This window comes from Drosophila montana, unplaced genomic scaffold, assembly GCF_035044405.1.
Source record: "Drosophila montana isolate Dmon_TW-CO22-7 unplaced genomic scaffold, ASM3504440v1 contig_3325_1, whole genome shotgun sequence".
In the NCBI taxonomy this organism is placed as follows: domain Eukaryota; kingdom Metazoa; phylum Arthropoda; class Insecta; order Diptera; family Drosophilidae; genus Drosophila; species Drosophila montana.
Genome location: NW_026998209.1, coordinates 355,615 through 861,061, shown reverse-complemented (window position 1 = coordinate 861,061; position 505,447 = coordinate 355,615). Strand labels below are relative to the sequence as shown.

Below are 505,447 nucleotides of genomic sequence, written 5' to 3'. Positions count from 1 at the left end.
TTTTTTGGCATCTTTTTTGATGATTTTTGTTGAATATCTCGGGTAAATATTGTCTGATTTCGAAAGTTTATACCTTTTTGAATTCGTAGGGATCCCTACTATCAATTGGCATTCAAACAAATTAAAAATCGATGGTTTAAAAAAAGTTATTGACTAAAGTCAATCTTATTTTTTTTTTTATTTTTTGCATATCTCGGCCAAATAACGTCAGATTTTGTTATTTTATACCATTATATGCTCGTAAGGATCAGTACTATCGATTGGCATCAAAAAAATAAAAATCTAAATTTTCACCCAAATTGACCAAAATGCAAGGGGTTACATCACGTTTTTTCTTAAATTCGGGGTCGGTTCGACAATTAAAACTTTTTCGATGATTTTTATTGAATATCTCGGGTAAATATTATGTGATTTTGATATGTTATACCTTTTTGAATTGGTAGGGATCCCTGCTATTAATTGGCCAATCCAAACAAATTTATAATCTATGGGTTAAAAAAGTTTTTGACCAAAAAACAATTTGTTTGTATATAAAAATAATGTCAGAATTTAGAATTCTTTAACATTTTGGACTCGTAAGAATCAGTACTATCGGTTGGCATTGAAAAAATAAAAATCAAAATTTTGTCGGGAATGATCGACTAGAGCCTTTTACTTGTTTTTCTTTGCGACTGTTTACGGCAGCTGCGAAATTCGAGTTCGTTCCAGTTCCAGTTGTGGCAACAATAACATAATGTGGCATGATGAGAGCAACTCTTGATGCTAGCGACGTGTCGTTCATTAAAATTAAACACTACAGCTCCCAACGCCCAACAGCACCAACTTTAGTTACAGTTATAGTTGCATAAATTCTTGGCTATATTAACTGTAGATGTTTGTGTGCTGGTGTGTGTGTGCACGTGGCATATTATACTGGCAAATACCTCCGGAGCCAGTTGACTCTGATTTCGGTTTGTGGCCCAAGTGAAATTTATATGCCCAAATTTAATGAACTTGAAGCATTTGCACGTTGTCTGCCCTTGGCTGGCCCCCTCCCTCTCTCTCTCCCACTCTCTCTTACTCACCCTCTCTCTTTCACACTGCCTATCAAGCACGCTCTCTCCCTTTCAGAACAATTCACAGGCGCCCAAATGCATTTTGGCCTGCCCTTTTGCCACAGCGTGTGGGTGTCGGGGCGGGCAGCTGCTTTAGCGATGTGGAAGGGGGGGGGGGGGTTGTGTATCCTGTGGCTGCGACTGTACCCGCTGCCTGTGTCCTGAATTGGCACTGTGGCCATTTGCCCAAAATTGGCACTGCCAATGCATTTGCTAAGACATAAACTAAACCACTGTAAAACGCTCGAGTTTCGCTGTCTGTGCTGCCAGCCCCAAACAAACCACGCCCCGACAGGCCCCTAGAAGAGCTCTTACTACTTCTCTTAGATCTAGTGTGTGTGTGTGTGTGTGTGTGTGTATGTGTGTGAGTGCGAGGGAAAACAGCATGAAAATCAAATTATAAATAAATTATGCAATTATAATTACACAAGGAAACTACTTGGGGCGAAACAACTTACACACATACACACACACACACACACACATATGCACACTAAACGCCAGCAGCGACATTTGCTGTATGCGTGTATGCGTTTGTGTGTGCTGGTGTGTGCCTGTGTGTGTGTGTGTAGAGTCCTGACTGCTGCCTCAGCAACGTAGCTGCGAAAAATGCTCCAAGTTGTCATGTAAGGCGCGTGTCTGTCTGGCTGCCTCTGTGTGTGTGTGCGTAGTTGTCCTCGCCTCGTCTTTGTCCCTCTTCGAGTCCTTTTGTACCCAGTCACAAATAGCACAAGTACAGGAAAATAATTACATTTTACGTGTTCCTATTAATCTTGCTGAGTTTTTAGTTTTAGTTGTTGCCCACTAATTCACTTTTTGTTCTTCGCTCTCTTTCTTTAAGTTTCACACATTCTCTCTCTCCCTCTCTCTCTCTCTCCTGGCCACCTTTCGAATACAATTTTCTTGTTTCAGTTTTGTTTTCCACTCGCCACTTTATACCCAAACTGGTCCGCACAAACCGAAAGCTATGTACCCTGAAACTTTATAAAGCATACTCTACTTTATTTTAAAACCCTCTCGCATATCGTATCGTATGTGTGATTGAAAACATGGCAAGAATATGAATGCCAATTCGGGTCTAAGTCGAGGCGTATTATAGCAAGCATAAAATACCGAAACTGAACCGGCGACCTCTCGCTTGTTAGTCCGACCCTCAGTTACGTAAGCCACGCAGTCTCATGACGTCACGTATGCAAAGCACACTTTTCGATGTTTTTCATACAACCTTTGACCCCACTGGGAGTGTGACTTTTCCAAAAGGAAGCCTCTCAGCTTCGCAGCTCTGACGGGTTTGGATGGGTAGTCAGTCAGGGCAAACTCTTTTAAATTTATACAGGGTTACATGAATATGAGGAAAACAATTTAAGGATTATTTTAGCTTTAACGCAAAATTTGTTATTACTACTTAATACAATATAAACACAAATCTGTGCCAAGTTTTATCAAGAGAGTTAAGTTTTTATAATATTGAAGAATCATATTGTAATTTGTCATTATCTGTTCAAAAAACCGTGCATTATATTTCAGTTATTATAGTATCAAATAAACTATTTATTTTAATCTGCTTATTAATATTTTCACACAGCTTTCCTTGCAAACTTTTTGCGCTCAAATTCTGTAAACTGGGCGGATTATTTTATGAGCTTTGTTTTGAATTTGCTCTTCTCAAATAGTTTTAGTTTATTGGCCACAAAATAAATAAAATAAAAAAAGAGGTAAAATAAATAACAGACTGACCAAACACCTCTTTGTGTGGCGCGGGCGAAGGGGCGGGATCTGCTGTTAACGCTTTGTGTGGCGAGTTGTTGTTGCATGCAACTAATTATGCTTTTTGGCATTTGGTAGCTTGCTCTTTTGTCACTTAGCAACATCATAAGCCGCTTAACCCGCTAAAGCCACAAAATTGAGGCACCAGCTTGCAGCACACTCACCCACACCTACAGACACACACACATACGCACTTACCCACGCACACGTAAATCTCATTAAAGTTAAGAGAACATGCTTCCAAATTAATTTCCGTAATTCTGCACTTGAGTTGGGGCGCTTTTCCATGTTGTTGTGTTTAAGAGTTTTTCTTTTCTTTTTTTGTATCAGGATAAAAGATAAAAACTATCCGGAGCTTGAATGCTATTACGTGTGTGTGTGTGTGTGTGTGTGGGGGGGGGGGGGGGGGGGTATTTTTGTCTTTAGTAGGGCTGCATCTGCATTGGATGGCAAATAATTGAGTTGCTTAAAAGTTATATAGAATGGCACCAAAAACAATTAAATTTTAACGAATGCAAAGCAAATGAGCTGTTTAAACAGAAAAGAAACTCATTTTATCCAAAAAGTCGAGCATTCAATACACCCGAAATCATACAGATACAACTTATTAAAAATTGGTCTTCAATAAAGAATTTAATATTCGACCGTTGCAGTCCTATGTCTATCTCTGTTAAATATGCCCTAACTCTATTAAATATTGTTAAATCGAGTCGAATTCATTAGTTTCAATAGATTCACGTTATATGTATTATTAAGATTACGTTCTCAAAGATTCAGTTCGAAACGGGTTTCATCAAAGGTCCATTACTTACGCTCCTTTAGTCTTAACCCACATTTTTTCAGCTACTTGAGCTTCAGTTATTCCGAATTATTCGCAAATGTGCTGGGCTAAGTAGTTAGTGAGAGCGATTAGTGCAACCTATTAGTGAAAGCCGCTTGGTACTTATAAAACATTTATTGCTTCACACTTGGTATCCACATTCTTTTCATCTTCGAGCGGCTCTTCTTTGATGAGCCTTCTCGTAGGTCGCCAGTTTAATCGTATTTAGTTGGCATCTCTGGACAATATTCTCAATAATCTCCTCTCCAATAAACACCGGTTTTTGATGAGCTGTGGGTGGAATATGTACATTAACAAATATTTGAATATTTACTCGCATTCTTATTGCAGTTTTTATCCATTTTGAACTGCTTTCGATTAATTCTCTCTTTTAATGATGTTTTCAACACTGACAAACGCATTCAACTGTTCTCAAGATACAGCACTATCTAGTCGATATTTTCAACGCACGTGTCGATAACAATGAAAGGTCTCGGACTCGATGTGCGCTTAAAACAGTGTTGGGAAAGTGTGATAAGTCAGCGGTGGATTGATTGCATTCTTTTAACTTTTGTAAATGTATTCAAATGTAAGGGGTGTAATAATATGTAATGCAGGTGTTTTATCCACGCTTTTTCATCGATATACATCATATATATCCAAGGCTAATCTGTGCGTGAAAAAAATGTTTTAATTTGAAATATCATTAATCATTGTGCGAGACCGTGTGAATTCGTGAATAACAATGGTACTTTTAAATAACATTTCAAGTTCAAATAAAGAATTTGAAATTTGGATCATTGACACCAGCACAGTGGACATCAAGTCCAAGCTGCTCCTAAATGCATACCTTTGTATATCGCGCTGCAGTGCCTCAGTATCCAGTTGCTTGACGTCGCCTTTCGCGGAAATGTCCTACATGACGCTGCTGAGAGGTCAAAGGTGCCGGGTTGGGTCAACCAATTTTCTGATTCCTCGTTTCTAGCCTTAACCCAAATTTTGTGAACCGATCCGTACAATTTAGGCAGCCATGTAAGCTTTGTTTATTCCGAAAATTAAGGCACATATCTATCACAAACGAGCTGGGCTAACTAGTTGATAATACCGATTGGTGCAACCCACGGGGGGATAACCCTTGGTATTACATAATTATTGCTCTATCTTTGTCTCCACATTCTATTTATCTTCGACTTGTCTTGCTTTATTAGGCTTACAGGCCTTCAGATCCAATTCAAAGCTCTCACACCTCTCGATGAGACTCTGCAACAGTTGCGCAGCCCGGGCATCAACATCGTCATCATCGGGATTGGGTGAATAGGGCTTGTCGCAATATTGACGCTTGTAGGCCGCCAGCTCAGTCTTAAGTAGTTCGCACTTCTGGGCTATTCCGTCCAGGCGTTGCTGAAATGGTTGCCAGCTCTTGTTACGGCGCGGGTGGTAAACGTATTTCTCCAAATACTTGTATATCTCCGGATTGTTCTTCTTGCACATCTCGCACATGCGAAACTCCCTGATCTGGCCACGAAAGTAGTGTGGCGGAAATGCATGATGGCACTCCGTGCAGGTGAGCACATAAAGATCCTGTATTCGAAAAAAGTATTGAATATACATGAGCATGGCGACGCTGGGGCATACTTACATAGTTCTCCATTTCGGAGGGCTTTCGACTAGGCAGCTCTTTATGGACACGCTTCTTTATAGTTTTCCCTCTATTCACAGTTCGCGACATTTGGCTGAGGATGTTCTCAAAAATGCAAAAAAAAAAGAGTGCTCTTTTAATACAAGGCTATTTTGTCGTTTGACAGCACGTGTCGATAACAATAAAGGATCTTGATATCGATATGTTCTAAGCAGTGTTCTGAAAGACCGATAAGTCGGTGTTTGAAAAAGAGCTTTTTCTTGTACAGTTCTGTTCTGTTATATTTCTATATCCGGATTCGCTTTACTGACAGTCCGATTTTTTAAGCAAGAGATAATAAAGCATTTTGTTTGTAGCGATGAAGGACAGTTTACAAAACAAAAATACTTTCAATTTACTTTAGGGACAGTTTTATTTTAGTACATATAAAGGCCGAGGTTTAAGTATACAACAAGCAAATAAAAAGTATACAGAGCAAAAGGGAAGTAAAAAGTTGTGCTAATGTATTTAACCAGTTTTCAACAAACTTGTTTGTATCAAATCTGTAAAAAGTCTTGTTCCATCTGGAACTGTTTTGGCATCTCTTCTACTTAGCTTAATTTTGCCAATCGGTTTGTGGAATTTAGTCAGCTATTATATTCCGAAAAGTAAGCAGATATATATCCGAAATGAGCTAGAAAATAGTAAGTAATTTCGATTAGTATAACCCATTAGTGAAAAACCTTAGTAAGCAACTTATTTACAATTCTAATTGGCTTCCTCCTTCTTATCACCTATAAGTAGCTCTGCTTTATAGAGCTTACAGGCCCTCAGCTCCTTTTCGAGGGGCTCGCATTTATAGATCACACTCTGGAGCAGTTGCACGGTTCTGCCATCAACTGCATTAGCTGAAGCTGGTTTGTTGATATATTGACGCTAGTAGGCCTCCAGCTTAGACTCAAACAGTTCACATTCCTGGATTTTGCTTTCTAGGGTCTTTTGATATAGACGCCAGTTCTTACGTGCATATCTTCTCCAAATATTTGCGTATCTATTATATTAATGGGAGGTCTACTTACAAAGTTACCCATTTCGGGCAGCTTTTGGCTTATTAGCTCGATAGAAACGATTCTGTGATAGTATTTGTCTATCCACAGCTTTTGACTCTTTTCTGGCGTACTTCTCAACACTAATGTAATGTGTTTTATCGATTTACAGCACGTTACAGCGATAAAAGCTCTCTGACATGTAAGCAAAGTGTTGGGTTAGTGCGAAAAGCAGTTTGGAATTTGTCTTAAATGCGACCGTTGGCAGTGCTATAATATAATATTATAATGCTCCACGCTAATTAAAAATAAAATACAATAATTCTGAATACGAATAAATTCAAAAAACAAATATCAGAATTATTTATTGCAGCTGGGTTTGGACTGGCGATTTTCCATTGTTAGTTCGACGCTTAGACGTTTGCAAAACATGAATGTACAATTAAGGTCGGATGTGTTTGCTTTCGGCCCAAAGAGAAGCTTCTCTTCGATATAACTTAAGTTTGAAATAAGCTGTTTGCTCAGGGAAAGCTATTCTCTGCCTCCTTGTCCTATGGGACGAGAACATGTAAGTTTTTTAACAGCACAAGCACTACATACATTCTTATAAAGTTCATATAAAGTTGTTAAGTTAAAGACAATAGGTTTTCAACTGAAATGTTAAATTGAGTCAGCCATGAGAAATTTATTTATTTTCTTTGTGTAAAACATTCATTGCTCCATCTTAATCTCCGCATTTTTTTCACCTTTGACCGGCCTGGCCTTGTAGAGGTCGTAGGACCCCAGTTCCTTATCGACGATCTCACACTTATAGATCAGACTTTTTAGTAGTTGCACCGCCTTTGCATTCACGTCGTGATTGTCTAACTTGGATGAAGCTGGTTTGTTGCCATATTGATGATTGTGGGCCAACAACTTAATCTTAAGAAGTTCGCATTTTTGGATAATCTTCCTCAGGCGCATCTGATATGGATGACAGTCATGGATATGCTTCGGGTGATACACGTACGTTTCCAAATATTTGCATATTTCGGGGTTTTTCTTCTTGCACATCTTGCACATGCGAAACTCCCTGATCTGGCCACGAAAGTAGCGGGGTGGAAACGCTTGATGACATTCCGTGCAGGTGAGCACATAAAGATCCTTAATTGGGAAAATCGCTAGCGTATATATGCGAATGCGAAAAATGCGGTACACTTACTCGTTTATCCTTTTCCGACTTTCGTCTAAACATCTTCTTATGGAATTGCCTTTTTTTATTTTTAATTTGTCTATTCATTGTTCGTGACATTTAGATAGCGATACCCACAAGACTGACAAAATTAAATGCTCTTGAAATACAAAGATTTTGTATCGATGTCCTGGACAGCACGTGTCGATAAAAGTTTCGCATCTCTGAATCGGCAATCGGTAAAAACAGTGCTAGATAAGTTCGATAAGGTGTTTTGGATTTTAAAGATTGGCAGCGGGATAGTTTCTTATAACATATAAATTATATATATAAGTATCTAAATATAATCGACTCGACCCGGCTATTCATAGGTCACTTTCTCTCAGTCTTTATCCCTCTCTCCCTCTTCTTCGCAAGACGGAAGCTCTTCCTCTTCCCTGTCTTTGTGCTCTGAGCCCATAACCCAGAACAGAAACATTCTTTGGAATAAACAATAATTGCGTTCACTTTTGCTCGGATACGTCAACTGATGGTTGTAATCCGTACAAGTGCTCAGGGTAGATACAACAAATTATCTGTCTGAAATCGTCAGTTCTGTAACCTTAATTTATTCCAAGGAATAGTGCAAATATTTATAGAAAATTAACTGGCCCAGTAACAACTATGAGTATAACTCATTAGTAAAAGCCCCTCAGTATAAGATATTTATTGCTCCATGGATACCAAATCCATATTCTTGTCATCTTCGTCTGTCTCTGCTTTGATGAGCCTACAGGCATTAAGCTCCTTTTTGAAAACCCCAGGTGCCTCGTAGGCCGCCAACTTTATTTTAATTAGTTGGCATTTCTGGACAATATTCGGAATAATCTCCTTTGCAATAAACGCTGGTTTTTGATGCGCTGCGGGTGATATATATGTACTTCAACAATTATTTACTTTTGTGCAATATTAATTCACATTCCTTTCCATTTCGAACGTTTTGCGACTAATTAGCTTTTCCAAAAAAAAAAACCCTTCCTTATAACTTTTGTCAATTCACAGTTTGTGACATTCGGCTGACAATGTTTTCAACACTGACGAAATTTAGCGTTCCTTAAACACAACAATATGCTATCGACTTTCGACAGCAAGTGACGATTGCAATACAAGTTTAGTACAATGGTATAATCTATTATAGTCTACGAATTATACAATTAACGAAAAGAGCATCAAAAAGTTGTGTATCTGTATTTAGCCACTTACCATGGGTAGATCGGGTTAAATATTTCTTGCAGTATTTCGATGACCTCTTCTTTTGCTCACAAGACGTCGTCCTAAACCTTTAAATATACGTTTTATGGGTAGGAGATTCCTTCTTCTGCCTGTTGCATATACATTTTACCCATATTCAACGGATTTAGAATATAAATAGACTGCAGCTACAATAATCGATAGCGTAGTAAATGAAATAAAAAATAAAGCCTGGGCTTAAATCCCTCACCAAAAATAAGTGCGAGCAAAGACCCCCTGTTTAAATGCCGTCTATAAGAGTTAGTGAGGCAACACCTTAATGCGTTTTACAGCACTGCTTGGAAACGTTAATGCAGCATCCATTGCTCAATTATGAGTAGCTGGTCACACAGCACAGCGAGCAGAGTTTAACAAAAGCAAGAAGGGAAGAAATAAAGAGATAAATAGAGTGCCTCCTAATCACACACACATATATCGATGTGTGTGTGTGTGTGTGTGTGTGTGTGTGTGTGAACGTCATTTGCCAGTTGTTTGCCATTGCAGCATTTTTGGCTAACGCATTCAGCGTGTGCGATGCTCCGCACTGTTTTCAATTTAGTTGTGCACAACGAAGCAGCAGGCGGACCCAACACCTGCCATTTGCCGTTAGACAATCCAGCGATGGGGCGGCGAAAGACGAGGGGTGCGCGGTGAGGGCGATGGAAGCGAGGGAGTTGGATTTAGCTGCCAGTGCTGGACAAGGGCCTGCTGCTGCGACAACCTGGTCGTCTGGCTATTTCCTCAGCCCCGCTAGTCGCAGCCCGTGCGGCTAGTGCCTCGTGCTTTGGTCCATTGGTGGCGCCACTCAATTCAAATGAATCCCTGTTTGGCTTTCACTTGACAATGGAGACACACACAGACACACGCCCACCCTCACAGAGATCTCTCGCTGTGTGTGCGAGTCAGTGAACTTAATTTGGTCACACACAATTGATTCTTTTTATGGGCACACTCTTTCATACACACACAGAGACACAAACACACACGCACACACATTAAGCTGTTATTGTTGTGGCAGAGAGCTGTACACTGATAAAAAAAACAACATTTTTATTTCTCCTTCTGTTACCTTAAATCCCAAATATTTCTATCATCTACAGTTTTAATTATTGAATCGCCGTTTTAGAGCCACTATCAAAATGATTAAAGTCACAGTTTGCGAGCTACAGCTTACAGCTTGAGATTCGTTGTATTGCAGTTACGGATCCAACGATGCATATAACGATATATATTCGCATCCAACGTTTAATGTGAATGTTTATGAATTACAGTTTTAGAGTGACAGATATTTATTTAGTTTAAGAGCCATGGCTTAAGTCACAATGTCATAGAATCGCAGTTTTAACTGTTTTAATACCAGTTTAAGACTCACAATATTGGGGATTAATTATCAGTTTTAGAGTCACAGTTGCAGACCAAATAATGTTCAGCTCTTGCCGGAAACTTGGTGCAGTCTATTTCACAGTCGACTAATTGCGATGACAATGTTCTAACATACTAAGTTCTTTCACTGTAGCAGCAGCTGCAGTTAGGAGCCAGGAGCCAGGAGCCAGGAGCTAGAACTAACAGCAGCAGGACACAACAGCAGGTGCTAAGGCCATGGCGCTGACGACGTTTTGTTACCTTGTGCAGAACTCGTTTTGTAATTTGTGGCTGAAACAATGCAATTAAGTTGACATTAAGTGAAGTTCGCCAGCCCCCTTCCGCCCAAAAGGCCACCTCCTACGGCATATCTACGGCAGCAGCGGTAGCAGCAGCAGCAAATCTAGCTCCAGCTCGAGCTCGAGCTCCATTTCCATTTGCGGCCAACATCGCATTTCATCAGTCGCACTAGCACACCGCAGGACTATTCCATTGTCTTCGAGTGCGCTTGCGAGTGTGAGTGTGAGTGTGAGTGTGAGTGTGAGTTGAATATGTGTGCGTGTGTGCTGTGGTAATGACATCAAAGAGGCCATTTCTGTGGCCAATTTGACAAGATGCTTCTGCATTTTGCAGCCGCCGCTTGACATCGATTTCGAGCTGTTCCATATTTAAATAACTTGTTGTGAAGTCAAACAAAGGAGAATCCTAAGTGGATCTTCGATATTGAAACTGGAGCGCAAGTAAAGTATAACGAGAAGTAGTGTGGTTAACAACACTTTAAATTAATGCACATGAGCAAATTTCTCCTTATAATTAAGAGCTTTGGTATTTTTATTTTTTGCATTATTTTCACATCTGAATGGCAGGCAGTCCCGCTGGCGAACGTTCTATATGATCTGGTTGGGGCTGGCTCAAGCCAGGACGGAACGATTTTATTCATTTATTTCAATTTCAGTACGCAATTGGATAACAAACTGCCGGGTTTGAGCAACAGACATAAGTAATTACTCAAGTGACAGGCGATTTGTGTTATGCTATTTATTTTTACATAAGGAGAACCCAACGTGTCCGCTGTACATGATTTATTGTATTCCAGTGTGAGCCGAAGACTCTAAGATGAATAAAATGGCTTTGAAGCAGATTGGCTTCATATTTCCGGTTTCCGTCTTTTTGCCACCATTTTTAGTGGACTTTGCAAAGAATTGAGTCATGAAAGAAAAGTGCTAAGAAAAATGGATAGACTGAAAAATGGATAGATGGAATAAGTTAATCAGTCAATCATTTAATAGGTCAGTCAGTGACTCACGTAGTTAATCAGTGAGTCAATCATTCAATTAGTCGGTCAGAAATCAGTCAGTCAATCATTCAATTCATCAATCAGTGACTCACATAGTCAATCAGCTAGTCAATGGCTAATGAGTTAGTCAGTCAGTCAATCATTTAACTGGTCAGTCACTCACATAGCTAATCAATCAGTCAGTCAGTTATTCCATTGAATAAGTTAATCAGTCAATCATTTAATAGGTCAGTCAGTGACTCACGTAGTTAATCAGTGAGTCAATCATTCAATTAGTCGGTCAGAAATCAGTCAGTCAATCATTCAATTCATCAATCAGTGACTCACATAGTCAATCAGCTAGTCAATGGCTAATGAGTTAGTCAGTCAGTCAATCATTTAACTGGTCAGTCACTCACATAGCTAATCAATCAGTCAGTCTGTTGTTCAACGAGTCAGTCGATCACAAAGTTAGTCGGTCATTCAGTTAGTCAATCATTCAGCTGGTTAATCAGTGACTTACATACTCAATCGGTTGTTCAATTAGTGAGTCCATCATACAATTAGTGAGTCGGTCAGTAAGTTAGTCAATCAGTCAAGCACTTACCTTCAGTGACTTACTCAATCAGTCAGTCAATCATTTAATTAGTATGACAATCACAGCAGCTATTTTAATAAAAAATAGAATTAGGCTTAAATATGAACTTTGGGAAACGATTAGCTCAGGTTGGTAAGTCTTTCATATTTCTAGGCTCTATCTCTAAGATTTCTCTATTTTTAATATATTTATAAGAAATCAGACTCTGGCCCTTTTGGCCTAAATGTTAAGCGACCTTCTCGAAGTATTTAAGGTTGGGCCTTGAATCCATTTGTTGGGTGGAAATTGCGGCTTGAGCGTTTGCTGGTTACCAGGTCGTAGCTACTAACCATGCCCCCCTCCACCCCCTCGGCTCAGTGACAAACTTAAGCAGGTTGTGAGCTTGGCTCAAAAACATTCCGTAACCATTCCGTGCATAGTATGACACAAAGATAATGCTGCGAATAGCAGAAAAGATTGTGAATTGTTAAACACACACACACACCCATAGACACAGAGACACACACGCACACGCACACATACTTGCCAGCATGTTGTCTGGCTGTAGGCGCGAAAGAGGACCGAGTCCAGGGGCAGGCGTGGCACGTTGTTTCTTGGCACGCACAAAAGCATGTGGGCGCCTCCTGTTCCATCTCCTGCGGCCTCTGTATGCGTTTGGCTTTTGTAAGTGGCGCAAAAGAGGGTGGGGACGGGGCGAAGGGGGGCGGACTGTGCTGCATGTGACAAAAGCAGCTGCCTTTTGTTTGACTAGCGCGCCCTTGGCACCCACCTCCCAGCCAGCCCATGCATGCGTGTGTGTATGTGAACTGAAGCATTCAAATAATTAAACTCATCAAGTTGCCGTATGAGCATTTCACGCAGTCCCCCCACACCAACCATCCAACCAGCCACCAGCCACCCGCTGCCCTGTCTTCCTCTTCATCGTTTTAGTCTAATCTTTATTGTTTTCTTTTGCTGAGCACAAAAGCCGAGCACCGAGCACCGAGTCGAGTGCGGAGCGGCGACCTGTCCTCGAGCACAGCGGCAGCGGCGACCACACATCAACGTGCCGCACATCCTGCCTACACACACACGCGCGCACACACACACACACACTCTCCCTGTGTGGGCACGCATAATCCTTGATCTTTTGTTAGTTGTTTGCTCAACTTTTGCTTGCTGTTTGTTTGCCAGCGACAGAGGTTCTGTCAGCTGCCTGCCGCCTGCCGCCTGCCGCCTACTCCTCCACCCCTTCGCCCGCTCTTGTCGTCTTGCTGTCTCTTTAGCTATCTCTCTAAATTATTAATTAAAGTATTTAACAAATATGCAAAAGTTTGCCCAGAGCACCGGCAGCCACATCAAAAAATCCTCCTTCTTGCCCTGCCCCCTCTTCCAGCAAAATCTCCTGCCTAATCCCGCTGCGCCTTGGCCCTTGACGCTGGTGTCACGCCTACGCGGCAAGCGCCTTTATTGCGCCTCCTCCTCTAGCCATAGCTGAGTTCATTCAGCAGCAAATTGTCGACTAGTTAATAATGTGGCCAGCACACACGCACACACACTCACATCCACACACTCATTGTGTCTGTGTGTGTGTCTCTCTCTCTCTCTCTCTCTGTCATTTTGACTTTTGCATCTTTTTGATGTTTCATTGCCGCATCAAAGACATTTGGCAAATAGTTCGGCTAAGCGTTGAGCTCGTGTCACGAGCCTTGAATGTCCTGGCGGCCAGCAGTTCAAGTGGCCATGTCCTTGCAGCAGTCCATAAGGCTTCTGCTTTAAGGCGCCAGCCTGGCGCAGCACTTTCTTCTGCACAATATGGACTCTGGACTCTGCTCAATATTTTGACTGAGAAGCTTCAAATCGAGCCAAGATTAGACTTGATTTCTAGCTTGTTTACAGGACCTACTTCCTCCAGAAGGAGTGCTGGTATACGGACCCTCTCTGAAGTATAGAGGCTATCAGCAGGTCGACATTCTCGATCCAAGGCTCGAAAAGACATAGGCTTTCCGCTTTGTCTTGTTTTATGAGTCGCCAGCAGAAGGACAATTGTTTGGCCCACAGCCCACATTAGGTTTACTCCTTAGATTTGGAACCAGCTTAGCCAACGACAATTGGCAAACATTTGAAATTGGGTTTTGTTTTTCAAGATTCCGGCAGTCCTTAAAAGTTTCTTTCGAAATTCCAATAGCCATCGCGAAGTCCATACCTTGCTTAGAATAAGCTGCCGCTCTGGTCATATGCTTGCTTGTGGGTATTTGAAAGGACTCGCCGTGTCCAACTCTCAGGATGTCGACAAATAGAAAAAACTATCGATTGGCATTCGAAGGACGATTCGTTGGCGCTCTTTTGAGGTGTCTGCCAAAGTCACCCAAGGGCTTTAGTCGGCATAATGTGCAGGTGCAGCAGATGCCACACCCCCTCGGAAGGGTGGTGCGATGGGCGTTTACGTCACTTGACTTGAAGTTACTTAGCAGCTGCGACTTAACATTTGGCGTTGTCCTGGCAGCTGCCAGCTCCTGCTCGTCCTTCCCTTGCCGCCAGCCCAGCGTGTGGCTTATGGCATGGAAATCCTTTTTGCGTAAATCCTTAACTACATTTGACCGCAGCCACGCACATTTACGTAAGCTGATTACGCGTGAGTGTTACTGCACTGTCCTGTCTACTGCCCATTAGCGCTCACTGTATGCGTGTGTGTGTCAGCATCCCGCTCCCGCTCCTGGTCTGTCCTCTGTCCTCTGTTTTCTGTCCTCCCAGAGAACACTTCGTAGTGCTTTAAAAGTCGAGCTGGCCGCGTTGCTGATGCAGCCCAGTTCTCATTAGGCAGTGGGAGAGACTAGGCATGTCCTCTGCCCCCTATCCTTAACAGAACGTACAGTGCTGCTCATAAATATTTGCACAGGCGCCCAAACGAAACGACAGCTTTGGAATGTCAAGTGTATGTGCATACTTTGAATAACATGCAACAACAACAGTAACAACAACAAAAACAATTGCTTAACAAGGCAGTGTGCTCCTGGCGAGCGTGCCAGGCTAGTGGATACCCTGTAAATAGTTGAAGCTTGCCATACAGACTAGGGCATTAAAGCTTTGACAGGAAATGTGTAACCCATAGAGGGAGACATCCCCGTTCCCATTAAATATATATGTATTTCCATGATCAGTATCCACAGTCGAGTCGATAAAAGATATGATAAAGACAAACTAGCCTCTTAGTGAAGGTACAAAGAGGCAGATATGGTCACATCGATTCAGCTTGTCGTTCTGATCATGATAACATATTATATATATATATATGTATATATTAACTCGTACGGATCGAGGCTGTCTTCTGACTGTAACTTACAGTTGCAAAACTTTATAGCCTCTTTAGCCATTCTTATTGAGACGGGGTATTAAAAGGGGGTAGGGCGTGGCAGGCTGCATTTTTAACAAATTCACGCATGTTGGTGGCTGGGTTTGGCGGCGGCGGCAGGGGCTGGTGGTTGCGGTGGTTCGGCCTGGTGGTTTCGCCTTTGCGGCTGCTGTCAAAAAATGTAAACGTTTACAGCTTCTGGCACTTAAACAAAAACGAGAGACGACTGCGCCTCGCTTTGACAATGATGATGTTTGCGTATGATGATAATGAATGAGGAGGTTGCTACGGATGTTAAGGATGATGCCTGCGCTCTTTAATTCAGATGCAAAGAGTCGAGCGAACAGCCTCGACCCGCAGTCGCGCATCTTCATCCAACTCATAAGGACGACAGCGTCTAGGGGCTGCCGGGGTTGGTTACAGGGGGGGGAAGGCTGCAGAAACCCTTCACTTTTTGGCGAGTGCTCAACGCTTCATGATAAATAATGCAGCAGCAGCAGTTTTTTCTAGCAGTTTTCTTCAGCTGTCGCTGTCAGTCGGCTCGAAACTTGCCTGAAAGCTAGCCACCTGGCTGCAACATCTGCCCCCTCTCCACACTCTACCCGTTCGAGGCGCTCTGTTGACACATAGTTTGTAGTTGGCAAACAGCAACAACTGCGCTGCAGCTGAAGATGCTTCGTATAAATTTGAATATTTAAATATAAAAGCAACAACATTGCAATGCCAAAAGAAAGGCTGAGCGAAAGAGAGAGAGAGGGAGAAAGAGAGAAGGAGATGGTAACAGACGTATAGAAAGAGAGAGAGAGAATTAGAGCTCTAACTGCTGACTAAAAGTACAGTAAACACTGAAAAATATAAAGCATAATACGAAAATAGAGCACATAACAAAGGTCGCACTTAGGGCGCTTGTTGCTAAAACATATTGGGAATTACAATCAAATGAATACTTTACCTTATGAATATGTGGTTACAATTTATGTTCTGATTCGAACTTTAACTTAGTGCCATGAGCTAAGTATTCAAGCGTATTAAAAATATATTTACCTTGGTAAATGAATACTTCGTTGAGGCTAAGAAGCTTTAGTAAGAAATGTATAGCTATATTTTTAACTTGTAGTAATAATAAATAAATATAATAATTCAAAGAACTTGTGACTGGTGAGAATTTCAAAATCTTAAGATTCATTGAGTTAAAAATTAGACTAGACCAGAGCCCAATCACCTTGATTTGCACAGTGCGTTACTTACTCAAATATATGGCCAAAAACTGGAAACAATTGAAGTTTGACTTTAAAAGAAATGTAAGCAATATGTCAAATGGAAAACAAGCAAACAAATTGGTTGACATTTAGCTTTATATTCATTTATTTATTTATTTTTAATTAATTCATTAGTTTTCATTTATTCTTAGACCCTTGATATCCTCAGAAGTGTGTGTGGTTTATTTTTATAATTCAACTTAATACGCTTAAAATATTTATTAATTAATACATATACATATATAATCATTATTATTATTATAATTATTATTATGTGTAATATTATGTTCGCTTGCTGTAATATAATGCCATATATAATTGTTCTTTTGCACACACATACATATATATATGCACATATATATAATTGTGTATATATATATACTTGTATATATATATATGTATGTATATTTATATATTTTTATATATGAATATGCTTAGTTTTAAATCGTGCGCTTTGCCACATTTGGCTCTGCTTTTTTACCATTAATTTCATTTGCTTCTTTTTCGCTTCTTCCTGCTCACGTTTTAGTCATTTACTTAGCTCATTTCAGCGTTCTTGGGGTACGGGGCGTTCTTTCACTAGGTTTACAAAAAAAAAAATTCTTTGTTTTCTTTGTTATTTTAAGTAGAATTTGTCCTACAGTATTCTTTTTTTTTTTCTTTCATTTTTTGTTATTTACTATTCTTGTGAAATACATAGTTGATATACTACAAACTTTAAGTTTCTTCTTTTTTTTTCTTTCGTGTGAGTGTGGTATTTTGTTTTGTCTAGTAAATATAATTTGTTCATCTTCGTTTTTTGTTTTCTTTATAATATTAATAACTGTTATCGTTTCTTGTTTCTGTCGCTTTTGCTGTCTTTACTTTATTTTGTTTTTAGTTATTATTTTTTATTATATCTCATAAATTCTTGTTGTTGCTAAATTTTGTTTTGTTTTTCTTCATCTTGTCGTAGTTGTAGTTCGCTTCAGTGCTGTGTGTGAATGTAGGTGTGTGCGTGTGTGTGTTTGTGTGTGTGTGTGTGTGTGTGTGTGTGTGTGTGTGTGTGTGTGTGTGTGTGTGAGATGTGTGGCAGTGTGTGTTTTGTATATTTGTTGTGTTTTGTGTGCAAAACGTTTAAATGTTAAATTTTATCTCAATTGTTTCCCTGTTTCTTTATTTGCTAAGTATTTTTTATTTAATTTTTTTCTCCATATTTTTTTGTTGCTTGACTTTGCCTTTTTTATTTCACGGCGCTCTAACATAAATATACTAAAATACCATTTTATGTACATATAAATATTTTTTGTTTTTCTTTAAGCCCATTTATGCTTTGCTCTAAGTTTATGTTTTTCTTTTTGAGTTTTAAATTTTTGCGCTTAGTTCTTCATTTTTGGCTTCTTATTTTGTTTCTTGTAGTATTTTTAGTATTTTGTTGCTTTTGAAGCAATTTTTAATGTTTTTTTTTGTTTTGTTTTGTTTTGTTTTTGTTTTTTCTTGTTTTATGCTTGCCAAATTCTAATAGGTAACTGACTCCTGCTCTTTATTTTGTTTGTCAAATTGTTTTTGGTTTGCCAATTAACAAAGGAAAAATCGAATAGATCAACACAAAGTACACTACACACAGAATACATACCATTTAAATACCAAAAATACCAATTGGTATGCATATTTTACTTTGTATTATCCATATGTATATGCATATATATACTATTTATATATACCTAGTTTTCATTTTGTTTCTTTACATTTACATTTAAGTATATTTTTTAGGCGCGAGCGACAAGAAAAGCCACAGAAAAAACACTAAAAAAAAGGTCAATGCAAGGTGCTATATACTCGTATGCGTTATACAACACTAGTTTACCATATTAGTTTAGCCTTATGAAGTATTTACACAAAAATCTCCTCCTTCACCTTATTTTCCTCTTCCACGTTCTACTCTCTTTATACCTTTAGCGTTAGGGCTGTCGCGACGTGACTTTACCAACATCTATGTAGCTGAAGCTTTTGATATAACGCTATGTATGCTAAATATGTATGTATGTGTGGCACACACACACGACCCCTAACACATACACGTGCATATGGTATGTACTTGTTATACATATATATGTGAATGTATCTAGCTAGCAGTTGCTTAGGTCGGGTGCGGTGTTTGCCAAGTTCCATTATTATTACAAACTAAACATGTTATCGTTATCGTTATCGTTATCGACTAACGTCTATTGACTATCGACTATCGTCTATTGTTATCGTTAGCATTAATTTCACGCCAATTGCCCAATTCGTTTATATTTTTCTTTTCTTTTGCATACTTTCCATTCTTTTTCATTTTTTGGCCACTCTGTACGACTTGCAAAATTTTTTAAAAATTTATGTTTTGTTTTTTTTGCAACTAATTCAGCAATTTTTTTTTTATAGGCCAAATCTACATTTATCTGTTTTACTTAAGCGCTAAAAGACAAAAAAAAAACAATGTTTCATATATTTTTACATTATTTTATTCTAAGTAGTTTTTGCTTGCAATAAATTCGATAAGCACCAATTCATCAAAACAAAAAGTATATTTTAAAAAAAAGGTCAAAAGTGCAACAAAAACTAAAACCCAAGTGTGTGTGTGTGTGTGTGTGTGTGCGTGTGTCTTTAAGTTTTGCCCGAGCTTTCCTGTTGGACGGAAAAAATGAATCAGCTGCGTGTGAAATAAAATCTGAAACAGATTTTGATTAATTATGTTTATCTTTCGACTGGAATTTAGTAGGGACATTCCCTCAATTTTCGTTTATGTGCTCAATTGTTAATACTGAATTTTCTGCCTATTTTATTTTCAATTTTCAATTTTTATTTTAAGTTTTATTTATTTCTCATTTCTTGTTTGCTCGTTTTTTGTGTATTTCGCGCAAAACTTGCAAATAATAACAAAACATTTTACAGTTTACACGATATAATATTTAAGACTAAAAGTTGTGTTAGGTTTGAATCATAAAGAATTACGGTAATTTAAAATCAAGATTTGTTTTTATTATTTATATATTTTAATACTCCTCGCTGCAATAAATTAATTAAAAGCATATTTAAATGTAGGCATATAAAATTAAAAAAAAAATGAAAATAATTGTTTTAAAAGCTAAATTTGGAGTTTTTAGATTTAAGTTGAATGTTTAAAATTTGTTTCATTTTTCATCTTTTCTTTTAAACAATTTTGCTTGGCCTGTTTTAATGGCGGCGTCGTTTTGCAGTTAGAATTACAGTTACATTTATAGTTATGGCGCATATGGTATTTTTTTTTTTTTTTTAATTTTACGTTCTTTTAGTTGAATATTTTTTATGATTTACTTTACTTTTTGCTTTTGTTTTTGTTTTAGTTTTTACTTGTATACATATAAAGTTGGCTATAGAGCATGAGCTTGTGTGTTTCCTATTCTTTGTCTCTTTCTTGTCTGTGTCTCTGTCTCTGTCTGTTGCAATGCGTTTGGTCTAAACTTGGCATAAATTAGCTACAGCTGCGACGACGCCTAAGACTATGCTTGCTTTTTTTCTGTTAAATATTTGTATATACATTTATAATGGGTAATATATATATATCTGTATATATATATATATATATATATATATAGATATATGTGTGTGTGTGTGTGTACATATATAGTATTTTTTTATAGCATTTGTCTGTCTGCTGACCTATGGGACACAGAGAAATTTGCAGCCTATTCGCCTGGACTTCCTCTCAACTTCAGCTATATATATGGATGCATATATTTATATATATATAAATATGTGTGTGTGTGTGTGTATTCGTGTTCTTTGTTTGTATTGGTTGATTTTGTTTAAAACTATGCCAGTCTCAAAAAGCTCGAGTACCACGATTAAATAACAAAAAAAAAAAAAAAAATTTCCTTCTTTTCCTTTTGCAGCTTGTTATATTATCATAGGCCTGTGCCCTATATCATATATCATGCTGCTGCTGCTTCTTCTTCGCCAAATTCTTATTGTTTGTGTGCATGTATATGCATGTACATATATGTATTTATATGGGTATATATATATATATATATATACATGTACATGCATATACATGTGTGTTTGTGATTAGCTTAGTTTTAGCTCTTGGGCTTCTCATATAACTAACGTATATTCTACCGTATGTTTATCTTTAGATATATATATATATGCATATCTATATATATATGTATGGTATATATAGAGCTCATACACAGACACACATATACACATACACATACACACACACATAGACATATATATGGTATAGCTTTAATGCTTTGTCATATATAATATTTATCATTTATTTTTTTATGCATTTGCTTTGTCGCATTTCTAATTTCTAACGATTAATAAAAAAAATTGTTTTAAGCTTTGACTTAAAAAAAAGAATTGAGTAACATATATATTTTTCTTCATTATTTTCTGTAGGCCTATTATTTAGTATTTAGTACAGTTGCGCCTTCGACTCTCTCTCTCTCTCTCTCTCTTTCTCTCTATTACTCTTTCTCCTGCTATCTTTTTCTAACCCAGTGGCTATAATACTCGTAATTATGATAATTATAAATATTTAATTATATTTAGTGGGCTTTTGTTTTGTTTCGTATTGTTTTGTTGTTTTTGGGGTTTCTAGGAGCTAACAGGCGACCGGTTCCGCATCCGCCTCCGCCGTCGCATCGTGCTCGTCGGTGGACCAGCTGAGGCTGCGGCGCCGACGCTGCGCATTGGAGACGCCGGCCGCACCGCCAGTGGCGCCCTTCTTCTTCACGAACTTGATGTTGTAGGGATCCTCGGCCAGCTCCGGATAGAGGGCGACATCGTGTATGTACTCACCCTCATAGTTGTTGGCATAGCTTTGCTTGAGTATCTCGTCGCTCTCCTGCTGTGTCCACTCCAGGGCGGTGGTCAGGCCGCTGCGCAGAACCTCCTTTTCGCGATGCCAGGCCTTGCGGACGGCCGTTAGCTTGGCGTGGTGCATAAGACGTTGCTGTTCCTTGGCGACGGTGGTGCCGTAGCGCAAATTGATGATCGCATGGGCGCCATGGATCTTTACATCCAAATAATTGCCACCGGAGGCGGTGCCAGCAGCTGCGGCTGCACTGCTGCCGGTGCCGCTTGAGCCGCCAGCTGCACCACCGGGCGTGGACTCGCGCGTGATCTCATGGAAGGTGGTATTGACCTGGCCCTGCAGACGCTTCAGCTGCTGTCGATCCTCGCTTGCGCGCCACGCATCCTCCTTGACAAAGAAGAACGAATCCTGCTGCGCATTGTGCACCACAAAGGTGAACGGCAGCAGCTTGGACCGATTGAAGACGCTCGTATAGACATCCCGATAGATGGCATTCGCTGCCGGCACACTGGACACAATTGCCTGGCCGTCGGCTGTCCGGGAGACGACAATGCCCTTGCCAAACGGCGGTTCGGTATCGGAGCCAATGATTCGCGGCGATGGATCCATCACATCGCACTTGAGCGCCGAGCGCGGTGGGGCCGACAGCTGCTCAAAGTCGGACATGCGGCGCACATTGAGATGCGCCAGGAAGCCGCTCTCGACGGCCATGGTGGGTATATTATCGAAGGGACGGCGCATATTAAGCGCAATCGGATTGGCCGGCGGGCGGCCCCAGAGCGCCGGCGGCTGCCACAATTCCTTGGCCAACTGCGGCATTAGATTGCCGACATTGTAACCGAGGGTGCGCAGCCAGCTAGCAAAATCGGCGGGATAGTGTCGCTCCTGGCCCACGTTGATGGGATCGTTGCCATTGAATCGATACAAATGGAGGCGCGTGGGCGTGATGATGCGCTCGGCGACACGCTGCCAATCGGGCGACATCCACTGGCCAATCAATGGATCATAGACACGCCCATCGCCCATGTGGACCAGCGTGGTGACCTGATCCAAGATGCCGCCACAGAAATCAATGGGCAAATACAAATACGGATTCGAATCGTAGACAATATGACCAAAGGGCGAACGCATTATCTCCCTTATCCCCTCGCCATACTGATTGAAGAGCATCAGGGGCGTGCCGCTCTGATCGGTGGCCACATAGTACTTGTGCCTGTAGACCTGGGCATAGATCAGATGCCCGACATCGTCGTAGGTCAAGGACATCAGCTTGCCGTCGCGCGGTGAATAGATCTGGGAGACCTCGAAGGGACGCTGTTGATTCGTATAGAAGAACTGGGTGACATTGCCAAAGTTATCCTTGCGCGTGGTCAAACGCTTTAGATGATCGTAATAGTATCTCACATCGAAGCGTCCACGCTTCGAGGCGCGCACCAGCAGACCCTGTGTATTGTAATGGAAGCGCTCCTCCCGCGCATTCTGGGCAACGAGGCCCCTGGCATCGTACTTGTACTGGCCCTCGCCGAACTTGACAATCCGATCCTGGGCATTGTACTCCATGGGTATGGTATTGCCGCGATATGTGAGAGACAGCAGATTACCGTTGTCATCGTAGCGGAAGCCCCACGGCTCCTGCGCCTCCACGCCCACCAGCTGCCCATCGCAGTCCCACGTATAGTTCTTCACATTCGTGTAGCTGTTGACGGCCATGTTGCGGGTATAGGTGCGGGTCTGGGAGATGCGTCCGTGTACACCGTACGAGAACTCCATGCGGAACACCTCCAGACGATGTATGGCCAGGGCCATGCGCTGCGTCTGGAAGCGGCCGTCGACGGTGCGCGTGAAGCCGGCGGTGCCATCGTGCAGCTGGGTCTGATTCAGAGCCGGACGCGTAAACTTGAACTGTCCAATCAGGCTTGGTTGGCCGGTGCGCTTGTCATAGGCATACGCCTGGCTGGGCAGGCTCTGGCCGCCAATGCGTCCCTGGAGCGCCACCACGCGCAGCTGGCTGTCATACTCGTAGCTGAACTTGGCATTGCTCAGGCCCGTCTTGGCCACGTAGTCGATGCGCTCCTCGGTGAGCAGACCGGCGGCATACTCGAAGTCCCAGCGATATTCCAGCTCGCGCTCCGCGTGGGACACTGTGCTCGGCATGCCGGTGGCATCGTTATACTGAAACTCGCTGCGTCCATCACCGTGAACCACCTCGGTCAACTGGCCGGCTGCATTGTAGCGATAGACAATCCTGGCGCCATCGCCGGGCAATATGGTCTGGAGCAGGGCGCCCGCATGGCTGTAGTGCTGCAAATAGGCGCGTGTGCTGCCCGGCGGGGTGTAGGTGCAGCGAATGAAGCCAATAGAGGTCTGCATGCTGAAGCTGTGCCGGGTGCCCGAGGGTAGCACCACGTGCCGCAGGCCACCGGCGTCATCGTACTGCAGCACAAACTTGCGCTGGCTGGCCAAGCCGATCTCGGAGACGAGGTTCCAGTCGTTGTAGACAAAGCTAATGATGCCATCCTGCTGTGAAGTGATCTCCGAGAGCAAGCCGTGCCGATCGTAGCTATACTTGAGCTCCGCTGGACCCCAGGCCCAGCCCTCGACGCGATTGAACCGATCGTAGGTGATGTTCACCGGATAGCCATTGGTCGGATAGTAGGATTTGGGCAGGCCGGACTGATCGTAGGCCACGATCAGTATGGGGGTGCGTTGGGCATCGTAGAAGGTCTCGCGATTGGTGAACTGATCAAACTCGACGCCAATTACACGCGACTGATTCACCCAAATCTCGCGATTCAGCGTCTGCTGTGGATTGCGCACATCTCCGACCAGATTGTAGACAGAGTACATCGAATTGGTGAGCCCATCGCCCATGGTAACGCTCTGGTGCGACCACATGGCCAGCATCTCCGCCTCGACAGGCAGAGCTGCCTCCAGCAACGGATGCCTGGCCACGGCCGAGGCCTCCACCACAACACCATTGGCGCCATGTATGACCAGCGTGTTGTTGGCCTTCAGCTCAGCATCCGCATGGGCGCGGCCGCGTTTCAGGAAAGTGGATCGGACGCCGCCCAGCACCAGCAGCTCGTTGGCATCGCCAGAGCCGGCGCCGGCGCCGACAATGCGTTCCCTGGAGAACAACGATTCGACGGAGGCGTGCACGTAAATGGTGAGTCCCTTGTTATCCGCCAGCTGGGAGGTAATGCGTACAATCTCGCCACTGGGCAGTATCATGCCCGTGACACGTCCGAATTCATCGTATTGATAGATGTACGTCTCGCCGCCCGATGATCGCGAGTTCAACAGACCCGTATTGCTGTCGTAATCCAGCTCGATCTCCTGGCGACCCTTCTCGCTCAGCTTGGTCATGATGCCAATGCCGTTGATCTGTATCTCCGATTTGTGATCCTGCGTATTCTCGATGGAGCTTACCACATTGCTATAATCCCGCAGGAACTGTATCTTGTTGCCCGACGCGTCCGTCACGGTCGAGAGGCGGCCGAAGCTCGTGTTTTTCGAGTAGAGGAAACTGTAGCGCGTCTTGCCCGATGTCAGATCCTTGGTGGCCACATGCTGTCCATACCGATTGAATACATAAATCTCGCTCGAGGGCGGAAATGGTATATGGAACTCGCCATTCTCATCATGCGATGGCAGATAATGCTCCAAAGCGAGCACGTGCAGTGAACCTGAAAGCAGGAAAGAGAGCAGGAAATGAGACAAGTTTAAGACTTGGATAGTTCAAGGGTTTTCTATATAAATATATGGATAAAGTTCGGATGATAAGATATATATATGTCTTAGTAAGATAATATTCCTGAAAGATCATCAGAATCACTGCATTTTTGTAGACTATAGAAACCACCTTTATTATATATAGATGATATATGTATATTAAACATTTACTCTAAGATCAGATCTACCTAGTTCCCAAAATCTTTGAGAATAATCACATATCTATCTGTCAATCCATCAAGCCATAAATCTACCCTTTTATATTTTTTCTGTTGCCAGTTAAAGTCAACATTGGAAAAATAATATAATACTTATTTGCTTTTCTATACTTAAATGTTATTTAATTAGATAATACCAAACTCCACTCCACTTGAGAACTGAATCAATGCGCAATGTTTCATCTGATGTGCCGAATATACATATTGTAATTTTTTATTCAGATGTGCATTATAAAATAATAATAAATACCTTTCAAATGGTCATTAAATTCTCTTTTTTTCTATCTCGCTCCTTTTCTCGTTCTCTCCCTCTCTCTCTCTCTCTCTCTCTCTCTTTTCTGACTGTCTTATGACTGCATTTGCTTAAGCTAAACGCCAACTTCTTGCAGCTGTTTGCTTTTACAGACCCGACTACCCCAGCGCGCTGCCCACCCACCTGCTCATAAAACATTGCAAGTTTCAAAATCACAGCGCCCAAAAAAACAAAGTGTGTGTGTGTGTGTATGTGTGAGCGAGAGAGGAATAGATAGGAGAGAGAGTGAGAGGGAGAGAGAGAGGAGTGTCTGCCTGCCTTAAGTATTTTTGTGCAATTTGCTAGCTGTTGTCCCACAGTTGTTCTTGTTGTTGCCTGTGTTGCGTTACATTTAAAGTTAGTGTTGGTAAATCGCTTTGGATTTGCATAAATTTGCTTGCTTTTGCCAGCTTTGCATGACAAACACTGACGACAACAGTTGACAAGAATGACAGCAAGACACAGAGTCAGAGATGGAGATGGAGATGGAGATGATGAGCGGGAGAGAGAAGACTGAGAGAAACACAAGTTGTTAGAAATAAGTAGCTGCAGTTGGTTGCATTATTGCTGACAGCAACTGTATATGCTATTATATTATTTTATAGAACCCCTCAGTGGGTCCTTCAGCTATATCAGAGCATGTGTAACGCATAGAATTAAACATCTGTGATAAATACTATTTAGTTATTATATAAATATCGCACTTCGGCTTAAAATTAAATCTATTTTCTATTATTATTTATTACGTTTCTTTTTTTATACAAAAAATCACATATATACAATAGCATATGGTATTTTAAATGCAATGATATTTAAAGAGAAAGTGGATGTTTGGATTCATGTTTTTTTTTTGATTATCTTTTGTTTATTGTTAAAAATTTTGATAATCTCTGGAAGTTCTTTTTATGATCTCAGTCTTAAAGCTGTTTTCATAATACTTGGAATATGTTTGCAGTGAGATCGGATATATCTCTATATCTCTATATATAAAACTGTTTGTCCTGACTGACTGACTGACTGATTGGTGATCAACGCACAGCCCATACCGTAAGAGCTAGGAAGCTGAAATTTTCACTGTAGTTACCTTATGTGATGAAGGTGCTAGCGGAAAACGGTTGTATGAAAACTTTTTGTTTACTGTCAAAAAACTCGTTTTCAAATATCTTTGAGAGCATCTATTTTATACGTGCCACGGGCAACATTATTCTTGGTTAAAATTCATGTAAAAATAGTACCCTTAAGTAACCAATATATACTTTGGTAAAAATTCTAAATTGATGAAGCAATTACCTTACCTAACATTTAAAATACCGATTTTTTTGATTTGCAGAGCAGCGGCAATATACAGAAAGACATATTTATATGGAAAAAAATACATATATACACACACATATACATACATACATACATACACACATACATACACATACATACACATACACACACACACACACACACACACACACACACACACACACACACACACACACACACACACACACACACACACACACACACACACACACACACACACACACACACACACACACACACACACACACACACACACACACACACACACACACACACACACACACACACACACACACACACACACACACACACACACACACCCACACCCACACACATACAAACATACATACACATGCACACACACTTACATACATACACATACACACACATACATACATACATACATACATGCATAAATACAAACATACATACATACATACATACCTTCATACCTACATACCTACAAGCATACGCCTCTCGCTCCTCAGCTTCTAGCGTTGAAGCCGCCTGCGCCTAATTTATAGGTGAAGCCTGCAAGCCTTACTTACATTTTTGAGAATCGAGGAGGAGGGCAGCTTTAATAAATACGTTTTCCTATTTAAATTTGCCGCGCAACAAGACAAATTGGTATCCTATTGGTATAGAAGACAACTAACATGCATACATACATACACACACGCACACAAATACATACATACATACATAATTACATACACACATCCCTCATGTATCATATATAGGTCAAAATTTCCCAACCCCCATAACTTGGTCAAATCTCACCCGATTTGCACGAGGTTTGGCTCTTTGGTAATGGTTTGGCCTCTAGATCAATTTGGCATCTAAATCTGGCAACATTTTTTTGGGAAATATCGCTAGATTTGTTTTCTTTTAGCCAAACTTCTTATTCATGTCGGTTAACTATATCACAAAATTGTGTTAGTCTTGACAACACTGGAAGGGCTTTCGAAGTTCGGTTAAACCCTATTTTAGGTTTTGCCTTGCAGTTAGCTGCGTTATGAATCGCACCCATTCCATACGCTCATTTATTCACATTTACATTCACATTCGCATTCGCATTAAAATGATTATCGCTCGCATATGACAATAAAATATTTAAGACGTTGTTTGGTTGTTCGTTGTTGTCGCTGTTGTTGGTGTTGTTGTCGGTGTTGATTTGATTGCGTTACAGTTCATTTACCCAGAGAGCTGGAAGAAGCAGCAGTAGGAGCTGTGCCCGCAGTTGGCTGAGTATCCATTTTGGGGTCACATTTTGGGACAAGTTTTGCTATGTTTTGCGGGCAAAGGAAAAACAGGAACTTCCCGATGCGAGGGGTGGGGGTGGTAGAGGGCGGCGAGGAGTTGGATTTCCAGGACGCATGACATTGGCACAGCGCCAAATGCTGTGGCTTCAACGATTGAGCGAATTTCAATGCAATGCATTTCGCTTCACTGGAGGTTGCGAGGGCGTGCCACCACCTCGTGCTGTGAGTGTGTGTGTGTGTGAGTGTGTGTGTGTGTGTAAGTGTGTGAATGTGTGTGTGCATAATGTAATGTAATGTAATGGTAATGACCCCATAAAGTGAACAACTTGTTTGTGCCCGACGCTGTGCCAAAGGGCTGGCTGCCAGTCAGTCGCCCACTCTGTCTCTCCCTCTCTCCCCCTCTCTTTCTCTCTCTCTCACTCTCTGCCAATTCGAAAGGGGTTTCTGCTTTTATGGCACACGCCCACACGCTCAGCATGTATCGGTTTTTGTGGGTCTATCGGTCTATCGGTTTGTCGTGCAGTCGCTCAGTCGTTCAGCTTCACTGATTTTAAGCTGTTTTTGTAGCTGGCATATGTGACAGCGCACAAGTGTTGCCAATATTCATTCAAATGGAATTTAAATGCATTTTCTTTCGGTTGACCCCCCCTCCCTATCCCTTTTAGACGCAAAACAGAAATGCCGTGCTTGTTCACTTTGAGTTAGCCTCATTTACATTCGCATGCAGTCTGAAATGCAAAACGTTTACGAATATGACACAAAGAGGATATGCAAAGAAAATATTTAAATTCACGCAGGCTGAGAAGGGTAAATGCATTATGTGGCGTATTTTGAATGGGACTTCGCTAGATCAGGTTACTTTTAAATGCTGCACAAGGAAGAGCTGAACGAGTTTTGAATTTAATTTGGATCGAGTAGCATACAAACATGTATTTACGTTTGAATTAGAGAGAAAACGTTAGGCTTAACGTTCGCGAATGTGAAAAAGGTTGAATCGCAAAGACTTAAGAGCGAGATCAAGAGAGAGACAGAGAAAGGGGGAGTGAGATAACAAATTAATTTCCAATATTATTATTTTCCAATTGAAAAACGTTCGAGTGCGTTACAAACAGAACGTATAGCCGGAAAAGTTAAGCCAGTAAAGTTGGCCATTATACGCACATTGTGTGCTGCGTGTAATGGAATTTAGGTCTGTCACCTTTCTATAGTTTCTCATTTAAAGTTTTTATAGTTTATGAAACTCAATTTCAACGAGTTTTTCTTTTTAATTAGAAGCCAAGCGTGTGTGCGTGGGCGATTAATGAGTTCGGGCTACAACTTTTTTGATTACTCTGGCACCGCCCCGCCCCGCCACGCCCCCACCTACCGCTGCTCATTGATCGGCTTTTGCGTTGTCATTTGCTCCAGTTCTCACCGTCTAAGCCATGGGTTTCCTCTTCCTCTCGCCTTGTGCTTTTTTCTATGCTAGCAACGCATTTAACGCAACAATTTTTCACATACACTCGAAAAAAAATCAAGCACAAATGTTTTCAGGACCCAAGCTCAAACTTTTCGAACATACTTTCTATCGCAGATACTTTAATGTTGAAGTGAGGATAATTCGACGTAAATTTAAATATACAATTATATATAGAGAGCTAAACGGCGTGAATTCCATGCTTGATTTTGTAGAATTTTCTCTGAGTGTAGACTCTTATATTGGCACTTAAGCTATAAGCTTTTAATGAAGCTTATTTACGTTTTACTGGAGCTAACCAAACCCTCAGAACGTGCCCCACAACGCCTTTGCTCGAATGTCTTGTCTACACACACACACACACACACACACAGACACACTGGGCTCTTGATTAATGCATGTTCATAGCGCTCAGCTTTGCGAGAGAGGAGCGTAGGGGCTTCGTGTTGGGAGGGGGGCTCGGGCTCGGGCTCTGGTTTTGCTCTTCTGTGGGGCAGCTACCGCTTCGCATTACAAGCGCCAATTCGTCGCGTAGGTAATAAGATTGATTTTCACTTTTTCGCTTTTGGCCAAAACCAAATCCGACGCCCCTGCCGCCTGCACAAGGTCCATCCCTGCCCCTCAGGCAATTACTCACACGTGAGAGGGGGTGGGGGGTCTCGCGCTTCGTCTCCTGCCCCTCGACCGCACCAACACAAAAAAACCGACTAAAACTTGATTAATTATAGTCATTGATTTGCTTTCCACGGCTGCTGCTGCTGCTGCTTCTTCTTCTTCTACTTATTTCTACTTTTACTTTTGCTGCTTCTTCTTTTTCTTCTTTCTTTGGTGCGCCCTGCCCTTCATTAATTTGTGTTACGTTGTCAAGCGCCGCTCCCGCCCCCGCCATCGACAACCAACCTTTTTTTTTTTGCCGTGTGCAGTGCACATCGTTAGCGTCGCGTCGCTTCACCTCGCTACGTCTGCTGCCAGCCCGCCCACGTCCCTTCACCCCCTCTCTTGAGCAGTCGCACCTTCTGTTCGTCCTCTTGCCCGCTCGCATTGGCCGTCGTCTCGGGCCATTGTCGAAATTTATTAATTACATTTTTGGTCTTATCAAATTACGTTTTGCTAATGCACTCAAATTTATACCTTGCCAGCCGCCCACTTGATCCACCCCCTTCTACAGCTAGACCGTCCAACCGCCCGCCGCACCGCGCCCCCTCTGCTGCCCCTGGCCGACGCTTGTTGTTTTTTGAGCTTTTGCTTTTCGGCTCTTTGGCCTCTCGCCCGCACTTTGCGCTCCATCTTATTTATTGGCGGCCATTTTGTTTAAGCTTTCTCTTCTTCTACCTGGGCCACCTGCTGTGCACGCGCGCGCGCGCGCGTGTGTGTGTGTGTGTGTGTGTGTGTGTATGGCGTCCTAATTTGTCCTCGTTCGAATTGTGACGGAAATTGGTTTCGCTTTTTATTTCTCTGCTTGACTGTTGCCCCCCCCCCCCCCCTCGATGGCTGCCCGCGCCGCCTATACGGCTGGCAACTCCCACTCTCGCCCCCTCCCCATCCCCATCCCCTTCCCACACTCCACGCACCATGCACTGCTACATTTCACTTACCGCTCAATGCTTTTGCCATAATGGCCAATTACAGCGCCAAAAACAGCAACAGCAACAACAACAACAACCACAACTGTGACAACTGTTCCAAGTTGTTGTGGTTGCTTTTGCTGTTGTTGTTTTTGTTGTTGTCATTATTATTATTATTGTTGTCATTGTTGTGCTGCCTGTTATTGTTGCTGCTGTTGCGTTTTGTGTCTTGCAATATGTCGCAAATTTTACTTCCGCTCTTGACAATTTCTACCTACCCCCCTCTCTCCACTACACCAGCACTCTGCCTATATTTCTCCCAGTTTCTCCCTCTTCCTCTCTCTCTCTCTCTCTGTCTCGTCCTCTCTTTATTTTTATTTGCCTTTTCATATTGATAACACAGCATGAAAATCAAGCACACAAAAAAATAAAGAAAATAAAATACGCTCTAAATTTGCCAAAAGGAAATGTACCATTTTCCAAGTTTCTATGCGTGTGTGTGTGTGTGTGTGCGCTATTTTCAGTTGTTGCCCTCAATAAAAGTTGACAAATTTCTATTTAAACGCAAGCCCATCTAGCGTCCCAGCCCCACAGCAGCCGCTCTCGAGTCCAACCCAAGTGGAACGAGTGAAATTTCCACAAATAATTCAATTTTGGCTAATGTTAAATGTAACATGAATATGCATTCAAATAAATGAATGTATTCATTTCGAATTGACATCTCGCAAATAAAATTTTATTTATGCTTATTGGATACGGTTACTCAACAGTCGAATCGGTAATGCCAGACTCTAGTCCGCTGTCAATAAAATTTGCAACCAGCTCTGATATATACATATAATTAATTCTTAAAAGTTTTTTATGTTTCCGTGGAGAAAAACAAAGCGATAATGTAGCTTCTCATATGCTGAAGGCTTTGGCACCTATCGCCTTTCTATTCGCTTCTCATTATTCCATTCGCTTTTCACTTGGCTTTTAACGGATCACATTGGTCGCTTAACGTTGTTCTTCCCATTTAGCTACTCGATCTGCATTTCTGCTTCTTTCTTTGCTACATTTTGCTTCGCTTCTACTGTTGCTTCTCTCTTGCATGCTTTGCTTCTCGCTGCTCGTTGCATATCGCTAAGCACTTTGTTTTGCTTATCTTGCTGCTCCTTTTCCTTTGAAATTCCAAGCAATTTGCTCTAATTTGTTTTTTTTTCTTCTATTTTTGGAAACATTTCTCGCTTAGCTTATCATTGGGCTTCTCGCCCGGCCTTCTACTTAATTCTATAGTTGATTTCTGTCAAACTTAAATCTTTAGCTTAGATAGGTTGGGTACTCACCTTGATCAGCCACATTGATGACGCCGTCCTGGGCAACCGCTATAGCCGAGATGGCCTGGAAGCGAGCGTTCGAGGAGAGCAGTGTCTCGGCATTGCTCAGGGTGCCGTCGTCGTTGAGGGTGGCACCTGAGCCCAGATTGGAGCCGGCGCCGCCAGCTGTTGTCTTGGCGCCTAGCAGCACAGTTGTGGTTGTGGTGGGTCCGGTGGACATTAGGCTGCCGCCGGCCACAATGCCGGCAAGTGTGCCCGAGTTGCTGCCCGAGATGCCGCCGCCGGGGCAGACGCAGACGCCGCTGCTGTTGAGAACACCAGCGCCGCTGCCGCCGTTGCCAGCAGCGGAGCTGCCATTATTTCCGTTTCCGCCAGCTGGTGTCGTTGGCGTGGTGCCGCCATTATTGCGTGTCGGATTCACGGTCGTTGAGTAGGCGCCTCCATTGGCCACGCCCAGTCCGGTGGCCGCAGAGCCATTGCTGCCGTTTCCAATTGCACAGTCGCAGGTCTGTGTGCTGCAAGACGGAATTGGGATGCGAAGAGGATTGGGGAAGCGTTAGTAATGCAACAGGAAATGCTTAGACCCCTAAACCACCCAACCACCCAGGCACCAAGGCACCCACACAAACAGTCAGCCGCTACCCCCCGTTGTTATCTGTGGCGCAGGCATCGTTTACATGTCGCTGCCACGCCCCAGACTCGCAACTGCAGAGCCGGAACACAGGCACAGGGACACACAGCGAGGACGCAGTGTGGTGCAAGGCGGTGCTGGGTGGTGCTCGCCGAGGCGCTTTGTAACCCGACGCGTATTTATGATGACATTGTTTGTTCGATAAACATTTTAAAGTAAAGTGCAGACACCGACAACCTGACCCAAACCTACCCCTCCCTTCCCTCATCCGAGCGCTCCACGGCGTCCTCGCAATCGTTTATCGCGCCCTGGCCACGCCCATTTTAACCCAACGCCCCTGTCGCTGCTTCGTGCAGTAGCTACGAAATAAAAAGGTTGATTTATAGTTTCTGTCGTTGGCGCGCCGCCGTTTGCGGTGTCTGCTAATTACTTTTGCCACGTCTGTGCCAGCCACGCCCCTAGAAAAAAAGGGGGCAGCAGCTGCCACTTTCCCATGGCTGAACCCTTTAAGCCCCCTCCCTCAGCCCCCGCGCTCAGACCGCCCCCGCCCCTCCAGATCAGACTGTCCATCAAAATAAGCACCAGAACAGAAATCTATTAGATTAAATAAACTGCCAGCTGCATTAAGTTACACATAGTTTTTAAAGTATGTGCATGTGCGTGAGTGTGCGTGAACGTGTGTGTAAAATATGCAACATTTATGCCAACTCTCCACCTGTCGCGCTGCACCTTTCGCGTGGCTCAGACCAGCCGCAAACTAATCATCGAAACAAATTTATTGGTTTACTTTTTTGCATTTTTGCGGTCCATTGAGAACGACAAGAGAGATAGACAGAGAGAGAGAGAGAGAGAGCGAGAGAGTTACAGAGAAAGAGATGTGTGAATGGTTTGCTTCATTTCATATACATCTCTTCATTTTGTATGCATCTCTTTCTGTTTTATTTTAAGGTTGCATTGCATTTAATTTTCATACATATTTCGCACTTCATGTTCGTTAACTTCCATTTAACATTCAGCTCATTTTGTGCATTTGTTCACTCTTCACATTCATTTTAAGACATTTGCCAACACTGATTGCTCGCTTTTGATTTGTTTTAAGCTGCTTTAATGCTCGAAGGTTGTAGAATTCTATTAAATATATTTTATGAATATTGTTTCAATGGTCACAATATCTATTCGTTTGTCAACACCTCAATTTAAGGCATTCTACCACACTGATCAATCATAGCTCATTTCTTTTCAGAGACTCTTCGTGCTAATACACTTTCAAAATAGTGTCTTCTTGTTAATTTGCAGCTAGTTTATTTGAATGTATTGCCCTCTTGATTCAGTTAGCTTAAGTCTTATTTGTGTTTCTTTACATTTTCCAAAAGATTCGTTTTTTTCTGCGCATTTCACAACACTTAATTCAAGTCTGATGCGGCTTGGCTCACTTGCATATTGCTCATATTTATGAGTCGCTTGGCAACACTATTTGGGCCCAATTGATTCAATCAATGTGAGGGTTGTCATAGTTATCATTTGTTTTTGTTAATTTAATTTTTGTTAATTTCTAAGAACTTTCAGCATTGTTTAACCAGAAATCATTTATTTTGCTTTCATTTGCATTTAATGCATTTGCCAACACTGTGGGCCGTCGCAACAGCACAAAATGCAAATCTGCTGCATGCCTGTGTGAGATACACACACACACGCACAAATTCCCAAATGTCAAAATTCCAATTAATTTTATGGTCACAGTTTTTGATGCTTTAAAGACGTTTTAATCAAGTCAAATAAAGTAAACTGTGCGGCACATCAATCGATTGTCCTCAAATGCACACACACGCACACATACACACACGCACACATACACACACGCACACACACACACATACTGAGCGACTTGCTGCATTGACATTTATTGGCCAAGTTTTGGTTGTATTTGCGGCAAATTTTGTGCAAGTGCAGCTGAAAATATTGATACCCTGTTACCAAGTGTAAGGGGTGTACTATGAAGTCATGTGTGTATGCAACAGGGAAAAGAAAACATGTTCGGGCGGAGCAAATATGTACATACATATATTATCAACCAGCACGATGAGCTGACTCATTGAAACTACCCCGAAATCGATCAATATCGATTTGCAGCGCGGGCTCTCCGATTATCTCGATTAAATGTGAGAGACTCCAAGGATAAGATTTTGTTTCACATAAAAAGTTCGATTATCTTTCACCTTCTCCCGTCGTTTCTTCCAAAACAATCGGATAATGAAGACACGAGTTATGGAAGAAGGGAAAATTTCATGGCGTTCAACCAAGCAAGTATTTAGGTGCCCCTGAAGCACAGAGTCTCTGCTTCTCGGGCAAAGTCGTCTAGACCTCTACTGTTTCTATTTATGCCACTGTTCTGAGCCCCTCTAACTCCACCCATCTAACCGTCCCCCAGAGACGTCGTTTTTGGCCAAATGCAAATAGCCAAAAAGCGTTCGAAGCGACACGTAACTGGGTCAAATATGCGCATAAACAAGTTGCCAGCCCCAATAGCCCCTTGTTGATCCCAGCAATGGGTGAATGCCCGAATGGGTCAGGGGCTGACCCCAGTTTAGTTTACTGTGTTTACAGGGCAGTTTACTGTGGCTTGTCTACTTACCCCGTGCCCTCCTGTTTGCCAGCAAAGTAACGCATGTTGCCGGCGGTATCCACGACGCGTATGGAATTGATGCGCCTCGAATCGCTGTCCGCTATGTAGAGATCGCCGAAGGGCGAGAAGGCCATGGCCAGCACTGTGCCCAGCACATTGTCCGTTGCTGTCTTGTTGACGCGACTATCCTGGCCATTGTTGCTGCAGTGCAGCGGGGTGCCGGCCACGACGCGGATCTTCATATCGGAGGTGAGCCGGAGCACGAGGCGGTCGTCGATGAAGTGAAGCGAGCCGTCGAGTGGGCTCAGCGCCAGACCCGTTGGCCACTGCAGCTGCGCCTGGTTGGCCATCAGCGTGCCCGAGCAGGGTGCCGGACTCCAGTGATTGTGATGACCATGATGGCCAATTAGCGTATGAATGACGCCCTTCGGGTCCACAGCGCGTATATTGGTGCCATCGGCAATGTACATGGTGCGATCGGCGGCAATGGCCAAGCCCTTGGGATGGGAGAGACGCGCCTGCAGCGCGGGGCCGCCATCTCCGCAATTGCCCTCGTCTCCGGGTATGCAACGCTGACCGCTGCCCACGACGGGTTCACTATTGATGCTGGGATCCTTGACCTTCTCGAGGCGGAGCAGGCGCAGTATCTGATGACGTTCCGGATCCGAGATATACAAATGCCCATCAGCCGGCGAGACGGCCAGATAGTATTGATATGAGACCTGCGTGGCGCTCAGCTGGAGTATGGTAAAGACCTTGCCGTCGGGCGTGATGCGGCGCACCAGATTAAAGTCGCCCACATAGAGGCTGCCATCGGGTCCCGTGGCCAGTGCGATGGGTGTCAACAGTTTGGCATCCTTGGCAACGCCATTGCAATAGTCCGGACAATTGAGCGGACGCTGTAGACCCGTGCCCATGACAACCTTGACGGTCCGTGGATATTCCTTCATGTGCAGCGTGGAGCCATCGCCCTTCTGCAGGATGCCCTCATGGAAGTTGTAATGGTGATGAATGTCCAGACCCCAGCCCCCAATATCGGAGATGTCCACATCGTAGCCCTGCAGCTTGGCCGTCTGCGTTATCCAAACGGGCGTCTGGCACGTGCTGTGCTGGTAGCCCACGGAGATGCGAGCGATGGTCACCCCGTAGACCTTCTGCCTGTAGACGTTGCGCTTGTTCCAGGCGAACGTGTGTATCAGATTTGGATCGGCCTCGTACGTCTTCACATGGAGTGCGCCTTCGATCTCCACGCCCACATGCACATGGGTTAGGGTCTTGGGTATTGCCTCCGAGGTCAAGCGCATGCGCACAATGCTCAAATAGCCGGAAGCCTGCGAGGATTGGTAGGTGAGGTGCAGATCCGAGCCGGGTATTTGAATGGATTCCTGGACGATCTGTTGTTGTCGAAGAGAACAAGACGAAATATTGGGGGTTCAGTGTTGTAAAGCGATAAAAGGTAAGTGTTCCAAAGAGAAATCAAATAGAAACAAAGTATAGTTAGAGAGGGGCAACTCAATATAAAAACGGTTAACAGAGGATGTGATATATAGGAAAAGGGATTTTGAATACATAATATATGAAGAGAGAGAGAGTACGCGAGAGCAAAGCAGTGTTGCATAATGCGTCAAACTGTAATAAAATTGCTGAAATGAATCAGAAACTATTGCCAGCAACGAAAAGAAAGCCCAAAGGCGAATGTAGGTGGCCGAAAGGTGAATATGGCGGCCTTTTGGAGAAAACTACAACTGTCGCTGCCACAAAGTGAGTTGGTTATTAAGCCCTGCGGTCGGAGCAGGGTCCACAGGGCACAGATGGCACGAAGCATAATGCAGCAATTAAATGTAATGCTCTCACGCGTTGCCTCTGTGCCAGCCACCTCACTTCTTTTCTCTCTCTCTCTCTCTCTCTCTTTCTCTCTCACTTGGCGGAGAGTTATTGTGTGCTTGTGCTGCTCTCGTCGTTGGTAAATGCAAAGTTATAATGTCATTAGGGCGAACTTCAAATTAATTAAAACTACGCAGAGTCCAGCTGCTGCCACGGCCCGCTAATTAGGAGTGGCATTAGAGGATGAGCCGGCAACAGCAGGGGATGAACCTGAAGGAAGCAGAAGGGTTCTGGTTGGTTACTAAACTCACCTGAGTCTCGGCAAAGATGACACGCTTGCCGGGCATGGCGCCGACACCATTTGGCATCCATGTGCTTATCAGCTGCGGCTTCAACTTCTCGTGATCGTGATCCATGCAAACTTTGCTCGCATCGTTCGCCTCGTCCGCCGTGTGATAGTGTATGGAGTTGAGGAATGTCAGCGCCGGATTCAAAGGAGCCACCCTGTGGAAATTACAGTTGAGACAAATATTAGTACATGTTGCAATTAGCTTGAGGCTTGATTTACTAGCGACAATATGAGAAGCTTTGCGCTAGAGATTCGTGACACGATTAGGCTGAAAACTGGACAGCATGAGCTGTTAATATCTGTCCGACTCTCTGTTCATGAAAAGTTCAATAATGCAATAAGATCAATCATAAAAGATAACACGAGCTAGCCAGATATTTTAAGCACTTCTCTGAGCAGTAAACTTTTGCGTGAGCGTTCGTGATTCGTGCTCGTGTTTGAACAAATAGCGATATTCGCTTGACTCGAATGAAGTCTTTAGATCGACTCGCTTTCTTATATATTCTATATATGCAGTTGATCCAAACTTACTTGATATTGCGACTGGTGGTCTCGTCATCGTCGCTCAGCTGCATCTGCACCGGGGGCAGGACTACAATACGATTCCAGGGCACGAAGACGGTGCGGGTGAGTGGGCGGAAGGGTGAGCGTTGGAATTGCAAGGTGACGGCACCGCCGCCATTAACCAGCACATCGAACCTGTGAAAGAGAGAGAGAGAAGAGAGCGTTAGTAAGCGTAAGAGTAGAAGAAAGAGAGAGAGAGAGAGAGAGAGAGTTATAGCTATCAAACTTATAGCGAACAAAACTTGTGCAGCATCAAATTTCACGGCACAAAACATGTAAATTAATATTTTAATGAACTTTGGGGCCGCGCATTTGGGTGCGTTTGACGCACGAGCAGACAGACCCATGCGACGGCAATCGTAGCGTATGCTGAGCAGATAATACCTCAATTGTTTGTCGAAATTGAAAAACTTTAGGATTTTTGCTTGAGCAGCAACAACAGCAACTGCTAGAGCATAAGTTGGGACCTCAGTCAGTTGCAGTCGAGTCCCAGGCCAACCCTTAAGCTGCACCCCTTCCCCTCCCAGCGAGAGGGCCCCACCCGTGTTAGCCGCATTAAAAATAATGATGGCGATTGAGTTTGGGCCGCCTTCTCATTATTACGAGTATTTTTCGCATTGGCGTACGAAAAGTTGCAAAAAGTTGAACCAAGCTAACCGCGTGGCAAGAGAAGGCGAGGTGAAAGGGCCGTATTGGAAAACAAAGGCCAACAACAACAACAAGAACAAGAACAACAACCGCAGCTAGCAATGGCTAAAAGGCGTGGCCAGTGGCGCAGAAAGCTTAAGACATGGCAAACTTTTGCTTTGGAAATATTTAATTAATGTGATTTTTAATTGTGTTTGTGCGAAAGAGCACGAAAGAGGCGCAGCATCAGAAAGAGACACGAAACAGGAGAGCGAGATGAAAAGAACAGCGACATGCCACAAATTGCTGCCAGCTGCCGCACACGAAATCGGCAAAAACCAACTTTTTGATAACTTATCGATAACTGGCACGCACCCTCTCCCCGCCCTCGCCCTCGCCCACTCCCCTTCTCTGCTTGATTGTAGCATATGCTCGGCGGGGTAAGCGGCGGTTAAATAATTGAATGAACAATAATTACATTTTATTTTGCAATAAACAACAGCTAAGCCGCAATTATAAACATTTTAATAAATAAGCAAAATTACAAACGAAACAAAACTATTTCAATTCTTTGCAGGCAAACTTATCCGACTGCGTTGTACCCTATACAGCTCAAAATATTTGGGCAAGGGACTTTTTGATAATGTAGAAAATATTGCACGAAAGTTCGGACCCGAAAACAGGAATTTACAAAGAGTTATGGTGTTTTCCCTACATCTTGCTTGCAGCTATGCACGATTCCCGAGTCCCAACCGAATATGCCACAAAACCAAAATACTCTGTAGTCACATTTGCGCACAGGGTATACAATTAAATATTTGTTAAAATTTTTGCTAATTTAATTTAATTGTTGTCACGCTTAAAAAGACTTACAACTGTTGTTATTGTTATGACAATTGTTGTTATTTTTATCGCATTATTGCAAGCCAAATACACACACACACACACTCATATATACACGTGTTTTGTTGCTGTTGCACTGTTATTTATCTGTAATTGAAGGCATAGGGCAGGCCTGGGGCGTTGGACGTTAAGCATGGCAGCTGCTAGATGGCCATTTGGTAATGGCTTACACACACACACACACACAGCACACCAGCACACGAACACTCTCGCACACCCGCACAATGTACAGCTCTAATAATATGTTGCTAAATATGCCAACAATAATCCCCTGCAGCACATTATAAAGACTTTTATTACCTATATTACTACTCGGACTGACAACAACAAAAACAGCAACAACAATTGGTATAACAACAATAATCAACAATGCATGTCAAAGGACAACAGCAACAATGGCAACAAGCAACAGGACAGCAAATGAAGCAAAGCTCAAAAAAAAATACATAAAAATGAATAAAAAGTTATTTAAAAAGGAAAAGAGCGCGCAATAAGAACAGCGTAAAGCGAGTCAGAAATCTAAAGTGAGCAGTCGTCACGACTAGAAGAATACCCTGTAGTCAGTAAATGTTATTTTTGGTAATGTCAGAGACTGAAGCGAAGTGAGAAGCGCAGTGATGCAGAAAGCGATCGATCATATGGGCTATTTTGATTGAAGCGAGAAGCGAAATGATAAGCAAAAATAAAAACAAACCTATACGAAGAACAATTGAATCAAACGCAAGTTCGAAACTGGGAGAAGTAAAATTGGACAATAAGGTACCAAATAAGATGTCGGATGAGCGCTACTGAGCTGGCAAGGGAGAAGCGAAGTGAATGGTTAAGGCGCAGGATTTTAATATAGTATATATATATTTCTCTCTCTTTCTATTGTGATGGAATAGGTAGACATGCACATAACGTCAACTTGAGGTCAAGGGAGAAGCGAAGTGAGAATATGCAAATAACTTCAACTTCAAGTCAAAAGAGTAGCGAAGTAAGAAGTTAGGACGTATATCTTTACTATATACACTCAATTGCAAAGGAATAAGTACATGTGCATATAACTTCAACTTCAAGTCAAAGAGAAACAAAGGCACAAATGTCAGAGTTTTCCAATTATTCGAGATTATCATGCCAACAGTGCCCGATATAGCTTATCCTAGCTTCGTAGCTCTCATCAACAATCATAAAAACAAATTAAGTCACTTCTTTTAATGCTTCTCGCTTCGCTTTAAACGGAAAAGCTTTGCGCTTCCCAACTTTGATAGTTATATGATGTACTTATATGTTACACCCTCTTTGCTTACTCTACAGGGTATAGGATAAAAAAAGCTACTACAAATATCAAAAAAAAACATTATATGAGCACAGCATGTTGTGTGCGTGTTTGTGTTTGTGGGTGTGTGGCAAGCTTAATAAGAGCATAGAATTGAAATAAACATTATAAATACAAAGCCATAAAAACAAACTCGCGAGAACATTAAGAGCAACAGCGAGAACAGCAGCAAGTTAGCGATAACAACAAGCAACAATGGCGCCGAAAAGTATGTGTTACACATGTAAGTCGGTATCGCACACATATAACATACATATATGTGCTCGTATTCATGTGAGTGCTAGTGAGCGTGTTGCCAAAGCGAGAACAGGACATGGGGCAGAGCAGCAGGAACTGCAAGCACAGTGAGTGGCAAAACTATTCGCATAATTTATAAGCTGTGTGACAAATAACAAGATACCCAAGTAAAAGTTGCAGAAAGAGGAAGAAAGCTCGAGGAATTCATTTAGTATTAGGTATTCCTTTGAATTAAATAACTCTCTTTAACTGTTGGTTTAGGCTGAGAAGCGATGTATGAGAGGATAAGCAAAAGGAAACTTCCCGATACTTTTAAACCATATAATCTATCTATTCGTTATATGTTTGCTTTCTTTCTTTACTTCACTCACTAAGCTTTGGCTCTTTCTCGTTTGCTGTCGCTTTTTAGTTTTTTACTTAATTTTTCTATTTGCTTATTTGTTTGCTTCTCACTTTGCTTCCGGCTTCTGTAAAAATGTTCGGTTTTCTTCTCGCTGAAATTGCGAGGATTCGCTTCTTCTAATTCAACTTTGTAATTAGCTTCCTCCTTTACTTATTTCTTGCATTTCTCTTCTTCCGCTTCTCAAACTTCTTTCTCGCTTTTCGCTTTGCTAGGCTAACATTAATTCTCGATCAGTTTCTTCTTTGCTTCAAGCAAGATTATAAGATTTACTTCTCACATTTTCTCACCTCTCCCTGATAGATGTCAGAGCAACAATCGAGGACATCGCATTCACCCAATATTATATTAAGCATTGTCACCCTGTGGGCACACCGTGTATTATTTAACCTTTTGCGGCGACTCGCTTGAGCTGATTGCATCGAGTAACTAAAACTAAAACTCAATGGGAATCCAAATGGGAAACATTTAGTTTATTGCATGCAAGTGTGCAATATTTTCATTGCCCACTGTGTGCTGCTTTGAATTTTATAGAGCACTGTGCAGCTACCCTGTCCCGACCCCGTCCCACTGCTCCACACAGTCAACACTGGCTGTGTGCGACCATCATATGCGGACTATAGAGCTAAAAATAATGTGAACATAAACAGGAGTTATTGCCAGCTAAAAGTAAGAATGTTGCAAGAAGAAGAAGAAGAAGCAGACAAGGAACTTTAAAACCCTTTAAAGGAAGAAGCAGAAGAAAACAACACATACACGAGCTCCGAAAGGGATAGATAAACAACAACAAAGTAGCCATAATAAAAATAAATAAAAACTGAAGAATTTATGTGTTCCACCAAATCAGAGCTCTAAGAAGCTGACAACGAAGGACATACACACACACACACACACACACACACACACACACACACACACACACACACAGAGCACAGGACACAGGACACAGGACAACTAAAATCAGGACATGTTTGTTATTTTCTGTGTATTTTCTATATTTTCTATTTTCTCTCCTGCGTTTTGTTTTCTTGGGCGCTTGCTTTATAATTATTGTTTACGTATTTGTTGTTGTTGCCTCTCCTGATTGCGAAAAGTGGTGTCACGACGGAGGGTGCTGGCGGTAGGTGTAAGGAAAGGCAAATGTGAAAAATGGTCAACGCTAGCGGCATTTAACGGGCACTGGGCTAATGAGAAATTATGGCACAGTAGGTAAAAATGTTGGCACACATACGAGCATGCACAAAAGTATGCAACACTTTTTGAAACGGACAAAACCAACTGCTGCTGCTACAGCAGAAGTTTTCTCAGTGTGTGTGAGTAGGTGTGTGTATGTGTGTGTGGGTAAGTAAATATAAATAATCATCACAGTTAGTTTGTCCCTTTGTCTGTCTGGCTGTTGCAATACCCGTAGCCATTTGAAATGTAAGCAATGGGTATATTCCAGCTGCGCCTATGTTAGTAACACAGGCAATTGTTACCCAACAACTGCATGTGGCATGCAAAAATAAATTGATAAATTAAAGCCAACTAATTTTGCACATAAATTTATATAATTTTTTCTCTTTTTGTTTGTCTAATTTTTATATTCTTATTATCCGTGCTTGTATTATTATCCATAAGTTGAGAAGCTTGAACTTATCTGTTTTCTATCTTCTTTCCAAGTGCGTGTATATTTATACGCACATCTTTATATTCACGTTATTATTTATATTTATAGCTATACGTATTTAAACAACACTAAAAACTGTTTACAGGGCATCTTCGAGTTGAACACTTTTAACTCAATTTGCAACATTTGTTGTTGCTGGACATGATAAAATCAGCAAAGCGGGTGCGAAATGTTTATTCAAATTGGCCAGCAAATCTACACACTCACACATACACACACACACACATTATAGGCAAAAGAAAATGTCAAAACAACAACAAAAACATTTCAGATGATTTTGCTGTTGTTCTGGCAACAGCGGAAATCCTTTTTACCAAAAACAACTGCAAAAATATTTATATTAGATATATTAGATTGGCAAGCCCCGTCCCTAGCGCCGCATTTCCATTTCCATTTTCTATTCCTATTTCCATTTCGTATTTTCATTTTCCTTTTTCTGCGTGTGTGTGAGTGTGTGGGTGTGGGTGCGTGGGCGTGTTGTTTGTGTGTTTTGATTTAAATTTCATTCAAGCAAATGCCAAATGCGAATGACGTTCAAATGTGCTGACAAAATATTATTTAGATACATTTCTGTCTGACCTCGTGTCTAGTATGCTGATTGAAGAAGCAAAGGCAATAACTCAAAATTTATCATATATATTCACTCGATACTAAAAACTATCGACTATCGAGCAGATAAACTCTCAATACTAAAGAGGTATTCGGATATTGATTAGACCGAGAGCCAAAGAATCGTTTGCATTCGTTCACTTTATATATCGATATGTGCCAACAACACCGTCGATAGCTAGCCGTAAGTCTCTCTGATTTCAAGCAATCGATAATAATCATGATTTGCTATTTTATTTTGTTTTTAAAAGCTTTTGGTAAAAAAATTGTAAGATAAATGATTTCGATAACTATATGTTTTAATAATACCAATCGATTTGAGCTATCGATAATTAACAGCGTGCGACATGACCTAACTAAATAAACAACAAACACGGTCACACTGTTGCATTTTAATTGCTTGCAAATTCCCAGCAAAGTACGTGAGCTGCATACTCGGCCTGAATGAAGGCAGCTTTGCCTAAATATAGCTTTTTCCGGCATTTACGGCCCATTAATCAGCACAAATTGCATTTGTGTTTTACTATATTCCTTGTTTTTGCTTCCTTTGTTGAAAATTTGAAAATGTTATTTGGTCTGCTGCTAATAAAGACTTTTTCTGTTTGTGTTTTAGGTTCAGTTGTCACGTGTCTCGACTTGACAAAGCGCGTTTAAATAAGTTAAGCTCAGGCTAAGAAAAAGTAGAGGGTAAAAAAACCACAGATGCCACTGCTGTCTCTGCCCCAATTCCATGTGCTGGGCTCTGCTCAGGCTCGGGCTTCGTGAGGGTCACATCAAAGTGAAAGATTTAATTAAAAAGTGATAACTTGCTTTATCTGCCTGCGTACACTTGGCCTGTGCCCAACGAAATTCTATTAACAAAATGTAATCAAGAGAAAGCCAAACGAAAGTTGGCCAAGATGCGAGCAGCAGCAGCCCAAACTCGCGCGCCAACTGGCTGACAAATTATGAAAAATTACTCATACGTAAGTAATTTGCATTTCGAGGGCCAAAAGATTAAAGAGGCCGCCCATCGACTACGAAAAGAATTTAATGAGAATCTAAATCCTAAGCCAGGCACTTGAATACTGCCAAAGCGATTATACTTATAGGTATTCAATTAATAATTTAAATTTTGTATTTGGAATTATCCTTAGGGGCTTATACGAAGACTTAAGACACAACAAATATTTAGTTCTAATATCAAAAATTTAATTAAGAAAATAATTTTGGCTGAGATGTAGGAAAGGGGAGTTTGAATATTTACAAGCCAAAATATTCATCAAATTTAACATGGAGTTCAACTCATGTGGATGCTAGCTAATCAAAATACTGCCCCAAAAAATGTCCTTAAAAAGAAGCTGGAAATTATTTGCATAAAATTTAGACGCCGTAATAATGAAAAGACTTCGGCTCAGTTTTGACCTAAGCTCAAGCTAGTTTACCATGAACTTAAACTGTATATTACAATGTGGTTTACTTACCAACCGCCCTGTCGAGTCAGGGTGAAGCCAAAGCGTGAGTCACGATCCACAGAAACGCGTATGCCAACAATGCCCAGTCCCTGGGGCGTTATGACCTGGCCGCGCATAACCGAAACGCGACTGTGTTCGAAAGTCGATCCAGAGAGAGCGGGAGCGAGAGAGAGATTGTTGTGTGAAGAGTCAATTCGTGGAATGGGCGATGTGGCGGGTTGTTTGTAAAAGAGAAAATAATTTTGTTAGTTACGTGCTTTAAAATTGTTTTGTTTGCTTTTTCTGTTGATTTGTTTCTTGTTTTGCTTTCAGCTTGTTTCGTCAAATCATAAAAAAAAAACAAAGTGTAAACAAACATCGAGTTGTAACTATGTAAGTATTTTGTATTAAATAGTTATTTATATTTATATATATGTACGAATAGTATCGAGTAATTGAACTTTAACTAATATCCATATAAGACAATATTTAAAAAAAAGGGCAATTGTTTTTTTTTTATTCATCTTTTTTACTCTGTTTAAGAGAAAACGAAATAAATAGAGTAATTGAGAACATATTCAAAAATGTTATCATATGCATGTGTATGTATTTATAAGAGTGAGCGAAATGGATGATAGATGTGAAAAATGAGCCTATGTCTCAGTGTGTGAGTGTGTGTGTGCGAGAGTGTGTTTGGGCGTGTGTTTTGAAGTATTTAATTTTGGTATGTACACATTCTGTCTGAAAATGTCCTTTTGCTTGGATAATTCAATTATTGAAAACAGCTTGGCAAATAAATGTACACAGGCCTCAATCTATTTTCACAGCCTCTGCTGTACAGTGTGTGTGTGAGTGTCTGTTTGTGTGTAGGTGGGAGCGTATGTGTGTTAGCTACAAAAATGAATGGCAAATATTCAAGTATTTAACTTGATTTTTTATGCAGGTGAAGAAAAAACATTTGGCACGCAGCTTTGGAATGGAATGGAAATAATTCAAGTACAGGAACTGTGGATTAGCTTCAGGGATTTGGGATATGTACTCATTTAGAAAGGCCAATCGTAGGGACAAACAAGAACACTCGGGTATGCCACGAGCTGTGGCAAGTCCATTAAGCTGCGGCCAAGATAAACTACAGATAAGTACATTTACATAAGCTATGTAAGACGAACTGTGCATGGTTTATCGATTGCTGAGCTTAGCGATATCATGTTGATCGATAACGTTGGTTAAAAACTGCGATTAATGCTGTTAGCGCATCTATATACAGACAAAATGTATGGTATCGATAACAAGCAGCATTAATCGAAAAGTATCGTTTAGACTTCTCAGTAAAAACAATCGAACAACATAAATTGAGATTTACGAGTATACCGATATTTAGAACTAGTAGCGACAATCGATATGCATGTTATCGAAAGAAGCAATTTTCAAAATTGAAATGCATGTTACTGACAACAATTGCTTAAAATCGACATCAAACAATTCCAACGATCGATTGAATACATGGTAACTTTTACTATCGCTAGGCTCAGCAAGAGATGGCTAGGAATGTATCAAAAAGCATGCAAAATAGAACAACTATAAGATTAAAGTGAGAAAATACAATACTTAAGATAAGATAAGATGAAATTGTTTCGGTTTTTTTGCTTCTAATTTATGGGCAAATCTATCGATAATATTTTTGTAAAAAGTTTAAAATTTCTTGAATTACGAACGGATGGATTATCTGAACAGAAAACGTATTTTATGTTTATATCGTTAGGTTTATACGTATAACGGCAAAAGAAACTAAAGAATTATCGCACAAACTGAACATTTAATAAAAATATGCTAATCATTGTTGGTTACCCACTGAAAATGTGATATTTTCCACAGCTGTAAGGCAAAAGTTAGTGATTTTATATAAACGATAGGTACTTATATCGATAAATACCGATAAATGATAGGTTTATAATTTTTAGAGGCAAATTTCCATAGAAGGCAAGTTAGAGTATGCTTTTGTTTATTAAAAAATTAACGAATTTTTTGTAAATTGTTTCTGTACTCGTTTGGGTGCCATAATCGATAAATACATTTATCGACGGCTACTAAAAAGTGCTGAAATAGGTTTTTATGTTTAATGGAGGCATCTTACAGCATTTGGTACATCATGTGCTATCCAAATTAAGTCAAAAAACTGGTTTTCTTTAATTAGAACTAAGTGACTTGATGAGACATGCTGAGACTTGGTACAGTTGCAACTCAATGCTGCGGGTCGATAATAGTTTGAACATAACAGTTCCTATAACGAAAGATTTGGTAACAATGTCATTTCATAGCTGACAGTTCTGTCTCTATTTAAAAATTGACTTTACAGGATATTTGTCCTTTAGCCTTTAGTTTTTCGCTTTTGCCACTACCAAAAATTGAAATCGATTATGCATAAGACAAATCTAGAGCCAGCTGCGTCCTATGTAGACTGGAGACTAAACACGAGCCACCAAAAAAGCAGAAAAGAAAATGGAAAAGAATAAACGAAGCAATAATAAAAGCTGAAATTCCATTTAATGAGCTGTTACCCAGCAATTGCGAAACTATGGCAACACTGGCAGCAGCATTGATGGGACAACCAGCGCCGATATCCGGTTTGCCAATTTGCTTGAAAAATATGAAAAAAAAATATGCTGCCTGCCTGGACCGAAGTTTTTGGCAACTTTTCTCCTTTATTTACTTATTTTTTACAGCTTGCGCGTCGTGAGGGGTTGAATTGGGGGTTGGGGGTGTTTTTAACTTGGCAAAGAAACCTTGAAACAAAATGCCGCAGTGTGGCGGCCAAGGAGACTTTTCAAATGGCGCAATTGTTTGCACTAATTATTGCTGGACTGGGAGCAGTAGAGGCGGCAGACAGCCGAGGATAGTAGGGGGAGCTGGGGCTGTAGCCGGAGCAGCAGAAGCGGCAGCAGCCGTTAAGGGTTGGGTTGAGCGCCTGCCCTCTATGCTGCTGCAGTTAGCTGTTGTTGCCATTACCATTGCCTCTTTCAACTTTTGCCGGAGCGAAGTTGGCAAAACATTTTCAAGTTTTCAAGTGTTGCAATTTCTCAACCACACCCGCACCACATGCACCACACACCATAGCCACCGCTCAGCTCTTGACTCTGCGCATATAAACACATAATGTACAATATTTGGGTCAGATATGCTGTGTGTGAGTGCTGCAATGTTTGCCATGTTCAATTTTATTGTGTGGTGCAGCGGGCAGCGGGCTGCGGGCTGTGGGGCAGCACCACTTGGTGGTGCAGAGCACTTCTTCAGTGACTTCTAATTGCAGTTGACCAAATGCCGAGGCAGTCGCTCAGTCAGGCTTCAGCAGCAGCAGCAGCAGCAGATGCCGCCTATTTGTAAAGCAGTGTGTTGTTGTCCTGCGTGTGTGTGTGTGTGCATGTTTTTGTGGGTAATATATGTGTGTGTGTGTGTGTGTGTGTGTGTGCTTCATCTCGTTCATTTTTGCTGCTTCAATTCGATTCAATGAAGCACAATTTTATTTGAAATCAAACCGAAAAGCAAATTGCATGTGTATAAGTGTGTCTGTGTGTGTGTGTGTGTGTCTTTTTCTCTTTGTATGTGTGTGTACATGTGTGTGTGTGTGTAGTGCCGTTTTGTTCGTGTGTATTCCAATTCATTGAAGTGGTGAGTGCCATTGATTTTTATTTCGCATTTGATTCGTTTCGTTTCATTTATTATTTATTTAATTTATTTTTACTGCAGCCCCGACGCGCGTCTGCCTAAGCCCTCAGCCAGCGCATATTCACACTGCCACGCCCACTCTGGGCCAACAGCGGGCGTGGCACAAGCAACCTTTTGATTTGGCCTTTGCCATACAAGTAAATAACTCATACGCCGCGTCTGCCGCTTGCAGCTGCTTGCTGTTTCGACTTTGACTTTGATTTTCTCACAATTGAGTGGGTAGCTGAGCGAGAGAGAGATGGAGAGGGTGAGAAAGCAAAGACAGTTATCTTGCCCAAAATTTAATAGCCCAGTTTATATAGCATAGGCACGATATATATATATATATATATACATATATCCACACACAACGGAGCTTGCATTCAAAAGCTCAGCGCAACTTCCGGCCGATTGCTCCCATAGCAGCTATATAGTAAAGTTCTCCGAAGATGACAATATTTATTTCGTGCACTGGAAGCATGGTCCAGCACAGACACTCAAATCTTGGAGAGAAAACTTAAAGTTATTCATACTAAAAAAATGTTTCGAGTAATAGTTCCTCTGTTCCTCTGAAATCTAGATATAGTCTTCCGATGCGACCTAACTTGACAGTCTCATTGTCAATATCAGAAAACAGAGAAGATACGTCTGTGAATCAAGGCTGCAAATTCAACAATCACATTTAGTGGAGTTCGGTTTACGGCTCGAACCAGTAGCCGGTTCGAATAGCCGCAGGTTTTGAATGGAAGTTTTTCAAATATTTTAAGTATAGTTATGCCCAAAATTATACAAATTAATTTAATTTCATAAAAATTTGGTTCGGTTCAGCTTTAGATTCCGCTGTCCTTTAACATAAAACATTGGAATTTCGGTTCCGATTCGGTTCAAAAACTAATTGCAATCGTGTTGAATATATGTACTATATAAAGTCAAATCTAGCTCTTTCATAAGTTTTGGCAAAAGGCGGTTTGGTAGGGGACGTCAGGGTGCAGCCTTTTGAAAACTCTTTCAGCAATAGGCCAGAGCTGCCTTTGCAGATATGAGAAGCACACACACGCACAGGCAAATAGCCTACGACCTACTCCTCGCATTTGTTTCGTTCCCTCCCACACCATCTTTTATTTTTTTTAAGCTCTCGTTGCCCTTTCACCTTTGGGACGCTCGTGAATTTGTGGGCAGCAATTCAATCAGTTTGCGAGCTGCTCTTCTCAATGGGCGGCACTCGAAATTATGACGTCATAAAGGCATTTAGTTGAAGTAGTTGAAGAAGAACAAGAGGAAGAAGAAGAAGAAGAAGAAGAAGCAGCAGCAAATCCGGAAACGGTAGCTGAAAAGTAATCTCGACGGAACGGAGCGGCCGCGCGAGTGTCGTCCAGTGATTGCCATTGGCCTTGTGGCGCCACCAGCTTGTGGCAGGCAGCAGCTGAACAATGAAGTGAAAGCAATGCCACAATAATTTCTAATCTCGACCGAGGTCGGAGCAGCAGTCGCAACACTTCCACTCAGCCAGCCCCTCGCTCGGACTAATCGCCGTTGCAGCGAATGAGCAATAAACCAAGTCAAGAGCTAGCAGAGAGGAGTGCGGCGCGGCACGTGGGATGGGGCGCGCATTGTCGCCACAGCCACCTTTTGTGTCAAAAGTGCACTTCCATTATTAGCGCATTGTGTGGCCAGGGGCGGGGCAGGGCGGCGTTGGTGGCGCCACGCAAAATATGAGTAGCGCGCATAAAAGGAAGTGCATTTAATTTCTTTTCTTTGCCAACTCTGGCTTAGGGGCAAGGGCTGAGTCGTGCGGGGGATCGGACTGTGCTGGGTGTGCGAATGCAGGCGGCCATTCATAAAGCGCCGCATTCTCTTGCGCCCGCGCGGCACAAGGCTCGCGGCAGGCAGCAGGCGGCAGGCAGCAGGCGGCAGGCGACAGGAGGCAACGGCAGTAGCTGCGACTTCAGCTACTTCAGCAATAACCTCCTCTAGCCGCTGTTTGAATTGTTGCTGTTGGTGTTTGTGTTTTTGTTTATGCCCTGTTCTTAGGAGAGACGACGAGTATATTGGTTTTGCGCATCAGATCGTTTCTACGCCCATATCTATATGCATATGTACATACATATATCTTCCACAGTTGTAGACTCACAGTTTGGCAGTTCGAGTCTATCGAGTCATCCAATTAGTTATAGGGTCACAGTTTGAAAGTCACAAGCTTTTATTGGAGTTTTGAGCGTCGTTCAATTCCCCAAACAATCTACACCTTTATATCCAATAAGAATATTGTCTAAAATGTTATATATTCCTTAAAATGATCTTTCAAGCTAAAATTATACTTGCTGCAGCTCTTTATCTCGTACAGTTTGGAAGGCACGGTGTAAAAAGTCGTTAAGTTTTGTCGCCCGCCTTACAGCTGATCGTTTTTATACTCTAGTCGAACATAATTTGTACCATGGCCCCTAAAATCGAAGATAAAGGTAATAAGGCTTACAGTTTGAGCGCCCCAGTTGAGCAAACACAGGCTTGGAGTGCCCCAATTTGATATAAGCACTTCTTTACCAATATCTACACAATTAATATACAGGGTATCCAAGCAGTCACGAGCTTTCCACTGAAACCGCTTTATTTGTTGCTGCTGCGGCTGCTGCTGCTGCTGGCGTTTGCCTTGCCGCGACACACAAACTGGCAGCCGCAGCCGCAGGCGACGTCAACGTCAACGTCGACGTCGTCTTCTCATCATAAAAATTGAGCACGACTTAGTTGACTTTTGCACATACAAAAGGGCATTGCCTGCTTCGCCCCCGCCCACTCGAGACACACACTCACACACACACAGCCACAACAAACAAGAGAGAAAATGGAAAAACAGCGAAGGGTATATAATTTTAATTTGGCTTTATTTTCAGAACGTTGCGATGAGCAGCTGAAAGATGCAGCTGCCCCGCCCTAAGCCACCGCCCGGCTTTGCTACACTAGAAAACAAAGGCAAGCTGCAGGCCATGAGCGTCGGTAGGTAGGCAGAGGCGGGGCTGGGAGGGGCGGTTGGGGTCCACGCTTTATGTTCATTTAGCCTGAAACAGTTTTTGAAACATTTTTTAACGGAGAAAACGGTGCGCCACACTTTTCTTTTACGCTTTTGTAACCACGATGAATGTGCTTTATGTAGCGAACGCAACGCTCTACGCCGACTCTTTACGGCCGACGACGGGATAAGGGACGGACTGTGCCGAGGAGAGGGGGGGGGGGGGGGCGAAGGTGATATAGGTGTAAAAGGGCAGCTACTCGTCGCATACAGCAGGCGTTTGGGCTTGAGACTTGCCGGCTTGCCACGCCCCGACCTGCCCTGCACTGCCACGCCCTGCGCTTGATGAAATGCTTCCTGCACTTTTGCCCATTTTTTGCAATTTTTTTTTTTCCATAAAAAGCAACGAGCCAAATAAAAAAAAAACGCATGAAAAGAGAAAATGTTTTTAAAAAAAAAGTGTGCATAAAAATATTAAAGAGAAGAAGCCCAAATAAACGACGCCTTGCACAGTGGCACAGTGGCACAAACATAGTTTATATGGCTCAAAAATATTTTAGAGACCCAGTATCGAACCATATGCAGATATATAACATATAAGCATATATATATATCGAAATGCATTCATATGTGCATGTGCTCATGTTCCTAAAAAGTGCCCATACGGCTGCTTCAATTATGCAGTTTGTGTTCTTTGAACCAGTTCAAATGCGGTTGAGCATTCATTTGAACATATATATGTTTATTAAAAGATAATATTCACATTCATATATAAATCTATTCACTCAATATTGTGAACTGTGAACTGGTTCAGATATAGCAAGCAATGAAGCATGAGCCAGTTCCAATAAAACTTGATCTTTGAACCAGTTCAAATGTGGTTGAGCATTCATTTGAACATATATATGTTTATTAAAAGAGAGTATTCACTTGCAGACATCAATCTATTTACTCAATATTGTGAACTGGTTCCGATATAGCAAACAACGAAGCATGAACTAGTTCCAATAAAACTTGTACTATTTAAAAAAAACTTTTATTCATTGAAATTCTCTGTTACGTCTTTGTAGGTGTTTGTAAAGAGCACATAATAATAATAGCAAATATTAAACACAACATTGCGATCTGTGAACAGTGAACTGGCTCAAATATAGCAAACAACGAACTTTATCGCAAATTAGCACTGTGAACTAATTCCTCTAAACACTGTACACTTTTTAAAAAGTTTTCACAAATTAAATTCACAAATAAATTCATATTTAAAATCAATCTTATATAAAGATTTTATTTAAAAAGGAGTTAGTGTTAAATGTCATGTTAAAAATTAGTGAACTAGTTCAAAATTCATTCATGTTGTAAATTTATCAGAAGCACAATACTTAAGTGCAGCAGTTTTATCTTTTTGAGTTTCTTAGAAAAAGTTGTAGCTGATTGAATGTCTGCAGAAGCGCGGACTTCTAGCTAAGATATTTCTGTTAGGTTCCGTTGAATTAAGTTGAGTAAGAACATATCGATAACTGTTACCGTTATGCAAGTGCTATCGATAACTCATAGTTTTGCGACACAAAAGTCTTCAATTTGCGTTCTCTCAAAGCCATTTGAAATGTTGTAGGGAAATGGTTCGTTTTGAAATGCATTCAACCGACTGCAGTCGATAAGGCTCGCGGCATCGACACCGACACCGACATCGACATCGGCGTCAGCGTCTCGCCTATTGAAGGCGGATAAAGACATTTCCCCGGGGCAGAAACTGAGATTCTTTTGGCCCATTGTGTAAGTACGATGGGCGATGGGGTATAAAAAAACACACACACACACACACATAATAAGTAAATAGCTGCTGGATTGAGGGGGGGACCGAGGCTGCCGCTGCTGGTGCTTCATGTACTTCGTATAGAAAAGTTTGAATAGAATTTTTAAGTTTGCCATTTACCAACACACACCCACACCTACACTCACATTTATACACACACACGCACACTCGCAAACCTATCGTCCGATAGGAGAGCAGTGAAAAAGCTTTAGTAGCGTGTAATTTGCACTTTGTAAATTTGCATAAAAGCTGCAGCGACAGGGACTGAGTGCTAGGGGGTTGGCAGCTGGCGGTTGGGGGGTTGGGGGTTGGGGAGCAAACCCCTAGCGATAGGGTTGGGGTCTGGCAGAGCAGTTAGATTGGAAGAGACTGGCATTAGTCCAAGATACGAGACGAGAGATATGTAAATGCCACATGCCACACCATGTGTCGTCACTTTAGCCATGCACTAAGTAGCCAGACCAAGGTGCCGCTGGGCGGTTGGGCTTGCCATTTGTGGGTGGTGCAGGCCAAGCCCCGCATTAAACCTAAAACCGCCAGTCAGACATTCATTGGCTGCCACGGAGCTAGCTGCCCACAGATTGGGAGCGACCAGACACATGGCCCACCTGGCCAGGCCACAATTTGGCTCTCCAATTTGACGCACACCAAACAATTTGATGCGTTGGTCGCGGATGCTGGTGGGTGTTGTTGGGTGTTGATTTTTTAGGTGCTTGACAGCTACGATTGCTGCTTGCCAGCTGCCAACAAAGATGTCATTTTGTTTGCCAATAAGAAGATTACACATGTTATAAAGAGTTTGGCTTGGATGAGAGGCGGAAGCGAAATGTGAAATGCAAAGCTCACAATCTTCAAGCTTATTGCAATTGCCAGACGAAAGGATGCGGCTGCTCCTGGATTGGGCAATGCAGGTGCATTTCTTATGATCAATGCCAAAGGGTCTTTGTCGAAATTGCACAGATTCAGACAAGCACCTTGGAGTTAACTAATGCCAGAAAATAAACTAAAATGAGGGAATTAACTCTCACAGAAACCCTCTCGTTAACTGTTGCATGACATTTTACTGTTTCAAAGTGAGAAAGTTTTCTGAAATTAGAGCGAACGTAGAACGAGAGCGAGCAAATGCTTACCGAGAGAGTAAGTTTTTCCTCGCTGTAGGAAAGAACGAGCTTTTTTACAAAGAGATCAACGTTAACTGAAGCAAGCCTTGAATGTTAAACTCTCTGATGAGCCTCCGTTGATCTTGGGTTTGGGCTTAATCGACTCTCAGCAAACGTTGCCCAAAGTTGAATGGATAACTTAGGATCAAGCCAGCTTTGGTCAATGCGAGGGAACTGCTTAAAAGCTTTAAGGCGAGTTATTTACTTCAAGCGAGCTTTCCACCCCCCCAGCTTCACAGCAAGTTGACAGAGCATTAGCTGTTAGCTTTTTCACAAAAAATAGGTAATAATTTGCAACTGGTTTAGGTTTTGACGATATGATATATGCTCGCTGTCATTCTGCGCTTGGTCTCACGGCTATTTTAACTGATTCCCATCAAATTTGGCCGCAACGCAACTGCAGGGCAAAACAAAGGCACACAGCTTATACATTTTATAGTAACATGAAGCCATAACGGGCCCCCAATCGCCAACCCCAACCCCAACCCCAACCCCGACCCCGACCCCAACCCCGACCCGCAGCGGCTGCACCTCCCCGAGCAGTTGGTTTACAGTGCCTGACAATGGCCAGCAAAAACGCAGCGCCACGAATCGCTTTTCATTTTTTTTGTTTATTGTTACTTTTCGTCTTCTTCTTTTTCTTTTTTTTGTCGGGTTTTTGCGCAGTTTGCACTTCACTTGAATGCGACGCGCAACCGCCAAAGGAATAACAACAAACAACAGCAACAAAATGCCAAAGCCAACTAAAACTTATGGTCCTGGCCACACACAACGATCCACGAGCCGCCGCCCCAACTCCGGACATATAACCAAAAAAAAAAAAATAAAAATAAAAAAAATTGGCATTTAAAATTTTTGCTGATGTCGAATTAGCGGCTGGTACGCTGCAAATGCTTGTTAGAAGCGGTCTCTCTGTGTGTGTGTGTCTGTGTGTGCGTGTGTGCGTGTGTGCGTGTACATTTTGGGGTTTGCAGGCGTTTTTACATTTTGGTCATAAGCTTTGCACACACACATAAATATATCTAATCTCACATAAAAGTAATTACTTTCAGCTGCTGTTGCTATCGAAAAATATTAAATTATGTTGAGTGCACACACACACACACACACACACACAACACACATACAGATGCAACGACCGCACAGCCCAATACTGTGGCCAAGCAGAAACTGGCAACACTTCTGCCTGAAAGTTCTCCTCCTTCTACCACCTGGCTGTAACCCTTTCCTGCTTCCACTGCCGCTGCCCTTGCCACACCTCGCCCTGCCTTTGGGCCAATGTATTTCCTTTTTGGCCCGTCGACATTTTTTCGCTGACTGCGTTTTTCGTTTCGCTTTTTTCGCCTATTTGCTGCGACTGCAGCACGAAATTCCGCGAATTTCTCTTTGGCTTTGCCTTTCTTTGCTATGCGCTTGCCGAGGCTATTCTGAAATTGTCATGAATTGTGTAACGCTTCGAAGCAGACATCTCCAAATTCCCTGAAATATATATACATGTATGCAGATTCTAGATCAGGAGCAAGACAGCTGTCTCATAGGAATGATGCGTCGGAAATACAACTTATACCCTGCCATCATAGCTAACATTATATAAGCTTCAGACCATTATAGCATATAGATCCTATAAGAATTTTGGCATCAAAACACTTCTGGGTCACGATATATACCGCACACTAAAGGGTATTCAAGCTTCGGCTTGCCGCAGCTGGCTGTTCCCTCCTTTATTTCTCGTTCTTTTTTGCTCTCTTTTTTTCATTTTTCGTTCTCGTTCAGTTTGTTGCCATTTCTATTGGGCGCCTATGCGCCCCGCTGCGCCCCTGGCCCAGCCGGCGGCAGGCTATTTAAGGCCCAGAGTGTGCTCTCTCGCCCTAACCTCAACTTTTGTAGTTTTTCAGGCCAACTGTCTACAGACTGTCTCTGTCTCTGTCTCACTCTCAGTGAGCGTGTGTCTGAGTGTGTCTGTGTGTGTGTGTGTAAGTTATACGGGTATTAATTTTGGTTTATGTGCAACTTGTACGCTGTAATTTTTGTGCTTTTTTCTTCACACTGGCAACGGCGACTCCTGACATTAACGACAACAGCAACAACAAAGAAGAAGATGGACTTAAAGGGAGACAATTATAGGGAGAGAGAGAGAGAGAGAGAGAGAGAGAGAGAGAAGTGGAGAGAGAGGTGTTTCAATTGCAGGGAATGTGGCCACATTGATAACAACAATGGAACCGTGACAATGGCTATTAAAACATTCGGAATGGCAAGTTTTTAATTTATATACAAGACGTGCATCTGAATATATATTGAGGACAAGTTAAAGTATATATATATATATATATATCTATATCTATCAGTTGTATTTAATAATATATATATATATACATATATGTGTAATTACCTATATTATTATGGTCTGAGCTTTGCTTCGGAGAGCAGCGCAACAAAGGAAATGAAAGAAAGAGCACGAGTCGGAACGAGGAGAGGGTCAGACGATTCTCTCCTAACGGAACTCGTCGAAAGCTGCGAGTCTGTCTGACTCTTTTTTTAGCCTGATTAAGGTATCTCTTTTCATCTTGATTGTTCTATTTGTCTATTGCTCTTCTCTCTCAGTCTGTGCCGCTCTTGAAAGCTGCGAGAGCGAGCAAAGATCTCTGCATACATTTCTCTATCTAGCCTGATTCCAATTTCTCTTTCTCTCGATCTTTAATTTTCTGTTGGTCTGTTGCTCTTTTTCTCACTTTCTCCCACTATCTTTCTCCGATTCGCTGGTCTCTTGCTCTTTCTAGCTTCTTTTTTTCGCCATCTTGACTACAGGCCTGTCATTTAACATTTTCTCTAATTCAATTAAACTCTCTGAATCACTCTCTCTGTCTCGCACTCTCTTTCGCCTTTTCTCTGTCTGCCTCTCGTTTGAGCACTTTTCAAAGCGTATCATCAGCTTATCCAACTCTTTAGCCCATCTCAAGTAGTCCAGCTTCTCTGAAGTTTATCTGACTTTAAGCTATTTTCTAAATGGAAATATCTCAAATAGAGCACTGCCAGAGCTGCAGCCTGAAGCATGCTGCTGACTGAATTTTCTCGCTACCTCTCTCCCTCGTTCTCTTGCTTTCTCATGCAATTGTCATCATTCTTGCCTCTGGGCCTGCTCAGCTTGCTGATGAGACGGGCGCCGGTTAATCAGTTTAAGTCTAAAACAAAGGACAAGAGCTGAAAGCTCAGCGTTGCAAATCTTGACTGCCAAGGACACTGCCGGGGAGAAGGTGTGAGAGAGAGAGCGAGAGGAGTAGTTGAAGAACTAGACAAATATGAGACTCAGAGAGAGCGAGACAGAGAGAGAGAGAGAGAGAGAGAGAGAGAGAGAGATTTACATTAGCTGGTTGGCAAAAACCACTTAGCGGGTAAACTAACCACACCTAATGCAAAACGAGTGAGCTGCACGAGGATGTGTGTGTGTGTGTTTGTTTATGCCAGGGGGGGAGGGAGCGAGGAGGGATACAGTAGTCTATATAAGAAATGGGGCGCCGTTTGCCAGGACAAGAAACTCGCTGCCGGCTGCCGGCGCTTCCTTATGGCTTTCTTCAGGAACTTTCAACAGCAAATCCAACAAAGGGCCACGGCAGACGACACAGTCGCCCCCCCCCCTCCCCCCCCTTACCACTCACCACTCCACGCAATTGCCAACTGCCTGCTTGTTGTCAGGAAAAAAGGAGAGGATGAAGGAGGAGCAGAAGAAGTCAACCCAAAATGGAAGCCAAAACAGGAAGTAATCTATAGTCGCCCCGCCATTGTTTATTGTTTAATTTTTAGTCAGCTTTATGTTGTTGTTGTCGTTGTTGTTGCCGCCCCCCCCTTTGCTCCGCCTCTGCTTCTGCTCACTTTTTTTTCTTGCGACTGCTGCTTCGTTGTATTATTTTCTATTGTTAACAATTTTTGCATTTGCCCCGTTGCAAGTAGCAAAAACTTTTCAATGTGCCGCCGCCGTAGCCATTGTTCCCTGCTACCAATCCCCCTGCCCCGCGCCTACCCCAACCGCCCCTCTTTGGGCACTGCTCTACATAACGCTGCCACTTGAGCAGCACAAAAGCAACGAGGTAAAAGGCAGACAAAAGCCAAACCCAAAACGACGCCCACGCGTCAAAGACGTTGACAAGGCGACATTCGTGGGGCATCTTCCCCAGTGTTGCCCCCCCACCCACCCACCCTCCAGCTCAGTCACAGTTCGCAGCAAGACAGAAGCCCGTATCGCATTTACTTGGCTTTCGTTTTATCGGCAAGCGACAACAGCAAGAACAACAACAACAACAACAACGAGAGCAATAACAATAACAATGTCACCCAGTTTCCATGGCATTCACCACGTCTGACACTCCAGATACTCCTCGGACTACCTTATAATTGCGTTGCGGTGTCTGCCGCTCAGTCGGGTTATGCAACCAGAACAGGAGCAGAAGAAGAAGCATCAGCAGCAGCAGCAGCAGGAATAGGACACAGCAGCTGGCAACCAGAAGAAGCCAACAGGAGTCGCCGGCGATTATGGTTATATGCTGTCAGGAACTTCAACCCCCAACTCGGAACCCAACTCAAGCGCCAAGGATAGATATAGATATATATATATATATATATAGTCTGGGCACTGCCAGCTCTTCAAAGGGGTTTTTCGTTCGTTTCAAATATAGTCGCAGAAAGCGAACACAGGGGACACATTAGCTGTGTAGCTGCAATAAATAAATATATGGAGTAAAAACTTATGCTAGTGCTGTAAAATGGCGAACTTTAACACTGGATGTGGCATAGATATTATAGTTTATATAGTTTACCCTAGCAGAGGCATTTTTTACTCTTTTCCATTTACTTTTGATCACTTCCTAACATGAGCTACGTGCAGCCCACTTTTGGGCAGAATGTGGATCGAATGCCTGGCTACAAGTGTTGCAAAAGGTTATATGAATCATATGCTACTAGTGTTGCAAAAAGCTATATAGCTTGTTCAAGTCTGGAAGAGATGCATTTTTGAAAACTATCAAAACTTATACAATTGCTGAACAATGTTGTAAAGCGCTCTTAGCTTAAGATTAGATATAAAATGCACTAAAAAACTTTAAGTGCACCTGCTAGGGTATTCAGACTTCGGCGAGCCGAGGCTTTACATTTTTCTCTAGTTATATATGTACATATGTATTTTATTTTTGCCTCAACCAATTAGCTAATAACTTGACTCAATTAGTGGAATATCAATAATTTGTGCATTCATTATTATTGAGTCGAAAATTGAGCCCGAACCAAGTTAAAAAAACGCTTTTCACCCATTTCAGATATCAATTACCTCTGCAGCGTGGAAAAATATCACATTTTTATACGAAATTAAAACAAAACGCGTAATAAAAAAATCAAATTTAAAAACATTGAAATTCATTAAAATATTTAATTTGAGAAAATTTGAGTAACAGAAAAAAAAAATTTGTGAAAAAAAGATTGCATTCTGAATTGTTGTAAAAATGTTCTTGAATTTTTTTTTCATATTTGTTAAGCATCCTTTTGGGATGCGCTTTAAGAGAGCGTTATGTGTGTGGATAGGTGTGTGTGTGTGTGTGAGTGTGTGTGAGTGATATTTTGCTTGTTGTATTTGGAAAACATAGAAACAAATGGCTTAGACGCAGACAAATAGGACACTTGGGATAACGTTTGGGAGGGAATTTTCGGGGTTTCTTCTTTTTTTTTTTTTATTTATTTTATTTGATATTATCTCTTTTTTGTTTTCTTTTTTTTTTTAGGGGAATTCAACATATAAGGATATATATAGTTTGTTTTGTTTTTTTTTTTTATTTATATCATTTGCTTTATATTATTCGATTTTGGTATTTTTTCTGGTTCTTCTTCAGTTACATGTAGAGATAAAGATATATATAAGTAGCTGCTTTGGCATTTTACAATAATACTGAAGACCTATTTATTTATTTATATATATATATATTTGTTTTTTGGTTGTGCAAGTTTCGACTTGCTGCCTAATTTGTTGTTGTACTTTATTTTATTCATTAAATTAAGAAAAAATGAAAAATTATGTTTTGTTAACTGAAAAACGTTACTCTATATTTAAGATGATTTTTTCTTTTTATATTATAAAAAGCTTTGATCGAAACGAAAAACTAAATGACAAAACGTAATGAGTTACATAGAGTTCAAAGAGAGCGAAAGAGAGAGAAAAAATATATAGATAGATAGAGAGATAGAGAGAAAGAAGTTGTAAATGCCAGGAAATGAAGAAACGAATGGTTAACACTTGGATTTGGTGGAATGAGAAGGAAATTCACTTAGTTGTGAGGTGAACTTTTTTGTTGTTGTGGTAACGAGTGACGAGTGGCGAGAGCAAGAGAGAGACAGAGAGAGAGAGAGAGAGAGCGAGTAAAATAGAGAGTAACGAGTATTTTGTGTAGCGAACGAATGACTGATCTTTAGAGTAGAGAAAAACATAAGATAGACGATTGAATGTATGCTCATGCTTTAACTAAAACTCTTACTCAAAACAATCGGCTTGAGAATCGATAAAAATTATGTTCAAAAAATCAAAAGACATATTCTTTTGTTTGCTGTAGCTGTTGTTGTTTTTTGTTTTGTTGTTGTTGGGTTTCTTTTTGGCCTACTGTTAGTATGCATGTTAATATTTGTTAATCATAAAATGGGTAAAGAAAAAAAAGCGGAAATGTATAACCAACTTAATACACATAGACACGTACACATAACACATACAAATACAAGTACAAATACAAATACAAATACGAATACAAATATATAGTTGGATTATTTTCATAATATAATTTCTCGCTTGCGATTCTTGCAGATGCAATTTTTCAGTACCTTTTTTTATTATTATTTGTATACCCTGAACCCATTGAAAGCCGCTCAAAACGGCATATTGCTTTTATGCACATGTATGGAACAGGCAGGAGCAGGCGTCGACCCCATCGAGAAGATTAATTCTTGATTGAGGATAACATCTAGTCAGGTCCGTCAGTCTGTTCATCTGAGTGAGAAGCTTAGAGAGATTTCTATAGTCTTATATCTCTCTCGACATGAGTTTCACATTTTTGTTAATATCTCCTTCAATATTCATCTCCCCGCCCATTCCTTCCGAAAGGTAGAACCCCGCGCTTTGGCATTTGCACACATTTGCTTGCTATATTTCATCCCTGAAAAAGTCATACGGATCGGACTATAAACACCGAAGTTACTTAAGAATGCATTTGCCATACTTGCTGTAGGGGCTAAAGGAAGAAGAAGCACATCTAAAGGTGTGCATTTTAGTATAAATGTGATTCTTTTGCATTTATATTATAAGGTCAGCTTGCCACTGGGTTCAGGGTATCTGCTAGTCGATCACTTTTCCGACCAGAGCACTCTTAATATTACATTTTGCATGGCCCTAAAAAGTATGTTATTTAATTGAATCCATTTGGTTGAAACGATAAAAATAAATATATATATGTTTTACGAAATGCACGAATTGTTGAAATGTATGTGAAAAATTAATTAATTCATTAACATAGAAGTACAGTATCTGAAACTTTTACCCTCCGCATTTCGTAAAATATTTTTATTTCTCTTATTTTTTCTCTTTTTTTTTTTTTTTGCTTTTTTGCCATACTTTATTTGGTTGGGATTTATTTTATTTACATAAGTGAGTTGTTGACTTTTGGGTACTTTGAAATGCGTCAAATGGATAATTAATAATAAAGTAAAAAAATGAGAGTGATAATAAATGTATGTATATAAAAAATACTGCATAACGCTGCGCAAGGGGTTGGTGGGGGGGAGAGGTGTGTGGTCAAATGCGGAGCGGAGCGGAGCATCTCGAGTAGCAATTACAGCAGAAATGCAAGTCTGATTTTCTTCTTTTGAGTTATTAAATTAACAATGTTGAGAGGAATTTTACGATTTACAATAAACATACTTAAATTGGTAATTCCGGTATTTTTATTGGTATTTTTGGCATATTTATTATGCATTCGCTGCTGTAATTCTTGTAATGAAAACTAAACCATTTTTTATAAAAATTGTTCTCTTGTTTTTACTAAAGATGTTTTGTATGAGAGAGGCTTTTGAATGGATGGAGAAAGTAATAAAAGAAACTCTTGTTTACTGGAAGTATTGAGATGCATAATGCTTATGTGGAATAAGAACAGAAAAACTCGATGCAGTTATATATGACGAAGAATGTAAAACCGAAAAAGAAACCAAAATTTTTGGCGACTACTTGGCTCAGGCCAAAAATTACAAAAAGTATTTTTCGTATTTCTTACGCCTGTGTTTCCTTTCAAGTTTTATATTTGTTTTTTTGTTTTGTTTTGTTTTTTTTTCGACTTACCAAGGTGTGAACGAGCTCCAGAAGAGACTACAAGTTCACGGGTTGAAACGTAGTATTTTTTTTTTTAAATATTTATTATATTTTTGTTTGTTTTTGTTTGTTTTTTTTTTTGTTGTTGTAGTATTTTTGAATTGAATTTGTTTGTTAGGTTGATTGCAAAGGAAATGCAATTGATTTGTGTTGAAATTTGATTTGATTGATTTGGATTTTGGTTTAGCACACAACATGAAGGTATCGAGCCACAGCAACAGAGTAGGACAGTACACAATTAATTGACAGGACAATAAAAAAGAAATTAAAAGACAAAAATGCTTTTCGTTAACGAATTGATTCAAAGTTGAGATTTTCTTTTAAATATACTTTTGTTTTTTTTTGTTTTGTTAGCAATCGCTTGGCGATATATGAGGCATACCTAGAAGACGTTCTTAGCTTGGAACTAAAGCAATTGTTTAACCAAAATGAAAAATAAGCACATTAAACGGCACACGTTAAAAACGAAAGCATAAAACACATTTGACAAACACACTTAATTTGATATGAACTGGTTTCTAGCTGGTTTTTTTGGTTTGTTTCTGGCTGGAAGCAGCTTGTGAAATACATGGGATACACATCGTCAGCAGGCGTCAGGCTTCGTTTTTTGGGGTACATTTCTTGGGTGATTTATCAGCGATTCGTTTCAGTTTTAGTATGGTTAGTTGGTTAAATGCTCAACTTAGGATATCGTATGTTAATATATTACTTACAAATCATAACGAATACTTTTAAGATGAAAACAAATTCGCTTTTTAGACACACACAGTTACGGAAATGAGAAACAGTTCAAATCGAAAATAAAAAGTCGATACACACACAAGTCAATTTGGATTTGGTACTTTTTTCTTCTTCTCTATCGAATATTGTTTAAAGTCCTTGTTATGTTTACGAAATTGCATTCATTTCCTTTTTTGGTATTTTATTGTTCTTTTTTTTTTTTTGTTTAAATTAGTATTCTGTTTTGTTTAGCACAATCACAATATTGTAAAATCAAAAAAAACAACAACAAAAAAGTACACTTTCGACTATTTGAGCGTGGCAAATTGTTTGGTTCTCGCATTTTGCATACATTTATCGAATATGTTTATTCATAGTTCGAAAATGAAAGTAGAAGAAACAAAGTACAAAAATATACGTTACGAACCGAACCCAAGCAAATCAAACATAAATTTATTCACATCTCTGTGAGCAGATACTATCTATATATTTACTTATCTAGATAAAATACTTAATGACCAAAAACCAAAAAACAAAAATTAAGGAAAAACTAGTTCAATTTGAGCAGCGAGCACATTGTGAGCTTAGGTCGAACTAGCCTCAAAATGAGCTCTGGAGAACCAAGTGCAAATGAGCAGAAAAGAAGGAACTCAATTAAAAATGTTAAATATATGTTAAACTGTAGACCAAGTTCTTATATCAGCTCACTCTATATGGTCCTAGGTCATCATATATGCATATATATATATATATATATATATATATATATATATATATATATATATATACAGATCGCAAGACATTAACAATCATCGTTTACGCTTGTTGCATTTGTCGTGATTGTTGCACTTTTCGGGACAAACGCTTGTATTTTTAGTATTTCATTGTCATATATAGTATTTTTTTTTTCGTTTTTTTTTTTTTTTTTTTTGGGGTTAGACGAACACAAGGAGGTAAAACACTAGACAACACACATACTCAATGAAGTGCTATCATTATTTTCGCTTTGGATTTCTTTGAAATATTTTTCTTTTCTTTTTTTTTTCTTTTTTTGATGAACCATTCATATTTTAATAGACAAAACGTAGAGTTTGAAAGAATGACAAAGAAAAAATAGAGCTTAACACAAAATGGAAAATCAAGAGCTGTTAAAAAATACTAAATTTAAATGAATTACACAAAATTTTTGAGCTTTTGTAGCTTGGTTTTTTTTTATTTTTTTAAATTACCTTCTACTTTTGAGGCAGGCAAGAAAAGAAAAAGCTCAAACTAAGAGAAAATTTGGCGCGCGAGGCGACCATTCAGTATTTTATTTCCAAATTGGTATTTTTTTTCTTTCTTTCTTTTTTTAGGCCAGAAACTAAAGGAACGTATAAGGAGGAAATAATAGAAATCAAAGCACAAGTGAATGACACGAAAACGTAAACGTTAATTCAACATTTTGTTTCTTTTTGTTTTCATTTTTTTCTTTCAAGATTTTTCAAATATTTTGAGGTTAGTTTGTAGCACGTCCAACGCATAAATGATAGACTCATTGAGGGGAGAGAGGCGTAAGGGATTGTGGGAATGTGATTGCGGGTATTTTGAATTTTTTTTTTGCATTTTTTTTTGGTATTATTTTTTTTTTTTTTTTGAATTAGATTCGATTTGTTGAGACTACTTGAATGTGTTCAGTTGAAGTTTGAAAACATATGTAAACAAGTTTCAATAACAATTTTTCATTTTGTAGAGGATTAAACAACTTTTGTGAAAGCATAAAAAAAAATCAAATATATGTATATATATATATATCTAGATATATAAGAATATATATGTATATATATGTATATATATATCGTAAAGTATATACATATATATGTATGTATAAAGTTTTGTAAAATCATAAAATAGAAACAAATATTTGAGCTTTTTCTCTTCGTTGATGCAGTACCACAAAACGTAAGATTAGGCAGCGATATATAATGGCTAAATGAAAATCTGGAACAGATGCAGGATCTGAAACAGAACTGAAACTCTTCTCTGTGTTGCATACATGAATGTACAGTTGTCGAAAGATATATTCATGTATATATGTATATGTAGACAGGTTAACGGGTACATTTATGTATACGAGCATAGAGTAGAGTAGAGTATTATATACGCTTTAAACACACATCCTTCTTCTTCATCAGCTTCTTCTTATTCGAATGTCTCGGAACTGAAGACAATCAACAATTGCTAATCGATAACGAAAAAATCATGAATCGTAACGTAAAACGTAAATCACAAACTCGATAAGTCGATAATACGTAAAGTAAAAAGTATTAAACAATTGCTTAATATAAAGCCTCATCCATTCGATTTTGCCCTAGGGCAATCGCATTCTTTGTTGACCTAAGCTGCGCACTAGGAAGTAATACAGCATATATGCATAAAGGGCCCCGATATTACGACTAGTCTAAAAAATTGGCATTGTACTTACTTCTCGCTATACTCATCCATATGCGCATACGACTGTACCGAGTTCTCTTCAATGAGGAACTTCACCCGCTGATAGAACGAGGCCGTCACCGAGGGCGGCTGCTTGCGGAGCAGCACCTCAACTGGATCGTTGGACGAGAGGCACATGATGTGCTCGGAGCAGGCTGGATGCGAGCAGCACTCGCTATCTGAACAGTCCGTCATGCCATCTATATGGTTATCATTGCGCAGTCATTTCTCAGATTCGATAAGGTTAGGGATTTACTGGACTCTACTTACCGCCATCGTTGTCAATGTTATCCTTGCAGTTCATTTCCAAGGCTATGGAACAGTCGCTGCCAGCCCAGCCTTCAATACAATCGCAGCGATATTCGCCATTCTCCAGAGTGCACTGACCGTGACGTGAGCAGCCGTTCTCGCAACCAGCTGTGGGAGAAAGACAGAGTGTGTATAACTATACAATGTGAGAACAATAACAGTATGGGAACAGTTTGTCAGCTAGTAAAAATATAGCGAAAGACGTTAATCAGCGACAACTGAGAGCAGCGAGTACGAAGGCAAACCAACGAGTACAGTTTATCCAAGCAACGAGAAGGAGAAAGAGAAGAAACTATTGGCGAGTACGGTGGATCACTTGGCGAGAGAGCCCAACTGAGAGCAGTTTATTAGTGAGAGCAATAGGGGACTCTTCAACTAGCGATAGGAGTGAGTTAACGAGTAGTAAACGAATGTAGGGAGTAAAAGGGTGAATGGTTCGCAAAGTTCAACCGATTTAAGCTGAATAATGACGCTCAAGTACCAACGAGTAGTTTGTGTTCGCTGAATGCTTGACATTTTGTTGCTGATTATTTTTTATTTTATACGTGCTGCGAGTGAAGAGCATTAATATAAAAATAATGTTAATGTTTGCTCTTCAAGGCGCGCTCAAGTGCGTCTAACGCAGGGCTAGGGACAGGAGCTAGGGTGGGCAGGTCCAAAGTGCCCTTCGCACGCACATCCACAACATCATAAACGAAATGTGGAGAAATCTACAAAACAGTAAACATAAAAAGCAAACGAAACGTAACGTTAGATGCCACCGTTGATGGGCCTGTTGGTTGGGTTGGATTGGGGCTTCGGTTTGGAGTTGGGGTTCGGTTCGAGTTCGGGTTTGGGTTTGGGTTTATTTGTTTGTTCCACGACAGCAGTAGCAACAACAACAATGACATGGCAGCATTTGAGCATTTGACGCAAAGTTAATGTCACTTGACATGTGTCATTTGCAAAATGGGTAACCTCGACGCTAACTCAACTTCCGGTATGTTAAAAAGTTTGCGGCGCATAAAATGACTTCCTTGTCGTAACTGCCTTCCTGTTTACGACTCACACACGCATTCGATATGTACATATATATATATATAAATATGTGTGTGTGTGTGTGTGTGTGTGTGTGTGTGTGTGTGTGTGTGTGTGTTTGTACACATATTGGCAATAACGTCAAGTGTTGCTGCCAATATTTGAACGATGTCTGCTGACGCTGCCTTTGCACAAACAATTTACATGAGAGCTCACGGGCTTATGCATGTGTGTCTCTGTGTGTGTGTGTGTGTGTGTGTGTGTGTGTGTGTGAGGCGTGTAGGCGAGCATAGGTACTGCGCTAAGTTCCCACATGCAGAAATCTGTCAAAAAGTTGTATAGTTTCAGCCAGCACGAAACTCGAAAATCCACTGCAATTCCAAGGCAAATACCATTAACAAAACTTATATTGGCCCCAAGTAGCTGGTTGACTTAGGATACGTTAAAGTCTAAGGATGCGACAAGTTATTTAACTCAGGACAGCAGAATGGAGTCATTTTTGGGGATTTCCTGCTAGACAACTCTGTCTAACCTCAGGTAACTCTGCTGTTCTACATGCTCCCAAGCTGAAACTGAAGAGGCGTCATCTTTTTAGACGGCAAAGTGCCTATCCAAATAATTTTCAGGATTCCTCACATGGTAATCCCGACTATCCTCAAGTATAAGATGCTCTTCTCTAGAGTACGATTTGCTGAAGTTCCTTAAAAGGCAACCCTGAACACATGCAAGTAAATAATATACTAAAACTAACAACTATAAACGCCAGCTGTATTAATAAACTATTTTTTTATAGTTCTAATTTCCAAACATTTTTGACGCACATAAAGTTTTTTACAATTTTCCATGGCTGATAGTAAATTTTCGGCGCCGACTTTTAATAAAAAAAAAGAGAGAAAATGCGGCATAACTTAACGTAAGTGCGGCATAAAATGTCGACGACTATTTCAGAACTTTGCCCACATTAGATGTCACCTACTAGCTAAGCTAGGGAGTCAGCGTGAGAGAGAGAGAGAGAGAGGGAGAGAGAGAGAGAGATAGGGAGAGGTAGAAAGACGAAGCAGGTTGAGATTGAGAGACATAAAAATGTATCTAGATTTCAGGATTGCAGTCGTGTAATTTGTTACAAATCTCTGCTCAAATTCAATAAACTTTACCGCATTGTGTGTGTCGCGTATGCGAAGTGCCAGAGCAAGTTAGATAGAGTGAGTCAGAGCGAGACAGAGCGAGACAGAAGGCAAAGTCGTTAAGTACTTTCTAAAAATACAAACAGACATGCATGTAGTTGTGCATGTGTGTGTGTGTGTGTGTGTGTGTGTGTGTGTGTGTGCCAGGATATTGGGTGGCACTTTGTGCTTGTGCAAGCGTGACTCGCACGTCTAAGCTACCACTCCACTAAGCCCCCAATGCTCCCTGCAGCCCCTCCCTTAGCCCTAATTCAGAGCGCTGCTGCAACACTTGAATCGATTCAAAACGTTTTTGGCCGTATGTTGTCAGAGGAAGTTCCCACTGGGAATTGCGAATAGCGTTCGACATGGCGGCTTGCAAGCAGCCCGGCAACAGGGGCCAGTGCCGTAGAGGGGGCGGCTGTAAGTGAGCATGAGCCAGGAGGGGGGAGGGAGGGTTAAAGTGCGGGGGGCGGGGGTTGGGGGGTCTGGAGTAAGTGTCTTTCTGCCTGGGCCTGAGTGAAATGACGTCGGAAGTTTTATTGGTTTTGCACACGTCAACGAAATGTAATACACACAGAGCGAGCGAGTGCGAGAGAGTGTGTGTGTGCAAGAGAGAGAGAGAGAGCGAGTGAGAGCGAGAGTGAGCGAGTGAAATAGCTAGAGACAGGCAACATACGTAGACGTGGCCCCCATTGAGGCAGGGCTATGTGTAATGCCATTACATGCATGCCTGAACCGCCGTCGCCGTCGCCGTCGTCGTCGTCGTTGTCGCCGTCGCCGTCGCCAGGGGACCAAAAACACACACAACTATACACACACTCACTCACACACACACAGGCACGCAGACAGTCACAGTTTGGTTTCTATACAAAGCAAATGTTTTTGTAACATGACTGTTTGTTTTTAAAGTTTTAATCACTGTCAATCGATAGCTACTTATCATGCTGCACCGCTGCTGCCAAAGTGCTGTCCCACAGCAGCAGCAGCAGCAAACAACCGACCACACCCCCGCCAAACAGCCCCCTCACTGGACGACTGTGCCCTGTAATTGACAGTTGCCAAAATAAGCCCGGCCGAAAGAAAATAAAAGGCGCAAAGTTGTTCGGTTGCTTGGTTAAATCAGGGCGACAAAACTGTCAAGCTCAGTACGTTGCGGGCGTGCCCCCTCCCTCTCCCTCTCCATTTCCCTCTCCCCCTCTACACAGAGGATCCTCAGGAGCCAGGACCCATTGCAGTGCTCGCCCAAATGGCGTAAACATGTACAAAATACTTTGGCGCAAGTGCAAAAAATATTGATAAAAAGCATGACAACAACTGCAACAGCAACAGCAGCAACAGCAACAGCAGCAACAGCTTCGACTTGCTTGCAACTGCTGCAAAATATTTGAACGCTGGCAATATCCGACGAGTGGGCCAGGAGGGGCTCATGCATAAAAGCAGGGCGTGGGGCCACAGAGATAGCGACTGGTAATGTCGCAATGTTTTTGGTTGGCTTGCCGCGCTGCGACATGACGCGACAAAGTTGTTGCCGTTGCAGTTGCTGTTGTTGCTACTGCAGCTCAATGTGAAATGTGGAATGTCAGCTGCGGTTGCTCGGGTATTTTGTATTGGCGCATCGCTAATCGATTGAGCGTCAGTCGAAAATGGTCAACAGCAACATCAGATTGCAACAGCAGCAACAGCAGCAGCAGCAACAATTGCATTTGCTACTGAGGTCAAGGCAAGCCCGGGTCGCAAGTATTCTTTGGTCAATTGCAGCGGTTTTTCCTTGAGCTCAGCAATTTGTTTATATTCAACTGTCTAACAACAATGTGACCATATATGCAGAAAATACACATTTAAAGGAGTGCATAAGCCAATACTTGAACCAGTTGTGAATTATAATTCCGTTTCTCAATCAATGCTTGCAAAAGCGGTTGCAGATCATATTTCAACTTTTCTTAAGTAGGTTTCTTTGACATTGGATCAAACCTAGCGCAAGTAATCCTAAGAGAAAATTGTTCATGGCGAAAATTGTAAAATCAAGAGAATAACATATGAAATTCGACCAAACTCAACAGCTAATGCCTAATACTTATTAATAATATCATGAGAAATGAGTGCATAGCAGTTAGCATGAAAGTTAAATTTAGCAATTGGCAGAGGCAGAGGTAGTTGACTTTACCTTCATAAATTATAAAGAAAGGTCATTTGCTGGCAAATAATGTGGTGAGAAAAGTAAAAAAGTGCTGAGGAATTTCTTGAGCACAGATTTTGGGCAAAATTAGAGAGGCTATTGAGGAAAGTATGAGAATGGCAACTGTATTAGTATAACAGAGAATGGTAATGCCAGGAGAAAGACTGAAGCTATATAAATTTGAATCAATTGGGATCTTAAGCTTTGAATAAACTATATGTTGACTTTCTTATACTAGATGTGTAATATTAAGATTCGTAGAGCTCGGTACTTACGCAGCGTGCAGTGCCTTCCATTCCAGCCCTGGGAGCAAACGCAGGTGCCATTCTTGCACTGTCCATGCTCCGAGCAGCGGGCATCGCAGGGCAGCTGATCGCACAGATTGCCCGTCCAGCCGGTATTACAACGGCATTTGCCCGACTCGCAGACCCCGTTGCGGCCACAGTCCAAGCTGCAGACGGCTGTGGGCGACAATGGGCATGACATTTAAACAAAAGAGAGAAACAGTGAGAATGGCGTCAAGTAAATTTAATATAAATAAATGAAATTAAATGGAAACGGAAATGGGAATGGTTTGTTGGGGTTGGGTTGTGGATCCTGGCATGTTTATTATATTTGTACAGGTGTGCGTTTAAATTCATTAAAGTGCTGCGCAACGTGAACAACGACTCCACAGGAAGCAACAGCAGAAGCGAGCAAATTTCTACTCGTTACTCGTCGCTTTTGCACTCGTTACATTCGCGCTTGGCACTCGTTGCCTGCGGCTTATGGCTGTGAAATGTTGCCCCAGCGAGTGAACCATAAAAACAACATTATAAATGTAACATTTACGTGGCAGCAACAAGCGACACAGACCCCCCGCCCTCCCTCCCTAGCCAACCCCTCACCCTTGCTACGTTGACTTTTGTTCTGTGTCTGCGTCGCAGGCGTAAATTTATTTTATTTGCCCAGGCGAACACACAGCAGCGTAACCTGCGTATTAAATAAATAATGAATTTTTATGAAGCTCTGCTTCATTACACGTCCAACCCACACACCCCCCCCCCCCCCCCACCCGGCCAGTAGGGGTGTGGGGAGTGCGCGGCAGGGTTGCCGCCTTTCGGTGCTAAAAAGTTAAGCAAATTAGGCGTGCGTGCCTACGGACGAGTCCTTTGCCCTTTGCCAGCGAGCGGAGAGACAGCCTCTGAAACCCCACCCCCCCCCCCTCCCTAACGGAACCTTCTGCGACCCCCCCCCCCCCCCTGTCCACAACCCTCTTTTGTCGCCGAGTCCAAGTTCAGTTTGCGAGTGGTTACATCGTAAGCTGCATGTTTTATTGGGCCGCCATCCATGGAAATGATTATGAGCCCGGGGCGTTCAGTATTTTATTTTATTCATTTTTTTTTGTTGTTGTTCATTTCGTTGTTGTAGTTGCTTTTTGGGTAATCGGTAAATTTGTTGCTGTTGTTGTTGGTGGCTTTTGGCCTGTCGGCTTTTCGGGCCTAATTGAAGGCTCGGCTTTATGACCATCATCTAATTTGGATTCGGTCCATGCGATAAACCATCATAATGTGTAAGCATACGTAACGCCGCATGCTGTATGCCCCGAAAAAATAACTGCATTAGTTGCCATCTGCTTTTATGACAGCCTCCCGGCCACGACCCCGCTTCCCTTTCTCTTGCAACGTATTTTACAGCCAGCCAGTGTGGTGGGTAGGGGGGGGGGGGGGGGTTACTCCTGTAACATCAACTCTGAGTAACTTCTCATTTGATTGAGATGTCAGGCGCGACGTTGAGGTATTCCTTATGGCATTTGAGTTCTAGATTATGTAATATTACGAGTTTATGCCAGCATATACATATGTATGCTTAATCAAAGCTGGCTTAGAACGGAGCCGGTTTTAAACCGAAACTCATATCGTCTATTTACCATGAACTGAATCTTTAGCCGTATTTGTTGGCTGAATAATAGCCTAACCGAAACTTGAATCTGATCATGTTTTTGATTTACATTTCATTTTTTTCTTATCTACAATTCTTTTTCAAAACTTTTCAGCGAACGATTGTGTCAGTTATATAAATTGGAACACTAGCTTCTTTTGCAAAATCAAAATATTTGAATATATTTTATTTAATTGACGACAAATTGAACGATAACATTTCCATTTGATGGCTTAACTTTAGAAAACATGAATTTATTTATTTTCCGCTCGAAATATCAAGGAATATAGAAACCTTATGAAGCTCAACTATGTCCGTTAGTAGAGTCTTCACTGTAGTTAAGCCCGTCGGAAATAATGTTGTTTTCCTAGCTAAACGGTTACTTTATGGATCATAAAACATAATCTAGGGAGATGCCATAATTTCAGATAAATACTTTCTATTTTCCACTTCAACTTTTCACAATTTGGCCAAATTGCTGCCCCCTCCCTTACCCCCTACCACGTGTTTTACCTCCCACTTCAGCTCTCATTTGAATTCAATGCTCGAACTGAAGAATCATTTGTAAGCAGCTTGTTGAACAAAACAAACCAAAAAAAAAAAAAAAAAAACAGGAAAAAAATCAAACACAGACACGTAACACCCGCAAACAATATACAAATAACACACCTATTCACACACACATGCACACACACACACACAAACACATGTGGAAACACAGAGTGCAATTGTTATTCCGGTTATTTGTACGAGGTGTGAGCAGGGAGTGGGAGGACGGGGAAGTAGGGGAAATCTCATGTATTGCACTTACCTTGCGAACAATCTGGTCCCGTCCAGTGGCGCTCGCAGACGCATTGTCCCGTTTCCAAGTCGTAGGTGCCATGCTCGGAGCAGCCGGGCAGGCACTGGTACACCTGCTGATCAATGGTGCCGCAATCCTCGCCCTGCCAGCCGGCCTTGCAATAGCATTGCCCGGCCACGCAGGTGCCATGGCCCGAGCACAATGGATCAAGGCAATCATCTGCACGATTCCAAATGCAGTCGGTCGAGGGTTCCGGGTGGAGCACACAGACGGGGCGGTTGTGTGGGTGTCAGAGAGAGAGCAAGCATGCGAGCGAGCGAGTGAGAAAGAGAGAGGGAGAAAGAGATTACAAAATGTGTTTTTGTTAGTCGCTTGGCATACAAATACATATGCATATATTTATACATATACAAAAAAATAACATACAATATGTGCACGGTTACGAGCGAGTCAGAGGGAGGGGCAGAGACAGGGGCAGAGGCGGAAAGACAGGGGCGTAGTAAAGGGGGGGGGGGGGGGGGGCGGACTTGCAACAGTCTTGGCAAAACAAAAGCCCGTCACGAACCGATGGCGATACATGCCGCCCGCATACACCAATTTCGGGGTCAGGTCACACACACACACACACACAAACACACACACAAACACACACACACACACAAACACACACACACACACACACAAACACAGAGAGACTCACACATGACATGATTAGTATGTTGGACACGTACGAAAGTGGTCATTAAAATGAAATTCCAGTTTAGTTCAACTTGGTAATTTTGCGCAGTTGTTGCAATTTTGTTTTCCTTTGCCTTTGCCTTTCATTTCTTTTTTCTGCTGCCTTTTTTGCTGTCGTCCACTGCTGCTTCTTCTTCTTCCCCGCCTTACTTTTGCCTGCGCCGTGCGGCATGCCTGAGGCTTTAATGCCCTATCTCTAGGGTCGCGCGAACTTAAGGCAAGCTTTGAAAACTATTCAACACGGCCTGAGAGCAGCTATATGAATAAATCCAGTTGCATATATTTGCATATAGCTTAGGTTCTTTTTTTTTGTGATTTACTTTGTTAGAGATTGGTTGTATACAGAAATATTTCAATTTTCGCTTCAGGCTTTATTTCTCTTTGTTAATTTAAAATCTTTTCTTTTAAAACATATGGTATTTCGTATTTTTATAAAAATCATCGAACTGAGATCGGCATCAATAATATTAATAGCTCTTGCTTGGTATCGGCTGATTATATATTATACGATCGTACATATCTGATACTTGTCGGCTAGGGTATTCATGGTTCGGCCTACCCAAATGTCCTCTATATATTTGCCGTTACTTATTTTTTGCGTGTGTGTCCTACTTCTTCACTCTTCCGCTGCTGCTGCTGCTGCTGCTGCTTGTTCTTGCTACTTCTTCGTCTTCGACTGCCTACGCTTCTTCTTGAACTTGCTCGTCTCGGCTTGTTGAGCGTTTTGTATGTGAAATATGCTTTCCACATATAAATTCGATTCTATACGTTTTATGTTTGCTTTGTTGTTGTTATTGTTCTTCCTCTTCTTCTTTTAGTTGTTGTTGTTGTTGTTGTTGTTGTTGTTCTTGTTCTCGTTGTTTGTTCTGTTTGTTGTTCGCTTGTTTTGTATGCCAAGGGTCCAGTACACACAGACGCACACACACACGCATAGCTGGAGTGGGCAACAAGCAATCACATGTACAAGCATTCATGTGTGTGTGTGTGGGCGTGTGTACGTGTGTGTGCTGCATATTTTATGCACTTAATTTTTTGCTCAACATTTTTGCTGTTACTTTGTCAGTTGTTGCCCAGTTTTTTGTGGCAGCATTGCCAACTGAAGTTTTGCAAGAAGCGAGCGTTAAAGAGCCAAAAGTAAGACTCAAGTGCTTTAACTGTCGCAGGGGCTCTTGACCGGACCCGCACACGGACCCGGACCCGGACTCGACTTGGCCCTCGACCAAGAAAGTATGCAGCGTTTTCTGTTGCCCTTGTCGCAATTTAAAGCAAACAAATAAATAAACACACACACACACACACACACACACAGGCACAAACTAAACGTGGGGGCGGCATAATAACTGAAATATTTTGGCGTCACCAGGACACGCCCCTGCGCAGGTGGGGCGGTGGGCTGTAACAGAGCCCCCACCACACTTTTTAGCCAGCAATAGTGGTAGCTGCTGCCTTATCGGGCCAGTGTCAACATGGCCAAAAAGCCTGGGACCGAAAACAGTTCCCGAAAATTGCAAACAAGGCAAATAAATAATTTTAGCATTTTTATGTCAAGTCAGCAGCACACACACACACACACACACACACAGACAGGGACACATTCTAACACTCCAGCACACACACACACACACACACGCGCACACACAGATACATAGAGACTGGGGCACAGGGTGTTTTTTTTTGCGCCTTGACACTTACGTTGATCGCAATAGGGTCCCTTCCAGCCGCGCTCACAGTGGCACTCGCCCTCGATGCAGCGGCCGTGGCTGGAGCAATTGGGCACCTCGCACTCGCCAACTGGTATGTCGCACTCCGCACCCTTCCAGCCGTCCTCGCAGTGGCAGACGCCGCCGCCGTAGTGGCCATGCGCCGAGCAGAGCACCGGACAAACGCCTGCAAAGAGTCAAGTTAAACAAAAATTACAGAGTGTGAGCGAGACAGCAATATGGTGGGTGTAACAGGCAGAGACGCGCGAGAGAGAGACTGAGGGAGAGAGTGAGTGGGAGAGGGAACGGGCAGAAGAGAAGAAAAACGAAAATTGATATTGAAAAGTGTCGGACAAAGGCAAAAGAAGCAGAGCGCACACTGCAAATAAATAATAAAAAGTTCCTCAGGGCACAGTGCTGCAAAATCAATGGGAAAATGGGTCAAAAATTCATTTGCAGTTAAAATAAGTATTTAAATAAAACAAGCTTCAATAGAGCCATTAAGAGTGCTATAAATTTAAATGAATTTCATGTTGTGACGTGGCTGTTAAATTTGTTATCGATTTATCGATAAGCCGAGGCGCTGAATAAAAATATTGATTTTGTGAATGAAATTAACAAATGGATAAACCATAATCAATGTCTGAATGCAACAGGCTCTACATATATGGGATTATGTTGCCAGTTTCTTGTTTTGATAACAGATAGTTTATCGAAAGTGTTATTGATAACAAAGAAAAATAACTTTTATGCTTTGATTTTATATTCATTAGTAACTATCAATAGGAAATACTTTCAGGTGATGGAAGGAATTTTAACTGTGTTTCGATTTCTTAATGTTATGTTATCGATTATATGATGTTTCGATGACACATATTTATCGATAAATCACATTTTGTAACGCATGCTGGTGCACACAACTCACACAGCGTGCCACTGTGCCAGCGAATTGCTCTGTAAGGAATTCGAGTAGCTGAGGGTCGCATTTCTGGCATTGCGACTGGATTTGGATTCAGTTTCGGGTTCAGGTTCAGTTCGCCCTTTGGGCGTCTGACTGGGGTGCCAAAGCAAACAAAAGCAGGTGATGTTGACAGCTCAACTTTGGCGTAAGTTTTTAATTTAAATTGCAGCTTCATAGGGGACATGCGACAGCGAGGACTGAGGGGACAGAGGTGAGGCTGGCTTAAGTCTAGAATGAGCTGTGCTGGTACTTACTTTTGGAACAGTCAACGCCTTGATAGCCATCGATGCAGTCACATTTGCCCAGATAGCAGCTGCCACGCCCCGAGCAATCATTGGGACAGGTGGTGCTAACGCCCTCGGCCTCCTCGGCGAGCAGGGAAACGGAGTGGGCGACCAGCTCATCATTGTAAACGGATATGAACCACAAGCCAGTGTCCAGATATTGCAAAAGCGAAACATTCACGGTCATTGCATCCATGTCGAGGGCCGGCAAACCACCAGCACCACCATCCGCAGCGGAGCGCTTGTGCAGAGTATGCGACAGGCTGGCGGTGGTGGCATGTGGCAATTGTTGCTTAACGTTGTCCAGGGGCGTCTCCAGGTCGAAGTATTCCACAGAGTCAAGGCCGGCCGGCGATTGCTCTTCGCTGCTGGCTTCCATCTCCTCCTCGGCCTGATCCAGATCCTCCTCATAGCTGTTGTTGCGACGACGACGACGCAATTGCAACTGCTGCTGCTGCTGCTGCTGCTGCTGTTCCTCCTCCTCGTAAACATCAATCAGGCCTAGATCCTTGTTAGCATGGGTCGAGTTGCCGGCACTGCGGCGATGTCGCAAATGGCTATCGAGTCGTCCGCCCTTTATGAACTCCACAAAGTCGTGCTGCGTCACCGAGGGCGCCACGTTGCGGCGCGAATAGACGGCAAAGTGGGCGCCCCAGGGCAGGGTGAAATTGAAGCGTATGAAGGCCGGATGCTTGTTGCGGAACTCGAGTGTCCAGAACTGATAGGCCGGTATATTGGCATGGTACAGCTCATTAAAATCCTTCAGCTCAACCACCTGAGGCCACTGGCCACCGCTCAGACCGACGCCCTGCTGCTGCTGCAGCACCGGATGATGATGGCCCGGCTGCTGGAGCAGCAGATTATGCTGCTGCTGGCCGAGCCCGCCGGCTGCGCCGCCATAGGTGAGTTGATCCTGTAACTGAGTGTTGGTCGCGTCCAGCGGCGTCAGCGGTTGGTTGATGGCGTGTGGTTGCTGCTGCTGCAGCAGCAGTTGCTGCTGTATGCCCGTGGCGCCGGCTGCCGTGCCAGAGCCGCTGGTGCCGCCATTGCTGCCATGATCGGAGGTGCTGGTCTGTATCGATTCCTCAGTGGGATAGGCTGTGGCGCCACCCGGTTGCGCCTTGTTGTCGCCGCTTTTGCCTGCGCCGCCGCGCAGATCGTGCGGCTGCGACTTGACGTCTTGGACTAGGATGCAATTGGAGCTGTCCATGTTCGGTTTCATCGAACTGACTGCTGCGTAAAGAGTGAAAGACAGAGAAAGGGGAAGAGAGAGAGAGAGAGAGTGAGTGAGAGAGAGTGACTGAGAGAGAGTGAGACATTTGGTAAGTCCTTTGTGGTTTTTGGCTGCGATTTGCAAGCTGGGACACAAATGTGCGACCCGGCCCCATAAATCGCATGACTGCTAAATTTAACGCCATAAATCTGATGCTCCTCTGGGCGAGCAGCAGCACCAGCAGCACCACTGGCAATAATGTTTAGTGTGGTGCTGTCCTTGTGGCTCACCGAATCCACCAGCTGCTGTATGCTGCAGGCGCTGCTACGTTTCCAGTGTGTGCGTGAGTGTGTGTGTGTTTTTTTGTTCACATACATAAATTTTTGGCATCATATTTTAACGCCATATTAATATGCACTCGCCCATAAATCAATGCAGCGTCCCTCCCGCTCGCACACACGCCGTCTAACTCTTTCGCACGTTTGCCACATGCACACACACACACATAGCTGAGCAGACACCAAATGCGCGTTGTTAACACGTTTGCATTTTGCTTGCCATCGATGGGCGACGGCTATCGTTTATCGATAACACATCAGATTTATGTGCTTTGGCTGCGATGCCAGCTGCCGTGGCAGGCGCTTTCACACGCGCTTATCTGGGCCAACTTGCCAAATGGAATGCATTAAATTTGCAGTAAATTTCAAATGGTATAGCAAAGGCAGTTGCATCAATCATGATTGAAACAATCACAGTTTGTGTAGCCCCCAAATTATTTTGCATGAATTTAACATAAAGACATCTCTGTCAAGCTCAGTCATCGAAGTAACAGTCAACCTCGCTCTTCAATCAAGCTCAATCTTGGCTGATTGTGATTTATGATTATTTGAATGATGCGTTCAATTGCATGTATCGCAAATGCTTTCATCAATTACATTTACTGCCAATCATTTCTTATGCTCAATCAGCCAAGCAATCAATCAATCAATCAATCAATCTTTCAAAAATCTCTTGATTTTCATTATCATTAGCCATACGAAAATTTAAGCACTCACCGCGCCAACATTAAAAGCACTTAGAATCAGTAAACAATAGCAGTCCAATTAGTCAATCAATTTCAAGCCAATCAATCATAAAAAATCGTTTATTCTTTTTAATGTTCAACAAGGCAATTAGAAAAAGCGACTTGCGCGCTCGCATTGATATTATGTTAATGGACCTCCGCCTGAGAGAATCGGGAACAGAAAACGGGAAAAGCCATTTAAAATGGGGAATGCTAATGTCGCCCTAGAAAAATGTATTCATACCCCCCCCCCCCCCCCCCCCCCCCCCCCGCTACGCTCCCCCACACCTGTCTCAGCTGCTTGACAACGCCCAAACATGTAAACTAATGCGACCTAATGATGTCGATGCCGTTGTCTATGGCCGATGTCTTGGCAATGCGCCTAGCCTAAAGAACAAACATAGCTGCAGACAGGCCGAAGGGCAGAAGGGGAGACAAAGGACCTCCACACATACGCAATTACTCATATGAGGCACGACAAATTAACGTCAACGAACGTGCTTCAATTTGGCTGTTGAGCTTTTAATTTAAGCGAACGCACACACATACACATGTACTTTTGTCCCACATGTGCTTGTAGGGAGCCTACACTGAGCAAAAGAAATGCCTTGACACATGTTTGCATTCCAAACAGACATTTTAATTATCGAAGCTGATTGATTGATTGATGGGTGGCATAGAACTCCAGTCTGTTGCATTACTTCGGTTGCCAGACAAGACTCTCTGATGTAAGCTTAAAAGATGCCTAAAATTTAATGTTACTTGTTACTAAAAGAAAACAAAAATAAATGTTGATGCATCGATTTATCGATTAATCGAAGAGCGTAAAAAACAAAACTAATACAAAAATACTATAAAAAGTTGGAGTCGATACCAAAATTGAATACTTTAATTCTCTGGGCCACCACCATGCCAAATACAACATAATGAGCAGGGAGTACACACACACACATGCACACACACAGATACACACTATGTGTGTAGCAGCAAGGGGGAGGCATGTAGTTCTATTAAGTTAACAAGCTTTTCATTTAAGTGGCTCGCAACTGGTCGAACAATTGGTAGGGGCACAAGAAGTGGAACTGGAGCCTGCCAAAGGACACGCGCGCGCCTAAAGAAAACAGGAGACAAACAAATTGAAGAAGTTGCCGTTGAAGGGCGACTGCAGGGGGAGGGGGTAGGGGGGTAAGGGGTTATAAACGAAAACAAAAAAAAAACATAGCTTGGCACAGTTTTTCCGCGCCTTTCTTTGCAAGGCCAAGAGGCTACTAAAGGGGGTTGTGCGGGCGCAGAGCGTGGGGAGGGGGCTGCGACGCAGCACCAATTAAATTTGATTACAATTTGTGGCAAAAGCCATAGGAAGCACATCACACACGCCGCACCGGCCCCTTCCGACCACGAAATAAGCAACCCTACCAAGGCTGTGGGCGCAAGAGCGGGGGTTGGGGTTGGGAGTGTGGAAAAAGTCGATAGATTTGTATGTGTGTGTGTGTGGGTGTGTGTACGGGGAGCAGCATAAAACTGACAACGACTCAATTTGGCAGAACAGAGCCGGGCACAGGACATCGACAAACGAGTTACTGGACACAGGACACTCCTTTTAATGTCAAGTCGTTATTTATATTTAGCAATCAGCTAAGCCCCGACAAAAATTACAGTTTGAAAGGGTGTGTGAATTCGATTAGTGAATTTTTGTTTGTTTTTCTTTTTTGTGGTCACACGCAATAAGCGGAACCGGAAATGCGAGCCGTTAAGATCAACTAATTGAATCTACGTGCTCCAAGTGCCAGCAAGTGTCTCTTCAAGCTAATGAGAGATTCAGATTGCGAGAGAGTGAGAGAGAGACAGAGAGGGGAAGGGGGGAGGCAAAGGGTTGCAAAAGTTGGCCATGTCCAGGACAAAGTTACAAAAATTTATGAAGCATTTTCTTAATTGCACTTCCTTGAAGAAAAATAATTTATTTAAACGACAAGCGCACACCTTTTCCTCTAGCAACATGTTACGGCGCCAGCTGAAGAGGGCTAACGCGGGGGGGGGGGGGGGGGAGGGGTGGAGAGTTAGAGGTCACGCCCTAACTGAGTGCGGGAATAGTTGCTACTGCTGCTGCTGCTGCTGCTACCTGTCAGCGGCAAATGTCGTGTTGCGTCATTTTAATTGAAATTTTCTTTGAAAAATACTTTTTTCCTTTAGCAATTGGCGCAAGTCTTAATGGTCGAAACGGTTTGGCAACAAACGACATGTACTCAAAGTGCGGCTATACCCTAACTGAAAGTCTCTTTTAAGCTGGATCGTTACCTACGCAACCAATTAGATGTTGGACAAACTCTCAATTGAACAACTCTCACCATATTCTGCTCTAGGGGCATAGAACTCTATTTGGAATTATTAAAAACTCTTCAAAAGTATTTCAACTGCTTCAAAGGAGAAACAATTTCCTTTCTGTGTAATTGTCTATATGTCCTGGGCAAAGACTGCTCACGAGGCTCAGCTTTCTATTCAGTCTATTCTAGCTAAATGCTTAAGACACACTTGAAGAAACTCCTCTCGAACTGTACATTAGTTACAAAAAAGATTTCTTAAATATATTCTTTGTTATTCATTTTTCTTGGTTGCAATTGTTGAAAGCAACTCTGGCTACTCGCTACCTATATCTCGTTACTCGTTGCTCACTACTCGTTACTCGTCATTTTGTGCTTGACTAATTTGCGTTCTTAGTTGCGGTTAGGCAAAGGCAATGCCATTCGATTGGCCGCATGCAGCCATAAGAGTTTTCCAAGGATGCCAGAAAACCACAAAATGCAAGAAAGAGCGAGAGAAAGAGTGAGAGAGTGGGAGAGCCAGTGTGGGAGAGACAAACCAAATCGAGTGACTAATTGACTACAGTAAAGCCTAAACTCAAAAAGAAGCACAGCTTGCGGCGAAACTCAAGTGAGAATATATCACAATGAATCTGCGGCAAGCAGGGAGGGGATGGAAGAGGCAGCATGCAACTACTGCAATTGAATTGAAGTGCTCTCAAAAGCAAAAACAATCAAGTTTGGTTAGAGTTGCCAGCGCTCAAGCGTTGCCAGATTGTTGCTGTCAAACCAATTGACAGACGGTGCGCATCTAATTTCCAGGAAAGCCGCAAAGGAGCTCAAAGTGCCCGAAGTGAATGCTCTGCGAATGCTCTGCGAATGCTCTGTGAACGCTATGTGAATGCTATGTGAATGTGCATGCCAAATTAAATGCTTGCAGGTATTCAGCAGCAAATTAAGTGTTTGAATCCGACAAAGCTCAGTCGTAAAAATTCAAATGAAATTCATGAAATCGCATAAGCCATGAGCTGCTCATATGGCAAATGACAGCGATGAGTAGCCAGAGGCTAGGCAGGGGGCGGGTGGTGTACAATTTGTGAAACAGTGCATATCGAATGAGTTTTCGATAGTTTATTCGCTTAAAAATCGATTAACCTATTTCCGATAACTACTGCAATGCGCATCCGCATCCGCATCCGCAGCCTGTCCGGCCCTATAGACCTCTCCCGACGACACCCTTTGAACTGCCAGTCAAACATGTTAAATGTCCTGATTGCTGCCGCTTGTGCTTGTGCCTGCCCTGCTGTCAGGCAATATCATTGTTGTTGTTGTTGTTGTTTTTGTTGCTGTCGCAGCTGTTGCAGTTGCACTTATCGCTGCTGCGGCTGCCGTTGCCGTTGCAGTTGCCGTTGTTGTTGTTGTTGTTGTTATGATAGAAAGTGGCGCATCAGTGGTAATTCGAACCGTGCCCTGCTCAAACATTTTGTGCATACAACAACAACAACCACAACAACAACAATTGCAATGTTGTTGCTGTGGTCGCTCCACATGTCCCGTTGTTGTCCTGTTGACACTGCGGTCGATTATCGCATAGATATGACAGATATATCGCATACATTGGCTAGCAAATTATGACAGTCATTTGCACACACACACACACACACACACACACACACACACACACACACACACACACGCACACAGAGAGTGACACACAGGCATATGTATGAAGGGCGAAGCAAACAAATGTTATAACGTTTTCTATTCAAATGAAAAGCCACGAAAATCTCTAATTAAATAATCCAAAACTAAACGGTTGCGCGTTTACAAATTAAAACAAGTTGAGTTTACATATAATTTGCAAATAATTATTATTTCGGATATATTTGGAAAATTATCTTTTTCAGCAACGAAAATGCGGTTTTCAATTTTTGGATATATTGTTTGTTTATGAATATTTAGTTTTATGCAACTTATTCATACGAAAGCATAAATGGGCTTATATAATCATATATTCATATATTTATCATATACAAATCTACAGTACTAATATGAAATTATATTGCAATCAATTTCTTTCCCGGGCTCTCTTTCTCTCTCTCTCTCTTTCTCCCTTTCTTCAGCTTCTAAATTGCGGGAATGCATTTATACTTTTTGTGAGTGGTCAAGAACATATCGTGGCACTTGACATTGTTGCTAATATGCTTAGTAAATAAGCTTAGTGCAGAAAAAAAAAAACGGTTGAAAGGACAGACAGACAGACTGACTGACGGACATTGCCTGTGGCACTACTTATAAAAATGCAAAAAAAAGAAAAGGGAAAACTTGTGAAAAGTTAGGAATTTGCATTCAAAGCTGACGCTCAAATGTTGACATCGCGTATGGCAGCTGATGCATAGCAGCTGTGTGTGTCTGTATGTGTGTGTTTGTGTGTGTGTATGTGTCTTTGTCTCACTCACACTCACATACTTTCTCATTAACCATTTCCAGTCTATTTTATTTGCAACATTTGCAGCACAGAAAGCGTTTGCCCTAAAGGTAGGCAACACTTTTTGGCAGCTGCTTCGGCCCACATAGGGCCCCCCGCGCCTCCCAGCCTTAGCCTTTCTCTATGCCGACATTTGCTCACACTTGTTTAGGCATTTGCAGCAGTTTTGCAAACTGCCCTGAAAAGTAGGCAACACTTTTTGCGTTGGCTCGTAAGTTGCCCACAGATGTAGGCAAAACTTTTGGTTTGTTCTCATCAAATTTCCAAAACATTTCATGGGGTGGAGGGAGGGGGGAGAGCAAGGGGCTACCGCCGTGAAGGCAACAAAATGCAAATCAAATTAAAGGCATGGCCGCCCACAGATGATGCAAACAAACAAAGCGCAGCCCCGCCCAAACTCATGTGTTTGCGCTTGTTAATTAACTGACAATGGTGTGCGTGTGCGCGTGTGTGTGCGAGTGTGTCTGCGTATCAGTGTGTGTATTTTTAAATGTCTGGCCACACACAAGCTCACACTTTCGCACACACACACGCTGCGCAGGAGACAGTCAGCTGTGGCACAGATGGCCCGCCCGCAAGTGTTTGCTAATTTTATTAAACCCTCTTGCGCTTAATTAATAGAAAATGATTGCGCAAACAGACGTCGCACACACACACACACACACACACACACCCATTTACACAGCATGGTGGGGCGGGCTGTGGATGGCACAGCAGCTGCAAAAATATTAGCCACTATTAAAAGCTAAAGCGCAGTCGGGTTGTTTTCATCACCTGCTGCTGGTGCTCTGTCTTAACCCCGCAGCTTTAAAACTATTCAACCATAAAACGACCCACACACACTCACAGGCACACACACTCACACACTGACACACACACACACACACACGTAGATGTCGGCGAAGCGTAAATTCATTTACCGCAGCGCAGCGAAGCCGGCAACCAACACACAACACAAAAAGCTTTTTACACAAATGAGTTTATGGATATTCCCAGTCCAAGCCGACAGCTCTTGCACACCCACACACACACACCCACGCACACACACAAACACACACGAGGGTAGCCACACAAATTAATACATTATTTTTAAAAGATAAATTTCAAGCATGTCGTCTCACTCGCTCGCTCGATCGCTATCTCGCTCGCACACTGACTAGCAAACAATTAAATCAGTGAAATCCACACGCAGCTTTTGGCACAAACCGCCCCTCCCACTCCGCATACCCGCCAAATAGCCTCCACATGATGCCGCCTGCTGGCGTCTACCCACAAAATGTTCACAACTTTTCAACTTAAATTCATTTTGTGCGCCAAAGCGCTAAAGTAAAGTGCCTGCCCATTGGGGGCGGCGGGGGAGAGTAATGGGGCCAGGGGACGAGGGGTGGGGGAGCGTGCGGCGAAGTTTTGGGGGTTGCTTTTGAGCCAGCCAGCCAAGTGGCATCACACATTTTTCTCGTGGTTTGTTGTAAATTTGTTTTCGTTCACTTGCAACGTTGTGACACCGCAGCAGCAAGAGCAACAACAACAACAACAACAACAGTAGCACCAGCTCACGGTTGTAGAACAGACGGAGGGTTAGGGAGGGGCTGGGTGGGGTCTCATAGGTTGGTGTGTGAGGCTTGGTAGAAAAGCTACCGAAAAGCAGCCAGAAAGCCGCAACTTTTGGATGCTGCCTTCAGCGCACGTTGTTGTTGTAAATCAGAGCCTGCGACTCACAAGGCAGCAGATGCCGTTGTCGTTGTTGTTGTTGTTGTTGTTGTTGCTGCTGCTAAAAGCGTAGATAATAAATTAAACGCAGCACGCTTCAAGTCAAACAGCCACCCCGCCGTCCCGCCACAAACTGAGTAAGCAGCCATATGTTATGTTTAGGGTGCGGGCGAGGGGCTTTCGGGGCTGTGAGGGTTTATCAAAGGAATGTCTAGGGCCAGGGCTCAGATCACATTCGATTGTCACGCGCTGCAATCTATTATCGAAATTGAGACGCAGAGCTCAAAATCTAAAATGACAACAATTACTCGAAGTCAATATCCACAGAAAAATTCATTTATATACATAAAAGAGTTTTCCCTGCCTCTGACACTGACTAGAAAGTTGAGCTAGGAAAATTCTAGCTTCAAGTGGGGGAAAACGAAGGTCAAAGTTTGTATCAAAGCTTGGGAAAGAACGCAGCCGTATAACTGTGCCTTGCTCGGTTTTAAGAGGCGTCAGCGAGAAGTCGCTGGTTCAAATTCGGCTGAAATTATCAGCTTTTATTTGTTTATATAATTTCGTTTCATTTGCAAAGAGAAGAAACTAATAAATTTATTTAATTAGTATTCTAAAGGAGCTTTAAACATTTGTCTTCAAATAATTTGTGCTTCTTAGCAAATGGAATAAGGGTAAGGAGCATATTGAGGTATATATCTGAATAGATATAATTCGAATTGGATCTGAATCAGAAAGTCAACAATTTTGCACATTTATAGCTATGAATTATTCTATGTTCATTTGTCGGATGATTGAGATGAACTTTCAACTGAATATCAATAGATATTCAAATGCCTTCTCAAATGACTTCTCTTTAACGTGAAATACTTTGAGCCACGCCCACTGACCAGCTGGCAGCTTCTTTTGCAGACGAAATGTAACCAAAAACTTGAGCGCATAATTTATGAAGCGAGTTGGCAGAGCTTCGCTTCAAAGTGTTAACAAAAATAAATAAAAGCAACTAAGAGAAAGAAACAAAAAATAACCAAAAAAGTTGCGCAAATGCTTTACTAGATAAAATGCCAAAGTACAAAGGCGTCGGGTTTGAGGGGCGGTAAAGTATGATGATGGTGTGTGTGTGTGTGTGTGTGTATGAGCGAGCCCCCCCCCCCCCCCCTGTTGTTGGCTTGTTCGTGTTGAGGTAGGGTAGCGACACGTCAACCCTTTTGTTTCAAATTAAAATTTACATATTTTAATGTGCAAAGTTTTGTGGAGCGCTGCTTACACGGCAGCTGCCCAGCAACAACAGCAACAACAGCAACAACAACAACGACAACAATTTGCAACGAGCCAGACTTGGGGAGGGAGAGTGAGAAGTGAGAGAGAGGCAATGAGTAGGGCGGGAGGTGCGAGAGGGAAGGCGCTCAAAAGTTGCTCCGTTTGCCAAAAGGTTGGCAGTAAAAAATCAAATTGACCTGTAAATATAATTTAAAAGGTGGCAGCAAAAACAGCAGCAGCAGCAGCAGCAACAACAACAACAACAACAGCAACAACAACAATGACAACACGAAACGTGTTTAATTATCAAGTTGTAAACAACAACAACAACAGCAGCAGAGACAAAGACAAAAGCTGACTAAAAACTCGTTTCCAGCTGCCGCATTCAATTTGGTTGAGGCAACATTTTGTGCTTTTGTGTGCGTGTACGCGTGTGTGTGCTTTTGTGTGTGTGTGTGTGTGTGTGTGTGTGTGTGTAAAGGTGTGTGTGTTGCATACCTTCAAGCGCTGGCGTTTCAAAATTTTGTTAATTTGCCATTGTCAGCTAATGAGTGAGAGCTATGAGTGCCAGTCAAAGCAGAAGAGATAGAGAGTGCGAGAGAGAGAGGGGGAGAGGGAGAGGGAGCAAAGGGGCTCACAAATAGTTCGGAGGCCCAGCCTCTGGGGGCATTGAAATTTAAAGAGGGTCGAGCGGAGTTTGCAAATTATGCTGCTTTACTCAGATTACAAAAAATGTACGTCTAAGCACAATTGCGAATAATTACTGAGAAGCTAAACAAAGTGGGCACAAAATCTATTTAGCATTGACGAGGGGAAAAGAGCGGGCATTTGTGTTAAATAGAGAGGAAATGCAATGAAAATGAAATTATGGCACTAAATATAGAAGAGGCAAAGTCTAAGCCTCATCTATATAATTAAGGGTGTGAGTTTTCAGGCCAACAACAAATAATCCCTTTAACTGAACAGCTTCTTAAACGTATAATGGGAATATCTCCCTAGCGAATTGGCCGATTTCAATTCGAAATCAATTTGTTGCTGGTTAAAACAATCAGTTTTGAAAACACCCAAAAGTTTCCGGTATCTGGCCCTGCCAGGTCCCCAGTTTTATTGCCTTTCAATTCCGCCCGTGCTAAATATAAATCTACCCTTATTATCTAGAACTTCACATTTTAATTTACATTTAACATAGATATATATCAAATTGAGTTTGCAGTTTGCAAGAGGCAAGAATTTCGCGAAAAGAGCGAAGCACGCCTTAAATAAATTTTCCTCATACAAGTTACACACTTGTAGCCATAGCTTCTACCCTTATTCATCAATCGATTCCAGCGCAAAATAAAACAAATTAAATTAAAAAAAAAAAGAATTTGCAAAACGATTCTTCAATATGAACTCTCTCTCCTCGCAAATGAATTCGAGCAAAGTTCTGTCCGTATAAGCGAACACTTTGTAGTTCAGAAAGGGTGACTACTGTACTTCAGCTTCTTAGCACAGTCAATCAGGACAAGCTGTTTTTTAAATAGGCACACATAAGTATTCTAGCTTGCTTAGATATGAACGCTTTTATGGTTTCTCACGGACTTTGAATGTTTTCTCGACACGACTTCCAATCAAATTTTTGGTTGGGTGTTAAGGGAGCAAGGGGGCTAAGTGGGGGTGCTGGTAGGCGTGTCAGCTTTTGTGGCTTGTAATTGCTTGTCAATTGTGCAGATGGTGACCAACAACTGGCACATGCAACTATTCACATAATCAACAAACGAGGGCCTGTTGAAAAGCGGGCCGTAAAGTTTCTTGGCTTCACACACAACAGTATGTGCGAGTGTGTGTGTGTGTGTGTGTGTGTATGTGTGTGTAAAGTAACACCATTTAACGCTAATGTAAAGCAAACAAATTGATGTATTTGCCTTGTACTGCGCGTGTGTGTGTGAGTGTGTATAAAGTATGTACTACTTATATAAGTAGACGGGCATATGCATGCGTGCGTGTGTGTGCTTTTGGGTGTGTAAGCCTGTGTGTGTATTATTCTATTTGCACTTGTTTGTGTATTTTTCATCAACAGTGTTTGGCGTTATGACAACGCCGCGCTGTCCACACTCAACAGACACACGCACACACACACACCCATTAACATTTCCATTCACATTGGCCATCATCGACAAACATTGAGGATATGTCCTGCCCCCCATTTTACCGTTCCCCGCCCTATGCTTACCTGCAAAGTATGCCAACATGGCGGTTAGGACGACGGATATGAATATTAAGGCGATGCTCAAGCATTTCCAGGAACATCGGTGTTGACAGCGTTTATCTATGTGAAACCTGCAAAAGAAACAAAGCAAAACAGTGAGTGAATGAGTAAAAGAGACAAATTGAGAAGGTGAGACAGACAGACAGAAAGAAAGGGAGAGAGGGAGAGAGAGCGAGGGAGAGGGCGTTAAACAAGCTGTGCAATGCATTTGTAATTAACAACTGGCAAACAGCAACAGACACCATATAAAGAGAAACAAGGTGATGACACAAGGAGCCGCAGGAAGTGAAGCTGGGTTAAGATAGCCTAGAGAGGAACGATGGCTGTTTGTAACGAGTTGGTGGAGTGACCACTGTGAGTGCTGCTCTGCATATACAGTGGTATATAAATATATAAATAATTTAATCGAAAAGGTTTCGATAAGAAAAAATCGAAGCCGGCCCAATATTACTCGCTTGTATAACTCGTTTTTTTTTGGTAGGGCAGCACTACTTTAAAGGACTCGTAACTGTACTCGTTACTTTGGATAGGTCAGTACTCTAAAGTACACGCTACTTTAAGTTATTCGTAAAACTAAACTGCACGCTTCTTTCGCATACTCGTTACTTTAAATGACTCGCTACTCCATAACAGATCAATTCTAAAAGTGTTTGTGAATGCAATTCAAATACCTTTTTCAAAGAGTTATTAAAAGGGAATAAGCAAAAAATCCTCAATAATACTTGCTTCTATCACTCGTTACTTTGGATGAGTCGAAACTCTTCACTCGTTACTTTGGATGAGTCGAAACTCTAAGGTACTCGATACCCAAAGTCACTCGTCAAACTATAAAATCTTGTTATTTGAGAGTACTCGTTACTTTAAATGAGTAGCTAACCTAAAACAATTGCTGCTTTTGAATACTCGCTACTCTCAAACACGTTCGCCCATTGCTTTTATAAACAATAATCAACTAGTCTAACGCACTCGCTACATTTAATTTTTTAATTAACTCATACGATAAGATGCTGACGCTATTTTACTCGCTACTCGTTTGTTTTAAGGCAATTGTTATCTGCTGGTTCTACTGCTAGCTTCTTTAATATCGCTCCCATCTCTATCGAATACCGAGCATTACATATGCAGCGTAAACCCATGACGCAGTGTGGAGTGAGTGAAAAAGTTGGTTTAGCCGTTTGACATGGCACAAGGACCACAAAAACCAACGAAAGACACACTGCACACACAAACACACACACACACATGCACCAATGGGTTTGTCAACTGTCAACTTTTTTAATAAAGCAACGCAAAATGACACTGCCCTTGCGTCACAGCTGCCACTAGTTAATTGCATAAAAGTTGTAGAAAAGATTCTGTTTGCATGGCCTGAAAAAGGACTACAACTACATACTTTAGAGTGGATCCTATGTAAGCAGTGATGAAGTTAATTAGCAGACCTAATGACACTACTTGTACTTGAGGCAATTGAAATTGTGAAACAGTAAGGGAAATTATCTATTCCAATTTTCCGACTCTGTATCTTCGCTACAACAAGAAGCAAGAAACATCTCATTGCTTCTCAGTGAGTTTTCTAGAACTTGCAGAAACTCAGAGCAAGAGAAAGAAGCAAAATGAGAAGTTACAGACAGTAGCTGTAAGTTATTGTTAATGATAAGATTATAGATGAAATGATGAGAAAGATTCGCGAGAAGCGAAGCACGAAGCCACATGTTTGAGTAGATGTTAGAAAATTAAGTGAAAAATGTTGGCACAAAAAACAAAGAGAGAATCGATGTGAAAATCACGGAAACTAAAGAGAAAAGCGAAGTGAAAATGTAAAAAGTAGACATCTTTTGGGGTACAAAAAAAGAAAGAGAGAAGCAAAGAGAATATTTAAAAGTTTTCGAAGTGGTCACAAAAATCAAAAAGATGAAAGGCAAGAGTGCGCGAGAAGCTATACAAATTAGATAGCAGATGCTTGCAGCTCAGCGCCCAGCTACAGGAAGCCAAACAGACCCAGCGAGAAGCGAAACGATAAGTTCGCATAAAGAGTTTCGACAGCAAAATGCAAAAACATCTGCAGGTTGACAGTCAGACGGGCAGGCAGCTCATTTACTTCTACCCACAGCCGGGTGCAATCAATGGAGTGTAAAGCGTGTGAATGTATTCATTTTGCATGCCGCTCGCATTGTTGACCCACCGTTTGACCCACTGTGAATGGATGAATACATGGATGGATGGGTGGATGGATGGATGGGTGGATGCTTACCTGGATGGTGAATATGGCGAATAGTGTGGTGCATGCGCTGAGTGCGAATTACGCAATGGGAATCCAGGCATAACCAATGGCTGTGAGCCGCTTATCTGGCAATGCGGACCGGCAACTCCGCTGCCCGGCGGACCGACAGACACTTGCGGCCCGCCCACTTGACCGCCAACGCCCACACCGCCGGGCATGGTACCAGCGCCCATTGGCATGCCGACGCCGCCGCGATCGATGCCACCATGGCCGATTGTGTTGCTGCCAGTTGACATACTTTGTGGCATCTGTTGTGGGTGGCCGCCCAATCTGTAAAAAAAAAAGATGGCGTCAGTTTGTGCGACCGTAATAGAGAGATAGACTGAGAGAGAGTGAGAGCGAGAGGGAGAGAGAGATGCAGCGCTGCTTGTAATGCGGAAATTAAAACATGTTCAAAGTTTTTCGCTCGACAATGTAATATTTAAATCTGAGCTATATCATATATATATAGGAAATATATAATCTATATATATATATATATATATATATATATATATGTATTTAAATATGTATACACTTTTTTTTGTGGGGCTGCTGTTGCCAGGGGGCGTGGCACTTAACACAAAAGGCATTGCTATTGTTTTTTGGGCTTGTTGCTGTTATTGTTATTATTATTTTTAACGGTTAAGTGACGCGGAAATTTTAAATTAAAAAACATAAATCAATGCGTATGTGTGCCAGTGTATGCGTGTGCGTGTGTGTGTGTGTGTGTGTGTGTTTGTGTGTCCTTTGTTTCATTATCGTTGCACAGCAGCCGGGCTGACATGTTGTTGTTGTTGCTGTTGTTTGCATTTTATTATCGCTCAACATTAAGCGGAAATGCAGCTACAGGCAGCGACGCCGGCAGCGACGCTGGCTGCAGTGCCGCTGCCCCCGTAAATATGCAACACATTTTGCAGCTGCCGCCTTTTTCACGCGCCGCCCGCAAGTATGCAACTTGTATTTTTTTTCATATATTTTTTATTTGTAACTGCCTGCGCTGCGATTTACAAGACAAAGGACTCGAATTACCGCATGCACACACACACACACACACACACAGGCACGCCCACAAGTACTTTGTGTGTGCGTGTGTGTGTACAAGTACTTATATGCCATATAGTGTATATACAGTTGGATACATGTTTGCATTGCGTTGAGAGAGACCGAGCACTTGAAAACTGCGCACACAAAAATATGCAATTAAGTTTTTTATTTTTTCGGGTCGACATTGTTGACTTTTAAAGAGCTTTAAAAATGTTACATGCATGCACGCCCATTTATTTGCAGTTAAATATCGCGCGGCGTAACTCCAGTTAGCAGATCCGAAGTACAAAGTAAACGCATCTGACGATCTGATTAACCAGCATTGCGTTTCTTCTATGCGTGAGAGCAGATAAAAGACGGGAAAGTGAACATATTAAATACAATTTAATGGTTGCATATTCCTGATCAAAGCAAGAATGGTCATATGTCTGACACGTCTATCTTATTCAGCTTTTTGTATTACGGTCAAAGTCTGTCTCTCGCTTCTCTCAAATCCCCCAAGAAACATAGGCGTGCGGCTTGGAAATCATGCCAATCGACTGGCTAAAGTCTTTTTAGGAGAGGTAGAATTGGAGGAGTCCGAACGTGGAGGAGATGGCGGAGCTCTCATCCAATTAATCCCTCAGATTCGGTTTATATGACCAATCTATTTCTGTTCATTTTATTACTTTAGACTTAAATGTAGAACAAGTTGTATTGTATATATTATATATTATACAATTATATATAATATATTATATTTTATACATTATGTATAATAATATAATTGTCAAAAAATATATATAAACTGCAAATCGAACCAGCAACTATTTTTGTTTGCTACTTCTGCGCCCAGAAATCGTCATAGTCCTTTATATGTAATTGATAAGTATCTTAAGCAGGCTATGCAGATATACATTCTCATGTTTTTTGGGCATATTTAAATTAAATTTATCTTCCAGACAATTTAAAAAGTGAAGTTTAAATTCTAAAAAGATTTCGGATTATAATTAATAACTTTAAGTGAACTAAATAGTTTGATAACACGCAAACTATTTACACGCTCAACTCCAGTAAAGGGATAGATATGAACTTAAGCCATTTTCTAGTCTATACAAGCACATCCAGACCCGATATATGAGTTTGGGGGCCGACTTGCTGCCCAACTTGAGAGCCAACCGACTGCGATGCTCAGTGGTTTTATTGTGAAATGGAGTCGGACGAACACATCGGCGGGCAGTTCATTTGATATTTTATGGTTGTATTGTCTGTGTGTGTGTGTGAGTGTGTGTGTGTGCTGCAAGATAATTTAACTTTCGCTGCGCTCAAAACTTATTTGTGCTTTTGTTCGCTGCCATATTTATAAGCTGACATTCCCAATTCCGTTTGGGCCCAGAGTTCGCCGAAATTAGTCAGCAAAGTGCAATTTTTATAGAATTTGTGACGCCAGTTCAGACAGTTTTATGGATGCAATCCTTATATTTATTTCGTTTTCAACTTTAATGGCTGCCGCTCTCAGCCCCGCTCATTGCCCCTTCCTCACTCTCTCTTAGCTTTGGCTCTCTTTTGGCGTGAATGGCGAGTGCATTTGACATATCACATTTTGGCCCGCTCGCTCGCTCGTTCGCTCGCTCGACTCTTGTCAAATTTTTGTGTGCTTTGGACGCCATTTTGGCTTTGTTATTTATGGCCATGTCAAGCGGTCGCCAGCTGGTCAAGAGCTGCGCGGCCAGTGCCCCCCCCCCCCCCCCCCCTTTCGGGCAGCCCCTGCTCCGCACAAGCATGGCCCCGAGCGTGGCCTGCATTTGACATGCGGTTGCGTGCGGGCCAAAAACTTTTTTCTTTTTCTATTTTTGTTTTTTTTTTTTCTTTTTGCTTTCGCTTTTGGCCTTTAGCAATTGGTAAGCCGGCGAAACGTTTGGCCGAAAAATGTCGATTGGCGCGCTTAGCATTGCAAAAATCAGTTTGGGTACCAAAAATGAACCATAATGTGGCATCAAGCCCCGCCCCCACCCTCCTTTCTCCCATAGCCTCCTCTCTTCCCTGCGCTGACCAACAAATCGGAATTTGCAAATCAACCCAAAATCAAGCTGCAAATTTACGAGTCGCCTACAAAAGTTGCCAGCGAGTAAAGCAACCAGATCAGCCAAATTTATACATGGCATTTACACACACACACATTGACCGAGAGAGAGAGGGAGAGGGAGAGAGAGAGAGAGAGACGTTTGCAGGCGCCAAGGAAGAGCAGCAGGGTCCAAATGAGTGCGAAAGCCGCTTACAAAAACATCAACGACAACAGCAGGCGGCCCCTGGTCCCTGCATGTGTGTGTGTGTGCGTGGAAGATAAATGTGCTTGTGTGAGTGAGTGAGTATGTGTGTGTGTGTGTGTTTGGGGGCAGCTTAGCAAACGCTAAGCCAGAGAGCGTTGAGCGCAAGCTGTGCCTGTGATTTATTAGCAACAATAATAGAATTAAACAATTTAAATTAAGTTGTAGCCGAAAACCATAAACAGTCTGCCAAAGGAGGCACCACACAGTGCTGCATAGGGGGAGGCGCCACCAACTGCACGCAGCGGGGCGTACCACAAAAAACAACAAACAAACAAACAAACAAACAAACAAAAAACAAGAGAAATATAAAAAACACTTTTGCTGTGCACTTTTTTGTAGTGTATGCGAAAAAACTAGACCACTTTTTGTTGGCTTTACAACGTTTTGTTCCTTCTTTTTTTCTGAGTTTTTGGGGGATTTGGCTTTTGTGGACCCCAACGAACTAAGCCTAGAGCTGAGCTATCGCTGTGAAATTTGGTATGGACTACAGCAAGTGGTTTTAATTAAGAAACGACCAAACAGTTTGTAGACAACTTTAAAAACTAAATCCACAGATTTTGATATATGCCGCGTTTTATGCCTCACTGCAGTCTCGGTGAACTAAGCCGCCAGCTGAGCTATCACCCCGCAGAGTTGGCAGGATCAATGCTGGGCACTTATGGCTTGGAGACTCTAAATATTCTCCAGACTGCATGATAAACATAAGGACATTTAGTATACGCTACGCTAATGCTAGAGAGCTTAGGAAACTCTAAACGATCTATCGATATTTGCAAGCATTTTCGAGATTTTAATATGAGACTAATAGCCTTTCTCCACTGGGCTTAAAAATGTCACATTTTCAAGTTTTACATATTGGTGTTCCACCGGCTTTCGGTAACATGTGAGTGGCAAAAGTACTGTTTCTTTAAATAAACAGCTGATCGAGTTGCTTTAATTTACATAAGCGACGCACAGATTTCCTTCCAAAAGTCAAATAATACGGCCCCGAAGTAGGGGCTCTGTTTAATTGACTCTTTGCGAGATTTGGCCAACTTTAAATGTTAAAAACGGTGGGATTATTCAAATTTAAAATTATAATTTAAAGTTACCGCTTGCCTTCGTTGCAATATCAGCTGGTTTATGTTTACATTTTTCACAACATCGATAGAAATCTCGACTAATCATCGCAAAATACACGAAAAGTTCGGGGCGAATTTACACATTTTTAAAAAATGTGACATTTTTAAAAATGTGTGAAATGTGTTTTCTTATGGGGAAACGTACAGGCCGCATTTTACACATCTTGCAAAAATGTGACATTTTCAGAAATGTGTTCAGTGGGCAGAGGCTATAAGTTAATACCAAGTCTGGAGCCAGGCTAACGACATGAAGTGTGACACGGGCTATTCCTTAGTCAAATAGCCTTAAACTAACTACACATTTTCCAGTTACATTTAATTGTTCTTAACGTTATTAAAATTTGGCATTGCCAGTGTGACCAGCCGTGAGATTAGAGCAACTGAATTATTGTTAAAGGGCAATGCGAATTCGATGCAGCTCGGCTGCATTTGCCTAAAGCTTGACCAGCTGCGGGCGACGATGGATCCACACTAAATGTTTGTTGCCAGAGGTAGTTAATGGCGGGGGCGTCAAGTGGTGCTGTGGGGGGCTGTGCAGGGTGGAGGACTACATGTGTAGTCTCGCGTCGCCAGGAGGGCATTACAAATGCTTCCTGCGCATAAATGTGGCAGCAGTGGTGAGTCCAGCACGTGCGTGTGTGTGTGTGTGTGTGTGTGTGTGTGTAGGTGTGTGTGTATATATTGCTGCCATTATTACTTGCTTTTGTTGTTGCTGACAAGCCGCCACACAGTTTGACCCCAAATGAGGCGCCCTCGTCCCCGCTTGACAGCCAGGTCGCAGTCCACTCGACGGGGCAGCAGCAACAAAAAGCAACAACAAAAAATGTTGCATACTTTTGAGTGCAGCGCAACGCATTTCGCAACTTGAAATGGCATTTGTAGTTGTCGTTTCGTGTTGTTGTTGCGCGTTATTGTTGCTGCCATGGCAAATTGTTCTTTCAGTTGTTGTTTTAAGTGTGCATTTAATTTAATTTTTATTTAAATGCAACGCATAAAAAATTAAAGCCCTCTGCAACGCAATTGTAATTGTCGTTGTTCTTGTTCTGTAGTTACAACAACAACAACATCAATTATTGCTGCAAAAGTCAGCCAGAAAATCACTCGAAGCGCATCAATTTTCGTAATTGCCTTTTGCGAGTTGTTGAGACTTAGATTTAACGTGGATAAAATCTGGCTTGGAGGTATCCTCTCACTCGTATTGTCTTAACTCTGGCTTGTATCTTGTATCTGCTCGATGCAGTATACATTCATAGTTCGATAGATACACATTCATTCTCTGCATTATTTCATCTATCTTTTGTCATATTCAATCGCTGCTTTTCTATCTTATCTATCTATCCCGGTTCTTGAATGTTTTACATAATATCCTATATCTTCAAACTACATCTCGTATCTTCTATCTTGTATCTGGTAACCTTAATCTATCTGATATCTTTAGGCTAAGATATCTTACTCTGTCTGAAATATTTATGGCTTGTATTTGTATAGTGTATCTTATACCCTATATCCTAAATATTTATCTTATGTCTCACATATTCTATCTTTTAATGCTCCATGGCTTCAGTATACATATATATGCTTTATCTTATATCTCGCATCTTTTATCTGATATCATCAAACTATATCTCGTATCTTCTATTTGCATCTAGTAACCTGTATGTTAAGTATTTTTCGGACATTTCTTATCTTCCATCTTGCATCTCATGATGTATTATTTATCTCTTATTTTTATCGGTTATGGACATGTCTTGCCTTAGTCTTTGACTGAACTCTTTCTGGTTCCATTTCTGCCACTTCAAAGCCTCGTCCGCTTTTCCCACACACCCTCTGCCTGTCTGTGTGTGTGTGCGCTTATCTTTAAATGCTGTCGCTAAATGCAATTGCTATATTCAGTTTATGGGACTCGGTTTCATTTGCAATTGGCAGTTGGCAGGTTTCAATGCTGGTTCATAGGACTCTAAGTCCAATCAATTAGTTGCGCTGATTTGTTTGACAAACTGCAGCAATTGTTGTTGTTGTTGTTGGTGTTGTTGTTGTTGCTGTTGTTGTTGTTGCTGTTGTTGCTGTTGTCGTCACTTTTGTTGCATTAGTCGCTGCGGCCACGTAGCGTTTTTGTAGTTTGTTGTCTTTTGTGCGCCAATTTCGCTTGTAATTTCGCCCAACTCCTTCAAATGTGCCGCATGCCTCACACCCTCCCGCAACCAGGCACTCTGTGTGTGTGGGTGTGTGTGTGTGTGTGTGTGTGTGTGGATTATTATTGATTTTGCGCTTCATTTTTCTAGCACGTTTCCGCACAGCGTGTAATTTTGTTTGGCTTTATCTACGGCGCGTAGCCCGACCGAACAACGCCTGAAAAAACTTGCTAGAGCAGGGCCAGGCAGGGGCGTGCAGTTAAGGGGGGCAGTCAGCAGGCGGCAAGCGACCGCGAACCGCGGGACCAAAACCGACCTGTGGGAGCCTCTCCCTCTATCGCTGTGTGCGAGTGTGTGTGTGTGTGTGTGTGTGAAAATTTTGCGAAAATCACGTTTTGGGCGTTGTTAGTTTAGCGTTGTGCGGGCACGACTTGACCCAACCGAGTGAGCAGCTCGAACAATGGACGCAGAATTTCAAAAACGAACTTATAGTTTGTTCCACTTGTTGTCAGTGTGCGTCAGTGTGTGTGTGTGTGTGTATGTGTTTCACTTGCCGCACCATTCACTAAACTTTACAAACAGCCAGCCAATGGCCAATGACCAGAGGCAGCTGCATATGCATCGTATAGGGTGCTGTGCTCAAAGGGGGATCTGTGACTAAACGCCATCCGCACCCCCACCCCCACCCCCAGCCACCTCTTGCATCATAGTTAATAAATATGAGAATGGAAATTCATCAGCATTGCTGCTGCTGCTGCTGCTGCACAAATTTGTTTAACAGTTGTGTTGCCTGCGGACGGGCAAACATTGAAATTTGACTAAAGCAGCCAAGTTTTGTTAAGTTTTTGTCGAGTTGAGTTAAGTTGTGCGTATTATGTAACACAAGTTGGCGTGTGTGCTGCCTGTAAAGTGCTGCGAATTGCACATATAGCAATTCAGATACGATTAAAACTCAAAGTGTTGGGGCAAAGCGCTCGCTTCCAAACTGATGTAAACAGAAGTGGGAGGCGGGAGCTTGGCCTGCGGCTAGGAGTGGCAAGTAGCTGGTAGTTGAATTGGAAGCTGTAGTTTAGCTGTTTTTAGCGCACATTAAACGCATTCAATTGAATTCACGCCCAGAGGTGAATTAAATTCACGCGCATGTGCGTCAAGCGAAAGTGCTGGACAACAAGTGCTCCGAAGAGCTCAGAAGAGCTGCAATTAAAATGGATTGAATGAGGCTGTAAGACTCGGACTGGGACAAGAGTGCGTACGAAAACTGGGATAGGTATTCACCTCTCGCTCTTTCCCTCCCATTTCCGTCTCTCTCTTTCTTATATCAAGTATCATTTAGATATTTTAAATATCTCTTATGTCTCTTTCTATTCTTAGCTCTCTTATTCCCTCTGACTATTTTCTTACCTATATCTCTTCCTCTCACTTCTGACTTCTTCTCACATCCTCTCTCTCTCTCCCTCTTTCTCTGATGATTGTCATTCTTCTTAATTAGCGCCCTCTCTCTCTACCTCTTTGACGCTCGCTGTTTCTCTCACTCTCTTCTTCTACTGGACCTCTCTCTTTCTCTCTCTCTCTGTATTCGTCTGTCTACCTAGCTATATCTCAATCTTTTTTCCCCGACTCTCTCTCTCTCTCTCTCTCTCTCAGCCTCCCTCTCCGCCCAAAAACAAAGGCGCCAAATCAGCAAGGAAAAAGGGCCTAAAAATAATAACAGAAAAACTTTGCACAGAGAGAGTGAGAGACATAGACAGGCGACAGACAGGCGAAAAAAAGAAAGCGAGGGCTGGTGTGGGGAGGGGAGACAGAAACGCAGGCAGGCAAATCAATTTAATTAGTTTCTGACTTTCATTTACAAATTATGCATAAATCTGTAGACAGCGCCCCAGAGACCATAAATTAAGCGAAACAGCGGACAAACTCAAACGCAGACAGAAGAAGAGCCCAAACTTTGCCAAAACAACAACAACAACAACAACGACAACGACAACGACAACAAACTTGTAACTAACTACAGGACAATTGAAGAAGAAGAAGTAGAAGAAGAACCAGCAGCAGCAGACCGCTGAAGATGAAGCAGAAGAAGCAGCAGCAGCAGCCGCAGCTGAAGGGCAGAAACAGCATTCACGAGGGTTGGACGCAAAATTAATTTGCGCTTTTATTAAATTTTCTGGTATTTTTTTTTTTTGCTTTCTCTCAGCGCCCTATGCAGGGAAAGACGAGACGAAGGGCAGGAGTGGGGGGCGGTATGCGCGACACTGGCCAGTCTAACTATGAGGAGGCGTGAGGGTGGGCAGGGGGAGTGCGCTCTGGGGTAGAAGCCCAAGGCTCATGGCTAGAGCTAAGGGCAGGCAGGTAATCACGCCTGGCACACAGCGAAGGGCTGGCCTATACTAGTAGGTGTTTAACACACACACACACACACACGCACACACACACACACGCGCACACGCACATAAACCATTTTTATCGAGCGTGAAAGCAACAAGCGTAGGAAACCCAACTGAGGAGAATTTACGAAGCGCTGTCGAACGAATTGCAACCCCTTGAAACAATTTTTTATACTCGATTTATTTTCAGTCTTTTTTTTTTTTTCCGTTGATTTTTTATGCCCTCACATGCGTATCACATATATGTGCATATATGTATGTATATATATTTATATATATATTCGATATTTTTGCAACATTTTTGGGAGCGTGCAACGGCCCCGATTTGCACTTTGCTTATGCTCCAATGCGCGCCATGAGCGCACGTTGGCGCCTTTAGAGGGGGGTTGGGCGTGTTTGGGGGATAGGAGAAAGCAGAAAGTAGCTGCACAGAGCAGAGCTAGACACACACACATACACACACGCACGCACACTGCGAAAGCAACTGAAAATTCGCTTTAAGCAAAAAGAAAATATTTATTTATGAAACATTCGAACAGTTTGAAAAGCAACAAACTCCGAATCAATTATCCAGAAGCTAACAAAACAAAGCCCAAATCAATATAAGATAGAAGCTTAGAAATGAAAATAAAGGTAAATAAAATAAAAATAATAAAACATATCATAAAATAGTTCAAATACAATCGATTCCTTTCTGGAGCATATCAATTTTCAAGCCAAAAGCAGCCAGAACTCAACTTTTGTCGATTTCCATTTGTTTATCTATATATTAAAATGCATCTACAATTTATTTGCCATTATTTAAAGAGTTCCTCGCTTGCTTCAAGCAAATTATTAAGTTCTAAAATCTGAAGTTCAATTTATTGAATTCTAAAAGTCAGCATTGGCTGCAACTTAACAAATTTCTATTTCTATTTTTTTGGCTAGTTTGCAAGTTCATTGTAAACTACCTGTCAAATCGTTTTACTGTGTGCAAACTCAAGCGATGTTTAGTAAATAATTGTTTTATGTTATTCAAATTGTTGCTTATCGCCATTGAAGTTGTATATTGCCCCCTAAAACTGAACTCTAGTACTTATTGTTTGCCCACCCTTCTCCAAGCAAACCCCCCCGTCGGACTATTGCATCCAAATGTTAAACCAAAGCGTGCAACCCGAACGTTAATGATCTAAGAAAAAAGCAACAGCCCGAGTCTTGCAGCACGGGCAGATTGTTGCTGCCTCGCATGGGCGAATCGTGTGTTGGGCGGGGGAGCTTGGGAGTTTGCGGGCGGGGGGCGGGGGGGGCGTTGGGCTAAGGGCGGAACTGCTATCAGTTACGCGCTCTCATGGCAGATGATTCTACAAAAAAAAAAAATAATATAAATATAAACGAAACCGGAGCAAGCCAAGCGAAAGGGCAACCCCAGCCGGCGGCCCGCCTGCTCCTGCTCCTGCTCCTGTTACCGCCTGTGCCTGCTCCTGCTGGCACTCGAAGCCGCCGCCATGTGACTAATAACACCCCGAGGGAGCAGCGACGTTGTCGGCGTTGCCTTCTAGCCGCTGTGGGGGCGGCGTGTGTGCAGCGGCGGCTGCCAATGATCAAAGCATTTTTCAGTCGCCCCCGCAACACGCCACAGCCCGCCCCTGGCCCGGCCTCAACGTTTGCCACGCTAAATTTTGTTATGACGGCGGAATTAATATTATTAAGGGCCGATTTGCAGCCTCGACCTGGCTCAGGGCCCAAGCCTGAGCCCTTTTTTTTTTTGTGCCGCCAGCTCGTCGTTGCCTTTTTTTCTCTTCGCGTACTTTGTTTAACGCTGTCTGTTGAGTTGATAATTTAGCGACGCCACCAGCAGCAGCAGCAGCAGCAGCAGCAGCAGCAACATCATGATTATGTGCCCCCCGCCTCACAATACAAATCCCCTCCCCACACCGAGCCTTTTGACTACGCCTTTTGGTGGCATTTTCACGTTTATGGCTCTTATTAAATATTTACAGCCTTGGCTTGGAAGTTTGAACAGCGGCTTTAATTGTTGTCACTTGCAAATAAATTATTTACAAAACAAGAACAACAAACTTTAGCAAACACAATAATACCCTGCACAAAGTGCTTATCAGTTGGAAGAAGCAGCAAACGTGTAACAGCAAAACGTCTTAAGTCCAAATCCCACTACAAGCTATATTTGCTTTCGAAACTAACAAAGATTCACATATCTTAAGACACAGTACTTACAAGTACTCATGACTTAAGATTAGAGTACTTTGAGTACATGTGGTCAAAAGTGCTTAAGATTTGAGTGCTCAAAGACTTGAGTGCGTTGGGGAATTTCGAGCAGGGCGAAATAGATTATAGAAATATTCTGCAAAGCTCGCATTTCGATGCATTAAAAGTGGAAACTCATTAATAAAAGTATCAGTTGAAGCATCAAAATGGCTTTTATATTATGAGATTAAAACTCTTAATATAAAGTTATAGAGCTCTCGATGTTAGTATAGTAAATTCTCTAATCTCAGACAATATACTAGACTGTTTTAACAAACAGAACTTAAGTATTAAAATTTTCGGAACATAGAGCTTTACTTATACAGTTCTTCAGATTAAAGATATTCAAAATGCAAGTGACAACATTTTTAAAAAAAAAATAATCTGATATAAAAAAACAATGAGTAAAAAGGAAGTCCAAAATTATTTGGATTATATTTTAGGCTATAATTTTTAATAAAATTTGCAACAATATTTTAATTTCTCTTTTTAAGTAAAAAAATAAATAAATTATTATTTTTATAGAAAAATTAAAAGAAAAATTTGATTAAATATCAGAATTTGAGATTTGAAATATCGGCATGGTTCCAATTGAACCAAGTTTTTGGGATTTCAAGCCCTGCGAGCATATACATATAGGCAAATGCTATTGAAAACTATATAGATTAAAGTCGACCAATGTGTATCCTACAATTTTCACTTATTTTGTTTGAAGGGCATCGCACAGTCGACTCTTTGCCAAGCAGATTTGTTTGGCCGTGGTCTGGTCCTGGCCTAAGCCGTGTTTGCAGCTGGCTGCCTGTGCTTTGGTGAGCGTGAAAGCGTTGCGATAAGCGCCTCAAACATTTTGCGAGCGCTTATTAATTGTTTGTCGAGTGGCGAGTGGCAAGTTGCAAGTGGCAAGTTGCAAGTGGCAAGTGGCAAGTGCCGGCTGCTTGAGCCCGACAGCAACGTCGAGGTGTTTGCCAGAGGATTAGGCGGCGCATAAAGCAAATGCAAAAGAAGGAAGAAATTATGTTGAGCGAGCGCCAAGTGGCAACATTCAACGTTGCCACCTGCTGTGGCAAGGCCCTTCGCAGGTCCATAAATGAAATATGACCATATTTTGCGAGCAGCCCGCACAGCCCCCTTTGCCATAACCAAAAAAAAATAAATAAAAATGAAACCAATCGAGCTAATAACGGAAATTGCACGAAGTGCCACATCAGACGGTGGGCGGGGGCGTGGCAAGAAATCAAAGACACAAAATGGGCGCTGCCCAAAGGCAAAGCAATTTCCCCCCACCACCACCAAAAGAAAAATCACCAAATATATTGCAAGGAATAGTTGAGGCAATACGCAGGACACGCAGCGGGTCATCAGGCTCAGCCACGTGGCTGCCCGCTGCCCCCTGCCCCGTGACCCCTGCCGCTGCCCAGGGCTTTCACTTTTGACATGGCACAAAAAAGTGTATATATGAAAATAAAGAAAATATGAAATGGCATTTTCCATTTGCGAGAGGCATAAATTGAATTAGACGGCAAAAAGGATGCGGCAGGCGGGCGACGCAGCTGCAAGTGCAACAGCAACCACCGCCGCAGCGGCTCGCATCCAGTTCGGGCAAAACAGAGGGTTGGCCCGTGACTACAAATCTCGTCTAATAATAGCGTCCGCTTTATGCTTTTCCGAGGCGTGGCATCATTTTAGCTGCTGCTGTTGTTGTTCCTGTTGTTGTTGCAGCAAAAGGTCGCGCCGATGTCCGCCGGCCCCGAGTTAATTTGCAACATAATCTTTTAATCTGGTTTTTGTGTCAACTGCAGGCACAACGCACAACGCACAGCACACAGCACAGCGAGAGCAGCAGCAGCAACCACCGCACCACCAGCCGCTGCCGCTGCCGTTGCCGTTGCCACCCTTGCAGCGCCCAGCCATGGTTGCCATATATATATATATGAAAAATTCATTAGTTCCGTGTACGCAGCGTTGCCACAGCCACACTGGGATGACATATGATCCTAATGATGCTAACCCAACCGCCCACGCTCCTCGTGTCGCGCACAAAACGCAACTGTGTCCAGAGTCCACTTTACGTTTTATGTGCGGTCTGCTGACCACAACAGCAAGAAATGATTCACAAAACATTCACTCGTTCATTCATTTATCTGCTGCGCACATTTTGCAAATTTATTGAAAGTTTGAAAACTGAAAGAAATAAATGTTTAAAAAGCTAATACCATAATCTAATCGATAGGCTAACTCGATAAATTTAATCGATTGTCAAGGCTATGGAAATACGAAATGATTCACAAAACATGCATTCGTTCTTTCATTTATTCACGCAGCGAAAATATGTTGCAAAAACTAGAACTCGATAATCTTATCGATTGTTAAGCTTTAATTCGATAAATTCAATCGATTGCCAAAACAAAAGACAACAAGATATGATTCACAAAACATTAATTTATTCACGCAGATTAAAATTGTTGCACATATTTTGCGATTTTACTAAACAGCTGGAGTTTAATTAACGTTGATTCGATAACTTTTATCGACTGCCAAAGCTACAACATGATGTGATTCACAAAGCATTCATTCGCTCATTCATTTATTCACGGAGGGTAATTCCATTGCACATATTTTGCACTTTTACTGAAAAACTGGAATCGATTATCGAAGCGACTAATTCGATAAATTTAATCGATTACCAAGACCTTCAGCTTAGCCCATAGACTGCCTTGGATTCGAACACGGTAATGCAAATTGTATATCGATATTATATGATATTTGGTGTATGGAAAAATTACACATGAATCGGACTAATGAATAAAAAAAACTCGATGTATCTAATTAACTGCATCAATAGTGAAGCCAGGAGAAGTACTCTGAAGCCGAAAGCCAGCTCCAGCGGGCATTGCCTATTACAAAGGTCTCAGCTTGAGCTCACGTTCGGGCGAATCCGCTTGAAGCTCATTTCAATTGAAAGCCATTTCGGCTTACGAGTACTTATATTCGTTTAACTTATTCAATGTGCCTGCCGCTGATACTTCCTGCAACAATGCAATGCTAAAGCACTTTCCGCACAATCTGTTGGGCGACAGGTGAGCGAAGAAGAAGAAGCAGCAGCTAAGAAAGGAAAAGTCAATGCACACACAAAAGGAAATATTCGCATAATTTTTCGCATGAAAATTTTGGTTAGGTGCAAAAGTTGATTTGCTTCGATTTACTTGACTTTAAGCTGAAAATCATTTTAGCCTGCAGAGATGGGGGCGTGGGCGTGGGCGTGGCAGGGCATGGGGTGCGCTTATCAAACTGAAACGAATGCGGTATAAAAGGGCCGAAAAGAGCGTTTATTGTGTGTGTGCGTGTGTGTGTGCTCGTGTGTGTGTGTGTAGTCGAAATTCATCAAAATCCAATCAATCTTTCATTTAAACATTTTCATTTCGGATCGTTGCGTAGCGCGGCATTCGCATTGAATGGGCATCTGTATGGCAGATAGCGAACAGAGGGAGGCCGAAAATAAAAAACAGAGCGAGAGAGAGCGAGAGCGAGAGAGCGGAAGGGGGAGGAAGTGAGTGCGCGGTAGGCAAAACAACAAAAAAAAAAACCCAAAATATACGGCGTAAAGCGCAAATATTTGCGCGTATAAATGGGGATGATGATGAGAGCCTAAGGATGAGCCTGCCAAAGCAAAAAAAAAAAAAAAACAAGAAGAAGCAGCAGCAGCAGCAGGACGCGGCATGCGGCAAGCGGGCAGCGGGACGTGCTGTTGATAAAGCGCTAGAGAGGGGCGGGGCACGTGGCATATCAAAATTGGGCGCTAAAACAACAGAAAACAACAGCAGACAGAATGTTGATAGAAAAATATGCACAAAATACCAAAAAAATAAAAAGAACTACCAAAAATATACTAAAAAAAGACGAAAATTGCAGTTAGGTGGCGCATGTTCAACACAAACAAAAAATAACTGTAAAAGAATAAGGTAAACAACACGACATACATGAAAATATGCTAAAGAAAATAGAAAAATACTTGCAAAAAATACTAAAAATACTCGAAAACCAAATATTCACAGCAGCAATTTGCAGTTATTCGTTGCATGTTGTAACAGAAAAAACGCATCGAACCAATAAAAATATACCAAAAAACAATACCAACAATAAAAACGGTACAAACAAATAATTACCAAATCAGAGAGATTAATAGGGTATAAAATACAAAAAGCTGTTGCAACTGTTTTGAGAGCTACAATTTAGTGGAATTGTCGGCTGGAAGCGTGGACCGAAAATATGCAATTAGCCTAAATTAGTTGGGTTACGAAAAAAACAAAATGTAAACACGTTTCAAAAACAGTTTCAATAACCGAAAGGCAACAACAGGAAACCGCGGAAAACAATGTTGGGCAATGGAAAGTGAAATTCGAAATTAATTCCTCTGGCGAGCTCCTCCCTAGAGGGCGTATACCCTACACCCACCCACCCCCCACTGAAACCCACTTCTTCTATTACAAATCCAGCTCAGCGCATTTGGGGAATCGGGCCTGGGAATGAATCATATGGCCGATAGAATTTCAAGGCACAGCTCCAAACAAATTTCTTTTTCTCGTTTTTGCTTCTTTTCGAAATGCCAAAGCAAACACAAATAGCGAGCGGGAGAGAGAGAGGGTGGAAGAGGTCGTGAGAGGGAGGGAGAGTGGGGTGTGTGAGGCTCATTCGCGTTGGGGGTGTTGGCTATGTTTACCGTTATTTAAAGCTTAATCCCCCAATGTGGAAAAGCATGAATTTATAATTAAAAGTAAATTAAAAGTAAATAAAACAGCGCCAAAAGATGCCCAGCCAGAGGGGTGGGGAGGAGCAACCAAATCGTTGCCTGTCCCAAAAGCATCTGAAAGATACAAAATGGACAAGGCGCAACTTTTGCGCCAAATAGCTTCACTTATTTTATTGTCTCGTCTTTTACAGTCGGGGAAAACCTACTTGCATATATATAAAGCCATTTGCCAGAAGATTTTAATGAGCTGCCCCCTCAAAATGACATTGCACAAGGTGCTGCAAGGCGACAAAAGCGTCGAAGGCGTTTTTTGAGAAGCCGTACAACTTCGAATAGTTGCCAGCTTTTCCCAAAAGTTTTACATTTTGCGCTTAATCAATGCATTTTCTTCGCAACTTTAAATGTGAGCTACAAGCCCTCTCTTTCTCTCTCTTTCTCCATCTCTATATCTCTCTCACGACTATCTTTGGCACGCCGAAGTTTAGATACTCTTGCAGGCATTCAGCTTACGCTTTTGCTTGCTCGTACTTGCCGATTTTGGTCAAGATAGCTTGAGATATAGATAAGTTTGCCACAAAAATCCGAATTGTCGACAGATTCTTTCTTTAGAGATATATGCTACAGTAAACCGATGTTAATAAGATCTAACTTACCAGAGGGACCTAAGCAAAGTTTACTGAAGGACTAACTGGCATGGCTGTGTTTGCAGATCAAGAATATATATATATATATATATATATATATATACATATATAAGGATATATTCTATAAGGAGTTGCAGATTCTTCCACTATCATGACGAAATTATAATGCCCGCCACAAGGGTATTAATATTTGAATAACTAACAAGGATAAGGGCCAAGCTTAAGCAAAGGCAGCAACCGAGCAAAATGGCGCCCAACGTAAGTAGGTTAATGTGCGTGGCGCCCAACGTAGGCACAATGTCGATAAAAAACCGAAACTTGTGCATGTATACATTTAAATATGTATATCTATATGCATATATATATATACATATACAGATATATATGTATATTGGTTAGATATAGATGCAAGTGTGCGTTTGTGCGCTTCAATCTGTGTGAGCTTTGAAAGACAAAAACAAATGGCGAATACCAAAAAAAATTTAAAATTCTAATTGCCAGCCAGAGAGTGTGTCAGTGACTCTCTCTCTCTATCTCTCTCTCGGTCTTTCTGTCTCCCTCCCTGTCTATATCTCTCAGTGTGTTTGTGAGTGTGCATTGAGCTCAGGGCGGCTCAGGTACGAGTCCCCTTTCCTGCCCTTCGAGCTCTCGCACTCGCATGCTCTTCGCTTTTGTGCAAAATGAATAAAACATTAAATCGGATTATAGAATTTTGCATTTTTCGAAATTAACATGTTTATCCTGGCAAGCTGAGTGGCACGCAGCAGCAGCAGAGGGAAGCAGAGCAGCAGCAGACGGCGCTGTGCCAGTCTTTGAATTTGGAATTCAGAATTTGAATTTGAGGCATTGCAGCAGCAGCCGACGAGGACGGGGACGAGGCTGGCGCCTGGTTAGACATTTTTGGCAACGGGCGCGTACGAAAATGTAGCCAAAATGCTATTGAACTGTTACACAAAGAGGCACACTCACACACACACACACACACACACACACATGCATGCACATTTAAATACGTGTATATACATATTTGCATATCTTTCAAATAGTATATAAAAGTACTCGGTGCATGGCTCGAAGGCAGCCTTACGGTTGCCCCATGCAAAGCTGCAACATCGGGCAAAGTCGTTGACTGTAGCAATTAAGACAGACAATAGATAACGACGTGCAACAAAACTGGGGCACACTGGGGTTAAGGGCTTAGGATTGCTGTGGGTTGTGGGTTAAGGATTAGGCGCATTCGCTTGAGGTGTGAAGCGGGCCAAACTATAAAAGCTTCTGATAAGCTGCTGAGAAATTGAACTGAGCAACAAACTCTGTAATATTGTTAAGGATTTGTCAGTTTATACACCTGATGCTTAAATATAAATATATCTATATGTATTTACCTAAAGTAAAGATCGGGACTGTAGCTAGAAGTTCAACATTGAATATATTGTATTTGTATTTCCAATACAAGACCTACATCTTAAGTTTGTAGCCCTAGTTCTAGAAATATGCTCAAAAACACAGATTTGATATCGATTACTACCGATTTTAATCCGTTTTTATCGAGTTTATCGATTTGAATTGATTTTTATCCATTTTGATCGATATGTGTCGATTTTGACCAACTTTCAACGATATGCATCGATATGTATACATTTTTTTCGATTCATATCGATTTTAGAGAAACAATCTATCCTGGAACTGAAACAAAATCGACTGTTCCTGTAAGTCTCTGAGAAACTTCACTAGGCGCGACGCGTTCAGACAGACGAAAATGACTCAATCGACACGCTGATCAAGAATACATTTTAGTCGCGTTTAGCCAAGCTGTTTGGTGTATCATTTCGATAGTCAGAAAATCTCTTAAGTATGAACTTAACCTCACTTCTGCTTAGCTGTTGGGTTGCAGCACACTTGGGTTCACTTAAAGGCAGTTGTGCGGAGTCGCACACTTGCAACCCTCGCAAGGCGCAGCTGTCAGTCAATCAGTCAATCAGTCAGTCAATCAGTACACATCATGATAATGATAGGTCCAACTGATACAGCCCTGAGAGCCCTGATGAAAAGACGCACTGCCGCTGCCCGCCCACGCCGCCCCGAACCCCTTTTGACTGTTCGCCCGACATCCGTTTGATGTGCCACAGAGACGCATAATAAGATTAGAGAGCCACGAGTTGAAGCTCCGGTTGCGAGTCTCGAGTTTGAACTTCAGTATGTGATTTTGGCTTAGATTGTGCTTTGTCTTTTGTCCTTATGGAATGGCAGTTGGGCGGCTTGTGTGTGTGTGTTTGTTGGAGGGGCGTGACTGATGCACAGCTGCCAAATGAACGGCCCATTGTTGTGGGGCTGTTGTTGTTGTTGATGAGACGCCACAAAACCCTGCAACAGTTGCCCCCGCGCCGAGCTCTGTAATTAAGCCAAAAAAAAAAAAACCAACACACAAACGAAATCCGAAGCGAACCAAAATCTAAAACTCAAACGGAATCTCGAACCTGTAAGCTAAGCCGTGTTGGCAGCTCTCTAATTATGGGTTATGTATGTGCCGCATGCCGCATGCCGCATGCCGCATGCCGCATGCCACATGGGCGCACAAAACCGGAAAACGCTCAACTGCCTTTCCGATCATTCCAGTCATTCACAATGTTTGCGATAAAATTGTGATATTTATGACAAAAAATAAATAAAGCCCAAAAAGAAGAAGCCTCCGCCGCCGCCGTCGTCGTCGACTGTTCCGACTCGAGAGTTCCGTCTGTGACTGGCATTTGTAATTAGTTACTCTCTCTCTCTCTCTCTCTCTCTCTCTCTCTTTCTTGTGTGTCATAATTGGCCTCTGAGTTGGGGCTTGCCACCTGGCAGGAAAAGCATCATTTTGCTTGCCACACAATGTTGCCACATGTTGCCAAATTGTGCAAAAATTACGAAATTGTAATAGTCGCCGCCACATTAACAGCTAATGACTGCATATTTGCCTCGCACATCGCAATTATATATGATTTTTTAATTGTGGGAAATGTGAAAACGTTTGAAAAACAAATATAAAAACTTCAAAAGGCATTGTCAATATGTGCATTTGAGTGTTCAACAATTGCTTTGGATTTCTATATGAATTGATCTAGTCTTGAAGATTCTACGGCTACATTTGAAAAATCTTCGAGAAGGTAAAGATATCTTTGGCACGCCGAAGATTTCATACCCTCGTGGAAATTTGTCCGAAGGTTGTGCAGATATGTGAGAATAATGAAGATCGTACATGCGGAGTTTGATGAAACCGACTCGGCTGTTGAGGCTGATCTAGGATATATGTATATACTTTATGGGCTGGAAGATGTCTCCTTCTATTACACATTTCATGACAAAACTAAAATACCCTCTATCTTCAGTATATAAGTAGCTCACCAAGTCTCAACAATTGTCTTTAAATTACTTAATTTATATTTTCAATTCCAATTCTGAATTTTGAAAAGTTTCAGCAAAGACAAGTTGAATTTGTTTGCCAACCAATTAGCACTAACTGAGTAGCTCGAAGCTAACCCAAAAGTGTCGCAAATATCGCGCAGTTTGGACAGCTTCTGGATAAATGTAGTCAAGTGCTGGCAACTCATGTTGTTCTTTATAAACTGAGGCGGCCAAGTTGGCTTAGGATTAAAGAGCTGCTGTGACATTATCTATGGGCGCAGCAAGTGCCACACATATTTGTCATGATCCTATCGCACAGATACGCGTTTGTCCTGGCACCTAATTATGTCTCTGGCTACACACAGGCGTGCATATAAATACGAAATCAAGAGCCGATTTATTTGGCGCATGGTCTGAACACCCCCTTACCCCACCGACCCTCCTGCCCCGCACAATTCATGATAGAGCTTCAAAGGCAAGGGCAGAGGCGGAGGCGAAGGCAAAGCTGTTGCATGAAAAAGTCATTAAAATGTAATAAATTAGGGCAAAGAAAAGAAGCAGCAGCGGAAGAAGCATCAGATGAGAGATGAGCAAAAGGAACTTACCCTCCCACACACACACACACACACACACACACACACACACACACACACACACAAACACACAATTTTCACATTTTTCGCGCAGAGCAGACGAAAAGTGTATTAAATTGATTTCACTTGATTGTGCCGCTTGTACTATATTTTTATTATGGGAAGAATCCTCAGTTACGCATTAGGGGGTGTAAGAGGGTGTGCGAGTGTATGTGTGCGTGTGTATGTGTGCGTGTGTTTGTGTGTGTGTGGCACATTCATTTCACATTTCGCACTTCGCATATATTGCAAAATCTAAACAGACTCGAAATACATTTGGGTAATGAAAATCACGCGCTGCTTATTAAACAGAGACGGCGTGTAAAGGGAGCCATGTAAAAAAATAGGGTGGGGGAGGGTGCGGGGGTTGGTTGATTTGAGCTGGTAGTTACGTGCCTTTGAGGTAATTTAAGTCAAAATTATATGCTATGAAAATGAGAAGCGAAAAACAAATAGCAGCAGAGAAGAAAAAAAAACGGGAGTGACAAGAAGCGATGCGTGCGAAAACAAAGCAAAGGGAGAGAGAGAGAGAGAGTGGGAGATAGAGAGAGAGAGAGAGAGAGAGAGAAAAAGAGAGTGGGAGGGGATAGAAAAGAGAAACGATACTTTTGGCAAGATAAAGAGGGGGTGGAGGCGAGGCAAAACAACATCAACAACAACATGTTGCAGCGACGCACACACACACACATATGGACACACACACGCACACACACAGTGGAGCAGCGGCTGTCACACAACACGAAATTCTACTTCCTGCTTTTCTTTTTTTTTGCGCATAAAAACTAAGAACAGGGCCGCCACACAGAGGTCGACGGGGTGGTAGTAGTGGGCGCGTGTGTGTGTGTGTGTGTGTGTGCGCTCGCGTCTCGGAGTTGTTTTGGGGCAAATATTACAAAACACAAACGCCTGTTTCCGTTTTACTAATTTGTATGCTGTTTGCATTTGCATTTTGTAGGCAGCGCGACAAACCAGGGGCGTCGCTCTCAAAGGGGCAGGAGTGGGTGGGGGGGGGGGGGGCCTGTGGGTTGCAGCCTGTGGGTTGCAGCAGGCGTCGCTGCTTTGTGCGTGCGTGCGACACATATGAAAAATATCCTTGAGCCAAAGCGACGCGAAATCGAAAATATTGCGCGCTATGCTAAAATGTGGGTGGATAGCTTGTTGGGGAGGTCGAGGAGGAGGAGGTGGAGGTGGAGGAGGGGTGGTGGGGCGACGGGGGGTTTGTACACACTGACACGCACAACAACCCACACCCACACCCAACACACACACACACACACACACACACACACAGAGCAAAGCAGAGCCCCAAAGCAAAAATGGATACCAAATGGGCAACAAGAGGGGGCAGCGGAGGGGTGTGGCAAAGAGAGAGCCAGAGGGGATGGCTCAAAAGTGCAAAAGGAAATTCATGCATATGTGAGCGCCAGGTGCGGGGCGAGCGGGGCCGGACGGTGGCCGGGGCAGGGGGCGTTAGTTGGCGCTGGGGGTGACTGTGCGCCTTTTAGTCAGAGAGGGGGGGGGGGCATGGGGTAGGGGTGCGAACTGGCTCTAGCGGAAAGCGTTGAAATGTGCTAAAAATTGAATTTTATTGAAACGTGTTTGAAATTTTTCGTCAGACATTTCGCTTGAGCCCTATTGAGTGCAAAGAGTACAGGTGAGGTGAGCGAGGGTGTCGCTGCGAATGGGGAGGAAGCGGGTGCACAAGCATGTGTGTGTGAGTGTGCGTGTGTGTGCGGAAGATATCTTTTGCTTGTTTTGGCCATTGTGGAATGCAAACAGGCTGGCTGCCTGGCAGTAAGTGTCGCAAAGCGGCAACAAAAACCCATTCCCAATTGCCAATTTCGAGCGAGATGAAGAGTGTGTGCGTGCGTGTGTGCCTGTGTGTGTGTGTGTGTGTGTATGTATGTGTGTGCGGGGTGTGCATGCGGGCGGTGAGTGTCCAGCATACGGCACCAGCGACAAAAGCAAACAAAGTTTTCAATATGCTGACTAATTCGTTAAAACAGCGCTCAAACAGAGTTGTCAACACGCTCGATACAGATTGGCTGGGGTGCCAGAACGAGCAGAGCTGCCACTTGTGAAACTTATGCAGCGTTGCCACTTGATGTGTGCAGCTGCACAGTTGCGAATGCACACATTTGGTTGTAGAGTTGCCATCCCCGAGAGAAATATCTATCAGTTCAGTAGAAGGTAACTCATCAAAAACTTCAACATTGCTAGCAGAGTTGCCACCTTGCGTAAAAAGCTATTCATCTATGGTCCTGACTTTACACTGCTCCCTTTTTTTTTAAAGAAAGTTTTTCTATAAGGCAGAGCTGAAACCTAATGCAAATAGCTGTGGCTTTTATCTTTGGCTGAGACTTTCCATTCCGGCGTTTATCATGCAACCCAGCCTTACTAATTTTTAAGGGAGACATTTAGAGCTGCCGCAGCATGCAGAGTTGCCACCTTATGCAAAAAGCTTATATCTTTCTGTGTCAGACTTTTTATTCAATATTTCATTATATATTTTTACTCCCAAATTTACACACAAAGCTGGTTTTTTTGTTTTGATAAAGACATTTAGAGATGTGATAGCAGACAGAGTTGCCACCTACACAAATATCTACAACTTATATCTATCGCTGAGACTTTCTACTACGGCTCGTATCATTCAGTCCTGCTATACTCAAGTTTCCACTCAGTACAAGTTTATGTACATAGTTTATAAATTTCCATTTGACTCTTTGGTACCTTAAATTCTTTCACATCTTGCTATCGATTCAAACTCATTTTTTACATCTCTTATACGAATAGGAGGCATTGTCATTTATATAGTAAACGTTGCCAGAGTTGGAAGATTTGTCTCTTAATGGCCATGCAAGTCGCTGGCTCCAGGAAACTTTTCTTTCTGATCGGAATGGATATGTCCTATCTGCAGCACCCTTTTTCATTTCAATTAACTTGTAATGCAAATTCAGCTGATACCCTGTGCCCACGCCTGAATCATCTGGACGCGCTAATCAAGAGCCAAGGCAATCGGAATAAGAAGAAGCAGCAGAAGAAGAAGAAAAAGACCGGCGGCAGCCAAAATAGGCAGGTAGCCGCTGGCCTAATGTTTTTTATGGCCTATGGCCTCGGGCACAGCCACCGAGTAGATGACGTTTCATTAGCCAGAGTGCTGTAGCCACGGCCAAGCCATGGGCCAATGACAAATGCCTCAGAGAGTGGGCAAATGAGAAGGGGAGAGAGGGGAAGAGAGACAAACAGTAGCGCCGCAAAGGAATAATTCTTAGATACTATCTCTTAAACGCCTTCTGTTTATACCCTGTATTAAATGAGTGGAAAGTACGTTTATGACTCGCCCACTCAGAGCCAGCCCTGCCTTGCCCCTAAGTATCTCAGTTATTATAAGAGATAAAGCTAGAACATTTGGTATATAGCTGTACGTATACTCTAAGAAAATAGGACCTAAGTAAATGCCTTGTTGTTGCTGTACAACAATTCAAAGAGATAAAGACCAATCGCCAGATGAACATCTGCATGGACTTTCTAGGGTATCTGCTAGGCTAGCATGCGTTACTGAGTAAAGCTCACTTGTTTCTTAGCTGTTTTATTTTTTCCTTTCCTTCATTAAAGTATCGACAACTTTGAAATTAGTTGATTTGTATATGGCCAAGTCACGGGCGCAGCCAGGTAGAACCGAGGAACAGCGCCAGATCTGAACTGAACTGAGCTGAGCTGGTGCGGCGGGGTCGCGTCCAGGGTCGGATATCGAATGCTTCGCTGGATGCCTTTCACCCTCTCTGCCTCTTTGCCTGCCTTGTCAATCGGTGACTAATGTTCAGCAATTTGGCTAAGCGACAGACACCGGAGACAACAACAAAAGCTGGCTGGCTGGCTGGCAGGCAGATGAGGCAAAGCAGAAGCAAAGGTGGGGGCTGTTGGGTAGGCAGTGGGGTAAAACAAGAAGCAGCAGCAGCAGTGGCAGCAGTAGTAGAAGAAGAAGAAGAAGAAGATGGTGGTGGAGTCAACGACTAAAACGCAAGGACAAAATCGTTAAAATGTTAACAACAAACTGGCTGAAATAAATCAATGCGCTTTTTCCTTATTTATTCGCTTTCAACTTTTATTCCATTTCGCATTGAGGGTGTGTGTGTGTGTGTGTCCCCTTGGGGAATTACCTCTGTGCTGCGCTGTGGAATGGGCCGAAGGTATAGGTTCCAAATCCACATTCAATTTGTTTATCAGCAAGAAATTGAGTGAGTGTCGCCGAATGAATCAAGCGAGACCCATCGAGCTGCTGCTCTGGGCGAGGAGGACGGAGGGCTGGAGGGCTGGACGGGCTGGAGGGGCCCGTGGGTTGGATCCACGGCTTCGGTTGGCTCAAACGTTGCAAAGGTGACGACAATGGATGAGGTTCAGAATGACGGCGCTTTTTGTCATTAGTTGCATTAACTTTCCCCATTGACAGTCAATTTTTTAGTGCCTGTCGACGACCAGGAGACGACGCGTTGTCGCTGTTCTTCTTCTTGTTGCCGCTGCTGTTGCTGTTGCCTGTTTACTGTATGCAAATTTTGTGCAGCTTGTCATTGTCAAAGCTGTCGCCAATGAAGCGGCACTGGAAGCGAGCATATGTAATCTTGCAGGCATTTGGTAACAGTTTCCAAAATGTGGCGCCCGAGCAGGGACTGCAGCTCTCACATGGCTTTACTTGCAATGCCATTGTCAGCTGGCATAAAGCTGACGTTTAAATAACTAAGAAATGTGCCAGCCAAGTAAATACATTGTTTAGACACTCGTTCGGCTTCTGTTATTTACTGCAAGACTGGCGTCCGAGCAGGGACTGCAATTGTCTTGGGCCTCAGAAGAATGTATTGCTATATTCAATAGGTTTGTCGAGTAGCCTTAGAATTACTTTCAAATTTAAAACTTGGCACATGATAGTTAGTTTAGTTAGTTTAAAGTTGCCGAGTTAATAAAAAAAATTGGCGCCCGAGCAGGGACTTCATTTGTTTTTCGACCCTATTTAATATATTTCTATTTGGAATAGGATAGGTTAGTCTAATAGAATGGAACTCACTTTGAAATCAAAAACGAGGCACTGATCAATCATCTAACTTGTATTTTACGAAAAAGTGTCGCCCGAGCAGGGACCTAACTTTTTTTGGACCTTAGTATAAGGTACTGCTATATGAAATAGGAGAGTTCCTAGCATAGAACTCACTTTAAAAACAACAAACGTGGTAAAGTCACGCTAAGACAAAAAAGTGGCGCCCGAGCAGGGACTGAAACTCTTCTTAGCCTAAAAACACATCAGAGCTCAGTGTGCTCAAGATATCTTGAAATACAAAAAGGTTTCTCGATTAATCGTTCCTTTGGTAACTATATGATATATATCTTCGATGGGATCGGATCCAACATATGTAATGAGAGATTACTGAGAGATTAGTTCGCAAAGAAACAGATAAAAAGACAGAAGGATAGGAGGATATGGCTATATCAACTCTGTCTGGTAGATTATGTTCCAATAGCACAAAATCTACAACTATCAGCCCTTTTTCAGGACTAATCCATTTCAAATGCCCCACTCTTTGGGTGGAGGGCAACATTTGAATGTTGCTTTGTGCTGGGCTTAATGTCTCAATCATCTTCTAGACTCGTCTTTTATAGACTCTTAAAAGACAGTCTCACTTGTGCAGTATATGCCGATAGTCGGGCAGCTCGTCGCTTGTCGTTCAGTTAATTTCAGATTCCTCGCATCAATTGAACCTTATTTCACGCAGTTAATGGCCACTAAATGTGCAAATAAAGCGTTTGAAAATTGATTTTGTATTTGACAACATTCAGTGAATGTCTGTGAATGGCATTCATTTGAATGCAGAGGCACTCGCAACAAAACACTCACTACACTCGCTCACACTCGCACGCACACACACACACACACACACACACACACACACACAAACACCGAACGAACGAGTGCCGATAAGACATGCAATAAATTTTGTTACTAATTTTTGTCGCCTTTGCTTTCAGCTGGATTCGTCGCTTCGTTTGCTTTTAATGAAGTCGCTTTGCTACGTGTTGCAGCAGAGCGGATGGACGGATGGGCGGCTGGGTGGGGGGAGGGGCGGCTTGGTGTTGCGCGGGCAGGAAGGCGATTGCAGCGGAAATTTGTATGTGATAAATCAAAAATGAGTCGAGAGTCGAGCGAAACAAAAGATGCAAAGCTAAAATGTCAAATGATTCATATTAAAGTTCGCCCCGATTGCGGGGCCCAAATAAATCATTGCGGGCAGTGTGGAAATGTATCTTACAGATACAATTCGCTGCGTTTGGGCCAGGTTAAGTGCTAATGTTAATATTTTGGCCTGCGTTTGTCATTGTCGACTCGCGTGCAACCGCTTTGATATATTGATTCGCATGCGACACTAAATCAAAATCTCTTTCGCTGCGCCAGGCAGCCAAATTTCCCGGGAATGCGACGCCTGACAATGCCAATTCTTGGAATTTTGATACGAGCCAAGAGTTGGCTGAGAAAGAGTGACAGAGAGAGAGAGGGAGAGACTGCGCTAAGGGCAAGTTAAGCCAGTCGGAAACACAAATCTGCGCTGAATAATGAGCGATGAGCGTTGCCATTCATACGTGAAGATACTGTATCTTAAGGCACCCAACAGGAAGGGCATATAAGAAAACGCCAGCGCATTGACGCAGTGCATCGAGTTCTGTGGAACAAATCTACCATGGCTTCATAATATGGCAAATTTAAGAAATATGTGAAAGCCAAGCTTAAAAGGCAGCTGCATGAATCGAAGCAAGATGCTGAACACGAATATATATGCATATGTATATACAAAAATGTATATATCAAGTGCTAAGATACACTTGCCCCATCTAATGCACGTCTTCAGCTTAGCCAGTTCTTCAACCCTTGTATATGCCAATTGTAACGCATAGAAGAAGACATCTCCGACCCCATTAACTATGTATATATAGGACGGATCGGACTACTATATCATACAGCTACCATAGAATCGATAAATCGAAGAATAGGTTCTAGTATGAACAACTTTTTTGTTTATCAAGATATCTTGACCAAATTCGACATTTATAAGCTTCACCTTGCTCTCTACATATATGCAAAGTCTCATCAAATCGGACGACAATATCATATAGTGGACTGAGAAACAATTGGTCGAAAAGTAGGCTCTTGAATGGCAAACTATTCCGTTTGCCAAGATATTTTGATTCAACTCAGCTTCACTATTCTCCCATATCTGCAAAGATGCCAGGCAAATGCCTGCTAGGGTATTCAATCTTCGGCATGCCGAAGATATCCTTACTTTCACGTTAACATTTCAGTTTTTTAGTTAAGTTTTCTTAAACTCATTTGCCTGAAACTCTTGCCGCAGCTAACTTCGATTTTCCACAGCCTTTGCTTAATATCTGGCTCTCGGTGCATTTATTAAATAATTATGCGCCATGCATTTATACGCTTATTAAGTGCTATTTAAGTCATATTCATGGGACTATTCATACGCATTCGTTTATTCATAAATATATTTTTGGGTGCACATATATATACATACATATATACATACATATTTTTTCATATGGGGCTAAAGTTTCGCTTGAAATTTCGCGCGCTTCTGATGCCATTTGCAGACGCTTCGCTTGGGCGCAAATTACCCAAAATGTTACCCGAGGCGCTCAGTACTCACACACACACACACACGCACACACACACACACAACAATGCGAGACTCGTGCAAAATGTTGGGCAGAGTTTTTGGTTAGCTTCTGCCAAGTTGTTCGAGTTCAAAATGTAAACTGAGACCGCAAAATGCGTCATGTAAGCGTATTTAACTTTATTATTTATGCAAAATTCCCCTCATGTGTGTGTGTGTGTGTGTGTGTGCGCGTTTAGTGCGCTTATTAATTTATAATACACTGCGGCCTTGGCGCAGCTTTTGCCGGGCCCGAACTTTGCATATTCAATAAAATGTTTCGGGGGAAAACTTTGCCATTTGCTACAGTAACTAAAATATTTTACCATACGCACATATAGAAATCGCGCGGGTGTATATATGTGTGTGTGTGTGAGTGTGACGGTGCGTGTGCGTATGTGTGTCTGTGTGTGTGTGTGTGTGTGTGTGTGTGTAGCAAACTATTTACATAAAATGCCACTAAAACATTGATATTGTTAAAGAGAGAAACACAGAAAAGAACAGAGAGAGACAGAGACGGGGAGAGGGAGAGAGAGAGGGAGCGATAGCGAAAGAGATCTATTGTCCAAAAAGAAAGTCATCCTGAACCTATTCTTGCATATTGTCGCTATCGGTAAATATCGATTTAGAGCCCGACATTTTTTAAATATCACTCGAGGATTATGAAAGTAAGGGTTGTCACCTTTGACAAACTGCAGTCGGTCTCTCCATCTCCCTCTCCCTCTCTTTCCGTCTGTCTCCTGCCTCTCTTTCGCTTTCTCTCTTTTGCTCCTCTCTTCCCGCTACCTCTGTCTTCCTCTCTGCCTCTCTCTCGCTCTCGGTATCTCTCTGTCTCCATGTCTTTCTGTCGCTCTCGGTCTCTCTATCTAAAGCAGCCTCTCTTTCGCGTCGAATTTATCTCTCTGCCCCCTCCCCTGCCCCTTTTAGTGCTTCCTTAGAGCCCCCCTTGCTGCTTGATCGCCTGCACCTGTGTCTATTGCATGCGCTACTCGTGTGTGCAGAATTTTGGCAGCCGTTTTTGTTTTTTTGGACTAATCGTTTTGAGCTATTGCCGCTTGAAGTGCGTGCCACAAGCTGTGGCGCCACAGCTAATGGCGTCAAAAGCCACTCAAAATTCTCGAGCCCACTCTCAGGTTCAAGGCCCGAAAGGCCTTAACGCTCTTGGCTAGGCATTGAACCAGTTTATTGAAATCTAATGAGGCGGCTATAGAACAAACAAAGCACACACACACACACACACACACACGCACACTTGCGAATACACACACACACACACTCACACGTGCATATATGCTTAGTTTTATAGTTGGGTCAACAAAATGGCTGACAGACAATGGGCCCAACGGCTGCTTTCCGGCTGCTTTCCGCTTATGGTTATGGTGCGAGGGGGTGTATGTGTGTCTGAGAGTGGGTTGAGGAGGGGGAGGGGGGGGTGGGGCGAAGGGTATCGTATTTTAGGGGTTGCCTGTTATGTTATTAAAGCCATAAATTCAAGTAAAAACAAATGCACGAAGCGTTGGCAAAATGTTGTGAAGCCGACACGAGGCGACAAAGATGAAAGCCAAGACGTAGCTGGAACTAGAACGGGAGCTGCAACTGGAACTGGAGTGGGAGCCCGCAGACGGAGCCGAAGCCGGAGTCGGAGTTGAGCATGTGTAATGGGATGCTCGGAAATCTCAGAGCTGGGCAACATAAGCATAATGGCATAAAGCGTTGATAACAAATTTGCGCATTTCAACATGAATGAATTCTCCAGAGGCTGAAAACAGACATGTACGGAGAAAGAAAGGGAGAGAGGGAGGGAGGGAGAGAGAGATGGGGGCCAGCGAAAGGGGCAGAGTGAGAGCAAGAGATAGTAAACGAGCTTGGGCCTTGGCGGGGTACAGTTTGCTGGGCTGCTGTTGCTGAAAGTCCTTTGCCAGCCTCTTGCCTTAAGTGCCTCAGCGTCCAAATGGCAAACAGATGGAGCCCAAATGTGAGTGTGTGTGTGTGTGTGAGTGTGTGACGTGTGTGTGTGAGTGTGTGACGTGTAATATACAAAAGTCCTCAGCCCGAGTCTGTGCCTACGTTTTGGGGCCAATGTGACGCTTGGCTCTGCGAGCTTGTCAACATGTAGAGCTGCCACGCCCCCACGCCCACCATGGCCCCTCTGCACGTATGGTTGCGACTTGAGACGCAGCTGCCGCAGGACACTTGGCCTCGCCGTGGACACAGGACAACTGATTTTCCGGCATGAGGCACACTGTGATTTGTTGGCGCCCAACAAGAAGACACAAGAGAAAATCCAAACGAAATGCGACTGACCAGCAGCAGGAGCTGAGAGGAGCGCTGGTGCCAGGCGGGTAAAGGGGGGAGCAAGTGGAGAAGGCATAAAGCCAGCTTGATGGAAAGTAGACAAAAGAAATCACGAGTGACAACAACAGCAACAACAACAACAGCAGCAAGGAGTCGGCGACATTGCAGAGCGCCCAAAGGGCATTTGGGCCTAGTGCTGCACGTCCTTCGCTTCCGTTTGTAGGCAACCTACCCCTTCCCCCTTCCCCCCTCTCTCTCCCTCTCTTTCACCTACCAAGCCCCCGCTCACATACAAGCTCTACGCCACTGGCTCGTCAAGTCAGCCGCTTGTTGACGTTTCATTTATCGTAATCAAGTGCGCAATCAATGCGACGAGAATTGCACTTGAAGATTGTTTTTCATTTCACATCTTTGCTGTTTATTTTTTTTTTTTGGTTTGGTTTTCCCGTCAGTCTCTTCGGGTTCTTCGAGTTTGCCTTCTAATTTACTTTGATTTCTGTGCACCCAAGAGGAGTGTCCCAAATTGGCCTATGGATTGCATTTGCAATCACGTGAACGACTCACATTTGCGACATTTCGCAGCCGAATTGGATCTTGCACTCAAACACATTGAATCGATAAATCGATTAATATCGATCAATTTGAGGCATGTATAAATCTAGAAGCCACAAGTGAAAAGGAATAACTCTTGCTTCATGATATAAATCATAAAAAGTACATAATATTATGTTTTATTTCACACTCTGCGGTGGAATATTGGTGGAAAATATTGTTGTATGCTACTTTCTATTGCCTTTGCAATGTTTATAATAATTTATTTTTACTTTCAATCGGATTTATGCTCAATTTTGTAAAATCTATGTTAAAATGTCAATTCGACACAATTCAACGCAAAATGCAGTCCGTTTGGTGGAAATTGAGTCCACAATTGTTCGTGTGAAAATGTACTTTTTTTTTGTCAACAGCTTAAATATTATTTTTAGAGCTTTGCATAGAACATTCAGCGTTATGCATTCAGAACTGTAAAATCCACCCTCACGAGTGGAAAATGCGTGAAAAGCTGCCTAAAAAAAAACATTTTTCATTTTATTCAAATTTGAATAGCTCAACTTGGCAACTATTTTGATATTTTGATTTTTTACAGGGAACAAAGTCTTGCATGCTATTACTGGCCTGCACTAAGTGCTTGGCTGGAATTTATCCATAAGCAAAAGGGCTTTTTTAGTATGCAAATTGTGAAATAAAATTAAAATAAATAAAAATGTGGCAACTCTGGTCGCTGGCAGCGTTCTCTTTTGGCACATCGCATTCCGTTTCGGGCCAGGTCTGATAATGAGTGGAGTCGAGCTGTGGCAGAATGGGGACAACTTCTTGGATTATGTCAACTTTGCATTGCCAGCAAAACAAAAGGGGGCGATGTGGTGCGGGGCGGGACGGGGCGGGACGGAGGTTTCAAGATTGTGCTCAGCACATTTTTAAATTAGAACTGACTGACTGGCCCAGGCACAGGCTGTGGGTTTGGCCTGCAAGGGGAGAGGCGGGCGGAAAACTTTTCGCGCAACCCATGCAAAAAATGTTTCGTTAACCAAAAATCGTGCCCAAAACTTTGTGGCCGCAGCGCGAACCTTAGCTATGACGAGTGACTAGATGGGCTGCCGGAGAGTGGGGTATATTTTTTGAGGGGGCGGCATGTGGCTGAAGGGGCGGAGGTGAAGGCGGAGGAGGGGTGGGCAGCATGTCATTTCAACAACTTGTTTTTACTCTTTTTTCAGGCTATGTTCATTTTTGGGCTGCCCGAACAATAGGAAAGCGACGACGTTGCGCGATATTGTCAAACGGCTGGTTTGGTTGGTTTGGGTGGTTTGGGTGGATTGGGTGGATTCTCGCAACGGTGCAGGCTGCAATGCAATTTTTGTGGAGCGCAACAAAAATGCTCAGCGACGAGCGACAACAGAAAATTGGATGAGCACTACGGCTGCTGGAATAAACCGCAACAGCCACTAACTGAATCCAAATCAGAGCGACAGAGGGTGAGAACGATATTGGGTGAGTAAGCGAGTGTGCAGGGTAAGGGGGGAGGGGGACAGTGGGGGTAGATGAGGCAACGAGGCACATGCCACACAGCGCAATGGTGTCCTGCCAACTGGCGGTGCTGCCAGACCGGCCAAGCATACAAAATAACCGCAAGCCCAAGCTGCACATTATCTATGAATGTGCTCTTTTGTCGTGTGTATCCGCGCGTATATGTCTGTGTGTATGTGTGGGCGTAACGCTGCCACTGCATGCCACCGCCTGTGGTTTTTGTTTTTTTGCAATGTCAGTTGGCGCTACAAAAAACTGAAACGACAGAGCGAGAGAAAGAGAGATAGAGAGAGAGCGTGGGGGGAGGTGAGTAGCAGAAGTAGGCAGAGCGTGGCGTATTCGCTGTTGGAGGGGAAGGGGGGGGGGGGGGGTCTGGAGCACGCCAGAGCGGAAATTGTTGAACAGAACTTAAATCTCAACGAAATTGTTTTTGGCGACAGTTTGTGTACGCCAGGCAGTCCAGCCCATCCCTTCCCCCCCCCACCACAACCACCCTCACACACATACACACAAAGACCTCCCCGCCCCTGCCGCACTCGTTGACTCGGACCTTGTTAGGCATCAGCATCAGGACAGCAGCTGGCTGCATGTGCATGTTACAAGCTGCATGTGTCTTGTGCTGCCACCCACGCAACACCGCACACCTCACCCCCCCCCCCCCCTCCCATGAACCCATTTCACACGACCCCTGCTTTAGCTGCCGACGCCCGCCACGCCCACAGCAAAGCATCAGGCCAGTCAGTTACGGCCGTAGCCACTGCACTTGATTCCGTTTGTGAGCCGCAAAAGGTGTTGCCAACTCAGCGTATAAGCACGCACAGCGTTGCCAGACGGCCAACAGAGCGTTGCCAGCACACAGCAGGCTTGCCATAGAGTTGCCACCTAACTAAAATTTGTGCTCAAATTGAAGCATTTGCATAGTTAGATGTTCAAGATTTGCATGTGTAGATTGCTTTAAACTTTCAATCGGAAATTCGCAAGGGCTGTTATTAAATCAAAAATAATCATCTTCGATTGAAGTGTTGCCATACTTATCAATTTTTATCATTATCAATGTCATAAGCAAATAAAATAACATAGAGATGTACTTAAATTCTCCTCTCTTGATTTCGAAAATAAAAAAAACCATAAAATGTTTAGTTTTCCTAGAGAACTTGATCCTCGCAAATATCGACTAAATATATATTTGTAAGAATCTATTCTCGGCTTTTCTTGTATGCCACACCATTCATAATCACTAACTCAACTGATTCTCATATATAATCCCACCATGTTAGGGACAACATCTGTCTGCATCTGTTCCAAGCTTAAAGTTCCCCTCGAACGAACCCATTGAAGCCTTTTGGGCCCAAAAGTAGCGCACTGCCTGGTTGCTGCTAGCCAGGCAAGGTTCCACACACAGGCCTAACAGTTTTTTCGTAGGCCCTGGCTTGAGCTAGGACTGACATAGAGAGGGGTGAATAGTGAATTGCTCAGCTGGTGAGAGGGGAGGAGGTGGGTGTGGGGCAGAGGGTGGCAGTGTTGCAGTGCGGCAGCTTTGCAGAGATTTGTTGGCTTGGAAATTGTCCAACAAATTTCTGTTGGCGGCCCACAAACAACAACTACACACAAACACTCACACACACACCAGCACACATGCTCACACTCACACACACACGCAACTAGGGCAGTCATATAGGCACGTACCTTTGCACATGCATATCTCAGCTGCATACACATGTGTGTGTGTGTGTGTTTCTGTGTGTGTAGATTACATACTTTTCGAGCGTTAGTCGTTAGTGCCGTTATTTCATAGTTTACGTCTCGCTTCGCAGCCGCAGCCTTCCTCCGCCTATCCCCACCCACCACAGATGGTCGCCCGCTCTACCCGCTCTACAGAGTTACCCTGGACCCTGTCCCTCCCACAACCATTGTCGACCCGACCCGTTTGGGGCTACTTAGGCGAGCGCCGCACAAAAGCGCAAGAGCCGTTCATTGATAATGTAAACTCAGCACAAAAATATCTCTCGCTAAAAGGGGGCAGTTGGGAGGGGGTTGGCCGTGGCGGCGTGCACCACACATTTATGAAGCTAGTCGAAACTTTTGCATAGCACAGGGTGTATGTGTGTGTGTGTGTGTGTGTGTGGTGCGAGTTTCAAGTCATGACCAAAAAATTATGTGGTTGTATTTAAAGTTGCGCTAAGCTCGGTCCGGATACGGCTCAGTACGGACTACAGACTACGGGTCCAAATGCCCATTTCCCTCTTTCTCTCTCTCTCTCTCCCTCTCCTCTCTCTCGCTCCAAAGAACTCTGTTTGGCTGCGTAATACTTTTTCAGTTAACTCGCGCGTTGATTTCAAGTTGACTTTCGGGCAATGAAACTTTTTTGTGCTGCCCATGTGTGTGTGTGTACTGGTGTGTGTGTGTGTGTGTGTGTGTTAGTGTGAGTGTGCTAGTGTGTCTATGAGATATGTGGTTTGTACTTAAATTGGACAGCGCTGACCACGCATTGCAGTCGTTAGCAGCCAAAGTTGAGTTACGTTTCACGTTCGAGATGCTCGTAATGGTTACATACCTGCAAAGAGAGACGGAAAATGGATGGAAAAATTAGAAAATTAGCCAATGGAAAATGCTGTAAAATGTAGTTTAAGGTAAATGTTGAAATGCTTAGCAAGAGTTGGCGGAAAAGTCAATCACTTTTCACATGGAAAATCGATATGTATCGATTTTATTGGAAACCTTATGAATAATAAAGTAAAATAAGGAAATTAGAAGTTTTCCTGATCTAGAACAAACATGAATATATATAAATACATACATATTTTGAAGATTGAAGAATGTCTAAATTGTCTGATTTGTTTTTTCCAAATAAACTCTCATAATTCTGAATAAAATTGAACCTTTGACTGAATAAAACAGATGTCTAATAGATTTAATTCGTCTGCAAAAATAAGTCGGTGGTTTAATTCATTCTCACTTACTTCTTTAGTATATTTAGAGTTAGTTTTAGTTGGCGATAAATCTAACTTCCAGAAGTCCTAGCAAATTTAAAAAAAAAACATTTTAACAAAAGTTATAGAGTTATAGCAAGTATCTCGTTGATTTCTAAAGTTCGATAAACGAAAAAATCAACAAAGTAATTTTTAGAATCAACGATTTTTGATCGATTATCGATTAACATTTCTCTAAGTTCTTATCATAGCTGGTTTCTTCCATAGATCTATATTCAAACTGTTCCCAAGTGATGTGTCCTTGAAGGCTGCCTTTAAAGCTGCCTTTCTCCTAGATAACGAAGCTTGCCTAATCAATAATTCAATACGATCAAAGAATCCTCCACACCCCAATTTTTTTATTGTATTCATGTTTTACGCTCATTTCGTTAATTCCATTAGGTTTATAGTCGTAAGCCACAAAAACAAAATAGATGCAAACATGTTACTCATTGCGACCCCCCTTTGACCCGCCTCTGCTTCTGGTCAAAGGGGGGGGTCGTTGCTAATTTCCTAAGTGCCAGTTGGCCAGCGTTGCCAACTCGGCTCATGAGTCACGAGGCGTTCTGTGTGTCTCCTCTTTGGCTTTGGGCCCTGTGCAAATATTCAACTCATTTAACACATTGTCCAGATCCGGCGCGAACATAACCTCAATGTGAAATTAAGTGAACAACAACAAGAGGATGAAGAAGAACAAGAACAACTAGACTTACAAATTTAAATAGCAAAAACCAGAAAAAAAGAAAGCAGATGGGAAAGAGGTGCAAAAATATAACAAGAGCAGAGCTTCCTGCAGCGGCCTTTCGGGCTCAGTTGCCAAGTTCTGGCCAGGGTGCAGGGGCCAGGGCTAGTATGGGGGGGGGGTTGTTATGTTTCGCGCCGGTTCAAGTATTTGTTGCATAAATTAAGCATCGAGCTGAAGGTCCCGACACATAACAGTATTGCTAATTACGCCATAATGTCCGAATTTACAGCCACTACAAATGCAAACGCTTAACGACAGCCAGAGAAGGCGAGAGAGAAAAAGAGAGTGAGAGTGCGAAAGAGAGGATTTGAATGGGGTGAGAGCACTTGGCGTTTGGCTGAAAAGGCAACAAATTAGCATAATAACCTTTAATAATACAAACGAAAAATTAAATAACAACAAGCACGACGACGAAATACAGAAAGAGGACAGAGAAAATAGAAGGAAAACAAATACATATACATATGTATATACATATATATATATGCATAGAAATACCGCATGTTAAGCAGGCAACGGGCCCTGCTGGATGCGGGCATCGGTTAGGGGTTAGGGGTTCGAGAGGGTTAGCGGTACTTTGGCTGGCTGCTATTAAAAGGCGCAGCAACAAATTTTGAAAAGCGAAACTACAAGCCATTAACGCACATTAGCAGAACTTATAAATTTATTGCCTCTGCTGTGCGGAGTAGAAGTAGGTGTAAGGGGGAGGGTGGGGGGTGGTCTACGCTCATTTTTATTTTGCCTTGGGGGTAGCTTAGCCGAACAATGGAGCGCGCCTAAGCCGAGGGTGGTCGCCGGTTCAGTGTCAAAGTGAGCGTGAACAAAAGTGCGGCTTGCTCGACCAGGGCTTGAGCAATAGTTAAATGGTCGAGGGCTCGACGAGGGGTTGCGACTGCGATTTGGGCTTCGCATTGAGTTTGGGCACGGGCAAATCAGAGACAAAGGTGCGCACGGGTACAGGCCGATTGCGAAAGCAGCTCTAATTGAAGATCAAATAACAAATACAAACGGGAATTTTTGGAATATCTAAAGTAAGAAAGAATGGCAAAGGAAACAATAGTAAACTGAGCCGAAAGTGGGAGAAACGCAAAGGGGAAGAGTAAAATTATATTGATTAACATAGCAAAATGGTAAAAACGGCAGTAGGGAGCGCGAGAGGGGGAGAGATAGAAAGAGAGCTGAAAGAAAAAAAGAGCGAAAGTAATATCAAGGAGAGCAAGAAATATCAAGCTATTAAAACCTAAGAGATATGCTCGTAAAACGGGATATCGATATCGATTTTTACGTGGAACGGACAATTTATCGATCATCTTACTGCGCGGGCTCTAGGAGGACCTACGTTTAAGTGCCTAGTCTTTAGCTCTAATAGGCTCTGAGATCGACACGTTTATACTTACATACGGACAATGAACGGACAGACGGATGTGGCTAGATCGACTCGGCTATTGATGCTGATCAAGAATATATATAATTTATGGGTCGGAGATGTTTCCTTCTACCCGTTACATACACTTGCACAAAGCCATTATTCCCCTATAACCCATTTTGAATGTATTCAAGATATAGTATTATATATATAGTATTATGGTTAAGGTCTGAAGACAATACAAAAAAAAAACTTAAGACAAATATCAAAAAATGTTAGTCCTTAACTTACAAATAGTTCTTATATATATATGATTAGAATGTTTGGAATATATCATATCATAGCATATGGGACCCCTATTTACTGGAGATGATATGTGCTTAACGTTAACTTGTGCACATCAAAAAGGATTTATTTATCGAAAATAATAAAAATGTATAACTTTATTTAAAGAACTTTATTCAAAAATGCAACTAGAAGGTACAAAGCAAACTTTCAAAATCTGGAGAAAACCCTAAAGATAAAGGTATACGATGCATTTCTGGATATAGGCAAGAATAGATAGAGTTCTAATGGCAATTGTGTTCAACTATAATAAAGGTTCGAAACAACCTAGATTTGTTGTTGACTTGTGTAATTGATAGATTCCGATAGAAACTGCCACAAACCAGCATCGAAATCTCTGAAAGGCTTTCCATTTACAGTCAATAGGGCGTTGCTAATGCGAGTTGAATGCAAATTGCTTTTGTACCACTGTCACAGGCTGCAGCATGATATGCATTCGACTGTTGCTGTTGTTGTTGTTGGAGTTTGGAGATTGGAGATTGGAGTTGGGCTGCCTTAAGGATTGGCATTGCGCAGGGTTTGTGCTAATTTGTTTTCCAATTTGGCTGCTTGTACAGCGAGTTGTGTGTGTGCTGCACACAGACAGGCTGGCGGGCAGGCGGGCGGGGCGGGCGAACGTACTGGCTGGCAGGCTCGTTATCCTTGCCTTACGGCTCAGCCAGCTGCATTACGACAACAACAATAACAACAACAACAACCAAATGTGCCACTTAGTTAAATGCACACGTGCGAAATCTCTCGAGCTAAATGCAGCCAAATTCTCACTCGCCCCTATGCTGTAGACATACCGCTACCCACTCTCCCTCTCCCGCCCCACCCCCCCTGACCCACCCACAGAGACCCTTCAACCCGCTTGCTCTGTGCGCTGTTTATTTCACAAGAAAATGCAATACAAAATGAATATTTAATTCGGTTTGCTGGCAGAGGGCAGAAACGAAGCAAGGAAGGGAATGGAAGGGGGGGGGGGGGGGGGGCTGGTGTATGTGGTATGTGGCGTTGGGCAGGGTCACAGCAGGATCGCGCAGGATTTTGCCGAGTCACGACGCGTGCAAAAATCAACGCTCTGCCATAAGAAGAAAATTGCATTTCACTGTTATCCGCCAAGATGTCGACATGTGTGTGCGAGTGTGTGTGTGTGTGTGTAATATCCCAGATTTAAATTTAGCCCAGGTTTAACCAACAGATAAAGGAAGCCATTTGCAGTTGTGCACAAATCTCGACTACAGGCGGCAAATTTCTAGCTAAGGGAAACGGTGTTCTTTGGAACTATCGATAAGTTATCGATACCGCTTCTTAAAAGTGAGAGACCGTATCAATTAATCGACAGGAGCCTATAAATAGGCATTACCTGCCATTTTGCAACAAGATTTTTCATTACGCATATGGAACTATCGATAAAATATCGATATCACTTTAAAAGAAAGGGGGAGAGGGAGAGAGAGAGAGACAGTGTTACAATGTTACTCATTAAGTTAAACTTTTATTTCTATTTGCTGCATAACACACTTGTGCCAAGCTATCGATAGCTTATTGATAGCGAGCGTAAACAGGTTGAGAGTAAATTAGAACGATTGAACATAGACAAATGACGAAAGAAGTTGCATTTACAGCTCAATATTAGTCATGTATATTAAAACTTATCGATAAATTGATAGACACATATAAGCTATGCAAACTTATCGATTAAAATTTGATAAATATATATATGCAATCTATTCGAACTTATCGATTAATTGATTGATGTATGCAGATGTTCCAATTGATCGATGAATTGATTGATATATGCACGCTCATTGAATTTATCGATAATTTGATGTATAAACTTTAGCTATTCAAACCTTCCGATGTATTTATTGGCATATGCAAGATTTTCAGACTTATCAATAAATTGATCGAATTATGAGTCATGATTATCGATAAATCGATTGATATATAGAAGCTATTTAAACTTATCGATCAATTTATTGATATGAAAACGGATTAAATTTATTGATAAGTTGATCGATAAGTTGACTGATATTGGCAAGATATTCAAACTTATCGATTAATTATGCTACATCTCTTATTTTTCACTATTCACGCACATCTGAGTAAGGGGTATCTCACAATCTAGCATACCCAATAGCTCTTGAGCGCGTGCTGTCTCCGTTTTAAGAGTCGGTTTGTTTGTTTCGTTGTTTATATTTATTTGTCGCATAGCGGTACATGTATTCAGGCTCCTGTATCGAGGGCAGGCAGGAAGAGTCAGAGCCAGCAGCGGGCAGACAGGCAGACAGGCCGAGTCGTAAAGGCAGGTAAGAAAAAAGGGTTAACAGGGCCAGAACGGTACACGTAATTCCCCATAAGAACCAATATACGAATGAACCAATATAACCAATAACAACAGCTGACGACAGACGGCAGCAGTCGTATCCTGGATAAACGACTTGGCAACAACAGCAAATTTTATTTCAGTTTTCAGTTTCTGTCCCTTACCTCGTGTCGGGGGGTGGAGGTGGGGGTAAGTCAATTCTGTAAGATGCCAAGATATGTTTGGCTGAACCCCCTCTCCAAAATTGATATGGGGGCACCTGTCACAATGCACTAAAGGCAGCTACCAAAGGCCGAGCCGCTGCTCCATAGCGTTGACAGCCTGTTGCCAAGTGCGTTCGAGGGCAATCAGAGGGGAAATCACTTTGACTTAGCACAGCTATAAAGATATAGATATACATATATCTCGTTCATATTCGAACATGATACTATACATTCTCTAATCAAACTTATTCTTGTGTCGCCATTCAAAATGGTGATTATCTGCTCATTCCTTTTATATGACAGGTACATACGTGTACGTTTTTGAACCGGGTCAAAAGTGGTTCAACGGCATAACTGCATGGATACTTGAGCTACGCTGACATGCAGTTGAAGACAGAGCTACTGTGGTTCGTGGTTCGTGGCTGTTTACTGTTTATGACTGTGAACCGGTTCAAATGATGTTCAGCGTCTAGAACCCCTATTGTAGATACCTGCCAGCTGTTAACTTAGCATCCGGATGAAAGCTGTTGCAGAATATATGAGTATGACGGTGAATCGGTTCAAAAGTGATGCGGTGTCTAGGACACATATTGTAGACATTTTTTTCTCAGAACATATAAATATAACGTTGAACTGGTTTAAATGAGGTTCAGCTCGCCAAGAGCTGGAGCTATGCTCGTGGATTTGGTATACAAGCTAATGACAAGAAATTGAATACAGATCCAGTTCCATCTTTATTTCATAGAAACTACTATTTATAACTGCAAACCGGTTCAAAAGTGGTTCATTGTTTATAAGAACAAATAGTGAAGATCCCTTAGATATATCTACAAATTGTAAACATTTGTTAACTAAGCATGCAACTTAAAGCTGTTGGCGAATATGCATATGAACCGGCTGAACCGGTTCAAAAGTGGTTCAGCAGCTTAGCTCGTAGAGTACCAGAGTTTTCTTTTGAAATTTGGTATGTGAGCTGATAATAGGCATATAGATATTTAGCCAAGTATTAGTGCGTAAAATTCTAAATTATGCTCCAATCGGTCTAACCCATCTAAACCGCCTGCAGGGTACTCCTGTGTGTGTGTGTGTGTGTGTGGGGGTTTATTTTTATCTCGCATACATTTCGGGCATGCGATTCCGTTATTTATGCCCAGCCTGTGCACATGCGACTACACACAGATCTCCCGATATTTATATATGTATATACATATATATGCTGTATATATATATAGGACTTTTATATTATTACTTTTATGCAGCTGTTGTTGTTCCATTTGCCGTTTTGTATTCATTGCCTTTTGTTTTACAACAATTGCATGCCGAGTTGAGCGAGCGCCCATTGTTGCTGTTATTTATTTTTTTGGTATTTTTGCTAAACTCAGCATTTAAGTTTAGTTGGCCAAAGGGTTGCTGCGTTCTTTGGCTCCTTTGGTCGTTTAGTCATTCGCCTTGTGGACGCGTGTGGTAAACGCTTTGCATTTTATTTTATTTCTCGTTTTCGTTGTTTGCCACAATAAAAAAGGGTGAATTTTTATATTTCGCCATAAGTTTTTATGGCTTCCGTGTGTGGCGGCAGCGGCGGCTGTGTCTGTGTGCCTCGTCCTTACCCCCGACCCTGCCCCTGTCCATGCCCATGCCGGTGGCCATGCCCCTACACTCAGCCTAGTCGCCATTTAGCTTTGGCCAAGACTACGTTTCGCCTCTCTGCCTAACTCCATCTCTCTCTCCCTCTCTCTTACGCTCTTACGATTTTTCTATCTCACTCTCTCCGTTGTCGACATTTTGTCAAAAGTTAGTCCAGTCAAGCAAGTGTAGGTCAGGGCGGGCGCGCGCGGGTGTGCTTGCGGTGTGTCTAACATGACGCGCCTTTACACTTAACTGTTTTCAAAAAGTTGTTTTTTTTTTCGCTTTTCCCTGCGCACTCACCCTCTCTCTCTCTCTCTCTCAGACACTCGTTTGTTGTTGTTTCTTCCTCTTGCTGCTGCTCTTTGTATTTTTATTGTTGGTCGCCTTGTTTTGCACTTTTAATTCGGTTTATTTGTGCAAAATATATGTGCATGTATGTTTGTGTGAGTGTTTGCGAGTGTGTGCGTGTGTGTGTGTGTGCGAGTATTTAGATTTTAATCTACTTTGCCGCTGCAGCTGCCAAAAACTTTTGACAAACCCCCCAACCAAAGAAAAAAAAAAATTTATGCAACTCAAAGAAAAGAAAAAAACAAAACAAAACAAAAATGTGCCAAAAACAAAAGGCGAAGAGAAAAACTTTAAACAAAAAATGTTTAAAGAGCGACTCGACAGTTGAATGTTGTTATTTATTATGCCATCACATGGGGTGAGGGTGCGGGTGCGGTGGGGGAGGCAGACTACCAGGGGCTGAGGGCAAGTCAAAATACTTAACACATTTAGGGCACGTTGAACTGGGGTCTTTTTAATGGGGTTCGGAGGGAACACAAATGAGACACTCACTTTTGGTTTTTTGGCTTTAACAGCCTTTTTTTTTGCCAAGTTTCTCTTGATATAAGCTTATATATAAATAACCTATTTAAGAGGGGATTAAGAAGAAGAAGTAGGCGAAGTAGGTCTAAATTCAACTCATAAAGATCTCTCTGAGATCGAGCGCTTTATAATGGCAAATGTGGAAAGGCTGTGCCCTGTTTTTCCAGATGATTCCAATTTCCGAAAAGTTCTTCTCGTAGTCCTATTTATGCATTTACTCATAAGCAGCTGTTAACTTTTAAGGAAAGGGTATTCAAAGATGATATTAATCAGCTGAGTTTATCTGTTAACATTTACGTACATACATACATATTATGCCAAATTTTATCGCGGCCAGCAGCACTTGCTAGAGCATAACCCCCCTCCCCCCTCCACACACATAGCATACGCCTTTGCTGATTTCCCAATTTCGCATTCATTCAGGCACGATCATCGACTCCAATATCAGCTAATTTAATAGGCACTACCCCCCCCCCACCTCCCCTCCACAACCCCTTTCCAGACATACCGCACACTCTACAAATGAAATGTGCGCATTTGATTGCAATCATAAATTTCGCTGCGCTGTCCTGTCGGTCGGGAGAGAGAGCCACACACAGCGCCCAAAGGAGGAGAGACTCCAAAGGCGATAGCCATACAGTGGCGTACAGATGAAGAGGGGCCAATTGTAGTTAGGTAGCGCAAGGACGCGGGGCAGGGTGAGGGGTGGGTTGGCGGTTACTGAAACGTGCACAGCAAATGAAAGCAGAGGCCAGTGTTAAATTTCAATGCCAATTGCACAAGTCAAAAGGCAAAAGTGGACAGCGAGAGCGGGGAGGGGCCAGACGGAACGAGAAGCTATGAGGAGAATGGTTTTATGGGTTTCTCTTTTTTTCTTCATTCAATGCAAAAATCCAGACGCACAGACAAACGCACACGCACACGCACACACACACACGCATCGCCCATACTCATTTATGTGATGCGTTTTTGCGGTGCTTTTGTGTTGCTGCCTTCGATAAATGCGGGCGTCCGGTTGTAGGGTTTTGTCTGTGGTGAGTGAGTGAGAGGGGGCAGGGGGTTGGGGGTTGGGCCTGTGATTCATCAACTTTTAAATATTGCCTCTTCGCAAAAGTAATTAAAGAAAATATAAAATGGCAAAGAAATAACTGATACGCGCGTTGTGTGTTGGGTAAGGGCGGAGCTATCTGCGGGGCTTTGGAATATTGCGGTACTTAAATGTTCGCTCAATTAGCATGCTGCACATTTTTCACATCCTTATTAAATGCCGCGCTTCCTCTGCCGCTGCCGCTGACGCTGCCGCTGTCTCTTCCTTTTGCATTTACTTTCGTTTATGATTTTTTTGCTGAGCCCTTTTGTGCATTTTCCGCTTGGCATGTGAATTAATAAGAAACCATTTGATAAGAGCCCAGGCGGAGTCCAACTGCCCAACCACTCCTCAGCCCCTTCTCCACCACCTCCTCCTTCTCCCCAACGCCTCACCCACAACGGCAACGCAGGCTGCGTTTTATTGCCGCGTCTTTGTTGCGGTTTATGCATTTTTTAACAGTTCATTCAACAGACAACAACAACGATTAACGACGACAACAACAACAACAACAACAAATAAGACGCCACAGCCCGCATATGACACATCATAAACGGTTTTTTTTTTTGGGTTCCCAGTTTTTATACCCTTTAGAGGGTATCACAATTTGATCATGAAATGTGTAACGCATAAAAGCAGAAGATTCCAGTAATGAATGTATATATATATATTTATATATATGTACATGTATATATTCTTGATCAGCACCTATGGAAACTTATCTCTCAGAATGGGTCTGTCTTTTGGCTGTCGGAAATTGGTCGAATCGGAAAGCTATATTATATAGCTGCTATAAGAACGATCGGTCGAATGTTCAGTTCTTCTTTGAGAATCTATTCTTTAGTTTAACTTCTTATATAAAAGTCACATCTTGTCAATATCGGAATTCTATATAAAATCGGAATATTATATAATATGGCTCCCATCGGAACAATTGGAGAGCAATAAAGTTTTTGCCTATACGCAGCACTTTGTTCAAGAGTATTCAATCTCCGGCAAGCCAAAGATAGTCGCCTTTTCTTGTTTTCATACCCTTCTTTTTCTTGTGACAACTTTTCTCCATTTAGAGAAAAATTGATATTTAATTCTATGTAAATTGGCGGCGCTTTAATTATTCTTGATAACCGTTAAACACTCAAATCGGTGGGCGTGGCAATGCTCACACACACACAACAGCTTCGCCCCCATCGCTTGCGAGTGTGCCACCTGCTGCAGCGGGTCACCTGGTTGGGTCGCCTGCTGTGCGTCCATTCGTTCTGATAAACACCTTTTTGTTTGACCGACATTATCCCATTTGCTGGTCAGTCAATGGGGAGATAACTGGATAATGCGGGAAACAATGGAGTTGGAACAAAGAAAGTATTGCTATGCTAATTGTATTGCTTCTAAATTGTTGGAAAATATCGAACGTAATTTGTATCTCCATAGTTCTGCAATTGCTAAATTACTTGTCAAAGGGTTTTATTCAAGTGACACGATGGAATTGGCACGATGTGAATATTTCTTAAAAGGTTTAAATCAGATCTTCTTTGTAAATATTGAAAAATCTCGATTGAAACAATGAAATGAAAACAGTTAAGCGCCGAGCTGGAAGGTCAAGACATTAAATGACGGAACGACGGATTTGGAACAAACAAGGTTCTTTTGTTATGATAATCGAGTAAGTTGCTATGTGTTCAAATTCACTTTCGAAATCGAAACGAATTCAAATTCCAAAAGCAGTTTGATAATCTTTGAATTCAACTGAAATGATGGAACTGACACGCTTCAAAACATTAAGTGAAAACGGAATAGAAACATTAAGATAATCTTTGAATTCAACTGGAACAATGGAATAGACACGCTTTAAAAAATTAAGTGAAAAAAGAATAGAAATATTTGGAAAATCCTTTAATTCAACTGGAACAATGGAATTGACACGCTTGAAAACAATTAGGGAAAGTGAAAAAAAAATATTTGGATACTTTTTGAATTCAGCTGGAACGATGGAATATACACGCTTCAAACAATACGTAAAAACGGATTAAAACATGTTGATAGTCATAAAAATAGAACTGGAACGATGGAATTGACTCGCTTCAAGTGCTATTCAAGAACCCATTCAATGGCTAACGGCTATTAGCCACTCTTACGAGTTGATTTCCAGGAAGTTTGTTGACCCCGCTAACACCAGATGCTACAGACTAGCCCAAGCACTATGCGCCCAACCCGCAGCACCCCTGTCCCTCCCACACCCGACAGCTCCAATAACACGACGTAACACTCCCACGTCTGGCGGGGCGGGGTCGGCAGGGTTGGGGTTGGGGTTGGGGTTGGGGTCAGAAAGTGACAGAATGCAAGTTAACATCAGTCTCTTGGGTCGATTTGAATCGTTTGTGTGGGCCGCAGTCTGGCGGGAATTCCAACTGTTCCACCAAGGAGCCCCTGCGCTGGGCATAGGTTCGCGTTGTAAATCAAATGTCATGTCAATTTTAATTGCATTTTAATGATAAACGATGGCGCGAACTCGCAAACTACGCGAACACGCACTCCCCCACCCACCAACCCCCCCTCCCCGATCGACCACATATTCGCATAGTTCAAGGGTTAAGTAAAGTTAAAGTTGAACTTGGCAGTGTGTGCGTGCGTGTGTGTGCAAAATCAATAAATGTGCTCGTCACTTTCATTCAATTTAATTCACACTCTACACCCACACACACACACACACACACACACACATATCCTGGCACACACAAATTGGCAATTAAATAACCCAACATGATAATCATATTTAATTACAGGCATATGTATTACCCATCATAACTCATTGACACTCGCTGCATATTTGATTGCAGTTCATTTGCAGCTGAATCCATAACCATTCCATTCAATCATTCAATCATTTATTCAATCATTCAGACATCCATTCATTCGGACATTCAAGCTATCCGTCTTTGCCATTTAATGGTCATATCTGTTCATGCATAAAAAAGCGCGAAACGTTAATTTAATTATTCTCTATCCCATAAAAATGACAACAACAATTAAAATAACACTATTTAGCTACGAGTGCTTGACTGGAAAATACCCTGTACTGAAGAAATATTTGGTATTTGTATATACATATGTCAGCTTGAATGTTTCAATTTCAAGTTTTGTAGACTATATGTTTAAAACAAATTACAAAAAAAATCACTATTTAGCTTAAAGTGCTGAATGAGAAAATACCCTGTACTAACCAAAAAAGTTCTATTAGAATTTATTTTGTGATTTTGGTTTTTCAGATAAAATGCTTAAAAACTTTACAAGCTATATAAGTTCATTGTGCTAGACTGGCAAATACCCTGTACTAATGAAAAAAGGCTTTCTGGCTTAATTTGCAGATTATATGCTTGAAGATCAACCGAACAGTTTATTTTTGTATCCTTCCCATTTCGATCTATCTCAGTCCCGAATCAATGTGCGCATGTTCTTATACCCTTCATAGCATTGAGAATGGGTATGTATGTATATAGGTCTTATGTACATGTATATACCCTATAAGGTCTAGTCCGTTTTAAGAGTAAATAAAACATGCATCGCGCAAAAGTTGCAAGCGAAATAGTAGAAAAATGTGCATCCCTTTTGAAGCTGCAATTCTATATATTCTATATGTATATGTAGACAATGTTGTATATAGATATATATAGATATAGGTGGATACTGTATATTGTGGCAAGGCTACAGTAGCTGCAATTTTTCGTTTTGGCTCAGAGCAAAGTGCAAATATACGATATTTAATTGATTTTTAATTAAATGTTTAATTGTCAGCTGCAGGCGCGTGTTTTGTGCGGTTCCGTTGTGTCGGCAACGCCGGAAAATGGCGGAAAACTCGCTGCACTCTGCACACAATGTGGGCCAATCCGCCGATTCAAGTGCCACTGCAGGGCGAATATTGCGCAAGTTGAACTTTGTTTTTACGCTATTTGGCATTTTATGATTATTTTACAAAAAAAAAACAAAAAAAAAAAAAACAAAATAACAACTGAAAAATGAAAATAGCTGGGAAATTATTTTTCTATTGAGAAACTAGGGCAGGGCGAGAGCTCAATCGAATGATATATGAGCAGAAAAGCGAAACCTAATTAAACTCTTGGCATTCGCTCAGCAACTGCAAATGAGTTGGCAGATTTTCTCGGGAGAGATGGAGAAAGAGAGAGAGAGAGGGCGACCGAAATTATGCTCTCTTTCATAGATTCCAACTACTTTGCATAGACCCCACAGAGAGAAGCTGAGATCTAAGAGAAGCAAAGAAAGACAGCGCGAAAAATGAGCCGAATGAATGAAACATGTAATCAACGCAGTTTTTCATTCATATTCCACGCCAGCGGGTGGAATCAAATGAATTCCGATGCCAGTGCTCACTTAAGTCATAAAAGTTAACTAACTTATATGAAATAATTACAATTGGTGTTCACATATAACGAATATACGAAGATTTTGACATTTTGAAGGAATATCTAAGTGTCTTCTACTTTTATTTTGTGTTTTTCATTTTCCTTTTTTAATTTTGGTACGAAAGTAATGGATATTTCTTTATTAATGTTATTATGGAAAATGTTATGTTATGTTATGCATTCTTAAAATAAGCTCTGAAATGGACACGTTTTCTTTAGGGAGTGTCTACAGTACTCGGCAGTAGCTAGTACTCCACGCACTCAGCTAAAGCAAAAAATAATCGCATATTGCATGAAGAATATCAGCTTTCAACAGCTGTCACTTCTTCACAGTCTCTCACACGCTTCTCAGCCTCTCTCTCTCTCTCTCTCTCTCTCTCTTTCTCTGCCTCCCTCTCTCTTTCTCTAACATAGGCCGGGTCACGCTTGCTGCCTTAAACTGTTTACGCGCTGTTTTTGGCACTAAGCTTGGTATAAAGATAAACTATGTGTATAAGAATATATTTATATGTTTATATATAAATATATATATATAGGGACAAAATTGAGAGAGAGAGAGAGAGAGAGGGAGAGATCATTGGCAGTCTTGGCAATTGTTTGACAACTTGGAAGCATTTCGCTTTAGCCAAAGCCCAGGCTAAAGTTTTTACAAACAATGGCATCAACTCAGAGAGTGTGGCTGTAAAAAGGAGGGTTGGGGGCCTAGCTGCTGAAGAGCGGAGGGGGGGGGGGGGGGGTGGCGACGAAAAAGTTTTGTAATGCGCTTAAATTTCTTTCTCAGTCGCACAGGTGGGCTCGATGGCCGTTGAAAGCTGTTGTCGTCGCCGGCTCAGAGTCGGGCGGCGCCATTATTAGCGTTACGCCCAAAATCAACAGTAAATGGAACACAGCGAAGAGTCTGGCGATTCCATCAGATGATGCGAATGATGCGAATGATGATGATGATGATGATGATGATGAGCATAATGTTCACTGGGAGCGCACGTTGTGAGCCTATCACGTACGTTTGCCATCAATAACGCAACGATTTAACTTGTCTCGTTCGCCCAGAGGCCACGTAGAACAACGCTGACCCCTCTCTCCCCTCCCCACCCATCCCCATCCCTTCCACTCTCTCTACCACGCACAGTTAGCGATGGGCTAGAATGTCACGCCCACCTCGCACGTACACGCATGCCACGTAGATTAGGCCCGTAAGCCTCGACTGGATGCCAGCCAGATAAAGCACACTAGTCCACTTGTTTCCAGTTGTAGCCCGCTGCTATATCCGATACCCTGTGCAAACTAACGCAAAGGGTCTGATTGAAACTGTGTAAGGGTCCGACAGAAGCCTACGGCAGATCTTAGTAGCAATATCTTGAGATGTTAGCTAGAGAAACCAGCTTGGTCGTCGTGTGGCAAGTCTGGCATAGCTTGCCCCAAAGCGAGCGATATTTATGTGAATACAAATAGATATAAAAGGGCATCTGCTAGTCGTTGTGGAGCGCGAAACATTGCCTTTATGTTTTCGTATTTAGCTAGGGAAGCTTAGAGCTATTTTGTTTATCGATATAAATATTGGAAGCCGTGCGCCTCGCATTTTGACTTGTCACGTAACGTAGGGCCAGACAGCAAAAAAAAAAAAAAATAAAACAAAAAAAAAACAACAACAAAATCGAAGCCGAAATGCAAATGCAAAGGCGAACGGAAAACCAGCTGTGGGTGGTTGGGTGTGTGTGGAAATGGATAACTGTCGGAGAACTGGCAAAAATGGCTTTTGGTAAACAAAATCCACTTAGCTGCTAATTGGCGGCCAATCAGGCACTAAAGCTGCCTACAAGCCAATTCAGAGTCAGAGCCCTGCCTCTTGCACAACCCACCGCACCCCTCTCCCCACCATAACACTTACCACACCAACTTACAGTGCTCGGCATTGGCGTCAAGTGCAGCGGCGTCCTGCAGCATTTCGATAGCCTTCCGCCCCTCTGCACCCCTCTGAGGGGCACTGAGCCCCGTAAGAAAGCGCATCACGTGCGGCCATCATCTTGTTACTTAGCTGCTGCTGGGTTTATCTTTCGGTTGCTGTTGCCGGTTTCTATTTCAGTTGCAATTGCTGGCCAAATCCATTTTAAGCACACAGAGAGCCAGCAACCAAAAGTGGGGGTCGGGGAAAGGGGGGGGGGGATTCAGGCTCCAGTTAGCTGCGTCTGCTCTGTCTGCGGTCAGTGGACAAACGGCCAGAGAAACAGATGGACACAGCGGACGGGGAGCAGGCGGGAGGAACGGGGGCTACAACAGCAACGAAAGGACGCGAATATGCATCGGACGAGCGGCTGGGACAGGTAAAGGGGCAGGGGCAAGGGGGGGGTGGGGGCACTGCGGCCAGTGATAGTCGTAAAAATACCCATGAGATGTCGAAGGCATGTTGCAAAAATTTCAAGCTCAAGCTCCAAATGGCAGCCAGCGTCAGTTGCCCAGGGCAAACCACACACACACATACACACACACACACACAGACGCACACAGACGCACACACACACATACACATGCAACGCACGTCAGTGGCATAAAAGTTGCCTGTTTGGATTTCAAATGGTCAAAATGTGGACATTTGCTTAAAAAAACAGAGAAGCATACAAAAAGAAAAGAAAGGAGAAGGCGCTGCAGGGTCTTGAGCGGGAAAAGGGGAGCATGCTGTGGGGAGGGGATGTTGTGGACAACAAAACCAGTCGCGGCGCTCAGTTTTTGTTATTGTTGTTGTTGTCCCAAAACCAGATATGGACGAGAGTTCGGGCAAAAAAGGGCTTACAAAATGCGCGACTTTGAACAATGGTAAAGAGAGAGACAGATAGATAAGCTCTAAGAGCAAGAGAGAGAGAAGGCATAACCAGAAAGAAACATCTTAGTGCAATAGTCGCTTCAGATGTCCTAAAAAAAGGTTAGAGACTCCCGATGCTAAGACCACCAAAAAGAGCGTTAAGTTTATACAAGACTTTATAAGACATCCCAATTTTAGAATGGTTCTTAGTTAATCGTGTCAACAGAAGAAACGTATGAAAAACAGCCGAAGAAAGAGAGAAGGAAAAACTCAAGAGCGGCGATAGACAGACAGTGTTAAACACGAGGAATTTCTAGGAATTTGGGTGATTAAATTCCAAAAAGAAAGAGAGGATCAGGCACCAAGCGAGACGGGCTTTGGGTTTATTTCGTATAAAGCGAGAGAAAGAAAGGGAGAGAAAGAGAGAAATGAGAAAGAGAGAGATGAGAGTAAAGAAGCTTTACCAGGGTAGTCTGAAGCTAGAGACAATAAAATGAAAGTGAAACGAAAATGATTTTGGTGAAAGCTGAAATCACAAATGTTAACATTATGACACATTCATAAATCAATGATAGAGAAAAAGAGAGTTTAAGAGAGAGAGAGAGAGAGAGAGGGAAAGAGAGAGAGGAAGAGCGAGAGAGAGAGGGGGAGGGAGAGAGAGAGCAGAAATTCTATCAAAAGTGGCAAATGAGAGAAAAATATAGAGAAAGAGAGCGAGAGAGAGCGTGGAAGAAAGCCTATTATTATTAATCAGTAAAGACTTAAGCTGTGAGAGTAAAAAGAACAAACGAGAAGAGGCAGTCTCTCAGAGCTAGCATATAAAACAAAAAGAGAGTGTAGGGAGGGAGGGGGTGGCGAACAAAAACTAAAGCTGAGTTCCCGAAAGCTGCCCCATCGAAGAGAGCTTGGATTAGCCCCAAAATGAGACGTGAGGAGATGATCGGGCAGCTCCGAGCTCCAAGTTGGCTTGGCGACTCGAGCTGGTCGAAGGGGGAGCCCAAGGGGCAGGGTCAGCTCAGTCGATTGTTGTTGGCTCTTGGCGTTTGCCTGCTGGCCAAGCTAGTTGCCTGCCTCCCTCCCCTTGCCATCCCTGCCCCCCCTGGGCTATGGCCGCTCTATCAGTTGCACGCACTCACACAGAAGTCGCTTTTTTTTCTTTCCTTTTTTTTAACTAAAAGTTTGCGTTTTAGCTTTAGCCAGATTTATGTTTTCCTGCTTGCGTTTGCAGAATTGTTGTCGGAAGTTTTTTGTGCAGCATCATGGCACACACAGCAAGACGCACAGACAGACACATGTGTGTGTGTGTGTGTGGAGAAGAAAAAAAGTTCTAAAAAGATGTTTGAAAAATAAAAAGTGCGCCCCGAAGTTTGAGCAGCAACTGAAAATGAAACATGCGGAATGCGGAGTGTATGCGGGGATGGGGGATTCGCTGAGCCGAAAAATATGTTAAGAGCCTGGCAGAAACAGAAGCTCCAGAGACGCACAAACAGAAGAAAGAAGAAGCAGAAGTAGCCGCATTGATGCGCCTTCTAACTTGGCCTTTGACTTAAGCCTCGGTCTCTGTGACTGTGATTTGCCGTCCAAAGGCAGCCTGGTGTCCTCTTAGCCGTGGCGTGTGCCTGATTAGCCGTGTGTGTCTTATGTTTGGCATTTTGTGCTCATCTTTTATGTTTTCGGCATTTGGGGATTTTGGGGTTTTTTGGTTTTTGGTTTTCGTTTCTGGTTTTCACTTTCACTCGCTGCGGCGCCTGCTGCCGCAACATGTTGTCCAATTAGCCGACAAGGCACAGCATAAAGTTGCCTCATTTCTGTGGCATGTACTTCAAATGTCATGTAAGTTGTTGTGCCCCGCGGGCATAAAAAAAAGTAAATGAAATAAATACAACTGCAAAGAAAATGTAATGCTAAAGTGGACTCATTAGGCTACTTCAAAAGCTAACCTCATAATCTCAGCCCCAGGGCAAAAGGTTCAATTACAGAACTAGTTCCTTAAATTAGATGAAAATAACATAAATTTGAAATCTCGTAAATGGCAGGCACTTAAATCATTCGGCTGCCGAATAAACTAGAAACGAAGTCTGACTTGAGATTTCCTTCAAGCTTACTGCTCATTTATTTTGTCCGTCAATCACTTATCATCAATCTGGACTGGTTGCTCAATCAGAAACAATAGTAATAGTTTAATCAAGCCACAATATATTTTTGTATATATTTCAACAGACACCTTCAATCATTTAATCAAACAATTTGTTTGTAACGCAAGCTCACGCGCATTGGCATGAATTGTGACATCAATCATTTCGCATCAATCTACTGTCAATCAAGACATGCCTGCTCATTAACAATCTAGAGCGTTTATACACAGCTTTGGCTAGTTTCACGGCTTTCAGCCTATTATTGTAGACTTACAGGACTTGTCCATCAATCTTCTCCATCCATCAACTACCATCAATCAGGCCATGTGTTCGTATTCGAATTTTAAGCTTATTTTTTCTGCTCTACAGTTCAACTTTCAGCTTTTGTAGTAATACATTTTTGATTTTCGACAAGCCGTGACCTTCAATCAAAGCTTTTAAGCCTCATCAACAGCTTTTCGTGGAGCTTTCCGCTATTATTCTAAATTCTTTTTCTAGTTAAGATCAGTTCTTCAACTACAGGCTTTTCTCGTACCAGATTTTGCTATTCATCCCCTAAGCTCAATCAAACCTAGCTCTTCAATCATTTACTTTCCTTAATCCAGCGCATTCAAGATAACTGGGGGCTATTATTTTCGAACCTATCTTTGGCTATTTTCAGCATTTCGCAGAAGACACCTACCATCAATCTCACCTAGTCGCTCAATCAATGCTCATGACCTTTGCTCCACTTACGAGCTTTTCAGCAAAGCTTTTAGCCATCATTCAAGCCCAATAACCGCAAAGCTTAACCCCGCCATTAGCTCACAGTCCAGAGCCGGGTGGAGGCTCGTTAAGCGCCTGTTAATGACGCAATTTCCGTGCAGTGACCACCGTGTGCGACCTTTGGGGTCAGAGCGGTGACCAACGTACAGCATATACATATATCGTATTGTATATACGTAGATATTGGAGTGCACACAACTTCCTCTTCTGGCTAATTAGCTTAGCGCCGTTAAACTGTTTGCTTGTTGAACTACACGAGTCGCACATTTCTATGGCATCGATGCGAATTGCCCGCCTTCAGTTGCCCAACGTTGGGCAGTTCTTGCACTCCATCTTGTTTGCTTCTTTTTTTGTTTTTGGTTTGGGTCCTGCTGGGGTGTGGGTTTTGCCAAAATGGCAGACAATAAATAAAGCACACACAAAAGGAAGGGCACAGAAAGGGGTTGCTGCTGGGCGGCTGCTAGATAGCTCGAATTGCTGTCTCCAAAACATGCCGCAAGCACAAACATATTTGATGGGAGAGCCAGAGACCCTTAAAGGACATTCCGCTACACACACTTCCAGGCCATTACACTGAGAAATGTGACACAATTTGAATAACATTTAAAATATATAAAATTGAGCATCAATTCGGTCCAAGGAATGGTCGCCGAAGTGGTTCTTAAACCCACCAAGCGAACCAGATACTTCAAAAAAAGAAAGAAGAAAACAAATGTAAGCAATAGTAGAATGTTTTCGATTTAAGCATATCCTGTATTTAGTGGCGTTTCTTGCAATTTTCTTGGGATATGCTACAAAGTAAGTGTACTCACAACTGAGACTATTATTTGTGAGTTTTCGAGCGGGACAAAGTGGGTGGAAATATGGGTAAAAATTGGAATAACTGGAAAGTAGGCATATCCATTGTTCTCCATCAGATCATTTGACCTGATTGATGCCTTTTAAGTAGCTTCAGATGCTTTGTGCTCAAAGAGTTTCTCTTCGTTATTCACTGTTATATAGCTTCTGTTATACAGCTACTGTCAGATGCTGCCTGTTAAATACAATTTAACAGATTGTCAACGTAAGCAAATTTGCCTCATTTGACATTCCTTCTGATATTTTCCTTGTGCTAAGCAATTTCGTTATATAGCTTCTTTTATATGTCTTCTGTTATACAATCTTGTATATATTACATTCTGTATACATACTGTTATAAATATGTATTCTGTTATAGAACTTTTGTTATATACCTACTGTCATACAATAACTATTATATACAGCCTTTTATATATACGCCTCGTGCTCTGCAATTTCGTTATATATCTTTCTGAATATGTATTCGAATCCGGTACTTACATTCTGTAATAAATATATATGTTATACAATATCTGTTTTATATATTTTCAACCATTAATATACGCACTGTTCTAATCATATTTACAGGGTATTAAGAGATCCAAATACGCATGTTATAAAACTTGATTTTGGGATCTTATGTCGCATTTGGGTGCCTTTTATTTCCGCTCTTATGTCATTAAGTGGCGTCCTATTATACATTGAAGCACAACTTTACAGGGTATAAACGAAACGAAACAGCTTGAAATTGTAGAGCAGCCCCGCTCATTGTCTGCAGCAGCGCCTACACATGTTGCTGTCGTTGTCTTTTGGGCAAGGGAACTGAATGAATCTTTGGGCTTTCGCTCGTCAGCGTCTGTGTCTGCGGCCTTTTCCACTTTTCTGGTTTTCTTGCTTATTTTCTTTTCTTGTTCTTGTTGCTGTTTTTTTTTGTTTTTTTTGTTTTTGTTGTTTTTGACTAAATTGCGTAAATTATTGGCATATGTTGTCGAGGCGAGCGCAATGAAACATTTTAACCCTTTTCGTTGGCTGCGTCGAGGATGTCGCTGAAATTGACAGTCGCACATTGTTGGGGCGCGGCTGGTAACAAGCGGAAGATGGGCACCGAGGACGGGGGCAGACCGCGGAGCGGCCAGATGGATGGTAGGGGGGTAGGGGTAGGGTAGAGTGAGGTTCAGTCAGGGGCAGCCAGATACTTTGGCATGGCATTTCATTCCAATTTAGCGCCCGCCCGCCCTGCCTCCGGCTGCCAGTTGGCTGTCAGTTTTGCTCGCTTCGTTTTCCTTGCCTCGCTCCTTGCTTTTCCTTTTCTTTCCATCGTCTTGTTTTTTTTTTTTTGTTTTTCTTGGCTTTTTTGTTTTTTTTTTTTTTTTATCATTTATTCCCATTCTTTGGCATTTTATGTGCGCTATTTCGCGAAGTAGAACAATAGCCCGACACTGCAAACTGGAAGTGGAGCTGGGAAATGGGTTTCGTTTTGGATGCCGCCCGACTAGCTGGTCCCGGCCTGCTGTTCGTAGGACCTGCTGGCCCATTCATCCTTCTGGTGCTGATGCTGCTGCTGCTTCTGCTTCATCTTGGTGCTCTCTTTTGTTACAACTAAACGCGGACTCCGCACTATACTTCATCTGCGGCAGCTACTTTTTTAGCGAGACACCCGACAATGCCACCATGCCCCTGCACCTCTCCACCCCCCACCATGCTTCCACTCTCTGGACACCCCTTTGGCTGCTGGTGTTATCCAACTTTATTGTCTTGCCAAAGAAATAGACTTTTAATATACCCGGAGCCTAGCACGGCACACAATACATGGACTACCATTATAGTGTCTGTGTGTGTGGAAATATTAGGCGCTTTTGCCAGTTCATTGACTTGCCACAACAATAGTTTGAAGTTTGTCTGCCAAAATATGAGCGAACATTTTAGAACCTACCCAGAAAGAGGGGGCGGGACAGAGGCGCAGGACAATTGCGAACATTGCTGGAAACATGAAACCATATACGGCATGGCCCAGGCAAAGTTGAGCCAATAAACGAAGGGAACTAAATCGAAATAAAAAGAATCGAAACGCAATCCCAGCAATTGGGGAAAAAAAAGGGACAGAGAGAGCGAAATCGTGAAAGGGAAGAAAATTATCCCTAGGTAAGGCAGGTGAAAGGCGAGATCCGCAGCGATATGATATGATCTGATAGGCCAAAAAATAAAATAAAATATATATATATAGTACTCACATATAAAAATCGGGAACAGAAAATGAGACAAAAACAATTTGTGGGAGGGCGAAGGTAAAATACAGTAGATAAACCATAAAACTTAGAGCAAAACATAGCATAAAAATAGTTCAATGATTTTGTGCCAACATATGGAACAGGCAGAAGAGTGCATAAACCTGATCAGGACGATCAGCTTAGACGGTCGAAACATGTCCGTTTGTTTATCTGTCTGGATGCTTCGAGTTCGGATACCGTAAAGGCTATTCTCGTATATAACACGCAGATAATTTATACGATATATTGGCACATTTCTATAGTATCGATAACTATCGATTTTGTGGCATATCTCGAAAATTTAAGAGCAAAATACACCAAACTTGTTATGCAGGTTTTGCCATAGCACACACACAAAAGGATTACTTCACTTTCTTGATAACTTTCCTCATTTTCGGACAGAGAAGAAAAGTGCAAAATGTTGAAAGTAGAGCCCTGCGCTTTGGTATGTAACATACATGCAATTTGGTGCCAAATTCTCTCTCTGAGAATTTCATAAAGTTCGAACTAGAAACAACCAAGTTAATCAAGAACGCCTTTCACAGACTGTGGGTCTCTAAGGGCAGAAGCACTGTATCGAATGAAGCTGGATTTTTTGTAAGGACAGCTTAGCGCTAGGTTCAGTGCTTCGAGCACTTCCGACCAGAGCACACTTACTTCTCTTTTCTTCAGGCTTTAGTACACGCCTAATCTTTTTATGTGAATAATCCTTTTTCTTGCTTTGCATCAAAGAAAGAAACAACACATAATCTATAAATGTAGAAAAAGATGAAACAACATATAATAAGCTTTAAACATGAAATCTACATAATTTTTTGTTTGTCAAAGTTGGCTTTTGGGCAACCGGAAAAACACAGAGCAGAAGGCTAAAGGCACATAATAACATCGAAATTCGAAAGCTAAAAAAAAATTAATTATTTTTTTGGTTAAACAATCAACCAGAAGCCCCATCTGAGCAGAGCGGGTCGTCCGGAAAAGCAGCCAAAAATTGAGATGTCTGACAAGCAGCAAAAGCAGCCAGCGAAGCCAGCAAAGGCGGCAAAGCCAGCAAAGGATGCGAATCCGGGCAGCAGCGGAAACAGCAATACGCGACCCAATGCCAGCCAGATGGAGCAAACGGAGAATACGAATGTGTTTAAGCAGCTCTTTGCCACGCTCGAGGCAGAGCACCAGAAGCTACAGGATCTGGAGCAGCGTCGTCTCAGGCTCACCGAAGAGATGAAGAATCTGCGCGAAATGCTGCAGCAGGAGAATCGCAGGCTGCGCAGCAGCTCCGAGGAGGCCCAGGCCCGTAAAAATGCCACAGCAGGATCAGCAGCAGCCGGAGCAGCGACCAGTTCTCCAGTTGCCAAAAAATCGAAGAGCGTGCAAATAGCCAAACAGCCACCAAGTGAGTATATGAGATCACCAGCGCTAAATAGCTGCATCTGCTGCTAAATTGACAACCGATTTACAGAAGAAATCGCCAATCAACATCAAATGCTCGACATGATTGACCAGGGCATGGACTTGAACACATTGGATAATCAAATGGCTGGGCGTGCCGGCAAGGAAAAGCTGCAACTGTTGCCAGCAGATCCCAGCGAGCCAATCGGCCCACAAGCGTCCGAAGTGCTCATCCAGCTGATCGATTCGAACTCAGCCTTGAGGCAGCTGCAGACAATCGAATTGCCAGCGCTGTGGCATACGCCCGTCAGCTCAGTGGATCTGGAGTCATTTATACAGATGTCGAACACATCCGTGGCCCAATCAAGCACTGAGGAGTCTAGAGACGCCGCGGACAGCGCCGCCGCTGAATGAGTGCGTCGATAACAGGCTAGATCGTTTGAGGTGCTCAGTATACCCATATACTATATATACCAGGGTACCCAACATAAAGTTCACTAACAAATTTTAGTATTCAATGTTTGACATAAGTACACGAAAGCCAACCTGATCAGACTGTAAAACAACGAATTGATTTCTATTCAATGGGTGGACACACTAGATACCCTGCATACTACCTCAATACTACTCAACTGAGAGCAAAACAAACCTAGAAGTAAAACATAGATGTAGTTCTCAATTGCAAACGTAAGCAGTTCTCGGCTAATGGATCCCAAGGCCCAAGGCAAGTCCAGGGATAACGTGTTCTCCTTTTCTTCCAAGCTTAGGCAAACAGAATTTAATTATAATATCTTTCTTGATCAGATATTACGAGCTCTAGAAACATTTCAATGACGTCTTCTCTTTTTAAACAATTAAATATACAATTTTTTTTAACGCCCCATGAAATAGGTCTATTATTCAATATACTGAATTATATTTCATTTTTATTTTGAAATTTTTTATTAAGGCTTTCCGAATTTGAATTATTTATCGCGCTTTTGTTGCTTATAATTCTCAAGTGGTTATAGCTTCAGACTGAGGACAAGGCCTTACAAATCGAGAACCTTTTTTTCTCTCTTTTCTTCTCTCTACTATTTCTATTTTCCTCTCTCTTATTCTCTCTTTTTTCCTATCACCTGTCTCGTTTTTCTTCCTCCCTTTTTTGCTCACTTTTTCTTTTACTCTCTCTTTTTCCGTCTTCCTCTCCTTTTCCCTCTCTCTCTTTTTATCTCTGTATTTTTCTTTCCCCTTTCCTCTGTCCCTTTTTCTCTCTCCCCCTTTTTCTCTCGCTCTTTTTCTGTGTCGCTCTCCTTTCTCTCTCCTCTTTTGCTCACTCTCATTTATTCTTTCTTTTCCCTCATGCTCTCTTCTTCTCTGTTGTATTGCTGTGCGTTTTTCTTGTAATTTTTATTCAATTTGTTGATCTTTGTGTTTCGTTTTGTTTGACTTGGCTCCTGCTGCCGTTGGTGCCGCCAGTTGGCGTCCGTTTCCAAAACAAATTAGTTGCCAACTGTCCGAAACAAATGTTGCGCACGCCCCAGCTGCCCACTACTGACCTCCACCCCCCGCACACCCGCACGTATGTACATATATATACTGGATGTATGTATATATATTTTCTATATATAGAGGAAATCATATCAAGCTCAGCATTTCAATCATAATACTCCTGATGAGCTGGCCACTGGTGGTGCAGGGTGGTCTAGGGTGGTGCATGGCTGGGCATTGGGCAATCTCCAGTGGGACTGCTGAACGTTTGGGCTGGGATATGCCTGACCGAGGCTCGTGGTGTTTGTGTGTGTGTGTGTGTACACAAGTACGGGGCATGTGCTGGGCATATTGATTGGTGGCCAGTACCCCCCGCCCCCTCGCTCATAGGCACAGTAAGTGCAGCCTGTAGAGCTGAGAGAGGCGTCTCCCGTGCACTGTAGGTTGTTGCCATTTTTATTATTATTATTCAATTTTTTTTTTGTGGCTACCTCAGGCTGCCTGTGCGACTAGGTCAAGAGGTCAGGCCACGTGTACTGGCTGGGCGGAAGGGCGTAAAATTTGTCAGTGGAAATGCGCACTCAAGTGAGCGGGCAGCGGGGGATTGAGAGCGTAGGCATTCCTTCATGTGCCATGCAAATTTCACTGCATAAAGTTTGTGTTTGCAACATGCCCCAGCCCCACGCCCCCTCAAGACCGCCTGCCGCCATGATGGCTGCCATATTTCGCATATTTTGCCATATTATTTTAGTTGTTGTATTTTTTTTCTGCCAGCGCAAATGCACTTGAAGTTTTGTCGTTGTTGCTATTGTTGTTGTAGCAGGAAGCCGGAAGCCGTAGCCGTAGCCGAACCCAAACAGAACGCGGAACTTCTTGCAAGTAAACTAAACCAAACTAAACTCAAACTCAAACCCGAACTCGAGCCCAAGCCCAAGCCCGAGCCCGAGCCCGAGTCGGAGCCCGCTGAGCGAAGCAAACAACTTTTGCCTGCAGCACCTGTCCCCAAGGGGGAAGGGGCAAACCAACAACGCCCACAGAAATTACTTATGTATATTATTGTTGTTCCTAGTCGTCGAAGCAAGGGGAAGGGCTCGAGGCGGGGAGGGGGACTCGTGAAGTAGGTCATTAGGGGCGTTCTTGCTGTCCGCCCGCTGGGCTACTTGAATTATTAAATGTTTGTTCATAGAGAACATTTCCCAGGACCTGCCAGTTGCAACGACGTTGAAATGCTGAAAAGTTTCCAAAAAAAAAAAAAAAAAAGCAAAAATAAAACGGAAGAGAATCAAAAACTCTTGCGGGACTCTTAAATTCAGTTTGGAGTATACCCTGTACACATTAGAAATGGGTATGCAAGATGAACAGACCCCAGCTAAGCATGTCGAACTGTGCGCATTCACACTCGGGAACTACAAGAGCTGGAATTACCAAATTTGGTGCATGTAAGGATTGGAATGTAATTTGAATATTTTTTATGTTTTAGAACAATCGCTTAGTAGACATAAAAGTTATATACAAAGGAGAGTGCATTCGGGCACCTTGAGATAAGGCTAGGGTATCCTCTAGTCTAGCACTTTAAACTAGCTTCTTCTTACTTGTTTGTATGCTTCAGTTGTAACCGTTTAAGTGCAAGTTGACGAGCAGCAGTTGGACTCAGTTGCAATCATATCTTACCAAAGCTTTGCGTAATTTAAAAACTTCAATGTGCGAAACTTACCTGAGGAGAGGGAGAAGAGGGCAAGAGGAAACATTATTAGCAACAAATACGAAATGCAGCTTAAGAAATTGTGAATTAAGTAACTCGGCATTAAATATTCGAAATGTAAGCTAAAGCATTAAGAAAACCTTAAGAAAGAAGCTTATTTGAAATAAATTACGATTGAAAATTGATTTATTTATATTCTATTTAACTAATTGACATTTAACAATGCACTCGACTGGCAAATACCCTAGAGTTAAGTTAATGATAACTTGATAACTTAAATTTAATAAACTATTTGTTGGCAACTATATAGCTAGGCTTAGGCTATTTGTTCTTCGGCATTCAGAAAGACATAATTCTAGATGGTTATTTTCCTGTCAGGTAGGCCTTCTTCATGTTTACAGGGTATAAGCTCTGTTAATTTAAGCTGCTTTGCATTTACCAAACTTTTACTTCAGTTGAAATACAAATAAGTTAATTTAAAGTATACTTATGGAAGTCACACACACGCACGCAAACACACATCTATACACATCTGTCTATATTTCAATAATAATCTGCATTTGTGCAGGGTAACTGTCTGTGGCAGGGTGGACCGTACACGGGGCTGGGCAATCATATGCATATGAGCTGTGCCACGTTCTCTGCTCGCATTGAGGTTGTCCAATAAAATGTAATTGGAGTTTTCATTTAATAAACCGAAAGAAAAGAAGAAAAAAAAGCAAAATAAATAATAATAAACGAAGCAGCGCACAAAAATTCTAACCCGGTTTGCATTAGGCAGGCGCCCCCTTTCACGAGTTGCCCCAAAAGAAAAAAAACGTTGCATACAAACAGGCGGCGTCTAACTTTGTGGAGTATCTCTCCCTCTCCGCCCCCTCCCTCTCACTCACTCTACTGCTGCCTCCCACCCCCTTCATCTCTATCTCTGTGTATTGTTGTGCACACAATGTATCCACTAGAGCATCATCATAGATATATCCACTCAGTCGTTGTTATTGTTGTCAAGAGCATGGGCTACCCTACTCTTTGCCTGCCTCTCTCTCTCTCTCTCGCACGCCTTCTCTCCCTTTCTCCACTCAGCTGCTGGCACGCTGATCATAAAACTCACTCAAGTAAAAGTACGAATGGTTTTCGATATGAAATGCATGAAACTGACAGCCGAACATATTGCGCCGCATTTTTACCACACAGCAGAGTCGCCTCCAATTCCAGCTGCACCACCCCCACACCCCACACCCCCCCCCCCCTCACGCTCTGTAGCCAGTTTCCCGACTGACTGACTGTTGGCTACCATTTGGCCATTGCCTATCACTGCCACCCTCCGCTCATCCTCTCGACCATCTGCGATTCCCGCGCTCTCCTTTTTTGATATGCGAGATATGAGCCCGAGCGCTTTTCCTATCAAACACCTTCCCGCTCCCTCACCCAACTGCACCACCGCCAGAGGCAACCAGCTACCCGCTGGATGCTGCGGACTGAGGCTATTTGACATTGTTGAAGCTTGTTTTATGTAAAGGATATACACAATTTCCATATGCGACACACGAACTTCGCGTCGTCCGTCGTCTCTCGCACCACCCACATTTGATACTATATGCAGTTAACCCACACAACCATCTACACCACCCGCCGCCCCGTCACCCACCCACGTTATTGTATCAAAATGCATTTTGTACACTCGACAAGATACTCGCGCACATTATATGAAACGTTCCAATCTTAATATGCAACTAGGCAACACAGCAGCTGATTGCAAGGTGGAGGGGGGAAGGGTGTTCAGACGGGGACGGGGTATTGTGGCGCAGCGTTGCCACTTGGGTTCATGCTTGTACGCGGACTCAGCCTTAACATTCGTGTGCCTGAGAATGAAATTGGCATAGAGCAGGGTATTCACAGTAGCTGCTAGCTTGCTAACTTGCTAGCTGTGCTGACTTTTCAGCAGAATACGTGTATCTGTGAAGGCTGTTCTATGTGAATTGCACTGAATCGAAGTAGACGGACGGACGGTTAATGCTGTGAGAGAATTCTGTGACAATTAGCAAAGAGACAGAAAAAAGGAACAGAAACAAATTTGATAATTGAATTCAATTTTTACCAAATCATTTCTATAGCAGCTATATAATATTCAGGTCAGATACGACCGATTGTGGCAACAGACAAATGGATCTATGCAAAGTTTCGAGACTATGAAAACTGAAACTCAAGAAACAAACAGACGGACATATTTATATCGGCACGGCAGATAAAATGAACAAGAATCTTTATATATATATTTATATGATGTCAGTGTTCAGACCTAGCAAGTTAGCATTTTGATTATAATTCCCAAGTGGGGAAATAAAGCGAAAGTCTGTTAAAATTAGGCAGAGTTAATGTTTTAAATACTTAACAGCTGCATATATCAAATTGAACTTAATTTAGATAAATAGTTTATAAATCGACTTGTCAGCAGTTTGTGCTTGTGCTATCGTTATCGCTCAAATTATCGATGATGATTATATATTAGTGTCTATATAATTACCTGCTGGAATGGTTCGGCTCGTGTGCAAAGGGCTCGGCATAGATATTACGCACTGGCGGCACACGTCGCGGCAATGGAGGCGGCACTGGATTATAGCCATCCATAATGGTATCACAATCGGAGTACTTCATCGATTTCATAGTCATTTTGTTATCGAGTACAGTTGCGTACGGTACGGTATGTTTCGTTATGGGTGGTTTGCTGGTTCGTGGTTTGTGATTCGTGGTTGGTTTTCTGTTACCTGATTCGCACTTCACTCGCGCTACATGTGTATTTCACTTCTTTGTATTTTTCTCTCTCTCTCTCTCTTTCTCTCTCTCTTATTTTCTTTGTTAATTTGTTTGCTTTTGTATTTGCATTAAATAAATATTGAGAATTTCAGTTGGGCGCGATTTTGCGATTACTGTAATTATTATTAATTATTATTGGCCACGTTGCGCGTTTGCAATTTCATTAATCAACGCCTGCCTTGTTGTTGCACGTTCTGTTTGCAATCGCAATTGCAGTTTGGCTGTTGTTGCAATTATGCGTTATCAGTACTCGATATGCGCGGCACTCAGCGCGTAGCTCAGAGCGCGCCCCCAAATAGCTCCATATGCTCGACGCTGGCCAGGGGGCAGGCGGTTGCAACTGTGGCCCAGGGGCGGCGCATGCGGGTGGGTGCTGGCATCGCTGCCGCCGACAGCGCTTTTAATTGAATGCAAATATTCATTTACCTGCACAGGGTGTCTCTCCCTCTCCCTCTCTCCCTCTCTCACTGTCACTCTTCTTCTTATTTTTCACTTTTTGTTCAATATTTTTGTTTTTTGATCTTTCTACTAGCCGACTGTCTCGCTCACACTTGACGCTTTTTTTGGGCTTCACATATTTTATTTGCCACAAGCACTTGCAACAACAATGCCAACTGCCACAAAGTGTTTACCTTGTTGTTGTTGTTGTTGTTTTGGATATTGGCCTGCGGAAGAGGATTAGAGAGATAATATATAGAGATGTATCATTATATAGAGCTGTCAAACAGTTGGCAACTTTGTGACCAAATTCCATTTACGCTTTCTCGTTTCACTTGCTTCACTCGTTTCGTTCGTTTCGTTCGTTTCACGCCCGACGACGGATTTTCGATCAATTTATTGTTTTGTTTTTTCGCAAGACAACTTCAAAAGTGTTCAATTGTTATGTAAAGCTGAGACATTTCATTAACAACTGGACGCTTGAAATATGTAAACATATTTCTTATAAATGAACTAGTTCTATATATATTTTGTTTAGCTCTTTAAAGAGCATATACTTGTTAATATTATTCGCTTAACCCGTCAAGAACTTCCCACTTTTTGACTTATTCTGCATTTCTGAGAAAAGCAAACGTTTTTCTCTGTTAAACGTGTTTCGAAGAACTGCCAGACCTTTCGCTTGGAACGTACCTCCGACCTGCATGAACTAAGGTAAAATAATATCAAGTGTTTGCAGCAATTCGATTATACGTATTGCTCAACCAGTTTTGTGGCAACGATTTTCGAATTTAATAAACACAAATAGACGAATATTTACACTCAACAATCCACATGTCAATTTACAGTTTTATGTTTCATTGAACTCAAGACATTTCAACCTGAACACACATTTTGAACTGGTTCGCATATTTATAAAAATCTTGTGTAGTTCCAAATGTGAAAATTATCAATTAATGCTGTTTGTTCAATTGGAAATTCCAAGAAATTGAAATGCCATGTGTGCAACTAGAGAATCCAAACAGGAGATAATCTGCCACTTTTCCCAATGTTGCCACAAAATAAAAACACACACACACACACACACACTCAGATAGACACTTATTTCCGGCTATTTTGCGGAATGCAGCAATGTGAAATAATTTCGAGTATCGATTTTAATTTTTGGGCATAAACGCAGCTCAACTCGAAATCATCTTTGGTTCTTCGCCAGGCCCAAAGCAGCCAAAAGGAAAGAAAAAAAACGAAATCCGCTGCAAATGGACGCATAAACCTTATGTGTGTGTGTCTGTCTTTGCCACGCCCCTTCTGCACACTCACCTGCGCCTTCAATGCGCAAACAATCACTATAAGTGTATATGTATCTATCGCTTAAGCTGCAGCTGTATCTGTATATGAAACTGTATCCGTATCTGTATCTGTATCTGTATCTGTATCTGTATCTGTATCAGTATCAGTATCTGTATCTGTATCTGTATCTGTATCTGTATCTGTATCTGTATCTGTATCTGTATCTGTATCTGTATCTGTATCTGTATCTGTATCTGTATCTGTATCTGTATCTGTATCTGTATCTGTATCTGTATCTGTATCTGTATCTGTATCTGTATCTGTATCTGTATCTGTATCTGTATCTGTATCTGTATCTGTATCTGTATCTGTATCTGTATCTGTATCTGTATCTGTATCTGTATCTGTATCTGTATCTGTATCTGTATCTGTATCTGTATCTGTATCTGTATCTGTATCTGTATCTGTATCTGTATCTGTATCTGTATCTGTATCTGTATCTGTATCTGTATCTGTATCTGTATCTGTATCTGTATCTGTATCTGTATCTGTATCTGTATCTGTATCTGTATCTGTATCTGTATCTGTATCTGTATCTGTATCTGTATCTGTATCTGTATCTGTATCTGTATCTGTATCTGTATCTGTATCTGTATCTGTATCTGTATCTGTATCTGTATCTGTATCTGTATCTGTATCTGTATCTGTATCTGTATCTGTATCTGTATCTGTATCTGTATCTGTATCTGTATCTGTATCTGTATCTGTATCTGTATCTGTATCTGTATCTGTATCTGTATCTGTATCTGTATCTGTATCTGTATCTGTATCTGTATCTGTATCTGTATCTGTATCTGTATCTGTATCTGTATCTGTATCTGTATCTGTATCTGTATCTGTATCTGTATCTGTATCTGTATCTGTATCTGTATCTGTATCTGTATCTGTATCTGTATCTGTATCTGTATCTGTATCTGTATCTGTATCTGTATCTGTATCTGTATCTGTATCTGTATCTGTATCTGTATCTGTATCTGTATCTGTATCTGTATCTGTATCTGTATCTGTATCTGTATCTGTATCTGTATCTGTATCTGTATCTGTATCTGTATCTGTATCTGTATCTGTATCTGTATCTGTATCTGTATCTGTATCTGTATCTGTATCTGTATCTGTATCTGTATCTGTATCTGTATCTGTATCTGTATCTGTATCTGTATCTGTATCTGTATCTGTATCTGTATCTGTGTCTGTATCTGTATCTGTATCTGTATCTGTATCTGTATCTGTATCTGTATCTGTATCTGTATCTGTATCTGTATCTGTATCTGTATCTGTATCTGTATCTGTATCTGTATCTGTATCTGTATCTGTATCTGTATCTGTATCTGTATCTGTATCTGTATCTGTATCTGTATCTGTATCTGTATTTGTATTTTTATTTATATCTATATCATCTATATCTATATCTATATCTATATCTATATCTATATCTATATCTATATCTATATCTATATCTATATCTATATCTATATCTATATCTATATCTATATCTATATCTATATCTATATCTATATCTATATCTATATCTATATCTATATCTATATCTATATCTATATCTATATCTATATCTATATCTATATCTATATCTATATCTATATCTATATCTATATCTATATCTATATCTATCTATATCTATATCTATCTATATATCTATCTATATATCTATCTATATATCTATCTGTATATGTATCTGTATCTGTTTGTATTTGTATATGTAAATGCTTCTATATCTGTATCTGTATCTACAGCTTCAACCTTAGCTTTAGTTGCACCTTTATCTGTAAATGCATCTGAATATGTATCTGTACACCTGTATGTGAATCTTTATTTGTATTTGTGTGTATGTTTCTATCTGTATCTGTATTGTATCTGAATTTGTATCTGAAGCTGTATTGGCATCTGTGTCCCAAGCTAGCATCTCGCTTGTATCCCAATGCTCAACATATTTGTTACACTTGCTTTCTGCCGCTGCTGTTGCTGCTGGCTTTGGGCCTGCCTGGCAGCTAGCCTGCGAGCTGTTGTTGTGTATCTGCCGCTTGTATCTCTCTAATCACAAAATCCCACCCATGATGTACAACAACAACAACAACAACAATAGCAACATTAATATTCAAAGTCATCGTGTAATATTGAAAAAAAAAGTGGCAGAGAGGGAATCCACAGAGAACCAAAGGAGTTGAGTTGAGTGGGGCAAAGGGGGCAGTTGGGTTTTGAGGGAATGGCATCTCTTGTGGGCCAGACGTATCGAAAGCCAATGCCAAACAATTTCGTATCTAATCCGTTATTGTGGTCGAAAAAAGCTCATGCGTGTGTGTGTGTGAGTGAGTGTGAGTGTTGGTATCTGCAAGATACATTTGAATCGGCGTCGCGCATTTGTAGAGGATTTTCATTTCAAATTAAATTTATGAGATGGCAGAAAAATTGAATTACAAAACGTGGCGTGAAGCCGCCGGCCGACAGTCTCCAAGTAGTTGTGCGCGACACCTCAAATGAACCGCAACTTATGGCTACAAGATACAAATACATCCACAAGATACACGCTGCCACAATTGTAGACCGCAAGAGGGGCCAGCCAATTGCGCAGCTATTTGGTAAGATATATATATATATATATATATATATATATATTTATATAGATCGAACGCAGCTTTGCAACTAATTTTCCATTAATCAACAGCACAGCGAAGCGACTGGCCGTCAATGTGGGCGTGGCACATTAATTAACACACGCCACACAAAAACACAGTATACGCACTCGCGATGAGCTAGCACATTCGCGGATTGCGCAGCGAGCTACTTGCCACACATTCGATAGCAGCTAACAGATGCCAGCTGAAAGATACAAGATACATTTGTATCTGTTCGACTGCTTGTGCTCAGCGTGTCGCTTAATCATCATCAGCAGCATTTGCCCAGAAATGAAAACAATTTCACGTTCATTAAAACATACAAAAAGAAGCGCAACGCAAAATCCACTTTTCATCGATTTGTTTGTTTCAATCGCTTCGACATGTTTCAACACGCGTCCAAAAAAAACAAAATAAAAAAGGAAAAAAGCGAGAGATATTCGTGTCTGGTAATCACATAATTGACCCACCACAGCACATTATGAATTTATTGACAAGTGTAAAAAGGAATTACATAAATTGGAATTTTAGCATTTTTCTGTTTTTCAGCTAAAAAAATGTCGAGAAATTTGTCAGCTGTTGAAATGCTTTGCAGTTTCCGCATAACACGAGCTGCCCCGCTGCCATATGGAGGAAGGCAAAATTGTTCAAGTGGGGAAAACTCAGGGACTTTTTTTTCGATTATGTGCTGGCTTTTTTTGCATTTGTAATTTTGCATTACACATTGATATATGAAATTTTGGGCATATGGCTGAAGTATTTTTCGAATTACTTTACGATATGTTACTTTTCCGGGCATGTTTTAATCTAGAATATTCGAAGAAATTTCTATTATATTTCCTTGTTGTCTCTATTCCAAGTCTGAACTCTTTTTCTTTTAGCTATCTTACATTAGCTATCAGCCTAATGTTGCCGCAACGGCTTCCCTGTAGCTCCCTTCTCAGCAGCTAACATTCCTACTGGCAGGTCTGCAACTCTGTTTTGAACTGAAACTGGCATCTTGAGCTGCCTCTGTGCAGTTCCTGTCCTGTCGTTTTTTGGGCCCGGGCATATCTAAAGATTTAGTGGCCACAAACACGAAACGCTCGCTGTCTCCGCGTCTGGCTGCGTCTTAACTTGGCTAACTCTTCTAAGCCAGTCATGAGCATACCCCAGACCTGAATCCCGTTCCCGTTCCCATTCCCATTCCCACTCCCATTCCCGCCTCTGCTCCGCATGCTGTCATTAATCTCTGCCTGCGCTGGCTACCAGTTCCCTGCACTCAGCACGAAACAACCTACGCAAAAAATGCAGCGCGAAAAGTGGGCATGCTCCAAGCGCGGCCGGGCGGGAGGAGATGGGCGAGGAGCTGGGCTGCAGTTGATGCTGGATCAGTTGCCAGTTGCTGCTGAGCTGCTCCTTAAATTTTGTTTTGTAGTGCAAATCATGTTGACGCCCCCCGCCTCCAAAAACAACAAAATAAGCAAAGCGCAGCCTAAGAAAAAAAAAAATGTTGCCAAATGCCACCAAACGGGTTCGAAGCAGGTTTATGTTTTGTTATACCCTGAACTTTAAGTGCCACAGAGTATATTGTTAGTAGGCAGTTCCCCTGCCGCTGAGCACCTTTTTTTTGCCACCTTTAGAAGAAACCTACCTTTCCTACAGTTTTAGAACAACTGCCAGTAGCTGGGTAACGTTCCAATTAATACCAAAGCTACAGTTTAAGAGTCACAGAGGCTTAGTTCGAGTTTAGGATGCATCATGATCTATCGCCATGATCTATCTGTGATCCACTTCAAGGAACAAGCATCACAGTTTTAGAGTCACACGCGATAGTTTTAGAGTCTAGGCTGTGAACAATCGTAGCCCCTATAGGGTATCGTGCAGTCGTCAACTTTCAATTGTTAACGTTCTTTCTGGTAATTCGCTGCTGCTGCTTCTTCTTACATTTTGGACAAGCAAGTTTTAGTTGCAGCCTGAAACGGGTTTTCAGTGGCAACTCGCTGCGACTAGTGAGTTCCTCCAGTCTCCCCCCACCCTCCATTAACCATCCCACCGTTGCCCCTTTCCCCCTGTCGCTGTCTGCTGCTGTTGCTGTTGCAAATGTCAGCGACAAAAATGCAATTAAAATTCGATTTTTATAATTTTTATGAACATTAACGCAAATAAAACAATTAAATGGCGTTCAAATTCTGATTGTTTATAAATAAAATGATGTTTCAGCGGGCATGTGGTGGTTGGGTGGGGGCGGGTGGTTGGTTTTTGTTGATGCCTACAGCACATTTTCTTGCCGCACATTTGCCACAAATGTCAAAAATAATCATCATGGGCAACACAGCATTTCATTTGACAACATAAGCGGGCCTTCAGGACTCCCCACCCTTCTGCCCCCCCCCCCCCTCCTACGGCCATAGTGCAGGCAACATAAACGCCCCACTTCTCAGCTGCTTGCGATCCCCCACACTACACAGGCCCCAACCGCTGCCGTTGCTTGCAGTCGCGCCCATGAAGACAAACCAAAGGGTTACCCAAAACATTTTTATGTGTGGATTTTATTTCTTGAGCCGTCTGCTTGTTATTGCTTTGAGAGGGGGACGGAGCTGGACGGGGGGTTGGGGTAAATATTTTTCGGAAAAATGTTTTCAGTTTTTATGAGTGGGAAGTGCGTGCCACGGCGCTCTGCAAACGGCAGACAGATGAAGCTGGAAGATCTTGCGACCCCTGCGTTTGCGTTCGCGTTCAGTTCATATAAAATATGTTTTTCCAATTAGCGTTTATTTGGTTTTTCATTTTCTGTTTTATGTTATGCCAGATAAACAACAACTATAACAACAACAACGACAACGGCAACGACAACAATTAAACCAGCAGCTAACTGTGGCCCCCGAGCAACAACAAACTGTGAACTGTTCCAATGAAAGTGTCGTCCAAGTTCAGGCTGTGGCATGTGGCAGGAGGCAGGGCCAAGAGTGGCATAGATATGGTTGGAAAAAGAGGGGAAATGGAAGTGGAAGCACAACATGCGGCTGCATTGATTTGAGGGCAGCTAATTGGCCAGACCGAGTTGAGAAAAGTGTGATTTGAATATCAAAGAATAACCTGTTGAGAATTATACGAAATGTGTCGAATGCTTCTGCAGATCGTATCTCAAGAATTCGAACTGCATCTGAAGTGTGTAGCTGAGCAATGGGAATGAATTGTAAATACCTCCAGATGATGTCAAAGCTATATAAACGATTCGTTACGGAACTACATGACGTATCTCAAGTGAATAAGCTATACAGATCGAGATCGCAGAGCGTAGCCAAACTAGATTCCAAGTTCATTTAAAAAATGGCAAAATTTGGCATTGATATTTAAACTAGTTACAACGTAAAGTTCCAGTCGAAACTAATTGAGAATTATCGAACCAAAGCAAAAAATAACCTATCGATATAGATCATCTATTAAAAGATTCTAGATAAGGTCGATTCGATAAGAAACTCAACAAAGCAACAGAAGCTATAAAAATTTGTATCGACATGTAAATTGATTCAAAATCTCACTAAGTAAGGAAAAAACCTATCGATATCAATCATCTGTTAAGATATTTCAGAACCGATCAATCCGATAAAAAACTCTATTTTCATAGCGATGAGAAGCTATTAAAATTGTAGATTGTATTCATTATTGAAAATCTCACAGAACAGGCTAAAAACTTATCGATAAAAGATTCCAGATGAGATCAATTTGATAAGAAACTTTACCAATCATGAAATTTGTGGCTTTACATAGCATATAATAAAATATTGATTAAAAATGTCACGGAAAAGCAACAAAATGCTTCAGATAACAATAATTCCAATGAAGTTTCCGACATTTGTAAATGATATAAAACTTGTAAACGCCTGGCATAAAATTAAATTGATATCTTAAGATAACAATCACTTGGCTGAATGCATGGCAGAGAGTACGGAATGCAGCGAGGCCTTTCATTACAAGATCCCTTGCGCGCTCTTGCTCCTCATCAGCTCCTCCGCCCCGCTTCCGACCCATCTGACTCTGTGGAAGTGCACATAAATTAACGCCCCTGTCATATGCAAGCGCATTTCAAGGTCTTGCCACAGTCTGAAAGACAAACAACCTTTGCAATGCTCTGAGAGGGGGCATTGCAGAAGTTAACGAAAGGGGTGTGCAGTGGGGCGGGGGCGATTGGAGAGGAGGAGTCTGAGGGGTCTTAAGTATAACCGCAGGCTGCCGCACGCACGCGTTTCGCATTGGAATGAGAATGGGAATCAGAGAGTTGCGGCTGCGGGTTCCAGTTCGAGATTCGAAGTTGCATTCACTTTTTATTTTTATTTATTTTTGTTTTGTTTAAATATTTTGCGTGCCTCCAGATTTATGCGATCTTTTTTATGCTTTGTTGTAGCTGCTTTAATATATATGTATATACATATATGTGTGTCTGTGTGTCTGTGGTACGAGTAATTCTCACTCCCCTCGGTCTTTGCTCCGTCCGGCAATTGTGATTGCGTCGCCCAAATGCGAATGCTTCATCTACTGCGTGGCATTTATTTGTCTTGAAAGTTTTATTGCTTTTAAATTTATGAGTTCTTGTCGCATGTTCTGCCCGAATCCACAGCAGATCGTAATAAAGATGAACATAATGATGATCAGCAGCATGATGTTATGATGTTGCTGCCTGCCGCTCGCACATGTCACTGAAAAAGTGTTCACACCTCCGAAATTATGAAGCGGCAACCCTCAAGTTCCCAGTCGCCAGTTGCCAGTTGCCAGTCGCGAGAGACACATGTGGCAAAGCGGCAACAACTGTTGATTGACTGATGCTACGAATTGCCTGGGTGCAACATTCTGGGGAAGGCCTCTTGATAATTTAGTGCGTTTTGTGCACAAGCTAACACCTTTAGCTATCAATAGATATTATCTCAAATTCTGAGTGAAATTCAAGGAGATTTTATGGTTCTTCAAAAGTTTGCTACGGCCAGTTAAGTATAGATTTTGGCAAAACAAGACTATGTTTACGGTCAGGCAAGTAAATCAGAAGGGGAACGAAGGGGAATCTAGCTATAAAGTAACTGTATCTAAAACTTTTAGGGTAACCCATCGGGGTTTAAGGATTCTCGAAAAGTCCGGTAGATTTAGGCATAGCAAGACTTTTTTTGCGGCCATGCATGTATAACTGAATGGTAACGAACTATCTAGCTATCAAATAGCTGTATCCAAAATTTTAGGAAAATCTATCGAGGTTTTATGGTTCTGGAAAAGTCTGGTGGGATCAGTTGACTGTATATTTTAATATAAATATATCATGTTTGTGGCTAAGCCTGTCAACATGATCCGCTACAATAAACTTAAGCTACCAAGTAGCTGTATCCAAGACTTCTATCGAATTCTATTCAATTTTATCATAGCTAACCTAATCTTGGAGTTATGCACAAAGTTTCACACTTAAATAAATTCTACCAAATGGCTTTTGGGAATTTAGATAATATTAAAGCCAAAAATATGATTTCTCCGTAATAGATTTGTGTGAATTAGAAATAAAACCACAAATAATTTCATTCATTTGCCATGCAGAAACCCCCAGAGGCCGCCTTGGATGACAGCAAATTACGGGGGGCATACGGGCACATAATTCGCTGGGAAAAGACAAAGACAAAAACAAAAACAAAATCCAACGGAGTCTGAAGCTAACAAAAAAAATGGAATGCCAAAAAACTCAAGAGGAAATGTCTTGTCAAAAGTCAAAGTTTACATTTGTGACTGTCTCAAACAGGTTGAAGCGCAACGATAAGTTATCAGGGCTAGACATACATGAACACCCGGAAAATACACATATGCACACCCTCACACACACACACACACACAGACAGGGCATGTGAGCTAAGCAGCATGCGAAAAAGAATTTAACGGTTCTTACAAAGGGCCGCCCGCAGTTATGAGATATTTTTGGAGCAAGGGATGAGAGAAACTCGGTCTGTCTCCTCCTCTATGTGAGATTAAAATCTTTGAAGGCATTTCATAAATATGAAAAATGGTGACTACTAACTACAAATAACAACAACAACAACAAGAAGAAGAGGAAGAGCAGCAACAATAACAACAGAAACAGCAATAAAGCTTGATAAGAGCAGAAAACCGAAAGCTTTGCACAAAGGGTAGGCTAAGTTCTTCTTCTTGAACACAAGGGTGGGATGATGTAGCTAAAAATGTTAATATTTATTGAAAGCATCAAAACTGTAAAAGGGCGCGCGAGAGCGACAGAGAGAGAGAGAGAGAGGGAGGGAGATGAGCGGAGCTGGGCAAACAAGCGTCTGCGTCTTCTTATGTTTTATTATAACAAAACTGTGCACAAGATTAACAAAACAACAAACAAAAAACTGCTATCTATTTGTGGCCGAAGTTGAAATACCCTTGCTAACATGAATGCACCATATAACACATGGAATAGAGACTAGTGTAGATCGTAGTTGCAGAGATTGGTGGAAATCTCATAAAAGAAGATACATATATTTTGATTGTTGTTAAAACTCTCGTTCTAAAGCCGATAATTCATATGAGAACTAAATGATATATATCATATATGTATAGCATATGATAAAGTATATCGATCCGAGCAAGACAGCTAAACATAATCTCTGCAACTGTGAGACTAGATTAATATAGGAAGACATGTTTGTGCTGATTATGCATATATATATATATATATATATAGGTATGGAATATATAAGAAGAATGAGATATATCCGGGCCTATATGTATATACATATATACATATATAAACAATATATAGCCGTGAAAAATAATAATACCGCTCGCAAGGGCATTAAATAAGAATGAAAGTGAATAAAGTACACGCAGCATAATAAAAAGTTAAGCTCACACACACAAACAAACACAAGCACACACACATGACAAAAGAGCAATTTGTTATTTAATGAAACTGAAAATGAAATAAGTTGACAATGCTGCAGGAATTGCGCGAGGGCAACAAACAAAAAAAAAAGATACACACACACACGCGCAGGCAAAGTATCTTGCAGATACAAAGATACTTCAGCTCAGCGGCTGAGCATGGAAAGAGCGTAGCTGCCAGATGAAAAGCATTAGCACAGCGCATGCTAATAGCAAATGCAGACACACACTACCACACACACACACACACACACATGACACTAGAAGAAGCAGCAGCAGCAGCAACTGCTTTGACTTCTATGTAGAAATTGTTTGGCATGGCTTTGGCCACATATTACTTAGGTCCAGGCCAAAGAGTCGCTGGGATTTCGTGCCTTTGATGCTTATCAGTAGCAGCAGCAACAACAACAAGAAGAGCTACAAAAACTCGTAAAAACCAACAAGCCCGAGCGAGCGCCCAAAATGTATCTGTATCTTTGACATTAAACAAAAAAGAAGTTGGGCTAATAAAGCAAAGCGCTGGCAAAGGCCCACACCAGCAGCCCAGTAGCACCACTCCGCACCACTCCGCAACACCTAGCACCACCCCGCACCACCTCGCACCACCCCGCACCACACCCCCACGCCCCACACACACTCGCCCATTAGCAGGCCACATTTCTCTTATTGTTGTTTAAGCAGCGCTAAGTGAAAAAAGTTGTTTTGTCAAAACATTCGAACAATTTTTGGAAAGGACACGTTATGGCGCGCAGTTATCCTGTGAGGACAAAAAAGAGCAGAGAAAATAAGAAACAGATACCGCAAATGTTTCAGCTTGTGGGCGTGGCTGTTGCCCTAGCGGGCAATTCGAGAGGAATTTAAGAACTGCACAACAAAATTTTGAGAACTTCTAAAAGCTATTTTAAAGTTGAAAAGTTCAGTTTCATGTTAATCGAAATATTCAATTCAAAGATGTGCAATTGTTAGTGGTTCGTAGCGGGAACTGGAACTGGAACTGATTCGCGTGCCAATGAACTTGCAGTATAGACTATCGATATCGATACATTGTCGATATACGAGTCTCTGTGGTCTATATTTTTGTTAGCTCGTTTCTCAACTGAAGAAGCTGAGTTACACATCAATTGATTGAGTGATTGATCGATTTAGTGATTGATTGAGTAATTCAAAAGTGATTTTTAAAATAGTTTTGGTTTCCATTGCAGAAGTTCTTCAAAGCACTTAATCAAGTAAATAACAGGATAATTGTGTTTAATTTTTTCACACCAAATTCTTTTCCAACTCCCAGACTGAGTCCATGCCCCACAAATTTGCATGGAAATAGATGTTTTAGCTGCACACGAGGCATATCTAAGATTTGGCTTAATTTCATCGGTGTTTTATAGTTTATTCATTGTCAATGCTTAGTTTGCTGTGTGCAACCGATAGGCCACTTGATAAGTTGATTGCCTCGCAGAGACTCGAGAGCCCATCGAGTGTCTCTCGACAGCTTGTTAAAATATAACAAGAAACAGGCTAAATAAATAAGCAGAGGCAGAGAGAGAGAGAGCGAGCGAGAGAGGGAGAGGGGCTTGAAACATGGTTGCATCTGCTCGGCCCACACCAAATGTGATCGTGTCATGCACAATAGAAGTAAAAGACCTTTTTTCAATCCGACAATCACACAATGACAAGAGAATTCGCCCCCACACAAATCGCAGACACATTTGTCGCTTCAGCAGTCACCAAATCGAGTGCCACGGCACATGGCAGGGGGGTAAGGGAAATTTGGGGGGAAATGAAAGAAAGTAACGTTGCGCTTCAGCGGCCTGTAACAAGCCATTTGCCCCCAAAAGGAAAAAAAAAAGAAAGAACAGAATACAAAGATCAACGGGCGACCGCCTAGAAGAAGAAAAAAATAAAACCAAATAAAAAAAACTTGAAGCCACACACAACGTAAAACGCGAGAATTCTTAAGCTGGGAAGAATCTATGAATCTGCTGGGATCGCTTTCGGGTATCGTGTGTCGCGCAGAGGCTGCGGCTCTCGAGTGGCTCGTTAACTCGTCAGCTCTGCCCGAGTTTCGAGAGGTGTTAAAACCCCAAAACATAGAAGAAATAAAACAGCTACAGCTTTGATCAGCTTATCAGCTGGAGAGATTGTTAAAGGTTTTGCATTTCAAATGAGGCTGGCCACGCTAAGCAGGTAAGCACAGCACACGTAGCACGTTGGCAGCGATCAGCGATCGGATAGGCTCGGATGGGGCATGCCCCAGGCTGGAGATAAGACCAAACGATAAACTTGATGCCACACATTTGCATGCCAAACGGGCGCAGCAACTGCAACACGTTTGTAAAAATACACCAGTATCTAAAACGGAGTAGATACTGCGACTAGCTGCACACATATGCATTCATATACGCACCCATTTCTATATACATATATATATATATATATATATATTTATCCAGTTAGCTAAAAGTTCTGGCAAAGTTGCAGCAATTTATTCCTAATTGTAGTTACAATAACGGCTGTCAAACATTTGGTAAATATCATAAATTTAGATGTGACTGTCATGTTATATTGAATTTATGTATTCTGATTGGGCTTTTAGCTTTTAATTTTTCTATTCTTTAGTGTTCTTTATTATTTAATATTAATTTATTATTTTGTATTTTGTATTATTTATTATATATAATATATATTGTTTTTTGTTATATTATTTTATTTATCATTAATTATTCATTATTCATTATTCGTTATTCATTATTCATTATCTAATCTTTATTAGTCATTATTCAGCATTCATTATTCATTATTCATTATTCATTATTAATTATTCATTATTCATTATTCATTATTCATTATTCATTATTCATTATTCATTATTCATTATTTATTATAATTATTATTATTTTTACTATGACTATCATTATTATTATTATTTTTATTAATATTATTATTATTAATATTATTATTATTATTACTATTATTATTATTACTATTACTATTATTACTATCATTACTATTATTATTATTTATTATTAAAATATAAGTAAATTGTGCAGCACAGCGAAACAAACTCGTCTATTTTCATGCGAAATCCACTATCAATCTTCATTCGAAGGACATCGGTTTTTTCAATCTCAACTCGCATACCATAAATATTCCTACCCGATTTATGCACTGCCCGAGTCTGGGGTTTATTGGCACGTCCATCAGCAGGAGGCCGGCTGCAAAACGTTTTACACATAATAAAGGCGTCAAGAGCACCATAATAATTATCAGCCGCATATGACTCGTACCGAAAAGCAGTGTGCCCAGCACCAGAAAGAGGCACATTAAAATGGGCAGCGAGAGGGCAGGGGATTTGGGGTTGAGAGGGGGGGGGGGGGGGGGGGGGGCAAAAAAATGTATTAAAAACGCAGGCCCAAAACTTGTGCTCTGCTCATAAAATGAGCTGCATGGCAAATAAAACAACTTTTCAGATACGAAAACCAAAACAGAGAGAAAAAAAACTATTACAAAGTGCTTTGCTTCATAGCGAGGGCAACCCGCACACAACCCGCACACAACCCTCTGACACACACACACACACACACACATGAACACAAACACACACATACATACACCGCCCCGTCCCTCTTTCAAACAGCTGCCACGGGTGTTGATTGGCATGTTCGGCTGACTCTCGTGTGGCACTTGCCAGCGCAATTAGGCGGCCATTGCACTTGTCTAGAGCCGCCCCAGTACCTCCCCCCCTCCGCCCTCTTTGCCCACCACTCTCTTGCTGCTGCCCCTCCGCCACATTCCTCATATACTGCACACTCTTCATATCCATTTCTCGGATTGCTGTTGAAAATTTGATAGCACGACAAAAGAGCAGCAGCCGCAGCCACAGACAACGTTGCTTCTTCATTAGCAAATGCATTCTAATAAGTGTGGCAGCAACTCTGCTCTTCTTCTTCTTCTACTAGAGTTGCTCCTTTATCTTTTTCTTTTTTGGTCAAAAAGTTCGCCTGAGTTCACAGCCAACTGGCAACTGGGCCAAAGTTGGACAAATATAACAAGAGAGACTAGCACAGTCTGCAGAAATATTAATGGCAGCAAGTGCATATACTCTAAAAAATAGCTCGTTTAAAAAATACTAGAAAAATACTTTTAAAAAGTACTGCAAAATGCTGTAAGGAGTGCAAAGCACTGAATAACATACCGAAGAGATTACGCTAGCTTCGATTCGTATTATCCCCATTGATTGATAACATTTCAGCATTCTACTGCGAAGCGCACACCGAGAAGATACCAAAAAAATACTGCAAAATACCTATATATAAGCTCACTGAGAGCACCAATAAAATATACCAATCAGAATGCGTGAATTTTCCATTAAAATCTTTCATTTGTCATCCAAATTTAAACGTATGTAGTTTGGCATATTTTTAGTATTTTTGGTCTGTTTGTCTTACTGCGTTAAAAATGTTAATTTTAACAATTTAAATAGAATATAGTGCATATAGCATATATATTTCAAATATATACACTGTATAAATATCAATAAATTCTGAAAATACTAGCAAATTACCAAATAATAATTGAAAAGTAAGCCAAACGGTTTAAGCTCTATTACATGCATATATATATTTATTTAAGCATATTTAGTAACATATTTGGTATACTTTAGGTATGTTATTGGTATATTTTTGGTATTTACTTGGTATAGTTAGGTATTTCTTTAGCATTTTTCATGCAGTTTAAACTGCAAAAAAAGCATTTTGCCAAGTTATTGAACTTCAGCACAAATCTCAGTCAACAAAGCTGTGAATGGTGCACAAGCGAATGCCAGCACATGCTTCTGTCAATATGATGCACACACACACACACACACAAACCAGACACACACACAGAGAGAGGAAGAGAGAGAGAGAAACACGCCCATTGCAATTTCTATTTGGGCTTGTGCTTAAGCATTATATTTGCATTTTGCCTGGCAATGAATGAAAATTTGTACACATATGCAAATTGGCTGCCGGGATACGGATGGGCAAAGGGGTGTGAAGGGCAAGGCAGGACGCGGAATAGCTGCAGTTTAGGGGCAGGGCATAAGGAACTCCAAGCTGACAGGCCAAAATGACAAACTGGTTGCCGAGGACGAGGACGTTGCCAATGTGACAACTGCAACAATAATTGGCGGAGTGCCAGCTACTCAAGTCCATTGATGAAAAGCAGCCATACGAACCAAGCATCAAGAGCTAAGAGATACAGATACAGCGTAAAAGATACAGATACAGCCACAGATACAGATACAGATACAGCTAGCCAGATCCAGAGCCGCAACTCATTCGCTCGCCGCTGCTTGGATTTAAATTTAGCCACTTGAATTTCCGCCGCAACTTTTCCACATTTACTTTTTAGATTTTTATTTCTTTTTTTTTTCGTTCATTTTTTTGTTTACCAAAATATATAAATAAAAGCAAATGAAGTGAAATATTTTGTCGACTTCCGCTCGTAATCACCAATTAGTAATGCCACACTGACAAATATGCCAACAAAAACGAAAACTTTGGAAGAGCAATGCTCGCAGGGGTAGGAGAATGCGGGCACTAGGCGCAGAAGGGCGGAGCAGGAGTTGGGGTTCGCCTTTGATATATGATTTCTAATAAATTGCTTGGGCCAAAAAATCGTATCTTGCAAATGGGCCAAAAGTTGGGTCACACTTTCAACCGTTCATCATTAGTCAAGAGGCAGATGCGCAAACTAAATTCAAATTCAGCTACACACACACAGATGCAGATACAAAGATACAGATAGAAAGATACAAAGATATACACACACTTTGCGCGTTCTCAAATCTAGCAAATCGAAGTGTATCCATTGGAACGCACTGAGCTGCGCCGCGTAATGCCCTGGGGAGCAATTTTAGGCGACGCAATAAAAATGTATCTATGTATCTGTATCCGTGTATCTGTTGATGTAGCTTTGGCTGTATTTGTATCTTTCAGCTGCAGCCGCACGCAGCGGCAGCTTTGGCTATGCTAGCTTGAGAAAATGGCCAAAAAATTAAATATAAATAGCTAAAATGGCCGACGCACCCCCTAGACAGCACAGCCCCCAACCCCCCCCCCCCCTCCCACTACCGCTGTATTTGCCCACACTTGCAGCTTTGTTCTATTTGGTTTTTCTTTTTTTTTTGGCTATTTGCGTGCTTTCCGTTTGGCTGATTCTTTGGCTTCGCACTTTTTGGCATTGGGTTTGGGTTTTGCGGCTTTTCGGCTTTACGCTTTTGGCCAATGAATGCGCCGCTGACCAAGTTGCCAATCAATCGATTGCGTCATAAAAAAAAAAAAACAACAACATTTTTGTGCGAATTCTTAAGCAAAACGGACACACCCCTTGCAGCCTACCTCCCCGCCAAATGAGGCTCTTAGCATTGGCTTTTGCTTTTCATTTAGTTTGTATTTTCTCTCTTTTGTTTTCGCATAGATCAAAGCGTTGCGAATGCAAAGCGCTTGGGAAATGCGCTCATGTATTTTGTGTGTCTGCGTGTGTGTGCGTGTGTGCGTGTGTGCGTGTGTGCGCCTTTTCTTTTGATTCTCGAGTGGGTGCGCAGAGGTGACGACTGCCTGAACTGCTGTTCCCCTAAAACTCAAGCGTTTTGTAGCTGCCGCCAATTGGCTTTGCCTCTCTCCTGACATTTCATTCGTTTTTAATACCACGGCCCAGTTTTATTTGTTCCTGATATTTGTTTTGCCGCGGGTCGTCAGGGCGTACGGGGCTTGATGGGCTGGGTGGGGGTGGGGGTGGGGGTGGCATTATGTCTGCTCAATTTGAGGTCTCTGCGTGATTTGCCCCTGAGTTCGTTTTTGTTAGCGACATAAGACATGGGCCATCAAATGTTTTAGGTATATGAAATTTAATTAGTTACGCTCATTTTGTTGTTATCATTTATTTATTTATCGGAAAAATTTAATTCAATTTTTCACTATTTGTTAGTAAAATTTGAGCTGTTTTTTTTGAAGATTTTTTCACATATCCAATTTTTTTGAATTTCATGCTTTTTACCATTTCGGAATGGGGTTTAGTGCATTTTTAATTTTTATTCTGTTTGTTCAAGTTTTTAAACATTTTTATGTCAAATTTTGTAACCAATTTTATTCAGAATTGTTTACCCCAAAATGTTCTATCGATTCATGCCAAATTCAGAACAATTAAAATTTGTAAAAGTTCAAGATTTCGAGTGTTCACTGTACCGAATGAAACTGTTTGTGCTGACTGATTGATAACTGACTGATGATGGCCACTGATTGATTGACTGATTTATATAAGTGTTAGGAAACGAAATTTTATACAGTTGCTGTTGAAGGAAACGTTTTTGAAGAACTCTATTCAAGTTTTTTATTTAAAAACAATCTACGGGCGGAAAACAAGTGAGGGATGTGAGTTGGCGGACACGTGTTGGCAATATCAATTGGCAATAATTTATATATATTAAGGACTTAGTTCTGAGGAAATGCTTGACTAACTGATTGGTGAGAGCTGGGAAGCTAAGAGAGAGGAATTTTGGAGAAGTTTGTATGCTTGGCTTAAGCGGTGATGCATCGAACTAGCAAACGAAAGGTCGCCGGTTCAAGGACAAAATTATATTATAATGTTCGTCTTAATATTGTAGCAGCATATAATAAGTGCAATGTTAGTCGTAATAATAACAATCCATATTAAAATAAGTCTATCAATAGGCAAGGGAGGGGGAGAGGGAGGCACGAACAAGCTAGATTGTGAGATTAAAAACAAAGAATGAGATTGTGAAATAAGATATCTAAATACAGCCTACAATACTATGTTATTATTCAGTAATCTCTTCTAGAAATATTTATGTTTTTCTCTTTTGTTTTCCAATTATATTTTTTGTGCTCTTGCCTGGCATTTGTTACGCGCTGCCTTTGCTACGAGATCTCTTTCTTGTGGATCTCAAAATTGTTGGTTTTAGAGCATGTACCTCGATACTATCGATGCTTCATACATTTGCTCCTCGGTACGATACGCACTTAAGTTCAATATCGATGGCAGACTGTGGCAAGTTGTTTGCAACATTACAATTAACCCCCCCCCCCCCCCCCCCTAACCGACAGACGTCTTTTAGCAGTAGCCGCAATGCCAAAAACTGCACGCAAATTTCTTGTAATGTCTTTGCGGTTGTTGTCGTTTGTTGTTGTTGTTGTTGTCGGTGGTGGTTGTTGTTGCTCCACGCATATTAATGAAAATGGTTTAAGTGTTTTTGTGCGTGGAGTGGGTGTAGCTCTGCGGCTCTGCTGGGGCTGTTGTCTACAGCGTGGAGTGGAGTGTGGGGCAGGCGCGGCACGCGCGCATAAATATCAGCAGGCAGGCAACAACAACACGAACAACACGAACAACAACAACAGCAGCAGCAATTGGCAATTCGGGTTGTAGCTGAGAAGCACTCAATGAAAATTAAAGCAATTTCCTGTGCCAATTTGAAGAAGCTAAATTCAAATAAAATACCAAAATGCAAGCAGACTGAGGCCAGACAGAGATAGCAATACACAAACTGGGCAGATGCAAGAGAGATGCAGCAGCAGAAAAAGAGAAGAAGACTTCGAATTGTCAACTGTGGTGCGCGGCACAGGAATTGGGCAACCGCCATTCATAGATATTTAATTAGCAAACCGAGTGCGACAGACAGCTGCAGAGAGAGGGAGAAAGCGGGAGAGAGTGTGTGTAGAGAGAGAGAGAGAGAGAGAGAGAGAGAGAGAGATAGAGATGTAAATTGGCAATAATCCGAAAGGCAGAGCAGTCTCTGGCGACGTCAAGAGGCAACTTGGGGCAAACAGCGTTGGCAGGCAACAAAGTAAATGAAGATGAGCACTTCCTGCAACAAAAGCGACAACAACAACAACAAACAGCAACAGAAACAGCATCCACAACATCATTCGGCGAGAGAGAGAGAGAGAGAGAGAGAGCTAGCGGGAGCGTGAGCGAGAGAGGGAGAGGAAGAGGATGAGATACGAGCACATTTTTAATCGAGTGCAACATCATGAATGGCAGAAGCCGCCGTCAGTTTTGTTTGTTTGCACAGTGCAAGTGTGTGCGTGTGTATGTGTGTGTGTGTGTGTGTGCGTGTGTGTATCTTTTATACGAATGAGTAAAATGCTACGCTCGAGTTGAGTGAGTGATGCATCCCAGGGCGCATCCGTAAGATAAACAGGCGCAGCACGCAACGTTTAACTTTTAATTTGCAGCTGCACAACTGCGCGAGTGTGTGTTCAAGTGAGTGTGTGTGTGTGTGTGTGTGTGTGTATGATGCTGCGTGTTGTGGGTGCCTGCGCTACCCAGCCCTAAGTACACCGCACACCGCACACAAAGGTCATGGACATGCGACGTTGCACAAATTTAATGCTTAAAATCATTAAGAAACATTTCGCAGATACGTGCAAAATATGATGAAAAAAAACCAAAAAAAATAAAACAACGTGCCGAAGTGGAAATACTCTTAAATACATATACGACAGATTGGCGATTTATTTTCATATATGGCTTTATATTGCGCTGGGCAAGGGCGAAAAAGTACAAGAGACCAAAGAACAAACAGGTCAGGGAAGCCGCATTTCGAATGCTCTACCATGGAAATTGTATATAGTAGTAGCTCCTGATCTAGAGTCAATTCTTATAAATATAAATATATATTTTATAAATGCTCTATAATAGCAAAACTATATATAATTACAGTACATTATTAATTTATACATATAGTTATATATTTTATTATAATTTTTGTTTGTATTTTTACACAATTTATTGATACAATTATTAAAAAACAATCTTTCTTTTTGCCAACTGTTTATATATTTTCATAAAGTCTGTTTAATCTTGTATTAATAAAAACCCGTCAGACTTGATTTGTGATACATGTTTCAACTGCAACAACAGGCGGCACGTGCATCAACTTTCCTCAAGTGATTTCAACTGAGAGCAGAGCACATGAAGAAGAAGAAGGCATAAAGAAGCCCTAAAGAAATAGATTTAACAACATCGTAAATGTCATTTATTGTGCGTGACATACGCCAGCAGCAGTGCATTATACCCGCAGCGTAAGTAAATTGTGTAAATTGTGTGGCAGATTTGGTTATGCCGCAGGAAGTGGCAGGAGCTGCTGCTCTGGGCGCGCCGCCGGCTTGTCTGGGGCAGCGCCCACGGCCCCAAAATAATGTTCAATTAAGCGACAAAATGACAAAACATTTAAATGAGCCAAGTTACGATAAGAGTTGCAACATGTGTGCGTTATACAGTTATACATATATGTATATGATTGATAAAGCCTTGGCTGTAAGTATTTTATTATATCAAAGTCTAGAGTTCGAATCGATTTACAGATACTCTTCATTAAAAGCTCATTAAAAACTAAAAAAAAAATGCATAAATCAATATTCTAAATGCATATTTCCCTTTCACTGAACAATTGCTTTGACTAATTATTAAGTTGTCTCTCAATTTAATTTATTATCTTGTCTTTACTCTCGATTTTAGAGTGCTTGACTTATGACTTTATAGTTTTATGGTCTTTTCAAAATAAATTGCTGATAAAAAGGTTTTAATTTCTATATTTATTACATGAGTTTCTTTTATAGCCTCAGCAGAAATAAAACCACAATAAAAAATATTTCGTTTTTTGATCATTCTTAAAAACTTCTTAGACTTTGTTGTTGGACTTTTGAAAAATGTTTAAGGCAAGATTAGCCAAATATGGAAACTATACTCATGCCCCCTCCCCGTCCTTAAACTGTTCGAGTAGCTTAAGAGTTCGCTTCGGACGAAGAGTTCTGTCTGCAAATGAATATCTCCCAGCTATTGGCAAAGCTTTTGGGCTCTTAAGGCTTATGATAGAAACTCAATAGAGCTCTCAGGAAGTGGGCCAGATATTATTGTCTTAGTAAGTCCAACTGTAATTGGGGAATTTGCGTAGTACTTGATTTGAATGGCACTGGAAATCAATGCGATTACATATGTGCACACACACACACACTCGCACACACACAATATCAAGCTTTAGGAGGCGAAGCAGAAGATCCCGAGCTCTACATCAATTTCTAAATGATTTAACTTGCCCAACACTTAAGCTCCCATCAACAAAAAAAAGTCAAATCGAATGCGAAATGAATGTGCGTGGCCCGCACTAACAGAGATTGAGGGCTAGGGTAGGGGGAGGGGGGGAGCGTCAGACTTGAGGCTCGTCTGAGCTAAAGATATTTTCTTTAGCTTTGTTATTTGAATTTTTTTTCAAAAACTATATCAATTTGGGGTATTCACGAGCTGCTCTACGCAATTGAAGCCAATTGAAGCTAATCATTTGCTATTTAAATACGGGACAGCAGACGAGTGCACAGATACAGATGCAGTTACAGCTACAGATACAGATACGGATACGGCTACGGCTACAGACGGCCAGATACAGATACACGCAGTCAAGCACAACAAATGCGCCCAATTTTCATTGCTCAAAAGTTTAAATTGCAATTGCCCAAAAATACTAATAAAAAAACAAAAGAGCAGCGCAAGCGGAGAGCTGGAGGTGAGTGAGGGGTGGGTGGGGAGCAGGGCAGCGTGTGTGGCAGCACCCACATAAGCGTGCAACATGGGTTAACAAACACAACAATAGCAGGGGGCAGAGCTTCGTTTCTTTTTCTGCTGGCGACGAGGATAAGAGCAATGCGAAGAGAGGCACCTCCAAGCCCGCCTCCCCCCAGACTGAGTGCTCCCTCTCGACCACCTTTTTGTGTTGTGAGTATTAGCTGCTTATGTTGATGCTGCGCCAGTGTTGCAAGCCTGCAATTTGCCAGTGTTGGCCATAAAAACAGGAGGCAGCAGGGGCAAGGTGTGTTTAATGAGCAACAGGAAGGAAAACACTTTCGCACAATTTTATAGGTTAAGTTTTTATTGAGACACGAGTTGAGCCGAAGGTTAAAAAACAATCCTCTCTTTAATTGTATGGGAAGCATATCGGTAAGCGGAATAAACGCAAAGAAAGAGAGTGGAAATTCCTAGTATAAACGAGTAAAAGGTGCTCCAGTTGGGAGTGCCCGACTGGGGAATACCCTGAACATTCTTACATACTATTCAAAAAGCTACCAATAAAATTTGGTGACTCTAGCTCTTAAAACGTTAGCGATTCGCTCAAAAAACACGATTTCGCTATCGATTTTAATCGACTGCTTGGAAACGAGGTGAGTTATCGATTATCTCCACAGACAAACTCGTAGTGTGCGGGCACTAGGAGGACCAAGTCTCTATCTCTTATAGGTTTTGAGATCGACGCGATTACATATACGAACGGACAGATATGGCTAGATCGACTCGAAAATTGATGCTGATTAAGAATATATATATAATTTAAGGGGTCGAAGATGCTTCCTTTTGCCTGTTAGATACATTTGCAGAGAACAATTATACCCTCCATTTTTAAACCATTTTCAATGGATTCATATACAAACAAGTATAAATATTCAATTTATTGTAGATGCAAATGTTTTAGCTCATGGAAAATAACTTAAATTATTTCTGCACGAATCGTATTACTGAGAATTCGAATTAACGAGTGTCCACTGTACTTGAACCACTTCAGCTATTGGCTGCTTGATATGAACTGTTTCTTTTCTTTTTATTTCTATAAGCTTTGGCTATAGTTACATTTAAATTGCGAATTGAGTTTGCCAACACTTGTGCAGAGTTACTTTTGGCCTTTTGCAACACTGTTTGCTGACCCTTAAGCAAAATGTTGCTTTTTCTTCTGCTGCTACTTCACTTGGCATTTGTGGCCAGGCCATTGCCAAGTCGTAGCTAACTGCCAAAACGTTTCGCATTCAGCAGCGCGTCTCGCTGCCTGCAGTTGACCCCGTTTTGTGCAAAGGCAAACTGGCCCCAAGTGCCCCCTTTTCATCCCCTCGGCTCTAGGCGCCAGCTCTTTAGCCTGCCCCCTGCACCCGAAACGGGGCCAAACATTAAATTATATTTTATGTGCAAATTATTTAAGTTTGTGCGCAAGTTTTGGCAAAATAGGAACATTAAGACGAGATATATGCAAGCATATTACACACACAAACACGCGCGCACACACACACACACACACACACACACACACATGGCAGTCATTATTTGAATGCATTTTGCATAGTTTTTGGCGCTGCCAAATTCTTGGCCAACGGCCATCAATGCCAAACAAAACCATTAACATAAGCAAGGACAATGCAGCCAGGATGAGCGACAAGGACAAGCAAGGAGCAAGATTCGGAGAGAGCGAGAGAGCGAGAGAGGGAGAGGGAGGGAGAGGCAAGGGAATGGCTAGCCAACTCAAATGCATTGATGCGTTTGCATTTTCTATAATCACTTTTTTTCTCTCTATTAGTTTTTTTTTTTTTTGTGTTTTTCGTTCATGCGAAAAGTTTTCAATTGCTCTGGCGTCACTTTTTGATTGCTTTGATGTGTTTTTCTCGCACATTTCCCAAGCCTCAATTCATGACAAAAGTTTTTCGAGGCAAGGACGCAAAAGGATGTGCAACGGCAGCGGCGGCAGGACACAATGCCGAGCACAACTTTCGCTTTGATTTTCAAATATCACACACACACTCACATGCTATATGCATGTGCGTGTGTGTGTGTGTGTGTGTGTGTGGTGTTTGGTTTTTGGAGTTTTGCATTTCCTTCTCTCTCTCTCTCTCGCTCACTCTCTCTTTTTCTCCACACTGCTGCTTTAAATGAAAGTTTAATGCGTTTGCCAAATACAATTTTCACAATTTTCTTCTACTTTTATCAACATATATATATATATGTATATTTATATATATATATATATCTATATTTAGATATATATTTAGTTAACTGTCCCGCTTTACCAGATATTATATTATCTTATATTTTTTATTTATTATTCTGTTTTAATTTTTTAGTCTTTTTTTCTATTTGTAGCTGGCAAACTTTTGTTTGCCGCCGCTCTCACTTTTCCCCCTCCTTCTCCTTTTTTCACCCTCTCTACATATATAGTTATCTGTATATTTTATTTTTCATATTATTTTCCTTTCTATATGTATTTGTTGGCCGGAAAATGTGTGCGTCTGTGCGGAAATTGCATTTTTTTTCTTTTGCCCAAGCAATTCGAGTTTCAGTTTTTTTCTGTTGTGAACTTTTCCATATAAATATATATGTATATATATATATTTTTTTGTTATTTGCATTTCGCAGTTTTTTAGTTTGGTTTTTTTTTTCAGAGAGCGCATTATCCTGGCCGCCTTTGGGGGCAAGTTTAAATGGTTTAAAGTGCTTATAATGCAAATATTAAAATGGCTGAAGGGACGCGGCAAAAGTTAAGCTGCCAAAGTGTAAGAAAGTTAAGTGCAGGCATAAGCGGGGTGAGGTGGCGGACAGACTGGCGTTTGCAATAGTTGCATATTAGTTGCAAGTGCCGCATAAAGCAGCGAAGAAAACACTACAACAACAACAACAGCAACAACAACAACAACAACTGGAGCAGCAGCAGACGGCGATGAGCTGAACTTAACGGCCAATAAAATGAAAACGCTTGCGATCATATCAGCGCATAGAGTTGCCGGAGGGGGGGGGGGGGGGGGGGTGAAGCAGTGTGCAGCGAGGAGGCAGCTGAGTTGTCTCGAGCTGGTCTCGCTGTGGCGCGCTGCGGCAACATTATCACATATTTATTGTTATCTAACGGATTGCACAGCTTGCATTGCGCATCACAAAGCAGGACATTTTATGCCCTCAAGGAAATTAAAGCTTGAACTAGTTGCGAATTCTAAATGAGCTCTTGTATTAAGGCGGCTGCCGCTGCAATGCTTTGTGTGTGTTTAGTTATGTATTGCTTGTTATTAAAGCCTTGTTTTCGTGCTGATGCACTGTTATGTGTGTTTATATGACTCATTAGCTATATTATCTCATATTTAGTGCAATTAATTTCAAAGAAGAAACTTTTGCATTGTCCTTTTCCAATTGCTTTGAAGTGCACAATGCCTCTTGCATGCTTTGTTTTTACTATAACAATTAGTACATTGTGGCCAAATTGTTTTGTATAATATGTTATGATTCAAATTATTTACAGTTCCTTGGGTCTCTTTTTAATTGAAGTTGCCTGACGCTCAATTGATAAATGACAAACAGCACCAGGATCGCTGCACACGTGTCCATGGGGTAAGATAAGGCAGAGGCATAAACAAATATGTGAAAGAGAGTGGGAAAACTTTAATCTATAAATTGAAATTCCCTACATAAGGCCGAACATTTCACATTTCTTTTAATTGCCGCACAGCCTGACGACTTGTGTTTACATTGCGACATGGCAGAAGGGGGAGCGAGTGCCGAGCAGGGTAGAGGGTAGAGGGGGATAACGATTTGTAGCCTATGGGCGATGAATTTGTTTTCCTGTCAAATAAAACAAGACGCATCAAATTATTTCAAATTTATCGCACAGCCAGCCAAAGGTGTGTATGGCTGGATATCCTGTGACAGTGCGACCCTTCGGGCGAGTCCTGTCCAACGACGCAGGCAGCTGGTCACAACAGGCAGGAAAACAACCCCCGATGCGAACGGAATGGCAGAGAATTGAAATGCTGGCATTACTGGATCTACCTGAGTCCGAGTCGCTGTTCACATTTGCCACAGATTTGCACCGCAAAATGACAGTCAAATGGGCAACAATAACGATTAATGGCCAAGCGACCAACAAAATAGTCATGCATCCATGTATCTCGGGCTGTGTGTATCTATGTGTATCTATGAGTGTTTGCTATTTGTCCCGACTGGCTGCCAAATCAAAATTATATTTTGACACGCAGCAAGCGGCAGTAAATGAGTGAATGAGTAAAACTTGCAATTAGTTGGCCCAAAAGATAGCAGCCACAGCCACAGAAACAGACACTGATGAGTGCTGCACATGCCAAGCAAACGCACAGATACAGATACGACAAAAAAAAAAAGATACAAACACACACATACACACGCTCAGCTACAGATAGACGTACTTTATGGGTTTTTCTCTTGTTTTCTCGTCTTTTGGGCTGCGCAATTGTGGGTTAATGGCACTTTAAACTCGGCTTCGCACAGGAAGCGGCGCTCATGTATCTCATAGCTACATCTAAGGTTGCTATATATCTATTTCTATTTTTCTGCTCTCTTCTCTTTATTTTTTATCCATTTTCATTTTGATTTTATTTTTGGTTTTGCCTTTGTCTTTGCTTTGATTAATATTTGGCACGCAACAATGCAATTTGCCCGGCTTCAGTTCGGAGTAAATGTGTAACAACAGTCGAATCATTGTAGATCTGGCCCGAATGGAAACAACTCGATGGGGTAGCAGCACATCAGGGTAACAGTATGTCTACAAAAAGTTCGTTGGTCGAGATTTTCAAGTGGAGACAGCAAGTCTTTGGTCTTTATGGTGTTTTTGAGCCTTGCTGCCCCACGTTGGGCGCCGCCAATAAACTCTACGCCATTTGCAGAGCCACATTTCGGTCCGCTGCAGTCCGCACAAAACTCCAACCAGTCGTAGGCCGCAACGATGCTGCATTCACATATATCTTTACATTTATGACTCAGTGTGTGGGGCGTGTCGCAGTGTTGCATAAATCAAAACCAAATGAAAATGAAAATGAAAACTAAAACGAGGAAAAGGTGTAGAGACTGCAAACGCAATTTAGTCAATGTAATTAAGTGAGAGAGTGAGACTGAGAGGGAGAGACAGAGATGGAGATAGATACTGGACAGCACAGACAGTGCCTGATGTGTCAGTGTGGAGAGGTAAGGGAACGAGAGGCAACATTTTGTTGGTCCTCTGCTTGTGGGCCACGCCCAAAGCACAAAAGCGAAACAAGCGCCGACTGATTTTTATCAACTAACCAAGCGTAACGCAGACAAACACTTCCTAAATCACTTCGAGTCGTTCCACTCGGCCCGACTACTAGCTCTCCACCTCCTGCTCGATCCACCGCCACCAGAGTCCACCCTCAAACCGAACCCTCGCTCTCTATAGACAGCAAAGGGAAACGTTTTCTGCGCACATAAAACATAAATTATTTAATTTTTTTCTTCTTTTTCTGCTTTTCTTGACTTTGGTGCGCCTAGACAACCAAGACGACAATGGCATATAGTAGGGCATGGGCACAATGGCAATACCAAATATTTCATAGGGCTTTTTGTGTGGCAAGGGAAGGCAGGGGGCAGGCAGGGTATCTGTTATCAGCATTGTCGATGGCGGCGCTTGGTATAAAAATTATGAAACACTTTCGCTCATTGACTTCATTAAATTATTTTGTATTTATTTTGTGCGCACCGCACTCGTATCTGTCAATGGATCGTCGGGATTTCGAACACCTTAGCGTTTAATTTATTTCGCCAGCGCCTTTTTATGGGACAGCAGCCGTCGGGGGCTCGAATGTTTTTTATGGGAAGCATTTCTGTTTTATTTTACACACTCACTACTTCATTAAGAGCCGTCGATGGCGAAATGGGCTTCCATTTCGTTGCCATCTGCATTTTCTTATGATGTCCGCTTGGGTTTCCTTGTGAAAACAAAATAGCACAACAGAAATATCAAATTCGCAGCGCACAAAAAGAAAAAAAAATATAAATTAAATGACAAAAAAGGATCGTGTGGCGCCCAATGTGGGGCACAATTAATTTGACACCCTTTGTGCCGCACAGAAAGGCGGGCGGCCGGCGTTAAGTGGGGCGTAATTAATTGATTCGCTTTGCCTTTTGACTTTCAATTGTGGTCACATTGCTGTCCTTTAAGCTGAATTCAACATTTGGCGCCCAACGTGAGACGTCCTATCGATTTAAGCCAGCATTTCGAGTGATTCGGATACGGCATCAGCTTTGAACAAAACTTCACAGCCAATCCATTAAATGCGACTTTTCTAGGCGCACGATTGGCGTTCGGCGACGCACTGTGCAACTTTTTACTTTTCATTTTTTTTTTTTTTTTTTGGCACCTTTGTACGCCGCACAATTCAATCAAACTTGCCAGAAAAACTTTACGACACACTCATAAGCAGCTCACGCCACCAAAATGTAGGCAAGAGAAGTAGAAAAAAAAAACTGAAATAAGGAAATGAAAAACGTACGGCATATGGGCAAGAGGAAGACGCAGGCGCCACGTACTAGACCACGAAAAGTTCGGTAGCAGCCGAAGGAGCCAAACGTTTTTCATAGAAAATGGGCAAAAGTCAACGCACAGTAAAAACAGTGCAAGGGCGAGAGGCACCGCGGGCCAAGGGCTGTGGTCGGGGGAGGCGGGGGGCTCGAAGTTGGGTGGTTCGGCGGGACCGACAGGAATAATAAATATTCAGTTTAAGTAAATGGGCTTTTATCGCGCATCTCTGGGGTGCCATAATTTGCCATTTTTGCCAGGCAGTCTACGCTTTTTATTTTTATTTTTTTTTTTTTTTGGGAGTTTCTTTGCCTCAGTTTTCGGAGAGGTTTTCCTTTGGCTTTTTGGTTTTCCTTCTTTTTTTTTGGGTGCCACACACTTGCAATTTGGCTGGGAGGCAAATGTATGTAATTGATTCAACAAACGGCGCAAAGGTGCCAAGAAACAAAGCGAAAACTTGGCGACGCCAGGAGAGAACGAACCAAAAAAATTACAAAAGGCAAAGCACAAATACTTTGGGGGCAACAACAATTATACGCATAATATATTTTCACCATAAATATACATGTGTGCATGTGTGTGTTAGTGTGTGTGTGTGTGTGTGTGTGTGTGTGTGTGTGTGTGTGTGTGTGTGTGTGTGTGTGTGTGTGTGTGTGTGTGTGTGTGTGTGTGTGTGTGTGTGTGTGTGTGTGTGTGTGTGTGTGTGTGTGTGTGTGTGTGTGTGTGTGTGTGTGTGTGTGTGTGTGTGTGTGTGTGTGTGTGTGTGTGTGTGTGTGTGTGTGTGTGTGTGTGTGTGTGTGTGTGTGTGTGTTACATAAAGGTCTTGCTTTCAGTTCGGGTTTCAATGCTAAGTTACAGTCAAAAAGATAAACAAATGCTGTTCTTGATCACAAGAAATACCCTGTAACAATTTCAATTAGATGTCTAGATGATGGGAAAAAGTGTTACCGTATACTCTGTTTAATTTCCAACTAAATGTCTAGTTGTCGTTAAAAAGTGTGACCATATAGCCTGTTCAAATTCCAACTGAACGTCTAGCTGTTGGGAAAAAGTGTGACCATATACCCTCTTCAAATTCCAATTAAAGTCTAAATGTTATGAAGAAGTGCTACCAACGACTTTCTTGAAAACCTACAAATATTTTATATATATTCCAGATTTTTATTTATTATATTTTATTCAAAACCAAAATCGATTTCTGACCTCTGGCAGCATCTTGCATAAGCCCTACTCCACGCTCAATACACCCTTTGCGCACGCACTTCTCATGTTTACAGGGTATACAAAGGCCAAGTCACGCTCGTGCTTCTCCGGGTGCCCAGGCTTGACTCCCCCCCTCCCTCATCGACCGACTGGGCCATAAAAAAAGAGCATTTTCGCGGCGGCAAATCACTTCAGCGCCTGGCAGCAACAATTTAGCTCATTTATTTTTATACATTTTAAGAAACAATAAACCGACGGCCCATAAAACACGCAGTTACAAAATGAAAATGATTTAAGACAATGGCCAGGCAAGCCCCATCCATCCCCAGCCCTCTGCCGCCACCCAAACTCGAGCCCGGCGCATGAATTATACGCATTTGGGCAAAAGTTTAACATTATAATTGCAACGTTTTATAATACCAGAGAGCTCTATGTGATTTACGACAACGTTCTATACGCTACGCAATATATCTGGCCAATTCTTTGGCCATCTCGATTGACAGCCAAAGCAATTAAAGCCGATTCGAGTTGGCAAAAAAACAGAAAACAAAAACAAACTAAATGAGAGCCATAAGCTGAAGCAGGTGTCAGCTGGGCGAAGGCGTGCCCTGCAAATAGGTTTACCTAAAGGGAAAAGCCATTTGGTTTAAGCTGCATCCATTTCACAGTGAAGCCTCTCTGCGTCGTTTTAAAGTTCTACATTCTACGAGCAAAAAAGTGAACGTGTTCAGCTATGCCACTTATGAACTTCATCATGCAACTTGTAGCCAAGTAAAATGAATACAGATTGAGAAAAGATTTCGATGATTAACATCTTAGCTAAAAAACTGAACATGGAGGTCAACAAATACGATAATGGAGACGAGACAAGTAAAAGCTTATAAATAATTTCTATATATACAACTGTGTGTACTGACTGACTGATTGACTGACTGAGTGACTGATTGAGTGACTGATTGACTGACTGAATAACTAACTGACAAGCTGATTGACTGATTGACTAATTGACTGACTGATTGACTGGCTGACTAACTGACAAGCTGACTGACTGATTGCCTGTCTGACTGATTGACTAACTGACTGATTGACTGATTGACTAATTGACTAATTGACTGACTGACTGACTGATTGACTGACTGATTAACTGACTGAGTGATTGATTAACTGACATTAAAATGAAACATTTCTCAAAACCCAACTTACCCTGGAGGACTTGTGGCATGCTAAAGAATATAAACAGAAGCATTTAGCTGACACCGCAGACATGCAACTACGAAAGCTAAGCTAAAGGCGTTCAAAGAAAGTGACCATGGAGAACATGTTACCGGAAGAAAGGTCTGGCAAGGCAGCATTTAGTTGACCAAATGTAACCAGAGAGGACGAACGTACAAGTGCTTGTGAGAGCATCAAAGAGCTCGTGCTGGTAAATGCAATTCACGTGCTCAACTTTGTTGCAGATTAGATGCAGACAGACGGTAACTGTCAATGTGTGTGTGTGTGTGTGTGTGTGTGTGTGTGTGAACTTGCAACTCATTAGTGGCACTCGCAGCGGCAGCTAAAAGCAGCTAAAAGTTGACACTTAACGTTGACTTTAACTTAATCGGAGCTTTGGCCTAAATGTAAATGGATTCAATGCCGAGTGGCAGCTTTAAGGCAACTGCGGATGCGACCAACAGATGAAGTGGATAATGCAGCAAGACTGCAATTTTTGTTGTTGCAACTAAAACCATTCGTTGGTCCTGGCATTCAATGAGTAGTTTCAGTTGCTGCTGCTGCTGCTGCTGCTGCTTGTCAGCCTTTAAATCAGCTGTCGCATTCTGCTCCAGTTTTCCACGGAAGCTAGGATGTGCAGCAGCCAGCGGGTGGCAGGCGTGGCAGGCGGGGGCAGGCGGGGGCAGGCGTGACTGCAGGTTGCCTCAACGTAAAATTTAATTAAGCTGCTTTTAGCTACAGTTCCAAGGCGACGTCTTAAGCTGCACACACATAGAAAGAGAAATGTATATACAAATAGAGAGAGCGACAGAGGGAGAGGGAGAGGGAGAGGGCGAGGGGTAGACACCCATACACACACACACACACTCGAATTGGGTTGCAAGCACTTGTGTGTGCGGCAAATATTTTTGCAACCACAGCCACTTGACTCCTCGAGTGCGGCACTTTCTTTTCTCGGGTCTGCAGTGCGCCTGGCATCCTTTGGCGCCTGCCACCTGTGAAGCTGTCATGCCACACCCCGCCCCGCATGCCTGCTTGACGCCCCTGTTGTGGCACATCTCTGCACACTTGTGTTTTAAATTCTTAATGCAACCACACACGTCAGCCCGCCCTCCACCCGCCACCCAGCACGCCCCCTTTAGCGCCCACAAATTAGCCACAGTTTTACGTTTTTGTAATTTGGTGCGTGTGTGTTATCCATTTTTTGTTTGCCAGCTGGTACGCTGCTCATTTGCTGGCTTGCAATTCTCAACAGGTCCTTGAAACACTTCTTTCTGCTTCTGGCATTTCTCTTAATCTCCAATTAATTGTTTTCAAGCTTTCTTGTTGTCAGTGGAAAACATTTGATAGAAGCGCGAAATTCATGCTAGGAAGCAGTATGTATACTTATATATTCTTGAGCAGGGCGAGTCGGCCCGTTTGTATTTATTTTCTTTATAAATTCTCTTTTATAATTCATATTAAAGAATTCGCATTTTCCCTATATTCACTTTGTTCGTCTATTTCTCTTATCGTTCTTCAATTTTTATAAATTCTCTTTTATAATTCATATTAAAGAATTCGCATTTTCCCTATATTCACTTTGTTCGTCTATTTCTCTTATCGTTCTTCAATTAAGTAAATAACATATCTCTCACTTCTTTGACAACCCAAATAGAAGAGTTCTATTTTCTTTCCCGCTTTGCAGAATATTTCTAATTTTTCGATTTTTGCGAATTTTTCCATACATAATTTCTTTATAAGCTCTCTTTTATCTTTATTTTTTCACTTTGTTCTTCTATTTCTTTTATCTTTCTTCATTTTCTTTGCAGATTTTTCTTTACATCAACAGAAATTCGGTGGTTTTCCATTACTTTTTAGTCTCAGTTGCCATTTAATCTCATTTAGTCTCAGGGTCCATTGCTCTACATTAAAAAGATTTATGTGCCGCCTCTTTACGTCTCTCATCCCACTTCCCTCCCCCTCCCCCTCTCCCTCTCCCACTCTCTCTCTCTTCGCTCCAATTCATTTTAATGTGCAACCCGCAATCGATTTTCTATTTAAATTCTACATTTTGGTATTGTTTTTTCTGTTATTTCCATTTACTTTTCTCATATGAAACGAAAATAAGAAAATCTGCTGCATATTTTGAATTTTGTTTTTCTCTGTGGCTCTGTCGGGGAGCAGTAGGTGGCGCGGGGCTGGGCCGTGGTAGGGGTTTTGGCAATCGAGAAATATCAATTTTTGCTTTGGATTTCATTGCCTTTAATCGTTATCTTAGGCATTCCGTAAGGCAAGTAATGTGAGTCATATGAAGAAATTTAAAAATTTCTTAACGACAAAATTGTTTTCTATTCCTTTGTGGCGAAAATTGCTTTAAATGTTTGCATTCTAGAGTAATTTATTTGATTTTTTAAATTACAAGAGCGTTGAGCAAATGCAATTTTCCGGTTGAATATTTTTTTTACAAGTCATTTGACAAATTGGATTTTATCAGTTTTAATGCAGTCTATTGATTAGAATGCGATTATTGACAATTATCCAAGTTGGCCATGTACTATGACAAATTATTCGACAAATCGCACAAGAAATTCACAAATGGGAAATGAATGAGAAAATATGCTTTTAAATAAGTTATTTTTCTGGAATATTTAGAAGAGAGCATGGATAAGCTATTAAGCAGTTAAGCTTGATACGATTAGTATGCAAGAATGCAAGAAAATGCAAGAAGGTTGCCGGTTCGAATCACAGGCTGGAGACCTTACCTGTGGTTTTTGGAAGATTAGGTTGAAAGCTTATCCGAACTATGCGATAATATAAATAATTACAATAATAGTAGTCAAAACTATCTAAGTTGATATTTATTTATATCTACTTATATACTCTATTATATATACTATACTATATGCTTTACTATACGATAAGCTTTATGCCAAATATAGCAACAATTTATCGATATCTGGAAGATCTTCGATTTCTTTTGCTGAACAATTCTCAGTTGTGAGCGATTGATGAAATTTGAAAACCCTGTTAATTTTTTGCAGCAATGTTTTCTTTGTTTATGATTATTTTTTAAAGCCAGCTTCAGAGTTCGTCAGCTGAACTTGGCAGCTAAAGCGTTTTCAGGTTTATTACGCATATCTTTTACCTGAAGCTGCGGCCTTTGGCAAAACAACGCGCCCAAGTGCTGGATAAACAACAACAGCAGCAGCAGTAGCAGCAGAAGAAGCAGCAGCGACAAGAGCAAGAAAAACTAAAGGAAACCAAAAGAAGACGGTTAAGATAACAACAAGAAGAAGCATAAAATGTTGGCCAGCTTCAGCTGTGGAAGGCCCAAACGCAAACGCAAACGCAAAATCAACAACAATAACGAACAGCGAAAAATCAGTCGAGTGTTTTTGCAAAGGGGAAGAGCATAATTTCGAGGGGGCGGTACAGGGAGGGTGTGCGAGCGGAAAGGGGAAGCTGTCTGTGTGTGAGTGACTGTGTGTGCGTGTATGTGTGTGTAACAGTTGTGCTGATTCACAGACACGACAAAGAGGTGCCAAATGGAAAAACTGGCCACGTGAGAGACAGGTAGTGGGGAGGCGCTGTGCAGGGGAGGGTGAGGGGAGAGTGCTGGAAAATAAACGATGTTGTCTATGACAAGGCATGACGGTAATGACGACGACGATGGACGCGAGGAGGAGGGAGAGAAGGGGAAGCAGCAGCAACAGCAGGAGCTGTGTGTGTGTGTGTTACCTGTGGGCCAAGTGTTTCGGCCAAGTGCTGTGAGCCCTCAGCTGGACGGTACGGGACGGGTTTTTGCCAACGCGTCTGCTTCTTCTTCATCTTCATCTTTACCTTCAATTTTCGTTTTAGCCGCATCATTGTCGCTGCTGTTGTTGTTGCTGTTGTTGTGGCGTGTTTTGTTTTTGGAATTTTTCAATTCAAGGTTTTGCCAAGTTGCCTGTCTATGTTCCCGCAGCCCGTCCGCGTCTACGTCCCCGCCCCGCCCCTGTCCCTGTGCCTGTCCACCCGTCCTGGGCTACCTGCCGCTGCCTTCACACCTCTGAAAAGGCGCGCACATTCCATGTCTCAGGCACAGGCTCAGCCTCAGCCTCAGTCGCGGCAGCTTCTGCACAATCATGCGAGAGGATGAGAGCGAGAGAGAGCGAGAGAAGTGGAGAGGAGGCGAGACGCTGACTGCTGCTATCAATGGCAGCCTTTTTAGGTTTAACAATGCGCTACTATGTAAGGGTATTTTAGTTAGCTGATTAACTATGTAACACATTGGCAAAAAGACAGTTGGAAGTGCATGCAGCATGTACAGTAGTCGCTCGCTAAAATGCTGGAAATGCAAAGTTCGTTTTGAAAAGCAAGAAATTCTCTAGATATAACTATGTACGACAAATGCTCAAATCGAGTTGTATTGCTTCATAGGTATCTTAAAATTATATATTCCAGATACAAAGCCATCGAAATAGTTAACGATTATCTTTAACTATAACAAAAGTTAAGCCTGAATCGATTTTGTTTATCATTAAGGTGCAAAGGGTATTTCAAAGTGCGGCTTTAGCCGCGGGTAACTGCTCTTTCTAGTTGTTATTTTTGCTGCTGATGATGCCTGTCTGCACTTGCGCCGCGTCAAGTGTGTGTGTGTGTGTGTGTTGTGTGTGTTGTGTGTGTTGTGTGTGTGTGTGTGTTGTGTGTGTGTATGTGTGTTGTGTGTGTGAGTGTTGTGTATGTGTGTGTGTGTGTGTGTAACTGTGTGTTGTAGCCTGTGCTGCCTGGCATCATAAATCATCTCAAGTGGCTGCTGCTGCTGTCTGCTTGCGCCTGCTATTTTGGTTTTGTATCTATAACTATAACAATTTGCAAGTGTAACTCACAGATACACACGCACACACACACACACACAATCACAACACACACACTTGTCAGTCAGCGCTGGCAACACCTTGCTGCCAGGCGGCGGCAGTCACTTTGACATTTGTGTTGCACTAATTTGCAGCACTTGCAGCAAAAGATACAAAGATACACAGCTACAGATACAGATACAGCTAGAGATGCGTAGATGCGCTCACTCTTTAGATACACAGTTACAGATAGTGCAACAATAGCGCTGGCAAGGCTCTGCGCATTCAATTTGGTAACAGGTAACAGCCGCTGCCTCAGTTGCCGTCGCTGCGCTTGCTGTTGCATCCATAAGATACAGATACATTTTTTTTGCTGTTGCTTGCCGTGTTAAACTGGCAACAGCTGTGCGCCACATTTGCAGTGCACGATAATCGAGTTAATGCAGCTAATGATTATGATGTTCCCGAGGCTGATGACGCAGTTGAGGATTTGCGCATTTTATCAATCTTTGATTTCAGCACTTCTTCTTCGTCTTCCTCTTGCTGCACTTAAGTGCGGCAACAGCGCAGCTTAAAAAAATGTATACAAATATAATAATAATAATAATAGCTGTACAAAATCTGCAACAGCTGTGCGAAATTTGAGCTAATTTTGGAGCTAAGGATACGCCCTCGAAAAAAAAAGAGAAGAAGCCGCTCATGATAATCAATCAAATTCGTGCGGAAATTGCGGGCGATGCGGAGTTTACTGAACGCATGAGTTTAAGAAAATGAACAGAAAATGTTTCGTGAAGAGGAAAAGACATGCCCTAAAAAAGGCCAAAAAACAGGAAATTTGGAAGACAATCAAAAAACAAATAAACAAAGGCAATCGCAATCGAAACTGGGTATAAAAAACTTCATTTAATTGTTGGACATAACATAATCTATGAAATCTTGAAAGAATTCTTTTTGAAAACTTGATAAAATAGTTGAAAGTAATTCTTTTTGAAACCTTGAGAAATTGGAAAGAATTCTTTTTGTGAACTTAGTTTGACAAAACATGAATTAAAAAATCTTTAAATAAGTATTTTGACTTGAGCTCGCTGGAAAGAAATACGATTATAAATACTTTAAAGACCTGTAAAAATATCTTTAAAGTAAATGAATTTTGTTGTTTAACATTTTGCATAATTATGTATGTATATAAATAGTTCTGTAATCTCTTAACTCCCGCACAAGTTTTTAACAGTCCACCTTTGAGTTTGTCTTGAATACTTCTTAGGTCTCCTGCAGAAATATTTCTTGTGGAAATATACTTATATCTTATATCTTTTACCTGCATGCATATGCATTTCCCAGAAGTTATCGACATTCCCGCTTTATAGAACGATTGCTTGGCACGTCTTCGCTGGAGCCACCAATTGTTCAGTTCAGTGAGCAAAAGTTGAAAAAATTGTCTTTAGAAAGTGGAAATTGTTGGATTTCTTTGAAAACAGTCCATCTAAAATCATTTGCTGGCATCTCTAAAGTGTCTAATCAAATGAAAACCCAAAAAGGAAACTTGCCCCAACATGCATATGTGCAAATGGAAAATGTACTCAATTGGAAAAGCCTTTGATATCACGTAAATTTACTGCGCTGCGTTTCGGGCAATCAATAATAAACATTCATGCAGCGGCTGCTGCTTTATCAACTTTTATCAAGATTATCAATCTTATTGTTATTAACCTTAATTGAGCAGTTTTTTAAGAGAGCGCAGTCTGAAGATGGCATGTTAATTGGCGAGAATAAGCGAGTATTTGGGCTTGAATTTGGGTTAGTATTTGGTATATTATGTGGTATTTATTTGGTATATTATTTAAGCTAGTACATTATAGATCCAGCGAATTAAATATTTATATATTTTATGAATATATAGATATTAGTTTATTATTTATTGTATTTATACATATTATATATGAGAAATATATACGCAAAGAATTTATTATGGTCTATTATATATAATTAGTTATTAATTATATAAATTTATATAAAATGTATAATATATGTGAATTATGCTCGCTAAAAACATAGCTGATTAAAAGATATAATTAATTATTAATTATATACAATTTATTTCATTTTGTAATACTTTTCAGCTGCACGATTTTACTTGAGTTTTCTTGAACTCTTTTACAACACTTTAGCTCTAGAATTTAGACCAAAAAACCCGCTAAAATGTCATTTAGCACAGGAATTTCTACAGTCAAAATGAGAAATAAAAATATCAGCTCATATATATATATATATATATATATATATTTTATAGCACGTACTATCTACTTATGCAAGAACTCAAAATTTTCTTATAATATAATATTTCGTTATAATATTCAGATAATATATATATTATATGTTAATATATTATAATATTATTTTCGTTGTATTATTCAGATAATATATTAATGATATTATCTATGCATAGTATTTAATGCTGTTTTTCGACCTCACTCCCTCTCCCCCTTTACCGCTCTCTCTCTCTCTCCCTAGCTGATCGCATACCATTAGAATGTGCGGAACTTAAAAACGATTTCACAAGATATATTTGTATCAAGTTAACAGTTCACACAAATTGTGGAACTACAAGTTATATATTTGCCATGTGCTGCAGTTCTTGTTGAATGCTTCGATTCGGCAAAGTCTTGAGTTAACTTTGTAAAAATGCCGTCGGCTCAATTTCTGAGACGAGTTGGGGGCGGACGGCGAACAACATTTGGACAGGGCACAAAATAGAAGGAAACAACAACAAAACATGTGCAAAAACGTGTGCAAAAAGGCAACAGAATAAGAAGAATGAAACAAAAATAAAGGCAAACATAAACAATATGTAATTGTCTAGACGTCAGTCAGAGCTCATCTGTGGGTAAGTATGGATTTTATGGTCCACGCAGAACTCGTGGCTGACTTTTTTATTTACTTATTTATTTATTTCTTTATTTTTTATGTATTTATTTAACTTGTTTGGCGCATTGTTTAATTAATGGAGTTCTTGTTGGTTTAGCTTTCAGCTGCCTTCAATTCAATTTGGGCTGATTTTTTCGCCTTTTCAACTTAAACGAATGCTTTTTCAATAGCTAATTCAGCTGCCTTTTTTTTATTTGTTTAATTTATTATAATTTACTTAAGTAATTTATAACTGTTTAACTCATAATTTTACTTCAAGCTCTTCCTTTTTCTAGTTAAATAGGTTCACTTTAATAAAATGTGAAAGATCGCAGCCCCGTCCAGATGAAAGACAATTTATTTATTTATGTGCAGTCTTGCCTTTTATCACCTTAATTCCTAATGTCTTTAATCGTATTATTATTTATTATTTTATGATATATATGATTATATGATATATATTATATTATCTCTCGAAATCTGTCATAATTTCACGCAGAAATTAGATTTCGTTGAGGAATATATTTTAGAACATTAACGAACGTTTTTAAAGAAAGAAAATTTAATATAAGTACGAATTTATAAATATCTAGCTTTGAAAAATACATATAGAAAGTTGTATCTATTATGTATCTAAAGATGAAGCATCTTAAGATGCTCGAATTGAAATCGTTTTCACACTTTTCCCAATGAGAACAGTTCGGTTTCATTTCACTCGGATTCGCTCTTTTTTTTTTTAATTTTTCAAACAATTTTTGAAGGAAGATATTGTAAAAGAGAATTCAAATTGAAAAATAAATAACATTTATTTAAACTTGCAATTGTTTAAATAAATAATGAAATACCTTTTATAAAAATCTATCGATCTATCTTTTATCTATTCTTGTGTCCGACTGAGTGCAAATCGTTTTCACTCTTTCCCCAATGAGAACAAAACTATTTTTGAAAGAACATTTTTTAAACAAGATTATAATATGAACAATAAATAATGTCAGGTAAAGCTGCACTTGTTTTAATAAATAATGATATATTAATAATAATAAAAATCTATGGAGCCTTCTATCTATAAGTGTGCTACATTTCGACTGCAATCGATTTTGAATCGTTTTCACTCACTCCCAATGAGAACAGTTCAGCTTTATTTCACTGGTTTTCGTTTTTTTGAAAAACCTTTCAAACAATTTTCAAAAGAACTTTTTGTAAAAGAGATAATAATATGAGAAAAAAAACTATCTATTTAAACTCGCAATTGTTTAAATAAATAAATAGTAATTATAAAAATCTATCGAGCGATCTATCTAAAGGTATTCGTGACTCGGACTGAATGCGAACCGATTTCAAATCGTTTTCACACCTTTCGAATGAGAAGACTTCCATTTCAGTTTACTGGGTCTCATTTTTGAAAACATTTTTTTAAATCATTTTAAAGAGAAACTTTTGTAAAAAAGATTATAAAATGAGAAATAAATAAAAACCTGTGAAAATTAAACTAGCTTTAATAAATAATTAAGTACTTTATTTTGTGCTGTTTAACACTTTTAACTTTTTAAGTTTACCATAAACAACAATTGCAATAAACCAACTTATTTCAAAACTTCAAAACTGCAAAACTACCTTCAACAATTATTTATTTGCACTATTTAAAATATATACTAGTTAATAACATATTCTAGGATCGCAAAGTAGAATTCGATGTCTTAACTCTCAGCAAATTGAAAACCTCAAAAATATTGCTAAAAAAAATTACTATCAACGGTTTTAAATGAAAGTTTTCGGCACAAACTGACTTTAAGCAATTTAAAACTTTTTTCATTCGATTCGAGTCTCGAGCACAATTTTAGGCGCAGTAATTACAGTTGGTAACTCTCACTAGGCTTAACGAAAGGAACTATGCACTTTTTTAATATAATGTTTATGTGTTTTACCGTCGCGTATCATAACATCATAACAAACCGTGAAACGTGAAAGCGTAAAAAGGACACAAAGTTGCAAAAATGTTAGTTAAATGTCGCTCCATTATTTACTTTCTTTTTTTGGAGTCTTTGTAAATGTTAATAACAGAGTTTGACCTACATTTGTTACTTCTGGGCTGCTTGTTAGACGCCGACGTCGCTGTCGCTGTCGCTGCCGCCGCCAAAGCGGCGCTGATTCGCCCGCTGCACTTGCAAAATGGTTCCGCGCGACGTTTGGCTGATGCTGCTTCTTCTTCTTCTTCTGCTTCTTCTAAGAAATTGACTATCCAGTAAACACAACAAGAAGCCGACGTTCGCTGCCGCCGCAGTTGCTGCAACTGTTATTATTGTTGTTGCAGCTGCTGCGCTTGTTCTTGTTGTTTTTTTGATTGCTGTTGATATTCCACGCGTAACACTTTTGCGGCACTTTTCCGCACACTCAAGAATTTGCAAGTCCTTTGAGTATTTGTTGTTGTTGTTGCTGTTACAATTTGCACTTGAAAAAAATATGGCAAAAAAAAAAACAGAAATGGCGAAATAACCGTAAAACAAAAGAGATGCACAAATAATGCGATAATATTTATGTGCAGTTGCTGTATTTGCTGGTTGTTTTGGTTGCTGTAAGGCGCGTTACACGCACACTTTCACACACGCGCAAAGAAACAGACACACACACGCACGCACACTGCGAGACGAGCGTAGTCGGTTTGCGTTGATTAAAGCGACGACGAACGGAAATACACGCACCGACAACGTGTCCAAACGCTTCAATGAATCGCACAGAACTAAACGCGTGCCCGTCACGATGGCTGCTGCCTGCTGCTGCTGCCTGCTGCCTGCTGCTGCTGCTGCTGCTGCTGTTGCTGTTATTGCCTGTCTGCCTGCCTGCCTGGCTGACTGCTGTTGTGCTGTCCGGCTTGCGCGCACGTGAGCGAACGGGAGAGCGAACGTGAGAGGGCCATGCAATGTGCATGCATATGTTGAGGCGGTGCTCTCGCAATGCTATTTGCAAGATGTAAGACATGCGGGTGGCTCTCACAGCCTCTGTAAGCGGCATAATTGATTACATTGATGCTGCTGCTAACAGCGCGCGGCTGTCAAGCAGCGGTCAGCGCTGTTAACTATGCAAACAATATGCCAAAACTCGAAAGAATATTGCGATTTAAATCAATTATTTAATATTAAATTAAATAAATATGTAAAAACTAATTAATGCAAGCCAGTTATAATAAAAAATAATAAAAAAGCAATAAACAATTTTAAAAAAATTGAACTACTTTGTTGCAATATTCTAATTACATATTAAAAAAACGACCAAACTATATTTTACGCATGAATTTAACTGAAATGTTTACTGATTGATTTTGTTCATTATCTTTGCAATAAACCAAACTATTACTTATTTACTTTTCAATTTAGTTCCCTGAATTCTTTTAAATCCTAAATCCTCCCATGGAGACGGTTAATCCTCATATAGTATTAACTATTTTATTTTTTTTGTCCCCATATTACTTATTATCCACACATCCGCAGATCCGCAATTGCCGAATGCATTTGTTGTCGCGAGTAAACGTTAAAAGTAACGTAAATATATAGCTTACATGCGTCTGTTACTTAACAGCGCTGGCTTACGCTCACTCGTCCGCTCTCTCGCTCACGCTCGCACTCTGTTGCTCTCTGGTTTTGCGCTCACCCACGTGACTGTTATACACGCTGAGCGTGTTTACAGCTTACAGGACAGCACTTCTGTTAGCCGCCACAGGTTTCTGTTGTTGCGCTGCTGCCGCTAAGCCAAACAGCTGTTTAGTGTTGTTTACTGCGTCACATTATGTGCGTATAACAGTTTGGCTCAATTAATTGCCATTAATTCAATTTACAAAAATTTATATGCAATTATTCTATCACATTTTGACAGGCGATACAAAATTATTTGTAAAATTCTAGCAAAGTAAGTAAATAAATAAAACTCATGAAAATATGTTTAGTAATAAAACATAAACAGTTACAACTTTTGTTAAACGTATAAAACTATTTGAAACTTCGCATTTGCTATAAATATGCCAAATTTGTTTATTTTGTTACAGTTACTTTTCTTCCCCAGATTTTTATCATTATTTCGGTTCAAGTTTCTGTTTCCCAAATATTTGAAAATAAGAACTTAGCAGAACTTTTGTTTAATCGCAACAACAGTTTTTATGTAACTGCGATTTACGTTTCCTCTCATCGGTACGAGTTTAAGAGCAGCTGCTGCGGCAAGCGTATAACAGTTTATGGCAAAACTCTTATACAAACAGGAGAGTGTACCTTGAGGTTGCGAACTCGACTAATGTTGCGAATTCGGAAACAACTTGTTGAGATCAACGGAATCCGTGCTATGTTATGAATAAATTTCTATAAGCGCGTCCTTTTACCGTTAAGCTAGAAAATAATCGATAATATTATCGATAGCTTATAATATCAAATGCTTAACATTTGTAGGCATGCGTGAGTACATTGGAGTTTACATTCTATCGATATCATTGCCATCGATAAAAAAAGCTATCGATAAGCTTAAATATGAAAATATCGATATGACATTACATAATATATTTGGTGCATAGTTCGTTTTTAATCTGTGCCGGCACACCAATAAGTTAATCGATAATTTCGATAAACATAATATCGATTTGCCTAACTAACACTTTTATATTATTGTTTGTTATTTTGAGCACTTCGATAGTTCGATAAAACATGTATTCGATGGCGTGCAATATATCGCTTGCGTTATCGCCTACCATCTTATATAATTGTAATTGATTAATAAGCCCCTCATGTCTTATAAATGACAGTCGCAGGCGGCTTTCGCAAGCTGCGCAGCCGGCGCAGACCCAACTCAAGACGTAATTTGACACCTCGTCTTAACCGCAAAAGTCAATCCAACAACCCCCACCCCCCACCCCGTTTCTCAACAACGAACGCTCGAAATGCACCCAGTGCAAAACTGCAGTTGTTGTTGGAATGGCCGTCATCGATAAACAGTTACAACACATTTTGGGCACTGTTCTCAAGCACACTTACACACACACACACACACACACACGCACACGCACACCGAAAATAATAAGGTCAATCAACGGGCGCAGCGGGCGGCGACAGCGACGTTGTCAACAGCTGCGCTGGCGCAAAGGCGAACAGCGACGGCATCGGCAACGTCAACGGCGACGGCGACTGCGCAGGCAGGCAGATTAATTGCGTCGTCGTCGTCGACGTTGTTGTCTGCGGCGTGAATTTATGAGTTTCACATGAGCGATGCTCGGCCTGCTGTTGTTGCTGCTCACTCGCTCACATGCTGCTTTTACTCCCTCTCGCTCTCTCTCTTTCTCACTCTTCGGCTCAATCTGTTAGCCTCTCATCATTTGTATAGCATACGCATGTGTTTGTGTGCTTGTGCACACTTGAGCGCCGGCTTCGAGCGCCACTTGAGGTCCGAGGCCTGAGACTGTTATTCTTCTTTGTCTTCTGCTTGTTCCTCTTCCTCATCCTCTGCTGCTGAGTCTAGTTTGTATTGGCTGCGTGGGCCCGCATTGTTGTTGTTGTTGCGTGTTGTTGGTAAAACGATATGATATGATATGCTATGATTATATATATACATACATACATACATGCTAGTGAAGGTACGTATGTGTGTGCATACACGCGTGTGTGCGTGCGAATAAAACATGATTCAGTTAATCGAAATTGATCCATTTCGAAAGTACTTTTGAATTAAACGAAATACTGTTATTACAAAACCTCTTAATTATTCAACTTTGATTAATGTTGAATTGAACGAACAACAAAATGTATCTAAATAGATCAGGTACTCAAGCCCGGAACCCCATTCAACAATCAAGTCTTAAGTATTTTAGTATTTAGTATTATTTAGTATATATATATTGAAATATATCTAAGCTCAGCTCATTATCAATTTTTTTTTCTAAAAAACATTTATATATAAATATTTAAAATTGATCTGCCCATGTTTTGCAATTCCATTGAATCAAACGCTTCAATCGCGTTTTATACTTATAAAATAGTTTAAATTTTAACTAAATAATAAATTGAACAGGCATACTTTATATTCAACTCAAATTTGGCTGACTTTCAATTGATATCCGTTTCAAATGCAAATTTCCATTAATTTAATCTCTATTCAACTAATTCTCTTAATTTATGTAAAATTCAAAATGAACTCATTTTCAACCTATTTCAATTTCAATTCACATTCAATTGACAAAACTAAAGATTCTACTAAATAATCAGAATATAATTAAGAAAACATATCTCAACAGTTCACTTTTAAGATCAATTCAATCAATTAATTTCAATTGCTTGAGGCTAATTTGGTTCATATTCAATATATTTAGGATTCAACTTCAATTTGTTCTCAATCCAATCTTAATACAATATTCAATATTCAAATTTCAATTCAACTAATTCATATCAAATTACATTTTAACTCCTTTTCAACCTGTTTCAATTTGTTTTCAATTTGCTTTCAATTTTCTACAAATTTGCTATTAATTTGCCTTTAATATGCAATCAGCTGGCATAAAAAGCTTCAATAAAATAAAGAATCGAATACAAATGCAATATCGACAGTTCAGCTTGGAGTTCAATTTCAATTATTGAATGTTGTCAACTTATGTTTCAACCGTTGCAAATTCAACTTCAATTGCCTGAAGCTAATTTAGTTGTATTTCAACTTAGTTTAGATTCCACTTAAGCTTGTTTTCAATCTGAGCTTAATACAATAGTTACACCAAATTGCAATTCAACTAATATATATCAAATTCAACTCCTTTTCAACCTGTTTCAACTTATTTCAATTTGCATTCAGTTAGCAGTAAAAGACCAAACAAATGAAGCATCGATTTTATGTATAAGTACACAATTCGTCAGATCAGTTTGGAGTTCAATTCAATAATTAAATGCAGTTGTCAATTACATCAATTTATGTTTCAACCGTTGCGAATTCAAGCTCAATTGCCGGCGGCTAATTTGGCGATTTGTAAAGTGTAATTAAGCCAAATCAGTTGGCTATTAAACAATTGAATATAATTATGCGAAATGAAGAAAGAAGTACAACTTTAGCTAATTGCGAATACAAGCCAATCAGATGGAAGACGGGCCTTCCCCCCGCACCGAAGATATGCAAATCAGATACACTGAAAGTGAGCCAAATTGTAGAGTAGAGAGAGAGAGAGAGAGAGAGAGGCATGGAGCGAGAGGGAGAGTGAGAGCTAAACAATAATTAATATAGATATAAATAATGAGAAAAGGTCTACGGTCTTTCGGTCTCCCAGTCTACCAACCTCTGTGTCTCTGGTAGTCTCTGCTAGTCTCAAAGTCTGCACTTTGTGGTCGGCTCGTGGTCCGTGGTCCGTGGTCCCGGGACCCAACTCAGTTGGACGTCGAGTTTGTTGTCCGACTCCTACGACTGTTTTGCTGCTGTTGTTGTTGTTGCTTGTGCGGTGATAATGACAGCTCACAAGTAAACCAGCGCCAGTTGAGAGTGCCTCGACTAAGCAATACCCTCTATTAGCTGAGGGAAGTCAAGCCGTAAGAAAAGTTCGATATGATGGTAAATAAATAATAGATTTTCATTTAATTTTACATAAATATATATATATAAGGGACAAATTATATATTTTGTCGTATCTGAAATTTCGAGTATATTTCATCTATTGAGGCACACAAGAGTCTACGAAGCAAATTTGCTGGCTCTAGCTTCCGTCAACTCTGAGGAATACAAAGATCAAAGTGAACTGGAGTTATTCAGAGCACAGAGCTGTGGTATACCCAATATTGAACACCTAATTATTACAGGGTATACATAAAACCAGCAAGCAACTCCTTTAATGAAGTGTGTGTAGCTGGCATATCCCACAGAGAAGCACAGCGGCAGCTGCCAAGGTGTACGAGTTATGCCGTCGAGTATAATACAAATATCGAATACCGAATGCACAAATGGAGGAGTACAAGCTGGAGATGTCTGTGTACAGTTATAATTAAGTGATACACATAAATGCCAGAGAGAGAGAGAGAGGGAGAGAGAGGGAGAGAGAGAAGCTGTCCCTATTTCAGTATTTCAGTATTTTTTCTTATGGGGTTTCTTTTAGGCCTTCTTAATGATTGTTTTCAATTACTTTTTGGCCTCACTGTGCGCCTGCCCCTCAGGCGGAGGCGGTGGCGGTGGCGGGGTGGGCGGGGCGGGGCGCGGCTCGGCTAAGAGTCAATCGCGTGGAATCGATTGAGTCAGCCGGAGCGCCTTTTAAGTGTTTACGCTTGTTTTATTAATTTCCATCATACATCTTCGGCTGTCAGCGTGTGCATCTTCCACTCGCAAACAAAAAACGAAAAGTCGCGACCAGGGCAGAGAGGGGTGGGGGAGGAGGGGGGGGGGGGGGGGGGGGCAGGTTACAACTATCAACTTCAACTTCGAAATTTCAACTCTCAACGAGCTGCCAACGAAATCAACTGTTGGACGTTGAAATACGTTTAAATAGTGACCCTGAACATTTGAAATTGAAATCAAAATGCGAAGGCGTTCAACCAAAATATAAATCAAACTCGACTGCGAATTGAAACAAAAGTTGAATTGAAATTGCTATACAATTGTTTAAAAGGATTTTTCGACTTGCATTGAAATAGATCTGAAAATTGAAGAGAATTGAATTGAAAAAATAATGAAAATCGACGGGAATCGAATTGAAATAAACAAATTATTGAAAGCTTTTTTGAAGTCAATCAAATAGTTTTATTCTATTTGTAAACTTGTTAAGAGATATTAGGATATATTCTCCTAAATTGAAATTGATATTGATTCAAAATATTGAAACAAACTTAAATTGAAAGTGGTTGAATATTAAAAATTAGGCATGCACTTAAATTGAAATTGAACGCGGGTTGAAGCTAGTTTAATATGTAATTGAATAATCAAATATTGAGTTTGAAGAATACAAATATTATTCTATAATTATTTGAAATAGTTTTGTAAATTTGAATTGAAAACAAATTGAAAACAGATATATATAAAAAAAAAATAAAAATTATGATAATAAAAATAATTATCGTAATAATAATTAAAATATTATTTAATAATTTTTGGAACATTTCTAAAAATTACAAAAAATACTAAAATTGAATTGAAATTGAAAGCGAATTGAAACGTGTTGAATATAAAATAGGAAAAATTCGCTAATTGCCAAAAATGTAAGCAAATAGAATTGAATAAAGGTCAAGTGAATCATAAAAAAAAACGAATTTTAAAGAGAAACTGAAATGGAAAGTTGATGGAAAGAAGTTGAAATGCAAATGTTTGCAGCGAAAAACTCACTTTTCTTGCCGCCAATTGATGCAAATGGCAATTGAACTGCACAAGTTGACAGATGTTCTGTCAAGTCAACTTACCAAGCGAACGAAACAAGAGCACATAAATGTTCGCATTTAAGTTAGCCAAACGAATCACACGAAAAACGGCGCAAAAATAAATGGCAGCGCGAAAGCCTTGATGTAATCCACAGAAATGTCATATTAATGCCACAGCTAGGCCATGTACAGTGGAGCCCCGATACTGACGGCATCGCTGGTTAGGACAGCATAGGACAGGACAATAACAATTGCACTGGCTGGGCCCTGTAAGGCACGAAAGTTTACAGCTAAAACGATCCGAATTGCCAATTTCATGCTTCGAGTGCAAGGCTTTCAATCAAACCACAAATCGAGACGTTGGGGCCGGCAAACGCGAAAACCAACGCTGACATGTTCACAGAAATGGAATATAGTTGGATACATAAGTATTTGTACTTAGAGATACATATGCAGCCACTGCCACCAGCTTGTCCGCCCCGTCTGGCCCGTCTTCCCCGTCTTCCCCGTCTGGCCCGTCTTCCCCATTCTGGACAGCCTTGTGAAGTGTATTAACATCGAGTGCGAGCTGTTTCGTATCATGACCTCGTCTCTCGTGGCAATTGGATATGCCACCACCACAACGACATCACTTTCCATCGCAGATGCTTTCTATCTATCTGCCTGCCCCCAGCTCCAGCTCCTGTCCCAGTCCCGAAAGAATGTCCCTTACGTAGAGGACTTGCCAGCGAGCGCACGCGATTTTTATGGCATATTCGTGAGCTTATTGTAATGAATTACTTTACGAATCTTTTGCTCTCCTTCATTTTTATTTTATTTCTATTTTTTTTTCATATATCCTGCAGTAGGCAAACCAAGCTAAATGGGTAGCACCAGCGGAAGGTTACAATAGCCAAGTTCTAGATCAAAATATTCACAAATATAAAAATAGACTTCAAATATGATTTGTATATTAAGACAAAGTCAATAATTGCCACATCAGCGCAGACGAAACTTGGTATCGTTCGAGGTAATATCGTTATTTCCCACTGGACGGACAGATATCAATTAGATTTTTGTAATTTGTAATTTGCATTGAAAATAATTGATATTCGTGCATCTAAATATGCCAACACGAAATTGAAGAAGTGTCAACGCGATCTGTTAACAAGTTCCCGAGCTATTCCAGAATGAATAACTGCAGGATAACTGCGAGTCAGCCCACGGTTATGCGAACTTCTTTATATTTCTGGCGTAATCCTTGGCGATGGTCGTTAGTCGTTAGTCTGAGGCTCGGTTATTGACTGCATGCGTTTGGGTTTAGCGTCGTTCGACCATTTCCTGCTGCCATATATATCTATATACACATATGTCTGTCTGTCTGTGTGTGAGTGTGTGTGTATCCAATCTGCCCAGTGCAGTGCCTGATAGCATGTGACATGTGGTATTTGCTGTAATCATAATTTTATGTCCATCTAAGTAGCTGCGCATGACGACTGTCAACGACACGGCCAGCAGGAGCCACATCCGGACTGGCCCACGGCCCACGGCCCACGGCCCACAGATGTGAAGATGTGTTAAGTTTTAGCATCGCTGTCAATCGATGTCTTAGGCTGTCCTTTACAATCCGTTGTCGAAATCATGCCGTTGGTTAACGGACGGTCAGTTGTAGTTCGTATGCGGCACCTGCAGCTCGATGTCAGGGCTCAAGTTGAATTCACCCTCCTGGGCCGGACATTTGTGGCATTGCACACCCCTCACCCAAAAGCAGTTCGATGACTCTTCAGGTTCAATTGAACTAGTTCCTGCTGTATGCACGCTTTGGCATGCCTATAGAACATACTTATATAACATATGCTATATGAGTTTAAAAATTTTTTGAACTGGTTCATGGCCCATTCATGCGTAATGAACACAAGCACAAACTAACTGCCTAAAGAAAAGCTAAAACCAAAACTGTATTGTAACATAGTTAGTCAAAGGTTTTACGAAGCGACCCGCAAGGCGAGGCATTGGTTCGCGCCTTAAACCGAACCACCAAACATTTATGTTGAGTTATCAGCCTTGATTCCCGACGCTGGACAGGGACAGGCAATGGCAAGAGGCATATACATATCTCCGATCTCATAGAGATATGTCAGTCGTTATAGGCATGTTCGACTGTCTGGCTGTCAGTGCAAACGCTTCTTTTTTTCTTACCCAAATCGATAAATATCGATAGCTTGGAGCTACCTTTGTGGGCATATATCAAAGGCAATGGGTCAGCTCGATTATCATTTACCATTTCAGTTACGTTTCCCATTTCAAATTTCTTTTTAGCCAAATCGATAAATATCGATAGTTTGGAGCTACCTTCGTTGAGCATATCTCTAAGAAAATTGATCATATCAGATATGTTTCCCTTATAAAATATATCCGATTATTAGCCAACTCGATAAGTATCGATAATTTTTTTTTAATAAAAAAATTGGTCAATTAGGATCTTGCATATCATATAACATATCAAATATGTTTCTCAAATAAAATTATCCCGTTTTCAACCAAATCGATAAATATCGATGGCTTGGAGCTACCTTCCTTGAGCATAGCTCAAAAATACGACTTCATACAAATCCCTTTTAGGTATATCTTCCCAAATTTTAAAGCTCTACCGAATTTGTGCTTGAACTAAAAATATATTCTTAAGCATATTGTTGAATGTTTTTGCAGCTGTTAATAATTGATCAATATGCTTGTCAAATATTTAACAGTCGAATTAAATGCACGACATGCCCGCATGTTAACGAATTTGTCATGTTAAGGTGCATGTCAACTCTGACAGCAGTTTGACAGAGGCTGCTCTTGTGTTTACAAATAGTTGCGTTAGATTCATGTCCTCTTGCAACTGGCATGTGTGTTTACATCTTTATCTCAAGTTATCTTCAGCTCAAGTTGTCTGCCAGCTGTAACCGCAGCTTTGACAATTGTGAGACTTGGCTACCGTTGACACCCCACCAAACCCCGTACCTTGCGACAGAAAACGAAAAAAACAAAACAAAACAGCAACAACAACAATCATTAGCTGTACATTAGCGGCATTGAAGTTGAAAATTTGCTACACGAAACGTTTACGCTAATCCTTTGAGTAAGCAATGTGAATGCTGTCAGAGGATACGCAACAACGACAACAAACAGGACACCGCAAAAACAAAAACAACAAAATAGCAAATGAATGAGTGAGCACATATCAGACAACAGCAGGAACAGGAGCTGGAACAGGAGCTGGAACAGGACCGGGAGCAGGAGCTGGAGGCCAAACAAGGTGCAGCAGTAAGACATATCCTGCCAGAACAAATCCAATAGGTGCCCAGCTGGGGGCGGGGGAGGGGGCGGGGAAGGGGAAGGGGACTAGTGGGTAGAACCTATAAAACCACGTAATCTGCAAGTGAGTTCTTTAATTATGCTGGAATGCAACACATGTAAACGGCGCAGCAGGTGGCAGCAGTAGCAGAAGCAGGAGCTCAGCTGAAGCAGCAACAGTCGGAGGCTGGGCGGGCAACAGGGCAAGCGGGGGTTTGGGTTAGGGGCGGGTGGTTCGCGAACCATGTGAGGAAGCACAAACAAAATGCGAATGCGAATGCGAAAGCCGCTTACAAAACCACAAAATGCTACGGACATCTTTTGCCAGGCACAGAAGGGGGGAGGAGCAGAAGCAGGAGCAGTAGCAGGAGCAGGAGGCGAAGCGGGCAATTGGAGTTGCGGGAGCAGCTGAAGCTGGCGCCTGGCCACGGCAACGCCCAACAACAGAACGACCGCCCGCCACCCGCCGCCCGGCGACAACTGCTGGCGACGACATTCCCGTGGCCCACGGTCTGGCAGCCATTTTGAAGTTTTTGGCGCTGCGGCTTTTCGGGTGCTGTGTCCCTAGCCAAGGATTACAATGGAGGAGCGAATAAACACAAGCAGAGCAGAGCAAAGAGAAAGAGTGAGAGAGAGAGAGAGGGGGGGGGGGGTGTGGGCGGTCGAGTGGCTGCTGCTGCCAATGCGAAACCATTTGCGGATTTAATTGCCGTTAACATGCGGCTCGCTTTACTTTGTTATTGCAGTTCGGCTCCGGCTGCAGCTGCTTCTTCTTTATCTTGTTGCCCTCCCTATTTGTTATTGTTGTTGTTGGTAACATGAGCGCCACAGTCAGAGAGCGGGCCGAGGGAGAGGGCACGCAGATTAGAGACCAAAGCGACAACATGCACCTACAAGCTGCTAGCTTCAGGCTCCGCGCAACTCCAACTTCTTTAGCCAACAGCTCCTCCTTTCACCTCATCTTTGTCCATGTCACTTACTTTTGCTCTTGTGCTTATAATACCCTGCCAGATTGTATTATCAATGCGTCATCTTGTACGTAACGGGTATGTTTTTGAGTGCCTGATTGGGCGGCGTTGAAGCCACGTCCCTCCGGCAAGTCTTATCTGGCCAGAAGTTCATATCTTACACGCAAGTCAACAGCCGCTCGATCGAAGTTCTATATGATATAGCTGCCATAAGCTACGATCGTGCGATAAGTGCATTTTTCTTGAAACATTCTTTTTTTGTTCAATATATTTAAACAAACGTCGCAAAATTTCATCTATATCGGCTAACTGTTTGCCATATAAAAAGGAGTTTTGTATATTTTATAATAATTCCCAAGTGGTTATGGCTTGGAACTGATGACAAGGCCTTGCAAATATGGAGTCGGTAGCACAGTCTCCTGATGTTAGAACCGAAAGGTTTGTGAAATAGCTAGGCAATCAACCTGCTCAGTCTTGTTTGTTTATACCTTGATCGCGAGCTGCGTAGCTTGGAATTTAATTATATATAAAATATATTAAATTATTATATCAACTACCTATTCAAACATCATCCAGATACCAACATATCATCTATTTCGTGGCAACAAATTGTAGGAAGAAGTTTTGATCACACTCAGCTGTTGTATAGACAAAATAATAGCATATTGCAATATATTATGAAACTATATCTATATTTTCAAATTGAAATTCTATGGGAATAACCATTTGGTTCTTCAGGAAATTCGCAATCCCAAACCGAACAACTAGGAGCTTCATGATGTACCCCGAATCTGTAAAGCTCCAAAAAGGGTATCCTTCCTGTTTTTGTTGTCTCCTTTTCCCCCACACAAGTTTTGTGGTCAGCTGAGGGTATTATGTCGGCGCTTTTCAGTCCAAATCCATCCACAGATATCGCAACTGCACAGATTTTGGCCGTTGACAACGACTTTGGCAGCGGTTTTGTAAGCGTTTATCAACCAGCCGTGCACCCAGAACCACAAAAGCTTCTCAGATAATAATTCCAGCTGAAGATTTCATCGTAAATAAACTTCAAATTTCTTCTTTTTTTTCATCACTTTTTGAAACACTTTTGAATAGGTTTTCAAAGAACCTTTGAGGAGCGCTTAAGACCAACTTAAACTCTTTTTTTTTAAAGCATTTGACAATTGACCTTTAAACAAGACTTTAAGTAGTTTTATATTTGAACTGATTTTTAAATTGTTTAATATACTATTAATTCAAAGCATATTTTTTGAAAATTATTTATTTATAAAAAACTTTACCAAAGGCTTCAAACTTTAAGTGGAGGAAAAATCAAACTTGGAATTGCAGCTGACCCTTCATTTATTTATTTTTTTTTAAATTACTTTTAAGCCTTTTTCTCAGACCTATTTTTTGGGTTCAAGCTACTTTCGAGACATTATCGAACTAGTTCTTGAACTGTTCCAAATTTGACATTGTTCCTTACTGAAGTGTACCTTACTGAACTGTTCCTTACTGAACTGTTCCTTACTGAACTGTTCCAAATTGCACACATTTTAAACCAGTATTCGCAAAGTTTAAGAACATTTCTTTTCAAATCAACTCAAGGGAGAAATTTTCAAACATATTTTTGGAAGTTTATATTTCAATCACATAATTTTTATATTTTTTTTGGTTCTTGAGCTGGTTTATTAAGAACTCTATTTTGTAATTTGAAAAATATATTTAATATGATGTAAACAAATTAAATCATATTTTAAATGCATTTTAAATACCTATTCTAAATGCTTAAATACTAGACTTAAGTGCCGAGTAACTTGATTGAATTATAAATGGAAGTAAAAACTCACCCCTGTGAATCGCCGGGCGAAATGGGCTTCAATTGTTGCTCCACAGAACGAAGATTATCGCTGATAATATAATCTGAAGAGTAGAAAAATATAATGATAAATAAAGCTTTGATTAAAAGAGAAACTATTTCAACTGCATTCAATGCGTCTTTCAATTGAGTTCAACAAGAAATTCAAAATGTATGCCAAAAGCTTTTGCAGCTTTTTAAGCTCAGTTGTCAGTTAAATAACATAACTGTTAAAGCGCAGCAGTTGACTAACATTGCTGTTAAAGCGTAACAGTTGACTAACATTACTGTTAAAGCGTAACAGCTACGCTAAACTCAGTCCCAAAAACATCGCAGCCAAGCACAAAAGCCCATGGCAAAAAATTTCCTGGCGCAGGGAAATTTGGGCACAATTTGTGCCCTGGAGCTTTTGGTACTTACCCTTCTGCAGCTGGCTGGTCGGTATAAATTCCTCGTGTTTTTGGTCCCCCTTCTCCTCGTACTTGAGCTTGTAATCGGAATGCTTGCGCAAGGACATGAGCAGCGATTGGGTGCGCGGCGGTATCTCTGGCGGCGCCGGCTCTGGCGGTGGCTCCGACTCGCAACTGCTGCCCGCAAACTCATCCAGATCGCTGCCGGCGCCGTTCAGCTCCGGCAGCTGCAGCGCCGTCTTTGCTGCCGCAAGCTGCTGCTGCTGTTGCTGCTGCTGCTGCTGTTGCTGCTGCTGCTGTTGCTGCTGCTGCAGCGGCGTCTGAGCTCGGTCGCGCAGGGAATCGCTGCGATTAACGGACAGGGCGGAGGTGCCGCTGCTGGAGCTGGTCATGCCGCTCAAGCGGTTCAGCGTGTTGCGTGCGGCGCCGCTCCGATGGCTGCGACTGCTCGACGCCGCCGTCGAGGAGGAGGCCGAGGCGGGCAGCAAATAGGCGGCCGCCGCTGCTGCTGCTGCTGCGGCTACTCCCCCCACCATCGCATCCAGTGGCGCCTCCTCGGCCGTGTACTTGGCGTTTAGAAAGGGATTTGTACTGCGCGGCGCGGCATTTGCCGCTGCAGTCAGCGTGCTGCTGCTGCTGCTGCTGTTGGGGAAGAGTCCCAGATTGGCATTCGACGGGTATTTGCCGGCGCCGGTGCTCGCCGAAACGGTAGCCAGTTTCAGCGGCGACTGCGCAGCCGGCGCTGCCGAGGCAGCGGGTCGCTGATGCGGCTGTGCATAGGTCACTTCCGCTTGGGTGGCATCTTCGCTGCGCCGGTCACGCTTACGCAGATATTCCGGCTCACAATCCGAATTGTAGTGTTCCATGCCTGGAGAGAGAGAGAGAGAGAGAGAAAGAGAGCGAAGTTAGTACTGCCTCTTTATTTCAGGTTAGTTTTCAGTGTTGGTTAAGTGTTTAAGAGTTCAGTGTGGAACAATTTTCTACAACAACTGATGTCAACTTTACTTTACGCGAGAGAGAGAGAGAGAGAATGCGAGTTAGTACAGCCTATGCATTTCAGGTTGGTTTTTAGTGTTGGTTAAGCGTTTAAGAGTTCAGTGTAAAACACTTTTCTATAGCAACTGATCTCAACTTTACTCTCCGCGAGAGAGAGAGAGAGAGAGAAAGCGAGTTAGTAAAGTTTATGCATTTCAGGTTGGTTTTCAGTGTTGGTTAAGCGTTTAAGAGTTCAGTGTAAAACACTTTTCTGCAGCAACTGATCTTAACTTTAACGAATGGGAACGACTTTCGTTTGCGCAAGTTTTAATGCGTGTGCTGAATTTGGCTGGGAACAGTTTTTGATTGCCTAATCAAGCTTTCCAAAGAATATGATATGCTATTTTTATACCCTGTACTCGGTAAAACGAGTAGGGCATTCTAAAAATAATGCAATAATTAAAAAACTATTCCAAAAAAATGACAAAAACATTGATTCTATGTTCAGATCGTTCTTATTTCCGGCGAACATAACATAGACTATTTGCGCTTGGGCTTCTATAGAAAAATCTCAAGTTATTCTCCACTTAATTTTAAAAACTCTATGGAAACAGTATGCAGTATGAAAACCGAAATGTCGGCTAGAACATTATGTGGTTCAGGATTTGAACAGAGTGTAATCAATATTCAATTGGTCAACTGTGCATAGTTATGGCTGGGAACAGATGTATATACGTTCATAAAGAGAGTAAGGCTGAGAATAAATAAAATGTATTAACGATTCGCTTTTATTTTACATGTGTATAATAATATATAATAACTGTGCACAGTTATACCTGGGAACAGTTGTCTATACGTGTAGAGAGTAGAACCTATAACAAATGGAATTTATTTACGTTTCGCCCAGATTTTCCATAGTTATTATGTTTGAAAAAAAACTCAACTTATTCTCTACTTTACTCTCTTGTGTGGCTTTGGGAAAACTTTATAACCTCTATGGGAACAGTATGCAGTATGTGGTACAAGATTTGTTTGATCAACCGATAGCAGACAGCTATGTGGGAACAGAGTGCAATCAATGTTGCTCAACTGTGCATAGCTATGCCAAGGAACTGTTGTCTATACGAGCAGAAAGAGAGTAAATCTGAGAACAGATGGAATTTATTTACGTTTCGTCCTGATTTAACATAGTTTAAGACTCTATTCAAGTAGAATATTAAATATTCCTTGTACATTTTCAAACATTTAACGACTCAATGAAGAATCTATTAAAAACCTTCGACATAATCTGCAAATGTGTACTTGTTAGCGGGTGCTCCAATAAGCTCTCACAGGTCGTCGGCGTCTTACAGATTTAGATATTTCCACGCCACGGCCCGCCCCGCCTCCTCTCACGATTCTGTGAGCAAAGAGCAACAATCGGTCCCCAGTCGGCTGGGCAAACGGCACCCAGTGTTATGAGGTTGTTAAAAATGAATCGTAAATTGCATTAAATATTAACAGACAATAAAAAGCAATACACACACACACACACACACACACACACTCGGGAACAACAAAACGCAATATGCAATGCGAACATAAAAATCGCGGGGCAGACGGCGATTTGCGTTTTATGCTTCGATTAGGCGCTGCCCGAGAGTCCCTCCGCAAATGCCCCTCGAGCGCAACCCCTGCGATTCGTGCTGCCATTTCGCCACTTATTCAGCTGCGTTCGTAATTGAATTGAAGCTTCAGTTTCAGTTAGTCAATCTTTATAAGCCCCAACGTCCGTTGCCTTCAAATTGCGCACTTGATATGCGAATTAAACGCGCTCTTATTGAATGTTACGCTCAATTCGCAATTTTCACGCTCGCAAAGAGTTGCAATTTATGAAAATTAACTATACAAATAAATCTCGGCATGAGAAACCCAAATAAATGAAGCAAATATTTTATAGTTAAACCAAAGTGAGTTGGCTATAAAGTGGCCGCTCGGATATTAAAACTTCCGCAAATTAATTGTCTACAGTAATTTGACTTTTCTAAGACTGACTCGAGTTAAATTATATATACCATATATTTTCTACACTATTCAAAAGCCACATGTAATCGGCATGAAGAATGTTCCGAATTTGAGGTATATTTTAATTTATGCACAACATTTGTAGAGAGTATTAAAAGTTTGTCATAGATGGAGACAACTCTGACCCCATAAAGTGTATATATTCTAGATCACGTCCTCCGATTCGTCTGTTCGTCTGTCTTTCTTTGTGATATGGTCTCTCAATTTGAAAGCTTTCGTCTTAAAACTTTGCACAGATCCGTCCTTCTCTTGCAGGCAGTACCTATGTCTTTTGTTTATCAAAATATCTGGACCAAACTCGGCAGTTATAGGTTTCACTATGCTCCTCATGCATATACAAAATCTTATCAAGATCGCACAACTATATATTATATAGCTGCCAAAGGAACGATACATCGAAGAGTTTCTTGTATGAAAAAATATTCTGTTTTCCAAGATATTTTTAAATCATACTCAGCATTTACGAGCTTCACTATTCTCACATATCTGCAAGCCGTCAGGCAAATGTATATAAGGGTATTAAATATTCGGCGTGCCGCGAAGATCCTTACATTTTAGCATTATGTTTTTGGTCTTTGGTATAAATGTTTTATATTTTATATAAATTTTATCTATTTCTTTTATTATTCTAGTGTTTTTCTGCGTGGAAAAAAGGATCCTCCATTAAGTTAAATCCTAACCAAACTAGAAATCAACTCTGGAACTGAAGCTTTCTTATAAGCGAGCGAACGCTGTACTCGACAAAAATATCCCAAAAGTATTGTTAGCCTCTATCAATATTAGAACGTTCAATCTAGCAAAGGGTAAAATGTGCCTCGGCTCAGAATATAGCTTCTAGCTTCTTGAACTCCAAGCTGAGCTGTTTGAGTATAGTTCAAAGATGGCTTCCTCTGTTACGTTTCAATTTTATTGGTAACTTTTCTTTATAGGGTATTGTGCGGAGACTTGTTTAAGTCACCTGACAGCGAAAAAACAGTGAAGCGGTTTTGTGTTCCAATGAACTGAGCCCAAGCGGCCACAAAAGCCCAGAAACCGAATACCCAAAAACCCATCAATGCAATTCAAATCCCGCGCGACGCGTCACGTTGACTCGCAACGAATCCAATCAGAGCCAAAGCGCAATCGAAAACAAAACAAAAAGAACAGAAAGGAAAAAAACCAAAGGCAAAACCAGAAACGCGTGAGCACGACTGGGCAATACCCTCTAAAACTAGTGAAAGTCTCTATAATAAACTTATATATAAGGCATATCAGATATATATTTATTTTTCTAAAGACTTGTTGAGAAATTTGGAAAATAGGAATATATATATATATAGACGTGCCTATTATTTTAACTATATATATAAAGTGTGAATTTTTTAAAGGTTAAGTTGAGTTAGGAAGTTATCAGAAAGTTGAAATACCCTTTCATAAAATGCACAGAATTTGTAATGCTTGATACAGACTGTAAAATTTGTTGTTTAAAATATTGAAATGTTTTATAGAACATTTATGTTTTCATAGAAAATTGTATGTATCCTTTGATCTGAAACATAAAAAAACTCTTCTGTTTAATATATCCAGTTACATCCAGTGAAAAAAAAAGGAAATACTAAGTCTACTTTTCATTTCTAGCACAAAATTTAATATTTAAAATATTTAAATGCTATATTAAACTTACAAATGTTCTTCAAAATATTTTTTTAAAGTTAATTTTTTTTATTTTTTTCTTCTTTTTGCGTAATGCGTACAGCAAATATGCAAAATTTGAGAGAACATGTAACTGATAAATGATAAATTTCTTGGCTCAAGCTCATTTTGGCTCTCGGTTCACATGGACTGGAATATATAAGTATTGAGACTGGACTGTTAAGGCGGATGTTTAGTCTCTGCGCACGATTATACCCATCAGCCAGTCTTCGTCAGGCTTCAAAAGCTTTTAGCTATTAGAGTTTTTCATGGTCACAGGTTACAGGTTACAGGGTATACACGAGTCGGCGGCCAACAAAGGTTAACTGCCAGCTCGGCCTTGAGTCATGCACTGGCTGGGCTTGGGAGTCGGTGGATTTGCGGATTAGATCAGATGACCACTGAATAATTCAATTAAATAAAATAATGAATATTAAGTTGTTTGACTGACTTATAAATCGCCCGAGGCCCGAGGGCTGGACAGCTTATTTGGCCAAAGCTGCATGCATCTTTGTATCTGTATCTGTATCTGTATCTGTATCTGTAGCTAGTGTATGTTGTATCTTAGTGCCTGGTTTACTCACTTGCCAATTGCTGACTCTGCAGCAGCAACTGGGCCAACAGCTGCGTATCAAAGGCCGTTGCCTGGGCGGTATTTTGATATTCATCCTCGCTGCTGCTGCCATAGCCGTGTCCATGCCGATGGCTATGCCATTCGGCTGACCGTTGCCGCCTCAGCTGCTCCCCGCCAGCTGTGCTGCCGGCGTTCGAGCCACTTACACTGCCGTAGTAAAATTCGCTGCCAACGGCGCTGCCGCTGCCAACGCGTTTACGGCCAATTGTGCCGGAATGACTGCTGGACATGTTGATGCGGGTGCAGGTGGACCCCGCCCGGGTGCCAAGTATATATATATGGGTATATATGTATCTCCTCTCTGTCACCGTAGACGGAACTGTTTCGGCGAGTGGCTTTCACCTTCAATTGAACTATGCACGTAACTTGGCCAAGCAATTTGTTCTCGTTTGTTACTTGACTTGGCTTCTCTTATTCTTGTTGTTGTCGTTGTTCTTGCTGTTGCTGTTGTTGTTGTTGTTGTTGTCAACGCATTGCGTCGCGTTGGCCGCTTCTGGGCCACATGGGCATATGCCCCTGGACCCCCCCTTTGGCTCCTGCTGACGGCGCTTTAAGTGCTTAACCGAATTAACGCTGAAACGATAAAAACGACAAAGTGTCAGCATGAGTCGAGTATAGCTCACAGATAGAGAGATTCGCAGGGAGCGGCAGAGGGCGAGTGCTCAGCTAGAGAGTGCTCGACTAGGGGATACCCTGTGCCCAGCTTTGAAACACACTCGCTCCCCCGCTTTAAAACATACACACACATAAACGCATACACACAAAAGCACAGACACACACACACACACATACACACTATATATTAACATATTGGTGTTTCTGCAAATCGATATTTATCGATTTTGTTAAATTAAGAGATATTATGAAAAAACGTCTTCAGCATATACCAAACGAGAACCTGCATTCCAAATTTGATGTCTTAATCGCTTATAATTATCTGAACATACTCAAGAAATAAGAAAATTAATATTTATCGATAAGATAGTCGAAAAAATATGACATTCAGAAACAAATACAACCACAACTGTTGCTAAGCTTGAAATGCAGATCAAAACTGTGCATATACTTTATGCAATCGAAGCTAAGTCCAGAGCTGCATCATACCCAATTGCATGGAGTACAGGGCATACACAGGATGACGGGGGAGTAGTGCGTAGAAGCGTAAGAGATAAAACCATAAATGCACGAAAATGAAAATAAATAGCAGCCGGCGACCTACTGACTTCCCACACACAGCCACACCCCCAACATCCCCAACTCCCACACAGAGCTAACGTTCGAGCTTTGAACTGGAACTGGAACTGGCTCCAGGGTGGACTCTTTGTTTGTGGCGTCAAGTGAACTTAATAGCAATTGCATTAAATGGAAGCTCAGCTCTTAAACTTTGCCTGTTATTAGTCGTTCCAACAGCAGCAGAGCAAGCTGACTTTTTATGAGTGTCCAGCCAGCCCACAGCCCACAGCCCACTGCTCACAGCTCACAGACCCGAAGACCCCGTCACACTTTGACAAGGAGTTGACCAGCGCAGCTAGTGGCAATTGGGGAGCTGACACTTTGGCTTTTGATTTGATGAGTGCGCATTTGAATGCACTCAAAGGGCAACACAAGTGGCCCATTACTTGCAGAGCTAACCAAGCTTAACTGGCCCCGACTTGGGGTCTGCTCGTAAGCGTTTTCGTTTATCTAATCGCATTCGCTTTACAGCATCCGGAAAGTGGGGCAACTAACTGTTCATTGTGATCGGGTCCGTTTCCTTGTCAGTTACTGTTACTGTTCGGCCTGGAACGAGCTTTGACAGCTTCTCTTGAAAATCGTATGCAACTTGTCATACTGAATCTAGAATGTTTCTTAATTCCATATTCCAACTGTCTACCAAGTTTCCGAGACGCAGCTCAAGTACATGGTGAGTTATGACTCTGAACCGCTTTTCAACCGGTTCGTGAGGCATTCCATGATGACTTTTAAAGATTTGAATATAAAAAAGGGTTATGCGTAAACTCTTGCTTTTATTCAAATCTATAAAATACCTTAAAGCATCGCTAAGTTAAAGCACTGAACTTCTTGTGAACCGGTTCACTGGTTAGTTTAAATTTGCTTGAAGCGACATTTCTCAATGTATTTATCCTTCGCTTTTTCCACGTTAAGCACACAGCTTGTTATGACTCTGGCCCACTTCTGAACCGGTTCATCAGCATGAACAAAGTAATCGCATCATAGCTAAGTTATAGCTCGGAACCTCTTTTGAACCGGTTCAATGGTTGCATCCAAGTTTGTTTGAAGAGATATTGTTTTTACTATTCTATCGCTGTTTCCTTCGCTCATTTACATACCGAATATCATCAGCTCAAGCACAGACCAAACCCATAACTCTGAACCACATTTCAAACCGGTTCACAAGCCAATTAAAGTTCAATTCAATAGGGAATATTGGAAGTAGTTGGCTTTACTAAAATCTGTGCAGCATAGCTAAGCTAAAACTCGAAACCTCTTGTGAACCGGTTTAACAGTTGATACAAAATTAGTTTTGTATTTCTTAATAAGCATTATATCTTCGATCTTTCTTTCGTCAATCTACATACCTAGATGTCAAGTCCAACCATGTCAAGTCCAACATTTCGAACCGGTTCACAGGCCAATTGAAGTTTAATTAAACGGAAATACACTTGATTTCTTCTTATCCTTCAGCAATCTTTGCCTCAGTCAAATTCTGTGCTCTACTGCCTTCGCAATTTCCCAGCTCGCAACTTCATCGCTCATTTTAATGTCCGTCCACATCGGACGCTTCATAAATGTCTCTGCATCTGTTGCATCCATTTGCCTGTCAACCCGACGCATTTCACCTGTCACACCTCGACGGGCCGCAATGCCTGTCTGTCTGTCTGTCTGCCAGACGCCCAACCACTCGAAACACGAGTAATAAACATGCCCATGCTCGACATACCTCAAACAGGTGCCCAACACAGGCAGCCGCATTTCGTACACGGACATCTCCCAGGTTAATCCGCATGCAGTTCAGCAGGCCGAGACGTTGGAGACACAGAGACAACGCATTGGTCACTGGATGTGCTTTTAATGGATTGGGATGCGAGTCTTTTCAATACACATACACACACAGATGTACACACACAGACATATGTATGTATATTCAATATATAGCATGATTTATTTAACTGGGAAAGCATTGAGCCGGATTTGAACTGGTTCATTTCATTTTCCTTCTTTCAGCATTTTATATGTCGGAGTGTTTTGCTTGAGCATGTTTTGAAACGAAAAAGTCTTCAGACTTAATTAAATTGGTCCATCAGTTAATTTTCCCGCAGCACTTTTTGTACTTTCGACCTTTTTTTGAAATGACTGCAAGACTGCGTCAATATGAAAATGAATTTGAAACGGTTATGACATGTTTATGAATTACCTATTAACCGATTTAAAAATGGGTATGAATCAGAAACAAAGAACTTGTATAGAAACGGTTCAGCTATGATGCGGAAATCCGGAACTAGTTACACAACAGTTAAACAGCGGTACGCCTATGAGCTATGATACTTAAAAATTTGAAAACCGGTAATGAATCGGTTATGAAATGGTCACGAAACAATAAAACCGCCTTTTTGATGCAGCAATAAACTAGTTATGCGCTCTGTAAAATATTGTTATCGATAACATCCTATTAATGGAATTGTTTAGAAGGTGAACCGGTAGTGAATCGGTTGCAAAATAGTAAAGAAACGGAAAAATTGCGATTATTAAGCGGTAATACCATGAACTTTATTAACTATGCAATTTATTAATATCGACTTGCTTTCAATAATGGAATGGTCAAGCAGATGTAAAAAGATGTGTAATCAATCGGTTATAAAATGGAAACGTATCAATATAGCCGTGTTGTTTAAGCGGTTATGTGCTCTGTAATATATTAACATTGACTAACTTTTATTATTGTATTTGTTAAGCAGGTGAACTGGTAATGAATCGGTTATGAAAGAAGTTACGACCTCTAATTTATCAACATCGCATACTTTTTATTACTGGTATGGTCGATCAGTTGGACCGGTAATGAATTTATTATAAAATGTTCACGAAACAATATGGCCGCGTCTATGAAGCGTGTATAAACTCTGAAATATATTCTTATCGACTAGCTTTCATAACTGGGATGGTTAGGAAGATGAACCGCTAATGAATCGTATATAATATGATAACGAACGTAATCATATTTTTATCGACTAACTTTAATTACTGTAATGATAAGAGGATTAGCCAGTAATGAATCAGTTATGAGATGATTATGAAAGTTTTAAAGAGATTAAGATATATTCATATCGACTAGCTTTCATTCCTGGAGTGGTTAAAAATATGAACCGGCAATGAATCGATTACGAAATGACTACGAAATAGATAAAGGTGCGGCTCATGAATAAATATTAATATTGACTTGCTTTAATTAGTGAAATGTTTTCGTCTCAGCTCAATTCAGCTCAATTACTCAGTGTGACCTTTAACGGGACTAAACTAAAGTAGAATTATTTACTAACCGTCACAAACTCCCGCCCTATCATTGTCGTTATCATGCGTCTAATGGGGACTTGAACTTTGAGCGTAATCAATTAACGAAATTCGATACAACATCGACGCATAAGCGCATAGTACATATTCATGGCCCCACAACTGAACAATGATGCTAAAATTTATACCCAACCTGATGATGCTTGCTGTACGTTACCCCTAACCACACCCTCCGCCAGTGGGTACACCCCCACCCACCCCTCCTTCCACCCCATCCTAACCTTTTACCTGATCGTAGTCAATTCCTTAACCATTTTGCTGACGTTAATGAAGCCGCGCTATTTTTAGGTAGCGCAACATGAAAATTAATTTTGCTCTTTCACTTTGCCCACAAGTATGTTGGTGTGTATATACATGTATGTGAGTGTGTGTTTAGTGTGTTTGTGTGTTCGTAATAACACTTATTGTGGGTATATTTGCATTCATTAGATAGATGATAGCCTGGTTCGAGTACCCTTGCAGCGTGGATATTATACTTTTGTCAGGGTATGTGCCAGGTAGTCAGGGGGAGCTTTTATTTTTTATGACGATAGAGAGCTGTATCAGCTATCGAATGTAACTTCGAAGCTGTGCTGATGAGGTTAGTTAAAGATTCGATTAATTAGTGAAAGCTTCTTATAAGTTAAAGATTTGATTTAAGTACATAAGCTGTCAGCACTCGCATCGAATGTTTGTATGAAACTCTTTTGTCACCTTTTTAAGCTTTTAAATATTTATATTTTGACAGCATTAGCCATATCTGATCATATAAATGCCATTTGGGCAATAAAGCGACATTTATTGTGCTCAGCTACACGTACAAATCCCCAAAATCTGAGCTTTTTTATGACATTTTTTTTTTTCTGATTTTACAGATATCCCAACCATATTTATTTAGATTTTTCATATATGAAATAGAAATTAATATTAACTTTCTGAATTTAAGTCAAAACTTGTAGACTTTCTAAAATGAACGAAATGAATTAAAAAACAAATATTAAAACATAATCAAAACTTAAGAGATTTGATCAGGAAATTGGCTCTTTATTCATTCATTATTCATTCCACATATTTTCAATTGTCTTAAGAGATAGAATTTTATGTTTGCCATATTTTTTTTTAACGGACTATTCGGATACATAATCACCTGGTATGCATTCCCCTAAGCTCTTGCCCCTCTTTGGTAAGATGCGAGTCACTTTTTCTAATGGAGTTCAACATATACCAAGGCAGTTCACATATCCTTAGCTCGACTGGCTGAGCTATATGTTCGTAAGTTAAGTTTGATTTGCAATTGATTTTTATATAAACGTTCCCATGTAACTATTGATCTTTAGATTAAGTTAGTCATAGGCTTATGTTTGAGCTTATTAGCTTTTAAAATATGGTCAGCTTGGCTTGGTAAGTATCTTATATACCTTTATACAACCAGGCAGTTATCTTATTCTATAACAAGGCTATAAACGTATGCGCAATCAATTGCAGAGAATTGAGACTCCAATTTAGATCACAGTGGATGACGCAGTGGTAAACATACAAGAGTAGTCTTTGCTTGAGCTAGCTTTGTCTTTTTTTTGTTGCTTATAGTTCTCAGGTGGTTATAGCTTCAGACTGGGAATTAGACCTTGCATATCTATAGTCTGCTGTTGATAGAGCCGGAAGGTTGTGGATATAGCTAAACAGACAACCTGCTCACACTTGTTGTTTAAACCTTGCTGACCTCGAGCTGGCAGGATTATAATTGTATTATGTTTTTGCTTTAGTTAAGGGAACAAACATCTTAAAAGTGTGACCTTATGGAAAGCATAACATCTTTCTTAATTCACATATTATTTAGTTGCGATTGTCTTTAGAGATGACAGCTATAAATCAAAAAACGAACTACTCCAAAGTAATATCCCTTGTTTTGTATGCCTGACAACATTTTATTATAATTATTTATTTATTTATGTATGTTAGGGTATTTAAGTTTCGGCTACGGCAGATTTAAGGGCTTGAACTAGTTGTTTGTGTTTCTGGTAGCGTGTGTGGAAGGGTCTAGCTTTGGGCTCACTTTTACAGGTTCGCGCTCTATGTCAATAATTTCGTTAGCAGCCAAAACATTCGAAATGCCGCACAACGATGCAAGGGAAGCAATTATGGCACCCACGAGGAGATACCTTTATGTGTGTGTGTGTGTGTGTGTGTGTGTGTGTGTGTGTGTGTGTGTGGTTGAGTATGTGGATATTAACAATGGCGTTCTCCTGGCGAGATAGGCCCTACTGTGTGCTGTGCGTGTGAGTGTTCGCTCGTAATGAGGTTGTTTTGCATGTTTAGTCATAATACAACATTTTGTGCCCGACGCTGTGTGCGCTTTATCTATGAAACCGTTAGGATTCAGCGATAGCAGCAGGTGAGGTATGCCCATGTATGTGTGTGTGTGGTAGAGTGTGCGTGTGTTTGAGTCTCGAGTTGATTCTATTGACTGATTCAATGCATTGGGCGCATTTTGATATGTAATTAAATACTGTGTGGTTTTATTTCAGCAAGCAAATCTACAGCTCTCTTTCTCCCCTCTCTCTCGTCCGCTCTCCCTCGCTCTTACTCACTTTATTGTCGCTCTCTCTCTCTCTTTCTCTGGCAATAAATGTGCCCTGCAATTGTGGCAAAAACAATAAAACGCAACGCGCCAATTGATGTGTCACAGGAAATGCGCAACAATTTTCCCTTCCCGATCGAATGAAAACGAAAATGTTAATGAAATTCAAATGAAATGAATCGAATCGAAGCGCACCAAATTGAATCGAACTCAACTGCCGGCACTCACTGCGCAATTGTTGCAATATTATGTATTCAATTTTGTGAACCAGCCAGTTGGCGGCAGGAAATGCTGCAAATGATTCAATGGACAACATGACGTATGAGTAATGCGCAACAAAACTGAACGAAATGGAACGGAACGGAACGGCAAGTCTAGATTTGAAACGAAACAGAATGAATCGAAATGGAACGATTTGCTGTCAAGCTTATATGATTAAAGTGCATTTGATTTTGGATTACCCAACATTCATCTTTGGCATCTGGACTTGTGCTAACAGGTCTTGTCGGGTTTTTATTAGCTGAGAACTCAAGAAAGTTCAAAGGCTTTGCTGTATATGCATTATATTATCTGCAGCTTAGGGCTGCTGCTAATGAGAAAATAGTTGCTGCGGCTGTAATAAAAAATGCACAACAAATAAAATAAAAAGTAAATAAAAAGAGCATTGCATACTTTTAGGGCTGTGTGTTTGTGTGTGAGTGTGTGCTGTACACAGTCAACTTAATATTTTCTTGACTCTTCTCTTTTGCACTGTTTCTTGTTGATTTTTTCCACACTTGCGACGTACTTAAGCGTGCATATGAAAACGAATTGCAGCCCGGCAACCACCCGGCCTGGTCTGGCCTGGCCTGGCCTGTCCTCTCCTGTCCTGCACTATTCTGTTCTGTTCTGTTCTGTTCGGGCCTGGTCTGGAGTCGCATTCCACACTTCATACTCTTTTGCATCCCATATAAGACTACATCCTATATGTATATATACAACATCCTGCTTCATTCAGCGACTCTCTAATGCCCCACATTCTCCCCCATATACTCGCTACCATTTAAGGGCCTGGGGTTTGGGGCAGGCTGCAGAGGCAGTAAAAGTTCTCGCTTCCTAGCCCAGTCACTCATTCATTCGTTCATTTTCGCATTTCACTTGCTCACATTTCTGCCTCATGTACTTTTTTTCTTCAATACCCTATAGTAGTAAAGCGTAAAGGGATTGCAAGCGGGCCAGGACAGCACTTCATCTTCACAGATAATATAAGAGCAGGAGCTTAGAAATTTGCTATGCAGCTTTTAGAACAGAATATAATTGTAGAAAAAACCTCAAGTCAAGCGCAAGCATGTTGACGAAATCTTAAGATAAACAGTTTAAGAAGAAAAACCAACGCGTATTATAGTAAAATCTATGCACAGGATATCCCATAGTCGTGCTTTCTCCATCAACAACACGTACTTGGTGTTTTCTCTTAAATTGTTAAAATGGAGCATGCAAAATAATTGCGTAGGCGCATATTATGTTCCTGGAGTGCACGGAGATGGAGCGGGAGTCGTATACGCGCCGGGGTTTTGAGAGTTGGAGCGTCGGGTCCTATCCGGACCGCGACCGTACTTTATGCAACATTTTGCGTCAAACATTTCGCCTTATACACGCTCAAAGCTGTTGCATACTTTGGGGCTGCCGCAGCTGCTCATTAAAGGCAAATTGTTGCAACGTTGCAAATTGTTCTTTATTTGAGTGTCAGCCCAGTTAAGTTAAATATAAAAAAAAAATTCCTTAATTAAACCTTTGATCAAAACTTCAGACCAAAGCGTTTATTATTTAAACCAGCATTTTTGCAAAAAGGAAAGCTGAAAAAAATGTATTTTTCAATTTCGTTTGAATATCCATGGCTTGCTTCAGATAAGACCGAAAGCAATAGGACTAACTGCTTATTTTTCTTTAGTTCAGTGTTGAAACCCTGCACCCATTGGATATGGTTAGGGAGGGTATATGTAACTTTGAGACAATGTTCGTAACATCCAGATGCAGGCATCTCTGAAAGCTTTTAGAGTTATTCCTGGTCATCAACAGCCTAGTAGATCTCTCCCTGACCGTCTGTCCGTATGTCTGAAATCTTCGATTTAAGAATCTGTAAGGGCCAGAGACTTTTAATTTGGCTAACGCAGATCTAGCTTGTTTAAAATAATCGATTACATGTGGCATTTTCATGAAAATCGATAAATATCGATATCAGAAGCCTTTGATTTTGGGAACCTCCCGCAGAGTAAAAGAGCTAGAGACTTCAAATTTAGCTCACGCAGGTTCGGTATGTTTAAAATAATCGATTACTTGTCGCATTTCTACAAAAATCGATAAATATCGATATCGAAAGCCTTGCTTTTAAATATATATCTTGGAAGTTATAAATGCTAGACTCTCCAAATTTAGCTGACGCAGGTCTATATTATTTAAAATTATCGTTAACTTGTCGCATTTTCACGAAAATCGATAAATATCGATATCGAAAGCCTTTGTTATTGCAGGTATCTCGTTAATTATAAGAGCCAGAGTTTCAAATCATCGTTTACTTATCGCATTTCCACGAAAAATCGGTAAATATCGATATCGAAATTATTGCTTATGGGCATATCTCCCAGCATATAAGAGTTAAAGACAATTTGTTAGGTATAGTACATACTGATCCAGAATATTTCACTTTTTGGAAAACTCACCAGGCTCCCTGCAAAATGAAAAAAGTAGCGCTTATAGAGAGGCTTAGTCTTGGGCTTTGGTATTTAAGCACATTCGAAGGCTATTTTCAGGCCCCGAAAAGTTCTCAAAAAGTCAAACAGCGAAAACTGAAGTTAATCAGGAACGCGTTTTTCATAGTCTGTGACTGGCAAAAGAAGAGACAGGACAATTTATGCAAAGAGAGGACAAAAATGTTTGAAAAATTAAAAAATATATATAAAACATACAATTGGTCTAGGGATGCTTATACAATTCATACACAAATATATAATTGAAAGCTTCCAATTGGTTCGAATATTATACTTAAATAAGGAACAAATTTTGTTAAGCAGCTTATCCAGCAATAAGACGAATTTGCTCCAATTTGTTAAAGGAACAGAGAACTTTTCTGGCCAAGTATTTTCTAAGAGAGTATTAAACGATATTGATGCAGCTCGAAGCGCCGAACCGAATGCCCCCGAGCTGGCAGTTAATAAGCAATTAAGAAGTTTAAACTTTCGATTTTATGCGAGCGAGTCGGGTTACCATAAAATGCTTGACACTGCAGTTGGGGCGAGTCCTTTGGTCCTGTGTCTGGCTCAAGGCCAAATATGCGCGAAGTGCGCGTGCATAAAAATGCATAACGACTCCCACAGTCAAAGGCTTAAAGTTTATTTTATACACAGTTTTATTCGTCTTCGTTTTTCTTTTAATTTAAAAGCGGCTCAGGATCAAAACATGCTTGCAGAAAAGGACTAGCAAACAGACACACACACGCACACACACAGGCACACACACCGGCAGCTGACTTTGCAAATGGTGTCAGCGATGGCTGCCATTGAAAGAAGAGGCTAAAGCAAAAGCAAAAGCAAAAAATAGTAATGAAGAAAACCCAGAAACTATTAGAAGGTGTTGGCTCGAAACATTTTCCAACTTGACTTTTCACACACACACACACACGTGTCAAGGATGCGTGCCCCTTCACATGTGTGTGGTGCACATAAATTGCAGCTACCATGCATACATAAGCGGAAGGTTATTTCGTTGACTGCCTTGTCTTCTTCTTTTAGCTGTTGTTGCATTTTTTTGGGCAGGTTTTTTCTTTGTACCGAGTAAATGATTGAACGCAAAAGCAAAGTCAGTTGTTGCCGCATGAACAGCTCTTGAAGTTTATGTCTACCAGCTAGAGGCTAAAGGCGCCACAACAAAGAATATCGAAAACGGGTAAGTAAGGATATCTTCGGCACGCCGACGATTTAATACCCTTGAAGACATTTTTCTTACAAGTTGGCAGATATGAGAGCATAGTGAAGCTCGTCAATGCTGAGTTTAATGAGAACATCTTGAAAAACAGAACAGGAATCAACTCTTCCAGTAGGCAGCATAGTTTAACTAAAAATTGTGGAGTTTGCTCAAGATATCTTAATAAACAAAAAGGTTTCCACACAATCCTACTTCTCGATCGATCTTTTTATGGTAGCTATGATATAGTAATTCGATCCGGCCGTTCCACTTGATACTGCCTGAAACAGAAAGATGCAATATTTCAGGACGATAGCTTCAAAACCGAGAGACGAGTTCGCATAGAAACCGACAGAAGGACAGGCGAAAAGGAGGATATGGCTATATCAACTCGGCTGCTGATGCTCATCTAGAATATATAGTTTATACTTTATGGGGTCGGCGATGTCTTCTTCTATGCACTTAGCAAGTCATGACAAAATTATAATACTCTACAAGTGTATAAAAAACCATGCATGATTCCGAGCGGGACTATTTTTGTTTACAAATAATGCCAAAAATGCAACAAAAAAATGTAATTGTTCCTAGTTCCTAGCTAAGGCCCCTATTAAGCTGCAAACTTACATAACTAAACCCTAATTCAAACAATTTCAATAAGCGAGTACATTTTGGGCAGGGTGAGTCCTCTAGATCGAAATCCACGCATATTGGAATGTAAAATCATTTGGTATTTTTTTTCGGAAAAAATATCATAGAATTTTATTTATTTTAGTTAGTGAGATTTCAAAACTGATTTCTGAGGGAAACAACATTTTCTTCATGATTCGTTTTTTAGATTTGTTTAAATAAATTTTAAAATTTAATCATTTTTAATTTTATATATTTTTAAGCCCATTGAAAATGTTGCTTAAGAGTGTCCATTAGGCACAAACATCTGAGAGAGACAAAGAGAGAAAAAAAAAAGAGAGAGCTGGCACAAAAGGGGAACAGGGGCAGGGGGCGGGGCGGGGTTGGGGGCAAGTGATGCGGCGCTAAGATATGTGACAGTTGACTTTATTGGGGGCTTGTGGTCTGCGTCGCTGCAGCAGTCATTTCTTCTGGACAGGCAGGCGAGTGGAGACAGTGTGTATGTGTGTGGCAGGCAGGGGGAGCCGGGGGGGTTTGGTGTGGGGGCGTCATGCGTCAGGTGGCGGCACTCGTGCAGCTAGTCAAACTCGTATTTATTATGAGATTGCACAAGGAGCAGAAAGCTTGAGCGGGTTTGCAAGAACAGCTTGCTGACTGCTTGACTTGCTGGATGACTCGGCACCCTCCGCTGGAACGTCCAACACCCTCCGCCCACCCTCCGACACTCACCGCAACCCCAGGTGATCAGCTGGCTGAGACAGATGCTGCCAGACGACGGCAAAAGGATATGATGGGAAACACAAGAACGAGCACGTTGAAATGATTACCTAAAGCAAACACAGACATGGCAGCAAACAAACACACACACACACACACACGCACACACACACGTACACACACACACACACATGAGTACACACGCACACCCGTGGAGCTGGCTATTGTTACAAAATGTTGGCCCCTACTTCAGTTGCTGATGATGATGTTGCTGATGATGATGATGATAGCTTGAAGGCTTAAAATGTTCACTCACAAAGCGGGTTGCTAGGTGGCGGGTGGACGGGGATGGGGAGGGGGGGGGGGGGGGACGTAGCGGTAATAGCAACGGCTGCCACGCTGCAGGTGAGCGTCGGCTGCAGAGCTGGAGGGGCCTGCCGCTGCGTAGGGGTTCTTCTTGGGCACGCATGTGTGAAAAGAATGCAAAGACCGGCCGGCATGGAGTACCAAAGCGAGTGCCAGACCCTTCCAAAACGAGCCAAACACACGGCGTATACGTAATGCATTGCAATTGCACGAGTGTGTGTGTGGTGGTGCTTGCACCACTTGAAAAACGTGTGCGAACAGGCACTTGATTGTGTTATTATTATTGTTTGAAGTGTTGCCTTCAGTTGTTTGTTGCCGTTGTTGTTGCCTCTTGTTTATCTGCATGCATTGTGCCTACCGCTGTCACAAAGAGGACTCGTTCTATGCACAAATGGATAGTATATATTCTATTTTCTACTATTTTCAGGCAATGCGCGGTACAAGTTTTTTGCCACCAATTTTAGTTATCAATTTTCTAGCCATTTCCTGTTTAGAAATGGACATATTGGAATAAACGTCTTCCGCCTTTGCTGTGAAGCTTGATGCCTAACAAAAGAATTCCGTTCAATTGTCATCCAGTGGAAGTGGATATTGCGAAAATTGTGAAAAACTCTTCTCAAATGAATTTTCATCCGGATCTTTAAAACTGAATTTGAGCCCGAAGCCTCATCTACCCAATTCTTGACCAGCATTTTTCACCTAGAATGGTGAATTTTTCGTAGCGTGTGAAACACGTATCCGATTAATTTTCGTTAAGATTCTTAGAAATGAGTTTGAACTCAGAACTTCACCCACGAATTTCAAAAAATATCTTAGATAATTAGTTCAAGGCCAAACAAAGCTTCATACAACCATCTTCCGTGATTTTTCCACCCTTGCAGGTGAAATTGTTCAACAAGGGAACTGCAGTACAACATTTCTGCACGAAGCAAGGACAAATTGAATAGCTGAATGTAAGAGGATAATAATAAAACGGCAATGAAAAACCCTTTAACCAGCTATCTGCGGCTCTTATCGATTATCGATTAAACGCATGAATTGTTGCAAATACGTTATTCAAATGCGATTCGCATTGCCACACTCTACGCGCACATAAGGCACACAGCAAATCCTACTAACCCCCCAAACCACCCCCTTGCCACCCTTACGCTCGCTGAAAGCTACCCACTTTGCGAACTGTTGCATTGCACACAGTAGAAACTGGAATGCACTTGAAGTGCAACCAAGCGGCAGGCAGCACTCGAATGCGCTCCCGTTTCATGGGGGTTCGTCTCGTATGGCCCATGTCCCAGTACGCGAGACAGCTAGAAGAAATTTTGAACTAAGTCAACAGCTATATTATACTAACTGGTATTTCCCGGCGTTACCAAGGTTAAATTTATGATCGATGTTGCAAACGTTTTCCGCTTGAATCCCTGAAAAAAACCTTCGTTCATTCAACCTGTGGTCCGCATTTCTCATCTGAGAAGCGTGAATTTTGCGAAAAGTTTTACCCACGCATCTGATTAGTTTTCAGATTTTTAAGATTCTTGGAATTGAAGTTGAATTGAACATCACACACAAACTCATTGACCCCCATTTACATTAAGGAGGAGAGCACTTTCCGTAAAGTGTGAGACACCCCTCAAAAGAATTTGAACAAAGATCTTTGCATATGAGTGGTAAAACCCCTAGGCGGGGACAACGGCCCTGATGTTTAACGAAGGCTTCATTTTTGTTTTTCGTGAAACGGAAAATGGCCAATTTAGATATAACTATTCCACTCACATCCCGCCCTTGGAAAATATGGCTCACGTTTTTTCATCTAGGAGAAGTGGATTCGTCGAAAAGTGTAAAATGTGTCAGTCAATCAGTCAATCTGTGAGTCAGTCAGTTAGTCAGTCAGTCAGTCAAAGAGTAGTAAAAAAACACGTTTCATAGAACTCATTTCCACCAATTTTTCACAGTTGCAAGTGGAATTCTTCAAATTCTATCCTGTGGCCCATGCGTTGATAACCAATCTGCCAGTCATTCCGTCAAGTGAATTCGCTTGACTTAATCTTAAGCTTTAAATAAGTTATAACATCCCGTTTGACCCATTTAACGCGTAGAGGGTACACACGAAAATTGTGAAATAATTTTCCGTGCGCTAAACGAAAATCTGTGCAATTAGTTGATCATTTAAAACGAATTAGTTTTGGCTTGAATTGGGTTAAAGGAGCGCCCGATAATGATAATTTGTATCTGTGAGTGTGCGCCAGTGAAAGTCCTGTGAGTCCTTGCGCCAATCCTTGCAAATCTGTTTCCCACTGCCCCAGGCGCCACTTGCGGTCCTCCGCCCCTCTCCTTTGCCCACGCCGCCATCCTTTGTGCGCGTGTGAAGGGTAATTTATGAAAATTACTAAACGAACTACACCGAATGCGTGCAAATGATGTTTTGCTCAGCAAAGAGCTGGCCAAAGAAAAGCCAAAAAAAAAAACAAACGACTTAAGTGATCAACTGGAAGATATCCTGTAAGCAGATGGAGAGTAGCTTTCATATAGCATAAAATTGAGTATAATCAGTTGATGATTCGGGACAACGCCGAATCTGATACTTGGAAAATAGAAAACATATCTAAAGTATTCGACTGGTAGATATCCTGTAAGTAGATGAAGAGTAGCATTCAGATAGCTATTTAATATTCTCAACATTATCAGTTGATAATTCAGATGAGAAAACACAGAATCTGAGCCGAAGAAAAATGAAATGTCAACTTAAAAGCTCGACTAGAAGATATCCTGTAAGTATATGGACAGTACCTTAAATATGGTCTCATTCATAATCAGTTAATTCTTTAATCAAGCAGTGAATAGTTGAACTTTACTTTTTTTTTTAATAAATATTGTGCTTAAATAAGAATCTGCAATTTTAAAAACAAGATTTAAATGTTAGAAATATTGTTCTTAAAAATTTACATAAATTTTTAAGTGGAAGACTATAAATACTGCTTAATCTAAAAACTGTTGTGCTTAAATTTTACCCCACATTTTCAAAAACAAGACTTAAATGCAATACGAAGTCAATGAAATATAGCCTCAATTTTACAAGACTTGATCGCAACTTCGAATCTAAGATATATTGTGCTAAAATATTAAACTAAAATTTGAACTAAAAGTCTTCAATTAAATCCTTAATTAAAGAAATATTGTGCTTAAATTTAACCCCAAGACTTTCAGTACAAGACGTTAATGGAATTCTTTATCTAAGAACTTTTGTGTTAAAATTTTAATCTTCAATTCTAAACACAAGACTTGAATGCAGTACCTCATCTAAGAACTATTGTACCTAAATCGAGAAGGTTTTATACTTGTTCCTGTAAAAAGTTTTTATTACTATAGTTCGATTTAAATTGAGATTTTAAAATAAAACTAAGCATGTGATCTATATACTGGGTGTATCAAATTGGAGCCTGCACATTAGGTGCATGCTGCTCTACGTTGGAATTTTTTTAGCGTTTATTTTGTTGCACAGGGTATACTTTTGAAACTGAATATGAACAGTACACAGACTACACGAGCTTGTAGGCATCATTATTGGAATACTCTTGTTAGCACATTTTATGATTACAGGGTATTTAAATGGGTTAGGTGCAGCAGAAGGCTAAGACTGAGCTGGGCCAGTCGCAGCTGGGCGTGGCAGTTGGCAGTTGGCTGGCACAAGCAGACAAACAGGCGAAGCGCAGGATGTTGGCGTGCGCTTCATTGTCGTAAACAAAAAAGGCGGCAGCGCGCAGCAGGATGCATCGCCCGAACGGAAGGCGAGACCAAGAGCGGACAGCAGCCATGATAAAGCTAGCAGGAGCTCTGGCTCCAGTTTCCCTGCACGTAATCAACATCATAATGATGATGCTGCTGCTGCTGCTGCTGCTGATGATGATGATGATGATGATGATGGCGGGGACGCTCGGGCTGCTCATTAAAAAATTACCTTTCTTATGAAAAGTGGAATTAAAACGTAAAGTTTCTGGCAAGGCGCGTAAAGTTTTAATTGTTTATAATACGCAACGTTGCAAAAAATGCACTGAGAAAAAAACCAAATATGAAGAGCGAACGTGAGATTTTATCTACCATGTTTATGCGTGACAAAATAATATATATGTAATTACAAAAAACTTTTGCTTGCTCTGGCAAGTTATTTAAATATGGCTCGAAAAGGATATACTTTGGTAAAATTAAAGTATCGGTAATTATTATTAATGACATAATCAAAAATCAGGAGTCTAATACTTTTTCAAAAATTCTAAAATAGCTAGGCGACCGGGCCTGGCTAAGTTACTCGAAGAAATTTAGAGGTTAAGGAAAAGTTTTAGCAACGAACAAAACCTAGATCGTCAATCTTTTAGAGAACAGTTCTCAGTTCTCTCCTTTAAAAACGCTTCCATACTCTAGATCTCCCCATCAGAACACTTTCGAACACCAAAGGCCCTCAAATACCTTTCATTATGCTTCATAGTATCTAAATAATAATATAAAAATAATTTATATTTACAGCGTATTTGTTTAGTTCTGTTCAGTCTGGCTAATCATGCTATTGTGCAGCGCATAAACCTGATTGCTTGATTAGACAGTGTTGCATAACAACACTAAACGGGCAATCAAAATAGAAAAACAAACACGCTCACACAAAGTGTGTGCAGCCTGAAACGACCATGTCCCCCGCCCCCCTTCCTTCCCACAACAACACGCCCACACACACACACACACACACGCACACACTATTTTAAAGCTAAATACTTTCTTTTAGAGTTTTCTTTGAAGCTTCTACAGCTCATTCAAGCCTGGGCTATTTATTTGGCTTTCGCTGTCTCTATCTTTCTCTCCCTTCCTCTCTCTCTTGCTCTCTCTCTCTCTTGCTCCTTCGCTGCTGCTGCTAAGTCATTAAGACTAATGGCCACCTAAACAGCTGTGGGTGGAGGCTATATGAGTGGGGGCCAGGTCTTCATTTGGAGCAGTTGGTGGTTGCCAGTTGCAGTTGTTGTTGTTGCTGCTGTTGTTTTTTTTTCTTGTTGTTGTTGTTCTTGTTGTTATCGTGGTTTTGATTTTGTAGTTTTCTGGTATTACAATACAACACGTACCACCGCACACGAATTTATTTGCCGCTCTCTTTTTGGCCATTTGGCCCATTGTTCGGCATTGTTAACGCCCCCTCCCGCCCCTTGTGGCTATGTGTGTGTTTGTGTGTGTGTAATTAAGCACTTCAGCTGAGTTGTAAAATGTGTTTCAACACTCTTCCACTTACATTCCCCGCAGTTATTCTCCATTGTTTAGTGTATCTTCCCGATGCCTCCTAGAGTCCCCCGCAACTCGCCACGGAATTTGTCGGAAAACAATTTAAGGCAACGCGTGCGGTTTTTTTGGCCCCATTCCGGCTAGACAGACTGGACCACTATATTCCAACTATTGACTACCAATTTCGGTTGATTTTATTGAATTTCAAGGAACACTGAAAAAAAAAAAAAAAAAAATAAAAGGCCAAACACGAATAAAAAAAACACACGACAAAAAACAAAGCAAAGCAAAACAAAAAACGAAAACTGTAAAAAGTTTGCATTGTGTGAGTGCCAAGTGTTTGAAAAGTCGCTGAAGAGGAAAATTCAAATGGGCTTTCTTCAGCTGGGAAAATGCAACAGAACAAGAGATTTGCCTCTATGCAGTAGTTTGGAGCTCTCGCTTGTAGACCGTTCCGCAAGGTGTTCAATCGTCAGCAGAGAGAGAGAGAGAGAGAGAGAGAAGCAAAGTGAGAAGTAAAGCTAAAAAAGGCATTGTAAATTAAAATGAATAACAAAGCGCAAGGCAGCAAAACCAGAAGAAACTCACAACTCACAAAGGGCACAGCGAGAAGCAACAAGAGAAGTTGGTAAAGTGAAGGGAAGCGCAGTAAGTCAAAGGAGAGAAGCAACTTGAGCTACGAAAATAAAGGCAAAGCAAAGGGCAAAACCGGAAAAAAGAAACTAATAAATGCGAAAAATAAAAGCTAAATAGTTAGGTTTTTAATACAAAATGAAAGAGAGAAGCGATAAAAGAAAAGTGAAATAAAACTTAAAGAAGAGTCTAATGACAGACCGTGAAGTAAATGCCAAAAATGTAATAAAATAACTGACCTGCACGATCAAATTTATGAGAGAAATACGGTTCTAAGCGAGAAGCTGAATAATAAACAAATGTTGAGAAAATTAGAGTCGCTAAAAAATAAAAAAGGGAAAGACATTAAGAAAATGGAAGCCTTAGGTAGAGCAAATTCAACTAGAAAATTAGATAGATACATAGTAGAAAGAGTAAGCATCTAAACAAGAAGCAAAGTTGAACCGACAAGCCAGAAGTTAAGCAAGAATCAAAAAGCAAAGCAAGAAATAAGAGAAGAGCAAGAAATAAGGCAGTCGAAAAGAGCCGCTAGAATTAGAAAGAATTTGTTCAAGCAACAAGTAAACAGTTATTCAAAGTGAGAAGCAAAGTATTAAATAAGTTAAGACAAGCCGTGCAAACATATTAAGTAAGCAACAAAAAGAAGCAAAATTGAGAAGTTAAGCCAGAAGCTGAGCGAGATTCAGAGAAGCAAGCCAAGAAATTAGAGAAAATAATCTTAAGCAGTCGAAGAGAGCGGCTAGAACTAGAAAGCTATTGCTCAAGCAACAAGTAAACAGTTATTCAAAGTGAGAAGCAAAGTATTAAATAAGTTAAGTCAAGCCGTGCAATCAGATTAAAATAGGGTTTATCACACTAAACAAGCCGTCTCCTTCACTTAGCCGAGCACCTCTCAGGGCTGACTTTATTTAAACGAGAGCCAAGGTAAAACGCAAATCAAATCCAAAGGCACGCTGCCTGGCAATACGTTCGACGTCTTGCGACTTGCAACCTTGACGATGCCACATTTAACATTCGCATTCAACTGCGTTAAGTGCATTTGCTTTCAGCATTTTGTGGGTGCTTTCAAGCAGCAATTAGACACTTTTAGCTACATTTGAAATTAAATGCTGTCGGGCTGTGTGTGTGTGTGTGTGTGTGTTTGTGTGCGAATTGAGAGATCACTTGACGCAGACGCAACGTTTCCCATTTGGCCAACAGATTTTGGTGTGCATTCGTAACACTTTTCATCTGTGTACTTTTTGGTTGCACAAACTAAATGAAATTATTTCCGTATAATTTATTTGCACTAACAAGAAAATGATATAAGCGTCTGGGGCGCTAACTCAGCCCTCGGGCGGCATTCATTAAGTGCAACAACAACTATCGTGACAGTCGTCTCCAACTGAGTCCCCATCGCAGTCGCGTTCGTCTTCATCATCATCATCATCATAACCAGAGAGAAGCTGAAATTTATGCCTGACATAGAAACACAATTTCGTCTGACTGTCGACCATTTTGTTCATGTACTTGCATCTGCCACCATTTGACTTGTTTCCATGTCTTGTTGTCTTGCCTGGCTTTTTACATTTTTTATTTCCATTTTTTTTTTGCTCAAACCCTCCCCTTTGGCTTGCTTTCAAATTGAGTTGTAACACGCCAAAGAAATAAAACAAAAAAAACAAGTTTGTGTTTGAGTGGTTGCAGTTGTGCATTCGACTAGAAGATGCCCTGCCTAAGCGAAGCAGCAACAGCAACAAATTCCAAGTGAAATAACTACAAGTCCTTGCGCACTGTGGCAGATGCAGTGCCTGCTTTTGAGTGGGTCAAGGCGGCTAATAAGCCCCTTGGCGTCTCACTCATGAGGCCACACTTCAGCTTCCATGTCCACTTAACCTCCATCGTGACATTTTTCGTTATATTCCATTGCTCACACTTTATATCTATATATAAATATTTTTTATTATTTTTATTTGCTGCTACTCGCAGTCCTCCATGTTCACCTTAGTTAGACTATCTCTTGCTTTTTTCTATTTATGATTAGTTTTCAATAAATTTGCTTAGTTTATTCTGCATTTAGCTGACCTCCATGGTCACATTATTGCAATCGCCTTTTGCATTGAAAATTTGTGTACTTTTTTTTTATATTATTTGTATTTACAGCTGCTCGCATTCGCTGCGTGAAGAACTTCTCGTTCATGTCCTCCATGTTCAACTTATTTAGACTATTGTTATCACTTTGACATTTATCGTAGGTTTTTAATAATTTCGCTTATTTATTCACTTAGTTTAGTCACTTTTCACTATTTCCTTTTAGCTGTTTATGCGCAAACATCCTCCATGTTTACTTTAATTTTTAAATAACTCCGCTGCAAGCCTTGCACACATTTCTAGTCCTCTAGTTGAACGGCCTCCAAGCTCTCGCCTTCTACTAACTCGTTTTGCAAATATTCAAATATTTTCTTATTTCTCCTTTCTGACAAAGAAAAATACCCTTTCAGCAGATACCCTGCAATCGACCATCTAATTACCTGCAGCTGGGAATTAAAGGCAAGCGAAGTGCGAGTTAAATGTGAGAAAAAATAACTGCTAAGTTACCCTCAAGCGGCAAAACCGCACAATGCTGTTGACCAGCCACAAAAAAATCAAATATAAAAAGCGACAAAAGCTGTACAGCAGGCAAACATCCACACACACACAACACACATACATGAATGAGCTGTAGAGCTGTGTGTGCGGGCAGATAGCTTAAGGTCCCTTGTATCATGACGAAGCTGTTGACACTTCATAAATACATGAGTTGCACTCAACGTCCGCTCACACGTGCACTGCGCGCACACACACACACACACACACACACATTAGGTGTACTAGTGCTGCGCAATTGTTACTCTTCACGTTTTGTAATACCCTGTAATCAGCAGAGGATTATGAAAGCGGCATAATCCGGCTCCTGTTCACCCAATTAAAAACGTTGCAGCTGCAACTTGAACGACAGCTAAATACCTAGTAATGCATATAGGAAAAATAGGTATGCTTGACGAAGGGGGCCAGAGTGGCGCGTGGCTGTAATTGATGTTATATCGCTTTATACAGCATAACTACTACAATAAATTACTCTTTCTTTTTCTTTTTATAGGGTATTAGCCAGTGGAGCTCTTTTGTTATCTTTCTTGTTTTTTTGTCAAGTACATTTTTTGTGTTTTGTCCCATTCGAGCACTTCAACAAATTTACACTTGTATCACTCAAACGCTACGTTTTTATGCCATTTGCCTCACACACACACACACACGCTGCCCACCTAAACATGGCGTTTGCACTTGTTGTCAACGCTTGTTTCACGCCTGAATCGTTGCATGCGAGTTACAAGAGAACTAAAAAAAAAAAAAAATAATAACACAAAAAACGTACTTAAATAAAAGGAAACAAATTTTAACAACAAAATTAAAAGCACGCGAAATTTGTGTGCACTATGAAAATGAATAAAAAAAAAATTCGAATGTTTGCACCAAACTGCCAGCGAAAGTGTGGTGCAAAGTGCGAAAGAGCTCAAGGATATCTGGCACAGGGTGCAGGTAAATTGCATTGACTATGATTCAGGTCGGTGAACCGGTTGGAAAGTGATTCAGCTTGATAGCTCCGGGAAATGTGGTTTGTGGGATGAGAGAATAAGACTCTTAAGTTTGTGAACCGGTTCGAACTTGGTGTATAGCCACAGCTCAAAGACTATTTGAGCCATAATGGTGGATCTTAGTGTTTAGAATAATTTGTCTCAATAGAGCTTCGTCAATTATCAAAGATTAAGACTATGGCCTTGAAACCGGTTCGAAAAAGGTTTATAGCCATAGCTCGAAAAGTATTTAAACCATGATGCTCTTGCTTGGGTAAAAGGACACTAAACTTCTTCACGTTAGACTATGGCTAAAGCTTGTTAACAGGTTCGAAAGTGGTTCACAGCTATAGATAAAAAAGTATTTTAGCCATGATGCTGGTACTTGGTTTATAGGATACTTAGTACTAATGGAGCTTTATCAGTTATCAAAGAAACGAGGACTTGTGACTGTGAACCAGTTCAAAGGCGGTTAAGTGGTTCATAATCGTTTGAATACAAATACTGCAACTTGATTCGTGTTATGCTTTATTATATTGGTATAAATGTGGACATGTATATATATGTTAGTCTGTCAAATTCTAGGTTGCAAGTGCATGAACCGGTTCAAACAAGACTGAACAAAACATTATCTTAATATAAGTTAACACCTTGTGGGACAAACTATGAATCAAGCCAATAAACGAGAGGGTATCGCAGCTGCGATGTGTCAAAAGGAAAAGTTCTTCCAGTGTTTGTTCATAATGCTGCCCTAGGGGCTATGACAAGTTGTTGAGGGGGGGGGAGGGTCAAAAATAGTGGCAAAAAGCATTTAATAGAGAGGCGCCACTAGCCAAAAACCACGAAGAGGAAGCACACCATGAAAAGCTGCAGCTGGCATTTGCTGTTGGCAAGGGGGAGCAGCAGCACGGGCCGGGGTAGGGACAGGGACAGGCAAAACTATGCAAAAGGCAAATGAAGGGGAAAAATAAATGCGAAACAGAGCAAATGAATCACCGACAAATTACGGTAAGAAAAGGAAATTCCAAAACGGAAATGGCGGCAGCAAAATTTCGTTATGGCAACATCACAATTTTTTTGTGGCGCATATTTCCTCTGCTCTCTTTGTGTTTTCTTGCTTCTTCTTCTGCTTCTGCTTCTTTGCTGCTACCAACAATATTTTCAGATTCTTAAGTTTTTTTTTTATGTGCCAGCGGCCAAACGGAGAAGTAGTAAAAATTTTAACATAACTTGAGAGCACGAATAAAAACAAAAACAAGAAAATACAAAAAAAAACCGCTGAAAAAAGGTCTTATAAAATATGCATATGCTCATTTGAGCTTACAGCATAAAATGGCAAACTGCCACGCCCACACATAAGTAAACACACTCATTCACAACTTTTTGGCGTGCGAAATTTCATTAAAGTTCCAACTAAAAATACCTTCACTTTAAGATGTTCGCACTGAATGTGCCCAAGCCGATTACAAAGTCTCAGATCCCCAAGATGAACAGAGTTGAACTGGTTCACTTTTTAGTTGGAGGTTACTTTGAGACATTTACCTGCAATAAAAGGGTGAAAAACAGCTCATGAGTAATGTAGTACCGGTATCATCATTAAATATCTATGTATATGGAGTATATATTGTATAAATATAGTATGGGATATGCATATTATAGCAGGTATTGAGGTTGCGAAGTTCAATTACGTGTGACCCCATGCAAAGTTCGTTCCCTAGAAAGCGTAGTTCTCAGGTGGCATTGCGTATCAAGCGTTGAGACAGAAGCAACAAGGGCTCCTGGTAGTTAACAACACACACACACACACACACTCATATGCTAATGGCATCAGGATCAGAGCATCTCAAAGCTAGTTGTGAACAGCTCAGACTCGGTCAAAACTCAACCGATTTTCACGAAGTTGGGCTTTATGTTCATGGTTTGGTCCAAATTAATGTTAATATTGTATCCTCAAAAATCCAATACAGACATGGGTCAAAACTTCCCAATCTCATAGCTCGGTCAAAACTCAACCGATTTTTACGAAGTTGGGCTTTTTGTTCATGGTTTGGGTTTGCGTTACACATTTCATATCAAAATTATAATACTCTCTACAAGGGTATAAAAAAGAGGCTCGAAAAGTCGGTGCAGTTGAAATAACATCTATCATGCGGACATGCGATATATTTCTATATCAAGCTTTACAACTACGATTTCAGGAGCAATTTACATTTGTAGTCGATTAGTCGCAATGTTTGAAATCATTGAGAGCTCTTGTTCTTACACAGGGAAAAAAAACTAAAGTACAGCAGTCTTAAAAAAAGCTATACTGTTTTGAACTTAGGTTTTAGGTTAATCCGTTTTTATTTGTGTTGCTTGGAAATAGGATTCGAGTCGAAAGAAGGGAGAAGAACACTTGACGATTTGGGTTAAGTTCACATCTATATATATATATATATATATAGAAAAGTATGGTGAGTTGCGGTTTGTTTTCTGGTCATGTTGCTCATGGTAGTTGTTGCCGTTGATGTTTTCTATTCTTTTCTTTTGCTCAAGAATCATTTCTGTTATTTTTTTCTTTAGGAAAAGTCGGGTGAGCTGGTTGAGTTGTCCTTGTTCGAACTGGACATGCTATTGCTGCCATTGCTCTGCAGCTCCTGCAGTTTCATGATCAATGGCATGAAAACTCGCTCCGGCAAGGATTCCTTCAGTGTCTGGAGCACTGGCATCGGTTGGGCGCACATCATGATCGCATTGGCCAAATGGCTGAGACCCTCTGACATGTTGCCCTGGCTAATCAGCTGCTCCCCCATATTGATCTCACTGAGAAAACAACGCTCCAGACTTGTGTGACCATTGGCATCCACCATGGAGCTATTTGGATCCATATCATCGCCACTTGACATACGATATTTGAACTTGTCGTGCTCACGCTGCCGGCGAGCGTGCACCTTCTTTTTGTAGTCGGGATCGGAGCGACGCTTCTGATCGAAATAGATGCAAAAGCCCAGGATAAATGCACTCGCAGTACCTACGGTAAATGCCAGCAAGGATTTGCTCGACATGTTTAACAAAATCAATTTGGAAGCAACTCAAGTTGTCAAAAACAACAAAATAAACCAAAAGCCCAAAAAAAAAATAAAAAAAAAAAAATGAGAAAAGAAAAAGAAATGAAATTAATTATGAAATTAAATCCTAAAATTATAAAATTTTTCTTGTGACTAGTTTTTGTTATACTTTTCGTATTATTTATTCTGTCCTTTCACTCTTATTGTCTGTGTTTACGAAACGAAAACTAAATGAATACTGAGGGAATTCGGTTTTGCCTTGGTTGCCCAATTGATGTTTAAGGCAAGGCCAACATATTTTAACCGAAAGGACTTTATTCCTGTTCACGATGGAGTTCTTTTAGTAAGTGGGACAAAGGGATCTCATCCTTATTATGCTCATTTAGTCTGTACTATATAAGCATGCAGACCCTAGATCAGTCATTCGAATTCTCAGCTTGTAGCAGCCTTTACCTTTCACTAGATCCATTTTTTACCTCTAGAATTGGATGTTACACGAACAGCTTGTTTGTTTCTGCAGATATTTTCTGCTATAAATGTAGAGCAATCAACGCTGAAGTGCCACAAGGATAGCACACTTCTTGTCCAGTCATATACCCATTTTCACGTCTAAGACCCTTTGAACTATTACAGGTGCTCCTTGGTATATGAGCAACAAGAGTATTCATAAAGACCTAAGCATGCACTCTGTTAGAAATTAAATAAATACATGTGCTGTGAGCTATATAAATAGGTCACACAATCATAAACGTAACTTAGATCTTGATCTCTTAGAAAATAGTAGGGACACATGACGCTTAAAAAGATTACAAATGGATCTTTCACACAACGTCATAAATTAAGCCCAAATAAATAAACTTGAATGTAATATATGTTGTTTGAACTCATTGGAGCTCAAACTATCCTGTTAGGTTTTACTGTAACTTAGTTTATTTTCTAAGCAATTTGTTTATAGACAGAGAACTAAAAAAAAAACAGAGAACTAATATATATATTAGAGCTAACATCTCTGCCAGAGAGAGATATCGATGAGGGCCTGTAGCGGCCGATAAAATGTTAGACGTCTGTTTTGTAACAGAAGGGTTGGTACAGGAGCATGCGATATTAGGAATGAGAGTGGGGTTCGAGCCCCTGAAGTGAGGAGACGTGCGTCTGATCTCGTTGACTATAATAAGAACGGAAATATATCATTCTACTAATAAGAAAATTAATATATTTAGTAAATAAAAACCTGTGTACCTAGATATTAAACAAAAGAATATCGATCCCTAGACAAATTACATGTCATATAGACACTATATGTGCCTTTGCTTATTGAAGTAGGCAATAATGTTGAGTGTTTGCTAGGGTATTTAAACGTCGACATACTCGAAGCTGACTGCAGTTCGCCAAATGGTTTCTACTGCGTCCTTTTACCCTTACTCAACACTGTTCATGAGTTTCGTGTACTTTCTGCTCGCAAATGACAGAGTAAACCGTAAGGCCACGAATTCTCCCAGGTAAATAAAAATGAAGTGTCCTAAATCGCCATACAGCAAAATTTGTTTGCGGTTCTTTACTATTTATTGCAACTAATCGCAGAAAGTCAAAGTGTGAGCTTGAGTTTGCATCGATTGTTCGATCGACGCCCATTTCTAGCTTTGGGGGGGGAGAGGTTGGACCAAAGAAAATAGCTATAACAAAAATGCCGATTTTTGTTTTTTGCCGGAAACGCTGTACAAGCAAATTTGTTTGTTTTTTGGTTGGTTTGTGTTTTTGGCTGGGCTTTTCATCGTTTTTTCTAACTAACTACAAAAATCAAAAGTTGGAGATTGATCGAGCGTCAGTCGAGCGCGAGATCTACGCCCGTGGTCTCGCCAAGGGGATTGGGCAACTGCAGATCAGGTAGCTTTGTCAGCAGCAGGTTGAAGATGCGATCGGGCAATGCCACTTTCATGGCCTCCAGAAGGGCCACTGGCTGGGCACAGACCATTATGGCATTGGCCAGATGCACCAGGCCCGCATCCAATTTGGCCTGCCTAAATAGATCCTCAGCCATTTTGATCTCATTCTGGAAATAATGCTGCACAACCTCATGATCGTTGAGCTCAAATGTATCGTCGCTTGTCGACTCGCCTCGGTAATCGCAGACGAACGGCAACGGGTTTGTCTTTTGGCGACGCTCGTGCACCTTCTTCTTGTAATTGGGATCGGAGCGACGCTTTCGATCGTAATATATACAATAGCCGAGGAGCAGTGCACCGGCTGTGCCGGCGGTTAGGGCCAGCAGCGAGTTCCTTGACATATTTTTGTAGGACAATTTTGAAATTGCGAGTTCTTGTGGCTTCTATTGTATAAAATATTGTTCGGGAATATATATATTTTTATGTTTTCTATTTATAAAGGATTTACTTATATTCGAATGAAAATTTGATCTTACGAGAAAAGCTAAAGTTTTATTTGTGTGTAGTTATTTAAAACAAAAGTCAGGGAACACTCTTCTCTTAGCTAGCCGACTAGCTAGCTAACGAACTAGCTGACGAACTATTCGACGAACTATTCGACAAACTAGCTGACGAACTAGCCGACGAACTATTCGACGAACTAGCTGACGAACTAGCCGACGAACTAGCTGACGAACTAGCCGACGAGCTAGCTAACGAACTAGCTGATGAACTATTCGACGAACTATTCGACGAACTTTTCGACGAACTAGCCGACGAACTATTCGAAGAACTAGCTGACGAACTAGCTGACGAACTAGGCGACGAGCTAGCCGACGAGCCAGCTCACGAACTAGCCTGGTTCCGCATTTACATGTATATTCGACTACTGGTTCTTTTGAGCTAAATACCAGCTTCGCTTCAATTTCAATCTTCATGCGTTTAAATTTAAAATTTAATTTGCCCAAGCTTCTACAGATAAGCAAGGGTTTGCCTTGGGGGCTGCCTGATAAGGAGTAGGCGTGTATGAGAGGGCTCTTATTGTTTATGTGTTTTAATACTCTTGCTCAGGGGGTTCGAATTATGTCATGTACTTTGTAAAGCATAAAGGAAACGGACTTCAGTACGACCTCGCTCAACGCAACCCTCGTTACACGCAACTCCTCGATAATTGCAACACCCGATTTCTTAACATTGTAGAAACAGCTGTTCAGAAAAGTATAAATTGTAAGAAAGTACAGACCACAATTTCTGAATTTTTCAAAAAATAAATAAAGTAAAATGAAATCCTTGCTTTGAACACAGAACTATTCGATTAACTTTAATTTTAATGGTTAGCATAGGAAATAGGAAATAGGTCTCGTGGCCAACAGAAAATTTTCCCTCGGTTTTTGCAACCACCTCAGTTTTCGCAATCGCTCGTTAAGTAAGCTCGTGCATAGAAAACCTTTTGTGCCCAAGATATCTTGACCAACTAATCTAATCAACATCGCTCTACTCAACCATAAAGCTCTGTAAATGCAATTCGTCGACGCAAAAGTTGTTTTACATAGTCTCTTCTAAGCCATAGGGTATTTAAACTTCGGCATGCCGAATATAGCTGGTTTCTTTTCATTTTTGTTTGTATTGTAAGTCACAAATGAAATACGATTCATAAAAAATGTTTATCTCTTTAGCCGTACGCTCCGCTGTCATTATTCAGCGGCTGGACCAAATCCTTGGTCCCTTTTCATTATTTAAGCTAACATGTGCACAAATACACACACACATTCACGCACGTTTAAATCTCGCATGTTACGTTGACGTCAAAGTATTTATCACAATGACAAAATCAGGCAAACGCACGGACTCCCCGAAGGTGGAGCCGAGAGGGGCCAACCGAACAGACTTTACTTTAGGGTTTAAATGTAACACATTTACAAATTGTTTATACACACACATCAGCACACACACGCACACACACGCGTCTCAGCATGGTGATAAATGATAACAAATTAGCGGTTTGTCTCTTAAGCGAAAAAGAGCGCACCACGCACAACGCACCACACACACAAACACCTAACCACACGCACACACCAGAGCAGAGCGATACCTAAAAGTTACCACAATGCAATAAATCACATCACCTGGCCAACGCACACACGCACACACATACACTTGTCTACACACGCAAAACCTAAATGCCTGCTCGTACAGTAAACACTGCTAAATGACAAGTCTTGTCTTGACTAAAAGTGAATAATAAGAATAAGAATAAGAATAAGAATAAGAATAAGAATAAGAATAAGAATAAGAATAAGAATAAGAATAAGAATAAGAATAAGAATAAGAATAAGAATAAGAATAAGAATAAGAATAAGAATTAGAATAAGAATAAGAATAAGAATAAGAATAAGAATAAGAATAAGAATAAGAATAAGAATAAGAATAAGAATAAGAATAAGAATAAGAATAAGAATAAGAATAAGAATAAGAATAAGAATAAGAATAAGAATAAGAATAAGAATAAGAATAAGAATAAGAATAAGAATAAGAATAAGAATAAGAATAAGAATAAGAATAAGAATAAGAATAAGAATAAGAATAAGAATAAGAATAAGAATAAGAATAAGAATAAGAATAAGAATAAGAATAAGAATAAGAATAAGAATAAGAATAAGAATAAGAATAAGAATAAGAATAAGAATAAGAATAAGAATAAGAATAAGAATAAGAATAAGAATAAGAATAAGAATAAGAATAAGAATAAGAATAAGAATAAGAATAAGAATAAGAATAAGAATAAGAATAAGAATAAGAATAAGAATAAGAATAAGAATAAGAATAAGAATAAGAATAAGAATAAGAATTAGAATAAGAATAAGAATAAGAATAAGAATGAGAATAAGAATAAGAATAAGAATAAGAATAAGAATAAGAATAAGAATAAGAATAAGAATAAGAATAAGAATAAGAATAAGAATAAGAATAAGAATAAGAATAAGAAAAGGATTAAGAATATCCGCAACTTTGAACGATAATCAATAAGCTATAAGACAAGTTCCTTTTAGGCAGCTAAGACTGTAAATATTACGTATACGCAACGCTTTTCGTTGAACGTTTGCTTCACTTGTTTTCTTTCTTCTGCGTGTGGGCGTGTGTGTGTGTGTGTGTGTGCGTGTGCGGGTGGGCGCGGTTGTGGTTTAAGAAGCTGCTTTCTTATGCATGCATGAAGCGGAGGCCAGCGGCGCATAGCCGTGAGTTGTGACAGTAACCAGAGTCTGCCGTGAATCCTGAAGCCTGAATCCTGACCCGCCCTAGCCAGCCAGCTCACGTACTCCTGCTGCTGATGTCCTTCTGGCATCCTGTGTGAATCCTTTTTACTGGCCTGCACAGCATTTATGAGTTGCCGCTCCGCCCATTCAACCGCTGAACTGCCTCCTCAACAGCTCCAACGGCTGCTGCAACATGGAGGCCGGCAGCTGGAGCAGCACCACCAGGATGCCACGTTGTGAGCTGGTTCGTTTGGGTGTTAAGTATGTGCTTGCGCATAATTCATGCCTTGCACACCCACACCCACACACCCACACACCCACACCCACACACACACACACACACACTTAGAGAAAACGTTGGCTGGGTTCAAGCTGGAAGCTGGGAGTCATTTTAATTATCATTTTCGGATTTGGACGCGTTTGGAAAACTATGAAAATTTAATGAGAGGCTGCTGCCTGCGAGCAAAATTAGAGCCACCAATTTGTTGCAGGCCCGCACATGCACACACACACACACACACACACACACACTTATAACGAACATGCATGTGTTTGCCTGGCCATAGCCCAACTGCCAAGCCGGACAAGGGCTTCTTCAGGATCTGCCTGCCAGAGATCCTGTTGAACTTATTTCATTACATTAGAAAAAACCAAAAATAAGCAAACAAAAAAACACTCGCAACCGCAACGCTATTTGTTTTTCAGTTTATGCATCCTAATGAAGCAACTTGAGGTTCCCCATGAGTGTGCGTGTGTGTATGCTGTGTGTGTGTGTGTGTCTGTTGGATAATTAAGTGCACGCGGACAACATTGGACTTGGCCCACCAACATTTTAATAGCTTTAAGTTGCTTTTAAAATATAAAACTATTATCGCTTGGCGTTAAAATACAACTCAATTGTATTCAGAGTTGTGCAGCTCGCTTTTGCTGAGTTTTGGGGAGGATATCAGGGAAAAGAAAACGTTTTTCATTGCAAAAACGAATTGATCTGAAAGAAAAGAGACGGCTTCTCCTTCAACAGCTATATGATTCGATTGATTGCAATACATGTGATGCCTGCAATCAAAAGAAGGACATTAGCAAAGTTAAATGCTGATAACTTTAAGACTGAAAAACTAGTTTTCATACATCCTATCGACAGTTGGTCTTGATCAGGTATATATATAGTTCATTAAGTCGCTGATGCCTTAGACATATCATGCCCAAATTGTGATACTCTCTGCAAATTTATACACAAATTCAAATAATTCAGCAAAAAATTACTGCAGCCTGAGCCCTTTTCTTGTTAACAATTTTATGCTGACTTTGTTAGCTTTTGTGTTGTTTGCTAAAAATGCGGTCACATTCTTTTGTTTGCCTACAAAATAATCGACATAACGACCCAATTAGTTAGAACAAATGCACACATGACAGCTAACAGCTTATTCGAGGCAATTCACAAAAAGGCTTAGCCAAGCTAACACCCTGATATATACAAGCCCCATCGGACAAAAATCGAATAATAAATAAGATAGACAAAAACAAATAGAGGCCAATCTATGCTAGTTGCTAGTTTGCTAAATCGTGCAAAAGTCCAATTGTTTTATATCAATGCCAAAATATTATCTTTATGGTAATTTAAGTATTTTCTACAAGAATTTAATATCCGTGTAAACATATAATAATAATAATAAAATGAACATTCTTTCCTATGCAAGCCAATTCGTTCGATAATCTCATTGTTCTATATCCATGATAAAATATTTATTTTTTGTATTATTTAAGTATCCTAGAAGTACGAATAATTATTAAATACTACCCGGACAATCAGTAGTTAATCAGTCAGTCAATAAGTCAGTCAGTCAGGACAGACAGTTTTATATATAGATTATATTATGGCAGTAATAATAAGTGCAATATTAGTTGTAAGAATACCCATGCTTCAGTCGATATTAAGATAAGTCTATCGATAGGCAATAGAGGGAGGCACGCGCTTGAAAGGGCGATCTCTCGAGATATCGGCGAGCAAGCTAGATTGCGCGATTAAAAACGAATAAAAAGATTGTGAAATAAATACAGCCCACAATATCTTATTAAGTAGACCGATCCTCATAAGGGAAGAAAGCAGTTTTACCAAATTTCATAAACGAAACTTAACAGATGCACCTGAATATCAACTAAGTCGGCTGTCAAAAAGTATCGCCAAATAAAAGCTCTAATCTGGGTAGGTAAATCGTTACGAACTTAACAACTCGAAAAGAGCCCTAATAAATATACAAATAAAATATTTAATTGAAACTGCCATATAAAACTCTTGCATAAAGTAATATCTTGATTGATTTAAAATCCTAAAAATGCCAACCAAATAAACAGGAAAAAGGGCGACTGCAACAAAAAAAAAATAACTATTGGGAAAATTCAGAAAAAACGTGTAAAATTGACAAAACTTTTAATGGATTTTATGACAACACAATTTTTTGCTGCTGTTGTATTTGTTGTTGTTGTTGTTGTTGCCGGTCAAATCACTTGCGCCATTTCCATTACGAATTTCCTGTAGCTTGATATAACCCTTCGATATTTTTTTCATATAAAAATATTGTCAACCCGTTAACGTCGCCAACAGCCAAATTCCAATGCGGTCCACACAAACGGAAAAAAAAGGTTTATATATATATAAATGTGTGCGTGTGTGTGTGTGTGAGGTGGGTGGGGGTTAAAAATTGTAACAAATATTCAAAAACTATTTTCAGCTTGCGCTGCACATTTCGCTGCGCGCGCTCTATGTGTGTGTGTGTGTGTGGGTGTGCTGTGTGCTTGTGCGATAGTTCAATATTCATTGGCCGTAATTTGATTGAAATAAGTGAAGCGCGCTTTTGTGCGTTGCCCGAGTGAGCAGCGTGGCGGGGTGCACGATGAATAACAAGGTGGGCAAGGTGGCAACGGGTGAATTAATGCGATGTCGATGGAAGGGGAGAAGGGGGGTGAGGGGGTAGCTCTCTAGCAGGCGGCAACGTTCTGGTTGGTTCATCATGAAATTTGTGAAGCATTCAACACGCCAGAGCGCAGGAAATTAATTTATTAAGCATCACTTTAAATACGCTTGCCGCCAAACCCAAAACTAAAGGGTGTATGTGTGTGTATATATATAACTGTTTTTGCGTGCTGGTGCCCAAACACATTGTCAATTTAATGGCAGCCCCATAGTCCACAATATGGCCAATTGAAAATTGGGCTGAGGAATGCACACAGCTCACCAGGTAATCGAAGCCAATGGCAGGCAGCCAGCCAGCTCATAAGCACTAAATGTGTGGAATTACGTGATTATATAAAAATGCTTTTGTTTAGCGATATAGACGACTAGTAGATACTCATGTTGGGTCTACACCAATTAACCATAGCTCGTAATGGACCCAGTCAGGCGAATGTGGTTAAATAGATTGGACTGTTGCTGATACTGTGGGTTGCTTGGAGTGTACTCTATGGGCATGGAGATGTTTGCTTCTGCCTTCTGTACACATTTACACAAGTGCTAATGATATGAACTCTAAATATATGTGAAATAAATATATTGGTTGATTTAAAAGTAGATCAATTAAAGGGATTGCAAGTATTCGCACAGCTAGTTATCGACAATTGTATCTATCGATAGCTGGCATAATCAATAACTTTTAATATGTTTATCTTGCTATTAATAAAAACTGGGACCTGATTAAAAGAAAATTCAAGAGTATGAAACATCCATAAGAATTATAAGGGTAACAAAAAACAAAGACAACAACTATCAACAACTATCGTTTATAGCTATTATCGATCAAGTAATCGATAGTTTTTGAGCACTATTTACTGAATTTCCCATTCCAATTATACTTCATTCACATATATCCAAGTGTAGCCTATTTATTGGATTAGACTTTAGTCAGAATAGTTTCAGTCATATAAAATTCAAGAGATATTCAAGCTTCGTTGAAAAATAGTTGAAAACTGTTTTGATTATAACTGAAATATGTTCCAAGCTCAGTTAGTCCGGCTAATTTTAAATGAGGATTTTTGGATTTGGCTGCGCATAGCGTTAGTTACGCTAATGAAATTGCCAGGATTCTATACACATGCGTTGCCATTGTTGTATATCTAACTCTCTACCTTTACCTTCCCCTCTGCCCGCTGCACGCCTCGCTCCAACTCTTGCGGTTTCCATTTTTGCCAACATTTTTGGGGACGTCATGTGGCATTGTCGTTTGGCTTTTACCATTTGACTGCGCGCATAATAAAAATTGGCACATATTTTTGGTTTCAATGCGGTTATTGCTGCCGCTGCCGCTGCCGCTGCAGCTGCATTTTCACTTTTCACAGTGACAACAGCAACAACAAATAATACATAAAAATGCATATATATAAAACGCAAGAGTGTGGGGCAGAGGAAGATGCAATTGCGTTGCAGTTGCAATGCGAATGCTGGCTACGTTTTTGCATTTATGTATACCCTGTAACCATAAGACCTATACAATTTGGGTATAGAAGAAGGTTTCTCCGACTTGATCTACATGCACATATAAAACTGTTTGTCCTGCCTGCTCGACTGATTGACTGATTGATTAATGCACAAATCAAGTTACCTTATGTGATGTAAGGTTCTGGGAAAAAGCATGTGCAACTGTGGAAAATGGATGAAAAACTGCTGTTTGAATATTTTGTGTTTAGCATCCGATGGGCGTCAAACTCAGTTTCAGAGATCTTTAGACAGGATTTCGCAATGAGTCCTACTGGATGGTAAATGAGGGTCAGAGTCTGCATGTGCAAAAGTTTTCTTTTCGGTTTAAAGCGCATTTTCCCCATGATTCCCCATTAGCAGGTCGGAAAACTTTGATACGCACTTTAAGCTCTACATGCGATCGAATTTAAACTTGTTTTTAGATATAATATGTAAGATATAATTGAGGACTCGGGTTTCAGGCAACTATGTGTATGTCTAAGCTATCCACGTTAATTCGATGTGATACATAGGCCTACTCCATGAAGATCTAGTCTGGATATCTATTTTGCTATATACACACCTTTTAAAGGGTATCTCCTAGGTCGAGTAGTATTTTAGCTGCTGCTTGTTATGTTTTTGGCATTTTATTGAATATGTGTGACACAGACACACACACACACACACACACACGCACACACACAGCCAATAGCCCAAAGTGATGCATAAGTTATACGGTTCGCAATGCGTTGATTGTCAGTTTGCCCACTGAGCGCAAAATGTGCGCCAAAGCGTAATGAAAAGCAATGAAAATGAGACTTAAAAAATGAATAGCAGCAGCGACAGCTAACAGACGGCTGCTGGCGCCACCTGGCGGCCAAGTGGACAAACGTTCATAATACGCAAGCACCAAATACATATATACATACCAACATAACTATATACATACATATACATATATGCATGCATTGGCAAACATAAAGATCATAAAGTGCCCCCGTTTGAGCTGACTTGAAAGCAAATGAGCCCAAGCCTGAACCGGTTTACGAACCGAAACTTTAGGCGAGAAATTGGATTAAACCATGAGCCGAACCACCAAATCTTTTTATTGGGTTTGCGATTGTTAGATTTCAGATAGGTATATATACATATATATACAGATTTCAGATAGATATACCTATATACACATATATTCGGAATGACTCAAAATTTCGAAATATTTTATTCATTTAACTCATTCCTAATATGTACGAAGAAGAAGGAATTAAGTCAGAAACTAGTTAATTAATTCAATAAAAATCTTGCATTGCAATTTTGCATGAATTCCGAAAATTTGGTTGAGTAAAAACTTATTTATACTTGAATTAAAAGGCTTTTGGTAAGAATTTTCGAAATTTTCACAGCATTCGTTCGGTCCGATCCGTCCGATTCCGACATATGTACTGTCTGCAACAGAAAGGCGGACCTATGAAAAGTTTTAAGACGAGGCTTCAAAACTGAGAGATTAGTTCGCAAAGACGGGCCTGGCTATAGCAAGGCACTCTATAGGGTCGTAGAGGTCTCTTGTCACATTTCATGACAAAATTATAATACCCTCTATGGAAGGGCCAACAATAGAATATATATATTTTCGACATTTTCCCTAACTGTGAATCACGAAATTTACTTTTCAGCCTTTGATCGAAAATTGCAGGCCGTAAGTTTTACATACGGCATGCCTAATGGAGTTTGCTAAAAGTTGTTTTTTTTTTCCTCTTTTGATGTAATTTGTTGGCCACCGATGGGATGCGGTTGGTGTTCGTAGTGCTCACGTAGTGCTCCATGCTCCAGTAATTGAATTTCTGTGCGCACAGAAAAGTATGCCACATGCAATAACGGACGAAATTTGGACGTGAAAACGTGAAATTGCCTGTGGTTTTTGTTTGTGCTATTATTTGTTTTTTTTTTTGCTGTTGTCGTGCCTGTTTGTTTAAAGGGGTGGTGGGGGGAGGGGGATAGCAAGGGATTGGAACCGGGCTTGTGTGCTGTAACACGCCAGTGACAATGACAGGCAGCGCTGACAACGACAACGACAACGACAACAGCAACAACGATAATTAAAAATAATTTGTGGAGCCCAAAGCTCTGGTCAACTAAAACCAAGCGAAGCAGCAGATAGGACACACACACACACATACACACACACACCACAGCACACTGTGGTATGCAGGACACAGGATGATGCAGGAACATGCAACGCATTCGATATGGATGTGAATGTGCATGTGAACGCTGAAATAGACACTCGCACAAAACCGCTGACATGTTGTTGCTGGCCGAAACAACGGGCTGCATAGGCTCAACGGCACTTGGCCAACAATCAGTCAAAAGGTGAAAGTAAGCCCGCTCGCTTCTGATTAAAACTGCAAATACGCGCCCCAAGCTGATGCCCGCAGCCCCGCCATAAGCCCTAAGCTTGATCCTGACACAATGCAAACCAAACCCCAAGCCGATACCAATCCAGAAACTGGCTAAGCGCAAAGGGCTCAAACACGGTTGGCAGTTAAAAAGCAACGCGTTCCCAGAGAACAGTACACACTGTCTCTCTCTCTCTCTCACACACACACACACAAAGCACTGACATGAGCATTTTTAAGTTTGAGTGACACGAACTGAAGGCACAAAGTGCTTGCCATCGAGCTGAAGGCAGGTGGGGAGGAAACGCAAGCGCAAACGGATCGGGGCTAGGGGCCGGGGATAGTCCGTGCAGAGAGCACTTAATGCAAGTGAAAGCTTGCAAAGGCAACGCCACTGGGTCGATGGGTCGCTCACTCGCTCGCTTGCCTCCAATGTGGTCCAGGCCTGTTTTTGGGCCTCGGTTTTGGACTTGGCAGACAGGCAGCAGCTCAGTCACTCAGTCAAGCAAACAAACAAATAGCCAGGAAAAGGACAGCAGACGGCTAAAGTGAAAGTCACCAGCAAGCAAGCAGCACAAACGGGCATGGCAGCAAGAGAGAAAGAGAGAGAAAAAGACAAAATAGAGAGAGCGAGAAGATAAAGATACTGAGCTAACTGGTAAATACTGGTAATGCTGATATAAACTATAGTACTGTTCATCAATCAGCATGATTGACTGATGGATAATGAGCGCACATTCCAAGCCAACAGGACGATAGGGCGAGAGGAAGAGTAGCAAGAGATAAAAAACAGTTAAGTTCAACTAGTAAATAACTTTAATGCTAATATAAACTCTGATTGATGGCTTGATTGACTGAATGATTGATAATGAACGCACAGACCAAACCAACAGAAAATATAGAGTGAGAGAGTGAAGTTAAAGATAACAAGCAGATAAGCTCAAGATATAAAGTGTTAGCAGGTTAACGTCCATAAAACTATGTATGCTGACTGGGTGATTGATTGATAATGAAACCAACAGAAATATAGAGATAACTAGTTAAGCTCAACTAGCAAATAGCTTTAATGCTAATATAATCTCTGATTGATTGCGCTATTGATTGAATGGTTGATAATCGATGCACAGCCCAATCCAGATGAAATTTAGAGAGAGAGAGAGAGAGAGAGAGAGAGAGAGAGATAGAAATTAAAGATAACAAGTAGATAAGCTCATGATATAAAGTGTTAGCAAATTAATGTCGATAAAACTTTATGTGCTGATTGACTGATTGGTTGATAAAGAAGAACAGAAATATAGAGCTAGAGAGTAGAATGAGATAACAAGCAGTTAATTTCAAAAAGTAGATACTTTTAATGCAGATGCAAATTGTTGCAAGTCTTTAGTTTCAATATTATTCCCGACTGATTGATTGATTGACTGAATATGAACGCAAAGCCAAACCAACAAAAATACAGAGCGAGAGAGAGAGAGAAGAAAAAGATAACAAGCAGTTACGCTCAGCAAGAAGATACCTTTAATGCAGATGCAAAATGTTGCAACTCCTTAGTTTCATTATTATTCCTGATTGATTGATTGATTGATTGACAGCCCAAGTCAATATAAGGATAAGAGTATGATTACAGGCAATTAAGCTTAACTAGGAGAGACTTTAAGTGCACATACAAAAAATTAGAACAATTAAATTTCAATATTTGTGCTGACTGATTGATTGATTGATAGTCAATGGTCTGACCAAGCCACCAGCCCGACTGTCTTTATTACAAGTTTGGCCCTTAATTTATATATTAAGATATTATATATAAAGAAGAATATTAATAGTTCACACCTTTATTTACCTGAAGCATTACTATCAATGCTTACTCCTCCAAATTGTTAAATGACCTTTCATATGCAAACACCAAGCACTGACTAGATTACAGCCGTTGCTTCTATCTAAGCTAATCTTAAAACAAAATAAAAAGCAATTCTCTCAATGTCAGAACCCGAAACAGCTTAACAGAAGTAGGGCGATTTGCTAGTGAAAGTGAAAATAAATTTACTCTTCGCCCCAAAAAGTATGCAGCATACAAATAAAAAGTCATGTAAAACACATTTCGATGGGTGCCCCGAAATAAAGGCGCCGCTTGTAGCAGCAACAGCAGCAACGGTAGCTACTTGTAATCCCTTCAGGAAATCAACTAAGCATTTTAATTAACTTGGCCCCAAACAACAGGCCAAACAACTGCCCCGAAAATGGGCAACAAACAACAAACAACAGCTGCAAAATATGACCAAAGCCACAAACTAAAATCAAAGCCACACCAGAGACTTTCGACTAACTTCTGCTGCCACACCCACTCTCTACCTCGCTCTCTTATGTGTGTGTTTGGCCGTGTATCATGATAATTTACTGAAAGCGCAGCCATTTGTAGACACACTCTCGCACACACACACACACACACACACCAACACAATCAATATTAAATTTCCACTTGCCACATCTTTATTTGCTCTTGTTTTGGCGCAAACAAAGCGCGGCGCATAGACGAAATGGCAGAGAAATCGAGCCGTTATTAGAGATGAGCACGTGTCGTGTTTTTGCAACACGACTCACACGATTTTGCACTAGTAAACTCGATCTTATACCAACTTGCAATTAATTTATTAACTCATTTTTTTATATTTCACAGATATCGTGCTGTGCTTTATCTAAAAAAAATATATATATATATATTTAATAGGAATAATTGAGAGTCGAAAAAAATAAGAAATAATAATAATATTGACAACAGAATTTGTATTTTCTTTATCTCTATATATACAACTGTTTGTCCTAACTGACTGACTGACTGACTTACTGACTGACTGACTGATCAACGCACAGCCCAAACCGTAAGAGCTAGGAAGCTGAAATTTTCACTGTAGTTACCTTATGTGATGTAGGTGCACGTTAAGACGGGGTTTCGGGAAATTCCGATTGTTCCGATAATTGTTCATAATAACATAAGAAACAGCATATATTCGTTTAAAACATTTAAGTTCAAACAAAACAAGACTTCAATTAATAAATTCACTCAAAGTCTACGGGCAAAGTTAACAATCGATTAAAAAAGAAACACAAGAAATTGTAGTTAGTTTTGTAAAAAGCGAAGTAAGGCGAGTTCGACGCATTCAATTTATGTTAAGAACAAATGAATAAAGATTTCAGACTCGAAAAATGTTGTGTTAATAAAAACGATGGCAATATTTAAACAGTTAGTTGGTGCGGCTCGTGTTAAGAGAAGGCCATCTCTAACTGCAAGAAGGCCTTAGGCAAAAAGGGTTGAAGCGGGGACTAATATCGGGCATACGGGATAATGCTGGAACAGGGCACCGCCATATAATGTGAGCAAAGCCCAACTAATTTTCGAAAGGCAATTTTATTATACTTATTTGTGTGCGATTTCCAGAACATAAACACGCGCCGGATGTGCAGGAGCGAAAGAGACGGCCAGACTAAGTGCGGGCGGGGGAGGTGCAGAGAAGCGCTTAGAAACACATTCCCAAATGCAAATCTAAACTGCTGTTGGCACGCACACACACACACACACACGCACGCACACAGGTGAAAAGTTGACACAAAGTTTTCAACCGAAGTTGAAGTTGGAAGTTGGCTTTGAATGGCGACGGCGGCACGGGCTGCAGGCACTGCATGTGTAAAATTCGAGTTATTTAACAAATAGAAATATAAATTAAATGAAAATAAAATAAGAAAGGAAAAACTTTTAATTTCATTTACAATGAGTTGATGCAGTTGCAGAGCTGTTTGTGAATTAGTTCATCAAATTGTTGTCGCAAATGTAATATGAAACCAAGTTAAATATATTGCAATCAAATTTCATATGCTCTACTGATTGACTGACTGAGTGATTGACGCTCCAATCCTTAGCAGCAGCTCTCTATACTTTCAAATACTTTCTTTTCGAGATCATGGCTTAAACACATTTCAACATTTGGCCCAAATAGCCTCAATAGCTATCAACACAATTTTCTTTATTATATTTACCCATTTGTAATTACGTTCAATTGGCTTTTTCTTGAGCTAGTCTCGGCAAATATTAATCTCTAGTCTTTTTTAGGACACTTTCTACTAGTTGCCATTCCGCTTGCCGCTCTCTTTCTCGCTCGCTCAATCTCTTTCTCCCTCTCTCTCTCTCTCTCTCTCACTCTGCACTCTCGTACTGTGGCAGTGTCTCGGCGTAATGCCTTTGACCCATTTGGTTGGCCTGGCGGCCAAATGGTTCGCCTTGAAACTAAATATTAACTTTAGAGCTCAGGCCACTGTTCTTGTACATATATGTATGTGTGTATGTATGTATGTAGATGTGTGTGTGTGTGTTTATGTGTATGTGTCAGGTCAAAATGCAATCATAACAATAAATTCCATTTACACGTTTGCCTTTACTTGACCTCTCTCTCTCTCTCTCTTCGAGTGCTTTTATACTATTGCATGGGGCATTATAAATTTCTCTTGATTTGTGTCGTCAAGATGGAAATTTTGTGTTCAGTACAGTTGTATTATTGAAATTATTTTAAATTCTGCTTTGTGCGACATTCGTAAACGTTGCACTGGATATTTTAAACCTAATCCGATTCATACTAATTGTATATATTTGTGTGATAAAGTAACTGGTGTATTTAAATTATACAATTTCTCTCCAAAGACCGTGATTTTTCAATTCTGTTTTGTGCGTTATTCGTAAACCTTTTACTGGCTGTCTTAGGCCTGAGCCTATTCACACTTTTTGTAAATAATCAGAAGTTAGAATGCCTTACGTGCACTTAAATTATGGAATTTCTCTAAAAAGAGCGTGATTTTTCAATTCTGCTTTGCTTTGTGCAACATTCGTAAACGATGCACTAGCTGTGGTAAACTGTTCCCAAAGAAAAGCTGTGCCATATAGTTTAAGTTAATTTTTGATTATTCTTTTTATGTGCCACAAATGTCATGGTTACTTTGCAGGTTAGTGCAAAGTTATCCGACTCAGCCTTAACAGCAGATGCCTTTTAATAACCTTTCAACTCACTCTTCATATCCCCCTCCCCCCCTCTCCAGCCCACGAAGCGAATGTGTCTCTGGCTTTTTTGACACTTGACAGCGCCAATTGCCGTTTTCTTGGCAGCATTTTCAATTACGTAGCCAAAGCGCAAAATTGCACGCGATTTTTGCATAGAGAATCCTGCGCATGAAGTCATCCAAAGGCTTACGGATTTGTGTGCCCAGACAGCGCTGCAGGCAGCAATCAGATGTGGGTCATTCAAGCGAATTTGCACTGAATTCATGAAGGTAGCTCAAACTCTCAACTGATGCCTGTCACAATCACAGCCAACGTGACGTCACATGTGCTGTGTAGCTCTGAGTCACTTTGCCTAATGCCATGAAATTGACAATAAATGAAGGAAATTAGTTAAGTGAATGACATTGCATTGCATACGAGCTATCGGGGGGTTAGGTTAGGATATAAGCTGTTTACTTTTGGAGAAGCTCTGTAGAGTGCAATTAGTTTATTGATAAAAACATCTATTTCTGTTCAAATTCGAGAAGAATGGTTACCAATAATATTGTGGATGACCAAAAAAGTTAACATGCAGGAATAATTGATGGCTATTATGTTACAGATACGTAAGCTCTATATACCACTCTAGAAGCTACCTGACAAGTTTGGTGAGATTTGCTCATAACACAGGATATCGATATCGATTTTGTATCGTTTGCTTGGAAACGGGACAAGTTATCGACTATCGGAAACAAACTCATAGTGTGCGGGTACTAGGAGGACCTACGTTGAAGTCTTCAGTCTGAAGCTTTTATAGGTTCTGAGAACGGCGCGTTCATCCATATGGACAGACAGACGGACATGGCTAGATTGACTCGGCTGTTAATGCTGATCAAGAATATATATACTTTATGGGGTCGGAGATGCTTACTTACATATTTCAGTTCAGGGTACAAGAAAACAAGGAAGAGCTGACACTTTAAGCTCATAACTTCTCAGGATCATATTGACCCTCATCGAAATAACATTACCTAGAAACCTTCAAATCATAAAGCACCATATTTCAATTCGCTGCCAAGGCGCGCTTTCAATGGAATATACGATATGCCGAGATATGGAAAATGAATGATTTCTGGATTGAAATGCTTTAGCTTTCTGTGCGGCGGACTTACTTTTGGGAGCCGTTGCCAAGCAGCTTTACGAGAAGTGCACATGCTACGGCTCGATGCTGATTCCGTTGGCATCGATACCGTCTTCTGCTCACATTCGCATTCATTTCTTTTTCTTTTGTATCTTTCCTTTGCGGCGGCAAAATGCAAAACCCAAAACGGGCAAAGCGAAAAATGCCAAACATAAAATGGCGAAATGCACAAGGAAACTGCGATTAGTTATGTCTGCCATGGTTTAGCCAGCCAGCCCCCCCCCCCCCCCCCCCCCCCCCCCATTCACTATGCAAACAACTCCCTCTTCCCTTACGTTTTTCTATTTATTTGTTGCTGCTTTGCTTTTAATTCTCTGCCGCAGTCGCAGTCGCAGTTGCCGCCTGCTGCTGTCAGTCAGGCTCTGCTTTTTGTATGCCGTTGGTTTGTTTTTTGTTCTTTTCGTTTCTTTTTGCATTCTTTTTTTTTCGCATTCATTTTGCCATTTTGTTTTTGCATAGTTCAAGTTATGTGGCCCGCAAAGGCATACAGAAGGGCCGCCACACACACACACACACACACACACCCGTATACTATGATATATGTACACACATATGCAACGAGCTGTTTTGTGTCTGAGCCAACTATTTTGTAGGTTATTAGGGCGTATTTCAAGCAGACAGACTGTCACACCCAAACACACACACACACACACACACACACACAAACACACTATCGCAACAGCTGACAAACATAAACAGGGCTTTAAATTTAGAACATGCTGTTATTTTTATCAAGCTTTCATGTAAAGCGAACACATTGCAAGCCCCTCACACAATCTGTCCGCTCAGTTCTATCGTTGTTGAAGTGAACATGGAGGATCATGTTGGCTGTGGCATGAATTATAAATTAACTTGCAGCAGCTAAGCAAATGCCACAGTAATTTATTGGACTATCAAATGTGTCCACAATGACCACTTTATTTCGGGGATAGTTTGACAGCCATGCGTTTACACGATAATAAAACACGATAAATAAGACTTGTTTCTTTTTACTTTACTTTCCCGTAAAGTGGACATGGAAACCAACTAGGTTTATCAAGAAGTTACAGACGTAATCAAATATTATTCGATTAATGCATTGCCTTTATTCCACATTAAATTAATAGTTGCATTTTACTTTATTACTTGGAAAAAGTTCTGACAAGCTGAGCATGAGTAGGATTTGCATAGCCTTTAAATATACTTAATACTAAATTTGATTAAGAAAAGAAAAAGGAAAGAAAAAGAGCTTGTTCTGTCCAACTGATCACCATCTTTAAGGGCGGGATTCTGCAATTTTTACTGAAGCTTCCTTTTGGCTTGAAAGAAGCCAAACGGCGGTCAAAGTTTATACCCGAAGCATTAACAAAGCAGCCATAAAGCTGTGCATTGCAAATGTGACGTCACGAGCCTGCAATTGCTTAGCTGTCTGAGCTTCGGACTGACAAAAGAGAGGTCGCTGTTTCAAATAGAGCAGCAATTGACAAGTTTAAATCAGTTTATTTAATTGATAACTAAGCCTAAATTAAAAATAAAGAATTGGATGATAAATGGGTCTAAAAGAAATTAAGCATAATATTGTATTCCATATTCATTCCAAGCGCTTTGTGTAAAAGAATATTGTACAAAAATCATTTATTTAGTCTGAAGTATCTGAAGTTGTTTAATTTTTAGTTAATGTGGGTTTTTTTTTCATTTCCTTTAACCTTGTGAATTATTGCAGATATTTGATAGTTGTATTTATTAATTTTCTTAAATTCAAATGTTGCTTTTCATGTCCCATTCATTTCGCTCCCTCATAAAAATGTACAGCGCATCAGATAGTCCGTCATGCCTTGTCACATTTGCGGTTTAACAAGAGGAACTCGCTACGTGACAGTCGCTTCGTTCAGCTGAAGGACTCAGAAACTTAAGGACACAACGAGAAGTTCTCTTCGGGTTGTTGGGTGCCATTTTTGTTGCTTTTGTGTGTGTTGGGTTAATGTTTATAGCCGATGCGATGCCTTTGACCATTGACCAGGCGCTATCCAAGCTCTAACCGGAATAAGTGTTAGATGGGGGCGAATGTGATGGCGGGGAAGGGGGAAAGGAGAGATGGGGGGTTTTGATTATGATGCCGGCTCGTTTTAAAGCGGATTTGAACGCTGTTGAATTTTATTTATGGGGCTGTCTTTTATTTCGCACAAAACTCGCAACGAGAACCGATGTTAGCGACCCTTAAGAGCCAATGCACACACAGACACACATGTGCATGCGTGTGGGTGTGTGGGTGCGTGTGTGTGTATATGTGCCAACATTCTTTGGGTATTTAAACAAAGATTTATATTTTATATCTATAAACATACATATATATTTATTTATTCTGTACAAACGGCCAACGGAAATTGCAAGTGGAGCGTTGAATCCTTTTTGCTTCAACACGTCCTGTCTGTGGGTGTGTGTGTGTGTGTGTGTGTGTGTGTGTGTGTGTGTGTGTGTGTGTGTGTGTGTGTGTGTGTGTGTGTGTGTGTGTGTGTGTGTGTGTGTGTGTGTGTGTGTGTGTGTGTGTGTGTGTGTGTGTGTGTGTGTGTGTGTGTGGGTGCGTGTATGTGGTTGTGTGCCTGTCCATTGTTCGAGGATTTGTAGGGACTTGTTTCATATTTCACAATAACTCCATTTATTGTTGTTGAGGGGGAAGCTTTAAAGATGAAACGAGCTTATCAGTTTGAGGTTTATGGTTCAGGGATCAACTATTAAGACCTCAAGAGGAGCCTGATTCGTGTGCGTGTGTGCGTGAGTGTGTCTGTGTGTGTGTACGGGAGATAGCAGGGGGCGCGCACATACACACACACACACTACCGCACAGTTCACACTTCACACTAATTGGTGCAATATGCATATTTTGTCTATTAATTTGTGTTTATGCATAATTCAAATTAATTATGCATAATCGTGATTAACAGCCATATGCAAATTTGGCTCGAATTAAACGGCAGCCGCTGATCCGCTGCTTTTTTCTCTCACTGTATTTTAATTAGCCATATAACATGTGTGTGTGTGTGTGTGTGAGTGTGGGCTGGTGTGTGTGCTGGTATGTATTTGTGTGCTGCTGCTATTTTATTTATGAGCTTAACACGTGACGCGCTATGTTTTATCTGCGCCCAGCGCGACAGTTGGTCAACAAGAAGCGCAGCACTTCGACCATGTCCACCCCATTTAATCCCCAAATGAGTTTCGCACTGATTACATTTGGGGTTTGGGACGTCTCCATGCAAAAAAATAAACACAAAATAGAATAAATAAGATAAATCCTTGCTGCTTCAAAGGAATCCATTTAAATATTTGTTCCGCAAAAGATTCTCATCAAGAAGAAAACGTCTAAAGATAAAAGAAGCAAAGCGAGAAGCGAGCTATAATGTGAAGGCACACAGAATGTATGTTTTATGGTCTGAGGTCAAAGGTAGGTGATAATTATAGCGAGAAGCAAAGTGAGAAAGTAAAGCGCTGAGTACAGTAAAAATAAGCTAATTAGGTAGCCAATCAGGACAGAGAACGAGAAGAGCTGAAGTGTGAGAAGCTCAGGGATGGGCAAGTGAGTAGCATAGAGATATAAAAGCAAGCAGGAAAGCAAGAAGGAATCTTGACAGCAAAGTGAAAAGCAAAGCGAGAAGCTAAGTGAGAAGCAAAGCAGAGGTTAAGAAAGGCACGAAGTTAAGTAGAAAGAAACATGAAAACCAAAGCTGAGAGGAAATGCAGGAAAAGTGAAAATCAAAGTAAGAAGCATGACAGGAAGGTAAGTGCAAGCAGATGGGGAAGCGAGAAGTAAAGTCAAAAGCAAGGCGAGAAGCAAAATGAAAACCAAAGCGAGAAACAAAGCAAGAAGCCAATGCAATGTGAGTGTTAAAAGAAAGCCAGCAAGCAAGAAGACAGAAAAGTGCGAAGCAGAGACCAAAGCAGAGGTTAAGAAATGCAAGAAGTCAAGTAAAAAGTAATGTGAGAGAAAATGCAGTGGAAATTAAAGTGAGAAGCATTCAGCAAGCTTAAGGAAAGCAAACACGAAGGCGAGCAACGCGAGAAGCAAACTAAATAGCAAATCGCGAAGCGAAGCAAGAAGCTAAAGCAAAGCACACAACATAAGTCAAAACAATTTGAAAATCTAAGAAAGCAGCTAAGTGGAAAATAAAGCCCGAAGAGAAGCAATAATATAGTAGGAAAAACGGTAAGTTAACTGAGAAGCAAAGTGAATAAAAAACAAAACCAGGATAATCAAAAGAAGATAAGTAACAAGAAGACAGAGCATAAAGCAATATGCCAAGCCCAAAGCGTAAAACCCAAACCGTTAAGTTAAAGTGGCAAAGAATTTAAGTGGACTTCGCTTCTTTCTGAACTTCTCGCTGCGCAGCTAACTCTGCCAAAAACAATTGCACTGCAAACAATTCGTAACAGTTGTGGGCACACTATATTTGAAGAAATTCATAGTTATCCGCATTATCAACTGAATGGAATATTATCTGGCAGCAAGTTCAGATTAGTTCACAACTCAATTTGATGGCGCTGCTTTCAAAATGCGGCTACCGCACTCGTTTTTGGGGCATTGCATTTCCACACCCAAATCTCGTTCGCAACGCACACTCATCGCCTTTGGCCCAGTGCCCAAAAACTTTGCCATGAGACAACAAAATTGGGCGAGGGGCGACAATAGTGAGCGCCCGTGCTGCCGCTGGCCCCTTTTGCCTCTCCCCCGGCCCAGACCTCAGCTAACGTAAGCTGGTTGACAAGATTTGAAATCCATCTCCGAAGCAGTGCCCGACTAGCAAATACCCTGCCAACAGCTTCAAATTTATATAGCACACAATTCTATTCTCAGCCCTGGACTAGGTTATATTAATTTTTTTTCGGTACCCTTAGTCCGATCTTTTTAGAATTTGCAGGCCTCTCAAGTGTTAGATCAGTGTGCTTAATACCTTTTAAACATTTATATACATTTTGTGCATCTGACGGGTCAAACAAAACAGACAGCCTTCCACATACAGTTCCACAGCACCATTTAAGCCAATCATACCCATTCTCAGTGGACCCAGGGTATACAAAAAAAGAAGAGGTGGCGAACAGTAAGTGACCCTCTGAGTTTATCTTGCTTTTTATTTGGCCAACGCTTCGGCAGCTTTTGGCTAATTTTGTTTATTAAAAGTTTGCTGACCTTTTCCCGCCCCACAAAAAGCGACAAAAAATATATACATATATATATATATATTGAGGAAAAAAATAAAAATAAATAAATACACCACACCACGAAACTCGTGTTGCGAAATTAATTTTTCTGTGTGTTGGTTCTGCTGTCAGGGTTGCCAAGTGTCATTAGTTTGCTGTTTGGCAGCAACTCGGAGACATAGTTAAATTAGCTAAACATTGCGGTGGCTCTTACAGCGCTCGGCCAGCTGCCAGCGCTCGATTGGTGGTGGCAACTGGCGTCTGGGCGGGGGCGTGGCAGTCGACCGCGTTTGATGAAAAAGTTGCCTGCGGACTGTTGCTGCTGCTGCCGCTGCTGCCGCCGCCGCTGCTGCTGCGCGTTTGGGTGGCCTCCGGAATGTGAGTGGGTTTTCTGGCTGGGTGGTGCGGCTAATGCCTTTTGCTTTTGCACTTCACTTCACTTGGCAAAAAGTTTTCGCATAAAAATGTAGATAATGCCGGCTGGTATGGTGGGATGGCATGTTCTAGGGGTGGGCGCAATAAATGGATTTGTGCCCTGAATGCGTTTCGCCCACCAACTGCAAATGATGGCAGGCAACAACAGCTGTGGGCGTGGCCACTAAGCGGTCTGCACTGCTGCTAAATGAATTTGTCTACAACAAAAATGCAGATAAATTCGCTTGCACTGAAAATGCGCGGCATGAACAATTTTTAACTGTTGCGGTCAAAATTAATCGAGTTCAAAATAAAGATTTCGCAATTAAGTTAGCGAGCACATTTCAAACAAATGAAACTTATAAAAGTGAGTCGACAAATGTTTTGACATCTCGACTGTACGAAGCTCACAGAGTTCTGTCTATCACAAGCTATAAGATTCGTAATGCTCATTAGCACAGAATGTCCATGATCGTGTTTATGCGCATTTATTTATTGATAAACTGGTTCAGAGATGATTTATAAAATGGTTCAAGGATGGGTTCAAATAAATAACTTGATATCCCTGAAAAATGCGCTAAGAGTGGCTTAACGGCAAAACATTAATGTGAGCTAGACGGACAGACTGCCTATTTTCCAACACTATTTCTCTACCCAATATACATATATAATTTGATCTTATATACCATAAGATAATTAATGTGTATCCCCATCTATCTCTATTCCATAACAAATTTCTTTACTCTTTATAATATTTTGTTCTCTTTTTTTTTGTAGTTGTTATATTTTATAAATTAATATATAATATTTTTAATTTTACTTAAGAATACCTTATTCACAACCATAACCTTCCTTTACTGACTGTAAACCCGTTCAGGATTTGTCTAAGATATGTTTGAGCGAGTAAGAGTGCTCCAGTCGGGACCGAGTAGGGGATACCCTGAACCTTCCTCTACCAAGACCATATGCAGCTCACCCTACGCGCTCGTTCGCTTTAAAATGAAAGATATTTGAACTGTATTTACAATTCTAGAAGCTACATGTAAAATTTGGTAAATCTAACTCTTCAAACCTCAAAGAATAAGAGTTCGATATCTAATTTTATTGATTGCTTGGGAACGGGGCAAGTTATCGATTATCGGAAACAAGGAGAACCTACGTTCAAGTCTCTAGCTCCTAAAGGTTCTGAGATCCACGCGTTCATACATACGGGTAGACAGACAGACAGTTGATCATGGCTAGATCGACTCGTCTATTGATGCTGATCAAGAATATATATATAAAATATATATAAACTGAGTGACTGAATAAAAAACTGTTTGATTAACAACGTAAGAATTGTCTACCTAAGTTCTTAGAATGTAATTGACTTGATTTTAGAGATTTTCGAAAAATTCTTGAAATGCGTTTCGGGTTGCATCTCAAAGCCTTGCGAGCCGAAAATCGAATTGAAAAAGCAATTTGTGCTGCAGAACAGAAATAAGTTCGGATATTTTGTATGCACAACTTGCAACAACTTATTAAAATAAGAGACTGAAAAGGCCTCGATGGAAATGCCATGGGCTGGCATCATAAATTAAGTCCTGTCTTGTCTCGATGCGCTGCATCAGCTGGAAACGAGCGAGTGTAAAAAAATTGCATTTATTTATATATATATACATGTGTGTATGTGTGTGTGTGCGTGTGTGTGTGAGTATGAAAAAGTTTGCGAAAAGTTAGTTGACTGCCTGAGCTCAATATTTATGTGTCTGTTTATCGATTTCACGGATTACGAGTATCCATTTGAGCATTTCAAGCCGACGCGCCTCGAACAGTTCAATGGCAATGCACATAACGAAGTCATAACTGTTTGACAAGCACCTGGCATGGGATCTGTCTCCCTCTAGCTCTCTCTCTCTCTCTGTCTTTCTCTCTCTCTGTCTCTTACGTTCTCTGTGGGTCTCCATGCTGCCGGATGGCGCGGTGTTCAGTTGCTTTGGGGCACAGCCGGGCATCACTTATCAACCATTTATAAACAATAAACGAATATAAACAAGAAACTTTTACCAGCGTCAAATGCATTACAACAATGCCACAAGGCAAGCGAGGAGCAGAGCAGCAGGGTAGCAGGGGAGTGGAGGAGATCGGGGCTGGAGGAGGCGACTCCGGAGGAGCCAACAATGAGAGCACAGATAAATGGCATAAATATGGCAAACAAAATGGACAGAGGGTGCGTAAATTGACGCTGGGGTTACCAATGTAACTGAGCTAGCACAAAGGGGGTGTGTGTGTGTGTGTGTGTGTGTGTGTGGGACTGGTGGGAAATGCAGATAGAAAGTGGAACAGACAGCGAGTGATGGAGAGAGAGAGAGAGAGAGAGAGAGAGAGTGAGAGCAGGAGCAAGGAGGTTCTTGTTGGCTCTCTGCTCAGCGAAAACATGTCAATGCGAAAAGTTTTTTGTGTGATTTCCTGAAACTTATTTGTCCCGTTTTGGCTTTTATTTTGCTTCATTGGAAGTTGCTGCTGAAATGACAGCAAAACAAAAAGAAAACAAAATAACGAGACGAAAAAAGAAAAGCACGTAAGAACTCTCTAGTAGCGAGTGGCCCACCAGAAAATGCCCTGTAAGAAAATGACAGCATGGCGTTGCAAGCATTCAAGCTTTCTTCTATCCATACACGCACAGGGGCACATATACATACATATGTATACACATATGTATGTGAGAATCCCATTTGCATACAATTCTCAGGTAATATTCTCATTCCAAAGCACACAGATCGGTGAGAGGTTTTCAAACACAGAAATATTCTGAACAAGAATATATAAAATTAAAATCTATGTACTTAACATATTTTTGTGTCTGTATCTCTTAAAATCCTCGAGTTATGCTTTATATACTTTTTAGCTATATCGATACTTATCGATATCATGGCGTTATCTATACACATATAAGCTCGAACTGCGTCTAATAGACGGAACTATATATTTTGTAGCCTAAAATTAAAGATTCCTCCGTTTTCAACCGTCAATAAAACTAAGTTCTTGGCAAGAGACGCACGTTCAGATCAAGTGAAAGGTAACAAGAATGGCAAAAGTGATCGGCTTCGCATATATATTCTATGCACAGAATTTGCATTGCTGTCTTGCATACCCCACAGCGCAGCCGCGCTCCAGGGTATGCAAAGTATTAGGCAGAAAAACGAAGCGCAAGAAAAAAAAAGTAAATAAAACAAATTTTGTACCAGAACACACAATAAAATGAGGGCACGCAAAAGATGACACCAATCAGCGGCAGGAGACAGAAGGAAATCGCCAAATGTTAGGGGGAGGTAGAGGGGCATGGCATTCGTTGTGGGGGAACTGTGGAAAATGCGAAAAAGAAAAGGCAAAGTTTTACGTTTGTTTACGAAATATGAAAGGGAAGCGCGCGTTAAGGAAGCGACAAATAAAATGCCAACTGTAAGGGTGATGCCGGTTGCAAGTGTATGGGGCTAGGGGTATAAAGTAGGGATGTGTCTGTGTGAGTGTGTGTGTGTGTGTGTGTGTGTGTGTATATTTATATGTTATATATCAAATGTATTTTATGCACATTAGTTGCGCTCTTATGAACTTGAAGTTGTCATTTCTAGCCAACAAACTTGACGCTCAACTGTCGCACTCCACCGTTCGCTCCCCCCTTCACAGCAGCCCCTCTTCTTTCCGCCCCGCAGAGAGTCATTCCCCATTCCAGAAAGCATCGTCAGCCTCAGCGTCGTCTTGTTGTGCATTGTGTTGTTCGCGTGGCGTGGGCAAAACTGCTCAAAAGCAGCTGCAAATGACAAGAATTTGTTGCTAGGCTGCCTGCCACTTACCCCTTGCCGCAACCGACCCCCGCTCCCACACTCTGTCTAGTTGTCTGCGCTGTTGTGCACAGTTGCTGCGCCTCCATTGCGTTCGTGGCATGTAAATATTAACTTTGAACAAAATACGACACGGTCGGGCCAAGCGACTTGGAAGTCCAAGCCCATCACAGCCCATCAGTTGAGCAGCTTCTACCTCTACCTCTCCCTCTCCCTCTCCTCTCCTGTACACCCATCCCTTCACAACCTGCCTAAGGCAAGCCCATCTGAAGTTGCACTTAGCGAAATAATTGGCAGTCAAAGACCATGTATACAAGCTTGGATCGCTCTCTATTCACGTTCTTCGTCTTTCTCGATTAAAGAGCGTAAGTGCTCTAAGATACTCTCCACACACTTTCACCTTTGCCAGCTTTTCCAGCGTGTTGCAAGGCGAAACGATTCTGTTGCATATTCCGAGGCGCTCACACAAAGCGATATTGCTTCGATTTGAGCTCTTAAATCGATGTTTGCGGCCAGTGATTGAGATTTACTGCTCAAGTATTTGCTTCTCATAAGTTGCAGTGTTGTAAAGTTGCTTAAGACTCCAGGGCAAAGTTGACATATAGTGGGTTCACAAGAACCATAACTGATTGTTTTAAATTTACTCAATCGCATTTTACATCATTTCATACCCTGTATCCACAGTAATTGTTTAGAAAAGGGTCTAATGTTGATGGGATAAAGTATGCCACAGGAGCCTAGCTTGGTTTTCTGTTTCAGTGTTGGAAAAGCTTCGATGAGAGGATGCCTATGCTCTCGCTGATTGTCAATGCTTTTTCACACTCATAATCTTATCTATGCGGGCATTAATTGTTTGGTAAGTGAGCAAAAACTATATACTCTGTTTGAAATAAAGTAATTTGTTTTAAAAGCTCTTAACTACATTTTGTATATACTGTATAAACTGTGGCATGTTACGCTGTTATCTTGAAAAGTTGGTTTTTGCAAGTGTAGATGCGGTTGCCTCTAAGCCTCGGTTAAATAAAACTTTGTGCGTATTTTTTGTCATACTTTATAGATGTTGTCGCAACTCCCATCAACCAACCAACCTCCGCAAGCCCCCAGCAACGCACTGCAGCAGCATTGTTTGCAACTATCGCTGGCTCTTGGCCAGGCGGCGCGTCGCGTCATTCCCCCTCCCTACCCCCTTATTTCGTGCAGCAGCGCGTAATCGGATGCAACTCGGCTTAGAAGTTTTGTAATTGTTGCGATAGCTGCCACGACAACAGCAATGGCAACGGCAGCAACTGCAACTGCAGCAGCAGTAGCAAAGCTGCAGCTAAGCCTCCTGGCCAACTGCTACTTCAGATTTGACCCAAAAAAAAACAAAAACAACTAAAACAACAACGAGTTCAATGGATAAGGCAACAGACTCGCTTCATTAAAGCTCAGTTATGACACTGAGCAAAAAGTTGTGGAGCGTAAATTTGTTGGGGTTGCCATCGACTGCGACTGGTAGTTTTCTTTACGCCCTCTGAACACGTGTCAACGTTGCGTATGATTGATGAAGGCTGAGAGCCAACCAACAGCAGCAGCAGCAGCAGCAAAGCAATAACAATAACAGCAAGGACATTGAGCAAGCATGTCAGGCACAATGATGAAATAAGTGCGTGTTCCCAAACCCAACCCATAACAGAAAAAAATAAAAAGAAGAAGAAGAAGAGAACCCACTGTGAGCAACTTTGGCAACGTCAGCCAAAAAACCTTCTGCTCGGGTTCATTAAACTGATGGCAGCCTAATCGCATTTTCCCCAAATGCCGGGAAATATTCTCACACCCAGGCTCTATCTCTGTTGAGTTGCTGACCAAGCCGAAACTCAATATTGATACGCACTAATGTCCCTCAATTATGTAAAATTGAGCTTGAGAGCATTTCATCTTAGGCTGTCAATCGAAAGTTAAGACGTTATTGATAGAACTCGACTGGTAGCTACCCTATACACGAACTTTGGAGCATACAAAATAAACAAAAATGAAAAAAACGGGCACGTCCACTGAAATCTTATCCCGATTCTTGTCCTTGATTACATCAATTTATTGAAAAGAAAAACACACAAATCTTTTAATAGATGAGATAAGAAAATAAGGATATCTTAGGCATGTCGAAGATTTAATACCCTTGTGAGCATATGCCGTGCGTCTTGCAGATATGTGAGCATAGTGAAGATCGTCAATGCAGACTTTGATTAAAGTAATTTGAAAAACAGAATATTTTGCCAGTTAAAAGCCCACTTTTCGTTCCTATGGCAGCCAGATGATATTGGTTGGTACGATCCGGCACCGATATATATACTGAGAGAGGAAGCTATGCAAAGCTTCAAGACGATCGCTTTAAAACTGAGAGGCTAGTTCGCATAGAAAGTGACAGACGGACAGATGGACAGTCGACTGTTGACTCGGCTGTTGACACTGATCAAAGATACATTTTATGGGGTCGAAGGTGTCTCCTTTAATGCGTTACACAAATAAAATACCCAACCACAAGGGCATACAATAAAAGCAGCTAGCTGTTTTCATGGTGGTGCGACCCTTACTTTATGCCCAGTGTGCCGACATTCAAAGCGACCCGCCATTCGCAGCCTGCCAATGTATACATATGTCCGCATTGTAGTTGACGCAACATACAAAACAAAGAAGAAATTGGTTATTTTTAACACCCATTAATCTTTCTTTTCATTGTCGCTTTTACGCAATTGTTATTGTTTTTCTTTTTCTGCGTGTTAAATAACACATTAAATATATAAATAAAAATATTGATAATTGCTGCTGGAGTTGAACCGGCAGCCTCCCGCTCGGCAGTTCGACGCTCAGTTATTAAAGCCATGCAGGCTCATAGCGCCACATTTGCAAATCGTACTTTTATGTTTGCTAAATTTGACCACCTTTATTTCGAGTTTTCCAAGACCCTGTCCTAGTGCTCAGTTACCCTAGCTTCTGCTGGGGCTATCCCCTGCTTTTTGGCGTTGATCGCCCAGCAGTCAGTCAGCCAGTCAGTTATTCAGCGATTAAGCTAATCAAATGCATGAAAACTAATAGTATAATCGAAATTTAAAGATTGAAACTCAACTGTTGCAGTTATATGTAAATGCGAAAGGTTTCATCAGCTGCCGTCGTGCAATCGCAGCTAATACAAACCCATTGAACTGCATGTGTTATTTGATGTGCATGGGAATAAACAATTCCGGGAGGCAATCGCAATACGGAACAGAATGGGGATTGGTCATAAAGCAGCTGCAAGATGAGCAATTTTATGGCAGAGTACAGAAAGAGATTGGTGAGGGGCTCGCGGGGGTCGGAGGGACACTTTGATTGCAAATAAAATCAGATGGGAAAACAGCAAGCACAATTTGTAGAGAAGAGAAAACGAGACAGACAAAGAAAGAGAGAGAGCGAGAGAGCTTGTGGGAGACTATGCATATATAGTAAAGGTTTATACATAGACTAGTCGCACTTGCAATTTGTTTGCGCACAGTATTTGCTTATCAATTGCGCTGCGGGTAGGTCGGGACAGTCGGTCGTTTGGCAACATCAAAAGCGCCGCCGCTAATGCGACACATGACAATTGTTGGGAGACCCCAATGTGACCCCGCGCCCCAACTTCACCCAATACCCAGCCAACACACCCCACACACCCCCCCACACACACACACACCCCTTGGGAGGTGGCTTTGTTCTAAGTCATCTTGTTACAACGTTTTTGTTTATTTATTTTGATTTTGATTGAATAAGTGCACAGGCAGCTAACGGCCGGATTTACACGACCCCAATCGCTGCCCCCTCCACCCCCCCCACCACCCGTCTGGTCTGCTTGTTGATTTAGCGCATTTACGCGCCCGATTTGTACCATAAGAAATTTGTCGCAAATATTTTTTTTTTTTATTTCTTTTTTATAAGCTTATCGCATTTGGCAGATTTTTTTACGCGCTCGTGGTAGGGGCTTTGGGGTAGCTTATAAATATTTAAATGGCAGCTGCTTGACATGAAAAATTATTGTCAAGAAATACAGCCCACCTGCCAGTGTTGGAAAGCAGCACAAGTATCATCAATCATTATACCAGAGCTAAAACAGATGCAGACTCTGAGATAGAGACGGAAAGAGAGCGAGCGAGCGAGAGAGAAAGAGAGGGGGGGGGGGGGGAGAACAGAAGGAAAACATGACGGAAATTGTGGGTTCACAACTTGGTTAAACTGTTCGGAAATTAAATATGGTAAATTATGACAATGCAATTGAACCAACTGGACACTGAAGCGCAGTCTAAAGTCTTAATTTTGGTTTTTATTGGATATGTGGAGGCCTATTAATAGATCTATGGATCAACCTGTAATGAGTTGAAGAGCACACAACTGTATTTTAAATTGGAGTCTTTAAACATTCTTTTCTCCAAGAATAAAAAGTTTTTCAGTAGGCCAAAAGGGGAATCGAATTCTACGTAAATGTAATAAATTGGTCTTTTGAATATTGAAGGGAGTTGTATCTGTATTTATCTGTATATCGATAACAATATTACCATCGATATTGTTATCGATAGACAGATAAATACAGAAACAAGTCAGTAGGCCAGAAACAAGTCCCTTCAATATTGAATAGACAAAAAAAAGTCGCATTCTTATGACATTTACGTAAGTCATAATATACTTTTTTTTGTTCCTCTTCTTCTGTTATTGGGCTTTAAAGGAGAAGTAAAAATTGTTGGATAAGGGATACAACTGTGCATTTAAAAATAAAATTAAAATATACAACATTTTCATTTGAGGAATAGTACAGTTATCGACTATTAAGTTTAAACGTGGTTAGAACTCTGTGCCTGAGCCTCTTTGGTTAGCTGCAAGATACAGAAGTTGATCACAGACTTGTCAGATTTGTTGCGATATTTATCGACTTGTTATCGGTCATGATTTTAAAACAGTTGTCATTCAATCGATTGACATTTCTCTTCAGTAGCCAGAAGCATCCAGAAGCTCTAACTGTCAGCAATTAGCTTGTTTCGCTCAAAGATTGTTCAACAAAGCTGTCGTGTAATTTGTCGATCTGTTATCGGTCAAGTTTTGCGTGCACTTCTTCGAGAAGTTGAGTTATTTCTTGTACTGCCAGCCAAATTGCTTGGCTGCAGACGTGGGAGCTCTGCGGCTGCAAAACTCTTTAAGCCACTACTCGAGACTTTTGCAATGGGGGCTTTAAACAAATTAAGTGGCACAAGGCGGGCATTTCACTTTATTGCCATGTGGCCTTTCCACTGACTTGCCGCCTGCTTGTTGTTATTCATTTTACCTGCCACGCACACACATACACATACACACACACACACACACCACCTGCCAGCGACTAACCTGATGGCTGCCTTAGTAGCTGAGTGACTGGTTGACTCTGGTCCTGTTCCTGGTCCTCTGGCCCTCTGCTTGGGTAGCTGGTTGCTGGTTGCCTGGCGGCTTCGTCTTGCTGCCTCGCATTTATTTTCGGGCGCGCCATTTACTTATACGCTCCACTTGCTGCACTTCCGACCTCTTACACACTCACACACTTACACATACAATAGACATCAACTTATGGCCCCAGTAAAAGACGTGGACAAAGTAGGCGGCAGTTGCGAAACGGAAATCAACGGCATGCGGATGTTTACCCAGGCAAACGGAGGAGCAAGGAGGCCGACTGTCCATCAGGCTAAACGAGAGTTCAGCCAGAGGAAGGCGTGTATAAAGCGGGCGAGAAAGCAACAGAGACTGGGAGAGAGAGGGAGAGAGCTAAGTAATGTGCAATGAGAAAGAGATAACCGCGCTTGCCAGCGATACTAATTAAACCAACTTAATTAAAGTTAATGCAATAACAACGACGATTCGAAAATATGTAAGTGGTTAAATGAGAGCGTACGAATGACAAAGGGAAAGGCGAGAGGAGTTAAGAGGGAGAACGAGAAAGTAAGGATTCAAAAATGCTTTGTGAGAGAGATGGCAACTAGGCATACCAGGCATACTCTACCTAAATAAAAATGAAGGAATTTAAAAGAAAACAAAGACGGCAAAGAGATAGATGGAGGAAGCGAAAGAGAAAATGAGGAAATTCAAAGTAAATATATAGTAAATAGAGAGACAGAGAGAGAGAGAGAGCGTGAGAGAGAAAGAGAGAGAGAGAGAGAGAGAGAGAGAGAAAGAAAGAGAGAAAGAGAGAGACAAAGGCAGAGGTAAAGTGAAAAGAAGAGAAAGAAGAAAACAGAAAGTCAAATGTATAAAAAAGGGAAAGAGAAAGAGAGAGAGAGAGAGAGAGAGAGAGAGAGAGAGAGAGAGACAAAGGCAGAGGTAAAGTGAAAAGAAGAGAAAGAAGAAAACAGAAAGTCAAATGTATAAAAAAGGGAGAGAGAAAGAGAGAGAGAGAGAGAGAGAGAGAGAGAGAGAGACAAAGGCAGAGGTAACGTGAAAAGAAGAGAAAGAAGAAAACAGAAAGTCAAATGTATAAAAAAGGGAGAGAGAAAGAGATATAAAAAGCGAGAGAGAAAGAGCGAACAAAATGAAAGAGAACAAAATTAAAAAGAGAGAGGGAGCAAACAAATTGAAAGAGGGAAGAGAGAGAGAAAGTGAAAGAGCGAAAAAATTAAAGAGTACGATTGCAAACAAAATGAAAGAGACAGGGGGAGATAGAAAAAGATCAAAATTAAAGCGAGAGAGAAGAAGCGAACAAAATGAAAGAGAGAGGTCAAAAAGAAAGAGATAAACCGAGACAGAGCATTAAAAACAGGCGAACAACAGAGAAAAAAGATCGATAATAAAAGAAAGCCAGAGAAATAAAAAATTATTGCACAAAAACAATCTATCGAAAACAATAATCACATCAACAAATATAATTACCTAGCAGCTAAGGGATCCGCTGATGTAGGATCCACTTAGATATTAAATCTTAGGACAAAATGGCGCGAGGTCAATGTAGGTCAAAAGTGAGCAGGTTCTCTGCATGACTATTTAAAGAACCTTCCATCATCAGCAGACTTTGCTAGCGACTCTAGATTTGACAGCGCTTGTTCCTAGCTCGAAGCTGTCATTATAATTCTCAATGTGTTATAGCTAATTATCAGCTATATTGATATGAAAACACTTTGAAGAATGCTGCACAGTTTGCAAATACTTGGAAATAGAAAAACAATACAAAGTCAAGTTCCTGACAGGTTGTAAAAGTGCAAAGCCCCCAGTTGCGGGCAATTACTGCCGCTGCTCCCGATTCAACATGGTTAAATAATCAGGTGCCATTGACAGGGCAGCTTCGAGTTAAGGCCAACCCATCACACCCATCTAACACCCCCTTGGACAATGTCAAAACAAAGACCCCGTAGCACAAATTGTAACCTTTGATGAAAGTTTTTCGTAACTTTGCAAGCGACGAGAACGAATCGAAACGAAACGAAATAAAAGGAAAGGAAAGGAACGAAACGGAACGGGCGAACGACTCGATTTTCATTATCAGAAAAGTTTGCCGATGCGGCAGCCATTTGCTGCGCCACGCTAATTAACAGACCCTGCCCAGCCTCGAAGGGGCTTGCTATAAATACACACATACACACAACACATACACACACACACACACATATATATATAAATATATACACAGCAGTTTTGGCAACAAAACTTTTGCCGCTGTTCGCGTTCCCTAATACGCATGCATACATAATTAGAGCTGAAATTGAAACGTACCGAAACCAAACTTGACATTATCTTTAGACCTTGTATATGATGTGCGTTGTAACGGCAAAGCTAACAACTGATACCCGTATCATCGGCAGAAATTAGAGCCGTCGAATGGGCCATTGCATTAATTAAAAAGTCTCTCATTGTGAGTGAAGAATATTCGGAAAACTGTTTTATGTTTCTTCTTTGGCTCAATTTCGTGTGAGTCTGTTATGTAAAGACTTTTCAAAAATGTGAGACTAAAATTTGAGATCTTCAATCGTTTTTCGACAAAAACGCTTAAAACCCTTTCTACTCACAGTTTGTGGCAATAAAATGGCAATTAAGAGTATTATTATTATTATTTATTACAAAAAAGTCTTCTTAGAATTCAAATGATGACACAATTCTGACGACCACACTATTTACCCCGAACAGGTGGAAACAGATCATAAGAGATGATGGATATTTCAAAATTCAACGCTTGGAGAGGAAACTAAGTGGAATTTAAAAAATTAATCTAAGCATTTAGTTGAACCATTTATAAGCTAAGCGCTTGCTTATTACAAAATTCGCAAAAAAAAACAAAAGTTTGTGGTTCTTTTTAAATGCTTTTATACAAATTCTTCCAAGCTAGGCGGGTCTTACTCATTATACTCGTACAGTGCATTAAATTTCGTTTCTTGAAAATCTTTTAATAGCTGACTGGTGGCTTTCACATGCATATCAATACACGCACACACATACACAGACACATACTCTCACACACACACGCATGCAGTCAGCAATCAGCAAAATGAGCTTCTAATAAACACACACGTGCGCACAACATTAATGTGTTGGGCCTAAAAATCATTGAAGCAAAAAGAAGCACTTTATGATTGCTCTCCCAAACCCATTCACGCCCACACACTCCAGCAAAATGTGTCTGTGTGTGGCAGCACTTTGTATCTGGCAATGCGTGTGTGTGTGTGTGTGTGTGTGAGTCGATGTGTGTGCCTGGATATTATTTTGCTATATAATTGCATTTCATGAATGGTAATGTGCCATGATGTGAAAGTACACCTCAAACAAATACTCACACACACACCTACACACACACACACCTTAAGAGCTACAAAATATGAACATGCTATGAGCAAGCAAATGCCACGCCCACCTCAACGCCTTTTGCCTTTAAAATCTATGCACAAAAGTCAAAATGTGCCTAATATACATAACATTCGCTTGTTGCTGCTGTTGTTGTTGTTGTTGTTGCTGCTGTTGTTGTTTTCAGCAGTAGTAATATACAATTAAAAATGCAGAGAGGCAAAACCTTTAAATTGAGTTGGTCAAAGGCCTTAGCCAACTAGCAGCAAACAGCCAGCAAATATGGTAAATAGCATTTGGCTTTTAAGTCTAGTCAAATACACTCGATGGACAGCCTCTGGACTTCATAGCTTGTAGAAATCAAGATGTGCACATGGCTGAAAATACGAGAGACACAAGAGTGCTCGAATAAAAAATATCCTGTACGCAGATAATTTAATTAAAAAGTTTGCTGTCATAATCTTCGAGATATGCTTAGAAAACGTTAGTTGTTCGATACTTATCGATTTTGGCAGAGTTAACAAGTTGTTGTAATATAGAGAAACTCGTTGTGAACGAAAAACAATTTTATAAATAAAATGCATTTGCGAATCTTCATTATATAGATTCATACATTTTACAGGGTAAAGCAAATAGACATAGTAAAAGGAAGATATTCATTTGTCGGAGAAATAAAAATTGTTAAGCCACACAGATTAATTCAGGCGAAAACACAAGTTGGTAGACGGATGTCGTGTAAATCATCGAAATGAGAGTTGAACTAGAAACGAGAAGGTTCTCATTTTCGCCACGCCAAAGATTTAATACCCTTGTAGACATTTGCTTTTGCAGATATGTAAAAGCATCTTGGCGAACAGAATATTTTGCCATTCAATAACCTACTCTTCAACTCTTTCTATGATAAATTGGTCCGATATTGATAAGATTTTTAAATATGAATATGAAAAGCATAGTTAAAGCTATATATGCCGAGCCTGGTCAAGAAATATTGATAAACAAAAGGTTTCCAGACAAGAAGCTACTTTTCGACCTATCGTTCCTATGGCAACTATATGATATAGTGGTCCGATCCGGCCATTTCCGACATACGTACTACTTGCAACAAAAAGACAAGCCTTTGCAAAGTGTTGAGTCGAAAGCTTTACAACTATGAGACTAGTTCGCATAGAAATAGACAGACGGATGGATGGACACGGCCAGATCAACTACGCTGTTGATGCTGATCTAGAATATATATACTCTATCGGATCGAAGATGTCTCCTTCTATGCATTACACAATTAATGACAAAATTATTATACCATCTACAAGGGTATACAAAGCCAGAACTAGGAAAAATCCTAATTCCATTAAGGGCTGCGAACGTATATAACTATTAACTAAGCATTTCAGTTTATGGCCGCAGGTGAAAAATGGGTGAAAACTGCACATCAACGGGATTTATTCGAATATATTAAGCACAACTACAGATATGGGAGCATATATGGGCAAATTGTTTTGTTGTAAATGCCTTTAAAATATATTATAAAATAAATAAATGCGTTTAAAGTCGTTTTAAATTCCACGCTGAAACGCTGTAATTAAATAATAACGAAAAACATCGACGTAAAATAACCTCAGACTAAAATAAAACTATTGCGCCCCCGGAGGGTAACCAGCTTAATTCAATGCTCATCAATGTTCATACATATGTCCGTTTGTCGGTTTGGCTGTCTGTTTGTCTGATTGTTTACGAGTTTTGTGTCGGTCACGTTAATTAATAGGCAACGCACTTTAATTGCAAGTTTAATTAGTTATTCATTGGATGATTTGAATTTCGCACTACGTGTTGCATGTGCAAAGCACATGTGCACATTCATAATTAACCAGCATTAAAGGAAATTTTAGAAATTGTTTGTTGTTTGCGTAACAAGAGTATTAAATTTGATGAATGCTCGCTCGCTCAATTTAAGAACTTCATTCGGCATCTATCATTTGGAAAGGCCTAATTAAACAGATACTGCTGCGACAGCTTGTAATTAGGCATCCGGTTCAAAAGCATCCAACGGCGACTTTGCCTTTCAATGTGAGTTCAGCTCAATTTTGTTGCCTATTCATAAATTATTCATGCACTGTTTGCTTGTTAATTTAAGACATTAAGGAGCAAATAGTTTGCAAAAGATTCAAATTGCTGAAAAAAAATATTTGAATAGATACAACAACACAAATTTGACAATTTTCATATTTTGAAAATTTGCCGGTTCTCATAAATATTATTATATTGTTATTATTACTTAATTGAACAGATATATCATTTTGACATGTCAATTAAAATTTTTTCAATAGCAAAAACGAATTGCATTTTCCGATTGTAATAATTAATTTTATTATTCTTAAGACTACTAAGCTTAAGTGATTCTCTTTCACAACAACTCCTAGCCTATAATCTCTTATCTCTTAACATTTTAAAAGCCTGCTGCAGATTAGAAAGCAATACAAAAACATTTCTGAACACCTCTGGAAACTACTCAACCCCAAACCATCTGCATCCAGCAAGCATTTAATAAGCTTATGAGTTTTACACATTGTGTAAAATGCGTTCATCACATAAATCTTTAAAAGCTAAATATTTAAGAAATGTTGAGCACAATACTTTTCAATTCATTTTCCCATTCTTTTATTAGCAGTGTTGAACATCAACAAAAAGCTACAACGAAATTGTTTTTATGTAGTGTTTAAAAACAAAGAAAAATTACTGAAAGGCAATTTTTAAATAATAACGAATTAGTTTCGTTTTGCAGTGTTGAAAAATAATGAAAAGCTATTTGAAACAAATACCACTTAGTTTTTTGTAGTGTTGAAAAAGAACGAAAAGCTGCTGTAAGGCAATTTTTAAATAATTAGGATCTAGATTTGTTGTGGTGCTGAAGAACAATGATAAGGCAATTTTGATATATTATGATCTAGTATTTTTGCAGTGTTGAAAAACAATGAAAAGATACTGAGAGATATTAGCTATTGAAATGTAATTTTGAAATAATTATGACCTAGTTGTCGAGCGAATGCATCATATGGGATTAAAAGCCGCACAATAAATGTACCGTGCACTGCTTTAATGATAATTTTTTATTCTTATCTTAAATCCCATGTGATGATGACTGCTTAGTTTCCCATTGCAAGTTCATAGAAAGGATGCGTTCTCCAACATTTCAAATAATTGGCATATTTAGTTCATGGGAATTTGCCGCAAACAGCTTATTGGGTATTTAGGTGGAACTGTACTTAAACATGATTGATTGAACAACAAGCTGTTAGTTGCAGGTGTTGGCCGTCCAGTGTTGGATAATCGCAAAATAAACATGTACGACAAATCAAGCAACGTCCTAGCCCAGAAATTTAAAATGAGCTCGAAGTGCGATTAGAACGCAAATAACATTCAATATGCAGCAAATTGCAGCAAAATTCAGGTCTTGGCAACTTAAGCCGAAAATAACAATTTTCGTAAATGGAAATTTGTTGAACGCTTGCTTGGATGTTGTTTGGTTGTTAGTTTTGGGTGTAGTTATTAAGAGGATTTGCACTTCGGCTCCAGTTGCTGGGCCTGCTGCTCCTTTACATGCTCTGCTCGTTGAATGATGTTTGAGCTTAGGGCGCACGTTACTTGGCCCCGTTCACATGGCAATAATAATAATTTTAATAATAATAATTGTAATAATAATATTATTCTTATTAGTGCTGTTGCTGTTGGTGATGATGTTGACCCTTTGGGCAGCTACAAATAATTGAACACAAATTAATGCCTGCAACATCTCGACTTGCCCCTAACCAACATCTCGCTCGCCCCTTTACACGCACTCGTGCGCACTCAGTTTCTGTTTCAAATCTGTGTGTTTTGTGGAGCTGTGAGCGCCTGCTGCTTTTGTTATTGAACATTGCTAATAAATACATAAATTAGCCACACACATAAGCACATGTGTGTGGAAATGGAAATGCATTACGCAGGAAACTATTGAAAATTGAATGCAAATATACTTATAAGCAACAGAGGTGAAAGCGTTGCTGCTGAAATCTATTGACTGCACAATACTCTGTTCGCAGTCTTAAAAATGGCTCAAAATCATTGGTTGCAGAAAAAAAGTTGGCCCAAATACTGTATTGTTTGTTATTAAATATCGTTAAAGCTAAACAAGTGCTTGTCTTTAACATACCTCGAAAGAGTATTGATTGGTCTCCTATTGAAATACGCTTTCAAATGCACAGTTACATCCTATTATGAGATGCATATTATACTTTCTCCCTGCTACATTTCACACATTTTTCAAACCTCTAACCACAAAAACCTCAAAATTGTAATCAAATATATGCGTGAAACAAGAGTAAACAGCAATACTGACAATAACAACAAATAAAGAAAAATAAATAAAATAAAATAAACAGATACAACAAAAATGTAGTGCATAGAAAATTTACGTACTGTTTATTGCTTTTCACTCGCCCACACAATTTAAATAAATATTTTCATTCGATTCCAATAGCCGAGCTCATTTTTTATGTGTGCCCCAAAATTGAAATTTTAAACAAACAAAAATAAGAAAAACAAACAAAAGATATCTGTAGACTGCCAGTGCCGAGATACACTATTCCTAACTAAAATCGGGCCACATTGACATACGTAAGAAGACAATATAGTTAAAATTAAAGTGCACTCTTATGAGAAAAATATCCCCAGGCAGAATGACACACTTTGCAGAAAACTGAAATAATCATTGAAAGGGTATTTAAAAACATACGAAATACCGGAAATTGTCTAGAAACACCAAAAATGGAAATTTACGCATATAAAATAAAACATAAAAATAAATTTGTGGCCATGCTTAAAATCATAAATAAATGCATAAAGCTGAAAATGCGTCAGGCTTTCAACATTGGCAACAACAACAATAACAACAGCAATAATAGCAACATGAAGAAGAAGCAGAAAGCAATAAAAACAAAACATTTTCCCTGCTAATTGACTAAAGTGCCATATTTCCGAATATTTGTGTATATGTAAAGGCTGTGTGCTTTTGCATGTGTGTGTGCTTGTGTGTATTTAGTGAATGAAAAATATCTCACTTGACCCATTTTAATGACAGTTGATGCAAAAGTCAACTATTAAATATGAAAACTGAAAATACTCTGCGCAATAAAACCGATGACATTGTGTATACGATTAGATATTTTACAGAACAGAAAAATTTGTTTACCAACGACAACGTTATTTAGGGGTAATTGTTATTAAAAACGTTGATTTTTTAGACAACACAAAGCAAAAGATATAATGGATGGAATGAGTGTGAAATAGCAAGTGGACTTGAAATAAACTAAAGCAAGGCTAAAAATATTACTATTAATAATAATAGTTATTATTATATAAATATATCTATTAATATAATCCTTATAAACGTCATTGTCATTGTCATAAATATATCTATTAATATAATCCTTATAAACGTCATTGTCATTGTCATAAATATATCTATTAATATAATCCTTATAAACGTCATTGTCATTGTCAAGGTCATTGTCATTGTCATTGTCATTGTCATTGTCATTGTTATTGTCATTGTTATTGTTATTGTCATTGTCATTGTCATTGTCATTGTCATTGTCATTGTCATTGTCATTGTCATTGTCATTGTCATTGTCATTGTCATTGTCATTGTCATTGTCATTGTCATTGTCATTGTCATTGTCATTGTCATTGTCATTGTCATTGTCATTGTCATTGTCATTGTCATTGTCATTGTCATTGTCATTGTCATTGTCATCGTCATTGTCATTGTCATTGTCATTGTCATTGTCATTGTCATTGTCATTGTCATTGTCATTGTCATTGTCATTGTCATTGTCATTGTCATTGTCATTGTCATTGTCATTGTCATTGTCATTGTCATTGTCATTGTCATTGTCATTGTCATTGTCATTGTCATTGTCATTGTCATTGTCATTGTCATTACATGTCATTGTCATTGTCATTGTCATTGTCATTGTCATTGTCATTGTCATTGTCATTGTCATTGTCATTGTCATTGTCATTGTCATTGTCATTGTCATTGTCATTGTCATGTCATGTCATCTCATGTCATTTCAGTGTCATTGTCATTGTCATATAAAAAAAGAAAAGTTTTAAAAATATAAAAGATCAAAGAAGTTAGCAAGAACAGGCAGAAGCTTCTGAAACGTACATAAAAATTATGGAAAGACAAGCGTAAGGAACATAAGTCTACATGGGTGAGGTAAGGTTGAGAGCCGGTAGCAGGTCCACTGAAGAGAGATAATTAGAACATCAGAAAAAACAGTGTGTTGAAAATAACTCCTCTGAACATTCAATAAAAAAATTGTATGGGTTTCCTTGTTTTTATAAAGTGGTTTCTTCAGTAAAACCTGATTGCCATAAACTAAACCTGCGATAACACCATATTTATGGATCGTGTGGCTGACACAGAGAAACAGCCTCATAAAATGTTGCAACATTTGTTGGATTTGAGCCCGAAGCGTATGTGTTGTGACATGAGACCCTAAAACAGTAGAATTGGTTGGTTAGAGAAGGAAGAGGGGTGGAGGGGGAGTCTGGATTGGATAGGCACGTCTGTCTCGTGTTTTGTGTCGGCCGCTGCATATGAATAATAGAAAACCGCATAAAAAATGCAACCGAAAAATTATGCAAATATGCAAATAAATATCTCTAAAACATTTGTTTCAATTTCTCCGGCCCTACCCCAGCAAAGCACAAGCCCACACGCACCGTGCCACAAACGGATGCGCCACCGGATGCTGTACAAACGATTGGCTGCGTGTGTGGTTATTCGACAAAGCGAATGCACAAAAGATTTTTGTGTGTGGCCCATAAATTTACAGCAACGTCATGAAATTTAGCAGCGAAAACCAACCCCCAAGCCTCCCTTCTGCGCACCACAGCCCCAACCACCTAGGGCGATTGTGATTTGCCCGAAAGGATTGTGCGATGAGCTGCATGTGTTATGCGGTTTAGTTGAAAGCATGTTGCAAAAATGTGTTGCATACTTTTGTGCATAGTCGTCGATTGGCATCATTAAGTCGTAAATGTGCGGCATCAGCGCAGGCGGCGTTAAAGCAAGAGCAGGACGAGGAGGAGGAGTCGGAGGCGTGGCATCGGCGGCTTGCCACATCATTTAATGCTCATTAAAATAAATGCGTCGCATATTCTTGCATTCCCAAAGCCTCCGCCCCCGCCCCGCCCACACAAACACACACAGCTCCTACTAGTATACTGCCCATCATCACCCCGCAACACAGCCACAGCTCTGTCTACAGAAACTCGCGTCACTTGACATTTTGCGGTGTTTTAATTTGGCGCACGTTCAAGTGCTTCAGAATTGCCAACGTCAACGTCAACGTCGACTGCGCAGCGCATACATCCAAATACTCTGTACTCAATATTGTGCCACATCAACTTGCGGGCTGCACAGGGGCTGTGGCGAGGGGGTAATGCTATAAATTGCGATTTCCGAAGTAAACCTCTTAAGAGATTACAAGAGATTTTCAGTTAAAGAAAACGATAATTGGCAAGTGTTGCGTATTTTTATACTTATATTTACATGTCTATATATATATATATATGTCTGTATGTATGCTGGCTCTACGAATAGCTGCAGGCATGTAAAGATCTATAAATAACAAGATAAAAAGTGGATTGAATAACCCTTCACACATGTATAAAATATGCCATGCTATTACTCTTTTATTTGGCCTCAATTTTCGACGGATAGTTCCAGCAACACACATGATATCGTACTTTTAAGTTAATATTTTGACAGCAAACCAAAAATATCCACAAAGCTACTTTATCGAACGATAATTAACGACTGAGACATTTTTTGGCATAAAAACAGACTTACACACATAGCTATATCAAGAATATATACGGTAAAACAAAAAGAAAACTTAACGAGTAAGAGGTTCTAGTCGGGACCTCCCGACTAGGGGATACCCTCGACCCTCTTCTTCCAACAGGCGATAGGTATAAAATGAAAGATACTTGATATATATGTATATACTATCTAGAAGCTATTTGTCAAGTTTGGTGACACTAGCTCATATTATTTACCGAGATTGCCCAAAAAACAGGATTTCGATATCGATTTTTCGCGATAACTTGGAAACGGGGCAAGTTATCGAATATCGGAAACAAACTCGATCTGCGCGGGGACTAGGAGGACCTACAGCTAAAAGTCTCTAGCAGTTATAGGTTCTGAGATCCTTGCGTTCATACATACGGACAGACGAAACCCCGCGCCGAACGATCTTTTCGAACCTTTGAGCTAACTTCTTCATATACGTACAACAAGAACAGAAAGACACATACACATGCACACTGACGAATAAAACATGGTGTGCAGGTTATGCTTTCCCTTAACCCCACACTATAAGAGATTTGATCTTTATTAAGTTCGGTGTTAATAGTTTGAAATTTTCAGGAAATAAATATTGCATGTATATATGTCTAGATAATAAAGCCCAATACTAAAACCAAACATAAAGTTTTGCACAATTTTGAGGAGAATGCTGTGAGATATCCAAAGAGTTCAATACTCAATACTATATCTATATTGTATACTCCACGAGAGACTCTAGCCCAGATATTGATATTGTTTTTTATCGATTCCATTAAAACAGTACCATTTGTTGATAGTTCGACCTTTGTTCATAGTTTCTAGTCTCCAGCTTGTATAGTCTCTAAGATCGACTCGGCTGTTGATGCTGAGCAAAAATATTTAAGCTTTAGCAGGTTGAAAGAGACTCCCTCAGTCAGTTATATAAATTTGCACAAGCCTATTATCCTCTTATTACCTATTTTCAATGGGTTCAGGCTGTAAAAATACATTCTCGATCAGTAGCAAAAGCCAAATAATCCCTCATGTTAAAGCGATCGTCACTAAACTTTCATCTAAAAATTTTTTCAAGATATATGCCAGGCATTGAGAAGTTCTGAACTAATCATGGGACTATTTTATAGCTTAATAAGCAGAATCGTTCGAAAAATGAGTTGTTTGTATCGCAACCTTTTTGATTTACTATCTTCACTTTTCTGCTAGCATACGTATCTGAAGAACCACATAAAATCTGGCCGCTATATGATACAAGGCTCCTATAGTAAAAAATTCTATTGTAAAAGCTTGCGTAAAAAGTCAATTATGAGCCACATGTCAACAAGGGTATTTGATGTTCGGCATGCGGAAAAAACAAGTTTTCTTGTTTGTTAAAATCCGATGGAAATGCGCTGCATTTCAGGCTAGTTTGAATTCAAAAAAAAAAAAAAAAAAAAGAATAGGCAACTATAGCTCAGACAAGCACAGAGCTAAGAATATCGGATTACGTATATGATACAACCGAGCTATATGCTTTATATATAGTGTACATATTTACCTGTCGTCCGACTGAATTATTTGGATGGCCACCAAAATTGATGCAGTCTCTCGTGAGGCATGTGCCGTTGAATGGTCGTCTGAAGCTGTTGATAAGTCGCAACCGCATTCAATCAACTTGCTGCCAGCTGCTGACTGCTTCTGCATTCGGAACATTCATTTATGTCAATGCCACAAAGCACACTTGTATGCAGGCATGTGTGTGTGTGTGTGTCTGTGTGTGTGTGAGCTAACATATTCGTACTGCATTGACAGTGGCAAGAAAATTGAGTTTACGACTTGGCGCGCCTCTGCGACTGTCAGTCATAACTTGGCCAGGATACATTAGCGAGATAGGCGCCCGGGCTTTTGCTTTATTCATTTGAATGCCATCGACATGGACAGGGAAGGCGGATTGTATTTAGGGGGCGGGCGGTTCGCGCGAGCCGGGCATTAGGCGGCATCTTTTATCGCCTTTTCATCGAGGTTATCCTGCATATTGCATGAGCTGCTGCCATATGGAAATTTATGTGTGTATGGGCGACACACATACGTGCACATATGCAAGTATATGTATATATCTGTATATATATTCATATAAAGACATCGTTTAAATTTGAACGTGTGTCTCAGCACTCGAGCGAAGCAGCGGCAGCCACAAACATATCCTTATCGATGCTGCTGCTGTCGCTGGCAATTTCGGGCAGCAGCAGCAAATGTTGCAATGTTGTGTGTGTGTGTGTGTGTGTGCGTGTGTGTGTGTCGATGTGGCCGCACTCAGTTATAGATTTCTTAGGGGACTCTGTTTATTATCCTTTTTTATATCCTTTCGCCTGGGTTTTTTATTTATTGATGTTGTACATTTGAGTTAAGGGCAAACGGCGTCGTCGCATTCGTTTCCCATAACCGATGCCGTTTTTCTTTGCATCCTCTTCCTCCGCCGCCACGTCGGCACGCCTCCTCGCCTCCCTCTCTGCACACACAGAGACATGACCATCCATAACTAGGACACGTGGCATGGACCACAGCTACAGTTTCAACTTCAGTGCGGGCTTTTGGGGCTCTAGCGGCCCATACGAAACAGTAATACAAATGTTGCGCATACGCCACGTTCGCCCCAGCGACAACAAAGTAGCCCTCACCATATTGTATGTGTGTTTGTGTCTGTGTGTGTGTGTGTGTGTGTGTGCGTGTATGTCTGTGTGTGTGCGTGCTGGAAAGCGATCAAAAGTCAACGGCAACTGCCATATATATTGAACTTGCCGAGCAATAGCAGCAACCGTAACGGTTCCGGTTACGGTTACAGTTACGGCAACAGTAAAGTTGTTTGCTTTAAAACTTGTTTGCTAGCACCTCTCGTCCCCCTGCCGGCCTACCACCGACACAATTCCATTTACCCCTAACTCCAGCTTAGTGTCTCATACTAAACTGCTCGCTCCATCGACTGAATGCAATTTCAAATGGGATTGGACACAAATTGTGCCACTCAGTATCTTGTTTCCTGGAAAATGCCAGGTCTATGAACGCCATAAACAGGCTTGGACCCGAGGTCATCAGTCGATCTCGCATTTGAACTTATCGGCTGCTATTAAAAGTGCATCGTTTAATCTTAAAAGCAAAGGGAAACGATTCTTAAAGCTAAGTTATTTTAGACACATTTTCTATGCAAACTCATATCTTAGGTATCTATTTGGTATGTGTTAAGCTTTTGACAAATATTTTTCAATTTCAAAAAGTTTTATACACATTACAAAGAGATTACCTAGAGAAGAGTTCGCATAGAAACAGACAGACGGTCATGGTTATATCAACTCGGCTGTTGATGGTGATCTAAAATATATGTATATACTTTATGGAGTCAGAGAATGTCTTCTTCTATGCGCAACATATTTCCTGGCAAGATTATAATGCGAATCATAATCATCTATCTTTACAAAGCCATGTCTGTGGATATTTTAAACTGAGTCATGCCTCACTTGGTATATAATCTCTACTTCAAGTCCCGCTCAAATCAGACCGATTATAGTTCATATTGAGAAAAATACATATAGTACACATTCAGGGGAATTTCTTTTTTCCATTTTTCTTTTGCTCTCAGCTACTTTTCATTTCAATGAATTGTTCAATGACAATCGTTTATTTCTGCCAATCATTCAGCATTTGTTGTTTTGCTTGGATGCATTTGGATATTGATATTGTTGCTATTGTGAATGGAAAACTGTATGGCTGCAGGCGCTCATCGTTGCCATTTGTGATCCACTTGACATGCACTCTAAATGGCGGCAAAGTCAAATTCATAATTGATTCAATTTTAATTGCCAGTATTGGCACAAAACTGCAACTGAAGCTGAACACTGAACACTGAAAATGAAACTGAAACGGAAATGGCAAGCAAACCAAACATGACAGTCCCGTTGCCCGGAGGCGGCGATCGATTTCATGGCAAGCCATCAATAGCATACACACTCGAGTTCATTTGAATAGGTATTGTTTGCGTTAGCTCCATTCAGCGCTCAGATTTATGTGACGCACACGCAATGTGCTTTAATTTCAAGTTTTGCCGAAAAATCAAAGCTGTTGGCAATTAAAGTTTTGATGGGAAAATCTTAGAAATTCTTATGATTATTTTTATAAATATTTGTTTTTTGTAGCAACCTAATTTTTGAAATGCGTCACTTCCGAGATCTGGGGGAGCGAGTTTTTATAAATGTGATAAAGATTTGCGTTTGATTTTTGAAAACTTCGTGTAGCTGTCTCTGAGTGCAGTTTAGTTGCAAATGCTTCAATTATTCTCACTTGACTTTGACTCAAAAGTATGTACTGAGACGTGGCTTTGGAAGATTCGAACCCTGGAAGAATGCTTAACTCAAGGTTTGTATAAAAAATATGAATGTTGCCAACTTGATATCATGAGCCTGCTGGGATTAGTTGTCTGAGCGTCGGGCGGGCAATAGGGAAGTCACCGGTTCAAATGCGCAGGAAACCTTTGCGTTTTCCTTGTTATTATTAAGAAATCAAGCAAAATTTATAAATGTATAAAAGCAAAGCCAGCAGATCAATGCCTTTTTTTGTTTTCACTTTTCTTTGAGTCTTTCTAATGGTTTGGGTTTCGAGCTCATAATAATATTCAACAACTTCATAATATTATCCAACAAGTATGTTAGTAAGCAACTTATAAACAAATTCTAGATATGGTTATAAAGATTATTATTAGCGCTTTCCCAATAACTTTGTTGAATTACAAGTGCGATAAATTTTTGCTGAACTAAGTTCTGGCAAAATACTTTTTATACGTTTAGTTTGCTTAGATCTGACAGCTGCCCTTTAATTAACATTGAGTTGTCATTTACCAGAATAAGGATGGTTTATCGACGTGTGTTCGATAATTTACAGTGAAAACTCTCCTAAAGGACACTCCTATCAGGTGGACACTACATTAGAGCAGACATTTTCTTTCAAACCATTATGAATCAGGCCTCCTCTAGAGCGGACATAACTGAACCGACAGTCGCTGTCCGTCTAAGAGAGTTTTCACTGTATATATATCTTATAAAGATCGCAAGCTGTACCTTTGCGTTAGCTGTCTGTCGCCGGAATTTCCATCTCATGCCAGTTCGCTTTTAGTGCGAACATTTGCCGACTTTTCCTGACGTTCTCCAACCAGTTTTTCTAGCTTTTCCATTCTGTTGTCTTGCTTTTTTAGCTCAACCGACATAAATGTGTGTTAAATAAATGCTAAACCCAAACAGTTGAGCGGCATAGTATGTGCAGTTTCTCTATCTAGTCGTCTACCGCTGTCTCCTTCTAATTCTCCCACTTCTTTCTCTGTCTCTCATTCGCATTCTCTCTCCCTCTCTCTCTCTCGCTGGCTGTCTCTGTTTGCATTTGTGCTGCAACAGAATCACATTTAATATTGGCTTGTCACGTGAATTTAACTGTGCCACGGCTGGGCGACGACGACTGAGTTTTCATTTCGTTTTGGAAAATGCGAAAACGAAAAGCCAGCAGGAAAAAATAAAAAACAACAAACGACGGTTTTGCTCGAGTTGCCGAAGTCTGAATACCCTTCCAGACATACACCATATGTGCCGTAGATTTCAGCACCTTATTCACAGTAATACTCAGGTCTATTCGCAGTCGATTGTTCCTATGATAAAGTAGACAGAGCTTGAACAAATTTGATGCAGAATGTTGTGGGAGAAGTGTGAAGTTTATAATTGCTAAGTTTGGTTGAGATATCTTGAGGAGCTTATAGAATATCCCAATTGTGATGGATGGTTTACATCTTTCCATTGCTTTCTCAATGAGCCAGTGATCCGTTGTTGGCAAGATTCCATGATTCCGTTGTTTCCTTTATGAGGCAGAGATCCGTTGTTGACAAGATAAACAGCATGAAAAGCTCGTGATTGCCAGCCATAAATTCCTATTGCAACCATATAACAAGTTCGACCGATCCAGTCTATTTCCACACATGGAAGAATCTAGACAAATTTGCGCACAAGCCGACGTCTCTATATACTCTATATATCTTTATGTTCTCTTTGGCAACAGAGCTGTCTCCTTCAATGCGTTACACATTTTGTGACAAATTTATAATACCCTTGAAAAGGATATTCAAAAAAAAAAAAAGCTTGCAATTTAAGTTTGAAACATTGAACATTGAATAAATTCGTCGAAAATGTCAGCGCCATTAAGTTAGTTTTATTTTTTCGTAGGTTTGATGAAGGGAGTTTGCAATGCAAAGCAATTCATGAAAATAATTTTTCATTTGTCACCTTTTCGCTGCCAGCGATTGCAACATTTTACTTTTCGTGCTGCGCATTTGGGCCACAATAAGCCAGGCCCAAGAGTCGGCCGCATTAAAGCCAAAATGCGATATGCTAAATGCATTAAATTACATGGCCGAATTGCACTGGCAAAAGGAATATTCGATTTTCCGGAATGGCCGGATGGGTAAATATCTGGTTAACGGCAAAGGTATGCGTTTGTAGCAGTTGCCGCATTTGATGCCACATCTCGAGATATGCTACAAGCCGGAATGAAATTTGAAATTCACAATTCAATTTAAGTTCATTCCAAGCATACGCAGCTTTTTACAGCTTCACAGCTTCACAGCTTTAACTGAATTAAACACAGCTCGGCGAAAGCAAGGGAGTTGGCAGAAAGTAAACTCAAGCGTTCTGAAACCGACAAATAGTCTGCAAATTAAATGTACAAAGTGCCCACGGAGGACTAGTCCATGATAGGCGTTGTTGAAAGGACTATTCAGAAGTGTCAAGAACAAGAGCATTTCAGATATAAATGCACAATGGCTAATGCTCACATAATAAATGTATCAGAAAATACTAAAATATAAACAAATAGGGAATAAATAAAATGTGGAAATTTGCCAATATTATAAAGATCAATTATGTGAGCATGGAGGACAAGTGTATGCAAAATATAACTATGAAAAGTAAGAGGGTCTAGTCGGGAGTGCCCGACTAGGGGATACCTTGAACCCTCTTCTACCAAAACTGAATACAACAGGCGGAAGGGGGGGTGGCTTTTAAAATGAAAGATACTCTGTATATCTGTATACATTATTTAAGAAGCTACTTCTCAAGTTTGTTGACCTTTTTGCTTAAAATTCAAGACTTCGATATCTATATTCATCGACTACTTGAAAACGCGGCAAGTTATCGATTATCGGAAACTAAATCGTACTTCGAGGGCACTAGAAGGACCTACGTTCAAGTCTCTCTTCTTTAGCTCTTATAGGTTCTGAGATCCTTGAGTTCATACATAAAGACAGTCGGATGGACGGACAAACAGACGGACAGAACAACTCGATTATTATGAAGTCGGAGATGCTTTCTTCTGCCTGTTACATACATTTGCACAAAAACCCAATATACCCAATATATAAAAGAAAAAGTGACCATGCAAAACGCCTTAATGTAAAATTGTAAAAATTCGACATTTTTCAAAAGACGTGATCATGGCCAGCCAAGCATAATTATGACCTGCATGGTTTGATGTGAAAAGTAATTATTGAGCAGTAAATAATATAGGCATGGAGGTCCAAATGACTGAGCAACAATTGGCAAAGGCAAACACGGCAGTGAATATGAAAACGGAATAAAAAGGCAATAAAATATATGGACAGAAGGCAAAAAATAAACAAAATGGTGTGACACTATTCGATATAAATATAAACAAGTAAGAAGTTCAAGTCGGGAGCTCCCGACTAGGGGATACCCTGAACCCTCTTCTTCCGATAGTCGATAGGTATAAAATGAAAAATACTATATATATATATACTATTCTAGAAATGTAGTTTCGTCAAGTTTGGTAACTCTAGCTCATATTATTTGCCGAAATTGCTCAAAAAACAGTATTTCGATATCGATTTTTATCGATTACTGGGAAACCGGGCAAGTAATCGAATATCGGAAACAAACTCGACCAACAGCTAAAATTTCAAGTCTCTAGCTCATTCTGACTGTATAGGTTCTGAGATCCTTGCGCTCATACATACGGACGGACGGACGGACAGACAGACGGACATGGCTAGATCGACTCGGCTATTGATGCTGATCAAGAATATATATACTTTATGGGTCGGAGATACTTCCTTCTGCCTGGTACATACATTTGCACAAATACAATATGCCCTGTGTACCCATTTTTAATGGGTTCAGGGTATAAAAACAAAGGTAAAAGAGATATTAAAGTAAACGTTAGAGTATATCCTTGTAAGCGTTTGCCTGACGGTTTTGCAGAAATGTGAGAATAGTGAAACAAAAACTAATTTTCGACGGATTCTTCCTAAAGAGCTATTATTATTATTGTCATTAATATAATTGTCATTATTATTATTGTCATTAGTATTATTATTATTATAAATATTATTATTCTAAATATTATTATTATGATTGGTATCATTATTATCATTATTATTATTTAAATTTAATTGGAATTTCGCAAGAATTAGCTAATTATGTACAGCATTATATTCGGAGTTAAAGTGGAGTCACTTTTCAATAAATTGCCAAGTCCATCAAATCTTAAACAACTTTAAAGAGTTAACTCACAGTTGGCTAACAAAACAAAGTAAGCGGTAAAACGTAAACAGGGAGAAGTAAAAAAGCAAAAATGTTATTTGAGTGTTTTTAATGTGGGTGCACACGGGTGTCCAGATTAGTGGGCGATATCGAGACAAAGTAGCCCAAAGCGCAGCCAAACAGCAAAGTTCGTTTGAGTGACAGAGGCTATCAGTGCGTTTCGATCACAGTCAGAATGGCGATGAGAATGTGAACGTGAATGTGGACATGGATGTGGATGATGATGAGGAACAACCCATGTCACGACAGCTGACTGCCATTGCGACAAGCAAGAGTAACAAAAATAACAAAAGTGCCAAAATAAATAAATTAAATTGTTGAAAAATGTAGCAAGTTTTTATACTCTGTACACATTGCAAATGTGTGAGAGAGGGTATAATGCTTTTTTGGAAATGTATAAAAAGGGAAACATTTCTGAACTCGTACAGAAAATACATATATTTAAAATCAGCTGGATCTAGCCATGTCCTTTTCCATTTCCTTTTATATCTACTCACATATTACATTAAATTAATAAAAGTGGATTATGAGAATACTTTTTTAAACACACCTCGAGAATAAAAGAAGCTAGTTACATAAAGCTTGGTATGTCGATTCTCGTATAGCGTATAGGGCTAAAAATAATTATATAATAGTTTTTGGAAACCTCCCCCTAAGATGAGAATAAAGTATCTTTTTATAGGTAGAGCCTTGCGGTTTAGTTTACACATATTTGAGCGTTGAAATTTTCATAAAGATCGGACCATAAAAACCGAAAATAAACAACAATGAATATCCCATAATCTGAGGCGAAGGGAAGAAGAAGCACAACTACTGGGTAAAGAGTGAATTTATGTTAAGAGAAAAGCTAGAATATTTATAACGACATCTCGGCACGGGATTCAGGGTATCTCAAAGCGTGCACCTTTGAGTCGAGCACTCTTGTTTCTTTTTTCCCCCCGCTTAAACCTCGCATGTTGCATACGAAATCGAAATCGAAACGAAAATGAAAACGAAACTTGCCAAAGTTGATTTGCTGCACGTGTGAGTCGTCATTGGCAGAAAGGACGTGGAAAAGGAACTCGCTCACGCGTGGACTCATTAGGTATATGGATTCAATTATCGTATATCGCACCACAGCCGAAGAGCACGTCTATCGAGCACAAACAATCTCCTACTCTGTTTAGCTAACATCGAACATACTTAGTAAATTTGATTAGTTGATTAAGTGCACGTAAATAAATTAAACTTTATGTGAGTGTTATGTAATTCGAGTCGGAATAAATAAATTAATTATTATATAATAAGAGAATTATAGATAATTTATTAGATTTCTGAAAATAATCATTATATAGAAAGCGTTCTTATTTTCGAGAGGCCACTGTATGTTGTGCGTTCGGTCTGCTGTTGGCAAAAAAATGTTATTAACATAACATGCTGTTCGTAACATGCTGGTCATAACATGCTGTAAACAGCTGTTAACTTAAGGTGTACATAACAAGCAATATGACAACAAAATTCTTTAGCTGTAAACACAAAATGTGGCTTTTGGCGTTCATTGTTCATTGTGCTGTTATAATGTATAAATGAAAACATAACGTGCTGTTAATCAATCGTGCTTTCGTAATGTTCCATCATATATTTATCCTCTATTAAATTCAACATAACATTGAGCGTACACTATGGTAAACGCATAGTGGTAAACTGTAAACAAAAATGCAGTTCTGCAAATAACATTTCATTACTCAGCAATGGCAATCTTTTCAATTTTTCAACCTTTCGTTTAGCCGCACTTTACAAAATCTAGACTAAAATCTGCGAATTTAGTCAGTAAATGTCAAAAATTGGCAACAACTCAATATATATAACATAAATTTTAAGCTGCACTTAAAATGTAACTCGATTTTCAACTGTAGATGAATTGTGAGCGAAATTGTTTTTCGGAAACACAAGCGCTCAACAATTCATAATAATTGTGTTTTGCTGCTTGCCACGTCAACTAATTAAGTCAATTAATCATTAGCCTGCACAAATTTCTATGCAGCTACCCATCTGCTATTACCATTACCCTCACCATTGACATCTTGGCCTCGCCGTTGTCGTTGTTGGCGTCGTCGTCATCTCTAATGGTAGCTCGTTAAATTTATTGCGCATACGCCCCCGTGTACCTGGAAGCGTTGGCGGCGATTTGTGTGGAACTTCACGAGCTGCTTTAAATGTTAAATGCGAAAATTACGGCGCACGTGCCGCAGCCATTGACTGCGAGTGCGACTGCGACTTTGACTCCGACTGCGCCTGACAGCCGCCCACACACAAACTCATACACACACACACACGCACCACGCACACACACACTTATACGGGGCGTGTCATGGTAGAAGCATTGCAACCTGGCAGCCTCTTGCTTTTGACGGCAAACAAATGCTTTGATATTTATTGCCAGCCAGTCAGTTAGCCCGTCAGTCAACCCGCCTGGCACACTGCGTCATCCTGCGGCGCCCCAAAGACAAAGCTAGCGACAGAGTCGAAAAAGGAGACGAAATCATAGTCAAAGTTGCAGTTGAAGCCAAAGTCAGAGCCAGGATTTGGCATTGCCTATTGTCTGTTATTTATGTGGGCGCAGTGGGTGTGGCAGATTTAAGTGTGGCCAGTTCGACCTAAAATAGAATGCGAGAATGAAAATACACACACACACACACACAAGCACATATTATTGGGCGTTAATCCATAAGTTCCAGTTATATTTTTCTCTTAAATTGAGAGTTGGAATCATAATAAACTAAGTAGAGAGAGACAGAGAGAGGGGAATTTTTAATTTTTTAACTCCTTTAAAGGAATATTTGCAAAAAGCTTTTTGTAATCAAAGATAAAATAGGCGCAATATTTCATATTTTGGAACAATTTTTGTTTTGGCAACAAAAGCAAAAATATTTTTGAAAATTCTTACTGAATCACAATCATTTATGTTACGAATTAAAGTATAATGGAGCTCACAGTTGGAGAGTTTACTCAAAATAACTTGAGAGAAAAAATGTATTTGTGAACTTAATATTCAAGCAACAACTTCTGTGATAGCTATATGTTATAGTAGTTCGATCTAGCCGACTTTGACATTTATATTAACTGGCAGTCATAAGAAGATGAACCTAAGCATATTTTCATCAGGCTAGCTGCAAAAAAAGGAACAGTTGTTTGGATAGAAAAGAAAACATGTCCACATTAACTAGACTAGATCAAGAACATGCTAGTGAGCTAAAAAAAAAAAATTAAAACAAACTCTGATATGACGTTTTGGCCGGACTAATTGGCCGACTGACTGGCTATTTGGCATAGACCAAGCCGCTAGGAGGGGATCGGCTGGAAGATAAACCGACAAGTGTTAAAAGTTCGTGGAAAACGATTATATGGAACTTTTTCCTTTTGGAATCCGATAAGGTTTAAACTGTGTTTCAAAGATCTATACCAATCCGAGATACGATGCCCCTTTACCAACCGGTTCCATAAAAATTAAAACAAGCACGAACGCTTTGGTTGGGTGTGTTCGACTACAAAATCTCCTATACTCCTCGATCAATATAATATTTTGGTTATAGGACCACAATCTGAACTCTTCATATCAGAAAACACAGCCGAATATGAACTCAAATATGCTTATGCAGGCACTAATAGATGTATTTGTGTATAAAACACAATGGGGAGAGGTATCCAAGAAGTGAAATATTCCTAATCTGCGCACTTAACGCGAGCCTACATACCAAATTTGGTAATTTTTATCTAGCTCTTATAGTTCTTGAGTTATACTCAAAAATCCGAATCTCAGAATCGATTTTTATCGATATGTGATTAACTCGTTCTGCGTAGGGTATAGGAGAATATAAATTCACTCGGCAAGTCGTCCTGCTCAGGAGTATACAAGCTTTATCGGATCGGAAATGCCATCTTCTGTCTGTTGCATACATTGTCACACAATCAATATACTCGATTATCAATGGGTGGAGGGTATTTGCAGACTTTTGGATGCCATATTTATGCATAGAAAATTTCATTAGGATTGGAAAATAAATACTGAAGTTATTTCGGGCGCATTTTCTATATGTTTGGCTTGAGCGAAGAAGAAGCACAGTAAATTATCGCTAAGTAAACTGCGCAGCAAGCGGTTCTTTATAATATAATCAATTGGGATAAATCTCATTATGAATTGTTATTTGAAACATGATTCGTGCTGCTAAACAATTTACAAATAAAAATGTATTTACATATTTGCTGTACTTTTAGCTGCCTTTTCAAGTGCACAAAGTCAGCGCAGCACAATTATCATTTAATGATGAACTTTGAGACAGAGGAACTCTTATACCGACTGCGCAATACTCTGTTTCCATAGAAATAACAGCTCAAATACTTGAAAATTGTTAGCTCTGAAAATCTCACCCTAAGTCAAGCTTTAGCTAAAAATTGTTTGGGGAATATGTGGAAAAACTCGGTACCTCATCTGACTTGGTTCTACACTATATAGTCGTGTCAAGCTCCAGCCGGTCATGGTGCCTGCACAAAACCAATATACCCATTCTCAACTGTTTGGGAGCAGAGTATAAACAGATTTTATACTACACAGTTGAATATAGCTCGCACTTATAAAGCGAGAGTATTTAAAACGAGCAGATGGAAAACGATGATTGCTCGCTTGTCAGCTCCAATTCATATTAATATATCAGAAGAAATTATCCGGCATCGCCCGAGCCGAATGTGCTGAAAATGGAAATTTAAAATTGTTTAAACATTTAAACGGTTTTATGTTTGCGTTTCTTCGATGCACAAAAGAACGAATAACATAATAAGAAATAAACAAATAAAAGTTGCTGGCGGATTTGAACCGGCGACCACCCGCTTGCTAGCCCGACGCTCAGACGCTTAAGCCTCGTCGCACGTTTCCAAATGAAATGTTTTTCATACCAAGTTGGGTCTAAAGCAGGTCCAAAAGTAGAACCAATGATCCAATGTATCAATGTGCATTGATCACGAATCGGTCAGTTTCTCTTTTATATATAGATATATATTTATATAGCATTTAGTGGCTGTTAGTGAGCTCTTAACAGTGCTTAGGCACTAATTAGATCATTCAACATTTTCGTGCATTTTTGAATCGTCCAGCCAAGGGGGTGCTACAGGAGAGGGGACTGCTGCCTGTCGACAGACCTTTTAACCCTTATCATATAAATCGCCAGAGCTGACTGGTATGATGGGTGGGTGTAGGGGTTAAGGGAGTTGGTAGGTAGGTGGGTAGGTGGGTGGGGTGGGGGTTAACAGCGGACTAACGGGTCACGCTCGAATTGCCCTTGGCAAGCATTTTTGGTATTTTGGTAATTTGGTGTTTTTGGCTTTGGCTCTCGCTTTGCTTCGCTGGGGTTTGGTTTCGTTTGGTTTGGTTTGGTTTGGTTGGGTTTGGTTGGGTTTGTTTTGGATTGTTGCTCTCGGCCAGCAACGGAGTGGCGGCGCTTGGCCCGTTAGCCGTGTTATTATGTGCATCCTGTGCGTTTGGGCCCTGTAATTTATTTATGGCCACATAATAAATCTGTGCATAAGACATTGCCAGTCCAGCGGTCAGAGAAGCAAAGGGAACGACTCTCGACTCTGCTCGGTGGCGGGCCGTACGTTTTTGTCCGGTTTTCCTTGCGTTTTCTGCTGGTTGCGCTGTATCTTTTAATGTTTTCCTTTCTCTTTATGCTTTATTGCAGTGTCATTTGCGCAAACTGTTGTTAATAGCCATGCGGTGACACTGGAAACCTCTCGCCCGGTCACCGAACTCCCTCCCTGCTATCGCCGCAGCAGCAGCTGATCAACTGCTGAGCTTTATGCAGTTAAAGAGGGTATACACAATTTCACATGATATATGCAACATTTTTGAAAAAAGTCATCAATGCAAGCTTTAATAGTGGAAAATTATAATAAAATTATATATCCATATGAGAAACTCAGTTATTGTTTTTTAAATGAAGAGCATCAGATCCGGCGGCTTGGCTTTCAAGTGAACTGACAGGCCTGTTTGACTCTGTGACTGCCTTAATGGCAGCGCTTCATTAGAGCCCCACCAAAATCAATAAGGAGCCTAGCTTCAGTTTTGCTTAGTCAGCTGTTGAGTGCCAACAAAGTGTTGGCTGTTCTGGGGCACGCGGACGGGCTACTCAGACTGATAATGACAAGTACTGTGGATTCAACAAGCGTAACTCATGCGGTCGCCTGCGAATGCCTTTGAGCAGTGTCATTCGGTTTCTAATCATCATTTCAACCATAATCATTATCAGTAAAATATACGTTGTTTGAACTAGGGCACGCTTCGCTGGCCATTGGAATACAATATGCCCCAATCTGTTTAACACTGGGCGCTTGCTTTAGCTCTACTTAGCCTCAAATGGCAGCACCCATAATTTATGGCCATTTGCCACGCCCATGCGCAGACATTATCAGTGTGTTTTGTAAATAGTTAATGCATAGTTTTGCTTCACATGGATTAGTCGAAATTTGTAGGAGAAATAGTAGCTAAAACTGACACCAGATACAGACAATGGAGTATATATATGTATATATATATATATGCAATATAGTTGTCCGATATTGATCAAAAGCTCCCTATCTGTTTAAAATTGTCGCTGTTTCGGCTCGAGACAATGGCTTGTCTTAGGGTTCGTTTTGTGAATGTAAAATTTCTGCAAGGAACCAGACTTTGGTTTGTCACAGTCTTAACCATTTTATATAAAACAGACTAGTTTGGAAATCGTCACAAAATAGCTCGTTTAGATTTCGATTTTTTCGTTTAGATTTCCCTTATTAAATTGGCAGAGAAACAAGACGATTTCACCTTAGCTCGTCTACCTGATCAGAAATACATATATATGTATATATATATATATATATATATATATATATATATATATTCACGGGGTCAGAGATGTCTTCCTTAATGCAATGCTTATATGTGACAACATTGTAACAATATCTTTTATTTCAATATAGGCGGTAGTTCCCCTTTCTCCAGCTTTCAGTACGCTCGCGAATGTTCGGTTGATAACAATTTACAACTATTTATAACTACACTATGCAACAGAATTCACTATTTTGATAGTGATATAAATTAAATCAATATTAAAAGATGTATAATAATGTAGATAACAAACTATATAGTTAAATATATTTAGAAGGTAAGGCTTTCTTGAAAAGTATATTCAATATTTTTTAAAAGTCTAGAACAATTCATTGATTTTAATCTATCAAAAAGTATCGCTTACTGTAAAATGCACAATGCTGTTAAACAGTGTTTTGTTTATTACACAAATACGCAGTTGATCGCCTAATCAAATAGATCCAATTGAACATTATCGTGTACAAAATACCCTGTAGCTGGCTTCAAACCTAATAGATTCGTATATTTTTCAGAAATTTTAAGGCTGCGTCTTACACATTACATGTTGAAAAATAAGGTGTTAAAGAATAATTGCGACAATAAATGAATTTAAATTTAAATTAATTGAATTAACTTAAAAATCAAGAGTATTCAAAATCGATTTAAGTGTAAAAGGTATATAGAATACATCACAATCTATACAATTTATATACACACACTCATAGCACTCATATATGTATATACATATATATATATATATGTATACCCATGGACCCGGAGCGATAAGAGCTATCATCTTTGCAGTACAATTAGAATGCCCTATAAATTAAGCTGAGCTCGCGCAGAGGCCATAGTACCTTTAAAATTGTCGTGATGGAATTGTTAAACGCTGTGATTCTGGGACTGGCCGCTTTTAGCCTGACATTCCAGGACGTAAATGCGAGTTGTCAACTTACATTTGAGTCACCTAAACCGCATATCGTAACACATTTTGGATCGAAGCATTTGGTCAGCGAGAGTGCATCGATATTAATACGAGATAAATATGAAACAGTTGATCTATATTGTGCCAATGGATTCAACACACATAGCAACTATGGAGCTTACGAACATAAAAACCACCACGTTAAATTGACTTGTGACTCACCCGAATTTTTTTTCGAAAACGAAGGAACTGATCGAATGAACATTCACGAATTGCATTGCTTGGGCAGCCAAGTGTCAAACATGTATGAGAGCCGCCTGTCTATGCCGGACTGCAATGGATACATGAGTCTCGTTGTTGGCCAGGACTTTGGAACGCTCGGCTCACTGAAAACGGCTGCCATATGCTATGACATTATTAAGCAACAGTTAAAGTATGTCAGCTACACTGCATATCCACCCAAAATAAGGGTGCTTGAAAAGGTAAAAGCATCTGCAATATCGACGCAACATATTGGAATCAACAGTATCTCATTTACAGACTCAGGCTGGCCAACTAAACGAATTGGGTCTAGACATTAATGTGGCTTACAGTAAAAGTCTCTTCAAGCCGTTCAGGTAAGCTCTACGACTGAATAAGGAAGTAAATGTTTGGGAAAAAAAATTAGTAGGATTATATAAACTTTTACGCTGAACGCGTTGAAAATGGGTAAAAACGAGAAGGAATGTACATCTTCGGCAAGCCGAAGCCTCTTGTAAACGATTTCCTTACCGTTTTGCAGATATGTGAGGGTGGTGAAGCTTGAAAATGCTGACCTTGATGAAAATACACAAGAACTTCACCTTCGACCGAATTTACTATTGAAGTTATATGATATAATGGTCCGATCCGGCCAGTCCCGACAGCTTTAAAACTGAGAGATTCGCTCCCATAGAAACAGACAAACGGCTGTTGCAGTTTATGGGGTCGCAAATGTCATCTGATTTGCGTTCCACGTTGCATGGCAATATTATAAGGGCATTAAAAAAGCATGACAGGCAGAGGGGAAAGGTTAAAAGTATAGTTCATAAAAATGTTTGGTTCTATATACAAAGTATAGATATCTTTATGATAATGGTAAAATTTATGGTAATGGTAAAGTTATGTTAGGCCTTTTGATTAAAAAGATTCAATCAAAGGAGTTATAACGATTTGTAGGCGAAACACTTGATAGCGCCATCTATGGATCAAACGGACAACTACTGATATTCACTTACTTGCAGTGAGTCGACCATCAACGAGGCATTCAGCAAGGACAAGCAACTGAAGGCGCTTTTTGGTGAGGAAACCTTTGAGTATACCAACCTGATACAGGACGAGGCCTTTACCAAGGATATATCAGCGTTTAAGGAAATGCTAAGCATTGTCTGGCTGCGCGCCCTTCGCACCGGAAACTGGCGGCATCTGCTTAACGCTCTACAGACAGCTAGCATCAATGCCAAGTATGATGTCCGCGTTGGTGTCTCTGGTGTCGTTGGCCTGCCAATGCTGCAATCCTGCAATGAGAGTCGCACACTGACCATCGAACTGGACTCGGGAGATACTCTCTCCGTGCCGGCTCACATCTGGGCACATGTGCGTGCGTTGGAGCCAACGGTGAACGGCACAGATGAGTTTGTAGTAGTGGCCCACAATTCCCCCTTTGTAAGTGCATATCGAGAATGAGAACAATCGAATCTGTATTAATCTATCTCGCTTCCAGTTCACTAGCAATGAGCGGGAGGGCCTGTGCAAGAGCATGTGCCAAGAGGTGCCATGGCTGAAGAACAGCCTCTTTAGCAAACTTCAGCACTATCCCGTCTATGGTCTGGTCCAGTGTTGTCGCGTTGAGGATGTTCGGGACAAATTAGATAATTTCCCGAAGCTTATCGAACCTACGGAGGAATGGAAGGCCTATACCGAGCCTAAGGCCAACGAAGACATCGAAGATTAGGTTGGTAAGGGCGAGTATATAGACGCGTGCTGATAATTTAAGTGGCTTTGTATATTTGCCTGAAGTTGTCACGAATTACACAAACAACCTCAATATCACTTGCATTTTCAATGTTAATCATTTGACACGGGCAACGCCGGGTGACTTAATCTGGCTTTAACGTGTGTGTTTGTTGTCAAAGCCATATAACTTGGCATATATGTATGTATACGAAGAAAGTTAATTCCAATTGCATGCATGCGCAGCCGTATACAGGGTATCTTCTTGCCTGCCACCGACCTCGACTAGACTTACCTTCCTTTGATTATTGCCCTAAATGCCCGTTAAGTTTCAATTGGACAACAGTTGTGGTTTTTTTTTCATCTATTAAATTTTGTCGCTTTTTTGACTGAGTGGCTACTTTGAGTCATTCGGTTGGGCGATTAGTTTGGGTCAAACCATCGATTATTGCGGCCACTTTGTGTGACTGAAGGCGATTTAATTGCCATAAGCCACAAAGTGGGCAGACAAACAAATTTATGATATTAGTTTCATTCAGCTGAAAGCTGAAAGCGTTTAGCGAGCGAAAGCCTTTAAGGACAACAACAACAGATTGTTGTCAGCCATGAATCTGGCATGTGGCCAGGAGTTCTCAATTGCTTTTGGCCAAGTGACAGGCGACTAATGCGTCAAAGTCCGCATTGCTCCGCAATCTCCCGCAATGCACATCAAGCGACAACAAATAATTTATATGGTTTTTAATTAATTTTCAAGTAACAGCGAAAAGCCAAATAAACAAAGAGCGAGCAAGCGCGAATATCTTTGGCACGCCGAAAATTTAATACCCTTCGGACGATTTTGCACATATGAATCGATATAGAGATCGAATGGGGCCAGATCCGGCATATAAACTGGCTGCAACAGAAGGACGGACCTGTGCAAAGCTTCAAGGCGATAGCTTTAAAACTGACAGACGGACAGACGGACATGGCTATGTCTGTACTGTACTGTACTGTATAGGATGAAATATGTCTACTTCTATGCGTTACACATTTGATGACAAAATATGAATACCCTTCACAAGGCGGAAACATCAAAACTTTTCCGGTTTGCCTATCGACCTGCTTAAACCTGTGTTAAACTTTCTCGACATGAATATCTGTTGTTGCCTCTCATATTCTATATTTTTTCATGAGACGGCGGCGGGTATGACGAATTCTGGATGAGATTTGTGCATGTGTAGGAGCATAATAAATAAAATAAGTCAAAGCCACAATACGATCAATGCCAATCAATCAATAGCCGGTATCTATGCAAATATGATGCTTGTCAGAGGGCAGAAGCGTGAGGCTGAGCCCGATTTATATAGGTATTCAAATAAACTGTATACTTTTGTCTGGTAGACGCAATCGAAGTCACACTTTTACACTCGTGAAATCGGCTAAAACTTAGACTATAAACACTCGTATAAGCGCGCTTCAGCTAAAGTGTTATATGTATTATATTATCTATATATTATATTCCCGTGAGACATCGGTAACATCTTCCTCTGGCACAATTGATATGCCTAGCTGTTATTGGAGTGTGAACGAAAATGCAATACACTTGCCTTTTGAATGTTAGGGTATTTAGTTTCGGTTAGGTGTTAATTGAACTGTCGCTCTCTCTTTTATTGTTGTTCGGTCCTTGTTTTGGGTACATTTCGTGCTTTCGTTTTGTTCGTTTGTTTGTTTATTTACTTTAATGCTTGATTTATGCATCGCAGCTAAATGAGAAACCACTTAGGCAGCGCGTCCTGTGCCATTCTGTTGCTGTCCTGACCCGGTTCCGGTTGTCGGCACTTGTGCATAATTTAAATGCCTCAAGTTTATGGCGGGCTGAGGGGCATGGTGTGTGGGGGGGTGGCGCCACCAAACAGCCCACCGCTTAATCAAATGTACTTGTAATTCCTATAATATAACTTTAACAATTTGTTGTTGTTGTTCTTTTTTTTCGCTCGCAAAATTCATTGCATACCCCGGCGCACACACTCAGAGCGAGAGGGGAGAAGGGGGTGGCAACTGATTGGGGCTTGGGACTTCGACGTTTTACGACTTCATTTGGCGTTACGTGATATTCCAAATAATGAAAACCCGCAGCGGCAACTAAAAAGCAACAGCGTAAAACTGCTGTGGGAAAAGGGCGTACGGTGGGGGAGGGGGCGTTGCGTAAACAGGCGGCTGAGAGGGGCAGAGCGGGTGTACGCTTCCGGGCGTATGGTGTCGTGGGTCGGTCGGATGTTGAGGCCGGTTAAAGGGAATTTAAGTAAAACATAAACGCAAACGGAAATAGCCAAAAAATTTAGCGATTTTTGGCACGCGACTTTACACGCAGGCAACAACAGCAACAACAACAACAACAACAATAGCGGCAACGCCAGCAGGTGTTTGGTGGGCGTCTGCGTTTGCGTGTGGTTGTGTGTGTGTGTGCGTGTGGTTGTGTGTGTGTGACACACAAGCCGGCTGCATAACAACAACAACAACAACAACAATAAAAGCCCAAAAGCAAACAACACAGAAACAAAAATGTGCACAAAGCGCAAAAGAAATACACAAAAAATAAAGTACGAGTGCATGAGCTGGGTATGCTCGACTAGAAACTACCCTATACATTTTACGAACTTTTTTCATAATACACACACACAGAAACCAACACACACATCCACACACACATCAGCTGTGCCGTGCTTTTCCTTGCCCTAAAATTGGCATACAATGAAATATATTGTAATTCCTTAAATTTTCTTGTTTTTACAAAACGAAGCTCTGCTAAGATTTTGAAAACACATTGAATAACGTCGGTGTTTGTAGTCCGATCGTTATGAAATATTCAATTTTATGCTGTATGTGCTATGCGAACTTCTCGAATTCCTTGTATCTGCAGTGGGTACAGGGTATAAAAAAATACCGGCAAAAAACTAAAAGCAGACACGAGACGAATGACAAAGAGAGCGAGAGTGAAAGGAGTGAGAAAGAGAGAGGGTGTTGGGCGTAAATGTGGCACCGTAGGCGTGGCCGGCGTTGCGGGCAAAGCAAAAAGAGGAACACAGCCAAAATGTAGAAAGAAGAAGCCAAATTGCCAAATCGGGGGCGTTCACGAAGTGCGTGGTAGCTGCATAAACGCGACGAATAATAAACAGGAAATAGTAAAAGAAATCGAACGTAAAAAGTTCGATTATGGATAAGACCGCAGTGTCCAAACGGAGTCGTCCATCGACTTGTTATCGAAGCAGACAACTGATACGTTCAAACAATATTAGGGGTATTCCATTCGTAGGCCAGTGTAACACCAGCAGCTTTTAAACATAATCAAAAGTTATTTTATTTATGGGTTTCATTTTGAAATTCAAGCGATGTCATCATAACCTTTGATCAAGCTTATCGATATATTATCGACTCGCACGAATACGATTTTCATGCTGATACTTCTTGCCTGTATATAAAGTTAAATATACCCTACTCCAGAGAAACGTTTTGTTTGCCCGATCCTGATCACGTCAGAATATACGTATATTCATCTACTCCGATATTCAATAGTTGCTTTGTACAGTTGCGAATTGTGGCGATAATTTTTACTATCGCATAGCTAAGAATCGGATTTAGAAATTGTATCTCGCTGCAGTCACGGCTCCAGTTAAGCATTTAGAAAGAACAAAAAGAAAACAAATGAAAAATCATTGAAATTTTGGCTTTGGAGCAACTGGCACTGCGCCCGGCAACTTCTGGCCCCCACGGGCTACACACACAGATCCCCTCTTCCCGCTGTGCAAAGTTCACAGTTCCCGTCACGCCCGCAACGTAAAGCGGCGCGTGCTCAGCTGCAATACAACCACACACACACACACACACACACACACACACACACACACACACACACACACACGCACACACACACAGAGTAGGTAAGCGCGATACGGGATTCATGATGTTTTCTGTTTGCCTTCTTCCTTTGTGGGGCTGGAGGGGTTTGAGTTTTCTTTTGCTTTTCTTTTTTTGGGGCACATGTACCGCTATTTTCATTCGTATTCAGTTGAGAAAGGTATTAAACCGGAAAAACACGTTGCACATCGATGTATTCCCTGGTGGCCGGCAGCGCCCCCAGTCCCCCTGCCCATCGTCAGGTTCAGCGACGTCTACAGCATCAGCTTCAGCTGCGGCACGTGTATTTACGTCAAGTCGTCGACACGAATGGTGGCGGCATCCGCCGCTCTGCCACCTGAGTGACCAGCGCGATGGTGTTGTATTGGATCAGGCGGAAGGGGCTGTGTTGTTTATAGGGTAGCTCGGTGGGCCAGTTCGGGAATGTCACCGAAATCAAATGAAATTACAGCAGCAAAGTGCAGAAGCAGGCCTGTGGAGATGTTAATTAAAAGTGGGCCGAGCGTAGAAATTAGTTAATTAATATTAAATTCAATTTGAAGGCGCAGAGCTGGACCTACAATTAGGTTATCAAATGAGCGCCTCGAGTCCAAGTCACTCGTTCGCACGTGACACCATTAAAACCAAGTGAAACGTGCCCCATGCCTTGGCCAAAACCACATCGAACGGCATTTCGTGGGTCTAGGCGCATTTGCATGTATCAAAGGAATCCATCAATCCATTGAGATTGGGCGTAGCCTAAAGAAAACCTGACTGTGTCTAAATAACGAAAATAGTATATATTCCAATGGCGTTTTTTAAACATTCGCAAGTACATTTGTGAATGTACCAAATGTACCAAATGCTGATTGTATTTAATCAAAACTAAATTCAAGATGAAAAATTAGATTTAAATGTCTTGTAAGTAAGAATTCATTTCAATTAATATCAAGACTGTTTCTTTGATTTATATTAAAAAAAATTATAGTTTTTATACAAATTAATACAATTTTAAGAAGAAATATACTTGAAGTTCTTACAAGTGTTTGTATTGTATTTAATGTATTAAATGTTGAAGTTAATTGGACTTTAAAGCAAGCGAGTCAAACGAATAAACACGAGTGAAGCATTTGATTACCATTTGAATACTCAAATTAGTTAGCAATAACATATTTGATTATATTCGATTTCAAACTATATTATTAGAGAAGTGTTTATAGAAATTCTCAAAGTCCACTCAGTACTCGCTGTCATTGCAGTTTTGTTCTCATTTGAGTTTAAGTGAATGTTTCAAATGCAACACCATTTCAAGCTATGTATGTAAACTAGAAATATTTACAGACTGAGCTGGCAATGAAATGAGCAAGAGCGCAGTCAAACTTTTGGCTATTCAAATATGTGTCTGATGATCGATGTTAAATGTAAGTGAGCCAAGAACTTTCACATAACTCAAATTCAATTAACTTGCGTCTGTTGGCAATCGCATTGAAAACAATTTGTTGTACACCATGCAGAGTTAAATCATAAATATGACCAACAAGCACTTCAGGTCGACGGCAGAACATGGCCCATATCGAATATGCAGGTTTTCCAATTAGCATTTCTTTTCAAGTTCCAAATATTGCTTTACCGCATATGTTGCATTAATTAAATAAATGTGGAGACATTGTTCACCAGAAAATAAATTTGTTTTTCATTTAAACATCTGCTGTACATGGCAAAGCGAAAAAAAAAATATAATAAATATATGAAATTTTGCAGGCATTTACTTTGCATCCGGCTTTAAGTTGTCTCTGGCTATGCAAGAAAATGGCAAGGACCATGTACATTTGTATATTGTAAACCACATTGCTGTGGGCCATCGATCAACAATCAATCAAACGACAAATTGCAACTGCATCGCCATCTAATACGAGTAATGCTCAGTGCATAGAGCCACCCATCATGGCATAAGTTTCAAATGTATACATATGTGTGCACACTTATCCAAGCCAACCTGGCAGCCTGTGGCTTAAGCTATTTGTTTATTGGTTATCCCTATGGCAACACCTTTGGCTCTGCCTCTGCGTCTCCGTGTGCATCAATATACAGTATTGGTCTCTTAATTTCATTTACAATTCAGCTGCAGCGTGAATTTGCAATTTTACATACATTTTCGTATAATATTAAACCTTGTTGGCCACTGGCAAAATTTCGAATTACTATCCATAACAAGAAAATCGCAAGCCGCCGATGGAAGACGAATTCCAAATACCCTAGCGCATAAATATGCATTGCATAGCCAGAAGCTAAAATTTGTATGTATTTAAACGATTCCACACGCACCTATGGAAAATTGGTGAAAAACGATTGTGTGAAACTTCTCTGTTTACCATACGATACGCTTTTAAGGACGTTTGTAAATATTTCCTGGATACAAAATGAAAATCATAGATTGTAAATGTTCTTCAAACTCTTCGCTAAAGCTCTACATGAAAAATGAATACGATTGTGGAAACTTTACACGCAAGATCGGAAAATACGTGATAAGCTGCTGTATATAACTATTTTTCCTATCATTCGATTGGATTCAAATTATTCACAAAGATCTTTGTCATAATACATTGCAGACGTCTGAAGAGTCCTCCTTCTGTGCTCGAAGCATACGGGTCAAAGGTTATATAAGGCTTTACACACAAGTCTAGCACACGCTGAAGAACAGAATGTGAATAGATTCCAATCGGTACTGTGAAAAATGCAAAATATTACGTATGATATGCGTAAAATCAAATTTTAGATTTCAAGTCTTTAGCCTTCATATATCCAAAGATTGCAGTGTTTATACAGACGGACAGACGAACATGGCTAGATCACATCAAAGCGTCATTCTGATCAATAAAATATATATACTTTATTGGGCCAGAATGCCTTGTTGCCAATATTCATTAGATGCAGTGCTTCAAGCTTAACACGGGCTAAGCCGGGTGATTCTCGCATGTAAGGCCCATGGAAAATGATGTGCATAATTTTTCGAGCTAAACATTTTGTTGTGTGTTTCAGAAGCTTGATCCAATATAGAATACAGAGTTTCTCAAGGCTTTAGTGTTCATTCCTAAGCAGCTATAAGATACAGTCATACGATTCGAATCGTTTGGCCTAAATAAATTAGGCCAATGCTGAAACCAGCAAAGTCTTTAAGATATCTTTACTTACACCCTTCCTAGAATAAAGACAATTTAGGCAAACAAACAGAGTTATAGATAGCGCATCTTGGTGAAATAAATAATAATAATAAAAAATTATATAGCAAAGACTTTATCTAAATTATAATACCTCAGACTTGATTAGGGTATAAGAGCTCAAATTGAATAAGCCAACAACACGAACCGCAAGACGAGCAGCTACGTTGAAAACGATTTTCATAAAATAACCAGCAAATACTATATATATATATATATATATATTTAAATGTATGTTTGTCGATATAGAGGCGAACGATTTGTAGTAAAATGTTAACAGCAATTTATAGCACTTGTGCGGGGAATACGAGTTGGCTAGCCAGATGTCCAGATGGCCAGCGGGTTGGCCCATACAACTGTGTTGTGCAGTTGGCAACACAGGCAAAAGTAAAATTAAGTCCAATTTACAATTCTCGCCGAAGACAATATACACAGAGCGTGGGAATGCGAACAGCTCTATATGACTTAAATAGTTCACAGTGAATGTTACTTGGGCTAGGCCGGCTCAAATGTCGTTCACACAGTCACAACTCCACAATTAATTGAGTTATGACAGTTGAACTTGAAATGCATTTGACTTGCACAGAGTTCAGTTTAGCTTTGACTTCTTGATTGGCCAAATGTCAATTCAATTAGTTCGGGAAGTCTAGCAAATTGATTCAAAGCAGTCACGTATGTAAGAGCGGCTCCAAAGTGGTTCAGAGTTATGAACTTGCTAGATTTGGAAATTTTAACCACAGGCTCAAGAACAGTCTGTATACAGTAACTGAATCACATTCATATTTGTTTAAGTGATAGAAAACAATTTTAAGGTTGATTGAAATGAACCACTTATTCACAAACGATTCAAAATTGAACCACAGAACGATTAAAATGCGGAACATATTCAAATTAACGACTAGTTCAAGAAAACTTTAGAGCAAACTGATGAAAAGTAATTTACGTTGGATGGCCCAACTTTACTTTAAGCTGGTTCAAGATTGTGTATCAATCACCTAATCAATCAACTACTAGCTCATATTCATAATTGTACAAAGTGATTGACAACACATTTAAGATTGATTTAAATGAACCACAAAAATTTCAGAGTAAAATTATGGCATATAATAAACATTGGATGCCCCTATTTAAAATATATCTATACTTATGAACTAGTTCGATAACGATTTGAAAGTGGTTCTCTGAGAAAATTGTAATACCAATTGCCCTGTTGGCCAAATAAATATCGATTAAATTACTTGAATTTATATAAATGTGTGGGTATGTAAGGGGTAAAGGGTATGTACATACATGCTTAATAGCTGTTAAAGAGTATTTGGCATTCGAATATTTAAAATTTTGCTTGCTCTTTTCTCCAGAGCTACAAACTGGGCCTTGCCGTTGTGACGGGCAACAGCAATTGCATTGAATATTTGTTGTTCAATTTTATTGCAAAACTAAAGCATGCGGACATTGCTGCTTCGTTTGTGAATGCACAGGGATAATCAAAGGGATTTGCGCAGCATGCACACGAAGCGCTGTCCTGTTAAAGTGTGTGCATGTGTGTGTGCGTGTGTGTGTGTGTGTGCGTGCATGTGCAGCTAACAGTGTGCATCAGCTCCAACTCTGTCGCACACACACACACACATACATACATGCAATGCCATATCTTTATATTTGCTCTACACAGTTACCCAATAGCTGTCATAAATATTTAAGTTCCATTTAAGAACCTTTCATTAGAAATTTCACACGGCGCTTCCCATAAAACTAAAGATACACAAATGACGCCCAAGGCAAGCGCGACCTTCCAACCCGTTCAATAAAAATATCCAATTAATCTAAAAGAAATTAAAAGTTAAAAGCTGTGTGTAAAAATCACATGAAAGATGTCTACCTTCGGTACGCCGAAGATTTAAAGCCCTTGAAGACGTTTGCCTAACGGTTTTGCAGATATGTGAGATTAGTGAAGCTCGTGATGAAAATATCTTGGAAGACAGAATATTGTGACATATATAATATAGCAGTGCGAAATTGATATGATTTGGCTCATATATAAACATCATAGTATAATAGTATGATATCTTTTATACCAAAAGAGTTTTATTTACTAGAACTTCTTTTACGGCCGATATTTCCCATATGATTTAGTGTTTCGGCATATAGTGAAACTTATAACTGCCGTGTTTGGTCGAGATATTTCGATACAAGAAATTAAACAGCTATATGATATAGTGTTCCGATCTTGCCGGTTCCAACATATGAACTGCCTGCATCAGGAAGAGGGTACTATGCAGAGCTTCAAGACGATAGCTTTAGAGCTGAAAGACTAGTTCGCATAGAAGCAGACAGACGGACAGTCGAATAAGAGGACATGGCTCTATCAACTCGGCTGTTGGTGCTGTTCTTGAGTATATATACTCTATGGGGTCGGAGGTGTCTCCTTCTATGCGATACACATTTCTGCCAGGGTATTAAGAGTTGTACATATAGATGATGTGCCATACAAGTAAATATATATATAATTAAGTTTTGCACGTTTAATTACTTTAAAAAAATATATTTCAATTCCTTATTTTCACTTAACGGCTACTTCTTATGATGAGTACATTCAGATTTTCTTCCCGAATCTTAACTAATTCATTTATCTGTTGCGGTCGCTTAGCAAACTTCGTTTTGAGAGAGTTTGAGTCAAAATTGAGTGAAGTTTGAGCTGCGTCAGCAATTATGCGTGGGATAGTACTCTGATGGGAACATTGACAGTGGCGTGATATTTAGGGTGAATTGTTTATGTCTACCAAAGGGGGACAGTTTGATCTTGACCAATGTCGATGTTATCACCAGGCTTTTTGTTTACAATATTGGACATGTTTATACTTATGCTTATGCTTGTGTGCTAAGTTATGTTAAAGGGTGGGTGCGACTATGGATATGTCACTATATATATATATATAAACTTGTTTGATAGTTTAGGTACATATTTAAGCTAGTTTCCATGCATAAATCAAATATTTGGTCTGTTAAATCGTGTCCAGTCCTGACTGACTGATTGTTGATCAATGCAAGCCCAAACTGTAAGCCGCGAGGGCTACAAATCTGAAATTTTAGCTGTTCCTGGTTGGTCTTTAAATATTTCAACCACAATATTTATGGATAGTTATTTCACACGATTCGTAAAAACGTACCCTCTTAGTTGGCGAATGTGGGTCAAATGCTGCTGGAGTTTAGGTTTCGGTTTAATCCGATCGGATTCAAACTTATTTTCAAAGCTCTGCACTTTACATTTCATGTTTATATCGCGAGTGAAGAGCATTTTAATAGAACTGAAGAGGGAAAGAATAAAATTCGGACCAAATAATATCTGGTATCGTTATATTCGACTATACTATCAACATGCTCAGAATGTTGATTAAACTGACGTCAATTATTGGACAGCAAGGCAATTTCATAGAACATAGAACAAGCTGCTTTTGGCCATTTGCTATTATAAACTTTATTGACGTTTAGAGCAAGGTGATAATAAAAAAATAAAGCCTTTCAAGCCGTGTGAAGGTGTGTTTGTGTGTGCGTGTCGAATTGTTGTAAACTTTTGCACTGTGTGTATGGATTCAATATTTATTTGATATTTTTGGTTATTTTTCGCTTCGTGCTTTATTTGCCTTCGACCTGTAGCTCGTGTGCTCTTTAATTACTCTCAAAGCTGTAATTATGTATGCTTGCCAAATAAAATGTTGTTCAAACATTCTGTTTATTTTCAATATTATTTTAATGAAATATTTCATTAAAATATATCGACGATTGCATTATTAAAGGCACCATTGGCTTGACTTTTTACAAATACGTCCTCTGCTGGGCAGAAAGTATTTTGATTTTATCATTGCCTTTGTCATGTCCAGTTATATGTGAATGATATTGGAATATTTTTCTCAAGACCTCTAAATGGATTGGTATATGGCAAGTTGGATTGAAGCTTTATATAATTTAAGCCTTGAGCCTTTGATTGGAGTATATCAACGTTTTTTTATACCCTGAACCCATTGAAAATGGGTAAAAAGTATATAATGTATTTGTGCAAATGTATGTAACAGGCAAAAGGAGGCATCTCCGACCCCATAAAGTATATATATTCTTGATCAGCATCAATAGCCGAGTCGATCTAGCCATGTCCGTCTGTCTGTCCGTCCGTCTGTCTGTCCGTATGTATGAACGCAAAGATCTCAGAACCTATAACTGCTAGAGACTTTTAGCTGTAGATCCTCCTAGTGCCTGTGCAGATCAAGTTTGTTTTCGATATTCGATAACTTGCCGCGTTTCCAAGTAATCGATAAAAATCGATTTCGAAATCCTGTTTTTTGAGCAATTTTGGTAAATAATATCGAGCTAGAGTCACCAAACTTGACATGTAGCTTCTAGAATAGTATATATATATATATATCAAGTATCTTTCATTTTATACCTATCGCCTGTTGGAAGAAGAGGGTTCAGGGTATCCCCTAGTCGGGAGCTCCCGACTAGAACCTCTTATTTGTTTTTTCTTAAAAACTTCAGAAGTTAATATACAGAAATCTCTCAGTTTATACTTAACAATCTCTACAATCCCTGTTTCGATTTTTGTGTGACTTTTAGATATTAGATATTTTATTCCAATTATAACTTAATAATTGGCAATTATCAAAATGGCCTCGGGACTTCTTTTTTGTGTGTGAGAGCAGCAAACGAGGATTTGAGAGATTCCACCCATAATGAAGCATGGGTGAAAAACAAAATGCATGCGAAATACTCTTGCAGAGGATATTGTCATTAAGCCAGGAATTATGCGAAGCATTAAAGGAAACATTTTCGACCCCAACAAGCGTATTTTTCTATAAATTCTAGCGCTGTGTCAACGGCTTAGTCGATATATATAGGGAAATGTGAGCCTCTGTCGGTATGTCCAGTCTCCATGTTTAAGTGTCTCTCTGTCTTAAGTAGTACACATATCGCAACTGGCCTGATCGAAACAGTAGAGCTACGATCGGTCGAAAACTTAGTTCTTGTATATTCTTTTTTTTATACTTCACATACATATGCAAAATGCTATCAAAGATCGGTCGAAAAATCGGTCTAATATCAAATTCTTGTTTAAAAAAAAAACAGTTTTGTTTTTCAAGATAATCTGAACAAACCTATTCTTAATTAATTTCAGTCTGTTCCTAAAATAGTTTGTAAAACAGTAAGCCATAGGGTATTTAATGTACGGCATGCCGAACCTTCTATTCTTCTGCAGCCAATAGACTATTTGATATAGGCACAAAAACTATAAAGATGGATTGTTTATATGAAAACTGTCTTGTTATGAAAGTATCTAAAGCTGCCTCAACAATTGCGAGGTAATTGTCATATGAGCAACATTTTCCGCAAGCATATTATTCAAAAATATGAATAAAATTGCAGCCCAATAACAAGTTGATTGCAGTTTAAAGAGAAACACGGTTTTGCTAGTAAAACATATAAAACGCAGGGAATAACTGATTTTAAAGCATTGTCAAACTTAACATGATGATTGCAATGTAGTCTTGATTAAAGAAGAGTATATAAGACTCGTTACAGCTTAGAGAAATGTTTTGGTTGGCCGTAATTTGGCCAATAATTTTACATATTGTTAAAAGCGGGCGCACGCTGCGTATGAGCAACCTGTAAAATGCATTTGATTATTGTGCATGTTAAATATGCACTTTACTATTTATGCATACATTTAGGCTGTTGTTGTTTTTATTGCTGCTGCTGGTGCTGGTGCTGGTGCTGCTGCTGCTGTTGCAACTTAAGTGCATAAATAAACACATTTTAATTAAATTAAAATAAAATGCATATCGCATGCATTTATTATCGATGTCCACATCCGACAGACCGACATCCGACGATGAGCTGAATGCCATTTTACAATGCATAAATTTATGTCATGTGCGTTGCCTACTTTTAGGCTGCCAATACCAAATATATACCCGTTCGCCTGCGCCTTACCCTTCCCCCACTTGTCATGGCTTTAGTTTTCAAATCGAATTAGACCCAGGGGCCGAATTGTGCAACATTTTCGATTTCGATGGCATGGAAAGTACAGCGCTTGGGGACAAGTTGAACTCATTTACTCGTTTCGTGGCCTTCACTTTGGTTTGAGTTAGGATCAGGTTCCCCCGAGCCGACGCCAGCCAGTTGCCAGCTGCATTAAATCCAACTAATAAGCCCACTGCCGCTGCTGCTGAGTTCAGCTGCCCTTCAACAGCCGCAGCTTTAATCAACCAATCGAACCGCCCCAATGAATCCAAAGGCAAATACACATATCACAAATTATCGCAACACATTGATTCACATATCAAAGGACTATGGGAATTAGACGCACACACATGCATATCCCCAGAGCAAAGTACATCTCAGCACTTTCAAAGGAGACCTCGACTAATGAGTAGGCATTCATGTGGCGGATTTAGTTCAAAACTTCGCCAAGTCTCCCCCAAATCCTAGGTAAGACCGATCAGGAACTACTACAACTAATTTTGTTGCTAGTATTATTTACATGTAAGATGTAATTATTGCGTTCATTTGCATAATGAGGTATTCTCTAGTTTAATTATACATTAGCATTTAATTTTTGTATATTTTTTTGAGAATCTATACCACGCTCTACTCCTGGACGGACGGACTAGCTTAATATATAGCAAATTTTTCAAAATCGAAACTTTATTTTAGAGTTAATAGATGTCAGCATTAGCAGCCGAGTTGATTAGACCAAGTCCATCTGCTTAAATGCATCAATCATAGACACTATAAGAACTAGAGACTTGAGATTCAAATAGTAATTCCCGCGCAGATCAAGTTTGTCTCAAATCGATCAACGATCCACGCCCGCCTTCATGATACCATGATTAAGAGAACGTACAGGGATCATGGAAGTTACAGCCACCAAATTTGTTATGAAACTATCGTAGATTATGCGCACGTCTTGTGCATTCAACTTTTTAGATGCATTCAGTAAAGTTCAGTTCTTATAAATTACATAAAAAAAGAGAATCTTTTAAGTGTAGCCTTGGGCTTTGGTATATACACATTTTAGTATGCCATATTTATTTCCTGAAAGTTTTAAAAAGATCTGCTCACTCTGATGAAAATTGCTAGCAGTAACAGCAAATCAGATAAAAAAAAAAAAAATAATAATAATAATAATAAAATTAATCAAAAAGATGGAACTCTTGACGCCAAAGTTAATGTGGAATCAATTTCTCTTAACGTGGAACTAAGGGTAGAAGAAGCACATCATAGACTAGCATATGCATAGAAGAAAGTTTGAAATGTTGTAAAGGCAACTCGGCTCTGAGCACAGGGTAACTCCTAGTCGGCCACTCCCGACGCAATTACTTCTTATTTAATTTTTTCATTAGCAATTTGACAGATTTTCCTTCAATACATTTGGAATTTTAAGAATTATTCATAAATCTCCCAATGTTGGATAATCAAATCGTAAAATTTCCCAAATATTCTCAAGCGTGCATTAATTAAGAAACGTAAACCACATGAAATACGCATAGTTAAAATGTTCTATGCTGGTTTTAGAATGGAGTTTTTCAACATACCTGTTAGCTGGAAAATCAAACGCACCGCAATCAATGCGTTTCAAAGTTTGTCAATGAGATATTGTTGGGTTTTAGCTACCCCGTTTTGTTTATTACTCCGCGATCCCGGTAATTTGTTAATTATATTTTGTATTAAGTTGAATAGCACACACAAAAACACTCAACACCTTGCGGCGGCCAATGGAAATATCAACTTTATTTTTATTTATTATTTTTTTTAAATATTTTTTTTTCGGGTATGCCACACAGCTTATGCGTTTAAAACAAAAACAAAAAAAAAAAAAATAAATGCCCAGCACAAAAAAAAAAGAACAATACAACAATCCTTAGCATTCACAACGCTACTCTCAGTATGAAGGGCGGGCGGCGGCTGGCGCAATAGCAATCACAACAAACAAGAAACACGCGGTACGCGGTCGTAAAGTCGGTAACCGGGTACAAGTAGCCGGAAAAAAAAAAACAAATTCAGACTAGGAAGCTACACACGTTGGGAGCGTAACGCAGTTCACGACGATATCGTCGCTGCCCGGCTCATTGGGTCACTGAAGCAGCCAGTTGCACTGCCAGTTGGTTGGACCTACAATTCGATGCTAGACAGAAACACACAGAGACACGGACGCACACACGGGGAGACACGCGCACGCACACTCACGCGGGAGACGACACGTTGCCCGCTGCAAATACCGATACTGACTGCATTCGCCAATGTTTTGGCTAGCGAATTTAAGACGCACACACGCACCGCATTTTGCCGAGCAGCAGGACGCAGAAGGACGAGCATCGGGACACGACCAACGACAACGCGAACCGACTACAATCGACGAACAACGGCCGACAGCTGTTTGCCCCAATGCCGTGCCACATCGTGGCGCCGCGCTGCGCATGACCCGTGAGCATTGTGTGGCAGCTGCCGAGCTGCAAGCAGCACGAAGACGCGACGGCCAACAAGCCACAAAATTGGCGCGCAATTTCAATTAGTTGATGTCCTGTCGCCTGTCGTCTGACGGTCTCTCGTCTTCTTTCGTCTCTTATCGTCTCGGTATCGGCTGGGCATCAATTTCTTAACACCAGTCGCCGGTAGCTGGCCAGCTCACCCCGCCCACCGCCGCCGCTTCACCTTCGGCCTTGCCCCTTCATTAGTTCGATGCTGAAGTTCATGGACTGACGCTCTGTTTAATTTGGCGTTCAAATTGCTCACGTCCGGTCACTCGTTTGGGACCAACAAAAACAAGGACGAAAATCTGATCACAAGCCGACACTTGATGTACTCCCAAAGTGCTGTTGTCCGAGACGACTCTTCAAACGGCTCGCTACTCGGATGCAGCAAGTGTCCACAACATTCACAAATTTATTTATCTGAAAAAGAAAGATATTTACCAATTCAGTTACGGTTCGGAATTAAAATACGTCAAATCTTAAGTGTATCAGAAAAGAAAGCGTTTCCAATCGATCTGCCAAAAATATGCATTACTGAAAACCGAGGGATTTATTGTAGAGAAAATATTGAATTAATAATATCCACATTCTCACGTGAAAAACTAGGGATTTATTGTACAGAAAAAAAGTTGAATTTACAAATTTCACATTTCCACAGAAAATAGTTGAATTTCAGAAATCCACATTCCCACGTGAAAAATGGGAATTTATGAAATTTATGAGAAAATTAGGAGATTATTGTATATGAAAAATTATAATATTCGTCCCATCAGGCTTCAAATCATTTTTCAATATTTAACATAAATAAACATTAATTTCGAAAAAATAAATAAATTAAGGGAAAACTCATTTTTTTTATTTTAAACACAAAGTTTTCCTAAAACCTTTCCAGCTTCTAATGCTAAACTACTTTCAGTCGAAATTTATTTATGAATTAAAGAACATTTTTTTTTTCAGTTTAAAGATTGATTAAAGATTATTAAAGCTAGCGCAACTATATATTAAGTTTTAAACACTTTTCCCCAAATTTCCCGCTGCCATGGATGAAGAGGAAATGAAAATTTGAAAATTCTTAAAGATGAAAGCCTGCAGCACAGCGCTGACACGTTTTTAGTTCTGGTCGACGTCAATGTTTGATTAAGAACCCAACTACACATGCATAGATACTGTATGCTGCACCCAATGCCGAGTTCGAATAATGAAAAATTGCGACTGATAGCGTTAGTTGTGTGGGCGGTAAAGAAGTCGCGAGTGGGCTAAAACAACAGAAAAGCCGGCAGGCATTCAAGGGAACAACAACAAAGCGCGCCTACGATTGCCATTCAGCTGGAGTAGTTAGCTCTCGGTTGGGTCATTGACAAGTAACAAGGGGCCCGGCGGGGACCGAGCATAGGGGCAAATCTAAGCTAAAACAAAGGAACCACTGTAACAACTACAATGACGTGGAGGCAACTGCAAAAACACAAAAAGGCGAACAGCGCGCACAATGGAACGCTCCTCCATAGCCAAAGCAGCAGTGCCACGTCCGCGCCCGTGCCCGCGCCCGCTTCCCTACCCTCACAATGAACCGCCTCCTAAGAGCCGCCCACATGGTGTGAAATGTGGCATTAAAATAAAGGAACACTCTAATAAGGCTGCCTTTTGTTATCGATGCATAGAAAAAAAGAAAAATGAAAACAAAAAGGGAAAGAAAAAACTGTCGCAAGCGACTGCAGCCGTGGCACCTTTCAGGTTCAGGAGTAGCAGGCGGCGATGGCCCCGTGAGGGCCAAGTGAGAAGAACGGAAAGAAGAAAAAAATTTGTAATTTCCGGCCAAATTGTGAACGAAGCTTTTTAATATCAACTGACAGATGCGATGCATCAGGAAACTAGAAAAATACTGCAGGCAGCCAGCCAGCCAGCCAGCCACCAGGCATTTGCTAATGTCAGCGACTGGAAGAGAACAGATTAGCATACCGTTTTGGTAATCAATTACCAAGACAGAATTTAAATCACTGTCACGCAACGAAAAAAAAGTATGTGATATATACAAAGTTTCTGCTATTCCAAGGCTTAAATGTGTTTAAGGCACAGTTTTAGAAGTGTGGTTATCATGCCTAGAAGGTCAACAACTGTCACTGGCTCACCTTAAGTTTCGGTTCGATTAGCTGGTTTTGCATATCTGTGCAACTAGGCCTGGGTTCAAGCCCTGATTCGTTAAATTCTGTTTTATAGCTATCACCATCTCAAACATATACATCCATTTGAACTAACTAACACCAATTTAAGCCACAATGTTAATGCTGCAGTACTTTTTGAGAATATACGAATATATCTATAGCACAATAAGATCTACTGCTGAAAATTTCATTAAGATCGGTTAAGAAACACAAAAGTTATTAAAGAAAACGTGTAGTCATATGCGCAAGCCACGTGGCTGCAGGCGCATTTCAGTGTACATGTGCACACATACACACACACACACATGCATGCACACAAATAGAATTGCATATACGATTGTATTGTATGATGTGCTGCTATTTCAATTAAGTTTTCTTTTCATTAAAAACATATTCTTGGCATAGTTGTGGGGAGTGAGGTGATTGCGAGTAGTTCGAATGGTTGAAGGCAGTTTGCGAGTTCGACTCCGGAAGAGGAAACCAAATGTTGCACGAGCTGCATTTGGTGTTGATTGAAGGAGGTTCAAGGTAGCCCCTAGTCGGGCCCTTCCGACTCGAGCACTCTTACTTGAATTTAATGCAATAAACTATCACGAAAAAATTCGGATTCAAATCAAGTTCAACTCTGTTTTTTATCCAACAGAATGCTGTTTAAGGTTAGGTGCATGGTAAATTAAAAAATGAAATGTACAAAAAGTGAAAGGTGCATATATTTAAAATATTCTTGATCCTTATAACCAGGTGCATACGCGTGTCTGCCTGTCTGCGGAAAAAGTTTTCTATAGAAAGATGCGTACTTTTTTTTAAATGAGTTCTTGCATAGATATAAGTTTAAGGCCCAGCCGATGGCATACAAAACATGTTCGCCGATAATCCAAGCAAGGCTGTGAACCTATTTAAAGTTCCGTCTCAGAGCACACATCAATTTCAGCGAGTAATGAAGAGCATTTGAGCATTAGCTGAAGTCAAAACATGACTCTTTACAGCATAATTGGCCATTAAGCCACAGCAAGGGATTGCATACTTCATTAGTGATCGATATGTTATCGACAATGTTGCGTCAGCCAAATGCATTTAATTTGCAAGCAACAAAGCGAACAAAGGCACAATGACAATTGGGGTGCCTAACAACCAAATTTCGGTTCTATGCGGCTTATGACCACGCCCACCGCATTGACAATGCAAACAGCGCACCGCCGACAAACAAACACCATACGCACACAAACACCCGCACACCCACATAGACTGAGGTATGCCAATATTTCAATAACATTGATGGAAGCGCACGTTGATTAGGACCCCAGCTTTAGTCAGAGAAGTGCTATGGCAACAGGGCGGGGACGTAGTGAATAATCAAATGTTGAAGCAAAATGCAATTGACTTCGACTAAGACGTTTGATACGCAGTGTTAATGCGCTTACGCGTGTGTGGATAGGCGCATGTATGCCATTGTGCGTGTGTGTGTGTGTGTGTGTGTGTGTGTGTAGTTAATGCATCTGGAAGAAGAAACAAGCAAACGCACACACACACACACACACATACGTACAGATATCCTGAGGCATCGCCTGGCGTGAGACGCGCCTTGCGTATTTGTATGAATGCTCATAATACCCGCCTAATGCTAATAAACATTTATGTGTCTGTAGTTATAAGCCAGTTGGCATGTTGTGTGTGAGTGTGTGTGCGTGTGCGGGATTTTCAAAAGTGGCATTCCAGAAAAGAGTTCCACTGAAATGCCAATCGATTCAGTTTTGTGCTTGGAACTGAATATGATAAATTTAACATTCCAAGGAATTAAGAACAAGAAAAAACAAGAAAAAAATATGTTCGGAAAGGAGCTCAAGGGAACGTGAAAACTGAGAAAAATATGGAGACAAAGCTCTTCAGAGAAACATATTTAAAGACAAGGGCTGAGAAAGAGATGTGGAGACATAGAGAAAACAGTAAGAGAAACAAATATATGGAGAAGAAAAAAAAAAACTTCAAATAAACTTTGAGGTGATTATTATTATTATTCGCAATTTGCTAACGAAACTTTGAACACTTAAGCATATTCTCATATTCAGCAAAAGTGGAATTGAAATTTATCAATGGAACGCTGAAATGAAACACTTATAACAATAAAGAGTAAAAAGAGTGTATAAAAAACGAATGCATAAACATATTTTTACAACGAAACGCTGGAATGAAACGCTGTGTTGACTCAAAAAACAAATGCCAACGAAATGCTGGAATGAAACAAATTACATATACGAACTTTTAATTTGTATACAGCCGCACAGGCTGAGTGGTGTTTCAAATGCGAACAGGATGGCAAACGGAACGCTGGAATGAAACACTTTGTTTAAACAAATTGACACAAACTCGACTAATTCTCAAATATTCAAATATTCCACACAACTGAAACCAACTGAATGGAACGGCAGCATACTGTGGCGCAGCATCGCAAGGTATTTTATTTTTATTTTTGGCTTACACGAAAATAAATGTTATTTAACTTTTAGGAAAGTGCTGCCAAATTGTCAAAAACACGCGCAGACTTGTCAATCATTCGCTGTGCAAGTGGTTTAAAGGTTATTTCAGCTTTCGCTTTTAAAGGTTATTTCAGCTGCGATGCGGAATTTTGTTGTGTGGTCTGCTGCTATGACATTTTATTTTGTTGCCCACATATGAGATCAATTTGAGAAGAAGCTAACAACAAGGGATTTTGTGGTCACAGCCAACCAATCGAAGGCCTGAACCAACTACAGCTTAAACTTATTCTAAGAGCCGGAAATCGTATGCTTCTGAATTTAAGAACATTTGCAGATGTATGTATGTAGTATGTTAGGTGTATATATATGTGTGTGTGTTCGTGTGTCTGTGTGTGCTGGGTGCTGGTGTGCATTTTAATCCCTACAGTTACATAGACGACGACGTCTGCTGTCGCTGTCTGACTCAGCACAAAATTCGCCTTAATACGCTTCAAAATTACATTTTATTAACGCACGCACACACGCAGACACAGGCGCACGCACACATAGAGACAAACCAGACACTTGTCGTGCAGTTGGCAACACTTTCACTAACCCCCGCTTTCTCTAGCTCTCTCTCACTCTCTCTCTCTCTCTCTCTCTCTTTCACTAATGCTCTCGCTCACTCTCGCTAAACATTTATTTTGCTTGTTATTTCTTTGCCTGCTTCCCAGCACTTTATTGCGATTTAAATTCTCATTATCTCGCTCGCTATTTCTGTTTGTGTGTGTGTGTGTGTGTGTGTGTGAGCGTGCGCCAAGGGCGCGGGGAAAGTAGGCTTAGGGGGCTGGCTCCCAACTTTTGCTACCTAATGATAAATTATCTAATCTGCTCGTGTGAGATAACAACTGTGAGAAATTTGCGCGAAATAATTTAATTATTAGCGCAGCTCAGCAATAAAAAAAAAACCACAAAACCATAACAAAATAGATGAAATTGGAACAAAGAGAAATTTCTGAACCAGCGGCATCATCTTTTGTTAAATGGCAATCTTTTGTTGCAACTTCTGATGCTGCCGCTGCTGCTGCCAACGTCATTAAAAATTTCGCATATAATAGCTTTAATTGTTGTTGTAGTCGCACTTGGTATACCCTTTTCCCCCTAAGGGAAATGAGAGTATATTGGTTGCCTCCGAGCATATGAATTGAATAATTTAAAAGATCAAAGTCTTAAAAATTTGGCCACACCTTGGACAGATAAAATAAATGAGTGCCACGCCCACTCACTCAAGTGCGATTTGCAAATGTTTTCAGCCCACAGTTTTAGAGTCACTGTCGTAAATTATGAGTTAGAGTTGAGGCCTATAGCTGGTAACATTTATTATAGGTATTTATAACTCACCCACGTAGGTTTCTATCTGCCACAGTTTTGCAGTCATAGCTATAACAAGTTTAGCATAGCCAAAATGTATATGCCACAGTTGGAAATTCATTGCTGTAACAATCTTAGTATAGCTAAAATTGTTTTCTTGATATTGCTACTGATTTCGTACGAAAAGGGTTAAAAAAATATGCTCGACACTCTCATTTACAAGTCTATGTCTGCCACAGTTTTAGACCAACTGTGTGGTCGCCGTTTTACAGTCACTATACTTTCACAATTTAAGAGCCGCCGTATTAGTTTTATGTGTATTACCTACAAATTTCTATTTTTTTTTTTGAACATATAACCAAAACTAGTACTGCCACACCCACAGTCCCAGCCCATATTGCCCTTGCACGAGATCTCATTTAACACTGAAAACAGGGTATGGCGCAGTCGAAAGATTTCGGTTGTTTAAACAGGCTGTTGTTTTTGTTGTTGCTATTATCGCATTACGTAATAGTTTCAAGCGGCGTCTGCCGTACGCTAATTAATGACGTAAAATATTTGTACTTCATCATTATCATCGTCATCAGCAGCCAGGAGCCAGGAGCCAGGCTCCAGAGCCAACAGACATTGCCACCGCGTTTCCCTCAACCAGCTAAATACCCGCACCACATTTTTGCATGTCGTCAATTATGGAAACTTTTTAGCACGCTCTCAGCTTGAATATGTGTGTGTGTGTGTTTTTGTGTGTGTATGTGTGTGTATGTGTTGGTGTGTCTCTTAACTGGCAGACAGCTCGTTAGTTGTTGCCCAGCCGATGCTCAACAAGTAGGCAAGGCACACAGGGCGCATACTTGATCTTATCTTAAGTACAGCATACCCTAAAATAGGGAATTCCAATTTTCATTAGAAATATGCAATGTAGTTAATAAGCGATAAAAGAGCACATAAAATGCATATATATATACATACATATGGACTGAAATTCTATATAAAAAAGAAGGAGCTGAACTAAATATGTGAACTAGACTCTCAGTGAAAATTTGCTGTTCAAAGTTGGTATAGATACTTTTTTTGGCGTAAGATGGGGTAGATATGTTGATACCAATCAGATCATATTAATATAAAATATATCTACCCGAACATTTTTTAATGAACCAATTAGAGAAAATAACCCTTTAGAATAGAAAATATAAACATTATCATCAACGACCATATTCTCTAGCCTATAAATTCTAGATTTCATAATACTTTCGAAATTTTAATTTATTATTTTGGTACATTTTTGTGGGTAGGGTATTTCATCTTCGGCAGCCCGAACTAACATAACTGACTAACTAACATTTCCTCGCTCCTTTGGCACGTGTGAAAATTGTCATTTTGTTCATTCTTTTGGCCACTTCAGTGTTTTCATCTCCTCGCCCCCTTCCTCCTCCGGTTCTCTACCCAGCTAATCACCGAGTGCCAGTAAAATTTGCGTTCTTCATAGTTAATACCTTTGATCCCATAAGCTGGGCAACTGATAGGCGTCGCGGCTCGCATGGGTTGTGGGGATTAATTTCGCTGAGCCAAATGATGTTGTCCTTTCAACTTAGATTTTGTTGGCACAGTTCGTAACTGTGAAAGTAATTTCGCTGAAGAGCTACACATGCAAATGCATTCAGCATAGAATGTAAGCAACATTGAACTAAGTAGTTAATTAGGGTTTACTGTAATTAAACACTTATTTAATTTTAATTAACCATGAATATAGAGTCTTTTTTCTATGGAAAACTTTTCCTTCATGCCACAGTTTTTAAGTTGAGAGTCGTGGGTCAACCAAATTGGTTAGTTTAATGCTCATAAGTAATTGTTCACTTACGAAAAGCCACATGAAACTCAGCTTTAGTGCGAGGTCAACAACAAAATTCTTCAAAAACTTAACCTTTATGTAATTATTGCCCTGCAAACGACATGATAAAGAAATCGAATGTAGACAAATTTTATAAAGCTTTTGAAAACAAAATGTGAGTTTGTCAACCGAAAACCTTGCCAAAGACAAATAGTTAACATTGCAGCTATATGGTAAAGTGCTCCGATTGTTATTTTATTTTTTACGCAACGGACTTTTGTGGTTAATTAAAGTCAGTTCCACAAATCTGTATACAACCCCAAGCCTTAGTCTTAGCTGAGTAATTTCTAATTAACATTTTGAAAGGGCTTTGAGCATTTTGCGAGATTGTAAGGCTTTCCGCCCTGAGGATGGGTGCACGATGCTGGCAGGTGGCACATATTGTGGCAAGCATAACTGTGGTTCTGTGGCTCCGCCGCACGTATGTGGCAAGTATACGTAATCACAAATGTAACTGTTGTGCCATATTAACTTATTTAATTGTGTAGGATGCAATACAAATTTATATACATATATATATTTACTATATACATGTACATAACTGTGTGTTCGTGCGTTTGTGTGTGTGTGTGTGTGCCCTAACTATAAGAGCCGCAATGAGGCAAAAGCCAAAGCTAAAGCCAAATCATCATCAGATGAAATCATTTCACACTTTTGCTGTTTACTTGAGCGTAAGTCAACTTTATGAATGCTCAGCGCAGCCGGCAGCGAAGGCACTAAGACAAATACCAAATGTACACACACACACACACACACACACACACACACACAAACACACACAGCCAGCCAGCCAGCCAGTGCACGTAGCAAAGTCACAAAATTGCAATAATTTTTGGGGAAAATTCGTCCTCGAAAACCGCAACCAACGACAATTTTGGCACTTTCACACTTTATGCCATGGTGTGTTTTGGCGGGCAAGGGAGCGAAGGGGGGGGGGGGGGGGGGTTGGGTTACGGATTGGTAGTTATAGAGATTAGGGCACGCGTTGTTTGAGTAAGGCGAGGCATAACTGCATTGCCACGGCTTGTGCAATATGTATTGCGCAATATTAAAACGTTACCATCAACGATTTTCAGATGAATGATTCCATTTTCGTATGCCGTTAAGAGACTTACAAGAAAACAACAAAAGAAAAACATAAAAAAACCCTGTCGAAAACAAAGAGTAGGATCATTTATGGAAATTGAAGGCGAAATTGTGGACAAATCGATTGAGCAAAAGCCGCAATGAGAAGAACGGGGGGAAAAAAAAGTTTGGAAAACCCGAAAACCCGCCAAAATAAAATCCATTGTGAACGCCATCACGTCACTGAACAGTTTTTGAGCAAGCAAAGCAAACTCATCATAACTAAGTGCATACATACACATATATCTAGTTGTGCGTGTGTGTGTCTGTGTGTGTAAACACCTGCTCGATAGCTTTTACTCGCACACACATGCACGCACGCACGCAGACACGCACACATAACAAATACCTTCTGCTAATCAAATCGACCGCCAAATTTGTTGTTATTGTTCAAATTTGTGAGCAAAACTGCTCAGTGTTAGGTTTCTGGGCTGTTTCTATATTTAATACCCTTACAGAGGTGGGTATTTCGGTTTTGTCACGAAACGTGTTACCCACGGATTGAGTCATTTCATGGTGCCATAACTTGATATAAGCTATAATTCTCTGTGTGCCGAAAATTGCTCCTTTATTATTGCTTTAGTCATAATGCGCGTTAGAACCAGCCGAGTCGATTGACTTTATCATCTACCTTGGAAGCGCAAGGTACATCATCAGACGATTTACTCTGATTTATATAATTTGTTTAAATTTACCTGTTTAAACGAATCACTATTTAATTTTATTGAAGATCATAATACAAAAACATTTAACTGACATTGCATCTGTGAGCAAGTGCATTCTATTTATGAACCACAGAAAACAATTTATTCCTATGATTCCTTGGCAAGACAAACGCCACAAATGCACTCAAATACACGAAATGTAATGGATGGACACACACACACACACACACATACACACACACTCTCTCTCTCTCTCTCTCACACACACATGCTCTCTCTCTCTCTCACCTGACAGCAAGCAACACATAAGCAATGACAAGAAAAAATTGCTATAAATATATTTTGAATGAAAAGTATGCAAACAAAATTGGCATTAAGTACACAGTAGGTGGAGGAAGCGAGAACGAGACAGGGAGAGAGAGAGAGAGTGAGAGAGGGGCAAGACACATGGAATGTGGGTATAGAGGAACAGCTATCCAACTCACGTCACTCAATAATATCTTACCCCAAATACACACTTTTCATCTTCTGTCAGCGCTTTGCAACACACATGATCGATCTTTAGACAGATGCAGAGAAATGACAACGACTTGAGGTCTGTGCAGTAGGGCATAGAGTGTAGAGTATCGAGAGGAATGAGCGTTTGGGCGTCTGAGAGAATGCGCTGAACACAAAACTTGCGCCCGACTAGGCGAAATAGTGTTGGGAGGGAGTGGCAACGGGGGCAACACAAGCTCAGGTGTCTTTTGGCCCAAGTTTTCCATGCCAAAGTTTGCACAGAACAAACATCAAATGCTGCGCCCAGCTCACGCCTTTGTCTCTCCACTCGCATTGTGTGCGTGTGTGTGTGTGACGGCACAGCAAAGCGAGAGATGGGGAGCTGGAAATTGAATATGCCAGCTTTTTTTATATATCCTGTAAGTCTCTCAAGTTGGACCAGCCTAAAAGTGGCGAGGCTCTTGACCTAAAGCTGGTTAAACCTAGTTTCAAGCTTTTAAAGATCAAAAGCTTGCGTATTTACGAAATCATAAACCATAATAGTTAAAGGCGGCGCAATTCTTTCATTCTAACGTTTACCAACACTCAAAATAAGGTTCGATTGTTCGATAACAGCTAATTTTTATGCTATGGTGACTTGACTTTTTAAATCGCGCTGATTTTAATTCAATATAAAACCTTGAATAAAAAAAAAACAATATTAGTAACTATCGTTTAACTAAAGAACAATTTACAAAATGCATAATTGCACCTTTACCAACACCCAAAATAACGGTCGATTGTTCGATAACAGTTGGTTTATATGCACAATGTTATCATGACTTGACTCCTTAACCCGAACTGTGTTAAGCACTGAATAAATAATCTTAAAAGATATTAAATAACAGCTAAACTAAAGTTGACAAAAAATCTCTTAAGCTTTCTTGACTCATCAAGAAAATAATATGAAACGCTAGTCTAGCTAGTCTGGAGAGAATTTCCACCGTACCCAATAAATCATTGTATAGCACTCAAATATAAAAAATCTTAAGCAAAACATAAGCTTCATATAATATGATTTATAATAAAAAAAATATATAAATATATATTGTTTCTGCAACTATTGTATAACTGCTGGATATTGTAATTTGAAAAACTATCGAATGCTGTAATTCCAACAATTATCAAATAAGGTATTATTCATGAGGTTTGGCTAGTTTTTTTTGCACTCCAGGGTATCTTACAGTTTAGCAACTTGTTGGTCCAACTGATGTTATACTACATATGTAGCACTTGGGCCGCTTTTCATGTTGGCTGTTGGCTGTTGGCTGGTTTGCTTGTTTGCCTGTTTGTTTGTTTGAGTTGCTGTTAGAATTATTTTTTCCACTAACGTAAAGCCGCGCCGCACACTCACACACACACACACACACACACACACCCATGACAGCTGTTGGCTGCATGTGTGACGTTCGTCCTGGTGTGTCCTTGTTTGCAAATACATATGAAAAACAAACAAGCATAGATTTAATGCAGCTCAGTTCTCTGGCTCTCCCTCCCTCTTTCCCCCCCCTCCCCCTTCTCTCTCTCTCTCACACTATTTTTCTTTCTGTCTCACTGTCTCTTAGACGTTGTCTCCGTCGTCATCCTTCCGAACATCCTTTGAACAATTTTTGACAATCGCAGTGCTTCCTTCCTTAAGCTGCACCACTCGCAAACTGACTGTAATGTGTGTGTGTGTGTGTGTGTGTGTGTACTTTGAATGGGGTCTGTGACCTGACTGCAAGCAGCGCCTTCAAAATTTCAAATATTAGCCCCACTCCATCTCGTTGTGCACTGATTTCATAATGGAAGTTTGTTGGCAACTTCCTGAAAGTCACATTTTTATCATTCTTAATATTTGAGATTAAATTTAGGCTGGTTTTCCTCTTTTCTACCCACATGATTCTCATAAATGCCACATTACATATACTTCATACTGCCAAGCTCGTTCTGCTCGAGTTAAAGATTTCATAGCTGACTAAAAGTTCCGGAAAAAAGCATATGCAAAAGCTTCTGATTACTTTTCGAAAATCAAATTTTCGTAACGATTTCACAGCAGAGCTCTTAAATTATTAGCTACAATTGAATATTCATATACATATATAACTAGCTATTCACTCATATTCCGCGCGTAGGCGTGAATTTGCTTGCCTATCGATAAATCAGAATTCCATAAATTTCATATGTAGAGCTTTGAAGAGTGTGAGTTTTTTTTTTGTTAAGAAATATATTAAAATGTACTTTAATTTTTTTAACAAATTTGTTCAAAATTCTTTAAACAGTTTTGGCATTCAAATAAAGTAAAAAAATTAAGCTGTGCATTGATCAGTCTGTCAATCAATCAATCACATTTAACTTTGCTAGGCTCATAAGCAGGTCCATGGCATTTGAATTGTTTTCCGACACACCTCAGGGTGGGAATAGTATATGCTGTAGTGCTGCCAACTTGTCTTATGCATGCATACAGTGCTGTCAAATGTCAGCTGACACATGACTTTCTCTTGCATCGTCGGCGTCAGCCAGCCACATCGAACCTTTTGCTTTGCTCGTCTACAGGTCGTTTAAAGTTTACATGTCGTTGTCGACGCCCAGGACATGGACACGGATCTCGACACGGCACACACACACACAAACACCCACATGCAACAACACACACATTGGCATCTCGCATTTGGTTTGACTGATATATAAAGTTGGCAGCTCTGCTGCTGAGGTGGGTGCTGAATGATATAAACTTAATTGCGGAAATTGGGTTAAAAAACTTTGACACATGTGCGGGTTAAACAAATTTATACTTCTATATGCGTCTTGATATATATACACGTGTGTGCGTATGCGTGTGTGTGTGCAATTGTGGGCTATGGCGTTCGTTGACTTAAGCCAGCATTTCGCATTTCGCACTGTAACAGGGGCATGGCGAAAGTTTTTATGCCACACGTCGCACAGTCCCCCCCCCCCCCCCCCAGCACAGACTACCAGCCCCCTTCCTCCGCCCTTCTTGCTCTTCAGCACCTTGCCACACCCGGCACCCGGCCAAATACCTAACGGCAACAAGCGCCCTTGAAGCATTCACGCTCCCCGTTTTGTGCCCGTTGTAATGCAATTTTATTTCATTTCATTGAAGGCAAAGTTTTCCCTTCGAATTCTTTTACTTTACTTTGGTTTTCACTGTGTGTGGTACAACAGCATTTTCCTTCTTTCTTTCGTTGTTTTTTGTTTTTTTTTTATTATTTATATTCTCTTTTTACCTTTAGTAGTGCTCTTTCGCACTTGGGGACTGACTGGTCGGGCAGCGACAAATTTGCCTTAAATCGCATACGCCTAACTAAAGCCCAACCACGCCCACGCCCACGCCCACGGCGACACCCACCTTCAAGGCAGCCAGCACTCTCACTCTCAGCTCTCCCCCAGCCCGCACAACGACAATATATGCAAATCTTTGATGTAAGTAATAATTTCCTTCCCCTATGCAGAAAAACTTTCGTATTGTAAATTATGAGCGTGCGAATATTGCTTTCAGCATTGAAAACTGAAAACTCTCGACTCGACTCTGATTTTATCATACACATACACATGTGCACATGTAAGACAACGTTTGTCAGTTAGCATATGGCTACAAAAAAAAGTAGTTAGAGTATGCGTCTAAGGCGTAGCAATAAATTATAGAACAATATATGTGCCATAGTCGCTCTGATTTTCCTCTCGAGGACTGTAAGCAATAATTCGTTTTCTTTCAATTTACCTCTGATATGGAAAACTCTTAAATCTCTTGTAATCCCAGCACTTAACCAAAGCTATTCCTAAAAAACACGAATGCTTTGTTCTGAATATTGCAATGGAATACTATAAACACTTTAGCAGAGGCTTTTAAGGTTGTCGAAGATTAAATACCCTTGATAGTCAATGGACCGTGCGGAGGCTCATTATTTGCCAATTCGTCTGAGCTATGTATCTAAAGCAACCAAGAAAGTTTTTCACTAAAATAAACTAAATAGCAGAGTAAAGCTCATAATTACGGAGCTGTGTCAAGATATCTTGTGATCGAATTCCACGCTAATTATAATTCGAGGTGGCAAAGTAATTAGAAATCTCAAGTTCTATTGATATATATATATATATATGATATTTATAATGATATTTATATAATATATATTAAATAAAACAAACGAGTGTAATACAACGTTTATTGATTTTCTGAGAATTTTGCATACGCTTTTCATTTCATTTTGCGAATAAAATTATATTCTATCGTTAAATATTTATTAGCAGAAACACCCCAAAACCCAACCCAAATAATGATGTGAACTGGCAATAAATTACTAAATTATTGCTGGTTTTTGTTTTATTGAATTGATAAATTACTTGTGTTTTATTGTGAAGTACAACAATAAGCGGCAGGCAAATGCTTTAATGCTAAATTAAGCGTGCATTAAATATTTATTCAATTGGTAAATTTGACAAAACGGTCAGTGCTGCAGCTTGGCAAACACCAAAAGCACAGCAACAAGCTGTCTCGGAAACAGAACTTCTACAAATTCAAACTCTCGAAGTTCACGACGGACTTTTGATAAATAACTATATGCTATGGATATTGATAGGATTTCGCTCAACAAAAACCAGATCGTTTCTATGGCCAACTCGAATATATGTGCTACAAAAAGACGGATCTATGCAAAGATCCGTGACGATCGCCTCAAAGCTGAGAGACGGACATGGGCACATTTGCTCGGCTGTTGAGTCGAAGGATGTCTTCTTGAGTAATCTATAATACCCTTAGGAAGGGTATTACTACTAGACAGAGTAAAAAGCAACTTGAAGAGCTAAGTGAAATGCGGCCAGCTCTGGGTGTGAATGCGCCCACAGACTGTGGCGCCTAGTAATATAAAGAGCTTAGAGTCAGGAGCATTACGATTTATGCTGGACAACTCCAACTTATATATGAAAAGGAAAGAGAGAGAGAGAGAGAGAGAGTTCGATATCTGGTCAGGCGGTGGCGTCTCACAATACTCACATTCACATAGCAGCCAAATCGATATTTACTTTGAAACAAAAAGGTACGAAAACCTGGGCACAGTAGCTTTTACAGTTTTCTGACAGACGACACATTTCAGTCGGTTCGATTAACATTCGTAAGCAATTCCATACCCATAACAATCAGTTTTGTTTGTTTAGTAATTGATTCAGAACGAAAACTGTCTGCACGAGAGAACTAGAGAGCCATGGCCAGCATCACATTCAAGGGTCGTCCGACTGTTGTATTGCGCACCTATCAGGTGCTACGCATTGGCAACAATGTCCATGATAATAAGCTGGACTTTTGTTTAGATGATAAGGTAAGCCAGCAGCTAAAAAAATCCCATTGTATTTATATCCAAATAGATGCTCCACACTGATCCAAAGACTGTGGCTAAGCTGCACGCAACATTGACACGGAGCGAGACGGGCCTGTTCCTGGTCAACGAGAGTCGCAATGGTACTGTCAGTGTGAATGGTCAACGTTTTAGCGGTCCGGTTTTGATCACCTATCGTGACGCAATTAATGGCATTGTCAAGTTACGTTTTGGTCGCGTCGAGGCCTTCCTACGCGTCTCCGGCAGCCTGGGGGGCTAAACTGGGGGCGTTGCCGTATATGGACGGTCGTCCCCATTGTTTACATTGGACAAACAGTTCGAGGTTCACTGTTTTTCAAGTTAAAATTTATGTTTCACTACGTATTAAATGTATGTTTCACGAATTACATAAACCATCAAGTTGTTTACCCATAACCGTTCGCACAAAAACATTTCTACTCTTTGCCATCAAGTGTTGATTTCAAGCCTCTATTAAGCATCAAATTACAGCATGACCAGAGTTTTGCCTAGCAAATCTACCAGTTGAACTAGACAATACCATGTACCCCCGGAAATACCCTGTGACTTGTCTTCACATACAATTTCAGCAACGACTACCCAAATACTAAATTTTTCGTCTCTGGCTTCGATAGTCTCCGAGCTTTACTCAGAAGACAAAAACTGAAAATCGATATTTATCGATTTGGGTGAAATGAAGAGAAATATGAAAAAGGGAGAGTTTTACTTGTTCTGCATCTGATATGCATTTCGTATAGAAGTTCCCCATCTGTTAAAGTCTCTAGATAAGATCAACTATTCGCACAGATCCAGAATTTATATATACTTTGTGGCTTCGCAGAAGCTTTCTTCAGATTGATGTTTGTATGAATAACTAGAATAAACTTGAGCTGCTTAAACTAAGAAAAACCTATATACAAAATATAACCTCCGGCTCTGATAAACTTTAGATTTACATGGCTGTTGTTATGTATTTCCACTAAGATATCAACATTTTCAATGCACAGCCTTTGCCCTGATCAGCTCCTAATGCAATTGCCGACCAATAGCTGCGACTGCCATTGCTGCAACAGATGCCCAGCGAACCCAGCTTTAAAAATGAAAAAGAGTTAAAAAAGAAAAGGAAATTTTGAAACATGCTGCGAGCACTCGTATGTTGGCCAGAACTGCGGAAAATGGCCGCAAGAACGGAACTCGAGCAGCGGACTCCAAGCTCTGTCAAGTGGCCCGGGCGGAGGCTGTTATAACCAACCCAGCCCGGCTGCCATGCATGGCATGCGCCCGCGGACATTTTCGCACTCGCATAACTTTGACAGCATTTTTGCAGCATTACAATTAACTGCCTAGTTGTGGGGTTAGCTGGGCGGAGAGGGCGTGGCAGCAACAGCTGCAGCTGCAATCGGCGGCAAGCGGCCGCGAACCTGATTGCTTGATTCAAACTGAGGCGGCGGTGACGTCTCCTGCTGGTCGCGATGTGTCTTGCTGGGGTATGGGCCATAGCGCCCAAGAGCAGGCAAAACCTATACGTAAGGGGGCGTGGCAGGCACACACATGCCAAATGTATGTGTGCGTGTGTTTGTGCAAAATTTGTTCCATTTTACGCTCTCTACACAAAAACAATAAATCGCTCACAGCGTCACGTCAACTTTCCTAATGCAACGGCCAAGGGAGCGGGCCCAAAGGATGTTGCCAGCGACTGGGGCAACGGGTTACGAAGCACAGGGGCTGGTCGGAAGGGGAGGGGGAAGGGGGGGAGAGGGGGAACTTGGCACAGCTTACGGGATGCCGGATGCAGCAATTGAGGCTGAAGCCATTTTAACTGCCACTTGAATGCTAAAAACAATGAGCACAGCAACTAAATGCATACATGTATGCACACACACACACACACACACACCCGCAAGCACACACACACACACACGAAAACAGCAACTGTAAATTGTAATTTAAAAACTTTTAGTGGCTGCCCTTGCAATAAATGCGCCACGTAAATCAGCCCATGATGTAGATGATAAAAGGTAAGAGCCTTGGGTTACAGGCTCTGGCAGTGTATACAGCAATGCCCCCAAGCCCCGCAACCCGCCGCCCTACCCCTCTCTCGCTCTATACACACACACACACACATACAACACCTACATCCCCTACACGTTCTGGTTGCCATGCTACCAAACAAATTGGTGTTGACTATCTGCGCCTCAAATATTTTGCTTTCTAATTGCCAAAGCTATGCAGAGCCACTTGCCATGCCCACATACTCCATCACCTCTCCCTCCTCCTCTCCCGCTCCCACTCCCACTCACTTTCTCTGTAACTCGCCCATAAACGCATTTAATGTAAAGTTTCAGTTTAGTTCAAACAAAACATATATATAGAAACAATTTCACACTGGGCTCAGTTCTATAAACTAGAGAGTGCTTCAAAATTCGGCCACAATAGATCCCACAGATCGCTATAAAAGAGAGCCCTAGCCACATCGTATAGAAGAATCGATGGCAGCTTACAAATTTTGTCATAAATTAGGTTTTTCCTTTTCAAGAGATCTTAACCTTAAGACCAAAATCCTGCTAACGTCCGACTTCTAAATTAAGTAGCATTTTAAAGATATTTTTAAAGAGATTCTCAAACTTATTTCGTCTACCATCCACTTCGAGAATCAATCATTTTATCGAGGCCCTTGTAACATCTTTAAAATTATAATCTCACTCTTTACTTAAATAACTTTAGTTAGAATTCAGCAAGTCATATGAGTGATATCTAGTGCTTTCAGTAGCCATTTAAAATGGAAACTACAAGAGCTAGGGATTTAAAATTTGACATATATTCAAGCCATATTCAAATCGAGATTCTCTTTGTTTGTTGATTTCTCATCCCATTTCCGAAATATGCAATATTATGATAACTCACAAACCAAAAATATGTTAAAGGCTAGAGCTTTCCGATTTGGCATATACACACATTTGTATACAATATTTACGCACACAAAATTTCATATAGATCGGACTTTAGACACCGATGCAGCAAACGACGTGCGTGTGTGTGTGAGTTTGCCTGTATATGTATGCTTGTATAGGAAGCTCGACGCAGGGTATATCCTAGTCGAGCAAGCCCGTCTAGGGCACTTTTACTTTTTAAAATTAAAACTGGCCCATAAAAGAGCGCACACAACTTGCTAATAATTAAACACATGCATTTTCTGAAGCCGGCTGCACATATGAAAAGTTTGTTCAATGCTCTTCTTGCCTAACGTAATACCCTGTAAATCACAGATAGATAAGTGGCTACATTTTAAGGTTAAGTTAATGTCGTTTTCACTCAAAAGCACGACACAAATCATCAATTTGTGATTTTCCCCGTGACACTATGGCTATACAGATTTTGCCTAGGCTGGGGCCACAGATGTTATTGCTGTTGTTGTTTTTTGGTTTGCTGCCACAGCTACTACACCTTTGGCAGCATCAAAGATACACATGCACAAGCACACACACACACGCACACACACACACACACGCACACATAAATATACGTATGTTAAGCAAAAGTGAAGAAACGTGATTGAAATTTTATCTTTGTCAAAAAATCGAAGAAATATGTGAATTGGGCTTTGCTGCCGCAGCTGCCCCGTCTAACACACACATATGCTTGCATATGTATTTGAATAGATCCCAGTGTGTGCGTGTTCGTGTGTGTGTGTGTTTGACTTTTAAATTCCTCATCGTTGGCGTTAACCGTCGCCGTGGCTCTGTGTTATTTGCATTGAAATGTTGAGTAATTGGAAAACCAATCTGAAGCATCTGCACTTCATGTTTTGCATACCTGACTGACAGACGCCAAACGATGCGACGCTTCACATTCTTTTTTTTTTATTCTCGTATGTTTTTTAGCTGAAAATCAAGAACAAATACAACATATACACGAGCACTAACACATACACACACTAACACACACACATACTAGCACACCACATACCACACATCACACACAGGCACCGCGACAGGTTGATTTTGCTTCTGGCATGGCAGTTGTTAAAAATAAATTGTTTTTAAATAGCTCTCACAACACTGGAAACGCTCCCGGGGCTCAATATTGTGTGTGTGTGTGTGTGTGAGAGAGTGTGTTACCCATCTCTTCTTCATCCTGCCAGTCAAACAGTTAAAACAAGCATGCTCCAGCCGAGCATGTTCGCCTCTGAGATATCCCGTACCCAGATGTGAAATAAAGTTGCATGCAGCATACTAAATTCTAATCAGATTTCACGCCATTCGGGGATTTCAATTCCCTGGAACATGTGGAATTTACGTTGCGCGCCTAATTGTCATCCGCAATACCCGAACAGCCTGTTTTTTTTTTAAGATTCTACCTAGATACATATATAATAAAACTTGAAGAGTTGGAATTATATCGTTTACTACTATATTCTACCCTTTAAGTATATGCCTTCGTTTACAGGGTATAGCAACGAGAACGACAACAACAGGCAAACGACAAAAGCTAACAATGAGCGTTGGCGCTTCCGTTGGCGCTTCATGGTTCCTGAACTTATTTGTTTTCAATTTTATTATGTTTTCTCTTGCTTTCTTACTCACTTTTCCCCCATTTCACTTTACTCCCTGTTTTTGTTTCGTTTAGTCTCAAGCTAAACTGCAACTCTCGTTTTTATTACCTTTTTGTAGCTATTGCTTCGAATAATTTTGCATTTGTTCACAATTGTCTTATGTCGTAGGATAGCCCCCCGGCAATCTATCGAGGTGTCACAGCTTGCCACGGAAATTGTCTCAATATGCCCAAGTTATTGACAATTTTAAATTAACATCCAGCTGACAAGCTAGGTGCGAGAAGGGAAGTATCAAAATGGAGAGGTGGAATTGGAAGGGAAGCTCAATAAGGAGCAAAGCTTTTAATATTATTTATGCTCTCAATTGAGCTTCCCTATTAAAACCTCCTTTTCGACCGCATATTATTTCCTCACGCGGTTTCTTATATCTTCCAATTGACAACTATTAGCTAAGCATCAATTTGGTATTCACTTCACTTCCATTTTATTGTTAACTCGAATTTCGATCATTTTTTCAGGCTTAAAACAAGTACTAAATCATAAATATTTTCAATTGCAGGATCCCCTCCCGAAGAGTAGGCTCAGAATGTGGACAAAATGTTTAGAGAGTAAATTTCCTAACGAGGTGGATTACGATTTGGGGTATTGGTGGGCGTCCTCCCATACAAGCTCGCTGAACATGAACACGGATTTTTTTGACCCGTTTGCTGTTCTGACCTTTGGCTGTTGGGTGTTTTGTTAATTTGAACATTTTTGCCACGCACCGGCTCTGGCGTGGCGAGACCGTTGTCAGGTAATGCATTGCTGTTCGATAATTGATTTTGCGGCATCGAATTGACTAGCTGATCGAACGGGGCATAGTTGTCCATTGAGTCAAAGCCGTGGAAGGTCGCATTAGGGTCATGGCTCTGGGTTGACTGGGTTGACTGGTAAGAGGGACCGTAGGTTGGCTCACTGATATCTGAGAGATACATATTGTTACGCTTCGATTGGCCCGGCGAGCTGTTGCCAGTGCTCTCATATGGCGGCATAGAGATGTCGTTTATGCCCTGGTAGTTCGGTGCATTCTGATAGCCATTCTCGTCGCGATTTCGGTTGTCGTAGCCATTCTCGTCGCGATTTCGGTTGTCGTAGGCCTTTTCGTCGCGATTTCGGTTGTCGTAGCCGTCCTCCATCCGACTGTCTTCGTTTGGATATAAACGCTTCACGGAAGTCACAGATGTCGTAACAGTCACATTTTCCACCTCAACTGCGACTGGCCCATTCGCACTATTATTGAGTGCGGAGGGTTCACTTTCATTGCCAAGCTGACCAGATGTATTTTGGATCACAGTCCTCTTCACACTTTGCTCAGAGATTGATATTTGCTGAGAAAGATTTGAGTCGCCCCTTTTTACTTGCATCCCACTCAAGTCCTGCCCTCTCTCCGAGGGTATGCCCATATTCTCCGCATTCTGAGCGTGTGCACCACTTCGATACAGTCCAGATGGTTCGCTTATATCCATTACATCCTCAAGACGTTTGCCAGTGGAATGACTAAAGTTGGTTTTCTGTCTATCTTCGGGCGTTTCAAGTGGCCGAGAATTGTTACGATTAGAAGGCATTTGAGAACGCGTAGAGCTATTAGCAAACATCGAAGGTTCTGTAACGTTTTCAAGGTTCTCGTAGGCTGCACTAAAGTTTGTCGGCCGATTAGGCTGAGAACGATTCATAGTGCTTGCATATGAAGGGGCGCTTACATTACCCAGCATTTCGCTTGGATAGGATTCATCGGCAGTAGGTTGCCGCACAGCTCTCGAGTTTTGGAAGCTATTGTAAAACTCATGCGCCGGACTGCCCATAGAAGGTGCTGAAATGTCACCAATGTTCTGTTGACTGGGGATGACCGGAAAACTGTGAACCTGTCGAAGCGGCGTTCCGTGCTGCATTGAGTCAGTCGATGCATCGGTTTCTTGCAGCGGCATCTGATATAGACTCTTCATACCCCTACTGCTGTTGCCAAAGCTGGGAGCAGTCTCGTCATCTAGATACTCGCTGAGATAAGCCGGTACAGAACGCGGTCTACGCAAATTGCTCGGTTGACTGGTGAAAGTGTCAAATACCGGTGGAGATATGTTCCACAACTGTGGTGTATTTTGGGATATTCCACTGCGCCCATAGGAGGGAGGAGTCACATTGTCCAAACACTCGCTGGGCATTGTCAATTCTCGCCGACTTGTGCCAGCACCTGAAACGCCACTTGGCGCTGTTATATTTTCTATGCACTCACTCGCCATTGGATCTCTTCCAGAGCTATCAATAAGCGCCGATAATTGTTGAGTTCTGGGACTTGCTCCTTGTGATAAACTTCGCCCAGCATATTTATTAGCCGTGGCTCCTCTGCCTGAGCTTCCATATGATGGCATTGTTATGTCCTCCAAGCACTCATTAGTCGTTGGCCCACGTCGACCACTTCCAGGTGAGGGAACAGGGGTGGCAGAGATATTTTGGGATGGAATTGATCGCTGTTGACGTGTCGGAGTTCTTGCTCTCGAAGCACCCGACACTCCAGCAAAGGAAGGCATACTAATGTCATTTAAGCACTCATTAGTCGCTGGACCTCTGCCCGAACTTTCATATACATTAGTATTTGGACCACGTCCACTGCTTCCAAATGATGGAGCTGATATGTCACAGATATTCTGCGATGGCATTGAGCGCTGTTGTCGTATCGGAGTTCTTGATCTCGAAGCCCCCGATATTCCTGCAAATGAAGGCATGCTAACGTCCTGCAGGTAGTCATTAGTTTGAGGACCCCGACCTGAACTGGCAAATGACGGAGCAGTTATATCTACGTTTCGTTGGAGCTTCTGCGGACCTTGAGGTGATCTACCGAGCGATACGCTCCGGCCAAACGATGGTGCGCTGATGTCATCTAAGCACTCGGAACGCATGGTTTGCTGTCGTTGTGAAGACCCTGATACTCCTCCAAATGACGGCATAGTAACGTCATCTAAGCGTTCATTTGTCACTGGTCCACGTCCACTGCTACCAAACGACGGCGCTGATATGTCACAAATATTCTGGGATGGCATCGATTGCTGCTTCCGAGTCGGAGTTCTTGCTGTTGGAGCACCCGATACACCTTCAAAGAAAGGTATGCTAATGTCCTCCAAGTACTGATTATATGATGGTCCTGCACCTGATAAGTTCTTTAAACCTTCATTTGTATTTTGACCACGTCCACTGCTTCCAAATGATGGAGCTGATATGTCACAGATATTCTGCGATGGCATTGAGCGCTGTTGTCGTATCGGAGTTCTTGATCTCGAAGCCCCCGATATTCCTGCAAATGAAGGCATGCTAACGTCCTGCAGGTAGTCATTAGTTTGAGGGCCCCGACCTGAACTGGCAAATGACGGAGCAGTTATATCTACAATGTTTCGTTGGAGCTTCTGCGGACCTTGAGGTGATCTACCGAGCGATACGCTCCGGCCAAACGATGGTGCGCTGATATCATCCAAACACTCGGAGCGCATGGCTTGCTGTCGTCGTGAAGACCCTGATACTCCTCCGAATGACGGCATGGTTACGTCATCTAAGCGTTCATTTGTCACTGGTCCACGTCCACTGTTACCAAAAGACGGCGCTGATATGTCATATATATTCTGGGATGGCATCGTTTGCTGCTGCCGTGTCGGAGTTCTTGCTCTTGAGGCATCTGCGGTCACATATGACGGCATGCTTATATTTTCTAAACATTCACTAGTATTTGGAACGCGTCTCCGAAATGAAGGAGGAGAAATGTCACAGATATTCTGGGTTTGCATGGAACGCTGTTGACGCGTCGGGGTTCCTGCCCTTGAAGCACTCGATACTTCTCCAAAGGAAGGCATGGTGATGTCCTCAAGGTACCCATTTGTCGCGTGTGCTCGACTTGCGTTGCTAATATTTTCTAAAGGCCTTTGTTGACGTCGCGGTGATCTACTACGCGACATTATCTGTCCAAATGAAGGTGCACTGACGTCTTCCAAGCACTCAGAAGGCATAGCCTGTTGCCGTCTTGAGGATCCCGATATACCGGCAAATGAAGGCATAGTTACGTCCTCTAAGCATTCATTTGTCACTGGTACACGTCCACTGTTACCAAAAGACGGTGCTGATATGTCATATATATTCTGGGATGGCATCGTTTGCTGCTGCCGTGTCGGAGTTCTTGCTCTTGAAGCGCCCGATACTCCGGCAAACGAAGGCATACAAATATCTTCTAAGAACTCATTCGTGGCTCCTCTACCTGAGCTCCCATATGATGGCATTGTTATGTCCTCCAAGCACTCATTAGTCGTTGGCCCACGTCGACTACTTCCCGGTGAGGGAACTGGGGTGGCAGAGATATTCTGCGTTGGCATTGATCGTTGCTGGCGTGTCGGAGTTCTTGCCCTCGAAACACCGGATACTCCAACAAAGGATGGCATACTAACGTCTTCCAAGAACTCATTAGTCATGGGTCCTCGGGCTGAGCTTTCAAAGGACGGCATGGTCACGTTCTCTAAATATTCATGCGCTGTCGAAGGCCCTCGTCCACTGTTTTCAAAACTTGGGGCCAATATGTCACACACAGTTTGGGTAGGGATTGAACGTTGTTGACGTGTCAGGGTTCTTGCTTTTGAAGCAGCCGATACTCCTCCAAACGAAGGCATACTGACGTCCTCCAGATTATTCGCGGGCCCTCTGCCAGAATACTCATAGGATGGCATTGTAACATCCTCCAAACACTCATTTGTCATTTGTCCCGGTGTAATTTGTGACGGCGCCATTGATCGCTGTTGTCGCGATGGAGATCCTGCTCCTCTTAAACCTACCGATACTCCTCCAAACGAGGGCATGCTGATATCCTCCAGGTACTGATAAGTCCCATGTCCTGAACTACCATATGTTGGCATCGTTACATTTTCCAAGCATTCATTGGTATTTGGAGCCTGCCCAAAAGTTTCGAAAGATGGTGCTAATATGTCACAGATAGTCTGGGAAGGCATTGATCGCTGCTGAAATGTTCTTGCTGTAGCACTCGATACTCCTTCAAAGGAAGGCATACTGATGTCCTCCAGAGCTGTTGCGTCTAATGTATTATGTGAGGGCATGGACCTTTGTTGGCGTCGAGGTGTTCTACTACGCAAGGTACTGGACACAAAGGATGGGGCACTTACGTCATTCAGGCATTCACTAGGTATATAGCTTGCTTGTCTATTTGACGCTGCAGAAACTCCGCCATATGAAGGCATTGTTATATCTTCTAGGCACTCGTTGGACGTTAAGTTAACTTGTCGCCTTGACGCACCTGAAGCACCCGTAATACCTCCAAACGATGGCATTGTCACATTATGCAAGCATTCATTGGGAAACTCTGTTGCTTGTCGTTTCGAATCACCTTTAGCGCCAGAGACGCCAGACGGCATGGATATATCTTCGAGACACTCGAAACGATTGGTACTAGCGAATAGCGGTGCCGACATATCACATATATCTTCTACGCCTGGACTTCTAGAACTGTTAACGGTGCTATTTGGAAAAGAGGGAGCACTTATATTTTCCAGGCACACATTTTTACCAATAGGCGGCGCTAAGATATTGCTGATAGTAGGCGGCGTTGCTTGCATTCGTCTTCCCACTGAGTCCGCAAACGCGGGAGCACTTATGTCTGCCAGCCGTTCACTGGTCATGCCCTGTGGGGCTATTCGCGTACTCATTGCTGGCATGGAATTATCGTAAAATGAGGGCATCGAGATATCAGCGATATTCTCCGACTGGGCTGGCATGGAAAAGTGTAGATGACGTCCCTGTCCCCCCTGACCCGTACCGACTGGTGTGCAATCCAAATTAGTCGCCTGCTCGTAGGGAGTGTTGGACACTGTGCTGGTCTCCTCGACGCGACTTGTAACATTTCCGCACTGATCCCGATGGGTGGTTATCTTGCGCAGTGTAGTTAGCACACTGTTGTTCTGTGTACCGAAGGATTCTGATAGAATGTAAATAACAATTATGGTGCACTAATTACCTTTTGAGCGGTGCCTTTTTCGGGCACTTGATTAGGCACTGGAGATCGGTTCTCCACCGCGGGCAACAGATTATCACCAGGCACATTGCGCTCACGCGGATTCTTGAAACTGTGCACAACCTGGCGGTAAACGCTATCCACGTAGTTGCTTGCATCATTTTGGCCCACAGACTTGTCTGTATCGCACATATGCGGCGGCGAGATATTAGCCAGATACTCGCCCCCCGGCCCAGACATCTGAGACGGCATGCTCAGATCAAACGCCGGTGCCGACACATCAGCCAGACACTCCTGTGTCAAATTGCTTAGATTTACCCCCGTAGGTGGGCGATACATTTGTCTTCGCGGCTGCGCCAGCCGCAGCGCATCCATGGCCTCAGCGTCGGTCTCATCTGTGATTGGTTTATAAGTCAGTTTTCACCAAAACAAAATAAAGTAACGGCTCTACAGACATGTCATATTCCGGAAGATCCGCGGATTGCGCCATTCTTCGTTATTCGTCAGACCAAATTCCCTGGGATCATACTGACGCACATGTCCGTTGAATCCGGGACGCAGATGTTCTGGCGTATTGGCTAAATCATTTTGTGTCAACTGACCGTTGGGCGTTTTACACTGCGCACTGTGCATGGTTGGGGATTCAACAATTTTGCCCAATGGTAATTGATCTTTTAGCCCGAAAAAAAAATAGAAATTTTCCTCTCGAAATTAATGCCGAGTTGAAGTGTTTGACGATGACAGACATTGCGAGCAGGCCTACTAAAATTTTCCTTAACTTCTGCATCATAAGCAATTGATTCCGTCATCTACGACTGACTGCATCAATCAATATGATTATGCAGCACACTCATTTATGCAGCATAGATCTGAAGCCTTACTTTGTTATGACAGGCACTTCCGTTAGTTGGCACAAATGCAATTAGCAGGTGCATAGTTTTTTTTTTTCCATATACTGTTTTCTTTCACTTGATTGGCTTTAGGTGGCTGAATAGCATCCAATTCTTAAGAGATTGTCTGGGTCAGATCTGCGTGTGTGTGTGTTTGGATGTGTATGTGTGTGTGGGCTGGCAAGTCGTCACACGAAACCGCTTTCATTTCCGCCAAACACAATTGCATCATTAGCGATGCAATCTCCGTTACTTAACGTAACCGCAACATGCCGGAAATGAAATCCGAGGCAAGCTAGCGCGCCCAGTGCTAAGCTCGCTAAACTCTGCACGGTGAACGACTCGACAAGTGCGCCGAGGAAATCGCAAAAACAAAAAAAAAAAACAGAGAAGAAAATAAGAGAAGGAAAAATAGGTGGCGTAGAAAAGGAAATATGACGTCGCCGTGTGCCATAGTCAAAGAGCAGTCGAGTCCGCTGACGCGCAACCAGGAGGCACTCGCCAAGGATAAAGGAAAACAACCGGAAAGCAAACGAAATGATGCTGCTGCGCACAAATAATCGAATAATGCCGCAGCTGAACCATAGCCATGCCCGTGGACGAGCAGCAGGTGAAGCCGCCGTTAGCTTAGTCACAATGCCGCTGACATTGCGGCGACCAGTGGAGCTCCATTGGGGGGCCAAAGGACACAAGGACAAATGGTAACGCGGTGTCGCTTCATTTAGCTTGATGCAACTCAGGCGACTGCCGCCGGCAAATATTTGACTTGGGCTTTAGGGAACACTCACAAGCTCACACACACACGAGGGCAGTAATGAAAATCCGATAGTTCATAATTCCAAATTGAGTCTTTAATCTGTTGAGCCATTCAGTTTGTCCTTTTCATATTTCCTGAACCCATTGAAAGTGGAATTAGAAAGGGTATATGGATAGCTGAGCCAAAGCTTTGTCCGACTTCCTGTGACTCCATCTTTATAAATGCATCAATTTTTTTCAAATCGAACATTTTTCCCGTTTCAACAATAAATCTTGTAAGGAAAGAGCTTAAATGATCTGGAAAATCCAGATCTCGTCCATCAAACACAGATCCAGTATATATAATGAGTTTTGATTAGATTTATCCCTCTTTGCGCTGGATTTAGGGTATCTCTCAGTCGGGTACTAGGCTTTTCCTTTTATCTAGTTTCAGGACAGGCAAGGAACATTACTTGTAGGTTTTATAATATACATAAAATTAGACTCCTTAGGTGTAGCCCTGGAACAGCCCTCGCAGTTGTACACATGTGCATGCAAAAGTGTCAACTGGAATGTTTTCGAGATATGTGCAGGCAATCAACTAGATATTTGCATACGCCTCTCAACCCTGCACCTTTGGCACAGCGTCTTCAGACTAGCCCCACGTCAAATTATTTTTTTATTTTTTTCTTCAGCCAGTTTCCAAGTTCGCGACGCTTTGTGCCGCATTAATGCGCATATTAAAATGGACGACAACGTCGTCGCCGGACGAGCTGTTGCCTAGGTGACTGACATTATATTCATGCACTCGTACCTAGATGCATGTAGAGCTGGGCGTGGGCTGAGGGGAGAAGGGGAAGGTGTAGAAGGTCTCACAAAAGAGTTGCCACTCAGCGACACCGGCAACTGCCTCGAGGCCACAGACATTCGGGCCCAAAAGGGCGGTGCGACAAAGTTCGAGCAACGTTTAGCTCGCTTACCTTTCAATTTGGGCATGCCCGGATCGCTGGGGTGTTTGGGTCGAGTGACTGAGTTAAGAGCCTGTTTCATGCTTGCCTCAAACATGTGCCACACAGCGATTAGCAAACATGTTGCCAAATAGAATCAAAAACCGAGTAAGAGTGCGTTAGTCTAGAGTGCCCAAATAGAAAATACCCTGAACCCAGCAAAATTCGAAAGTTCTTCTGTACACCCAAAGACAAAAGCAACGCCACATTATGGCATATTCATTCTTGAATAAGTTCGATGTCCGATCCTTAAGTGTTGGGAAAAATTAAGGAAGTACTTAAAACGTTAAACATTCTTACTCTTACTTTACGAGAACGTTTCTTTAAAAAGCTCTTGCAAAATTCGAGTTTTCCTTCAAAAGCGCTGTTCTAATATCTATTGATAAGTTTTTGCAATTATTTAGGGAAAATAATGCAGCCTGGCCCAGCTGATTTGGGTTAAGAGGAAAAACAACAAGAATTTTAAGCAAAATTTATCTTTCGACAGATTCTTTCTATACAGCTATATGATACAAAACGATAATGTGATGACAAAAATCATTTACTCATGGGTTCAGAAACGTTTTTTTATACGTCACACATTTTGCTACAAAACCCTCTGCAAGGGTATTTCGAGAAGAATTGGAAAAAAAATGTTGCGTGTATTTGTGCGAAAGATGGAATTTTTCATTAAAGGTCATGCTCATATTTTAGCTAAATATTTTCTTTTTGGACGTTTTTTCAAATCATTAATATTTTATTCAGTTATAATCACGGCTTGGCATTAAAACCATTTCTGCTAAGCACATTATTTGAAGAAAGTATTAAGCGCTTTTTTTTCTCGATTTTTAGGCTTTCATAAACAAGATTTATTATTTTGTAAACACATAGAATCTTCTCCAGGAGCAGTTACTAAAAGTGAACTGCACCTATAAATGCAACATATTTGGAGAACTCTTGAACAATGTTCATTGAATGCACTTACTTTTCAAAATATTGGTTTTTCTTTAAATGCCGTTAAAACAGGTTTTTATTGAAAGGGTACATTTCTCATGGGAAATTTTGCAACTTAACTTAAGGACTTTAATTTGGGACAAGGCGACATCTAGCGGCAATGTTTGGTAAAACATAGCACAAGAAGCTTTTTCGAAGTCTAACTGTTAGTTACAGTTTATTAACAGCAGCTGGTAAACTAACAGTTAACTAACAGCGGCTGTTAATAGCAGCGCATGTTTTTGAACAGTACCTCATTCAAAAAAACCTTTCAATTTTTGACTAACAGTAGCATATTGATGAAAGCGTTTCAATTTTAAAGCTTTACAAGCTCAACTGTATCAGCTGTCGGTTAAATTTTGAAAAGTAAATGTTATTAGCAGTGACTACGTGGCTTAACCATGTCAACAAGATGTCCAAATGACCACAACACGAGGCGTTGCTGGCGTTACCCTGGGCAACCGGCAGTCCAAGTCAGCTGGCAGGCGCTCAGCTTGTAAACAAAACAAAGAAGCGTTCCAATCCGAGTGAAAATACAAGTTAATCAAATAAAATACAAAATTTCATTCAATTTTAGGCCAAACGAAGCGACGTATTCGCCATGTGCTAATGGGACTGGTGTGCGGTAAGCTGCGCCGCTGCTGCCGCTGCTGCAGTTGCTGCAGCTGCTGCACCTTCTGCTGCTGCTGCGAGGAGACACCGCAGCTACCAGACACGGCGCGCTATAAGGTGCTGCTACTGGGCGCCACCGGCAGTGGGAAAACCCAGTTGGGGCATTTGCTCAGCGGCGAGGAACGCGACGCCAACGATATGGACGCCACCAATGGCGTGCGCTGCTATCGCCTGCTGGCCAATGGCATGCCGGAGTCGAGCGCGGGCAGCCTGCTGCTGACCGAGGTGGGCGGCAGCCTGGACATGCAGCGTATTTGGCCGCATTACTATGCCAACTGCCATGCGCTAATCTTTTGCTTTGATCTTAGCGCCAGCTACGACCAGCTGCTGGACAACTTTGCGCTGCTGCAGCGCTGCCTCGAGCATGTGGCGCTGCGCGGCAAGCCCGTGCTGCTGGTGGCCACGCGGCACAGCGATGCCGTTCAGCTGTACGATGTGGAGCATGCCTTCCGCCTGGAGCAGCTGGCACGCGCCTGCGGCTGCCCGCTGCACATTTGTCACATCGGCGGCGAGGATCTGTGGCATGGCGTTGCTTGGCTGCGACGCCAGCTGCATGAGCAGGCGCCGGCGCTGGCGCAGCGCATCAAATACGATGTTAATATGCAGGTGTGTGCATTAACTGTTCACTCTCTCTCTCACTCTATCGCACTCACTCTCTCACATGCTCTGACGCTCTCTAACTCTGTCTATCACAAACTTTTTTCTCCGTATTTGCATCTTTCTCCCGCTTACACTTTGTCTTTCTTCCTCTCTCTCTCTCTATCCAAATACCTTTATCTGTTCCAATAACTATCTCTTTTCTCTCTCTACCTCACCAAATCACTATTTCACCTCCAACTATCTCGTTTTTACATTCACCTCCATCACGATCTCTCTCCTCTCTGTTGTTTCTCCTCCGTCACTCGCTGTTTCTACCCCCGTCTCGCTCTCATCTTGCATTCACCTTATCACATTCTTGCCTTCTTTCCCATTCTTCCATACTCTCCATACTCTCTTATATCTATTGTTTGTCTCTCACTCTCTCTCTTTGGCAGTCTTGGCAGCGGCGCAAACGCGCATTGCTCTCCAGCAACAAATTGGCGCAGGTGCACCGCCAGCGCTTTCGACGCCGGCAAAGAAAGGTAACGAAACCTGCCCGGTTAGCTCTATCCCGCTTCCACTAATGCTCTCAACCCTATTGCAGCTCTGGCCCATGCCTTTGGCCGGTGACGTCACACAGCCGCGACCAAGCACTGCGCCGGCCGCCATATTTGTTGTGCGTACCCCACAGCGTGCAGTGCCGCCATAAAACTGCCTACGCTTTGAAGGACATGTGCCAAAGATCAGTTAGTTTAAGCCTTTTTTTTTGTCACAGAATCAATAAATAGCAATAATATCAATTTCTAATAAGAAATCCAGCAGCAACAAAAACAATCGTGTGCAATTTGAGCATTTCTGTGCATACATACATACGTACATACATACATGAATTTTCCAGATTTGTCAGCTGATCTGCAGTGCTCGCTAAATGACGTCATTATTTACACACACACTCGCGCGCGAATTGCTGATTATATTTGTTAATTAATTGCATAATTCGATTTAATTTATCACATTATTTGGAGTTTTATGAAAATGAAAAAAAAAAACACGACGCGTACTCCAATAAGCGACGAGTGTTGTGAAATATCGACCACGCACATCGGTGACGTCACACCCACGACCAAGCACTGTGCCGGCCGTCATAGGTTTTGTGCGTACCCCACGCAGTGACGCTATAGATCTGCCAACGCTTTGAAGGAAATTTGCCAAAGATCAGTTAGTTTATGCTTCTTTTTTTTGTCACATTATACTATTAATATCTATTTTCTAATAAGAAATACATCAATAGCATTTGTGTACATAAATATGTACATATGTACATGCATGAACTTTCCAGATTTGCTAGCTGATCTGTAGGGCTCGCTAAATGAAGTCATTATTTACACACACACACTCGATCGCGAATTGCTGATTATATTTGTTAATTAATTGCACAATTTGATTTAATATAACACATAACTTGGAGTTATATGCAAATTAGGAGCGAATTAGAGAAAACACGACGCGTACTCCAATAAGCGACAAGTGTTGTAAAATATCGAACACGCACATCGATATCACTTTGCAAGAAAGCTATCGATTACGTGCAAATCACGTGGCAAGTTTCATACACAACAATACAATAAATGCGCAAATTTATATGAAATAGCAGAAAAATCATCAAAAATAAACAATAATGCACATATTTACAGCACATATATGTATGTATAACTTGAAGCTGCATTGTAAAGGTGTTAGCGAACAAAGCCTGCTGCTAGCCATGTGATGTGCATTTGGCGTCTAACTTTTTGCGCGACAGCAGCAGCCGAAGCGGAGCGGACGCGCTGGCTCCAGGTCCTTGCAGATTCTCCCAGCCGGCTAACTGCCAGCCGATGATGTATTGCAGCGCAGCAATAAGTAAACCACAAGAGCACCTCGCACACACACACACACACACACACAAACACGCGCGCGCACGATATTCAAACAATTACCAACACTAACAGAGATTGCCACCCACCTATCAGGGCTGGTTGCGCGGGCGGAAGGCGCACACGCCGCTGACATTGATGATTGCGGCTCGTCGTTGTCGTCGGCGGCGTCATTGTTGTTGTCGGCGTCTAGAGACGCTCGAACGTGTGCTCATAATAATCCCCGATATATAAGCCAGCCAAAAACGCGCCGAGGCACACACATACATACATAAATAAACATGTGTCGCCGTGTGTTGTAACGAAAAGTGTAAAATAAGCATCAATCATCGCTTATTCGAGTTGTCATCAATCACACACACGTTGCACACACACACACACATGCAGAGAGAGGCGCACACACTGCGGTGCCAGGCAAAAAGTACAGGAACATAAAGCAACAAGCGCTGTTATCCTTGGTGGTTAGTTGCCCTCCCTAACCCTCCTCCTCCTCCTCCTCCTCCTCCTTGCAAAGCATTTACAAATTTGCTGGCTGGGGCAGCCTTTAAATTTGCAACCCCTTTCGTGCAACGCTCGCCACGCCGCACACTGGACACACACAAACACACAAATACACACAACCCACCCATCTAATCAGCTTTGCCGCCAGTTATTAAATCATCAGGTTGCACGATCAGGCAGCCGCACGCCCATCCCCGCTGTCACATGTCTGTCAACAGTCAACGGTGGACCCGAAAAAAAATAAGTATGAAGTATATATGTATATATATGTATATATATTTTGTGCGTAACCAAATATCCTGCTGCTGCCCCCGGCAGTTGCGTGCGTCAAGCCAGAAAATAAAGATTTAATCGGCATTTATGTATGTATTTTTAGGTTTTTATGATAATGCGCTCGTTCTTCTTTATTTTGCGATATGGAACCCAACGAGTTGTCAAACGAGCGGCCCTTCAACTGGATGATGAGCATGTCATTTGTTAGGGCCCCGGCCAAGTAATGTCCGATTTCGTTCAAGGCGAAATAGCATTCAAACTGACTTTTATGTACTTGCAGAGTTTGAGAAAAAAAAAAAAAAAAATGTATAATGTCACTCACTGGATCGATTAGAAGCGGCCGACAGGGTGCAACTGGAACTGGGTAGCTGGAGCGTAAGTGAGAGAGGGTATTCAATCTACCAAATATGCGTGACCACGAATCTCACTTAAACTATTCAATTTGCTATAAATGGGTAAAGTTTGAGGTACGCCTTACTAAGCAAATATATCTTATTGATTTCGCTATTCTCTAGATTAAGGCAAACAGACGGACATGGCTAGATCGGCTCAGCTCGTCGTCCAGATCAATATGATGGGATATGCTTCATGTCTGCCTTTTAAAAATGTCAACGGGCTCCGGGTATACAGAATTAGTAATCGAATATAGTCCAAGTTTCTTCTGATTGTTATCGGTTTGAAATCTGTAAAATTTGTTGTCAGCTTTCATTTGATTGTCTTTTATACCTTGTAGATGCGGCGAATTTTGTATATGATACCAGAAAATTACGATGAGCGTGAATAGCGAGCAAAAAGGAGAACTATGTTACTATTTATCTCTTATCAGACTTTTATACAAAAACAACCCAAATGCTTGTTGGACAACATGCAAAAGTGGAAGGAAGTTTAATTGCTTTTTATAACTTGTAGATTAATCAATCTGGAAAAACAAAATGATAACATGTGACCTTTAGATAATGCACTATAATTAATTTTTGGGTTTAAACGTATGCTGCAAGCAACATCGGGCTTTCGCACTAAAAGCTGGAACCAGGAAAAACGCATAAATAAATAAATCATTATTAAAGGTTTCGACAAAAATGGACAGGAAAAGTTGGAACCCTGAAACCAACTTCGGTAAAGTGATATTTGATACATTTTCTTGCCGAGTTAGGGCCGAAATTTGTAGAGTAAAGAATATATATATATGATTGATATATGATATAATATGTATGTATATATATATATATATATATATTACCAATCATATATATATATATATATACCAATTAAGCCAAAGTCTTTTAAAATACCTACACAGGACACATATCACACTTTTTGGAGTAGCACACACAGAGAGAGCAGCACATCCAGCAATAAGAATGATAATACCAGCTAAATGAAGCGCACAACTTGGCAATTCAAATCATAACAATTGGTGGCAACCGAAACGTTATGCCAGCGCAATGGCAACAAATGGCTAGCCAAAAGGTTGGTTTTAATTTCAATTTGTACAACAATCCTGTTATGCTAAAAGGTGGGATCTCTACTGTTTTTGTATAATTTCAGAGCGGATCTAAAAATAAATGAAACCCAAAAATGCCCGCTCACCGGACAGACAATCAAATAAAGTCACGCCGCTTTAACATTTGCGGTTGCCGGCAGCAGACAGAAGGATATACGTTGGGAGGACAAGAGGTCAAGTGATGGACAGGTTGCAGCTGGGTAACTCGATGTGCGCAGACAGGCACACACACCTCAACACTCGCACACACATGGATGCAGGCGAACATACTTGCAAAAGGCTGCAGGACATGTACACGAAATTAATTTGCAACGAAGGGCACGAGGCGCGCGCTTTTAATCCAACATGATATCGCCCGCAAAATGTAAAACGTTGAGCTGGCACCCAGCTGCTGAACCTGGACCTGAATATGCCCCAGCCCACACCCAGTAACGCTCGCGACGACTGCAACAAAAATCAGAAAGCGGATTAAACGTATTCGTGAGAATTCGTCAACGATTTCACACCTGTTCGACGGTCGCGCTTGGAGTGTGAGCTGTAGGCGTGGTCCGGCATAAAATGCCAATTAGAATCTCAAGTTTGCAGTCCGTTGGGCCGCGCCACTGTGACGCCTTCGGGCAATAACAATAGCAATAGCATCCAGGGCGGCTTCTGCTCCTGTTCCCTGCCCACAACGCCTGCCGGCAACTCGCACGACTTTTTCGCCAACGCAAATTGTTTATCGCCTTCGGGGCGCTTTATTAACTTTACGGCTGGCCGAGCCGAGCCGGACCTGACCGGACCGGACCAGACCGGGCCGTGGCCGTAGACTGGGCAGGAAGATCTGAACTCTCGGCTCAGTTCCACTGACCTGACCTGCCTGCGCCCAGCCATAGGGGGCTTTCGTCGGCAGAGGCATTTTACGGACTTTCGATTTTCATGTGTTTCAATTCGATTTGCTTTGGTTTCGGTTTCCGCATCTTTGTTGTTTTTTCTCTTGCACCTTTTTGGACTCTTTTTCCTCCTATATTTTGTTTTTGTTAAATCCCTTCCCTTCCTCGCCTTTGGGCGCGTAACGCGGAAATGCACTCAAAATATTAAATGCTTCAGTAGTTTGCAATTATTGAGCGCCGGCCTTGTGCTTAATTTATAATACGGCTCCGGCGTGAGATTCAGTAACAGGCCCTGCCATACCCGGACAGCTGTCCGGCTGCTGACCATTTGCTCCAGGTGGCCGCCGGCTCTTGCCAGCATGTTCAGCTTAAATTGAATTGGCATTAAAATTCTGGTAAATTAATTTTTGAACACATTTTGCAGCATTTTCTTATGTGCTTTAACTGAAATATTTGCGGTTTTTTCCAGAAACATCACAAGCAATTTGGATTACAGTTTAAGGGCAGCAAAATATCTCAACATGTGAACTATACAGAGTAGAAAGAAGCAGAGATGTGCGAAAATTAATTCAATTGTAAATGTATGTGAATTTTCATTTACGAATTCAGTTGGCCCAATTGGAAATAATGTTGTGAAATATGTAATGCAAGCATTTTCGGGCCCGTCTGTTAACATCGGACTATGTGTAGAATCCATCATAAACTAGATTTTTATGGCATATCCTTTTTGCTTCTTAAACTAGGAAATTGCAAGCTTCCCATTTCACCTCGCTTATCTTCAAATGCGTATGTATGTATGGTTTCTTATAGAAACAATCGCTTTTTAAAAATAATGCTTCAAGAAGAACATAAGAACTTCATAAACATGCGTTCCAGCGATTTCGGGAATTCCACCCGCAACTGTGGAAAATTGGCGGAAAACGTATGCAACATTTGTTTTACTATCCGATTGGCTTCTTAGTAATTTTAATATATCATCATTTCAGATGAAGATGTCTCTTGGATGGAGAATGCGGATCAAAAGTTGTATGGACCAAAGCTTATTTTCCGGCTTCAAGCTTCACACGGCGGCTCTTAAATAGGCGGAAAACATTTGGTTCTTATTCGATGGATACAAACTCTTGGGTGAGTATCTTATCTTTGTAAAACATAATTTGAGAGTTCGCGATAGAACGGGGGGATTTAAATTTCCACAATCGGGGAAAAGGTTTAAAATTGAAGACTTTAATTTGAAGGAAAAAATGTTCACCGGCAAGGCATTTAAATACTTGCTAGTTATATATACCTGCAGGTGTTAAAATCTAGACTAGATGTTACTAGAAAATGATTGCATTTAACTCGACTTTAGGTATTTATTAAAAAAATTCTTTTATATTCTTTACTCGGGTATTTATAATAAAAAAGTAAATACTTTTCAAGAAGATGAATGCAAGAACTTATATAGGAAAAACTATATAATAATTTTATGTTGAGTATACTTAAGCTAGGAACAGTCTCTGCTCTGATAAAAGATAAACAAAAAACTTAAGATGCGGATAATGAGATATATAGACATAGACATATAGATATCTATAGGCACCCCAATGATATCTAGATGTATATCATGCTTAGATATTTTAAAGCATGGCCAATTAAAGCAAGTCTCAAGCTATACGGTATAAAATGAGATAAGCTTTCAGTTTCACTTAATATGGCCGTTGGACATGCAAATGCCGAGATTTGAGGCATAAATATAAATTCCGAGACGCTTAACAGGCATGCCAGAAAGGATTACATCGACATGCCGCAAGCAAGGCAAACGACTTTTGATAAACCCCAAAGAATCTATGAGATTTACGAGCTGATTTCAAAGAGTTGCAAATACATGTGTGCGGCCAGAGGAGCGGGCCTGGCCGGTGCTGGACTGGACTGGACTGGGGAGGGCAGGGCAGGGTAAATCGAAGTCGTCTTCAGTTGTTTGGCGCAAAACTTTCAATTGCGTTTCTCGGCCAAGTTGTTGGTTGGGTCTTATCTTTATTATCGCCGCTTTTATTACACTGGCCGAGGGTCGACGGGGGGTGGTGGGTGGTTTACTCGTAAAGTATGTCATGTGTCATAAATGACAGATTCTTAGGCATACTTCATTGATCCCTTTTTGGCCGCAACGATTTTTACGATGCCTCCGCTTACACACACACACATATATAAGCACAGATCCTAGCTAAATTGTTGCAGTATCTGTCACACACACACACACACACACACACACACACACAGACACGCATACGTAGTGCGTGTTTGAAGTTTGCTTTTGATAAATGAATGGATTTTCAAAGGCGACGTTAATGAAATACGCACACAACACAAGACACACACACACACAAGGCAAAGAGCTCAGACACAGGATGTAGCCTGGCGTCGCCAGCTAGCTCAGTATAAACTCTGTTTAAGTGTGTGTGTGTGTGTGTGTGTGCGTTTGCCTGTGTGCTTCCATATATCCTTCAATCTATCAAACTCACGTGTCCGTCGTGTCTCAATTTACTCGCTTAGTTTATGTTCAACTGGCGGCGCTTTTGCTGCCGGCTTCTTTCTGCCTTGCCAAGTATTTTGATAGAGTCCGTTTGGCATATTTATGAAGTCAACGCAGCGGGCATTGAAAGGACACAAACATCGTAGGACACAGAGCGATAGATAGTTAGGATACAAAACGTAGAGGAGACTTGTGACATGCACATACTTGGACACATGACCCCAATGGCCTTTTTGCTAGTCCTCAGACGCAGGGTTCTCTATTTTGTGCACAGCCAAAGTCAGGGTTTGCAAATAACTAGTTTTTCTTTAGCTATAAACAGAATACCCCTAATGGAAGTTCCTTTCAGAACAGACGCCGACGCGTTTCCATAACTGATGAATGTGCAGAAAATGCGCCAATAGAGATACGGACATTTAAAACATAAAAACCAGATCGATTTGGGTCTATTTCATTGATCTTCCATTCTAAAAATATCTAAATGCAAAAAAGTAAAATCGATTGCCGATAACTTTTCGAGCTATATACAATAGAAGCCATATCATAGTAAAAAGTATTACAATCGCGATGTAATGATTAGGTTTTATTGTTTGGCTGTTATCGTTATCGATATCGAGTCGACTATCGATAAATCGCAAATCGTTTGCCACAAATGTGGCTGTAAATCGTGGCTTATAACACGGCCTTGCCAATGCACTTGGCACTTGGCTGAAGCCACTTAAAAGCCACAGCTCGTCAATGGAGCCGGCAATTTGAATATATGCTCTCTCGCTCTCGTATAGGGCTCTCTCTCTCTCTCTCTCTCTCTGGGGCAATCCAAAAATACTTAGCATCCACGTCAAATGTCACTAAATAATGCAGAGAACCAATTACCAAGGAGAAGGCGAAATCAAGTGATCCACTTGCAATTGCGATGTGTTGTTGGGCCAGTTGTTGGTGTTGTTGCGGCACAGATTGCTGTTGTTGTTGTTGTTGTTGTTGTTGTTGTTGATGCTGTAGCTTTAGCTGTTCGACACTTTGTTTTCGCCTGTGCCGCAGGGCGCTGAAAAGTATGCCACATAAAATCGAACAAGCAGCAGCAACAGCAGCAAAAGCAAAAGCAAACGCATTAAAAGCAACTTAATAATTCAGATCGAAATCACCAATCAGCGCAGCTGACATGTTGACAAACGACGCCGCCAACGCGAACGCCGCCGCCGCTGCCGCTGCCATAGACAACGACAACGACAGCGACAACGGCGCGAACAGACGCGGAACGTGGCCATGGCAAAGGGGGCAGTCAAGTGGGTGGCGTCCGGATAGGGGGCGGGGCACATGGATGAGGACAAGAGATTTACATTTTCAAAATCGAATGGCGACATAAGCCACCGCAAAGCAAAAGACACGCAACCACAGCCATAATGAAATCCATGATAAACAAGATAAACGAACACAAAAATATATATATATATACACACACATACACACACACACATGCACATCTAGCTATATATGTGAGGGCAAATGTATTTGGCGCATTGAATCACACTTAATATTGTACACCCTTCTAAAAGGATTTTATAGTTGCCTTCGTATAGTTTTAGTTGTGTCAGCAATTCGATCTGAATGAGCTATTATTGAATCATTCGAATCATTTAATGCCATTTACCCAAATTTCCCTCCAATATTGTCAAACTGTCTTGAACTAACTGAATATTACTTGCAGCAAAAGTTGTCTTCAGAGTAATTGCTATACAATGTGTTAGCTCAACCAAAACAATCAAAACACTCGAATCATTTGAAACATTCGAAACCATTTAAAACGTTATTTTCATGCACTCAATTGCAAGCATTATCATTATCATTTGTTTTCTTTTGTAATAAAAAAAAAAATATATAAAATGAAATGCATTGATCAAGCAAATCATTTGAAACATTCGAGTCATTTGAAATATTTAAAACCATTTTAAAAGTAATTTTTCGTCATTTCTTTTATGTTCAAATCACTAAAAAATAAATGCTTCGCAAGTAAATCAATGTTTCTCGTTGCGCAATTAATATTCAAATTCATTCGAATTTAAATAGATAAATGAATAAAAGTATATGAATATGCTTTCAGTGGTATTCACAGCATGCAATTATTCGTGACATTTTCATTGAACTGTTATCAATTTGCAGCTGACAAACATTCGAAAAGCATTTGTATCATTCAAAAAATTCAAATCATTTGGTTAAGTGAGGAGCACGAATCGGGTTTGTATTGTTCGTTTGACTCTTTCTAAATCTAAATCACTTGAAACATTTTTCAAATCATTTGCTTTATTTTGAGTAATTTGCATGATTTCGAATCATTTGAATAATTTTGAATCATTTGGTTAATTATAGAGTAGGAATCGAACATTCATTTGCTTTATTTCTACTCGATTCTTGACAGATTTATATTCGGATTCAATCATAATAAATCGAATCATTCGATTATTTTCGATGCCTTCTATTTTCTTTTTGTACCTCAATGTTTCTACTAAACTGCTTCAAGCAAATGATGCTAACTTTATATAGGCTTGTCTTCCAGTCATTTCATGTATCTTTAAATTATTCCATTTTAATGTGTCAATGTGGCTAGCTGTCTACGCTAGTTGTTATACCCTCTAGTGAAGGGCATGCAAAAATAGGGAAGAGCAACAACGTCGTATTTACATTTACTTATATCTATTTCAGCTATGCCGCTTTATACAGTTTCTGTTTTGGTATATCGGCTTGCAACCACCACAACGCAAGGAGCCACCTTGTGGCACTGACACACACACACACACACACACCACACACTCAGACACACACACACAAACCCCTCCATCTACCACAAGCAAACCAGCCTTGGTTCAGCTACTGCTGCATTGGCGGCTCATCTTGGTCGTTGTCAACGTTGTCTTCGATGTCTTCGTTTGCAATCAATGAAAGATTTATGACAACAAATATATACACACACACACACACACAGACACACACAGACACACATATTTGTTGGGGCGCTGCCTTTTTTTATGTCACATCATTATTTTTATTATGACGCTGCCGGCGGCGGCGTCGGCCCGTTATTCGAGAGTGATTAGTGACTAAAAATGACAACAATAATAATTGCATTGTGTGTGTGTGTACGCGTGTGTGTATGTGTCTGTGTCTGTGTGTGTGTGTGTGTGTGTGTGTGTGTGTGTGTGTGTGTGCGTGTCTGCTGGCCACATGAATGATGGCCCATCCATGATATTCGATATGATTCACAAATAAGTACAAATATTTGTTATTGTACACCGCTTCGCTCCGGTCGCCAACAAATCTTTCCAGGAAAAACTGATTGGTTTACGCCAACTGCCGTCGCTAGATGGCGCCACTTGGCCGCCAAAATGGGATCAAATCAACAAATTGATAAAAACAAATTTCAAGAGCGCCTATAACGATCCTTGCCATACCAACAGCTCAATTTTGACAGAAATCAATTTAAAATACTGGCCAACGACTTATTAAGCGGAAGAGCTTTCGCTAGGTTTTAAATTTAAATTCAAAAACCTTAATCTGAATTTGCATTGCAGCATATTTACGAAACTCTAACCCATTTTAAAACAATACGATTTGGTTTTAAGAAATGCTTCGCCTAATCTGACCAATTACTGGATTCCACACAATTTTCGACTTGTCGAAACCGTTTATACGGACAGACCGCCCGTCTGTCAGCGAGACGAACATTGCACTTAATTAATATACTCCTTTTTACTTTATGAACCGAGTAGACCCAAGAAGAATCTAGATAAGCAAGAAGACTTTTCTTAAATATAATTTTCACCGATAATTGTGGCCCGATTTTAAGAGAATCTTCAAAAATCTGGTAAGTATTATAAACATAACTGTTACTTATCATATTTAAAATAAAAGTCGCAACTATCACAATCATTTTTACATGTGTGTATGCATTTAAATATGGTTATATTTATAAATGTTGCTCTTCTACGCGATTCTCACTAATTCAAGTAAGGTTAGGCAAGAAATCTTTGTTTTTAAGCCAATAAACATTGTATCTGCCTTCCTGTTCTATCCAGGTGGTGTGTTTCTGTAGAAGTTAGTCTCCCGCCTACTCATAGATGTCGATCGAATAATCGTGCGTGTGATTTAACAAGTGAGTACGTAATTACAAAAACAAAAACAATTTATCTATATAATATTTTATGTAAATTATTTCTAATTGCCTCTTTTTATGCTTTGGGGCTTAATTTGCCTCAAAAGCTTGGATTAGGGTAAGGTTTGGGGTAAACTTTAAACTGAAATTTCGGGCTGAAGCCGATTGCGTCAAGTTGAAACCAAATATGGCTTGGCTTGGGTTCCGGTTTCGTTGGATTTGGTTCGTAGTAAGAAATAAATTCGAAGTCTGGATTCGAACCGGTTCAGTTGAGCCTGTCTACATGAATCTTTTGTGCTCTGCGCTCAGTTGTTTGGCAACTTCTAAGCCATTTGCGTTCAGCTTGGGAATTTTGTAAACTGCGATGCAGTATATCGTGTGTGTGTGTGATGGGCTGTGTGTGTGGGTATTTGTGATAGTGGTGTGTGTGATAGTGGTGTCTGCTGTCTGCTGCCTGTTGCTGCTCCTAACTCACATTTGACACTAACTGCATTTTGTAGACTTTTAGCCACGCCCCCAACACCGACCGCCGCCCCTCCCGCCATTCTCCCCGCCCCTTGCCGCTCGACCCGCTTGCCGCTGAGCGCTGACTGCGAGCTGTAAGTGAAATCTTTCAGTGCGTGTAAAATGCCGTTGCTCGGTTTTTGGGTGCCACGCCCACACACTTGCCTGCTAGTTGGGCGGCAGCAGCAGCAGCAGCAACAACAACAACAACAACAACAACGCCAAGCAACGAGTTGGACAACAATGAAATGCTTTTAGCATCGAGCTGCGAGCTGCGCAGCGCCAAGCAAAATTAAGTTAACAACACAGAAAAAAAAAGTTTTGTGCACTGTTTTTATTGAAAATTGAGTTAAAAAACAGAAAGTGTCGACGAGTCGACGAGTCGTTTTCTGCGTGTTGTATTTTATTTTAACATGCTCCTCTGGTTGTTGTGCATGCACACACACACAAACACACACACACACACACACGCACAACACACCCAGAGCAGGGTGAAATGCACTTACATAAAATTGTCCCTAGTTTACTTTGACTAGAACCTAATCGAAAGCGGCCATCAAAACGTATTTAAAAACTCTTTAAACTAACATGTTTTTTGGTTTCGTTCTTTTTTTAAGTTGTGTTTTCTTAAAAAATAAAATTTATTTTCCTTAATGAGATCAGTTTTTTAGGTGGGTCCAATTCACATACAAAGCTAAACCATATTTTTGGCATGTTTTTTTTCTTGTTTGTTTGTTTTGCCATTAACATTTGATCCAATTAGAAAATGTTATTTGCTTTCAAAGTTTTTTGTGTTATTTGACTTGTCAGGTTTTGGAAAATGCAGAAAATGATTTTCTAGCTCAAAAGCAATGCACTGTCATTAGCGGACATGTTTTTGTGGATGAATAACTTTGTGGTCACAATTTGTCCTCTGGCCAACAATTTTTACAGCCAGAAACATGAAAGTTTTTCAATTATTTAAAGCAGACAACTTGTTGCTACAAGAAAATGAAACTTTGTTCAATTAATTCAAATAAAAACTTATTTCCACTCACTCCATACTTTTGATATTTTCAGATATTTTTTTTAATTTTTCAAACATTTTTATGGAATATTCTTTCTGCCTCATTTTTATTTATATTTAATTGACATCAATTATAAATATATTAAAATATATACATATATAGAGAGTCATGTACATATGCAAATAAAAAATAAAAATATAAGAGGAATCAGTTTTTATTTGAATTAATTGAAAAATATTAATTTTCCTGGACCAAATAGTTTTTTTTTTAAATAATAATAATAATAATATATGGCAGACATACTTAATGTTCTTCCCAGACTTTTAACTGTCATAATTCTGTTACTATTTTTATACCCTTGTAGAGGTTATTATAAGTTTGTTTTGAAATGTGTAACGCATAGAAGAAGACATCTGCGACCATATAAAGTATATATTTTCTAGATCAGCATCAATAGCCGACTTACTATAGCCATGTCTGTCTGTCTGTTTCCATGCGAAATAGTCTCCTAGGAATAAAGCGTTTGCATTGAAAATTTGCAAAGGTTCGTCTTTCTGTTGCATGAAGTACATATGTCGGAACCGGCCGGATCGGAACACTATAGCATATAGCTGCCATAGGAACAATCGGTCGTAAAGTTGGTTCTGGTATGAAAACCTGTCTTTATATTAAGATAACTTGACCAAACTCGGGTATAATTAGTTCCATTATAATGCTTATATATATATGCAAAATCTTATCAAGATCGGACCACCAAAAATCGGTGGAATAGTAGGATCTTATAACGCAAAATATTCTATTTTCAAAGATATTTCAACTAGCTCATCATTTTCGAGCTTCACTATTCTCACATGTCTGCAAGACCGACAGGCAAATATCTGCAAGGGTATTAAATCTTCGGTGCGCTGAAGACATCCTCACTTTCTGTTGTTTTTGTAATCTATTTAGTTTTTGCTCGATTTCATTCGGACTCCACTGAAAATGCGCACAAAAAGTTTCACACCAATCAAACTACAATCGGACATTGGTCAACATTTTTAGCTACTAGGCTTTAAACGTTATAGTACAGTATGTTATAGTTGTGTTTGGAGTATATATAGTAGTGCCTCCTTGATTAGCCCTTAAGTATCCTTACCTTGTTGATTGCGATGTGCGCTCAATTAGCTAAATATTTGACATTCCAAAAGTTTATTAAAAGAAATTATATGCCAAGTGTGCACTTGACTTTTTTAGCTGTTGGCTTTCATCAGGCGCATTATAAATATATTGAAGTACTATATGCAACATAATTAAGTGAAGATTTTCAATTTGTTGATGAGCAACAAATGATGAGCCGGAGTCATTGGCCAAGCGGCAGAGTTGGCGCAGCTGCCGCAAGCCAAGGGCGTGAGGGATGGGGCGGTTGGTGCAGGGGAAGAGGTGCTGCTGGGGCGAGTCAAAGTCTCTCGAAGGTGCTCAAGGAATCTCAATAAAAGTTGTCGACAGGGCAACGCACACACGCACACACAGAGAAAGACGCTCTTTAGGTCTGCCAAATCAGCGCAGAGATCACACAGACATAGGTTCTGCGTGTGTGCGTGCGTGTCCGTGTGTGTGCGTGTGTGTAAGCATAAAATTTATAAATTATTGAATCTATGAAAATATGAACATCACGTACGCGACGACGCGCGCTTCAGCTGCTTTTTGCCAGGACGAACTATTCACAGCAGCAGCAGCACAATTACAGATACAAATGCAGGCTACAGATACAGATACAGCTACAGATACAGATACAGATACAGGCTATAGATACAGATACAAACAAGACAATCGCACAAAACGAACATACAGCTATGCACAAAAGGCAAAGTGTGTGCGAGTGTGCGTGTGTGTGTGTGTGTGTGTGTGTGCGTACGTCAGAATATGCACAGAATTTCATTACGCTGCCTGCGTTCGTCGTTCGTTTTTATAAATAAGTTAGTTGGCAACCCTGCCAGCCTGTTCGTTTGTTTGTTGTTTGTTAAAGTTTGTTCATCTGTTTCGTCGCGTTCGACGTGCTCAACATTATTGGCGGCTTCGCTGGTTACTACTACCACGACATGTTGGTTGCTAGGGGGGAGGCGCCCCCTCTCAATCTCACAATCTCTGCCCACGCTCATCTCAACCATAGTTTGAAAGGGCGTCTGCCAGCAATAACGGTGCCAACTAGAAAACTTTTCTAATAATTCGTTTGATGAATTTCTTTTCCACGACAAAAAAAAAATAATAATATATATAAAAAAAAAACAAAAGCAAAAATATATCTGCTGGAAGCCATAGATATAAGGGCAGCAATATTCATTCCATAACCGCAGATGAAGCAAACAAATCTGAACTATGACGGGAATGCATAAGAGCGGTTTTGCATATTCCAATAAAGCTGCGGTCGACTTGCGTTTAAAATTGTCTCTTGATTTGCCTGCTATCGACACAAGCTCATTCCGACTTTCTCCCATATATGTCAACTGGAGAGTTCTCCAGCGTCAAAAGTCTTGGTCTTTGTTGAACGACTTACCTAATCTCTTACCTAATCTTCCGAATAGATACCAGACTTGCTAAATTTGGCGTCCTCTTAAAAGACCTTGTTCATTTGTCTTATGGATAAGGGCTTATAACAACCAAAACATTAATGATTTTACAACACTGGCAGTCCTTATGAGGACGCTGCTTAGCACTAACTTCCTCAACTTGATAACACTAAAGAAAACCCTCTGATATGAGCAATTTTTCAGCACTTATGGCAAATGTCATTTACCTACACTACCCAAAACAAAAGCTTAGTAAGACTGTTAGATCAGTAACGCTAGATGGCGCCACCAACTTCATAATTCATATTCTCCAATTGATTCGTATATTTTTAACAGTACGTAGGTACTTTCTTTGTCTAATATAGACGCCATCTACGCGGTTCGCCCTCGCGTCTTGTGATAAAAAGAAAGTTTAAAAGGACATTAACATTTCATGTCCTCAACTCACGCCTAATGTTCTGGACTAACCAGCTTGGAATGGATGTGAATTACAATTGCGACGTGACATCATAATAATTCGAGTGATTGCAATATACCGACTAAGAACCTATTGGGGTCTAGCTCCAGGTGTAATTTAAGTTGAAGTTGAAGCGATGCCGGAAAAGAGAGTTTGTTCTTCACCTGATTTAACAAGAAATGTAGAACATGCATGTATTTAGTATTCTTCAAATAATTAGGCAATTTATTGGCATAAATTAAATTAAATTAAATTTAAAATATACGTAATCTACGCGTCCCTCCCTCGAGCCTAGGGCGTGGTATCGTCCTGAAAATGAAAGAAATCTGAATAAATCATATCAATTTGATCTGTGCTTTGTGTAACCAACCTGTAATACTAGTTGAGATTTACAATTACGATTTCACAAAGAATGTTTCCAATTTTCCGACTTACAACTTCGTAGGGACCTTCTGCAATTCGAATGAACGACATTTGTCGGTTAAACTGATAATCAAGTATGTGTTGAGCTTCGTCTTCAAAATTTAATGGATCGCATTTATTTAGCGTACACGACGCTAACTGCAACGCCCATCACTGAGCGAGGTACCGTCCTGCTACGAGAGGGTAAATAAATAGGGAATAACCAAATAGGCAGGCACTTACGAGTTTACCAATCCAAGAAATTCAGAAGCAGGTTTAACAATGTTGCCTGTTAAACATTCCACTGTAAAGGCAATCGAATGAGAAGGATTAATAAATAATTGGATTCGAGTCTTGAACCCACCCACAACATTTACGTTCGATCATTATTATATGGCCAAATAATGTTCAATTAAATTATATCTAAACATGTTTTTAGCAGCTACTTACCGATCGATCTCGATCTGTTTAAATTGTGTGCTGCATGTGTAACCTATATGGAGTGGCAATCGCGTTGTAATATATGTATATATGGCTATCTATATAGTTGTTTTTGATATAGAATAAAGCTTGTGTCCTTTGTGCCATGTCCGGTTATCATTGTACCCGTCCACAAGATACATCATAAATTTCTAGTAAATTAATGCTCTATATATGCTTTGTCGTATTTTTTGAAAATCAAATTGTAAGATTGTTAAGTGTGCTGAACAAAAAGGAATATATAAATCATAAATCTTAGTTGAAATTAATTTTAATATTTTACTAACCTGTTTAGCGTGACCTTAGAAACCGTCTCTCGTTCCCGTGTGTGCGAATGCAAGGGCGACAGCGGGATCTGCAAAAATTTGGTTATTTTGTACAGAATGTGTTTGGCGAAACAACATATTTAAATAGAAATTAAAGCAAAGATAAGGCTCAATTGAATAATGAACAAATGCTGAGTAAATTATTTGCTCAATTCTCTTAAAATACATATAAGGAAAACAACAATTGGCCAAAAAATATCTCGAAACATAATCACAATTTTGGAATTTGGGTAAATTTGTTGTGTTCCGTATACGATTTGATTGCCAACTAAATTGTTTTGGCAGCAGCTGCCCCTGCTCGAAATCTGGTTGAGCTTCAAATTTGCCCGGCCTGCCAAGATAAACAAAAATTCGATGAGAGCTTCGCCTTGTTACAAAAAATATTAAATTTGAATTTTCTAGTGCTTGCATTTCTGCCGCAACGTAGTCCGCATGCATTTTGGCTAAGCCGGAAAAAAGACATATGTATGTATGATATTGTGGTTAACAAAACAATCAAATGATAAGAGAAATATAAATTATTTAATGTTAACAAAAAGTTACTGCTGGAGTTGAGCTGGCGTGCTCTCGCTGGCTGGTTCGACTCCTGGGTATCTAAGGCTCCTGGCGGATAACTGGGTGAAGCACCAAATTTCCCTATATATATCAGTCATACATCGAACTTCTTTAACGAATATGTAGCTCTATAGGAAGAATCGGTCGTAATTTCGTGTTGAAAAATGTTCTGCAGTTCGAAATATTCTGACGGTAATTACGTGTTCGCTAAGTCTTATTATATATCTAAGCTTTCTTTTTTAAATATATACCTGGTCTAGGTCCCCTATACATATTATTTTAAGAAAATATTTGTGTTTAGCAATATCCAACTGATTGAACCATTTGTTTGCATAGTTAACAGTAGCATGGTTTTTGATTAAAATGGACGTCATCTACGCGTCCCTTCTCGAATCTAAGGGCGTAGTGCCGGCCAGGTTTAATTTAAGCGGAATTTTTCGTGCAGCCGAGACTCGTCTTGACGAATTGATAGATTGCATTCATTTAAAGTACATCTCTGAGCGAGGTACCGTCCTGCTATGAGAGGGTATATAAATTGGGAGTAACCAGATAGTTAAGTACTTACGAATTTAGAAATTCAGAATCCATCAACAGAAGGTTGCTAGTTAAACCTTCAACTGTGAAAGACAGTCGAATGAGAACGAATAACCGAATTGGGTTCTGTTACCCACCCAAATTTACGTTCTGCCTAAATTATATTCATTTAAATTATATATCCACATGTTCCAGCATCGACTTACCGACCGATCTCGAACTGTTTAAATTGTGTGCTGCATGTTTAACCTATAGGGAGTCGCAATCGCGTTGTAATATATGTATATATGGCTATCTATATAGGTTTATATTTAAATAGAAATTAAAGCAATGATAAGGCTCAATTGAATAATGACCAACAAATGAAACAGTGGAGATATTCAACAGAATTAAAATTCGAGTAGGCGATGTCGGAGGAGCAGAGTGTTCGTCCTTCACCTGATTAACAAGAAATGTAATAAATATATTTGAATTATGCGCATTACTTGAGCTATGTGTGCGCGTGTGTATCTAACTTTGTGATGCACATACATACACACACACACACACACACACACACATGGCAGTATAAAATCTAGCTCTTTGGCAAATATCCTAACCAAGGCAACGTGTTTGCATTTTGTGCGTAGTCTCAGGGCCCGTTCTTGTGCCACAGCTCGTATACGTAATCTATTTAATTCAACCAAGCAAGCGTGTCAGTCATATGTGTGTCATGTGTGTGTGTGTGTGTGTGCGCGTATATGTATTGGTGGAAGCTGCGTAGCTTCGCTTTGGCATTATCAACTCATAAATATTTATTGAATTTTAAGAAATTTTCAAAAATTCGTTACAGAAGTAGCCAACGGTCCAGACCACACCAGACCAACCCAATCTCTGACCAACATCTGGATGCGGCGCTGCGTGGGCGGCAGCTCTGACGACTTGGCTATCAACACATATCCGTCATCGATTCTTCTTACCCGCCCGCTCTGCTCCTGCCTTGTCGCACCGCCCTGCGCTGGCCGCCTGTCGTTCCGTTTGCATTCTCTTATTTGGATTATAATTTTTTCCATTTCACATATGAATGCGTTTTCCTTGGTGGCTGCTCTCGCCCGCTTTTCTGCCCAGTTGTCAATTTCCATTTTCATTTTCATTGCAAGCGGCAAACGCGCCGCCGCTGGACACAAAGTTGATCAATGCAATCCTCGGGGCACGCATTGCCGTGGCCCCTGGATTGCTTAAGTGTTCGCTCGCAGTAGCTGTCTTAACTGAGTCCGGAAAAGATTAAGGAAAATGAATCAGCAAATGAAAAATGTTAAGTTTATATTAGATATCAACTTATTGGTTAGCTGGAAAACCAACAAGATAACATTACTAAAAACCACTAAGGATTATAAGGATATGCATTCAAATATATATTTATTCTATAACAATTCATTTATTTCGTAATGGACTCCTTATTATATCCATATATTTATCAGATTCAGCTAATATTCAAAGATCTATGCAAAAAAAGCATCGAAACCGATTACCGAAACAAACATGTGCAGGTGAATCTGTGTATTTGTATGTATGTGTGTGCATGTGCATAAGTGTATGTACATATATTTCAACGTTTATATGCATGTATGTGTGATTGCATGTGTGTATGTATGTATGCAAGTATGTGAGTGTGTATATTATCTCATGTAAAAACACAGACCAAGTTTACTTTAATTTTTAGTTTACTCTACCAGCTGTGTTGCACATTTAATAAAACGTGAGATGCCCTGCTATGCGATTCTCAAGAATTCAAGTAAGTCCCACACGTTTTCATGCTTTCATCGTAAGTGTTATGATAAAAAAGTGAGTTGGCAGACTAACAAACATTCTTGTTTGAATGTAAGTATGTACGAATGTTTGTTGGTATATATGTATGTATGTATGTATGTTTGCATGTCTGTGTGTATATATGTAGGTTTGTATGTATGTATGTCAGTATGTATCTATGTGGCTATGTATACTTTTGTTTGTATTTATTTTGGTATGTATTATTATTTATGTCTGCATATTTGTATGTTTGTATGCTTGTATGTAAATATATATATGAGTATGTATTTTATCGGTATAAAAAATAAAAGTATTTTTTTGGTGTGTATATGTATATGTATGGTTTATAATACTAAACTCAGACTAAATTTCATACCCGTTGCGCTGCAAATTAAAAACTTACTTATGCCCTTCTATGCAATTCTCATAAATTCAAATAAGTGTTTTCTTGTATTGGTTATATTGTTAGCAATTAGACTTAGCATTCTAACCATCACTGCACTACTCTCACTTTTATTTACTCTCTCTTACACTCCATCGCATTACAGTAAGGGACAGAGAAAGAGGCAGATATATTTCTTCCTCTTACCGCTTTTACTCTAAACTGCTCTCTACCTCTTTTTTCATTTAAGGTCCATCATTTTTCTGCGTGTAAATATAATTTCCTGGGTAAGTATAAAGAATTTAAATATTTTATATATAAATGAGAATATGTAATATGTTAAGGCTTGGACATGGATACATTTTGTGAATAAATATTGCGAATATTAATATTGAATGGAACTAACCAGATTGCTTTGTTTAATTCCGTGTGCTTATTCTGGCTTTGCTAGCAATAGCTTTGTTAGATACTTAGCAAAACATATAAAATTTAAATCGTAATAATAAGAAGAGGTCTCTCACTAAAGCAACGAAGGGCAAGCTTTAGACACAAATATAAAGCATTCAGCTAATTAATAGTGACAAATTAAAGGCCAATTAGCCAGAATAGGATATATATATATAAGCTCTGTGCTATACGGATTGTAAAGGCTTTGCCATTTCCACTGCGTTTCGTTCGGTTTCGCTACTCAACAACATCTTTCGCACATGCAACTGAACACTTTGGTGTTTGTAATTATGAAATGAACTTTGACCAGGTACGCGACCAATCTGCTCTTTGCCCTTTTAATCGCATTAAATGCTCATATTCCCGTTTATTCAACTATGCCCCAACCCAGATCCGAGCAAGCCCCCTCCATATGTATGAAGCTATTTGGAGTTACGCTTATGTTGTTTGTGCGGCCACGCCCACTGCCCACTGCCCAGAAAATGCAAAATTAACTTGTTGATGTGACGATGCAAAACGAATGGGTTTAGGGTGAGGCAGTGTAAAGGGGCTACGGGGCTAGGAGCTTGACTTGGCTTGGGTTCGGTTGGGTTGTGGTGGTGTTTGGTTATGGGGAATACCCATTTGATGGCAGTTTGAAAATCGTTGCGTGTTCGAATCTTATTAGTGGCTTATAATTACAATTGTATACAGGCCAATTATGTTACGAGACAAAGCGAGTGCGACCCACACACACACACACACACAGTCTCCCACACAGGTGCGATTGTGTATGTTGCTAATTAACCAACGTCAGAAATGGACGTTAAGTGCTTGAGTGTGTGTGTGTATGTGTGTGTGTTTGACTGTGTGTGCGAATAATCTCGATACTGTTGCAAGTATCTCGATAATGATGTTCATTTTGCAAGCAAATCTCATAATACACACACACACACACACACGTTTGCGCACACAGAGAGCTGTATTTATGTAAATGGAGACAGCAATTTATGCATATGTATTTGTTGCATAAGTTAGCGCTCAGATAATTAAGCAACCAACAGCCCCTCACAACACCCGCCACGCCCACCACACTTGCCACACCGCCAACGAACGCTTTGTGCAGCGAGGCAAGAGTCACCACTTGAGTGTATTTTGTAATTGAATCCACGTCTGAAATCCGTCTGTGGTGTGGTCGATAATTTCATTTTAAGACCCATTTTGAATACAAATTATAGCGCACGGACGTCATGGCAGCAGGTTATGGACCTTATCCGGGAAATCCTACACCAAGATCCTAACACCTGCATTGAGCCAGCTCTGAGTTTTCCGGCCAGTCTGATCGATTTTCACTTTTCCAAGCAGTTGTTGGATGTCCATATGCTTGATTATGGTTTCTATTTTAATGCAGATCTTTCATTTTTGACATGTCCAGTGTTGTACAACAAATGCGTATTGCTTTATATATACTCTTTACCGGTAAAAACAGCCGATCTCATACGTATAGCTTTGCCCAATTGTGTTTCTGAGCCTTCCATGGCAGCTAGACCCTTTGCTTTAAGGTTATACCATTTAAACTTTGCAGAACATGCATGCTAGCACGCACCTCTATATCATACATGTCTATATATAAAACAGTTTGTCCTGACTGACTGACTGACTTATTGACTGACTGACTGGTGATCGATATAGTGATCACTGTAGTTACCTTATGTGATGAAGGTGCGAATGTATGAAAGTTTTTTGTTAACCATCCGATCGGCTTAAAACTCATTTTCAAAGATCTCTGAGAGAATTTATTTTAAACGTGCCACGGTCAAGGCCGGGGTATACCCTATATTATAAACATAGGTCAACATTTGTTCTCTTTGTTCGTGGTTTGGCCCCTAGATCCATTTGGCATCTAAGCCTAGCAACATCATTCTGTGTCCAAATTCATTTAAAAATTGTACCCTCAAATACCCTATATAGATATAGGTCAACATTTCCCACCCCCATAACTCGGTCAAATCTCATCCGATTTGCACGAGGTTTCGCTCCTTGTTCATGGCTTGGCCCCTAGATCAATTTGGCATCTAAATCTGGCAACATTATTCTTGGTGCAAATTTATGTAAAAAATGGTAAATATTTATGGTATCCACTCATAACAGCAGGTCTTCATCTGCCATGTATTATATCAATTGTTTTCCTTTAATTAATGTTAATTTTGGTCAGTGTTTCTTATATACTTATATACTTATCTTTTATTTAGCTAGAGCTTTCCACTTATCTAACACGTTAGTTGGTTTGCTTGTTTGGGTTATTAGGCATTCCCCTCATTTAAGATAGACTTTATTGGCTAAGGCCTTTATCTCTGGGCTTTGTAGATCCGCAATTTGTAGGTCAAACTTACATGGTAAATATTTATCGTTACATGGCGTTGTTTAGGATCTATGTAATGTTAAATAACAGAGCGCTGGAAAATCAGACACTCCGAAGCTGTACAGAACTCTTATAACTTATAAGGACTGCCATAAAAAACACTCTTATGCTTTCATATACAAGGAACTGCGCCGGCGTCAAATGCAAAGAGTAAAATGTAAGTGTTAAACAGTCAAAGAGTGATTCGCTGTTAAATCGGTTAGGTTTAACGAAAATAACGCTAAGCATCCTGCCTCTATGATAACTGACAGACAGTCGTATCTCTTATACGCAGGGTGTGTGTCTTGGCTAACCATGTTAGAGCCACACGGGGGTAAATTAAATCAACTTGAGGGTGGTTAGCCATCTGTTTTCTATAGTAAATGCAGATTATCGAATAATAGCTTAAAATAGAAAGATAGTTTGTAAATAAATCTAACAGCGCCTTTTATGGCGGTCCTAGTTCTGTTATACATATAACAACTGTTATACTTGCACATTTTTGACTCTGACTGAGCCCAAAGAGCACGTGGTTCTCTTTGCGCTGCCGCTGCCTCTCATTCTGTTAAATCCCGCTGCTAAGTTAACAGCGCGTGTGACACTTACAGCTCGCAATATTTACTAGCTATTACATAACTGTTATACTAGCCGCCAAGAACTTACCGCACAAGCAGATAAGCAATACGCCAGACCAAGCCATTGAACAAAATAATGCTGGGGGTTTTATAAAAAAGAAAAAAAAAAAATATTACATATCGATTGGTTACACACGCACACAGCCATTTGAAACTGGCTTGTAAACCTCATTGTAAGTTAAATTAGCATGTGTTGAATATGAATGAATGAATATAATATGAATATTAACTTATTTAAAAGATATTGAAAAGCGCCTTGACATATTTCCACCAACTGAAAAAATAAAACTAAAGCCAAAACTTGTTGAATACAACGGCAGGTCGACTCAAATGTTGGGCATGTTTCACGCCCTAACCCGACCCCCGCACTATCTAGAAAATTTCGCTTAGAAATTCAATATCTGCCTGTGTGCGTGCGCGTGTGTCTGTGTGTGTGTGTGTGTGTGTGTGTGTGTGTGTGTGTGTGTGTGTGTGTGTGTGTGTGTGGGCCAATTGCCTCGGCTGCCTGAGCGCCTAAAAAGCAGACATAATTAGTTTACGACGAGATTTTTGCTTCCCTTTTGACGCAACACTTGGCTGCTGCATTCCACAAAGTCCTTGCGACACTTGCAAAAGAAAATACTCATATTAAAAAGAAATCTTATTAAAGCGCAATTGCAAATGATACCCAAATTTGTTATTTCGTAGCTTTATCCGTACGTTAATAGGCTAAACTTGCCAATCTCTAAAATTGTAACAGAACTACAAAATTGGCATGTGGGTGCTTTTATACACTTGTATACCCATTGTAAACACAATTTAGAGGGTATTGTCGTTTTCGCATAAAGGAAGACATCTTCGAGCCAATAAGGTATATACATATATACATATATTCTTGATCAGCATCTACTGCTATGTTAATATGTACGTCTATTTGTTTCTACACAAACTTATGTCCCAGTTTTGTATGTTCGAGTCGACCAGATCGGATCACTATATCATATAGCTGGCAATGTTTCTATTTCATATTGGATTGTGGTGTGTGTGTTTAAACCACAATTCGAGCATACAGGATATTTGCTGGTCATGCAAGCTCCAATAGCAATATTAAAAAAAGAGGAATAGAGTTTAGAATGAGGAGATTTCGTTTTTGAATATTCTTTAATTAAATGTAAATGCAACAGGATTGCAAAATTGAACGTAAATGTAACAGATCTAAGAAAAATTTTTTTGGTTATACACAACATATTTATATTATAAAAAGAATTTAAATGCTTGAAATAAGCGTAAATCTTTTTTAAAGTGCAACACTTCTTAGCTTAAGTACTTTTTTTGAGTCCAGTCTTTGGGAATTTCGGCATTATATGGAATATTGTTGACTAAGGAACTTGGAAATTTTCAACACGACAGGACTTTAACTCCATTTGTAGTAGATTTGAGTTAAAATATGGAAGTTTTTTCTGGAATGATATATTTTTGTCTGATAGATATATAAAATTAATAAATTTCCGTTACAATTCCTTTTATTTCGATGCAGCCTATTGAATTGCCTTAGATTCATATAGCTTGCTGTACATTAAATTCTTTGACGCTTTCTCCTGATTTCTTAGGGTATTTACGACAGATTTATTAGGCTCAATAATTGTAAAGAATGGGCATGAATTTAAAAACTTCTCACATTTGGTTTCCCTAACAGTTTTGATGTATAAATCATTCATATGCATGTGCTCACACTCCTTTCTCTCTATCTCAGTCTTTTCTCTTTCTATCTGCCTGCTTCCTTATCCGGTTCGTTATTGATGTACATTATGAAAAGTGCTAAAATATTAAAGCTAATTGTATGCAAGATATGATTTTTATTCGCAACGCGAGCGTGTGTGTGTGCGTGTGTGTGCGTATGTGTGCGTGTGTGCGTGTGTGTGTGTGTGTGTGTGTGTGTGTGTGTGTTAGTGTGGGTGGTTGGAAAAATCAAAATTTTACGCTCTGTTACACATTCCTAAAGGCTGCACAAAGTTACGCCAAATGCGAGCGAAGCAAGCGGCTCGCGGGCAGAAGGTAAGGGGCTAGCGAATTGGGCTTGGGGCTGCGGTGCGGCAAGAGGTATGTGGCTAGGCAGCGTTAAGGGGCAGTGCTTATGTGTATGTAGATATGTGTATCTATGTGTGCTTAAGTGCGTGTTTATGGCGCAATAAAACAGACCCTAACAGGCTAGCACACACGACACACACACGGATGACGAGGCAATCGCAGTGGCTGCTGTTGCATGCCGCCAGCCAAATGAAGCAACTAAAACGAGCGGCCCAAAACGCAGAGCCCGAACCCGAACCCAGATCCACAGGCACGAGCCAAAAAGAGCAGCCAGCTGTCTGTCTGTCTGGCCGGCTGTCTGGCAGTCTGTCTGGAAATCTGGCAGAGTTGTCTGGCAGCCAGCATCTTTGGCTGTGTCTTTCCGCTTGTCTGCGGCGCATTTATGACTTCCACACACACACACACACCCACACACTCGCTAGCGGCGCAGACTTTGGCTGCATATCCTGCATATAGGCGCATAGACATATGTATGTCTTATCACACACACACACACACACACACATACGCGCGCGGCACTCTGGATTGCTGTCAAATGCCATACTAAACCGATAATCCAATCATAAGTTATAGTCAAATGAGTTTGCTCTTCAATAAATTTTCGCCAACATCTTATTTTTTATGCCCTTCCTAAGAGTTTCATGAAGTGCTCACCATATTTGCAACACTAAATGGTATACATTATATGCCCGTCTATATATATAGATAGATGTACTTATATATATATATATATATATATATACATATATATGCTATACTATATAGTATATGTACTGCTAAGTAGCACAAACCGATTCCAAATCTTTTCTACCCAAGATATTCGCACGAGTTGAGCTTACATATGAAACAAAAATCCGAAGTTCTGGTATAAGCATCTATCTGAACGTAGCTCTCTAATTCGCTAGGCCGTTGGAATTTGAAATATCTGTTTAATGTATCTGTAGGTCATTTAAATACTTGTATAGCTAGCTTTACCGCTTAACAATATTACATGTCTCTTTAAACTATGGGTCTAAATTGAAGGCTTGTTTGAAGAGCTCAAAAAAAAGCATAGCATTAGTAGTAGTAGTAATAGTAGTAATAGTAGTAATAGTAGTAATAGCAGTAGTAGTAGTAATAGTAATAATAGTAGTAATAGTAGTAATAGTAGTAATAGTAGTATGAATAATAATAGTAGTAATAGTAGTATGAGTAATAATAGTAGTAATAGTAATAATAGTAGTAATAGTAGTAATAGTAGTATGAGTAATAATAGTAGTAATAATAGTAATAGTAGTAATAGTAGTAATAGTAGTAATAGTAGTAATAGTAGTAGTAGTAGTAATAGTAAGTAATAGTAGTAATAGTAGTAATAGTAGTAATAGTAGTAATAGTAGTAATAGTAGTAATAGTAGTAGTAGTATTAATAGTAGTAGTAGTAATAGTAGTAATAGTAGTATGAATAATAATAGTAGTAATAGTAGTATGAGTAATAATAGTAGTAATAGTAGTAATAGTAGTAATAGTAGTAATAGTAGTAATAGTAGTAATAGTAGTAGTAGTAGTAATAGTAAGTAATAGTAGTAATAGTAGTAGTAGTAGTAGTAATAGTAAGTAATAGTAGTAATAGTAGGTAATATTGGTAATATTAGTAATAAAAATACTATAGGAAACTATCAAGTATAGTTCAGCAAAATTTTTTTTATTAAGGTCATAAAATACGATTGCTTGGTTTTCCCTTATATTTTTGAAAATTTGTATGTGAATTGAATGATTATATGGTGACCAAATATTGTGATCTACCAATACTTACATTACAATTTGAATATATTGTCAGCTCTCAGTCGACTCGACAATCTATGTGAACTAACTACTCAGTTTGAGTAAGTATGCAAATTGAAAACGAAAGGATTGCTTTACTATATCTAATAGCTGCTACTGATTGTTCATGCTCGCGGATATCATGACAGTGTATACATATATATAGTATATTCAGTATATTTTTTGTACAATAAATATATATACATATATAACTAATTGTTAGAGCAATAAAGATACAACACACACAAATGTAATTTCTTATTTGGTTTCAACTTGTTTTGGTGATTTGCAGCACTGGCAAAAACCCTGAGTTTGGTCTGTTAGATAAATATAGAGAGATGCAGAAAGATAGAGAGAGAGAGAGAGAGAGAGAGAGAGAGAGAGAGAGTGCCTTTGCTCATCTAACACGTTTCATATAACACGAAACCAATTAGCCAGCCAGTCGACAAGTTGTCAGCTACTCAAATTTAACACACTGCACAACTTGCAACTGGCAACGCGCAGCTTGCAACGTGCAATGTTGAAAGTGCAACGTGCAACAACTTACCACAGTGCAACGCAAATGGCAGCCATTTGGCCAGTTCCACAAGATGCCAACAACACCTGCCCCATTGCCGGACCTGAACTATGCATGTGCCCAGGCGGAACTGTTGGACACTTAACCATCTTCCCGCCCACGGCAATGGCGGCCAACGACGCACCGAAATAGCTGCTCGAGTGTGAAATGAACCCATCTGCTGCGAAATGGCGTTGCATGAGATGCTTATTACTTATAACTGTTTGATGACGAAACGGTAAACTATCGGAATTTATGCTTTTCGTATAAATTTGCTGTAGTTATATTTCAATTGAAGTGGTTCAAGCTTGTTGCCGGAAATCTAGTTCTTTAATTACCATGAACTGGATCCTAAACCGGGTAAGTTAGATTAAACACAGCCGAACCTGATCTGAGCGAAGTACACATAATTAATATAATCAATCTAATTTATATACATATGTATATAAAAGTTAGTTTTAATTGATGCACCGACTGACTGACCTATTGACGATTAACAGCCCAAGCAGTAAAAGCTAGGAAGCTAAAATTCTTGCAGTTGGGATTGTGGAAAATTCCACTCGTAAGTGTGGAAAATTAGATGAAACATTTTTATTTGGTCGATCCGTTTGAAACTAGTTTTTGAAGATCTTTGGGAAAAATCACAAACATTTGCAAAAAACACATATTTCAATGACACCTTACTATGCGATTCTCATAATTTAGTAGGCAAGACTTACTAGTTTTCTTGCTCTCACTTTATGGTCACTTTATCTCACCATCTCCCTCTTTCTCTCTCTCTCTCTCTCTCTCTCTCTCTCTCTCTCTGTCTCTCTCGCTCTGTATCTCTCTCTCTCTCTCTCTCTGTCTCTCTCTCTCTCTCTCTTTAAGATTTTCAAACTCTTGTTTTAAATTCGATCTCCACTTCACTCTTTCTTTCCCTCTACCCCCTTACTTTCTCTGTAGAAAATCAGCTTCACGAACTGAACCTTAGGCCTTGGCTTGAAGCGGGAACCAAACCAGCGAAAACGTTAGCTGGGCTAGAATATTACGCAGAAAGAGTGCTGTACTATAAAAACATACAACTCATCTATAAATACGAGCACTTGCTGTTGTTATATATGAAATCCATAGATTGACTGCATAACTAATTAGCTAAGGGATCTCGGAAGTGGAGGCGGAGAGTTGGCCCTTTTGCGTGGTTGCTCCAGAGGGCAACTTAACCAACTGGCCAACATTTTTCGCAGAAAATTTCATAAACGTGGAAAATAAGCAAACGGACACAAATGTGTGTGTGGGTGGGTGTGGGTGTGCGTGTGATAATATCTATGTATGAGGGTAAGTCTGAGAGGATGTGTGTGCGTGTGTTTGTGTGTGTATGGCTTTTATTGAAAAACGTAATAAGCCCATGCCGCAGTCAACGTACATATGTCGCGGGTTTCCTTTTGTATTGTCATTGGCGTCGATGTCCTTGTTGTAGTTCATGTTGTAGTCCTTGTTGTTGTTGCTGCTTCTGCTCCTGCTGCTGCCCTTTTTCGTTGTTGTTGTTCGGTGTCGTTTTATGTGTATGTTGCCCTTATGCGTGTGTGTAGCAACTATTAGAAAAGAGCAGCAGCAGCAGCAGCCGCAACAGGAGCAACAGGATTGCTGCCGCTGCTCCGCCAAGCACCGCACCGCACGCATTGTCCTTTGGCTGACTTTTGAAGTTTTGCGCTGCCCCCGCCCGCACACGAACAGCGGCTGCCTTGTTCCATATATATACTGCTTTTTTCGTTCGACTACAGCCTGGGCTGGCCTGCAAACGTTTGTGATGTCCTGCAAATGTCCCTTTTAACATCGCGCCCACTCTGCATGGGCGTGTGTGTGTGTGTGCGTGTGTGCATGTGTGCACTCTTCTTTTGTTACAACGATTTTTGCGCAATTTCTTTTGTGCTTTGTGCTTTGTGCGGTGCTGCGGCTCTGCTGTCATAACTGTCGCTCTTTCTGTTGTCCAGAACGACAAGGACAACGGGCACCATGGCCAACGATGTGGATGACGACGTGCACGTTGCTCTTGCTGCTGCCGTTGCTGTTGCTGCCGCTGAGCACATGCAATTAGTGCCAAATGTTTCCATATTTTTGCGAACACACATACACAGACACACACACGCATGCACGTCGAGAGCAAGTGAGTGGTGTCGAGTCCACAGTTGACCACACCATTCCGAGCAGCGTGCAGCATTTACTGACAAAACATCCCATCCTACACCCTTGCACCCTTGCACCCTTGCACCCTTGCACCCTTGCACCCCTGCCACCCTTGCACCCACTCGCAACCGCAGCAATCGTCCAATGTGGCAGCAAAAAAAAACAAAAAAAGTGCAAAGAAAAGAGCAGCATTTTTCGTTTCATTGTTGCCAGGCTCAGGCGCAATTACAACGAATTGTTGCATATCCTTACTGAGAAATGCAACAAATGGGTTTTTGCTTACTCCCACAAATCTGTATATATATTACAAAGTTCGACAAATTTTAACAAAATTTTGACTAAAAAGATACCAATAATACGTGCCGAACAAGTTATCGACTTTGTAAGTCTATTAATAAATGACTAAAATACAGGTTTATGCTATTAAAATCAACTATAGCGAGCAAACAGAGTACATATTTCGTATATATTTTTTTTCATTTTCTATTTTTATTTACGATCTATTTCTTTGATAATAAGTAAATTATGTGTGTATTTCGTACATGGTACAACGATAATCACAGAGTAACTTATCGACTTATCGATTATTTCGATTATTGTTAGTTATTCATCGGTTTTAGACAGATTACACCGACACTTACACACGCCCAAACGCATGCGATAGTCGACAGGCTCCGATTTCGGTGGATCCTCTCGTGTCCGGATGGAGAGTGGCCATAGTGCCGGGCGGCTGGCTGTGTAAACGGCCGTAACATTCTGCACATATCCTTTCACTGTGTGCGTGTATGGTTAATTATACATTTTGCATACATGCACATGTGTGTGTGTGTGCACACAACAATGTGCTTATGGCTGTATATGTGCACATATCCGATTTCGTATGGCCGAACCTCGATAACAATATGCGTTCGAATATATGTACATATATATTTCTATATATATATATATATATATATATATATATATTGTTATTTTTGTTTTGGAACGAGGGCTGCCTTTTGTTACATGCATCGTTCACTTCATAATTTTGTAGCTATTTTTAGGCTTTTTGGCGCAGGAAGTGCGCGTGACGCTCGTCCTTATAATGGCTCCGGTACCCGTTCACTGGCCCAGTTATCTATTGTTAAGTTTTCCACAACACACACACACACACACATGATTCGGTATACGTTTACGTATGGGTGCTTATTTGTAAGGCCTTGACATCTATTCTGTTCAGGCAACACCTAGGAGGCCGACTACCTTCTCATTTGCAGTTGCGCCGTGATGTATGCTATACATATTTCCAACGAATTAATTCGTTTGCTAAATAGTTTTCTTAGACGTTTCTTGAAATTGGGTGCACGTTAAAGCCCTTTAATTTATCCATATGTTACCTAACGTACCCAATCATTAATTGTAGAGTGTATTGATTATTTTAACTATTTTGATATCCGTTTTCTGTACTAAGATCAGATTCAACTGATGTTTCTTTGCTTGAGCATGATTATCTTTTAAAATGCTAGTTAGTTTTGATGCTTAATATTGTTATAGCCAGGGGCTAAAACAGCTCGTGCTTTTGCAATGGTTGGTTTATAGTTAGGTATGGCTACAATCTTTAGGCATATGCTCAACTAATAAGATCCATTTTTCTACTTAGATTTTAACAAACTTGTCTTATTTCCTCTCATTCAGAATCCTTTTTATCTTCCTCTTACACCTGCTGCTTCATTTCCACGTTCGTCTGGTTCTTTAATCATAATCTTCACTTATCTTTCTTTCTTCTTATTCTTATAAAACCTTGTTTTTCTTCTATTGGTTTACACTAATCTTCATCTTCAACGTACTTTTTCCTCATAAATATATTTATATATTATCTCATGTATATTCGCATTTTACTTAAACATATGTACTTTATAGAGACTCTTCGTCTAATTCTTCTTATGAATATTTAATTTCCTCACATATAAACTTATCTTTTACGTACATTCTTTTCTTTCTTCGTATGTGCACTTATTTTCTTATGCAGTAGTGCTATCGCTTTTTTTTCTTATTCCTCTAAAAACTCTAATTCCTCTTATGAAAATTCAACTACTTCTCATACAAAATTATCTTTTACGTTTAGTTTTTCTTTCTTGTATGTACACTCATTTTCTTATGCAATATTCGTATTCTTCTTTTACTCATCGCTTCTCTTCTTATTATTCACACTTATCGTCATTATCTTTTAGAGACTTAAATCTTTCGTTATAAATTTATTCATCTTGCTTTATACATACCCTTTTCTTCTCAAGCATAAAGTTTCTCTTCTCATTTTTATAATGCTTGCTCGTATCGTTTCTTCTTCTTGTACGCACTTATCTTTCCCTTCTTATGGAATGCATCTTAGCATCCAGTTTGTTTTGTTCACACTCCTAATTTATGGATGCTGGGGCAATTCTTCAATTTGTTTGTTTTCTGTGACGCCTTGGCCTAGGCTTATTAGGCTTGGATTGTGGCCCCAGTTTCCGATGCGCTACTGCAGCAGTCCCTTGCAATACCCTGGCATACCCTTGCCCCCACTGCATCAGCCGTCTCCAACCCCAAGCAACGTTTAGTCTGCTGCATCATTTATCATGTGAAATGCGCCAGACACAACAGCCAATCAGACCAGCCCCAGGACTGAAGGCAGCGCCTGCTGTTGGACTCGGACTCGATCTGGGTCTGTCTGGGTCTGGGGCTGGGGCTGGGGCTGGGTCTACCCCTTAGACTATGCACTGGACCGACAGCTGCACTGGATGTTGCCTGGCCGTGGCAATGGCCCTGCTGCTGGTCCTGCGTCCTGTTCCCGGCTTTGGCTTTGGCTTTGGCTTCGGCCCCCATAAAAACAAGTGCAAATGCAATTTGAAAACAACATTGTGTCAGGAGTTGGGCGGGCGACTTGCTAGCTGGCCATGGGCTTAACGGTATTTGGTAATTAATAGGCCATATAATGTACGATATGACCGTGCGTGTGTGTGTCTGTCTGTCTGTCTGTGTGTGTGTCTGTCTGTCTGTGTGTGTGTGCGTGTCTGCACTGTGCACTAGGGGTTTTTATGATTTAAATTGTGCGCCTGAAATACAATAATAACTCCGGGCACTTGGCAAACAAATAAATTAATTGAGCTGCATGAATGGCTCTCTGCTCTCTCGCTCTCTCATTTCTAGCTCTGCCCCGCTCTCTCTCTCTCTTTCTCACCCTCTCGCTTATGCTATCTCGCTCTGATTATGGGAAAGTATTTGTGAAAGAAATATGAAGTGATAGAAATTCAAACTACGAACGCTAACCCGCCACCAACAACAACAAATAAGTAAAAATATTGCAACGGATATGATCGACTGCGCAATACTCTATTGTCAGTGTGGAAAAACTGCTCAAAACGGAAACGGAAATGGAACTCTTAAAGAGTGTGTAACTGGGCGAGGAAACAAGTTTAAAAAAACATTCGGATGTTGAATTGAGTTATAAAATATAATTTTTTGATTTTATAAGTATTGCATTTATTATTACTATTATTATTATTATTTTTAATTTTATTATTGTCATTATTATTATTATTATCATTCTCATTATCATTATCTATATCATTATCATTATCATTATCATTATCATTATCATTATCATTATCATTATCATTATCATTATCATTATCATTATCATTATCATTATCATTATCATTATCATTATCATTATCATTATCATTATCATTATCATTATCATTATCATTATCATTATCATTATCATTATCATTATCATTATCATTATCATTATCATTATCATTATCATTATCATTATCATTATCATTATCATTATCATTATCATTATCATTATCATTATCATTATCATTATCATTATCATTATCATTATCATTATCATTATCATTATCATTATCATTGTCAATATCATAATCATTATCATTATCATGATTATTATAATTATCATTGTCATTATCATTTTCTTTATCATTATAATAATAATTATCATTATCATTATTATTATCATTATCGTTATCATTATCATTATCATTATTATTAATATTAGTATTATTATTTTTAATATTATTATTAATATTAGTATTATTATTTTTAATATTATTATTGTCATTATTTTTATTATTAAATATTATAGAACGAACGCCAAAGAGAAAACCAATATACCCCGTTCACTCTTGCATACAGAGCATAACAACGTTCAGTCATTCAATCGGCCCGCATGCATTGAGCAAATTTAATTGAACAACCAGAGCAGAAGACGAGCAGAGGGGAAACTGGGGCTGCCAAAGGATCAGACAACTATTAGCAGTATGTGCATGGATAGGGTAACTAGCCGGAGTGCATACCGAAGTGTGGGTAAGTGTATATGCTGTGTGGCATAAAAGGCGGCTTTTTATTGCAAAAACGTATATGTATTATCAAATGCAGCTGTTGCAAATTTATTTGTTGTTGTTGTTTTAGTGCTTACGACGTCCATAAGTCAGTTAAATAAATCATTGGTGCATCTAAAAATAAATCTATAAACAATATATATCTACATAGCTGGAAAATAAAAGAGTCAAGAGCATGTTCATGCATCTGCTTAGGTCAAGAGTCCAGTTTCCACTTCCACTCTATCGATTTGTCTATTTAGTTAGTTGATGTTAGTTGAGTTAAGTAAAGTTGAATGCAACTGAGCAGAAGATTAGCTAAGCAACTTTTTAGTGTTGCTAAATGCTTAAAGTAAATAACACGAAATTCAATAAAAAGTTATTTTTCATAAACAAAATACTAAGAAAGGGTATAATGATAGAAAATGTTTGGAAAACCAAACTGGTTTTGTAATCTTAACCACTTTTGCGCGCGTTGTACAACACTGTGTGTTTAAAATGCAATGCTACTGACGTTTGCCAGCACTGCCCAATTAACAACAATGTCCATCAAATAGGACAATGAGGAACAAAAATTAAACACATTCTGTTTCTTAAATTAAACCTGTAAATGATTCCGCACAAAATTAATATGTCAAATATTCTAATTGCATCTAAATTACTTAATACGATGGAAAGTCTGGTAATAACAATTTAACTAGACTTTGAGTTTGACTGCAAATTTTTTGTTCTATTTAGTTTTAGCATGCATATTCTGCATATTCATGTCGAAAAGTTTTGTGGTAGTGTCTGGCTAAGCGGCTTTGCAGCGCTTCAGTTAAGAATTCAATTCATGAAAGTTAATTAATATTATGCGTATATTATTATTTTGTGCCACATACTTTATTTTACAATGCAGAGCAAAATGCTTCGTAAAACTTTAATTATGGATGCACAGGTGCGTCTACCACACACCTGCGAGCACTTAATAGCCTCAACTCCTTGTGGTTTCCATATTCAAAACGGTTGTAACTTATATTCAAACTAAATTAAGAGGATTAAGTCAGGCAATTAGCCAATATTGAAAATATAGTTTTGCAATTAGGTTTGCAACCAGACTGTAACTTTACAATGTTATTTTAAAAGCCTTCGCTTGATGTTTGGTTTTATTAATAATAATTATGCTATACCTCCTTTGGCAATTCTTTTCTATTCAATTCAAACTGAGTTATGAGGATTGAGTCGAGCCAAATAACCAATATGGGAAATATAGTTTTGCAAGTTGGTTAACAACTAGGCTATTACTTTACCATTTAACTTTAAATCCATCCACTTGATGTTTGGTTTTATTGATGGTTATTATCCTTTTTGATTATGAAATTCTATTAACTATTTTATTCCATAAACTGCGCAACATATGAATAGAATTTGCTGTACCTCATGTTAAATTTATTGTATCATGCGTAAATCTTAACTATGCAGCTCATTTCTAAATTTTATGAACATTCAATATAAGTTTTAATGCCTTTCGGCAAAATATGGCGAGTTATAAAAGTAGGTGTGGCAACGAAGTTGCCCTTCGGCGATGCTTGCGCATTTGCGTTTTAATTCTATGAATTATAATTAAGTAGAATAGGAAAATAATGCCGAGTTTCAACTTGTTTTAATAGTTTTTGGGCTACATAAAACGGGCTCAGGCTTAAGTAATCAGGCAAACGGAGAGCGAGAGGGGTAGAGTGAGGTCGGGGTTGCGCGAAGTTTCATGAGCCTGCGATTTGGCTGGGCTCAACAAGGCCAAGCGAAGCGCTGCGGCTCTTTTGGTTTTCAAGGATTTCAAGGATTTCATGCGCTTAATGGATAGCTCATACATATATTGATATATATATATATATTTAGCCGCACATAAAAGCTATTGAAATTCGGGCTGCTCTTAATTAATAAGTGTGCGCAGCATTTATTGTTGCATTTCACACCCTTAAACCGCACACGCCCCCTGCTCTTTGCCCTGCCCCTGCCGCTTCTTGTGGCATACACAGCATTTTTAGCGATTTTCATTTATTGGGCAAACATTTGCAGCCATGTGCTGCTCCAAGTGTGTATAGTTATGTGTGTGTGTGTAAGTGCGCGGGCGTTGTGTGTGCCAATAAACCCATCAAATGTTTGTAAATTAATTTTGTGCTCATCACTGCTGTTGTTATTGGCTTTTAATGCGCATTTGGTTTTGCCTTTGCCTTTGCCTTTGGCAATGGCTTCGGCAACGGCTTTGGCTTTGGCATTGATGACTTTAATCATTTGCGCCATATGCGCTCCAATAATGACGTCATAATGCCGAATCGAGAGTTTGGGTAGCTGCACCATGGAGCCAATTCTGGGATGTGCAACACACTGGGCGCATGGCATAAGCCAAGTAATTTGATTTGTTGCTCCAGCTTCAAATTTGTAAAGTTCTGGTTAGGAATTCCCTCAAAAATAAAAACAAGGCAATATTTGGACATATATGGCCAAAATATGCCGAATTATTGAGGTATCTCTCTCTCTCTCTCTCTAACTGAAGAGCTACATAACCTAAACTTAAGTTTGGCAAATAAAAAATCATTTTAAAAATTAAAACAGGTAAATATGTATGTATATAAATATACTGCAGATATGTTAGAAACAAATCTCATTCCCCAATGAGTTGTACAACAATATAGAAAATAGATAATTTAATAAAATTAATTTACTCGTTAAACACTCAGCTCTGGCAAGATTTCTGGAAAAACAAATAAAATGAAACTAAAATTTCCGTTTATGTTCCTCTGTAAACTACACAAGAAAAAAGTTCGATATGGATATGTTTTTTATTATCTGTTAGGAGGACAAAAGGTTATAAGTAACTGAATTTGATTGAAACAAATTGGAAAAACAAAATATGTGTTATATACAAAGGAAATTAATACATTTTCGATCTATCTTTTCTATGAAATAGTGGTCAGATCCGACTGATTACGACTTATGTATTGCCCGCAGCCCAAAGACGGCCAAAATGTATGCAAAACCCTGAAAGACTAGACAGCTCATGTTCTTCTTCCACAATTCGTTGCATAATTTTTCTTCCCCAAAACTGGCTTATACAAATTACCATAATACTCTTTCTTCATGGTAACTTGAAACTATTTTCCTATATGTTCTTTTAAGTCCCATACTTTCTTTCTTTTTTTCTTCCCTCTAATCGCCTTCTGTTCCATTAATTTCGTTTTCTATTATTTTCTTTTATTTTACTTAATTCTATTTACAATTTTCTCTGCTTGTGCTTTTGTGTATCTTTGTTATCGTATATATATTTTATAGTCTTCGAGAGGTATTAATTTTGTCATAAAATGTAAAGAGCGAAGAAGGAGGCATCTTTGATTCCATAAAGAATATATATTCCTGATCAGTGTCAACAGTCAAGTCGTCAGTCGACTATCCGTCTTTTCTTTCTATACAAACTACTTTTTTTCACTTTGAAGGTTTTCGTCATGTGGGAATCGGATGGATCGGACCACTATATCATAAAGCAAACATAAAAAATTATCTGTCAAACAAATATTTAATTATGAAGAACACTTTCTTTTAACATATCTTGACCGAACTTGGCATACACGAGCTTGACCATGCTCCTATCATATGTGCAACATATTATTAACATCGATCTACTTGATCTTAAAGTTCTATAGAAAGCATTGGTCGAACAATTTTTATGAAGAATACTTTTTGTTCACCATATCTTGACCAACACACATCATATCGGACTACTATATAGCTCCGATATGAACAGAAGGGTCAAAATCAAATAAAAAATATATAAAAACATTTCACATGTGTATTTAATATAAATAAAATAATTACTATAAATATTACTTAATTAATATCTTAGCCTTTTGCTTGAATTTATTTTTATTATTAATTTATTAATTTTTTATTGTGATTGAAATGAACTCACATGGAGCATAACTTCACTCTCTCTCTCTCTCTCTTTCTCCCACTCTCGCTCTCTGTTGTCCTTTGGTTGTTGTTGCTGCCGCTGGTGATAGTGAGGATGATGATGCATCATTAGGTTGGCTAATTTTAATTATACCAGCGCCTAAATTGCTGCTATCATTTTTAATAATATGCCGTGTCGCTGAGAGCCCTCACTCGCTCCCTCTTTATCCCTCTCTTTCCTTCAGTGTGTGTGTGTTGGGGTTTAACTTCTGCTCTGGCAACAGCGGCAGCTGTTCTCGTTTGAACTGTCTGTTGCTGCTGAAGCTCTATGGCAGCCGGCACGGCCCAGCACAAAGCCAACAAATTATGCACCTACACACACACACACACATAGGCACATATATGCATAGTTGTGTAGTTGTGTTTGAGTTATGTGTATGTGTGTGCAGTGCTGAAGCACTTGACTTTTTACGTTCCTTTGAGGCACAGGACTGGCTGCCCGGCTGGCTGCCTGGTTGCCTGCCATGGAGTGTCTGCCTGGCTGACATCTTCTTGCTCCATTTGGGCGCGCTGTCGTGTTAATTTAGCGCGAAATATTTGACAAGATGACGCGCTGCCTGTTTGGTCCTTCGGCACAGGCTCCGCACACACAGACATTCTCACACACACACACACACGCGCGCACACGCGTTCCGCCGTCTTCATCCTTGCCCCAATCGGCGAGACATGCAACGTCTGCTGTGTAATGATCGAACATAGTTGCCGGGGCGCCTGTCTGTGTGGCTATATATATATATATATGCTCTGTGTATGCATGTGATATATGTATGTGTATGTGCAACAGACACTCGTATCGATTTATAAGTTGCAATGCACGCACACACACTGACACATGCTGACATTCGATAGCGCCTCGCGTCAGTCGCTATGGCATCCTTTACGCACTCTCCCCACGCCCCCGCATCTCTCGCCTGTGATTGAGCTGTGCGCTCTTTAAGTGATTCGATCTCCAGCTAATTCACAAACAATCCACAGCAAAGGCCACAAGCGCCTTATGACAGTCAGTTGCCATGGACAAGATTGCATTTGCTTGCCAGAATTCAATCGAACAGTCAGCATTAGTTCATACTTATCCCAGATATCATCCATCTATTGGGTGCACGCTGTGAGCTTAACAAATTAATTTAACAAACGCATTTACAACATAAGCATCAGCTCTCTTCTGTTATAATCACTAGTTTAATATTGCTTACTATTTACTAGTTTAATTAATTAGAATGTGTACATGTGTTTTTATGTGATTATATATGTGTATATGTTTGTATGCATTTACGTATGCATGTATGTATGTAAGTCAGTATGTGTGTATGCATGTATGTATGTATGTGTGAATGAGTTTATGTGTATATATGTATGTATGTGGGTATATATGTATGTATGTATTAATGTGTGTGTGTATATATATGCGTATATATATGTATACATGTATGTATATATGCGTATGCATGCGCGGCTGTGTTTGTTTTAACGTATGTATATAAGAATATATGTATGTTTGCACGAGTATATGCATGTGTATATGTATATATTATGTATGCATTTATATGTATTATTATATGTACATAAATGTATGCATATATTTTGTATGTATATATTCATGACCAAGTTTGCCTTTAGCTGCGCTGCAAATTAAAAAAAAAAAGTATTCTTAACTAACGCCCTACTACGCGATTCTCAGGAATTCAAGTAAGTCCCATAGACTTCACTGCAAGGCTTTAACTATGGAGGAGACGGCGGCTGTTATATTGGAGGAGATGGCAGCTTCAACTATGAAGGAGGAGGCAGCTTAATTAAAGGAGCAACCGGCGGCAACTTAAGCAAAAGAGGAGGCGGAGGTTTTAATATTGGAGAAGGTGACAGCTTAAACAGTGGAGGAGACGTAGGTTTCAATATTGAATGAGTTGGAAACTTAAGCAAAGGAGAATACGGGGCAAAGGAGATGACCGTGGCTATAGCTTTGGCTTGGTGGCTATTAAAAAAAGCTGGTACGTATAAACAGAACTATCGTTTATTATATTATATATAAAATAAATGTTACAACTATTACAATCATATGTATGTATGTTCATTTGTAAGTGTTTGAATACATACATGTATATGTACATGTGTATACATGAACAAAAAACGTAGTTTTTGAATATTGCTCTACTACGCGATTCTCACTGTTTTGAGTAGCGCTTGGCAAGCAAGCTGCGTTTTTAAGCTAATTAACAACATTTCCGCTTTTCTTTTCCATCAGTGATGTGTTTATATAGAAGTTCGTCTCCCGCCTACTGATTGATGACCATCAAATAATCGTGCGTGTGAATTTACAGGTGAGTACGTATATATATATGTATATACATATATATTCAAAAATATTTCTTCAAATTTGATGGGTGTTTCAAACTTTTCGCAAAATCCATTTTTCCTTGCTGGAAACGGCAGGTGATGTTTCCAGTTTTCACCAACCACATAGCTTAATATATTTAAAAAAAAAACCTTTGGCAATATTCGACTTTTAATATTCGTGTCAAAAATTAGAGCTTCTTTTGAGCCACTTTTGAACCATACCCATATTAGTTCTGATAAAGCACTTAACTCTGCAATGTGATGCCGAATGCATTCAATTATTCAGTAGTTCGGTTCAGGCACAAGCACTAAATCAGAGCCTATAGGAACTGCTAACTGGAACCAGTGAAACACTCGCACACATATACAAGCACACATAGACGACAGACAGAGTCATTTATAAAATTTCTAGCAGAACGTGTTAAATGGCGTCAATATTAAAAGTTCAAATATGACGCTGACGAGCAGAAGTAAAAGGGTAGGGTGGGTGAGGGGAGAGGGGAGAGGAGGAGAAGTGGCAATTGGTTTGGGGCTAGAGATTGCTGATGACGATGGCGATGACGATGGTGTTGATGATGATGATGATGATGATGATGATGATGATGATGGCGACGATGAGAACGTAGACATAGACAGCGAGAGCGAATCAACAAATGTTGAAGCTATTATCGTAGTCGCAACATGAGACACACACACGTACACACACACACACACACACGTACACACACACACGCACACACGGACACACACAACCAACGTATACATATGCTGTACGCTATTGCTCATCATCTTTTGGCGTTAGCAAGTGCTTCGGCGGCAACTTCCAACTTCTAATGGCGGCATTATGCAGCCACCCGTGCCACCGCTGCCCGTGTTGCCGCACTGCTCGCACACACACGCTCGCTGTGTGTTGGCATCTCTTTTGGGCCAAAATGAAAATGAAACTGTTGCAAAATCCCATAAAACGGCCAAAAAGCTTTTGTAAATGACGCCAACAGCTGTCGATGGCTAAAGGCAGACAACGACGACAGTCGCCGCCCCCATATAACACAAGCCAACCCCCACTCCCTCTCCTCCGTGCAACACCTATTAGCCATATGTGTGTGTGTGTGTGTGCGTGAGTGTGTGTGTGTGCTTGTCCTGCGTTTTGGCGCGTTTTAATAAAGCGACAATGACATTTTATGAATTTTCCACTTTGTTCTTGCCTTTGCTGGCGCGGCCCCCCACGTCCACGTCCACATTCGCGTCTCCGTCCACGCCCACGCGCACGCCCACACTTCACGCCTCAGCCGCCCGCCACCCGCCTCCCGCCGCGCTGTTGGGCAGGACAACACGCTGCGTCCATTGTTTGTTTGTTTGTTTGCCTAGAGTCGCAGCGCAGTTCCAGCCCTGCCGCCAGCCACGACTCCAGTTTCGCCAGCGGCTTCAAATGAATTGTCATTATCTCTTGGCGAGTGTTGGGGTGTCTGTGTATATGTGTGTGTGCCTGTGTGTGTGCTTGTGTATGCTGCCTGGCGTTGCACAAAGGCGCGTTTCAGTCGTCTTTGATATCCGATTTCATTTATAATTAGCTGCAAAGTTTACGGTTGCCATACCTTTGCTTGTGGTTGGTGCGGCCGGGTCAAGTAATTTAGTGTCATCCGCGGGGATGTTACTGCTCCTGCTCCTGCTCCTGCTCCGCTTATTTGCTCTAGCCAGTCTTCCAACCACTCTCCATTCAATTCTCACAGTACACACAGCGCAAAATAATTAAACGCAGATAAAATCAGGAAAAGAAAAAGGCGGATTATAAACAAATCAAAAAACTTAACTTATGTTAGAACCAGGGCAATTTTTCAAAGAGAAAAAGAGAATCAAAAATAATCATCTACTTTCATATATACTTAAATCCAAGATAAGCGGAAAATCTTTAAAAATTTATATTCAATCATATTTGTGAGAGTATAAAATAAAAAAAGTTATTTATAAAAACAATTATTTCATTCCCAATGCGAAAATTCGACATTTTCTGATTCTTTGCCCCGAAAAGTATGCTAATTAAAATTGCTTGGAATGGAGGAAGCCCCAATTAAAGCTGCAGGCTGCTTTAATTATGCTGCTCGTAACATTTAAATTGATTTTGGGCTTTCGAGCATAGTTCTATATTTTCAAAACAATCAACATAATCAATCATTTGAATACAGCATATATATAATACCATACGATATTTTTATTTTATAGCTATGTTATATAGGAACTCTTTTTCTTAAATTTATTTCTATTGAAGAAACAACTTAAATTAAACTTATAAATACAATTAACAAATATCGTTTGGTAATATAAACCGATCTGAGAGATCGATTGGATGAGTTTTCCGCAAAATGTCTCTTTAGAAAACGTTGATAGGAACTTTTGATGCATTTGTTAATTTATTTATGGGAAACATTTGGCATAACATTTAAAAACATATGATATTTTGAAACGAATTAGATGCATTTCGTAAAGCGTTAAGCCAAATACTCTATTTGTAAATGTCGAAATTTATAACTAACCCAGTACAATTGGAATCGGGTTGTGAATGAGGTCTGTGCCAGTTCCGTATATTTGATATTTGTTGTTACATTTGATATATATTCTGGCTTATTTTTTGATCTACTCTCAATTTCTTAATATCGGTAAATATCGCTTTTGAGAGTTAGTTAGAGTTAGAGTTACTAAAAACTAGATCTATGCTAACTATGTATGATTCGATCTGACGAGTGTCAAAATTGTTTAACTTTTTAGTGACCAACTGCTTACAGTGATACCTCATTATAGTGAATATAGCTAAGCTCTTAAAGAATACATATGTAGCTTAGCGCTGGTTAAAGGGCATCTGCCAGTCGGGCACTTTTGCTTATTGTCAGTTCAGTTGATATTTGAAAGATTTCAAGTGGTTTCTCTTCATTTATTTCTGTCTCGGCCCGTGTCAGTGACCGTTTTTAGCAAATTGCGTCAAGTTGAAGTCAAGTGGAAAGTAAAAGTCGCAGCTCGGCGGGGGAACCGGGGGCCAAATTAACAGCTAATTACGTGCGAATGCCAACTACCAAAGAATTCCAAATGGCACCTGCTGTAGCCGGGGTTGGGGTAGCGGGGCGCGATGTGTACAACACGGACAGGCATGGCTGGACAAACTCGAACGCACAAAATAATAATAATAAAAAAAATATATAAAAAAAAAAAAGAAATAGGGGCTAAAAAAACGCTCGTCGTACACGTAGCTGCCAATTGCAAGGGACAACAAAAACGTCAAACATTATTTGAATACAAAATTTCCTTGAAAAGGGTTGGCAGCATATGCTGACACGGGGGTGGCTGGGTTCGAGGGGGCGTGGGTTCGGTCTGCAAATCCAGCGCCCAAGTGACAAAAGTGAGAAATTAGTCGATGTGCCCGACACCAGAAAGCGTTTCGAGTGAAAAGGGCGACCAAAGGCAACCGCAACCCTTGTACCGAGGCTTTAGCTAGCTGGGATTTTCTATCGCAATAATTTTGTTTAGGCGAAAAAATGTCAAGTGTCGGAGCGGGGTCAACGTTGTCCTTGTCGTCAACGCAATTAAAATTCAAAGAGCAAAATGCATTTGCCACGCTCACGCAGGCTCGTGCTGTATGCTGTCCAATCCAGGACTCAGATTTCCAGTTGGGATTGTAATTCAAATTGTGTTTAAGAAGGCACCAGCCGTATATATGCATATATATCTATGTATATATAGATGCCCGGCGCATAATTACATGCTAAATTGTGCGACACAAATAACGAGGCATTAGAAGTGGCTGGCAAAAACGTATCATACTCAACGGCAGAACGATGCACGCAGTGGGTTCCACTCGTTTCTTGTGGCTTTTCCCAGTTCCCTTTTCCCATTTTATTTTTTACTCCTTTTTTAGTGCAAGTATCTCATGCCTTGTTGCTCATTTGTCGGGGCGATTTGCATGCACTGCGTCTTATCGGCTGGCAAATTAACGCCCAGATGTCTGGCATTTTGTTGCTATTTGCATTCCGGACTTCTGATTGCGGCACATGTGTGCCCAGGAGTTGGCTCTGCCCGGGCTAGCTGCCAGCTTGCCATGTATATTGTTTTCTTTTTTTGGGTGGCTGCTTTAATTACGGCATTTGCTCAACTGCGCAAACTAGCAGCTACAGCCACGTTCTGTTAGCTCAGCGCAACAATATTAACATTCCAAATCAATTGCTTTAATTGAAATCAAGTGAAACAGCGCTAACTGTGGCACACCGAAGCTCCAACACCCTTCTAGGCATATCAATTACAATTACAACTTATTTAACGCAGTAGCTTTATTTAAAAACGATTATTCCCATATCAGCCACATGATATAGTAGTCCATATTGAGACCTTGCAGCTACGTTTAGAGAGATTTGAACCAGCTTGCTTGGGTTTTGGCGGGTTTCTGCTACCCAATATTTAACTAAAGATTTTGTTAAATACAATTTTAAAAACTAATTAAATTGAAAAGCGGAAAACTTTGTATGCCGAATTATCAGCAAATCAATTTACTTTTTATTTCATTCGTTTGTTTGATTGAATATATTTTTTTCGGGGATGTTTTTCTCTAGACTAAACACCAGGCGAAATGATTTTTTTTGAAGCCGAAATGACTTTCTTTGTCGCCAAGAATTGGTATTGGGCTGGCAGATGGTTGAAAGAGATTTCTGGACTTGGGCTTTGCTCAAATGCTAGAAAAGCTAGCAATGCTTCTCATTGTCAAGTTAGATGAAGCTCTCTTAAAAAGTAGAAAATGCTTCAAGCAATTCTTTCTATTGAGCTATTTTGCGCAGAAATGTGAGGATTTGGATTTTTGTGGCAGCTATATGATATAGTGAACCGATCTGGCCGAATCGACCCGGCCGTTGATGCTGATCAAGAATTGATGCACTCGGAAATGTCTACTTCTTGGCGCTGAGCATATCGTGACACAATTTGTAACACGCTCTACAGTAAGAGTATAGGCATCAAGCATCAATACAAATTCCATACTCTGATTAGTCAGATTCTTTGGATTATTGCCAATCACAGCGTGCTCTCAGTATTCAATCGCCAGTTGTCAATGGATATCTGTAATAATAAGCAATAATTTCGGATTTATTTACAAGGTGCTGCAACAGTTTATTGAATACACAAATCCAGATTCTCGAAAGGGAGACCTGCAGCAGCAACTATCGAAATAACATTTGCAAATCAATTGATTTAATTCGAATTGAGAAGCAAACACAAAAGTAAACAAATATGCGCAAATTAAGTTTGGAACACATTGATTTAAGCCCGACACATTTGATAAACAAAAGATATATGCAGGTGACAGGCGAGTGACATGTTATCGAATTTAATCAAAATGCAAATATCGATATATGCAAATAGGCAATATATATTTAAATTTAAATATTAACGGCTACAACAGTTAATTGAGCTTTTTAAATGAGCCTTTTTATTTATTTATATGCCTCCTCAGTTCCGCTTGAGTGCCCCTGCAGCTTTGTGGATACAATTGTAATGCCACACCCACACCCACACACACACACACACACACACTCAGACACTCAGACACAAGCAGAAAAATCAGTTAGATAGCATGAAATGTGGCGCGAAATGTTCCGAGAAATTCCATCAGGTCGCAAATTCCAGAAGGGAGCAATGCAGCGAGCCAAAAATAATGAACTCCAAATGAAGTAAAACAAAAAGAAGCACACAGCATTAATTATTCATATTTCATTAGTGTGCACCACTCACCGTACCGAGTGCCTCCTCAAGGGTTGGCGGCGGAGTCAAAGAAAGGCGTGTGCCATATAAAATTTATAAAAATCAAAGTAATGTTGCCAGCGTGCGGGCAGGCGGGGGAGTCTCAGTCAGGGCAGCGCCGCAATGAAAACACAGAGAGGGGGGGGCACGGGGTGTGGGTTAAATACTAGCCAAGACTAAGAACAGAGGTCCTGGTCCTGGTCCAGGTTCTGGCCCTGCTCCTGGATACCTGCTACCTGTTAGCTGTTAGCTGATAGCTGAAAGCCGCTCCGTAGACCGTGGTAGACATCATCATTTGTCTTGGCCTTGCCATCGTTTTGGGCCGCGGCGCATTGATGAATGAAGTGCGTACACAGCCTGAAAAGGCCAAAAGGCAAAGCGACATTAAAAATGCACACGCAATCAGAAAATGTTTCATGCTGGCCCCGACGGCAGTTAACAGTTAGCAGGCAGCAGTAGGCATCCAGTTGATGGATCAACAGCGCCCAGATAAGACAGCGCTGGGCGGGCTAATGAGCGAGTTGAAGTGGGCCAAGCACTGCGACGCTGCCATCGCCCATCAACTTTTCTCCACGCTTAAGACCCTGAGCCACCCGCTTAAATGTGTGAAAAGGGTATAATGGTGTTGCTGGCGGAAGGCACAGCATCACCGTTCCCAGAAGGTAGATAGATATGTTTACATATACGAATCGATCTGGCCCTGTTTATTGAATTTTTTGTCGATATTTCCTCCATTATATTTCCATTTCCATTATATCGATAAATATCGATTTTGAGACTTGCCTTTTTTAAGCATAGATGTTGAGAGTCAGATACTAGGAATATTTTACGTTTTGGATACATTTTTCCATTCTCCCCCATTTCCATCATATCGATTAATATCGATTCTTTCTTCTTTTAAGTATAACCCAACAGATATGAGATTAAGATACTCCAAACTTGGTACGCCGAGTCGTGGAGTATACTCAGATGAAGAATATTTTACTTTTCGGATACCTTTTTCCATTCTCCCCGATTTTAATTATATATCGATAGATATCGATTTTGGAACTTTCTCTTTTAAGCAAAGCCCGATAACTATGAGAGTTAGATACACAAAATTTGGCACGCAGATTATGAATATTTTACTTTTTTGGATACCTTCCTTCCTCATGCATTTCGATTGCATGGACCAATTGGACCTAGGGTATCTCCTGGTCGGGCACGCTCGCTTGGTTTTTTTCGTACTTTTTTTTTGTTTTTTAAGCCTTTGAGCTGGGGCTAACGCAGTCGCTGTCGTCGTTGACGGCAATTTATAATTTGTTTGGGCTTTCAGCGGCCGTCCAAAGCAATTACCGTGCTCAAGGTGCAGTTGCCCAGTTGCCCGTTTGCCCAGCTGGCTGCGTCCACAGCCGACACCTACGCACCCAAGCAATTCGGCTTGACTTGAGGCGAACTTTTGCCCGTGCCGTCCCGTCATCTTATCGGGTTCACTTACTGGGTCAACTTTGTCTCCACCCCAATGATTTATTAAGCCAAGCGCCTAACTTGGGCTTCTCCTGCTGTCGCTACTGCTGTTGCTGCTGAGGCTATTTTCTTTGGCACGTTCGCGCTGAGAAAACAGACGCCTCGCATGGCAGCACTCATGTGTGCGCGCGTGTGTGTGTGCGTGTGTGTGTGTGTGTGTGTGCGGTGTCGTTGGCTGTGGCCAAGCGTGTTGACCCGTTTGACACCCATTAATATGCACAGATTCGCATAGCTGATGTACTCGGCATGAAGCCTTCAGTCTGATGATACTTTACTTAATGTATTTGCTTTTTTTAAAGGATTCTGTTGGCTTCTGACCTTGAACAGCATTAACAGGTGTGTGTGTGTGTGTGTGTGTGTGTGCGTGTGCATTCCTTGGCAATTGCTTTCGACAAATTTTGGAATTATCCAAACACTGGCGATTGCAAAATAAACTAACGCTAGCATTACACTTTTATTTTAAAATCTAATTCTGGCTATTCATGTATTTAATACATAATGTTATTGCACTGTCTCGTCTGTCGTTTCCTCATCGCCGCTGCTGGTGTCGGATAGATTCAACGTTGTTGCCACGCTCGACTCATTGACAACTTCGTAGTCGACGCGCACAGCTTCGCTGTCCATGCGTAGCAGGTATTTGACCTCTCGCAGGATGTCTGGCTCGGGCGGCTCTACGTTCTTCTCTTTCAGTGCGTTGTTCAGACGACGTCGGCGCAGATTTCGACAGGGCGGCGTCAGGCCGTGTGGCCATAGATACTTTTCGTCCACTTTTAGTATATCTCTGGTGTCCTCCAAAATCGGAGACAGATTTTCCTTGTCATCATCCCAGGGGGCATCCGATTCGGATTGCGTATTGGCTTGTTTGCCCGCATGCTTTCCCGCCTGTTTTCCAGCCAGCTTTCCAGCCAGCTTTCCAGCCTGTTTTCCCGCCTGCTTTCCGGCCTGCTTTCCAAGCGGCTTTCCAGCCTGCTCATCAGCCAGCTCACCGGTCTGCTCTTCAGCCAGCTGATCGGCTTGCTTTTCAGCCAGCTTTACGGCCAGCTTTCCAGCCTGTTTTCCAGTCTGCTTTCCAGCCTGCTTTCCCGCCTGTTTCTTAGGCTGTCTTCCGGGCTTCTTTGGGGTCGGCTTTTCGATCTGTTTAGCAGGTTGCTTAGCGGCACGCCTTCCGGCCTTCTTCGGGGGCGTCTTCTCGGGCTCTGTGTCTGAATTTGACACAGCCCCAGCATCCAGTTCCTTGGCCTGTTTGGCACGCTCCCTATCGAAATCCTTTGGGCGCTCCCTACTGCACACTAGCAACTGGCAAATGTCGGCCGTTTTGTACAAATTCGTATTGTCAGCCGTTTTGTAGCTTTCAATAACTGTGGGCAGATCAACAAGTTTGGCGTGCAGCAGCTGATTATTTAGGTGCACCTCACCGTATCGCAGATCGTTATCAAGCTGAATGCTTAGTTTCTCATTGATGGTTTCCGCTTCTATAGCTTCGTGCACTATTTTGGCGAGGTCCTGTGCGAAAGGAAATCAAAAATATAGCTGGGGTTCGATAAAACCAATCAAATACTTATATTTTTACCTCCGGAAACCGAATTATAAACTGACTCTCCAGCTCTAGCTTATCAACTGGGGAATTTACCTGTGGCTGATTATTTTTTTTGGACATAGTCAGCTTTGTTTTTACTAACTGCAAATGAAGCACCTGTCAAAGTGGAAATTTTCATTGCAGTGCCTACAGTGTTGCTCAACGTCTTTGGCATATCGATAATACGCTGCGTATACGATATACTGGGGCTTTTGCCTCACAGCCTCACATTTGACAGCTTCCTTGCCTTCTGCTGCTGTCTCCTCTGATTGTTATACTCCTTCAGGGAGTGTGAAGAGCATATTAGTTTCGATGCAGCACTTTCAACACAATTGAAATTGGAGACTTAACTTGGTATATACATATGTATTTATATTCGCGGATATTTCGCATTCAATTTGGCACATAGTCTGTTTAAACTGTGTTTGGATTTAAGAGAGCATTACGCAGTCAGTTACATCCGACTGCAGCACTCGTACTAAATAATTAATTTCTATTGTCATTTTGACACTTCTTTCGATTTGAAGAATTTGACGATAATTCCGATCTGAAGGCATTAACAGTTCAGTTTCTATTCTTTTTCTATATATTTTTCGATAAACCACCGAGATGCTGTTACATCTTGAAGCCTTCACCATCTTTCCATTTCGCTCAACTTAAAAGGCAATGTCTCAAATGTCTTGCAATATTAATGAGGAAGTTGAAAAAATCTTTATATCAGAATAGTGAACTTTCGTTTTCAGCTGGCAGCACGCCTTATAGCCTATATTCCTATGCCATTTATGAATGTTTTTCCACTTATTTGCATACAAGCTGAAGTTATTTCGTGCTATTAATATTCCATTGCGTATTCGCGCGAGAATATATTCCATTTTTAATAACACAAAACTTTATAAAAATTTTATAAATAAAAGGCAAGTGTAACGCCAACAGCAACAACAAAAATCCATAGCCAAAAGGAGAGCTCAAAAGTCAAAGCAAACAAGCAAAGGGCAGAGCATAAGGCGATGCGGGTTGCAGGTTAAGGACTCCCAGAACTGCCAAATGGGATACACAGCGCCAAAGGTGGTGGAGCTGGAGCTGGGCGGGGTTGGGCAAAGCAACGGGATGAGCCAAGCCGAGTGGGTGGGCCAAAAAACAATTGAAATGTGAATATTAAATATACAAGTACAAGATTTTTGTATCCCTCCAGCAAGTAGTGCGCTGCCAGCAGACGCTGCGGTCTTTTCAGGTGCGGTTCGCACCGTCTGACGCCACCCCCAACCCCCCCATAGAAGGCGGCAACTCCCCGCGGCGTCATTGTGTGCATTGCGAGTGGCAACGAAATAAACCGTTTGATGGCATCCACGTTGGGCGCAACTGATTGATGTCGAGATTTGCTGGCTACCCTTTGACGCCTCACCACCTCTCTTATCAGAGATTGGCAATCAGCTTGCCAGATGCCGTCAAGCAAATACATCGAGATGATAAGCTGTAAGGCTGGCGCTTAAACATATTGTTGCCTGATCCCGTCAGCCAGCAAAGAATAAGTGTAAAATCATCTAACTAGATTTTGAATTTAATATCCGGGATGATAGTCCAAATGTCAGAAGTGTGCTCGAAATATCTTTCGCTGAAAATATGAAAAATGTTCGTATCGAGTAATTGTGTCACTTTTACTCTTGTAATGGGCATCATAGTCTTGCAGGGAGATGTATAGCATATAGCAGAAGACGCCTTCGATCCCAAAATGTAAATGTACATCTCCTGATACCTGATGTCATATATGTATGTGTGTCATTCCATAATCAGACTTTATTTACTCGAAAATAAAATGTTAACCAGCCCAGTTTTGACGGAAGTTGTGGTGTAACTCCTTTCCCGTATTGCCAATCGATAGTCATTATTCGTACGAGGTATATTATTACATAATCGGACAATTTTCATCTGAGATATACAAAAAAAAAAAAATCCAATCCAATTTGAGCACAATCTCTTACATTCTCGTATTAGCAGGATATGTCCGCTCTGCCCATACCTTTGCAGAGGATATAACTACTTTGTCACGTGTTGTGTAACGCATTGAAGAAGAGATATTTGACCTTAACATATAAAATCGTATACGTCTATCTTAGGAGTTGAACCATATCTTCATGAGCTTTGGCTAGCTGTGCTCTAATGCAGGGTCCAACTCTGTTACTCTGCAGCTAGAATCAAATTGTTAGCGAGAAACTGGCCCGATTTAACAAAATTTAACTGACATACATATAAAACGTGATCCACAATAGAAACTAATTGCAGGCCAAGCAAATTGCTTACAGCATGTTCCACTCTATATGGTTGTATGGTATAAAAGCCTGGGATGTTTTTCAACTGGTACAGCTCGGCCATATAGTGCTCGCCCTCTGTGCGTGTGTGTGTGTGTGTGTATGGCATGCAGCGAGGCACATTAATTAAATAAAAATTGATTTTTCAAGCGCATGAAATCCAATCAACGACCAGCTCCAAGTAGGGACAACAACGAGTGGCTCGCACATAAAGCTATGTCCTGGATCAGCGCATCAGCCTTGTAGCACCACCGCATCGCACCACCAGCCCCTCCCCACCGCCTGCCCACTGCTGGTGGTGGTGCTGCTGCTGCTGGTTGTCAAATGAAGTTAACAAAGTTTACGATTTTTTATATATTTTGCGTTCGCTCGACTTTCAATTTTTTTTTGGTATATTTTTTGTTGTTGTTTTTTTCTTTTTATCGTTTGCATAAGTATATAATATGAACATGGGACAGCTATTGTGGCGCTGGATATGCCATGCTTTATTTCTGGTACATGGTGCCGCATGCCGCATGCCGCATGCCACATGCGTTTTGTATCGCCTTCAACCATTGGCCACAGTTTAATGTGCGCTGTCGCCCTTTTTGTGCGGGCGGTATTTAAACCACAGCAAGTCATCAGGCAAATTGAATTTTCAACGTATGCTCGCACACAAACAGACACACACACACACACACACAGACGGGCACGCCCACAACTACAATGCCTGCCTTAAAGCTCTACTTGTTTTATATAGCACTTATAGCAACTACTATGCCCCAGTCCAACCGACTGCCCCTCTGGTGCCTGGTCAACGCCATTTGCCGTTTCGCTTCTTTCGTTTCTCGTTACAAAATTACCCACGATAAAAATTGAATTACTTCGTCGGCGTCGGAGCTGGAGCTGGAGCTGGAGCTGGAGCTGGAGCTGGAGCTGAAGCTGGCATCGCATTCTAGTCTTACGTTTGCCTCCTGGACATGGCGAGATCTGGGTCTGGGTCCTGGTCCTGGATAGCAGTGATGTCGCTCCAAAGTGTTATGCTTACTCTTGACGCGCCCCAGCCACGCCCACGTCTCAGCGAGACTACTTAGGCGACGTTGAAACTGTCGCCGAGCCTGGTCCTGCAGCCTGCACCCTGTCCCCCTGCTATCATTGTGTGTGTGTGTGTGTGTGTGTATGACTTCATCTAATGATAAATGAGCTGCAATGGATGACGGCGAATCAACTTAAGTGTATTGCTCTGCTTCGGTGACACTCTCCCCCCAGCCCCTCCTTTTCCCTTCGGCAGTCGTCTTGCGCTCCGCACCCGCCTGCCTAGCGTTTCATGCTCCTCTTCACTCCTTGTCCTGCTGCCGGTCTGTGCTTTTTTCAGCACACTGTCATCCAATGCACTTTCCCTTAACGCTTTTTGCTTGTGTTTACGTTTCACTTCAAATTTCTATGCTACACTAAATATTTACATAGGAAAAACTTTGCGCGTGTAAGTGAAACGCTTTAAAAATGCTCGGGGGAAAAACTTATGCGAATGTTTCGCCACTCATTAACTTATCGAAACTTATTTTATAGCAGGGCTAATTAGAGAGATTGCTATTTAATGATTCCAGCTGCGACCAGTTCGTTAAGAGAGACAGGGAGAGTGAGAGAAGAAAGTGATAGCGCTTGTGCCTGGTAAGGCTCAAGTTAGTTGCCAATCTGTTTAAGTGCATTGCTGTTCTCTTATCAGTGACAATAGTGTGACAGTCTGGCAACGCTGCGTTTGTGTGGCCATATGTGCAATGCAAGGTGGCAACACTAAACATCTAACGTCATCTTACATTAACAACATGTTCCTCTCAAAGTTCAATTATTATTTTACACTACAAAATCGAGTTTGATAACAGGTTAAACTTTGACTGTAACATTTGACTGGGAATAAAAGGTAGACTTTATTTTGGTTGCTGGGGTTGGCTTAAAAGCATAACATCAAAACATTGATTATTCTCCACAAGCTCCCATAAAATTCATCCAATTATTTCCAAAGAGCAATTTACACCGGACTTTATTATTAAATGCATATATAAATTATATTTTATTTGGCAAACTAATTGTTAAAATAAATAAACAAACAAAAAAAAAAAAAATTTTAAGTACATTATTGTAAATATATCATTGCTAATATCATTGAATTTATTTTGAGATTATATAGTATGAATGCTACAGTTTTCGTTTCCGTCTATTTGGTTCGGCATTGTCGATAGTCGTCTCTACTTGTGCAGACACGTGGCATCATCCTTGGACACGCACTTGAGAGTGCGGTAGTCGAAACGCTCCTTGTTATCGCAGCGCAGATGCACAAACCTATGCTTGCCAGACTTCTTGATCTCGCAGCGGTAATACTTTCGGCAATCGCGCACATCTGGATAGACGTCGTCCTCATCGCATTCCTCTTCATCCTTCAGCTTCTTGATAACGTTCTTAACGAATTGCTTTTTCTCCTTGGAGCTCAGATCGTCGTTGTCATCATCTTCATTGGATTTTTTCTGTTCGCTGTCTTTCTCCTCATTGGAATCCTTTGACTTTTTTTTGTTCTTCTTGTCATTCTTTTCCTCAGTAGAGCTATTGGATTTTTTCTTATCGTTTTCCTTTTCCTCCTTTGAATCTTTTGACTTGCTGCTGTCCTTCTTCTTATCCTCTTTCGATTCTTTCGGCTTGTTGTCCTTGTCCTTCTTCTCGTCAGAGCTGTTCTCATTAGAGGCAGGTTTCTTATGCTCCTGCTCCTTGGACTGGTCCTCAGCAGGCTTTGGCTTCTTCTTGTCCTTGTTGCTCTCTTCAACCGAGGCATTCTCATTGGAGATGGGTCCACCAGATGGTTGCTCTACAGACTCATTTGTTTCCGACTTGTTGCTGTCTGGAGTCGGGGCTGGTGTGGGAGCAGCGGTGGGCTGGGCAGGCTTTTTAGATGGCCGCCAGCTGTTGACCCAGTCATACCAATTCGGCCAGAAGGGCTTTACAGTCGGTATATTCTGGCCATTACCATTGTTACTGCCATTTCCGTTACCTGGTTGCTGGGGACGTTGCGGCCAGAAAGGATGTTGGGGAATTGGTCGAATGGGTGGTCTTGGGTGTCCTGGGTGCACAGGGTGAATGGGTTGATTCGGGCGCCATGGATGTGGCCATGAGCCCGGACGACCTGGATACGAAGGAACTGAAGGGACAGAGGGAACAGATGGGATGATGGGTATATTGGGATCAATTGGAGAATTTGGGTTCACTGGGGAGCTGGGATCAAGCGGTGTATTGGGATCAACTGGTTTGTTGGGATTCACTGGCGCGTTTGGATCGACCGGAGCGTTGGGGTCAACTGGTGCATTGGGATTCACCGGTGCGTTGGGATCAACTGGCGCATTTGGATCTACTGGTGCATTGGGATCAACTGGTGTATTAGGGCCCACTGGTGCATTGGGATCAACTGGTGCATTGGGGTCCACTGGGGCATTGGGATCTACCGGTGCATTAGGGTCCACCGGTGCATTAGGGTCCACTGGCGCATTCGGATCAACTGGTTTGTTGGGATTAACTGGTGCGTTGGGATCGACTGGTGCGTTGGGATCAACTGGTGTGTTGGGATCAACTGGTGCGTTGGGATCGACTGGTGCGCTGGGGTTGACTGGTGCGTTGGGATCAACTGGTGCGTTGGGATCGACTGGTGCGTTGGGGTCGACTGGTGTGTTGGGATCAAGTGGTGCGTTGGGATCAACTGGTGCATTGGGATCGACTGGTGTGTTGGGGTCCACTGGTGCATTGGGATCAACTGGTGCATTGGGGTCCACTGGGGCATTGGGATCTACCGGTGCATTAGGGTCCACCGGTGCATTAGGGTCCACTGGCGCATTCGGATCAACTGGTTTGTTGGGATTAACTGGTGCGTTGGGAACGACTGGTGCGTTGGGATCAACTGGTGTGTTGGGATCAACTGGTGCGTTGGGATCGACTGGTGTGTTGGGGTCCACTGGTGCATTGGGATCAACTGGTGCATTGGGATTGACTGGTGCGTTGGGGTTGACTGGTGCGTTGGGATCAAGTGGTGCGTTGGGATCAACTGGTGCATTGGGATCTACTGGTGCATTGGGATCAACTGGTGCATTGGGATCTACTGGTGCATTGGGATTGACTGGTGCGTTGGGGTTGACTGGTGCGTTGGGGTCAACTGGTGCATTGGGATCTACTGGTGCGTTGGGATCAACTGGTGCGTTAGGGTTGACTGGTGCGTTGGGATCAAGTGGTGCGTTGGGGTTGACGGGTGCGTTGGGATCAACTGGTGCATTGGGATCAACTGGTGCGTTGGGATCGACTGGTGCGCTTGGGTTGACTGGTGCGTTGGGATCAACTGGTGCATTGGGATCTACTGGTGCATTGGGATCAACTGGTGCATTGGGATTGACTGGTGCGTTGGGGTCGACTGGTGCGTTGGGGTCGACTGGAGCGTTGGGGTCAACTGGTGCATTGGGCTCTACTGGTGCGTTGGGGTTGACTGGTGCGTTGGGATCAACTGGTGTGTTGGGATCAACTGGTGCGTTGGGATCAACTGGTGCATTGGGATCTACTGGTGCATTGGGATCAACTGGTGCGTTGGGATCAACTGGTGCGTTGGGATCGACTGGTGCGTTGGGGTCGACTGGTGTGTTGGGGTTCACTGGTGCATTGGGATCAACTGGCGCATTTGGATCTACTGGTGCATTGGGATCAACTGGTGCGTTGGGATCGACCGGTGCGTTGGGATCGACTGGTGCGTTAGGGTCGACTGGTGCGTTGGGATCAACTGGTGCGTTGGGATCGACTGGTGCGTTGGGGTCGACTGGTGCATTGGGATCAACTGGTGCATTGGGATCAACCGGTGCGTTGGGATCAACTGGTGCGTTGGGATCGACTGGTGCATTGGGATCAACTGGTGCGTTGGGATCAACTGGTGCGTTAGGGTTGACTGGTGCGTTGGGATCGACTGGCGCATTTGGATCTACTGGTGCATTGGGATCAACTGGTGCGTTGGGATCGACCGGTGCGTTGGGATCGACTGGGGCGTTGGGGTCGACTGGTGCGTTGGGATCAACTGGTGCGTTGGGATCAACTGGTCCATTGGGATCAACCGGTGCGTTGGGGTTGACTGGTGCGTTGGGATCAACTGGTGCATTGGGATCTACTGGTGCGTTGGGATCAACTGGTGCGTTCGGATCGACTGGTGCGTTGGGGTCGACTGGTGCGTTGGGATCAACTGGTGCGTTGGGATCAACTGGTGCATTGGGATCTACTGGTGCATTGGGATCAACTGGTGCATTGGGATCAACCGGTGCGTTGGGATCAACTGGTGCGTTGGGATCGACTGGTGCATTGGGATCAACTGGTGCATTGGGATCTACTGGTGCATTGGGATCAACTGGTGCGTTGGGATCGACTGGTGCGTTGGGATCGACTGGTGCGTTAGGGTCGACTGGTGCGTTGGGATCAACTGGTGCATTGGGATCGACTGGTGCATTGGGATCGACTGGTGCGTTTGGATCGACTGGTGCATTAGGGTCGACAGGTGCATTTGGATCAACTGGTGTACTTGGATCGACTGGTGCGTTGGGATCCACTGGAGCATTGGGGTCCACTGGAGCGTTGGGATCGACTGGAGCATTGGGATCCACTGGCGCGTTAGGGTCGCCTGGAGCATTCGGGTCCACTGGGGATACAGTTGTTCCATCTTGATTTCCAGGGGCGTTGGGGTCAACTGGTGCATTAGGGTCCACTGGAGCATTGGGATCGACTGGCGCATTCGGATCGACTGGTGCGTTTGGATCGACTGGTGCGTTAGGGTCGACAGGTGCATTTGGATCAACTGGTGTACTTGGATCGACTGGTGCGTTGGGATCCACTGGAGCATTCGGGTCCACTGGGGATACAGTTGTTCCCTCTTGATTGCCAGGGGCGTTGGGGTCAACTGGTGCGTTGGGATCCACTGGTGCATTGGGGTCTACAGGTGCATTCGGATCGACTGGAGCGTTTGGGTCCACCGGTGCGTTAGGATCAACAGGTGCGTTGGGATCGACTGGTGCGTTGGGGTCGACTGGTGCATTGGGGTCTACCGGTGCACTGGGATCTTCCGGTGCACTGGGATCTACTGGTGCATTAGGGTCCACTGGAACATTGGGGTCGACTGGCGCATTGGGATCGACGGGTGCATTGGGGTCGACTGGTGCATTTGGGCCCACCGGAGCGTTGGGATCGACTGGAGCATTGGGGTCCACTGGAGCGTTGGGACCAACAGGAGCATTGGGATCAACTGGGGATACAGTTGTTCCTTCTGGATTCTCTGGGGCGTTGGGATCCACTGGAGCGTTGGGATCGACTGGTGCGTTGGGATCAACTGGTGCATTTGGATCTACTGGTGCATTGGGATCTACTGGTGCGCTGGGATCGACTGGTGCGTTGGGGTCGACTGGTGCGTTGGGGTCGACTGGTGTGTTCGGATCCACTGGTGCGTTGGGATCGACTGGTGCGTTGGGATCGACTGGTGCATTGGGATCCACTGGTACGTTGGGATCGACTGGTGCACCGGGATCCAGTGGAGCGTTGGGATTGAGTGTGACATTTGGATCCACTGGGGATACAGTTGTTCCCGCTGGATTCTCAGGGGCGTTGGGATCAACTGGTGCATTGGGGTCGGCAGGATCGATTGGATTTACTGGAGGAGTGGTGTCCACTGGGGTAACAGTTGTTCCTTGTGGATTCTCAGGGGTGTTGGGGTCGACCGGTGCATTGGGGTCCACAGGTACGTTAGGATCAACAGGTGCGTTGGGATCGACTGGTGCATTCGGGTCTACTGGGACGTTGGGATTGACTGGAGCATTCGGATCAACTGGGGATGCAGTTGTTCCCTCTGGGTTCTCAGGTGCGTTGGGATCAGTAGGTGCGTTAGGGTCTACCGGCGTGTTGGGGTCGACTGGGGCGTTGGGGTCAACTGGTGCATTTGGATCCAAAGGAGCGTTGGGTTCAGTTGGGGCAGTCGGGTCAACTGATGATATTGTAGTTCCTTCTGGGTCCACAGGTGTGTTGGGATTAATGGGTTCAGTTGGGGGTGATGTCGTTCCCTCTGGGCCAACTGGTGCATTTGGATCCACGGGTATGTTAGGATCTACTGGTGTATTGGGATCAACAGGGGATGATGTAGAGCTTCCAGGCGTTGGTTTTGTTGGGCGTGTTGGGGCACTTGTCTCCCAATTGGGACCGACGGTCGTAATTGGATCCAATGTGGCGTCAGTTGTAGTGTCCGCCGGCAGTGTTGAATCAGGCTCTGCGGGTGCATTAGTTGTTGTGTCAACAATCGGCTCTACAGTTGTCTGCAAGGTAGTATCTGTAGTTGCCTCCTCTGGCACATTGGTCGTCTCAACGACAACAGGGGTTGTGCCAATGGGCAGCTCTGTTGAATTGGCAGGAACTAGGCCCTCAGTGCTGTTGGAAAGCACATTGTTTGCAGAGCTGGTGGTAGACTCGATAAGTGCCGCCGAGCCACTGCCACCAATTATTGGATGGTCGGTGACTGTTGTCATCTTGGCCACCGCCGCTGAAGACGCCTCACCATCCGATTTGACGGGCACACAAATCTCCAGCCCATCGTTAATACAGAGCGTATTTGCTGGACAGGGGAGGACTTTGCCGGTAGCCACATCTCCCACGCAGGTCTGATAGGTGGCTGGTCCCACGCAGATAGCCGGTTGGCCGCTGCAGTTGATGTTTATGATCTGCGCACTGGTCTGTACGGCCTGTTGTCGGCTGCCGAGCAGTGCGGCTAACTATAGGAGACATTGGGAAAGAAAAAGAGGGAGAGAGAGTAAAGAATTTAGTATGATTAAGCTACTGGTCGCACTGGTGCACTGTTTGTCACAAGTCGGAGTCTCGGGACCGTAACAATTACACTGGTTTAGTTTCACTTGCATAAGATACTTTCGAGTCGCCGCCGAGTGCTATATACGATATCCAAAGTAGCAAGATTCCCGGCAGCTTTTGTTAGTTTGTTTGGTTTTAGTCACGCGTATCCAAAAGCCCGTAAAGTTGCCACACAAAATGGTTAATAAAATACAACTCATCAGTAACAGAAACAAAAAATATTAATTATTATTTCAAATTTTGATTTGAGGTTCTGGCATGACGATGTGGGGAACGGGATAATCGGGTTTTGGGTTCTGTGGCGCGTTAGTAGAGTTTATGCAATTACCACAAATAACATCAAAAACTTGAATATTTTGTTCGTCATCGTCGATGTGTAATGTATTTGGTTCGAATGAAAAATCGTTACTATCCTCTGTATTAGCAGGCAAGTCGCTTTTATTCAAAAACTTCCCATTCGCTCTTATCTCTAGCGAATCTGTTTGACGCTATGTAAATAGCCAATGATTATCTTTGTTTGTCCCAGATAAGTTTGCGACCAATTTATGATATTGCAGCTAAAATCTGAAACGGCCTAAAGCTGTTTGCGGCTGTGAGCTATTTTTTTCCGACTACACTTGGTAAATCTATTTATTTTTTTAACAGATTTTTTTCAGTTTCGTCTGTTTTTTTCCTCAGCTGACGCAATAGAATAAAAAACAAATTCGTTGTATGGATAAACACATTGGAATGTTTTTCGTTGTTTTATGTGATAAATAATAATCACACTCGGTAGATATCAAACACTCAGCTCCGATATTCTACAGAAAACTATTTTTAACAGGGCTTTTTTATTTATTTATTTTGTTCAATTTCTTTTTATTGTACATTTTAATATGTTTATTTTAAAATTCAGCATTGAGCAAATATGAGCAATATTTGTGTTTATATAAATGCAGACCTGCTCCATAAAATATTCAGGAGCAGCCAACTTCTTGGGCATGTCTTTATTGGCGTCGACAGTCTCAATATAGCAAATAAACTAAAAGGTAAAAGTAGGAGCTATGAATCAAAGGGAATTATCTAGGCTCAGTTTAACAAGCTGTGAAGAAGACCTTGTAACTTTGATATGGATATGAATTTCTGAGTAATTGAAATAATTTTTATATGTAGTTTTTAATGCTAAATTCTAAGTGGGCTATGCGATATGAGTCTGTGCTCGTGCAAATAATAATAATTAAATAATCTAAGCTAATAAACGTTATTATCTCGTTAGAGCTTCCGATGGTCATTAAGTTAAGCCAATGATGATATTTCACACATTTGTTTAACTGACGTACATAATCTTAATCTAAGCAAGTAGACCCTAGAGTTGAACTTGATAAACAAAAAACAAGAAATATATACGAGAAGGCTGCGCATTTCCTGTGACAAATTTGCGCTATTTGCCGAATTTTAAGAAAAATAATAAATAGAAGGTACAATTTCTTGTGCATCGAACATAAATTACCCTAATGAACTAGACACTCAAGTCTTTTTGAATGGTATAAAACAAAATAATAAGTGTATTTAAGGCAGAGGCATTTGACAATTAAGCTAATGGGAAGCTTCTTAAAGCCATAGTTTATAAAGAATTCAGATCTTGAATATGATTAAAGCTAACGCTCATTTATTTATTGCTTTGCATGAAGGGTATAATTATAGGGTATAGCTTGAATGGTCGGATAGTCGGATAGATATTTAATGCGCAACATATTTTTGTTGCTAACATGAAAACACACACACATAGAGTATTGGAATTGAGGTGCGGTAGTGCTTCGTTATTCTGTTCCATGGCTGGACTGGCTGGAGATGTGCCTCAGAGTGGATGCCAACATAGATCATGACTCAGACCGATTGGCTTATCTGGCGGACACATGATGCACATCTCACACTGATGTAGCTTTGTGTCTTGTGTCTTGTGTCTGTGCGCCAGCTTCTGTTTGCCAGCGGGTCTGCTAGCACCATTTTATGACGCAGGCACGCCCCCCCTCGAGCAGGGGGGGGAGGCAGTGCGTCCATCCAATTGAAGAGTTTTGTATCTCTTTTGCGTATGTTTTTGCAAGCATCATGATAAGGCCGAAGGTTGAGCGCATTTCGTATGCCAAACAGTAGTAACAACAGTAACAATGATCATGATCGTGAATTCGAGTGTGATAAGCTACAGCAACCGGTCCAAGATTACAAGCGAATACAGCGAATGCTGTCCAAGTAATCCTTATCGCACAGATGCAAGATCTATCAAGATAAGCAAACCGCCAGCGACGTCAGTTATGTGAATCCACGAGCCAACTCTGGACAGTCGCCGGCCCATCCGTTAATTGTCGTTCGCGTTGTATAACACACAAGCGCATGGTATTAGGCATTATTTATGAGCAAAGGTCCAAAGACCTTTTCACCCAGGCCATACTGACTAATTGTGGGCATTGGCTTAACATCTGGCGATTCCCAAAAGCAGGCACTGTTACGTAACAATATGTGCCGGGTGGAAGGGGAGAGTACATCAAACAAAAAATTGAAGAGCAATTTGTAGGCTCTCGTCCATGTTTCGCATTGCGTATGCCCTTTGACGCCGGCAATTCCATAAAATTGTTAAATTAAACGTCTTTTTTAATGCCCAATATCCAATCAACAATTCTTGAAAGGGTCTATTGGCAATCATGTACGATATGCACCGACAACATGTGGTATACTTAATATATATTCCACATTTCAGCAAATCTTCACTTCTTGTGTATACAAGAGATCAGATTTGCGATTTAGTTAGCTCTTATATTGACATAATCCGAATTACATTTCCATTTTATGAAGATAGGAAATCAATTTTCAGAAGAGCCCACGAATGCCACAGCACATACAGGGTATCCACGCAGCTCATCACATTCACCTGGATTATGCGTGCTTTCTTTTTTGCCAGTTGCTTCATTTAATGCGGTTAAACCATGGAATAAAAACGCAAATGCAATGCAGGCACTGCGGTTTTTCATGTCTAGACAATACAATAAATACAGTTAGCCATATATTTGTATTATCATACACATGCATACACCCATGCTCTCTATAGCCGATACATATATTTTATAATTGGCGTCAATTTGCTGGCTTATCGCCTGGCGGTCTCTGTCACAAAGTGTGCAACATTATGCACAAATGAGACGAACATTTTTTTTATTTTTTAAGTATATTCGTCAACCGTTTCAGAATCCAAAGCGTGTGACCCGAAAATAAAAAAACCTATATAGAATTAAGGCTAGTTACAGAATTGAAGCTTAGTTTTCAGGCCTGTTTAGCTTTATTTCGAGTAAATATCACACATACGCAGTGAGCATATTTTTGTTAAGAAAGTGTATGTGAAAAAAAGGTCATATTATAAGAAAATTGATTAGATATGCAAGTCTTGAACTCTTTCTTTGCTTATACTTAACTGCCAATATATGATACCTTCGTAGATGGATGAGGCAACACCTGAGCTTGGGTCCTAGCATTACCCGGGCTAACCTTACCTCTGCTAACTGAACTCCCGCCCCCAATTCTCCATGTAGTATGCGCGTTAGCTGCCCCAAAGACTTGACTGCTTATATGCCCACTTTACTAAACATATTAAGTATACCACTATTCAGTATACACTGCTCTGCTAATCTGCATGGAAATCTCTTGAGTCGATTAACCAAATGCTTATTATGGTTGCCTTTCTGTTGTTGCAATCCTGATCTGGATCCTTTCCTTGCCACGTCTTCTGCCCCTTTGGTCGCCTTTGGTATCATCGGCTGACTGTTGCTCTGCTTCGCATTAGTCTGGGCACACTTTGCGCTCAGCTGAAGGCTTCGCTTTGACTGGTGATGAGGCAAACAGTCGACGTGCTAATTCGTTGCGCACCCAGTTGAGCCTGTGGCTGCCGGATCTGGCAGGGTCCCCAGTCGACAAAAATGTAACCAGGACGCAGCGCACACACACACACACACACACACACACATGCACATAAGCCGTTGCTTGCAAATCAAGCAAAGGCCCGTTGTCAAGCGGGGACCAACTCCTGGCTCCCCCACCTCCTCACTCCGCTGACCACCACCTTTCGCTCCAAATTATGCAAGTCGTGTCGGTGACTCCGGCCGCGCTGCATCGCGTTAATGTTGTTGGCGTTGCGGCCGCGACTGCGGCGGCTGCTGTGGCTTTCAGTGCAGCGCTCGTGCCTCATTGGCGTTGCACAAAGCGGGCGGCGGTGGCTAAATTTGCATAAATTAACAATGTTTCGCAATTGCAGCCACTGATGCAGCGAATTCTTGTGACCAGCCACCCAGCGACCCACTCAAACGCGTCGCCGTCGCCCACATGCCCGCACATGAAGTATATGTGCGTTTGTGTGTGTGTGTGCGTGTGTGCGTGTGTGTGGGTGTGCTGTCCACCATGTGCAAAGTGCGCGTTTTATTGATTTGATGCTCCAATGCACTTATTATCCCTCAAGCAGCCAGTGCCAGTTAATCCCGTGGCGATGCGGCGCCATTTTACACAGAAAAACACACACACCCACACACGCACACACGCTCGTGTATATATACGCATTAGGGTGTGCCCGAAAAGTTGGTCAAGTGTGTGCAGGAGAAGGCTCATTAGTCAAACCAAGTGGAATTGGTAATGCGTGTATTTCGCAAACAAGTGGAATGAAGCACAGCCCCTTTATTATTCCAAGTATATAACACGTATTAGTTTTATAAATAGATGTGAATACAGTTTTTCGATCAGAAAAAAAAGTAAATAAGAATTTCAAAAAATATCTTAAACTTTTGTTTCAACATATTTACATTCATATTAATGCATTTCGTAAATTTTGTCATTCATTTCAAGTATTATTTAACTGCATTTCTCAATACACTTCGTCATGGATTTCAAAACTCTTGTCGACTTTTAGACCAAGGCCAATAAGATATATTTGCTTGAATATTTACCAAGCATTTTAAAATGTGCATGGCATTATTTAAAGCACCTTAACTGTGCTTAAGTTAAGCAATAGCCTTAAACAAAATTCACAAAATCCAACCTCTATCGCTCCATAGAATATGGAGAAAAACTTGAATTTGTTTGCAGAAATTTGAATTGCTAACTCCATGTGTGTGTGTGTGTGTGTGTGTGTGTGTGTGTGTGTGTGTGTGTGTGTGTGATAGATTAAAAATGGCTGCATTATGCTGTCAGTTAATTAAACAGCTAACAGCTGCGCACGCTAGGTGGCGTTTCGTGCATGCCTACTAGCTTAAAAGCTGATCGCGATTGACAATCGCTGTCATTCACAATGGACACACTTATCGATACATCAGAAAGTGTCGCATTTGCTTGCGGCCAGTGTGGCCAGCTATCGATCGCTGAAATAAATGTTGTTGTCACATATTTGAAAGCAGCTTAATTGCAATTACTTTGATTTTGGGTGCGTAATGTGAACACATTTGAGTGCACTCATTTGCAGCATGCAATGCTTTGAATTTAGCCTTGGCACGCCCTGGGCAAGTGTCCCACAATTCAATTTGCATTTTAGCAACTAAAAATGAATTTCTTGTAATGCTTCAATAGACCCTCCAACTCAAGCGCTGGACTTGGAGTTCATCCTCGTACTCGTTCCCGTCTTCCTCGTCGTCCTCATCATCATCATCGTTGTTCTTATTTGTTTATGTTGCGCAAAGTAAACAACTAATTTTAATTTGCCGCAGGAGCCGCAGACGATGACGACGACAACAACAAGAAGATGATGACGACGATGTCGCCGGTCGAGGTTGCCAGTCGATGCCAGTGGGCACAACTGGGCAGGCAACCAGACACTGGCGCTGGCATTCAGCGGGCGGAGCACTGACAAAGGATTGGATCAGTCGAATTAAATAAAAGAAAGAATCGCATACACACACACACAGGCACAACAAAACCGCAAACAAGCAATGCATATCTCTCTCCATCTCTCTCCGTCTCTCTCTCTCTCTCTCTCTCTCTCTCTCTCTCTCGCTCTCTCGTTTTTAGTGTCTGTCTCATTCTTTTGTGGGTATTTCTTATGTTTTATTTTGTTAGTTTGCATTTTGTTTTGACGTTTCATTTATGTAAATAACAGCAACAATAACAACGACAACTGCAAACGGGCGCCCAGTCAAATTATCTTTAAATAATTTAGATTTGTTGGTTGTGTGGGCAAGTGGGCGTGCCCGCCTGGCCATAACATAAATGCAAAGCCAACTCGGCGAACTTTTGCGATGATTTCAGATTCTGGCATTTATTTTATGCTTTCCACTGGCCAAAGGACAGGACTGCTTAATGCACCAGTATGCGTGTCTGTGTCTGTGTGTATGTGTGTGTGTGTGCTGGTTGAACATCATGAAAGCGGAAACGGAAGTGCTTACCTATAGCACACACACACACACGCATACACGCATACATACATACGGTTGGCCACACAGGCATACATTATTATATATGGCATGCAAAAAATTTTTGCTGCGCCTTCAAGTGCTCCCAAAACTCGCGACCAGGGGCATGGCTGTGGCCCTCTTGGTAGACTGGTCCACACACGCACACACACACATATACATACATGTATGTACACACATTCAGCCAACTGAGCTTTAAAATATGTCCACAGGTGCACAGGCTGAAACTGGGGGCTGGAATTGACTTTCAGCTTTTGACTTGTGTGCCAAAAGAAACACACACACAAAATTGCCATTGCCCGAGGGTCGATCAAGTTGTTAATAATACTTTAATGTATGCTTATTTGATTGTGAAATAATTGATATTATCAAAAATAATGAACAACAATGTTTTGTGACTAAACTTTAAAGACCTGCATTCCTTTTAATTTGTTTGAGGTTGAAATAATAATATCATTTTACAAATAATATGACATGTATATATGTATATGCATCTATCTGATTCGCAGCAGACTTTGCATAGCAATTATTTGTAAACGAGCCTGAAAGTATGCTATAACTTTTTTATGTGAGTTTGATCTCAAGTGCACATAGAAGAATTAAGATCCGCTGATCTCTGAATCTGATCTTTTGCTAAGCCAGCTGGATATTCTACTGTTAACAATATCTTAATCTAACATAAGAATAATCGATTGGATGGGACCTCCGCAATCTCCTCCGCATTGAAACTTCTCCAATGCTAGTCCTGATTTTAAGTGCTTAGTTACTTACTGCATATGCCGAACCTTCAGGGTCACATTATGAAGATTGCGTTCTCTCCGCGAATAGCTTCTAGACTTCTGGGCAACTTCTCGATTGACCCTCGCCTTGTAATTTGAGTTCTTGGTCTGTTGCGTTTACTGCAAAAGGCTAATTGAAATTTGCCATTAATAATGCAAAAAGGTCTCGGTGAGAAACTTTTAGGTCCACCCACATGGCACACTACACATTTGGAGTGTGTGCGCGAGTGTGTATCCGTGTGTGTGTATGTGTGTGTGTGTGCGGGGTAGGCAGCTGTGCGTGGGTGTACCTTTGCTGTTTGCACATGTGTGCGTGCTATTTTAAATATTTCAAATATTTGTAACATTTGCCGTTGCCGCCACTCAAGTAACCAAAAGTACACTACACACAGCGGGCGAGGCCAACCATCCACCGGCCTCGACCCACCGGTTGAGCCCTTCGCTCCCGCTCCCGCTCCCGGTCCCGCCCACAGCCCACATTTTCGGCCTCGCCATTTACCGCACGCCAAAAACATCAACGGCAAAGGTGAATGCTTATTTTCTGGTCCGTCAGCCGCCGGCTGATGTCGACGTCACAATCACCACATGTAAAAATGCTGCCGTGTTAGCCGTGTCTCGGCGCCCGGCGCCCAAATCCCATTTACCTGAAGTGGAGTGTGTGGGTGGCGGATGGGGTTCGGGGTTGGGCTTCACCGTGCCGGGGCTGCTGCGCGAGTTATGCCGTGATTTCGCGATCTGGCGGGGGCGTGTCCCACTGTGTGGACTTGTGAGTGGGGAACCGCTGGCCAAAAGGACGCACAACAACAAATAGAGGAAAACAAAGTAAAACAAACTCATGATAAAGATGAAATGCTATAAAATAAGAGTATGTGCAGCTGGGGCTGAAGCAAAGATAGCGCCGGGTAAAGGGCATCGGCCGGTAGAGCAGCCTATGCCACCCAACGCACACACACACACACACACACACACACACAGGCACACACACACGTGAGTGACAGCAGATATGTCGCCGAGTGTTGAGTGAGTGGCAATGGAAAGATTCGTATATTTTGGGTTTATGCAGAATGGGATACTGTCTTCAAATGTCAGACAACTGCGCTACAAAGCGGCTCTAGCGAATCTTCCAACAATCTGAGCCTTACGAAAACAGGTTAAATAAGATAAAGTAAGAAAGAATATACGATTAAATACCCTGTAGATATGTGAGGAGAATTGCGATGCTCAAAATAACTGAGTTTGGTAAAAATGCCTTGAAAAATAGAAAACTTTTCCACATTTCAACCGAGTCATCCTATTGCGCTTAATGATATATGATGCATAGCCTGATCGTTATAAAATTAGCCATATTCGTCTGTGGACCAAAGGGGGACAGGTATATGATATAGTGGTCCGATTCGGAAATTTCCGACATATCTAATGCCTACAACAAAGACGGATCTCAGCAAAGTTTCATGACGGAAGATGCGTCCTTCTATGCATTGCACATAACATGACAAAACTACAATACCCTCTACAAAATAAATGAAACAAATTATGTTAGTTAATAAGGGATGCAGGGAAAACTTCAAAACAATCAAGATTTTGAAAATATATATTTATTTTCTTGTATTCTCCGATTAAAGGGGGTTTTTTTCATGACAATATCTTTTACACCTGTGCAAAACCTGTGCCCACTCACAATAAAACCGAAACCCCAATTTGTAGCGCATTCAAATTCCAATTGCGATTTTTTTCTTGTAACTGACTCTCACCACATTTTTATTTATTTTTTTTTTTGGAATTTTGTTTAGTATTTTTGGTTCATGTCGTTTCGCTTTTTTATTATTTATTTCACTTTTTATTTGGTTGATTGTTTTACAAAACAACAACAGCGACAACAGCGGGAAGCAAACCGAAACGAAACGAAACGAAACGAATGCCAGCGCCCTCTTCCTGGCAAGCCGGCTCCAGGAGCTGGGCGGAGTTGGGGGTTTTGGTAAGGCAAATGGAAAAAAAATCTCTTGAGGCTACTGAAAACTGAGTTTTCTTATTTTATTCTTACCCGCCGCTCAACTTCCTTTTCTGTGGCATTCCCAGTCAGTTGGGTTCGGCTACGGTGTGGCTCTGTATTTTTCTTGGCCAGTTATTTCATATGCTGCTTGGTTTTTAGCTTTGCGCCAGCCCCCCCTCCCCCTGCTGCTGCCTACCGAAATGATTCACGGCCCTCTACGCTCGGGGCACGGCCGCCCGCACACGCTGCTCGGAGTAGTTGGTGGCTTAAACACATGAAACAATTATAAAGTTAGCAAGAATTGTAAACCCGAAGAGAAAACAATTTAATTGAATTTAAGCAGGGGTTGTCATATCCTAATGGATTTAAAGCAACAACAACAAAGCGCACAAAATGTACAACAACATCAAATACAAATAAAGCATAATACATAAAAAATGAACAGAGGCCAATTCGAATGGGCGACTACACAGAATTGAGCTTTGTGTGTGCGTGTGTGTGAGTGTGTGTGTGTGTGTGTGTGCGTGTGTGTGTTTTTACAAACTTGCTGGGCCACTAAATGGATGTTGGACCGACCTTTTGTTCGTGTCTGCCGCGCAGAGCCAAAGCAGAGTTTTGGTGGTTGTCTATTTAATATTTCACGTGTGAGCATCTCTTCTATGGCTCATTACTTATGTAGATATTTTTAAGCAGATTATTTAATCAGCTAGATAGCTGCTTCACCCATGAATTATTAGAGGATAGAACAAAGCTGGCTGGCTCTACAAATGAAATATGCTATACAAATTTCTGTTTTAATTTTGAACATAACATTTAGTTTAATTGGATATCATTGTGAATATTTGTGCATCTGGCAACTCTGGCTAAAAATATATAAAATTAAATCGATTCATTTGAGCGGCTACTGCATATTGATGCGCGTCATTTTGATTGTTATATAATAGTTCGAATATCTTTTAGGCTGAAAACTAAAATTCGCATATCTTTGACGCAGCCCACAGCCACGCCCACGCAGCATGTGTCGCTTTGTTAAAATTTTCTTTGATTTGTTTTTTTTTTTTTTTTTTTGTGTTTTTTTTATTGTTGCCGCCTAACGCCCACTGTGCAGCGTGTACTTTGATTCAGTATTTGAAATTGAAATCCGTTTATTGCGGCGCTCAAAAATAAAAGAAACCAAATAAACCAAATACCAAATACGCAGGGAAAGCTCAGTCGGTGGAGCGAGGAGGAAAAACGGCATGCAGCAAACGGCATAAATAAAGCAAAACAATATTTTCCTAATTTTCGCGCGCGCACGCGACCAAAGAAAAGCCAAAAAACCAAAGCAAAAGAAAACTGTCAGCAACAGGCGGACGCTGTCACTGGGGCGGCAGCGGCAGGAGATTGCACTCTGGTCGGGCCGACGGGCGGGCAGGAGCACAGCCAGGGTATACCAATAGACAAAGTAAATGCTAGATGACGGGCTACAGGCGGGTGGGGTAGCTGGAAAGTTGGGTAGTTGGTATCTAAACCAGCCAGTGTCTATGGGCTGTGGATAAAGATGTGGATGCAGCGAAGCGGCTTTTGCGTTTGGCGTTTGCTGCCTGTTTGGCTTTTGTTTGCTGTTGATTTCCGCTGCTTCCGATTGCTTTGTTATTATTGCTGCAAACAACGCATAGCTCCAGGTGACTGCTGGCAGATAGGCAGGCAGCAGTTTGCGTACTTCTAGTGATTTAACCTTGATAGAAATAAAGCAGACAAATGCGCTGAATTTAATTCGTTAAAAAGCTCCCTCCTAACGAACGAACTGATATTTCCCCTATGTTGCCGTCAATCCAATGGCTTGTTATGAACTGTCGCTACTTATTGCAGTTGCTGGCGTACGAAATGAACTTATAAAATGGGAGCTAATCAGTTTTCGCGCTTATTTGGCTCGGTAATTGCGTTTGCTTGGGCAACAGTTGTATTATCTAACCTCGGCATAAATGGCATAGAGGAGGAGCCTTTCCCTGTGTAATGAAGGCTTCTCTGGTGTCCGAGATTTAATTAATATCTTGTGCTCTGTTGCGAGTGCAGCTACGTGTGCTCACCAATTAATCACACCCAGGCATATGATTACACCTACAGGCTGTTGCTAGCATGGTTATGTGCATGGCTCATCGTTTATAAGAATGTGTATAGGTAATTTATTACTGATAAACTATCAAATACCGCAAATCCAATATGTGGCCAAAATGTTCTATTTACACAGGAATTGTTTGCCTTGCGAAATATGAAAATGTTTTGCATATTTGAATTTGTTTCTCATTGCTATTGTTGCAGTTCTTGTTGCAGTTCTTGTTGTTGTTGTTGTTGTTGTTGTTGCTGGTCGCATAGCATATTCCAGAATTGATTTATTTATTCATTTTCATTTTCATTGATTTGTTTGCATTTATATAATTTAATAAATTATTTCAACTAAATTAATGCACGATTCACCCAACACCAAACCAAACTCTGCAACTGATTCACAGTCTGACGTTTCAAATCGTTCGCCTACACCTCATTGCGACCACTTCCCCCCCCCCCCCCCCTTACTCTTGCACCACATCTCCCTTGATTACTGCCTGGATACATTTTAATTTTAATCAATGCATCTGCCGAAAGCATATTACACACACACACACACACACACACACATGGAAAACAGAACATGCTTTCAAACAAACTGATGAATGCACACAGATCAACATCATTATTTCAACATTTGATATAGGGTCAGCATAAAGGATTAGCCGGCTTAGAGTAACCGCAATCATTTTGGAGTGGAAGGCAAGCAAACAATGTTCGAGCTACTATCAGGTAAAGTAATCCAGCAAATTAGACCAAGCAAATTAAAAAACAATTAATGCTGCTTAACCATAATCCATCTAACCAATCATCGCAAATTCCAGGCACAGCGAACTAAATGCTAACTAATCTCACACTATTTTCTTTCTGGCTAATTGGAATTTCGATAAAACAAAAAAAAAAAGGAAACTAATATTTCCATTTGATTTTTTATATCAGTTTTTATGTCCAATTTAATGCCTGCTCGAATATGTACATAATCCGATATGTTGCGGTCGAAATAGTTGCAGTTCTTTGAGGCCATTGCATTGGCCCAAATGATGATTACAAAATGGCCAAACTACAACATTTTTGACATTTTTGTGCAACGTTTGGTATTTTTGGGGCAAACCAACAAAATGTATCCAAAGATTTGTGTTTAATCTCATGACATGACCATGAACAGGACTTCAGACTGCCAACACATTGTCCACATACGTGCGTACACACACGCACACATTTCTATATATATATATATATGTATATATGTGAGCATTTCTAAGGCGTGGGCACAGGTGTGCGTATGTGTATGTGTGTGTGTGTGTGTGTGTGTGTGAGCAACTGGCATGTTTTTGGCTTCTCGCAGCTTGGCGGCATGCATGTTGTTAATTTGTTGCAGCTGTGCATTGTTGTTGCCATTGTATTTGTTGTTATTTGAATCCAGTGCTTTAGGGATTAAAAACACGCAACATATAAATGCACACACGCACACACACACACACACACACACACACACACGTGCAGACAAACATAAAAAGCATTCATGTATTTATGCAAATTTAATTTTATTTGTTTTCAATATTTTGGTAACTTTGTCGCTGATATTTCCGCCACACAAATAAACAAAAATGCCAGCCGTCAGCCAGGCGCAAATGTGTTTGTTAAATTTCACACACACACACGCACACACACACACACACTCACATACACATACATCACATCAGATGCCTGTACATGACGGCGCATTATTTTCCATTTTAATAATTCAAATATCAATTTGTTGTTACATTAAATATTTAATTTGTACTAAAATGTGTTAAATTCTTTGGGGTATTATAAACATATAACACACACACGCGCACACACACGCGCACACGCACACTCGCACGTGCACTCATACACACACACACACATGTGTCATGCAATTTTTGCTTTGTTTAATTACAGCTTAAAATCTTTGATTAAAAAAAAACAATCAAACAACAAAATAAATGCGCAAACCATTTGCCTCGGCCAATTTCTGTTCTAGCTCTAGTCGCATTTTAGCTGAATTATGTAAATCCATGGGCTTTATGAACATTTTGTTCACAGTTTCACGTGTATTAGTTTTCAATATTAATTCAAACAGTTCGTAAATCTATTCCAACCTCAAGCTGAGAATGTTATGATAAAAGATTTTCCGAATCTAAGTATAATATTTTAAGCTTTTACTAATTACATTTCTATTCAATATGACTTATGTAATCTCAGCTATTGGACTCTGTAAAAAAAGCTTCAAGTAGGCATTATGAAATTGCCTTAGATCTGTTCTAACCTTAATATCAATATGTGTTAATTGAATATGAGCCACAATATATATAAAGTCTCTTTAGCTCTATTCGACTATATTCTTATTAAAAAGTGTACCATTAATATACATAAATACTCTATATAACACCCTTTTTTCATGTGCATTACGCAGCTTTAACGCTTCCCAACTTTTTATTGGGCATATAATTAACACTTTGTCGGACAGTTTGCGGGGGATTAACGCAAATAAGCAACAGCCGTCGGGCAGATGAACAATGTGTCCGCAGCAAACAATATAAAGCCCATAAAGCCCTTGATCCGATACTTTAATACACATACACACGCATTTGAGTGCTCATTAACTAAATATTTGCACTGGTCGCAGCTATTCAAAACCAAACACAACTGTACATCCACAGAACCGGACTACGATTATTGTTAACTGTTTTCTGCAAAGTATGCAATAGAGAGAATGTGATACTGAGAGAGAAAGTGAAAGATAGAGAATAGCAAAAAAAAAAGACAGACAAATAGAAAGAGACAGGTCGAGCTAGCGAAACAGCTTTTCGGTGTATGCTGCCGGTGAAACGATTACGAATGCGAAACAAAGAAGAATCGAAAAATCAAAATAGCTTGTGAGACGGCGCTTCACCTAATGTCGTCATATGTATCTGCGTTTGAATAGAGTTTATATACCTTTGTATATTTGGTCATAAAGTATCCCCCATCACCCTGTGTACACCCACGATTCGAAACAGCAACAAATTGGCTTATCTAACAACATAATCAAATAATATTTGATATATGTACATCGAAGGTTAGAATAAGTGATATGAAAAATGAGAAAAACAAAAGTTTTTTAATTGACCCTACTTCCAAGAGTACTTTATGACTAATTGGCTATCAGGGCGGTTCTTAGGCTAGCTTTGCACAGCCCTTTGCTTTGGGCTCGTCCTCGTCCATATGATGCAGTTGTTTGGTCATGTTTGCAGCTAAAGTTGAGCCGCTTTTAAATGCTCAGCTGAACACTGAACACTGAGCACTGAACACTGAACACTGAACACTGAGCATTGACTGGCCGGATGATGAGGCGGCACCAGCTGCAAATCCCCAGCCCGTATCGCAACAGTTGTCGTAAACGTTACCTTGGCGATCCAAAACGCAGCCAATCAAGTGTAAAATCATAGAATTTTTAATTGATTCCGGCGACGCAACGCAGCACAAGCTAACATTAGTTTCTCCCTTTTTGTATACCCTAGCTATGGGTATACGAGTCATGTGAGGCTTGAAGTAATTGCCTATATGCCTATAAAGTAAATTTGAGCTCAAATAATAAGCTTATTCTTATTATTTTATCGATGATTTTATAATACATTATGAATTTATAAAATATATAATATACATTATATTCATACAGTTAGGAAACAAATATTTTAAAGCTTAAACCTGGAACTTTTATGCAACAGAGCTTATCCAAGTATAACATAACCGTAAAATACTATCTATAGGCATTATGATTTTACACATTCGATTTTCAGTTGCTCCACGTGGCGTTTTAAGGGGTATCTCGAGCGCCAGCAATCCTAAGATATGACTGTTCCCCTCTGATATTTTTTCTTTTCTCTACCATGTCCACCTTTTTGTGTATTTTTTTGTTTTTCTTCGTCTCTGCTCGATGGGTCTGGGCACTTCTAATGCATCGGTTGGCGTAGCCATCGCAGCAGCTTTTTTCAGTTAATTGGCAGCTTGTGTTATTGTTGTTGTTGTTGCTGCTGCTGCTGCTGCTGGCTGGCCCAGTGCGTCATGGTGCAGTGTCATCCTAGCTGCTGGGTGATTGTACGGCCACGGCTGCTGGACGTGTCGCAGTGTGTGCTCGACATTGGCAAGGTTCGTGTGCAGGGGCTCAATTGCCAGTACCAGGTGCGGACCACTCGGCCAATTGAATTGTTCTGGTCCTGGTTCTGGATGACGCACAGCGTTCAGTTTGTTGTTCAATTTTAGTTGGGTTTCATGTGCCTCTGCCTGCCTCCTCCACTAAGCGCTGACGTTCCACTTAAATCCTCCTCCATCTCGCCGTTCAATGGCGCCGCCCAAACGACTCGTTGATGCTGAACAAATGCCACTGAGCCGTGAGATGTAGGCGGCGGCTATAGCAGGCGGCAGGTGGCAGGGGGGGGGGGGGGGGCGGATGTGGGTGCGGGTTGTGCCGGGCTCAGACAACTGTAATCAATTCTGTGCATATGCATGTTGGCATAGATGATTTTTGGGGCAGCAGAAGGTATGCGGTGAAGGCAGGTTGCCAAAACAACCGGAGAAAATCCATGAATTCTCGGGAAAAAAGAAAATCCTAGCCCCTCGTAGTCCAGGTCAATAGAGGTCTTTCCAACGCCCAACTGCGCTATTATTGTGCAACAAATGAACTGAACAGATCAAAAATGTTGAATACAGAATGCAGTTCGGGAGATATCGGCTTCGAAATATTTTCAAATAATCTGCACTTATGACTTTGCTGTGAAAACCCCCAAAGGTTTGTGCTACAGAGGAATGCCCCAACCCCTATTAAGATAAAGAAATGCCAAAGGCTGCAAAAGCTTATTCCACGTCTTTATTTATGGCTTGGTGAGCAAACAAACTAGGCCCAGCCCTAATGTCTCTCAGCTAAGTTGTCGCCTTTGTACAAATAATATTTATCGAAAGCTCAGACATTATTGAAGCTCTCGATGAAAAGCACGTTTTAATCTATAAGTAGCTTTTAAGTTTCTTCACGCTCATGCAGCTCAAGCTCGACTCAAGAATTAAGTCAACTTTTTATTCAAAGCTCAAAAAGCTTCTTTTATACTAAAACCTCCAACCTATATAAGATTTGAAGTAAGGCTTTCTCCATAGATAAAAACAATTTTAAGAAATATTGAAAGAAACTTTTGAAGACAATCAAACTGTTTCCAGTCATATACTAAGAAGAAATGTTAATATATCTATTAATTAAATATATTACAAAATATTATGAATTACATTTTATTTAGCTATTTTGGGAAGAAAGTGAAAAGCTTTAAAAACTATATGCTAAGCTTTCCCAGTAGATTCGAAGATGGTATTGTATTACTCTTCGACTAAAGAATTGAAGAAATGAAAAATGTCCAGTTACCGAAAACTCTTTCGGTCCACAGCTTGGCTTGAGCTTTTAATGGCAGTAGAGAAAAAGTCAAGGGAAATCTGGTAAAATCTTAAAAAATCTTTAACTTACCAGCCGTTGTTCTAATGCATGCCGCCAATTTGTGCGCTGTCGTAGCGAAATCCACTCAAAGGCCATAAAAAACCAGCGTGCCAAATTCGAGTTGAGCTCGAGCTTTAACAGCAGCTGGTGCGAGGCGCTGGCTGCTGGCTGCTGGGAGCCAGGCCCATTAAAAAGATGCCAACAAGGCAATTGTCAAATGTAAATGGGCAAGCGTAATAGATGTCCACGAAAGGACTCTCGCTCTCGGCACGAAACGCAATAATTTGCAAATTTGCTCAAATAAATTCCCATGCAGTGCGAAAGAGCGAGAGCCTAAAATATTTGCCCAGCCAAGCCACTGGCAAATGTATGCAAAGTCCCAATGGAGACGGTGTTATGGGGGCAGGGCAGGCGGATGTCCGATGCCATTTCTAAGGCACTGTCTCTCCCTTGTCAGTGATATGCAAAACATTTGTAACGCCCGCTCCTAGCGCGACGCCCACAAAGCCCGAACGCCAACGTCAGAGATAAGCGCCAATTGTAGCCAATTGAAGGCGGCACAGCGTGGCATAAATAAATAAATAATCGATTGCAGTCGAGCAGACGGCAGCAGCAGCGGCAACCGGGCGACTGTCGACTGCCTGGCTAGAATCGATTGCTGCCTGGCTCTGGCAATTAATTGGCCATTTGTTTGGGGCGTCGTCCATATCCGGAGCCCAGCTTCAGGTTCAGCTCCTGCGGCTCTCTAGCTGCAGTCACGCACGTTGCCGCTTCACGCACGCGACACTTGACAGGCGCTTCAAAGGCGGCAAATCCCCAATACGCTGATGAGAATGAATGAGCTGCCGCCAGTTACACATGTATATCTATGTATCTATGGCAACGCCTGCCATTGTCTATAACCATTTATTTGGCCCCCGGCATTGACCAACTTTAAAGCCAGCGACCTGCACACTGCAGCACCAGGCTAGCCATTAGCTTAGACGCTGTCCCAGTATTGGTGAGCTTTTGCAAGCTCGCCATAGCAGCATGTGCTTAGCGTTGAGCGGCGTAACCAATAAATGCGTACGTGAGTTGTGTACGTGTGAGTAGCTTTTGCATGTGTTTGCTTGAACATTTACAATTTATAATGCGCCATCTCGAAGCAGCCGCCTTTGAATAGATATCAAGCAAGTTTGCTTAAACAACATTTCATGGGAGATTTTAAAATGATCGACTCAAGAAAAACTCTATTACATTATTTAGAGGTGTGAATGAAATCAATTAGGATGGATTTTTATTCGGCCAAGCTATGCAGAAACTGCTTATCTCAGATATGTATATGTCTGAGCGGTATATTTTATGTATCAAATTCCAATATGAACTCTTTTTGCAACTCAAGCAGACTAGGTTCAGCTATGATATTTCTGACGCGCATGTTATAGGCTTACAATAAGTCCGATATCTGAGGTATAGCCAGGGTATATACTCTATGGCCAGTATAGTTCCAAAGTATCTCATGAGTACATAATAAACTTAACCAAATTTAAGAGACTTGTTTTGGATACAATAAATTTCAGGATATATATCATATAGAATATACGTAAGTAATAAATTGAGTAATAAAATAAACGCGAACCCAAGAGATAAGAACTAGGAAGACGAAATTTGTACCAAACTTACCTTATGTGATCTTACTGGGCGCTTAGATGGCTTTCCGTGAAATTCCACCCACAAGTGTGAAAAATTCGCGGAAAGCGTTAGATTTCGTCCGAAATTTCTGAAAATTATTTTGAGACATGGGATTGCAGGCGGTTTGGGTAGATTTAAATCTGCCACATGCGGAAAATGTAATGTAAATGTGAAAATGTAGTGTCCAAAATGTAAAGGGCGGGGAAATACCGCCTAGTATGTATAAATAGTATAATAATACTTCATTAACGTGCACTTTAAAGAACTCAGACTTATGCGATAAATATGTGTGCATGGATGCATCTATAAGCAGCTTTCATTTGTACTCCGTGGAACACTTGAAAGAGATTTCAGTGGTTTCTCGTTGGTCTGTTCAACAATTTGATTCGTTGTTGAGGCTAAAAACTTTTGCAACTTTTGGGCTTGTGGCCAGAAATTGTGCGACTGTCTAAGTTTCAGGCTAGGACGCTGTCTCCGGCTGTGACGGCTGCTCTTGCTGTTGCTGTTGCTGGTTGCGGGTGCGCCCGTCGGCGAGGGGCGTGTACGGGGGCGTGGGCGTGTACGGGGATATGGGCTCCGACTTGAGAGGACTGACGTCGTTGGCACAGTGCGGAAGACAGACGACGTTTTCATTGCCACAGTGACTTGAGCCAGAGAGAGGAAGTAATTAAAACACAACTCAAAGGACATTTTAATTTAATCCCTTTGAGCTTGTCTCGCTGCTGTCTCGTCGCCATCAGAAACATGCGCCGACCGCCAAGCCCGAAATTTTATTTGCACGCCGGAAAACGGCGTCGATGTGAAGCAGTCGCCTGCCCTCGCTCCAGATCACAGCTGCCAGTGTCCTTTTGTGGAGCAGCTTCAGCTGCAGCGGCGCATAAATCATAACGCTTTGGCGCCCGTCCGCCCGCGCTTTCTATTTTTATTTGCCCAGCATTGGTCGCCAGTGTCCTGCCTGCCTGCCTGCCTGGCTGCCTGGCTGCGCTGCTGCTTCTTGCATTTTATTTATGCCGACAGTTTATTAATGTCAGGCGCGGCGCTGCAAGTTGCAACGGCCAATCGTCGCGTTAAAGGACGAACATCTCTAGCGCCAGCTCCAGCTCCAGCTTCGGTCTGCAGTCTCCAGTCTCCAGTTCGGGCTGCGTCGCCAGCTCCAGTTCAGACTCAGGACAGGCCAGGGCCGGAGCGGGCCAATGCTTTGCTTGACTTGTATTTGTATTGGTTTATGGCTATGTGGGTGTGTGTCTGTTTCCTTGTGTGTGTGTGCGGTTGGGTGGCTCATTTCAATGCCGCAACTTTTGATTTGCGCCCACAAGCCAAGTGAAGGAGAGCGTGAGCTGTTGGAATGGCATCGCGAGCCGACCAGACTCTGCATACAAGCGGAAGCGTCAAATACTCGCACACACATGCAGCCAGCGAGTAACTAGGTTGCCAGCACCACTTGGCTATATTCCATACCGCCACCACCTCCCCTCCCCCCCCCCTATCCACCCCGCTGGCCACCCCTTTTGTACGCTTTGTTGCTTGTTATGCTAATTAGTTTTCGACGTTGACGTTTGCCAACAACGCCGGACGACAGCGAGGTTGCCAACGATGTCTTTAATTGGTTCTCATGTTGCCCATCGCCCATCGCCCATCGCCCATTTGCCAGACTACCCTTGGCCACCGGGCTGCTGCTGGTGCAGCTGCAGCATCAGCTGCTGCCATTTGCCACTGCCACTTGGCAGTTGCAACTGGCTCCGCTGCCTTTTTTCTTGCCACTTTGGCACTGGCAATTAAGTGCAAACTGCATGCGGCTCCCGACCCGCTATCAACTTGCAACCCTGCCCCCAAAATGTGTTGCAACTGTTTCTTTTGGTGCAGCACAAAAGTCGCCAACTTAATGCAAATTGTGTGTGAACCGCAAGGCCTCAACGATAACAGCTGCTCTTAAAGTCCTCACTCAGTGCAAGGCCTGCGCCTAAACCATTTGGGAATTACAACATTGTATATTTAGACCCTTGCCTGGGAAGATTACAAAGAATCTGAGCGCAAATTCGACTAATTTTCGATTAATTTGCCAGATTGGAGCCTTGATTTGGTTGAGAGTCCAAGGGTTACAGGATCAAGGACTTTTTCTGAGGATTCCAACTGTCAGTTATAGGAAAAAAAGGGGATATTTTGACTAGGGAAGTGTAATGCGTAGAAAAAGTGTCAACATATCAAATTATTTTACCATGAAGCACTATCGATCGAAAAAAGTCTTAAGTACAAGCAACTTTTCTGTTTTTCAAGAAAACTTAACCAAACTATGATTTTACAAGGTTCACTATTCAGCTAGGATATCTTAAAAATCTTAATGACATTATATTACATTATCGTTTAGCTGCTCGCATAGGAACAATCTGGCTTTCTTCTGAAATACTTTCACAGATTCATGAAAGGGAGCTGAAGAAATTCCTAAGTTGAATGTTGATTTGGCATTAAAGCCATAGAAACATATACAAATGTTGAGGCTCCTCACAGAACACACATCTGGTACTCATTCTGTTTTGCGGTTTGTGGCTACTAGAATATATTTCTAAAATGGATGCGATGCCCTGCATTCCAATTGTCAAATTCAAACTCAGCACTTGATTCGCTCGCCGCACTTTCAACCCTTCCAACCCTTCCAATGCTGACCAGCGCTTCTGCTGCCAGCCCGCAATTGTGTTTTGTTGTGTTACCCAAAACTGTCAACATTTGCAGCCGGTTGGCAGGCCCGGCTGTCCAGTGCAAACGTTATGATAATCACCGACAGCGATGCGGCGTCAGCAGCAGCAGCAGCAGAAGGACAACAGGACGATAGGGGCCATCAGATGGGGGAGAGACGAGGCCAGGTAATAAACAATTCCATTTACCGACAGCTGTCAGCAAATAATGAAAAATTTAATAAAAATATACGCACACACGAACGCATGAACGCATGAACGTAGGGGCAACAGCAACGGAAGCGAATGGCAAGGGGCGACAGGCGACAGACGATGGGCGAGAGAGGAGCGGAGCGGAGCATGCCACATGGCGAGGGGGCAAAGGACATCAGTCAGCTTTCCAACGGAGGATGCCGATGACCACAACCAAACCATCCGGCCTGTCCACAAACTGTCCAAATATGTTTGGTTTTGTTGCCGTTTCATCGTGCTGGCCGCTGAGTGAATCGTTCACATCGGGCATCGCAGTGAAACGAAACGGAATGGAATGGAACGGCGGCGGTGTGCGCAACGTTGCCACCCGGGCGCAATGATGAGCGAAAAATTGACATGCATGTAATTAGTGACACAAGGACATCGACCATTGCTTGACAACTGACGTTGTCTGGATCTGGATCGCTTTATTCCAACGATTGTTGTTTGCCTGATGACCTCCACACACACACACACACGCACACACACACGCGCAGGCACACATCTATATATCAATTATGGCGCTCATGTCCTCGCGAACAGCCAACTCTGACTTTTCGTCTGTGCGAAAATTAATTTTCGGTTAAGCAATCAAAAAATCCACCAAGTACGAAAAACAGTAGCAAATAGACGATGCATGCGCTGAATCTATAACGAATCGAAAATGATCTACAAATAATTGCCTAAAAATTATCATGATTGAGCTAGAAAGTTGAAGGCACAAAGCCTATGATTTGGCTCGAATTCGCTAGCCAAAAATGTTTCATTCCAGCTTTACATTTATACATAATCTCCTTGCTGTAGCACAGTTTTGTCTTGGCTCCGCAAAGTGTTCCATTCCAGCATTCCATATGATTTCATATATATGTACCTGCTATATAAGCTTGAAGAAGATCATTTCGTATCTTCAAGCTCAAAATGTTCTCGTACGGTATTCATTTCTATTAAATTCCATTAATTTCCTTCGATTCTGTACACATTCAAAGACTCAATCATGATTTGAGCTACTTTGTCACAGACGCGTTCTGGTTCCATTTTTTACCCTTTTTTTTAATAATTTTAAATAGTTTCATTTCCACAGACACTTACTGTTCTTTTCCAGCATTCCATGACATTCGAATTCGCATCCTTCGAATGGCTTAGCTTCGTTCAATGATGCACACGCATGCTGTTCCATGCCAGTCCATTCCATTCGACGTCCAAATACACTTAATTGGCTTCATTCTAATTAGCTTGCTTTGTATTGACTGTTCACGAGCTGTATTAGTATGTTCCATTTCAGCATTCCATTTCATATCACGAATTGACACGTATGGAACGTTAATATAGAAAAGTACCTTGAGCGAATCGTTCGATTTAGTAAGCGAATTTTGCAAATCTTGAATGAAATGCAAATGCTTATGGCCAGAGAGCTGTAACCGCATTGTGGCGTAGGGCATATCAATATTTAAGCGAAAATGATGACAGCTACAACAAAAATGACGCAATCCAGCCGCTGTCCAAGTGTCCAATGGAGCAGGAAACCAGCAACTCAGTCCAGCCTCGTCTCTTCAGCATCCGCGTCGGCGTCGGCATCGCCGTGACCGTCGCCGTCGCCGTCACTTGTGACATTCACGTTGACTCTTTTGACACGTCGACAAATTGTCAACAACGTTGCCACAGCGTTTACCATGGCAGAAACGAAGGCGTTCGGGCAAGAAACACAACCAAAATAAAAAAAAATTAAAAAAGAAGCGCGACAAAAAATAGGAAAATTGGTTTGGGGGCATGGCCAAAAATGGTCATTCACTGAAACCATGGAGGTTGTCCTCTATTAGCTGCAGCTCCAGCATTTGCACGCCGGATGACGCAACATTTTATGCCGCTCAGTGGATTTGCAACACTTAACAGCAGCAGCAGCAGCAGCAGCAGCAGCAGCAGCAGTGGCTGTGACACTGGCCCTGGTCTAGTCCTGCTGCAACTGGCGTTGGCGTCTGCCACATTTATCAACGCCTCGTTCAGCAGCCACAGCAGCAGCAGCCGGAGCAGCCCGAGCAGCCGTGGCAGCCGTGGCAGCCGGGGCAGTTGGGGGTTTAGGTTAGCAGGATGCTGTGCAGAGTGGCGCCAGTGCAACTATTCAAGCTCCGTGCCTATAAAAATGTGCAGTTTGAATTTTGCTCGCTGTTGCTACGAAAAATGCAATTCAGCACGATTTGCATTTTTGGGGGCTAACTCTGGTGGCCATGGCCCACTACTTGGGTCACTTCACCAAGTGCATGGCGCGTGCCGAGTGGAGAGCGCTGCCAGCTAAATTGTCCATGCGCCAGCTCTAAGCTTTCCCCAAAAAAAAAAAAAAAAAAACAGCAACAATGTTGATTGCATCAACTGCTTAAATAGTTGATTAAACTGAGTAATAATTGTAATTAGAGTGCTTAATTTCGGACATGTTTTCTTAAGTGGAAATTTAAACGCACGCTGGTTAATCTTGAACTTCTCTTGTTTCATTCTCACCATTCCCTTGGTGATCAGTTGGCAGCACTATATCGACGGGTTGGCAGCGCTGCTCGAACTTAGTTGTAAGGTGGCAACGCTGCCAGCTTTCAAATTTAAACAGGCAGAAATGCTAAAGTGCTTGGCAACTGGAAGTTAACAGAAAAAACTGCTATCTTTTGGATTTCAAGCCGCCAGCCTCTTTTTTGCGAGCTCATTTGTGCTTTCAGGATGTTTAAACCTTATTACAACGTTTACTATTACTTCGACATCAAGTTTCTACGAGAGTGTCTTATAGATGAATACACATTCCGCCTTCCTTCCCAGACGCATCGGTTGCAATTTGTTGTAATTGAATTAAGCTTGAATACAATTCTGACTCTCAGTATTTATATTTTTAAGTATTTCCAAACACTACCCAAACGAAGCTGTCAAAGTTCAAAAGTGGATCTCAGCCTACAAACTGATTCAGATAACATAAATTGATCGCAAGTGTCTTACAGCATTCTCTCGATTAGCTCGGTGAGCACATTTACCAACACTGCCAACACTGTAACACTATACAGCATTTGGCATTTCCATAATCACTTTAGCTGTCCGTATTGATCAGTTCACTTACCAACACTAATTGGCGAATTAACCAACACTTTTATTAACATTTAGTATCTCTTGCTCTCATGCTTATTCTTTACATAATCTAAAATATATATGGATTAAGGTTGTATTTACCGACACCTTTTTGATTCATCTTTCAAGGAGGGTGTATTTACCAACACTGACACTTACTGACAAAAGAATTGAAATCAACTTAGAATGCAGAACGCTTTTTCCTATAGTTCGGTCAACAAATGTTGCTGATGCTCGACGTTAATGCAATTGAAATCTGACAAGAAGGCGGAAACGGAAATGCAAATGGAAACAGTTGTAACCGGTTTTGTGGCAATTTCAGCTGCAGTGGCAGCACGCCACAAAACAATTGAAATTTTGTTGCCTTCGGTAAATAATTAAGTGGCGCCTTAAAGGAGTCTCGATGCCTCTCAAGACTGGCAGACTGGCAGACAGGCGGACAGGCAGACGGGCAGACAGGACGCTTCACATATTTTATCACGAGCGATTCTCCCGGCTCGGCCCGGCACATTAATCAAAGCAAAAATGCAGGCAAATTTCCATGCGAATGTGTTTCGAGTGCCTTTTACAGTTATAAATTTTTGCACACACAAACACACACACACACACATGGTGGCACACTGTAGCTGCTCTGCCAGCAGTGTGTGCGCTACTCGAGGCATGCCACACGGCAATGGGGAAAGTGTCAAGTTAATGCCAACAACAACAACAACAACAGCAGCAACAACAACAGCAGCAACAGCAACATCAGCGTCAACACCGTTGCAGACACATACCGCCTACTAGCAGTGGGCGTGGCTGGCAGCCAGCTACCCAACCATCTAATGACTGCGTTGACGGCGCCATTTGCTCGACAAAAACTCAACAGACAGACAGACACACACACACACACACACACATGGACACAAACAAGAAATTTGCACTTGCATAAATTTTGGGTCGAATCGGGCCACATTCGGAAGAAACAATTATTTTCGTAGTGCCACAGACCAAACACATTTGCCAATCTACATACATACGTGTCAGCTAAAATTTGTTTTTATATTTACAAACACTCACGCTGATAAAAGTTGCTAAGCAAGAGTAACAGAAGATTAGCTGTAAATAAATGAATTTTAACAAAAAACAAAAAAAAATTGAATTTTAACAACAACCAAATATTTACAAACACAACAAATCAGATTTCCGCATAAAAAGCAAACCCAACTTTTATATTGTCGGCAATTTTATTCACGGTTCGCGAACCTGATTTTTCTACAAGGTTTTACGCAACTTGGTTCGTTCACATTTTCTACAAACTAAACTGAATGCAAAAAAAATTGTTACGGCAAATATTTTTGATGCTAATTAATATGCTAGCCGAACCATTTTTTAAAGAAATTGTGTTCGGTTCAGGTTAAAGTTTTCTTCTTTTTTTTTTATTACAAATAATTTCAGCATTTATTGAAGGAAAAAATGTGAAATTTTTTAGGGGTTCACGGCTTAAACCAGTTCGCCGCTTTGAGTTCCGGTTCGGTTCGTGAGTCTGTTTTTTTGCATCCATAAACTATCTTTAGGTTTCTCACCTTAAATCTCTTTTCATACAAACAAAACAAATCAGATTTTCGCACTCGAAAGGGTTCGGTTCAAAAGCGGCTTGCAGCTTTGAACAGAAGTGTATTCATTTTCAGCGAAACTCCCTGCTCAATTGAATATATGTTATAGTCATATTTTAACTATCTGTCTATAGGGTGTGTTATTTCTATATATAGAAATGAAATAAGAAAGATTCACAGTAATGTTAACTATTAGAGATGTTTTATTTAAAAGAGCGCCTTAAGGTTCTGCTAAGGAACTCGCTAGCTCAAAAATATTGTTGAGCATCGTACTAGAATATATATTTGATTCGTGATTGCATCCACAATCCATCCAAACCAGTTGAGTGGAGGCTTCTAAGGTGTCCAAGTCCAAAGTAATCAATTTATAGACATTGAGCTTGGCAAACTTTGAGAAAATGCCATTATATCGAATCGCGAAAGCATGAATATCCTATCCATAAAATCGATCTTACAATATTGTATTATTTTTTGAAAAATAATTAATATTTTGATTTAGAAGAGTTTCCTCAAGAAAAAAAATTGTTAAGCCTTATATTTTTCTCAGTGTACGCCCAGCTTATAATGATGCTGTTGCTGCTGCTGCTGTTGCTGTCGTTTAGTTGCTAAGACGATGCCGACAGTTGGACCCGAGTCTTTAGACAACTCAAGCGAACTGAAGTTGAGTCACGGGCGTGCACTGACAATGATATGTGCCCGAGCTGAGAGTACTATGCACACACCTGTACAAACACACACACACACACACACACACACACACACACGCGCGCACACACAATCAGTACGCTGTCAAGGCCACACATATAGCATAGATGCGCGTTGTTGGCGGCGGGGAATCACCGTAGAGACACTTTGCACCGGAAATATTGTTGACAGTTGTGGCATATTATCATACGTCGGGTGTTCCAGGCGCGCGCCTCGTAATTGCTCAACATTTTTCGCTCGACCTTAAAGAGCAGCTCGAGAAGAAAGTGAAGCGTAATTTCCCGCTCATCGCTAAGCCGTCGCTATGGCAGCTCTAATCATTTCGCCAATTATTCTACGCAATAACAAATTCGAAAAGCAGCATATAATAGAAGTTCTTAAATTTCCTCAAAATAAATTGCGATACGCACAAATGAGCACACAGGGCGGGCCACTCTTTGAACTGCTGTCACTTTGTTGGGAGCTAAGCTGTTTATTATTCGCTTTTCAAAAGGAAAATAATTTACGCATATTTTGTATAATTGTTATTTGAAACTGTTAGCATTCAAATGTTTATTTGTTTACTTTATTTCCGTAGATCATATGCAGAACATATTTATCATTTGTTTTCGATAGGTCTTCCCATTTCCATAATATCGATAAATATCGGTTTAAGACATGGTTTTTGATTACAAATATAAAAGCTTCTTGTAGAACAAATACACATTTTGATAACTCAGGCTTAATACTTTCTCGATTCACCCCATTGATTCCTAAAGTTTCTTTAAATTTCCGAATGCTCTTCCAGTGATAAATCAATTATAGCGAAGTTAATTTTGATATCGAATATCATTTTTGACATGGCTAATTCTCCTTATAAGGTTCGACTCTAAATTCAAAAAATTTAAAATTGAACCACATTTTTATTTAAAAATGATTTGGTTTAAGCGAAAAGCTTTTGAAGGAGACCCCAATATCTAAACTTGGGACCCATCTCTATGTTTATCTAACCTATTGGTTAAAATTTGTTCGAAATTTATCCTGTAGTAGGCCTTAAACTCAACCCGACTGGACGGCTTCCAGATATTTTTTAAGTTTTTTATACAGTTTTATTCAGCACGCACACATCGAAAGTTCAAATAGACAACAATAGATATTTTGATGAGTTTTAGTGGAAATTTGATTAAACAATTTACATATTAGATATATTAGTTGTCAAAGAATAGGTTCAGGTTGAGATGGCGTTGGAGCGGATTTGCGGCATAGATAAGGCGGACTTTATGCAGCCCTATAATGATCTGAATGTCGCCTATGCACAAGTGGAAGTCAACACGGGCAAGACCGTGTTCGATAGTGCGTATTCTGTAATCGCGCCGCCCTTTGAGGATCCGAAGAAGAGGATTAAGAGATCGCTAAAGAAGAGCAACTTGAACCTGGAGATGTCGCACGGAACGACCACATTGGGCTTCAAGTACCAGGGCGGCATCCTTCTCTGCGCCGATTCGCGCGGCACAAATGGCGAATTTATTGCCTCGCAGGAAATGAAGAAAATCATTGAGGTGGACAAGGGCATATTGGGCACCATTGCCGGCGGCGCCGCCGATTGCGTCTACTGGGATCGGGTGCTCACAATGGAATGCCGCCTGTTCGAGCTAACCTATGGACGTGCGATGACAGTTAAGTCCGCGGCGCGCATCATGTGCAACATTGCGTACAAATTCAAGGGATTGGGCCTCTGCATTGGCATGATGCTCGCCGGCTACGATTTTGATGGGCCCCAGCTCATCTACGTGGACTCCGATGGTCAGCGCGTCGAGGGCAATTTGTTTGCGATTGGCAGCGGTGCACATTGTGCATTGGGCATCTTGGACAGCTTCTACAGATGGGATATGTCCGATGAGGAGGCCTACAATCTGGCATTACGCGGCGTTTACCATGCCACCTATCTGGATGCCTATACGGGCGGACTCGTTCGCCTCTATCATATGAGACCGCACAAGTGGTCGATTGTCACCGTCAAGGATTGCATGGAGCTGGGCGAAATATTTGCCAAGGCACAAAAGGAAAATCCAATCGGCGGACCATCTAGTATACTAAGGAAGGGCTTTAGAGCGGATCCAGAACCGGATGAAAAGGAGGTAGAGTCAATGGAAATGGAAAGGGAAAAGATTAAGCAAAGGGAAATAGAAAAGGCAAAGAATAAAGAAAAAATATTATTCAGTTAAGTTTAATACTCAAGTTTATTGCGGCCTCGGTTTCGATTTCATATCACAATCAAACGAATCAAAATTTTGAAAATATTATATAAAAATATCTTTTTATACGAAACATCACATTAAGTTGTGCTGAATTGATTGAGCTTCCTTATGACTGCCAGCCCTTAACAAGACTCTGTCTAGAAGACTACCCAACTTCTAGATCTCTGCAAATATATTTTGCTTTGTTTCCCGAATTGATGTTGATTAGAAACATGATAGTTTATATATTCTTAAATTAATTTTAAATGTATCTGCACTTAAAGCTGAATTCCAAGCGGTCGGGAAAAGCTTTCAGTTAGCTTTGACAAACGTAAGCTGCCGCTGTGGCGCCATCTGGTGGCCCACTCGCAAATGGTTGAAGCCTGCGCTGTGCTCACAGCAAAGCTCTGGTTAAAAGCACAAAATTCAAATAGCAGGGAAATTTTTTGATGGGACTTTTTTCTTAGTATGGACACGTAAATTTCCCTAGCACAAGTAGATGCTGCAGTAGGCCAAGCAATTCACAGAGAAAGCAGCCCTGCTGAGCTGTACAAAATGTGTTCATTAAGAAAGCAAAACAGCAGCAGGACAATTCAGGCCAAAGCAATTGCATTATTGAGCTGCTACAAAATAAGGAAGACAAATCGAATAACTGAAAGCTTGGAAAGATGTTGAGCAGACAGGGCCTCATATTGGATGCACTGAAGCACAAGATACAAGTGGCCAAGAATGATCTGGAACGCTACCGGGAGGAGTATACCCACTGCCAGACAATGCTGCAACGGGAGCTGCAGCGTCGCAGCCAATTGGAGGAGAGCTACATGGACCTGCAGCGTCGCAATGTCGAACTGGAGGATGAGCTACAGCTGGCCCTGACGCACGTGGCCCATCATCAGGCGACGGTGCGCGAGGCACGCGGCGCACTCAATGACAGCGATCGCCTGCGCAAGGCACTGGAGCATCGCGACCAGCTGCAGTCCGAGAAGATCGAGCTGCTTGTCTGGGAGCTGGCCAAGCTGAAGCGCCAGGCCAAGGAAGCCGATCGCACCGCCCAGTATAGCGGCCAGCGGGCCGATCAGCTCTGCGAACGTCTCACGCACAGCGAGCAGCAGCTGGAGGCCAGCCGCACCAGCCATGCCGTGCTCCAGGCGGAGCTGGATGCCGCCGCCCAAAATCTGCACTGCGTGGAGCGCGCCTTTGAGCGCTCTGCTCAGCAGGTGCAAAGCTATGACCGGCAGGTGGCCAAGCTGAAGCAGCGCCTGCACGAGAGCGAGAAGCGGGCCCACCAGGCCGAGCTGAATGCCCACCAGCTGCAGCAGTCCTCCGCCAATCTGGAGAAGCGGCTCGAGGAGCGTGTCGAGCAGCGCTGGCTCAAGAAGCTCCACAAACTGGACCTGCAGCTCGTTGCCAGGGAATGAATTCGCCCAACCTCTCATCCCAAATTCTACAAGTTTAGCTTAGCAGCCCATCTAGCATATCGTTTAAATATTATGTACTAGTCTATTTAGGTTTAACGAAAATTACAGCAAAAAAAAAAAGGAGGAAAAAAAAAACACCGGAGAACAATCAACTTCGGCATGCCGAAATTTTATTACCCTGGCGGAGACTTATATATTTATTATACCAAACAAATCATATGGCATGTCAACGATAAAGTATTCCCCTTCTACTTTCAACTATCTGTCAATCAGAAAATAAAAAAAGGTTGTTGGAACCAAAAATACAATTTGTTTACCTTACGCAGCCCAAAAGGTCAAATTTTGTATGGCTATAGAAAATAATATGAACCAGCTCGAGCCCGGAACCAAACCCTGAACCTGAACAGTTGCCCGAATCTTAATCGGAACCAAATGCTACGAACGACAAACCAATTCCAAGCTTTTCGAATCGAAGAGCAAGCGATTAGTTCCATTCGCGAACCGAACCACTAACAACTGGTTCGTATTTATAGCCAGGATACTAACTATAATTAATTTATGACAACTACTTGGCTCACATATATTATAGTAAAAAAACTATAATTAAATTTGGTCAAACGAATTAGTTTTTAAGCAATGGGGAACATTAAATATTGCCATAAGAACACTGCTAAAATTCCAGCAAAGGATGTAGAAAGATCTTAGTTAGAATGGATTCTCAAACAAAATAGTTTTTCCTACAAATAAAATTCGATTTTCAGTGATTGGACATAAAAAGTTAGTTTAAAATTGCAGGCACTAAATAAAGTACTTTAACAGACTTCATGAGCATATCTTAACCTTGGAACTAGTTCGTAAGACAGACGGACATTAAATATAGCGTGTGGATATACGTAACACGTGCTCAGCTATGCTAAATATGATAGACTCCGCCAGGGTATGGTAGGCGCGTTAATATTATGAACTCTTATGTGGCTGTATTTGGAAGAGTATCTCGTCGGCGTTGCGAAACTTTAGAGAGATGCCCTCGACGAACTGCAGCTGCTCCAGTTGATGATCGCTGCCAAACTCAAAGTTGGCTATCAGCTTGACCAGAAAGACCTTCATAATGAAGAAGCTGTAGCGACGACCTGTAAACATATTGTTTAACCGTTAAGCACTTAATTATTTAAGCATTTAATCCCGGCCAAAAGCTCACCTATGCAGGTGCGCAGCCCCTTGGAGAAGGGCAAAAAACTGTACGAGTGTCGACGCTGCTTTGCCCGCTCCGTGCCTGACTGCTGCTGTTCCTCCTGATGCTTCTCCTGTTCCGGCTCCTGGTCGTGATCGAGCTGCTGCTGCTGCTGCTGCTGCAGCAGGAAACGCTGCGGATCGAATTGCTTGGCCCTGTCGCCCCACCAGGCCGCGTCGCGTTGCATGTTGAACGTGTCCATCACAACTATCGTATTCTGGGGCACAATTGCCTCGCGTCCAGCCAGCTGAAAGTCGCGGCTCACATGCCGCAAATTCATCGGCACCGTCGCCAGCAGGCGCAGCGCCTCGTTCACGAACGCATCCAAATAGCGCAGCTGCTGCAGCTGCTCGACGCCCACATAGCTGGCATCGTTGCCGTGCGGCAGCACGCTCGCAATTTCCGCACGCAGTCGCCGCTGACAGTCGCCCTTGTGGGTGGCCAGGCACAGCAGGGCAATCATTATGCTGTTCGAGACCGTCTCAAAGGACTGGGCAAGTAAAATCGAGATTATATAGAATTGAGAGTTAAGAGAGATCTATATATACTCTATCTTTTGATAGATAGACAGCTGATGTATATAAATATGCATTAAAGATGACATTTAAATTTGTGCATGTTATCAAAATCATTCCGATTACCTTTAAAGGCAAATAGCCTTATCATATCGATAATTATTGATCAAGATCATTAATAGATATGTAGGTGCTCGTCTTATAAAACAGAGATTATTAATATTTGACTTGATGAGTACCGTCCACCCTATTTCAACCAGAATTGTATTATGGAAGGAAGCTATAAGCTAGGTTCAGGGCATCTCCTAGTCGGGCACTCCCCACTAAAGCACTTCTACCCTTTTCCAGGCAGCTAAGCTTAAGCTAAATCTTTCTTCAGCTGTGTATGCTATGCCGAAAAGAAGCGTATCCAATTCAGTGTTCATCGATAACTTTGCAAAATCGATGAAAATCGATAAAAATTAATAAAATCGATATTCCGATTCAGGTTTTATAATTTGCTAAATATACATATATATGTATATATAAAACGAGGCTAGTTAAACTTATTGATTGTCTACATTTAAACTTTGGAAACCCTCGCTTGCATAATCTCTGAGATCGAGATTTAACGAGATTTAACGATCTGTAGTGTCTGGTACTCACCACCAAAACCATGGACTGTGCCTCATCCTCGATATCCTGAAGCGTTAGTTCGCCATTGGCCGCCAGCTGGAACATTTGCTCGATGAAGATGCGTCGTTGCCAGGGCACATCCTCCTCATCGTCGATGGCATTGCGTAGCTGCCAATTGCGATGCTTGCGCTGCACGATTTGTGCCACAAAATCAACCAGCAGCTGGTTGCATGCCTCGGCCTCGGCGTACAATTGAGGCGCCAATAGGCGATGCAGTAAATCGATTTGCAGCCAGGGCTTCACAATTTTAATAGCCGAGATTTCGAGTAGCCTATTAAAAAGTACACACACACACGCACACGCACATCAGCATTAGTCTACGGCTTTTGTGCCGCTGGGGCTGAGACCACTTACCGCTTGTAGGTGGTTGCGATGTGTGCGTCATCCGCTTGCGTGAAATTTGTCGGTGTTCCCATAATGGTGACTGCAATAAAAGGCAACGAGGTGTTAAGCCGCAGACAGTCATAGAGATAGAGATAGCAACAGCGTGAGTGAGAGAGAGATAGAGAGAGTGAGAGAGAGAGAGAGAGATGTGACATTCAAATATTGCCCGCAGCAGGCAGAAAGGCCTTAACAACAGCTCCCGACAACATAATTCGCCCCTTGCGACGCGCTGAGCTTCAGCTAATGCTCTGGGCCAAAGAATGCCACAACACCTTCCCCTTCAAACCAGCCCCCTTAAGCCGCCAGCCAACTGCTAATGGCCAGCGCTAACTGTTTTATCCAGCAAAGTGTCAAATGTCAAGTAATTAAATTTGGCCCAAAAATTGAAACGAACGCAGCCAGCGAACGCCTCAAGCACAGTCAGCCCAATATGTGTGTAATTATAATGGAACACGCCACATAGCTCTTCTTGGGGCACTTCATACTAATTCGCTAATATGAGTTGGAAAGTTACCACAAGTTCAAGGTAAAACAGTTCTTAACTTAAAGTTTAATATTACAAAGTATAGCCATATGCATATATGTTGTGTGTATGCTTCTATGCACGCATGTATGTATGTCTACATGTATGCATGCATGCATGTCTACATATATGCATGTATGCATGTCTGCATATGTGCATGTATGTATGTATGTATAAATGCATGTATGTTTGTATGCATGAATGTATGTATGTTTATATGTATATATGTATATATGTATGTATGCATGTATGAATGTATGCATGTATGCATGTATGCATGCATGTATGTATGTACGTCTATATATGTAAGTATGTATATATGTACGTATGTATGTAAGTACGTCTATACATATATATGTATGTATGTTTGTATATATGTACGTATGTATGTATGTATTTATGTATGTATGTACGTACGTATATATGTGTTTCTGTGTATGTATGTATGAATGCATATATATATATACATACATATGTTTGTATGTATGCGTGTAAATGTTTGTATAAATGCGCGTAAGTATGCATATATGCATGTAAGTATGTATGTGTGTATGTAACTGTGTATGTTTGAATATATTAATGTATGCATAAATGTTTGTTTGTATGCATGTTTGTATGTATGCATATAAGTGTGTATGCATGAGTGTACGTACATATGTATGTATGTATGTGTGTGCGTATACATATATGTACGTACATAATGTGTAAGCATGCATGTATGTTTGTATGTATTAAAGAATGTTTGTATCAACGTATGTGTGTATTTAAGAATTTATATATGCTTGCATGTGTGTACATATGCATGTGTATATGCATGTAAATATTATATATGCACTTAAATATGTGCATATATATGCAAATTAAAAAAAAGTCTTCTCAACTAATGCCCTACTACGCGATTCTCATAGGCTTCACTTCAAGTAGAGGAAGCGGCTTCGACTTTGGAGGAGGCGGCAGCTTCAACTATACGGGAGCTGGCTGCTTTAATATTGGAGGAGGCGGCCTCAACTATTAAGGAAATGGCGGATTCAACTATTGAGGAGATGGCGAATTCAAGTATTGGGAAAACGGCGGCTTGAGCAAAGGAGGAGAAGGCGGCCTCAACTATGAAGGAGGCGGCGGCCTTAACATTGGAGGAGGTGACGGTGCCTATATAGTTGCCGAAGGAGGCAGCATCAATTTTAAAGGAGGTCATTAAGAAAAAACTGGTACGTATTGTAAAAATAACTATGACTACATATATCCGTATGTATTAATGTTTGATTGTATGTATTTGAACAAAAAATAAGCTATTAAACAAAATCTCTGCTTTTCTGTTCTTTTAGTGTTGTGTTTATATAAAAGTTCATCTTCCGCCTACTGACAGCTGACGATAAATAATCAAGCGTGTGAATTGGCAGGTGAGTACCTAATTACAAATATATATTTTTATACATGCATGCATAAAGCTGATGTTATCAATTATAGCTGTGTATTTTAAAAGCCCATGGAATAGATATACATTCAAGATATCATCTGTGCTTCATCTGTGTTTTTCGAAACCCTGAACCTAGGTTTTGATTTCAAGGCTGTGGCTCTCCACATTTTATCCAATTACAAAAATAATTAAATTTAAATCTCATCAGAGGCAGCACCTCTTGGGTCATATATAAATATCTTAACCGTTCTCTTGACCGTTCCCTTTAAAGTCTCATTAGGCTTTTCTTTTTAAGCAAACCATTTCTTTGGTACCAGATACCAGCTTTGGCTATTTTTGGGCTTAAATTTCAGTTTTTCAATAAAAATAGAAGTGACTGGCTCAAAGCTGACAAAGCAGTCTTCTTCATTTTCGGTGTTAGCAACACGATCTGTATGAAAATTCAAGGGTTCATGCTCAAAAGTTTTGTATATTTCAAAGCGTACAGCTCTAAAAAGTGGGCTTATTTTCAAAAAGTTGCATGTTTTGGATCTGCGTATACTCTACGAGAATTAAGTGTATGTAGCTCTGATATATGATTTAAAAAATGGAGACTTCCAGATCAAGCCGCGACTTCTCACTATTAGATTGAAATTGAATTTGACGGCCTTAATAACTCCCAAAAAAAAATAAGAAAATATAGAAATGGAAACAAAGTGAGTTATCGATCATGCAAAATAAGCTGCGCGGGCAATGGGAGGAACTACGTTTACAATTTCAAGCCTCTAGCTCTCTCTAAGATGGACACAGAAGAACGAATCCGCTTTTGATGCTCAGCATAGATATACTTTATTAGGTCGGAGGTCCTTTTACCAGTAATATTTATAATATTTATCTGTGCCTATGACGGCAGATGGAAGATGGAAGCATCTCCCACCTCATAAAGTATGTCTGTTTATTCTCCTATACCATACGCAAAACGAGCTTATTATTTTTTGTCGATCATCGTCACATTTGCGGCATATTAATAAAAATCTATGTTAATATTTGGTTTTTTATGCATAACTCAAGAACTATAAGAGTTGGATTCACGAAACTTGGTATGGCTCTTCTATAGTATACACAGACTGGAAATATTTCACTAGTAGGATACCTCGCCCATTCTTCCCCCCCTCCCCCTCAATTTGTAATAAAAACTCATTTTTAAGATACGTGTTTGAATGCCATATCTATGCCCATTTCATAATGATCGGACTTTAAGCACCGACGTATTCGAATGTATGTATAGAACAATGCTGGAATGTTTCTGCGAAGTTAGCTAAGCTGGGGGCTTAGGGGATCTTCTAGTCGGACACACCCGACTAGGGCACTCTTGCTTGTTAGATTTATGTACTTGCTAAGAAGTCACTATACCAAGTTCGTTAGCGATAGCCGACTGAGAGCTGAGCTCCAGTCGAGACAGTCGGACATGCGTATATGGGTTAATGTGTGGGCAAACGATTCAGAGTTACATGCAACATGTTGAGTAACAAAATGGAAATACCTTTTGCTGAGGCAGCAGCTAAATGGTAACAGATTTTCGTGCCCATGTCGAAGCAATCAATATCCCATCGACTAGTTACTGCATGAGGCTAATCATAATTTACAGCTCAACATGCCGCCCCTCCCCTGCCCACCGCCCAGCCGACCCAGCTAAGCCGAAAGCACTTCTAGTGCTGGCCTGCAGCGTTGAATGGTGACCCTCGGGTCTATGTGGCCCCGTCTCAATGGGTTCCGCGTACGTGAGCCGCATGGAAACTGGACAAACGTGTCGTGCGAGGGCAGCGTTTGGGCAGCGGCCGTTTTGACTTTCAAGCTGGGATTTGGTTAAAGCGTTCAATGTGTGGCTACTCACGGCAGGATACCTCCAGGACGGCGCGGCTGAGCATATCCTCGGCATCCTTGAACTTAACCGCCGTGCCGTGCAGATGCGACTGTGTGGCAAACTGTTCCACCAGCTGATTGCCCACCATATTGAAGACATCGAAAAAGCTGATGACAATGTTGTGATTGAAGGCGGGATTCAGCTGCTTGCGACGCAGTTTCCACTTTTGACCTGCAATCCCGACAATTAGTGGATGGCTCGGTCTCGGGCTCGGGCGTGCGCTGGGTTGGCTTGGTCAGCAATTAATACTCACCGCGCGCATGCAGCAGACCGCGACGTGCAAAGAAACCCTCCTGCATGAAGGTCTTGTCCAGACACTCGGGCGCATTCAATATGCATTCCATGCCCGCCGGATCATCGATATAGAGCAGGGCGCGCGTCCCAATCAATATGGCCAACGGGCGCTGGAAGAGCACGCGCAGACGCGTCACCTTGTCCAAAATGCCTGCAGCATGAGGCATTAAGTGGTATTAAGTGGGCCGAGTCTTGAGGTAAATTTTATGAGCTACTCAACTGTTTGGATGCAAATTGATGCAGAGCAGAAACCAGAGCACTGGCTGCTGTGCCACGCCCCGCCAGCCATTCAGCTGCCAGATGAGGCGCCAACATTTCCGCTGCTGCCAGCCCAGCAGCAGGGCCAGCAGCGTGCCACACACCCACAATGCCACGTACAGGTGCATTGTTGTTGTTCCTCTTGTTGTCTTTATTGTTGTTGTTGTTGTTGTTGTTGTTATTGCTGTCGTCGTCTAATGCGGTGCTTTATAGGCAGCTCAGAGCTGGCACGTTTACGCAAGCGATTTCCTATTCCTATTCCGAATCCGAATCCGTCGCTTTGTCTCGATCCGTTCGCTTGGCCAACGAAATCGCAACTAAAAAACTCGTCAGCGAACCGATCGAACATTGGCCAATAGACAATAAAGAAATAATCATATTTTTTTTATTCATAATTTGTTTATATATGTATTACTATTAATTACACCCGCACAATGCACATGCGGCGTTCACTTTGTATGCCCTGTAACAAATGAAACTTAAGATATTAAGCCCCAAGACTAATAAGCACATATCTTATACATATTTCCCAGTGAACCCAGAGACCATAAGAGTTAGAGCTAGAAAATTTGGTATGTAGACTCTCTTGTGTCTCAACTGTTTATCGCGAAGGTTTCACAACAAACGCACGTGAAACACAAAAGTTATTGAGAAATATATTTTGAGTATTTGCCGACTTGCCTAGATTGAGCTCAAGCAGTTTAAAGAACTAGTTGATTTATTTTATTTTATGGAATATACAAAGTACAGGGTATATCCGAGTTGGGTTATTAGCATTCGTATTTGTTTTCATTAAATTTGTCTAGTTTTATAAGTATTTTTTATATGTTGTTTAGTTTTGTTTTTATTTGTATTTTTGGGCAACGCTACGTGGACTTTGTGTCGTCGACTTGAGGCTCGAACCGAGCGTAGTAAATACATACATATTATCAACTGTAATTGGTTCGGTTCGTTAGCCAGAGTTGCCATTAGCTATGCGGATAGCAATAACAAAAGCTTGGCAACAATTCAACACACAAATCAGCGACGTCTCCAATTCCCGATCCACACGAAAAAGCCAAGTCTCTCTCTCTCTCTCTCTCTCTCTCTCTCTCTCTCTCTCTCTCTCTCTCTCTCTCTCTCTCTCTTTCGTCTTGTTAGTCGTTTGGCCATTAAATTATGTCACGTAACGTGACGTATTAGTTTTTAATAATTTCCGTTAGCCGAACTATTAATTTGCATTTACCATAAAAAAACAAACGAGATTTTGGAAGAAATAAGTGCATGCATTCCATACGTGTTAACCAGGAACCAGGTTTCAATAGACAAAAGATTGAAAAAATTGAAAAAGTTTTCATTTTGAATATTAAAATAAGATGTTAATGCGTGCTCATGGAATTATTTGACTAAACTTTCTTTGCATTTAGAATAAAAAACTTTGATTTTCGATTTTATACAGATTTAACCTCAGGTTAAGTTTCCTTTCTAAAAGGTTGCCAACACATCTTGAACAGCGTTGCCAGATGTGAGCGACCTCTTGTCAAAGTCAAAGTGAAAGTCAAAGTCTGCGTCAAAGTCAAACTGGGAATTCAGAAAACCTTTCGATAGACATAGCTGCAGGTACTGACTATTCGAAATTAATCGAAACACGTAACTTGCGGCTGTCAAGGATTTTTATAGAGAAATTTATTAAAATTCCTGTGCAAAAAGGGAGCTGCAAAAAATGCTGAACCGCAAAGCGGCAACGGAATGTCACCAAAGTCGCATTCATTATCAAAAACAAAAGGCACGAAAGCACAATAGAAGCGACGGGCATTAATGCCATTGATGAGATGGCGACAGGGGCGAGCACACATAAAGAAAAGGGACAAAGCATCACTTAAAAGGCGCGCGAGAGGGGGTGAGGTGGGGCTACGTGGCAAGGAGAGTGTGAGATGGCTGCATAAAGAATTTCTTGATTAAGTTATGGAGAATGTCAGGCACGAATGTCATGAGTGTCGCGCGCGACTCTTCTCCTTGTCACTCCCACACTCTCCCTCTCTCTCTCTCTCCCTCTCTCTCTCTGCCGCTTTCTGCTTGTCGAGCAGTTATCTCTTGCGCTCCTTTGTTGCGTGCTTGGGTCAAGTCAATAAAGCATACTGATTAATGTCAAATTGTTGTTGTGTCTCTTTTTGCATAAATTATGCATAAATCGCAAACATTTGCCAGCCGTTGTCCTTTAAAGCACAAATACGGATGCCAATGACGATCCCGTTGCCACGCAATGTGTCCTTGCCCCGTGCCCCGTTTATGCACCGTGTCCCTCATCTGCCTGTTGTCGCCGCGCACATTCCAACCTCAGAGCCAGACCCAGACCCAGACCCAGACCTACTCCCAGTCCCCCAGATTCCAGCCTTCGTCTCACTTGATGGCACCAGCGCCAACATTTAAGCTGTTTTAAGTCGCTTAACACACACTGCAAATAATGAAATCAATAACAAAACAGACAACGACTGTCAAATACCCTGTAAAATAAACAATAGTTGTACATATATATCAGTTTGCATATGCACTTATATGCTGCTGAGTTAACTAATGAGAACTCTTTCTAGTTTCTATGCTCAATCCATTTTAATCATAATAATTTGCCATTTATAAACTATATTTATACCCTAATATAATATCTTTCATAACTTCTTTAAAACCCTAACTACAAAATAATATATAGAAGATTCTAGCTTCACTTTATAATTTTTTTCCTTTACAATTTTGATATATTTTTTATTTAACATAGGTACCAAATGTGATATCGGTTAAACAAAGATCTTACATAGTCTCAACTAAGAGATTCGGAATTACTTACTATATCACCAATACTAAAAAAAGGTAGATCCTATATTAACTGCAAATAAAAAATTATATTTTCTTTTAATTCCTCCACTGCTAAGAACATCGAATTTCTTTTAGAATATTGTCAGAACCTTTAGTACAGAAAATTACATTATCTTTATTACAATATAATGTATTTTATTATGTTAGACATTTCGGGATTTACAAGAGCTAAACACAAAATAATTGTATATAAAATATATAAACAAATCTTATTGCAATACCATTTAAAACCAGATACCGTCACATGATAGCTTATAACAAAATATTATGTCAAAGTTTTCAACAACTTTTCGTAAATGTCTGGCAACTCTGCAGGTGTCAGCATATAGACTTGAAACTTTCAAACATTTCAACAGTATTTGGATGTGTCTATTAACATTCTTATCGGGTATAAGAGAACGTAGCGGTTACGCTGAAACTGAAGCCGATGTAGCTCAATTTGACTGGCTGAGTGAATGTGTCAGTCGCATGTTGTTCGCTTTCTAATACCCTGTACTACACAAATGGTGCAAACAGGGCATGATCGAGAGCTGTACGCAAGCAGCAGTCAGCTAGAGACAGTCGGCTATTGAGCTGTATGAAAACGGAGAGAACTTAGATATTATCGTAGCTGCAGCCACCAAAATTAATGGGTATAGTCTCTTAAAACACACGAAGTTCTTATTATAAGTAAGTAGATATGCCAACCGATTTTACAACAAATGCAATAACTATATCTTTTAACTGTAGAGCTTACAGGGCAGCTCGAATTCGTGCTTTTGTTGCTAGCATATAATTTCCTTCATGTTTTTGTTTTCCGCTCCTTTTCTGCTTGATGCCGAAAATGCGGAAAAGCCGTCATAAAAAATGAAAATGCGAGACAGCGGCAACAACAATAACAACAACGAGAAGCAGGCACCAAAATTGTGAATCTGTGTATAAATTTAATTTCCCCGCATGAGAATTTCACATAATCAAATTTTTTAAATGCAAGCGATTTAAGGCCACGCTTGAGAACAAAAAATCCAACAAAAAAAAAACAGTGGGATGCCCACAAAGGGATGAGATGTGAGATGTGAGTGTGTGTCTGGGGGAAGGGGGGCAGGATTGGGTTGGTGGCTTGGCTTTTGCGGCATGTTGGGACGTTGCTTGCGTTGACATATGAAATATTAACGGGTCCAACGCACATCATACAAAAGTCAAGTGCATGGGCGTGGCAAAAAATGGCACGGAGCAGGGGGGTGGTGGGGTGTGGCTGGTGGGGGGCGTGAGTTGCGCCCAATTTGCCATCAAGCGTAAAAACAAATTTTCTTTAACGAGCCAACGTCGCGGCAAAACAGACATGTGAAGCCCTATAAACTGGGTACAGTCAAGGTAACAGAGTTGCCAGACTGCCAGAAATTTTAGACAGACTACCAGACTGACAAGCCAGACTATCAGACTGCCAGACTGTCTGTTTGTATGTGAATTAGAGCACATCCAAAGTTTGTGACATTAAATTCTTTTTCCTCTGTGTGCGTGCGTGTGTGTGCTTGTGTGTGTGCGTGTGCGTGTGTGTGCGTGTGTGTGCGTGCGATTGGTGAGCAGATAAATGTTTTAGCAAAATGAAGACGAAACTGACTGGAGACTGTAATGATGCCTCACGTTTCTTCACGCATGGCATAGTTCCACAAGCCAGGCATTGAGAATCCTGACACGGGAACATCAGGGGCGTGGCTGTTAAGACGTCCTGAAGGTGGAGGGGGCGGTATATTAAGGGCGTGAAGCGACTGATTAAATGTGCTTTGCATGCGTGGGCGTGAGCGCAACTGCAATGGCAAGCAGCCAAAAAGGCGATTACACAGCCACACACACAATCACACTCACACACACACACACACACACACGCACACATACAAACATGTCACTTGCAACGCCTTCTCACGTATTATTTTGAGCGTTTCGCTGCGTTACGCGTGTTGCCACTTGACTTTTTGCGCGCCACACCACAAACTTTGATTCGCAAAATTCCACTTGCTCCACACACACACACGCACACACACTCGCGTATGCATGTGTGTAAATGTAAACATTTAATCGCGAGCAAGCTTTGTCCAGGTCACGCTCCGCTTGGCTGCCTGGTTGGAAGCCATCGCTTATCATCTGCCTGTGGCCCATCGAATAACGCTAATCGAATCACAATGTAAATAGCGAAGTAATCGTTGAGCATAGCCCAGCCAGATGGCAGATTTGTTTCACCATAAGTTGCTTTTTGATGATGCCAGAAGCTTACGTGATGTCCTTGGTGACATGTCAGCGATGATGTCATGGGTATTCCGGCTTAAGAGGGTGGCACTCGAAGACAACGTTGCTGACATGTCATTTAGCGTGTCTGCTCACTTGAATACACCTATTCCGAATAAAAGTAAATTTCTTATTGTTAAACTTACCTCTTAAACCGAATCCATGCTTACTTTTCGCACATTTCCCATATGCTGTCAGAATATTATATTTAATATATGCTAGTAAATATTCTGATATAAAGTCATTTAAAACATCTTTATATAATAATGATTAGTTATTTACATATATGCGATGCAATTCATTGGACTTTGATTATTCCATTCTAGTCGGAACGATGGGAATCCCCTTCTGTCTATCATATTAATTTTCTGACAACAAAAATTGAGAATTGAATTTATTCAGCTTAATCAGCCACATTGTTTGCTTGAGTTTCTGCTGATTAGCTCACATAAATAAATACACACATCCACAGATGTGCATACAAGAATATTGTATGATTGGCAGAATAAGATAGGAAATATATTTATATAAAGAAGAATATTACAGGTTGAAATGTACTTCAAAAGTTGCAAACAGGGAATTAAACCGAATCGGATTTCATTTCTGGTTTCTGAACCAAAGCTTAGGTTTCGATAAAAAGTTATTGGTACCTTGAATTGTTATCGGTTTACCGTTCAAGTACTTTAAGCCTGAAGACAACAAAATTTTGAGCTATCTCTGAACTTTATACAACAAATACAAATTAACTTTAATTATTAACATATGCTTGCGTTCGCATAGAACACGCATGGAAAAGAACACATAAAAGAGAATAATAAACACAACAACAACAATTGAAAGCGAAGTTTGTAAAAGAAACCGTTAAAAAGAAGCAAGTGAATTAATTTGAAGCCACAAGCTTGCACACATACACATACAAATACATTGCCATGCTTATGTAACGGGAACGTCCTCTGCGCTGGGCCACGCTGTTGGCAGCGCTCTCTTCTCTGCCGGCAGCGGACGCTCTCAATACGGAGAGGGCAAAAAGCCTTGGCGACAGCATCAGTAACGGTTCCGGTACATCGGTTATGGTTCCGATAGAACCTTTTCGATAAAAAAAAGTTTGCTATTGTGTAACGGTTCCGTTTCCAGTTCTGAATTGAAATCGGTTTGGTTCTGGTTTTGGTTTGATTCCCCGATATACTCAATAAGATAACGAATTAACGTGACTAGCTCACGATATTTATGCTATCTGTCGACACTCACGAGTCACGCGCTCATCTCAGCCGCTTAAAGCAGCGCGCTCAGCTCAAGATCAGCGCATCGATCAGTGTCAATCGCGAGTCGAGATGTTGCGGACGTTCTCAATTTGGCTGCTGTTCGTGGCGGGTGCTTTGGCTGTTTGCGACCTGAATTTGCAGGAGCCGAAGCCGATTGTGGTGAAGAGGTTCGGCAGCAAGACGGCCGTCGTGAAGCGTGCCTTGGCGAGCATCCAAATGACCACGAATGAGACGTTGACCTTTCACTGTCCCACGGGCATCAGCATCAACAGTTACACCGGCCAGGCGTTAAAGATCAATGCGGCAACGGCGGAGCTACTGTGCACTGAGGATGGCGTCTATCTGGATGAGCGCCAGATAATCCAGCAGCGCGGCGGCGCGTACATCAGCTGCAGCGCCGGCTTCAGCCAGGCGCTGTACGAGAGCAACCACAGCCTCACCGGCTGCGATGCGGATGCGATGACGCTGCTCGTTGGCTACCGGCTGCAGGCTCTGCCGGATGCGAAGCTGCTGGGCATGTGCTACGATTTGGGAGCGTCGCGTTTGCGCTTCGTCAGCTTTCTGGCGTATGCGCCGCCCAATGCGCTGCTCGAAATGCAAACGGACCACGAGCTGGCCGCACTGCAGCTGGACAGCTACATTGGCAGCCTGAGCAAGTATTTTCGATTCCCCACCAAAGCGGAGTTCCAGATGCAGGTTGATCGCCAGAAGCGTTTGGGCGAGCTCTACGATGGGAAACTGTTTGAGTACGAGAGCCTGCTGCAGGATACGCAACAGATCCAGGAGCTGACTGGATATACCGATATGCTCAGCATTGTGTGGCTGCGCGCCCTCCGCTCGGGCAACTGGCTCCACTGGCTGAACGCTTTGCGCGCTGCCGGCGTCGGCGACGATGACGACGTTGCTGGCAGCAGGTTTGATGTGCGCGTGGGCGTTTCGGGCGTGGCAACGCTGCCCGTGGCCCACAGCTGCAATGCCAGCCGGCCGCTGCTGCTGGAGGAGATCGGCGGCAGCACGTTGCCGGTGCCTGCGCACATTTGGGCGCATGTTCGAGCGCTGCAGCCGTCGAACACTGTGGCCGATGAGTTTGTTCTTGTCGCACACAATTCGCCATACGTAAGCTTTACTCTCTCGCTCTCTCTCTCTCACACATTCTCTCTATTTCTTAAGCCGTCTCTCTTGCTTGCAGTTCAATGTGCTGGAGCTAAGCTCGTTCTGTGAGGACATCTGCGCCGAGATACCTTGGCTGAGCAAGAGTCTGTTTGGCCAGCTGCATTTGGTGCCGAGCTACGGAGTCGTCAACTGCTGTCGCATGGATCAGCTGCAAAAGCTCAGCGACTTTCCGCTTGCGCCAGCAGCGCTGCCCACGCCGACAGCGGCCGCCTCAACGCCCATATCACTTATCTAACTTCGGCGCTCTGAAAGCTTTTGCTACGCGTCGATCGTCTAAAAATAAATTTGCTTCATAGGCTTCACCTTTTTTTTTTTTGTTGTCTCTTGATTCTCGCGATTCTGCCTGAAAGCTTCGAGCTGCTTGCTTGTGGATTCTTACGGAGCTTTCAATAAGATGCTCACGCGTCAGAATCTTCCAAAGGTAAGTTTAACTTTTTTAATATTTATGAGGCTTAAGCTGTTTGCTTCATAATCTGAGAATATACTTGAAACAGAAATTCATAAGCTAGTATATTAATATATATAGTCTTGATCAGGGTGACAATTTGTTGTATGACCGCGTTACATTAATAAACTTTAAATATATACAGACTTCAAATTAAAGCTATACGGCTCTCGCAAGGCAAAAGTTAGGTAATTTATTTTTCGATTAGTTTTACTAATCGGCAAAAATCGATAAATATCACATTCCAGAGCATTTCATATATGTGATGAAAATGCACGTTAAAACGCGGTTTCGGGAAATTCCACTCGTATTTGCGGAAAAATCGCGAAAAACGTACGTTTGAAAGTTTTTTGTTTACCATCCGATCGGCTTAAAACTCACTTTCAAAGATCTTTGAGAGAATTTATTTAAAACGTGCCGCGGTCAAGGCCGGGGTATACCGGCTATTATAGGCATTTTATAGGCATAGGGCACCCCCCATAACTCCAAATCCCATCCGATTTTTACGAGGTTTGGCTCTTTGTTCATGTTTTGTCATCTTAATCTGGCAACATCACTCTGGGTCCAAAATTATGTAAAAAATTGTACCCTCAAATATGCTATATAGACATAGGTCAACATTTCCCACCCACATAACTCGGTCAAATCTCATCCGATTTCCATGCGGTTTGGCTCTTTGTTTATGGTTTGGCTTCTAGTCTTCAATGTTTCAGTTCTGCATCTAAATCTTCATGTACAAAGTACCCTCAAGTATCTTAAATAGACATAGGTCAAAATTTCCCACCCCCATAACTCGGTCAAATCTGATCAGAATTGCGGCAGGCTTGGCATCTAAATATGGCATCATTATTTCTAATCCAAATGCATGTGAAAATGGTACCTCAATTATCCTATATAGACATAGGTCAACATTTCCCACCCCCATAACTCGGTCAAATCTCATCCGATTTTAAACGAGGTTTGGGTGTTTGTCTATTTATTTTATACGTACCAAAGCCTGGGTGTACCCGCTAGTAATATACATATATTTGTATATATATCACAAAGGATTTGCAAGTCAAGCACTCGTAATGGTTAATGGTTATGTGCTTTTAATCCTGTAAAACCTTTTTATAAACTTAACTCGCAGCTTTCGTTCGTTACGATAAACGTTAATAAACGCAATGTACTTTAGTTTCAGCTACGTAAATGATAAAACTGTGCCCCAGCCGCAGTTATGTTAAGGGCTGCGAGTATTACGAGGCCGCTTCCATTAAAAATCCTGCCATAAAATACTAAAGAGACTCCACTCTGTGGTTTCTTTTTTTTTGTTAGTGATGGACCAGGGCCACTTAAAATGCATGCCGATGATGAAATGTGCATATAAAAAACGCATCTGGCGTTTGTAATAGCCGCGCACAGATTCGAATTTAGTTTGGGGGTTGAAATGTTAAAAAAGAAACGGCAAGCACGGCTAATAAATACCCTTACCGGCCCAAATTCGGCTTCGCTGTGCTCTTATACCAAAGCTTTATTTCCGATCGATTCTTCCGTTGGTAGCCATATGATAAGGCAGGCCGATTCGATGGGGTCTCACAGTCATGATAAAACAATAGTGAAGCCTTGCGATGCTGGGATTGGTGAACAGAAAAGTTTTCATGGAAGAACTCAAATCTCGACTGATATTCTTCAACTGTACATACAGCATAGAAATACTCTATGGGCTGGTCACCTTCGTCACAGATTTCATGACAAAATTATAATACCCTCTACAAGAGTATAAAAACAACGATAATGTAAAGATATCCTCGCCGAAGATTTAATACTCTTGTAGAAATTTGCCTTACGATTTTACGGATATGTGTGATTAGGGAAGGTCGTTTATGCTGAGCTTGATGAAAATATCTTGGAAAACAGAACATTTTGCCATGCAAGAACCCAATTTTCGATCGATCGATCCTATGGCAGCTATATGATCCGATGTTGACAATATTCTGCATATATGTAGGGAGCATGGTGAAACTTATGCCGAGTTTGGTCAAGATCTCTTTAAAAATCGATCGTTCCTAGTTTTTGTTCACAAGCTATATTATATAGTGGTCCGATCCGGCCGGTTCTGACAAAATATGCACTGGCTGCAACAGAAAGTCGGACCTATGCAAAGTTTCAAGACGAAAAACCCATAAGAACAGACAGACGGACAGACAGTAAATCGGCTATTGACGCTGATCTAGAATATAAACACTTTACGGACTGCGAGATGTCTCCTTCCAGGCGTTACACATATTGTTACAAATTTATAATACCCTCTAAAAAAGTGCACAAAAAAAAAAAAGAGAAAGAAGAAACACAGGCTCATATCATTTTTTATTCTTTCGTTTTTTGTGTGATGCGCGCCAATGAATATTAAAATATTTGTGTGTGTGCGTGTGTGTTTGTGTGTGTGTGTGTGTGCGGGGGAGTTTGTTGTTGCATGATTTCGTTAAAAACTTTTAATTGGATTGCAACCGCTTTAATACTTTCATAACGGCAAACGCACGTCCTCTTGGTCGCACAAAACAGAAAATCAATTAAAATGCCGCTCAGTCAACGCGTCGAAGGCTAAAATATGCGTCCAGGCCAGGCCAGGCCAGGACAGACCAGGCCAGGACAGACCAGGCCAGGACAGACCAGGCCAGCAGAGTCAGCACTCCAGTCCACGAGCCATCAGGCAATCAAGAGGCTTGCCAAATCGATGCGCAACAACAAAGTATCATCCAATACAAGTAAAACAAACTACTATCAATAGCCGATTTCAATGGCCAACATTTTACATTGACGCTTCGCTGGGTTCGCTAGAGTTCGAGCGCCCGTTTATACAGAAGACGAAATATTTATTAAATTTCCTAATCGAATTGTAAATGGGCAGGTGAAAAATGCAATGTTTTGCATAATATTTAACTGCTGAGCGCACCAATTAGCGCTTAAACACGGCAAATTTATTTTGCAAATATCATCATTTTCTTTATGCTTTTATTTCTTTTGCCCAGAATCGGCCGCGCTTTATCAAATAGACAATGGACGATGGGATGATTGTGTTTTTACCTCTGCCCTCACATTCACCTGGAACTGTCGCCCCATCAGGTATGAGCGAAACATGAGGTAGAAGGAGTCCTGCCCCCTTACTGTAGTTGAAAACCTGTATCGACTTAAGGCGATCATATATGATTATAAATATAATCATCAAGCCGTAAGAACAATAGTGAGAATAGAAATCAAACACTTTTCAGAACTGTTATCAGTACTTAATATGAGTACGGAAAACCTTGAATAATGAAAATACATAAATCCCAAATGTATCCCTTAACAAACTCTTTGTAGTTTTCTCTCGTTGAATTAAAACCAATTTTTGCTTCATACTGGTATGGTGGTCATTTTTTATTAGATACTTTTTCGATTTTTGTTCAGCGTGAAGGCTCTTGTATATATTTGATTTTATATGTATATATATATAATATTTTTTGTTGTCTATTTTTTTTTTTTTTTGTATTTTTTTACATTTTTTTCTTATATTTTTTTTTGTTTTGGGTTTTTGCGTTTTTCTATATAAATTTCCATCTACATACATAGTTTGTTTTTTGTTTAGCTGTAGAACAATTATCACATCTTAATATATATGTAGCTACACTTAAAATTATCCATTACATGTTTTGTGCATATGTATTTTGTGTCCGTCCAAATGTTTCTGTCTTCTTTGGTTTTGTATATAAATCCTTGTAAAACTATGCAAAATCTTTAGCATACCCAAAACTCTCAACTGATCATCAACAACATCAACAACAACGGAAAGATTATTGGATAATAAGTTCAAATAGGGTAAGCTCAAAGTATTTATTTATATCAAAACCTTTTGTAAACCTTTACTGAGTTAAGTAACAGAAGGGATAATACATAATGTACTCATTCAAAGTGCTGTGGGGTACTCAAAAGTACTCAAAACCATCGATAGAATGCTTCTTTAAGTCTTAAACATTTAATCTAGAAATGGCTCCTAAAAAGGTATTCGAATTTGTTAGCTTAAGAGCCGTTCTTGGTACGAGGTTACGGGTTCAAAGCCAAGTGCATGGATTTGGGTTTGTCTTAGCCAAAGGCCAATTCAATAAAAAAAAAAATGTTTGGCTGGTAGCTTCTAACTATATCCTATATATACTAATACAAAAGCAACAATTATAACAAATAATTATTATTATGCCTATGGAAAAGATTTTTTCTTGCTAATTTGAGTGAGACATAGTTCAAAATGTGGTGCTATAGAATTTTCGTATGCTTTTATGTTCTTGCATTTCGTACAACTGACATCATTTTCTTTCATTTCATTAAAGTAGTACTCATTCTCAACTGATCTTATACTCATTTATTCTCGTACTCATCTGATCTTATACTCAATTCTATACACACTCATCTGAACTCATACCCATTTTTATAAATCCTTTTGAGTACTTTTTGCATAAATCTATGAATTTATTCCTTTCTTCTTTGTATTCTTTTCGTCCTTATCTATACTCATACTCACCTGATCTTATACTCATTTCTACTCATACTCCTATGTACCCATACTCATTTCTACTCTTACTCATATGTACTTATACTCATTTCTATACGAGTCCTATGTGAGTCCCTTTTTGCATATATCAATGAATTTCTTCATTTTTTCCCTCATTCTTGGGGTACTTATCCACACTCTTGCTCATCTGATCTTAATCTCATTTCTACTCATACTTATCCGATCTAATACTCATTTTTACTCATACTCAAATGCACTCATACTCATTTCTATACATAATTATGAGTAGTTTTTGCTTATGTCTTCGAATTTCTACATTCTTTATACGCATTCTCATCTTATACTCATTTCTACTCATGATCATCTGCACTTATACTTATTTCTACTCATTATCATCCGCACCCCTATTCATTAGTTAATTTCTTGAAGTTCGTGTACCCATAGTACTTGTACTTCTTTCTAAGGGGACCGGTTTGAGCCAGTTCCAGCGTCTTGAAGCAAACAAAATTTGATTTATTTAAGACAAGCAACTATCGATAGTTTGTGACAAGCGATTTGGACATTTGCCTGGCTGTCAGCTGTCCAAAAATGCGAAATGGCAATAAACACTCGGCCACTCGGTTACCTTGCTGTGTAGGTCGATGGGTTGATAGGTTGATAGGTTGGTTCGTACTCTGTGGGCATCCTTTTTATCTTACACTCATTTCGACAGACTCAAAGATGGCTCATTTATATTGTATAAACAGTGCCGTTGGCTCGCATTGAAAACTGTTTCAGTTGCCGCTGATGCTGCTACTTATTGCCCCTGTCCCGCACCGGCACCGTCCCTGGCCCCGGGGGGGGGCTGTTGGCTGGGTAACCCCCCCCCCCCCCCCTTCCTACTTTGATAGCTGTTTCTCATTTATTTTCCTTACGGGTTTTTCCACATTTCTTTTACATTTTCTTTTCTGTCATTTGCCGCTTTAAGCTGGGCCGCTGTGAAAAGCGTGTGGCCGCCAGTTGTTCTGCAGAATCGTCGGTACATTTCAAAGGCCAACAATTCATTAGTTATTTAAAGAAAGTTTTTGAGCCCCAACCCTGCCAGCTGACCTTTTGTCTCTGCCATTTCAGTTCACAATAATGTGTACGTTGATGTTGATGCTGATGATGACAATTATATACTATATAAGTCCTCAGAAAAACAAAACAAAACAAAACAAATCGAAACAAGAAATGGAGAGGACCTGACAAGCCCTTTGCCAAAAGCATGCCATTTGTAATCCCACGCCGTCTCTCAGTATGTGTGTGTGTGTGTGTGTGTGCTGTCTTTCTGTCCCGCCCCGACGAAAATGCAATCGAATACAAGAAACAAAACAAAAAAAAAAACAAAATGCATTTCGTATCCTTGCATAACTCGCCTAGTAGATGCACTCGCCAAGCAAATCGCATTCACCCTTCTCCAGCGGCTTCAGCCACAGCGGATTGTAGTTGGGGCACAATTTCCGATGGATGGGAATTTTGATTTGGACTGGCGTCGGCGCTACACCCTCCCAGTTGTGTCCATCGAAACGCTGGCCATCGGATCTGTTGCATTGCATGCTAAGCGGCTCCTGGATGTACATCGTATACAATTGGTCAACGTGCGGCTTTGTCCATTCGATAGTCCGATAATTCGCAGAACGTGCCCCGTTCAAGTGTATGCCATGCTGATGCTCCTTGCTGTACGCAAAAGATGGATAAAGTCATGTAATTGCCTTCGGTTAGCAAATTGTCGATGCTTTGTATGGGCGACCATCAAAGCCATTTTAATGAGTTAATTTCCCGTTCCCATCTCCCACGCTCCCACGTTCCCATTTGCCCTATTCCATTCGCGGTCAAGCCTTAAATCAGTGTTGAAAACTGTATCGATTTACTGAATTTGCTAATTTGCCAGTCGCTGCCAGTGTTGAAATTGCGATATTGGCGATTAATTGCAGATAAACACTTTTACTCTTCTGTATATATTCAATTCCCATCTAGTTATTACTCTCTTGCACCACACTAAAACTTAAGCTTTAATAATGGAATGGAACACTTAAACGAAACAAAGATTTTACATTCGCTATTCAATTTTAATATGGAATTGAGACAAACGATATCAATCTACTGACTTTAAAGCGTTTTGAGATATGTTTCAGCTACGCAAAAGTGTAAGGAAATTAAAATATGAAAAGTTTAAACAAACAAATAAAATACAAGTGTAGGAATGGAACAAAAAAACATGCTTATTCATATTCATATTCTGTAATGCTGGAAAGCAATTCCAATGCAAAATGACGCAAATGAAATGGTTGGAATGATGAAATGAAACATTACGCTTTTGCAGTTGGAATGATGAAATGAAACATAACACTTTTGCAAACTCCAAGCATAATTAAATTATATTATATGGAATGCTGGAACGAAACTCTGAGAAAAATAATACAATTTTACAACATGAAATGAAATGGAATAGAACATTAAACAAAACGCGCTCTCTCTCTCTCTCCCTCTCTCACTTCCACTCTGTTTTTTGTTTTTAGCATGAGACATCGAAACTTTTTACACTTTGTTTTGGCATCATAAATTTTGGAATTGTATTTGTTAGCTTCTTGGCCTTACATAAAGCTGACTTTAACTAGTTCAAAAGAGCTTTAGATGTCTACATTTTGTTAGCTAGGCTTTTTTTACGGTCCCTTCAAGTTTGCAATAATGCGGATTTTACCTTTTGCTTTGCTGAACAGCCCGTAAATTTTCATAAGTTTTTCGTTTTTATTTGTAGGTGGCTCATTCAATCAGCCGCCTTTTGTCTGGCGCAAACCTTTAAGCCCACTTTTTGGCCCTTTTTGTAAATTTGGAGCGCAAACGCTCAGGCGCTGTCGAAAAGCACACAAGTCTCTAATCTAATGTACAAATTTCTACTTTCATTCTTCTAACGTTGCCCTCCAAACACCAAACAATGCGACGCGTTTCAAGCACTTGGGGAGTTGGTTCTCTGGTTCTCTTGTGTTCTCTGGTGTGCCCATTAACGCCGGCAATTAGCGTGCACCTTGGCGTAGCATTTGCTGCTGGCAGGAAGCTGTAGACATTTCCGTTATGAATACGCTTAGGGTGCCGCAAGCCGCAAACCGGAGCCACAACAAACGCCAGAATGCCAAAGTTTTGCCTTTGATGGCACAGCCAGGCTAACGAGAGGGGGGGGGGGAGAGGGCTTGGGTGCACAAGCACAAGAAATACCAACTGGCGCAAAATGTAGATTGAAAAGTAACGTAAAACATTAACGACGCCCACGCAGTGGCCGCCGCCTCAACCGCTTACCGCTTCATATAGATAAAGTAATCCTCGAGCGTCTCCTCCGAAACGGAACTCTTGCACACCTCCAGCTTGGTCGCCGGATAGTAGTGTATATAGTTGACGCACATCTCATCGCTAATGGAAAAGCCGCCCAGCGTGGCGTTCGTATCGGCAAGCGTATTATAATAGCACGTTGTGACCAGAGCGTCGCCCTGCATGGAGAGAGGAAGAGGAAGAGGAAGAGGGAGAGAGAGGGTGGGAGGAGGCGAACATACATATGTAGCCCATCTGGATTAAGCAAATGCTCAGTCACGCATCCTTACCGGCAGCACACGCGGCTTGTAGTGCAGTGTGCGTATCTCCTGGAAATGATGCGAATAGTAATCATCGCGATTCACCTCGCGCAGCTCCTGTTCGCCGCGAAAGTGTCGTGTTAGGATGCGAACGCCTCGCAAATGCGTATGCAGCTGCGATCCAAAGATGATGATGCCCGTCCGCGGCAGTGCGGCCCGTGTACAGTCGGCCACACAGTAGCCACTCAGCGGGAACGCCGTCTGGCCAGGCGGTATGGCCATTTTGTCGGTATACTCCAGACCCAGTTCCATGACGCCGGCATCGTATTGCCGCAGTGTCTTTGATAATTTGATGCGAAATCCAGAGCTGTCCACCAAACCTGCAGGTCGTATGATTCATATTAATGCAATTGCTGGACAATTGAGTGGGGCGGGGAGGGTGAAAGGGGGGTGGTTCGAAAGTGAATAAAATGTGTGTGTGTGTGTGTGTACGGCACACACTAGAGCTCGACTCAACACGACGTGTTCTTGTTACATAAAAAATGTCCAAATTTCGTGCGTGTTCGTGTTTCACGGATTTTCAAGGAATATGGGAAAACAATCAAGTAATTTTTTGTCATTATTCTTATTATGGGTAATTTATTCTTTTTAGGAAATTAACAGAAAATAACAAAAGTTTTTTGCAATCACACTTCAATCCACACTGAACACCCAATTTCACCCAGCAAGGTGAAATTTTTGAAAACTGTGGATTACGTTTTAAAATAAATTTCGAGGAATGCAGTAAAATAATCAGGCTACAAAATCTTAGCTTTATTTTCATTGAAATTTTCCTATTCCACTCTAAACACCTAATTCCGCTCAGCAAAGTGGATTTTCCGCAAACTGTGGATTACGTTTTAAAATAAATTCCGAGGAATGCAGTTAAATAATCAGGATACAAAATCTTTGCTTTATTTTCGATTAAATTTTCCCATTTCACACGGAACACCTAATTCCGCTCAGCAAAGTGGAATTACGTCTTACGTGTATTTAAAACACTTGCACAAAAATAAAAGTGTTCAAGTCATATGAATTGTTTGCGTTTCCTGTCATGCCATTTAAATCCACCCATCTCTAGCCCGTGCTCAGTTACAGACGTTGAGCTGAGTGGTGCAGTCGGTATGCTTTAGCCATGCCCACACTCGTGTGGCCATGTAATGCGCAAGACGATGCCATCGACAAGGATATAAGGGACACAAGGACACTTCAAGCAGCAATAATGACATTTTGCTCCTGTTTGTCGCAGTCACAGCACTCGCTCTTGCTGTTATTTATACAAAAGTTTTAATGAAATCACCCCAATGTGTGTATATATACATATATAAATATATGTACATATATCTGTATACATATGTGCATTTTTGTACACTGAGCCACTTGAGTGCGGGCCACCGAAAAGGGGGCGGCCAAAGGTTGTGAAACGAGTCACACAAAAGCAGCTCAACAATCATCAAAATCGAATTACCCCGGGTACATTCCCTTTGTCAATGTGACCAAATTTTCGCCCCTTTCCTTTTCGGAGACAACAAAGCAGTGTTGGTAAACAAACCAGCAAAAAACAGAAGCCTTTTGTAAGGAACTGTGCTCAGCTGTGCACAGCAACTATTATCATGAGCCCCGCAGGAAGCCCAATTAACTATTAAAATCTCCAAGCATGTCTGACATGGGAATAAGGTTTGCGATTTCAAAAATTCTTTTTGGTTCCGGTAATAACAATGTTTGTTAAAAAGTGTTTTGGGCATGAAAAATGCAATTGTCATATCGTATTTTATCTTACTAAAATAACGAATGTGTTAAACATTTGAAAGAAACATTGATAAGATAAATATAAATTGTGCTCTAGTCGGGAGTGCCCGACTGCGAGATACCCTGCACCCTGTGCCTAGCTACATTTACAAGCATTCCAGCTTCCACACAGCCACACACACGCAGTTTAGGCATCTGTGCTTCTTCACTTTGCTTCTCACTCTGAAAAACGTGTTCTTGAATAACTTCGGTGTTTATAGTCCGATTTGTATGCAATTTTCAGGCCATAATCATGATAGCCAAGTCCCATGAAATACTTAAGCGCAATGTTATAGCTGTTACAGTTTTAGAGTTTTGCCATGAATAGGTGAAGGTGTCTACAAAGTGAAATATTCTTAGTCTATATACACTATACGAGAGTTGGCTCTATCAAGCTCTAATACTTTTTGAGTTTTGCTTAAAAACCCAAGTCTCAAAAGCAAATTAATCACTTTTTGTTCACATCTCCTCCCATTTCTATAATATATATTTATCTATGTTATTGAAATGGGAAGATATATCGACAATAAATTATAAATTCGTGCTGCTTGTGATATACGAATAGGTATATCTTTCTCCAACTTGAGTAATTCTGTCTGAAATTCACGGACAAACATAACTAGATCGACTAGCTCGTCATCCCTATCAAGAGTATGATACTCTATGGTATCGGCAATGCCATCTTCCAGATGGTAAATAGAAAGCTCAATTCGTAAATCGTAAACGCGAAATTTTAGCCCAATATCAACTGAAACTTTACTCACCCGCCTGCAGCTCCGGATTATTGAAGTGCACCTCGAGTCGAACGTAGGGATTAAAATCGGGTCCACCGACTGGCAGGCCAGCCTCTGGTGGATATGTAAAAGTGCTGGCACCCATGGCCCACAGTGACATAACCTTCGAGCAGACCTTGGCCTCCAACGGCAGCTGTTCGCAGTCGCCATTGTACAGTGGAATCTCGACGTGTGCATCCGTTTCGCAGTGGAACACCTCCATGTGATGTATAATGCCGGGCGTCTTGATAATCGGCTCGAATTGTACAATATGCAAACGATTCTTGATGATGTCATCCAAACGCTGCACATGGCACCAGTAGGTGGTCTCCTGCTTGGGAATCGGCGCCTTTTCCAGTGTGATTTCAATGTGCTCCAAATCGCTAAGTTGGGCGCGGGGAATAATTAAGATCGTAAGACCCATAGAAAGGCGAAGCCCTGAAGCACTTACGTTTCGGGTATGAGTATCTTGTCGGCGCGCAGCAGCTGGAGCATCTTGAGACCCGCCTCATGTGGTGCACTCACATTGGGCAGCGCAAACTGATGATCCTCTAAGGCGAGCTCCGATTCACCGCGTGCCCAGACCACATACATGGTGCCCTCCTGCAGCACGTTAGCAGGATTAACATCGGATGCATAAAACAATTAAAAAACAGCCGCTTACATGTAGTCGCAGATCGAGCGGATCGCAGGTATCAAACTTGCGCTTGAAGGCCAGCGTAAACTCATCCATTTTGAAGACCTCGCAGTCCTGCTGGTAGTCCTTGCGCACCCAATGGCCATCGGGGCTGGTGTACGTGTCGGTGACCACATTGAAGAAACCGTTCTGATTCTCAAAGAAACAAATATCCGCATCGGCTAAATCGCCACGTTTCGAGAAGCCCAAATAGAACCAACGATGCTGCTCATTGAATGCATTCTGCAAATGGAAGAGCACCTCCTGCTTGTACCAGTCCACCATCCAGCTCAGCTTGATCTCCTTGTCATCCAAATAGACCTCATGTAGCTTCGTATCCGAAAGACCTGCAAATGCAATTAATAAAATGCTTTACATATTTTCTCTTATTTTTTGTAACTCTTTACTCCTTGGCATTTGCATGGCTCAGAGCTATTTAAATAAATATAAACAAGATTATAAAAAGATTTTACTCTTGTTTAAAATCAATTAAAATTAAAGAAATTTCATTATCATTTTCTGATGCACCTATTTTGTTTATCTCCAAAAATTTTAAGAACTGGTAAAATGTAAAATAAACATGTAAGAGGTTCTAGTCGGGAGCTACTGACCAGGAGATACCCTGAACCCTCTTCTTCCAACAGGTAATAGGTATAAAATTAAAGATACTTGATATATATATACTATTCTAGAAGCTACATGTCAAGTTTGGTGACTCTAGCACTTATTATTTACCAAAATTGCTCAAAAAACAGGATTTCGATATCGATTTTTATCGATTACTTGGAAACGGGGCAAGTTATCGAATATCGGAAAAAACTGATCTGCGCGGGCACTAGGAGGACCTACAGCTAAAATTGTAAGTCTTTAGCTCTTATAGGTTCTGAGATCCTTGCGTTCATACATACGGACAGACGGACGGAAGAACGACAGACAGACGGACATGGCTAGATCGACTCGGCTGTTGATGCTGATCAATATATACTTTATGTGGTCGGAGATGCTTCCTTCTGCCTGTTAAATACATTTGCACAAATACATTATACCCTTTTTAGCCATTTTTAATGGGTTCAGGGTATAAAAATGTCTCCAAGCGGAACCCTATCAAGCAAAAAACCTGGTTCGAGCCAACGACAAGTTGCTCTTTTAGTCTAAAGTTTGTGCTGGTCTGATGTAGTCTAAAATAAAGACGCAAATAAGAATTTTAAAGGATAATATATTTGTTGAAATTTTAAATGGATCAATTTCGTATAAAATAGGAAATGTCTGCAAAACAAATTTCCTCTCGACGAATGTTCAAAACCAGATGCACGAACCGACCGAAAAAGCAGGAAGCTGGTTCGAATCAGCGACAAATTGTTCTGTTGGCCGAAAGTTTGTCATGTTTGTGAAGAAGAACATCAAGAGATAATGATGTTGTTTAAATATTTAATAAATCAACTTCGACTCCACAATAAATTTGCCTCTCCGTCAAGGGGATATCCTAGAGGCACAGAGCTGGCGACAAATTGTTGAAGTTTTAAGTTTCGTTAGTTTGTTGAATGTCTCAGTCCGTAAAAAATAAGAAAAAAGGAAACGGAGTTAATCTGATAAATTCAAGGCCTCTTGCCTGCATTCCGAGCGCTCTCGACTGTTATTTGACTCTGGCTTTTTGCTATTTACTGACAAGTCCGAAAATGAATGATACCAACTAGAGCACGTTTACAGTTACGCGTTGAGTGGAATGGTCAGAAGCGGTCGTAACGGGAGAATTTGTAGTACATGGAGCGATAATCAAGTTGCCTCTGCACTAATTACCAAAAAACAAAAAAAAAAAAACAAAAAAAGAAGAGCAGCAGAGCCGGACGCAAGGCAAAGGAATCGAATTCAATCTTTCAGCCATGTTATCTGCTCTGCTTCGAACCGCACTCAAATCCTGTACAGCTGTACACGGACCAGGTCATTAGATTTATGTTACCAAAGGACTCTTGGCCAGGCAACCGAACATCAATTACAACTACAACAGCGTCTCGTCTGACTTGCTGTGGGTTGGGCCCCAGTCAGTGGAGCGGCAGTAACGAGAAAGAAAACCCAATAAAATGTCAAATCCAATTGGCAAACACACACACACACACACACACACACACACAGCAGCAGCAGCAGCTATATCGGGCGAACGTAGTTTGCAAAGTATATCAAACTGTTTGACAGCAGGAATATAGAGCTGAGGGGCATTTGCCAAGTTGCCGAAGGGCTGTTACATGGAGTGCAAAAAAGCGACGGTGGAAACACTCGATTACAATCACAAGTGACAGCGATTCGATGCGTTTCGCCATTCGCATCGCATGAGACCGACGAGTTTATTGAGATAAACCAGGACTAGATCTGCGACTGGAGCAGGGGCTAGAGTCGGGTCCAGAGCTCAATTTGGAGCAGGAGCAGGAGCTGGAGCTGGAGCTGGAGCTGAATGGGGTAACTGCAGCTGATGTCCATTGCTTTGCTGCGTTGATGAATTCGGCTTCGCACCTTTTTTTCTTTTTTTTTTTTGGATTTTTATCGCAATTGGAGTTGGGAGCGGCGTCTAGGGATTTCTGATGTGAATCGCAGCCGTTGCACAATACGTGAGCTTGCACATCTGTCCAACAATTTTAAGGCTACAAAAATGGGTGGCGCAATGAATTCCAATCTGCATTTATATAAATCGCATCTATAGCCAAATTTTTGTTCAAAAATGAATCACAGCAAAAGTTGAACCAGCTCTTTTTCTAGAAATGGTTTGGTTTGCATGCGCTGAGTCGATTTAGCTGCGACTATCTGTTTGCACTACGAGAGCTAGAGACTTGAAATTTGCAACATTTATATTCAGGCTTATAATATATTTCGCATATCGATAATTATCGATTTTCAGACAGCCAGTTGGACAAATCGAGGCATGTAGATGCTCGTTTTGTCTAGCTAGGTTGCAGAGTATTTCACTTTTTGGGACATCTCGCCCCATGCTTGGCTCAGCGGAAGTAATATGCCCCAACAGGATGGAAGCTAGCGTTGAGGTAACTGCGCTGAGCGTTTTTCCTAGTTCGATTGTCCGGCACTAAAATTGATTTGTTATCCTACATATGTCCCACTGCTAAAACACACACATACACACACACACACACGCACACAAACGCAGAGACAACAACCATTCACGGGCCCTCACATATATCATAGCCAAACGATGTCCGCGCCAACTCGTTGCTGTTTGCTCTGCATACGAGTCAGAAGAAAAAAAAGAGTAAAAACAAAAATGAAAATGCAAAAAGGGAAAACAACGTGTTCTCGCAGCAAATTTCCATTTAGAAATGATTCTACGTAGTAGCTGGCGCTGGCGCCGGCGTTGTCGTCTCTGAAGTGGAAATCGCAACGGCAGCGGTTAAAGGCAACAACAAATTGCACTCATTGTTCGGTTTTGTCAATTTATCGTTTGTGCAATGGCAACAAAATGCGCCAAACTTATGAATAACTGAATAATGTTTAAAGTTTTCGGTTTCTGTTGATTTTCATTTTATGTTATCATTTGACAGACATCTGAGCACAGCCCATTTATAAACATCATTTTGCATTATGCAAAAGTATGCACCCAGTGTTATCTAAATTAGTAGCGCAGCCGGTTGATATGAACGACATTTTAATACCCTTTCCATGTGCTTATTTATAGTCATAATCATAATCAAATCATCAAGCTTACAAAACTTGTCAGCTTATTAAACTGCGTTTGGCTTAACGAAATCTATAAATGACATTTTTCCGATTTTCAGTTTTTGAATACCAAAAGGTACCTATGTACATATATGTTATGTGGGGTTAATCACACTCAAATATCCTTTTAAATATTGGACTAATTTTACTGGAGAAGTGCGAAAATAAATACGAAACAACAAGGTTTATATGATCTCCTTTAAAGGTTCCCAGAAGATAGCTTGTCCTTAGTACAAAAGGTTTTCCACCATCTCTTATGTATTTTTTCTTCTATCGCAAATGTATCTTCCGCGCGACATCAGTGTCTATTGAGCACTCTCTAATATTTGAGGATTCCCACGAGAAACTAACGAATTCATGAGTGTGTGCTTACACACACACACACACACACACACTTTGTGTATGCATGTATTGTACAAAAGTACTTCTTTAATTTATGTAGCCTACTTTTGAGCTGCTGAACTGTGACAGTCCAATAAGCTGCAGTAACTATCTTTTAAATTAAATCTAAATATGTCAGATGCTTTATCTCAGCTTGACACACACACGACCACACACACACACACGAGCACACACACACACGCATACAAAGAGTGTCAAACGGCACTCTAAATTCAAGACACAGCGCTAAAAGTTTTAATTCTGTTGAAATTCGATTTGTGTTGCCCACTTTTCAGCTGAAGCTCAAGCCAAAAACTATCTATGAAATTGTTGGACCCCAACACCCCCCCCAACCCCCCACCTGCTCTTCCTTCCCGCTGCCGGCTTCCCTCTTCCATCGGCCGTATGCCGTATGCCGTCTTCAGTCAGAGTCGAGCCAGTGACTCGCTTTTCAATTGCTTTATTCTCGATTGCTTTGTCTCAACTTTTCAATTGCATTTTCATTCACACTTAACAGCTTTTACCCGGCGGCACTTTAAGCTCCAATAACAACAACAACAACAACAACAATGCATTGCACACATAACTGTAAATTTAATAAACTTGTTCGGAGTTTATTGCATTTGCTTGACCGCTCTTTAGCTGTATGCTCCCAATACCAAAAAATATATAGACATATATGGTATATACATACATATAGATAAATGTATATATAAATATTTGGAAAAAACTAGAAAACGCGGCCTTCTTCAGCACGACGCAGCTTAAATACTCTCGTACACATTGGACTGGGTAGTCCGATTTGATATGTTCTTAAAGATATGCAAGAGGAACTGTGAAGCTGGTAATGGCAGAAAACATTTAAATTTTGGAGACAAGAACTCATATTTCGAGCGTTTCTTCCTTTAGGTCTTTATGATAATATAGCATGACTCCGACAAAGTTTAGCTTATATGTAACGAACATAGTTAAGCTATTAAAAGCTGAATTCGGTCGAGATATTATGAAAGGGATACAATACAATATACATACAATATCTTTATGCCCGACCGATCTTGCCTCTAACAGCTATATAATGTGTTTGTCAGATCCGTCCGCTTTCGACTCATGTGCTGCCTGCAACAAAGAGTCGCAGCTTTCATAAAAAAAAATCCTTCAAACTGAGTGTCTGGTTTACATAAAAACAAACAGACAGATAGATAGATTTGGCGCCAACTACTTGACTTTTAGAGGTATAGATATGGGCTTTGGCATACACACCCTTTAGCATGTCGATCGGACAATAAGCACCGAAGTTATTCAAGCATACATTTCCCATGCATAGAATAAGTTTAAGGTATACAGCTTGTGTGCGTGTGCGCGTATATAAGGAAGTTCGAGTGCTTGCATCAACAGCTCGGCGCTGGATTCAGGGTATCTCCAAGTCGGGCACTGCCAACTAGTTTTTCTTTTTCGACGCTGAACTTGAAATGCCAGTTTGACGCTTAGCTATGCACGTATGTGTGCGTGTGGTGTTGCTGGCAATGGTTCTGCGGTGGCTCGCATCTATATGCTTAGTACGTGAATGTTGTGCAGAGTACAGCGCATAGTTGAGCGTTTTTTTTGCCTTTTCGAAAGTGAAGACGGTCGACGACAAGGACGCTTACGTGGGTAAAGGCGAGGGCGTGGGCGTGGGCGAGGGCGAGGACGTGGCTGATGATGAGCATTCGGCATGCCAAGGTGCACAGGAATTTTCTTATTATCCACTGCATGCGAACAAATTTGAAGGAGCTTCGGTGGGGCGCCACAGCCCAGAACCGCCCAGTCGCATCCTGACGTGTTCTGCTTAGGCTGCTGCTTGAAAATATGTTTAGTATTTGTGTGGACGGACGCATTTGCTTAGCTGATGTCATTATTGTAAGCGCTAGTTGCACAAATCTTCAATTGCTTTAGCTAGCCCCTGCCCCACCCTGCTGCCCAGTGGATCCCAGTATCCTACCCAGCCCCTGCTCCTGCTCTCGTCCCAATCTTGTTCAGTTTTTTGCCCTATATATATATATATATATACATATTTTTTTTAAATATTTTTTGTGCCTCTCTCAAGTGTCGCTTGGGCATCCTGGGAATGCTTGGCTGGCTGCTGCACCACTGAACCACCAACCGCTTTCTGCTGGCTCCTCTTAACACCCTCTTCTTAACCAGCTGAACACTTTATTGAATTCCCTTTTTAGCGCTTTGCTTCATTTCGATTGCCATGTCGACTTGTGCGAGTCCTTTGCTCCAAGTCTCTTAATATAAATTGACTGCTCTGTTGTCCGGTTCTTGTCGCATTGAGTTATGAAATGGCGGGCCATCAGGGAAAAAGGAATAGGAAACCGAGGGCGGCTGGGGTGGTGGGGGGGTGGGGGCGTGGCACACAGCATTTATCGAGCAAAAATTTGCCCACACTTTTCCACGGTTTGTCGCTTGATTGAGACAAATATTTGTACAAAATTTTTGCTTTCGTTCGGGTCAACGTTGCGGTCGCCCAGCTCTATAAATTATTGAGGATTTATTGTGGCCAGCTCTTACATAAATCAGCAAATACACACACATATATACATGTATATACATATATATATATATGTATATATGTATATATGAATATATGTTGCCTGCATTGGCATTGAGGCTGTTGCCATTTTGATGGACCGCCTCAAACGAGCTCACGTTTCATGGCCAGGTTAATATAATTGCAGTGCAAAGTGCTTCGCATTCTTGCCGCCCCGCCTACTCTTTCCGTTTCCACATTCCACTTCACGTTGACATTTCTGAGTAATGGCGCTCTCAAGCCGATAATTTACTACAAGAGAGCAAAGCAGAAGCAGAAGAAGATGATGAGAAAAAAACCCTCCACAATGTCAGTCAATGCATTTTGTGTGCCTACACAAAGAAACCGTTCGCGCAAAGTCAGCGTAACTGGAAATGTTGTCTGAGTGAAGGCGAAACGAAGCGAGAAGCGCTGTGAGAAGTTATTATGCGCAAAGCCGTCTGAGATAAGCGGCGTTACAGTTTGTCAATAGAGCAAATGCTGCAAAGCGGGGCATGAGAAATGAAGTGAGAAACTAAGCGATAAGTTAAGTTAACAAAAAGAAGTGAAACGAGAAGTTAAGTGAAAAGCAAAGCTATGCAATGGGGCAAAAGCAAGCAGCCAGGCACAGCGATAAGAAAGATTGAGAGGAAAAACTAAGTGAGAAGAAAAACGATAAGTTGTTTAACCATTGCAGTGTCCAGTGTAAATTAAAAAAAAAAGTTGCCAATGAGAAAAATAAAAAAGAAAGAAGAGAAATGAAGCAAGAAGCTATGCAAAAAGTAGGATAAGCAGAAAAGTAAATAAAGCAAATTGTAATCGGAGTTAGAGAAATGAAGCAAGAAGCTATGCTAAAAGTAAGATAAGCAGTAAAACAAGCGAAGGCAGTATTAAATTCAGAGGCAGAGTTAAATTATAAAGCTAAGGAGCAGAAGCGAGAAACCAAGAGAGAGTTTTATTAAGTTAATAAAATGTAAGAGAGAAACAAATAGAGAAATCAGCTATGCAACAAATTAGATAAGCAGAAAAGTAAACGAAGGTTGTAGAGATAGATATTAGAGATAGCAAAGTTTAATTAATTAGAAACCAAGAGAGAGCTTTAATACGTTAATTAAACCCAAAAGAGAAGCAAAAAGAAAAGCTAGTTTTGCAAAAACTAAGATAATTAAAAACGCAAACGAAGCGAATAGTAAATTGAGAGGCCGAGCTAAATAATAAAGCTAAGAACCAGATGCGAGAAGCAAAGTTAGAGCTTTATTAACTGAAGAAGAGCTAAGAGAGAAGCAAAAAGAGAAGTCAGCTGTGCAATAAAAAAGATATGCAGAAGAGCAAACGAAGGGAGTAGTAAATTGAAAGGTATAGTTAAACTATAAGCCTAGGGAGCAGAAGCAAGAAGCGAAGAGCTCGATTAAGTTAATAAGAGCTAAGAGAGAAGGAAAAGAAAAAGAAAAAGGGAAGTCATAATTCAAATGTGTTACAAGTAGAGAAGCAAACCAAGAACCATACCGAAAAACTAAAATAGAAGCGAGATGCGAAGAAACAAAAGCTAAAGCGAGAAGCGCAGCGACCATACAATGTGAAGTAAGAGTAAAGCTGAACTGAGAAGCAAAAATAAGTTAAAAAGCAATAAAATAAAGTAATAGAAAATGACAGCTGCTATTTCTGCCACTCTTATCACTTCTCTGACACATTACATCAAAAACTTCTCTCTTTGCCAAGATTGGGACTATGTCTGTCGAGTTTCTATAGAAAAGCAGATATTGAAATTTGTATTAAAGCAAGCCCCGACTGAATGTCGATGCAAGTGAGATTCGTCCCAAAGTATAAACCAATTATCGAACGCTGAATATAATTAACTGCATTTCAAATAGCCCTCTTTCGGGGATTGTGCTGCCGACACGTCGTATGTGATCCATGAAAACTGTGTGATGAGCGCCGAATGCTGCACGGGACGAAGCAGACGCGCAGACACGCAGACTCGCACGCACACAGACAAACAGACACGGACACAGAACAAGCACACAAAGGATATATGAAGGATGTGCGTACGGCCAGTGGCACATCCCATGTGAGGCACAGCAAGGCAGGTTAACGTGACTCCAGCCACGAGCTGGCATCGAGTCGGATGCATAAACAAGAGCCAACTAAATTGGCCCGAGCCATGTCCAGATTCAGTTTCTGGTCCAGGTTTTTCGCATCTATCGGGCCAGGGCCATGCGCTGCCAAATGGCCGCCAGTTGGCCGGTACACCGACTGCGGCTGCGGCTCTGGTTCCACTGATAAATAAATTAAAAGGCACACGCGAAACGCCAGGATACCCAAAAACTGCCCAAAGCCGAACGCTGCCTAATAAAGCTGACCAGCCTGAGCCGTGAGTGTGGGGCAGCATGCGGCCGCAGCTGGGCATGTGGTAATGTGCACCAAAAACATAAAAAAAAAAAAAAAAAAAAAGAGAAAAAGAAAAATGAAAACCAGCGGCTTGTGGCCACACTCAGACCCGTAATGTGGACACGAGGCAGCGCAATGTGAACTGGCAAGCCACATAGCCCAAAACCAAATTGGTAAAAAAAAAAAAAAAAGAAAAAAAAAGAACCATGTTCACAGCTGGAGACGGGCAAAGGGCCTGGTCCGCAGCGGGGTGGCTCGACAAGGATTCGACATAATGTGTGCCGTGCTTTCAGTTTGGAAATCCAAATCCAACGCGCTAACAAGCATCGTGCGTCGAGAGCATAATTAAAACTTGATATTCAAGTAATGCTCGATATATATCGATTTTAAATGCAGTCTGCACACCAACAGAAATTCCAACTTAGTTTTAGCTGTGAACACAATGTGAACCAAAATTGTTGCCTAACCAACAGCCGAACCGAACTGAACCGAACTTAAGTGAACCATAATTATCTTCATGGCTCAAAATACAAAACAGAGCCTGTCATAGAGAGAGTCCAATACAGTAACATCTTTTCTGCTATATTCGAACTGTCAAGACCGGAATCATACAATGAATTTAAGAGTCCTGCTACCAACCGGTTCAAAAGTTTTGTGAACCGATTCAAAGGTGATTTCAATTCATATGTAGGCAAGTTAATGTTCTGATCCTTTTCGGTTTTGGGTGTGTTTAAAGCCCATGAACTATTAATAATTCGCATATATATTGCTGTGGGGAGCTTAATGCCATAACCGATTAAAAACCGTTTCATATTCAATTTTTAAACTAATACGCTATGCTCCAAATGTGTGTGAGTCGTTTGCCAAACGTTGCGTGAACGTATGAACTAGTTTAATAACAACATTAAAAGATTGTTAACTGTGAGCCGACATCAAATGTTTCGCAAATATATGTTGCTGTAAGGAGTTTAACGGGATAACCGATTGAAAACCGATTCAAATTCTATTTCGAAACTAATATAAGTCATGCTTTAAGTGCGCGTGAGCCCCCTTGCAAACTTTGCTCGCATGAACTAGTTCAATTAGAACTTTTAAAGAATGTTGCGTTAGCTTTGTCGATAAATGCTTTTAAGCTCAATTGAAATGCATTTGGAAAATAACGCATAGAATACAAATGCTGCACAAGCTATTGAGCTGCTCCAATTGTACAGCTGTGAACCGGTTCATAAATGGTTCAGATGTAAATACATGAAATTGGAAATGTTTTTTTTTGATTGAACGGTTGCGATACTTTTGTCGCCCGTGCAATTGTTTTGTCAAACTTCAACTGTGAGCCGATGCGGTCCATTTGCCCGAATATCTGTACAGCAGTTCGTCGGCCAGTTCACAAAAGTTCCGTTCATTACAGTTCAGTTCAATTCAGTTCAGTTCAGTTCGGTTTGGTCCTGATTTGGCCGGGTATTGTTTCAGGCTGTTGCCGACGCGGCGCAGAACAGCAGCCACAACTACATGCTACAGGCTTTTGCCCCCTTTTCAATTTGGTTGTGGCAAACATTTCAACTGTATATGTGGGCGTGTGTGTGTGTGTGCGTGTGTGTGTGTGCGTGTGTGTGTGTGCGAGTGTGTGTGCGTGTGCTGTGCCGGGTTCAAATTAGGTTTCATCTGCCAGTTGCCTTTTTCACTCTGTTTGCAAACTAATTTACCGTTAGTTATTGCGATTGTGTGCGTGTATCTGAACACACGCACACACGCACACACATTTATATATATTTATATGTATATATATATATATATTTCCATCTGTATACACCAACCCCCCACCAACACACAGTCTTGGGCATGCATATGCCGGCCATTTGTCTGCCACGCCTCGACCATAAATTATACGCTCTTGGCCCAGGCAAGATGAACACGGCAAGATGCCCAAAGATTCACACAGATACGCACACACACACACACACACACACACACACACACGAACAAAGTTGTCACTTATAAATGTGTAGTTATTTCCATTAAATTGTTGTCATCACTCTGACATTCCTTTGAGTCTCATCTTGCTCGCCTTCGTCCAGGGCCACTTGTCGAAAATGTTGGCCTTCTTAGCCCCGTCCCCACAGCACCCCTGGTTCACGTGGACCACAAGCAGCTAGGTAATCTACGCCTAAATTCGTTGTCATGGGCTTGGTTTCTGGGGGCAGGGGCAGGGGCAACAAGGCCGTGCAGCTTTGCGGGCAACCCGACTTAATCACAAGTAAACGAGGCCTTTGCCGCTCGTCGCCCCGACCAAATCTGCAGCGTCAGCCATTCATTTGGTTAATGACATTGTGTGGTGGCCGCTGCGGCAAAAGTAACACACACATAAAACAAACAGACACACACACACACACATAGACAGCTAGAGTTAGAGAGCCAGGCGCAGGCCAAGTATCTCAAAGATACTTTTGCTGCTGGCCCATAAACTTTTTGCCGCTGTCTACTGACAGGGGCCAGCAAAATGCTTAAATTAGACCCCTTGCCACCTTGCCACCTGACCAACCCTCCCCCCCCCCCCCCACACACACACACACACACTCAACAGCTCTCCTGTTGTTGTGGTGTAACTGACAGAGTCAGCAACACTTTTGCATTCAGCATGCAGCTGGCCACTCGCGTTTCAATTATTTTAGCCGCAACAGTCGCTCAGCTTTTGTGCTAATGCAGCATGTGGCATGCCACAGACACACTGCCCCATCCCCCGCCACTTAGAGCACATGTGCGCCCCTTTTTATCAGAGACCACACAAAACATGGCACAACAAAATTAAATAATAATAATCAAAATGAAAATGGAAAATGGAAAATGATTTTGAAAAACTAAAATAAGGAAAAAGAAAAAAGTTGCATTGTGAAAATGTAACTAAATTAAATTAAATGTAGCTATGTACAACTGAATGTGTGTGTGTGTGTGTGTGTGTGTGTGTGTGTGTGTGTGTGTGTGTGTGTGTGTGTGTGTGTGTGTGTGTGTGTGTGTGTATGTCTGCATTGTATCCAGCAGCTTGTTTTTGCAAAATTTACATACACTCGCTGTCAAAATAAACGTCGCACCCGGAATTTGCATCGCAAATTTTAACAATTGCTTCTCGTTTCAGTTGCCATATTCCACTTGTGAGGCAAATTTGAATTTGCGAAAGTGTTTCATTTAAGCATTCCCTTGGGGTCTAATGCGCAAAGGCTTTACCGAACTGGCCAATAAATGGTTTTAGTATCCATTTCAAGGCACATTACAAAAACATGCGATTAAAACAAGAAAGTTATCAATCATTACTAATTACTTCTGCATGTGCACATATGAAATAGAAATATGGTTCATTTTAACATTTTACAAGGTAGCAATGGGAAATGGCAGCGAAAGATTTTTACATCCAAGTTTTTATACCCAATTTTAACAACTAAGTTTCAGAACTATAGACACCATAATTTGGCATTTGGATAAGTTATATCATGCCTAACTATGTTCCATTCCCGCGTTCCACGAATCTAGTACGCAAAAGTGCTATAAATGCCACAAAATTAATCACAAGCAATACCTGACCTACCAAACCTAAGAGGTTATAAAGAAGCGGTTGAAAAAAGCTCACCAATGGCGTTTTCTTTTATCGATAACAATAATCGATAATATTTCAAATTCAATTTCACGCTGCTCGATATGTGCAGACAGCATTGTTTAGGTCGCCTGTGCATTGCGCTGATCGAAGTGCGCGTTAGTACCTTAATAATAGCTTAACATTAGCATAGATTATATACGTGTGTGTGTGTGTGCATGCACACGTACGCACGCACACACACACCAATTTATACACACATTCTATATGTAAATACAAATCGCATATGCAGCGCTTTGATTCAATTTGGATCAAGTTTGTATCACCCGCACGGCAGTTGGGCCTAAGAAAATAACACACACACACACACACACACACACACACACACACACACACACACACACACACACACACACACACACACACATGCACACACTCTCCCACACTTAGTCAGTTTGTACTAATGAGTTTGAAATGTAAAAAGCACTCGACACTTTCGCCGCTCTTGAGGCTTCTCCCCACTTGGCACTTGATGCATTGCACTTTAACGTTGAATCCGAATGGTTTTCACATTTTTCACAGATATATATATATATATATATTTACACTTTTTTTTCATTTCTAATGCAGCGCATCGTTGACCCGATTCGACGATTTTTTGGTTATTATCAAACGGGCATCGACATCAGCGATAAATTCAAATGCAATGTGTCGCCCCCAACAAAAATGAAATGGGAAAAAGAACTAAATACGTTCACATTTAGAATGTCGAATGCCCTCAAATAGTTAAATAAAAAAAACCTGATATTTAAAGTATTCTTGTTTAATTAGTAAAGTTAATTATAATAAGTGAAAATATTTAAAAATTATGAAACTGTGTCAACTGACAGTTTCTATAAAGGGAGATCGGATTGTAAAATGCACAGATAAATACATACATTAATCTATTTGTAAATCCTTGTATATAGGCATGTGATTACAAATTATTAAAAAATAAAACTATTTTCTGACGAATTTAATGGGATTTTCTGTTAAAACAACAGATTTCTTTAAAGACAGATTTCCTTTCCATGTCAGTTACCAGATGTTTATTATGACGTTACACTCGTTATAAATTTATATAGTTTTTCCAAGCCAAGGCAATCTCTACACCAAATTTCTGAAACGAAGCTATAGTAAGAGATAAGTTCGCTGAGAAAACTTAATATGCCGCGTACACTAGGCACACTCTCGAGCTAGTTAAATAAAGATTTATTATAAGTAACGTTATTAAACGATCTCCATTCCAATCCTTCAGGCGTCGCAATATGTTTCGAAAGGATCTTGTGCGTTATTATCGAACAGCTTAATCTTATCCTGTCTAACATAATCTTAACTCTCCCAGACAACACCGAACTCACCACATCTAACCAAAACTCACCATACGTAACCTAAACTTAACCTTGCCTAACCTGAGCCAGTCCCAACTCAGCCCAAATTTCATCGAACTTAACCCTTACTAACCTCACCCTGAACCTTAAATAACCCCACCCCTTAAACGTTACATATTCCAATGTAAAACTAAAATCACGCGATTTTTTAGTATACTTTCAGCAACCATTCAAAATGTGGTCACATGTCAAAGACATTGGCGAAGGGAAACTGAAGAGTTTTGCCATGCACAGATCCATTATTCAAAAAAGTTAAGCACCTACACACAAAGAACAAAAGAGTGTCCGAAAGCCCAACAACTGTGGCAAGCCGCGGCTAATGAGTTGAGCATTTTTTTTGCCACTGTCATTTGTGAGAATTGAATAGAAAAGCCCCACAGCGCCATTTGTAATTGGCTGGATATTATGCCGGGCAGCTGAAATGGGGACCAAGAATGAAAATGAAAGTGTAAATCAAATTAAATTGCGCCACAATGCGGTCAAATGAAATGAATGTATTTATGTGTGTATGCATACTAAATATATACGAATGGCAATGCTCTTGCTGGGATTGATGGACTAGAAGATGCCCTATAGACAGACTTGAGCCGCTAAGTAAAGAGCAAGGAAGTAAAGCGTAATAGACTAGAAGACTTGCAGTGAAAATGTTTAAAGATATCCCAACAAATATTCTCCCTGCTCAATCTAATTGATTTCTCTCAAAAGGTTTTTTTATCTTATTCATTAATAACTAAAGAATGTGAATATATAAGTTAAATTTCTAAAAAGATTAAACAGAATTTCATGCTTAAGAAGCTGCATACCAACTTTGCTTAGCCTAGCTCAGCTAGTCGCCGAGTTAATGCATATACCCTGTTTTGTTGTTGTCAAATTGTCATAGGGTATTTTATAAGCTGTTGCTTGACTGGCGCCGTTAAGGCGGCGCAAATTTAATCAAGCAAAAATCAATTTAAAATAGATTCACTTTCCGCGCTAATTGATGTGCCGCCGGCAAATTAACAAATATTTGCCAACAGGCAACAGCTAACAGAACAGCAGCTAATTAAACACTTTTCGCCTCATTCGAGACGGCTAAAAATGAAGCCAAGTCTCTGGATCGGCATCTTAAACATTTTCAGCATAAGCAAATTGGCTGGCAAAGGCATTTTGACACTTGCCTGCCGGCTTTCCATGGCGCCTTTGATGGGCCCTTAAAGTGTGGGCTGAGCAACTAGTTAATTAAAGCAATGTAAATTTAATTGACAGCATTTGTGGTCTCACATTGGCACGCAGGCTGGCATAATAAAAGATAAATATTTATAATTAAAGCAAAACAAATTAAGTTAAGTCAAAAAAAATGCCCAATACCCTGTACTCAATGGGTAGTCGCTCAAATGGATACGTTGAACATTCTTCTAACTATTTCCAGCTCTATTCATGTACGATCGGCAGCTGTGTGAGAACTGAATAACGCTCTATCCATGCTATGAAATAACGCCGTACTATGTGATTCTCATGAATTCAAGTAAGACTTGGAGACTATCATGGTTGGACGATAAGTTTTAGATAAATTATGCTCGTTAAAGCTACTACACTTTATCTCGGCTTATAAACCCTATCACACCCTCTCCCTTTCCCTTCTCCTTTCTCGCTTCAGCTCTTCCTCTCTCTCTTTCTCACACACACATTATGTGTCTCTTTCTTTCGAACTAACGCCCTACTATGGGATTCTCTCCCTTTCTCTGCCCCTCTCTCGGTCCATGTGTTCCTCTCTCTCTCTCTCTCTCTCTCTCTCTCTCTCTCTCTCTCTCTCTCTCTCTCTCTCTCTCTCTCTCTCTCTCTCTCTCTCTCTCTCTCTCTCTCTCTCTCTCTCTCTCTCTCTCTCTCTCTCTCTCTCTCTCTCTCTCTCTCTCTCTCTCTCTCTCTCTCTCTCTCTCTCTCTCTCTCTCTCTCTCTCTCTCTCTCTCTCTCTCTCTCTCTCTCTCTCTCTCTCTCTCTCTCTCTCTCTCTCTCTCTCTCTCTCTCTCTCTCTCTCTCTCTCTCTCTCTCTCTCTCTCTCTCTCTCTCTCTCTCTCTCTCTCTCTCTCTCTCTCTCTCTCTCTCTCTCTCTCTCTCTCTCTCTCTCTCTCTCTCTCTCTCTCTCTCTCTCTCTCTCTCTCTCTCTCTCTCTCTCTCTCTCTCTCTCTCTCTCTCTCTCTCTCTCTCTCTCTCTCTCTCTCTCTCTCTCTCTCTCTCTCTCTCTCTCTCTCTCTCTCTCTCTCTCTCTCTCTCTCTCTCTCTCTCTCTCTCTCTCTCTCTCTCTCTCTCTCTCTCTCTCTCTCTCTCTCTCTCTCTCTCTCTCTCTCTCTCTCTCTCTCTCTCTCTCTCTCTCTCTCTCTCTCTCTCTCTCTCTCTCTCTCTCTCTCTCTCTCTCTCTCTCTCTCTCTCTCTCTCTCTCTCTCTCTCTCTCTCTCTCTCTCTCTCTCTCTCTCTCTCTCTCTCTCTCTCTCTCTCTCTCTCTCTCTCTCTCTCTCTCTCTCTCTCTCTCTCTCTCTCTCTCTCTCTCTCTCTCTCTCTCTCTCTCTCTCTCTCTCTCTCTCTCTCTCTCTCTCTCTCTCTCTCTCTCTCTCTCTCTCTCTCTCTCTCTCTCTCTCTCTCTCTCTCTCTCTCTCTCTCACACACACGTTCTGTATCTCTTTCTTTCTAAGTAGCGCCCTACTATGCGATTCTCATGATTTCTTTCTCTCCTCCTTTCTCTCTCTCACACACATTCTGTGTCTCTTTCTTTCGACTGCTCTTGCTCTAACTCACTCCCCACTTATTTAGTTCCTTTAGTGATATGCATCTATCAATTCAGGCTTCCTTCTCGTTAAGTAGATGACAATAAATAAGCATGCGTGTGCATGTGAATTTGCGGGTAAAAACATATTTAAGAAGCAGAATATAGTGTTATATTCCCCTTAGTTTATTTCATACAAGCCACGCGTTTTTTCTCAAGATTTGATTTCTATTATTATTCCTGGAAATGTCCAGCTGGCAGGGCTATTCTCATTCTGGGCGCTAACGTTAAATATGTGACAGCCACTTTGTCAAACTGTTAAATATTTAACAGGAATATGGTGTTGCCACTTTGTTATGCAAGCAACTTTTAACAGCCGCAACTTGTGTTTTTTGAGTGGGCGATTAATAAAAGTTTTCACATTCGGCCCCGACTGGCAACCCCGGCGACGCAATGTCGTCAACTTAACGACATGGCGTTGCCACCTGTGATCACAACTGGAATATAGCATTGTTGTTGCTGGGCAAATATGAAATGCCATTTTGTGTGCATGAACTTTGACAGTACGACTGTGTGATGCCCGCTGTCAGAGTAATATACGCAATATCCACGCAAAGCCACATAAAGCCGACATAACTTGTGAGTGTGACCAGAGCGATGAAAAGTCTTGCGCCGCATTAAACAAGTCTCAATTTGTATCCGAGGGAAACATCAAATAAGTAGATAACGCGGGTCGAGCAGCGCACCAAACCCCGCCCACCCTTCGCCCGCTACATATGTAACATGTCACCTGGCTGTCCCAGCAAAGTGGTTTCCGTAAGACCCCGCTAAACCAACTTGTGAGCTGGCTGAGAAAAATTCGCACCGGCTTCGCATCGATTGCCAAAAGAAAAATTCAAAGAGAGAAATCTTTTTGGACAGCATTTGCTTCAGCGCACTTGCCGTGGCAGACACGCCTCATGTTGCCACATGTACGAGTGTGTGTGCATGTGTGTGCATGTGTGCGCGTGTCTGCATGTGTGTGCATGTGTGTGTGTGTGATTGGCTGTTTGGGACGAGCAAAAAGTGACTTGCGCTTAATAAAGCCACACGAAGCGGAAATGAGCATGTAATGTTAACGGAAATGCGTTGAATAACGGAACGACGCCATCTTGCCAAACGAAAATCCGTTGCACGAACTCCGGCGGCAGGCAACGCTTGCAGCACACAGCATTCCGCATGCATTGTGCTCGCATGTGAGGGGGTGCAAGTGGCCGGGCAGGTATTGCTGTTGAAATTGAAATTGGCTTGGCTTACTCTAAAATGCCCCAGAGCAACAGCAAAGTGTTAAATTGTGTAGCAAGCGAACGCGCGTCGCAAAAACAAACAACAACAACAAAAAACATAACAAAAAAAGATGACAAAATAAGTGTCACAGACACTCGGTCGACTAGCTGATACCCTGTATTGTCCATTTGGATGCTCGTTTTCCCTCTGTTCTTATCGCCTGACCTTCAAATAAGTGTATAAAATAAAAAGCAAATAAACAAAAATAAATAAGAATTCATGATATTTGTTTTCTCAGTTTTGGGGAATATAAGTTTAAAAAAAATGTATCTTCTTAATTTCTTTATGCTTCACGTATTTATCGACATGCCAAATATGTTCGACATATGTTTACGAACTTAACTGCTTACAACTTCCATGTAAAACGATATATATCGATTTTCAAAAAAAAAAAATAAGAAAACAAAAATAAATAAAATACGTAAAATTTCCTTCGGAACAAAGTACTCTAAACAATATAAGTTCTTTATCCTTATATGCTTTACGTATAACGGACATGTTCGAATCGATATTTATCGATTTTGTGAAGAAACGATGTTTTTCATAAAAAAAAACAAATAATTCATAAGATAAGTTTATGAAGCTTTGAAAAAATAAGAGAATTTTAAACTTCTTTACCATGTTATGTTACGAACTAACCTGCCAACAATTTGCATGTTAATCAATATTTATCGATTATGAGCAAAAAGGGAAATTCATAGAAAAAGCAAACAAATATAAATAAAATAGAAAGTTCAAAAAATACTTGTAATAAGCTTTGGAGAAAAGAACTCAATTAACATATGTTATACGCGAATTCTCATTCCAATTTAAAAGTCTATATGTACTTAGACTGTGAATCTCTCTTTTAGTCTCTAGTCTCTTCTATTTCATATAATAAATTTAAAGGGTTGTACATTTTATTATTATAACTTTTTAGACATTTTCAATATGTGCAGTACATAAACAAACTAGAAATACGCTGGCAAATACTCTACAAAATATTCACTTTAGCTTCGGTCAAGCAATATTGATGGCTGCTTTTGAAAGATTATTCGAAAGTCTTATGAACATAAAATTAGGTTATTCAAAAAAAATCGAACGCTTCCATTGGCAATAAACCAAATGTTATCAAGTCTAGATTTGATCATATTTTACTCTAGACATCTTTGAAATGAGCAACATTAACATAACTTAGTTGAGAGTCTATTTAAGATAGATAAACTAACTTAGGTCCATATACATAAATCGGATTTAGCATCTGTACTTTTTTTTTTCCAATGCGTTACACAATTGCTGAAAATTTCATAATGGCCGCTGCGCGAGTAGCAGAAAACGAATAACATGAAATGGCATGGAATCAAATGGAATGGAAATGGGATGGGGAATGGGAATGGGTCGAGTGCAGTCAGCGCTGCACTCTGGGGAATCCCCGACAGAACGTGAATGCCAGGCGCTAAGAGCGTGCGAGGGATAAACTACGCAAGATACGATATTACATGTACACACATATATATATATATGGAGAGAGAGAGAGAGAGAGAGAGATATGGGACAAGGTGGTGAACGAGATGCGAGTGCATATATCCGACACACTCACACACACACACACAGACACACACAGACACTCGTACATTATTGGTTATTTATTGGTTTCCACTAAATAAATCGACTCGAAATTGGCAAACGTCGCAAAATGGACATTATTGGCCTCTCTATTGGTGCCCCGCCACGTTCCACATGCACGTCAGCCGGCTCGCACGTTCAATATTCGGAATCTGGGGCACGGCATGCTTCACGGACACGTTCTACTAAATCAAAATGACTCTGTCGACACGAGATCCACAAGCTTTAACCCAAATACTAGTAAGTACAAAAATAAATAAAAAACAAAATACAAGTTTGTTGCTTGCCCGAACAGCACGGACACATGTTTAAGTTTATTATTCATTCAGTCAACTTTTTACTTGGCACAGTGGGACACATCGTTGCCCAACGCTGCAAAATTTCAGTACGCAATTTGAGCTCGTTCTGTAGACCCGTTTTCCCCTTGTCTCGCCAAGTATTTAAATGACAAATGAAATTGTTTTCGGATATTTTAATGTGGGAATTTTCCAAGTTTGATCAAAACACAACTTTTATTCGGGCTTAACTTTTGAGTGTTATAAGCGATCCTTTATGTTGAAAATTTATACTAAAATAAACTGAAAATGAAACCAGCTTAAAAAACACCAAATAAAATTCCCAAATCTATCCCACATATGAATAAAATGCGTGTGCTTAGAGCTGGTTGATTGTGAAAGCAATCATCAAGAAGTAGAAGAAAGAAGGTTCGCGGCAGGCAAGTGCCACGTTTGCCGCAATTATGAACAATTTAGCCCATAGTACTTAGTTGGGGCCCGGCACTCACATACGGCACACAAATTCGCACACGCCCACATATACAAATAGATTTCTATGTATTAGCTAAGTGGGTGGTCTAGTCTATTTGGTCTATTTGGCCTATTTGGCTGGGCTATTGATTGTCGGCATCTTCTGACATGGCTCATTAGCCAAAATGCTGTGGCTTATTTTGCGTGTAATTCGCTTGATTGTCGGCTGATTGCAGGCGGCAAAAAAATACTTTTGCATACTTTTGGGCCATGGGCTCGTCCCCAAAGATTATGGGGCCACGATTATTAGACAGCATTTACCGATGTCACGTGAAGTTGAGCCCCGTCTCCACACCCCACACCGCACCCCGTTCGAAAACTTGCTATGAGCAAGCAAATATCTATATATATACTTATATATACATATATATATGTCTTTTTTTGGGCTACTGTCAAGGGATTTGGCTTTGACAAGCCAGAACAGCCGATGCGAACGATAAGAACGGCAATAACTTTAAAAGTCGCTGCGGGCTGCCCTCCGACACGCCCCAAACTGGCGCATTTCAAATAGGAGCAAGTTGTGGGTGTGTGTGTTGTGTGTGTGTGTGTGTGTGCGGATGTATATTTTTTGAAAATCATTTGCCATTATGCTTGTGCTACACTAGTCACGGCGCCCTGAGAGACCCAAACCTTTATTTACAGCAGATAAATAGAAAGAAAAGGTCATGGCATGCTAAGCCTTGTCACATAAATACAAGCATTCTTCATCTTTCCGAGCTGATCAACTTTAGTGAAGTGATTTGCGCTTTCTAGTTTGTGGCGTGTTGAAACACTGGAATCGAAACAGTGGATACGGAACAGTGGAATTGGAACCGTGGCACTAGAACAGCGGAAATTAGACAGTAGCATTGGAACAGCGGAATTGAAACAATATAGCACAAAAGTAAAACGATGGCATAGCAGCTTTAAGGAATGCATGGAACTGGAACTATAAAATTTAGTGCAACCAATGAGAAGAAGCCGCAAAATGAAAGTCAAGCGGAAATGGAACAGCAGTTACACTGAAATAAAAGCCATTAGCAATTGTCTGTCTAGTGCTTTAATTCCCATAACTATGTCAAAATCGCAGCTCAAATCGGAACATCTTAATTTTACAAAATATTCAACCCATTTTCATTATTTAAAGTTAAAAAGGAAGTTTTATTTATGTTCTTAAGTCCCTAGTAAACACTCCTCCTCGACGTTAAAGCACTAGACAAAAAACGAACGTGCTCTGGTCGGGAGTGCCTGACTAAAAGATACCCTAGACCCAGCGCCGTGCTACCCTTACAAATATTCGAGCCTTCCTCTATGGGGAGAAACAGTAAAATATTCTGAATCTCTGTGTTATTAACGAAAGGCTACATAACAAGTTTGGTGCATGAAGTTCATAGAATCTTCGCGTCAAAATCGATAATTATCGATATTATGCAAATGGCGAAGATATCGAAAGAATTTTTGCCTCGCTCTGCGTACTAAATATGAGTATATGTATTTTACATTTTAAGTCTCAAGATCGTATTGCTTTCGAGCTGGACGCCTTCAGACAGTCAGATCGATTAAGCTCGTCCAGAATTTCGATAATTAATGTTATCGGCGACAATTGCTGTTACATACACATGCCCAAAACTGTTATACCCTATTCTGACAGTCTTTCAATGGGTTCGGAATAAACAAGAAAGTACATGCATAGAGAACAGTTCAATCAACCGTAAATCTTGGCAGCAAGCTGAGCAGCCTCAGCTGTCACAGTCCCCACTGCCCCACTCAGTGGGGAAGGGGTGGAGGTGGGGACGGGGTCGGGGAATGGGTGTCGTGCACCCCTTAAGGTTGGTAGCAACGAACTTTAACGGGGATTTGCGCCGAGCCAGCTTAGCGTCAGTCCAAACAAAAACACTTTGCAAACAACAACAACAGCAGCAGCAGCAGCAGAAGCAACAGGGGGCCGCACAAGTGAGGGGTGGGGCGCCCATGCACACACAAAAACTGCAGCTGGGCACACTAAACGTGGCGCAAAACAATAACAGCAACAACAGCAACAGCAACAACAACTAAAGCATAAACAAAGGCGCAGCTGCGTCTGGGCATAAAACTCGCTCGTAAAGCTTTCAATTAAAATTAATAAAAATTTACGCGAATTAAATAAACACAGCAAAGCGACAACAACAACTACAGCAACGGGAACAGGAACAACAAACACGCAGGTGAGCCCGTTGAGCCAGGTGAGGCCAGTTGCCCAGCGGTGGGCGTGGCTGCTTAGTTGGACGCAAATGGAAATGTTTTCCATGCAAAACGCGTTGCGGGCGTCGGAAATGGACTGAAAGCGGCGCGACAAACGCGCCTAGCTTAACCCAATGTCAGCTCCGCATATAGCGAAGCCCATGCGTAAACCGTCTATAATATACGATCTATACATATATATACATAGATATATATATATATATATATCAGCATATAGCTGCATATTTACATAGATGTGCAGGGTATATTAACATGCCCGGCGACTGGATTAAATAAATTGAATTGTTTGACACAATATGGCCCCGACCATTAAACAGCTACCCAAGGCACACACATACACCAACACACATACATACACACACACACACATCTAGATAGAACAGAGTTGTGACTGGGCTGGTGGCAGGCAGCAAAAACAAAGCCAAGTTAAGCCAGGGCAATCGACGATGCACACAGCGAGAAATCGCTGAGAACAAGAAGCAGCGCTGGCAAACAAGTCAATAAATCAAAAAAAAAAAAAAAAAAAAACACCAGTCGGGTATGCACGACTAGTAGATACCCTGAACACAGCGCTGAGTAATCTCGACTAACATTTAGGCTACCTACGAAAAACAGGTATATATATGTACATATAGAACACACACACACTTCGCTTGGGCTGGAAATGTATTCTTGAATAGCATCGGAGCTTAGAGTCCGATCTTTACGAAATTTTCAGTGCATTAATGTAGTACTCAAGCTTGTGTGCATAGCAAATAAAAAGGATCTTTAAAAACTGAGTTCTTGTCAATTTTTTGACGGAATTATGAAGGCATTCAAAAAGTGGAGTACTTAAAATCTGCCTATACTATACGAGAATCTACATGCCATGCTTAAGGTATCTAGCTTTTATAATATTGGATTTATGCATAGTAAAACAAAAGTCTCTCAAGCGATATTTATCGATATTGAATATATATTTCTCCCTTACAGTCTCTAGCTCTTATATTTGCCAAAATCGATATGAAATAGTTGCCTGTGGTATATAAGATTTTACTCATATATCAGAAGTGGGATGAAATTCGTAACTGCCAAGTTTGTGACATAATTATAATACCCTCTACAAGGGTATCAAAAATAGCTAAGAGTGCTTGATAGTGATTGATATAGATACACGACTAGAGCATACCCTATAACCAAAGCCACAGGCAAATGGGTTTTACCAAATTCGCTAGCACATCTCTTATAAGGATTGAAAAGTATTTCAAGTGCTACAAAATTTTGGAAGGACTTATCAATAATATCAACGATTTTGTCTCCGCCTTCCCAAGACTTACTAAGAATAATTTTTGTTTACACTAACGATAGTTTCTAATCGGAATATTATATTCGAAATCATAAGGTCCAAAAGATAAAAAAGGCTTCTTAGTGTTGCGAAACTACCGATAGACAGTATCAATGCTGCAGTCTTTAACAACACTATGTTAATCGAAATCTATTTATGTATTATCATAAATCTGTAGGTTCGTGATCATGGATTGTTTTTGCCAACTTCAAGAGTTTCTAATGGAAATGCTTTTATGTTAAATCACAAATTCGAAGGTTTTTCAAGATTAAGTTAACCTTCAGTGTTGCAAAACGATCGACTGTGTCGATATTGTTTTTCTTGATTGTTTTCTAAACCCTCGATATTTTTCAATCGGTACGAATAAACATGTTTCAATAAGTCTTGCGAAACTTAGTAGAGATCAATAACTTAAAATCTATATTAATTTCAATACCAAAAATGTTATATCCTTTACTTGTTTTTATATTCATGCATTATCGAATAATGCTGGAAAAGTCGATGCTAGTTTTGCTGTTTTTATATCTCGAGCTTCAAATTATGCGAAAATTGTATAAAATATCGGTAGCTGGCGCTTTAAACTAGAAATAAGGCGAATAACTTTAATATTTCAGCTCGATAGATGGCCACGAATATAAGTTATGCACTTTATCGAGTGGAATCCACGCACATTAGCAAAAACTTTATTGTACCCTTACCGCCCATTCGATGTAAGCGTACATATAGGGTATAAAAAAAATATATAAAAAAAAAAAGGAAAACGAAAACAAGCGAATAAAATAGAAAGTAAAACAGGGGACGAGAAGGACAACTAGCACAGGACATAGGGAGTCGAGCCAAGGCAATGGCAAACCGAAAGCCACATGACGAAGAGTCTGTGATTTTATTTCAGCTGAAGGACCATGTTATTGTGTTTATGGAGCACTTTGCCAGCATGACAAACACTGGCGTGCGGCTTTAGCCAACACTAATCAGACGCTCTCAACTAGTGGCATTAACGATGGCAAAGTAAGGCCATCAAACCTATAACAATTTTATTATGAGGCCCAACGCATATAACAACATATATATACATTGCATTGAGACATTGCGCAGTTCGATTGGGCATAAATATATGCATAGAGCAACATATGCCTATGCGAGAAATGGAATGAAATGAATGGTGGGGGTCGCCCATCAATCAAGTCAATCACGAATATGTTTTACATTCGATTTTGATGGCTTATCAAAAGGGCATGTCTAAACACTTGTTGCACGCACTTATGAGTTTTTTTTAAATTAAGCGAAACATTGAAAGGTTGTTTATCGATAACATATCAAATAATTAACTATTGCTACTATACAGCTTGAGATATGCACTGTTATCGATTAACTACATGCACATCACTTAATGCGCGTTGCACAACACTTGAAGCTACTTTGTAGCATACTTTTGTGAGTTTATAGAAGTTGTACGGTTGTGAATAATATATATTATATAAGTTTCGGCATTATTAATCACAATGGTATCAATTTCAACTATTAACTATTACAACTATTTTTGCTGCACTCACATCAATAAATGTTTATTGCGCAACACTTGAAAGTTACTTTGTTCGCAGCAATTCAAATGTATCGCCATATAATCGTTATCGATCAATGTCAGAGAGCACACACAGACACGCACACACACACACACACATACAGACAGACACACCTGCACAGCTTCATTACATTTGTGCTGTGCAGCGAGCCAAAGACGGCGCCACGGAAGTGTGTGTGTGGGTGTTTTTTTTTTTTAGTCTTGTTGTCCTTTTCAGCCAATGGAAGGATACATTTGTTGGTTCTATTGATTTTTAATACGCGTCTTGTTGGCAACCAACGCGTCGTCATTGGGCCATTGGGCAACCCGGAGCCAACTACTTTGAACTCGCTGTTGAAGCTGTCGTGCAGCTCCTTCAGTGGCTCTGCTTGTCTGACTGTGTGTGTGTGTGTGCGTGTGTATATTTTAATGCTTGTTAGGAAGAAATATACAAACAAACAAACGTGTCACAAGTCGTGCTCACCCTCTCAACATTTCTATTGCCTTGTGATAACTTAATGCCAAACGCATGCTTTTGCATATGATATCATACAATGCGGCGTATGAGTTACTTTTTTGCAGCCATCGTTAAGTGGCAGCGGCCATTAACACCGACCGACAGTATAACGGTTTATAAAAAAACGTAATGGAGGAGTTGCAGGCAATGCCAAGCAGCAGTTAATGGATTGCACTCCAAGCTGAGCTGTGCTCGCGACTAAGCTACGCATTCACATGGGCTGCGCCTATATGTTGATCAAGCACTCAGGCGATCACTCAAAGCTCAACATGCTCTCACGCTCTAACTCCCTCTCTCTCTCTTTCCTTCCTACTCTTGTTCTAGCTGCACTCTACGCTGAACTATGCTCGCGACTAAGCTGTACATCCGCATAAGCTGCACTTATGTGTTGGTCACACACTCAGAGAATCACTCAAAGCTAAGCTTGCTCTCACCCTCACTCACTCAGTCACTCTCACTCCCTCTCTCTCTCTCTTCTTATAGCTACACTCTGCACTGAGCTGTTCTCGCGACCATGCTAAAATCGTACGGAGTTGGTGAAATGGCAGAGTTACTAATTGTCTATGTTAAAATGAGACGCGCACAAAAAACTTTTTCAATAAAATTAATTTTGTGTAAAAAAAGTCAAATTAGTGCTGGATTAATAAGCTCCCTTACAAATTTAATAAAAACTGCAATAAAGCAGAACACAAAATGCTTTAAATATTTCCGAAAATGTTAAAAATGCAATAAACAGAATTAGTTTTTGTTTATACTTTGCAAATAAGCACATTTCAAGTGGCTGTCACATGTGGCACATAAATTTGTCCATAGACCGGTATACACATTTTTCCTTATGTTCTAAAGCATAAAAGTTCCCTGTAAATGTTTCAACTATGCTTTTGAAATAAATGTAATATGTATAAGAAAAAGACAAACATCGTAACCAAATTAATATGCAAATGTTCAGAAACCTAACTATTTATATGGAGCAGGAAATGAAAACATATTTTCATTAAAAATTCATTTGAAAGAAGTTCATAATAAATTCTTGTGCAAAAAATGTTCTCTTTCGTGGAACAGAGTACGTGTGTAACACATGTGCTCTTAATATATGTTTGAAATAAAGATAATAGAATGAAATAGATTAAGAGAAAGCAAAGCAAGCACAGAGAGATATATATTGTCGCCTTTTAAATTTCAGGCGATCACTCAAAGTTGAATCTGCTCTCTTTTACGCTCTTCAGCTTTTACTCTTTCGTTTTTCGTTATACTTACGATTTCCGTCGACGCTCAGCGGTTGTGTGAGCAGCGTCAGCATCAGCAGCATTGCAATAACGGACAGCAGCTGCATTGACTGCCTTTGTTGTTTTAGCTGCTGCTGTGGCTGCTGCTTCCCTTTTTGCTGCTCCCTCTTGCCGACATCCGTTTGGCCTTTGCTTGGCTGCAGCGACATTTTTGACAGTTACGATAATCGCCCGCTGTTTATCGTTTATCGTTTATAAGTCGCGTTGCTGTCGTTGACTGCCTGTTCGAGTTGTTCTTGTTGTTGTTGTTCGATTGTAAGCACACAAATGCTTAAAATAAAATAATATATAAATTTAAATTAGTCACTTTTGTGTTTTTTGCCTTAATTTATACGGCGCACAATTTGCACAATTTGTGCAGCATACTTTGCTGCGCCGCAAGTCACACAGACTCGCGCCTTGTGCCATGGTTTTTAACTCTCATTGCTCCGCAGTGGCTTTAACTTATTTAAAAAGTTCTCAACGTGCCACAGCTACGTGTACGACGCAATCCAAACTGACATTGCGACCAAACACTGGCTGACTATCTCTCTCTCTCTCTCTCTCTCTCTCTCCATCTCTCTCTCTCGCTATCTCTATCTCCCTCTGTATTAATTGGCATGCCAAGTCAGTCGGAGTGCGGTGCATTTGGGCGTGTGATGTAGCCAAAAGTTTGACAGGGTGGCAACGGTTAATGTAACGATACATTTATCATGCCTAAAATGCGCCAATCAAGTGCAGCTTAATATCTAGCTATATCTCTCTCTCTCTGCTAGGATAGAACATATCCATAGCAACGCAACATGAAGTTGATTAAAATGGCTTTCAATTTGTGGCATCGCATTAAGCTGCACATTTACCATGTCAAACTAAAGTATAATCAATCAACCGCATCAAGTGCACACAACACTGGCTTTTAATACACATATCAATTTGTCTGTCCTGAATGACTGACTTACTGACTGACTGTCTGACTGGCTGACAGAAGTACTGACTGACTGAGTGACTGACTGACTGATTGACTGACGAACTGACTGACTGACTGACTGTCTGACTGTCTGACTGACTGACAGACGTACTGACTGACTGACTGACTAACAGACGTACTGACTGACTGACTGACTGACTGACTGACTGACGAACTGACTGACTGACTGACGGACTGACTTACAGACGAACTGACTGACTGACTGACTGACTAACTGACTGACTGACTGACAGGCGGACTGACTGACTAACTGACTGACTGACTGACTAACTGACTGACGGACTGACTGACTAACTGATTGACTGACTGACGGACTGACTGACGGACAGACTAACAGACGTACTGACTGACTGACTGACTGACTGACTGACGAACTGACTGACTGACAGGGGGACTGACTGACGGACTGACTAACAGACGTCCTGACTGACTGACTGACAAACTGACTGACTGACTGTCTGACTGACTGACAGACGTACTGACTGACTGACTGACTGACTGACTGACTAACAGACGTACTGACTGACTGACGAACTGACTGACAGACGTACTGACTGACTGACGAACTGACTGACGGACAGACTGACTGCATTTTCTTAAAGAAGTAGTTGCATTTTCTAATGCGCACACTTAGGAAAGGTTTTGGATGAATTCTATACGCTGATCTGTTTTAACATAATTTCCTTTCGTGGCAAACAAACAAATTATATAATTTCAGCTGCACAATTAGCTAATACCTATATATATTTAGACCACCTTTCCAATTAGGTTCAGGCCATCTGGCATAATGTTATAAGCTTCTTTTTCTTCTGGTTTACAGTGAACGAAATTGAAAGCAAATTAAAATGCAATTTCTAACGTGTCTTTTGTTGTTATTCTTCTTCTTCTTCTTCTTGTTTTTTTGGGGTCCAACTTTTATGTCGGAGAGCCGCCCGCTAAACGAAATACTTTGGAAAGTACTTAAATTTGAAGCAAAACTTGGCAACTTTCTGTACGTGTTGCTGGGAATGCAATTTCCATTTTGATATCCCACGTACCGCCGTTGCTGAAATAGGAAGATTTTCTTGCGAAAATGACAGATTCAGACATTTGTGCAGTAATGCGGCTCAACGTTGCCTGGCTTGGCTTAAAAAGGACTTCATTTCAATTGGTTTTCTCTGTGGCCTTTCCACCCCTCCTCCCCTGCCCGCCAGTGAAAAAGTAAATTGTTTTGTTAAAAATATAATAAATATTCTATTAAGCTGACAAAAAAAGCAAATAGCACGAAAAACTGCTTTAATTAAAGAAGAACACAAAAAATCCTTTTAGTACGGAAAAGTCTTCACACATTTTACGAAATAAAGGACAAAATAAACTTTGCTAATATTTGAGACATTTAAGATTTTTAATTTAAATAAAAATATGGTTTCTAGTTTTTTTTTTTTTGAGTTGTTTTTATGTGTTTTTCGGCATACAAATTTTAATTGGGCTGAAAAAAAGGGAGGCTGGATATAAAATCTGATTTATATTTTAAATTTAAAATTATATATTTTCTAATTGTTTGCCAGATTACAAGTTTCGAATATTCGAATATACATAAAAAAAAACTTTTTAATTTCATGTTTGGAATATTTGAATAAACACAAACATAATTTTTTTCTTTTGATGGTTAGAATATTTAACTAAACAAAATATACAATTTTTTTCATTCATATTTCAAATATTTAAATAAATACAAACATCATTTTGTAAACATATTTCGTTTGAATATACTTATAAAGGTAAAGAATAATAACAAAATGAAAAAATAAGAAAAATATGAATTCTCTAAATATCCAATAAGAAACCTTTTTAGTTTCTAATATAAACAATATATAGTCAAGTTTTTATGCTGCTTATCTGTTATATTTCAAAAATATTCTTTGGAAAAGCAAAAACTAGTTTCTCAGAAAACATATATAATATATTGAAATATTCTTTTCTAGTTATTTTTTTAGATCTGTGCCCTATTGAGATAAAACTGAACGTATTCACAAGAGAATACATGAAATTGAATAAAAAATGTCTTATAAATTTAGTTTATATTATTTAGTAATTTCATTCAATTTATATGAAAATTTACACTTTAAAGAAAAGATATACAAATTGTTCAAGCAAAAATATTTCAAAATATTTGCCAACATATGAAAGATATTAATAAATACACTTTAATAAAGTTCTCACAGCTGAATATTAAAAAAATTTGGGCAAAGAAACTTGCGTAATTTTTTGCACAGTGTATAAAACGCAATTTCCTTTTGTATATTGATAACACGAAAAGGCCGTAAATCATGAATTAAATGATTTTACGATGCAATTTGCAATTTGTTTTGGCCCATTTTGAAAAGGTCAACGGATATTGGCGAGAATTTGTTTATGGCCAAATTGCGAAATATTGATGCGACTTGTCGGCAGCACCTGCGGCCATTTTATGCGGCGCCAAAAGGTGCCAAATGTGGCCAAAATCGTTGAAGGTAACAGCGACAGCAGCAACAACAACAACAGCAACAACAACAACAACAACTGTGAACTGCAGACGACACGGAAATGCAACACTTTCCGTTTTCCTTTTCCGTTTGCAATTTTTGGCCGGTTATTTTCTTGGTTATGCACTTTGCACACTAACAACAACAAAATGTACAAAAAAAAAAGAAGAAAAGAAAACAGCAGACGACACACAGACGGGGCGGGGGTGGGGGGCACAGCAGAAAATAATGTTCTTTTTTTCGGTTTTTTTTTTCTTCCTGTTTTTTTTTTTTTTTTTTTTTTGCCAACATCAACACAAACACAAACAAAGCGCTCGCCGGATTTATAATGGCAATGTAAACAGCGCTCAATTCGCGCGCGACTCTTGTGCCGTTTTAACCGTTTTACATTTACCGTTCAAGCAATGCTTTTGCGCGCGCTTTTTAAGAACGCGTCTCTGCCAGTGCTGCTGTCTGGGCTCTGCCAACTCGCTGTGTAGTATGTTATGCGCCCTACGCCTGCCGCACGTAGAATGCTGGACGGCATTGTTGCTGCCAGCGGCTTTTATACCAAGACGCCAACGGCTGGCGTTCGGCTTAAGTTCGGTTCGCTGCGATTCGGTTCGACTCGGCTCGCTTTGGCTGGGCCTTGCTTGTGTTATTCGCTGGCGTTTAGCATATGTCCGTGTTGGCAGCGACAACGACAACGACAACGTCAGCGGCAGCGGCAGCGACAAAGGGCAGCGACGCTGGCAGCGATGCTGGCAGCGATGATGGCATTGTTGTTGGTGTTGGGCATCGCTGCCTGGTTGGTTGGTTGCCTGCATATTTGCTTTATGAATGTGTTTACCAGCAAACTTTTTCACAATGTTGGCGCGGTGGGGTAGGCAGCAGCAAAAAGCTGCTTGCTGCGTGCGAAAGTGCCAACACTCGCATTAATGACAACAAGAACAACAACAGCAAGAAGAAGAAAAAGAAAAAGAAGAACAACAAGAGCAAAGGACAACAGCAATTACAAATAACAGTAACAAGAACAATTGTAAAGCCTGCTACTGCTCAATTAACTATGTATCTCTCCTGTCGGACTCTGTGCGTGTGCCTGTGTGTGTGTGTGTGTGTGCACGTCTGCCTTTTATTCGCGTAATTACGATTATTCTGGCAATTACGGAAAATGCAATTGCAATGCTTATGCTGAATATTATTTAACCTGCAAATTTACCGTGTCAATTGTGCGTAACACCTATACACATGTGTGCATTTGCATGTTTCTGCATGTCAAGTAAATGCAATCATTTATTTAAAATAAAAAAAAAAAATTACAATTACACCAATTAATTATGTAAAGTCAACCGCATGATATCCGGCATTTTAAATACCCTAGCATTTGCCAAAATATGATTAAGGCTAATTGCATTTTTAAGCATAATTTCAACCAATTTTGTTTGCAACTCTTTTAAAATAGCTAAAACTAAATTAATATATAAATTGAAAGCTCCGAAAAGTATGCTATATAAAACTGCTTGATTTCGAAATGCAGCTATTTTTCTGTTTATTCATTTTGAAGTGCCTTGCGCTCTTACTCTGAAAGTAATTAATGTTAATTTGTTTTGCAAAAAGACTCTGCATTAGCATAATATTTACGAAAAGAATCAATTTAATAGCATAGCAATTTCAGGCACTTCATAAATTATAATCAAATATATCCATATTTTATTTTGCCAGACATTTTTGCTTAATTCTTTAGTTCATGTCGGCACATTGAGCGCGAAGTTTGGGGCTCAAAAAGAGATAATAATAAAATTAAAAAAGAGACCATGTGCTTAGGTATCAAAACTGGAAGCTGTCGAAAATATGGCTTTGGCCACCAAAAATTGACAATTGAAACGTGACGGAAAATTGTTGGGGAAAATTTGCCAATAAAAAGCGAAGCGTTTGGGTTGCTCAATGCAATTATATTAAATATAATCTCAAAAAATAAAAATGCCAATTTAAATAAGTAATTAAGTTGTAATGTTTTATGCTAGCTTTAAATTTATGCGTTACGTGGCACGCGTACTTAATTATTTACTTGCGATTTTATTTATAATAAGTATTAAACAACAATTTGACCGATGTTCGAATTTAATTGTTATTTAACTAGATATTTTGCGACAATTTTAACAAACAAAAAGTAGTAAAAACATAAAGTGAACAATTCAAACAAAGGAATTTGTTCATTTCAATAAACTTTACGAAATTATATTCATTTGTCTACATGCTCTTTATTTAATTAATTTCTTTTTTATGGTGAAAAAGTTGTTATAGAAACGTGCTAAAAGCACATCCAACTAATATTTCGCTAATGCAAATACAAATACATTTTCAATTGAAAAATGCTAGCTATATGTATATATTTTCATAAATAATTTGCCAAGAAGCTGACCTTTAACAGTGAAAAGTGAAAGTGACACTGGCTTATTTAAAATTAGAATTGAAAATAAGTAACAAAATTGCCTTTCTCGACAGGTGAAATGTCCAAGTGACAGCGTCATTAAGGCGACTAAATAACGAGGATACTTATTTAAATGCCAAGCTAGACCGTGACATTTAAAGGCGGGCGGATGGCCTACAACTGTAACTGTAAAATACTAACAAGTAGCCAAATCGCCGGAGTTCCTCTCTACAGTGGACGCGTGCAAAAGATCGCCATTTAGTGAGTAGCGTAATTATTAATGAATTACAAAACTTGAAGTGGATCTTCCTCACACCCGAAACCCCTTGAAAATGTCTAAAATTGGGTATAATCTTTTTGTGCACACATATGGTAACAGGCAGCAGGAGATATATCCCAGCTGCCTGTCCTATAAGTGCTAGAGTCTTAGGATTTGGAATGTGGCTCTGTCTATGGCACACGCAAATCAATCGATAACTGCGAAATCGATCAAAGTAATAGACACAACATTTAGTACACAAAGTATTTATCCGAGGCTTAACCGATCCCTCTACTAGATACTTAAGTTGGGGAACGTATGTCTTTCTACCTCAAGCGCAAATCAAGTGTCTTTTTTTTTTAAATCTCCGATAACTTTCTCTAACTCCGCGAAATCGATAACAAATCGTTAGCGTAATTCTGTTTTTTGAGCTTATAAGAGCTAGAGACACAAAATTTAACTTGAGCAAAGATAAAGCTTTAGATTTTATTTCCTTTTTTTGTTAATATATTAAATATTTTTTTTTAGATTTTATTTCTATTATACTTTATATATTTTATGTATTTTATATATTTTAACTATTTTAAATATTTTATATATTTTATGTATCTTATGTATTTTACGTATTTGATATATATTTGGTATATTAATATATTTTACAATTAAGAAACCGAGTCGTTCGACCTCGCTATGTTATCACTGTACTACGAAAAGCCAAGCTGAAAGCTTTTGTTTTTTAAAAAGAAAAGTCAAAATTGTAACAAGCTAAAAAGTTCAAGTTACTAAAATGGCCTTAGCTGACAGTTTTTGGGCCAAAAGCAAAGTTGATGTTTAATCGATAACGATAACCGATAAGCCCAATGTACAATTGTGCTAGACAAGTCTAAATAATGCAAAAAGTGCGATGGCAAGTGCAACTGTATCTGTATTTGTCAGCTGCTCAATCATCATTGCAACCAATTTGTGCAAACACCTAAACACACACACACACACACACACACACACACACAGAGACAGACAGACAGAGACAGACAGAGACAGACAGCAACACGAGTGTGATTGAGATTGATCTGTGTTTATGTTAACCCGCATCGCGGCGGCTGCCACATTTGGCGCCACATTAGCATCAGCAGCGGCAACTGCAACAGCAGACGACATGCTGCCACATGCTGCCGCACAGTCGCACAGCCGCATGCAACAGCAGCTGCGAAAAGTATTTGCGCAATGTTTGCGCTGTTGCCACTCGCATATTTTTGCATGGCAGACAAAGTTTGCCGCACACGTTTCGGTTGCTGCCACAAATAGCGTTGACTACATTTGCTGCCTGCCGCTGTTGCATTTGCTGCCATTTGACAATTGTTTTGACCGCCCCCCAACCAGCCCACAGCTGCTGATGCTGCTCATTTTACTCACGCCATAAAATAAGTTTGAGCTGTCATAATGTTACACAGTTGCAGCTGGCAGCAGGCGGCAGGCAGCAGGCGGCAGGCAGCAGGCGGCAGGCAACTCGCAACGAGCAGGGGCGACTCGCATTTCACTTTCACAACTTGAACCAAATGGCAACTGGCAACCGACTAGATAAAGAATTCATGAAATACATCAAGCAGCAGCAACAGCAG

The 505,447-nt window shown here is 41.0% G+C and overlaps 17 protein-coding genes and 2 long non-coding RNA genes across 25 annotated transcripts; 8 read left to right on the top strand and 11 right to left on the bottom strand.

Annotated features, from left to right (window-relative positions):
* Nucleotides 1-4,695: 4,695 nt before the first annotated feature.
* On the bottom strand, nt 4,696-5,680 carry LOC135434454 (uncharacterized). Its single transcript, XM_064691051.1, has 2 exons — nt 5,321-5,680; nt 4,696-5,262 (listed from the first exon to the last, which is right to left on the bottom strand). Exons 1-2 carry the CDS (start codon nt 5,408-5,410, stop codon nt 4,858-4,860), a joined length of 495 nt encoding a protein of 164 aa, XP_064547121.1. The 5' UTR covers nt 5,411-5,680; the 3' UTR covers nt 4,696-4,857.
* A 1,325-nt stretch (nt 5,681-7,005) lies between these two features.
* On the bottom strand, nt 7,006-7,697 carry LOC135434466 (uncharacterized). Its single transcript, XM_064691065.1, has 2 exons — nt 7,547-7,697; nt 7,006-7,488 (listed from the first exon to the last, which is right to left on the bottom strand). Exons 1-2 carry the CDS (start codon nt 7,634-7,636, stop codon nt 7,057-7,059), a joined length of 522 nt encoding a protein of 173 aa, XP_064547135.1. The 5' UTR covers nt 7,637-7,697; the 3' UTR covers nt 7,006-7,056.
* A 12,124-nt stretch (nt 7,698-19,821) lies between these two features.
* On the bottom strand, nt 19,822-321,103 carry Ten-a (tenascin accessory). Its single transcript, XM_064691025.1, has 19 exons — nt 320,942-321,103; nt 218,228-218,850; nt 212,944-213,801; nt 212,516-212,588; nt 92,633-92,932; nt 90,346-90,452; nt 78,076-79,338; nt 76,853-77,047; nt 74,432-74,641; nt 71,976-72,161; nt 67,303-67,449; nt 67,025-67,232; nt 63,814-63,840; nt 45,812-45,931; nt 38,553-38,720; nt 37,984-38,176; nt 35,858-37,242; nt 32,604-33,109; nt 19,822-25,125 (listed from the first exon to the last, which is right to left on the bottom strand). The coding sequence occupies exons 2-19, from the start codon at nt 218,505-218,507 to the stop codon at nt 21,227-21,229; spliced, it is 10,125 nt and encodes a 3,374-aa protein (XP_064547095.1). The 5' UTR covers nt 218,508-218,850; nt 320,942-321,103; the 3' UTR covers nt 19,822-21,226.
* On the top strand, nt 150,945-152,062 carry LOC135434432 (uncharacterized). 2 transcript variants are annotated; one of them, XM_064691027.1, is made up of 2 exons: nt 150,945-151,496; nt 151,566-152,062. In XM_064691027.1, the coding sequence occupies exons 1-2, from the start codon at nt 151,100-151,102 to the stop codon at nt 151,904-151,906; spliced, it is 738 nt and encodes a 245-aa protein (XP_064547097.1). In that variant the 5' UTR covers nt 150,945-151,099; the 3' UTR covers nt 151,907-152,062. The 2 variants fall into 2 exon arrangements, with proteins under 2 accessions (XP_064547097.1, XP_064547096.1); XM_064691026.1 differs by having other exon boundaries at nt 150,949-151,496; nt 151,563-152,062.
* LOC135434464 (mitochondrial import receptor subunit TOM20 homolog B-like) lies at nt 243,081-243,566 on the bottom strand. Its single transcript, XM_064691062.1, has one exon. The coding sequence runs from the start codon at nt 243,564-243,566 to the stop codon at nt 243,081-243,083; it is 486 nt and encodes a 161-aa protein (XP_064547132.1).
* On the bottom strand, nt 245,110-246,000 carry LOC135434443 (mitochondrial import receptor subunit TOM20 homolog). The gene has a single exon (XM_064691040.1). It carries the CDS (start codon nt 245,851-245,853, stop codon nt 245,392-245,394), a length of 462 nt encoding a protein of 153 aa, XP_064547110.1. The 5' UTR covers nt 245,854-246,000; the 3' UTR covers nt 245,110-245,391.
* Nucleotides 304,226-306,356, top strand: LOC135434471 (uncharacterized). The gene is made up of 4 exons (XM_064691069.1): nt 304,226-304,775; nt 304,834-304,910; nt 305,556-305,976; nt 306,035-306,356. Exons 1-4 carry the CDS (start codon nt 304,242-304,244, stop codon nt 306,263-306,265), a joined length of 1,263 nt encoding a protein of 420 aa, XP_064547139.1. The 5' UTR covers nt 304,226-304,241; the 3' UTR covers nt 306,266-306,356.
* Nucleotides 321,104-337,133: 16,030 nt separating the features above from the next.
* Nucleotides 337,134-337,819, top strand: LOC135434451 (uncharacterized). Of its 2 annotated transcripts, none has more exons than XM_064691049.1 (2): nt 337,134-337,387; nt 337,434-337,819. In XM_064691049.1, the coding sequence occupies exons 1-2, from the start codon at nt 337,274-337,276 to the stop codon at nt 337,662-337,664; spliced, it is 345 nt and encodes a 114-aa protein (XP_064547119.1). In that variant the 5' UTR covers nt 337,134-337,273; the 3' UTR covers nt 337,665-337,819. The 2 variants fall into 2 exon arrangements, with proteins under 2 accessions (XP_064547119.1, XP_064547120.1); XM_064691050.1 differs by having other exon boundaries at nt 337,138-337,387; nt 337,455-337,819.
* A 4,595-nt stretch (nt 337,820-342,414) lies between these two features.
* On the bottom strand, nt 342,415-348,721 carry LOC135434439 (uncharacterized). The gene is made up of 3 exons (XM_064691034.1): nt 348,441-348,721; nt 347,989-348,380; nt 342,415-347,932 (listed from the first exon to the last, which is right to left on the bottom strand). Exons 1-3 carry the CDS (start codon nt 348,616-348,618, stop codon nt 342,572-342,574), a joined length of 5,931 nt encoding a protein of 1,976 aa, XP_064547104.1. The 5' UTR covers nt 348,619-348,721; the 3' UTR covers nt 342,415-342,571.
* A 3,255-nt stretch (nt 348,722-351,976) lies between these two features.
* Nucleotides 351,977-353,608, top strand: LOC135434468 (uncharacterized). The gene is made up of 3 exons (XM_064691067.1): nt 351,977-352,867; nt 353,296-353,382; nt 353,445-353,608. The coding sequence occupies exons 1-3, from the start codon at nt 352,199-352,201 to the stop codon at nt 353,547-353,549; spliced, it is 861 nt and encodes a 286-aa protein (XP_064547137.1). The 5' UTR covers nt 351,977-352,198; the 3' UTR covers nt 353,550-353,608.
* Nucleotides 353,609-355,825: 2,217 nt separating this feature from the next.
* On the top strand, nt 355,826-356,511 carry LOC135434483 (uncharacterized). The gene is made up of 3 exons (XR_010437243.1): nt 355,826-355,982; nt 356,043-356,149; nt 356,261-356,511. It is a non-coding gene; the product is annotated as an uncharacterized LOC135434483 (long non-coding RNA).
* Nucleotides 356,512-369,267: 12,756 nt separating this feature from the next.
* On the bottom strand, nt 369,268-370,553 carry LOC135434444 (uncharacterized). 4 transcript variants are annotated; one of them, XR_010437240.1, is made up of 5 exons: nt 370,240-370,553; nt 369,923-370,175; nt 369,716-369,761; nt 369,441-369,666; nt 369,268-369,379 (listed from the first exon to the last, which is right to left on the bottom strand). It is a non-coding gene; the product is annotated as an uncharacterized LOC135434444 (long non-coding RNA). The 4 variants fall into 4 exon arrangements; XR_010437241.1 differs by having other exon boundaries at nt 369,441-369,663; XR_010437238.1 differs by having other exon boundaries at nt 369,716-369,776; nt 370,240-370,550.
* A 31,411-nt stretch (nt 370,554-401,964) lies between these two features.
* LOC135434465 (transcription initiation factor TFIID subunit 7-like) lies at nt 401,965-403,297 on the bottom strand. 2 transcript variants are annotated; one of them, XM_064691064.1, is made up of 3 exons: nt 403,113-403,297; nt 402,958-403,045; nt 401,965-402,900 (listed from the first exon to the last, which is right to left on the bottom strand). In XM_064691064.1, exons 1-3 carry the CDS (start codon nt 403,197-403,199, stop codon nt 402,044-402,046), a joined length of 1,032 nt encoding a protein of 343 aa, XP_064547134.1. In that variant the 5' UTR covers nt 403,200-403,297; the 3' UTR covers nt 401,965-402,043. The 2 variants fall into 2 exon arrangements, with proteins under 2 accessions (XP_064547134.1, XP_064547133.1); XM_064691063.1 differs by having other exon boundaries at nt 401,965-403,045; nt 403,113-403,291.
* A 4,252-nt stretch (nt 403,298-407,549) lies between these two features.
* Muc11A (Mucin 11A) lies at nt 407,550-413,731 on the bottom strand. The gene is made up of 2 exons (XM_064691060.1): nt 413,637-413,731; nt 407,550-413,214 (listed from the first exon to the last, which is right to left on the bottom strand). The coding sequence occupies exons 1-2, from the start codon at nt 413,673-413,675 to the stop codon at nt 407,650-407,652; spliced, it is 5,604 nt and encodes a 1,867-aa protein (XP_064547130.1). The 5' UTR covers nt 413,676-413,731; the 3' UTR covers nt 407,550-407,649.
* A 27,388-nt stretch (nt 413,732-441,119) lies between these two features.
* Nucleotides 441,120-442,482, top strand: LOC135434457 (proteasome subunit beta type-5-like). The gene has a single exon (XM_064691054.1). It carries the CDS (start codon nt 441,269-441,271, stop codon nt 442,253-442,255), a length of 987 nt encoding a protein of 328 aa, XP_064547124.1. The 5' UTR covers nt 441,120-441,268; the 3' UTR covers nt 442,256-442,482.
* Nucleotides 442,483-442,935: 453 nt separating this feature from the next.
* On the top strand, nt 442,936-443,685 carry LOC135434462 (tropomyosin Tod p 1.0102-like). Its single transcript, XM_064691059.1, has one exon. It carries the CDS (start codon nt 442,936-442,938, stop codon nt 443,683-443,685), a length of 750 nt encoding a protein of 249 aa, XP_064547129.1.
* Nucleotides 443,686-443,921: 236 nt separating this feature from the next.
* LOC135434456 (probable cytochrome P450 318a1) lies at nt 443,922-451,186 on the bottom strand. Its single transcript, XM_064691052.1, has 7 exons — nt 450,848-451,186; nt 450,587-450,778; nt 450,304-450,504; nt 446,461-446,530; nt 446,077-446,377; nt 444,884-445,406; nt 443,922-444,815 (listed from the first exon to the last, which is right to left on the bottom strand). The coding sequence occupies exons 1-7, from the start codon at nt 451,011-451,013 to the stop codon at nt 444,643-444,645; spliced, it is 1,626 nt and encodes a 541-aa protein (XP_064547122.1). The 5' UTR covers nt 451,014-451,186; the 3' UTR covers nt 443,922-444,642.
* Nucleotides 451,187-457,301: 6,115 nt separating this feature from the next.
* On the top strand, nt 457,302-458,734 carry LOC135434482 (uncharacterized). Its single transcript, XM_064691081.1, has 2 exons — nt 457,302-458,375; nt 458,449-458,734. The coding sequence occupies exons 1-2, from the start codon at nt 457,329-457,331 to the stop codon at nt 458,665-458,667; spliced, it is 1,266 nt and encodes a 421-aa protein (XP_064547151.1). The 5' UTR covers nt 457,302-457,328; the 3' UTR covers nt 458,668-458,734.
* Nucleotides 458,735-464,752: 6,018 nt separating this feature from the next.
* Nucleotides 464,753-501,671, bottom strand: Tbh (Tyramine beta hydroxylase). The gene is made up of 8 exons (XM_064691080.1): nt 501,554-501,671; nt 497,660-497,958; nt 470,248-470,606; nt 470,035-470,186; nt 469,575-469,966; nt 467,014-467,363; nt 466,715-466,902; nt 464,753-465,097 (listed from the first exon to the last, which is right to left on the bottom strand). Exons 2-8 carry the CDS (start codon nt 497,835-497,837, stop codon nt 464,797-464,799), a joined length of 1,920 nt encoding a protein of 639 aa, XP_064547150.1. The 5' UTR covers nt 497,838-497,958; nt 501,554-501,671; the 3' UTR covers nt 464,753-464,796.
* Between the last annotated feature and the right edge of the window lie 3,776 nt (nt 501,672-505,447).

What these genes read in the sequence shown, in the direction of transcription:
- LOC135434454 (XM_064691051.1), bottom strand. Translation starts at nt 5,410, where the DNA reads ATGTCGCGAACTGTGAATAGAGGGAAAACTATAAAGAAGCGTGTCCAT. An exon ending in CCTCCGAAATGGAGAACTAT is followed by an intron (nt 5,263 to 5,320) that starts GTAAGTATGCCC and finishes TTTCGAATACAG; the next exon opens with GATCTTTATGTGCTCACCTG.
- LOC135434466 (XM_064691065.1), bottom strand. Translation starts at nt 7,636, where the DNA reads ATGTCACGAACAATGAATAGACAAATTAAAAATAAAAAAAGGCAATTC. An exon ending in AGTCGGAAAAGGATAAACGA is followed by an intron (nt 7,489 to 7,546) that starts GTAAGTGTACCG and finishes TTCCCAATTAAG; the next exon opens with GATCTTTATGTGCTCACCTG.
- LOC135434432 (XM_064691026.1), top strand. Translation starts at nt 151,100, where the DNA reads ATGTCTGACAAGCAGCAAAAGCAGCCAGCGAAGCCAGCAAAGGCGGCA. An exon ending in AATAGCCAAACAGCCACCAA is followed by an intron (nt 151,497 to 151,562) that starts GTGAGTATATGA and finishes ACCGATTTACAG; the next exon opens with AAGAAATCGCCAATCAACAT.
- Ten-a (XM_064691025.1), bottom strand. Translation starts at nt 218,507, where the DNA reads ATGTCCAGCAGTCATTCCGGCACAATTGGCCGTAAACGCGTTGGCAGC. An exon ending in GACCAGCCAGCTGCAGAAGG is followed by an intron (nt 212,589 to 212,943) that starts GTAAGTACCAAA and finishes TCTACTCTTCAG; the next exon opens with ATTATATTATCAGCGATAAT. An exon ending in ATGGATGAGTATAGCGAGAA is followed by an intron (nt 63,841 to 67,024) that starts GTAAGTACAATG and finishes GTGAACTTGTAG; the next exon opens with TCTCTTCTGGAGCTCGTTCA.
- LOC135434464 (XM_064691062.1), bottom strand. Translation starts at nt 243,566, where the DNA reads ATGTCGAGCAAATCCTTGCTGGCATTTACCGTAGGTACTGCGAGTGCA.
- LOC135434443 (XM_064691040.1), bottom strand. Translation starts at nt 245,853, where the DNA reads ATGTCAAGGAACTCGCTGCTGGCCCTAACCGCCGGCACAGCCGGTGCA.
- LOC135434471 (XM_064691069.1), top strand. Translation starts at nt 304,242, where the DNA reads ATGGAATTGTTAAACGCTGTGATTCTGGGACTGGCCGCTTTTAGCCTG. An exon ending in AGTCTCTTCAAGCCGTTCAG is followed by an intron (nt 304,911 to 305,555) that starts GTAAGCTCTACG and finishes ACTTACTTGCAG; the next exon opens with TGAGTCGACCATCAACGAGG. An exon ending in TGGCCCACAATTCCCCCTTT is followed by an intron (nt 305,977 to 306,034) that starts GTAAGTGCATAT and finishes TCTCGCTTCCAG; the next exon opens with TTCACTAGCAATGAGCGGGA.
- LOC135434451 (XM_064691049.1), top strand. Translation starts at nt 337,274, where the DNA reads ATGGCCAGCATCACATTCAAGGGTCGTCCGACTGTTGTATTGCGCACC. An exon ending in ACTTTTGTTTAGATGATAAG is followed by an intron (nt 337,388 to 337,433) that starts GTAAGCCAGCAG and finishes ATATCCAAATAG; the next exon opens with ATGCTCCACACTGATCCAAA.
- LOC135434439 (XM_064691034.1), bottom strand. Translation starts at nt 348,618, where the DNA reads ATGCACAGTGCGCAGTGTAAAACGCCCAACGGTCAGTTGACACAAAAT. An exon ending in GATCTTCCGGAATATGACAT is followed by an intron (nt 348,381 to 348,440) that starts GTCTGTAGAGCC and finishes AACCAATCACAG; the next exon opens with ATGAGACCGACGCTGAGGCC. An exon ending in AAAAAGGCACCGCTCAAAAG is followed by an intron (nt 347,933 to 347,988) that starts GTAATTAGTGCA and finishes TTCGGTACACAG; the next exon opens with AACAACAGTGTGCTAACTAC.
- LOC135434468 (XM_064691067.1), top strand. Translation starts at nt 352,199, where the DNA reads ATGGGACTGGTGTGCGGTAAGCTGCGCCGCTGCTGCCGCTGCTGCAGT. An exon ending in AATACGATGTTAATATGCAG is followed by an intron (nt 352,868 to 353,295) that starts GTGTGTGCATTA and finishes TCTCTTTGGCAG; the next exon opens with TCTTGGCAGCGGCGCAAACG. An exon ending in TTCGACGCCGGCAAAGAAAG is followed by an intron (nt 353,383 to 353,444) that starts GTAACGAAACCT and finishes ACCCTATTGCAG; the next exon opens with CTCTGGCCCATGCCTTTGGC.
- LOC135434465 (XM_064691063.1), bottom strand. Translation starts at nt 403,199, where the DNA reads ATGTCCAAAAAAAATAATCAGCCACAGGTAAATTCCCCAGTTGATAAG. An exon ending in TTATAATTCGGTTTCCGGAG is followed by an intron (nt 403,046 to 403,112) that starts GTAAAAATATAA and finishes CCTTTCGCACAG; the next exon opens with GACCTCGCCAAAATAGTGCA.
- Muc11A (XM_064691060.1), bottom strand. Translation starts at nt 413,675, where the DNA reads ATGACGAACAAAATATTCAAGTTTTTGATGTTATTTGTG. An exon ending in AGTTTTTGATGTTATTTGTG is followed by an intron (nt 413,215 to 413,636) that starts GTAATTGCATAA and finishes TGTCTCCTATAG; the next exon opens with TTAGCCGCACTGCTCGGCAG.
- LOC135434457 (XM_064691054.1), top strand. Translation starts at nt 441,269, where the DNA reads ATGGCGTTGGAGCGGATTTGCGGCATAGATAAGGCGGACTTTATGCAG.
- LOC135434462 (XM_064691059.1), top strand. Translation starts at nt 442,936, where the DNA reads ATGTTGAGCAGACAGGGCCTCATATTGGATGCACTGAAGCACAAGATA.
- LOC135434456 (XM_064691052.1), bottom strand. Translation starts at nt 451,013, where the DNA reads ATGCACCTGTACGTGGCATTGTGGGTGTGTGGCACGCTGCTGGCCCTG. An exon ending in CGGTCTGCTGCATGCGCGCG is followed by an intron (nt 450,505 to 450,586) that starts GTGAGTATTAAT and finishes TCGGGATTGCAG; the next exon opens with GTCAAAAGTGGAAACTGCGT. An exon ending in CACAGTCCATGGTTTTGGTG is followed by an intron (nt 445,407 to 446,076) that starts GTGAGTACCAGA and finishes TTACTTGCCCAG; the next exon opens with TCCTTTGAGACGGTCTCGAA.
- LOC135434482 (XM_064691081.1), top strand. Translation starts at nt 457,329, where the DNA reads ATGTTGCGGACGTTCTCAATTTGGCTGCTGTTCGTGGCGGGTGCTTTG. An exon ending in TCGCACACAATTCGCCATAC is followed by an intron (nt 458,376 to 458,448) that starts GTAAGCTTTACT and finishes TCTTGCTTGCAG; the next exon opens with TTCAATGTGCTGGAGCTAAG.
- Tbh (XM_064691080.1), bottom strand. Translation starts at nt 497,837, where the DNA reads ATGTCGCTGCAGCCAAGCAAAGGCCAAACGGATGTCGGCAAGAGGGAG. An exon ending in AAGATACTCATACCCGAAAC is followed by an intron (nt 469,967 to 470,034) that starts GTAAGTGCTTCA and finishes CGCCCAACTTAG; the next exon opens with CGATTTGGAGCACATTGAAA. An exon ending in TAATCCGGAGCTGCAGGCGG is followed by an intron (nt 467,364 to 469,574) that starts GTGAGTAAAGTT and finishes TACGACCTGCAG; the next exon opens with GTTTGGTGGACAGCTCTGGA.